Source organism: Mustela putorius, unplaced genomic scaffold, assembly GCF_011764305.1.
Source record: "Mustela putorius furo isolate JIRA1106 unplaced genomic scaffold, ASM1176430v1.1 tig00000129_pilon_pilon_pilon, whole genome shotgun sequence".
Classification (NCBI taxonomy): domain Eukaryota; kingdom Metazoa; phylum Chordata; class Mammalia; order Carnivora; family Mustelidae; genus Mustela; species Mustela putorius.
In genome coordinates, this window is record NW_025421290.1 from 24,386,865 (window position 1) to 24,963,580 (window position 576,716).

A 576,716-nucleotide genomic window follows, 5' to 3' on the forward strand; every position below is an offset into this window, starting at 1 on the left:
CTTTTGCTGGTAAAACAAATGGCTATTTTACTTTTCAGGTTAACAGTTCTATCTTTGCAACAGTATTCTTGTCCTGTTATCTTTTTCCTCTCCTCAGTCCATCCTTCTCACTGTAACTGAAGCTAACTTCCAAAAGAATAGCTTTGATATTGTACCTACTCTTTGGGACTCCCCAACCTGTACTAAATAAAACCTGCACTATTTTGTATGTCAGTCAATGTTCTCCATTGTCTGACAGCACCTTACATTTTTAGCTCTTAGGTCCTACTTCCATCCAGTCTTACCAATCATTTAACCCACCCTTACCCTCTCTACCTCTAGGCTGATGCGCAGAGTCACCATTTCTGCATGAAATGTCTGCTGCTGGCTATTTCTATCTTACCCATCCTTTAACTTGGTTATCTCAAACTCCTCCTTGCCCTGACAGCCTTTCCCAGCAACCCTACAGAGAATAATCATTGCCATCTGAGCAATTGTTTGGCCGTTTTGTTTCAAATTCTGCTTTATATTTCCTGTGTACATACAAATCGTTTCTCATGTTTGCATTGAAAGCTGTTTAGGAGCAGGGATTTTATTGTATATTTACTAAGCTCTGTATTCATTTGGTGCTTTTGGATGTATCTTGAGCAAAATAGAAATGTCTGTCCTTAGCAAACGTCGTCATGGCGAGCTGGGGTTAATTTTTGCAATGTCTAAGAACTCCCTGCACTTACGCACAAATTCCACTTAAGTAGTACAGAGCACACTAGAGCAAGTAACACCTAAGACACGCCGTCTTCCAGCTGGGCACACCTCTGTGGCTCGCCAGCTGGGACCCTCAGACGTTCGCAAACACGTGCGTGAGGAGCGCTTCCCTTCAAGCCCCTCCTCTGTCCACAGTGATTGGCGGACCAAACGTTCCAATCAGCCCTCCCCGCCTCTTTCAGCAATAGCCAATCACAGGCTCCGAGCGCCTCCTGACTACTAGACACTGTTTACTAACAGATCGAAGCTGGGGAATAAGGGGTGTGACCGTTCTGGGGAGGTCGAGACGAGAAGGTCCTAATTGCGCGTGCGCACCAGCGGAAATGGGCGGGGCAGAATCTCAGTTCTCACCAATCGGAGTGGTAGCGTTTCTCCCTCTCCTGCCTCCCCGCCAAGCAACAACAATTCGAGGAGAGGGGCGGGGCGGCCCCTGAAGCGTAGAGAGGGTTGTCCAATGAGAGCCGGCGCTGACAGATGCGCGCGCCCTGTGCCCAATAAGCGATAGCGGCTAGAATGGCTCCTCTACCTTGCTGACTGTGGGCGGAGCGGCCCGAAGGAGGAGGTGGCGGACAGGGGGCGGTTTGGTTGCGCGGTACTAGCGGTGCCCGCCGAAGGGGGAGGAGGCGGAGGAGCGAGCCGTGCGGCCAGAGCGGGAAAGAGACTCGTCGCTGCGTCCGAGTTCTGGAGCCGCCGCACCCCGGCTCCTGGGGCTGCAGCTGGAAGCTCCGAGGGGCCGGGCGTCCGCTGTCTCCCGGGTCCCCGCGTAGGACCCCGCGGGATCGGAAAAGGGAGAAGATGGAGGAGGGCGGCAGCGGCGGCGGCGGCGCCGCGGGGACCAGCGGGGACGGCGGCGCCGGAGGAGAGCAGCTCCTCACTGTCAAGCACGAGCTGCGGACGGGTGAGCGACCCCGCCCTCTGGCGGCCGGGCCCGGCGCGGGGGCACGCCCCGAGGGCACGCGGGTGCCCGCGCGGGCCGGGGGCGCGGGGCCGGGAAGTGGGCGCGGGGGGCGGGCCCGGGGCGGGGCCTCGAGGGCGGGGCGGGAGCCCGGGGGTCCCTAGCGGTGGGGGCGCACCTCGGGGCTGGGGGGCGCGGGCCGAAAGTTTTCCCGAGCCCGGGAATGCGCGGCGGGCGCGGGGCGTTGGGGCCCGCGGAGCTGCGGACCGCTCTGCCTGTTGGCACTAGTCACCGACGATGTCTTCGCGCCCCCTTCCCGCACAGGTGACAGCGCTGTCACTGCATCCTGTCCAGGGCGAAAGGTGCACCTTCCTCAGTGTGGGGTGAAGGACGCTTTGGTTTGGAGCCTGACTCGCTTTTCTTGCACTCCTCTGCTTCCCTAGAGGTGGTCCCGGTGGGCGTTTGTGGAGCCCTCCCCTAAGGTGCCGGGCTCCTGGACGAACGAGCTCAAAGGGTGGCTGTCCCCAGGGCTTTTCATGAGTCCGGTCTCTGCAGAGGCGGAGAGGGATCGCGGGCTCCAGGGTCTGAGCGCTTTTATTTGCAATTTTCATGAAATACTATACTTGGCCTTGAATTCTTTCAGAGGTCTCTTGCGAACAAGGCTCTGTGAATGTAAAGCTAAGTAAAAGCGACTAAACCCGTCCGCTCAGGCGCTCACGTTCTGATGTTCTAACGTTTCAAATCACTAGAGTTGTCGCAAGCTTCATACTTGTTAGATTGCTTGATTCGTTGTATGGGTCCGAGTTGTTGATTTTGGAAAATGTTTATTTGGACTAATCAGTACAGTTGGGGTTGAGATTTGTGGAGCCCAGTCTGGTATTACAGATACTTTTTCATCTCTGGACAATACATTTTAATACATTTGAAGAGTGCATTATTACTATTCAGTGTTCTCGTGAGCGTTTATTAAGTTTTATGATTCAGCTTGTTTGGCATGTAGAGATACTTTTTTATTATATAGACACAGATACTTTTTATAATGTAGACACAGATCTTATGCAGCAGATTTCAGGTGTACGCCAAGTACACCTTGTTACCATTTTGAACAGATTGTAAAGTTAGATCTGTCACCTGTTCTTTTCATTTTCATTTCTAATGAGATGACTGGTTAACGTTCCACTGAGTGCCAGTGTGGTGACTTAATTTAAGAAGGATGTCAAATGCATGTTTACTCATTTTGGCATTTTTTTGAGGGGGGGGGTCCTTGTGAATTTCTTATGTATCTTGAGCTAGTTAACCCCATAATCTTTTTCAGTTTGTAACATAACCTGTGTGGGTCTGGTTGGTTTGATTTTCTCTCTCCATTTAATAGACAACTTACGTTTTCAAAGGGACGTTAAGTCATTTTTTCAGTAAACATTTATTCAGTACTAATATCTGATTTGTGCCAGGTTTTAGTGTGAGGTGCTCCTTGAAGTGGAGATTTTGAATTTCTTTTCCAAAAATCTTATGTAACAATTCACTGATTTATATATGTAGAATTATGCTGTATCACAAGAGCTACTTGAAGTCAAGTAGCTCCTCAGCCACTGACCATGGTGCAGCAAGCAGCTTTTTGCTAAATGACCAAAGAGCAACCTGCTTGTTATTAGTAGTCAACCAACTGCTTAGTTTCTGGTTTTGCAAACAGTGCTAGTTTTGTAGAAAGCAGTGAGTACTGCTTTACTTTTCCTTCCCTGTTAACCATGTGAATCGTCACCTTCAAGTGTGTGTTTTGGAAATTTTTCTGATAATGGTGAGATTATACTGAATTCATTAGAACTGTTAACTGTCAAAGGAGATGAACAGTCATTTTGATTTATTGCTGAACATTGGAACAACTGACCGGATATAGTGGTCAAAAGTACTGTTAAAATATAACTTGAAAGATTTGCTCATCTTCAGCCAACTGCACTCTTGTCATCACATGATACTATAATAGGCACCAAAGTAATTTGATCTGATGTGGTCCTTTGCTTCTCAAAATGTGGACAAACATTATAGCTGTATCAAGTCAGCAGTCGGTGACTGCCCATATGTGCCCACACTGTACTGCATGCTCTAGGATCAATGCATAGCCAATGAAAGTCCCATGGGAAGTGTTCCAGTTGTGTAGACTGAGTAGCATAGTGTACCTGGACATGGAACTGGAAGACTTAATTCTAAAACCTAGCTCTGCCACTTACTTGCTGTGTAGACTTGGGCAAGTCACTTGACTCTTTCAGACTCACATCTCTCAACTACTAAGTGTGAGTGTTGAATGCGAGCCTGCTGGAGGAGCACACACGTGGGGCACTCAGATGTTGGTTGCGTGTAAAGTCTGAGGATCACTCCATGATGGTACCTTTTCTTAAAGTGTGCAGATTAACCCCATGTAACTTAGAAACTAAATCGCTCATTTGGTGCTTAGCCTATGTCACATTGCTGGCTATCATCTTTTTCTGTGTATGTCTTGCCATCTGAAGTAGAACTGCCCATGATCCCTGCTACTGCTTAGCAGCCTGTGTATATATCTTCAATAATATCTAACTCAGATTTTGTTGAATGAATTCACTGAATAGATGAAAATGCAGGACCAAGCAACAAGCAATGGTTTATTGTATTTTCCAGTGTCTTGTAGATGTTAGGTAGTTGATAAATTGGGGGCATTAATTATAAAAACAGAAGAATGAAGAGTCAAGGATTGATTACATCAGTTAAACATACATTTCTTGACACTTTCTATTTTCTAGACTAAATGGTACTGATGATTCCAAAAATGAGTAAGCAAATATCTTGCTCTCTGATAGTAGGGGAGGAGGCCATGTGACCCAGTAATTAGGATATATTGCCATAAATATAATAATAGAGAGATATACAGAGTATAAAGTTAACAAAAAAGAGGTTAGAATTTTTAGGTTTCAAATAATCAAATCTCTCTGTTGAACAACAGCAAAAAAAAGGGGGGGTGTTATTGGAAGATTATTAGATTGTCTTACCCATTCATTTATTTCATAAATATTTCCTTACCTCTTATATACTGAGTGCTGTTTTAGATGGTGGATCACAAGACAGATTCTTCCCATTGGAAGGACAAGGTTGCATCAGGAATCCTTGGAACCAGAGACATATGTTTTCTGTACTCTCTCCATCTTGAATATTTTCTTATTTCCATGTGATGGGCTTCACCCTTCTCCACTGCCACCTGCCTTTTCCCACATGGGAAAGAAAATGGCTGCTGATAGACCCCAGCTTCAGGTGTTGGAGAGATACTGCCTTTTCCACAACTTCAGATTTAGAAATTTCAGGGCAAGATCTTACTGACATGGCTTTGGTCAGATGCCTACTTTCAGATCATTCAGTTAAGGCCAGGGAATGGGATCACGATTTAGTAACGTGACAGTTATTACAGTGAACATGCGGATGGGGGTGAAACCAAACTCTTAGGAGAGGAAAGGTTGCTGGGAAGACATTTCCTTAAATGTCCTTCATTAGGAGAGAGAGCCTAAGACTGAGGAGAGGGTTAAGGAAAGAGTATTAATTATATATTGTTGTGTAGCAAATCACTCCAAAACTTATGTCTTAAGCAACATGATTTCTATGGGTCAGGAATTCAGGAGTTGCTTAGTTTGATGCTTCTGACTCAGGATCTCTCATGAGATTGTAGTCAAGCAGTTGGCCAGAACTGCAGTCACCTGCAGACTTACTTGTCTGGGGCTGGAGATTTCCCTTCTAAGACAAGTTACTCTTATGTTCTTGGCAGGATGCTTCATTTCCTTGTTGTGGGGACCTTTCTCTACAGCTGCTTGAATGTCCTTGAGATGTGACAGCTGGCTTCTCCAGAACAAGTGATTGTAGAGAAAGAGCAAGGTGGATGCAGCAATGTTTATTTTTTTTATTGTAATTTTTAAAAAAAGATTTTATTTATTTATTTGAGAGAGAGAATGCGAGAGAGAGAATGAGAGAGAGTGCACGAGCGGGGGAGGGTCAGAGGAAGAAGCAGACTCCCCGCTGAGCAGGGAGCCCAATGCAGGACTTGATCTTGGAACTCCAGGACCATGACCTGAGCTGAAGACAATTACTTAACCAACTGAGCAGACACCCGGCAGCAATGTTTATTAAGCAGATTTTTTGAGATGTAATTTACATAAAATCCACTTGTTTTAGTTGTACAATTTAGTGAATTTTAGTGTATTTATAGAGTTATACAGCCATCACAACAATCTAATTTTAGAACGTTTCCATCACCCTAAAAAGAAACGTCTTGCCCATTTATATCAGCCACTCCACATTTTCACCACCCATCCCTAGCCCTAGGCAACTGCTAATTCTACTTTCTGTCTCTGTACATTTCCTAGGGACATTCCATATAATAGAATCTTACAGTATGTAGCCTTTTATGACTGACTTCTTTCACTGAACATAGTGTTTTCAAGATTCATCCATGTTACAGCATGTATCTTCGCTTTTTTTTTTTTAATTGACAGATACTATTCCACTGTATGGATATGCCATATTTTGTTTATCTCTTCATTAGTTGACTGACATTTGGGTTGTTTTCACCTTTTGGCTATTGTGAATAATGCTGCTGTGTACATTTGTGTACAAGTTTCTTGTGTGGGTCTATGTTTTTGTTTCTCTTGGGTACATTCCAAGAGCAAAATTACTGGATCACATGGTAAGTCTGTGTTTAACTTTGTAACTTTTCCAAAGTGGCTGTAGCACTTTCCATTCCCAGTGGCAATGTACAAGAGCTCCAGTTTCTCTACATCCTTTTTAACATTTGTTATCTTTTTACTTGTAGCCATCCTAGTGAGTATGAGGTGGTATCTTTTTTTTTTTTTAAGATTTTATTTTATTTATTTGACACAGAGAGAGAGATGACAAATAGGCAAAGAGGCAGGCAGAGAGAGAGGAGGAAGCAGGCTCCCCGCTGAGCAGGGAGCCTGATGTGGGGGCTCTATCCCAAGACCCTGGGATCATGACCAGAGCTGAAGGCAGAGGCTTACCCCACTGAGCCACCCAGGTGCTCCTATGAGGTGGTATCTTATTGTGATTTCGATTTGTGTTTCCCTATTGACTAATGATGTTAAGCGTTTTTTCATGTGCTTATTAGCCATTTGTGTATGTTTGGAGAAATGTCTGTTCCCATCCTTTTGCCCATTTTTTAATTGGTTAATTTGTCTTTTTATTATTGAAATGTGAATCTTAATGTATTTTACATAAAAGTCTCTTACCAACCATGTGACTTGCAAATATTTTCTCCCAGAAAGTGAGCTGTCTTTTCGCTTTTTTGTTTTCATATTTATTGATTTATTTATTTGGTGGTACCCTTATAGGCACGAAAGGCTTTAATTTTGATGAAGTCCATTTTATCTCTTTTCTTTGGCTTCTTGTTCTTTTGATGTTGTATCTAAGAAATCTTTGACTAACCCAGTGTTAAAAAGATTTATGCCTATTTTCTTCTAAGAGTTTTATGGTCTGAGCTGTTACATTTAGGTTATTGATCCATTTGTTGAAAGACTATTCTTTCCCCATTTTATTGTCTTGGCACTCTTGTCAAAAATCAATTGACCATAGATATATGGATTTATTTCTAGACTCTCTATCCTTATGCCAGCACCACACTGTGTTGACTACTGTAACCTTTCAGTTAAGTTTTGAAATTTGGAAGTGTGAGTCCTCCAATCTTGTTTTTCTTTTTCCCAAATGGTTTTGGCTATTCTGGGTCTCCTGAATTACCATAGGAATTTTAGGATTAACTTGTCAGTTTCTGCAAAGAAGCCATCTAGAATTTTGGTAGGGATCACATTGAACCTGTAGGTCAGTTTTGGGAGTATTGCAATTTTAGCATATTAAGATCTGATCCAAGAGCATGAGAATGTTTTTTCATTTATTTAGATCTTATTTCATTTCTTTTAAAAACATTCTATGGTTTTTGTGTTGTTGTTGATTTTTAAGACTTTATGTACTTATTTAAGAGAGAGCGCACACAAGCAGGGGAAGAAGCAGATTCCCCAGTGGGCAGGGAGCCTATCCTGGGCTCACAGGCTCCATCCCAGGACCCCGAGATCATGACCTGAGCAAAGACAGACACCTAAGAGACAGAGCCACTCAGGCACCCAACATTTTGTAGTTTTCAAAGTATAAGTTTGTATTTCTTTCGTTAACTTTATTACTAAATATTTTATTTTTTGATGTTATTGTAAAAGGATTTTTTAACTTTAATTTCTGGTTTGTTCATTGTAAATATATAGAGATACAATTTATTTCTGTATCTTGAACTTGTTTCCTGCAACCTTGCTGAATTAGTTTATTAGTTCCAATAGATTTTTAGTGGCTGTCTTAGGATTTTCTACTTATAAGAAAGAAGTTTCCTACTTAAAAGATCTGCAAATAAAGATAGTTTTACTTCTTCCTTGTCAATGTGCATGTCTTTTTTTTTCCCCCCCTTAATTGCCCTGGCTGGAACCTTTAGTGCAGTGTCCAATAGAATTGGTGAGAGCACACATTCTTGCCTTGTTCCTGATCTTAGGGAGGAAGATTTAGTCTTTTAAATTAAGTATGAGGTTAGCTATGGGTTTTTTATAGATGCCTTGTATCAAGTTGAGGAGTTTTGTTTTTTTTTTCCTAGTCTATTTGGGTGTTTTTATCATGAAAAGGCATTGGGTTTTGTTAAATGCTTATTTTGCATCGATGCAGATGATCATGTGATGTTTTTTGTTTTATCGATGTGGTCTCTTAAATTAATTAATTTGGAGATGTTAAGCCAATCTTGGATTCCTGGGATAAATCTCAGACCTCAGTCCTTAAGTCAAGAGGGATTCAAGTATATTTTGTATTTGGGGAGAAAAACCTTCTCAGGTGGGAAGTCTCCTGTCGTATCAGACCCAACATTAATCTCTACTCCAAAGCAAGAAAGAATCTTGAAACCTCAGCTTCTTGGAGACATAAGGGGTTTGGTGAGCAGGATGGAATTCGTCCTGTGGAAAAGAAGCTGATGCTTGGTGAAGACTCCTCTAGGGAAAAATCTAACATAATCAGATCATGTGTTGACTGACACTTCGCCATTAAATCCACTGTTGAGAGAGGTCAATCCCAGAATGCAGTGGGAGCTAGGGGTTGTCACAGTTATTTCCTTTGAGCTCCTGTAATGATTACAGATCTCTTTATGCACCTCAAAGGTGTGAGCACTCCTACATTCCTCCAGTTTGTCAGAGAAGATGAATAGAGTCTAAAATAGAATCTTGCCCTCATTATGTTTGTCCCTAGCAATGTCCCTTTGGGTTCAGCTATAACTGTTCCTCCAAAAATCAAGTAAGCTGCCTGGACTTCATACCTTCCTAAAGTACTGAGTGAGCTGGCTATCTCACTTTTTTTTTTCCTTAGTATTCAGTAGGCATTCTCTCCTGTGACTGCAGTGAGAGAAGGGAGGTCAAGTTCCCAGTTTTTAGTACAGTACTTGGTATTGCAGTTACTTTATTTCACACTCAAGTTTTTGTGTAGGTGTGCTGCTTTTTTTATAACCAGTGTGTTCCTGACAAAAACATTGTGTAAATAATATTTTTGTATATCACATTATTTGGAATATGGAAGGTGAACTTGCTACTTAAAAGGATTCTGTTATTAACTCTTGAATTAAAATTCTTTTTTTGATTTAAGTTCCCTATTGGTAGCTTTACTGTTACCGTGTAAGTTTGGCCTTGTACGCTGTTTTCTGATCCCCTCCATACCATTTAGGTAGCTTCAAATAGCTAAATGATGGAGTCTTGTGTGGTAGGCTGAATAGAGATACCCATGCCCCTCAAGATGTCAATGTCCTAACCTGAAACCTGTGCATATGCTTCCTTGCATGGCAAAGAGACCTTGTGGATGTCATTGAAGTAAGGCTCTTGAGATTATCCTAGATGATGGGCCCCCAAGTGGGCCACATGCAATCCCAGGGTCCTTTTAAGAGGGAGACAGGAGGGTCAGACTCGGACGGGGATGTGAGGATGGAAGTGGAGGGAGAGAAGGGGAAGTGGCAGTGGAAACAGAGCCTGGAGCCATGCCACTGCTGGAAGAGTCCCATGAGCCGGGGGTGGGGGTGCGGGCCCTCTCTAGAAGTTGCCAATTAGGTATTTCTCTAGTGTCCATACAGAGTGCAGCTTGGCTCTCACCTTGATTTGAGCTCTGTAAGATCCAGTTTCAGACTTCTGATCTCCAGAGCTGCAAGAAGACAAATGTGGGTTGTTAATAAACCATGAAATTTATGTTGAATTTTTTTTTACAGCAATAATAGGAAACTAATAAATCGTACTTAAAATTGGTTGAAACAAGAGATCATTTTGCCCCAAGCCTGGGTAACTGTGTATGATAACAATGTGAAGCAGTCCGTTATTTAAGCAACTATTTTAGTAGAAACTGGTACCAAGTGTTCTTAATAGAAGTAGAATGGTGTCCTCTCTAAGGAATCCCCAAGAAGACATTCCTTTCCGATCTTAGTACCGACCCCAGCTGAGCTGCTTTTGACCAGCTGTTCTGTTTTCCATAGGAATGCTGTGAAGTGGGTCCCTCTTTTACCAAATAGGAGCTAAAAAGCTTCACAGCTCAGGCCTGTATCACAAAAAATTGTGGTCTGGCATTCATCTTGAGCCTCTTTCTAATATCATGTTATGTCTCTAATCTTTTTTCTTTTTCTTTATTCATTCTTATGCTTTAATCCAAATAATTTGCCTTGAACCTTTTCTGGACCATGGGAAGAATTAAATACAGTTATGAACACCTATATACAGAGCATAAATATTAAGGACAATATGGGAAGATGTTTGACGCTCTATTCAGTGTTTTGCCTCTTAAAATCTTTGTCATATGGTGTTCTTGCTATTTTTGTATTTCTCCTAAAAGAAAAAAAGTGAGGTCCTTAATTAATAGCACTTTTGATTTTTTTTAAAAAAGTGATAAATGAGAGAAGTAGTGAGAAATCAATAAGATAGAGGCATACTTTTAAAAACGAATTCTTTTGGCAGAAGGGCGGAGAGCGTACACAGGGCTGTCTTTGTACGAGGTGGTTTTCTACATGAGTGGAATATCCCTTCATTAGCTGGAAAATCACTCAATTGAACCACTCTCTCCTCTAGCCACATCAGTGTTGCAGTGGAATGATATTTTTTTCCTATAGGAAAAACTATTCAAAATATGCAATAAGGATAATGTTGTACTCATATCTTAAATTGGTTGTTGCCTTAAGAGGGCGTGAAGGCCGAATCCTAGCAGATTGGCAGTGACACTTTCCCATGCACTTGCCTCCGTTTGTCCTTTATATTTACATCATCTAGTTTGTAAGGAAGCATCCTAGTTTCAGCTAGATTAAGATGAATCTACTGGTGCAAACACAAATCAGCCTCATAATCTTGACCTAATTTTGCCACGCTTAAGTTGGGCAGGTTTACTCATCCATTAAGGACTGTTGAATTCCTGCTGTGTGTCTGGCACTGTCCCAGATGCTGGGTTTTAGCAAGGAACAAATTCGGTATGGCACCCACCCTCATTGAGCGAACTCTCAGAGAAAGACCTTAAATGCGTAATCCTACAACCAACTATACGTTTGCAGTTGTGAAAAACTCTGTGAAGAAACACAGGGCTCTGGGAGGGAGTCTAACTGGCATCACGTTCGGGATGAGGAGAGGCTTCTGTGGAACAGTAGCATTCAAGCCAAGGCCCTGGCTATCACTGGGTGGTGAGTGGGGGGAAGTGACACAGATGGTTCTAATGTGGGAAACGGCTTGGCACACGAGGGTCACTGGCACTGGGGTTACTTGACACCCTGGGATTGCCTCTGTGGCTCAGGCATCATATCCAAGCAGGTGAGTCACGGGAAGTGAGGCCGAAAAGGTAGCCAGGGCCACTTTGTGCAGGGGTTTGAAGGTTATGATAAGGTGTTCACGTATTACCCTATGTGCAGTGTGAGGCCATGAAGGATTTTTCCAAGACTAGTTTTGTGCAGCGAGAAATAGCTCCCACTGTTGTGAGGAGAATAGGCAGGGGGACTGAGAGACAGGAAACCAGTTAAGAGCCACTGCGGAAGTTCAGATGGAACATACAGTTTAGAGTAGGGAACAGATTAAGAATTGCGAATATGTTGAGATGTATTTAGGAGATAGAATCAGCAGAACTTGGTGAGGTATGGGAGTTTTGGGGCTGGAACAAATGTATGTTTGAAGGTGCTTTTTGTTCAGGTATTAATTTTCTATTGCTGCAGAACAAATTACCACAAATTTAAGGTTTGTACTAGCACCCATTTATTAGCTCACAGTTTGGTGGGTTGAAAGTCCTCCTAGTGTTGCTGAAATCAAGGTGGTAGTCATACTATTCTTATCTGGAGGCTCTGGGTAAAAATCCACTTCCAAGCTCATTCTTACAGTTGGCAGATTTTAGTTCCTGTAGTTGTTGGCCAGAGGTCCCAGTTTCCTTGCTGGCTGGCAGCCGGGGGCCTCTGTCAGCTTGTAGAAGCCATCTGCATTCTTTCTCTTTTGGCCCTTCTTTAGGCAATGGAAATTCAAGCGCTTCCATGCTTGGACCCTCTGACTTCTAGGTCCTCTTCTCTAGGCTGTGTCATTGGGTCAGGCCTACCTAAGTAATCTTATCATTAGGTCAATGATTTAGGACCTTAGTTACATCTACAAAGATCCCTTGGTTGCAAGAGTGATATATTCCTTCCCTCAAGGGGAAGGAGATCATGTAAAGGGTCATGGGGGACTCATCTTAGAATTCTGCCTTAGAACTCACAGATGGTAAACCAGGGGTGTTGCATATGGGGTGGGCAAGAAAGGTGGGATCCGGTTTTATGTGGATCATAGCAAGTCTGAGATGCTTCTGATGTATTCTAGTGAGCATATCCGGCCGTGGTAATCAGGGGTGATGAAAGCTTGCCAGGGCCACCTAGTAGGCGCTTTCACCACCTCATTGAAGCCAGACAACAGCTTTATGAAGTGACTATTATTATTATTCCAATCTACAGGGAAACTGAGTCAGATCCGACGGGTGAGCTGATCACCTTATCTGGAGCAGCTGTGGTGGCAAGTTGGTGGGATAAGCCAGAATGGAACAGGATGAGGAATTGGGTCCAAGTGAAAACAACTTTGAGAGACTTGGTCCTGGAGGAGATTAAAGAGAGAGACTTAGCTGGAGAGAAATGGGGGGCTCGAGATGGGTATTTTTTGTTGTTTTAAGATGAGTGGCGCTAGAACATGCTAGAGACCACTAGGGTGAAGCCACTACCCAGAAAGATTGAAGCGTACCAGCGAGATTGGATAGCTGGTGGCAGTGAGGTCCCCAGGAGGAAGGGGGGACATGAAGTGGGCGCAGGGATTGGCCTCTGATAAGGGAATGCCCTTGCTTCGAGTATAATGAAAGGGAAGAGGGAGAGGATACAGGTGCATTTGTAGATTTGGTGGCCGGAAGGTATGGGAGTGTTGAGCTCATGTATTTTTTTTTTCTCCTCGATGAATTGTGAAGCAAAGGCAATTCTTTATTCAAGAAGAGAAAAATCCCTTCATTGTTCTAAAACATTGTTATTCTCATCTTTTAAAAATTCTTAGTATAGAAAAACACACAAAAATTTGACACTGTGTACATGTTATAAGATGAGAGTTTAAGGAATGTTGTAGAACAGCTTACAGAAAAGAGATTTTCAGGCAGAGCCATGGAAATGTTTCTGTGCTTTCCCAGAGGTCAGTTCTCTGAACATGTTCTCTGGATCATGCCAAAATTCTTAGTAAGCATAATGTTCTTTTTCTTCTTTTTGAAGTGTTTTATATTTAGTTATAGTTCCTCTAAGTTAAATTTATTTGGTACGCGTATTGGAAAAAAAGGCTGTTTGTTACTGCTTTACAAGCATTTGTTTTCCTGTTGACTCAGTTTTCACATTGGCCCAATCATGTCATTCCAGAATCAGCTGGATAAGTAAACACTGCTGTTTTATACACCAAAAGTACAGTGAGTCTTCAAGGTAAGTGACCCCGGCAATAAGAGAAAAGTGGGCAGCATTGTTTTAAAGTACACAGATATTAAATATAACTTTGTTCTGCTGCCAGCAGAATGCTGTCCAGAGACATGGTTTGAGGCCCAACCACAAATCTAAACAGCTTCAGAATAGCTTACCACCTGGCAGTTAAAAGGAACCTGATGTGCTAGCTATTTAGCGTATTTTCCAGCCCAAACATTCCCTGCCATTGGGCTAATTGGACCCTGTGGACAGGGGTTCAAGGTTCTAGAATTCGCAGTTACGTGTGTGCTGTCAATATGGTTCTGGACACCCCCTGGGTTCGAGCTTATCTGATAAATTGTTTTAGAAATCATTTATTTCCCCCTGACATAAAGAAAAAAGAACTAAAATAGCAGAGGAAGATTTGTTTCACACTGCATACCATTGTCACCTTTTGACTGAAACTAAAATTAATCCAAGAAGCTTATGTTTTTGTAATGTTGAGTAAGAAAAGACAAGATTTCATAAGAAAAGTTATTTTATAACTTTATTAGGTTGGTCTCAGCAAATTAGATGCTAAATACATATTTCCTAGTTGGTGTATTAAAAATAAATCCAAGCATATTAAATAAAGAGCATTGAGTCAGATTGTGCTCTCACACCTCTTTTTGCAATCTTCCACTTCCTCAGAGAGCTTACTCGATTTTTCCTCCTCCCCTTTCCCTCATCCTTAAACTCTCCTTCCCACGAACACATTTGAATCGTCTTGTTTAAAAAAAAAAAAAAAGTCTTTGGTGGCCCTCTAGTTTTTGCTGTCATTCTCTTTTCCATCCATTTTTGAGAGAGCAGTTTCGGCAACTGTTTCTACTTCTTTATCTCCTGTTCACTCTTTGATGTGCTGGACCATCAGGCTCCCATCTCAGTCTGTCCCACATAATAACGGTTCCCTCTCCAGTCCGCAAGGTCTCCCTGTGTTCTTGATCCAGCGGAAACATCTCTGTTTGACTTAACCTCTTTCAGAGCAGTTGGTGCTCAAGTGTTGGTACTGTCTTCCCTTTACCCAGGGACACGGCGCATTTCTTCCTGGTTCTTCTCTTTCTCTGGCTGCCCCATTTCCCTCTTTCCCTGGCCTCCATCTTTCTGCGTGTCTCGTAAATGTTGATAATCCACTGTCAGCCCTTTATTCTTATAAATGTACATGCTCTTCCTGGGAATTCCCAACATCATCATGGCTTGAACTACTTACTACCAGTGTCTGTTTTCGGTTTAGCTCTCTTCATTGAGTTTCTGATCAGTTATTTCCAACTGCCTGCTGAGCATAAGACATATGGGTAGCCCACAGGTCCCTTACAGTCAGGTCGAGTAATGCTTCTTCCTCCAGCTTTTATTATATTTAGTGGTACTGTCATTCTCCATCCCACCAGGACCCTAGCTGGAAACATCCTGGCCTTCCTCCTCCACCTCCCATTCTCCCTGCCTACCCATTCACTCTCCCCATTCTGTCAGTTTGTGACTCTGAAATATGTCCTTTGTCTGTTTCTTGCTCATGCTTTGCCCCTGCCACAGTCTTAGATCAGTGTCTAACCTAGTGGTAATAGCTATCATTTACTGAGTTTTCTGTGTTAGGAGAGCTGCCCAGCATTTTGTGTATCTTGTTGAATTCTCACACACACCTATGTGATGAGTATTGTCTCTGACAGCTGTAGGGTGCGAGCTCCTGTCCCGTCTGCCTCACTCTGGAGTCCCCCTGGGGCTGATGCTCTTCCTGGGCTCCAGCTCACCAACTCACTTCAGTCTGATGGTGTCTAATTTCAGACACATGTGCTGCACATTTTTCACTTTCTGCCCCAGGACCTGGATTCTTGCTCCAAGGTTTAGGATCCTAAGGGGAGCTGGCTCAGCCAGCACGAGGGCATATCCTAGAAGTGTACAGAGTGAAGGGACCACAGGGGCAGCCTTCAGCCATGAGGGATGGAAGCTGAGAAGAAATGCTTTTCTGTATTGATCTGAGGGTGGAAAATTCTGAGGGGCATTCCATACATTCCTCAGAAGGTCCAGATTAGATTGAGTTGATAATGCATCCTTGTATGGGCTTTTCCTTCTTCCCTCTCTCAGTCTCCCGAGTTCTTCCTCACTCCTTCTCCTGGGGTTACCTTCCAGATCAATCATGTGCCCGAGAGCCCCAGTGAAGACAGTACCTAAAGTGGTTCTAGGAAGCATACCTCAGATACGGGGTGTTGAGGTGGGCCACTCACTGGTGAGATCACAGCAGGGACCTCATCGGTGGTAACCCCTGGCGTGTGTGACAGAACAGTTCCCAAAACTCTTACCTGCAAGGCATCAGAACTGGCACTGAATGGAAGGTGAACTGTTGTTTGATGCTACAGCTCTGCGACTTGAGTGGTATGGGGACAGTGGTAATTATAAAAGGACTCTGAAGTTGACTGACCTCTTCTGCCTTTGGAAACTTGGCAAACAGGAGAATGACAGGCATAGGCCAGCCAGCTGTCAACGCAGGGTACAGGGTGAAAAGATTCTGTGTGGTAGCATTTGCAAAGATTGTTACTGCCTGCCATGATCGGACAGATGATGTAAAGAAGCAGGCCTGGGATTTAATCTGCAGGGTGGTAGAGCCGTGCATCTTCTTTGGTGGGTTTGTACTGTGCCAGCTGAGCTAGACCAAGAATGACGTTTCCCAGAGCTCCCCCCCGGGTTCTGGGTTAACGCTGGCCACAAGAGATATTTTGAGCAGGATTTAAAGGCAGAAGTGAGGCAGCAGCCGTATTTCTTTTACATGCGAAGGTTGGTACGAGGCCCTGCTGCAGCTCCCACACGTCACTGCCAATCTGCTGTGTCATATTGTTGGCATGCGGCTTTACCCAGGCCCGCGGTTCTTTTTAGCTCCTGTTGGATCACCTCCATCAACTTCTTAGAATCCGTGGTCAGGGTGTGTGGCTTTTCCCCAGGTTGCCTGTCTCGTCACAGTCGGAGGCATCAAGGTAGTGAGAGAGACGGGTTCTTCTTTGCCTTCATGGGTTCCAGCTTGTCTTCGGGGCTGCGGGTTATCCTTGCTCCTTCCCACGTGCTGGCCGCCCTTCCTTTCCACTCGGCTGCCCTCTCTTCAGACTCAGCCCCAGATGCGGAGGCAGCAGCACTGTGTAGACGGTTTGACTTCTGTGCCTGTGCGAGGTCAAACCTCTCTACGGGTCCCTCATTCTGTGTTGATCATGGTAGTTCTTGGTGCACCCTCGACAGGTGTTTAGGGCCAAAGTCAGCAACGTCGTATGGAAGGAATGGGACCCTGAGATCTGTTTGGGACCCCTGAATTTTCCCGATCCTCTGGACAGACAGAGCTATTGCCTTGTTAGAACAGAACAGCCTTCCCTTGTTTGGAGACCATGCAGCGATCTGGCTGAGGTTCATGCTTGTCCTGTCTAGAATCTGCCCATCCTCTATACCTGTTGCCTCTAGAACAGCTAGATGCAATTGTAGCGTAATGTAAACAGGGATATTCTTGTTCTGGGAGGAAATACTCAGACAGATTATCCCAGGGCCTGGCTAACATGTGCCAGTAGGAACAGAGGAGTGTGCTGGGGAGTGGATTTTCAAGGTATGGGGCTAGGAGTGGTAGAATGAGGCTGGATGGGGGAGATATAATTAACATGGGAGCACTGTTCATCACTCCGGATTTAATATCTTAGTAACCTCGTCCTAATATACTGTGGGGATATTTTCTTGAAGCTTGGACTTGAATATGACCTATAGTAAATTAGATAAATATGCAGGAATGGCTTTGGCAGAGTATCCAGGTCAGAAGTCTTAGAGAAGAAAGAATATTAGAAAGGTTTTATTTTATGAGACTAGAGAACATACTATCTGATCACGTTCCTTAGGCAGGTCCAAAGAAAACACTTAACAAGGTAATACAGAATGCCCTGGTGAGGGGAAACAGGCTGCGCTTGATAGGAGACACTAGGTTCCCTTGTGTCCATAGACATGATAGGATTCTGGAATACAGAGGCCAAGTGGTAGCACTTAGTCAGGGGCAAGGTGGATGTAATTATCATTAAGGGCCCGAGTGGCACTGAGGGTGCCATGACCCACAGACATCTGTGGCAGTGGCTAATAGATCATGGGACCACCAAAGATGGACAAGAAACCAGGGTAGGTTAACTTAATTGCAACCTTTACCTCTGAGCGATCTGAGCCTTCAGTTGCCTTGCCCTTGGACTATAATTGCTCCAAGTGCATCTTCAACATTACTTATCAGGCACGAAGCAACAACAAACACACTCATATATTCCTTGAGTTCAAGATAAGTTCCTCCCTGTCACCATTATGTAATAGCAATGGTAGCGCCTCCTTGACTCTGTGACCAGTTAATTTTTGTGCAGGTTTATTTGAGGTTTAACTGACATAGAACATTGTATAAGTTAAGGTGTACAATGGGGTGACTTGATGCACATGTATTCAGTGACCCAGTGGGAAGGGAGTTCGAGCTATACTCTTATCAGTTGCCTCTGAAGCATCGCCTCACATCATCTTCTAACTCTTTCCTGCGGGCTTTGACTCACTTCGCCCTGACAGTGGCTTATCTCAAATATGCGTACTGCCCATCTTTTCCTTTCTGCTCCAGGGCTTCTCCAAGGCCACCTAGCAAGAGATACAGGTAGGAGGGCGCACAGGCTTGTTCAGTCTGGAAGTGGCTGCAAGTAAACTCCTCCTAGGGCAATCCTTAACTTGGAGTAGGAGCCAGTGGAGAAATGCTCTCCTTGTATTCGCACGGACAATTCTAACAGCTTTCTAGTCATGTTCAGAGAGTCTGGCAAGATTGAGTTCCAGTTGCCCACAGCAATGAGCATCGTTCAGTAAGGTGCCCTCCTACTGGCTCACACTCCTTTCTGGTTTCACCCTCCGTGGTCCTTTACTTCTCCTGCCAGTTAAATTGTCTCTCTACAGGTCCTTTTGTGATGCTCTGCTTTTGGGAGGAACCCTGGTTCAGATAAGTACAGCTGGTTTTGTGCGGGTATATGTATGTGTGTGCACGCACTTGCGTGTCTGTCTATGTACCCATCCATCCATCCATCCATCCATCTGACCATCCATCCATCCCTTCAACCACAGATTATAAATAAGAGGCTTAGCATCATAGAAATAATTGCTCGGCACAGTCTTAGTAACTGGTAGAGACTGAGTTCATCTGAAGCCAAAACATGTGTTCTCCTTCCTTAATTATACTACCTCCCCACCTCTAAAGATGAAATCAATAGACCTTAGCTTGTCCTTCGAAGTCCTTTGTGATCTGACCCTCCCGGCCCGTCCATGGGGGTTGTTCATAATTCACCCGTCTGCAAGTTATCATGTGAATGTGCTCATTCCTTTGCCAATAAATTTCTTTCCTTTCCCTGTGTTTTACTGTGGGGAGATGCACCCCTCACAGTCTATTCGGGAAAAGCATACTTTTTCTGTTTCTTTTCTAAATTCAACTCTTCTTGCTTTTCTTTTTTTGGTTGTTGTTTGTTTGTTCATTTCTGTTCTTAGTTTTTGTATTTCTATTTCAGGATTTTTTTTTTCCATATCACAAATGCTTGTTTGAAGATTTTAAATTGAGTTTGGAATGTTGTGTGGTATACCACTTCAGCAAAAGGAGGGGGAGGGATTGATCAGCTGAAATGTTTTTATTAGCATTTTCTGATCTTCACAGTTGTTTTTCTGTATCTGTGACCTGCTTTTTTTTTTTTTTTTTGTATGTCTGTTCATTCCCTTCTTGAAGAGTTCTAGAACACCCTCCTCTATGCTGGAGAACTCTTATGGATGGGGCTGGGGGTGAAGCGTGTCTTGTTTCTCTTTCATTTCTGTGGCATCCTTAATTCTTTTCTTAGCCCCTTCTTTCTCTTCACTTCAGTATTCCCAGGGGTGCATCTCCTTCTGTCTGGTTTGCCCTCAGAAGCTGTGCCTCTTGGGTCTGCCATTTCTGTCCAATCCCTTCTTTCCTAGCTAGTGCTTTAAAGTACACGTTCCGGCCTACGTGTATGTAGTCTTTTGGCTTTTATTTTGGATACTTTCAGAGCATGATCTTTTTCTTGCTTTGTCTAAGTCCTCGGTGCTCTTCTGTTCTTTTCATTGTCTCGTAAGTGTCTGTCCCTGTCTCCAAACATCCAGACTTGGCTGCAGGGGTGGTCGGAGCTTGGTTGGAATTGGGTCTGTCTTTCTATCACAGGCCATCTGAAGGTTGTTGTATTTCCTCACCCTTCTTTTTAAAGATTTTATTTATTTATTCGAGATAGAGGGAGAGCAAGCAATCAAGAGAGAGCACAAGCAGAGGGAGCTTAGGGAGAGGGAGAAGCAGGCTCTCCACTGAGCAGGGAGCCCAATGTGGGACTCTATCCCAGTACTCTGAGATCAGGACCTGAGCCAAAGGTAGATACTTAACCAGCTCAGCCACCCAGGCGCCCCAGGGTGTGGTATTCCTTAGTCCTGCCAAAGGCATGGGTCATATGTGGCTTTATTTCTCTCTTTGTTGGTTTTATGGTGGTTTTGTTTGTTTTTTGTTTTGTTCTGTTTTTTTTTTTTTCAAGGGTGAACGGGAAGATTTGAAATCAGGCAACCTTTATCATCCCTCTTACCCAAAGTTTCTCAGTACTTCAAAACACTTAGCTCAGCCTTTTCATTCTTCTCTTCTTTGAAGTCTTTCCTATAGTTTTCCAGTTTCCATGCTTAGGTATTTGCCACTTCTTTGTGTACCTAACTACTTTTACTTCTAATAATTATATTTTTTATATTGCATTGTAATTATATATTTGTGTTTCCCCTCCCCCCATCAAACTGTGAATGTCTCTAAACCAGCAAACCATATTTCTTTGTTGTGTTACCAAAGTACCTACGCATTAAATAGATTAACTTACTTAAAGCAGAATAGAAACGAGTTGATGAATGCTACCTCTATCAGCTGTGAATAATATGAGTATTTAAAAATCATATTGATCTTCAGTTTTAAAATTTGAATGTACCATTTACAATTTTTGAACTGTTCCATTCTAAGTAGAAAATTTAAATAATAATCAGCTTTGTATTGCAATACTAGTACAGTTTAAGATAATAAAAGTACCACTTTTCTCCCACAGAGCTTCTAGTGTTAGTTGATGAATTCAAAAAAATTGGAATAACTTTCATATATATCTTTTCTTACCTCTAATACTGATGACTAGTTAAAACTAGAATCTAAAATGATTCACAGTTTGTTCTTCTTTATAAACACTATTTGTGAAAAGGTTCTGCAAAATTAATATTTTTAATGGATTATTTTAATGTGTGAATGTCTTCCTACCACTTTCTATATAAGACTTGTTTTATGTGCTGCATGGCTAAAATTCCATACTTACGCAAAAGACAAACTTGGGCTCTTAAATGTAACCGTTTGCCTGATTAACTTTGGGTGTAGGTATGCCAGGATTCCATCTTCTAGTCAGTTACTACTACTTTTTAGCACCTTGCCAATATCTGGCCTGTGCTTTTTCTGTAACTGGTTTTGAAATAAAGAATTTCATGGGTGCATGGGTGGCTCAGTGGGTTAAGCCACTGCCTTCAGCTCAGGTCATGATCTCAGGGTCCTGGGATCAAGTCCTGCATCGGGCTCTCTGCTTGGCAGGTAGCCTGCTTCCTCCTCTCTCTCTGCCTGCCTCTCTGTCTACTTGTGATCTCTCTCTCTGTCAAATAAATAAATAAATAAATAAATCTATCTTAAAAAAATAAAAAAAGAATTTCACAATAAATAATTTAAGGAAATTAGGCATGTAAAAATTCAGGCCCTTTACTTAGTAATTTTTAAATATTCTATTTATAGTAATTTGGGGTTTTTTTCTATCCAACTTTTCCAAATATAAACATTTTTTTAAAAAGAGAGCAATTTATTCTCAGATGAAGAGATCTATGTAATCCATTACATAGATATACATATACATACATGTACTACTTATAATATTCCATTTGGTATCGTAGGCCTTGATTATTAGACACAAAAATTAGACAAAATGTTGGAAGATTAAGTAAGATATATATAAAACTTTATTGTAGTTCATGGGATGAAAAAGACTGACTTCATCCAGAATTCCCTACAGAAAGATAGTGTTATAATTAGCAGGCATTAGTCAACATTGTACTGCATTGATTTACTCATGTACAGGTCAGAAGGGAAATTTTTTTCTGTAAATGAATTTGTTCAGAAAATAGATTTTAGTTTTCCATATTTTGAAATTAATAAGGAAAAAGAGAGAAGGGAACAGAAGGGATGGTTGTCTGATATTTGTGTGCCATAAGTAATAGGCATTCTTTTCAATATTTTTTTTATTGAAAGATCATTTTCTTAGTTTTACTATTTTCAGGAAAAATTTGAACTCTCCCATTCTGTATTTTGACTATTTTTGCTCTACTCAAAAGAAATACTAAGGAAGCCACAGGAAGCTAGGATTGTGGAGTAATTCTTTGGAAACACTTTAATTTCAGGTGGACATGACAAGAAGACATTTGACCCTACTGTTTTTATCACTGTCACTGGCGAGCCACTCAGAAAATTGGAATAAACCACTCTTCTTTTGAGGCAGTGCGGGAGATTTATTGTACCACTAATCAGCTGTGATTGCTGTTTTTAGTAGTATCACTCAGGCAGGTGCTATACCTGTGCCTTCTTATTAAATCCTCAAGGGCCCTGTGCAGTGAGTGCTGTTCCTGTCTTTGTGGTACAGAAGGTGAGACGAAGGTTAAGGGCTTTCTTTGCTTGAGTTGACACATGCTGCAAGTGGCAACACTGGGTGTGAGTACAGATATTTGCACTCCAGAAACAGCTCTACCTAACGTTTTTTTCCCTGACTGATTTTTCACCCTGCCGGAGAAGCACATACCTTGATGGATTCATGTATTTATTTTCAAGTTGGAGGCGGTGCAAGGTCTGTGGTGGTGAGCAGTGAGGGTGGCAAGCCAGGGAAGAAAAGCTGTTTTTGTGTCTTTAGAAATTTGTCGATCCTCATTACTTTAGTGTTTTGTTTTAAGAGGTTACTTTTAAAAGCATGAATCTTTTTTGATAGCTGTAAAGAGTGAACACACATAAACCTACCAGCTAGCTGGCCTGTCTAACCTTAATGTTTTGTGATGTTGAGCTAATATCTGTTTTTCAGGAAACAAAGCATTGCTAATTGAGCTGAAGCGTCTGTGCCCCTCCTTGATCCCATTCTCCTCTCCACAAGTAATTACTCTCCTGAACTTAGTTTTCGCCATCCCAATTACGCTTTTATACTTCTATAGCAGAGGTGTATGTCCGTAAGTTTGTAATGATGTTTTACATGTCTTTCTCTTTACGCAAATGATGTTGTGTAACATACCCATGTTTATTACCCATAGGCGTGTCCTTATTACCTGTATTATCCGCATCCTTCCTTGCTAACATTATAAGTGAGAGTTGTTTGTAAGGACATTTTACAACTTTTAAAAAGTTTTCACTGCTGGGTGGTATGCAACTGTATGATTATATAATTCTTTATCTGTTGTCCTGTTGATGGACATTTAGGTTTTAACATTTTTGCTATCATGAAGTAATACTGACTATTGTAAATGTCTTCACATACGTATGTGTGAGAGTTATCTGGCATATACCTTCAAATGGAATCACTTGAGTTGTAGGCATGCACAACTTCAGCTGTATTCAGTATTGCCAAATTGCCTTTGAAATGGATGCCACCAGTTCATATCTCCACCAGTATGACATAGGAATTAATTTTACTTAATTTGCCAGCTCTTGATATTATCAGGGTTTTTTGGGTTTTTTAACCGATTTGATGGAAGTAAGGTAAAATCTCTTTTTGAATTAGCAATTCCCTGAGATTGATAGGTTTGATAGGTTTATTGACCATGTAGTTTTCCTCTTCTGTGAAATTGTTTGTTCTTTTCACTTGCCCCGTTAAAAATTGGATTTTCTGGATTGCTTGTCTTTATGTAAAAGTAGTTCTTTATCCTGCATGCCTTGTGGTTACATGCCTTGTATCCCTAACTTTCTTTTTTTTTCTTCCAAGTTTTTATTTAAATTCCACATAGTTTTTTTTTTTCCCCCTAAGATTTTATTTATTTGTCAGAGAGAGGGCATGCACAAGCAGGTGGAACAGCAGGCAGAGGGAGAAGCAGGCTCCTCGCTGAGCAGGGAGCCCAATGTAGGACTCCATCCCAGGATCCCGGGATCATGACCTGAGCTGAAGGCAGACGCTTCACTGACTGAGCCACCCAGGCGTCCCTAAATTTCATTCAGTTAGCATGCAGTGTAATATTCATTCTGATGAGCACTGGGTATTGTATGTAAGTGATGAATCAGTAAATCCTACAATGAAACTGGTATCCCTAACTTTCTTAACAAGAGTTTTCTGGATATAATTTAACCTTTGGTTTTTTAAAAATGACTCAGAAAAACATTTATTGTGCTGTGTTCTGATAGCAGTGCTGAAGATGTGTGAGACTATTGGTGTTCCCATACTCAGGTGGTCCTAAACTGCTGTGCCTTTTAGAGCTATTTTGTTTACTTTTTATAGTATTTCCCATTTTCTTCCTTTGTTTCTTGTTTCCGTTCTCGGTGCTTGCCCAGTATTTCATTGCTGCCTCTCTGCTGTCTGATTTTAGATAAAATTATCTGGGTGAGGCTCTAAAGATTAATGTTGTCTTTTGTGAAGTGAATGCCCGATGATGAGCCACTTTCCTCAAATCTTAGAGGCCTGTCTCTCTCATTTGGGGGCTTGTATTTGAACTCTCTGGGTGTCGAATATGCTTAGTGTGAACATCGCTCCCCTGTCAGCAGTAATGATAAGCTTTTGATGGGCATGTGTTATTATAAACCAACATAAAAGTTATATCTAAAAATTCTAAATTACAACTTTCCAAAGTCACTTTTTTCTTTTGGGTTTCTGAGTATTGTGTTGCTGGATCAGTAAAGAAATCTTTCTGATTTTATGTGTTTGGCTGGGATCTTCCATCTCTGTTGACAATTCTTTTTGAATTTTTATGTTCAGAAGACTTTTTATGTATGTTTTATTTTGGGCCACATGGTGTCATATGGCCATCCTCCTGCAAGGGAGGCTGTGAAATTGAGTATTTAGCTTCCTGACCTCTCTAGACAAGGAACGAGGTGGTGGAGACCTTTATTGTTAGGTGGACCAACATGTAGTGTCTGCCATGCAGAGTACTCAGAAAAATAGTCCATGTAGATGCTTGGTCAAATAGCACTAAAAGGCTTACACCAAAGCAAAATCAGTCCCTGACCTTTCTGACCTTCCATTCTCAGTTTGTATTCTCTTCTACTGTTGTCTACCAATTATAAATGACATTTAAAAGCTCTTGAGTCCTCAAAAGTAAACCTTTCTTTCTTTGCCCATCTATAATAATGGAGTTACATTATAATTTTGGTTGAATCCATATTCAGCCCTTATTAGATAGCTAAATAAATATTCATTGCTGAGCTAAATGTTTCATGGTTTTGTTTCTTTCATTATATAAAAATTTTTTTCCTAGAGTTAAATTACCCAGTCTTTTCATTTATTTAATTTTCTTTGAGACTCTTGAGTGTTCCCAAATGTTTTTAACAGCTCTGTAAAACACTTTTCAATATGATTTTCTGTAGATTTGATAGCCCATGGGCTCTACTTTTTTCCTGATGACATTCCTTCTGGAACCTTCTGTCTTTTTACATCAGGATTTGTTACTGTCTCTGCAACTTCATAATTGTCATCATGGGCTTTTACTTCATTATCATCTTGGGAATGATGCACTTATTCCTGTTTTCTGAATACTGTGGCTTTTTTCCCCTTAATATTTCTCAGATCTAAAAATGTCTTTATGATGTTCTCATATGTGTGATAGGTTGGCATGGTACAGAATTCTAGATTGAATTGTCATTCAGGAGTTTGAGGCATGTCTCATTATTTCTAGTTTCTAAGGATGTTGATGAGAAGTTTGATGCATTCTGATTCCCAGTGCTTTGTATATGATTTTTTTTTTTTAACCTTAGGAAGGTTTTAGGATCTTAATTTTATCCTTGGTTTGGAATTTTAGAATTTCATATCTACACAGAAATATGAATTTCACATTTCTGTGTGGATACTATATTTTTAAATTTGTTATGCTAAGCACTGAGCATGCACCCCTTAAAACTCTTCAGTTCTCTGAGTATTTTATTAATTATAGATTTGATAATATCTTTCTCTTGGTAGTTTTATTCATACTTTCTAGAATTATTTTAGATTATTTTGTAACATTCTTATTTTTCTCTCTTATTGTTCACCTCCTTTCATTTTTTACTTTACTTTTGGCCTGTTTCTTTCAATTTATCATCCAGATCTTCAAGACTTTTTTTTTCAGATATAAAAAATTTCTGAACACTTACTTTTGAGCTTATTCCTTTTTTTATTAAAGTAGGCTCCATGCCTAGCATGGAGACCAGTGTGGGGCTTCAACTCACAATCCTGAGATCGAGACCTGATCTGAGATCAAGAGTCAGCTGCCTAACCAATCGAACCACCCAAGGGCTCCTCTTTTTTTTTTTAATACTTTTATTTTTAAGTAATCTCTACACCCAGCGTGGGGCTCAAACTTACAACTCCACGATCAAGAGCCAGCCAGGCACCCCATCAGTTTATTCCTTTTTAATTGTACCCCATTTATGTTTTATGGTTAAAATATATTTAAGGATATGAATTATCCTTTCTATAAAGCGTTATTTTTCTTGTACCTTGTGCTACCACTCTTTCTCCTGATTTCCTTTTTTTCTTGTTTATATTGATGTCTTGTATGTTATGTATTTTTCTCAATTACTTTGTGATCCTTGACTACTAACCTGAGTAAGACACTAAAACACTGCCTAGGAAGGTAATAATAAAAAATAATAGGAAAGCAAAGTTGAATTTTTTATGTTACTTCCCACAAGGAGTCTATGGGTCATCAGTTTTTAATTACTATAGTATTCCTTTAATGTTCCCTTTTATAGGTACACAGCAAAGAAAGAAAAAAAATCTTTTCCTATGGTTATCTTCTTTTACCATGGATGTTCTGTGACTTATAAAAACTCTTTATGCTTATCAACTTACTATTGTTGAGATATTATACTTTAGAACTTGCCTCTTTATCTTCCTGATATGTAGCCCAAATTAAGAACTACTATAAATCCAAAATTAAATACTTTCCTTTATGTTTACTACCCTTTCAGCTATGCTGATATATTTAAGTTAAACAGGTAATTAATAACATCTAAATCTATATGTAGATAAATATCTCTGGGCATATAAATATAAGCCTGTGTGTGCATATATTAGTGGTTCCCTTTATTAAAAATTATGTTATTCTCTCCAGAAGGGTATTAGGGATACAGTTATCGTCTATAATTTAATGTTGGCAGTAGGCTTTCTTTGGTGATAGCTAAATTGTTTAATGGGAATTCTGATTAAAGCATTTTAGTTGCCATCATTTGGCCAACTAAACTATTACACGTTTTTGACAGACTTACTTAGATTTACTGCATGTCATTTGAATTTCATTAGATCATGACTTTTTTGGTTTTACTATTAAGATTCATCTAGTTTTCACATGCTAAGAAGTTGATTTTCTTATTATCTTTTTCTGTTAACAGAATTATTTAGGCATTATTTTAGGTTTAAGATGCAGTTTCTATTGTAGGGATTTCTAGTTCTCTGGCTGGCATAAGACAGGTCTATTTATAGCTGAGTGGAGTCATGTGACTAGTTGAAACAAATGAAATTGATCAGAGGTCACATGTAACACTTCAGGCCTTGTGCATTTAATTGTCAGATACCTATAGGAATGACTAAAGTTTAAAAACACATGAAACAACAGATGTTGGCAAGGATGTGGAGAAAGGGGAACCCTCTTATACTATTGGTAGGAGTGCAAACTGGTATAGCAGCAACTCTGGAAGACAGGATGGAGGTTCCTCAAAAAGTTAACAATAGAACTTCCTATCACATCACATGCCCTTTTCATTTTCCCTCCCTTCTCCTATGATCCTTTGAGCTGTTTTTTTACACTTCTTGTAAGAGTGAAACCATACAATAATTATCTTTCTCTAACTGACTTATTTCACTCAGCATAATACCCTCCAGTTCCATCCTGGTCGATGTAAATGGTAAGATTTCATCCTTTTTGATGGTTGAGTAATATTCCTCCCTCTCTCTCTCTCTTTCTGTGTGTGTGTGTGTATGTGTATACATATATACATACACACAACACATCTTTATCCATTCATCTGTCTATGGACATCTGGGCTGTTCCCATAGTTTGTCTATTATGGACTTTTCTGCTATAAACATTGGGGTGCAGGTGCCCCTTTGGATCACTACATTTGTGTCTTTGAGGTAAATACATAGTAGTATAATTCCTGGGTCCTAGATAGGCTCTATTTTTAACTTCTTGAGGAACTTTCATACTGTTTTCCAGAGTGGCTGTACCACCTTACATTCCCACCAACAGTATAAGAGGGTTCTCCTTTCTCTACATCCTTGACAACATTTGTTATTTTCTGACTTGTTAATTTTAGCCATTCTGACTCTGTGAGGTGGTATCTCATTGTGGTTTTGATTTGTATTGCCCTGATGCTGAGTGATATAGAGCATTTTTTCTTGTGTCTATTATCCATTTGTATGTCTTCTTTGGAGAAATACCTGTTCGTGTCTTCTGCCCATTTATTGACTGTATTATTTGTTCTTTGGGTGTTGAGTTTAATAAGCTCTTTATAGATCTTGGATTCTAGCCCTTTATGCAAATATATTCTCCCATTCTATAGGTTGCCTTTTTTTGTTGACTGTTTTTTTTTGTGTGTGTGCAAAAGCTTTTTATCTTGATGAAGTCCCAATTGGTAATTTTTGCTTTTGTTTCCATGGCCTTTGTAGACATGTCTTAACAAGCAGCTGCTATGGCCAAGGTCAAAGATGTTGCTGCCTGTGTTCTTCTCTAGGATTTTGATGGATACCTGTCTCCCATTTAGGTCTTTCATCCATTTTGAGTTTGTCTTTTTATATGGTGTAAGAAAATGCTCCAGTTTCATTCTTCTACATGTGGTTGTCCAATTTTCCCAACACCATTTGTTGTAAAGACTGTCTTTTTTCCATTGGATATTCATTCTTTCCTACTTTGTTGAAGATCAATTGGCCAGAGTTGAGGGTTCATTTCTGGGCTTTCTTTTCTGTTCCTTTATCTGTGTGTTTGTTTTTGTGTCAGTACCATACTGTCTTGATGATTACAGCTTTGTAATAGAGTTTGTAGTCCAAAATTGTGATGCCACCAGCTTTGGTTTTCTTTTTCAACCTTCCTTTGGCTATTTGCGGTCTTTTCTGGTTCCATACAGATTTTAGGATTATTTGTTCCAGTTCTGTGAAAAATGTTGATGGTATTTTGATAGGGATTGCATTGAATGTGTAGATTGCTCTGGATAGTACAGACATTTTAACAATATTTGTTCTTCTAATCCATGAGCATGGAATGTTTTTCCGTTTCTTTGTGTCTTCCTCAGTTTCTTTCATAAGTGTTCTATAGTTTTAAAAATATAGACCCTTTACCTCTTTGGTTAGGTTTATTCCTAGGTATCTTAATGGTTTTTGGTGCAATTGTAAATGGGGTTTATTTTTAATTTCTCTTTCTTTGTCTCATTGTTAGTGTATAGAAGTGGAACTGATTTCTGTGTGTTGATTTTATATACTGCCATATTTCTGAATTCCTTTATGAGTTCTAGCAATTTTGGAGTACAGTCTTTTGGGTTTTCCACAAAAAGTATCATGTCACCTGCAAAGAGTGAAAATTTGACTACTACTTTGCCAATGAATACATGTGATGTGATGAGCACTGGGTGTCATATGCAACCGATGAATAAGTAAACTCTACATCTGAAATTAATGATGTACTATATATTGGCTAATTGAATTTAAATAAAAAAATAGAACTACCCTATGGCCTAGCAATTGCACTATGAGATATTTATCCAAAGGAGACAAAAATACAGATTCAAAGGGGCATATGCACCCTGATGTTCATATAGTAGCATTATCAATAGTAGCCAAACTATGGAGAGAACCTGGTGTCCATTAGCTGATGAATGAATAAAGTAGATGTGTGTGTGTACACACACACACACACACACATACTACTCAACTATCAAAAAGAATGAAATCTTGCCATTTGCAACAATGTGGATGGAGCTAAGAGGGTATTATGCTAAGTGAAATAAGTCAGAGAAAGACAAATACCATACGATTTCACTCACATGTAGAATTTAAGAAACAAAATAGATGAACTTAGGGGAAAGGGCCAAAACAAAAGAGAGAGAGAGGGAAACAAACTATAAAAGACTCTTAACTATAGAAAATATACTGAGGGTTGCTGGAGAGGAGGTAGGTGGAGGATGGGCTAGATGGGTGATGGGATTAAGGAGGGCACTTGTTGGGATGAGCCCTGGGTATTGTATGTAAGTGATGAATCACTAAATTCTACTCCTGAAACCAACATCACACTATATGTTAACTAACTAGAATTTAAATAGAAATTTAAAAAATATTTTGCCAGTATGACTCCTTTCAAAGCTTTTTATTCCCACTGCTTTGGCAACTGACAGTATTCTAGATAGTGAATACTGTCTCTCTGATCCTAGGTACTGGAGTAAAGAAGACATGGAACAGAACCCCTAGGTAAAACACAGTGCACATGAAGAATGAATGAGAAGTAAACTTGTTTTGAGCCACTGAAATTTGGGGGTAATATGTTACTGTAATATAATTTAGATGACTCTGAGTGATAAAACCTCCTATAGGGAAAATCTTACATGAAGGGATTCAGAATTTTTTAAGACTGTAATGCTGCATAGAATCCACTTTTTTTTTTTTTTTTTTTTAACAACAAAGGGATACTGACAATTAGCTTTCCATTGAGGGTCAGGTGGGGATGAGTTGGAGGGTTTTTAACTTTTTGAACACCTCTAAGAGACTCCCAGACCAAGCTGGAAACTTCGTAGTTGCCTTGAAGATTTGGGGGGTTGGGGTAGGAGAGGAGAGGACTTCAGAAATGACACTTTAACCATAAGCAAGGACAAATCTGTTACATTGGGAGGATAATGGCAGTTGCCTGATTCCAAAAATCCGTGTACATCCCCCCCCACCCCCGCAGAAAACTCATAGTATTGATTAGAAGCTCAGATAAAACCATTTATGACCCATATCATCAGCTTTGCTGGGAGTTAGGGAATACCACACCCCAGATTACATCTAAGAAGGGAAGGAAAAACCACACCAAATTCTGGCAGAGCTCTTACTATAGCAGTTCTGTGAGAGATAGAGTGGGAAAGATAAGTCTTAAGAGAGTCTATGAGAAAGAAAGAGAAAAGAGAGGGGGAAAGAACTGTTGATGAGCCAGTAATATTTATTTATAGAGCTGGGACTAAAACAAGATGGGGCCGCACATAGAAGAACAGCATGTAAACCTTAAATTACATTGTGTATATAACTGTTTATAATTTGTATTGCATAAGAGCACTTAGAGCATAAGTATGTGTACTTGTTTGTTCCCAATTTTAGATTCTATTTCAATTTTACTTGAGGTCACAGCAAAAATCTAGTTTTTCCCAATGAAACATCCAGAAGCAGAACTAAGAAACCATGCACATGTAAACATCCTCAAATTTAAACATTTATTGCCAGGCTAAAAAGGTGGTGGGAAAGGGGTATAAAACCTGCCTCCTCAGATTGTTCAGGCCTCTTTTTCTGCTTCAGCTTTGCCACCAAGTATTCTCTAGTTGTTGACATTCTGATATTTCTTGGAAGGATACTGCCTTTTGTATATAGAAAGTGGCTTAGCGATGGCCTGGCAGACTATCTAGAGACATGGACATTATTGGTATACTTCACATTCTATTGGTTCAACCTTAGAATATTTGGGTTTCGTCATTCAGAGTTAGATCATTACTCTTGCACTCATAATAATCTTATTTTTCTGGGTGAGTTGGCCATATGATATATTTCATATGACTTAAACCAGTAAATAAGTTTAAGGTCAAGTAATTTCATATACAAATAATTTTCTACATTAGAAAATTGTAAGCAAATAGTTTACACCAATTGAGTGAGGCATCTCTTACAGTATTTTGAAACACACATACTATATATATGTACAGTATAAGTCCAAGTACAACATAAGTCCATATACAGCCCAAGCATCTATGTACAGAAGACTTATATATAAAATGGCATAAATATACATTTCCTAGCTCTGTTCATGAAAAGGTCTAGAAGGCAAGATCTCCCAGTAGCAGTGAGCACACGTGGCACCAGGATCTTGGCTCCTTAGACCATTTACCCTTAAAAGGAATCATGGCTACTTGTAAGAGGAAGCAAATAAATAAATAGGAAGCAAATAAATAAAAAGGAAGGAAGGAAGAAATATAAATGAAGGCCTCATGTCAGGACACAGGAGCCAGCTTGAAGATGCTTCCATGACCAATTTTGGGTCAATTCTGGGTCAATTTTGTAGGAAAATATTAAGGACAGGAATGAATTTTAAGCCACTGAAAAAAATGGCAATCCATGAATACTGTGATAATAGAGAGATAGATAGGTAGGTAGGTAGACAGGAAAGAAGGGAGGACTCTTAAAGTACAGTGCTAACTGATAAACATAGAAGTGGTGGAAGAGGTGGAAAATTATTATTACAGAAATTATTATTGTTGTTATTTGTTAAAGATTTTATTATTTTGTAACCATATAGTAAAGATTGCTTTAGGCAAGGATCAGTGGATGCTAAATGTAGGTGTGGGAGTTTGAGGAGGAACACGATATTTTAATGGCCATGTAGTGTCTCTCCACAGATTGCTTATTGCGGGGTGGGGAAGTCAATACTTATATAATTGAGAAACTGGACAGCACCTTGACTAGGTGATCAAAACTAATGTCATCAGGGTGCCAGGCTGGCTTAGCCAGTAGAGCATGTAACTCTTGATTTCAGGTTTGTGAGTTCAAGTCCCACGTTGGGTGTATAGGCTACTTAAAATAAGTAAAATAAGTAAATAAAAATAATCAATAAAACTAACATCACCAATGTGGGACAGACTAACACTGTACACTCTTGGTTGTGATATCCTGAGACGCACACATCACTTAAGTAGTACTCCAGCTAGGCATGCACAACCGGAATTGTGAGCAGACTTCAACCCAACAAAATTCTGCTTAAATAAACAAAAATAATGATCTCTATGGTTCAGAAACATCAGTTATAGTTTGAGGAAGTCTTCCAGATTAAACAAGACTAAACAGACATGATAAAATAAATGCAATATGTGATTGTGTACTGGATTTTATACTCAAGGAGAAAGTGATATTAAAGGGTGTGTTAGTTGAGGTTCTCTAGAAAAACAGAAGCAATAGAGTGTGTGTGTGTGTAAAGAGATTTATTATAAGGAATGGGCTCATGTGATTCTGGAGGCTAGCAAATCCAAATTCTACAAAGGTGGGCCAGCAGGCTAGAGACTGAGGAGAGGTGATAATCCAAATCTAGTCTGAAGGCAGCGTGCTGGAGAATTCTCTTCCTCAGGACAGACTGGTCTCTTTGTTCTATTTAGCCTTTCAACTGATTGTATGAGACCCACCCACATAGTGGAGGACAATCTGCTTTACTTAAAGGCCATAGATTTAAGTGTTACTCAGAAACACCAACACAGTAACACCAATAGTAATGCTTGACTATTTGACCAAATATCCATATGCCACCTCCTTGAATCATACTTAACCTCCCAATAAAGACAGTAACAAGGTCTTTGCAGCTAACATGATACAGCTAACCTGTGTACAACAGAAAACTTGCTAACCATTTTTGCAGAAGGGGATTCACAGTTCTTGAATGATGTTTATTTTTCTCCTTGATATCCATCCTTTAAGTTAAATACTATGACATAAAGTCAGTAAGTCATATGTTACATGATAAGGGAATAAGAGGGGAGAGAACAAAGATACTTGTTTTATACATGTGCATGCACGCACACACACACTCATAACAAAATAAGGAAGAAATACCCATGACAATTGCAGTCTTCATTTCTGTATCCGGTCATGTGGTGCCTTCACAGTCCTTCAGGAATGTCCCAGAAAGGAGCTGTGGTGCTGTAACCATCCACTTCCAGCTGCTGGCTGCATGTTGTGCAGAACCATCCGAACCCAGTCCTGGGTGTTTTTTCTGTCGGCTGGTCTTCAGAACCTCCCATGAGGTGCAGGCTGGGAGAGCAAAGGTGGTGTGGCAGGAGTAGGGACCATGGGCATTTGGGCCTCTTGTCCACATAGCTTGTTTGCTTTCGGGGCCTGCTCAGCCCCAGTCTCGTGTGTACCACTTCGGTTTGATGATGGAGGCCCCGGTGCACAGCTGACTTTCTGAAAGACAATCTGCTTTACTCAGAGTCTACCGATGAAATGCTAGTCTTGTCCAAAAATACCCTCATAGAAACACGCAGAATAATGTTTGACCATGTATCTGGGCACCAAATAGTCCAACCAAATTGACACGTAAAATTAACAATCACAAAGAACATTAGACAGTTGACAAATCAGGATAGGGACCATAGAGTGAAGTATTTTATCAGTGTTAAATTTCTGAATTTGATAACTATATACTGAGGCACCTTAAAAGCATTTTTAGAAATACCAAAATATTAAGGGACAAAGATGCATAATATGTGCAGACTACTCTGAGTAGATAAGTTTGTGTGAGAGTGTGTGCATATGTGTGAGTATACGACTAAGAGAAGCATGGCAGGACGCTACACACTGGTAATTCTGAATATGAGAGTTGTCCATCAGCAACTTTAGATTTTGAAATCATTTTAAAATAAGAGAAAAATGTAAATGAGCAGGGAGCACTATCATAGTGTTTAAGAGGCACAAAAGTTCTGTGACTTGTTATATGCACCATTGTGCTCATACCCTTGTCTTAATTCAGAGGTGTTGATTGCTTGACTTGGTTTCAGGAGAATGGGTTTTACATTTCCTGTTTGAAATAAGAAGAGGAGGGGACAGCAGGAGAGCACAGTGCTGTAGAGCTCTAGTCCCCCAAACTCCTACCAGAGCACTCCTTGCCCATTTTTTCTGAATTGCAGACTTGGTGTCAGAGGATGGTTGTGGTGGAGTAAACACAGTTAAAACTGAGATTGGAAAGGAAGGATGGGACAAGACGGGATGAATTCAGTTTCTTCAGTCCCCAGTGTTCATCTGCATTAAATTAGGCAGTTCCCTATGAGTTAAAATTAACATTTTTTGGAAGTAGAACTATTCTTGAAAAACAAGTTGGCAGTAGCCCCTCTGAAAGTTTCTAGCCCTAAGCACATATTACCACAAACTGATTTGATTCAAAGCAGCTGCATGTAAGTGCTGATAGAGACCAAATTGGCACTATTAGCAGCATGTCGTCTGGAAATGAGAAAAAGGAAAGGGTGTTGATAAAGTTCTTTCTCACAATAGAATCAGGCATAGAGGCGACAATAGAATTGCAGTGGAAAAATGAGGTTATGGCTTAAGAGGGACAAAGTGCTGCTGTATTTTCTTACATCAAAATAAAATCTGACTCCTGGGAATATTACTTTGGACTGTTTGAAAACTACTTTGTATCTTGCCTGGAAGATACAATTTAAAATATGTCAGCAAAAACCAAAATAATTTCGGTGGCACTTTGGAATTTGGAGTGTTTACTTTGCTGTGATGGTTTCAGTTTTTATCATGTGTAAGTTATCTCGTGTTTTGCTTGCCAGAATACTGCAGTATGACTCCCACTGCAATTGAAGGTAGACCTTCAGAAAAAGGCAAACCGTGCAGAGTGTCAGTAGTGCGGCTCTGTTCCTTGACTCTCTGGATTGAGGTCCAGAGCACAGTTGTCTTTAAACTGTCAGCTAATGATTGGTTACACTAACACTAAATGACTAATACTGAGGGAGCTTACCTCTGAAAATATGTCTTCTAAAAACTTCAGCTCGTTCCTTTTGATGTGCTCTACTGTTCCTTAAATTATCTTTATCTTCACATTTTTGTGTGTATTAATCTCAGACATAGGACCTGGCCAGGAAATGAAATATTCAAGTTGACGGTTCTTGTAAAGCTGTATGTTTTATGGTAATTGTGAATTTTCAAATAATCTACTATAGTAAAATTCTTTACTGTCCATTGATCATCTTCATTTGGAAATCCCACAGACATTTCACAGACATTTAATTCACAAAGTTTATCTTCACCAAATCTATATACACCCATACACATCTGCATGTTAAATTATATGTTACCCAATCACATGCAATTATAGGAAGGACAGAAAAACTTGTAACATTTAAGAATAATGCATTAATAAATAAGATGTTTTTATAAAATTGAAGAACAGGTTGCTTGGATGATGTGGGGTAAGATGTACCAGGACATGTGCATTTTGAAAAATGAGTCTTGGAAGCTTTATATTGCTATTAGAAAATACGTGGCTTTTCTAAAAAGGAAGCATTACCTTTGACAAACAGGTATGTGTGCAAAGCAGTAACCAAATAAACATCTAGAAAGTTCTTGCTGCATCTGAAAATCTCTTCTTTATAACACTCATGTTTAAAAAATATTGTCATGGGAAAAAACCCAAAACGCAAAAAAGTACTTTCATGGTTCTTTATAGCTCTCATATTTTTCTATCGAGGTATAATTTACATATAGTAGAATTCACTCTTCTTGGCATACACTTTTGAATTTTAACAAATGGACACAGGTCATATTTTGAAATTGATCTTTTCTCTCACTCCAAGTACTTTATGATTCCATGGTCATTTAAGGATTATCACTTTTTTAAAAGATTTTATTTATTTTAGAGAGAGAGTGAGCGAGAGAGAGAAAACATGAACAGGGACAGAAGCAGAGGGAGAAGCAGATGCCCCTGCTGATCAGGGAGCCGGATGCGGGACTCTACCCCAGGACTCTGGGATCGTGACCTGAGCGGAAGGCAGATGCTTAACCGACTGAGCCACCCAGGTGCCCTACGGATTATGATTTTGAATTGAAGAGATTGTACTACAGCTATTCAGAATTTCATGATTTTAGTGATTTCCAATGCTTTCACTTTGTGCCTAGTAGTGTTCATATATATTAAGGTATTCAGTGTTCCTTTTGTTTTCCTAATTTCAGTGCCTTAGTTTAGCCTTTATCGTTTCTGGCCTCAACCATTATATCAACCTGTGCGTTGGCTTTGCTGTCTTGTGGAAATTCCTTTCTAACTCATTTTCCATGCTGCTTATGCTGCTGGTGGTCTTTCTCAGGTACAGAAATGGTTGTCTTAATCCTCTGCTTAAAATCTCTCATTGGTTCCAGTTGCCTTTAGAACAAAATACATAACCTTTTCCAGAGTCTTTGTGAATTGGTTCCCGCCTTGCGTCTTGCTGGCCTTCTCACCCTCTCCTTCTTTTGCATTTGCCTGTCTGCACTGAGTGCACATTCCCAGATACGCCATGTTCTCGGTCATCTTGGTGCTTTGGTGTGTTTCTTCCGATGAGCAGGCTTTTTTTTCCATCCATGCCTAACTTCCCCAAACCTTCAGATGTGGCAAGGTGCCCCCTTGGTACTCTCTGCCTCATACCTCTTTGGTAGTGCTCATACTGTGGGCTTCTTCACTGGCCCGCGCGTGCCTCCGCTGGACCCACGCTGCTTGGCATCAGGGAGGATGTCTGCTCTGGTGTCGTCACTGATTGGCACAAAATTGGATTCAAGTAAGCATTTAGAATATTTGTTCAATTAGTAGACTGTGTAGTTATATGTAGAGTATGATGGCTGCCTAAAACCTACAATAGAGGTGGGGAGAAGAAAAATGTCTTATCCTGGCGGTGGGCCCCAGAATTTCTTGCATGGGGGAGCTGCCCTGGAGACCCTGCCTTGACATCAAGCCCACTTAGGGATGTGAGTGTGGCTGTTAGCTAGGGCTGAGGGGTCGGGAGTGGAGGAAGCTGCTTGACAGGACACAAGGGAACCGATTTGTTGGTTTTGCTTCTAAGAGAAGGAGAGAGAGAAAAGGTAGAAGGGGAGAAATTGGAGAGGTAAAGACCCCCACAGGGCTGGAGGATGGTCAGAAAGGCAGACTGTTCCTATTTCCAGTTCCCCTTTCGTAGTTGCCCTGTGTGCCAGTCCTCTGCCTTTCTCTGAAATCTTCACTGAAGTCTCTTCTACTCAGGAGTGCTTTCTGCCTGTGTTCAGGTTTTGTTACTGTCTTTTCTAAAACTCAGAGGAGGACCCAGTGGTCATGTCTGCATCGGTGTGGTATGGAGCAGAGGTGGTGCCTGAGAATATCAGCTCTCCTGGGAGCTGTTAGAGGCCTGAGGGGAGGGGAGGCTCTGGACTAGCACAGGCCCTGGCTCTGTCAGTTTGAGTCCCCTCAGTCTAGAGCTGGCAAGCCCCAGCTAGTGACTAGGATCCTACACAAGAGAAGACTGGAGATGAAGATACAGAAGGAGAGTGGTTCATTTTGAGGATGGTGGGCTTATAATCGCCCCTGCCTCTGAGACTTTCCCTCTTTTAGGTCATGATAGAAGAAGAGTTTATAAAGAGGAAAATGGGGGCACCTGGGTGACTCAGTGGGTTAAGCTTTTGCCGTTGGCTCAGGTCATGATCTCAGGTTCCTGCGAAGGAGCCCTGCATCAGGTTCTCTGCTCAGCGGGGAACCTGCTTCCCTACCCTCCCTGCCTGCCTCTGTGCTTACTTGTGATCTCTCTCTCTCTGTCAAATAAATAAAGTCTTTTTAAAAAATAAAATAGGGGGACGCCTGGGTGGCTCAGTTGGTTGGATGACTGCCTTCGGCTCAGGTCATGATCCCGGAGTCCTGGGATCGAGTCCCGCATCGGGCTCCCAGCTCTGCAGGGAGTCTGCTTCTCTCTCTGACCTTCTCCTCGCTCATGTTCTCTCTCACTGTCTCTCTCTCAAATAAATAAATAAAATCTTTAAAAAATAAAATAGGAAGAGGAAAATGTCTACAGTATTGTGCCGTGACCTATTCACACCAGTACTTGGAAATTAGAAGTCATTGTTGATTTCTTTAACGGTGAAGGTGCTAGAAAGGGGAAGGTGAAACTAATTGCTGAAGAACAGGGAATTTGAGCCAGGACTGAAACTCCTCACTTTACCAAAAATGGGAACTTTTTTATTAACTCATTAGGCTTTGTTCCCCTCCCCCCTTATTTTTTAATTGATGAGCTAATGTCTCAGAGAGGAAGACAAACCTGGAAAGTGCCTGAAAGTTGGAAAAGTGTTTTTTGTGGACAGGACTGTGGTGTTTAAGCTTTCTAAGCTGATGTTCTGTAGCTCACAGATGTATAATAAATTGTGGTTTAATTATTTCGGCTTCAGCTGCAGCAAGCTCTTTCCCTACTTCCTGTTGCACTCACAGTTGAATGGCACAGGGCTGCTTTCTGCAATTGTTCTCCTTTTCTTCGGAGATGAAAACAGTCACAAAACCATTGGCAAGGTCACAGTACACGGCTGCAGTGTCTTGTAGATACTGCTCTTAATGCGGTGTTCCTCGATAGGGACAAACAGGGTTCAATGCTGGATCATTCTGTTAATTGCATTTCCTTTTCATGCTCTGATTTCATGCATATAGCTGTGATTACAATCTCAGAAGACTGATTCATCAACCCAAATGACACCTTACCACTTCAGAGTGGAACGTAGAAGCAACTACGCAAAACACTTGCGTTTGCTAGATTAGTGCATTTTTTTCCTTTGAGGTGAGGGTCTTGAGTCAAAATTGGGTTGCTGGATGAATATGGCCTTAGGAAAACCGGAGTTGGCTGTGTGCTCTGTGAGTGAAAGGGCTTCTTAAGGCCATCTCTGGGATAGGGGTGTTGCTTCCTAGGGGACCTGATGTTTGAAGCTGGTAATCAGAATGTCCCTTGGAAAGTGCCAGAAACACATTACCCAACTTGGCATTCTGCTTTTTAGTTTTCATTTTTTTTTCTGGTCTATCTTTTGTTGTCCATTCTTTAAATATTTTAGTTCTTTTGATTAGCATAGTACAAGTTCTGTGCTAGTTATACTGATTTTTATCTCGTAAGGTGACTTTGTGTAGATCTCATTTCATCCCCCTGTACATCTGAGCCAAGCTGGTTTCTGAGGCGTTTTCCTCTTACTTCAGTGCGCTGCTTCTCTGGTGCTCCCTTCGGAGACCATTTGTGTCCAGTAGAAAGGCTATATGTAATCTTTCTCTCCATCCTTTTTATCTCCTTATTCACTCGGTCCCTTAAGCCTTTTCTCTAACCCTTTCTATCCTGGACCCCATGACTTATCACTTCCGACCTTCTCTCTCATCTGACTGCGAAATTGGAAAAATATTTCATAGGATTCTTTCCCATTTTCACTCTAATCCTTCCTTCCTTTCGTATGCTTAAGTAGAATTATCTGTATCCATTGTTTTTAAGGATGTTGTTTTGTTTATCTGTCTCCATCCATATACCTGACCTCCCACCTTTGACTTGAGGATAAAACCCATGACTCAGGAACAGCCAAATGGAAGAGATTCTTAGGGCAAGGTTTGGGTAGTTGGGGTGTGGGAGGGGAATGTGGAACTTCCTGTTCTCTCAGGGAGCGCCACCATCCCAGCACCTCTGTGTGTGCAGCAACCTGAGCTTCTCAGATCCACTGTTCAGGGGTTTTTCTGGAGGTTTCTTGATATAGGCATGACTAGTTAAATCATTGGCCATTGGTGATTAACTTAATCTCTAGCCTCTCTCCTTTCCAGGGAGGAGGCAGAGGGAGGGTGGGGCTGAAAGTCCTAGGTCTCTCCAGCAGCCAACCCCCATCATGAAGCTGTCTGGATCCCCTTAGCCCCCAGTCTTCTTGGCATACAAGACACTGTTACCACTCTTGACAGTCCTAAGCTTCAAGGTGCTGTGTGCTGGGAACCTGGACAAAGACCAGATAAATATTTCCCATTGGACCATGTTTGACTGCATTGGTAACGCAGGGTTTTGGGGGGCATTCTTTCTTTGGATTCTATACACTGTTCGTTTTTTTGTGTTTTTTTTTTCACTTTTTCTCTGGCTCTTTTCTTTCTACATCCTCACTCCTGGTTTTCATCAAGACTTGCCCTTCTTTCTGTGTTGTCTCCCGAGGGCTTTCATCTTAAAGTGTTTGCTCTTCTAATAAATTTTTTTCTCCTCTGCCCTTCAGAGTTTTCTGGGATCCCTGTAACAAAAGACAAATGAACAAGAGAAAAGCATGTACATTTATGTAGCAAATTGTATGTGACATGAGGCATGTCACATATCCAGGAGACATAAACTTAGCATTTTCATGTTAGGTTTGATGGCATGGAAGGCCGTAGAACAGGGGCATGAGAGGGCAAAGGTATGAGATAAGTGTAGTAACCTGGGAGAAACTTACTAGCAAGAGACCTGTTTGTTCAGACTCCTCCCTGTGTCCCCTGTCTACAAAAATAGGGATGCTCCTTTCTCTGGGCCTGGCAAGGGGACCTCTCGTAGGAAAGTGTTATGACTTGCTTCAGGCAGAGGTCAAAATTCCTTCCTTTAATAGTGAAGGTGCTAAAAAATGGAAGGCTGCTGAAGGTTCCTTCAGTTTAAAATATTCAATATGTCAAGGGGCTGTGTTTGGCAGGTAGTGTGTTCTAAACACCATCAGCATGCTGCCAAACTTCAGTTCCTTGTCTAGAACTGTCTACACGGCAGCCTTTTTGGGATGCCCTGCCATCACTCCAAAATCAGTGTTGAAACCCCAAAACTTCCCCTTTTAATCTTCCCTTTCAACTTCCCCTTTCAACAAAATCCATTAGTAACATCACCATTTACCAGACTTTCATTTCTTGTACTTTTTTTTTTTTTAAGATTTATTTATTTGAGCAAGAGAGAGTACACATGTGCAAGTGGGAGGAGAGGGAGAGGGAAAGAAGCAGACTCTGTACAGGAAGCCCCAGGTGGGGCTCGATCCCAGCACCCTGAGATCACAACCTGAGCTGAAATCAAGAGTTGGACGCTGACTGAGCCACCCAAGGGACTCCATTTCTTATACTTTAGATATGGGGCCAGTGGGGGAGGGGGAGAAACAAAGTTCAATTTATTTATCTTTGAAAGTAGGGACCCTGCCCTATTTGCTTTTGTGGTCTCAGCACCCAAGTCAGGTGTTCAGCACGTGTTTCTTGAACTGGATATTGCAGTGATTCTTAGGCTCGTTCTTTCCTCTTTATTCTAGTTTCTACTCAGACCAGATTCTTGTTAACACACATCTAGTTGATTGCATTAACCTCTCCCCCTTTTAGCTCTTGTCCTTCCTTGCTGCCATCCACGTGGCACACTATTGCCAATGTAATTCTCTAAAACCTTGTCGGGAGCCAGTACCGCTTCTGGATTCAAGCCAAACTAATTAGTCTGGTATTCTAGGTATTGAATCAGCTAGTTTAGTGTACCCATTTGATGTAGTACTTTTACTGTTTTTTTGCACATAAGCCCATCATAGCTAATTAGGACAATCCTCTTACTTCTCTACTAGGAAAATTCTTATTCCGACTTATGCTTTTGCTCCATATAGTCTTCTATCCCAGAAGTCCCTAGCCTTTCTCACATTTTCAAATCCTGTTTCTTAAAGACCTAGCAGCTGGCTCAGGTGTGCATAGGTACCCAGTGAGTCTTTGTTTTATGAGTAAATGAGAACTTGTATTCTCAGTGAGCATTTTTAAGTAGTTTTACGTGATAATGATATTCCCCTTATTGTCCATAGACTCCATAATCCTTTCTAATAAATTACATTTCTTGTAGCTTATTGCAAGTTTAATAAATGATTAATCCACTGAATAAAATCTGGCATATGAGTACCTCACTCATATGCTAACAACTTGCTTGAAATGGCCTCAGAAGCATTATTCTTCTTTATTTCCACTTTAATTGTAAAAGTGCTTTAAATTAAACCTTTTCTTAGCTTTAATACAAGTGAATTATTGGATCTAATCAAATGATTTCAGCACATGCTCTGAGCAATTACATTTGTGCAGCTTTGCAGAAACTATGGTAACAGAATGAAAAATGTGTTTTTCCTGATTGTTTTCCTCCATGAGATTGGGAAGTTCTGACTTAAACATATCAACTTAAAGGAAATGGTCATAGATAATATGCATTACAAATTACCTTTGACGGTAGAATTGCCTAGAAAGTTGGCTAAGAAGCCATTTATCTCTCATAGGTTTATGGCTCAAATCCTCGGAGAAAACATCAAGGAATAACAATCGTAATCTTTGGTGGGGATATGGGAGGTTTTCAAGGTCTACTTTAGGCATATTTATATTATCTATTTTTTTTAAGCCACAAACCAGGATTATTTTATAATAATAGTAGAATGAGCAACAAAACTATTTAAATTTGGGAGAAAAGACAATTATCTGGTTTTTCTAAATTTCTTATTTAAAAAATTATATTGGCCATATTTTTCTACATAGCACATAACCATATTATTTGAGGAGCCAAAGAAATCCAGTTGTAGTGTTAAAAAGCCAAGTCCTTTATATTCATTGTGTAAGACAAGATTTTTCCTTTAAGAGCTATTAATAATTTGAACTGTTTTCTAAAGAGAACCTGTTAAACATTGAAATTCATTTGAGTTTTGGCAAACATTTTAAAAAGATCCATTGATTTCTTATAAAATAATTTGTGAAATTCAACTTTAAAAGTGATTTCCTAACCAGGAAGAACACATTCTAGGATAATAACACCAATGAAGAAGTAAAGGATTTTCAATGGGGTAGTTTCTAATATTTTAATAAGGAAAAAATCAGTAAAAACTGCTTTAGGAAAGCATTACAACTCTTCATACCTATCTTTTTGAAATGAATAAACTGAATAATATGTTTATATAAAAAACTATAAATGCTTTTGATGAGAGGAGACTGTCTGAGCTGATTAACTGTAGAGATAGACCTAACATAGACCTTGAAAAGTTTAAAAAACATTTTCTTTGTTTTAATCCACGCTTACTAATATTTAACAGCTCAAGGGGTGTAGGCATGACAATAGCTGCCAGATAGAACAGTTGATGTGACAGTACTATTATGTACCAACTAAATAGCTCTAGTCTAAGTTTGTTGATATTCTTTGGTATTATTTTATATATTTGTGAAGAGTTTTCATAAGGCCTTGTTTCTGTGTTGAAGGAGTTTATCCTTCTAGTTGGGAATTAGGAGTTGAGAGTAAGGTTTTGGTGCCACGTCATTCTAGTCAGAAATCCAGAAATGCCCAAACTCTGCCCAGCCAATAAACTCGTACCGCCAGAGTCATGAGGGGACCATCTGCAGGAAACAGTAGCCCATGGGAATCAAGAGGGCCACCTGAATAAAGGCTGCAAACTGCCAGCGCATTTGTGTAGGACCCTCCTTGAAAGTGCCTTGGTGCAAGTAGTTCAGGGTTAAGGCCCAAGTCAGGACTCCTGCTTCCTCTCAACTTCATCTGATCACCATTTAGGACCAGCATAGGGAGGTGTGTGAATTAGAAGGTTGGAGGGGAGAACAAACAAGTAAGTATACACCCAGTCCCAGAGGAACCTCTGACTGCTTTCTTGACTTCTGTATACAGTAGTCGCTCCACCTTATCCTTGGGAGAAATGTTCCAAGACCCCCAGCAGGTGCCTGAAACCACGTATAGTACCAAACGTCAATATACTATGCATTTTCCTAGACATACATACATACCTATAATAAAATTTGATTGATGAATTAGCCACAGTAAGAGATTAACAACAATAATAATCAGGACAGTCAAACAATATACTGTAATGAAACTATGAATATAGTCTCTCTCTCTCTTAGACTATCTTACAGTATTGACCTCACCCTTTTTGTGATGCTGAGAGATAATAAAATGCTTTTGCCATGAGTGGAGGTGAGTGATGTGCAGGCATTGTAACACAGTGTGACCTTCTGAGGACACAGCAAAAGGAGGGTCCTCTGCCCCTGACAGCTAGCGAACAGCAGGGAACTGAAGCCTTGGGAGAGTGAAGGGGAAGTGCAAGAGAATGGCCGTTGGTCCGTGGTGGCTCAGGCCAGACCAAGAGTTTGAGGCAGGAACACAGACTCTGTGTGGAAACTCTTATTTTGACACAGTGACACACCCCGCCCCCCTCCTCCATCCTGCTAACTGTGCCCAATCAGGATTTTGGACTCCTGCATAATTAGGTCAGTAACTTCTCTTACCTGTGGAGAGAACTAGACAGGAGGGTAAGGTGGGCAGAGGCTGGCCTGGCCCGGAAAAAGGACCTCCTGCAACCACAATAAAGTGGCATTTATTTTCACATAGGAAGGAAAACAATGGACAATCCTGTCTCTCAGTTGTGTAAAGGCTTATTTCTGGTACAGTCTGGCCCCTGGCGTGGAGTAGCTTCTCAGCTTCTGATGAGTGTACATTTTGGACTTAGCTCCCGCACGTAATGACTCAGAAATTCAGATTTCTGTAATTGGCTGATGTTTACTTCACCTCCAGGGTGAAACACAGTATGTAAATATTTTAAGTCTTGTTCTAATGAATGTTGGTGCTGTTGCCGGGAAGTTTGAGCTCTTAATCTGAGGTTAACAATTTAATTAAGAGAAATGTACTTTATTTTTAGACTTTCATGTTCAAAGGCTTCTACTTATTATAACAAGTGATAGCACAGAAATGAGAATGATTTAGACACCTAGACTCATAGGCTCAAATATGTGCTTGTCAGTGCTGAAGATTCTATACAGTAATCCTATTTGCCATTTGTTTTTACGTGTTTTGTTGTTAACACAATGAAAGAGATCTTTGTAACTAATAAATTTCTCCCCCATGCCTGAATATTGGTAGAGCTTCCTACTGATCTGTTTCCGTATGTCTGATTACTCACTTTGCCTAACAGACGTAACATAAAAGAATTATTGGGTATTAAATTGAAGACCCCTGAGATGAGCTTTTATCAGATCACCTTTTCCATATTTATTTTATTCTTTGAAGTTAACTTGCTGGGGCAGCCGTGAAATGCCAATTGAATATTACCCCCACCTTAAAAGACCACCAGAGACGTGAGTCAAAGCCAATCAGCAAGGGTCGTTTATTGCAGGTTCGAACCTGGATCTCTGTGCTCTGTGCGGCTCGTTGCCGATGATAATAACGCCGATAACGCCGAGAGGTCCAGAGCTGGGTCAGCTGGGTCGGTGCAGGATTTTTATAGACAGATACAAACAAGTTTCGGGTGGGGCTGAGCTGATTGATTGATAGTTTGAACAGGCATACTTGGCGTCAGTGGATTGGGTCAGGGGACCCCGCGCGAAAGCAGACAAAGCAATCTTACAGAAGCAGAACTGGCTGGTTAGCCCACGCATGCGAGAAAAGCACTATCAGGATATTGAAGGCCTGGTTACTATCAAGTAAAGACAATTGGGAGTCTCCTGGTGGAATGTTACATTCCTGCTATCAAGCATCCTTGTTAATGAGATTTAGGTTTAGAAGTATTTACTTTCCCTTCTACCTCCGCCTCCTTCGGTTTTTCATGGAGGGGAGGGTGACATTAGGGCTATTGATAAGGTAACTTCTTTGTAAATCTCAAGGGCATTTGCAAACCAAGGGAGACTCCTACCTTGCAGGACTGTGATCTCTGCAAGTTAACTATTTATCGTTTTATGGCAGTCAGGGGTGCCTGAGGAATGCTACACATATGGAGGGGAGCGGGTGAAGGGGGGGGTGCAAGGCGCCAGCTTTTGCTTTGTCCTCAGCCAGCCTCCTGCTCCTTCAGCCGCTAAAATAGAAACTTTGTAATTGCAGGGGAAGAGAACCTTTCCCTCCTTTCCTTCTAGGTTCTTTGGCTGGCCTAATAATTAAATTGGCATAACACAAATTAACGGGGGGAAAAACATTTAATTTTATATGTCCAGGAGCCTATAGAAATATGAGACTCAAAGAAGTCACCAAAGTTAGCTTTGTGATAAGTTGGTAAGACTGAAGTGTTTGGGTTTATAGCAAATTAGTGAGGAAGTAACAAAGTTTGTTTATATAGCTTTCTGGGCCCTAAATCCTCTATTTCTGGTAATAAAGATGCCTTCTACTCTCCTGGTACAGGGAGGATACCTTTCAAATGAGAGACTTGTATCCTGCGTTCAGGATGGGGGGCAAAGGAGGTCAGTGGCCTTCTTTCTCTGGCTGTTTCTTAAGTAACTTTATTTCAAAAAGAATCAGCATGCTGTAGTGGCATATTGGGGGTGGCGTATTCTTCCTTTCATCCTGTTGACTGTATGCGGGAAGACTTTTGTTTCTCGTAATTTCGGAAAAGACCCCCTCCTGGAGAATTCCTTTGCAGAAAACAACTGTAAAACCTGGATTTAATATAAAAAGCAACTATTTAAGGCACTTGTGAGTGGACAGAAGCAGATAGGCTCTACTGGGGAGTATATATTTGGAGGAGGGAAGGAAGGGAGCTATAAGGAGTAACTTTGTCTTTTCACTGATTTTAGCTTGAGGCTATGTACAGTCTGTGCTCTGAACTCTGGTGGAAAAACAATAGTTTCTCTGGCCAGGGAGACTAGAAAACTGACACCAGAGAGCCCTGATCACTGAAGATAGTAGAGAAATCCCAGAAGAAGAAGAGCCAGAGGAGGGGGAGTCCTTTGTGAACTCACATCTCTTACTGACCTTGGAGCCATGCATGAGTACAACAGACCAGAACAGCTCAGCTAAAGACAAAAAAATCTGAACTGGACTGGAGCTGCCGCCTAAGAAGTAGAGTTGACAGTTCAGGCCAACCCAAGATACCTGCCAGCTAAAGAAAAGAAACAACTCTCACTGGAGAAAAAAAATGACAATTTCATAGTCTTCACAAATTAACATTTCTGCAAGCCATAATTACCCTATGTATGGAAAATCCAGAACATGGAACATATCCGAAGAGGAAGATAATCAGCTGAGTCCTGCCCTGAGATGAAGGGGATATTAGGGCAGTAGCAGACAAAAGTTTTAAAGCAGCTGTTATAATATGCTCAGTGAAATAAAAATGTCATGCTCTCAGTGAGTAACAAAACAAGAATAAATAGAAACAGTGGAAAAGAACCAAATGGAAGTTCTAGAATTAGAAGATACAATAGTTGAAATAAAAATTCAGTAGATGGATTTAACAGCTGAATAGAGGTGTAGAAGGAAAAGTACATGAACTTGAAGATAGAGCAATATAAATTAGTTTGAGAACAGAGAGAAAACATATTAGAGCAAAAAAATGAACAGTTTCAGGGACCTTTTAGGTTGTATTAAACAATCTAACATGCATGGAAATAGAATCTCAGAGGACAGAGAGAATGGGATAGAAAAAAAAATTTTGAAAAGTTAAAGCAGGGGTGCCTGGGTGGCTCAGTGGGTTAAGCTGCTGCCTTCGCTCAGGTCATGATCTCAGGGTCCTGGGATCGAGTCCCACATTGGGCTCTCTGCTCAGCGGGCAGCCTGTTTCCCTCTCTCTCTGCCTGCCTCTCTGTCTACTTGTGATCTCTCTATGTCAAATAAATAAATAAAATCTTAAAAAAAAAAAAAAAAGAAAAGTTAAAGCAGAAATTCCCCAAATTTGATGAAAAACAAACCAACAGATACAAGGTACCAGTGAATACCAGGCTGACTGAACCCAAAGAAGTCCACATTGGGACATATCATGGCAAAACTTTGGAAAGCCAAAGATAAAGAGCAGATGTTGAAAGCAGTAAAAGAAAAATGATAACATTTCAAATAGAGGAGCAATGATCCATTTAATGACTGACTTCACCTCAGAAACCACAGAGGCCAAAAGAGAGTGAAAGAACATGTTTAAAAGTGCTGGAAGGAAAGAAAAAGGCCTGTCCTCCCAGAATTCTTTATCAAAGGGAAGTAGTCTTCAGAAATGAAGAGGATTCCAGAATTAGTTGTGCCAGTGACACAACTGGGAGTAGACTAAAAACCAAGGATGTGTACCCTTTAAAAGGGGAAGTTTTATAGACTGTACCTCAATGAAAAAATTTAAATGAAGGCAAAGACTTTTTCAGATAAAAGAAAACGAGAATTCTGTACTACAGGCAATGTCAAAGGAGGTTCTTCAAGGCTGAGCAAAACTTATATCTGATAAAATTTAGGATCCTTGAAAAGATAAAAAAGATGATAAAAAATGATAAATACCTACAGAAATGGAATAGCCTCTGTCTTTCCTCTTATTTTCTTTATAAATCATATAAGTTGTACAGATACAGCATATTTAGAAGATACTCCATTTAATATGTATCTGTATTCCATGAAGAATGATTGCAAAGTTTCTTTATTTTTAGGGTACAGTATTAATTAGAGAGGACTGTGAGTAATTAAAGATGTATACTATAATCCTTAGGGCAACAACTACTCTAATAATGGAAAGAAGTAGAGCTAAAATCCCAATGTGAAAATTGAAATGAAATCCAAAAAAGCATTTAAATGGTATTTTGTTGTTGTTGTTGTTTTAAGTCAGAAAAGTAGGACCATGGGAACAAACAATAGAAAAGACAAGTTAAGGGGTGGCTGGCTGGCTTGGTTGGAAGAGCATGTGACTCAATCTTCGGGTCATGAGTTCGAGCCCCATGTCAGATGTAGAGATTATTTAAATAAATAAAACTTTAAAAAGAAGAAAAAAGAAAAAAAACAAGTTGGAAACAAATAAAATAAAATGGTTGACCCAAATCCAGCCATTTCAACAATTACATTAAATTGTTAATAGATTAAATTCAGTGGGTATACAGTTTGTTTTGCAAAATTAAAAAAGTTCCAGAGATGTTGAACACTCTTATACTCGCTATCTAGATTCTGTAATTAACATTTTATCTATTTGTGTTATCACATATCTAGCCATACCTGTATTTATCCATTAATCCATCCTATTTTTTAAATGCATTTCAAAGCAAAATGCATTTCAAAGCAAAATAATTTTGTGATCCAATAAATTTGACACATACAGTATTTCAGTTTGGAAGATTCCCATGCAGATTTTCATCTGTGCAGTTCAGCAGTAAAGCAACCCGATTAACTTTGTTTAAGCCAACCACATCAAGTTTATTTGACTTGAAAGCATGTTTTCCACCCAAATATAACATCTATTAACATCTTATAGGATAAGACCAGAATCAAAGGAATATACTTTGGAAAATACTCCTTCATACGATATCCTAATTTTGTTTATTTAGGACAGAATATGTTTTTAAAGAGTTTATACTTTTTAAGCAAATTTTAGAGCTAGCAGAGTTCATTGAGACCAGTGATTTCATTTCAGAGATGAGAGAACTGAGACACAGAGTAGTTAAATGACTAATGCAGGCTAAACTCATGTGCAGGTGCATAGTGGCAGAAATGGGAGTAGAGGGGTGCCTGGGTAGCTCAGTCGGTTGAGCCTCTCTTGATTGTCTGAGGTCATATCTCAGGGTTGTGAGATCAAGTCCCACATTGGGCTCTGTGCTCAGTGCAGAGTCTGCTGGAGGTCCTCCCCCACTGCCTCTCCTTCTGCTTGTGCTCACTCTCTCTCTAAAATAATCAAATAAAATAAATTTTTAAGAAAAAAAAAAAGAATGAAACGGAAGTAGAATCCAGCTTAGATGCTGGGGATGTATTTAATGGACACTCAATAAATATTTGTTAAATATATGAATATGTTGTCTAAATCTCTCCAGTTTTCTTTGTACTGCATATCTAGTTACATACTGGAATTTGTGCTTATTTTCAGATTATCTTGATCAGTAGTCTCTTAACACCTCATTTTTTATGTTAACTTTAGGTACAAATGATATATAGCTACTAAATTCTTAAAAAGTTTTCCTGTAATATATAACACACAGAAAATCGAACAAAACATAGCTGTATAGTTTAACAAATAGTTATTAAGTGAACCCTGGCTTAACCACCAAAGTCAAGTAATAAAACATTGCTGGTATTTAAGAAGCCCCTATGGGCCTCCTCTTGTTACTGATTCCCTTAATTATTTCTTTTTTCTCTTTCTTTTTTAGCTAATTTAACTGGACATGCCGAGAAGGTGGGGATTGAAAATTTTGAGCTCCTCAAAGTCCTAGGAACCGGAGGTAAGTCTTTAAAAAAATTTTTAAGCTAAAAAAAGTGTTTGTTATCTTACAACAAAGGACTCATATCCTCAATATGCAAGTCAGTTAAAAATTCAAAAGCATAAGAAATCCTATAGGAGAACTATCAAAGAACATGAACAAATGATTCATAGAAGAAATACAAAAGGGAAAATTTGGAAGAATTGGCAAGGATTTAGGAAAACCAATTTCTTTTACCCTGCTGTTGGGAATGTAAATTAGTTCAATCTTTATATAGGACACAATACTAAAATCACTAACATTTATAGAGAGCCTGTGACTTGCCAAGTACTCTGTGAAACACTTTATTCTGATTAACTCATTCTGTCCTCACTCCACTTTATTCATATCCAGTGGTCATCATGTTTAATAATGGAAAACCTAAGACCCTCAGAAGCCTTAACAATATGAGTTTGATTAAATGGAACATGGATCTTTATGTTGTATGATCTATACAGTTGGAATGAGATGATCTGTATTTAACATTTTTGAAAGTTCTCCATACTTTAATAAGTTAAAATAAAAAGCTACAGAAGAGATTGTACAGTATACCATTTCTGTGAAATGAAAAATGGTATGTATCAGTGTCTCCATGTACACTTGACCCTTGAACAATGCAGGGGGTTACGGGCAGCAGTCCCCTGCAGTGCTGGAAATCTGTGGGTAACTTTTGATTCCCCCCAAACTTAACTACTAATAGCGTCCTGTTGACTGGAAGCCTTACCGATAACATAGTCAATTAACACATATTTTGTATGTTGTGTGTATTCTATATTGTATTTGTGCAATATAGAAAGCTAGAAAAAAGAAAATGTTATTAAGAAAATAATAAGAAATAGGAAATATATTTGCAGTCCTGTATTTTTCCAGAAAATTCCAGGTATAAGTGGACCCATGCAGTTCAAACCTATGTTGTTCCAGGGCCAGCAGTCTAGGTGTTTATGTAAAATCCTGTGGAATATACACCAAAATGGTAACGGTCTCGGCTGTTGGGATTTTTGATGATCTTGGTTTTCCTCTGTGCCTCTTGAGTTTTTGCTGCTGCTGTTCTTGCTGCTCAAGAGGCAAGTCCTCTGGGGGGTATGGCCTGTGTGGCTGCAGCGAACTCCACATTTGGAAGGGCCCCATGTTAGCTATAGTGCTCTGTGGTCACTGTTGCGAGATTCTAAATGACTCGTGAACAAGGCACCCCGCACTTCGGTTCTGCAGCAGGCCCACTGGTCTCATGGCAGGTCTTGCCAGGAGTGCACCTCCTCTCCTCAGCTCTCCCTCTGGAGTGTGATGCTGTGCAGTTACACCACAGTGAGAACTGGACACTCTTATTTTCCATCCTCCCGGTAGAAGTGAAAAGGAGGATTTTCATTTTTACCCCCCATCCTCAGCAGGCCTGTTGTCTCTTTCCCCAGAAGTAGGGTGAGAGCCTCAGAGGACAGAACATTCTTCTTCCCCAGTAGAGTTTAGCTTCACACCCTCAGGGGCCTGTATTCCTTTCTAGATTTTCAGCCCCTGACAGGAGGGATTGCCGCTGTCCGTGTGAGGGGATCTGCCCATACTTTCTTCAGGGCCAAGCCTTCTAGCAGGAGAAAAATCCTTTCTCTCGGCTTCCAGAATCGGTCCCAGGCCTCCCATATTCATGCACGTGTCATTTGTCTTTAGGTCATCTGGTGTGAGCCTTCATGCCTAGGGCCTTGCCATGCAAGCTCTTCGTCATCTTCCTGAATACCTCAGATTGTCGTGTGGAGCTGGCTTCTCCAGCTGCCCGCGAACAAGCCCTGTGATTTATTTTCATCAACTAAGTGTCTTATTGTCAGGAAGAGCATCATATAATTGTCAGCTTGGGAGATTTTACTGTGCTTTCCCTCCTTCAGATCATTTGTAAACATGTATTTTTAGAGCAAACTAGCCTTATCCTACCATATCCCTAAGAAATCATGCTTTCAGAATACCAAAATAATGTATTTTGTCCTTATGTTTGCTTCCTCTTTCAAAGGCAGTATCGACTCAAAGGAGAAGAAGGGTTACAATTGTACGGAGACTGGATTTCCTTAGAAATGGTGCTTGTGCTGCTTTGTCAAAGGATTTTTCAGGTCAATTTATGCTGTAGCCACAGAATTTGTTTTATCTGTGTCGTTTTTATTCTAATAGCCCTATTGCAGTGTAATCACATGTCTTATTGTTCATCCATTTAAAGTGTACAAATCAGTGGCTTTTGTATATTTACAGAGTTGTGCAATCATCACCACAACCAATTTTAGAACATTTTCCTTACCTCAAAAACAATCTGTGAAACCTCTATCTATCACCTCCCAAGATTCGCCATCCTCCCAGCTCTAAACAACCACTAATCCTACTTTCTGTATCTTTTTATTTGCCTATTGTGGACATTCATTTAATTGAGTCATGTGGTCTTTTGTGTCTGGCTTCTCTCACTTAGCATAATATTTTCTAGCTCAATCCACCGTGTAGTATGGATCACTGCTTCTTTCCTTTTTTATGACTAAATAATAGCCCACTGTATGGATAAACCACATCTTGTTTATCTGTTCATCAGTTGCTGGGTTGTTTTCCCCTTTTAGCTATTACGAACAACGCTGCTCTTAGCGTTCATGTATGAGTTTTTGGGAGAACATAAGTTCTAATTTCTCTTGGTTATATATTAGTACTGAATTGCCATTTCAAGTGATAATTTGAGGTTTAATTTCTTGAGGAACTATGGATTCTTTTCCAAATGGCCACACCACTTTACATTCCACCAGCAGTGTGTGAGGGTGTCAGTTTCTCTGTATCCTTACCAACATTTGTAGCTGTTCTTTTAGAAGATAAGTTATAAAAATCAGACTAAGATCATGTTTTATTCCAGATATCATCAAAACCAAAGAGCTTTTATTTAATATTATCAGGTAACTTCTCTGAAGCAAAATAGATGTGGAATCTATAAATCTTCTCAAGCCACTATTAAAATGTGATATTAATTAATTTTCATCACTGAATTTTATAGCATGTAACAAAAGCCACAAAACGAATTCTGTTCCTTGATCTGTCAATTTTATATTTGGCAGTATATTCCAAATACATAAGTAGAAATAGAAAGGCAGTGTATGTTCTCTTTCTGATAAGATGACAGCTTGCATCTCCTGGAAAATCCCCCTCATTTTTAAACCCCTAAAGTGCTGGATAAAATGCCTCTAAAGAAAGTCTACTCAATGGTATAGGTCAGCTGGTAAGAATAAGGAAAATCCTTAGAATTCAGAAAGAAAGTGGGAGTAGAAATCTAGAGACTATATAAGCCCCTTGAAGGCAGAGGTTATTCTAGAAAATTCTACCAATGAATTGTGAGCTAGTTCTTTGGAGTTCCCATTTTCATGCTTGGTCTGAGAGATATCATCTATGACTCCTGAGAGGTAGAGAAGGCAAAAGACTAAATAAGAAAATCCACCCCGCAAAGGGAGCTGCAGAGAGAATTCTTCTGCCTCAGCATTGGTTATGGGTGAAGAGAATAAAAAAATAAACAAAAGCCTTCCCTGAGCATTCAGAACATAAGGCAGGCATTGTGAAGTTTTGCAGCTTGAATTTGTACACATTTGTATGATCCCAAAGAACAAAAAATAGGTAAGAATTTAGTTTACATACTAAGTTGGTAGTATTCCCAAGTGCCTAGGAAAAGCAAATATAAATCCTCTTTGGAAGAATGAACTTTTGCCTAGACCATAAAGAAGTTTTGTAGACATGATCTTAATTGCCAATGATCACAAGCATCCAAGAAGCAAGTCACCGTGAGTGAAAGAAATAGAAACAACACATAGCAAAATTAGACTTGCAGAGACTGTTGGAATTATTAAGCATGAAGTATGATATATATGTATATCTCATTTTTAAAATTAAACAGAACTTTGATGCTAATATTAAGGAAAAAAGACTTGCTACAAAATGACCAGACAGATTTGAAAGACAACCAATAGTACTTCTAAAAGTGAAAAGTAATTCAGATTATAAACTCAGTTTCTAGATGGTTTACTAGCAGATGAGATGTAGCTAAAGAGAATTAGCAAATTGAGAGATGGATTTAAGGAAAATATGCAGAGTATGAAATGGAGAAAAATGAGGTGGCATTTATAAAAGGGAGATGAAGATGTAGCAGTCAGAGAGAAGATACAAATTTCTAATAAGAATCCAAGAAGGAGCTAATGGGGAGGAGTAGTAACTGAGAGTTTACTAAGATTGACTGAAAATATGAATTCACAGATTGAAGGAACAGAACAATTTCTAAGCAGACAAATGTATGGAAAGTCTTAAATGAATCTATCATAGAGAAGGGGATGAGCACCGGAGACAGAGAGATTTCCTAAAAGCAGCTGGAACAAAAAGACTTATTTATATATATTTATGAAGGAAGAGCAGTGATCAGACAAACAGACACCTTTTCAGCAGCAACCACAAAAGCCTTGGAAGAGAAAAAGAGTATTTGCAGAATGCCTGGAGAAAACAGTTGTCGATTTAGAATTCTATACCCAGCCAAACTATTTTTCAGAAGTGAGGGCAAAACAGACATCTTCAGACATACAAAAGCTGAATGTGTTTTCCACCAACACATCCTCACAAGGATTTCTAATAGATCTCATGTAGGAAGAAAAAAAGTAATCTCAGGAGAGTTTCTGAGATGCAAATAGGTTTGGTGGGTAAAGAAAATCTAAACAACCATAGTTGTAATGTTGAAATCATGGTGTTAAAAAAAAAAAAAAGAACTGAATCTTTGGGCAAAAATTGCATACAGTTTGGGGGCTGATAGAAAATAGTACTACTCCACAAACTTTAACATGCTCACAAATCTTGATGTGTGTAAATTTCCAAACCAATTGAAGAAAGAATAGAAAACCTTAATATCCTATAAGTGTTAAAGAAATGAGTAAATAAAAATCTTCCTGCCAGGACACACTTGATTCAGTTTTAAGAATGAGTTCTGCCAAATATTCAAGACATAGATCATTCTAATCTTCCACAAACTCTTTTAGAGAATAGAAAAAGTGGGATTCTTCTTCCAGTTCATTGTGTGAGGCTAGTATAACTTTGATTCTAAAAACCACTAAGAGAATATGAGGAAGGAAAATTAGACACCAGTTTCGAACATGTGAGATATTTTAATATCAAATTTATAAAATCAAACTTGGTATATATTTTCTTTCAACACAATTGATACTTTATCCCGTTATCTAGCTCAGCTTTTTGAGTGGTGTGATCACAGGTCCTTAAGACAATTCTGCAAAGGTAAGGAAAGACATTGTCAGTAATGTTTTACCTTGGCATTTTCATCTCATGCCTTTTCACTGTCGTGTTTTTGGTCTGTTGTTAGCTGTGGATACTGCTTTTCCTTTTTGTCAGCTGATAATGTGCTTGCTGTTATGAGAACATTAAATAACTAAGATGTCAGTGTAGGTATTTCTGTATTTAAAATCACATTTTTGATGACTAAATGGAGTAGGTGGAAACTTTTCTTATGAATATAATAAAATCTCAATTTTTATTCAAAAATTTCACCACTAATCCTTCAGTTTTATTACCTTTTTAAGATAATTTTTTCCAGCACCACCTAGAATAATAGAAAAGCCTCATCAGATGTCTTTATGTGTCATGCCAGGTTTTCTTTGGAAGTGAAACTGAAAATTCTTCTGATGAATTAATTTTTATGTATTTTGAACTATATAAAATGCTATTCATCCAATATCTTGAAGACTTTATGAAAGATTACAATATCAAAGATTTGCTTTTGATCTCATACTTATATGCGTGTAATATTCATTTTAAAATCTCTCTTTGGGGGCACTTTGGTGTCTCAGTTGGACTCTCAATTTCAGCTCAGGTCATGATCTCAGGGTCATGGGATTGAGCCCTGTGTTGGCTCCGCGCTCCGTGGGGGTCTGCTGTATTCTTCTCCCTCTGCTCCTCCCCCCAATTGCATGCACGCTCACTGTCTCCTCTCTCTCCCTCTCTCTCTCTCTCTCAACTAAATAAAATCTTTTTAAAAAGTAAAAATAAAAATCTTTTTTATTCAGACTGTTGAATTATTTTTCTTTTCAGCTATCTTATTTCTGTTGGTCTGTCACTGACCAGTTTCCTCAGATAGAAACTTGGAAGTAATTTTTAATTTTTTTCTCTTTTGATTTCTTGTTTCTCACATAATTTTTCCTTCACATTGACCCTTGGATTGACCTTTTCTGTTCCTAGTGCCATCACTCATTACCTTGTACATGGATTATTGTTAGGGTCTCCCTAGCTGTTCTGCCTTTCTGCAAGTTCTCTCTTCCATTTTGTGCATTTTATATATATTCTGTTGTAAATGGTAATCATCCTCATTAAAATTAAACATATTGTGCTATTATCCTATTTCAGAACTTATAGTGCCTTTTTTTTTTTTTTTGCAGTTAATTAATTCAAATCAGGCTTAGCTCTGTTTTCTCCTGGGTTTTTTTGGTCCATTTTCCCTGATATTCCACATACTTTCTAGTCTGGTTAATTTCCTTTTACTCCACTACAGTTATGCATCCTTTTCCATATTCTGCTACTCTGCCTTATCTTTTTCCCATAATCCTAGTGCTCCCCTTCTTTTCTGCCTATCTAAATCCTGCTCATATTGATTCATTATCTGAACTGCAGCACTCACAATCCTTTGTAGAGAACATAGCACTGAGTGGTTCTCTGAATTTTCCTCCATGTCTGCTGTTTTTCTTTTAGATTATAAGCTCTTGGGATCATCCCTATGTATTTTTCCACCTCTGTTGCCCTGTCTCATCTCCATAGCTCATAACAGTATGAAGCATTTTAGTTGAACAAGTATATAATTCATGTTCTTATCTCTAGCATTATTCTTGAGATTGATACTTCCAAGTCCAGGAAATGGCTTTGATTCATCTTTTAGAATTACATTTGCCCCTTGAATAATGTGGGGTATAGGGGTGCACATAGTTGAAAACCCATGTATATATAATTTTGATGGCCCAGAAACTTAACTACTAATACCCTCTTGTATTGGAAGCCTTACTGATAATGTAAATGGTCAATTAACACGTTTTGTGTGTTATATTATGCACTGTGTATTTAACAAGAAAGTAAGCTAGAGAAAATGTTATGAAAATCATATGGAAGAGAAAATATATTTACAGTACTGTACTGTATTTTTAAAAAATTCATTTATAAGTGGACACTTGTAGTTCAAATCCATGTTCAAAGGTCAGCTGTATTTTGTTTCATGATGAAATTTTGGATTGTTTATGAGAATACTGATTCTGTTTTTATTGCTCTCCTTTTCTGCTGCTTTATATTTAACCATTTGCTTTCTCTGAGACATGTGTCCAGGTATAGGTGAAGAAAGTCTTTAAGTGTACCCATTGTGTGGATTAGTATTTCTGATGCTTAGTGGAGCGTGATGGTCTTAGCTAAAAGATTTTAGTATTCTCTTTGAATTTTCTTTGTTCGTCATACATGATCCTGAACTTTGGAGATTTTTTGCCATTATGCCAAAAAGAATTTTTTTTGCCATATAACCAACCATAAATGGTGCACCTGAGTTGATTTCCTCTTCCAGTTTTGGTGCATTCATAATTGTGAAGTGCCTGGGTAGCCAGAATGCCATATACAATTCAGGTTTGAATCTTGAGGTTACCATTACCTACATGAGTTCCTTGGGTAAATCACCTGAATTCCTGAGAGCCTAAGTCCCTGTTGACATAAGTCAATAATACTGACCTCACAGTGTTGTTACAGGATTAGTAGAAGAATGGGTGTGAATTGCCACTTGCTAGATGACCATCAGTTGTGGTTATTTATTGAATAGGAAACGCCACTGTAAATCTGTACCCTAAATGAGAAAAACAAAATTATTTAGGACTTCTTCGTAGGGATAACTAGATTTTTCACATAGTCGTTCACTCTGTTAGCATATCTGGGAGTAATTTCAACTGAAGTTACCTTTTTTATTTTTGAGAGAGAGGGAGAATGCATGTGTGCATGAACGGGGTGGAGGTCAGGGGGAGGGGCAGAGGAAAAGGGGAGAGGATCTTAAGCAGGCTCCATGCCCAGCATGGAGACTGATGCAGGCCTCAGTCTCAGGACCTTGAGATCATGACCTGAGCTGAAATCAAGAGTTGGTCGCTTAACTGACTGAGCCACCTAGGTGCTCTTCTGAACACCCCCTTTTTTTTTTTTCTGTACTTTAGGTTGACATTCTTATGCTATAATATACAGAAAATGAGTAATAAAACATTTAGATCGCCTGACCTATAGTAAATGCTGTATAAACTTCAGCTGTTTATGTAACTGAAAGGGAAAGAAACCCAGCTTCTAAAAGAGCTAATATAACGCATTACCAAGGCCTCAGCTTAGCTTGATACGTAAGTGACTGTTATTTCAGAACAAATATTTTATGATAAAGCCTAAAATATGTCCAGCAAGAGGGAAATACAACCACCACAGATCTCCCAGATTTTAGCTGACTGTTCCTGGTCTGTTCTGCACACTACAGCTGGAGTGGTCTGTCCTAAGTACAAAATTAGACCTGTCACTTCTCTATTTAAAACTTTCAGTTCAGTCCCATTGCATTTGGGATTCATTCATTCACATGTATTTATCAAGAGGCAAATACTGTTTTGAGTGCTGGGGGTAGAGTAGGGAGCATTACCAAAAAAATATATATACACACACACACATACATATATATATACACACACACATATATATATCACATACAAACTTTCAAATTGAATAATAAGGATCTGGTCTTCATTTAATATAGAATTATTCCTGGGCTTATGAAACCATGGAATGAGTAGCAGCAGAATGTAGGAAATCACAGTGCCTTGCCACCAAGAATATCTGATGAGCAGCAACCATTTATGCCTGTCTCAGTCCCTGGTACCCTTATAAGAAGGTCACTTTTTCCTTTCTGTGTAGATTTTTTTTTTTTTTTGACATCTAATCAATAGCAGATCTTTCAAGCTGTCCCATGGAAAGACTTATTTATCCAGTAGAGAGACTTTCCTTTTGGTTACTTACCTCAATCTTAAGTGCTCTTATTGAAATGGTGACTCTTCTCATTGTCCCATTGTTTCATTGTCCCAGACTCTCTGAAAGTCATCCCTGATGGGACAGCCTTTTCTATTTTTTATTTTTTATTTTTACTGCAGGGTTTTTAGAAACACATTAAATTTATTAAATGAATCATTTCTATTTCTCTTGGGTAATTTGCCACTAGAGGGTGCTAGAAATTGCACTAGGCAACTTACTGGTGAAATGATAAGAGGGGGATGTTTGGTTCAAATCTTGTAGAAGACTGTTTATCATCATTTGTCACTTTATCTCTTAAGTGTTTGGAAAGTATCCCTATTAAAATAGTACTTTTCAAAGCATGTATTCATTAAATTATCAAAATTGTTATTCAAACAAGTTTGTATCTGTGTCTGTATATACCCTCTCTGCCTTATGCTTCCATATAAACCTACAGTATTTATGGAAATCGTAGAGGTTAAATGTTTTAGTGTTTTATACCTTAATCATAAAACGATTCCATATATTGGTTGACATTGTCTCCCTAGTGTAAATACAATTGTCAAATCAAATACAATTTGATTTATTACTGATACTATCCTAAGTTATGTTTGCTAGATGAGCCCAGGTCAGGGACTTAATTAAGTACATGTGATTTGTTGCAAGATGCTCTCAGGAGAGAGTGAGGAAAGGAGAAGTAGCAGGGGAAGAACCTAAACAGCATGTGGTCTAAGCTGGGGTCTAGATTCAGGCCGAGTCCCTGGAAAGTTTTGGAGCCAAAGTGAGGAGGCAAGCCATTGTAGCTATGGTAGTCATTGATTGTAGGCTGCTTCGGTGGGGGCAGGGTGTAGAAAGGTGTAATGTAACCTCCTAGGTGAGATTGTGACTTCTGTCTACCTTTGGCCTTTCTTCAGAGGCAGAGGGAGGCAATTGTGGGCTATTAGCAGCTGGGGTATGGGTACCCTAGCCTGCAAAAGTGTGATCTGGTAGACCACCATTCACGTCTACTACAGATGATCATTCGCACTGGCCACTAAGCTATAACTGTGTAGCTAGGCAAATGGCTTCTTTGTTGAGGTATAAAAAGAATGATTTATGAATGTGCTTAGTTGTTATTATTTATTGTTTTTGTGTATTTTCCTTTTAGTGAAATTCTCTGGTAATACCATCCTTGGGTAATCATTTCCAAGTCTAGACCTCACAGTTGGACATGGTTTCCTTTGTAGCTTTTTCTTCCCTGTTGGACCAGAATCTTTGGTTTTCAAGTCATTTGGCACCAGGAGTAAGAAATGACCTGTGGTTTAAATGGGTCATCCTTATGGAGATAGTCAGGAGTTTATGGAGATAGTCAGGAGTTGGCCATAGCCAGTTACATATATGCAGTTATGAGTTGGTTTAATCCATGTAGTGTTTTAGTGCTTTCTCTGAAACTTACAAAGTTTTGATCTAGAAGATTATTGTACAGTTAGTCTTTAATTACTCAAACTGATGCAGTATGCATAAATGGTACCTATAGGTAGTTAATCCTGTTACTATTTTACTTTCAACCTTTGTACATACTAAGTCTTTCTTCAATGCTGTCACCATCCCTGAGAAAATGTGCTGATTTCTGTTCCTGACTTAGCTCTACTACTGTTTCTGACCATTGAAGGAATTAAGCAAATGGGTCAAATGGCCCTCGTTAATTTAAAAACTGTAATTGGATTAAACCTAGAATCCTGGCACTTTTATTATGTCTCATCTAGATCCTCTTTATTATGCATCTTCTAGAAGATACAAATGTTTATGCCCCAAACAAATGGCCTACCTTGGTGCTTTTTATGAAAATTACTACTTATGATTTCATATGTTTTTACTGTGTCTCTTTTGTTTACTTTTAATATCTAGTTATTTAATCATGTTTTAGATTCATAGCTTTTCTTTACATGCTAGAAGAATAATCTATTTTAGTAAGTCTGTCTTCATTAATTTTAGAAATTTTGGGTGTTTCTGATTTTACAAATGAAAACAGTGGCCAATTCTAAAAAATAGTTAGGTTAAATGGCTCAAACTCTCCTTTTTTTCTTTTAAAATTATATTGAAATACTTCGTTTTATAGGTATGTATTTTTCAAATATTTGGAATTGAGTGTATAATTAACATTATCTGTTATATAAGGGAATTTTTAGGAAATAATGCTTACTTGATAAATTTATAAAATCAAGTGCATTTTATTTTACATTGTTTTGAAATTTACCTACTTTCAAAAAGAGACTTGAGGGCATTTTCAAAGATAGATTAAAAAGAGGGAGCCTAGGGGCGCCTGGGTGGCTCAGTGGGTTAAAGCCTCTGCCTTTGGCTCAGGTCAGGATCCCAGGGTCCTGGGATGGAGCCCTGCATTGGGCTCTCTGCTCAGCAGGGAGCCTGCTTCCTCCTCTCTCTCTCTGCCTGCCTCTCTGCTTCCTTGTGATCTCTGCCTGTCAAATACATAAATAAAATCTTAATAAAAAAAAAAAAGAGAGAGAGCCTAAAAAAAAAAAATTGATCAAAAGCCAGATAAAAGGGAAGCGAAGTAGATGTTACTGATGTCTGGGATGAGACAGGCATAACTGAGTCTTATATTTACTTCTGAGATAACTAAGAGGCCGATATGAAGGGAAAACTCTGTGTCTTGCATAATTTTCTTTTTCTCTCTTTTTTTCCTTTTTTAAAGATTTTATTTATTTGAGAAAGAAAGAGAGAACAGGAACAGAGGGAGGGGCAGAGGAGAGGGAGAAGCGGACTCCCTGCTGAGCAAGGAGCATGACACAGGGCTTGATCCTAGGACCCCGAGATCATGACCTGTGCCAAAGGCAGATGCTAAACTGACTGAGTCACCCAGGTGCCCCATAATTTTCTATTTAAAGAAAAGGCATATAAATTCAGCTAGAACGTGGCTTTCAAGCTCTTCTGATTATTACCCATAGGGATAAAATAGGCACATTTTGTATTACAGCTCAGTATGTGTATTTATGTTATGCATATAGACATACAGACATATGAACACACACACACACACACACTTTTCCACTAATACTTACATGGTATTTGTTATCTGCCAGAATGCTCATATTAATTTATTTAATCCCACACCTTATAATGTAGGAACTATTTCTATCCCTAGTGAAGAAATTGAGAAACTGTTATCCTTATTATTATTTTAGAGAGAAAAAGAGAGAGCACAGGTGGGGGTGGAGGGAGCAGAGAGAGAGGGAGAGAGAATCTCAGACTCCCTACAGAGCACAGAGCCCAGTGCAGGGCTTAATCTCACAGTCATGACCTGAGTGGAAACCAGGGGGTCAGATGCCCAACTGACTGAGTCACCCAAGTTCTTATCTTAACTGTTCCACCCGGGGTAAACAGTTTTACGTAAGGTAAAGAGTTATCTTAACTGTTTTACTCAAGGTCATATAGTTAATAAATAATACATCTAGGGCTCAAACTCAGGCAGTCCAGCCCAGAGTCTGCAGGTTAACCATTGCTCTGTACTACCCTCTTTTCCCCTCCTATGTGCTCAGATTTGTTTACATTCATATATACATACCCAGGATCATGCATATATAAAGAGAAAACAGAGGTTCCATGAAATACTATATATTGTATATTTGGCTCTCTTTTTAGTTATTTAAACTGCTTTTTGAACCCACTAAATTGATACCATCATCCACTCATGGGTCACAGCCCACTGTTTGGAAAAAACCTGTTCAGAGAGGCTTGTGACAAGTGCTGAAGTTATCAAATGGTTCTTATATCGTGACCATTAAATTATATCATGAGAAAAGCGTCTGACAAAAGAGGTGGCGGTATTATTGAAAACACATAATTGTATTCTTGGTCTCTTTAGAAAGTGATACAAGTAAGTTTAAAGTACTTTACTGATAGAACCAAGCTGCTGCTATGGTCCAAGTGAGGTGCTTCCTGTTGCTCTGTCCACACAGGGAGGTTTTGGACAATTACTGTGATGGACAAAAATGTTTCTTTTACTCTTCTTTCTTTCTTTCTTTTAGAGCGGGGAGGGGGAGAGGGGGAGAGAGAGGGAATCTCAAACAGGCTCCACAGACAGCACATGAGCCCAAGGCAGGGCTTGATCTCACGACCCTGAGTTCATGACCTGAGCCAAAACCAAGATTTGGATGTTCAATGAGTCACCAAGGAGCCCCAATAATGTTTCTTTTTGATTCTAAGGTCTGATTAATCTGATGTTTCAGGTGAATCTTTAGAAGTACCAGATTATGGTTAGTCGGTGTTACTGTTGCACTGTGAATGTATGTTTTTGTGGATGACCATGCTGCAGTAAAACACTGCGGGGAGGCTGCTTCCCTGGGGTTGGTGATGGCGGGTGTCCAGGGGTTCATACCTACCCCTGTAGCATTACCGTGTACCCTCGGCTCGCCTGTTGACTCGGGTACTATTTTCCAAGAGCAGAACAGGTGAAACTCAGAATTCCATGACTGTCTTTCTTGCTTGGCTCCATTTCTGACGTCGCCATCTTGGGATGAATGAAGTTCCGCAGGGGAAGAAGGAGGGAAGGCAGGTGGCCTGTCAGTCCCCAAGACATAGCATACATGGGAAGACAGAAATGTTTCCCCAAGTTAAATTATATATGAGAAAGGGATGGGGCTAGGCATTGTAATTCGTTCTTCTGTGTTGTAGCAGATTACAAAACAGGGGCCATATATGGATGTCATTGTGTTAGGACATTTTTCTGCTCTAGAACGGTGGCATCTAAGTTTCCTGAGTTCACTTTCACCAGGGAATGTTGCCAGGAATCATGTTTAATCCCCAAATTAAAAGGGATTACTTCATGAAGCTCATTGTTCCTTCCTCAGAGGAACAGAGTTGGCTGGGTATAGCTTTGCACCGCAGATTCGCATTACAGGTTTCTTTTGTTAAGGACTCAGCTTCAACTTTCCATCAAAATTATCACTTGAGAGGAAGGTATTTGGCTGTATACTAGAGAGCTCTTTGTTTGGTCCAACCCATTCACTCTTGTTTGTCCATTTTTCTTTTTCACGCGCTCAGCATTGAGTTTCCCTGATGGGGAAACTCAGTTTCAGTTACTTGCTAATAATGCAAAGTGAGTAAAATTAGACAGTGTAGGGTTTAGTGGAATTTACGGTCAGTGGAAGTCAGACAAGGAAGCAATCATACGAATAAATGAAAAGTTGTGTTTCTGCTCATCCCTGTGACAAAGAATGCATGGTGTCATGAGAACATAGAATTAGAGGAATTGTGCTAGTCTAGGAAGTCGAAAAAGGTTGGCTGTCTGAAGGAGTCAGCTAAATGAGGTGGGGAGAAGGTGAGAAGTCTGATCCTTTCATTATATTAAGGCTTCTCCCTATCTTAAGGACAGTTGGAAATCAACTGAGCTGAGCTAGAAGGGCTGTATTTCTCTCAACAGTTTAGATGGCAGGGCAAAAGTGTTTACCAGGTTGAGGATAGAAGTAAGCGGGGAGGCGTAGTTAGTGTGCCTGATGGCCAGGTCCCTCTTGGACAAGATGGCAGGAATCTGGAAGGAGGAGAAAGGAATGGGGTCCAACAGTGATGAACATGATCCTCTCTCATCTGACGTGATTGGTACTTGTGGTTAATCAACAAAGGTTGGTAAAGGTAGAAAATCACTTTGAAACGATACATATAAATACTCTGAACATATTATTTTCACTTAAAAAGGATATATACGCATTCACTTATCAGTCTTTGTTGGCACAGGACCTTTGAGAAGAAGTTCTTAAACAATAGTTTATTTTCTATAAACTACCCTTGTAGTGCATCACCTAAAATTAAGATTCAGATTCTTTAAAGTGGAGTGAGAACCAGACGCATTTGAAGTACTCTGAGTACAAAATCTTTCTAGATTTCCACAATTTTCCCCCAAGCCTTTTATAGTGTTCCGCCCACACCTAGCTTTTCAGCAGCTCTTTTTTTTTTAAGTGTCTTGCTTTTATGTAGTTCTTCCGAAGTATTCAACCTCATTTTTCTTTTTTCTTTCACATTTGCATTTTAGTGGTTTATGTAATATATAGTTAAATTACATAATAACAGTAACATCTACAACAGGAATCAATGGGTAAGGCCACGAGTATCCGTGAATGGTAGGAAGCAGACGGCTGAGCTGCACAGAGACAGAAGTGCACGGGGAACCAGCCAACTCCAGGCTTTCAGTGTGCAGCAGTGTGTTGGACAGAGGGAAGGAGAGGTCTCATGTCTAAGAGGAAGTCACTAAGAATTTCTATCATATATATTCTTTTAAAGGCTGCAGTTCAAGTACAGTATCTCCTGCTACAAGTTTGGTATGAACCCAAAGTGTGACGTGGCTGATAAGCAGTGTGTAAAATGCACACAGTTGTAAATAGCATTAAGAACAGTTTGAGTGGGGCGCCTGGGTGACTAAGTGGGTTAAAGCCTCTGCCTTCAGCTCAGGTCAGGATCCCAGGGTCCTGGGATCGAACCCCACATCAGACTCTCTGCTCAGTGGGGAGCCTGCTTCCTCTTCTTTCTCTGCCTGCCTCTCTGCCTACTTGTGATCTCTGTCTGTCAAATAAATAAGTAAAATCTTTAAAAAAAAAAAAAACAGTTTGAGTGACATGAAACAGTGATCTCACAGTGGCTGAGCCATTTGGACCCCAGTGAGAGCAGCATGTCCTAGGTGAGCACTATAATGAAGCAAATAAACTAGAGGCTTGCTAGAAAAAACAGTCCTTAACCTCTTCCTCTAGAATAGTGCATGTACACGTATGTAAATGTTACATGAATTTGATCTTAGGGCTTTCTGAAGTGATTGCTGTTATAGTCTGTAAAAATATTTTTTACCAGATTGTGAGCTCATTATCATTTTAATGCAAAGATGAAATGCTACTTCTTAAAACTTTTTAATGAATTCAGATTTTACAAATAAAGTGAAAAGATCAGTTTAATTATGTTCAAAATAAACTTCAAAAAGTAGTTGAAATTGTGAGGTGGCTTTTGAGATGGTGGCGTGAATGTCATCTTGTTTTAAAACTGTCAGTCAGTTTTAACTTTTCTTTATTACGACAACAATTGCTGAAAACCTGATTCATAATGGTAATTGTGGCGAGAGGAATGGGATTCCTACATTGGAAAAGCAAACCGAACCTACTCCACGGAGCTAGACGTTTCCCCACGATTCTTGGTTTTAGTTCCTTTCACATTACTTGCTTTATCCTCAATCCGTTGAGGTCATCGCCAACAAGGTTCGCCATCATTGTGCTGTCTGTGTCGGCCACGATAGAATTCTAAATCCACATTTCAGTTTGAACAGAAGTAACTTTCCTAAGATAGCTGCCGTTTTCCTCTGAGCCATAGCACTCTTTCTCCAGCTTTGGAGAAGTTTACCTACGTGTCTTGATCCAGTTCTCCTCTCCCCAAAATGGCTGCGTGGCTAAACAAGCACACAGGTCTTCAGCGGAACCCAAAATGATGTCTCTAGGGCCTAGAATTGAAGGATTTATTTCATTCCTATGATCACAGGTATCTATCAAGCTAAGTCAGGAATTAAGCCTTCTTGTCATGGATTCTTAGAATTGACTTTCCCTCAGTCTCAAAGTAAGGAGAACTTCTACCTCTCCATCAAGCCCTATAAGACTGGTCTTCTGGAAAACCATGAACTCCATGCCCTCTTTTGCTCATATTTCTTAGCAGAGTATCCTGAGAAGGCCCTGGTGGTGATGTATTCAATAAGATTCACGGCAGTACATGGGACTTCTGTGAGGATTGCTGATGAAGCATTTGAAGTCCTTGCATGTGGATGTGGACATTAAAGTCACGCAAAAGCAGGAAGCTCGGTCTCTTAAGTAGAAAAGCCAGATGTATTGCCAGACATCCATTTAGGGGCTCCATCTGAGCAGGAAGTACTGTTGTTTATTTTTTATGGCCAAAAGAGTTTTCACCATTGGTAGCCTCTCCAGTCTGCAAAAGATGCTTTCAAAATTGGAATTCTTTAACGATGTCAGCACACACAGAACGAACGAAAGCCAGGAGTTGGCTGTACTAGAAGGCAAGCAGTCATTCATCTGGTTACAAACAGAAAGGATATAATATTGCTGTCAAATTCCAGTTCTAGTGGCCCCTCTTAAAATACTGGAAAACACGTGGGTGGTTCTGGAGTGGATGGTGCTATTCAGTAGAAGGACTGCTTTACTCCCTCCCTCTATACTAATCTGGAAACCAGCCTACCCAGGGAGGTGTCTCCTATAGTGACTGTGTTTTCGTCCCCCCTGCAGTGTGATAAGCAGCCTTATGGGGGCTTCAAAAACAAGGCCATTTGGATGCAACTGTGTTTTAGGTAGGCAGCCTACTCCTAAGATCCTGTTTGTCTGAAATATTTGTTATTTGGAATGTTATAAGGCACTTCTCGAATTTTGTTGACAAAAGCATCTTTGGCACTTACTATGTGATAAAAGTACTTACAGTAGCTTTAGTTAATCATGGCAATTATAGGTAAAAACAGAAGATTTGTAAGCTTTACCACACTTTTTTGCCTGAAATTTTTTGATAGATGAGAAAGTAATTGTATTGGCAGGCTATATGCAGACTTTAGTGTATGTTATTGGCAAGCTTCTGGATATCATCACATGGCAAAAAAGATGACTGTTTATTATTTGACAGATAGTATATAATGTAACAATAGGATGGTTTTATGTTATTTGACATATCCATTATCCTATGTTATCTTATATTTATGTGGAGAGCATAATAGGACATATTTTTAAAGTAACAGGAAAGAAATCAAAGAAAAAATGTTTTTAACTTACAGAACACATCAGTGGAACCTCCTAGTGGTGAGAAGTCTCAAAATCATTTACTTTAAGATTAGTTTAAGGAATAAGGACGTTTTGCATAGGTGAGATGGCATGATGGTGGTTTTAAATATTTAAAAAATTATAGAAGAAGGGTAATATTCTTTTCTGTAAGTCCAAAGAGTGTAGAAGGACCAACAGATAAATATTATAAAAGGCTTGTTTCCACTCAATATAGGGAACATTTTCTAACATTTCCATCTCCCCTCTCCATCAATGAAATTGGTCATTTTGCAAGATTTCCTCCTCTTAGAAGTTAATAGCGCTGTGTCCATTCTGCCACTAAAACACCTAACCTCTGTTGTCACTTCTGTTTAATGTCTGACTCCTTCTTTGGTTGCATGTGAGGTCATTCACTGAAGGGAGGCAGATGGAACATAGTTCAGAGTGTGGGCGTGGGGCTGATTGGGCAAGTATGTTCTTCTCTGCTTTATGTTCTTTCTCACTCCTCCGTGCGATGGAGGTAGTCCTCCTCACCTCCTTACAGGGATGCTATAAGAAAGGAGTGAGTTAATGTACTTCTGAAGCACCTGACAAGTACTCAGATGTCAGGTGCCAACATCCTGCATTGGTCAACACTTACGCTGGAAGACTAGCTACATATAAGCCGAATAGCCATCTTCCATCAATGATGGAAGATTTTCTTTGTTGGAGAAGATATATGGGTAACATAATTTCTAAGGAGCATTCTGGAGATGGGAATCTCAGAGAACAGGAATTCAGGGCAGATGCCGTGTGTATGTAGGGAACACAAAAGCCCTATACTTATAGAGGACTTCACTTTCTACCGAGTTTATATAATGGCTGACTGTGGAAGATACAGCACATTTTATTAGAATATTTTCCAGCTTCGTTTCGGTGCTTCTGAATAGATTAGCTTTTTTTTCATTTTTATACTTCAGTTTAATTTGTCAGGTTCTGAAAGTTGTCATTTTCTTTTTTTTGGTTCATTTTCACCTCACTAAAATCTCAGTCTATAATTATTTTATTTATAGTGAGATAAGACACAAATCTTTTGTGAACTTTCTCTGTATTCCAGAATGTGCTAGGTATGTTTATGGTAGTGATTTTACTGAAACCCAGAGCTTCGGACTTATAGTATTTGTAAAGAATCATTTTTTAAAATTCATTTTCCGTAGAAAGTGCGGTTCCCTGAGCTTGAATCAGTTCTGCCACTTCTTGCTCAAGTCTTTGGGCCTCTTCCTTACATTCCTTGAACCCATTTCCTCATCTGTGAAATGGAATTACTCAAAGTACCACCATCGTTGGCCGTTCTGAGGATTAAGTGAACCAATATGTGGAATGTGTTTAGCACAGAGCCTGGCATAGACAAGTTCCTTAGGAAATGTTGGCTTCCCTCCTCCTCAGGTGTATCACAGCCTTTCTCTGATCCTTACGTCTGTGTATATCATCTGTTGGTACTCACTTACTTCCTGAAGGACAGACCTGAATAACACAGAGCTTCCTTAAAGCTCTGTCCCACTAGTGAGTGGATCCGAACAGAACTGTGTGCTAGCCACTGTGAAGGTGTGGGCAGAGTGCAGGGAAGCAATGGTCTGGGTTGGAACTCGGACTGGCTCCAGAATGGTCTGACAAAGTGTTGAACTTCAGAAGTGGGACTGGGCTTACCCATCCCAGAAGGTGTTTAGGGAAGAGAATTTATACGCTATAGAGATGAATTAGGGACCTACCCCTGCCCTCTCACAGTGGTGGTCCTGCCCTTCTGCCTCCCTCCTCCTTGTTCCCCTTCCAGCCCTCTCCCCTTTTCTCTAGGGAAATAGATGCGTCTCAGGCAGAGCAAGTGCTCTGCCTGAGATGGACCCTGCACCTTCCAGTTCCCCCAGTTGGGGGAGTGGCGCTGCACACAGGATTTGCCCAGCTGAGCACTTAGGGAAAACTTGGGGAGGCTGACCCACTGAGCCACGACTTACTGCCCAGTGATGTAAAGGGGCTTCTGTCAGCATTGCTGACATTTTAGGGCATTTTAATATATTTTTTTTAAGTCTGAAGATCTTTTTTGTTTGAAAGTGTCAGCTTATGTTCCTTTAGATTTTTCTGTAAGTATAGAGGGATACTTGAGGTGTTTGATTTAAATGTATGAGATTCTTATTAAGAACTGTTTTCATTTGTTTACATCAACAGCAACACCTGGAGATTTTATCGGATGTCTAAAGTGTCCTAATTGTTCCAGAATTGGTTTGTGGTTAATTGACCATAATAGCGGCTAGTTTCCTACAGCTAAAAATATTGAAAGAATACCAGTAAAATATAACTTTGTCAGCAGTGGCTAGATATGTATCTACCAAGCTTTGGACCCAGAAATATACTTGGCATACAATTGAAGAAATGTATACAAGAACTGTTTTTTGAAGATTTGATTTATTTATTTGAGAGAGAGAGAGAGAAAGAGAACACAAGAGAGAGAGGAAGTGCCCAAGCAGAGTTGGGGGACACAGAGCGAGAAGCAGACTCCTTGCTGAGCAGGGAGCCCGATATGGAGCCCCATCCCAGGACCCTGGGATCATGACCTGAACTGAGAAGGCAGCCACTTAACTGACTCAGCCACTGACTCAGCTACCCAGGCGCCCCTATGAAGGAACTATTTGAAAGAGCAGTCAAGATACTTTTTCATTCAAAGAATGTTTGTTACGCATTGTAACTTTCAACTTCCAGGAAATAACTGTTGTGTATGGTATTTTAGTTGTTTTTATTTTTTCTTCTCATTTTCAGCTTATGGAAAAGTATTTCTGGTTCGTAAAATCAGCGGTCACGATGCTGGCAAGCTGTACGCCATGAAAGTCTTGAAGAAGGCCACAATAGTGCAAAAGGCCAAAACCACAGAGCACACAAGGACCGAGCGGCAAGTCCTGGAGCACATCAGGCAATCACCGTTCTTGGTGACCCTGCACTACGCTTTCCAGACAGAAACCAAACTTCATCTCATTTTAGGTAAGTGTCCATCGTCGGTAGACTTCTGACGAGAACGCTTTCTCTTGGGTCTTAAGTTGCAACGAACGGAAAGGGCAGCATACTGTGGACTTAGAAGAAATGAAATGTTTTGACCTTCAATTCTTCTCTTTGTGGTGGCAATTCCTGGCATATCCTGAATTGCTCTGGATTTGGGACCTCCCAACCTGAAGGAATTTATATTCTTCTATTCCACATTCCTTTCTTAATCTCAAGAAATACTTGGATCATTGGGCATGTCTGCTTCCCTGGGCCCTGGGCTTCCACTTACATGTGAGGAGCTGAATGGGGAAGCGGGCCACGGTTTCTGCTTCCGGAGTTCTCAGGAACGTCCAGGTTTGGGCAGACAGGGATATTTATGGAAATCAGTAAGTGGGAAAAATAAAAAAGAAAGTCTTCTATTCTTGGAGATCCTTTGCTTTTCTGGTGATAAACGTGCACATAAAAGAGATGCCCACCAGCCAGTCAACGGATCACTCCCATTTCTACCCACAGGCCCTTCCTGAATCCTTTCCTTGCCAAATAGCGTTGGACCATCATATATGAACTTCGAAAATGTTCTCTGCTACATGTTGCCAGATTGCTTTGCAGAAGAATTACACCATTTTCTGTTCCTACTAGTAGTAGATGGTGGTCCTGCTAATATCTCACTGTGTCATCATTTGTTACAATTTTCATCCCATTCTTGTGATAATTTGCATTTACATGTTATGATCTCCTAGTTATGGAACTGTTCTGAGAATTAGATGAGCTAGAATTTCACATAGTTCTCTGTAAGCATTAGCTATTTCATGAGTGCCTATAGTATGCCAGCACCATGCTAAGTATTACCCATGGTGATCACTAACCCTCACGATAGTACTGCTAGAGTCCCCCCATTAGTGATGCTGAACATTCGAGAAGCTGTATTTCCTGAAGTTACAGATCTTGGGTAAACTTGAGAACGAAGGTTGGGACGTAGGTCTGACTCATTTCAAAGTCTGCCCAGTAGTGCTGCCTCTGTTCTTTGATAACTGATCATGCAAACAGGTTCTTAAATATACTGGGCAATTTTGTTGAATGCACTTTGGAAATTATACTTTTGTAAATGATGCCTAAATTTGCATTCACTTTTTGAGTCATGAGGTTACACTGCAGGCTCAGTTTGCAATGCTAGGCCTCAGCTAAGAATCCTAAATCTCTTACGTAGAGAGGCCAGATCCTCCCCTGCTCTGCCACAGTCCCCATTAATGTCATCGTCTGTCTGATGTTCCTACACGTCAGTATCATTTGGCTCCTCTTTCTGCCTCCTGTGCATGTCTGCTTAGCTATGTTATTTACCTGTTCTTTTTTTTTTTTTTTTTTAAAGATTTTTTCTTTATTTATCTGACAGAGATCACAAGTAGGCAGAGAGGCAGGCAGAGAGAGAGGAGGAAGCAGGCTACCTGCAGAGCAGAAAGCCCGATGTGGGGCTCGATCCCAGGACCCTGGGATCATGACCTGAGCCGAAGGCAGAGGCTTAACCCACTGAGCCACCCAGGTGCCCCTACCTGTTCTTAAATATGTATTCCTGGATCTTTTTACCTGGTTGCCAGGGGACAGAGCATTTTAATACAATGGTTTCACTATTAGAGCAGCAGAACTCTTACCCCAAGGGAAAACACAAACGTTCAAATGGAAAACAAACAGAAATAAATACCACTACCTAAATCTAAGCTCAAGGGCACCAAGCCCGACCAGTTTATTTCTATCCCTGCCCTATAAGAATTTCCAGGGAGGCTTTAGGAAGTCCAGGAAGATTGGTTGAAAAATAATTACCTTATTTAAGCTTCTCCCTTTACAGTAAACCAGCTCATAAAAGTTAAATCATGTGCCTAAGATGTAAGTGGTGCAATCCAGAAGTAGCCAGAACCCAGGCTCCTAGACCACACCAGCACGCGGCAGCTCTTCTCTGCCCTCTCCTCTCTCTCCTTCTGCTTCTCGTAGTAACCGTACTCTGTCTTTTCCATTTCTTCTTACTGCTTATTGTAAATAGTGTAGTTTTTGTAAATCATGTTTTTAATTTTAAAAGTAGAGGAGTGGAATATTTTGCATTTGATTAAAAAATTATAGTCTTTAGTGTTGCTTTTTAGCTGTTGGCTCTCCATTAATTTTGCTGTCAGTGGCCCATAAATAAACAAATGCAGAACAAAACAGGAAAGCCTGTTTCTCACGCCAGCTCACGAGTAGAATGTGGACTAGAATAGCACCTCGGCTCCCTCATGGGTGAGGCCATGCGTTTGGAAAGCATGCTCTCTACTTCCCCGCTTCATGGATATATTTAGCATAATTTCTCTTTGTGAGTGTTTATAGTTGTTATTTGACTTTAAAGACAAAACTTTTCAGAATCTTAGAACAATACTCTATTATAAACTGTCTTTATGGTTCAGTTTGTGGTGCTTAGAATGTGCAGTAGGTCTAGTTTTCAAATATCGTATTATATATACATGTAGCCCTTGTCTTAGTTTACTCGAGCTGCCATAGCAAAAGACCACACACCGGGGAGCTGAAACAACAGAAATTTACTTTCTCACAGTTCTGGGGGCTGGAAGTCCCAGATCCAGGTGAGGGTGGGGTCAGTTTTCTCTGAGGGCCCTGAGGAAGTACTTGCCCCAGGCCTCTGTCCCTCCCTGGCTGGCACCTGGCCTCCTCTTGCTGCCTCTTCACCTGGCCCTCCCCTGGGGGCGCTTTCTGTGTTCAGTCATCCTCTTAAGAGGGATCCCAGTCAGACTGGATTAGGACCCACCCCTGCTGGCCTCGTTTTGTAAAAGTATAATAACCTTTAAAACCCAGTCTTCAAATACAGTCACATTCTGAGGTACTGGGGGTTAGGGCTTCAATATATTAATTTGGGGGTGGGTGGGGACCCAGTTCAGCCCATAACTATCTCTAAAGTTTATTGATTAACCTGACTTTATCCAGTTTTGTGTCCTCTTAGAGGTTAATAGCAAGAATTTTCATGCAGAGCTCTTCAAGGACCCAGCTGACCTTTTTGTTTGAAGAATAAGTCAACATTATAGGTCTTTTTTTTTTTTTAAAGATTTTATTTATTTGACAGAGAAAGATACAGTGAGAGAGGGAACACAGGCAGGGGGAGCGGGAGTGAGATGGGGAGAAGCAGGCTTCCCAGGACTCTGGGATCATGACCTGAGCTAAAGGCAGACCCTTAACGACTAAGCCACCCAGGCACCCCAACATTATAGATCTTTTTAAAACACATAATCTATTTTAAAAACTATTTATTACTACAAAAGCATGTATGTGCATATAGAAAATACGGAAAAGCAAAAATAAGAAAAACATTTTCACTACCCAGCGTTTATGTCCTTATATAGCACTTGGTTATTACTTAGTATATATCCTTCTAGATCTTTTCATGTGTGTGTCTGCATGCTTGTATGTTTTAATCAAATGAGGTTGTCTTGTACCTACAGTTTGTAACCAGTGGGTTTTTTTTTTTTTTTTTCAGTTAATGATGTCTGCCTTTCCTGGTTAATAAACTTAAATTTCATTTACTGCCCAGTGGTACCAGCTATTTATTGCTCATAGTAAACCACTTTACAATTTAGTTGCTTAAACAGTGACTTATTTCCTCATAATTTTGTGAGTTGGCTCGGGGGATCTCTGCTGGTTTGGCCCCGGGCTGGCTCACACGGTGTGTAGCTAGCTGGAGAGTTGGCTGGGCTTAAAGCACCAAGACGATTTTGCTCTCATGTCTGAAAGTTGTTGCTGGCTATTGTCAGGGGCACCTCTCATCCTCGTGCAGTAATCAGCTTCTTCACAGCACAGCAGCCTCCGGGCAGCTCAGGAGAGGCTGCCAAGAGGCTAAAGGGAGAGGCTGAAAGGCTTCCCCAGGCTAGGCTCTGGAACTCACACAGTCCCGCCTCTGACACAACACCAGCCCAGATTCAATGGTATGGAAATAGACTTCGCTACTGTTTGTTTGTTTTTTTAATTAAGGTATAATAGACATACAGCAGTTTATTAGTCTTAGGTACATAATGTAATGATTTGGTATTTCTATATACTGCAAAATGATTAAGTAAATCTAATGAATGTCCCTCATCACACCTAGTTACAGAATTTTGTTGTTGTGTTGAGAACTTTGAGGATATAACCTCTTAGCTATTTTCAAATGTGCAATACAGTGTTACTAACGATGGCCACCATGCTGTACATTCCATCTCCATGACTGACTTATAACTGAAAGTTTGTACCTTTTGACTCCCTTCACCCATGCTACCTACCTCCTCCCACCTCTGTTTCTGGCAGCCACCTAACTGTTCTTATGAGCTTGGTTTTGTTTATTCGTTTGTTCCTTTTTAGAGATTCCACATGTAAGTAAGATTGTGTGATATTCATCCTTGTCTCATTTATTTCACTTAGTGTAATGCCCTCAGAGTCCATCCATGTTGTCACGAATGACACGATTTCATTCTTTTTTATGACTGAATAATACTCCATTGTGTATACACGTGCCACACTTTCTTTTTCCATTCATTGTTGGTGGACACTTAGGCTGCTTCTGTATCTTGGCTATTGTAAATAATGCTGCAGTGAACATGGGGGTACATGGATTGAGTTTGTGTTTCTGTTTTCTTCAGGTAAATACGCAGTAGTAGAGTTGCCGGACAATATGGTTCTTCTATTTTTTAATCTTTCTTAAAGATTTTATTTTTAAGGAAGCTCTACACCCAACATGAGCCCAAACTCATAATCCTAAGATTGAGAGCTGCATGCTGAATGAGCCTGCCACGCACCCCTCTGTTTTCAATTGTTTGAGGACTCTCCATACCGTCTTCTACAGTGGCTGTACCACTTTGCATTCCCACCAAGAGTGCACGACAGTTCCCTTTTCTCCACATCTTCGCCAAAGACTTCACTTCCTAATGAGGGAACTACAAATAGTTTGTGGCCATCTACCACACAAGTCCATCCATGTTCACTTTTCACTAATCATCACATAGTATCCCTTGCAGCTGATTTGTCCAAACCATGACCCAGTCCAGGAACCTGAACTTGGTTATTATGTCCCTGACATTTCTTAATCTGGAGCATTCTCTTTTTTATAGTGGTCTGAGAATATGTCTTGTAGTATCTGTTAGTTCATCCCTCTGTCTGCTGGATTCCGGTAGTTGGAAGTTAGAGCTCATCTGGATCAATTGACATTAAATGTTTTAGCTGGAATAAATCATTGGTGGTATTGCATGTTTTGTATTGTATCCCGTCAGGAGAAACTGATTATCAGGTTGTTAGTAATGCTGAGAATCAATTGCAGAGGTGACAGTCTGCTCCCTTTATAACAGGGCTATCTTTTTCCCTTAGAAGTGAAAATAACTTGTGTGATGTTTTGACGTCTTATGGTTTTAACAATTAACACTCAATAATTACTTGCTTAAACCAACTATTTAATTACGAGTTACAAAATGGTGATTTTCTAAATCTATCATTTCTTCTATATTTATGGGCTGGCATTCTTTTGTCAAGTACGGCTTTTATTAATCAGTCCTTGGTTACCCTGAGATATAGTTTCTAATGGAAAGGCAAGAGTCATTCCCTTTACCTGTCAGTATTCAAAGAAAGAAGTTAAAAAGCTAACTCAAATGGGGCTGCATTTCAGGGTCCCTGATACCAACTCCCATCATTCCTAACCAGAGGTAGCTTGCTCTGTTTACTGTTCTGCTGTTCTTTTCCTCACTTAGCAGTGTATCCCAGAGTGCACACTGCAGTAGTTCATAAAGACCCTCTTGTTCTTTTTCATCACTTCGTAGTATGCCATTCTGTTCTGCAGTGTGTCTGATCAGTTATCTGTTAGAGATGGGAGGGATGTTCCTAATCTTTTATTTTGTTGCTCCAGGTATAACTTGCACATGTCATTTCCCACTTGCATAGGAAAAAAACAGTACTTGATTCCTGGAAGGATCTGTGTTTTGCACATACTCTTCCCGAGGAGTTGGACCATTTTATGCTCCCGCCACATTGCATGCGAGCACCATTTTTCCATGGAGTGCCGTCACACTTGGGGACATTTATGTGTCTCACAGGTGAGGCATGACAGCTCTGCGTAGAGCTGATGTACATTCTTCTTTGTCTTTGCTTAGGGTTCAAAGGTCATTTTCTTTTCTTCCTGAGAATTATTTATTTGCACCCTTTGGCCATTTTTGTCTTAATTTTCAAGGAGCTCCTAGAGAGAATAACGATTTGCAATGTGCACTGTAAAAATTGCCCTGCTTTCCATTTGTCTCTTGACTTTATGATGTTTTTACCAGGTAAAACATTTAAATTTACATGTGGTGGAATTTATTTTAAAGCTATTTTTATGGCTTATGGATTTTCAGTCATAAGCCATAAAAGATCTTCTCAGCTTTGAGGTTATAAAGGAATTCACTGATTTTTTTTTCCCAGTGCTTGTATAGTTTTATTTTTTGCATAGAGTGTTTTGATAACATGGGAACATAAAATAGTATCCAACCTAATCTTTTTCAAATGGCTCCTAGTTTTTCTAGCACCATTTGGTGAGACGTCCAAGTTTACACTGACTTGAGCTCTGCCTTTCCCATATTGTATTTTATGTTATTTTTTGAAAGATTTTATTTATTTATTTGGCAGAGAAAGACACAGCAAGAGAGGGAACATAAGCAGGGGGAGTGGAAGAGGGAGAAGCAGGCTTCCCGCAGAGCAGGGAACCCGATGTGAGGCTAGATCCCAGGACCTTGGGATCGTGCCCCACGCTGAAGGCAGACGCTCAATGACTGAGCCACCGAGGTGCCCTGAATATTTTAAATTCTCATAGATGTTAGGATCTGTTTCTTATTCTTCGTTGTGTTTGGTTTCTTGAGTTGTCTTCCATAATCATGCTGTTTTCGTTTACCAGAGTTCTACAGTGTGCTTTAACCTGGCAAGACTAGTTCCCTTTATCTTCCATTGCTCTTATTTTTCAGAACCTTCTGGGGGCCCATCATGTTTATTTATTTTTTTAATAAGAACTTTAAAATTGAATTGTCTAGTTCTGGGGTGGGGGCACCTCCCTAGGGTTATTTTCATTGGGATTGTTTTGATTTGATTTGGTTTTTTTTGTTTTTTTGTTTTTTTGTTTTTTTTTTTTTTGAGAGCGAGGAAGAGAGAGAACATGTGCAAGGCGAGATGGGCAGAGGGAGAGGGAGAGGGAGAATCTTCAGCAGGCTCCATGCCCAACACAGAGTCCAGGGCGGGACTCAGTCTTACCACCCTGAGACCATCATGACCTGAGCCAAAACCGGGAGTCCACTGCTTAACTGACTAAGCCACCCAGACACCCTGGGATTATTTTAAATTTAAAAAAAAATTAGGGAAGGGCACCTGGGTGGTGCACTTGGTTTAAACATTGGACTCTTGGTTTCGGCTTTGGTCATGAGATCAGGGTGGTGAGATTGAACCCTGCGTTTGGCTCTACGCTCAGCACAGCGTCTACTTGAGAATCTCTCTCCCACTGCCCCTCCCTTTTGTGTTCTATCTCTCTCTCTCTCTCTCTCTCTCTCTCAAACAAACAAATATATCTTTCAAAAAATGTAGGGAGAATTGATATTTTTATGATACTGGTTATTCCTGTTTTAAGAACATGGTAAATCTCATATGTTGAAATCTACTTCTGAGACCTTCGGGGGAGTGTTTTGTCATTTTCCTCCTACCCAGATTTCCCAAGTTAATCTTAGATATCCTGTCATGTGTTGCTGGTGTACATGGGGTCTTCTCTTCCACCGTATCTTCTAGCTGATGTGAACAGTCTTCGTACATTAATTTATACCCTGCTGTCTCACTGCATTTCTCACCCTCCTGCAGCACCGTGTCCCGCCCTGTTCTTTCTCGGCCTGCCCACAGCATGCTGCTTGTTTTTGTCTCTCAGTTTTGCTGAAGGAACAGGTCGTGGAGGTTTATAGTCATTCTTGCTGTTCTTTAGGAGGTGTTGAGAGCAGATGTGGAAATTCACATCTAGATTGCTACCACAGTCCCCCTAGGATTCATGGCTCATTGGGGACTTCATGACCAGGCTCATTCTCTTGGGATAACATTTTCCTGATTGTAACAAGCTTCTCCAAGTGATAAGATTATTATAACATTGATATTGACAGGTATTTATTTACCTCTGATGTTTGTCAGCTATTGAGTGTAGTATTCCTCTCAGAACTGACTATTACAACTATGTACAACATGCTTTCTTCAGTGGGCCATAGCCTTCCATTCATTTCTGGTATTTCTCTGCTCTTCAACCTCAGGGCTTAGGCATGGAGACTAGACTTGTCCTCTGGGCTGTAATTTGTTGACTGATCCTGTAAACCCATCTGTTATAAGTCACATTTCTGGTCATTGTGTTTTGTTTTATTTTGTTTTTAATTCTACATCATTATTATCTTCTTAGGCTCTTTTGTAATTTCTATCTAATGGCATCATATGGATTTATTGGATTTTCTCCTTTATATCTTTTTTAGCATTTCCAAATCTTGTAACATGCAGACCATACTTCCTTTTAATAACTTTTTCTGTACTTCATCTGTTCTCTCTCTGTCTCTTAAAATTCGTGTTCATTTTAACTGCAGTGGGAGGGACATCTATGTAGAAAATGATCTATAAAAACAAATTTTCTTTTGGTCTTCTCTGATCTGTTAGCGATAATTTTGTCAAAACACCAGCTGATTTATGGCTGTGTACACCACCAGATTTATCAGCAGAGTTAAGATATACTAAAGAAGACAGTGAAGTAGCAAATCACAAAGGGTTTTACAAAGATGATGCCAAGGAGCATTATTAACAACAAATGCCATCCCGCCTTTGTAGACAGTTCTGTCACCATGAATCACCCTGTCAGTATGAATTAAAGGTATTTAAAATACTAAATTTCACTTTTGAGTATTAACGTCTCTCAAAATTTACGTGAAGCTGTTGCTGAGATGGTAAGAGTTGGAGTGGACCATGATGCACAGCAGTCAGTGGTATGTGGCGAAACAGACAGTAACTGAAGGGTTTCCTTGCTTTGAAGTCAATATGACTGACTCAGCAGTGATAGAGATGCCTTAGAACTTTATCGTGATTTTGATAAGCTGGAGTGTACTCGCAGGAGGTGCTCTTAGAATGTTGAGCTACAGTCAAAAGAAAAAATAAGATGGCTTTGGCATGATGTTAGAAAGAAATTGTTTTCACATGTGTGTGTACATCCTGTTAAACAGACTGTACTTGAGATACAAGACAAGACGAGGTGCAGTCAAGAGATTTGGGTGGCCTGGAGGAGGAAGAGTAGGTGGAAATGAGAACCAGACGTGTAGGAGTTAATGTATTTGAGGCCAATCTGAAGGAAGAGAAGAATTTGTAAGGAAAAAAAAAAAAAAGAAGACTAAGTAATAGTGTATGGTGGGAGTAGGAGAGGAGGACAGGTTATGGGACTAAAAGCAGTTAGCTCTTTGGAATTTGCCACCACAAGAGGAAACATGAGAGAGAAATGCTAAATAAGAGACTTAGAGATTTAAAGGTTAGAGGGATACCTGAGTGGCTCAATCAGTTAAGCATCCAACTCTTGATTTCAGCTCAGGTAATGATCTTGGGGTTTTGGGATGGAGCGCCACATTGGGCTCTGTGCTGGGCATGGAGGCTGCTTAAGATTCTCTCCCTCTCTTGGGGCAGCTGGGTGGCTCAGTGGTTTAAGGCCTCTGCCTTCGGCTCAGGTCATGATACCAGGGTTCTAGGATCGAGCCCCGCACTGGGCTCTCTGCTCAGCAGGGAGCCTGCTTCCTCCTCTCTCTCTCTCTCTGCCTGCCTCTCCCCTGACTTGAGAGTTCTATCAAATAAATAAAATCTTTTTAAAAAATTAAAAAAAAAAATTCTCTCCCTTTCCCTCTGCCCCTCCCACTCTTTCTCCTTCTCTCTCAAAATAAATAAGTAAATCCTGGGCACCTGAGTGGCTCAGTGGGTTAAGCCGCTGCCTTCGGCTCAGGTCATGATCTCGGGGTCCTCGGATCGAGTCCCACATCGGGTTCTCTGCTCAGCGAGGAGCCTGCTTCCCTCTCTCTCTCTCTGCCTGCCTCTCTGCCTCCTTGTAATCTCTGCCTGTCAAATAAATAAATAAATAAAATCTTTAGAAGTAAATAAATAAGTAAATCTGTTTTTAAAAAAGTTAGATGACAGAGGTCAGAGTATTCCTGGAAATAAGTAGGTCTTTGGAGAATGAAAAGCAGAATTTTGGAGGCTCTTCGAAAGCAGGATTTGTAGGATTTCACCCTTCTTTTTGTCTGTTCATTCTATTTCTCCTCCTGCCAGCTGATTTCCATGAGATTATGTAAACATAACATAGCCTTAAGAAGTTAGCCCAACTCTTTCCATGGTTATCTCTTTGCATTCTCAATGGAGAGCAGTGCTGTGTAGGTCACTTCTGTAATCTTCCATAACACTTAGGACTCATCAAACTTGGTATTTTGAGTGGATTTCAGTTTCTCTACCTGTTAATAGAGGCACATAAACTAAAGACAGTGGAGTGTTTCCTGGGTTCCACAGCAAGTCAAATCAGATGTGCAGAGGTCTTGAGTTACTGAAACTGTCCTCCAACAACTGTCAATGTATGTTCCTTCTCAACAAAGTGAATTTGTTCCATGTTCTTAATTCTCTTTTAGCATGACTTCTCAACAGTTATGCTCATAGTGTGAAGAGAAAAAGTTGTTGCAAATACTTAGAAGTGATTTTGAACACCTATTTTTGTTTTGAAATGGAAGTAAATAATATGTACATAGAAAGTTATAATTGTGATTGAGAGCAGATGCTGTTTACTTTCATTTTAATTCCTTAAGATATATTTTCCCAGTCTTATTGAGATATAATTGACATATAACATTATATTAGTTTGGGGTATACAGCATAATGATTTGATATATTTGTATGTTGCAAAATGATTACCATAGTGAATTTAGTTAGCATCCATCACCTCACATAGTTATAAATTATTTTTTTGTGATGAGGAATTTTGGGATCTATTTTGTCAGCAACTTTAAGATGTACAATACAGTATTTTTAATGAGAACCCCATAAGATACTGTCTGAACCATATGAATAATTTTGTCTTAGGGAGTTACTGGAATCCTGGAAATTTTGTGGGGATACTCAGTTCAAGTTCTTGATTAATTTATTGATTTAAAAAAAAAATTTACCAGTTGAAAGGCTATTTATCTCTCTTCCAATCTCTCCTCACCTTCCTGTACACACAGAGAAGACAGACACACACACACATACACACACACACAGAGTGTGTCATTCTTAATCCAGGGAGGAAATGTGATTGAGGACGGGGCAGGCTTAGAACAACAAAATGAAATCTACTTGCTATTATTAAGTATCTGTGTAAATTAAATGTCATTGAAATAAGACATAAATTGCATCCCTTATATGAAAACAATTGACCTAAATTCAAGGAACATCATCTAGTTTATTTTATTTTACAATTATTTTGAGAGAGAGAGAGCGTGTATGTGTGCATGAGCACGGTGGGAGGGAGAGGGAGAGAGGGACTCCACACCCAGCACAGAACCTGATTTGGGGCTGCATCTCACAACCCTGGAATTATGACCTGGGCTGAAACCTCAACCAGCTGAGCCACCCAGACACCCTGAGAAAAAGATTTTTTAAAAGGGAACTGTAAAGAATCTGACGTTGCTATTTCCAATCATTTTCTACAAGGACATATCAGTTCTATAGTACTAGAATTGCTATACGTTGGTAGAAGTCTTTAGCACTGTAACTTGTTACTTCTCTAGAGAAACTTCATCTAAACTTTTGGGTGAAGCCTTTTTTCCTCACAGTCTGTGGGCCTGATACTGAGCCACTTTAGAAGCACTGGTGCTCTTCCAGGACTCCAAAGCAGAATACCAATGGCTCATACAAGAGATGACCTGTGCCTTCACATTCTTCAAGTTCACTGTGTAGGTTGCCTGGAGGAGTCCTGGGGATATTGACCCCTTTGGTACAAGAGGTGAATTGCATCAAAATACTGTCAATTCTTAAACTCTTCCTTCATGCTGCAAATATTTGCCTGCTTCCTGCGGGCCCCATGCTTGGAAATAGTAGCAAACCACCTTGACAAGATTCCTGCCCTCCAGGCCTTGTAATCTGAAAGGGGTACAGACAGTAAATAAATTAGTACACAAGTAATTAGTTGAAGTAAGTAGTTGGAAGGAAATGCAGAGGGCACTAATGAGGGCATGTAATGAAGACTCCTAGGTCTAGTCGGGGTTGTCAGGCAAGACCTTCCCAGAGAAGTGACATTTTCAGTGTAATTTAAGAGGAAGAGTAGAAGATAGGTGAGGGACACAAGGGGATAGGGAAGAATGGTGCAGGCACAGCCTCCACCCAGCATGCATGATAGCCCAAAGACCAGAAGACCAGAAGGCTCAGTAGAGGTCTACCAGAAGGCCAATGTGAACCCAGTGGAAAGTGCTGTGCAGCTTGGTTGTGAGGTCAGATCATTCAGGGCTTTTAGATCTTGGAGTCCGGTAGACTTGTGTGACCTTGAGCAAGTCCCTTCGTGACAAGCATGATCTGCAGCTTACTCATGTCTCCGTTAGCATTTTCTGCATAACAAACTAGCCCGAATTAAGTGGCTGTCACACAGCCGTTTGGGGGGAACTCCGTCTCGGCCCAGCGCACAGGGATGGTTCTCTCACTTTGCTCTCCATGAAATCTATCTCTTGGTTTGCAAAGGGCAGCTCAAAAGTCAAGTACTGCGAGGACTGGAAAGCATCCACTGACTAGCAGCACGAGGTTGTTTTTAACTTTTGTCTGTGGTGATATCATGAGGGTGAAAGCTGCTGTGTAGTGTGTGGAGGAGTGAACAGAGCCTGCGGTGGGCAGAAAATGGTGGCCACCCCCAAATGCTCACATTCTGATCCTCAGAACCTGTGAATATACTGGGATAAAGGACAGATGAGAATTAAAGTTGCAGATGGGATCAATATTGTTAGTCAGCTGAGCTGAAACTGGGGAGATTTACCCGGATTATGGGTGGACCCAGAGAAGTCTCAAGGGGGTTAAAAGTCAAAGAGGAAGGAAGAAGAGGGGAGTCCAACAGAGATGTGACTGCAGAAGAGATTAGAGTGACACAGTGTGAGAAGTGACTCGACTATCACTGCTGGCTTTGAAGATGGAGGGGGCTGCGAGTCACAGAGTGCCGATGGCCTCTCAAAGCTGGAAGAGACCAGGACACAAGACCTTCCCCCAAAACTTCCAGGATAAATACAGGCCTGCCGACACCTTGATCTTAGCCCAGTGACATGCATGTCAGACCTCTGATTGACAACATGAAGTCATATGCTGGTGTTGTTTAAAGCCACCAGGTCTGTAGTCACTTGTTAAAGCAGCAATAGGAAGCGAACAGAGGATAAGTAAGGAGGGTCGGGTACCCACAGAGACACTCTAAAGAAGTTTTCCCGTGAAAGGAAGAAGAAACAGAAGATGGGACATGCAAGATTTAGGGAGGATGGTAGTGTGTTTTAAAATGGGAGAGATGTTGTGGTTTTGAATTTTCACATTATTTGTGTGATTTCTGAGTTATTTTTATGCTTCTTAGAGATACAGCATCGGAGTGCTCATCTGGCAGTCCCAACTACTATCACATAAAAGCCTTTAAAAGCAAGTTAATTGCACTTGAATAAAAATCAGATCTCTCTGCAACTTTAAAACTTGATTGCACTAAAATATCAATTCTATAAGAACATTTCTCTTTAGTTAGATACCAACTAAAACTAATTATACCCTACTAGTACTTTATGGTAATGTATGTTAAACATTTATAAATCTTGAAATTACACTAAGAAGGTAGATGTCCAGACACCGTAAATTTGAATGTTATATTTAGGTCATTACAATTAAACTTAGCATTATTTTTCAGTCCTATGAATTGTAATTGATCTCTATAAATAATAACCGTGGTTAATAGTCACCATGTCATAAGTAGTTACTGAATCTCTGGCCAGGTTTAACTCTTGGTAGCTCATTGAATCTTTATAACAATATTACACAGGAGTTTTTTTTCACATTTTACAGATATAGAACATGAGCCATTAAACATAAAAAGAATTAAAATAGAATCATTTTTGTCTTATGTTGGCTTTATTGTGATTTTTTTAACAAATCTCTGCTTTTTAAAATAATTTTTTAAAATTTGCATATAGTTATGCAGGTGTACAACACAGTGATTCAACTTTTCTGTGCATTAAGCTACCTCACCACAAGTGTAGCCAGCTACCAGCTGTGACCATGCGATGCTATTACAAAATCATTGACTATATTCTCGGTGCTATTATGCTTTTTGTCCCCATTGACTTACTCATTTCATAGCTGGAATGCTCTTGGCCCATTTTGTCCATCTCTTCACCTCTTCCCTTTGGCAACCATCAGTTTGTTCTCTGTATTTATAAATCTGTTCCTCCTTTCTGTTTGTTTATTCATTTGTTTTGATTTTTAGATTCCACATATGAGTGAAATCTGGTGGTATTTGTCTTTCTCGGTTTGACTTTTTTCACTTAGTGTAATACCCTCTAGGTCCACTCATGTTGCTGCAAACAGGACGATATTCCTTTTTATGATTGAGTAATATTCCATTATGTAAATATACTACAGCCTCCGTATCCATTTGTTGATCAGTGGACCCTTAGGCTGCTTCCATATCTTGGCTCTTGATTATGCTGCAATAAATGTAGGAGTGTTTTCGTGTTCTTTGGGTAAATACCCAGGAGTAGAAATACTGGGTCATATGGTAGTTTTATTTTTTACTTTTTGAGGAACCTCCACAGTGTTTTCCACAGTGGCTGCACCCGTTTGCATTTCCACCCACAGGACACAAGCGTTCCTCTTTTTCTCCGTGCTCACCAACACTGATTATCTTGTGTTTTTTTTATTCTAGCCATTCTGACAGGTGTAATGTGATATCTCATTATGGTTTTGATTTGTATTTCTTTGAAAATTAGTGATGTTGGTATCTTTTCATGTGTCTATTGGCCCCTCTGGATGTCTTCTTTGGAGAAACATCTATTCAGGTTCTCTGCCCGTTTTTAAATCTGTTTTTTGGTGTTGAGTTGTGTAACTTCGTTAACATATTTTTTTATATTGACCTGTTGACATATATTCATTTTCACATAAGAAGCGTCTTTTAGTTTGACTCAAGGAACCAGCCATCTACACAAACATCACTTAAGGTATTTCGTTGTGTGACTGTGAAACATTCCGAGTCCAGCTGTTGCACACTCTCAGGTGTGCTTCCCCTCTTCTTTTCTTTGCATTGAAAAATTTCTGTATCTTGGGAACACCTGACAGATTGGTAAAAATGTAAACACGATGTTAATATCAAGAGTTGGTGAGAACTTGGCGTTTTAAGGCATTCATTCATTGTTGATGGGGAATGTAAGTGACTATAAGCCTTTTTGAGGAAAACACTTATAAAATATTTTCAGCAATTATGAAAATTTAGTATGTAAGTATGTTACAACTTAACAATCTAGTTCTGGGAATCTGTCTGAGTGATCTACACCTGCCCAGACCAACATAGTCCAACCAAGAGAAGGTATGATAGAATTAGAAAATCATCATTGGGTTCTAGAGAGGTAGGCAATAGTTTGATGAGGAATACAGTCTCCATTCATTTCCCCACAATTTACCAGTTAATTACAAAAGGAAACAATAGCTTTACTGTGGAGAAACCTGGCAAACACCACATTAATGATACGATCAAAATTAGCACCGGGGTTGGGAGAACTAGCATCACATGCTTCCTGATATTTTCTAAGACAGGTAACATCATTTTGTTGATATTCCTTCCAAGAAGGCATAACCTGCATCTAATCATGAGAAAACATCAGGGGAAAAAAATGAAACTGAGGGTTTGAAATTCACAAGGTAACTGAACTATCCTCTTTATAGATGTCAAGATTAAGAAAGAAAGAAAGAAAGATAAAAGTCCAGACTAAAGACCTGTGTCTCTACTGCATTGTGTGATCATAAACTAGATCCAGGACTGGAAACAAAGGTATCTAGAGAGAATGTTAGTGGGACAAATGGCAAAATTTGAATAGAGTATAGATTAGGTAATAGTGGGTTTTTTTTTTTTTTTTTTTAACTCACAACGCTGAGATCAAGAGTCACATGTTCTACTGACTGAGCCAGCCAGGCACCAGAAAGATGTAGAGATTATACGTGTGGACTTTGTATGTATAATTTCTCATAAGTGAATATTTGATGAGATTTGAACTGAAGACAAATAGAGGTTCTAATCTCTGGCAAGAACCTCAGTGGTAGCTCTTCTCTGTTGCCAAATCCATATTCCTCTGCTTTAACAGGCAGGCGGGCCAAGGTGATGACCTCTTAGGAAGAATTAAGGTGCCTTCTACAAGATTGGGGGTATTCCTGCAGTCAAGGCCACGTTTGTTTTTTTTTTTTTTTTTTTTTTTTAAGGGAAACAGCCCAGGTTCCATTCCTACAAGATCTAAATTAAGTCTCTTAAGTTAGGTGCCATAAATGTGTCAGTGATAATTTTAGCTTGGCACAGTCTCAAAAAAGTTTGAAACTCATTGTTTACTATACCCACTTAAAAAAAACAAAATGAAAAAAAACCTCAGGGGCACCTCAGTGGTTCAGTGGGTTAAGCGTTTGTCTTTGGCTCAGGTTATGATCTTGGGGTCCTGGGAATCAAGCCCTAAGTCAGCCTCCTTGCTCAGCTCTTGTTCTCCCTGTGCCCCTTCCCCTGCTCGTTCTCTCTTTCTCTCTCTCAAATAAAATCTTTTTTAAAAAAACACAAGTATAGCCCCCCTAGAATGTCTGCTTTTGAGGATTGTGACATTCCGATGAGTCCTCCAAAAGTTAATTAGGAAATACATGTAAGCTAGTAAAATTATATGACCAAATATACAGAATTATTAGTTCTAAGCCATTTACATATTTGAAGGACAGAATAGTTGATCTTAACGCAGTTTCTTGGACAGTAATTGGCAAGACCAACTGCATGATGAGGCTGCACCTGGTAAGAGAGAGTAAAACAGTATTTGGGCGGGGGGGTAAAGCGCAGTTCTAATATGGCAGTTCTATATGACTTTGGAGTCAGACTGCCCATGTTCATAATCCCTGTTCTCCCACTTACCGTATATGCAGCTCTGGATAATTTGTTTAGCTTTACTATCCTCTAGAGAGTACCTGTTTTCTCCTAAACTATTAGAGTAGTACCTAAGAGCACTGTTTATGAAGGTCAGATTCATTGCCATATCTAAGTGGAACAGGCACTTAGAAGGTACCCAGTATCCCTGGTTATTACTTCTCTGGTCTCGAAAATAGCAGGCTGTGTTAAGATACGAATTTTAAAGGAGAGCCACCAAAACCCTGTTTCATGTCACTGAAGTTCCACCTGTCAGTAGCCCTTTCCTGCTTCTTGACTTACGGGTTATTGAGATGCTGCGTGAATACAGACAACAGGAGCCAGGAATGTTCATGCGTCAACACTGCTTGGTCCGTTTTTGTCGTACGTCCACAGAGACAAAAAAGACTCAGGAGTATCAGTAAAAACAGAACGTTCTCCTGCTCTTTCTGACAGAATAAAAACAGTCAGCATTGGCTTAAAACAAAAACAAAAACCCAGATTTCATGCTTGCAAAGAAATTGGCAGGATCTTAAGAAATCTAATTTCCAGAAATCTAATGAATCTGTAACTTGTATAGAAAAGTTATTACTCGGGGTAGACGAGTTGGCATGGACCAAGAACTCACCAGGCTAAGTAGATCCAAAATAATTAGGATTATTATTTTGAAATAATTCGGACTCTAATGGACAGTCCCCACTCAGGGGCTTTATTCAGGCTGAGCTTCTTAGTAAGACCTTTATGTGAAGAAATGCAATTTATTGATGAATAGGAAAGGGATGGGGTGGGACGGGGGTTCCTTGAATTATAAAGCAGAGAAGATTGTTCCTTTCAAATGTCTGTAAGGATCTGAGTTTTCACAATGTCACCAACCACATCCATCCCATTACTAACTGCCCCAGAATCTGCCCGCATTCCTGAGTCTGGTGTTCTCATTCAAAAGAGTACAAATTTTATAATTCAACTCATATTTAGCAATATCCCTATGGTCTTTTCTAAAGTTTGTTTTATTGTTGTCTCGCTGCCTAACTGGCTAGGTTGTTTTTTCTTACGGCAAGCCAAGCCCAACCTTGCCCTGGTAGAGTTGCTAGAGCTCTTGATAAACACACGGGTGTTAAGACACCAGAAACACAGTCCCAGCGCAACCTCAGGAGTCAGAGATCTTGTTGAAAATGAAAACCCCTTGCTCCACTTCACTTTTTAAAGCTCTGAACCTCACCAGTCCAATTCCAAATGCAAATCAGCCCCAGGACAGTAATGACAGGCAAGGGGAACAGTCAGCGGGAAATGAGCTCGGTGCCCCGGAGAGGTCAGAACTGGGCATGCACACTGGAAGGATAAAGTTCACAGTGCTGGTGAGCTGCAGGACACCACTCCTGACCGGTTCCTGGGTGCCGGCAGCCAGCAGTCATTGGTTTGCTTGTAAATAAATTCATGGGAACTTTTCTGTACAATCTTATAATGCCATTTTTAGGGGTGTTGTTCCTTAAACTTTTGGCTTACAGCTCCCTGGAGAATCTGATAAAGCTGTGGACCCTCTCTGCTCAGGAGAATGCACGGATTCTTACAAATGCCTGAAAACAAGTGCACATAATTTCAAGGAATTTACATGAAGCACTTTCAGAATGGTTCGTGGAACCACCTCTTCATGCCCTAAATCAGTCATAAGTATTCCTCTTCCTCAGAGGGTTCCAGAAGGGCTTCTCTGTACCTCTTAATGGTCTCAGGAGATAGAATTAAGGGTGATGAGGATGATAATGGTAACTGCCATTTATTGAGCTTTTATTGTTTGTCAGACATGGTGTATTTCTCATAGCCAGAAGCGAACCCTGGACCATCCTCACCAAACCTGCTCTTCCAGCAGCCTTCCCCGTCTCAGATAACACCAGCTCCATCTCCTCTAGTGCTCAGTTGGGAGCGGATCCATACCCCCACCGCGGCTGTCACCTTCCTGCTAGCCACCATCTTCACTCACCTTCTGTTGCATGTGGTCTCCTTATTTCCACCCTTGCTCTTTGCAGATCAGCAGCTAGAGCCATTGATCCTTGTAAAGTGCAAATCTTACCATACCACTGTTCTACTCAGAATCCTTTAAAAGCTTTCCATCTCATTTGGAGGAAGAATGAGATCCTTCCAATGGCCAATGGCCAGCTCAGCTCCAGAGGCCACTTAGATCACAGTACACTGTGTAGTGTATGTAGCATACAGAGGAACCCCAGTAATGGTCTCCAAGACCTTGTACGAGTTCCCCTACCCCGCTAACTCAGTGACTTCTGGGACCATGTCCCTCCTCCTACTTTATCCTTGTTCACTATGTTCTAGCCATGTTAGCTTCCTTCCTGATGCTTAGATACACCAGGCCCTCTTCTGCACGAGGGTCTTTGCACTCGTTGATACTTCTGCCAGAAACAGTCTTTCCCCAAATATCTGCTTAGTTCATGTCTGCACTTTCTTAAATTCTTTGCTCAAAAGTCACCTTGATGAAACATACACTGACCACACTTTTTTTTTTTAGATTTTATTTATTTATTTGACAGACAGAGATCACAAGCAGGTAGAGAGGCAGGCAGAGAGAGAGAGAGGAGGAAGCAGGCTCCCCGCTGAGCAGAGAGCCCGATGTGGGACTCGATCCCAGGACCCTGAGACCATGACCCAAGCCGAAGGCAGCGGCTTAACCCATTGAGCCACCCAGGTGCCCACTGACCACACTTATTAAAATGCTGTCCTCATCTCTGTCCTGGCATTTCCTATCTGCCTTTGTCTGTGTTACTTTTTCCATAGTAATCATCATCTTCCAAAGTATTCCTAGTATCTAATTTACTTACGTTTCTCTCTTCCCAATGGAATGCAGCCTTCATTAGGGTGAGATTATTATCTGCCTAGTTCAGTATGTATGTGCAGTATCTAGAAAATTAAGTGATTGATACATAATAAGGTCTCAAAGTCTGTTGAATGAAATGAACAAACTGTAGGAAAATATATTGTTCACCTTTTTATAAATACAGTTTTAAATTCAAAGAAATTAAACAACTTGCTTAAAGTCACGTAATTGATGAACAGTATAGCTAGGATTTTTGGATTTTCTAATACTCAAGACCTGTGTTCTTAAACACCAAAGATACTTCTTTCCAAGGATGTGTAAAATAAGAAGTCAAAACGTAGTCCAGAAGGGGTAGTCTTACAAGGCCGAACGAAGAGTCAGAAGTTGGCGTTTGGGGCCAATGGAGTGGCTGTAAATTGTAGAGGAGGCACCCTGCCAAGAAGGGAGCCACGGGTGAGGCAATTCAGAAATCTGTGTGTGTGGACTGACTCTCAGCACGGTTACATGGGACGAGAATCTCAGTGGCCCAGACAGGAGCTGGAAGGCTGAAAGCTGAATAAAGATTTCAGTAGCTCCGACCTCACGGACAGTTTAAAGTTAAATTTCCCCCAGGTTTACACACTTCACAATCCCACCCCCTTCTCCCAAACCCCCTCCCCCTGGGGATAAAAATATATGTTTATAAAAAATAAAAAATTTAAAAAAAAAAAAAAAAGTTAAATTTCCCCCAAGGCACAGGGACTTGGAAAACTCCAGAAGACTTTCATCAGAATTCTAGAAGAGCTTTCCATAAGAGTAAGAACCGCACTCCCAGAATCAAAAAGTAAATGATGAAAGTGAATTTTAACCCCTTGAATAAAATAAACCCATGAGTCCCTTCAGATATAAATTGAATGATGTGGGTTGGAATAATTACATGGCTTCAAAGTACCTCTCCAAAATCACTTACTAACTACAAAGGTGAAATAGGTAACTTCATGGTAGATTAACTGTCTTAATCAGATGATCAAAGTGAAAATCATTATTATTAGGATGAATTGAAATCATGCCCCACCTGAGATGATGCAGCAAGAGCATTGTCACTTCCATGATTTTTTTCGCAATGATGCACACCTGAATGTTACCAGCAGGCACATCAGAAAAACTCAGGTTGTGGGACAGTGTCTGAAATAGGAAGCTTGTAATTTTTAAAAGAGTCAAGGTTATGAAAGTCAAGGGAAGACTGAGGAACTATTCCAAACTAAAGAAAATAGATGTCTAAAGTTAACATTTGATTCTGAACTGGAACCTTTTGCTATAATATTTTGGGAACAACTAAGAAAGCGTGAAGTTAGGATTGAGGATTAGGTGGTAACAGAATATTCAGGTTAATGCCCTGACTTTTTAAATGATAGTTTGTGGCATGAAATGCAAATGCAAGTATGCACATGAGTGATGGGATATCAAGTTGGCAAAGTACTTAGATGGTTCATGATGAAAGTTTTATATATTATATTTAAAACATTTCTTTTAATTTGTAATTATTTCAAAATTAAATGACAAAAAGCAATTGTATTTCTTTTTTTTTAAATTATTTTTAAGCATTTTTTTTAAAAGATTTTATTTATTTATTTGACAGAGAGAGACTACAAGTAGGCAGAGAGGCAGGCAGAGAGAGAGAGGAGGAAGCAGGCTCCCTGCTGAGCAGAGAGCCCGATGCGGGACTCGATCCCAGGACCCTGAGATCATGACCTGAGCCGAAGGCAGCAGCTTAACCCACTGAGCCACCCAGGCGCCCCAGCAATTGTATTTCTATATACTAGCATCAAACAACTGGAAAATGAAATTTTAGAATATTCTTAACAGTATAATTTTCTTAAACATTAAATATTTGGGAATAAATTTACTCTGTAAACTAAACATTGCTGAGAGAAATTAAAGAAAACCTAGTTAATAGAAAACTACATCATAGTCATGGGTAGGAACACTCATTATTGTTAACATGTCATTTCTCCCTAAATTAACTATAAATGCAAAACTGTCCAAATCAAAATCCAAGCAGGTTTTTTTTTACTGGAGATCAACAAACTGACTCAACTTCTTATGCAAAAACAAAGGAACTAGAACAGGCCATCTAGTCTTAAAAAAGAAAAAATGCGTAAGGCTTAAATGTCTTGATTTAAAACTGACTCTAAAGTCACAGTAATCAAGGTGGTATGGCCTGCAATGTATAGGTCAGTGAAATAGAACAGGGACTCCAGAAATAGACCCACTTCTGAAGCCTTTTGATTTTTGACAAACCTGACAAAGCAATTCAGTGGTAAAGAAGTAATGGTGTTGCTAGAACAGTTGGGTGGCTGTATGGGAGGAAGTGAATCTCAACCCTGTTTTGTTCTGTGCACAAATATTAATTTGAAACAGATCCTAAACATAAAAATTAAGCACATAAAGCCTTTACAAGAAATCACAGGAGAATATCTTTCAAACTAGGATAGGTGAAGACTTCTCAAAACACTAACCAAAACGAGGATGGGAGCAGCATGAGAAGGAATAGGAGAAGGAGGAACAAGAGGAAGAGGAGGAGAAAGCTGAACTAATAAAATTAAACATTTTCTGCTCAAAGATACTTTTTTAAAATTAACATATAATGTATGATTTGTTTCAGGAGTACAGGTCTGTGATTCATCAGTCTTACACAATTCACAGCACTCACCATAGCACATACCCTCCCCAATGTCCATCAGCCAGCCACCCCATCCCTCCCACCTCCGTCCACTCCAGCAATCCTCAGTTTGTTTCCTGAGATTAAGAGTTTCTTATGGTTTGTCTCCCTCTCTGTTTTGTCTTTTTTCATTTTTCCCTCCCTTCCCCTATGATCCACTGTCTTGTTTCTCAAATTCCTCATATCAGTGGGATCATATGATAATTGACTTTTTCTGATTGACTTATTTTGCTTAGCATGATACCCTCTAGTTCCATCCATGTCATTGCAAATGGCAATATTTGGCTGCATAGTATTCCATTTATATATACAGCACATCTTCTTTATTCATTCATCTGTTGATGAACATCGAGGTTCTTTCCATAGTTTGGCCATTGTGGACTTTGGTGCTATAAACATGGGGGTGCATATGCCCCTTCAGATCACTACGTTTGTATCTTTGGGGCAAATAACCAGTAGTGCAGTTGCTGGGTTGTAGGATAGTTCTATTTTCAACTTTTTAAAAAATATATATTTTATTTATTTATTTGACAGAGAGATTACAAGTAGGCAGAGAGGCAGGCAGGGAGAGAGAAGGAAGTAGGTTCCTCGCTGAGCAGAGAGCCCAGTGAGGTGCTCAATCCCAGGACCTTGAGGTCAGGACCCAAGCAGAAGGCAGAGGCTAAACCCACTGAGTCACCCGGCACCCGTATTTTCAACTTTTTGAGAACCTCCAGCTGTTTTCCAGAGTAGCTGCACCAGCTCGTATTCCCACCAACAGTGTAGGAGGGTTCCCCTTTTTCCACTTCCTTGCCAACACCTATAGTTTCCTGACTTGTTAATTTTAGCCATTCTGATTGGTGTGAGGTGGTATCTCACTGTGGTTTTCATTTGCATTTCCCTGATGCTGAGTGATGTTGAGCACTTTTTCATGTCTATTGGCCATTTGGATATCTTTTTTACAGAAATGTCTATTCATATCTTCTGCCCATTTTCAAGAGACACTTTTTAAGAAAATTAAAGTTAAGACAGTCAGAGATAATATTCGCCATACATGTACTTGACAAAAAACTTGTATCCAAAATATACAAGAATGCCTTTAAACAATAATTAAAAAAAAAAAAAGAGCTTGCTCCTTCAGTGGTAATGTGAGGAGCTGCATGGGCCCACTTTCCAGGAAAACAAACATAACTAGTAAAAGTTACTTTAAAAAATTTTTTTTAATCTCTGGTGGTTGGCCTGTGGGTAAGCATTCAGCAATTGAAGAAACATTTATTCAAGAAAATCTAAATGTCAGTAAGAACAGCAAAAGTGGATGGCTCTTGGCCCATGACCTTCTGCCCTTCCCCACACTGTATGACAGAAGCTCCATGTGGGTGGTTGTGGCCAAGAAGTTGGGGCCTTCTCTCCCCCCAGCTCCCAGTTAAGGGATACAGTTTCTCATCAGGAGGTTGCAGGAGACCAGCATTTCTCATTCACCCAGCTCTGTGTTACAGAGGATAAATTCCTGGCAAATGTGGCTGAGAGGTTGGGCGCTCCCTTCCTCTGCCCACCCCCCACTCACAGGACAGAAGATCTATTCCAGGCTTGGAAGTTTGAGAATACAGAGTTCTGATGCCCTTACCTCACTTCATTTGTAGAGTGAAGGTTCTGTGCTGGTAGAGGCAAACTGAGGAGGCCAGAGACTAGTGCCTTCATGCAGCACCATGTTAATTTTAAAGCAGGGATGTCACTCTGAGAGAAATGGGCCACAGTCTTCACCCCCAGCTCCAGAGCAGTGGATCGTAGATTTCCCCAAAGGGAGAGGTATAGTTCATAAGCACAGAGCTCTGAAGTTCTTATCAAAAGAACTGGCTTTATTTGAAGTAAATTATGTGGGAAGTTCAAGCCTAAGGATGCTTTGGGGGGGGGCGGGGATGGAGATTTTGGTGGTAAGCAATTAAAAGGAGGCTTGGTAGCTCCATTAGAGCAACAAAGTAAACTGTTGGAGTACTGAAGAGTAGGAGGGAAATAGTCAATTATGAAGAACACTCTTGGGTTCCAAACAGATCTCAAATACGGCCTCAAAATATAATCCTACAAAGGAGCCTGAATTTACTGAATCAGACTGTGAAGTACTTTATGCCCTGAGACATTATTGAAAACAATAGATCATTCAATCAGTAATTAGTGGATCCTAACAACTGGGTGTAATACCAACAGAGGCAGACAGCTTAACAGATCAGGAAAAGGAAGTGAAAAAGAGCCCTGCCAAACCATGTGTGAATGCCCAAGGTTGTGCCCTCCATGGAACAGTGTCAGAGATTTCTTACAGATAAAACAGGCCATACTAGAATACCCAAATTATTTAATAAAGAAAGAAAAAAATAATAAAAACAAGCCTCTGGTAGGGGTAGGAAGTTGGATTGAGATAACTTAAGTCCACAAGAAAAAGAAGACAACCAAAAATATAAATAAGAAGGCTAATATGCTAATTGTGGAAATATACTTGTTCTCCTCTCAGCTTCTTTGAAAGACATAGAATGTGTAAAATAATACATATTGGTGGTTTTGTAACACGTAGTTGTACTGTGTATAACAATAATAGTGTAAAAGGGAGAGAGAATGAGCTGTATGAGAGTAAGGTATATATATATATATATATCACTAAAATTAAATTGGTATAAATCTGAAGGGTTTTTTTAAATATTTTTTTTATTTATTTCTTTATTTAACAGACAGAGATCACAAGTAGGCAGAGAGGCAGGTAGAGAGAGAAGGGAAGCAGACTCCTGCTGAGCAGAGACCCCCCCCCAATGTGGGGTTCAATCCCACGACCCTGGGATCATGACTTGAGCTGAAGGCAGAGGCTCTAACCCGATGAGTCACCCAAGCGCCCCTTAAGCTGTTTTTTATGTTAATGTGCATATAGTAAGCCACAGATCAACCACTAATAACTAAAAAATAAAAAAAGTGAAATTCGTTGAAGGAATTAAAATATCACACTAGAGAATATTCACTTAGTGAAACAAAGTAGTAAAGGAGGAATAGAGAAAAAAAACTATATAAAATTTATAGGAAACAAAAAAGTAAAACGGGCAGAAATCCAACTATACCAATAATAACATTAAATATAAATAGACCATATAATCAAAAGGTAGAGCTTGTCAGATGGGGGAAAAGGATTCAGTGTTATGCTGTTTATAGGAGATACAATGTAGACTCAAAAACACAAATAGGTTAAAAAAGAAAGATGGAAAAAGATAAATCACACAAACAGCAACCACAAGAAAGCAGGAGTGGCTTACTAATATCAGACAAATAGACTTAAAAACAACAACAAAAAAATGTTATTAGAGATTAAAACAGGACACTTCATAATGATAAAAGGACCAATTCATCAGAAAGACCTAATAATTATTATAAATTCAAATATGCACTTAACAACATAGATCCAATATCCGTGAAGGAAAATTGACAGAAATAAAGGGAGAATAGACAAGTCAACAATAATACTCCACTTTCAATAATGTATAAGATTAACTAGGCAAAAGAGAAGCAAGGAAATAGAAGATAAGCCACCTAGATATAACAGATATCTGTAGAACTGTCTTCAAACAACACAGCTGAAAACATATTTTTTTCAAATACACAAGGAACATTCTTTAGGATAGACCATATGCTAGGCTGTTAAAAAAAAAAAAAACACCTCAATAAGTTAAAAAGATTAAAATCATACAAAGTATGTTCTCTTGTTCTCTGACCATGATGTGATAAAATTCGAAATCAGTAACAGAAAGTGATTTGGGATAACCACAACTGTGAAATTTAATAACATACTCTTGTATAATCTACGTGTCAAAGAGAAATCAGGAAATACTTCAACATGAGAGAGTCTTAGGACATGCAGCTAAAGCAGTGCTCAGTGGGAAATATATAGCTGAATCATCTAAATTTAAAAAGAAAAAGCTATTTCTTTTTAAGAAGAAAACAATTTTGAAAAGAAGAACTCAAATCAGTAACTTAATCTTCCACTTTAAGGCAGTGGAAAAAGAAGAGCCAACTAACTCCAAAGCAAGCAGATACAAGGAAAATAATAAAGATTGGACCAGAAATTAATCAAATAGAGAATTTGCAAATAATAAAATGAATGAAACCAAAAGATAATTCATTGAAAAGATAAACAAAATTGACACACCTTTAGTTAGACTGACCAATCGCTTCTCGGCCTTTTGCTAAGATCAAGTGTAGTTAGACTGACCAAGGAAAATGGAAGACTCAAATTAGTAAAATTAGGAATACAAGAAGGGACATTAATACTGATGACAGAATTTAAAAAGGTCATAAGAAAACCATGGACAAATGTATGCCAAAAATTAGGTAACTTAGATTAAATAAATTCCTAGAAAGGCACAAACTAATCCACTGGAGGAAATACAACATTGGAATAGACCTTAGACAAGTAAGGAGATTGCAGGAGGAGGAGGAGTGGCAGTAGTAATAAACTAACCACATTGAAAAAGTCCATACCCAGATGGTTTCTGTAACGAATGCTACCAAACATTCAAAGAGGAGTTAAGTGCATAAACAATGAATTTTGGAACACTGGAAAAAAATTAAAATTAAAAAAAAAAAGAGGAATTAATACAAGTCTTCACAAATGTCCAAAACATAGAAGAGGAAGAATTAATTTTCCTCTTCTATATTTCCAACTAATTATTTCAATGCCCAAACCAGACAAAAATATCAAGATAAAACAAAAAAACTATAGACCAATATCTCTTATGAATAAAAACACAAAAATCCTCAACAAAATACTCTCAGACTGAATCTGGCAACAGATTAAAGAGATTGTATACCGTGGCCAACTGGGATTTATCCCAGGAATGCAAGGGCAAGTGAAATCAGTCACGAATAAGGGACAAAAGCCATATTATCATCTTAGTAATCATAGAAAAAGCATTTAACAAAATTAAACATTCTTTCATGATAAAAACACTCAAAAAAGAAGGAGTAGTGAACTTCCTGAAAATCAGGAGCCTAGAAATCAAGAGCTTTTCTTTCCCCCTAAAATCAGAAACGTAGGCAAGAATATCCACTTTCACCCCTTTATTCAACACTCTAGGCAAGAAAAGAATATGAAAGACCTTCACACTAAAAGAGAAGGATAAAATCTGTGTTTATAGATGACATGATCTTATAAATAGAAAATCCCAAGGAATCCACTAAAAAGCTATTCAAACAAATGAACAAGTTCAGCACAGTTGCAGAAGGCAGCTGAGGTCATTTGTATGACCAACATACAAATTCTGTACACCACTGAAAATCTGAAAATGAAGTTTTGAAAACAGTTCTATTTACATTACAATATAAACAGTTGGGAATAAATTTAACATTAAATAAGTGCAAACCTGACACTCTGAAAACTACAAAATGTTGTTGAAGGAAGTGAAAGAGACCTAAATAATTAAAAAGATCTTGTGTTTATGGGTTGAAAGGAATACTATTCTTCTTTTTTTTTTCTTTCTTTTAAAGATTTTATTTATTTATCAGAGAGGGGGGGGTGGAGAGAGCGAGCACAGGCAGACAGAATGGCAGGCAGAGGCAGAGGGAGAAGCAGGCTCCCTGCTGAGCAAGGAGCCCGATGTGGGACTCGATCCCAGGACGCTGGGATCATGACCTGAGCCGAAGGCAGCTGCTTAACCAACTGAGCCACCCAATAGTATTCCCTGAAAGGAATACTATTCTTAAGATCGCAGTACTCCCCAAACAGATCCACAGATTCAACACAACCTCTCTCAAATTCTAGCTTATTTCTTTGTAGAAATTGACAAAGTGATCCTCAAATTCATAGGGAAGTCAAGGAACCTTAGAATAGCTATATAACAATTTTGATAAAGAAGAGTTAAGTTTGATAAGACTCAGCACTTGCCAATTTTAAAATACGCTACAAAGCTACAATAATCAAAGTGTGGCACTGGAATAAAGATGGACATATAAATAAGTAGAATGGAACTGAGTGTCCAGAAATAAACCCTCACAGTCCATTTACAGTCAATTGATCTTTCAACAAGGATGCCAGTGAGGAAGGAATAGGCCTTTTAATTAATGGTACTGGGACAATTGGATAGCCAATTTCATATGGGCTTGTTTCCAGTTGGACCCACACCTCACCTCATTTACAGAATTAATTCAAAATGGATTAAAGGTGAAAAGAGCTAAAACTATAACTTTCTTAGAGGAATACAGGGGTCAATCTTTGTGACCTTGGTTATGGCAATGGTTTCTTAAATATGATAACAAAAGCTCAAGCAACTAAGAAAAAAACAGATAAATTAAGGTTTCTGGGAGGATGGAGTGGTAAAATGTTTTAAAATTCAATGTGATAGTTGCATAACTCTGAATATACTAGAAACTGTTGATTTTTATGCTTCAGATGGGTGAATTTCATGGTATGTGAATCATATTTCACATAAGAAAAAATCAAAAGAGGCAAAAAAAAAACTTTAATAGACACTTCACTAAAGAAGCTATAAAAATGTCTAATAAGCCATGGAAAGATACTAAATATCATTATTGATCAGGAAAATGCAAATTAAAACCATAATGAGACACTACTGCACAATGAACAAAACTAAAGTTATAATGACTGAGAGTGCCAAATGCTTACCTTATAGAAATTCCCACTGACCTCATATCCCAGCCACTGATCTAGAGTAACAACCCCATAAGGACATGTCAGGTATACCATAGCTCCTGCCATTATAGAAGCTGCCAAAGGCAGCTTCTGTATCTGCTTTACAACTGTGAATACCTAACTGCTGGATAGAGTTGGCTGTTGACCTTGTGAACTATGCAGCCACATACCTACAAATAAAACATGTTTATTTTATGCAAGATAGGCCTTCACCTTTGGTGAAGGTCTGTTCCAAAAGTAGGAAGTAGGTTATTTGATGTTGTTTTAGGTTTGTTTTCTTAGATTTGTAGTTCCTTTTTCTGTCTTCCCAGTAAATGGAAAATAAGCCACTGTCTATGTTCCAAGCAACAACAAGCCACAGTAGTTACTATTCTCATTGTCTGGACAAACAGCTGCAGCTGAAAGGCTTCATTTGCTCAAGGCAGGACACAGTGAAACCATTGTCTAATCCAGGTCTGTTAGTTACCAAGGCCAGGTCCTGTGGACTATATCCAGGTGCCCTAAAGAGAAGAGTACATGGGATTCTTTTTACAACGCACTTGCCTTTGAGTTTCAGGGTGATTTTTTTCAAGTCTATTTAATAGTTGTTCCACTGTAAAGAATTTGTGTTTAATTAATTATCTATTGAATGCTTACTGTATGTTTGTAGAGGTGAATACACTGATTCAGACTTTTAAAAAGCTCAGAGTGTAGCAGAGAAAGCAACTGTGCAAATAAACATTTTCAAAACAGCAAGATAATTGCAGTGGTAGAAGTCTTTAGTAAGTACAGTGGCTAACAAAAAAGGAAGTGACCAACTCTGCTGGAGTGGTTATTGAAGATGAGAAAATTGTATAGGGCATACTAGGATGGGTAGGAGTTTGTTAGTTGCTCAGCTGACCTGTGGGTGTCTATTTCTGTGTCATGACTAACTGTGGAAACCATTTATGCATAAACATCAGCATGAGATTTAAGCAAATAACTACTTAAAGGTAGAAAAAATTCATTGTTAGTTGGCAGGAATGCTGTGTTCCTTTACACCTTTTTAATAATTAGCTTTGTGTTAAGATATAATTAAAACCTCTTAGCAAAATACAGAAGCCTTAGAGGGGGCAATGCTTTTTACTGGCATACGCTTCGTAAAATACATTGCAAAGCAACCAGCTATTAGAGTTCTTTCATTCTGTTGCATCTGCTTTGGGGAATTTAAAGTTAAACAGACAAGATGAAACAAATTTGCAAGTTTATGAAGATTTTGCTTTGTTCTTTTTTCAAACTGCTGAACTTGACAAATGAATATTCTTGGGATACATGCTTTTCAGGTTTTTAGGAGAAAAGCTTTAAACTACATCTGTGACTGTTTTCAGGGTCTACACTGTGTGCTAAGGTCTCAGTGGTTAGTTTCTAATGAAACTATATCAGTTTATCAAGATAGTATCTTGTTAGAGCTAATTATGAACCCTATTATGTTATTGCTTTTATTATTATTCAGCTCCCTTATGTATTTCTCACTGTAGCCTTAGGTGGGTTTTTTTAAATTTTTTATTTTTTATAAACATATATTTTTATCCCCAGAGGTACAGGTCTGTGAATCGCCAGGTTTACACACTTCACAGCACTCACCAAAGCACATACCCTCCCCAATGTCCATAACCCCACTTTTTTTTTTTAAGATTATTTATTTGAGAGAGAGTATGCAAGTGGCAGCGGGGTGGGGGGAGGCGGGGAGCAGACAGAGAGGGAGAGAATCTCCAGCAGATAACCCACTGAGCATGGAGCCCGATCTGGGGCTTGATCCCACAACCCCAAGATCATGACCTGAGCCAAAACCAAGAGTCTGATGCCCAACATACTGAGCCACCTAGGTGCTCTTCACTGTAGCCTATTTTGTCTCTCATTATTCCCCTTGGGATAAATAGGACAAATTGAGAGGAAAATGGGAATATTTCAGTTTCAGATGTTTGACTCAGTCACTTTGTGCCGCTTTTTCCTTTAGGGCTACATGGATCAATAAGGGTACTTGCTACCTAGTACACATTTTTGAAAGGGTGCATAGAAAATTCTAGAAAATGGGGAGCCTGCTTAGAAATAGTGACTGGCAGCAATTACAAAGGAAAGGCTGGGATTTTCTTTGCGTTTTGGTTTGTTCTATTCATTTTTTATCTCAGTTATTGCAGTGGCTGATGTTTTGGTACTCAATAGCAAGCTAAGTATTATACGATGACGGCAGTTTTCTGAAGCACCGCATTTGGGAAAATGTATTTAAATATATGCAGAGATCATGTAATAGATGTAATGGCAATAATCTATGCAAATCCATTTGATTGTAGTGTAGGATAGTCATTATCTTATGCAACTGTATTACTATGTAAATTTAGTAATATGTTCCAGAGAAAACTGTATACTATACACAAAGAATTGTGCAAAAATAATATATTAGAATCAGTGCCTTCTGGTTAATCCAAAATGATTAAAAGGAAAAACTACCTTAAGTTTATGAATATGAGTCAAAGAAAGAAAAAAATATATTTCATTTTTAGATTATATAAATGGTGGAGAACTTTTTACTCATCTTTCTCAAAGAGAGCGTTTCACAGAGCACGAGGTACGGATCTATGTTGGAGAGATCGTGCTTGCCCTCGAACATCTCCACAAGGTAAGATGCTCAATCTTTGGGAGTTCATTTTTTTTTAAATCTATTAATTGAGGTAATGCTGGAGCTAAAAGAGCTAATGTTTTAAAACATCACTGTCTTCGTGGAGATTGTGGAAGTACGCTTCCACATTATTGCTAATTTTCTCATTCTGTAGTTCCCGTTTTACAAATCTACTTTTTTTTTTTTTGTAGTTCCTGTGATACAGATTAAAAAGGTAGAACCTGAGCAGTTCTTTAGTTTTGTTCATGAAAAATCCTAATGTTCATTACCAAGTATCATTAGAATAAAAGCTTTTCATTCTTAAGATAACCTTTAAAATGAAATCACAAGTCATAATATATATTTCCTTAATTGTGACTTACTCCATTGCAGACTCTGCCTATGTGTCTGCAGGGTATATTTCCTGATTAGCTTGGAGAATATGAGTTATTTGAAAGAAGCACCTGCCATGCTACCCAGCTACCCCACTCTCCCACTCTGGTTTGTCTTTGCCTATGTCCCTGAGGCCCTCCCTGTTCCCTCTCCCTCCGTCCTCCTCCAGTGCCTCCCTGGAGCGTGAACTCAGTTGCTAAAAACTTTAAGTGGATTTTATGTCTATGATGCTGTTTCAGCTCTATTAAAATCAGTTTGAACTTTATAAAGCATATATTATTTGACCTACTATTCATCAGGATCCAAGAAATTTTCAACGAAGTTTCTTAAACTTAATGAGGAAGCATTATTATAGAAGCAGTCTTTGTGTAGACTAAGTGTGTGTGTGTGTGTGTGTGTATTTCCTCAAAAAGCACTCGAATAATTTTCATCAAGTATGCGAGACCACAAGACCAGCGTGACTTGAGTCTCTACATTAGGATGAGACAAGTACACTGTAGAGCCACTGTCCATTGTCATGAATTCAGATCCTGCACTGGATTTGAGATGAACAGAAATTAGAGTAGTGATTGTGGAGTATAGACAAGGGTGAAGAGAGACGAAGGGAAAAGGCAAAGAAAAGGGAAGAAAAGGGGCAGGGAGACTGGAATTACAAGATGGAGGCAATGGACAGGAGGGGCTGTAAGAAAAGATGGCGAGAAGATACAGGCATAGAAGGAAGGGGTCAGAAACAGGCGATATCTAGCCCAAAGCAGAGCCAGACTAGGCAGGCCGGGGCTGGGAGTCAGAGTAGGAATGAAGAGGAGTTGATGAACAATGCAAAAGGGAGGAGGGAGAAAAGGCCCCGGTGGGCATTGGGGGGGGTGGCGGTGGGCGTGGTGGGGGACGGTGGGACAGCAGTGCTGGGAGAGAAGGGACAGAGGAGCAGGAGGGGAGCTGACACCTTCCTGCTGTGAGGGGGCAGATGCCCCATTCCTTTGTGGTGGCCAGCTTTTGCCTGTGAGTACCTCTGTGGGATATAAAGTAGTTAGAACATCTTCATACACGAACAAAATTGGGCCCAGGAATGGGCCAAAAATATCTTTGAGTTTTATGCTTAGGGGTATTAGATGTAAGTTTTAGTGATATCAAAATGGTGGTGGAAATTCCCATAAATACCAGAATAAAAACAAAACAAATACAAAGTTCCGATGGGTAAGCTGGTAAACTCATTTTTTGTGCGAAAACTTTAATTCTACTAATTCTGTTTATTGAAGGAAAATCCAGGAACATCTGTTATTTAATCAGAACCACAGACTTAGAGAACATGATGAGTTTTGGATATACGTGTAATTGATATGGAGTGAAATTAATATAGCAAATCAGACCTCAGCTAAGTTTCTCTTATTCTTACTACCCTAAAAAGATAAATACAAAGAGATACAACATAAGAGATATTAAGCCAGTAATACTAACCTTGTTATAGCTGCTAACATTGAGTTTCTCAGGAAGAGACAAAAATAGAGGGCACTTGGAAGTGATGAGGTAAAACAGATAGTAACTGAGTTATTTCTAAAATTGCTTCCAAAGTTTCTTTAAAAAAAAAAAAAAGTCACACTAATTGTTAGATGCTTATGAGGCTGCAAGTCAAATGTTCAATAAATTGTAGATATCACCCTTTCTTTCCTGTTGAACACTGAAGTTCTGGAAGGAAAATTGCCTTGCATTTTTCCTTGTGTAATTTGTTGTTTCGATTTTAAAAAGTTTTTATGAATCTGCTTTTTCATGTGCTTAGTGTTATAGAAGGCAGTGTGTCTAAGTTTAAAAACATTTAATTCAGGCTGACCTAACGTGAAATTTGCAATGCACATCTATCAAGAACTTCTTGTATGACTTGTATAGATTTATTTAGCTGAAGAAATAGCTGGAGTGTTTTTACTCTAAAACTTACACACAGAACAAGATGGAAGGATATATAAATTTTATTCAGTTGACTTATTTCACTTATTTGGAACTACTGATCAGCTAAAATTAACCTATGATCTTCAGCCTTTGTGTTTAGGAGCCTATTATTCAACAAGTCTTTATCTATTTGACACTGTACTAGATACTAGATACTAGACAGATATGCATACTAGGCAAATGCATGAAAAGTGAAAACAGCTAGTGTATGTGTGGTTATATCGAGACAAGCAGAAAATGCCTAGAAAATCTTGGGCTTTTTTAGGTAAGTACAGTGTACATCTAGGTAAGCAAAGGAATAAAAACAAAGACAGGAGCAGTGTGGGATCTGGTTAGTCAGAAAGGTCTCTGAATCCATTAGGAAGTGATAGACGTGAATTGGCTAAAACTATCTGAAGAAAATCATCTCCAATGAGGATTAAGAAGATAGAACAGGAAGAACGGAGTAGACAAGTGGTCAACAGAGAGACTCCACAGAAGCTCGTCCACCAGGAATGGATTTTCATTACACTGAGAAGGAAGACGTGGTAGGAGAGGTGCAGGGAGTCCAGCAGATGAACCCTGAGATGGATGAATTCACATGGCCCTAGCCAGTGACTAAGCCATTATAGCATCCTGAACAGGAGAATCCTTTTTCTGGTTTGTTTTTACAGTAGATAAAGACTTTACTAATTCATTTTTTGAAAATTGTTATTTGAAGATGCATGTTTGTTTGTTTTCACAGTTGGGAATTATATACCGTGACATTAAGCTTGAGAACATTCTACTTGATTCTAATGGCCATGTGGTGCTGACAGATTTTGGTCTGAGTAAGGAGTTTGTGGCTGAAGAAGTGAGTATTATATTTTAATTTGAAGTTAGTAACAACAGAATGTAAATGATTTTTAAAAAATGAGTATAGAATAAGCATTTATCAGGAGAGTACCATATGGATTATGGATTTTTGTACAGGTTTGCCTAGAGGAACATCTTGACATAAATGACTGTAAAGATTTTTAGCTTAAAATTACCATCTTGTTAGAATTGCAGTATACCTTTGATGTTTATATCAGAATTCCCTAGTTTAAAACAAAACTATGCATTTAACTTTCCCTATAAAATATAACTTAAAAATGTAAATAAGCCTTTGGGTCCTTGAGGAAAATTATGCCTTAGTTGGTAACCAATAAAGAATTGCAAAACAAAGGACATAGAGTTTACATTGTATTTACAAAGTAGGACATGTCCTGATGTCCCTTTGAATTCGCTTGACAAAAATGACAAGGATCTACTAGACCAACTTCTTTAATAACCTTGCTGGTTTTGCTCATATGAACTAAAATGTAATAGGTAATGTGCAGGTTTTAAATTGGAGCACTTTGCATTTTCAGTATTAATTAGTTCATGTTTACTATTACATATGCATTTAATGACATTTTAAAATGTACATCTGCTAGTTCTAATTTAGATACTATTTACTTAGTAGTTGTAATGGAAAATATATTTTTATACTACAGGTTATACAAAATGAGGTATATTTGAGTGCCAGCTTTTTTTTATTTAAGAAATTACTGGTATAGAATACAGAATTATAGTGCAATTTTCATAGTGAAGGACTTTGTGGTGTCAAACACATCATTCTTGAGTCCCACATCAGGTGTGTCTGTTTCTGGTTGTTTGCTTTTTACAATATTGCCAAAGCAGTCCTAGGTGAATTCCATAAGTGCTGAAATTATAGAACTAAAGATCCCAGTTTTTTATCATATGCATAGTCATTCAGTTCACTTATTCAGTAAATATTTATTGACCACTTCTTCTAAGCTTGGTACTAGATAATGCAATGGTGAAGAAGGTCGAAGTGGTATCTGCCTTCATGAAGTTGTGGTTATAATTATACTGATTATCTCTGACAGAAAAATCGTAGTTATAAAATGGATGAATTTTTGAGGAATTGACTTCAAAGTCTGATTTTTAAAACTTTTCTCCTTTGTAAAACTTTTTGTGGCTACTTCAGTAAGATGGGATAGGTTAAATATGTTTACCATGGCTTCCTCACCAAATCCCCTATGCAAAAGGAAGGGAGTAAAATAGACATGTTCTCAAAAGAGAAGGAAGAAGATAGCAACCAAATTTTGGAAGATGGACAACAGGAAATCTAGTTGTAACTCAGATAGCATTTCTGATCACAGTTGAATCCTAAGCTAGTAACATGAGAATCCCCAAAGCAGAGTCAGGAATTGAGGGCACCAGGTGTCCCTCAAAGCAGGAGCACAGGGGATATGGTTGCAAGTCTGTATGAGAAACAGGGAGCCCCCTCTGAGCTGCAGTCTACCTGATTCACCTAGGCCACCGTGCTTTCCTTACCTTCAAGGAAGACTGAGAGTGTTAACAAGAAAGCCTGCATTCAGGGACTATGGCCTAAAGGTGAGGACACAACAAAGGAACTAGTGGTTGAAGGGAAAAATGACACAGTGAGTCATGCAGCTCCCATGGCCTCTTTCTGCCTCTTTATTCTGAGAACATGGCTTCCTACACAGGAGTTTAGAGGGTTCCTCTGAGAAACTGAGAACAGAAACTCTGCAGATGTTGTCAGGTGGTGGTGTTGCCAGTAAACTAGTCCAGCCATATTCTTCTACAGAGATGTCTGTGACTTGACAAGCCCAGCACATGCCACAGAACTACATTTGTGATAAAGTCACTGCTTCTTTTACTATTTTGATTTCACTATATTTCAGTGATTAGTTTCTTGTGTCTCTGTTCCAGTGGGATTATAGTTTCTTCTGTCATACTATGCATTTTAAACCATTGTTTTGAGAAGGGGTCAGTGGGCTTCAAGAGATGGCCAAAGCCTCCTTGGCATGTGAAGCACACCCGTGTGGAGAGATTTGGTGATCACCTTCTCCTCTCTCCGTGGAATCGTCCATGCATTTGCTCATTCTGTTGAAGGCCTTCTCCATACTAGACATTAGGCTAGGTTCTTATAAGACACCACTGAAAAGAATAGCTTAGTGACTCCTGTATTTATGGGTATGTGTGGCTGATCATTTGACAGACTTTGGCCCTGGGACACAGCAAAAATAAACAAAAATCAAGCATGGATCAGAGTTGCTGAGTTCTAATACAGAAATACAAATTAATCAGAAATGCCATGTGACTAAATCAACCTGGTCCCTCCTCACAAGAGAGACTTGTGTGTTCTGTTAATCATGTCAGCAGCTCCTCGGCAAGGGAACAGAGGAGTTCTTGTCAAATACCATAGGTTTTGAACACTTAGTTGTTTATGTGCAAAAACGAAATATCGGGTTGGAGGGTACCTGGGTGGTTCAATAGGTTAAGCGTCCAGCTCTTGGTTTGGCTCAGGTCATGATCTCAGTGTCACGAGATCAAGCCCTCTGTCAGGCCCCACGCTCAACAGAGTCTGCTTGAGATTCTCTCCCTCTGTGCCCCTTCCACTGGTCTCTCTCAAATAAATACATAAATAAAATCTTTTTTAAAAATGAAGTACTGGGAAAAAAAAAATGAAGTACTGGGGGGGCGCCTGGGTGGCTCAGTGGGTTAAGCCTCTGCCTTCGGCTCAGGTCATGAACTCAGGGTCCTGGGATGGAACCCCACATCGGGCTCCCTGCTGAGCAGGGAGCCCGCTTCCCCCTCTCTCTCTGCCTGCCTTTCTGCCTACTTGTGATCTCTGTCTGTCAAATAAATAAATAAATTTTTTATAAAAAAATGAAATACTGGGATTCAATCTGAGGTGGAGAAATAACTTACAGATTTTATTATTCACTGAATACAACCTAGCCGCATTTAATATAGTTAGGTGTTAGTCATTAAGCTTTCCACTTCATCTCTTCCCCTCAGACCACCAGCTCGTTCTTCTCTTCGCATAGAGGACATACTGTTACACTAGGTTTTAGGTTTAACTCTCAGGGCTGGGGTAAGAACTACCCCTCTCTGAGACTCCTACAACAGGATATAGTGGTTCTTTGCTCCCCTGATTCTACCCAGCACCTGTTCAGCAAGTTTCCCTGCCTAGACTCTTTCTACCTTAAAAATATTCCCCCCAAACTATTTCTGTTTTGAATAGTTAACATTCCCTTTTGGTTTCACGTGGCACCCTGACTCCCTCATATCGAAATACGGTCTTTCTTGGAATGAGTTTCTTCTTTGTCCATCCCTATTCTACCTTGTTGGTTTTCGGTTTAAACTGTAGCTTAAGGAGTCTCCTCCTTGGTTTCCAATGTATACAAAAAGATTCTGTAACTCCAGCTCCAACTGACTTCTCTCCTCTTCCTCTTCCTCTTGGTCTTTTGTCATCATTTAAGCATGCCTAGTCTTTCCTGTTTTAAAATTTTAAAGATGGATGGATAGACGGACGGTTGGATGGATGGACAGACGGATGGAGGGACCAATAGATAAACAAAATCTATTCAGAATTCCATATTCCTTTCCAGCTCTTGTGCTGTTGTTCTCGGTATTTGTCTGCACACTCTCTTTACTTACTCACATGTCACTCCTTAATCTACTCCTGTTTGGCTTGCACACCAACTGACTGACTGTAAGCCTTCTTGTCAAGGTCACCATTGACCTCAGTTTTAGAAACTTTGTAGTCTTTTCTTATTTGACTACCTAGTAACGTTGAGCAGATATTGCCTCTCTCCTTGGCTCATGAGACACCACACTCCCCTGGCTTTCCTTTTCTTTGTCACTGTCTTTTGCAGCCTCTTCCCCTTCTACCCAGGGGTTCCTCTCAGTTCAATACTAGGTACTCTTCTCTCTTTATGCTCCCTCCCCTTTATGCTGGTGATTCCTCAAAATACATGGCAACCCTGACCTCTCTTCTGGACTCCAGATCCAAACATGCTCGTGATGTACTTCCACGTGATGCTCTCATAGATTGGTTGAGCTCAACATATCCAAAACTGAACTAACCTTCCCCTGTCCAAATATGCTTCTCCTTCAGTATGTTGCTGTTTCGTGTGTGATAGATTCTGCCCTTACTGGGTCTGGGGAATGTATTTCTACTAATTTTTAGGAATTTGCTGAGTACAAAAAATATATACTTTTAAAATAACAGTTTCTGCTCATGGTATAATATTCATCTCTCTGTGTATTCATTAATTGAATAATTGAACAAATATTAATTGAGTACTATGCATTGGGTATTGTACTTAGACCCTAGAAATACAGTGGTAAACAACAAATTCCTTGCCCTAATGAGCCTGTATTCTGGAGGTGTTTGTCAAATATGCCTATAAGTAATTATTTCTAGATTATAGTTTGCCAGACTGGTGTGTATACAGGATAAAATTGGTTTATTGTTAAAATCTTTAAAATCTTTTATATGATAATGGACACTTTACAAAGTTGATACTTTTCATATGTTCTTTTCTCAGTCGTAGAATCTGATAAATCCCTTGAGATTCTGAGACTAAGACAATTCTAAATATTTACAGGCTAGTATTTGTCCTTCATAGAATCTCATGAGAGTACAATTCAGCAAACATTTGTTGAGTTCCTACTGTGAGTCAGACATTCTGCTGGTATTGGGTATATGATTCTAACACTGAAGACTATAAAGATATTTAAAGGGGGTCTGTTTTTATCTGTTTATGAACAAATAATGTCAAAATGATACATTCATGTCCTATTAGTTACCCTGTACTTGTATATGGCATATACATTCTGTGTTTTTACAATTTCACACTGAACATTTTTTAAAAAATCACAACAGATTATTAATGTAAATCTACAGGTAGCTAAATAAAACTAGCAGAAAAATAATGTCCCCAACACTTAAAATAGAAGTATCTAAACTAATCATACTGCCATGGTAGCTGTACTTTAAAGGAAAGGCCTATGGATTAGTGACTATTTTCTCTTTCCAGAAAATAGAAAAATGCACCTTTGCTTAGTAAAGGGGATGTTATTCATTAATTTTTTTGAGCATATAAGTGGCCTTTGTGTATAGTGGATAGGACATGTATTGAAGGAAGAGGGTCTTTTTCAGGTCTCCCCTCTGTAGCTGTGTGACACCGGGCAAGCCCCAGTCCTTAGCCTCTCGGTCTTAGTTTCTTCTTCTGTAAGGTAATAGCTGTCATTTCTAGTTTATAGGATCATCATAGCCCACAATCAGCTGATGCTCATGAAAGTATGTTCTAAAGTGTGAAGCAGTAAAAAACACCGGCTTCTACTTTTAAGACATACTGTTCAAATTTTAGATTACCGTGAGCAAAACTAAAATATGCAGATGAGAATCTTAAATTGCTCTCCTTTGGGGCACCTGGGTGGCTTAGTTAAGCGTCTGCCTTTAGCTCAGACCATGATCCCAGGAGGGATCGAGCCCATGTTGGTGCTCTCTGCTCAACAGGAAACCTGTTTCTCCCTCTCTCTCTACCTGCTGCTCTGCCTGCTTGTGCTCTCTCTGTCTCTCCGTCAAATAAATAAATAAAATCTTTAAAATAAAAATTACTCTCCCTTTTTGGATTTGTAGGAAAGTTTTAAATTATGCCTCTCTTTAGTAAATGACTAGTTAATAATACCATTTGCAGTATTTTGCTGTTGTGACATTTGCATCTCAGGATGCCTAGGTGAGGTTCAGGATCCTTAAAGAGCATGTTTGCTTTAGGAATCGGATAACCCTACTCTCTGAGGAAGCTTTTGTTCCTTCTGTCCCCTGTCCTGGTGTGTGTTGACAGATCTTTTCATTTGTATATGCTCCTAAAGAATGTATTAGGTTGGGGTGCCTGGGTGGCTCCAATGGTTAAGCATCTACCTTCTCCCAGGTCATGATCCCAAGGTCCTGGGATAGAGCCCAGGACCCTTATCCACTTGGGCTCCTTGCTCAGCAGGGAGCCTGTTTCTCCCTCTGCCCGCTGCTCCACCTGCTTGTGCTCCCTCGTGGGCTTGTTCTCTCTCTTTCTCTGACAAATAAATAAAATCTTAAAAAAAAAAAAAAGAAAAGAAAAAAAGGAATGTCTAGGTCTCTGTAAATAAGTCCTATCAGTTATTCGCCAAAATCAGTGACTCTAGGATAATTTTAGTTATTTTAGGGTAAATGTTGAGATGGAAGTGTTGGGAAAATAGGAGATCTAGAAACCAGTCAGAGCATTTTTCCATTGCCCTAGTCTTTCTTCTACTTAAGCAGTATTACACAATATACAGATGCTAGCACATTAGTTTCTGCCATTTTTGGTAGAGTTCTTCTGCCAGATATCAGAGTGGAGTCCTTACATTTGGACCAGGAGGAGGGGAGGGAGACAGACAGGGCTTTGGCCTCAGATGTCTGCCTCACAGATTGCTTTATAACTTTTCTTACAGTAGAAATTACTGGCTATGGTAAGATTTACTGTAATACTCTTTCTAATTTTAAGGCAAGTTCAGTGCACAAGTTCAGAGGGCAGGTTTAATGTAAATGACATCACAGTGCAAGTGGGGACAGCTTTTTTTTTTAAAGATTTTATTTATTTATTTGACAGAGAGAGAGATCACAAGTAGGCAGAGAGGCAGGCAGGGAGAGAAAGAGGAGGAAGCGGGCTCCCTGCTGAGCAGAGAACCCTATGTGGGGCTCGATCCCAGGACCCTGAGATCATGACCTGAGCCTAAGACAGAGGCTTAACCCACTGAGCCACCCAGGCGCCCAAGTGGGGACAACTTTTAAGTGGAGAGTCTTTTCACAGAAACTTCTGTAATATTGTCCATTTGTTCAAATCAGGTTTAAATATATATAATTTTATTTACTTGAAAATTATATTTAGCAGTCACATTTTTCTATATTAATATAGAATGTATTCATCTGAAAATAGATCATTTTTATCTATTTTCTAAAAAGAAAGACAAGGTACTTAAAAGCCATGCTGAGTGTCAGGGACTTTCAAAGCCTTAATGGGTATTTAGCAAAAAATATTTGGGAATATTAACTAACATTGCATAAGTTTGATTGATAAATGCTTATGTCTTTCAAATTTCTTTTTAATTTTTTTGTTATGAAATATTTAACTATAATAAAAATGTTTAAAATGATACAACAGAATCTGTGCACCCACTATTCACATATACAGTTATAAACATTTTGCTTTTTTTCCCACTCATTCAGCAAACATCAGTTGAATGTCTGCTGTGATCCAGGCACTGTTCTATCTGGCATTGGAATCTAGCAATGAGCAAAATAGACAAAAACAAGTAAATAAGTAAAATACGTATGAAATGTGTTAGATAGTGGGAAGTTACAAGAAGACAAATACATTAGGTAAAAGGGATAGGGAATATCAGGGTGAGAAGAGGTTGCACTTTTTTTTTTTTTTTTTTAAAGAGGGGGTGGATAAAGGCAAAGGGAGGGGGAAAACCTTAAGCAGGTTCCATGCCCAGCTCAGAGCCCAACCCAGGGCTCCACCTCACAACCTTGAGATCAGGACCTGAGCTGAGATCAAGAGTCAGACACTTAATGAACTGAGCCACCCAGGTACCTGAAAAAGTTGGACTTTTAAAATAGGTTCAGGAATGGTGTAGCTGAGAAGGTGACAGTTGAATAGAGACATGAAGGAAGGGAGAGTCTGAGCAATACCAGTATCTTAGTAAAGAGATTTTTAGGCAGAGAGATTAGCATGAAAGATGCAAAGTGGGAATATGCCTGGGCTGTTTGTGGAATAAGGAGGAATACAGTGTAAGTGTACAGAATGAGTGAGGCTCAGAGTAGCAGGAAGTAAGGACATGGAGGAAGGATTGTACAGATCATGCAGGGCGTTGAAGACTGTGGTAAGGACTGTAATTTCTTTAAGTGAAATGGGGGCTATTGGAAAGTTTTGAGTAGATGAATGAGATGATCGGACTTGTTTTAGAAGAGTGATTCTGGGGCGCCTGGGTGGCTCAGTGGGTTAAGCCGCTGCCTTCGGCTCAGGTCATGATCTCAGGGTACTGGGATCGAGTCCCGCATCGGGCTCTCTGCTCAGCGGAGAGCCTGCTTCCCTTCCTCTCTCTCTGCCTGCCTCTCTGCCCACTTGTGATCTCTCTCTGTCAAATAAATAAATAAAATCTTTAAAAAAAAAAAAAAAAAAAAAAGAAGAGTGATTCTGTTTGCCAGGCATGATGTTCTTGTAGTGAGGCAAGTCTAGATACATGGAGACCAGTTAGGAAATTGTTGCACTAATCCAACCAAAAGATGATAAGGCTTTAGACAGTGGAGTGGCAGAGTAAATTGCAATATGTAGTCAGATTTTAGATACATTTTGACATTAGAGATAATGAAATTTCTTGATGGATTGGACATGGGATTTGAGAGGGCAAGAAGAATCAGGGGAGCCCTAAGGTTTTTGGCCAAAGTGGCTGAAAGAATGAAGTTGCTATTAACTAGCATGAGGTGGGCTTCTGATGGAAAGATTTCAGGTAGGTAGATGAGTGCATTTAAGCAGCTTGAATTTGAGACTATTAGACTTACAGAGATGTCAGCGGGCAATAGGAGATCTGAGTCTAGAGTCTGGGGGAGAAGTCTCATGTAGAGATATAAATGTGGAATTTTCCAATATGTAAGTAATATTTAAAATCACGAAAATGGAGGAGAGGGGCACCTGGGTGGCTCAGTCGGTTAAATGTCTGTCTTCTGCTCAGGTCGTGATCCTGGGGTCCTGAGATTGAGCCCTGCGTTGGGCTCTCTGCTCAGTGGGGAGTTGCTTCTCCCTCTCATTCTTCCTCCCTGCTCTCTATCTCTTCTCTCAAATAAATAAATAAACTATTTTAAAAAAAAGGAAATAGAGAAGTGTATCAACAGAGTAATTACAGATAGGAAAGAAAAAGGGACCAAGCTCTGAACCCCAGGCCTCCCTGATTTGAGTAAAAAGAGGAGAAGGCGCCAGCAAAGGAGACTGGGAAGAAGGGACTGGGAAGCTGGAAGAAAATGGACAAACGTGTTGTTTTGGGAGCAGGTGAAGAAATGTTTCTAGGATGAACGCGATCAACTATGTCAGGTACTGTTGTTAAGGACAAATAAGGTGAGGACTGGAGATTGAGCATTGGCTCAGTCTAAATCTCAGGAGAGAGCTAATGGGAATTGACACATTGTCCTCCAACCTAAGCAACTCGGGAAAAAGGAATAGTGAAATCGTGTGAGGAGGATGCAGAGATGGAGTGGGTCAAGAGAGGTCTTTTTAAGGTAGAAATGACAGACATCATATGCTGGTTGACACATTCCTGGAAAGGAAGTAGGGGTCAATATAATAATGGGGGGTGGGGGGAAGATTGCTGGAATGCTGACCTTGGGAGGGATAAACTCAGTGCATAATTGGGGAAGCTGCCCTTAGCTAGTGGCCTCATCAGTTTATCCTTGGGAAGAGAGAAGGGTGAGTTGCTGGGCCCAGATGCACGTGACTGTCAAGAAGCAATAATGGGAGCTTACAGAAGGTCTTTTCTGATTGCTTCTATGCTCTCACTGAAAGTGAGGAAGGAAAAGGAGACATTGGAGTTTGAGGAGAGAGGAGACGATATAAAATAAGTAGCCACGTCAGTGGGAAAGTGAATGGATTAGGGAATGAGTGTGTTTGCTGGACAGCATTGAAGGCCCACTTGAGGCTCATGGTCTTAGATTTAAAGTGAAATTGGTCAGCCTGATTCTGTTTTACTCCAACCACATTTAGTTTAACAAGTACAGGCAAAGAGTAGTAGATGGTGGGTTGAATTTAATCCTGTTTTAGTACCCCTACTTCATATGTATATATCCATAAACTATATATACTGTTAGCTTATGTTCCTAAAATGTACGTAAATGGCATATCATATTGCAAAGTATTTTGACTTATTTTTGAAATGTATCCAAGTTGATAAATATGAATCTGTTTCATTTATTTTAGCTTCTGTATAATACTTTAAATGAATTACCCAGTTTACTTCTCCATTCTCCTGCTGAGATACATTTAGGTTTCTGTGTTTTCTTAGTGTTGCAAGTTTTTTCAGATATTACTGATTTCCTCAATACCTTAAATATTCTAAATACCTGTCATTTGTAATTATATACTTTATTTCTTTTCCAAGTCTTCACTTGTCTTTAATGATATTTTTGCCATCATCAGATTTAATATTTTAATAAAATCAAATTTACTAATCTTTTCATGTTTATATCCAATTATTTTTTAAAATTTTAATTGTGGCAAAATACAAATTTTTAATTTTAAAATTTTAAAACAAACATTATCATCTAAACTATTTTTAAGTGTACATCAATTGTATTAACTATATTCACATTATTGTGCAACAGGTCTCTAGAAATGTTTTATCTTGTAAAACTAAACTCTATACCCATTGAGCAATAACTCCTCAGTTTTCTCTCTTCCCAGCCTCTGGCAATCACCATTTTACTTTGTGTTTCTGTGAGTTTGACTGCTTTAGATACCTAATATAAATAGAATCATACAGTATTTATCTTTTGACTGGCTTACTTCAGTTAACATAATATCCTCTAGGTTCATTAATGTTATAGCATGTGATGGGATTTCCTTCTTTTTTAAGGCCAAATAATATTGTAATATATGTATATATCATACTTTGTTTATCCATTCATCCACTAATGGACATTTGGGTTGCTTCCACTTATTGGCTGTTGCAAATAATGCTACATTGAACATAGGTATACAAATACCTCTTTGAGATAATGCTTAAAGTTCTTCTGGATATATATCCAGAAGTAGAATTGCTGGATCATATGATTATATTATTTTATTTCCCCCATGATAATTTTATTTTTAATTTTTTTTGAGGAACATCCTTAATGTGTCCCATAGAGGCTGCACCATATTCCATTCCCACCAGCAGTGTGCAAGTGTTCCAGTTTTTCCACATCCTCACCCATACTTAGTATTTCTGCCTTTTTGATAGCAGCCCTCCTAATGAGTATGAGGTAATATCTCATTATAGTTTTTATTTGCATTTCTCTCATGATTAGTGATGTTGCACGTCTTTTCATGTGGTTTTTGGTTTCTTGTTTATCATCTTTGGAAGAATGTCTGTTGAAATTTTTCGCCTGGTTTTTAATCAGGTTGTTTGCTTTTTTCTTGTTGAGTTGTAGTTCTTTATATATTCTGAATATTAACTACTTACCTGATATGCAATTTATAAATTTTCGTCTTGTTCTGTAGGTTTTCTATTTTGTTTCCTTTGGTGCAAGGAAGTTTTTAATTTTGATATTGTCCCATTTGTCAGCTTTTGTTGCCTGTGGTTTTGGTATCATATCCAAAAAATACTTGCCAAATCTAGTGTCATGAAACTTTCCCTCTGTTTCTTCTAGGAGTTTTATATTTAGGTCTTTCACTTAGATCTTTAGTCCATTTTGAGTTAACTTTTGTATTTGTTGTAAAGTAAGGGTCCATCTTCATTCTTTTGCATGCAGTTGTCTATTTTTCCCAGCATCATCTGTTGAAGAGACCATCCTTTGCTTATCCTTTGCTTATCATTTCATTTATTTATGGTCTACTTATTTCAGATTTTCTATTTCTTCATGATTCAGTCTTGATAATTGTATGTTTCTTGACACCCTTGTTGAAGATCATTTGACTGAAAGCACTGTAAGGTTTATTTCTGGGCTCTGTATTTTGTTCCATTGCTCGGTATGTCTGTCTTAATTCCACTACAAAGATGTGTTGTTTACTGTAGCTCTGTAATACATTTTGAAATCAGAAAGTGTGACACTGCCAACTTTGTTCTTCTCTTTCAAGTTTGTTTTGGCTATTCAGGGTCCCTTGAGATTTCAAATGAGTTTTAATATATTTTTTTATTTTGCAAAAAAATGACGTTGGGATTTTGAAAGAAATTACATTGAATCTCTAGATTACTCTGAGTTTGGTAGTATGGACATTTTCAATATTATATCTTCTAATACACAAGCAGGTGATGTCTTTCCTTTTATTTCTATCTCCCTTAATTCCTTTCACAATATTTTATCATGTTCATTGTCAGGTCTTTTGACTTATTGGTTATTTCCTGATCATTTTATTATTCTTGATGCTATGTTAATTGAGATGTTTCCCCTTAATTTTTTTTTTGGATTGTTTGTTGTTAATGTAAAGAAATGTAACTGATATTTGTATATTGATCTTATATTCTGTAACTTTGTTGTATGTCCTGATTCTAATCATTTTTTTTGTGTGGAATCTTTAGGGTTTTCTACGTATAAGATTATGTCATCTACAAATAGAGATAATTTTATTTTTTCCTTTCAATTTTGGATGTCATTTGTTTGTTTGTTTGTTTGCTTTTGCCTAACTGCGCTGGCTAGGACATCTAGTTCTGTATTGAATAGAAGTGGTAAGAGCAGGCTTCCCTTGTTCCTGATCTTAGAGGAAAAGCTTTCAGTTTTTCACCATTGAGTATCCTGTTTACTGGGGGATTTTCATATATGGCCTTTACTATATCGAGGTAGTTTCTTTCTATTCCTTCTTTGTTGTGAGTGTTTTTATCATGAAAGGGCACTGAAGTTTGTCAAATGCTTTTTCTGCATCAGTTGAAGTGATCATGTGGTTTTTGTTCTTCATTCTGTTAATGCAGTGTTTTGTGTTGATTGGCTTTCAAGTCTTGAGCTATCCTTGCATTCCAGGAATAAGCCTCACTTGATCATGTCACATAAGCCTTTAAATGTGCTGATGAATTTGATCTGCTAGTATCTAAGTGGGGTTTTTCTATCAGTCTTCATCAGAAATATAAGTCTGTAGTTTTCTTGCAGTACCTCTTGCTGACTTTGGTATCAGAGTAATGCTGCCCTCATCCAATGACTTTGGAAGTGTTCTCTTCAATTTTTTGGAAAATTGAGGAGGGTTGGTCTTACTACTTCTTTAAGGGTTGTTTTTTTTTTTTTTTTTAGAATTTTCCTGTAAGCCATCTGGTCCTGAGCTTTTCTGGGAGGAGGTTTTTGATTATTGATTCAGTCTCCTTACTGATTATGTGTCTGTTCAGATTTTCTATTTCTTCATGATTCAGTCTTGATAAATTGTATGTTTCTAGGAATTTATCCATTCTAGATTATCCAGTTTGTTGGTGTATAATTGTTCATAGTAGCTTCTTATAACACCTTCTCTTTCATTTCTGATTTTACTTATTTGATTCTTTTTTTTTAATCTAACTAAGATTTTTTCAGTCTTGTTGATATTTTCAAAAAAACAACTCTTATTTTGTTAAAATTTTTCTATTGTTTTTCTTTTCTCAGTTTCATTTATTTATGGTCTACTTATTTCTTTCCTGCTGCTAACTTATGGTTTAGTTTGTTCTTCATTTTCCAGTTCCTTGAGGTGTAAAATTGGATTGTTGATTTCTTTGAATTTTTTAAAACAAAATCTCTTTTTATCTCAATGCAGTAAGATATTTGGTTTTCTTTTAAAAAAAATAACACTTTAAAATTTTTAATTTACTGGGAATTAATTTTTGTATAAAAACAAAGTGAGTATCTTATTATATCTCTTTTTATAGGTTAACCTAGTTGACTAAACTATCATCAAATAGTTAATCTTTTCTCTACTGATTCGAAAGGTAACTTCTGTCATATGTCAAATTCCTATACACGACTTTCGAGTCTGTTTCTATTCCTATTTCTCTTCATTCAATTCCGTTTTTCTGGTTGCCTCCCTCTAAATCAAAATAAAAAATCTTAAAGGCTATGATTTTTGAGAGATGAGATCTTTCTCCTCTTCACATTTATCCTACCATTCTCTCTTCCTTTCATCTGACTCCTCACTGTATTCTTTATTCTTGGTCTTTTGTTCCTCCATATGCATTATGGAATTGAATTTATAAATTAATCCAGAAATAACTGTGATCTTTGGATATTGAATCTTCCTATCAACTAATGAGCATAAATGAATATTCATACTTTCCCATTTATTTAGTTATTTATTTCCTTTGATAATATTTTATAACTTTCTATGCTTTATACTTATATTATTAGATTCATTTCTATTAACTTTATTTATTCCTATCTAAAAAATTAGAATATTTATGTTTTTTTGGGCAACACATAGGAATGTTTTTGATCTTGTACATAGGAATGTTGCTGAATTCATTTTCCACTAATTTACAGATCCACTTGGATTTTTTATGTAAATGACTATATTAAGAGAAAAAATCAGAACCACCTTGTTACTAATGATGGTTTTATATCTTTGTGGTCCTCATTATCTTTATTTTGTGTGTGTTTGTGGGTCAACGGTTTGGTTTGGCTTTATCGTTCTGTCACGTTCATTTGTACATACTCTTGCTTTTTACTTTAAGGCTATATGTCTTGGGTTTTACAATTTAGTATAGTATTTACTGTAGATGAATTATATTGTTAGTTTCTAGTTGTTTATTGATATAAGTAAATTCTTATGCTTTTTCTCTTTAATCACCTATGTAATTTATATTACTAGGATTTGTTGCTGAGTGTTAAACCATCTTTTAATTCTTGGAACAAACTACTCTCAGTGTTGTTGTTGTTGTTTTACACTTTGCTAGATTTTGTTTGCTGATATTTTATTTAGGATTTTATTGTCAAATTGACCTATAATTTTCTTTTCTAATATTACATTTTTCTGATTTTGATATCAAGCTTATACTAACATCATGAAATGAATTTAGAATCATAAAGCACCCGGCTAGCTCAGTCAGCAGAGCATGAGACTCTTAGAATCATTTATGTAGATAGAAATCCTATTCCTCTGAATATTTCCTCTTAATGCACCTCTATAACTAACTCCTACCTCCTAAGTGAGTGTGAGTAGCTTTTCAAATACTTATTTAATTCTTTAAAAATATTTATAATAATATTTAGGTTTTCAGTTTCTTCTCGAATCAATTTTGGTAACTTATATTTTTATAGAAAATGTTATATTTTTCCTTTTTAGATTCTTTGGCATCATGTTCATAGAATTTGTTTATTTTTAAATACTGTGAGGGTAAGAATGTTTCCTTTTATATTATTAATATTATTGATCTGTAGCTTTCCTCTTTTTTTCTCTTGGTCAGTTTGCTAGATATTTTGCCCATTAGTCTTTTCTAAGAAATGGTCTTTTCTCAAGCTTCTCATTTTTTCTGTTTCTTTGCTGATGTTCCATTATTACTTTGGTTTTTTGACATTTTGAGTTTTTCTTTCATATGCTTTTTCTAAACTTTCGAGTTGGACCTCCAGCTTGGTAACAATCTATTCATTTTTAATGAAACTGAATTTTAACAACAGCTTTAGAGATTTCTCACAGGTTCTGATATATGGCATGTTTACTATTATTCTAATAGTCTAATATTCATTGTGTTTTTTCTTTGGGCCATGAATTATTTAGAAATGGGTTTTTAGGTTCTCAAATAGATAGGATTTTTTGGTTATCTTTGCATAAATGAGTTCTAATTTTATTGCTTTGTTTGGAGAGCAAACTGTATATGATCTTATTTCTGTGGAATTTGAGATTTGCCTTGTGACCTATTATATGGTTGATTTCTGTTAATATGACATGTATGCCTGACAAGAATGTATATTCTCTGTTATAAAAGTTTTATGTATTCTCATAAACATCATGCAAATCTTCTATAGCTTCACTAATTATTTTCCTGCTTGACTGGTATATAAAAGAGATATGTTGAAATGCCCATTACAGTTGTGGATTTGTCCCTTTCTTCTTGAAGATCTCTCCATTTTTGCTTTATATAGTTTAAGGCTTTTCAAAAAATGTTGAGGGCATTCAGGTTTGGAATAGTATTATTCCCTAATGAAATGTTCCTTTTATTATTATGTAAAAGTTCTAGCTCATTTTAATAATCCTTTTTGCTGTAACATTTATTTTCCTGCTATTAATAAAAATACTCCAGCTTTCTGTTGGTTAGTGCTAGTCTGATATATCTTTTTCCATCTCTTTACTTTCAATATTTCTTTGTCATTATGTTTTAGGTGTGCCTTTTGTAAGTAACATATAGCTGGATTTTGTTTTTGATCCAGAGAGTTTCTATCTTTTAACTGGTGAGTTAAAATCTGTATATTATAATTAATAATATATTTTTACTTATTTCTCTTATCTTGCTCTGTGTTTCTCTTTATCACAGTTTCTCTTTGCTTTTCCCCCTCCTTTCCTATTTAGATTATTAGGGTTTCTTTATTTCATTTCTCCGTAATGGTCTAGAAGTTTTATATACTCTTCTATTCTTTTAGTGGTTATTAGACGTGAAGTTTTTAACTGATATGCTGACTTAACAATTATGTCTGTAATTGTCATGACCACTGCAAGAACATGGAATGTTTTAACTTCAATTATCCATCTCATTTTCTGTTTTATTGTTATTTATTATTTGATCCCATGTTGTGTTATATTCCCCAAATTAATCATTATTTTGTAATTTTCATTTTAAAATTCAATACTTGTTTAGATTTTCTCACATTTACCTGTTTTCTCTGTTTACTATTGCTTCTTACAACTTAACTCTTTTCTTGTGAGTTCAGTTTATTTCTGAAGTACACTCTTTAGATGTCTTTTTAACAATGCTTAATGAATAGTAAACACTCTGTCTTAAAATGCCTTTATTTTACATTGCATATTTATTGTTAATCTAGCTGTCATAGATAAATCTAGTTATGGGATGGTTTATCTTTTTATTTTAAAATAAAACATTTGCAAAAACAAAAGCAAAATAAATGTATGGATTAGGGAATTATTATAAGGCAAACTCTTAAAATCATCACTCATGTTAGGAAATAGGAATTTCCCATCATGGGTATATTTTTATTTAGTTTGCTTGGGACTTCTGCAGTATTTTCTCAACTATATCTTCTAGTTTGCAGATTCTCTCTTTAGTTGTGTCTATTCTGTTTAATCAGCCTGTTTTTTATTACTATATTTTTTCATTTATATAATTCTATTTGCTTTTTCATATCTCCCTAATCTTTTCTGTACTGCTTTGTTATTTTATGTATTTTCCTTCCTTTATGTCTTTCATCTTTTACAGCATACTCATCTTTTATAGAATGTTGTTCTGGTATTTCGAGTTCTGGTATTTGTTTGGTGTGAGGAGTCCAGTTCTCATACTTAGAAATGTTCAGATTCCAGGGCTTTGTGTATATGAACCCTAATCCAGCTAGGCTGTGGAAATTTCTCTGGTTGTCATGTGTTCCAGAGTAGCAGCATGTTGATCAGACTTTTTCACTTTTTCACTTCCCCATACCATGGAGGACAAGAGTTTCAGGCTCTAAATCTACAAAGGGGCACAAGCCTCGGAATTTGATTTCACAAGGGGAATATTTATGTGTTTGTTTTCTAAGCTAAGGCCCTCCCTTTGTGTAGTTACAGCATAGGTCATACGCCTACCTCACTGGTTTTCTGCACCCTCTGCCACTCTCTGGCATCTAGGGACTCCCCTTTCTGGTGAGCATGGTCATAGATGGCTAGGAGTGCATTATTTACTTCTTTTTAAAAATTCAAACATTTCTAGATACTTGTGAGGAGATTTGTCAAAATTAGAATGGGAAAAAATACAGGAGGGAGGAAAAACTTCTCACTGGTGGATTTATATTTAACTTACAAATTTATCCTAAACACACAAGATTGGAATAAAACATTGGCAAATAAACACTAGGGATGATTTAACCTAGTATTTATTGAGAAATGCCTAAGAGTTTGACAGTTGAATTTGTGTTTGGATTCTTCCTTAGAAGGAAACCCGTTTTTTGTCCCATGCTTTCTGACTTTCTCTCTCTAAGAAACACTGAAACCTCCTTGATCAGCTGATCACTTAAGCACAAGAATACTCTGTATTATCTGCCAGGATGGTACACACACTCTTGCTTTTACCATTTTTACATTCAAGTAAATTCTCATTTACAATCTTTTAACTCTGTGCTAGCTTTAATCTGTAATGTTGCTTATAACATAGCGTGGACTTAAATGGTAAGTAGGTTGATTGCCTTTTCTCCTTGAGAAGACTATTACCATAAAGATATTTTGAACAAATAATAAACAACAGAATTTAGCTCTGTTATCCTAGCCTTTTTATATCATAGTTCATAAAATATTACCTAGAAATCTTTCCTTCCCCCACTACTGACCTTCTCCTGTCATACCTCATCAGTTTATCTTCCTGATAGAATTATTTGAAAGGCATTCAACGAACCCTCCAGATAACATGTGTCTTTCTAGGCAGATAAACACAAATTGAAAAGTAAATTAGAGATATGTTTACAGATGAAAGATAAACTCTCGGGAATTCAAGGCTGATACACTGTAAGTTAAAACCTAGAGAAAGCGACACTTCCATTGAGGAAGAGGAAGCAGTTACAGAATTGCAGGAGGCTAAAATGGTAATGTTTTAAAATAACAGAGAAACTTAAGAAATGCTTTGTTCACTATTACTTCTCAGTAACTGGAATTTCCCAACACTTAGGCTTTGATTTTTCTGTCTCCTGGAATTTCAATCAAATAAATAATTATTATATTAATGTAGATACTACCTACTCCCTTCCACCACCACCACCCCAAAAAACACATAAAACAAACACAAAACAGAAACCTAAAGTGAATTAAGAAGGAGCTCAAAAATCACACAGAGAAGGTAGACGATACCTCGTTGAGCACTTAATGTGGTTCTGAGCTTTCCCTCTGTTGAGACAATCAAGAACTGAACCTCCATAGTTCTCATTGTCAGAGAAAGGAAGACATGGGGAGTAGTGGTGACTGTCAAACCTTTCTGGCACTTAATCAATATGATTTGTGTGTTTCCTACCCTCTTTATACTAAACTTATGAATGTCTAGTGTTTTAAAGAAGAGAGTACATATTTTCTTGATCCTCATCTAGTAAAGTTAAATCATTATCTCATTCTTAGAAGGAAATGTGTATGATTTCAAAATGGTTTGACATGGAGCTGCCTATAAATGGAAATGAAAGTTTATATTTGCTAAAAAGACTAGTTTTCTAAATAAAATCTAGAGAAGCAATCAGTCAAAATTCATTATCTTTTTACTCCTAAGCCAGTTTGGAGAATTATTTTTATTTTTATTTTCAGTATATCTAAACTTGATTGAGGATATAATGTTTTAAAGGTATCTCTTAAGATGAGATCAAATAATTAATACCCTGACTTAATAATTTTCATGTTTCTTTATGTCAGCTACACAGTGATTCTGGCTTATCCGAAAAAAGGCTATTGCATAATGAATAGTGTATTAACTAAAAACACTGGTTTTATGAAGTCTGGGGTTTTTTTGAAAAGTAATTTTGTAGTATTTCTTTTTTAATCACTCAGGAAACAGATGAATGCTTCCTAACACAAATTTTTTTCTAAGCATGTCTAACAAAGTTAAAAATTATTCATTACTTTTTATGCAGAAATTAAATAGAACCAATTTTATTTAGCTTTAATTTTTCTCATAGTTTAATACAAAATTATCGTTTGGTACTGAAATGATGAAGCAGAGAGATAATATTTGATATATGGTTTATATTAGCTATTCAATCACATTATTCTACCAGGTAACAAAAAAGAAAATTTTCTGCAGATATAAACATAAGTAAATTATTTCTTTTAGTTTCTAGGGATAGTAATCTTTCAGCAAATATAGCACATAAAAAGAGGAAAATTAATCTTAAACCATATTAATTATATGATGTATCATATATGTCATATGACACATGACATATATATATAATAACTAAGTAGTTTTAATACATTTGTTACCAAAGTGTTTAAATAAATTCATTGTATTTATTTTCTCTGTGTTTAACTTGCCCCTAATAAAGTTAAGGACTTCTACTAATTCATTTTATAACATTGCTAGAGTAGTGTTCTTTACTTTTAAAATTGGTAAATAAGAGGAATGTGTATTTTTCTTAAGAACTGGCTAGTAGAAGAAGAGTAAAGTATAAATTGAAAAGTTTCCTTTAAAGTAATTTTGTAAAATATTTTAAGGGAACCAAAGTGCCTTAAAAACTTTCAGATACAGCCATAAGAATGTATTTTGTATAGAGAATTTCTTTCCCTATTTAGTATCTCTGTATAATAATTTAGATATTTACTCTCCTTTATTTTATTGGGATGAGTCATATGACACGATTATTTAAAAATTTATTTTTTTTTAATCTGGACCTTTTTAAAGCTCTACAAAAGAGAAATAACTGTTTTTAAGAGACAAGCTTTTTCTAAAAGATAAACAGTTTTGCTCATTATTACTAAACATATGATTGGCAGTGCCAAACCTAAACAAAATAAGGTGGGAAAAAATACCCTTCCTCATTTTTCATCTTTGGGCTCCCTATTCTCCTTCTTAGAATTTGGTCTCTTTTTTTCCCTGAAGGTTTCCCAGTGTTTTCCCAATCTTGCCTATCTGGAAATAAAGTCTTAAAGTATTAAACAGTTCTTGTTACTCTACTAGGACTATTTGAGGTTTTGCAAAAAGAATGGTACAAGAGACCAATAATTGAAATATACATACAGAGTGCAAAAAAGAAGAGCGGATGGATGAATGGATGGTTGGATGGATGGATGGATGGATGGATGGGAGGGTTTCAGGCAAAGGAAGTCTTTGGACAGAACATGCACCCAGGACTCACTATGGAGGTGATGATCTGTCCTGGTGAGAAGGACATGTAACCAGTCCTTGTAACCTTGTAACCAGTAACATGTAAAATTGACTTTTTTGTCATTTGTCTGGCTTGAAATCAAATACCTTTTTGTTTGTTTGACTATTTAAGGCTGAAAGAGCATATTCCTTTTGTGGGACTATTGAATACATGGCTCCGGATATTGTCAGAGGGGGAGATTCAGGCCATGACAAGGTATGTTCTACACTTCCTTATATCTTCATAAAATGTATAATAAGAACCCTAGTTAATAACTCAGTCCAGTCTCTTCAACAGAGGCCTCTTTCTGGTATTGTCTTACCTTCATTGTTTTCTCTCCTTTGCTTTGTATACATGAACACATTATGATATCTAGTGTTTTAGAAGAGAAAGATAGACTTTGTTGATTATCTCTTCAACAGAAATAAGCATTGTAACAATCCTTGGAGAAAGAAAAAATCCTGCGTTCAAGATAGTCCAAGTTTGTTTTCCTAAGTCCTCTAAAAACCTCACTTCCCTTTGTATGTGCAAAGTGAAGATTGTAGAGGAAGCACATGAGCAGTTTTGTTATAAAATCTAGGTCACCTATTTTTTCTTTCTGTATTAAAGGGTATAGATTCTTTAGTGCCATCTTAATGGTTTTGCTGTATTAACAATTTTCTCTAAATAAGGAATTTTGGCTATTTTTTTGTTCCTCATCTTCCCCTCTCCCTCATCCCCTTTCAAAATCCCACACATTCAACCCAGATATCTTCGGTGTGGCGAATCTTTGGTCTCCTTACTAATGACTAGTCATATACTTAAAGCCTGTTCTTCAAGTTGGTGTGGTATTGGTTTGAGGCCATATGATTAGGAATCTGATTATTGATCTGTGTCATCTCAACAGCTGGTTTGCAATCCAACAGCAAAACATTCTGAGGGTCCTGGCTCTGGCGGCAGTAAGATGGCTTGTATGAATAAAATAATTGAATTGCTACTTTCATTTGCTTCCTGGTATTCTTGGAAACTGTTTTCCCTAGCAGCTTGATAGGAATTTATAACTTAAAATTTGAAAATTACCTTCCAAGACCTAATGTAACCAATTTTTAGAGATGAAAACCTTATAGAACCTCCTAGAATTTCTGTATACCTGAGGTCTGGAATACAGCTAGTGAATAAATACTCTTTCCTGTTCATGGAACAGCTTGATGACTTTGAGTTCATTACTTGTGACAATATATGCAAAGTGCTTATCAGTGGCTTCTGGCTCTACACTCTATGACTGCAGGCGCCTGATCATGTTTTATGTCATCATTATGCATTTTTCTTTAAAATAGTTCTAGGTTCATAAATTTTGTATCATCTCTCTGAAAACTTTTCCCTGAAATTTGGAAGCAGGGTTAAAAATTTTAGCTTCTAGTTAATATCTTACTGGTACAAGCTTGTGCATTCAACAGATATTCAAATCTTGGCTTGCCTAATTATAAAAAAACTAATTTCAGGATTCTTTAAATTATATATAATTTGCTATGTTCTTAGTTCAGGTAGCTGCATTTATAAATTGGTTTCCCATTTAGATCTCATTTTATCTTATATTATTTTAAGTCTTCATGTTTCCCACAATTGAAGACTCACATAAATGAAGATATATGTGATAGGTCTTTTAAGAAGAATTGATTTCGGTGGTTATGAAATATGATATCAGTAGATGGGATTTTTTTTTCATTTTTGTTCTTTGAGTTCAAGGAATTTCATAATATTTGGGGGGGCTAAATAATTAATAAAAATGCTGAGGGCACGTGGGTAGCTCAGTTGGTTAAGCCTCTGCCTTCGGCTCAGGTCATGATCTCAGGGTCCTGGAATCGAGCCCCGCATCAGGCTCCCCCTCTCTCTCTGCTGCTCTGCCTACTTGTGATCTCTAACTCTCTCTCTGTCAAATAAATAAATAAAATCTTTACCCCCCCCAAAAAAAAACTTTCTAAAAAAAAAATGCTGAATGTTCCTTTTTTTCCCCACGTCATAAGTCTAAAGTTTTTACTTAAAATTTTTAAAATTTGGGTGGCCACCTGGGTGGCTCAGTTGGTTAAATGACTGCCTTCAGCTCAGGTCATGATTCCAGAGTCCCAGAATCAAGTCTCACATCAGACTACCTGCTCAGTGGGGAGTCGTCTTCTCCCTCTGACCCTGCCTTGTCTCATACTCTCTTTCTCTCTCTCACTCTCAAATAAAAATAAAATCTTTAAAAAATAATAATAAGTAAAATTTTTTAGATTTATTTAAAATTAAACATTTTTTAAATTAATCAAAGTAAAACCATTACTTAATGATTTAGGAAATAATGAAAATACCTTTAGCCCCTTGATTGACTTCACTGTGTTTAAACTGTGTTCTGAGAATACCCGGATATTTGTTCTCTAAATGTCCTTTTCTTGCATGTGCTTCATTTAATACTCCTTACATAGAAAGCTCTATACAGAATCTTTTTGTTAAAATATTTTTCAAATAGATAGTTTTATTCTGTTTATTTTTCTTTCTTATAAAATATATATTCATAGTCTATAAAATGACATTATTGTTTTATAGGCAGTTGACTGGTGGAGTTTAGGTGTTCTCATGTATGAATTACTAACTGGAGCATCTCCTTTCACTGTCGATGGGGAGAAGAATTCCCAAGCTGAGATATCTCGGTAAGACTTAACAAAATAAAATGAATGTATTGTTTTCTCAAAGAAGCTGATCAAATTGCTGAACTCAAGGCTGATAGAAAAGAATTTTTTAAATGAGGGTAGACAAAATGATTTCCAAGTGGTAAACATCCATTTATATTCATATAGAATGTAGATCTATAACATTTGCATTTCTTTCTATTTTATGTGCCCACTTAGATCTTAAGTGTCATAAGGATAGTGTCAAAATTTTTATGTGCTCCAAAGCACTTGACACATTATCTTAACCTAGTACATCATATATTGGGAAGTGTATTTGTTGGACACTTTTTTCCCCACTCTGTATCAAATGTTATTTCTTTGCAAATAAAGACAAAGTAGTGATGTTTTCCACTTATGGATATCTAGGCTCAATAGAAACAAGTACCATAAAATCACCCTCCTGTAGGTTACCCTAGTAGCATTGTTCTGTTCTTTTCTTCATAGCAACTGCCACAATCGCAGGGTGACATATGTGTTCATAGTTATTGGATTAATGTCTATCTGTCCCACTAGATTGTAAGCTCTGAGAGCAAGGGGCATGTCTGGCTTTGATCTTCAGGACTGTCTGCTCCTGTGCCAGCATAGTGCTTACCGTGCAGAATTCAATAAATATTTTTGGAATGAAATGGATGATTGAACAAATAAACACACAGTGATAGAACATTATACTAATTACTAGTTATGTTTTTGTCCTGTTTTTACTTGAATTTCATAACTTTGAGAACAGATTTGACATTAAAAATTAAAATTGAGACTTCCACCAAGATGGAATAACAGGGACCGGATTTACTTTCCTGCCTGAAACAATTTTTTAAATGGGCAAAATATATGAAACAGCATTCTCGAAGACATTGAGCATCTAGCAGTGAAGGACAGTGAACAAAGAGAGACGGAAAATAAACGAGGTGAGCCCTCTGATTGCCCAGCTTACCGCCTTGAGAGAGTATCCAGGCTGCAGCACAGGGAGGGGAGGCCCAGGCAGAGCTGAGGACACAGAACTGAGTCCAGGAGGACCGGGCAGCTAGAGTTCATAGGGCAGAGTCAGAGAGATAGCCAGAGACTTGCAGAAGGTTCCCCTTGGGTAGTCAGTGAAGTATTGGTAAGCACTTGTGAGGGAGGGAGCTGTTCAGTCTAGTTCATATGTTACTTCTCTAAACTGATCTGTAGATTGATCACAGTCACAATGCCAGCAGGATGTTTTTGGGTTTTTGTTTCTTTGTTCGTTTGTTTCCATAGAAGTTAACAACGTAAAATTTGTAGAGGTACGTAGAAGACGTAGAATAGCCAAATCACCTTTGACAAAGTAGACCAAAGTTGATTTCAGGGCTTATAAGCTACAATAATTAAAACACTGTGATGTTCATATCGAGATAGACAGTCATCAGTGAACTAGAATAAAGAGTCCAGACCAGAACCACACAGATATAGACAACTGTGCTGTGTTTTGGTTTTGGTTTTGTTTTTACAAAGGTGCAAAGTCAGTTTGGTGGAGAAAAGATAGTCTTTTCAACAAATATTAGAACCATTGGCTATCATATGGGGGGGAAATGAACTTCAATAAATACTTTGCACTTTATAGAAAAATTAAAAATGGGTCATAGGCCTAAATGTAAAATCTAAAACCACAACATTTCTGGATGAAAACATAAAGGAAAATCTTTGTGACCTTGGATTAGACAAAGATTTCTTAGACAGGACACAAAAAGTGCAGTCCGTAAAAGAAACACTGATAAATTGGACTTCATCAGAATTCTATACATGTGCTGCTTGAAGGAAACCAAAAGAGTGGAAAGACAAGCCTCAGACTGGGAGAAAATGACAGCTCCTGCATCTGATAGACGACTGGTGTCCAGAATACATAAGGAACTCTCAAAACTCAAGGGGAAAGTAACCCCTCTGTTCTGAAAAATGGGCAAAAGATCTTAATAGTTCCCCAGAGAAGATATATGAGCGGCAAATAAGCACATGAAAAGATGACCAACATCATTAGTCTTAAGGGAAATGCAGACTAAAGCACGTGAGATGCCATTGTGTACTCACTGGAGTGGCTGCCAGAGAGCTTAATTGTCAAGGTTCTCCGGAGGACCAAAACCATTAGGGTCTCTCTCTCTCTCTTTCTTTCTCTCTCTCTCTATATATATATGTGGAGATGTATTATAAGGAATCAGCTCACATGATTATGGAGGCTGAGAAGTCGCACGAGCTGCTATCTGCAAGCTGGAGACCCCATCCTGAGAATAAGAGGATCCTGTAGGTGTAAATCGCAGTCCAGTGGCAGAAGACCAGCATCCTGTGTTAGGCAGGCAGCAAGGGGCTGAATTCTCTCTTCCTCTGCCTTTTTTTTTTTTTTTCCCTCAGGTTCACGAGGGATTGGTAGCTGCCCACCCACACTGGGGGGAGGATTCTCCTTTACTGTGTCCAAGTCAGATGCTAATTTCATTGAGAATCACCCTCACAGACACACATAGCAGTGTTAAATTGGGGCAACCTGTAGCCCCGTCTAGTGACACTTCAAATTAACCATCACAAGTCCATCCCTGTCAATTCGGCAGCCATGCACTTCTCCTTAAACTGAACTGAATCTCCAAATAAAGACAAAAGTGCAGTCATAATTCCACCAAACGTGATACAGCTATCCTACATACAATGGAAAACCCACAAACTCCCTACATAAAATCCTTAAGAGATGTTTGCTCTTCTTGAACTCTCATAACTTAGATACTATGATAAAAATTAACAGTTCTTAAAGGCCATGATATAAAGCCAGTGCATCTTGTATTACATGAAAAACAAATAAGAGAAGACAACAAAGATATATTGTAACATCTATATTAAAATGATTTATGCACATATATTCCGACACAGATATATATTCAAAACAAAATGAGGAAATAGAGCAATTTTTATAATTGGTTATGGGATCATAGGTGGTATTTAGAACTACTTTCTTCCACTACCCACTATATATTCCCTTTGTCTTCAGCAAGTACCTTGTGGGTGACCCAGACAGTCATTCCTAAAGAATCCTGGCCTTTAGTACTTCTGCCTAGATTGGGTTGTTACAGTTTTCAGTTGACCTTAGTCACAGGGCATGGTAATATTAATAGATACCTTAAGAGATCTCCTGTATTTCAGACACTCTTCCTTACTTTCATTGTGCAGTAGTAGTCCAGTTTCCCTTGGTAGTGAGGATCGATCCCCCAGCTGCTCCAGAAATCCCTTTTTTGCTAATTGATTTAGAGGCACAAGGAGCCCAAAGTAGCTGGGTGGCCATCTTCATTTCTAGCTCAATGGAATCATTCATTGCGTTTCTCTTGGTGGAAGCATTCCTTTTCCTAGAACTAAGACCTCTAGGCTAGCAGAGCAAAAAGTCAGCGGAATAGGAAGCAAACGTTTTGCCAGTGAGTCACTTGGGAGTAATAGTGAGTGGTGCCATTCCCAGTTCCACCCCATTATTCCTGGGTCCATGAATCCTGGTATGGAAGAAACTGCACCATGTATTGGATGCGTATTCAGAGCATTTACAGCCTTCTGCAGAACCTTGCCAGAGCCCTGCAACATAGCGCCACCTAGCTGTTCCACTTCTACCAAGATGGCGGAGAGCTTGGTAAGACCAGTGAATTCCAGGAGCATGGGCCCATGTACACTTCTTTTGCTGTGAAGTGAGTTTCTTGATTAGAAGCCATGCTGTGTAGAATACCATGACTGTGCATAAAGCATTTTGTAAGTCCTCAGATGGTCATTTGCAGGGAAAGTAAATCCGTATCTGTGGTAAGCATCTATTCCAGGTAGGGTGAAACATTGCTCCTTCTGTAATGGAAGCAGTCCCATGTAATCAGCCTGCCACCATGTAACCGGCTGACCACCCTGGGGATTGGTGCCATATTGGGCACGCGGTGGTGGTCTCTGCTGCAGGCAGATTGGGCACTCAGCAAGAGCCATAGCCAGGTCTGCCTTGGTGAAGGAAAATCCATGCTACTGGGCCCGCACATAACCTCCTTCCTTACTACCACGGCCACTATGTTCACGGCCAACATGATAATAGGGTTGACTGGAGAAAGAAACTGATTGATTATCTACACAAGATCATCCTATTTACTTGATTTATTAACATCCTCCTTGCTGAGTTTACCCTTTTGTGACCATTCTCATGGGACACAAATATCTCTCCATTTTTCTCCCCATTCAAAGAGACTTATCCATATACCTCTCTTATTCATATATCGTTGTCAACAAGACTTCCTTGTCACCAATATTCTGATCTTACTTCTTCCAAGTTCCTGACCATCCAGCAAAACCATTGGCCACTGCCCATGAGTTGGTATAAAATTGCACATCTGGCCATTTCTCCTTCCAAGCAAAGTGAACATCCAGGTCACTGCTCCAAGTCGTGCCTTCTGGGAAGATTTCCCTTCACCATGTCCTTGGGGATGTGCCAGAAGGGAAATTATAGTGCTGCAACTGTCCACTTGTGGGTAGTGCCTACGTATCATGCAGAACTCTCTCTAAATGAGGCCTGAGCCTTCTCTTCTCTGTCAGCTATCATAGGAACCACCTGTGGCTTCATAAATGCAGGCTCGGAGAGAGAAGAGATTGGAGCAGGAGTGGGGAGAGTGGGCATCTGGGGCGCTGATGCATGTAACTTGTGCCTTTAGGACCTGCTCAGGTCCCATTTCGTGCCTCCTACCTTCCATCTGATGAGGGAGTGCTGCTGATGGATCAGATGTCACGCAATGTATGACAGGCATCTCAGGTCTCATAGAAGTGTTCCGTCTCTATTTAGGCCCAGTAGCAGACCAAGAGCTATTTCTCAAAAGGGGAGTTGTTACCTGCAGAAGATGACAGGGTTTTGCTCCAAGATCCAAAGGGACCTGCTAGAGGTTCCCTGTCTTCCACTGACACCTCAGGCACTGTCGAATCTGCTGGAACATATGGCCCAAGGGTAGAGCAGCTTGACCAGCAACCTGAACCTGTTGCAGAACTGTCTCTTGTTCTGGGCCCCACTCAATGGCAGCTGCTCAGGTTACTTGGAAAACAGACTGGAGTCCTACTCCCAAAAGAGGAATATGTTACCTCCAAAATCTAAAGAGACCCACTAGGCATTGTGCCTCTTTTTTAGTTGTAGGAGGAGCCAGATGCAACAACTTACCCTTCACCTTGGACATGCCCCATACCCCCAGACCCCTAAAAATCACTAATCTAGAAGGTCCCTAAATTTTGATTCAATTTATTTTCCACCCTCTGACATCCATTCGTCTTCCCAATCAGTCTAGAGTAGTTGCTGCTACTTGCTCACTGGGTCCAGCCAGCATAAGGTCATCAATATAACAGATCAGGGAGATACAGAAGAGAAAGGTGATCAGGAACCTTGAAATCTACATTAAGATGTAGGGCTGGAGAGTTGATGTACCCTTGAAGTAGGACAAAAAGGGCACATTGCTGGCCTAGCTAGCTGAATACAAGTCCTTCTGGTGGGCCTTATAGTCACTGGTAGAGAAAAAGGCATATGGCACATGACTAGCTGCATGGGGGGGGGGGGTGTGAATTTGCTCAAGCAACGGAACCACGTCTGGTAGAGCTCTGCCGTTGAAGTCCACCAGCTGGTTCAGTTGACGATACTCCAGTGTCCTCTCCAAGATCCGTCTGTCTTCTGCACAGGCCAAATGGGTGAGGGGGTGGGTGGCGGTCACCACTCCTACACCTTTCAAGTCTCTGATGGTGGCACTGATCTCTGCAAATCCCCAGGAATGCCATATTACTTTGGGTTTTACGATTTTCCTAGGTTGAGGCAGTTCTAATGGCTTCCATTTTGCCTTTTCCACTGTAATTGTCTTCCCTCCACAGGTCAGGGAACCAATGGGGGAATTGTGCCTGCTGCCAAATAGGTCTCTTCCAATTACACATTCTGGAACTGGGGAAGTAACCACAGAATGGCATCAGGGGTCCACTGAAACCACCCTGAGATGGAGCTGAAACTCCCATGGGTCATCTGACCTCCATAAGCCCTGATTCTGGTGTGCCACAGTGATGTTTGGGGTCTCCTGGAATTAGTGTCAGTTGAGAGCCAGAGTCCAATAGTCCCCAGAAAGTCTGGTTAATTCCTCTTTGCCAATAAACAGCTCTTCTGATAAAAAGCTGTAGCCCCTTCGGGGAAGGCTGGGAGAAAGATGCACAGTATCAAGTTTCAGAGTCCTTCCTTAAGGCGCCCACCTTCCCCTTCCTTCAAGAGGTTCTGGGGTATATAACCGTCTCAAGTGTGAGCATTGACTGAGGGGCAGTTAGTTGACGGGCGGAGGTCAGAGGAGACGACAAAGGGACACCAGGAACCTTTGGAGGGTGGTTGGGTATGTTGTGGTTGTGGCAATGATTTCACAGGCGTCTACATCTGTCAGAACTTACCAAAGCGTATGTTTGTGTGTGGGAAGTCTACTGTGCATCAGCTTTACCTTAATAAAACTGCTAAGTTTTTCTGAACATACCTATTACAGGACAGATGAGTAAGGAAATAATTTCTCACTATTCCAGTTCATTTAATTCCAAAGGGATCAGTAATATTTGTTAAAATCATAGTTAAAGTCATTAATTTAAAATTTTTTCATATGACTCTGCTTATTTTAAATGGGTCTCTTAACAGTTTGAAAATGCCTCAGAATTATAGGAAACCTTGGTCATGGCCATGAGCATTTGGGTCCCTTTGCAAGGTCCTACCTGTCATGGTGACAGATGCGAAGGGCAATCTTAACCTGACAGCATGAAATAGTGCCTCCTCTGACTGATTTCCCCCTCTGTGAGTCCACGTCCACAAGCCATCTTATAGTTTTCTTTTCCTTCCTAGGACTACCTGCAGGGAGGTAGTATGTTGCTGATTATGAAGGCAGGAGTATTCTAAACCAAGCGATGGTCAAATTTAAATTGCTTTTATTGCCCTTAGATCAATCATTTGGCATTCTGGTTTGAGAAAGAGGAAGAACATGAATCAGTGTGTCTAAAATCTTAAAACTAGAACATATTTTTCAAGAACTTAAATAGGATTCTTGCCCTTTAATGAACTAATTATCCATTTTGTCATGTTGTTAATAATTTTCTTTAAAGCTTATTGTTAACCTGTGATTTCATGGTTTTTGGTTGTTACTGAAATTTCTAGCAGTATAATAATTAAGTTATCCTACACTACCTTTTCCTTTCACAGTAGTGATTCTGACTGTCTTCCTGGTGTAAAGTCTTTCATAGTCTGTTCTTTTAACAATATGCACCATTCGATTTATATACAATGGGCTATTGTTCAACCATAAAAGAGGATGAGATTTTTGTCATTTGGAACAACACGGATGGACCTAGACGTATTATGCTATGTGAAATAAATCAAACAGAGAAAGACAAATGCCATATGGTTTCACTTATATGTGGAATCTAAAAAGCTAAACAAGCAAACAAAAAAAGCAGAAACAGACCCATAAATACAGAAAACAAACTGGTGGTTGGGGGAGGAGCGGGCATGTAGAATGGGCAAAACAAATGAAGGGAACTGAGAGATAGAGACTTCCAGTGATCAATGAGTAAGTCATGGGGATAAAAGGTACAGCGCAGGGAATATGGTCAGCGGTGCCGTTATAGTGGGTGGTGACACAGGTCACCACACTTGGGGTGAACAGAGCACAGCATACAGACTTGCTAATCCCTACACTGCACACCCCAAACTAATGTAACATTGTGTCAGTTCTCCTGCAATTAAAAACAAAAAACCCATAAATTTAAAAAGTGAAAAAGAAATGTACCATTCTGATAAATGTATCATTCTCTTGTCCCCTGTCTTAATTAGCCAAGGGCTTTTTTCATCATTGAATTCTTCCTTCATGTTGGTGCTTGTCCCTGAACGCTGCATCCTTTCTCGAGCTTTTACCTGAGCTGCTTCAAAATAGCATCTACTCCAAGTTATCTACCTGCCTGGAACTGTTTGTGGGTAGCCTAAAACCAGAACAAGAATGTTTTTCTGGTATATCAAATCTAAAACCCAGTAAGAATTTAGAAAGAGAGGAAAATTTTCTCCCTGCTATACAAATCCCTTCAGCGGGGTCCCAGTGGTCCTCTCCCTTCTGGGTGAGTACTGTCACTAAGCAGATGACACAGTCATGTGAGGTATTTTCAGGGAAGCCCCTTCCATTACTGAACAACTTCATTTGTATAAAATCTTGCCTCCTTTAACGTGAGCTGAAATCTGCTTCCTCTAACCTCTGCATGTCAATGCTGTCCCCTCCTCTAAAGAACATACATGAGTTCTGTTTCTTCCAGATGTTGCTTCAGAGATTTGAAGATAGTTTTACCTACGATAAAGCTTTCATTAGCTTTTCTGAGCTTGGGTCTTATTTTTATCTCATGTACATAGCGTGCTTTTCTTACTTGTCTGTCTCCTACTAGCTTTGATTCCCTTTCTGTGAAGAACCCCTTCTTTTTAGGCTCTGGATTACTGCTGCGTGGGAGGGTGTCATCCTTCACTAGCCTGGGGCTTTGTAACCCATGGTCGTTGAATCCTGTGTCCTCCCCTGGGAATCAGGCTATAGAGAGTCTGTGCACCGTTCTCCTGTCACCTCTGACAGCGTCGTTTCTTTGCCTTGCTTTCTCTGACTCTGAAATGTTGAGAATATATGAGATGTTCATTTGGCATTTCACAATCCGTCAGTAAAATATGTTTTGTGAATGTGTCTCATTGTACTATGATAAGCATAATGTTATAGAAAGTCAGGTCTCAGTCTTATCAAAATAATAATAATATTTGTGGTACAATTTAGGTCAGGGGTTAGCAAAACTGCATCCAGCCAGATCCATTCTGCTGCCTGTGTCTGTATGGCCTATGAGCTCTGAATGTTTTTATGGTCTTGAGGGGTTGAAAAAGTCAAAAGATGGACACTATTTTATGACAAATTCCATATTGTATGGAATTTGAGTTTCACTGTCCATTAGTAAAATTTTGGTAGAACACAGCCATGATTCTTCATCAGAGTATGATCTCTGACTGCTCTGGGGGCCACTGTAGCGGAGGTGAGTAATTGCCCCAAAGACTGCACAGCTTACAAAGCCTGAAGTATTTATTGTCTGGCCTTATATCGGTTATCCCTTATCTCTTGCTAAGTAAGTGCCTCAAAATTCAGTGGCTTAAAACACATGCATTAACTCTCTCAGAGTTTCCGTGGATGAGGAAACTTAGCTACATTTTCTACTTCCGGGTCACTCACAGGCTGTAATCAGAATGCTGGCTGGACTGTAGTTCTCTCAAGGCTCACCTGGGAAAAGATCGCTTCCAAGCACATGTGGTTGTTGGCAGATTCCACTCCTCTGGGCCATTGGACCGAGGGCCCCCATTCCTGGCTGGCTGTTGGCCAAAGAGCACCCGTCAGTTCCTCACTACATGGCTGCTTGCTTCCTCAAAGCATGCAGGCTGGAAGGGAATGGAAAGTCTCCAGGAGGCTGAACTCTTTTGTAGCCTAATCATGAAAGTGGCATCCTGTCACCTTTATGAACAATATTGTTTATAAGAAAGTCACTAGGTCAGGGCGCCTGGGTGACTCCATTGGTTAAGCGTCCAACTCTTGGTTTTGGATCAGGTCGTGGTCTCCAGGTTGCAAGATGCAGGCCGGCACAGGGTTCCACACGCAGCGTGGAGTCTGCTTTGAGATTCTCTCTCTGCTCCTCCTGCTCGTGCTCTCTTTCTCTCTCTAAAATAATAAATAAACCTTGGAAAAAAAGTCACTAGGTTCTGTGCACACCTGAAGGGAAGAAATGACACAAGGAGATTACTGTGAATATAAGGAGACCATCCTTACAAAATGTTTGCTGACCTCTGGGTTGGGTAACTGTCCTCCCAAGGAGGATCTCTCTTTAGGTAATTACTATAGTACACTGATTTTGTGTGTCGTACTATAGTTTTCTAAAGCAAAATTAAAATAGTGATTCTGTTGGATTATTTTATTCTAACCATGTTGACTAGTCAGTAACACCTTGAATGAACTCATTTCTATTTTTTAAAATTCTCTGCTTATAGATGTCTTGCTTTTAGAGTTATGCATAGAATAACTAGAACAAGCATCATTTCTTACCCTGTTCTAAGAGATCATTTTTTCAAACCCTTGGCTTTCATATCTTTCTTTCATTTTCATGATAAAGTCCTTAATCAGCATATTTTATAAAGACTTCTTGATTCCCAAGGTGCCACTCATTTTTTTCTTTTCTTCCTCATTTTAGGTATTTGTGTACCCATTCGTGATATCTGTGTTTCTGGATGTTTTTTTCACTCATTACCCCCAAATCCACAAATGTTCCTCACCACAGATTTCATCCACACATTCTTCCACGTGACCCACCTGCAGCCACTGCAGGGTCGAGTCCCGTGGCGGGAGGGGTGCGGCAAGGAGAGGAGCAGGGTGAAAATGACCCTGCCCTCCGTACTCACGTTCCTCCGCTTTCTATCTTACTTCCTTTCAGCATCCTTTAGCTCGGTTTACTCCTGCTTCCTCTGCATCACAGGTGGGGACGGAGCTGAGTCGTACTGTATTATGGCCTCCGAAGACTGTTCAGAGCCCTGAATAAAACGCAGGAATATTCCTTCCAGCCACGGGGAGGGCCCATCGGCGGCACTAGAATGGCTAGCATTTGGGGTGCTCCTTGTCAGTCTGCCATTGCTCCCCAAGCCCCGGCCTTCTGTTGTTCCTGTGAGGCCCTGTATAGGCACTTCACGGCCCCCTTCTCCCAACCTGAATACCCCCTTGGCCAGTTGCCCACGGGTCCCATCAACTTGAAGTCAAAAGCGTCAGCTTCATTCGTGCTGGGAGAGGCTGTGGAGGTGGCCTTCTGCGTTCTTGACTCAGTCATTAGTTCCATCTGGAGTAATCTCACTGTTCCTTTTTTTTGCTTTTTCTTAAGATCTTATTTATTTATTTGACAGAGATCACAAGTGGGCAGAGAGAGAGAGAGAGAGGAAGCAGGCTCCCTGCAGAGCAGAGAGCCCGATGTGGGGCTCGATCCCAGGACCCTGAGATCATGACCTGAGCCGAAGGCAGAGGCTTTAACCCACTGAGCCATCCAGGCGCCCAATCTCACTGTTCTTTACAAGCCTGTGCTTCTCTGCGGCCTCCCCAGGAGAGCCTCTTCCTTTTGGAGGATAATCTTGGCTGCTGTACTCTAGCTCTTTGCTCTGACTCGGGCTCTTCTCCCTTCAGCAGCCTCTTTGAAACTCTTTGCATCTCACTCCGCTCTTGACTCAGTACTGCCTCAGTTTGTTGTCACATGTAGCCTCTCGGTCCCAGGGAACCCCCGAAGTGTGGTTCTCCATCCTCTCCTATCCCTTCTGTCTTGCCCATTAAGGAAAGGTGCTCTGTTGGGGTTTTTTTGTTTTTCGGTTTTTTTAAGATTTTATTTATTTGTCAGAGAGAGACAAAGAGAAAGCACAAGCAAGAGGAGTGGTAGGCAGAGGGAGAAGCAGGCTCCCTGCTCTGCAGGGTCCCTGATGCCGGGCTCGTGGGCTGGGATCATGACCCGAGCCGAAGGCAGACGCTTAAACAGCTGAGCCACCCAGGCATCCCAAGGAAAGTTGCCCTAACAGAGATAGTGGAGTGTGTGAAGTAAAGCTTTGTGAGCATTGTCTGGGTCACAGAAAAGAGCAGAAAGGAAGAGGGACAGGGATGAGGTCTGCCAACAAAAACCATAACCAGTGTGGTGGGGTCCCAGCTTTGGACCAGACCGCACCCGCCCTGTGACTTAGACACGTGCAGGCGTGTCTGACAAGCCGGTCTGGTTGACCCGCCAGGCCTACGAGAGTGCAAAAGAGAGAAGCCCTTCCAGAGCAGCTGTTCTCAGAGGCCTTAGCCATGGGGCTAAGTCACATCCATCACTTTTAGGGAGAAGATGCTATATGTTGAAAAGAAAAGAAAGCTCTTTTACCAAAATCTTTACAAGCTCATGCACACGTCTTTACTTCCCCGAACCTCCCAAGGAACAGAAATGTTCTCTCTTGTGCACCAGACGCCACAGCAGGAGTGAGCGCCCCTTCGGTAGTTCATGAAGCAAAAGAAGGAAATGAGATCTGAGATGTGAGCATGAAGAAGAGTATTTATAGCGCACATGAGACGTGCCCGGGGCTCCCAGGAGTTACTGGCTGAGAGTTTGAGTAGAGTTACAGATTTTGCAGGAATAGATAAAGAATCTCATTTGATGATTCTTACTGGCAAGGTCTAGGGAAATACGGGGTAGGTGGGTCAAGGAGAAACGCAGTGACAGCCAAAGGGAAGTGTCCCCTCTGGGCAGCCAGTGTCTCGGAGCAGGCACACTCCTGGGGACTAGCCTCCCTGAGGGCAAGACTCACCCGGGCGCAGCTATGTGCCAGTTTCTATCTGCGCCGAGGAGTCTCACCCCTCATTTCCTGGAACCATTATGACCCTGGAAAACAGGTAGCTCTGTGTGCTTTTCTTATAGACGCAGAAACTGAGGTTATCTTGCTTAAGGACTATAGCTCCCTTGAGCTGGGAGTGGGGTCGAGTACAAAGTGATCCCTGGAAAGTCGCTTCATGCTCTCCTGGAGTTCACACTGGATTCTGTGCTGCTGTTTTCTTTCCTAGTGAGGTGGGTGCTTATTGCCCTTAAAGGATTGGGAAGTGCTGGCCCACAGACAAGGGGAGTACTGAGTTCATTAATGTCTAGAATATGTACTGAGTCATTTTTACCTCGTAGGGCCGAAGAGAAATATACAGGCAGAGTTGTTGTCCTAGGAAAACTTACATACTGCCTGGGAAGATAGGGAGTAAACAGAGGACGGTCCATAACACCAGGGAGTTCTGAAAAATAGTTGAGTGGTAAGATGACTATGCCATCGACGTACAAGGCAGCGCAGACCCATGGGCACTGGGGGTGTCAAGGAAGCAGCCATTCAGGATGGCGAGATCACATGGGCTGGGGGGACTGACAAGGTTTGTGAAGGCTGCAGGTGGAAAAGGCCTTTGAGATGGTGGGAAATAGCCACAGGGGCCCGCTTACGGGAGATGCAAGCCTTCTGGCCTAGCCATGCTTGCGTGCTGCTCTCTGTGCACCTCTAATCTTATAAATGAAGTTCATTTTATTGCTCCTATTCTAAAATTAATGTACACTCTAGTATGAAATGTGCATATAGTGTAAAATGTGCGTAATGACCCCCAAAGACAAATACTGCTGATACTTGGATATACTGCGCTCATACTAGAAATACAATTTCCTCTTTCGCAGTTTTTGCTTAAAGTTATAATGCATTCTCCAATTACAGGCTACAGGCTCTCTGTAAACATAATTTTGCAATCGCTATATGACATAACCATTGAATAGATACACCATAATATCCTTAACTATTTAGAGTAAATGAAGTTGGCTGGAAACTCCTCCCAACTCAGGCAGGCAGATGAGTAACTTTGTAATTCTGGAACCACATGAGAACCAGGAAGTGAGAATCAACAATATTAAGTTATGAAATGGGAAAGATTGTGAACTTTGAAAAGGAGGGCAAATAGAACTAAACAACCCAAGAGAAGGTATGCAAGAATGCAAAAATGTTATCTGCAGGCCTCTGTTGCAACTGAGGAAGAAAGATCCTGAGTGAGCAAGGTATCAGGAATGAAAAATAATCAGATATTTATTCACTCAGGAAATATTTGTTAAGGACTTGCTGAGTGCTAAGCAGTGCTCTAGGCCCCAGGAAAAAAAGCAGGGAACAAAGTTGCCTTTTTTTTTTTTTTTTAATTTTTAAGATTTTATTTATTTGTCAGAGAGAGAGAGAAAGTACAAGCAGGGGGGAGCAGCAGGCAGAGGGAGAATTAGGCTCCCCGCTGAGCAAGGAACCCAACACGGGACTCAATCCCAGGGCCCCTGGATCGTTACCCAAGCCAAAGGCAGACACCCAACCAAGTGAGCCACCCAGGCACCCTGAAAACTGCTATTAAAAAAAAAAAAAAGGAATCCCTCCTACCTCAAAGCTTACATTTTAGTTGGGAGAGATAATTAATTGACAAATAAATATATAATAGTCTTTAAATTTCATGAAGCAAAAAGAAAGGACAGTGATGAAGAAGATGGGTATTTTGTCCGGATGGTTAGAGAAAGATGCTCTGATAAGGTGACACTTGAGCAGAGACCTTAGTGGAGGGACAAGTGAGCCTTGCCCATCGTCCTAATACCATTGCTGAGACAGTTCTTATGGTTATGTTTTAGTAAACATACGAAGCGTGCACCATGTTTCATAGGCTCACTGTTTCCACCATAGTTTATTATGAAAATATCACATCTGTTAGAGTGGATACCTGCCTACCTGCTTCCATCATGATTCTACTGTGACTGCTGGACAGTCCTTGCTTGTTCTGTGTCTGCCGTCCATCCATCTTGCACCCCATCATAGTTTTAATTCTAATCTTGGTGTTCGAACCCATATATTCTTAAGCTGATCAGTTATGAATTTCTTTGACCACAGAGGTTTTCAAAAACTTAACATTCCTGAATAGAAAGAAACTGTATATTCATTTTTATATTTTGGGTTTTAATTTTATTGAATTTTTCTTTTTCCATGTAATTCCACTATCCATTTGGAGTTTATTTCAGGTTGTATTATAAGGCAAAAATCTTGCTTTGTTTCACTATTTCGCAAATAGCTGATTTCCCCAGCACATTTGTTGAACAGTGTGGCATTTCCTATGTAGGCTGGTCCCTTTTCAAAAACAGTGTAAGTTTGTGTATGTGCCTGGATGTTTTTCAAGTCATCTCTTCTGTTCATTTGATTTGGCTGTTGATTTGTTTTGCTAGCACCTCAGTGTTATGGTTTTGTTTTCTAATACTTTTTAATTTGTAGTTAACGTGTAGACTTCTTCCCAATTATTTTGTTTTTCAAAATCTTCATAGCTGTGTTATTTGCTTATTCTTGGAAAAAATATTAAATCATCTATGGTCTAAAAACACCTGCTTAAAATTTTAATTGGTTTGTATATTTCTTGCTTTATTTGAAGGGAATCTTGCCTCATCTTTAAAGCAGGGATAATACTGCCTTTGATAGGATTATTGTATGGATTAAACGATAACAAACACAAGAAGTGTTTGACGTGATATCAACTCGGGGCCTGTTGTGATTTCACAGAGAGCTCTACGGTTTATTTGGGCCCTACTCCATGGCAGTTCATTTCTGGAGTTTCCCAGATCCCCTTTGAAGCTAAAAAGAAAGAGGGACGCCTGGGTGGCTCAGTTGGTTAAGCAGCTGCCTTCGGCTCAGGTCATGATCTCAGGGTCCTGGGATCGAGTCCCGCATCGGGCTCTCTGCTCAGCAGGGAGCCTGCTTCCTCCTCTCTCTCTCTCTGCCTGCCTCTCTGCCTACTTGTGACCTCTCTCTGTCAAATAAATAAATAAAATCTTAAAAAAAAATAAATAAATAAATAAAAATAAAAAGAAAGAGCTCTTGGCTACTGCCAATTCAGAAATAAGCACATTTGAAGGTAAAATGGCAGCAACACCTGAACAACGTCTCCCTGTCCTTGTTGCAGGGTGTTCTGGGATGGTCACAACTAGCACTGGCTAAAACCAGCATCCTCCACCTGCATCCCCCATTTCCTCAGTGCACATGCTGTGCAGCTGCATTGGTCTGGCCTTCGGGTTGGCATTCACGCTCACAGGTCACAGTGGGCTGGAATCTGGCACCAGGTTTACTTAGCTTTCATAGATACAGCATCAAATACCTCTTGATCGGTGGTCTTTCCAGTCACCTCGCCCTGGCTTCCCAGCCCACAGAGGACACACTCAGCCATTAGTGGTTAGACCAACTGGGTGGTGTAAACCACGCCAGCAGGGGAAGCTCAGCACAGGACGTGTATATTAAAACTCCCCTGTGCACGGCTTTTGGGTGCCCACGGCCCTACCCAAGGACACCCTTGGGGTAAGAGATAACACCCAGAAGCTTGTGTTCTCTGAGTTTCAAATAGTCCTGTCTGCTCAGACCTCTCAGGGGTAACTTCGCAGGAACCAGGCCCCACTGTCATTTCACATTTATCTCGGCCCAGTATATTTCAAGGAAACAGTATGAGAGGAAGGTAAATTCGAGATCATCTTCCGGTGGAGAAGAGATTGAAGCCTTCTGGGGTTTTCTCCTCCCCACCCCACCCATTCCATTTCTGGTCCTCTTCCTGGCCCTGTGGCTCCCTGTAGGCTTCAGAACCTCTCCACACACTAAGGAAACCCTGTGCTACTCCGTGTACTGAGACAAGAAGCCTAAGAAGTCATGGTGTCTCCTTCTGCAGCGCCCCTAGTTTGTCTCCTGCGAGCTGGGTGGATGCCCTCCATGGCCTGCTGCGTCTCCCACTGCTACTTCTGGCCCTGTGAGCTGCTCTCAGGAAGGCAAGGCTCTGGGCCCCAAATCGGCCAGTCTTCATGTTCCCACATCAGCTCTGCTCTCAGAAATCCCTTCACATTTCCACTCTGTGTCTTCCCAATGGGATCCCGGCCTCGCCCTGATGGAAAACTCTAGTCCCCGTCCCATGGCACCTGCTGCCGACCTCCATCACCCACTGAGGCTGTTTGTATGCCCAGACCACCACCCCCTGGTTGTGCACGGGGTCTCTGTCTGCCCCTCTTTCCACTCGGGCATCTCCGTGGGGCCGCCCTGTTCTTTCCACATCCTCCTTTTGTGGAAGAACCCGCCACAGCTGATCTGCCTGACTGTTGCTCTCCCCGGTGCCTGGTGCCACGTCGACTTCCACCGAAGGCCACCGCCTCGGGTGTGAGGAGTGACAGACGGGATCAGCACCTTCCCATGGAGGCGGCCACAGCGCTTCTTTCCATCCCTCCGAGGCGGCAAAAGCGCACGTCAGCAACAACATGTCTGTTGCTTGATCCTGGACCAAAAAGATCCTGCCTGCAAAAAGTAAATTCAAGGTGGAGAAAATGGAAAAGCTGTGTTTCTTCTTCCCTCAGAAACAGGGCAGCCAGTGTCTCTGTCGGGTATACCTGTGCCTGATCTGCGGAGAGGAGTCTCTCGGACGCCAAGAGCCCTGACCAGCTGTGAGCCCTGGGCACATCCTAAAGGATCAAAAAGGAAAAAAAAAAAAAAGGCACTGCTTATTTTTCCCCTGTGCTGCTGACGTTTTTCTCGCATCCCCAGCATGGAGTGCTTTTGAAATGAACAACACTGCTGGAATTTTCAGTCCCAAATCACTGGTCATTTCCCTGTTTCCAGCTGGAGGGAGCGCGACGGGAGCTATGTTCAGGGGCAGCACTAAGCACTGCTCCTCCTGTTTCCCCAATTTAAGCACCGTCTTACCCACTTTTAGGTTAAGGAAACCATGGCATAGAGAGGTCAAGCAACTCTCAGACTCACACAGCCAGTAAGCCACACAGCCGGAGTCTGAAATCTGTCTGGCCCCAGAGTCTGTGTTCTTACCACGCTGTTGCTGTCTGTTACCAACATGTTACCTGGTTTTATTCCATAACAGTTACTAATATTTTAATGCACACAAAGCCATCTTTTTGCAAATCCAAATAAAGGAATAACTATTTCCATGTATACCGTGTTGAGCTTCTTAATTTCAATCTGTCCCCTTCATCGTCCCTTCTCATTATTGACCTTCCTTTTAACAGGGACAAAAGGTACATTTGGTTGGATTGAGTTCTTCCTTGACCTTAGAATAAATTCAAATATATAATCAAGAAACTTGATTATCTTAATTGTTTACCTTCCATAGTAAATAGTAGACAATCTCTTTGAGTTCCCTATAGGGCTTGCCTGCCTGTTTTATAGTAGCAGATAATGAAGCAGGTGCTCTCATCCTATGAAAAGCCCCAGGTCTGGGGCTCGTGTTCAGATATTAGGAGTGGAGCCCTGTCCAAGTGACTCTGACTCTCCCTGTCTTGGCTGGCCTTCCCTCCCCCTTCCTGCTGGGCCCTGCTGTTCGCTAGCACGCAGGGAAGGAGAAGAGAGGCAGGTATGGTTGGAGGTGCTTTTGTCCTTTCAAATCTGTTGCCTGGATTGACTTCCTTGAGTTTATTAGGAGTTTTTTCCATTGGGAAACCTTCATCAGAATTGAGTTGGTAGATGGGAGGTCCCAGGCCTTCATATTTTTTTTTCCAATTAAATATTCGGGATGGCGGCTTCCCACTAGGAATGACTTATACTGAAAAATGATCCAACACTTTTTGTTTCTGCTTATTTAAGTTTCAGAAATTTGATTTCATGGTATCTCATTTTAAATACTCTTGCTCCATTTTTCACATATAGTTCAATTTCAAAGTGTGTCGCACGATACTTGTTTTGCTAAGAATACTGTCACTAACGTCATCGTCTGGTTGTTTTAATAGCAAGTTTTATCTGCCTACAGGAGAATATTAAAAAGTGAGCCTCCATATCCTCAAGAAATGAGTGCTTTAGCTAAAGACCTAATTCAGCGTCTTTTGATGAAAGATCCCAAGAAAAGATTGGGATGTGGCCCACGTGACGCGGATGAAATCAAAGAACATCTCTTTTTTCAGGTGAAATATATTGAACAGATGGTTTTGTGTGCCCTGCTATTTGCAGAGTGCTTGCCCTTCTTGCTGAAATGAGTGGGCGTGGTCCCTTTTGGGGATCTCTGCTCCCTATTTTCATATACATTTCACTTTTTTAAAAAATGACAGGGCCCCTGGAGGAATCCAAGGATCAGAATTCTACTTGGAGACACCTAAGTAGTCTTTTTCTCCCTAAGTGAAGTGAGAGTGGGGAGGACCATAATGGCATTCAGTCTTCCATATGCTTATTGGTTCCAGTTTTGAGTATTGGTTTCTATTTATGATTTTGAAATTTAGGCATATGGACTGAAGAGGCTTTTTTAATCTTTCTTAGTTCATGAGCCGTTCCCCCCACTGTGTTCCACCTTCTAGACAGTGATTTCGTTTTTCCTTCTTTTTTGAGGAGCGATCTTAGACAATTAAAAATCAATCTAGGGGCGCCTGGGTGGCTCAGTCAGTTAAGCATCTGCCTTCGGCTCAGGTCATGATCCTAGGGTTCTGGGATCGAGCCCCACATCGGACTCTCTGCTCAGTGGGGAGCCTGCTCTCTCCCACTGCCTGCTGCTCTGCCTACTTACACACTCTACCTCTGTGTCAAATAAATAAAACCTTTTTAAAAAAATCTATTTCTCAGTTGCATAACTGCAACATAGAATTAAATCGTCTTTTTTTTTTTTTTTTTTTTTTTTTGCTTATCCTGAAAAAGCCTAATGAGGCCATTATACAGAGCACCAATGTATCTGCTCAACTTAGTTTGCTCAATTTAGTGACAACAAAAACAAAAACCTCCAAAATTTTAGATAACTGGGGGCAAAAGTTAAGTTGGTCAGCTTGACTGGTCAACCTGGGACACCATGACCTCAGGTTTTAAAACCCTGCACTTACCACTTTTTTTTTTTTCTTTTTAAGAGAGAGAGAGGGTGGGAGCACATACATATGCAAGCAGGGAATGGGATGCGGGAAGGGGAGAGGGAGAGAGAGAATCCAGGCAGGCTCCACACTCAGTGGTCCATGCAGAACCCACCTGGGGACTCCAGCCCAGGACCAGAGTTGAAATCAGGAGTCGGATGCTTAACCGACTGAACCATTCAGGTGCCCCATGAACTTACGACTTTTAAATAATTTCATCACCTCAACAAACATGACTTCTAAATATTCATGATCTAAAAGGACCACCCTGGGGCTCCTGGTTGGTTGAGTGGATTAAGCTGCTGCCTTTAGCTCAGGTCATGATCTCAGGATCCTGGAATCAAGCCCCGCATCGGGCTCTCTGTTCAACAGGGAGCCTGCTTCCCCCTCTCTCTCGGCCTCTCTGCCTACTTATGATCTCTCTCTCTGTCAAATAAATAAATAAAATCTTAAAAATAAATAAAATAAAAGGACCACCCAAGTTTTATTTTATTCTCCAAACTGAGCTTTTACAGTATTATCAGCAAAACAAATGAAAATAGCATAACAAAACAAAGAAAAAGCTCTGCTATTTATGTCATCTATTTTTTTTAAATATAGAAAAACAAATAATGGTTGAGAATAAGAATTACCTCTCTGTATTTCTGTACTCAAAAAAAGAGCATCAGTCTCTCAGTTGTGACCCATCTTACGGAAGTTCAATAACAGAAATACATTAAGAATAAAATAAATTTCTCAGTGTGTGCATTTCATAAATTAGCATGGCTTACAAAGATTAATATTTGAACAAGCTATTTCAAATACGTTGAGAAATCTGGCTCAAAATTTAACAATAATGTAAAATTCAAGAAATACTCAAGCAAAATATCTCAATCATATTTCCTAGGATCTTTTTCTCTGTGGTTCCCTATATATGTCAATATTACAGTATGTCTTTCGTATTAGAGAAATTTCCCTTTTCTATAGCTTGGAATAGTACTTTTAGGTCATTTAATTGCCTTGCCTTTTAAATGACAAGAACACTTTAGGGAAGATCAGACTCCAACTTACAAAGACCTAAATGGAGAGGAGGTGGAGAGGAACATAATAGCACTCAATTTTCTACAGACATTCTCCTGCTAACAACATATTTCTTTAAATTACCCCTTTACTCTAAAAGTTTCTTTTAATGTGTGTATAAATAGCCAAGCACAAATCATATGCTTGTAATGGAAAACATTACAGCCACACAGAGGACAGAACACTACTAACTAGAAAATCAAGAGATTGGCCCTTCCACTAGCTACTGTTTATGTGAAAAAGGTTAGTTCTTACTTCGAGCCTTCAGTTTCCATGTGGATCAAATAAAGATGAGCTAAATGATCTCTAAAGCTCACTCTTAACTGGAAAACGTGAAGATCTGTAATCTAGTGATTTTTTTCTACATTACCTCCACAAGAGGGCATGATAAAAACATTTAATGTTAGTGGATTAAACTTCCCAAATGTCATCAAGCATCTCTGAAATCAGAATGCGTCTGACAATGGCCAGTGTCACCGTTCTAGTTGGTGATGACTTTCCTTTCTTAATGGTACATAAAACAATGGTGTATCTCACTATCCATGATGACATCTTAGATTTGACGAAATATGTTAATAGGATAGCTGTAGGATTCAATTCAGTAAGTAATACCTGAGATTGTTTTAAGTGACAGAAAGACCACAAAGAAAATAGAGCACAGAGTTGAATTTGAATAAGATAAAACATAGCACTTTATCAGGCAGTGTCTGGCATGGGGGGAAGAGGGATCAGATTATCCCTTGGGGAAAAGAAGAAGCAGTATTTTAAAAGCTAGAATACAGTTAAACATGTAAATGATTATTACATCAGTATGGCAGTATCATTTATACTTATAGACATAAACAAGTACATGATTTATAGTGAGTTTATTTTCTAATCTGTCCAAATGACCAGGAGGGCAACCAAGTATCGGCCGAGAGCCACTTAACATGGCCTCTAGAAAACAGGAATATTCCTTTAGAATTATTATTCATATCCATAGAGCATTGAAAAGCCCTTTATTACAGTTCAGTTTTGTTCTGGCCTCACACCTTTCTCAGGAGGGTCAGGACAAAAGTAATTTTTGTTATCCCTAAGGGTGGATTAGGATATCCTGGTGCCCCCCAGAGGACACATCAAGACCCGAGTGATGGAAGGCCATCTCATCTTTCAGACATAGCATTGACTGGAGCCATCAACTGCAGTCAGAAAAAGTGTTCATACTTAGGAATAAATAAATATATGTATATGTATATACATATACACATATATTTGTATACAAATAATATATGTATATATGTTCACAAATATATGTATATAGAAATGTATAAATTATATATAAACATATAATATATAAATATGTATTTATATAGATATATAAATATAGTAAATTAATATGAATAGATACATCTTTATTTTTTTTTAATTATTTGTTTGAAATATGTGCTCTTTCCCTATCAACCTCTTAAAACCCTAATCTGTCTTTGTTATTCTTAGACAGTTCTCAGAAAATACTTCAACTTTGTTGGTTTCTACTTTGGACCAAATTTCTTTCTCTGTTTTAGAAAATAAATTGGGATGATTTAGCCGCCAAAAAAGTGCCCGCGCCATTTAAGCCTGTCATCCGAGACGAATTAGACGTGAGTAACTTTGCAGAAGAGTTCACGGAGATGGACCCCACCTACTCCCCCGCAGCGGTGCCCCAGAGCTCCGAGAGGCTGTTCCAGGTAATCTCCAGGCCTGCGCTCACCCACACAGGCCGCTTGTGCTCTGGGGAAAAAGATTGATTTTTCTAGGTGACAGTGTTCTTGGCATCTTAAAAGCAAGATTGTCTAATCTCTTCAATATTATCTCTATATTATTAAATACAGAGATACTGCCCATTATTAACTGAAGCTTATGGTCTGTTAAAGAGTAGATATTACTTACGTGTTTGTTTGTTTTTTATATAAAGCCTGCTGATTTTTTTCACTTGAAATTTTATTTCCACTCAGGCTCTCTTATAGAAAAATACAGTACCGCTTTATCTTACCTCTACCCATATAAATTTTCTCCGGTTCATAAAAATTGTTATCTGATTCTTTATCTTCAGTGAATAATGTCAACTGCTTTCCAACTCCTGAAGATTTAGAAAAGATTTTCTACTTAGAAAAAGATCATCTTCAGACTTGCAATACTGTGTATTAAATGGCGTCCGAGCTCCCTCCTTGGCAGCCATTAAGTGTCCTTCCCATGAGTATAATCTGGTCACCTGGGCTGTGTCTCTGGACCTCAATGACACTAACGTCTAGCACATAGCTGGGCACAGAGATGTTTAAAAACTGGTCTTTGAACTAGTGAATGTTCTAGCTTGAACAGATTAATTATCTATCACTATACCACTTTTGGTTCAACACATCCTTCTGATACTTGGTTTTATTTCTTTTCCAAAACTCTATTTAAAATTTTTAGTCTACGAAAGTATAATGAGCCAAATAATTGCTATTAGAAACTAACTGTAGCCTTTGAAATAATAATAAGCAAGAGCCCTTAGATCACTTTGTTGAGACCTTGAACTCTACCCTTTTTGAGACGTTGGTTGTGTTTGTATGCGACCTTTTATCAGCAATGCAGAAGAATTACAGCCATGAGTCAGATACGGGGGATGAAATAGAAAGGAAGGTGTTTCTGCCTTTCATTTTGAGTTGGTTTAATTCTACCAGAAGATGGCATTATCTCCTTCTGAAAAGCATTTTTCTGTTGATTTGAAAAAACCTTGCATTTTAGATTACAAATAAAATAAAATGAGAGTCATCCTAACACATATTTGAACGTTTTTCAGTCTTTTTTCTTGTTTTTAGAAAAAAATTATGACATCTGGACTGGGCTAACCTGGAAAATTGCAAATCCTCATTCTTCACTCTTCCTTCTCTTTTGAAGGGCTATTCCTTCGTTGCTCCTTCCATTCTGTTCAAGCGCAACGCAGCTGTCATAGACCCTCTTCAGTTTCACATGGGAGTTGAACGTCCTGGGGTGACCAATGTTGCCAGGAGCGCAATGATGAAGGTAGAGACGTGGTTAATTAAATGACATCGGTATGATTTAAATACCAACACTAATTAACATTGTCAAGGCCAGTGAACGGAAGAGACTTCCCATTTGACTAAGACGCCGTTTTAGGAAATGAATAAGTGGAAATAGCAATATTTGCCTTAGAGAATTAGTCACATCCATTTCAATGAACTCCTTAGCAAATGATGTCTTAAAAAGTTCTGTAGGTGAAAGTAGAAATCAGCTAAAAGGACGATGAATCTTAGAAGATTCTAAATGTATCCCACGAATATTATTATTTAATAATGTTTTTTACTAGACCGTGTCATTTATCCCTCTGCATTCCTAGTATTAAGTTAAATGATGTTGGTCTCTTACAGGACTCCCCGTTCTATCAGCACTACGACCTAGATCTGAAGGACAAGCCGCTGGGAGAGGGAAGTTTTTCAATTTGTCGAAAGTGCACACACAAAAAAAGTAACCAAGCATTCGCCGTCAAAATAATCAGCAAAAGGTAGGACCATGCGTGACGTTCTTTTGTATGGATTCATCCTGGTCAGTGAATTCTGTAAATTAGGATTTTTATTTTAAAATCAGTGGTTTTTTATAAAGCTTTTCACCCATGGGCGTAGCCATTCAGTTCATTAGCTCACCTGACTCTAATAGATGTTTGCTGGTGAAGTATATCCATTTGAGACGTAAATCGCAGGGTGACGGGCTTTCGAGGTTCCTGCGAGAACATCGTCTATGGCAATCAGACGTGCTCAGCAGCTGTTGCTGCTCCTAATAATTAGAGATTTGAAATACTTTTCTTCTGAAATGACTTAGCAATTTTCTGGTAGCTTTGAGACCCTGCTCGTCATTTCGGTAACTCCAGATTACCTCCGTGATTATATATTCCTGTTACCAAAATGTCAAGGCAAGCCAGGCATGAATTTCTTCGTAGGACTGGCTCTCTTCTGCTCAGAAATAATCATTGTCTCGGGAAGAACACAATACTTGTTCTGGTGGGGGTAGGATGACTCATTACTGTCAAAGAGACCTCATTGTGACACTGACGGTTACCTTCCCAACTCACTGTCAACAAACACAAAATTCGGGTTGGGACAATCCGGACATAAAAACTTGGTGAAGAAGGGGTAGGTACGTGGAGGCTGACTGCTTTCCTCTTGCAGGATGGAAGCCAATACTCAGAAGGAAATCACAGCTCTGAAGCTCTGTGAAGGACACCCCAATATCGTGAGGCTGCACGAAGTTTTTCACGATCAGGTATTTTGACACGACTTTTTTGGGCATATGAGGGTTTTACTTCTTTCCAGGCTCATTGGTGCTGCCAGGTCAGAGTCAGGGACTTGGGATAGAACCCAGCCCCTGGAGAAAACGGAGAAATTTCTTACCCCTCCCCCAGACCCGTGCATCCTTTCACATCTGCTCTTCTCCCTCAGTGGGCATCTAGGACATGGACCAAGGGCAGAGGAGCCAGAGCCGGGGGCGCTGTCACAAGCTGCACTCTGCTTGTCACCCATTCAGCTTCTGCCCACCGTAGCTTAATCACTGGAGAGTTCTCAGGAGCCCACTTATTATCAGCCTTCAACCTTCTTTTCACTTCCAGAATGGAATATAGAGAGTTGTAAGCCTCATTCGTGCAAGCTGAAGAGGGGAGACAAAGCAGAAGGGCAAAGGCGCTCCTCTCATCTTACGTCAGATGGCGTATTCCACCCAGACCACACTCCCGGTCACGCCACCCCCTCCTCTCCCAGAAGCGTGTAACTCTGCTCGTGGGAGGAATGCCACTGTGTCGGGGCCATGCCTTCTCCTCAGCCCCTCCACTGCCACCTTCCATGACAAAATCAGCTCTGTTACACTTACCTTTCCCCCGGGACTGGATGAGAGGACACGATCCTATTTGCGACAACATGCTAATAAGCGCAAGAGCCAGACCCAGTCCTGATGCGGCTTACCCTAACTCTACCAAAGAAGAAACGGACTCTGAAGGGTCACGAGACTTGTCCGTAGTTACACCACAAGGAAAACCTGGGCTCCAGGCCCGGGCTGTCTCCATGTGCTCCTGTAACACCGTGTCCTGGGCAGGCCATGGCTCAGTTGTCGGCAATCCGAAAGTTCCCCCAGGTGCCATGGCCAGCAACCATATGTCTCAACCCCAGTAACTGCTGCCCTTCCTGATCGTGTGCCTCACATGGGCCAGGTACTGTCCCGGCTCCCACACGTGTTGTTCAGTCCTTACAGTAACGCCATGGGGGGAGAAAACAGAAACTCGCAGAAATTAAATAACAGGGCCTCACACTTCATAAGCGGTAATGCTGAGCTCTAGGCCCAAGCACCCCACCTTCAGATCTCTGCTGCCTTAGGGGAGGCAGAAACATGGAGGGAGCACCCGAAAATGACGCAGTCATCTCTTCGCTCTCTGGTTCTCATAGTCAGAAAAGGGACATCTTTGATGTGAGAACTTGGGGGAGTGAGGACATGCCCCTCCACTTGCCTCCACGCTGTTGGGCTACCCAACTGCAGTAGAAGTAATGAGTCCCCCAGCCACTGGAGGTGCTTAAAAAGAGCCTGGACAGTTTCCTGTTGAAGATGATTTCCATGATCAATCAAGGCACTGAAGGATGACCTTTGACACCACCCTCTGGTTTTGCGCTTGGGCCCACCTACGTCCCCGCAGAGACACTCAGTCTCTTAATGTTCAGGCAGATGTCAGCTCCCAGGAATTGTGTCCCTAGCTTTGTACTTAGACCATAGGTCAAATGTATCATTTGTTATTTTTATATTAAAGAGTTACTGAAGGGTACCCGAATGGCTTAGTCAGTTAAGTGTCCGACTCTTGGTTTCGGCTCAGGTCATGCATGATAGGGTTGTGAGATCCAGCCCTGTATTGGGCTCCATCCTGAGCTTGGAGCTTAAGATTCTCTCTCCTCTCCCTCCGCCCCTCCCCCAGCACTCAATCTCTCTCTCAAAAGAAAAAGTTACTTAATACAAGTTGTCTCATGATATAATCCTATATATACTAGTACAAATATATTAAAATGTATTATATTCTACTCTTGATACCTTGGGTGATTTTTTTCAGTGTAGGTGACAACAGTGGCCTCGATCATCCCCAAGTGCACACGATCTCCTTCAATGGGTGATCTTCAATGGGTGAAATCAATGAGGGTGGGTCTTAAGCAACGCCAGGGCAGTGGAGTTCATTTAGTGTACCAGGATCTGTATTCATTTCCTCTTGCTATTGTAACAAATTACCACAAACCTAAGGAGTACCAATTTATAATCATACAGTCTAGAGGTGAGAAGTTCAAAATCAGTCTCACTGGTATAAAGTCCAGGTATCAGCAGGGCTGGTTCCTTCTGGAGACTCTAAGGGATACTCCGTTCGCTTGCCTTCTTTAGCTTCTGGAGACTGCTCACATCCCTTGGCTTGTGATCCTTCTTTATATCACTCCAATCTCTTGTCTCCATACTCCTGTCCCATACTGTTGGCTCTGATGGGTAACATAGGCACTCTTCCCATCTCAAGATCCTTAATCACACCTGCAAATTCCCTTTACCCTATCAGGTAACATCTGCAGGTTCTGGGGGTTAGGATATGGATGTCTTTGGAGGACCAATTATCCAACTGTCTCGTGTATATTCTCACAGTTACTTATTTTATTGGTAAGGGTAAGGTAAGGGTACTAAAGCTCATACCGGTTAAGTAGCGTCCCCAGGGTCATAAGGAAGCAGCATTCCAGTGAATGGGATCACCCATTGAAGGAGATCGTGTGCACTTGGGGATGATCGAGGCCACTGTTGTCACCTACACTAAACTTATCTTTTATTTATTTATTTATTTATTTATTTATTTATTTATTTTAAAGATGTTGTTTATCTGAGAGAGAGAAAGAGCAAGAGCAGGGTAAAGGGCCGAGGGAGAAGCAGACTCCCCACTGAGCAGAGAGGCTGATGTGGGACTTGAACCCAGCAACCTGGATCATGACCTGAGTTGAAGGCAGGTGCTTAACCAACTGAGCCACCCAGGCGCCCTAAAACCTATCTTTTAAACTACTTACAGGTATTGCTCTCCGTTTTTTATTTTAAAGCTCACTGGCATATGCTTGTAGCAGACCTTCAACTTCGACCATATCTGTTGTATGTAGAAACTCAAATCACCTTGATCTCTGGTAGCCTGGAAACAACTCCCGTACTAAAATGTTCACCTTTTAAAATGATGCCCTATATCTACAGGATAATTGCCTTTTTTATGAAGCTTTTTTCCCCCTGGATTTTGCTAATTCAAAAGGAAGTGTGTTTGCTGAGCGATATTGGTTCTGTAATACATAGCACCTAAATCTGTTGACTGGGTATCTTTTTAAACTATGTTTGTGTTCATTTGAGAGCTGATACAGTTTCTTTGCTTTTTGATTGCCTTTGTTATTTTCTTTATGGACATGTATGCAAGGCATAAGAAATAACTTTTTAACTATTTAATTAAGAGAATGCCACTGGTATGCAAAGCAATTATTTAAAGAAAAACAAAAATTAAAAAACACCACCCTTGAGCTATGGGTATTTGCCATGGATATTAACAAGGAACCCTGAAACTAATCCATTAAGCTTTCACAGGAAGTTCAGAGGGACTTCATGAAACAATACCTTTTTAAAAAGATATATTTGCCATTCAGTGGGTGAGTCAGGCCTCCTGTGGGCAGTTGCCCATACTCTGTCCTTAATCTTCTCCATTATTTAAAGCAGACACTTTCACATTATTATCAGCACTAAGCCACACTTTAAAAAGAAAGATATGTAAACTTGATAGAGAGGGTTGGAATGGAATTCAAATGAAAGAATTAGTCAAGGAAGGGATATATAAAGATTTCACTGCAGCACTTGAAATTTTCCATGACCAAAATAGAATTCTAAAAGAGCCACATTATCCCTCAATTCTTTCCTCTCCACCATTAAGGCATGCTATTGATTATTTTAACAAGGGATTATCTAAATTTATTAGCGATAGTTAATTGTCCAGGAATGTTTCATCCGTAAATGCACTTCTCTACATGAAAGCCTTCCGCATTCTTCTTTTCTTCCTCTCTAGCTTCACACGTTCCTGGTGATGGAACTTCTGAACGGGGGAGAGCTGTTTGAACGCATTAAGAAAAAGAAACACTTCAGTGAGACGGAAGCCAGCTACATCATGCGGAAGCTCGTTTCGGCCGTGAGCCACATGCATGATGTGGGCGTGGTGCACCGGGACCTGAAGCCAGAGGTATCACGGCACCCGTGCTCCCTCCTGTGGCTCAGTCCAGCCCCAGTCCCAACCCTGTCCCCTCCCCCTCCACTGCCGCCGCAGGATGGGCTTTTCTTGTTTCATGTTTCATGGTTTAGAGCTTTCTGCTAAAGAGATACTTGCAGAGATACTGTTTCTTGGATTTTCTTTCTCCTCTATTTTAGTCTAAAATAAATTTGCTTTTTTTTTTTTTTTTTTTTTTTTTTTTTGCCAGCAGATCATCTTGAGGTTATATTTGTAAATGTGAGAGCCTTTTATGGAAGAAATACTTTATGCAACAGTTGTGGGCCAAAAATAGTAATGGAAATTTTTGTAGCAGAAAATAATATCCTTTCTATATGTGTACCATTTTAGATGTTTTTTTTTAAATGGTGTATTATCAAAACTTTTTTTCATTTATATCGAATTGATTAGCTCATGAATAGGAATGTATATAATTCTATTCTAAATATTTAAACATAAAGAATTGTCTTGGTTTAATTAATTGTACTGCCCTTATATGTGCTTCTCTTCGCTCACATATTATATTTATAGAATTGTGTAGCAATGCGCAAGCAGCCCCTATTTATATATTTCTTCTTTCGAACGGTTAATAGAAAAGATTCTGGCTCCAGAATGTCCTTGTTTAGTATCAAAAATCTGAAAGTTTCCCCCTTTTAGGAAATCATCAAAATAATAATAAAAATTAAAACACAAAACCCAATAATTTATAAAAGCATAACAATGACTCATCCTTTATCATATGCAGAATTACACATGTTTCCTCTTTAAAATAGAACTTCATTTTTAATTACCATGTGGTTATAATGCATTGTCAAATTTTTTAAAATAATAATTTATTTGGAGTTCATTTTTTGTGTTAAACCACAAAAGAATATGTCTCTGAAAGCACCATTTTTTGCCTGTTAAAATATCTTGGATCATTGGTAGGAAGAGGATGTTTTAAAAATGGAATTTTTTTTTTTTTTTTTAGATTTTATTTATCTATTTCAGAGAGAGAGCACAAGCAGTCGGAGGGGCAGAGGAGGAGAAGCAGACTCCCTGCTGAGCAGGGAGCTTGATGTGGGGCTCGATCCCAGGACCCTGAGATCATGACCTGAACCAAAGGCAGATGCTTAACTAACTGAGCTATGCAGGTGCCCCTAAAAATGGATTTCTGTGCATCCAAATATAACTGACTGATTCTAAAGCATATAAACTTCTGTCTGTGAACTTCCTATTACTGTTATTCATATTACTAGTAATTAGTCAAAAGTGAATTGTGTTTTATGAACTTGCAACTATGGTAGCTCCCCCTCTGCTTCCTTCATCCGAGTTCTCACTCTCCTACAGAACACCCACTGAAAATATGGTGCTCCGTACATCAGAGATTAGCGATCTATTTTTAAATGTGAAAGCACACCACTTAAATGTTTTCTTGATAGACAAGGAACAAGCATGTAATTTTTTTAATTGAAAAGATCTGTTCCATGACTGTATAGAATTCATTTTCACATGTTTTATTCTTTGATAACTGGCCATCTGTCATCCCATGAGTCTCAAATGAGGCAACTGTCCTCTCCAACAGAATTTAAATTTGCCTTCCTATTTTCCTGATAAAAAAGATACTTATGTTGCTTAGTTCTTCTTATTTGTTACAAACCTTTTCTTTCAAATAATCCTCTGAAACGAGGAATTGTCATATTATTTGGGACATTCTACCACAGTGATAGCAGCTCTACATCAAAATAGACCGTGGAGAAAGGAAAATGTGCCTTTGTACTAACATCCTCATAATAAAATAGTTTTCACTTGGACTTTTAAATCGTAGAGTATATATTACTTCCAAACTAAAAGTTTAATTCCTCTCCCACTGATGTCATATTTAAGATCTGATTATATATCTCTTGGTTTATATTTTTGTGGCCTTGGCTTTCTGCTTAGGCAAAATCCTAAATTCTGGGTGAGAAGCAGACAAATTTAGAAGCTGGCTGACATTCCTCGTGGGCTGCTTTGTACTTTTCAAACTAGACCCCATACCCTTGAAAGATTAAGAAAAAACTGCATCAAATTAGTTTCAGGTGGAGCTTGAGGTGAGGCTGAATGGCCCTTGCTTCCTGCCACTCTCGCCCATGCGCACCCAGCTCCACTCGGAGAGCGGAGTCTCCTGCATTTCAAGAACTGCGGCTAAGAAAGTCCTCTGCCAGCCTTAATATAGCATAAACTGAAGTCATTTCCAAAGGCTGAGCAGACTGGATGAAGCCAGGGGCCAGGGGCAGGTTCACACCGCAGAGACACTCGGGAGCCATTTGCTGAGACTTCAGAATGCAAGCACGTGAACCCCAGCTCTCACTTAGTGGTGGTGAACCTTACATTCCAGCGTATCCACATTTTAATTCCATCACTCATTCAGGATCAAGCATTGTATAGAGAACATTTAAGAAAACTTTTTAATATTTCTGCTTTTCTTTCCTCCCACTTTATTCATTTTTAACTTTTGAATGAAAGGTGTAGAAGATTTTTCTTCTTGGTATGAATGAAGCCTTCTGTGGTGTCTTTTATTTTAGTTGGAATAATAGTAACAAAGCAAATGATGTTCCAGATCTGAGGAATAATTTAATAAATACAAAGACATAGGAGGTTTTGTCAGGATGTCTGAAGAAAATGTAAGCAGATTCACCCAGTGTGGGTACTAGCTTGATAGACGGAAAAAAGGGGTGACCGTGCATCAGATGGTTAGCATTTATTAAATGTGTGATAAACACAAAAACGATACAGTAAAGCCTTAGTGACTGAGAAGCTTTGGCAGACAAAGGATTTAAGGAAACAGTGTTTTCTGAATGACTGAGGGATAATATCCATTAACATCAAAAAATGCTTAAGTATTAACTGTTTGGGAGAAAATATTTCTGAAATGTAATATAGGTCTTTACCATGTCTTCTTTCTTTCTTTTTTATTTTTTGAAGATTTATAATTTGTTCAAGTAATCTCTACACTCAACGTGGGGCTTAAACTCACTCCCAAGATAAAAGAGTTACACGCTCTTCTAACTGAGCCAGCCAGGCGCCCCTACCATGTCTTCTTTAATAAGATATACTAGAGACAGCTATTTTATTTATGACTTCATTCAATGGATGGATATTTACCAAAGCACCTACCATATGAGTGTCCCGGTTTTGGGACTAGAGTCATAAATGTGGTGGACACATAATCCCTGCCATTAGGGAATGGTGATGGTCTAATGGGAGAGGAAGATGTCAACTTTCTAATAATGATGCTAAGGAACAGAAAGAAAACATGGTAGCAGAAAATAGAAAGAGTCCTGACTTCAGTGTGGTGGCACAGTTTGGGCGATCTCTCCAAACGAGGAGTAGGAGCATGTGAGCCAGGTCAGAAGGGAGGTTGAGGAAGGAGGGTAGAGGGCCAACACCAAGAGAGAAAAATGTAGACAAATGCTCTTCTAACATGGGAAGAGGCGTGCTACGATTGAAAAATGTTTCACAAGACATTATAAAATTAAAATAAACCAAAAAAAAGCATAAGGCAGAGAACAACAGTTCACCGACATCAAGCTCCCAGAGACCCTCCCCAGCAGACCTCTCTCTGAGCCTGAGTCCAGTATCAGTGTATAGATAAATGGTGTTACAAAAATGGCATCCCCAAGTCCCAGGACAGTTTCACGAGAGACTAATTAAAGTGTTTGTATCTTGCAGAATTTATTGTTCACTGATGAAAATGACAATTTGGAAATCAAAGTAATCGATTTTGGGTTTGCACGCTTAAAGCCACCTGATAACCAGCCTCTCAAGACGCCCTGCTTCACCCTGCACTATGCAGCCCCCGAGCTCTTGAATCATAACGGCTATGACGAGTCCTGTGACCTCTGGAGCCTGGGCGTCATTTTGGTGAGTTCATTTCCCTAGAGCCAGTAAACCTAGGCAGTTTCCAGATGGCCTCTTACCTGTCTCTCTCTCTCTCTCCGCTGTTTTTCTTCAGGTTGTGGGGGGCAATTGGCAGATGGGTTTCTTTTCTGTACAGTCTATGAAGGCTCTAACCCAAGACTGTTTCCCTTTTTTAAAATTTACACTGGAGACAATGTAGAAACTTTCATTTTGGTTTATTTTGAAATAATTGGAGGCCCTGCGTTTTATGTGCATAGGAATTTATATAGGTTTGGTTTGTTTTTTTTTTTTCAAAGAAGCTGTTTTCAAAAAATAGGCATATTGGATATAATGTGAAAATGGTAAAGTAACTTATTAGGAGGAAAATGTTAAAAAAAATACATTCTGTGATTTTCAGACTAAAAATATAATTAAAGAAGATAATTTAGGATAAATTAACAAATTAATTGCTAGAACAAGAAATATTTATAGTAGCTTATAGTAATTGTGGTAAGCATGCTTCTCACAAAATGTCCTTGGCTGCCGTGATCAGAAACAACATTAAGCTAGAAAAACCTTGGCATGTTTCTTCTCAAAATAGCTTGACTTTTTCTGCATGTAATTTGTAATGCATAATCTTAAGGAGAAATTTTCAGACAAATACAGAAAGATTTAAGGAACAAGTGAAATCACTCATAATCTCATTGTGTGAAGATGATGTGTATGCGCTCCCCTGCTCCTAACCACCCCGCCTACCGCCACCATATTATGTGTGTTTTCTGTCAACTATGTGGGTTTTTTAACAAATGAGATTATATTATGCATGTGGTTTGGGCCTCTAGAGTTCATTTAACCATTTCTTTACTAATCAGCAGTTAGTGTTTTCTAGTATTTTGCTAATTACAGACTACGTAAATGACTTTTTTTTTTAACATATGTGGTTGCATTTGTCTCATTATTTCCTTGGAATAGGCTCCTAGGAGAAGGACACGCACATCTTTATTTTGACACATATGCCTGGATTTCCTTCTAGAAGCTTTAACAGATCATGTTCTCATCAACTGTGTGCGAATACATCAGATACTATCGATTTCAATCTTAAGTTATTTCCCACTGTTGTTATAACTTGCATATATTTCTTTGATGAATATTCAGTTTTGAGCATCTTTTCAAGTATTTGGACATTTGTATTTTTTTTTTATGAATTGCTCTTTATGAGCTTTGTCTATTTTCCTAAGCAGAAATTTTTCTTTTTTCTTTTTTCCCCCTGTGCAGAAATTTTTCTTACTGTAAAGCTCTGGGAAGGATCTTAATCCTTTGCCTGCCATTGATATTGGAGATATTTTGGGTCATTTGTTTGAAAACATTGTTTATAGCAATATGGGATTTTCTTCTGGGTGTTAGGAGGGTTTAAATGGAGAATTCTTTATTTCTATATAGTAAGATGTTAGTCTTTTCCTTTACAATATGTGGCTTTGATGTCAGAATGTCCCTCCACCCCTACCCCAACCCAAGATTACAAAAACATTCCCCTAAATTTTCCTCTAGAATTATATTTTCTTTTTATACTTAAATCTGCGCTCCATCTGGGGTTTATTTTGGTGTCAGCTTGTTTTCCCCCAGTGGCTATAGCCTGTTATCCCCGAACGATGGTTCTTCTTTTATTTTTAAGTTTTAAATGGTTTTCATTTCAGCAACTTTAAGTCATCATTTATAATTTTCAAACTAAAATTAAATATTTATGAATAAGATCTTTCAAATAAAAAATAACTCCTATAGACTTGAGAGTTTCATTTAAGGACTAAAACCTCTTATATTTTCATTAGCATTCTCCTAAAAAATTAGTCTAAATAAAAAGCTTTCCAATTTTAGCAATAGTATAGAATTGCCCTTGGTAAAAGAGCCTTTACTTTAAATATAGGTCAGTGGTAATCCTCAACCTCTTTAAGGTTTTAAAAGAGAGTCTTAGACACACGGACCCGTATTTTCAAGCTTCCGAATGTCATATCCATGGAAATAAGTGTGTAATAGCTTGGGTTTGGAAGCCATGCTTCTCTCTCAATCTACTCGTCAAGTTGTTAAGACAAGCAGGGGACAAAGAGCAGCTTACAGGAACTTATAGCACAGGAACACAGTCACAATATCCAGACTGTGGGAAGTTCTACAGGACAAATAACCCAGTTTCTCCTAGGAGAAAAAAGGTAGCCCAAGAACCTATAGACCAAAAGACACTTCTGAAACAATATTTACATTTGCTTGAATTCTGATTCAAACAAATTCTAATTTTAATTCTATTTATTAAATTCAAACTCTGAGCCATACAGATATAATTGTAATTGTAGATATATACATGTGTGTGACACAGCTGGAGAAATCTGAATACCGTTTGGCTACTGATGATATAAAGGAATTACTACTAATTTCTTTCAGGTGTGATCATGGTGGTGTGATTGTGGTTTTAAAAGAAACTTTGCCTTTTAGAGATACAATGAAATGCAGACATAGAACAAAGTTAGCACACAATTTAAAGAGTCACAAAAAACCAGAATGCTTTGCAGACTTTTCCACACACATGAATGCATGCCTCCAGAAGATCTAGACACAAAGCCCCAGCAATTCTGTAGCAAGCATAAAGTTTATTTGGAGTCTCCTGATTGCCTTAGAAATCGATGGCCTTTTGGGGCGCCTGGCTGGCTTAGTCAGTGGAACATGCAACTCTCCATCTCAGCGTTGTAAGTTCAAGCCCCACATTGGGTATAGAGATTACTTAAAAACAAAATCTTAAAAAAAAAAAAAAAGAAAGAAAAAGAAAGAAAGGAAATCAATGGGATTTTTTTGTGTGTTTTATCTAATAAACATGAATGTAGCTATGATAATATGAAAATAATTTACATCACCCCCGTTGAATAAAATAAATACACCGGGAGGCTGCTTCATGTAGTCTCCTATGGCTAGACTACAACCCAGTCTTCCTCGCTGGGTATGCAGTCCCTGTCAGAAACATACATGACTTTAATTAAAATAGAGCTTACCCAGTGGCTTAGCTTGGTGTTGCCATAACAGAATGCCTCCGTTAGGTAGCTCGAGCAACAGAAATTTATTTTCTCACAGACTGGAGGCTGGGAAGTCCAATACCAAGATGCCCGCAGTGTTGGCGTCTAGTGAGGATTTTCCCCTTGGTTTGTAAACAGCCACCTGCTCTCTGTATCCTCACATGGCCTTCCCTCCGTGAGTGTGCTGGGAGAGAGAGCGCGAGTGCACAAGCTCTTGGCTGTTTCTTTTTATAAGGACACTAATCCCATTGGATCAGGACCCCACCCTGATGACTGCATGTGACTTTAATTACCTCCATAAAGGCCCTGTCTCTAAATACAGTCACATCGGGAGTTGGGTCTCCAACATAGAAATTTTTTTTAAGATTTATTTATTTGAGAGAGAGACTGTGTATGCGTGCTTGGGAGCAGGGGGAGAGAGAGAGAGAATCTCAAGCAGACTCCCCACTGAGGGAGCCTAACGCAGGGCTTGATATCACAGCCTGAGCCAAAACCAAGAGTCAGACGCTTAACCAACTAAGCCGCCCAAGTGCCACAACATACGAACTTCGGATGCACAAAACATTGAGCCCCTAACGCAGAGTATTCATGTGGGATAGGATTCTGTGGCAGTCAGCCAGCATATACAATTCCATTTAAAACATAATTCTTCCAAGTGTTTTATTTAGGAGATCTTATTGTTTTACTTTTTTCTCAAAATTTTATTTTGGAAATTTCAGATCCAGAAAAATAGTGAGAGAATAATACTGTGAATGTCTAACATTTTGCCACATTGCCTTTTTCTTTCTCTCGATTTCTCTCTTGTGCACACTGTCTGTGTGTATGTGTATGTATGTACAGGTACATACATATATATGATATAGATACGGTCACAAACACATAGATATATACCTTTAAGTGTGTAAATACTGTTTGCCACACCATTTGCAAACAACTTGCAGGCACAAAATTTTTTTCAACACAAGTTGATTCCTGGGTAATCAACTAAAATTGTAAGATATTGATTGGAGTTAAGAAAGGCTAAAGTTTGTCTATTTCCGCCTTATCCTGAGCAGGGATCTTTTCTACAAGGTCCCTGATCACCAGTCTCCTTTAAACACTTCTAAAGATGGAGAATTGGTTTTTCTACCCGACAGCTTGTTACATTACTATGCATCAGAAAGCAAGAAAACTGTATTTATAAAGGTTACTTTCTCATATGTAGCTACATTCATTTCTGTTAGGAAGTACGGTAGGATTAAGAAGTAGAATGTGTTTTAGAAAACTGTTTGGCAGTGTCCACTGAACATATACAGACCAAATGACCCAGCAATTCACCCTCAGGAATAAACACAAGAGAAATTCTATTATTATATTCCAAAAGATGGGTCTAAGAAAAAATATGTAGGGTGCCTGAGTGACTCAGTTGGTTAAGTGCCTGCCGTTAACTGAAGTCATGATCCTAGGGTCCTGGGATTGAGTCCCACGTTGGGCTTCCTGCTCAGTGGGGAGCCTACTTTTCCTTCTGCCTCTCTCTCTCTGTGCATGTCTCATGAATAAATAAACAACATCTTAAAAAAATTTTTTTAAATATATAGCATGTTTTAAAATGCCCCAAACTGGAAACAAATCAAATGCTCATCAGTAATAGAAAGGTATTCTAGTCTGGGCTCCCCAGAAAGCAGAACCTGAATCTAAAGTATGTCTTGTCTTGTTCCTAAAGCACATAAACCCAGGAGCAGGAAGAAAACAGAGAAAGAGGGATTGCAGATGGCTCACATCTGTTGTATAGTGCAGCTGATCCCTTGAGTTCATGAACCAAGACCTCTAATGAAGCAAGCTCTAAGTTTGCAGAGACAGACATGTGAATTTTATAAGTGGGCCATGTACCCCTAAAATCTAGATATGGGGGCAGTACGTGGGTGGCTCAGTCAGTTAAACATCTAACTCTTGATTTGGGCTCCTATAATGATCTCAGGGTCATGAGATCAAGCCCTTCGTGGGGATCCACGCTGGGCAATGAGACTGCTTAAGATCCTCTACCTCTCCCTCTGCCCCCCACCCCACCGATTTCAGTCTCTCTCTCTCTCCCGCCACCTCTTTCTCTAAAAAAAAGAATCTAGATATGAGGACCCAGCACTAGCTGATGGTTCAGTCCGATCCTCAGGAACAGAGCTCCGACCACAGGGCATTGTCCTGAGCAGGGGCCTTCACTGAGTTTTTCGTGTTCTAATAGACCATCCAGCAAGCAAGCCCAATTTCCCTTCTTCCTCCGTCAGTTGGTCATGGGGAACCCTTCCTCAGTGAGGCCGCTGGCTTGAGTTAGGAGTGTTGATGCCGCAGAGATGGGTAACGCACACCCATGGATGTGACTTACTCCTGCCTTCCGGACCTCCTGGGGCTTGTTCTCAGTGTGCCGTGTCCACAATACACAGGATCGCTGCTGTGACTTTGAGTCAGCGCAGCTGCTGGTCCGGGCACACGATGCAACTGGTCTTGGTATCCTTCCCGTGGGCACACATGGTCTGCTAGGAACCAGTAGCGTCTAGGAGCTATTTCTCAGAGAGTAGTTCTCTGCCACAGAAGGCAAGAACCCCACCCCAGAATCCTTCACATCTGCCCTGCGACTCCTCTCGTGCACTTGCCAGAGACTTTGCACAGCATTCTTACCCCTAGCACAATCAAGTCAGCCAGATCCGATGGCCTAGGTAGGAAGACATCCTGTGTTACAGCTGGGACCAGCCACAGAACTCCTTGACTCCAGGCCGCACTTGAAACTGGTAGCCTTCCCAGTCACTTGATAAATGGATTGGAGCGGTATTCTTGAGAAAGCAATATATGCTATCACCAAAGTCCCAAGAAGCCCACTACATCCTATCCCTCTTTCTCAGCAGTACAAGGTACAAGCAGTTTGTCTTTAAGGAACAAGGCTCTGTGCCCCTAACCAGAGGACCCCTCAACCCTTCACCAGTGTGACAGTCCCCTGAATGTTTGTCCTGTCTGTCGCCCCTGCTCTGCCATTCATGCACTTAGAAGGCATGTAGGACACTGCTGATTCCTGCCCACCACGTCTCCCTTCATGAAGACATCAATACCAAGAGCCAGCATGGGGTTCTTGAGAACGCCAGGATGGTCAACGTCCTAACAGGCTGTATGAGAACAGAGCTGGAGAGTTCACATAGCTCTTGGACAGCCCACGGTATGCTGTCCTTGCCATGTAAAGACGTGCTGCATTGATCTTTCCTATTGGTAGAAATCAAGAAGAATCTATTGACCAGATAAGTAGGTGCTTATCAGTGCCAGCCCCATACTGACTTGTACCACATTCAGCGTGGCCACTCTCCCAACTGGTCCCTTTTAGCCAGGGCCTGCAGTGCCTTTGGTGTGGACACTGTTCCCTGTTCTCAACTCTTCCTCCACAGGGACCACACTTCTTAATGCAGTTGTGTAGTAGCCTTTACTTTAGACTCTGCTCCCTGGGAAACCCAGGCTAAGATAGTTGGTGCCAGCAGTGATCTAGAAGGTGGACCTTTAGGAAGGGACTTTAAAGTTGCATGACTCAGGAATGGGGCCCCTACTGCCTTCCAACCAGAGGAGGAGGAGGAAGGGAAAACAGGGAAGTTGGGTGGACTGCTGAGCAGCTGCTGCTGTTACCAAAGGCAATGGGTTGCTCCATCCTGTCACACTGATGATAAAGATGAAGAAATAGCCTCGGAGAGCTTAACTGATTTGCCCAACCTAGTAACGAAACAGCTAAAAAATAGAAGCTAGTAAGTAAAAAAGCAGAAAGCCAGGTCTGACTGACTCAAAAGCTCATGTTCCCCTCCTGCCATGGATCTTCTCTCTGGACTAAGGATGGCAGATGGCGGAGGCCCTAGTCACACATCCTGGAAAGGTACACCGGAGCGGGGGTGGGCCTTTGTCAGCTCGAAAGAAAATGACCTTCTAAGGAGACTGAGTAACTGGAGTGCCGTCAGGGAGGCCAAGAAACTGTTGGTGTGGAGCACGGGGTGAGAACCCCAGGGGCCTCACAGGCTGGGCCTGGTGGGCGAGGTCAGAGCCTGCGAGACACCAGCGAGGTGGGTCCCTGTCGGGAAGCCAGTGCTGGCGTCTGAGGAGGGAGATGTTGGGGAAGTGCTGAACGTCACTGTGTGTGCATGAAGGGTAAAGGCGAGAAGATTTAGGGAGGGTGTTGGTTTTCTTAAATTGTGTTGTCATTGTTCTTCCGGTGTCTTCGCATTTCCCTCCTTAGAACACGTATCTTCACGTCGGGTTGCTCCAAGTCAATAACGGAGGTCTCTTCTCAGCGTCTTCAATCTGCACACCCTCCGTCCATTATTCTCTCAGGCACAGTTTTCTGGTACACAAAGTCCAAATTCGCCCAGAGCCTCCTGGTCTCTGGTCACCTCATAGGAGCCAGGTGTCTTCTCCATTCTTTCTGGGGCTTCGTTCCTTTGTGTTCAGTCGTCCTCAGCCAGGGTTTGTGGAATGCCCACCTACTCGTATCTCCTGCTTTCCCCTTTTGACGTCCTTTTTATTTTCCTGTCTGGAATCGTCCATCTTTTGTGAGAGCCGGTGTGTGAGAGTGGCGTCACCATCTTGGCATCATGAGGGTGACCGTGCTTGTCAGACACATGGCCAGGAAAGAGAAATGGCCGAGTCCTTTCAGGTCACGGGGACTTCTCCCTGGGTACACGGCTCCGCCTGAGGGCCGGGCTTGAAACAGAGACCCTCCTCTTTGTGTCCCTTCGAGAGTAACTGCCATGGTGAGCTGGCTCCTACTGACACCACCGCTGTCTCCTCAATGGCTGGCGCTTCCATGGTGTCTGTGCTCGGACACTGTCACCTCACTCCACCATTCTTGGCCGTCTGTCACCTCCGCAGGCCTGTAAGTCTCTCAGCGAGCAGAGAGAAAACCCTCCAAGAAGTTTAAAGTTTTCAATTTAGTTTCTGATGCACCGACAAGCCTTACTTAGCTTTCCAGTTTTTCTGTTGACTTCTTAAAGGGCAAAAACCTTAAACATAAATCTTCAAACACATGGCTACAGTGAAAACAGGTGGTTTTAGAGAATTCATTCCATTTAACTCCACAGTGAGAAAAATAAAATGAAAGTGGTAATTACAACCAAAATAGGAAGGCCTAAATTAAAATGTTTGAAGCCCTTAACCACAGTTAATGTCCTGAGGAAAGGATGTGTAGAACTGAATAAAGAAAAAAAAAAGTTAATGAGGGGTTCTGCTATCTCTCAACTTTTTGTTAACAGTAGCACTGTCTTTTCTGAAGTAGTTGGAATGTCCTTGTTTTGTTCTTCTTGCTCTTTAAATTTTGATCTAATAAGCTGTCTCACTTTATTTACAAGGCTTTGAAATGTTGAAATGTTGCTTCCTTGATAGAAGAAGGCTACATAGTCTTTTAAACCCAGTAATGCTAGTTGTCGTATTTGGTAAATTATGCTGATGAAGTTGGTAATGAAATGACTAGCATGGCTTTGACAGACAATGACTTTGGCAGACATTCTCATTTGTTTCTTTTTCTTTTCTTTTTTTTTTTTTTTCTTAATAGTATACAATGTTGTCAGGGCAAGTTCCATTCCAATCTCATGACAAAAGTTTGACATGCACCAGTGCAGTGGAAATCATGAAGAAAATTAAAAAGGGAGATTTCTCCTTTGAAGGAGAAGCCTGGAAGAATGTATCCCAAGAAGCTAAAGATTTGATCCAAGGTAAGACTCTAGTGTTACATTGCATATGATGTGTAGTGATTGAAGTGGAGGCATACCCATTCATACGTATTTGTTAATTAAAGAATTCACGTGTGTTCTAGAAGGTTTCTGATTACTCTACTGAGCCTTATTTTTTTCTTACCGGAACACTATCCCTTGTAATATTGTCCACATCTGCAGCGTCTACCAGCATCTCAATCTAGCACCTCCAAAGTGAACTGATATTATTTTACTATCCTTTTCCCAAAAAGATGCCCCACCCCATCCCCCTCTTGCACGGCCAGGAAGCCAGAATGGTTGTCACCATCCACCCCCCACCTTCCTCACCTTCCACAGCCAGCCACCCAGTCCTGCAGTTCACCGTCCATCCTCACCACCCCCTCGTCCCCATTCACATGGCTGCCCCCCCAGTTCCTGCCATGCTTTCTCTCCTAAGAGCCCATGGCACCCTTTTGGTTTGTGTCACTGCCTCTGCCTTTACCTCTCTGTTATCAGTTGTCAGAGTGACCTTCCTCATACAGGTGTGACCATGCCTCTCTTCTGCTAAAAGTCCTTCAGAGAGGCCCTGTTAGCGTCTGGTCAGACTCACGTATGGGAGCATATGAAATCCAGAACCCTTGAGGAACTGGCCCTGCCTGGCCCTGCCTCCTGTTCCCCTCAAGCTGCCTTTGAATTCTTCCCATGTGTCCGTGCTCAGATTCCTGCACGACTTCACATTTGCTCCTTCTAATCCTGGGGAACCCCTCTTCATCGAGCCCACTTGTACTCATCCCCCAGGACTCATCTTCTGGAAGCCTTCCAGGGTGTCCACACTGCAGTCAGAGATCTCCCCGTGGGTCGCCAACACGCTGTGCATGAGAGTGTTACTCTTGCGCTTATTTCCCGGTGCTGTCACGGTTGGTTTTTGTCTGTGTGTCTCCTCATGGCTCCTCTTTGGGCCTCCATCTCCGTATCTCTAGCAGCTTACTGCACTTGCTGACTCGTACAAGATGTTTGCACACGAATGAAGTGCATCTAGGTACCCTCTATTCATGTGGAGCTTCCTAGTCGCCAATGGGAGTCTTTGTGTTGGGTGCCAGTCTCTTCTCAGGAGAAGTCAATTAGCCTATGGTAGACACGGGCTATTGTGGGCCTAGTCGTTAGCATTCAGGATTTACTGAGGGGTGGAAATGTATATGAAAATGTAATGACTCTGTAGGAGTTTGAATCCTTCTCAGAGCCATTGTGTCATGTGAACCTCATTGAAATTTATGTTTGAAACAAATCATGAAATAAAAATATCTTAATTATTCCTATAGGACTCCTCACAGTCGATCCAAATAAAAGGCTTAAAATGTCGGGCTTGAGATACAACGAATGGCTTCAAGATGGCAGTCAGCTGTCCTCAAATCCTCTGATGACTCCAGACATTCTAGGGTCTTCAGGAGCTGCTGTGCAAACCTGTGTGAAAGCAACCTTCCACGTAAGGCCCTGTGCTCCACACATGGTGGGCAGGTTTGAAAAGGAATCAGATAAGTTTACTCCATAACCTCCAAGACACGCTCTTGGTACATTTAAAAGAATGTGTTATTTTCATTCTAGGTGTGTTTTTATAAATCCCTCCGTAAAAAGAACACATTTATTAACAGAAAGTATGTGGGGGACCCGAGTCCCTGCCAACCCACAAAATACTTACTTGACATTCCAGATGAGTTTGTGAAATGAGGCAGTAGTTTGATATTTGAAGAGTTGAAAATTTTCAGTAGATAATGAAAACAATATGCATTATGTTGGAACTTTTCTCTCTCATATAGACTAAATCATTTTCTTTAAAAGCCATAAATAAACATTAGGAACTTAGGCACATGTGAAAAGTCCATTCACTCAGCCGCCATTTATACCTAACATACCCTCATGACCGTGAGGGATAGGGAAGAAGAGTATGCTGTTCCAAACAGATGCAAAGGTTTTAAGAGAATTGTGTAAGAAATAGATGAGTCTGGGTGGCTCAGTTGGTTAAGCGGCTGTCTTCGGCTCAGGTCATGATCCCAGCGTCCTGGGATCGAGTCCCACATCGGGCTCCTTGCTTGGCAGGGAGCCTGCTTCTCCCTCTGCCTCTAGCCTGCCACTCTGTCTGCCTGTGCTTGCGCTCTGTATCTCTCTCTCTAACAAATAAATAAAAAATCTTTAAAAAAAAAAAAAAAAAAAAAAAAAAGAAATAGATGAGTTAGGGAGAAGTGACGTACCTCTGAAGGGATTACCGTGTGAAAGGAAAAGGGCTAGTGTTTCTTCTTCAGTTGCAGACATGGATTAAAAATTAATGAACTAGGATATGTTGAGGTGTAAAGAGATTAGCCACAGGTTTGTTCAGATGATCCCCAACTGCCCAGTGACATTTGACGCAAAGCTATCAAGAATAACCCCAGGGGGCGCCTGGGTGGCTCAGTGGGTTAAAGCCTCTGCCTTCCGCTCAGGTCATGATCTCAGGGTCCTGGGATCGAGCCCCACATCGGGCTCTCTACTCAGCAGGGAGCCTGCTTCCCCCTCTCTCTGCCTGCATCTCTGCCTACTTGTGATCTCTGTCTGTCAAATAAATAAAATCTTTAAGAAAAAAAGAGTAACCCCAGTGACACCCAAACTTAAGGCTGAAAGAAGTGGAGACAGGAAGCCGTGAGGAGAAAGCCGGGCCGAGGCAAGTGGAGCTGAGCCTCTCTGTGCGACGAAGTATCAGAGATATACCCCAATTACCCCGACCTGGAAGTGGAGAGGAGAGCCCTAACAGATCTAGTCTGTTCTGTTTGGGGATTTTATGTCAGAATTTTAAATCTCAGACACAGATCTAATAAAAGTAATGGGGCTTGAGAGGTTGGTGTTTTTTATTGAAATGTAACACCGACTTCTTCCAAAGATTTATGAGAACCCTAACTCCTGAACAGCCTGGCTGGTGTGATTTACACAGAGCCACTGAGACTCGAACCCTGAGCTTCCAGACCCTGCCAGGAGGTTTGCGAGTGAAGGTTTTCAGGACCTTGTTCCCAGAGCAATTTGGAGCTGTGACTGGTGACGAAAGTGGTCTTCTGCTAGGAGCCCTAGCTGCCAAGAGAACTTCAGTTTCTTGACCTTCACAGGACCTCCCTTTCTTTCTCCCCTAGGCCTTTAACAAATACAAGAGAGAGGGCTTTTGCCTTCAGAATGTCGACAAGGCCCCTTTGGCGAAGAGAAGGAAGATGAAGAAGACCAGCACCAGTACAGAGACGCGCAGCAGCTCGAGCGAAAGTTCTCACTCGTCCTCCTCTCACTCTCACGGGAAAACCACGCCCACTAAGACCCTGCCGCCCGGCAACCCCGCGGACCCCAGTAACCCGGATACGCTCTTCCAGTTCTCAGACTGAGTGGTGCAGGGACGGTAGGAATGTCATCAGTGACGACCCATCGCACCTTGAATGCCCTCAGCGTGTGCCTGAGGTGATGTCTTACGCTTTTCAAACTGCGTCCTGTTGGTCTTTTTGGAATCTGCCTCTTAGGGAATTTTTTTCAGAAAAGCCCAGTTGGTTATCCTTGTCCAAAAGCACTGGACAGAGAATGTTACTGTGAATAGAGCACCTGTTAAACTGTTTAGCGACCTAGCATGATGCCAACAGGACTGTTCTGGAAAGAGCAAAGGTGTCTGTCTGTAAATCTAATTAGGGACGGGGTAGGTTTGAGCGGTTCACAGAATGAGTCGAGGGTTTTCCAGATGTCTGCCAGCAAGAGTCACTTGTACTGTGATGACGAAACCTTTTGCTCTGCCTTGTGGACAGCCTGGGTTTTTAAGAGATTTGCACCCCTCGAACAGTGATTTCTCAGAGAAAAATGTCTGAGGGTCTTCAGAATGATACTGTAGTGAATTGTGTGTGTGGCCAACGCTTATTTCTTGAGAGAGGATTTTAACTTATTGTCTTTATTTTATGGTTACCTCTGATGGTACCTGTTATTATTAATCTTTTTCTAAAAAGTAAAAAAATAAATAAAAAAAAATAAAAGTACAGGAACTTAAGGTCCCATGCTCTGCATTTGGGATCTCTCTGAGATGCATGCTAAGCTACTTACGTTTTTAATTTTGCACTGCTCTTTCCTGGTGATTTGTTTTCATGGTTATTGCAAAATAATAAGGTACAGGTCTGTTTTAAGTAATTTTGCACTTTATAAGAGAATATGAATAAAGCAAACTATTTTATAAAGTGCACTGTTTAAAGCATATGTACTGCATTTTTGCCAGTTTTTCCATTATCTCCTTTAAATTTGTTCTCACATCCCCCTTTCTACCTTGTTTGTGCAAGTGGAATGGGCGTAATCATTAGCCACTTAGGCACCAATGTGCAGAAAATCTAAAGGGAAATTCTATGAAACACTGTGCTTCACATTCGTACACTGTGTTGTCTGCAGCGAGGCATGCCCTCCTGTAGTCGGATTTTATGTACATAGTATTTTAGAATCATGATTATGATTTGTCTTGAAATTTTTCTGTTAAATTTTAAATCCAGAAGGCATATTTTATAAACTTATGCAGAGCACTTTTAATTGCTCCAAAGTTCCGAATTCCTAGAGAAAACAAGTGCTATGTGATGAAGACATTTCACTGAAAGTTTGCTGCATTTTCAAATACGATTAATTCATTCCCTATGCAAAAAAAAAAGAAGTGATAGGATTTATATGCTGTGTTTTCTTTTAAAGCCATCACACAAAATGGCAGGACTGAGAGAAGTAATCTTTGCTATGTTTACAAGAATCATGCTTAAAAGATGATGCCCGACCTGTTTATTTTATAGTTTTTGTTAATGACAACTTCTTGAGCATTGGTTTGGAACTTGGGCATGATATTTATTTATTCCTTTCTTAAGATAATAGCAGCATTAATTTCAACCAGTTATGAATACTAAAGATATTGCGCTCTATGTAATGGTAGCATATTTATTACTAAATCCATGTATATATTAATAGCACAGGCAAAAAATGGCAAATATTAAAATATTTTCAAAATATTATATGATTCTCATCACATTATTTGTCCACAGTGGTTATTGGAAATAACTTTTTATACTTTTCAGTGGCCCCGATGACTCCACGATTGTCATGAATCAGTGAAAGTTTTGTACGCCTAGCTCGCAGTCTTTCATGGTGATGATGGGAAATCTTAACATGAATGATTACCAACCTGTAGCAAAACCACAGAATGTGATTCCATCCAGGCACAGTGTTACAGTGACCAAGAAAATGTCCGTTTATGTCTATAGTTATGTTGAAGAGATTTGGAAATGTCTAAGTTAGCTCTTCAGTTCATTTGTTAAACTACGCATCCTGGTAGAAAACACTAGTTGTAAAGTATGAACTGAAGGGACTTTGTTGTTCATGGAAAATGACCTAGAAAAAGAGTATACTCTAAGGACTGATGATGTCATTGACTCCTGGAGAGTGAAATTGAGGGGTTTCCTTTTCCTTTATTCTCAGTGCCTCTTCTTCTGAAGGACCTGACAGAAAACTGAATGGGTGAAAAGGCAGGCGGGGTAAGAGGAGGATGGAAAGAGCCTCACAACGAGGCTCCCGGAATTACCTGGAATGGGCTTCTGGAAGAACCTCGGAAACACTCAGAGTGGTGCCCCCTTTTCAAATGAATTCATGCTCACCCTACTTAGAAATTCCAGAGAGACAGCTCTGATGCTGAGTCTGTAGCACTTAGACTGTGCGCAAGCTGTTCGTGGCTGGTGACTTGCACTTGGAAATTCACAAAGCTTTCACTGAGTCATAGCGGCAGTAAACTGAAAAATGCTTCATGTGACAATGTTCAGCAAAAGGACTCTTAGTGTTAGGAAAGAAAAAGGAGTAGATCTTAAAAAAGCCAAATATATACATTAAATTCTCTTTATAATATAATTTTGGAGATAAAGCCAAATCGCCCCTCCCCTTTTTCCCTGATGGATTTTATTTGCAGGTAGTTTCTGACCGTCATAAGTCCTGATGCATGTATTTTGTGACTACATAGGCCTGATTGAGAGTCAAGCAGGTAATAGAGGAAATACATTTTAAAAGACCAGTTTTTCCTACTTCTTATGCCAGGTCTTGTGGCTGACTTAGTTAATTTAGCTCTTTTGGATTTCATGCATTCTTCCCAACCTCTATAAAACAATGAGTCCGTGAACCCCCTGGAACCAAAAATCAAGCTTCCTGGAGTTAATTTCAACATGCTTCTTTGTGTTGGAGTTGCGGAATCATTTATTCATGAAAAAAAACGCTTTTGAATGTTTTTCTCTTGCTGCCAATTTCTTAAATAACTGTGTAAAGGCCACATGTAAATTACAAGGTAAGTTATTTTAAGGAAGACTATAAGAATGATAGTAGCTATTTTTCTATAAGGGAGTTTCTTTTGTATCTCACTTTACTTTTTTTTTTTTCTTAAGTATACAATTACTTGTCTACTTGTTTCCCCTGCCCCCCATTTCAGATGCTGTCATTGTCATATTTATGAGGATCAGGGTACCTCAGAATGGTGAAAATCTCTACATTACTGGCCGTGTTTGTGCCTTCGACTGCCTGATTACTTTAAGTTTGTGCCTGGTGGCCCATAATAAGAACAGGATTTGGGTACTCGTTTTATCACACTTGTAATATTCTTTAAGACCTAAATAAAGAAGTAAAATTCTGACATGCCACTTACACTGTATAAGAATAATTGTCTTATAAGTGAATTATCGTAACATAATGAAATGTTGTACAATCATATGACTTTAGGCGCCTCCAGTGTCCTTCACTGTGACACCTGACTTCTGGCCTGTCATCACTTCTGTCCCCTCCATGAATACCCATCTGTACTCGATACCATTGCCTGGCACTAAAAAGAATGTAGCAGGCGCTCACGAAATTTTGAATTTAAATGCAAGTCATTCTAAAACTCAAAGAAAGGGAAAGTAATCAAAAGATAACACAAGAAGTATGCATAAATAAATATTTTAAGTCTCATCTACCCAAAGGAAATAGCTGCTACAGCAACTTAGAGGTTTTCTTCGCTGTTTGGTTAAGTGACTTCCCTCCAAAGTTGTGACATTCTTTGGGGAGAATATTTTTCTTGAGAGCAGTTATTTAAATCGTGTATATGAAGACAACATGTCTTTTCAAGGGGGCAGTATTCTCCATCCTAAGAACCTGGGGCTGGCTCCGTCTTCAGCATTTCTTCCTTCTGAGCTTTCAAGATCTCGCTTCTGAGCCCTGTCATTTGGCCTCTCAGCTCTCTGTTACATTAACTCAGTAAATGACGCCTCGGCTCCCCAAGGGCATTGTCCACTTTCTCCTTCATGAAATCATGAACAAAGCAGGTGCCAATGCTCTTTTACTAGTAGACAGAAAAGGAGGATGGAAACAAGTATCTCCCGGTTCCATCTGTCTTGGCTTGTTTACACTCATCCAGATAGGTCCTGCTGACTGCCAGCCACTTCCTTTCCGCGATGACTTCCGACCACATGGTTAAGAAGTTTGGTATTTTGCGTCTAGAAAGCTTGGATGAAAAAGACAGGATTCTTGGTAGTTACTCATCAGGCTTCATTTTCCTGGCGTATTTCCGCAGGGATGGGTGGAAGGACGTTTTGTGATATTTTTCTCGTCGGAGTGCTGCTTCGGTTATGAAGAGTTGAATGCTTCGGACAGGTCAAGTTGGTATTTACCACAGCAACTTCTCTGGAGCCCAGGCGTCTGGGAGGATACTCAGCCTGGTGTCATTTCCATTATTCTTTTCCATTGCTTTACAATTTTAATTTGCATGGTTTTGCAAAATTTGTCTCTTCTCTAAAACAAATTCCTTTTTGTTCCTTCCAGTTTCCTCCTTGTTCCTTCCCCTAGGGAGGAGTTTTTATCTTTTCATTGATGTTTTACAGCCCTCTACTAAGAAGGGCCCCTGGGTGGCGTCGTCGGTTGAACTTCAGAGTCTTGGTTTCAGCTCAGGTCATGATTTCAGGGTCATGAGAACGAGCCCCCATGTCAGGCTCTGCATTGAGCAGGGAGTCTGCTTGAGATTCTCTCCCACTAACCCCCATGCTGCGCACACACACACTCTCTCTCTCTCAAAAAAGAAATAGAACAAAAAAATGTCATGACTTAGAAAAGGAAATTTAAGTCTGAGCAGAATACTGTAGATTTATTTTTCTACCATTTCTGCTCGTTAAGGTAATTGGGAAAACCATTGTTTCTCTTGTTTTCTTTGTTTAAAATCCAGTTAGGTTAACGAACTTGACATTCTTTTTTTTTTTTTTATTTTATTTGTTTATTTGACACACAGAGGTCACAAATAGGCAGAGAGGCAGGCAGAGAGAGAGGGGGAAGCAGGATCCCTGCTGAGCAGAGAGCCCGATGTGGGGCTCAATCCCAGGACCCTGGGATCATGAGCTGAAGGCAGAGGCTTTAACCCACTGAGCCACCCAGGCACCCACGAACTTGACATTCTTAACTGCAGTTTTATTTTTAACTTTCTAAGAGGCTGGTCACGGAAAGTGTGCACTGTTGTGTTGAAAGGATGTGTGACAATTATCCTCATGAAAGACTTGCTGGCTGTGTAGACATTTGAGCATTCATAACAGTTTATTTTAGGTACCACAGTGCTGGCCTATTTGCTAAAGTTATAAATACCAGTAAAAGGAGAGATTAAATGTACAATCATTCTTGTTCTTTTGATGAATAAGAAGGGAAAATACAAAGCCACTACATTCCATATGAAGTTAATGCTTTAGTACTCAAGTTCTGAAAAATACCCAAAAGAACTTTAGAAGAAGAGGAAGCCACATTTATACATACTCAGAAGAATTTTTGAAAGACTGGCATTTTAACGCATAGCGGGTATAGTTCTGTCTAAAAGGATATGTTTCCTTGGGGACGGAATCCCTGAAAATAATCAAAGCTACAATAATCCACGTAACTACATACATTCTTCCTCAGCTTACAGAAAGCCAAGAATTTGCTTTCCTAGAAAGTAAATGGAACAGAACAAGATGAAAAACTTTGTTTTTCTTTTGGGTAAACGATAAAGAGGCAAAGTATAGCCCCGCTGTGGTTCCATGGAACGCAGGCCGCCCATCACCATCTGTGCTGTCTTCTCTGCCTGCAAGAATTGTGCTAGTTCTCGCTTTGTTTCCTTGCTTTCCAGTTGTACAACCGCACACCGTAGTGTCTCCCCACACTGACATATTTCCCGTACTGCTTCTCCATATAACTGTGGATTGACTACTGTTTATAGACTGTATTTAAGATCAGAGAAGTGCTTGATTGGGAGCCCTGGGGATGGCAAGTATGTAGCAATAAGGCAGGAAGGACCCTGTGTAAGAAAGTGAGCAGCCCTTCATCTCTGGAATGCATTGAGAACGTGGAGAGAGAGAGCTACTTTATGAAATGCCATTTCAGTCACCATGTATGTAAAGGTCTTTAATAATTTCGTCTGCTGGGTGGGTAGGGGAACTTATTTAACATGTCTCTACAGGCTTTGCAAGGGGGTTATTTTTATTCTAGGAGGCCCATGTGATTGTTTTCTCCTCACTGTTTCCCTACTTCCTCCCCAACTTTCCCCACTGCCTTCTGTCCAGACCGTTGCCATCCTAAGGCCAAAGAGAGCGGTTCAAATGGAGCACTAAGACTACCTATAGGTAGTGATCATATTCTTTAAAAATGTTAATGCAGAACAGTGTGTAAAGTGTACAGATCTTAAGTGGGCAGCTCAATGAGTGTTGACGTGGGTATGCACCCCTAAAACCGTCCCCTCCCTCAGGGTGAGACTCCCAGTCCATATTCAGATAGAATCACTGCTCTGACTTCTGTCTCCACAGATTGTTTGCCTGTTCTTGATCTTCCTATGAGTGGAGTTGTAGTCTAGCTTTTCGGGTCTGGTTTTATTCGATGATCATGATGTCTGTGAAATCCATCTACGTCCTCACACACAGCATAACAACAGTGGGCTCTTTTTCATTACTGTGTGTTCTCCCATCAGATGAGTATATCCCAGTCTGTTTATCCAGTCTACTGTTGGGGGGCATTTGGGTTGTTGCTAACTTTTCACTTTGATGTCTAACGCTGTCAAGAGTATGCCTGTGCGTACCTTTTGGTAAATACGTACATTCCTTTCTCCTGGGTTTGTACATAAGAATGAAGCTCACTGAATCATAGGATAGGTGTATATGTAGCTGAAAGGATATTGCTAGATAGTTTTCAACAGTGGTTGTACCAGTTTACTCCCATCCAATTGTGGGTGAGAGTTCTGGTTGCTCTCTATCCTCATCTGCCTTGGGAACCATCAGCCTTTTTAGTTTCAGCCATTCTGGCTAGTGTGTATTCATTGTGGTGCTGGGCATTCTGGCAAGTGTGTATTTCATTGTGGTTTTAATGTGCATTTCTCTGAGAAGTAACGATGAGTAGAACACCCTTTTATATCTCTATGGCCCATTTGAGTATTCTCACTTGTTGAGTGTCTATTCAAGTCACTTCTTTGAATTTATTAGGTTGTCTGTGTTTTTCCTATTGATTTGAAGGTTCTTTGGAGTTGGTTGATATGAAGTTTTGTCAGTTATATTGTTATAAATCTCTTCTCTTTGGTTGGCTTTATTGCTTTCCAATTGATGTCCTTCAATAACCAGAAAGTTTGAATTTTTACGAAGTTCAATATATCAGTTTTTTATGGTTAATGATCTTTGTGTCCTCATTCATCAGCCTTTACCCAAGGTTGTTATTCTTCTAAAAGCTTTATCATCTTACCATTCACATTATATCCATGATCCATCTAGCACTGATATTTGTATATGGTATGAGGTATAGTATTCAAAGTTCACATAGTCTGTGAGTGTTCACTTGATTTAGCACAATGTCCTGAAAACCTCAGTGCACTGTGGTTGTAATTTTTATAGTCTTCCCATCTGGCAATGTAAGATTTCTAACTCTGATTTTCTTCCAGATAGTCTTGGCTACTCTTAACCCTTTTCATTTCCATATACATTTTAGAAACAGTCTGTCAGTTTCCTGGGGGAGGTTATCTATTACTGTTTAATTGATATGGCATTGCATATATAGATCAATTTCAGGACAATTTATATCTACTCAGTTTTGAATTTTGTGACCCATAGACATGGCATATATCTCTCTATTTAGGTCTTTAATTTGTGTCAGCAAGGTTTTAAGATTTACATGGAGAGGCTGGATTTATTTTTAGATTGTTGACATTTATATTTTATTATCTATTTTTTGTTAGTGTGTAGAAATATAATTGGTTGGGGTGGGTTTTTTAAAGATTTTATTTATTTATTTTGAAAGAGAATGAGTGCAGAGCTGGGGGAGGGGCAGAGGCAGAAAGAGAATCTCAAGCAGACTCCATGCTGAGCAGGGAGCCAGATGTGGGGCTCGATCTCACAACCATGAGATCATGACCTAAGCTGAAGTCAAGAATTGGATGCTTAATCAACTGCACCACCCAGGCACCCCTATATCTGTTTCTTTATACTACCTTCGCATCTAGTAACCTTACTAAATTCACTTTAATTATGCTAATTCTATAGCTCCTTTTGTATTTCTTCATGTATATATTCATATCTTCTACAAACAATGATAGTTTCATTTCTCCCTTTCCAGTTTTTCTTTTATTCCCTTACTGAGCTGACTGGGACTTCTAGCAGAATGTTGCATAGAAGTGGTGGCAGCAAACCTCTTTGACTTATTCCTGAACTCAAATTAAGAATTCAGTATTTTACCATTCAATATGATGTTTGCTGCAAATTTTTTAAGAGATACCACTTACCAAACTAAGGTTTTTTTTAATTCCTTGTTTTCTGAGCGTTTTAATTAAATACTTTTTCTACCTCTATTGAGATGATCATGTAGTTTTTCACTTTTGTTTTCATACAGTGATTAATTACACTAATCAATTTTCAAATGTTGCATTCTTGAAACACACCACATTTGGTCATGGTATATTATTTTTATATATCAATGCATTCAGTGTGCTAATATTTTACCTCAGTTTTTTAAGTTATCTTTTATTTGGAATATCTAGCCCATTTATAGTCAATTTGACTGTTGACTCCTGTCCCACAGTTAGTTTTCCATTTGTCCCATTTCCTCTTTGTTCCTCTATTTCTCCTTTCCTGCCTTTTTTTTTATTTTAATAAACCCAAGTGCTCTCTATTACCCATTTTTTATCCTACCAAGTGAGTATATTGGAGATTTTTTAAAAATTCATTTAGCTGTAACTTAGAGGTCACAACATGCATCTTTGACTTACCAGAGTCTACCTGAAGTTGGTACATTACTAATTCCCAACAATGTAAGAATTGTTTCACAATGTAAATCTGTTTACCCCTCCTTGCTTCTATATTGTCGTCATGTGTTTTACCTCTAACTTGTATGTATGTTTAAACTTTACAACTCATTATTTTATTTATCCTTATTACTAACATTATCTATTTTAAAGAATCAGTATTCAGTTTTATCTACATATTTACTCTTTCTGAAGTTTTTGTTTTGTTTTATTTCATCCTACCCTTTCCTACTTCTATCTGGGATTGTTTTCCTTATGCCTAGAGAATTCTCTCTCTCACTCTTTCAAGATTTTATTTATTTATTTGAGAGAGAGAGCATGAACAAGGGGGAGGGAAAGAGGGAAGAGCAGACTGCCCACTGAGCAGGGAGCCTGATGCAGACTCAATACCAGGACCCTGGGATCATGACCTGAGCTGAAGGCAGATACCACCGACTGAGCTACCCAGGTGCCCCTGAAGAGCTCTCTTTAGTATTTATTTTAGTGCCAGATCTGCTGTCAATGATTTCCCTAACTTTTGAATTTTGAAAACTTTTGCCTTCATTTCCTTTTATAACACCTTTATTGAGATAAGATTCACATAACATATTGTTCACCTACATAAAGTGTACAATTCCTTGTTGCCTTTATTTTTTAAGAATATTTTTGCTGAGTATGAAATTCTGGGTTCAGCACTTTCAAGATGTCATTCCATTCCATAAGTTCTGTGGAAAAGTCAGCCATCAGTCTTACTGTTACACCTTTGAAGGTACTGTTACTCCTTTCCTCAGGTCACTTTGAAGATTCTTTCTGTCTTTGATTTTTAGCAGTTTGACTCTGACATACCTATGTATGGTTTCTTTATCTTCCCTAGGGATAGTAAACTTGTTTAGTCTTTTGGTTGATGTTCTTCCTTAATTTTGGCAATTCTTAACCATTCTTCAAATAATTTTTCCAATCTATTGTCTCCCTCCTCTTTTCTAGGATTCTTCCAAACCTTTCACCATGTATCTTCTATATATGTATGTATGTTCTATATGTATCTTTCAGTTTTTCTGTGTTTTTCTGGTTTTTTCTCCCTATTCAATCTGCATAATTTTTACTGATCTGTCTTCCAATTCATTTATCCTCTGTTCTGCTAGATCTAATGAATTTTAATCTTAATTTCATATATTTTATTTACAGATCTAAAATATTTAGATCTGAAATAGATTCCATGTTTCTGCTGAAATCTCAATCTTATCTTCTCAATTCTTGAGCATATTAATCACAGGAATTTTGAAGTTCTTGTTTGATAAATCCAATGTCTGAATTACTCCCTATTGGTTGGTTGTATTATTCATATATATTTTTTTCTTCTGGTTTTCAGTCATTTTGTCCTGTTTTCTAGGATCTCTCAGAAGTTTGGCTGAATACTATACATTGTGTATTAAAGGTTATAGAGACTCTGCATGGAGTTATCTCCTTTTAAGATGGTTATGCTTTCTTCTGGCAGGTAGGTATGGGCAGTTACCGTGATCCTCTTGAAGATTGACTTTAGACTTGGCAAAGGTTAGTTTCGGTTTTGCCCTTACTCCTGCACCAAAATCTCAGGACCAAGAACTACTAAAAGCTCTCTTCTCTTCAGCCTCACACCTGCTGCTGTTTGCTGGGTTTCTGGAGGCCTCACCTGGCACACATGATTTAGGGACAGCAAACACCTCAAGGAAATCAAGTGACAGCATTTCTGGGTCCCTTCCCTGAGGTTTCCTCCTCTCTGGGATTTTGCCCTTCGAGTCCTAGCTGCTTTAGCATCCCAGACTCCAACCTTTGTCTCTTCAACCAGATAGGATTGCTGCTTTCTACTAGGTATATATTTCCCTGTGCCATGAATTTGCAGTGACTTCCAAGGAGTCAGAATGAATGTGGAGCTCACACCAGTGTGCTTCGCTTCTTTTAGGGATTAGAGCTTCTTTGAGCCCCTGTGTGAGTTTGCCCGGATGCTACATATTAATTACTTAGCTTTCATGTAGTTTCCAGGAGGAAAGCCAGTTCTAGTTCCTCTATGTACTCTATTGTGGCCCAAAGTAGGAATCTGGTGGCAATCACTTTTAATCACCAAAGTCATTTCCCCCCAGTTGCTTCTGGCAATGTGAACTTGATTGTCATGGGTTCACATAAGAGGGCACACGGTTTATTCATTTGTTCTTTCACACACAGTTTTTGAGCTCCTACTAAGGCCAGCAGTTGTTCTAGACACAGGTAATACAGCAGTAAATAAGATTTCAGCCACTTCACGAGGTAGAGCCTTTTACTTCATAGGAGGACTGGCTACTAAAGGGTTTCTGTGTCGTGCTTGTACTATTTAAAGGTTTTTTCATATGTGTGGGTGAATGAGAGACAGACTGAGCTCAAGACCTTTAGGATGACAACACCTTCCTATTTTATACAAGTATTTTTAGCCTTTAAAAAATTCTGCCGAGATTAACCTAGTGCACAATTTACACACAGTACGTCAATACAAGGCCACCTTTTGAAAGCTAAGGCATTGTGCTTAATTCTCTATCTGTGAGTTTCTACATCATACAGCCAAGACAAACACATGAAAGACTTACTTTGGATCAGGAATATATGACAATTTGAGTTAAAATTCCCTAGAATTGATTCATGGAGAGCAAATTTACTTCTGAAAGTAAATCTTTCCATGAACATTAACATGAGCTCTAATCAGCCTACCCGTGGTTTCTCATTTTAACTTCAGTTTTTAAAAAACATTTCACAAGTTACAAAGCACTTACTTATATTAAGTGCTTTGAGATTCTAAAAAAATGATTTGGTTTTCCCAGTCTTCCAGAATAGCTTGAATGTCACTGGTACCAAGAGAAAACTCTAACCTGAGCACATGTTACTGTTAAGAGACTGCAGTCAAATTAAGAATTTTACTCTTCTGTTCTTTGTTACTTTTTCCCACGTTAGAAATTTCACATATTCTAGGAAACGATAATTTGCAGTTCCAATTCTAATCCATTTTCCTGGGATCAAAAGGCAGTCAAAGAACTAGAACCTCATATATGGAAGCTCTGTAGAAGCGAAACTGTGCACTCATGAGGACAGATCAGAATCCTGAGCACTGTGGTTTGGTGTCCTTGGAATTACAACCCCTTTGGAATGGTTTAAGAGCTACCAGTTAAAACAGACAAAGCCAGACACAAAAGACCCCTTATTGTATAGGTTCATGTATTTGAGGCTTCCATAATAGGCATATCCATAGACACAGAAAGTAAATTATAGGTTTCTAAAGGACAGTGGGAGGGAGAAATGTGGAGTGACTGCTAATGCATGTAGGTGATGCACAGAGGTGAGGTTTCGGGGTGATGAAAACGTTCTGGAACTAAATAGGGTAATGGTTGTACAACATGGTAAATGTACTAAAAACCACTGAAGTGTACGCTTTCAATGTTATGTTATTATGTGACTGTTACCCTAACTTTTTAAAAGCACACACACGAACTACCAGCTAGAAAAGATTAGAGTTACTTGGATGGAGCCAATTCTATCTCCTTGCTATTCTGAGAATACCATCCCCACTTGTCATTTATTTGGAAGCAACTCTGAAATATAATTAATTTTATTATGGTTGGAAAATCTTTACTTACAAACAGAAATTAACTTTTGGGGGATAGAGTGAATATGTTTCTTACAGATAACACCAAAATTGCAGCCTCACAGAAAGGGCACCTCCTCGGGACATATTTTGCCCAGGGCTCAGTAGTGTTTGGGTAGATATCGAAGTGTGTGTTTTTTTTGCGATGGTCTCATCCAGCCTGTCGTTACTTTTATCTCCGCACTAAAGGTTCTTCTTTTGCTTTTGGCCTGTTTGTCCTTATGGGACCATTGGGCTCTTGCTCTGCACACATTTTTCTTTGATGAATACTTTTCTCAAAAAGTATTTCTTATCAATACTAACTTTAGTTCAGAAGCTGGTTCATGTGTGCAGTTGAATGAAGTATTATTTTATTTATCATGAAATCATTTGTCTTTTTTCTCAAAGATGGTGCCATCGAAACCCCAGAAAGTCATGCTACTCATGACTTTTCCATCTTACTAAGTCGTCTGAGGCTGTACTGTCTTCCTTAACTCCACTGTATACTGTGCAAGTATCTTTGTCCTCAGTAAATTATGTACACTCATTAAACATAAAAGTGTCATCAAATGAGGGGGAATTTAGAAATTTCTTTTTTCACTGATTGAGACATCACATGAAACTTTGCTTTTGTTTCTGGCAGTGATGACCTGTCCTGACAAAAAGTAATTAGACTTTGAAATTTTCAAGATGCTTTTATAGCCAATGTAAATAAAGTTTCAAACTGCAAATTATTTCACCTAAAATTTTTATGAAAAATATATGTTGTAACACAGTAAAATCAGTAATTTTTATACATGTTGAATGGTAAATGTTTTGAACGTATTTTTCAGTAGTAACTAGCTATTGAAAATTCTTTTTAAAGGGGCGCCTAGTGGACTCAGTCAGTGGAGCATGTGCGACTTTTAATCTCAGGGTTGTGAGTTTGAACCCCACGTTGGGTAGAAATTACATAAAAATAAAATCTTAAAAAAATAAGATAAAAGAAGACATTTCAGAATCACTCAGTAAAATAATGCTATAAACAAATATTTATCTTCCCAGTCCATTCTTGTTTTGAAACATATATATCTTTACACTAATGATGCAACATAGTACTTACACTAGCTCATACATTTTAGCTGGGCTTTATTCTAAATATTTTAAGGAAGAATTTTCTAAAAGATATTTATTTATTTATTTATTTATTATTGCACATCACTCCTTTATTATACTGACCTAGAAAAAAGATATAGCACCATTACACTCAGAATGACTACTGGGCCCATGGCAGTGCCAAGCAACTGGAACATGATCAGAAACAGATACAGTGGAAGACACACTTGGACATGGTCAAGAGGCATCTCACTGCCATAAAACATTAATGAGATTTTTAAAAAATATTTTATTTATTTATTTGAGAGACAGAGATCACAAGTAGGCAGAGAGGCAGGCAGAGAGAGAGGAGGAAGCAAGCTCCCCGCTGAGCAGAGAGCCCGATGCGGGGCTCGATCCCAGGACCCTGGGATCATGACCCGAGCCGAAGGCAGAAGCTTTGACCCACTGAGCCATCCAGGCGCCCCGAGATTTTTTTTTTTTTTTAAGTCATCTCCACATCCGGTGCAGAGCCCAAACACAACCAGGAGATCAAGAGTCGTGCACTCCACCATCCAAACCATCCAACTGCCCTGATTCTGATAAATCTTTTAGGTAAGGGAGTAAAGTCTACTGTCAAAGTATTCAGACTTTTTAACTTCACTTTGCTTTTGAGCCTGGTGTTAGTTTTCTAAAGCCAGAAAAATCAAATCCTACTTACGTAAAAATTCAGAAAACTTGTTCTATTGGCATATCTAATGTTATATTCAGTGAAAACCTTGAGTGGTTAGAAGTTCTAATTAGAGTTGATCTCTTTGTGCCCTATGTGCATTATGAAACTTAAGTATTAAGACTTAATGTATCATCTTCATTATGTACACTTTTTCTTTTAATAAGTTTCTACACTGGTTTCATGTGATGTTTTTCAGATGTTAGCAGACAGAGGGCTTCGTTTGCAATATGGCAGCATATTCCGGGATTATTTTAGTATCAATTACAATGTCAGATTTTCATAATTGCAGCATAACTACTTAAAATTATCTATCTGTCCTACTGTGATCCCTGCCTGTACTGGAATATTCTAATATGAACTTTCAACCAACCAAAGTGGGTGAGAAAACTGTGTTAGTTTCTTTTAAAAGAAACACTACCGGGCACCTGGGTGGCTCAGTTGGTAGAGCATCGACTCTTGATTTCTGCTCAGATCATGATCTCATCTGCTCAGGGTAGCCTGCCTGTCTGTCTCCCCACCCCATCCCCCGCCTTTCCCCCCACTCCATCCTCTCTCTCTGTCTCTCAAATAAATAAATAAACTATTAAGAAAAAAAAAAGCTATAGATACAAGTAGTTCCAACTAGTAACACTGGCTTGGTCCCCTAAAGAATTAATTCAGTTGTATCAGGTGATAACATTCCAGAGTTCCAGGATTATTTTAATGTAGATTTAAGGATGATCAAATTTTGATTTAATATAAAAACTTCAGAGTGCTAAATTTTGCGTATTTAAAACATCCAGTGATAGCTGGTATTTGTTTTTTAAACCTTAAGTAAGGAATGCATTTCATTTACTTGGTTGACTTCCTCTAGACATAAATGCGATGCTTATTTTTTTTTTAATTGACTTCATTGTTGCTGTCTTAATGGGAAGGTTTAGTTTGATTAGTCAGCTCTTCCTGCTAGGTTTTGGATTTTTTAATTTTTTGGTTGGTTGGTTTTGGGTTTTTTTAGGGCGGTGGGCGGTGGTACCCTAAGAAATTCCTGCAGTAGAAAATACCATGAAACCGTATATGTTCCTTATATAGTTGTGGCATTTAGAGGAGTTTTTCAAAGCTTATGTTGGGAGATAGGGAAGATAAGCAAAGCATCATAGCAAATTCTTTTATTTTTTCATAGTAAATTCATCTTGCATACAGAATGACAAGCATATTTAGCCCTTTTTGCTAACACTGGGCTTCTTTTCGTTGTGATTGCTTTACAAACTTAATGTTCCTCCCTGATAAAAGCCTGACTGGAACTGATATTTGTTTAAAGATAAATATGTTTAATACAAAGAAAATAAAAACTGCACATATGCCCGTCCTGTAGCGAACACCCCTGCAGCACTGGCTGCGAACCATTCCAACAGCACACACGGGCACATTAAACTTGGCACTTGACATGGAAAGTGCTTTCAAATCAGATCTTTGCTCGGTGGGTTTCCTGTGATTGGACTAATGCATAAGTATTTGTTCCTTTGGAGGCATTTAGACATTGGAAATTAATTATTTACTTATGAACCACAGACTTGAGCAACAGTTTTAGGTAAAATTTCCATTTTTAACTTTTTTGTCAATGGATGGCTAAAGCATGGTGTTCTGTTTTTATATTCTAGGACTGTTACTGAATTAATACTATGTATTTCCTTATATCGACCAACCTATTATTTAATTAGCTCCCTCATGTTCAGAAGAGCCTAGAGGTGCTAGAGGATACTGTGTGGTGAAGTTAGAGGCCAAGTGACCTATGTGCAGAGAGCCTGTGGCAAGAACCAGGGCGCCAGGAGGCTGGGCAGTGAACACGGAGACCGCCATTCACGCCTGGGGTGGTCCATGCCTCAGCTTTGTGTCTCAGCACTCTGTCTTTAACAACTGTACTTACCAGCATCTTAAGAAAAGCACATTTGCCCTCTCAAAGGAAACGGGGTTACTGGAAAAAAAAAGAGAACCGTCACATGATTCCTTCTGTCTTCCCTGTACCCTTGGCTGTCATTGAGGAGTAAGATGTACTATATGTGACACTTCCCATGATATTGCTGATGACTTTACGGGAGGAAGTAGGGAGGCAGTTGGTCCTACATTTCCAGCCTGGCCACAGACTTGGCGAATCTGAGCGAGGCACTCAGCCTCTCCCTGCCTCCATTTCTTCAGCCATGAAATGGGAATATTTGTTCCTGTCCTTTCCTGCCTCACCAGCAGGGGTCAGGTAAAGAAGAGGGGTCAGGTGAAGAAGAGGAAAAATTCTATTAAGATGCCTTGATCCCAAAGATGGGCAGAATATAGAACAGTGACTGTTCTTTAATAATGAAGGCTTTCTGGGGCGCCTGGGTGGCTCAGTGGATTAAGCCGCTGCCTTCGGCTCAGGTCATGATCCCAGGGTCCTGGGATCGAGTCCCACATGGGGCTCTCTGTTCAGCGGGGAGCCTGCTTCCCTCTCTCTCTCTCTCTCTGCCTGCCTCTCTGTCTACTTGTGATCTCTCTCTGTAAAATAAATAAATAAAATCTTAAAGAAAAAATAATGAAGGCTTTCTTTTATATAGCAACTTAATTTTTTTTTAAGATTATTTATTTATTTATTTATTTGCTTATTAGAGAGAAAGAGCACAAGCAGAGGGAACAGCAAGGGGAGAGAGAGAAGCAGGCTCCCCCTTGAGCAGGGAGCCGGATGTGGGGCTCCATCCCAGACCCTGGGATCATGACCTGAGCAGAAGGCAGACGCTTAACCCACTGAGTCACCCAGAAGCCCCTATAGAAACTTAATTTTTAAACGTGTCTTTGCCTGGTTCTGTATAGTGAATAATAACTGGTATTTTGAAATAGAAGTTGAGAATAAGTAGGTTTAAAATTAAATAGATGTTTAATATATTCAGCTATCAAATAGTATTGGGAAAAATTTACAATGTATATTATGGTTCTGAGTGTGGGTTTAAAGTAGTAGGTCATTGCGCTCAGCACATTTGTAGAAGGTCTTGTCATTTGAGCCAACTTTGTTTATATCAGTGGGTTACATAGTGGATCAGACCAAACCATGGTCTTAGCAGGATTTTTAACATCTCTAGAATCTTAAAACCGCTCGCCCAGTGCCATCTCCTGCCAGACGCAAGGTCCCACCTCTTGCCATCACTGGTAGGCGCTGGGGGGGCCTCTTGCTGAGTGAGGACTCTGGAGCAGGGAGCCGGCTGCTCCCTCGCTTGTTTGCTGTGTACATTTTGTTCATGGATTTCCTAAAACTTAGAAGTAGTCATGTTACATTAGAACATGCAAGCATTTTCAATTTTTTTAAAAAGATTTTATTTATTTGACAGACAGAGGACAGAGATCTCAAGTAGGCAGAGAGAGAGGAGGAGGAGGAGGAAGCAGGCTCCTCGAGGAGCAGAGAGCCCGATGTGGGGCTCCATCCCAGGACCCTGGGGTCATGGCCTGAGCCAAAGGCAGAGGCTTTAACCCACTGAGCCATCCAAACACCCCATTTTCAATTTTTAATGGAATACCATCTTTTCAAAGGGCCTAGGTTTCTAATGTTTTCTGGGGTCCTTTGCATGGTTTCTCCCATTGATGTGTTGTTTTCTCTATTGTCTTAATAATTTGAAAATATTCTCTTTCCTTTTTATGTGTACCTTCTTCCATTTGGTGCTTATGGTAACGAGAAGGAGAGGACTGTTTATTGTTATTTTTTTATAGTTTATTTCAGTCATCTCTCCACCCAACATGGGGCTCGAACTTATGACCTTGAGATATAGAGTCACACTCTCCACCAACCGAGCCAATCAGGTACCCCAAGAGTTGTTGATTTTTTATTAAAATAGACTGAAATCGTGACTTTTGTTCCTATCTTATGTGGCTACTGGATTACTAATCTCTTATTTAAATGTCCTTCAAAACTAGAAACCATTCTTTTCAGGTAAATGCCTGGTAAGTGGCCTGGGGCTGCTCTGAGGAGGGGGAAGCCATGGGACCAGAAGAAAAGTGTCCCAATGCCCCACAGCTGTATTTTTTTCTAAGGAGCACATTTCCTGGAGACACCACGTTCCAGTGGAACCAGCTTTTGGGTAGGAAGGATGTGAAAGAGTTTGTTAACTTTCCTTCAGCAGGTCAAGTGCAGGGGCATCAGCCAGCCTTGACCTTGAACTCCACCTTTGTTCCATGTTTGGGAAATGAGGGTACCTCAGTTTTGCTGACTTGTCCAAATTTGCATCAACAAAGTAAACCGCATGACTCGTATCTTTCCTTTTGGTTTTCATTCCCCTGGTCTCCCTCTCACCGGGGGTTCCTCCTGCTTTCTCCCACTTTCCTAAGGGAAGCTGTGCTTGATCTTGCTCAGTCCAGATTACCATTTGAAGATGAATCAGTCTTAGACTCTAACCCCTGTAACTGTGATTATCTGTGTGGGGACACCAGATAACTTTAGACCATTTGCAACCGCTGCCTGCTGTCCAGTCACACTGGCTATGCAGCATCCAAGATGGCCTGCAGGGCAGGAGAATCACCAGCCAGAGTGGATATGTTTCTAAAATAAAAGATCTCTCTTCAAATGCCCCTTTTAATATCTCTTTTGACAGACATGAGTGCTTGTTGTCTCTGTCTCTGGCCAAGCTTGTTTCTGGTTTCAAAGGGCTAGTTCTGAAGATGTCTTTGTAACTTGTTTGTTTCTGGCTGTGTTCGTTGCCTGAGAAACAGTTAGCTAAACCCTTTTGGCCTGAATTCTAGAGGAGAATCTGTTACATTCTGACCCCCAGGCTGCCTGTCCCCCAGGGTGCCTGCTCAGGTCTCCTGCCCAGGACCAGGTACTCACCTGCCTTCCAGGAGGGGAATTACTCTATTTGCAGAAACTTGCTTTCCCTTTCTTTGATTTTTCCCATATTCTATCTGGCTTGATGAGGTCCTTGACCCTCATAGCTTATCTCTTTCTCTCCTGCTCTTGCAGTTTTCCAATATGGGAAATTCCCTTTTATTCAATCAAGAAGCAAAAAGTGCTCTTAAGTGAAGTGTCTAGATAGGGTTTGCTTTGGAAGTAGGTAATGGGTTGTGCTGGTTGTAAACGTCAATTTGGATGGCAATTAGGACAGGTTTTTAACCTCCATGAAAAAGCTCTTCTGGAGCAAACCTTTGACAAAGTCACTCAACTGGCATGTAATTAGAATTTTATTTGCATGGGTTTTTTTTCCCTAAGCCTCTCTAGAAGAACATAAGACCTTCTTACAATGCAAGAAATAAAATTATTCTCACATCAAGGATCATCTTTATTCTCTATCTGCCTTTTATGCCATCTTATATTATTTTTATTCGTATTACTCCAGCATTAATTCTCCCCTAAGGGAGTAGCATTTCTTCTTTTTTTGTTTGATGCCTCCTGCATTTATTAAGTAGTAGCTTTTTTTTTAAGCTGGTCTCTTGAATCCCATATTTATAACATTTTATGGTTGATTTTAAAAAATTGATTAATTCTAGCTGGGCTAGAATCATCAAATATGAATTTATAGAGAACTTTCCCTCTTCTGGGATTTATGTAGAAGAAGAGCTAAAGGTTACAAATGTTTCTTTTATTGCTGTAAATATGCATAGTTATTTTAATGTCTTTTAAATGTTTTCTTATAGGGATAATTGGTACTACCATTGATTAAACGTAAACAATACAGAGTTAAGAATTTTTATACCATGAACTATTTATTGAGAATTTTCAGAATTCCATAGATACTTGTCTTTAACACTTATAAGAGGCATGTATTTTTTCCCCTTCATGGTCTTAAAGTTAGTTTTCCCTTTGTTGAGGCAGGTCTGAATGAGTTGTATCGACTGGAAAACATACACATACCCATACATGGATGTATTGTCGAAATGTGATGTTTTCTTGGTTTGGGTCTTGGCCAGAAAGGTTTGTGTATGGATTTTATTTTTAACAAAGCAGTAAGGGCTTACTTTTTACCAACTTTTGTGTCCGTAAAGATGTATTTGTTCAAGCTTTAAGAAAAGAATAAACCTGTCAATGTACAAACACCTGACACCTGATTTGGATTTGTGGGGGGAGGGGGGATTGGAATTACATAAAATTCTTAAAGAAACACAGCAGTATGTATCAGTACTTCTTTGAAGAACGACTCACATTGACTCGTATTAAAACTGTGTGGAGCTAACTGAATGCAGATTTCTTTCTCTGTCTTTCTCTCTCTCTTTTTTTTTTTTTTAAAGATTTTATTTGTTTATTTGACAGACAGAGATTACACGTAGACAGAGAGGCAGGCAGAGAGAGAGAGAGGGAAGCAGGCTCCCCGCTGAGCAGAGAGCCCGATGCGGGACTCGATCCCAGGACCCCGGGATCATGACCCGAGCCGAAGGCAGCGGCCTAACCCACTGAGCCACCCAGGCACCCTCTCTCTCTCTTTTTTAAAGACTTTTTTATTTGTCAGAGAGAGAGCGTGTGCATGTGCACAAACGGGGTGGGGGGAGTGGCAGGCAGAGGGAGAAGCAGGCTCCCCGCTGAGCAGGCAGCCTGACACGAGGCTCAATCCTAGGACCCCAGGATCATGACCTGAGCTGAAAGCAGACACTCAACCGATTGAGCCACCCAGGCATCCCTGAATGCAGACTTCTCAAGCACACTTGTCTGCTCTGCTCTGCTCTGCAGAGTCCAGAAAGAATGGAAGCTCCTCTCTCCAGAGACCTCGGCTTCTACTTGCCTGTCCATCACTCTTCCCAGAGAACCCCTGTCATGTGGCCCGAGGGCTCCCAGAGGAACCGGCCCCTACAGATGGTAGCGGAGGTGTGCCTGGACTTTCATTACTACGGTTCTTGGGCGCGGGTTCCCTGGTCCCCTTGCTACTACTCACCCAATCTCCTGGGACTCAGGACCCCTGAGAAGTGACTCTCCCCCTCTACCCTGGCCCCTTATCCCTCCCTTTATCATCTGAAACATCCACCTTCTATCCCTCAAGGCCAGCTTCTCCTGGTTTTCCAAAGAAATCATGACCCAGTTTGATTATTTTGGTGGGAGCAGGGGTTGATGGGACGAGCCTAAGCTCAGGTCCCCCCGTGTGGGTTATCTGTTACTGCATCACAACAAACCCCAAAACATAGTGGCTTGAAACCATAACCACTGATTGATTTGCAGTCCCTGCAGGTCTGCAGGGGCCATGTCCAGAGCAGCTTGCTGGACAGTTCTGGCTCAGATTGGGGTCTTCTGTGTGTTTCAGCCAGCACAAGGATGTTGCCCAGGGCTGCTGTCTTTGAACACTCCCTAGACTGTCCCCCGGTTCTAGGAGTTTCCCAGCAGCCACAGGCTCAGCTTCTCCCTCCCGGGGCAGGGAACGAGCCCAGCTGGGCACTCGAGGAGAGTACCAGCCTCTCAGCTGGAGGGTGCTCTGGCTTTCCTTCTGCTTCACACCCTGTAGTAGACAGAAAAATGGCCATATCCTAATCTCAAAGTCTGTGCAGATGGCCACTTACATGGCAAAGGAACCATCCTGGTGGGATTAGGGTGAGAGTTTTGAGATGAAAGATTATCCTGGATTATCTGCGGGAGGCCCAGAATAACGGCAAGTGTCTTCCCCTGAGAAAGACAGGAGGCCAGAGCGGAGGGAAGATGCTGTGCTGCTGGCTTGGAAGGTGGGGGAAGGGCCCAAAACCTGAAGCTAGGGGTGGTCGCTGGAAGGGTGAAGCCTCCCAAAAGAGCCAGCCCTGCTGACACCTTGATTTGGACGGGTGACATTTGATTTTGGAATTCTGACCTCCAGCTCAACGAGATAGAAGCTCCCCTCCAGAATGGTGCCGCCAAGAACACAGAGTTCCTGCTCCCCCAGCATGCAGGTGGGGGGCTCTCTTCCCAGGAAGGGCAGGATGTCAGCATTTCTCAACCTGACCCAGTGACCTGGTGCTCTGGTCAAGTCCTGGGCAAGTGCAGGTGGGAGTTGGGGGCTCCCTTCCTCTGCCTGGCCCCTGCTTGCGGGATGGAGGCCCTACCGTGGGCAGCGTGCACCGAGAACTCCGGGCCCCAACAGCCCTGGCACCCGGGGCAGGAGCTCCAGGCTGGGGGAGGCAGGCTTAGGAGACCGGAGGCTGCGGCCCCCCCCCGACCCACAGTGTAGTCAGCATCTAAGACCAGGCGTCCCTCAGAGGGAAGCACGCTGTCCTCTCCAGTCCCACACAGACAATGGGCTCCCAGTTGCCTAGGATAAGGAGGGGTGGGTAGGGGAGGGGGTTGACGGGTAACATCAGAGGCTGATGACTAAACAGGTGTGGCAGGGTTTCCTTTTAGTAGTGCAGACCATTTGGGGAAGATGTATTTTTTTACTTACCTTGGGAGAGACAACACTTAAAATCCCACACCAACACAGAACACAAAAGAGGTGCTTAACCACCAGGACACAAGAGTGCCATCTCCCGGCACCCTTCCAGGAGCACATCCCTCCCCCTTCCCACCTGCCTGGGGCATGACCCTGCTTGGGACCAACACCCCGAGAGCTTTTCTCAAGACATTCTGGTCCTGAGTTCAACCAACTAGAACAAAACACTGGGAGTGAAATAGACGACTTCAACTCGGATGCTTAGTTTATTATCGGGCCTGAGAGTAAAGCTTCATTGTCATTGGCTGACCCTGGGGTCGCTGGGGCCAGGCTGCCTCCTGGATGGACACTGTTCCTGTGCTGTCCCCAGCTTCAAACTGCAGGGTGTCTTTCCCCAGGCTTTGTTTTAAATGGGATGCATAAAAAAGAGCAATTTTCTTGATTTTTTTTTTTTCTTAAATGAAAGTCTGCTTGTCAGGCTGCCTGGGTGGCTCAGTGGATTAAACCTCTGCCTTCGGCTCAGGTCATGATCTCAGGGTCCTGGGATCAAGCCCCACATCAGGATCTCTGCTCAGCAGGGAGCCTGCTCCCCCACCCCTCCTCTGCCTGTCTCTGTGCCTACTTGTGATCTCTCTCTCTGTCAAATAAATAAATAAAATCTTTCAAACAGAAAAAAAGAAAAAGAAAGTCTGCTTGTCAGTTGTTCATGACTTTGCCACCTGGCTCTTTTTGCACTGAGTTTTTTGGTATTTCTTGGCACTGATGAGCCCACCTCCTGCTTCGGGAGGTCACCTCCCTCTCTCTGGGTCTCAGACCTCCTGATGAAACAGGAGAAGTTCACTTTCACCACTGAGGGGTCCCAGGGGGCAGAGGGGGCTTCTACAGCCTTTGAGGCCCGAGGCCACGAGGAAGTGTTGTGGGAGGAACGATGTCAGCGGGATGGCTGTGCGACGACACTGTCCTTCGTGTGTCTCACTCTGATCAATTCTGGGAACCAGCCAGAGACCCAGAAGTGCAGCCTCATACCTCACAGCCTGTGTTTCTGTACCTCGGGGCAGGGGTGCTGTGTGTGGCTCTGGGCTCGAGCTGGGGTGGACAGGGTTCCCCAGTGTCCACGCCGGCACCCTGGATGAACAGCCAGTCCGGGCACGCATTCGGCTATTTATAAGACAAAGAAGAAATAATCTCAGGGTAACACCAGGTGAAAGCAGAGACCACGGACTAAGCTGCCCCAGAGGGCTGTGGGGTAAAGGGTTGGCCTGGGACCACGAATGGCTCCAGGAACCCCATAAGGGCCCTGTCTGCGTGTTCACTATGCGGGGGTTCAGCTGCATGGGACGCTGAGTCACAAGACCAAGTCAAGAATCTCATTTTTGTGTAATAATAATGTATTTCCCTGGCAAGCAACACTGCCAGGCAGTGCCCCTGGGCGAGTGCGAGGTCGGGGCTGGTGTCAACGTGGAACTCCCAGGAAACCCAGATGAAGGCCACCCTGGCTGCGTCCACTGAACACTGCAGCTTGAGCACAAGTACCTGGTCTATCCCAAAGAGTGGACAGACCAGGCAAGCAAAACCCAGAAGCAGACCACGGTGGGAAGCCAGGGAAGACCTCTGCCTGAGACCCTGACACCACCGCTGGGCACCGCCCGAGTTCTGCCCACCCCCGAGGGCCAACCGCTCTCTGGGCCTCAGTTCCTCACCTACAAAACAGGGGTAACATTATTGTCGTCCTTCTGTCTCAGGAGCTGGAACATTTTCTGGGGGTATTTCTTGGGACTGTCAAGTCTATCTGAAGTGTCTTGATACTTTCAGACTGTTACAAAAGTTTACAAATATTGGGGGTGGGTTTAAGGCCAGGGAGACACCCTCAGCTCAAGGTGGGGAGACTTCTCGGGGGCAAGCCAGCTTCTTTGGAAGGTCTGGGCATGGTGGTCTGGGCTCAAGCCCAGAACCACACCAACACTGGGGTTGTTACTAGGATGAGAAGGGGCCACGGAGCCCTGGAGTCAAAATTTCACCTCACCCACTCTGGAGGCAGAAAACCCTCACGACAGGGGCACTCATCTTCTAGATCCACAGCGATGCCCCCTGACTTCCCAGATCCGAAGTGGAAGCTCCGGTTCCTTGTGGCCTACCTTGAGTCCCACACTTTGGAGCAGGTTCCAGACCAAGTTCTGCTTCGGAGCCTGTAGCCCTTCGGGGCAGGCGCTTGCTCAGGCTGGGGCTGGTGTGGCGACATCTGATATTTTATTTGTGGCCTTTACTGCCAGCACACAGGTGATCGCTGTCGTGCTCCTTATGCGCTTCTGCACGTCAGAAGTAGTTCGGAAGGATTTTTTCCAAGACAATGTAGGCCTCGTGCCACCAGCAAGGAGCAATAGACACAAGGAGAGAGGCCGCTACCAGTGACCGAGGCTCCCACCAGTTAGAAAATATTTCCCTCAGCCACTGGTAAGGAAGACAGTCCACCCCGAGAATGTTGGATTATTGGGAGAGACCACCCAAAGACTAAAATTTTCACCCCAGGGGCGCCTGGATGGCTCCGTTGGTTGAGCGTCAGACTCTTGGTTTTGGCTCAGGTCATGAACTCAGGGTCGTGGGATCGAGCCCCACGTGGGGCTCTGTCCTCACCGTGGAGTTGCCTTGAAACTCTCTCTCCCTCTGCCTCTGGCCCACTTGCTTGTGTATACTTGCTTGCTCTTTCTCTCTCTTGTAAATAAATAAATAAATCTTTAAAAAAGGTAAAATCAAATTTTAACACAGATGATTCCCAGGGTGACTGAGCAGATGGTACAAAGTTCAGTCTGAGAAGCTGTGTGCGCTCCCTCAGGCGGGCCCTGGGGCCTCAGGGCCACGGGCCTGGCAGAACAGTCGCCCCTGGAACGGAACCCATCCACAGGTCCCACTATGTGGGATGTCCTATGCTAAGCGTGCAGGGGGGAGAGAGAAGAGCAGGGATGAGATGTTAAAATCTCTCTGTTCATCTGACCGACACAGGAGGCTCTCTGTGCTGCCCATAGTCCAGGTAGTCTTCCTTCTATTCTCAGAGCTTGCAGCCTCCAGGACCAGCCATTTTCAGGCTGGGTCTGGGCTCTGGATAGTTCTGTCAGTCTTCCTGGGGCCTGGGAATGTTCTCTAATCTTTCCCAACCCCTGAGGGATGTAGAAATAATTTCCCAGCATCCCACTTGGGTTCTTTGTGTGAAAGCAACAAGAACTACCCCTGAATAACTTAAGCAAAAACGGAAGGGATGACAGGAAATGGGAGAGCCCCTTGGAGCCAAGGATCAAAGAGCCGGGCTTGGCAGAGGCTGGGACCTGGTCTGGCCCTTGGGGGCCCGAGAACAAATGCTAATGGTTGCTTCATCTGGGCCTCAGTGCTGAGCAGAGTCTGAGCTAATGTGGAGGGTGCCCAACATGTGACTGTGTGTGTCTGTCTGTCTGTCTGTGTCTGTCTGTCTTTCTTTTTCCCTTCATCCTTGTGCCACTCCAGGCAAGATTAAACCACCCAGGAGGGGGGGTTTTATCTGCCCTAGCTAGAGGAGGGCCGGGCATCTTCTCTGACTGGATACCTGTTAGTTTGAGGTCATTCCTCAAAAGCCAGTGGGAGCATAACCAGAAGACAGGAGTTTGGACTCAGGGTGGAAACAACATTGATAGATCCAGCCTCACCCCATGTTTACTCTGTCTCGTGGTTTTCATCCAGACTTTTTCACAATCCATCTGTCTCCCCAGTAGAGCCCAAAGTCAAGGACAGGGACATTTTCCTGCACTTCTATTTCCCTCCAAGGGGTGGGGAGAGGGGATTCGACACCGGCCTGATCACTTAGTAGCCATCAGAAACTACTGATGGGAATGAGTTCAGTCAAATCAAAGAGAAAAGAAATGAAATGCGGATCTTTTTAACATACTTTCTGGCAGTTCAAAACATCTTTGCACTCTAAGGTAAAGTGGTAAGGATTAAACATATCAAACTGGCGTTTTCTCTCTGAGGCTGCTGGAAACCCCACTTGCGCCCCATCTCCCCTGGGCTGGACGTTTCTCTGTGGTATTGCAGAATACTAGAATGATTTTGTCTTTTACTCTCAAGACATTGCATCCAACAATGAGGTTTTATTCTTAAAGTCTGAAAGAAGGCTCATTAGATGCCAAATATTCATTTCCATCCTTGAGAAAGAAAGGAATACCAATTACAGCAAAGTCTTGTTGATTTCGTCAGTCCACTGATGACAGGGCTCCTTGACTTGGCTCCTCACCTCAGACGCAGGTTGCCTATGTTCTCCCAATAACCAGTGCACCTTCCTTTCAGAGATGTGATGACTTAGCCATTGTGATTTCTCCAAGAAAGGGGCCTGCCATCACAGGAGCAAGCTGGTCTGATTCTCATGGTCCACGTGCAACAGGCAGCTTTTCTATTTTCTATGGAATAAACACATCAGAGTTTAGAAATAAACATTGTATGGTCAATTTATGGTCAACTGATTTTTTTTATAAGAGTGCCAATACCATTCAATGGGGGAAGAATTGTCTTTTCAATAAAAAGGGTGCTGGGACTGTTATGGCCCCCCAAAATGGGTCCGTGATTAAAGGAGCGAGACTGACATAAAGCAAAGATCAAGCAAAGCTTTATTTCGCGCCAAGCATCAAGAATCAAACTGACTAGCCAGGGCCACACCTCTTACAGAGAGGGCGACCCTTCTCTGTTTCACAGACTAGCTTTTAAGGGCGAAGGCCATGCGGTTGGGCCTGGCCACGCACAGGTGGCCAATGAGATTGTAACACACAGAGGAAGTTGCACAGTGATGCACCTAGTATGCTAGGTGATCAACTGAATTACAATTTACCCTATAGTAGACATTTGACCTAGCCTGTCACACCTTGGTTAGAATTGGCGCCCAAAGGCTCCCAAAGGGCGGGGCCCATACTCCTTGGAGATAGTATGCAACCCCCCCACTGATGAGATGTCTCCACCTGGCCTGACCCACCCTTGTATCTGGGCTTTGTTACCTGGGGCTGGTTTCCAGGACTCATTTTTTTTTTTAGTCAGTCCCCTGGGGGAAGGGGAGCAGGGACAGTTTAAGCAGGACAGTTTAACAACCTTGTTGTTTAACCTTAATGGAAGCCTCTGGTTAAATAGGTCCTTACAGGGACAACTGGAAATTCATCCTTTTGCATGTGGATATCAATGAATTTGAACCCCCTACCTCATACCATATACAAAAGTTAATTCAAAAATGGATCGTAGGCCTAATCATAAGAACTAAAATTATAAAATTTTGGAAGAAAACATAGATGCAAATCTTCATGACCTTAGGTTAGGTATCAGTGTCTTAAAAACAGTATCAAAAGCACAGGTGACAAAAGAAAAAATTGATAAATTGGATTTCATCAAAATTAAAAACATTTGTACTTCAAAGGACACTAACCAGAGAGTGAAAAAACAACCCACAGGATGGGAGAAATATTTGCAAATCATATATCTGATGAGATTTATATTTAGAATATACAAAAAACTGTCATTACCCAATAATAAAAAGACAAATTATCTAATTTTTAAATGGACAAAGGATTGAAAATGGGCAGAGGACCTGAATAGACATTTTCCAAATCAGACATCCAGACGGCCAACAGACATATGAAAAGATGCTCAATATCACTCATCATCAGGGAAATGCAAGTAAAAATCACAATAAGATAATCATTCACACTTGTCGGAATGGCTAAAATAAAAAAGACAAGCTCTAACAAGTGTTGGCCAGGAAATGGTGCAGCCTCTATGGAAAACAATATGGCGGCTCCTCATAAAGCTAAAAACAGAACTACCACAGGATCCAATAATTCCACTACTGGGTATATTTACCCAAATAAAATGAAAACACTAATTCAAAAAGATACATGCACCTCTATGTTTACTGCAGCATTATTTACAATAACCAAGGTATAGAAATAACCCCTGTCCATTGATAAATGAATGGTTTAGAAGATGTGGTGTATATACATGATGGACTATTACTCGGCCATAAAAAAAAAAAAGAATGAGACCTTGCCATTTGTGACAATATGGATGGACCTAAAGGGTGTCATGCTATGTGAAATAAATCAATTAGCAATAATCGCAACTCGGATAAACCTCATTGGCTACCATACTGCCACTGCGCAAAGCTGTGTGTGAAATAAATCAGAGAAAGAAAAATACCATATGGGGGCGCCTGGGTGGCTCAGTGGATTAAGCCGCTGCCTTCGGCTCAGGTCATGATCTCAGTGTCCTGGGATCGAGCCCCGCATCGGGCTCTTTGCTCAGCGGGAGCCTGCTTCTCTCTCTCTCTCTGCCTGACTCTCCGCCTACTTGTGATTTCTCTCTCTGTCAAATAAATAATAAATAAAATCTTTAAAAAAAAAAAAAAAAAAAGAAAAAAAAAAGAAAAATACCATATGATTTTACTCAAATGTAGAATCTAAAAAACAAAACAAATGAACAAACAGACTCATAAATATGGAAAACAACTAGTGGTTCCCAGAGGGATGGGGGTGGGGAGATAGAAGAAATTTGTGAAGGGGATTAAAAAGTTCAAAACTTGGGGCACTTGGGTGGCTCAGTGGGCTAAGCCTCTGCCTTTGGCTCAGGTCATGATCCCAGAGTCTGGGATCTAGCCCTGCGTCGGGCTCTCTGCTCAGCAGGGAGCCTGCTTCCTCCTCTCTCTCTGCCTGCTTCTCTGCCTACTTGTGATCTCTGTCAAATAAATAAATAAAATCTTTTAAAAAAAAAGTTCAAAACTTCAGTTATAAAACAAGGAAGTGACAGGGTAGAAAAGTGCAGCATAAGGAATATAGTCAATAACACTGTAATAACTTTATGTGATCACAGATGGTAACTGTACTTAGAGTGAACATCTTCTAATGTAAGCAATTGTCAAATCACTATATCATACACCTGAAACAAATATAATGTTATATGTCAACTCTACTTCAATTAAAATTTTTAAAAACTAAAAATAGGCAAGGGATTTAAATTTTCCATAGAAGACAAAGAGCCAATAAGCATACAAAAAGTTGGTCAACAACATTATTCATCAAGGAAATGTAAATCAAAACCACAATGAGATACATCTCACATCCACTAGGATGGCTAGAATCAAAAAGACAGATAATAACAAGTGCTGGCAAGAATGTAGAGAAATTGGAACCCTTACACATTGTTGGTGAGAATGTAAAATGGTGCAGCTGTTTTGGAAAACAGTTTGATAATTCCTCAAAAGGTTAAATACAGAGTTAATATATGACCTGACATTTCCTTTCCTGGGTGTATACCTAAGCAAAATGAAAATGTGTGTCTACACCAGACTCTACACATAAGTGTACACAGCAGCATCATTCACAATGTTAAAAAAATAGAAACAACCCAGTGTCCACAACTGATGAATAGATGAAAAAACTGTGGAATCCACACAATGGAACACTATTTGACCATAAAATTGAATGAAAGGCTGATACATGTACAGAGCAGAGAAATCTTGAAAATACTAAGTCAAAGAAGCCACTTTTTTTTTTTTAAGGGTTTTTTTTTTTAAGATTTATTTATTTATTTATTTGACAGAGAGAAATCACAAGTAGTCGGAGAGGCTGGCAGAGAGAGAGAGAGAGGGAAGCAGGCTCCCTGCTGAGCAGAGAGCCCGATGCGGGACTCGATCCCAGGACCCTGAGATCATGACCTGAGCCGAATGCAGCGGCTTAACCCACTGAGCCACCCAGGCGCCCAAAGAAGCCACTTTAAAAAAAAAAACATATATTGTATGATTGCCTCTATATGAAACGGCCAGAATAGGCAAATCCATAAAAACAGAAAATCAATTAGTGTTTGCCAAGAGTTGGGAGAGAGGATTTAAGAGTGACAGCTAAGGGGTCCCAAATTCCTTTCGGGGGATGATAGAATGTTCTAAATTGATTTTGGTGATGGTGGCACAACTCCGTCAATATATTGATAACTATTAAATTATATACTTTAAATTGAGACCATATGCTGATTTACATCTAAAACTTGTTTTAAGTGACACATTCTTACACACTACACAGATGTCATGGGGGTAGGTGGCTTCTTGCATGACCATTCCATTTAATGAATGTTCCTTCATTCAGAAACTCTGCATGCCAACCATATGCCAGATGACAGTGGGGTTGTTGAGGGGACCAAGACCCAGTCCTGGCCTTTCTGACACTCACAGGCTCTCCACAGGAGCGAATACACGCCCAAATGCCTCTAACAGGAGAGGGACTGTGTGTGCCTGTTAAGATAAAAGCACAAAATGTAAGGAAGTGACATCAGCTCCTCCCCACGTAGGCTGAAGCCCCACTAGAAGGACACTTCAGCAGCTCGGGAGTGGAGCCCCCAAACCCTTCCTGCCCCGCCCCCGCTTAGACCCAGGGGCCCATTCTAATGCGCACAGAGTTGCAAGGGCCCAACCCACTGCGATTAGTTGTTCCCATCAAAGGCAGAAGATTTCGAGCTGAGGTGGGGGCAGGGAGAAGTGTTTTAAGATATTCTTTTCCCTGTAAAGAGAAAGTCCACCCCAAGTGTACACAGGACCTTGGGTGAAGGCTTGGCTTTCTGGGCTCCAGGTGAGGGCGCACACTGAGGCTTGTCAAACCTGAGCAGCCGTCCGTGATGAGGATGAGGTGGCCCCATCAACTACCTTCTCAAGTGAACGGCTCAGAAAGCAGCAAAGGAAAAGAAACCCAACTTTCAGGAAAACCCGCCAGCCCACGGAACTCTGTAACCTGAGTGAGGAGCCAGAGGACCTTCCTGCCCCCCTGGTGACTTACTTCCCTCCGCACTACCTGGGACTTGGTCTCAAGGACAACAGGGCTGCTGTACCCCACTGCTGAAATGCCACTTCCTCTACCGGAGCACCGGTACCCTATTCTTCCCCGCTGGCACCTGGTCTTCCTTCTGGAACCCTCCTCCCTCAGTCCTCCACAGAAACCAGTTCTGGGTAGCTTAGGCATTAACGGAATTAATCTCAGATGGCTCACAATCTCTGGGAGGACGGTGACCAGGATGGAAGTTGCTGGGCAGCCCTCTACAGAGGTCGGAAATCCTCCTCAGGACTGGTTTGGAGAGGAAGGAGCATGGACGCCTCGGCTGGGCATGGACGCATGGGTGTGCCTGGGCCAACTACCCCACTGTTGCCACAACAATGTCCACCAGATGGAGATGAAACTGACCCCAGGCTCTAGAGGTGTCCGCCCATCAGAGCTGAGGTCACCCACCCTCACTGTGGCCACAAGGGAGCCTGGCAGTGAGTACCTGACATTCTCAGCTTCTCGGGTGGGAGGAGGGGGTGGTCTCATCATGTGGGTGATCTCTCCAATATAGGAAGGAGATAAAGATCACAAGGCATGACAGATGACCATTTATCTTCGGATAAGTACCCAGAGTAAGGGCATCCAACCCCCACTCTCCTGCTCCCTGCCTTCCTGAGCATGATCGCTTGAATTTGACAACAGTCACTCAGGCCGCCATGACTGAGGCAGCTATGCAACACATGTGTATTGAGGTCCCAGGCCAAGTGCAAGGGTCCCATTACTTGGAAGAGCTCCCTAAAACGATGTTCTGCACCCAGCAGTCACAGCTACTTCCTCTGGGCCGAAGGCTCTGCTTCCCTGGACCGCAGTAACCTAGAGGCTGAAATATACAGACATCTCTAATAAGACGTCCTTTTACATTTCTTTTTTCAATTAAGGTATAATTGACATATCACATCATATAGTTTGTACACGTTGTAAAGTGAGCACAGTAAGTCTAACCTCCATCACTGCACATAGCTGCACATTTTTTCTTATGATGAGAACGTTTAAGATTTACTCTCTTGACAAATTTCAAATATTCAATACAGTGTTATTAATTATAGTCACCATGCTGTACATTACATCCCCATGCGTTTATTTGTGCCTTTTGACCCTTCATCTATTTTGCTCATCCCTCTACCCCTAGCCTCTGACAACCACCCATCTGTTCTCCATATCTGTGAACTTGTTTTTATTTCAGATTCCACATATAAGTGGCAATCATACAGGACTTGTCGTTCTCTGACTTACTTCACTTAGCACAACGCCATCAAGGTCCATCTATGTTGGGGCATATGGCAAGATTTCATTCCTTTTTAATGGCTGAATGATCTTCTATTTTATACACCATGTCTTCATCTACTCACCTCTCTGTGGACACTTAGGTCGATTCCATTTCTTGGTTCCTATAAATAATTCTGTACTGAACATGGGGGTACAGATACCTTTTCAAATTAGTGTTTTGTTTTCTTTGGATAAATATTCAGAAGTGGCACCTTGGATCATATCCTTTTACATCCTAAAAAGGGCAACCTGGGTGGAGTGGGGACCAGTGTGACCTCTGTCATGCTCCTGAAGCAACAGAGATGTTCAAACCACCCAACCCCCTAGAGTTCATCAGAAAATAACTTCCTACAGCAGACAGTACTGACAGCATCTTTCTGCGGACCACACACTATTCTGGGCAGCGTTTTGAAAATGAAACTGATTTATTAAAAGTTTATACAAGGAGACAAAAAGGGCTGAGGTTGAGTTGACTGTTCTGCTGTGGGGAGCAACCCCAGATCATGAGAAGGCCAGCAGTGGCCTGAAAGCTTAGTTCTCCTGTCCCCCTTGTCCCATTAACTGGCCACATAATCCCCTGCGCAAGTCACTTGGGCCTCAGTTTTCTTGCTTGCAAAACAAAGGTGAACCCCTCTGGGATGCTTGTGTGACAAACATCAGGAATCCATATAGAGGGGTGTGTTGAGATCAAGACTGGGGAAGGGGTCTGGGGGTCTCTTGCAACCTGAGGACTGGAAGCTGCTGGACCTCAGGAAGGTTGGGAAAGTGATCTTTTCTTCAACTACCATTTACTGAGCTACCATGCTAGGTGCCGGGCCATTTCAAGGCCCTGGGATCCAGTGATGAACAAACCCCAGGATCTCTGCTCTCAAGGAACTTATGGTGAGCTAGTGAGCACATGAATACCTGTGATGGCACACAAGATAGCACATGCAATAAACACACGGAAGGAGGCTAACATGATGGAGTGCAGCTGTGGGAGGGGTTCTTTTAAAGCGTCACTCCCAGAGGAAGTGACATTTTTTTTAAAAAAAGATTTTATGTATTTATTTGACAAAGATCACAAGCAGGCAGAGAGGCAGGCCCGAGAGAGAGAGAGGAGGAAGCAGGCTCCTTGCCAAGCAGAGAGCCTGATGTGGGGCTCAATCCCAGCCAGGACCCTGGGATCACGACCTGAGCCGAAGGCAGAGGCTTTAACCCACTGAGCCACCCAGGCGCCCCAAGGAGGCGACATTTAAGAACTTTCCTCATTGTCGGGAATGGAGGAGCTTGGGAAAGATAAAGGTTAAGAATTCCAGATGGAGGGAGTGACATGTGCAAAACCTCAGATGGGAACAGCTTATGCTTGCTTGTGCCCAGTGTGCCCCGAGTTCCATCAGCCAGAGCAGGAGGTCTGCATGAAGTTGGAGAGGGAGGCAGGGGCCTGGAGGGCATCTTGGTACCGATTCTTTTTCCATCTCCACTCCTTATGTGTCTTTCTCCCTTCTACATACTGGTTTCCTCTGCTGTCCCGGCCACACAGCAGAATAGGACTGCCTTTGGGTACCAAGTTCACCCTTAGGTGATTCACTCATAGGGACTGTCTCAATCTCGAGGAAAGTGCTGGTCACATGGGCATGGCTGGTCCAGTTACCTGTAGCCCACGTTACCACGTACCCCCATGTTCAGTACAGAATTATTTATAGGAACCAAGAAATGGAACCACGTAGTCCAGTTACCACGGCAGATGCCTGGAGCCCAGCTGGACACCAGGAGTTCAATGGTGAGAACGGGCAAGCACTCCAAAATTACCTCCCCAAGATGGGACTGGACTAGGGGGCCCTCTCCAGCCATAGGATTCTGAGAGTGAAGAATCCACACTGTTCTGAAGCAGTCTCACCGTTTGAGGGGAGTTGATTTAAATCCGTTCTCACACCTAAGTGAGCACCAGAGCTATCTGCTAGAGTGCATTTCTAACAAGTTCTGATGATGCTCTAAATGCTTTGGTTACCAAAGCGGGGTACAGCTCCCTGGCCCTGCCAATTTCTTCAACCTGCAGGTTTTGGAGCCGGCAGGACTGGAGTCAGGGTAGGCATGGGCAACCAATGTTCTGGATTCCTCTGGACACCAGGGTTTGGAGAATCATGGTTTTAAAGTGTTTCAGAACGCCAGAAAGGTGTCCAGCCACTACAAGTTGGCTCAGTGTCTTTAAATGGTTAAAATGGTTAATCAACCAGTGTGTTTGGATTGAAACAAAACAAGCCCTCCACTTTGGAGAAAATGGCTTTGTCAGAATCCAGCTTCTGGATGGGTAAGAGCCCTTTTATTTTATTTCTTATTTTTATTTTTTTAAGAGCCCTTTTATTCTGGGCATTTTCAGTTCTCCCCGCAGGAGACCGGGTCCCACTCATGGCAGGGCTCGCTCACTGCTCAGCGTCTGTAAATACCCGGAGAAAGTTTGGGGACACGCCCTCCGAGCCCTGGCTCCCGGGGTCCCGCTAGAGGCCCACCGCCTGCTGGGAGGTCGGCGCCGAAGCCTCGCTGGGGGGGAGCGGAGGGGGTTCCGCCAATGAAGCGCCGAGGAATTCCATGACCTCATCGGGAGGCTCTCTCACTGGCTGCCGCCGCCGTCCCAGGCCCGCCCCTTTCATTAGAGCTCCGGATTTCTGCGTGGGCCCCGCCCGCTAGAGTGAAGGCCCCTAGGGTTCCTAACCAGGTCTGCAAGCTTTGCAGGCTTCCTTTCAACAGATTCACCAGAAGAAAACTGCTTCCTGAGAAAGACTTGAGTGTTCTTTTAACCTGCCAAGAACAGGTTTTCTGCGCTGACTTTTCACTGATGTTACTGGGGTTTGGCTGGTGCTCGCATCCTTTCTAAGCACCTGACACATCACACTTACTTCCCACTTACTTTAATCGTGTATTCTACCGAGCTTTGTCTTCCTTCCCAGTGGATGAATTTCTCAAGTCCAATCATACTGCGGAATGCTAGTGATCGTCTCTCCCACGTTTAACCTGGGAATTAGCTGACGTTCAGAGAGGGAATAGGACTTTTACAAGGTCACACAGCAGGTTAATTAAAGAGATGAAAATCTGATCTGGGGCTTCTAACTCCAGCTCCGGCGTCACACATTCACCACTTTGGCAAGCAGACCAGACCAGAAATCATTTTCAAGGCTTGGCTCAGGTGTTACCCCCTCCAGGAAGACTGCCTGTCCTGAAGCCCCACAGCAGGCCAAGGGCTTCCCCAGTCCCAGGCAATCCTGCGAGTCCCAACTACAAAGCTATCCTTGACCTCTTTGTCCCTTTGCCCAACTGGAGTGTAAGTTCCTTGAGGGGTGGCATCACATTTTATAAACTTTGTATCTGCAGAACCTAACACTGGCATACAATAGATGCTTAATCAATGCTTGTTGAATTAAACTGTGGAAACTTTGCCTGGTAGTGGCATTGTCCAGGGAGAGATCACTCGCAATTCGTAACAAAAGCAGATTCTGTGTTTTTGAGGCTCTTTCACACAGAATGAGAATTAGCTTCTTTTTACTAGTAATGTGTTTGAAATGAAAATGTCACAACTGTTTGCTAATACAACTCTGTAGGAACAACCAAATCCTTTGTGCTCACCGGGTTCCTGATTGCCCTTTCAAACTCCAGATGTGTGAATCAACCATTTTTCAAATCAAACTAGCCCATGTGTTTTCCTCTGTGCAGGGTCTGCCAGGAAGCATAAAAATCATTCTAGTTACACTCTTGACTAGGTGACAGGTACAGTGTTCTCCGCCTATATCCATGTAGTTTCTGATCTTTACATTGCTGTCCATTCAGACATATAGGTGGGTGTTTATCATCAGCCCATTCTTTGCCTTTCTGGAATAAGGTAGAACAGGTTGTATACTAGGTACCAGGAACTCAGAGTATGAAAAAACATTCATGAGGATAAGGGATTCCTATCATACAGCCTTAAATGCAAACCAACTGGTTGTTATTATGATTATGGTGTCCAAAGCTTATGCAAGGTCATCATGTATGGAGACGGGCGGTGAAAATTCACAGAACTGGTCCAGCCTCACCCTGTGCAGGAGACACAGACCTGAGACATGTGGATATTCTCAGCCTTGGAGAGGTAGGCTCAAGAATGGAACCAAGACAGTTCTCAGCTCTTTTCCAGAGCCTGAAGGCTGACCTTTTAAAAACTTCCCCTTCTCTGATTCCAAATCCAAGCTCACCAAACAATCTCTTAACAACAGTTTCAGCTTGCATGCTTTCTGACACTGGGCACAGGGTAGGAATGGCCGCCATCATAGATAAAAGTTGTCATGGGGGGCGGGTACACGTTGGTCTTTGGTGAGCTTCACTTACCAAATGGAGCAAACACCTGGGGTACCCACGTGCTTCTGGACTTGCCAAAGCTGAAGGGAAGCCTAGGCACATGGTTTCCACACACAGGTCATGCCAGGCCTAGGCCCTCCTTGAGCCACCAGCCAGCTTCCTGTCCCTGGCGATCTGGCTAGCCCTGTCAGATGGCAACAGATGGAAAACTAGACACACCGGCTTCTGTGTTCGCAGTGGGGCTGCGAGATTCCCGCTCATCTGTCCCTATAGCAGAAGCCATGACTCCAGGCAGCAGCAGGTGGCCTTTGGGAAGAAACTTAAGAGGCCCTTAGGACACTTCAAGGGGGAGGGGCCCAGAGCCATCTTGAGTCATCCTTGGAAACCCTGCTCATCCCAACAGCACGGATGCGGCCTTGTTCATCACAGTGTGGGCGCCGGAGGGATGATACACTGATGGGGACCAACAAGGATGTTGCCAGCACACCCCAGAGCACTGCACACCAGAGACAAGTAAGGAACCACAGCCTTCAACAAAGGCCGCAACAAGGAGAAATCCAAGAACACCGAGAGCAAAAGAGCAAGTTACGAAACAGGACAGCATCTTTACAGAGCATGAAACCAAACAACATCGCACGCTGGGCTCCGTAGAGGACTCACAGCCCAGGGGCAGTAGAAGGCTGCTCCAGAAACAAAGTGAGGGCATAATAAGCACAAAGACCAAATGGTGGTTAACTTTGGGATTGATAGGCGGAGTCCTGGTATTCTTTTTACTATTTTATTACATAGGTGCCCCCTGATTATATGTTTTGTATGTATTAAATATTTCATAATTACAAACCATCCCAAGGCGCGGCAGCGGTTATTACTCAAGCCCCAAGCCCACAGGCTCTGGCATGCCTCCCAGGTTCCTCCAGGCATGGCTGCAGGGCTGCCTGCCCCTGCCCTACGGTGGCTGCTCATGGCTTGCACCTCCTGGGGTGCAGGCCACCAGACCACAGGACTTCCACCCAGCATGCTCAGGTCGAAGGTTAGAAAAGACGTTCTGTCAGCATGCTGAGGCCTTGGTCCTTTGCCCCTTCTGGATTCCCATCGGCCCCTTCAGTCTGAACCACTGGCTTTAGCAAGAGGATTCCCACTTCTGCGGGCCTGTCTCCTGGGATGTCCAGGCCTCGAGTTCACCCATCCAGCGCAGCCCCACTTCCTTCCTTCTACTCATTCGTCCTCTCAGCAAATATCTGTGAAGCACCAACGACAAAATCCCACAAAACCCTCTGCCCTCATGGAGCCTACATTTGAGTGATGGGAGAGTGACAATAAACACTGAATTAATACCTAGAAATCAAGAAAGAAGGCAAAACCCACAACAGAACAGAAGGATAGGGAGTGAAGGGAATGGCAGGGAGTGGGTTTAGATAAGGTGGTTGGGGGAAGGCCTCCCTGAGGAGGTGACCTTGGGACAGAGACATGAGGAAGGGGGGAGGAACACATGGGTCTCTTGAGAAGAGCCCTCCTGGATGAGGGAGGTCCCGGGCACGGGCCCTTGTCCCTCTTCTTGCCTTCTCCTCCTGGAAGAGAAGCTGAGGGAAGCCACTAGAGCTTCCCCCAACCCACCCCAGCCCAGACCTCAAGTGCTTTGCTTGTATTTCCTCCCTCGCTACTCCCTCATCTCCTATTCTAGTTGCAAAGGAGACCCAGGCTTTCAGGGGGAAGGGGACTGGGAGGTTTCCAGGCCCCAGAGGCACCCCCATTTGCACTGACCTTTGCTCTGAGCCTTTAGCCTGTCCCCACGGCTCCTGGTAAACCAGATTTGCTCTAGGGATTAGCACGAGTTATACTGTCTGAGCCATCTTCCACTTCTGGGCATTGGCAGGCCTCAGGGCTGCGTTTGACCTCCAGGCTGTGATTTTTCACATCCTTGTCAAACCTGTAATACCAGTGTCTGGAAAAAAGGTGTTGGCTTAATTACTATTATTAGCACCAATGACTTCCTACTCCTGAATTTCCCTGAAGGCCACCTGCAGGTAAACTTACCTGGAAAACAGTCTGGGCAACTTCTCCACATGCCATCTCTTGAATGCCTCCAGGGCGGTCACAGAAGCTGTCAGAGCCGCCCAGGCTGTGGGTGAGGACCAAAACGGCACAGAGGTGAGACTGAGTCCAGGGACCGCGGGGCCCATCCAGGGCTCTGAGTGGTTCTTTCTCTGGGCAGGTCAGGCTGACAATATTTGGTAGCTTCTCCTCCTGAAACCTCTGCCCCAGTGACCTCAGGACTCAAGCAAATGGCCTTGAGTACTCTGCTGGGGTCTGCTATTCCCAGGGTGGCCTGCCGTGAAGATGAACGTCTCAGACATCATTACAGATTCTAATTGTTCTGTGAAGTCCTAAAGGAAAACGTTTGCAGGCTGATTCCAGACCTTGGAGATCTCCTACTTCATGCATTCACTCTTTCTCTCAAGCTGCTATGTTGTGGACGCAAGGGGGACAGAGACGCAGAATGAGAGCTCATGTTTTTTGTATTCTTATGGTGTAGTAAATTTCAAGTGCTTTGCTTGTATTTCCTCACTGACTTCTCAACCACCTCTGTGGGGGTAGGTGTTCTACCTGAAGAGCTGTGAGCAGGTGAGGGACGGAGAGGTTAAATGCCACTGGCCAGGCAGCACCTGCTGAGACAGGGTTCAGGCTCCATTCTGCCCTCATGAAGACAGAGGCCTTGTCTTGGAACCTATCAGCTGGTGGGGGCATGGAAGAAACAGCAGCAGTCACATCACAGCGTGGCGGCTGAGGCTGAGTGACACTTGTCACTACAGAGCCCTAGCACAGAGGGAGATAGCACTTCTGGGGGGTCCCACAGGATCTGTCAGCCGTGGAGCTAGGCTCCTGGGCCTCAGTCTCCAAGAATGCACAGAAATGTCCCTCTTGGATCAGAGGGGAGAGAACATTTCAGGCAAACATCTAGAAAGACAGATCTCCATGTGAGAGCTGACAGGAGAATATGAGGCTTTTGAGAGGGAGGGGAAACAGTTACTGTGGAGATTCCTTTTCCCCTTCCTCCTCTTCCCTCTTGGTGGAACCAAAGGGACCAGGTACAAAAGGGTCCCTGCTAAAACTTTAATATAACCCCTTCCTGCGCTGTCCCCGGCATCTGGACCCTTCGGGTCAAACTTTGAGGTTGGGGGTGCCTGAAGGTTGTGCTGGTCATGGCAAAAGTTATCTCTTAACCTTCCCTCCTCACATCCAGTATCTCATTTCAGCTTCCTCATGGTGAACCGCTGTCCACAAGGTCTGTTCTCCCGCAGCTGCTGAGGAGATAAGACATGGACGAACGTGCGTGAAACTCTTGGAAAGCTGGAGTGAGGCACCCGGAAGGGGCGATGCTGATGATGACAGTGCTTCCTCACCCTTGGTGTTGCAGAGCTCCATCCTCGAATGCGTGTCCAGAATCCAACATCATTACGCCAGCGCCAGCTATCACCCTGGTGCATCTACAACCATCCCTCTCCTGAGCTACTGGCAGGATTCTCAGCACAACAGCCGTAGTCATAGTCCTAAAATACAGGTCAAGTCCTGCATGGGCCTCCCACTTCACTAGATCTTTGTAATGTCTTTATAAAGATCTTTATAAAGGTCTTTATAATGGCCCACAAGGCCTGCCAAGAACTGAAACTCCTCCTCCTACCTCTGAGCTCTCCTATTTCACCTCGCCTCCCTCACCACACTCCAACCACTCTGGTCTCTTTGGTCTTATGCTCTCACCACAGGGCCTTTGCATGGCTGTTTCCTCTGCCAAGAATGCTCTTCTCCCCGAGATAGCCTCATGGCTCTCTCTCACCCTCTTTGAGTCCTCATCAAATGTCACTTCCATGAGGCTGTTGCTAACATCCCATTGAACACTTACCCCCCTCCACCCCCCTCTTTATTCTCCTCATTCGACTTTGCTCTGTTTCTTCAAGTAACCATCTTACTTTCCAACTTAGTACTTTATTTTATTTATTCCCCTGACTGACATGAAAGCTCTACCAAGGCAGACATTTTGTCTGTTCAGTTCTGCACTGTATTGCCAGCACCTAAAGTAGTAGCTAGGACACAGCAGGTAATCCCTACATAGTTATCAAGTAACTGAAAGAATGCACACCTTGGACACCTGCCCCCAGCTCTCAGTCTACGGAGCCCACTGGTGATTCTGCATCCCCCTCAGAGCGCCAAGGGAGCGGGCATCTCAGCTGCTAGCAGTCCTTGCCAGGCTCAGTGCAACTCGGCAGTCAGTTGGGAGCCCCTGTGCAGGTGCTGTGCGGGCCTGAGATGGAGGACTCCCTGCCCACCTCATCTGGTCGGGGGCTGAGGCCGCCAGGAGCATGGGGGGCCTGCTCAGGGGGACAGGCCAACCCAGGCCCAGGGGATCTACTTGAAATCTGAGATGGCGGGACAAGCTCAGGCAGGCCTATCCCCCCCCCCCCCCTCCGCCCCCCGCCCCGCCTGACACCAGGCCCCAGGCGCACTAGTTCTGCCTGGTTTGTGACCTTCCCCAGGGTCACCGGCCCTTTCAGGCCGCATTCCCATCCGCCCCCTCGCAGTTTCTCCCAGACCATCCTGCCTGCGGGGCCCTCACGCCTCACCCCCGCCCCTCCTCACCTGCCTGCACCGCGGCCGCTCCCCCAGCCCTTCCCCCTCGGGTCTCGACCCAGCCCCCGCCCGGGTCCCACACCACGTTCCTCTCGCGGGCCCCCCTCCCTTCCCTGGCCTCAACCACACCTCGCCCCTCCTCGGCCTCCCGCTGCCCCCAGCCCGGCCCCGGCCCCCGCCCGGCTGCCGCTCCGGCCCTGGCCGGCAGGGGCCGCTCCTCGCGGCGCCCGGGGCCACGCCGCCGCCCGCCGCCGCCGCCCGCCTCCCGCCCCTTCCCCAGCCGGCGCTCCCGTTACGCCGCGGAGCCGGGAGCCGGAGCCCGCGCCCGCGGCGGCAGCGGGAGGCGGCGGCGGGGGCGCCCGGGCGGCGGCGGCGGCGGCGGGGCCTGCGGGGCCTGCGAGCGGGCCGGGCCCGGCCAGGCCGCGATGGCGACCAGGAAGGCGGGCTCGCGGCTCGAGACGGAGATCGAGCGCTGCCGCTCCGAGTGCCAGTGGGAGCGGATCCCCGAGCTCGTCAAGCAGCTGTCGGCCAAGCTCATCGCCAACGGTAGGCGCCGGGCGCGCCGGCCTGGGCTGCGGGGGACACCGCGCTCTCCTCCCGGCCGGGCCGGGCCCGGGAGGCGCGGCGGGGTGAGGGCAGGGGCGCGGCCGGGATCGCGGGCGCCGCGCCGGTTAGGTGCGCGGGGCCGGGGCCTGGGAAGCCCGGGTCCCGGGCGTCACGCGGTCGGGCGCCCGGCGGGCTAGGGCAGTGCCCCGCGTCCCAGAGTTCCGGCGTGCGGGCGGGCTCCTGCGGGGTCAGCGCGTCCGGGGGCTCAAGGAGCCGGCTGCCCCAGCGAGGTCCCAGGGGCCCTGGCGGCCTTCGGGTCCTAAGAAGTTGGGGGCGAAGGGGGAGAGTGCTCCCCCGGGGCACGGCCGGGAAGTGTGCAGAGGATTACAGGGTGTGCGTATGCTGTACTGGGTGGGGGGGGTGTCGAACAGAGACCCCTGGGAAATATGGGTTGTAAACACATGACGTTCAAGGGGCTCCAGGTGGAAGCTCAGACTTGGGGTGAGTATAGAGGGTGGTGGGGGAAGGCAGGGGAGATGTGTGCCCTGGGGTTCAGAGAGTGGAATGTCAAAGCTGTAGACCTAGAGAGGTTGGGTTTGGGAATATAGGGGAAACAGAGTCAGGAGAGTCAGAGAGAGCATATGGTAGAGAGAGGTGGGAATGTGGTTGAAGAATGGGGTTGGAGGGCCTAGGGTTTTGGTGACCAGAGGGGGAAGGGGTCGGAGGGAGCCATTGAGTAGGAGCCTGCTGCTTGGAGTTAGTCTATGACCCAGCTGACTGAATTGGTTCTTGTACCCAATCAAATCAAAATTGCATCCAAAATCCCATTTCAGAGCGCAGCTCCACGTGGCCTTATTTGTTTTGGAAGCAAGTATTTTTAATATTTGCTGGTCTTTCAGTACCCGCCAAAACTGTGGGCACCAATGTACTGGTGAGAGGGCAGAGGTTTTGTGTTATTTCATCCCTGGCAGCTCGAGGCTGGGTGAGCAAATGTTGGCTGAACAAACAAATGAAAGCATGAATGAATGGAAGACACTGCTCTAAGAAAGGCCATCGTGCTATTTTCAACCTTCTAACCTCAAACTACCCAGAACTGGAGAGGGATGTCAAGTGTCTTGTTCAAGAGTGGTTTATGATTGTGTCTTTTATGGTGTTAGTGCCTTGAAATAAGAACTTCATTTTGAACATTCTCAACTATGGTACCTTGCTTTGGGCAGAAGTTCCCCCGGAGGCCGGGGGTGGGGGGCTGGGATGCAGGTACCATAACTCTCCTAGGGGCATGGAGGGAGGCATAGATAGACCTATCTGGGTTCAGCTGGGTAGAAAATGTTGCCTCTTCTCTAATTAAGCATTCAAGGAAAATGGTGTGCAGGCCCATGGGCCCTGATGGCAGCTTGACCCTGCCCTTCCTCTAAGGCTCACCAGCTTGTCCTCTTGCTTCTCCTCTCCTTATCTGCAGGATTTTCTCATTTCTTCTTGGAGTTGGGGCAGTCCTGGGTCTACTTTGTCACTTCCCAGCTGTATAGGTATAAAATACCTTCCGGGCAGGTTGATGTTAGGGTTAAATGGGTTCATTTGCAAGCCTCCTGGTCCTTTTCCTTCAGAACCCACTTATTTTCTGTTTTATTTACTCCTTCATTCAGCCAACATTTGCGTGCCCACCTGTGCCAGGAACAGAACAGGGCTGAGTGAGCTGCACTGACCAAGCTCCAGCCCTCACGTACTGAACCTCTTCTGAAGAGACCGACAATGGCAAATACAGAAATCAATAAATGGGATAGCTTCCTAGTGAGAAGTGATTTGAAGAAAACAGGCGAAGAAATGGGATTGAGAGTGATGAGTTGAGGAGGAGGAGGAGGGACGGCTCACACTGGGGTGGCTTTGGTGGCCCAGTCCCATCTTACCTTCACAGCCCCACAAACTTGGCTTCCTTCCCAGGGCCTGGTCCCTAGGGCCTGAGCCTCAGTCATTATGCAACTTTTGGGGGAGTGGGTTGTGTGTGTCACAGTGGTCCATGGGTCCGTGTGCAGGTTTGATTTTGGGAAGCTCATGAGAGGTAGATTCTGCCCGAGAACCCACATGGTTAGTAACTGCCATCGCTGGCAAAAGGTCACACGGACTTGAAAAGGTCAGAAAGATTGGTCAGGAACATAACAAGATAAAATAAAGAAAAAGATGAAACAAAACCAGAATTACTGTGGCTCTTCCTTGGGGTTCAGAGAAACGTTTGAAGGAGGGTCCTTCCCTTCCTTTTGCTGATGGGGGGCTTCCTGAGTCTGGTGGTGGAATTTCTTCCTGGCTTTGAGGGCATCAGCTCCCCCTAGACCCTTTTGGGTGAACTGGACCTCAGATTCTGGGTAGATTTGGGAAAATCCTTAAGCAAACGCATTTGCTGGTTACAATAAGGAAAGTGAGTTAATGTCACATTTGTCATAGTAAGACAGTTTGAAGGCAGCCAGCCACAGGCAGAAAAGAACAGTCTTTGGAACTGGGAAGACTGGTGCCTGAGCCTAACTCTGCATTCTCAGCCAAATTCCTTAACTAATCACTCAGAGATTCCGTCTCCTCATCTTAGAATGGGGAGGAAAAGACTGAGTTTGCAGGGGTTGTTACAAGGATCAGAGGAACTGACTCCCAGGGCTCATCAGTCTGACCTGTTAGCATGTAGGCCCTTCATTCATTCATTCCACAGGTATCGAGTACCTGCTACATGCTAGGCACTGTTGTAGGCAGTGAACAAAACAGACAAAAATGACAAATGTCCTTACCTTTATGAAGTCCACATTCTAGTGGGGAAGGGGCAGGGAGACATAAATATCATAAGTAAAATTTGTAGGCTGCCAGATGATGCTAAGTGGTATCAGAGGGGAATCAAGTGGGAAGAGGCAGCAGTGCTTTGGGAGTGGGCTAGGGGTGGGGGCCACAAAAGTGTCTGGTTTAATACGTGGCTAGGGAGGGCATCTGGAAGGCAGCATTTAAGATAGGATGCGGGGCTATGGAGGGGACAAGAGCCGAGGCCTGATGAGGGCAGAGAGGTGGCTAGGCCAGATCACCTGGGGCCTTAGAGGTCATGGTTAAGCTTTGGCTTTTCTCTGAATGAGGTGGAAGCCAAGGGAGGGGTCTGAGCGGAGGAGTCACATGTCCTTAGTGCTCCTGCTGCCTGAGGCCTCCCTACTCAGCAGCATTTGCTTCTCCTGGGGCTATGCGCCCCTCCCAGTAAGGACTTGAAATAGTGGACAGGTTCAGAGCACGCTGCTCCAGCCGGGACTCCTTTGAGATAAATTAGTTCAGACAGCCAAGAGGTGAATGAGGAAGAAAAGGGCCAATGGCAAGCTGAAAACAGACGCCGGGAATCCATTTTCTGCCTCATACTCCACTGTGGGTACCACTTTAATCACTCCCATCTCATAAAAAAAAAAAAAAAAAGGCAAAAAAAGCCCCAAACCCCCAATGTGTAGCAGCTACATGCCAGGCCTCTGTGAGTTCCAGCTAGGCAGTGATCGCACAAGTTAAGAAGGGTGGGGTGGGGTTCGAGAAAAGTCGACTCAAGTCTAGATTGTCGCTGCTGCCTGAGGTGTGGTCAGCGAAGCAGCGTGGGTATCACGTGGGAGCCTGTGAGGAATATAGACTCTTGGGCCCACTGCAGACCTGCTGGGTCAGCCCCTGCACCTTAACCAGGCATCCAGCAGGTCTGTTGGCACGGGGGCCTAGAACTGAGGTGGCGGCCTGAGGGGATGGGGATAAAGATGGAGAATAACGGCATGTCAGCTCCCTGTTGGCTCACAGGTCAGTCCTGGCCCTAGGAGGGCAGTCCCAGCTGCTCTCTCTAGAGATAGAGTCCCTCTATCCCCAGAATGTCACCCTTCAGCTTCCCAATGATGAGGTTCACTGCTGTGTGACAAAGTGCATGGCCTCGCACCTGGGCTTCAATCCAGACTCTACCTGTAGCTGGGTGACCCTGAGCCAGTCAGTTAACCTCTTGGAGCCCGTGTCCTTCATCGCCCTGACAGGGTTCATAATCGTCCTCCATTCAGGTGGCTGTGAGCTAGAAGCGGGTTGATCTATGCAAACTTTGCTCCATGCAAACTCTGGTATTGACTCCCTCCAGCTGACTCAGTGTAACCCTGGGCAAGGCAGGCCATGTCCTGGATAACACCTGGCTGGGACAAAGAATGGGAGCCTTGGAAATGATACATGAGCTTGTGCCTGGTCAAGACTCCCACGTCTTTCAGTAACACAAGTGGGCCTTTTGGAGCCTGCACCACGGCTGCCAAACAGCCAGCCACTCCCTTTCTAAGGCAGTGTCTGCTTCTCCTTCCTCTCCCAGTCTGTTAATCTTCTTAGGTAAGCTCAGTTACTGAGCTTCCTTAGAACAATTAGGCCCCAGATGGTGGTTTCTCCTTTAAGGGATCATCACTGTTCTGATTGGGTGTGATTTTGAGACATTTTAATTACCTCTTTGTGATGGGCAGGTAGGGAAATGGTGCCTGAAACAATATTTCTGGGGCAAAGTTTGGTTACAAGATGTGTGTAGACCATTGAGTGGGAGTGAAGTTCTTCGTTTGCCACTAGCTGATATTCCCAATGGCCTTGGTGCCTCCAGACTGGTGGCATCCCCCTCTGGAGATGGGCTGAGTTCCCAGACAGCTCTTGGGTCTCAGTCCTCTGGAATCCTTCCTGCCCCTCTAGGGGCTTCTTTGGAAACAAGGCTGGGGTTTAAGCAAGAGTCAGCTGTGGGGTAGGAAAGTGGCACTGTTGTTTAAAATGGCTTCTTTGGTCATTCCCAGGGTACTGCAGACTGCTAGGAGTCAGACTCTCCCCAGACAGTGGGGAAGGACAGTGAGACCTTGATGACACTCCACCCCAGCCTTCCCAGGGCAGCAATCCTGTTTTTAAATACTCTGTCTTGTTGTCCTCTGAAGGACATACCTTTGTGGCAGACCATATGTCCTGATTTTTGGACTCAAAAGAGTCACTTATTTGACAACAACATATTGATAGCTCTTGAGCTAAGCACTGGGGCTCATGGTCACTGTAGTCAGGACAGAAGGACCATGACCTTGTGGCTGTATACAGTGGGGCCAGGACTGTTCAGCTTTTCTCTGGCCGCCTGCTTGGAGGGATTTCAGGTTCTGAGGATTCCTGACATTGATCTGCTTGGTAAGCCAGCCTCTCCAGTGTGTCCTCCCGTTACCTGGGCTTCCCCCTCCCTGCCCCCACCCTGCACGCACTGGCTGGTGGGGCCTCGTGGAGCCTCTCATTCACCTTGCTCATTGTCTTTTCACCTGTGCTCATGCTGTTTGCTCCGAAGTCTTCTCTGCAGGCCAGAAGCCTACCCGTCTGTCATGGTCTGGTTCAAGTTCCTCCCATCTGTCCTTCCTTCCCCAAAAAAGATGTTTGCCTCAGAAAAGAACAAGGGTACAGTGTTAGAACCAGATTGGTCTGAGAGATCACGCTACCATTTTCAAACTGTGTTGTTGAGGAACCCCTCTGGGAACATGCATTAGGGCCTGGTGGCTGGGTAGGCAGGGCTTACTCACTGGAACAGTGATACTTTTTACTAAGGTTTCCTTGGAAGGAAGGCCTAATGTGCTTTTGCAACACATTTGAAAGCCACTGATCTGGTTGTAAGCTCCCCGTTTTATAGATGAGAAAATAGGCCCACAGAAGTGTCCTCCCTTAAAACCACCAGCTGGCAAAGTGGCAGAAGCAGGTAGGGTGGGTCAGAGCTCCAGCTTGTGAGTGCAGTTGCTTAGTTCAAAGTGAGCTGCTGCTGCTTCCTAACTCCTAACTTCCTAACCGCTACTTCCTAACTGCTTCCTAACTTCACCTGTGAAGCCCTGTGTGTAAAGTGGTGATATGCATCCAGAATCCCTCTTCTGAAACTCTTGGTGCCAGCTCTGTTTCTGAGTGCAGAATTTTCCAGACCATGGTGCCTATACCAGCCAGGATGTGACACTCAGTGGCTCCAGGAGCGGCACTTCATAATGAAACAACACGCCACTATTTTCTGCACCGAAACATGCAAACAGGCCTTGCGAAGGGACAGATAGATTATAAATAGCCTCATGTTGGTTCAGTTGAGGTTTTATTGCCCAGTAAGTTAACAAAAACAAAACCAGGTTTTGGTTTTTAGAGAGTTCTAGATCTGGGAAATTATGCATAAGGGATCACGAACCTGTAGTAATAGTGCCAAATGTGTAGGGCAGTTTTAAGGACCAAATGTGAAAACAAGGAACAAAAAACCGCACCTAACAGTGCTTAGCTTGCTGCCTGCACAGAGTAAGCCCTCAGTGTAGGTCACTGTGGTGGGTTTATCATCTCCCAGTTCAGGGCTGTTTCTCCTCCCCATGTGGCCTGTCGTGGCTCGTGGCCTGTCGTGGCTCGTGGCCTGTCGTGGCTCGTGCCTTGTCTCCTCCCCCAGGAGGCCTCGGAGCAACTGGAAGCGGCCTCAGGAGGGCAGGCCCCGGGGCCTTCCTAAGTGGAAGCGAAGGCCGCAGGACAAGCCCTGACTGGGCTCTCACCAGGGCTGTTCACCTGTGTGGCTGGTGGTGTCACGTGACTTGGGGCCCGCCAGAGGGGCCCCGGTTGTCAATCCAGCGTGCTGCACCTGAGTTCCCTTTCCTCCTTGCTGCGCCCCAATTTTGTCCAACTGCCAGCCCTTCCGGTGTGCGCCATGCTTCACTGAGGGTATGGGCCCTGGTGGGGCTGCTCCCTGACTGTGATTGGTTGAGGCCTGAGCATGTGACTTAGTTCTAGCCAATGACACATCAGGGGTCTTAGCTGCGGTAGGGGCTTCTGAAGAAGATTTCCTCTTGCTCAGTAGTAACAAGCGAGCCTTCCGGGCGACGGGAGTGGTCTTCTCCCCTTGGAAACTGGTGCTTGGCTTCTGAGGCGGGGAGCTGCAGCCGTCTCGTGGCGGCGAGGCTGACGCTCAGAGCGCGGCAACGCAGAGACGCAAGACGGATGTGGCTCCATGCCTGCAGCGGCTCTTGTCTGGACATCATTTATGTGGAGCAGAAAATGCCTTGTTGAAGCCGCGCCGAGTGAGCGTCCGGTGGCCACTTGCCGCTACAGGTTTTCCCTCCCGCGCACCTCCTCGCTTACTCAGAACACCCCCAGCTGCCCCGCCGGCTTGGCACCGGTGCATCATCAGGAATGGCCTTCGTCCCTGGTTCCCAAGTGACCTCACTTGGGTAGATTCCTGCTCCTCTGGGTGACCTCATGCTTGGCAGGTGGCGGAGGCTTGCAGGCCTTTCTGTGAAAGCCAGTGTTTCCCATCTGAGAAGCCAAGGAAAGGGAAGAGGTTTTCTGAGCTCTCTCGAAACCATCGCCATCAGCTCCCAGGCAAGGATGAGCAGTGTTTGGCAGACGGGTCGGAGGAGCGCCGCATGCTGTATGAAGGGCAGCCGCAAGCCCCGGGAAACCGACCAGTGTGGCTGCAGCCCCTGTCTGTCTGCGCAGGTGCGTCAGGTGCGGTGGAGGTGGAAGTGCCAGAGTGAGGCGGGACCCACGTTTTTTCGTCCTTTCAGAGGCCTGCCAGACCTGGAGTCAGAATCTCCATGCATTTGCCCTCCCAGTGACCTTGTGCGTCTCACTTGATTCTCTGAAACCTTAGTTTTCTGGACTTTGCAGGTGTTAAAACTGTGCTGGCAGGGAATGTTCATTGCTTGAGCTTTTGCCGTGTGTCGTGTTCTGGGCATGAACTTTTACGTGGATCTCAGTTCAGTTAATCATCACAACAACTAGGAGAGGAGCAGGGTCAAGGGTCACAATTCTTAATCAGGGGTAAGTAGACTGAGGTTTGGAGATGTTCTCTGAGCTGAATTCCAACCTACTTGTAACTCCAGTTCCATTATTCTTTACACCAATAAATGGTTTTCTAAGCTTGTCGGATGGAAGAATCACCAAGTCCGCTCCTGGGGCCCCCTTCCTAGTGATTCCAATGCAGCAGGTCTGTGGCCTGCGCTCCTATAGGCTTGACCAAGCTTCCCTGTGATGCCAATGCTGCCTGAGTAGCCCGGAGCTAAGGGAGCCTGCACATTATGGGTTCCCAGACCACTTCTGTGGGGTAGTGGTCTCCCTGCCAATATAGGGGCTGGAAATCTGCATTTTAAAATAGAGGCTTAGGGGAGTTGTGTAGTGGAGCAGGTTTGAAGCTGTCCCTTTAGCCATAATCTTTAGCATGTAACGAGTACCTCCTGTGTATGAGGCCTGCACCAGAAGAAAAAGACTGAGTGGGTCAGCAGCCACAAGAAGCTTATAGCTCAGAGCAGTCACACAGTCTCTGGGCCCCTGAGTCACCTGGGGCTGGTTAGCAACTCAGATTCTTAGGCTGGGCCGGAGTCCTGCTTCAGGAGGTCTTAGTGGGGTTGGGGTTCAGAAAGCAGGATTGTTAACTAGCATCATGGTTGTAGCCCAGGAAGTTCTAGGACCAGATTTTAGACACGATTGTCCAAGTGGTGGGACAGTGTCACCAGTAGCTTGGGCAGAACAATGACAGCGTTATATACAATGCCCCAGGGTGCCACTGTGTTACTGGGGCCTAAGGGCAGGGTGTGCTTATGACAGTGGGTAAGGCCTTGCAGAGCGCCAGGAGGAGGATCTTGGGCAGAGTTGTGGCGTTGTCCCAGTTGGCCTGAGAGTTTGAAGCACTGAAAATCCCGTGTCCTGGGAACCCCCTCAGCTCTGGGCAAGCAAGACTGTCGTTTACCCTGTTGGGCAGATGGAGGCATTTTCGCAATGAGGAAAGGAACCTGGTGCTGGAGAAAGCAGTGGGCTCTGTCCTGTTAGACATGAGATTAGATCCTGGGTCTAGCACTTACTGCTTGTCTGGCTGTGGGTGTGTTCCTCCACTCCCGGAGCCTCCCTCCCCCTCCAAGGTTGTTCTGAGGAATACAAGGGATAATGCAGCTAGTTTCAGGCACCAGCAGTCATCTGAAGCTGCCCAGATCAGGAGTTCTGTGTGTGGCAGCAGGGGAGGAAGGCCTGGATGGATGCTTAGCCCCTGATGGGGGGCGTGTGGGGATGAGCAGGCTGGGTGACGATAACAGTGAGGATAGCAGAGCTGTGCACGGGGGTTGGGGTGGGCTCCCATAATGCTGAATTGTGACTGAGGCCCAAAGCTGATGGCAGTCGCCGTTAACCAGCTCCCAGAACTAGTCAGTGCAAACCTGGGGCCTCTGCTCAAGTCTGACACACTCCTCAGTCCTCCTCCTGCGGCTGTTCATTCTGTACTACTGTGTGGGAGTTCTGGGACACAAATTGGGGACGCCACAAAGAACGTGACCACTGGGCTGTCGGCCCCACAGGGGCAGGGCTTTTTGCTGTTTTGCCCATTGCTCCGTCTCCAGCACCATGTCTGACACACAGCAGTTCTTTGACTTACCAACATGCTCATTGTTCAAAGAACAGCTTGGGTGTTGCCCTTGAGGAGTCAACTTAGATTCATTTACTCCTCAAACACCTAGTGAGTGTGTGCTGGGTGCCAGCCCCTGCCTGACAACCTGGAGTACAGTGCCATTAAGACCATGGTCATGCTCGAGTCTAGTGCGTAGAGAGCCGGCATCTATGTGCTTGGAGCTGGGAATGGTAGAGGACAAGGGCGGCAGGGATCCAGGGGAGGGAATGTCCACCTGAGTCACTGAGACTCTTGGTGCTGTGTCTCTGGTGACTGGATGGCCCTGCTGGCCTGAGGCTCTGGGCGAGTTCTGGCTGATGGATTGCTGTTCAGGCTGACTGGATGTCCGTGACCTTCTCTTCCTATGTTTCTTGTGCAGCTGAAGGGTCGATGGTTGCCGAGTGGCCTTTCCCAGGGAGGGGTTCCGGGTCTCTCTGCTGCCTCTCCCTGTCCCTCCAATCTCCTCACATTCGGGCTGGCTCAGCGCCCCTTGGCTGTGAGGCCTGCCTCCCCTGACTAACTGCCTTCTCTGGCCCTTGCAGGTTCGAAGCCTAACAAGAAGCAGCTTTTTATTCTCAAGTAGGAAGTGTTGAGATGGAGAGGAGAAGGGAGTTGAGGGAAATTGGAAGGGGAGGTGAACCATGAGAGACTATGGACTCTGAAAAACAATCTGAAGGTTTTGAAGGGGTGGGGGTGGGAGGTTGGGGGAACCAGGTGGTGGGTATTAAGGAGGGCACGGATTGCATGGAGCACTGGGTGTGGTGTAAAAACAAGCGTAACAATGAATTCTGTTAGGCTGAAAAGAAATTTGAAAAAAAAAAGAAGTGTTGAGTTGATGAGATGATATTGCTGGGCATGCCAAGCGCATGCCTTTCCTTTCTCTGGCCCACCAGGCCAGGGGAGTCAGATCTCCACGGAGTCTTGGGTCTAGAGTCCTTGGGACTGTGTGTCCCTCATGCCCTCTGCAGCTGCCTCATGTCCTGCCTCATGTCCCAGCCTCCTTCCTGCCTCTGCCCGGCCCCACACACCAGCTGTGGTGTCTCCCTTCTGCCTGGACCCTCACTTGGGGAAATCCTCTCTCACTTGGAGAAATTCCTGAGGCTCAGCCAGCTCGGACCTCTCTTCTGACAGTCTGAGTGTGCCTGATCCTCTTTCCACCCCACCATGCCAGGACTCGCTAGTCCCTGGCTCCCTCTCCACTGTCCTCTTTGAGGGTAGGGCGTGGATTAGCACTTTGAATCTTCAAGAGATGCTTGCTGACTGTGTGGGTGTGCATTCAACTTGTCTGGGACTGGCTTCCTGAAAGAGCCATTTCCAAGCCTTCTGGGCTGGCCTGATAACATCCCCCTGCCCTGTTAGAGTCATTTCCTGCCCTGCTGGGCCCTGGAGACAGGCCAGACCAACTCCAAGATGGCTTTCAAGTTACCTTCTCTCTTATTAAACAAGGCTTTTTGAGGGGAACTGTCTGTGTGCGTGCGCCTGTACACGCGCACCTGTGTGCGCGTGTTAAACCAGTATGTTTCTCTGTTCTGCCAGTGCAGAGCAAGTATTGTCTTCTGTTCCCACATTTTACTCTCTTATCTTGTCTTTCCAGCCTCTGCACTGTGTGCGAACATGGGGAGGAGGCTTTGGCATGACACCTGGTCTCCGAACTACCAAGATTTTCCCAGAGTATCGTTTCTGCCAATTTCTTTGAGCTCTTTAATTTTTGACTAATGGCACCTTTGCCTTTCAGTCAAGATCCAAATAGCAGGTCCTTGGAACTGGGTCATAATTTGAGCAAAGATACTAGAGGGGGAACAACGGAGGGCCTGAGGTAGAAACAGGAAGGCTCGGTCTCTGGCAACAGTCATGTCCCAGCCATGTGCCAGGCACCCCGGGGGAAGAGCTGAGTGTCAAGAGGCTAAGGTACTTGGTTAGGTCCTCTCCGTGAAAGGAAGATCCATGGATTGATCTGCTCATTTCAGAGATATTTACAGAGCACCTGCTTTGTGCTGACTCCTGGAGATGGGGCATGAATGTGAGAGGGACAGGGTGGAGGTCAGAGCCAAGGGCGTAAGGTACAAGGATTTTCGCTTTCACTTTGCATGAGAGGGGAGCCACTGGAAGGTTATGAGAAGCAGGGTGACATGACCTTGTCTTCTCCATCCTGCTGCTTGGCAGCAGCCCTACCCTGATGACATCCAGTTCTCTGCCTGCTCCTATGTGCTGCTGAGAAGACAAATGTCGTAGGTCATTTGCGCTTGATGACCAGTGACCTCAGAGGCACTACCACGCTTCAGGAATGTTCGTATCCTTGCTTTCACGTACTCTTTCCCCTTCTTAGGTCTTTTCTTGGAATTCCATGCTGTCTCTCCTAGGACCTGAGCTGGTATGAACTTTACTGAGGACCCAGAAGCTGTTAGGAAAGCCCCTTGTTTCCCACCACCAAGTGTGCCTGCTCTCCTGCCTGTCACTGCGGAGGCTCCAGCCCCTTCACCTGTGCTCAGAATCTCTCTGTTCATGCCTCCTCAGGACTTCAGGCTGCTGTCATTTCTCCTGTCTTCTGGATCAATTCCTTGTCTCTTTCCTAGGTCATTCCCTCCAGGATTCACAGACACCCTAGACTCTCCTATAAAAACCTTCCCTAAGCCCACATCCCTGTGACTTACTGCCTGCCTCTCTGCTCTGTCTCAGCAAAGCCTCTTCAAAGAACCATTGTCTCCTCGGCCTGCTCCTTTGAGCTGGTACCCCCCCCCCCCACGACTTCCCATGTCAAGGTCGCCCTGTCCTATTGCCAAATCCAACGGTTCTGTTTGTGTTCTTATCTTCCTCCATATTCCAGCTGCCTTGGCCACTCCGTCTTTCCGGAAACTTCTAATCTGTTTCTGTAACAAATACAGTCCTGGTTTCTTTAAATGGGTCCTTCTACTCACTCTCTTCCAGCTTCCACTCCGTCTTTCCAGAAACTTCTAATCTGTTTCTGTAACAAATACAGTCCTGGTTTCTTTAACTGGGTCCTTCTACTCACTCTCTTCCAGCTTTGATGCCAACCTCCATCCACCAACTTGACTTGTCTACTTGGGTATCAGATGTTATTTAAGTTAGAACAGAACTCTTGGTTTTGTTTCTGCTCACCTCACTAAATGGCAAGATCCAGTCTAGTGTGCCGCCTCAAAGCTAAAAGAATTTCTCTTTAATCCCTCTTCATTCCTCATCCCTCTTGCATTTGTTTCCCATCACTGCTGTAACTAATAGTAATCACACGTTTATTGGCTTAAAATAATGCAGATGTGTTCTCTGGTAGTTCTGGAGGTCAGAAGTTGGAAATGGGGCTCATTGGTCGAAACTCAAGTGTCCACAGCTCTGTCTTCCTTCTGGAGGCTCTCGGGGAGATTCCGTGCCCTTGTCTTTCCCGGCCTCCACAGCTCCCACGTTCCTTGGCTCTCGGCCCCTCCTTCATCTGTGAAGCCCGCAGTTTAGCTTCCTCTGTACATGCTTGTACCACCACATGTCCTCCGACCCTGACCCGCCTACTTCCCCCTTCAAAGCACCCCGGCAGGCCCACCCACATAATCTAGGATCATCCTGTCTCAAGGTCTGTAACTTAATCACACCCCCAAAGTCCCTTCTGCCTTGTAACGTGACAGGTTTACGCCACTCACAGGTTCCAGCAAGTTGGACAGAGTCATCTCAGGGGTGTGGGGGGTATTCTGCCTGCCACATCTCCAGTCCAACCCGTTAGTAAGTCTTGTTTCTCTTACTACAAATTGTGTCCTCCCTCTGCCTGTCTCTCCCTTTCTGCACTCTTTCTTTCTCACCTCTGCCCCCTTGTCCCAGTGTCTGTCACCCCCCGGCGGACTCCTGCAGTGACCTTCCAACCATCCCTGCCATCGCCTCTTCCTCTTCAGCCCTGAGTTCACTCTCCACACAGTGGACGGAGGGGTCTTTGCACACCTCAACCGGATCCCTTCACCCCTGCTTGCACACTCCCAGCCCCCTCCAGAGGCTTCCAGGTGCGCTTCGGAGGAAAGCCACCCTGCCGACCACAGCCTGCGAGCGTGTTCATGGCTGCCCTTAGCTGCCCTCTGACTGCCCTGATCTGTCCCTGCTGCCGCAGCCACACGGCCCTCTTGCTGTTCCTTGAATGTGCCAGCTGTGTTCCCACCCCAGGGTGCTCTTCCCTCAGATCTTTGCATGGCTGACTCTGTCTCGTCATGCAGGTCTCAAACTCAGACTCCTGGGAGACTCTGGCTCTGATCTGACTCTGCAGCCTCAAGTAGCCACCTGGTCACTACCTGCTACGTCCTCGTTTTAACTCTCCACTGATCTCGTACCACTAGCTGGCCTTTTTCTGGTTTGTCTCCCTTCTGGAATATAAGCAGCACAAGGGCAGAGATCCCTTTTTCTCCTTCAGTGCTGTCCCTGCCAGATGCTGGCTGGTGTGTGACTGTGAGGAGCACGGGGAGTGTGGGGAGCTCGCGCTGAGGGAGCAGGAGGTCTCCTCCAAGGTGACCCGGAAATGCATCTCATGCGATGCCTGGGTTTTGGCAGGGGAAGGGAGAGAGGTACAATGTGTCCAGGCACCCTCAGGTGAGACAGATTGCCACAGCCTCGGAAGGATGCGGAGGGCCTGGAGAGTGTGCACATGGGAGGCTGGTGGCCCAGGGAGGGCGGGTGACAGGTTCTCAGTCATAACCACAGACTCAGACCTCCTCCCCTGGCTCTGAGATGATGGGCCAGGTTTGTCAACCCCTGTGGGAGACCAGGCAAGGCATCCCGGAGTCAGAGCTCACTCCAACACAGGCCATCTTCTTTTCCTTTTAAATTTTAAATTAACCACTTAATGTTTAGTGCAGGTAAGGAATGCGCACAGTACTAAAAATCAAATAATACAAGAGGGAAAAGTAACTTCCTTCCTACGTCCCCTCTGTGTCCTCCTGCTCCTTTCCACGGACATAGCCTCTCTTAGGACTTTCCTGGAGGGTCCTTTCAGTAATCTTCAGCATATCTGGAGCTTTATTAGAAAGCATGTTTTTTTTTTTTTTTTTCTTTTTACACCCCATGGTAACATACCGCACACTGTATTTTTTATCTCTCTGACATTGTTACCTATTGCTGTATAATAAACCATCCCAACTTCAGTGTCTTAAAACAGCCACCTTTTATTATTTGTCATGATTCTGGGCTTGCTGTGGTTCGCTCACGCGTCTGCAGCCAGCTGCAGGGTGGCTCCGTGACCTGGCTGCCCTGGGCTGGCTTGCTCACGTGGCGGGGCCTGGCTGAGACGACTCTGCTGTGTCTCCCATGGCCTTTCTTAGATCCAGGCCAGTGTGGCCATGGGCTCAAGGCGGCCACAGAGAAGCAAGCAGGAAGCAGAGGGAGAAGTCTGTTTCCCAGCTTCTGTATGTATCAGATGCGCTACTGTCTGATCAGTCAGAGCAAGTCGCGTGGCTGAGCCCAGGGTCAGGGTGAGTGGCCACAGAGCACGTGGATTCAGGGAGGTGTGAAGGCCTGGAGCGGTGTGCATAGTCCGGCTACCACGGGGCTGCAGGTAGACTCATTTCTTTCGTGTAATGGACACACTATGTCCCATAATGTGGGGTGATTCATTTCACAGGTCCCCAGGGAGGATGGTACGGGTGTGTTCTGTCCTTTGCTTTAGCAGTAGGGCTGTACATGGCAGACATCCCGGGGGTAACCATCGGTGCTGGAGAGTGCTTGTGTGTAGGGAGACGTTCCTGAAACTGGGCTTTCTGGGTCACGTGGTCTAGGTACATAAATCACGTTATCGACGTTGCCCTCTGTGGACACTCATACCGACGATGCTCCTACCAGCACTGTCCCAACAGTGTCTGTGTTTCTGTCACTCCTTCGTGGGAAAGGGGATGATAGGCACTGCGAGTGCTGAGGGACCTGCGACTTACAAGAAGTGGCTAAGTGAGGGGATGACATTCACAGAGGTCCTGCTGAGACCAAGAGACGGAGAAGCTGGCTGTCCCTGCTGGGTGGCAGAGGAGACGCCGAAGAACCGAAGAACCGAAGAACCGGCCCCTGCTTGAATGGGGCTTTGTTTTTCCTCTTGGATCACTGCCATGGCAGGAATGGTTTGAATAGACCTAAATGCTTCTCAATTGACAAATCCCAGTTGTTGAGATTTGGGTCTTTGGTTTTTTTTTTTGTTTGTTTTAGTATTGGTATCAAGTATTCCCTGGAAGAGTAGAAACCCTAAGCTTTTTCTTCCTCATCTGATCAGATCTCTCCGTGTCAGTGGTTTATCCCATGAGGAAGAAGCCTGGGAGGAAGGGGCGGTCACCTCAAGTGGCAAAGACCACAGCTCCCGGCCCTTCCTCAGGGGGATCAGGGAGGCTGCAGCCGCCTGGGCAGGGAGCTGGGCCAGCTTGGGGACTGGGGGACTGTCTGTTTGGAGACGAAGCATGGCACCAGAGTGCCCTGCCGGGGCTGATTCCCCATATTCTTCTCAGTGACGGTCCCCAGGAGTAGTCTCTTTTCAGCTTCAGGCTTTAGCTCTATGTAAGTTACTGGAGAGCTGGTTACTGCAGCCTCATTTAAACCCTGAAAAATGCTTGAGGGGAAGGTGGAACGAACCCTGGGCACCCCCGAGTCCCTCCTTATTCCTGTCCCGAGAGTCCTAGCAGGTGGAGCAGGAAAGGGACATAGGAATGGGCTGCTCAGCCCCACAGCAAAAGGATGAAGTGCCTTGGCTGGGATCACATGGCTGGTTAGGAGGGAAGCTGAGCCCCTTCTCCAGAAGCTGATGTCCTCATGCTGGGGTGACAGGCAGAGAGACGGCCTGGGTTCAAAATCCCACCTCCGGGATGTGCTGGCTCTGCGACCTTTGGTGCATTGCTTCCCCTCTTGTACCTGGTTCCCCATCTGTGAGATGGAGGGGCTGACAGGTCCTAGCGAGGTTGGGAGGACTAACAGGATTGTGAAGATGCTTGGGCCACTGCACGGCATTTAGAAGAGCCCGGCATGGCTTGTCTAGTAATAAATGTTGCAAACATTCTTATCTTCCTACTGAACTGCAGGCCTCCTGAGCACAAGGGTTGTGTCTCACAGTGCTTTCTGACCTCATTAGATCCAACATATCCGTTCTGGGAAATACCAAGTCCAAAATGAATGGCAGGAAAAGGAACAGGAACTCATATCTATTCAGCACCTGCTTTGTACTCTCTGCATTACATACATTATGTCTTCGCCTCACAGTAGCCAGGTGAGGAAATGAAGGCTCAGAGAGGTTAACTAATTTGGCCATCACCACACAGCTAACAAGCAGAGGAGCTGGTATTAAGCCTGGGGCTGCCTGAGGCCAGAGCTCTGTCCCCTGTGTTGTAATCTTGGGCTTTTGCATTCTGGAAAGTACATGCCTGGCCCCACTTTGCAGTCCTGCCTCACCCTCTGCAGTGTGGAATGCCTGGATGTGCCCTGCTCTGTGCCTGATGAGTGTGAGCAGGCAAATGAATGGGGGGAGAGATAGATTTAAATCTTTCATGAGGCAGAATCCTAAAGTAAGGGCTCCCTGCTCCTGTGGCGCAGCTGGAAACTCTCAAGGCAAATCCCGGAGCTCATCTTGTTTGCTACCTGCTTCTCAGGGATCACTTTTCTCTGTGGTCCCACGTCCAGTGTCGTGAGAATTGTAAAAAACAATTTATGAAAACAATATATGAAAAACATATATTCTATCTTGCGTTTGTGGTTGTTTTATCCAGGAGGGTAAATTTGTTCCATCTTGGCTGAAAGCAAAAGTTCTATTTTTATCTTTTTATCCTCTTTTATTTCATATTTAATTCTTTAATCCAGCTAGAATTAATTTTCTTGTATGCCCGAGGTGCCTTTTTTTCCCTTGTACGTCACTGTCCTAGCATGTAAGCACACACACTATGAGCAGTAACAGCTGGCTAGGTGACCTCTGTTTCTTTTGTCACTTGTGGACTCTGAATTCCTCAACAAGAGCAGTGGAGCGTTGGTCGGGCTGCTGAGGATGACCTCGTGAGGACGGAGCCTTGCAGTCTCTGTATGATTTCTCCGGCCTGAGTTCATTGGATGTTTTTCCGATCTTTAGCCTCCTGGTTGAGAGAGTGAGTGGTAGGGAAGTCACCTTTTTTAAGGAGAGCAAAGAAAATGTTTAAAATTGCACAAATGATTTTACAGCCAGCATGCTAATTTCCAATTGGACTGTAAGCTCTTCCTCAGAGTGCACAGCTCCTTTCAGACCTGAGGAGCTGATCCTTGCCTGCCTGCCAGGAAACTCCCAACTATGGCCATCTCCCTCTCTCTGCCCTTCATGGTTCAGCTCTAACAAATTACTTGGAGTTCCCCAAACATCTAGGCCATGTTGTGCCTTTGCATAGTCTGTTTTTGCTGCTTGAAAGACCTTTCCCCACCTTTTCCATCTTGTAAACATGTACCTGTAATGTTTTGGTGAAGGCTTTGTCTCCTCCTCCACCACCCAGAACTACCATGTCCAGCAGAGCCACAGCATGAGGGGTGGTGCTGAGGGACTGGAACTCGAATGAGGCAAGGGGCTGTGTCTCCGCATTCTGTGCAAAGCCTCTTCCTCTTAGCTGAGCCTTTCCCAGCAACCCACTGCCCCCGTTGTTCTGATAGAGCTGGGCGCTCTGCACATCTTAGCAGCAAGACTCTGGTATGTTCCCCCAGTATCAGGAGATCAAGAAACAAAAAGTCGGTAAATCCTACAAAGCACCAAGGTGGTAGTTTTATACTTCTCTTTGTATGTAGTCCTTTGTTTAAATATTTCTGCAAAGCCAGTGAAACAGGAGAGGTGACGTCAGGGGTGTTCTACCAAAGGCCTCAGTTGGTTCTGTGAGATTCCTTCCAGACATGAGGGACCCTGAGAATGAGTATTGACTGGTAAGGTATTCTCAGGTAGCAGCTCTCAACTTAAAGCCTGTTTGGTAGTGGGGAGCTCTAGCTAGGATAACAGTTTGGCCTCTGTAACTAAGGTCAGAGGAACAGTGACTAAAGCAAGAGCAAGGTAGAAGTCAATGTTTCTCTCTAGTGGGATAATTGATCATAAGCAGTTCTGGGCTGAGTGGCAGCTCCGGGGTGTTGGAGACCAAGGTTCCTAATGTTGTGACGCTCTGGGATCCTGAGTAGATAGCTTCCATCTTGAGGACCAGAATGGAGGCTCCATTTTCCGCCAGCTACAGACTCATTCCAGCTAATGGGGTAGGGTGAAGAGGAACTGGAGGGTAAGCGCATTCCCTGGGAAGGCCCAGCAGAGAAGCTGTATGCAGAACTTCTGCTCACATCACACTGGCCATAACTTAGTCCTGTGACAGCCTGCACCTCCCAGGAAGCCTGGGAAATAGTCTTTATGTTGGCAGCTCTGTGCCCTGATAAAACTCAGGGACTCTAATAATAAAGGAAGAAGAAGAGAACGAATATTTGGGGGACAACTGACAGATCGTGCCACAGGACCAGGCCTAACACAGGAGGGTATGGGTCAAGTGCCTTGGCCTGTCATTGAGTTAATTCACCATTTATTGAGCGCTGACTCTGTGCCAGACATTGTGCTGTGCTCTGAGACCAAAAAGTAACACACAGACTCTTCCTTCAGGGTCTCATTACAGTCTTGAAGGGGCAAACAGATACGAAAACGTCCAGGTTGGGGTGCTCGAGGTTCCTGGGGCAGCTGGGGCTGGCTTGGGATAGGGCATGTGGGGGGCGGGGTTGATGACGAGCGCAGGAAGATTAATAGGTCTTTATCAAGTAATGGCGGTTGGTGTTCTCAGCTTTGGGAGTCGTCCCAAAGATATGGAGGAAGTTCACGGGGCCTCTGTGTGGAGGACTGCCTGTGGAAACTGCCAGGACCTGTTTAACGTGGGGATGGGGCTGAGTGGGCAGAAGGGAACCGTTAGTCCCATGTTCTGCTCCCCACTTGAGTCTCCATTCTTGTCTTCTCCTTCGCCCACACCCTCTTGTCTGGCCACTTGGTCCAGTGTGCTTTTGCCTTCCCACTTCTCTTATGCCCTGCTGTTCCCTCAGCCTGGTTTGCCCTTCCTTCCTGTTGGCCAGTCCAGACCCTACTCGTCCTGGGAGGTCTAGTTGAGAGGTGTGGCAGGCCAGGCCACAGCACTTCCCTCACTGAGAACTCATTAGCTCTCATTCAGTCTTGCTATGGTCGCGGTATTTATTGTTCCCGTCTCATAAATGGAGGCCGATGCTTCAAGAGGGTAAGCGATGTGCTCCTGGTCCCACAGCTAGAAAGAGGTAGCAGGCAGCAGAGAGCCTGATCTGCTGTGATCTCTGCTTGTTGGCCTGGGGATTCTGCTTGGAACAGCCATTTCCAGCTGCAAGGTCAGAGGAGTCTGCCGCAAGATCATTGGAGTGGGGGGCAGTGATGGAGGATAATGGGAGATAGCAATCTTAAGCTCAGATGTTCAGAGGGGCTTTCTTAGAATTGTCCCCCAAAACACTGAGGCTAAATTCTAGGGCCAGGGACACAGTGTGACAAACTGAGATTTATACCTACGACTCTGAATCTCATGTTATTTTATTTTTTGGAAATTTAAAATATACAGAAAAGAAAACAAATGTATACTAATAGTCTCACCACTCAGAAATAACCACCATTAATGTCCCAAGGTATGTACTTCTAGTTTTTAAAGAAGAGTCACGGTTTTTGCTAAAGGTAATTTAAAATGATTTTGCTCAATAAAAATGATTCAAACTGCAAAGAGAGTGAAAAAATTATCCCAGCTCCTATCATTTAGAAGTTTTTATTACTTATTCCTAAATGATACTCATTCTAGACATCTTTTTAGGGAAACAGAATAAAGATAAACAGGCATACTTTTATAAATGGTGATCACATTCCCATCGAATATTACAGCCATTAGCCACGGGTATCTGCTGACCACTTGAAATGTGGCTGGTTCAAATTGAAATGTGTCATAAGTGCAAAGTACGCTAAGTCAGCTCTGAGCCCAACATGGGGCTCGAACTCATGACCCCGAGATCAAGAGTCACATGCTCTGAGCCAGATAGGCGCCCCTAGATTTGGAAAACTTAATATAAAAAGGAATATAAAACATGTTGATAATTTAAAAATGTAGATTGCCTGTTCAACTAGCAATATTTTGCATATATTGAGTTAAATAAAAGATATTATCAAAATTAATTTCACTTGTTTCTTTTTCCTTTTTTAACATAGCTGCTGCAACTTTTAAAATAACATGTGGTTTCCATCCATATCTGTTGGGCAGCAGCTGTTTTAAAAATAAAGTATCAGTAAGTACTAATGGGAAAAGGAAACAAAAAGTGAATCTAAGGGAATTGTTGAGCTCTAGGTAAATGTGTCACCGCGTGGCATGGTTTCCTGCAAGAGTGCAGTGAAGTTGATCGGAGTCATGTTTTTCTCTTTAAGCATGTATTACCATGTTTTTTTTTTTTTTAAATTTTTTATTTTTTATAAACATATATTTTTATCCCCAGGGGTACAGGTCTGTGAATCACCAGGTTTACACACTTCACAGCACTCACCAAAGCACATACCCTCCCCAATGTGTATTACCATGTTTTAAAGCACTTCTCAATTTTGATGCACTGTCACTTCTGCATTGGGTTGGTTTATAGCAAGCAGTCCTGTTCTGTTCCGAAACTAACTCTTGTAGGCATTTAGTGTTCTATTATGTAAATGCTCTGATCCCCACGGTCAGGCCTTTGCCGACACATCCTTCATCCCTGGATTTCTCTCTTAGCTGTGTTTCATTCTAAAGAAGGGCTCCTGCTTCTGGGAGGAGGCTGCCTGCAGCTCTCGCACCTGACTGGTGTTGGGGCCCGCTCCAGGCCCGTTGGCTTAAGCTGTGTGTCCCTGTGTCATCGCTTCATTGTCTTCTGCTGTTGGATGCTGCTGTGGGTCCAGCCAGAGCCTCCCCTCATGTTAAAGGCAATTTGCTTTTCCTTCTTGGACAACCGAGGGAATTCTTGAGTTCGGTAGCTTAACAGCCCTGGTTTGCTGTGGCTTGGCCGATCCCAGGACCCTGGGTCTCATCTCTAAGAGACTATTTTGGGCTTCCCTGTACACAGACAGAGACACTGCTGAGAACTTTAGATTTGGCAGATTTGGGTCACTGGCCAGAGGACTGGGAAGGTTCTCCTTATAGCTCGCAGCCTTCAGTGCACCTACCACTCAGAATCTCAGTGGGTGCTCCATGACTCTTTCTGGAGTTAATTTTAGATTACCTAAATAATAGGCAAATCTGTTCTCCTTTTGGGACAGCAGTGTTAAAGATAAAACTAAAGGCCATTTTGATCCCTAACTCCAGTTGGGGTCCCCTCCAAATTTGCAGCCCAGTGGTAGTAGCTACACTACGTAGCTGCCTTTTACACTGTGCTTATATTTTAATACAATTAAGTCCTGTCCCAAGTAGGTCAAGCTCAGGCAGGTGTATGAATTGTTCTGGGTTTATTCAGAATGTCTAGATGTGTGGATTCCCAAGAGCAACTTCTGGAGTGAGCTCTTCATTCTAATTAACAAGTCGACACAGACAGTAACGAAATTGCAACTCTAAGTAGAGTACTCTTAGGGGTAAAAACCTTCATGGAGAGGTTCCTAGTTGACAGTGTCTGTATAGCTTTGAGTTGTAGGCAGAAACAGACCGGGTGCATGCATGTTATTTTGACACAAACTTGTTTTAAGAATCTGACTGTACAAGACATTGCTCCCGCTCACATCCATTTGTGGGAACACAAAAGAGCTAGGAGATTTCACTGTGTCAGTGTTTGAGAAAATACATAGTATTGTTTTATACAGATCCTGCTGAAAAATAACGTCAGACAGCTGTGTTTTCCTACTGAACTTGCACTCTTGCTATATTAATATGTCTCTAGTCTTTCTAGATCCAGTAAATGTGTGACAAAGGAATGAGCTATCCCCTGTCTGCGTACAAATTCTGGAACATTCTTACTTATAAACGAAATTCACTGTAAGCTGGTGCCCACTTGGACTCCCTCTAAGGCTATGAAGTTCCAGAAGAGCCTTGCTGAGGACACATAGCAAGGGCATGGTAGTCCCAAAGTCCTTGGGGGGGCTTCCCAACACGCAGACCGTTCCCGGCTCCCATTTATCTTCTTACCTGGTTCTTTGTAGATGACATGGCAGAGCTCCTCCTTGGGGAGTCGAAGCTGGAGCAGTCCCTGAAGGAGCACCCCCTGCGGCAGGGGGCCAGTCCCCGAGGCCCCAGGCCCCAGCTGACCGAGGTCCGCAAGCACCTGACCGCCGCCCTGGACCGTGGGAACCTAAAGGTACTGTGGGTGTCTGAGCTGAGGGGGGCAGTGGGGTGCTGCGAGCCTCCCTGGGGCAGTGAGCTGTCGGGAAGGACGGCCCGTGATGGACCGGGCAGTGTTGGGAGCGCACGAGCGTGCTGCCACGGCGAGGCTCCTCAGAAGCAGGCCTGCTCATCCTGCGTGTGTCCACCACCTTCTGGGCGCTTCCAGCTCACTAGGGGCTCTCTGCTGAGTCTTCAGAGACTCATTATTCTGAAAAATCTTCTCCAGGCGCTTGGAAGGGAGCTGTTCTATAGGGCCCAGAGCTCAACCTGACACCCGGCCCACTCTAAGAAGGAGAGAAGTTAGTCAGGAGGGCCATTTACCTCTCGATTCCTGCCTCAAATATGCAGCTCCTGAGCATCCCCAGGCCTCTGTGGCCCGGAATGCTTTGGGCTCTTCCTGGCCTGGTACTTCGGTGTGGGAGGCAGCCAGGCTGGGTCTGTCCCCGCCGCCTGAGCCATGGCCCTAACCCCAAGGCCCAGGAGACCTTAAGTGCTACCCTCCTGCTCCTCCCCAGCCCTGTCTTCCTGTCTCTAGATTCAGCTCTCCCTCTCACCACATATTCCTTTCTTGCTTCCTTTGAATCTCCTTTCCTCTCCATTTCTCTCCCCCTGTCCCTGCCGCCTCCCTCACCCAGTACCTCACTTACTGGGCTCCGGACTCTTCCCCTCCCTGAAGGCCGAGGCCTGTTCTTCCTGCCCTTCTGAGGTCATGCTCCTCACTCCTGCGCCTGCCTGCTCCCAGCCCCAGGCCCATCAGTGTCCTCAGCTGCCCTCCTGCTGTTGTGCAACCCTCACCGTTATCTCGTCTCCAGAACTTTCTTATCCTTCCAGACTGAAACTCGGTGCACGAGCCTCCCTGCCCCCCAGCAACCCCCGTTTACTTTCTGTCTCTGTGATTCTGACTGCTCCAGGTCCCTCAGATAAGCAGAATTTGGAGCATTCGTCTCTTTATGACTGGTTTAGTTCATTAACGTAACATCCTCAAGGTTCATCCCTGTTGTAAATTGTGTCAGCATTCCCTTCCTTTTTAAGGCTGAGTAATACTCCACTATAGGTTTATACTGGATTTTGTTTATCCCTCCGTGGGCCCTGAGGTTGCTTCTGCCTTTTGGGACTTTGATAACGCTGCTATAATGCAAACTTTATTGATTTATTTATTTTAGAGGGTGGGGAGAGAGAGAGAAGAGGGGGAGAGGGAGAATCTTAAGCAGCCTCCATGCCCAGTGCAGAGCCTGATGTGGGGCTTGAACTCCCAACTCTGAGATCATGACCTGAGCTGAAATCTAGAGTTGGCCACCCAACCCACTGAGTCACCAACGTGCCCTGAATAATGCTGCTATGCATGTGGGTTCACAATATCTCTTCCAGATCTGCTTTCAGTTCTTTTGGGCATATACCCAAAAGTGGCATTGCTGAATCATGTGGTAATTCTGTGTTTAATTTTTTAAGGAGCCTCCATACTGTTTTCCATAGCAGCTGCGCCATTTTACATTCTCCCCAACACGAGTTCTACTTTCACCACATGCTTGCCAGCCCTTTTTATTTTCTGTTCTTTGGTATTGTTTGGGTTTTGGATAGTAGCCATCCTATTAGTTTTGGGTGAGAGCTCACTGTGGTTTTACTTTGCATTTCCCTGATGATCAGGGATGTTGAACATCTTTTTGTGTGCTTATTGGCCATTTGTATGTCTTCGGAGAAAAATCTATTCAGGTGCTTTGCCCGTTTGTTATTTGGGTTGGGCTTTTTTTTTTTTTTTTTTTTTTTTTTTCTGTTGTTCTGTTTTATCTCTTTGCTTTTAATCTTGATGATTTCTCTTTCCTTTTTTTTCACTTCCCATCTCAGAACCTACTTCTTTGGGCTTTATTCTCATATTTGTGTACATTCCCTGCCCCCCTCCACCACGAAAAGCCACGTTTCCTTAGCTTACTTTTTTTTATCTGTTTTGGAAGCTTGTGCCTATTCTCAAATTGCTGTGTGACCCCAAGGAGATGTCCTTCCTCCTTGTCATCTGGTCACCTCCTTGGCCATGGAGTATTTAGGGGCCTGGGCAAAATTTGTATAACTGAGTGTTAGTATTTGTCACTTATGTGGTTACAGGCTTCTGGAAATGCAGGCAGAAAGCCTCCTTTCTGAAAGGCCTTTGTGTATGTCTGTCTCCACTGGACACATTTCTAGGCCCCTCAGGCTGGTTTGAGAGCATCAGTTAATTTTTTTATTTTATTTTTTTTAAGAATTTATTTATTTATTTTAGAGATATTGTGAGTGGGGGTGGAGGGAGGAGTAGAAAGAGAGGGAAAGGGACAAGCAGACTCCATGATGAGCACAGAGCCTGATGCAGGGCTCGATCTCACAACCCCAAGATCATGACCTGAGCTGAAATCAAGAGTCGGACGCTTGGGGTGCCTGGGTGGCTCAATGGCTTAAACCTCTGCCTTTGGCTCAGGTCATGGTCTCAGGGTCCTGGGATCGAGCCCCACATCGGGCTCTCTGCTCAGCAGGGTGCCTGCTTCCTCCTCTCTCTCTCTCTGCCTGCCTCTCTGCCTACTTGTGATCTCTGTCAAATAAATAAATAAAATCTTAAAAAAAAAAAAAAAGAGTCGGACGGTTAATTGACTGAGCCACCCAGGCACCCCACACATCCCTTCAACATAGGAAGGCCGGTTTACTAAGGGCTTGATACATTTAAGTAAATTGGGCCTTTAGAACACATGGTCTCCCTTTCCCTATTTCTTTCAAAGGGCCATGCCATACTTCTCCTCAGAGTCAGTTTGTGATACTGGTTGGTCCTCATCAGTGAAGAAGGGTGGAGGGACAGTGGACACGTGGGCTTTGCTTCCTAGACTCAAGCATCCATTCAAGAGGCCAGAGGGTGTGGCTGTGTGCTGGGGGAGAAAGGTTGAGGACCATGCTCCAGGCCTGACATCTGGCTAGTTTCTTTCTGCCTTCCAGATCCCTGACTTCACTGTGAAAATTAACCTTCTGGTTTACCAGGTGCTGGTGGTTTTTGCTCTCCACCCAATGTAGTAGTAAGAACATGGAATTTCAAGTTAGAATTCCTGAGTTTTGTGTTCCAGTTCTAGATTTGTAAGCTGTGTGATTTAGCGAAGTTACTTACCCTCTCTGAGCTTCACATTTCTCATCTATAAGCATAGGTAGCTCAGGATTGTGTTAAGGCTCAGATGTGGAAGCTCTTTCACATCTTCGCAACACCAGAGACTTGTTTACTGCAATTTTATTGGTTCTACCTAGAGATTTTTCTCCTGTGGTGGCCATTTTTTAGCTTCAATAGCTGGCTAATTAGCCCCAATAGCTGGCTAATGTGAAACTTGTTCTCTGTTTGACCTAAACCAGTGCGTCTCCTGGTGGGGCGCTTGCCCAAGCCCAGTGCAGACAAGGTGCCCACAAAATACACATGGACTGAGGCAGGAAGGACCAGAACAAGATAGCAGTGTGGTGGGGCAGAAGGAGTCCAGCCTGGGAGTCAGGAGACCTGCTTCTGAATCAAGTCAAGAAAACTGTGTCTCTCATGGGCACAGCAGCACAACTACTGTGCTGGGGCCAGTCTATGCCCTCTGCAGCAAGTGGCCTTTATGTGAGGTCACCAACAACACTTGCTCGGCAAGTCTCTCTCAGTGTCAACACTGTGCCTTTGCACTTGGAATTTTGTTCAGACTCTTGCATCTTTTCCATCCAGCCTTGTCGTTTACTCTTCTTAAAATAAAAACATAAATAAAAACTTAAAAATTGTTTTTAAGTTGCGTTAAACATCTTTTTCTTTGGGTAACCAAAAATATCTAATGCAAGCTTTGTCATCATAACCATCTTTAAGTGTACAGTTCAGTGGCATTAAGTACATCCACATTGTTGGGCAGCCGTGGCCACGGTCCATCACCAGATTGTGCCCAGTCAACACTAACTGCTGTTCCCCTCCCCCTTCCTTTTGCTTTTAAGCCAGTGGTCCCAGTGCTGGAAGGCTCAATTAAGGTAGGAAGGAAGATGCAGCCTTGTCTGCCAGGAAGCCTTTTCTCTGGGTAGAGAACCCCTGTGGTGGGTCTTTTTTCATAACTCTTTTTCTCTTAAGTCTGGTTTGATTTCTCTGTTTGCAAATATAATTCTAATTTCTTGCATTTTAATTTCTCTCTCTCTCTCGGGCCACTCAAAACCCTCTTTTTCTGTTCCTTTCAGGGCGCCTGGCTGGCTTAGTCAGACCATGCCACTCTTAATCTCGGAGTCATGAGTTCAAGCCCCACGTTGGGCATGGAACCTACTTAAAAAATAATAATAAAATTTAATTTAACTTAAAATACCCCTTTTGCTCCCTTCATTCCCTTTGCCCATTTTACCCTCTTGTCAATGCTGCCTATTGCCCCTGCCCCCTTTCAATAACTACCTTATGACTTCACTTACATGTGGAATCTAAAAAAAACAAAACAAATGAATAAACAGACAAACAAAAAGCAGAAACAGACCCATAAATACAGAGAACAAAGTGATGGTTGCCAGAGGGGAGGGAGTTGAGGCCTGGTCACAACAGGTGAAGGGGAGCAGGAGATGGAGTTATGGAATGAGCGTGTCCTGGGAATAAAAGGGGCAGCACAGGGAATATAGTCAGTGGTATCATAGCAGCCTTGCAAGATGTAAGGTGACAGATAGAAGGTGACAGATGGTAGCTGCACTTGTGGCGAGCACAGCATAGCTTATGGAGTTGTCCAGTCACTAGGTCGTACACCTGAAAAATATGTAACATTGTGTGTCAACTACACTCAAAAAGAAAGAAAGAAAGAAATGCCCGGAAGCTGGAGATCTTGGCGGACAGCCGCTTTGCCATGCTCTGGCTGGCTAGCTGGCATTGCCCACCCCATCATGGTTACAGGGTACAGAGCAGTGCAGCTTCCTGGCATGCTCCTATAAGCGGGAAAATCTAGCCTTGCATAGCTTGGGTTCCAAGGAACTGCGAGAGGCTGAGAAATCTGTTTCCTTATATAGCAGGCTGGGTTGTCTCCTATTTTCCTGCTGATGAGTGCTGGCCAGGGCGAAGGGCAGAGGATGAGGCTGGGGGGTGTGGACTAGGGAAGCCAACCTCTATTGCCTGGAGAGGAATGAGGACCCATCAGAGGGCTGCTAGAGCTTGCAGCCTCCCAGGGCAGAGGGGACCAGGGCTCAGTCCCCTGAACGAGCAAGAATGGCTCAGTGGGAAAAGTTAGACCCTGGAAAGAAAGCAAGTCCTGGGTTTTGCACCAATTTAGAAAACCTCTCTCTTTGGGTTATTTGGGTTATAGTCTTGTGGCACAGCCCTAGTGCAGCAGGCAGGATGCACCAGGTTGTCCTTTTTTGAGACAGGTATTTGTGTGTCTTGTTCATAAAATGTCCCTTCTGTTCTTGGCCCATCACAGCCAAGGACACGGACCTGCGGGGAGCCTCGGTGTTCTCTTTTGTTTTGGTTTATGGCAGCTTTCTTGAAGTAGAGCTCATATGCCATGTAATTCACCCATTTAGAATGTGTGGTTCAGTGGTTTTTAGTGTAGTCACAGACTCGTGCAGTCCTTACCCGATTTTAGAGGATTTTCATCACCCCCAAAATAAACCTTGGTTTATTTAAAATTTATTTATTTAAAATTTATTTATTTAAAATAAAGCCATTAGCAGTCACCTGCCATTCCCCCCACCCTCCAGCCCTAGGCACACACACTAATCTACTTTCTGCCTCCATAGCTTTGACTGCTCGGGCCATTTCATGTCCATGAAAGCAGACAACATGTTGCCTTTTATGATTGGCTTTTTCACCTGCCAAGGTGTTTCCAAAGGTCATCCCTGTTGTAAGCATGGGGCAATGTTTCCTTCCACACTGTGGCTGAGTTATACTCCTCTGTGAGGCCAGACCACATTTTCCTTATCCACTCCCCCGTCAGTGGGCATTCGGGTTGTTGCCCGTCCTGGGGCCATGCTGAACAGTTCTGCTGTGAACCTTCATGTGCGTGATTTCGTGTGGAGAGCCAGCCCCAAGGCTCTGTGGCAGCAGGTGGCGGGTCCCCGAGGGAGCATTACTCATAGCATTGTAGGAAAATGTTTTTCTCTCTCCTTTTCCTTCTAGTCAGAGTTCCTACAAGAATCCAATCTGATCATGGCCAAGTTGAATTATGTGGAAGGAGATTATAAGGAGGCTCTCAACATCTATGCCCGGGTGGGCCTCGATGACCTGCCGCTGACAGCCGTCCCTCCCTACAGGCTGCGCATGATTGCGGAAGCCTACGCTACCAAAGGTGAGCCCACGCCTTCCCTCCTGGTTGGCTGTCCCCCGGGGCCACGGTGCATGGAGCCCACAGGCTGACCCTGTGCCCTGGCTCAGCACCTCCCAGCAAGGCTTTGGGGTTGGGCCCACAGCACATCGCATGGTGTGGGCCCTGCCACACATCGTTCCCTCAGACCCTCAGTTCCTCAGCAGAATTCCAGTAAAGTGTTCTGATAATTAATATGCAATGAAAGCAGGATTTTTCTTTTCTATAATTAAGATACTGCCCAGAACAGGCCAGGATTCTTGTCGAATGGCCCCTTTGCGATGTGGTTGACCAGTGTTATTCATTAATGCTGCCTCTTGGCTAAGTGAAGAAAGGTGGATTGGTCCCTGCGAATGGCAGTCACCATAGCAGCCAGTGATCTGGTGTTCAGTTGTGTGCCTGGGGGCTCTGGGCCTGGAAGGAAGCATAAACGTCAGCCTGGTTGCCCAGGAGGAGCGTGCAATCCCACGTGAGAGGATAGTCCCACGGTGAGGAAGACGACAGACGCAGGACACACACATTGTTTGACCTTTCCAAGCTGCCACTTCCTCATCTGTGAAATGGGTATAATCATATTCACTTCATAGATTTATTCTAAAGGTTCAGTCAAATAACGTATGTAAAGCACTGACCACGCTACCTGGCGCATACTAAAGTGTTTATCAAATGATATTTTAAAATATCAGCCCCAAACAAGATAGCAGATGGTAAAAGTCAGGCATGGCTAATAGCTTTTTAGAGGTGAGAGAGGTCACACAGGCTGGCAGGGCAGGAAGGCTTCCTGGAAGAGGAGGAGGTTTTGAATATGAATTTAAAGGCCACCTGAAGAAAGGGAGCATCTGAAGCAGCTCTGCTCCCTCCTGCCACCTACTGTCCAAACCATGATTTGTAACTGACTGTGGCTGGCAGGGAGGCCAGGGCCCTGGGCACTCGTGTGCTGTTGGCTGTCTGACTGGGTTGTTCTGCGCAATGGTGAACAAAGACCCAGCCCAAGGCACACTTCAGAGCTTTGTGTCAGGGGTGACATATTCAGCCAGTTCCCTGGGGAACCTCGAGTTCTGCCAGGTTCGTCTAATTAATCTTCTGAACCTCCCTGCGGCCCGGGGAAAGACGCTGTCACTCTTGGCAGAACGCACTGGCGCTTTGGAGGGCACAGTCCCCTGAGGCTGCTGGAGGGGTCCTGGGGGCTCTGCAGGCTGTGCTGGGCTGTGTGCCACCTTCCTGCTGCCTGCTTCCTCACCTCACATGACTTGGGCTTGTGGGAGTTTGTGTGTGATTTGGGGCCAGAAACAATATCCTGCAAGGAGAGCAAAGCTTTATTGGGCAGTCGCTGGGCACCCAGGGCCTGGTGGGCTGTTGCCGGGAGTGTTTTGCTAGTTGCGGAGGGGGGTGGCTCTGGGGCCCACTTCACAGCAAGAGCTTGGGCCCTCACATCAGCTCTAAGATGGACTGCTGGGGCCAGCATAGCCCTCTCAGTCTCGTGGCTACAAGTGGCCAAGGAGGCCAGGAGACGTGGTTGCTGGGGCTGGGCCCCCGTCATACGTGGCTAGCAGTGGGCCCCCAGCCATGGTGCTGTGAGGCACTTGGGACACGCTGGCTGGCTTCTGGGAGCCCTGGTCCTGGCTGGCTTCCGTGGGCTCACACAGTGTCACACACATACGGGAGAGGGAAGGGTTGCTTGTACCAGAGGAAGTGGCTCTCAGCCCAGGGGGACCCCAGCCCTAAGAGCTGATGCCGGCCAGGGGAGAGGTGGTGCGGAGTGGTGGCTCTGAGCACCGGAGCTTAGCCGTCTACCTGCTCCATTGCCCACCGCCACCACATACTGGCCCTGTGCCTCGGTTTCTCTGTCTGTCCAGCTCTCCTTGGGTTGTCCTGCGGATTTCACAAGCTCCTATGTATTGAAGGCCCGGCACATAGTGAACATGATTTAAATACTAGCATAAAAGCTGAGTGTTTGATGGGACACCATAAGAAGTGACTTACAATAGCCCAAATACTATACCTTTAATTTGTGGAGATGCCCAAAGACGGGCCAGCTCTCTGAGGAGTTCAAGAGGCTCTTGGTCCTAATTCTGTGTAGTAGCACTCTTTGCTTCCTCTTTCTTCTTCAAGTTCCTTGAGAACTTTCCACTAGAGACTGTGGACAAACATTCAGTGAATGCCAGTGTACTCCGTCGTGAGCCACAAGCCTGCCAGTGCCTGAGGGAGGGTTGGTGTCGTCAGCTCAGCATTTCCAGCGCTTTTGAAATAGTTGCTGACATTGCCAAATTGAGACCATCCTGTTAAAAATGTGGCTTCCTGGCTTCTTCAGGAAGAAGGGAAGGGCAAGCTGGGGCTGGAGCTGAGTGCAACTGCCCCTAGGATGGGCATCTAGCACGCACCTCTTCCCCGGCCACCACGGTCTCCCGAGGTCTGACCGGACCAAGGTTTTCAGCCAGAGCCTGGGAGTATTACTCCCACATCCGCGCTTCCAGCCGTGGCTGCGAGCTCTTCCCCTGGCCAGCTAATGGTAGCCTTGGCTTATTGCAGCCAACATCATTCCTTATCAGTTAGAGCTTCACTATCTCTGAAATCCTCCAAACCTGTAATTTACAGACAAGGGAGATGAGACTGGTCGAGGTTAGTGGAATGCCCACTAGGTGCCCTCTATTTGGATATCTTAGCCAGTCTTCACCACCACCCTAAGAGGTGGCCTCTATTATTCTTTCCAGTTTTACAGATGAGAAGACCAAGACACAGGCAGTTTAGATAATCTGTCCAGGGTCCTGAAGCCAGGAAGAGGTTGAGGCAGGACTCGAGGCAGAGCCCACGCTCTCCTAGTGAGAGGCAGAAGGGGCCTCTGTCTAAAGCCATGTTCTTAACCATTCTGCTCTGTTGCATGTGGATCAGAGCATGCTTGGGCTAGGTGAGGTTTCTTCATGTGGAAAACATTCAGATTGCTAGAGGATACTCTTGATTTGCACTAGACCCCTCTTGGCAGCCTCACCTTCGTTTTTCTTCCACCATCATTCCTGCTCCTTGCCCAGATTTCTTCCTATAAATTCTGTACCTCCAGCTCACATGTCCTGTCTTCTCTGACAGCCTCTGGGACTCACCTGTTCAGAGTTGGTCAGATTCACTGCTCAGTAGATCAGTAGGTGACGTGAGAATCATACTAGCATCAGTTGTCCCGGTATCAGCCACCTCTGCCAGTCTGTGAGTTCCTCTAAAGGAGGAGCTGTTTGTTTTGTTTGTTTGCCATCCTCACAGCTCAGTGCAGGACTTGGCATGTAATCGGTGCTCAGTTATGGAGTGGAATTTGTACAAGTTCCCTTGGTGGCATTTTTACTGAGATGCCCATCATGTCATTCAGGTGATCCGGGCACCTTTACTCCTAGCCTGACATGGTGAGATGCGTTTTCTTTGTAGATGACATACTGGGCATATTTCGATGATTCAGAGTCCTTCCCAGCTGATTACGGGCAATACCTCTGTGAGCATGCTGACGTCACACTGTAACAGAGCCCCATACGGACTTCTTTCTGAAAGGTTGTACATTTCAGTTCATTACCATGATCAGGGACTTCCAGAGTGGATCTCAGCTCCCCCCACGATCCCCTCAACTCCTTCCTTCCGTCTTGTAAATCTAAGCAGACAAACAGAGAGTGGGAATCGAAATGGAGAAACTCTTTAGCTTCTGGTAGTCCTGGTTTAATCAAGTGAGTAGACATCTTTGCTCTGGGATACAGATTGAAGTAGCAAATGAAATCTCCAGGACACCAAGTGGCCACAGATGTTCTTTTCACAAGTGGGAAGGCTGGGGAATAGTGGACACATGGCCGCCATCTATTTTGGGACTTAGATCTGCTGGACATGGGGTGACTTTCCACGATAGGCCAGTGGGAGCTAGAAGTGGCTTGCCTTCCCAGATATGGCCTTTATGAACAGCCTTGGTATATATGTTCTTGTCTCACAGAGACCAAAAACTCACTGGCTCCAATATAAGGGAGTCCTGGCACCAACCGGCTGGTCACAGCTGGTGGGGCAGCTGTGTTCTTGAAGGTTCTTATTTCTCCCCATCCACTAGGGTGCCATCCTCATCTGTGTGATTGAAGCTGGCATGCTGGCTTGCTGCATCTCATGGAAAGGGGGGATAGAGGGAGACGTCTGGGGTGAGCAGAAGAAGTGCATGTTGGTTCTGCTGACAGCCCCCTGGAGAGAGGTTACTCTAGCACCATACATAGCCACCAGGAGCCTGGGAAAAAGAAGACTGGGGTCTCACCTAAGTCTCTGATTAGACATGTCCAGTAGAGCTCGGTCTCTCAGCCAGTTGGCATCCATAGAAGGGGGCAGGGAGGAGGAAGTAGCCTGCATTCAGGTGAATGAAGGGGACGTGGAGGACCTGAGGCTCTGGTGCCCAAGAGGAGGGAAATTATGAACCTGGAAACAGTGGCCTGGTATTAAGCTTCCTTTCTAGATCAGACGGTAGGATACAGAGAAGGGCTGATGGCAGAGGGTCACGGGGCCTTCCCAATCATCCCTTATACAAACACTTTCTTTTTCCACTGGGGACACTGAGCCCGAAAGGCGAAGGGACTTGCCTGATGACGCCCACCAAGCTGCAGGCAAGGCCAGGAGTGGGTAGGAAACCTTCCTGTTAAACTGCGTGACCTCTGTGCCAGGTAGAGAAGGCGGCACGGTGTTGGGGAGCTCCATGGAGCCTCCCATTTTCTCTCTTCCTCCTTTGCTCCCAGGTTTGAAATTGTGCCTTTGATGTCTTGGTTAAGAGCCTGGTGTTTTGGAGCCAGACTGCCCAGGTTTGATCTCTAGCTTTGTCACTTATTAGCTATAAGATCTTAGGCAAGTGACTTTTACCTCCCTGGGACTCAGGTTTTTCATCTGTAAAACAGAGGTAATAGGAGTCTCTACATTATAGCGTGATTATAGGGAATGAGGGGCTGAAGTTCTTAGCACTGTGCCTGGCAAAGCAACAAAGTTTAGCTCCTTTTGTTCCTGGGCATGACCCCCAAATGGATAGACTTCTTTGGGAGCCCCAGGTAACATCCAATTCCAGGGGAGAGGGGAGAGTTGCTTTATATATCTGCCTTGTCTGGCAAAGGGTGTGGTCCCAGGAGTGGACCCGGGAATGGTACGTTGAGAGGGAATTCTTTAGAGGCAGAGCAAGCAGAGACCGAGGTCCGGAGTGCCACTTGGGGAGGAAGCGATATGGATGGTTGGAGGATGGTCAGCACCCAGTGGCCGGGGGCAGATGGAGAGGTTTGCTCGAGGAGGGGGCCCAAGATCACTCCTTCTGTGCTTTGCCAGTCCTGCCAGAGGCAGACCCAGAAGGTCAGAGGTCTTTGGAATTGGGCCCATGTTCACGGTTTTTTCACAAAAGGCTATTCACAGTGGAATGGATGGTTGATTTGAGTAGTCGTCCTTTAAGAGGTGAGAGCCATTCAAAATCCTCAGACAGCTGTCTTCATAAGAAGCATGCTAAACCCAGTGCTCCTAAAAGGGGAGACTCTTATGAGTCTCGGTTGGACTGCCCTCCCTGGCCAGAGGCTATGGGCTGATCCTAACGACGCCCCCTTCTCTGGAGTCTGCAGAGCTCATGGACCTCTTGCTCTTCCCAGAAGCATAGGTGTGATGAAGGATAGCGTTCGGATTACATAATGACCTCCCCTGGAAAATGTTCCAGCTTCTTTTGCCTGCCTCATGTAAAGCTGTCCCGGGGCTCTGTATGGACGGCTCGCTGTGAGAAGCTGAGCATCCCGTCTCATGACATGGTGTCAGGAAGGAATGAAGACACCCCGCTTCTGCAGTGGGCAGGGTGAAGGGGCAAAGGAACTCGCAAGGGAGGTTTTTCAGAAGTGCTGCCTTTTCCCCAAAGCTGATGAGCACTAGTGTTTAAACAGAGATCCCAGCTCCAAAAGGCTTGGATCCCAGCCTTGCTCTCCCCAGCTTGAAACTGAGTGTCTTCACCCACTCTCGGACTTCAGCTTACCGTAAGTAGTTAGACCGGGACACTTAACATGTTTACCGACAGGTGTTTTCGGAAGATGCTCCTGGGGCTCCTTGCTGTCTCCGGGGGGCCTCCCACCAGAGCAAGCTTCAGATACATCAGCACAAGGGACGCAGTCCCTCGATGAGGGGCTTCTATCATGCATTGCCTGTGTGTTTGTTTCCCGTACCCTGCGGTCCTCGGCATCTGGGTGCCATGGGAAAAGGCTTGGAACAAGTTGAGTTGGAAATTCTTCAGATTGTGGGTGGTTATGACTTACGATCTTTCGTCTTCCCTAAAGACTTTCATGCACATAGACCACAGAAGAAGCATCTCTCTCTAATCAGGGGTTCCCTCTGTGAAGTAGAAAAGAAAAGAGAATGAAGGCGTGTCTGCTCTATTCCCTTCAGAGGCTGATTCTAACAGTCCTGAATGTCAAGGTGAGGCCAGACCCCCGAGACGTGAGGGATGCGTTTCCTATGAGGATGCTTGACTTTCCTGCTTCAAAGCTTATTTTTTTCCATCCTGGGATATTGGTTCCCAGGAGCAGCCCCAGTTTGCCCCAGGAAAGTGGAAGCGTATTTACTAGGGAGTGCTTGGGCTGTCACTGATGTGGGCTCTGTCCCTGGAGAGGTTGGTGTGCTGGTCCCAAGGGGACCCTGGGTGTGGAGGGCTGGCAGCAGGCTGGTCAGGCTCTGCCAGTGCCGAAGGCCTCTGGGGGTCACACTCACACATAGGGCCCCCCGCCCTCTCCAGATGGGGGATGGGGTGGGCAGAGGAGCTGTCTTCTGAACCAGTTGGCTTCAGGCACCAACATGGTGACCAGGGCTTAGCTCTCCAGCTGGCCCACATACAGAGGCAGAATCTGCTGGGGAGTGTTGGGGAGGGGGTGGCGAGACATGGCTGAGAGGGGGTGAGGCCGCTTTTGTGCCTGGTAGGAGAGGGTGTCACTGGAGAGATGCGGCAGTTGCTGGGGACCCCGGAATAGGGAGGGTATGGCCCAGGGGCATGTGTCCATGATATCTGGCCTGCCCAGGCCCAGCCAGCTGCTCGGCAGAGGTGGTATGCGAGTGATGTGGTCACAGAAAGGGAGGAGGCCATGCGGACCCAGTTCCATCCTGCAGGGCTTCATGGTGGGGGGTCCAGAGCCTCCGTGCTGGAGCTGTGTGGGGGCAGGGATGGGGTCAGTATATGGGGAGTTGAGGTCCCGAGCCCAGCTGAAGACCATTTTGAAGTTCTGCCCAGTTCCGTGGGTTAGGGCCCTTTGCGTTACTGGTGAAAGAAAACCCCACCTAGTCTGACTTCAGTGGCAGTTGGATTCAGGGCTCAAAGATGGGTTCTTTCTCCCCATTCTTCGTCCTGCTATAATCCGTGTCAGTTCCCCTCTCAGTCTCCACGCGGCTGGCTGGAGCAGCCCCAGACCCTTGATTCTCTTAACCTGGGCCACCTCCTCACTGTGTCTCAGTGGCCTTGGTGGATCACATTCTCACCTGTGATCTAGCTCCAGTGGCCAGCCTCATGCCCCAGGATTGGCTTCTGTGTGGCCTGAAGGCTGTGATGCAGGGGCGTGGTCCCACCAGGAGAATCAGAGGGAGGGTCCATGACAGATGTCCACAGCTCAGCTCTTCTGAATAGGAGCCCTCTCATCAAAGCCGCCCAGGACCCTGTGTGCCCCTCTCTCTTTGGAGGCGGTCCTTCCAGGGGAGAAGGAGGAGGGATGGTTGGGGAGGAGCCTGGTGACCATCCGTGGACTGGACTGGGGATTCCTCGAGACCAGACTTCATCAGGTTGGGTCCGTGCTGAAGGGATAGGGCCTTTTAGAGAAGAGTAGTCTCCAGGGCTGGAGGGCCCGTGGGGGAGGAAAGGCTTCCCTGTTCTGGCTTGGGGATGGCGCCAGAGCTGGGCAGTGAGAACTGTACCAAGTCTAGCCTTAGGCCTGGACTGAAGTCTTTCTAATAGTGATGGCCATCTCTGAGCTCGGCCACCCTGAGGTCGGGGTCCCAGGGGGTTAGCATAGATCCTGCCCTGCCCAGAGCCACGTGTGGTGCTTGTGGATTGACCTGTGTGACGACGGCGCCTCATTCTGGCTACTGCCCCATGCGTAGCGATTAGCGTTCTCTGGGAGGAGCTGAGAGGCTGAACTTCGAGGTGAGGAGGGACTCCCATCAAGGGCTGTGGCCTCGGAATCTCTGCTCTGTCTGCTTTGTTGACCTGCCTTTCAGCTGAGCACAAACGCTCATTTGGAGTGGGGGTGCTATTGACAAGGGTCTGGTGTCAGATAAGCTGTGAGCCCTTGTTTCCGCTCTGTGATCTTAAGCCATTTGATCTAAGTCTCTAAGTCTCGCTTTTCTTATCTGCCAAATGGGGATAATGCTCAGATGAGAGTACTAAGAAAGCTGAATAAGACAAAATGGGAAAATGCTTTGAAATCTTTAAATCTGAGCTCAACAGCAGGGGATTTGTGTAGTCCGTCCTCATGCACACCTGCATTTGGGAGCAGCCGATGGCTGTGATGGTCTCACTGGCCCTACGGCCTCCCCCACCAATCCTGTCTAGAACGCTCCTTTCCTTGGGCAGACAGCAGGGCTTCTAGCTTTCACTGGGGTTGATCGAGTGCCTCTTCCCCTATAATTTTATCTTATTGTTCTTGGTAGAGACAACATATGTGTGCATTATATAAAAATCAGAAATACAGACCGGTCAAAAAGAACATAAAAATATCCGTCACCTGGTCTACGCAGAGCCAAATTCTGTTAACATTTTAGTGCATTTACTTTTAGATCTCTATAATTATCATGAGTGATTTTTTTTTTATAAAAATGAGATTATACCACATACACTGCTTTATGACCTGCTTTTTCCACTTCGCTACAGATCATAAACACTTTTAGCAGCTGTACAGCATTTCATTATATGGATAAGCTATAATATATTTAACTAAAAAGCCTCTATTTTTGGACATGGAGGTTGTTTTCAGCTTTTTACAGTTATAAGTAAAGCTGTGACGAACTCCCTCTCAGCCTGGTCTCTGTGCTTGTCCTTAATGATTTCCCTAGGAGAGATTTCCAGAAGTGGAGTTTCTGGGTCAAAAAAGAAGTATTTCCAGACTGCTCTGCAGCACGGCTGTACCTTTGTGCTTTCCTGCCCACAGGGTGTGGGACCAGCTGCCTCTCCTTCTGGCTGACACTGAATAGAATCCCTTTGATCTGAAAGTGAACTTTGATTCCTTGGCTGTGTGTTCAGTGTAGACTATTTGGAAAATAAGGAAAAATATAAAGCAGAAAATAAAATCAGTCACCATATGACCACTTGAGCTAGTGAACCACTGTTGAAGTTATATATAAATATATAAAACAGAGAAGGATATATACTTATATAATATATAAAATATTTAAAGATATAAAGATGTATACTTATACAATATTTTATACACTATTAGGCTCATGCCATATATTATTTTACAGTCTGTTTTTCACCATATGTGTATATGTGTGTGTACAATTATTTTTCCATATCATTAAATATTTTTGAAAAAAGTTTTTAGTGACTGCACCATGATGTGCCTTATGGATATTTTGAACGGTTGCTTATGGAATGTCTGATACAGCTTTTCATATTACAAATATGGTCTATAGCTCTTAAAAAAACAGATTTATTGAGATGTAATTCAGATACTATGAAAAACAACCTTTTGACATACACAGTTAAGTGGTTTTCAGTATATTAAGAGTTGTGCAGTGATCACCATAGTCAATTTTAGAATGTTTTCATCACCCCCAGAAGAAACTTGTACTTATCAGTGGTCACTTTCAATTATCTAATTCACGTCCCTTCAGCCCTAGTCAACCACTGGTCTACTTTGTGTCTCTGTAGATTTGCCTATTCTAGGCATTTTATATAAACAGAATCACATAATATGTGATGTTTTGTGTCTGGTTTCTTTCACTTAGTATGTTTTCAGGGTTCAAATGTGTTGTAGCACGAATGCATGCTTCGTTCCTTTTTTGACAGATACTATTCCATTGTACGGATGGCCCACATTTTGCGCATTTTTATTAATCCATATGCATCAGTTGATGGACGTGGGATTGTTTCCACATCTGGGCTGTCATCAGTAACGCTGCTGTGAACATCTGTGTATAACGTTTGGGGTGCGTGTATATTTTCATTTCTCTTGGACATACACTTGGAATTGCAATGGCTGGGTCACGTGACTACTCTAGGTTTAATGTTTTGAGGAGCCACAACTGTTTTTCCTAAGTGGTTGCCTTGCTCTAAAGCTTCCAGTTGCTTCACAGCTTGTCAGCACTTTCTTATCTGTCCTGTTGATTCTAGCCATCCTAGTGGGTGTGAAATGGGTATCTCATTGTGGGTTTGATTTGTGTCTCCCTGTGACTAATGATGTTGAGCAAAAGTTCATGTGCTTATGGGCCATTTGTGTATCTTCTCTGGAGAAATGTGTAATCAGCTCTTGTGCCCAGTTTTAAGTTGGGTTATTTGTCTTTTTATTATTGACTTGTAATATTTCTTCATATATGCTAGATACGGGTATAGGAGACATGGTTTAGAGATGTGTGATTTGTGGATATTTAGTTTTAAAATATTTGCTGCAATTCTGTGGGCTGTATTTTCATTTTCTTGACGGTAGCCTTGGAAACACAAATGTTTTAAATTTTGATTAAGTTCAGTTTTTCTTCCCCCTCCTTCCCATCCCCCCTCCCCCACTTCCTCCTCCTCCTTCTTCTTTGGTTGCTTTTGTGCTGTTGGTATTGTTGCTGCCTAATTGAGTTCACAAAGATTTACTCCTATGCTTTCTTCTAAGAGTTTTAAAGTTTTAACTCTTACGTTTAGCTCTATAATCTACTTCGAATTAATTTTTCTGTATGGTGTGAGGTAAGGTTCCAACTTGACTCTTTTGCATGTGGATATCCAGTAATCACAGCAGCTTTTATTGAAAAGAATGTTTTCCTCCTCATTGAATTATCTTGGTGTTTTTGTGGAAATCAACTGAACATGAATGTAAGGGTTTATTTCTGGATTCTTAATTCTAGCCCATTTGTCTATATGTCTATCCTTATGCCAATAACAATACTGTCTTTATACAGTTTAATACAAAGTAGCTTTGTATTAAATTTTGAGATGGGGGAGTGTGAGTCTTCCAACTTTTTTTCTGTTTCAAAATTATTTTGGCTCTTCTGGGTCCCTTACATTTCCACGTAAATTTTAGGATCAAGTGGTCAATTATTGGGGGAAAAAAAAATTGCTGGGAAATTGATAAGGGTTCTGTTGAATCAATAGATCATTTTGGGGGAGTATTGCCATCCTGTCAATATTAAGTCTTCCAGCCCATGAACATAGAATGTGTTCTTTAATTTCTTTCAAAAATGTTTTGTAATTCTCAGTGTGCAAGTCTTGCATTCCTTTTGTAAATTTATTCCGAAGTATTTTATTCTTTTGGTGCTATCATAAATGGAATGATTTTCTTAATATCATTTTCAGATTGTTCATTGCTGGTGTATAGAAAAATACAAGTGATTTTTATATTTTGATTTCTTACTCTATAATGTCTGACTTCACTTATTAGCTCTAATAATTTTTGTGTGTGTGGATTCCTTGGGGTTTTCTCTATACAAGATCATGTCACCTGTAAATTGAATAGTTTTACTTCTTCCTTTCCAATCTGATGCCTTTTTGTTGTTGTTGTTGCCTAGTTGCAATGGCTACAGGCTCCATTACAATGTTTAATAGAAATGACCAGAGCAAATGTCTTCTAACATAGGGGAAGGTTCCTTTCTTCTAAGATAGGAACTCATCGTTGAGTATGATGATAGCGGTGTGTTTTTCGTAGATGCCCTTTATCAGATTGAAGAAGTTTCCCTTTATGTCCTATTTGTTGAGTGTTGCTTATCGTGAAAGAATGTTAGATTTTGTCAAATGCTTTTTCTAATGAGATAATCTTATAATTTTTGTGTCTTATCCTTCTAATATGGTATATTATGTTGATTGGTTTTCATATGTTAAATCAGCCTTGCATTCCTGGAGTAAATCCCACTTGGTCATGGTATACACTCTTTTTTAAAAATATGTTGCAGGATTTGGTGCACTAACATTTTGTTGAGGATTTTTACTTCAATTTTAGAACGGATATTGGTATAGTTTTTTGGTGATGCATTTGTCTGGTTTTGGTATCAAGGTAACACTGGGGTTACAGAGTAAATTTTGAGTTATTTCTCTTCTTTTACTCTTTGGAAGCATTGTGTTAATTCTTTAAACATTTAGTAGAATTCACCAGTAAGCCCTCTGAACCTGCGCTTTTCTTTCTAGGAGGTTTTTTGATTACTCAGTTGAATCTTTTGTTACTCTATTGTTTTAATAGATTTGAGAAGCCTTTACTTACTCTCCACTTTCTCAGACGTGGCATCTTTTCACTGGAGCCTTAAGCCTCTGGATCGTGGCAAACAACCCTGGCCAGAAAGGAATGAAGCTTAGCTATTTACTTACTGGTTTCCGAGTGGATGACTTTGAGGACTAGTCTCTGTTTTCTCGTCCAGTAATACTTAGAGCAGCAGTTCATCCCATGCCCTACAGTGAACTCCGTACATGTTGCTGTCAAGGGAAGCAGCACTTCCTGTGTTTGCAAGTGATTGACAAAGTCAGCCCGGTGGAGGAGTCCTGGATTTCCCTGCCAGGAAACTGCCAGCCCCAGCCAGCTTTTAAGCAGAAGGAATGACTTAAGCTTATAAGTCAGAATGATCTTTCTGGCACAGAATGGAGAACCAATTAGAAGGAATGAGAGATTAGAGGAAAGGAGACAGACAAGAGAGGTGAACTGGCTTTAGGCCCTTCCCCTCTTGTTCTGTGTTGCAGGGGGCCTGACTTCTGCAAGCTGTTTCCAGGATGCCCTAGTCAACTGGTTTCTGCCTGGGTTTGGCCAACAGGAAGCATTGGCGGGAAATTAAGGAGCAAGAGGAGAGAGCAGCCAGGGTATTTCTCTCTCTCTCTCTGCCTCCAGCAGCAGCACCTATGACAGACTCATTCCTGCCCATCCCTGCTGCCCCCTGGGGTTTTGGCCCCCAGGAGGGAGCTTCTGCTGGGTTCTGTCTCCCAGGCTGTGGCCCCAGCTTCTGGGCTCTTGGAACGCCATCTCATCCCTTTGTCCTTTCTAGCCCTAGGAAAGTTAGTGGCCTCCTGCTGCTTTAGAATTCTGGGATGAGATACTATCCTGTTTGGCTTCTCATTGGTTTCATTGCCTTAAATCTCCTTTATTTGAAAGATCTGGAGTGATACTTTTGTCCTGGCTGGAGCCTGACAGATATTGCAAAAACCTGGATTGGAGCAGGCCAAGGAGATGGTGTGTGTGTGCTGAAGGAGTTGCAGTGGGAGGGAGGTTGAGGGAGGAATCCAGATGACTGAGATTTTTAGCTTCACTCTTTGGGCAGGGAATGGTGTTAAACCAGGTTAGGGATTACAGGAGGAGGAGCCAGCTTCCTTTGGAGGGTGGGGGAAGATACGGGATTGGAGGGCGACGTGGTGATACCTCTGTGACCGCAAGGGGGTGCTGTGCCGGGAATCAGTCTAATTCCAGGGACTTGGCTCAGCACGCTGGTCTGGTCACTAGGCGATATGTTTGTTGGTCAGGATTTAGGAACTGATTTGAGTATAGATTGGTCACAACCCAGCAGAGTCTGGTGCTCGCTCAGAAGAACACAGAGACTGAGGAAGGCAAGAAGTGAACCCGGAGGGCTGGGGGCCCCAGAATGTACCAGGGGAGCTCCCCTAGAGGCAGAGCAACCAGCAGGGCCTGGGTTTGGGGGGGGGGGGCTGCGGGGAGGTACTGAAGGGGAGGAGGGATGCACATGACAAAGAGCTTTTCCCTGGGCTCTACGGGGCCTAAAACACAGGAGCAGTATTTACCTTTGTGGCAGACTGATACTCTTAAGTAGGTTGAAGTGAAAATGCAGGGAAAGCTATAAGTCGACAGTGGCCTGAGTGTCAGGACAAGTCAGTCTGAGGTTTAATGTACTGTGGAAAATTCCACACTCAGGAGATCAAGAGTGGAGCCCTCTGCCTCCCCCTCAAAGTCATCTTTTCCCTTTTTATTGAAGCCTGGGTTCTTGATGAGTGCTTCTGCTAATCAAAGCAGGTCTAGGCATGGCCAAGCATTTTTTCAGATTCTGAAGGCTATGTCCTGGTCTTGCCAGGGGGGCCCCATAGCCTGCTTTGTCCCACCCATGCTCTGCCCCAGGTTGCTTGCTGATGCCCGCCCTCACCTCTCCCAGGCCCCCTCCCTACCTCTGCTTGTCTTTGTCCTCCAGCCGGGGTCTCCTCCTTTTCCCTGCCAGGAGTCCACCCTGGGTGACGTGTCAGTGACAACCTCTGCAGCTCTGTTGTCCATTTCAATCTCCCCTTCCTCTTCCACCTTTATTTATAGTTCCACCTTTATTTATAGTTAGTATCATGCAGTTTGGCATTTGGTTTTTAATTACATCATATCTGTCATTTGCCTCTCTCAAACTAGATTATATGTTTAATTAATTCAGTAAACTAGCAGATACGTGAGTGCCTACTTAAGGTTGGGCTCTGGGGCTGTGCCATGTCTAAACTGTTTGTTTTGTGTCTCCACAGTTGCACCAGGGACAATGCTTGCCACACAGGCCTACTTGTGATGGGGTGGGTCTTTAAACATTTTTCCCTAGCAACCCCCAGGGTGCACTGTTGAAGATAAACTCGACCCGAGTAACACACTCTTGCTTAAGCAAAAGTGCAGTGTTTTCAGTGTACTGAAATCCTCTCCATTTTAGACAAAAACAGATTTTGGTTTGGCGCTGATATGAAACAAAATAGTCTTGTCTCTAACTCCTACCACGTTCACCTTCAGGTTGGATCATCCCAGTCTGTGGACTTAATGCAGGTTGTGGGGCTCTAGAGAGTCCATCTCCCGTGGCTCCTTTACTTTGGAAGCGGTGACTCTTTGGGTGTCGCTAATGCCGTTTTTCTCCCCTGCATTGTGTGCTAGCTGCTGTATTTTTCACTCTTGGGATCTGGGTCCTTACTACTGGGATCTTCCTGGGGCTTAGATGCATACAAAGCTGGCCACACTTTAAAAGATCATCTAGTTCATACTCCTGTTCAATATCTTAAAAACCACGACTTCTGACTCTTCAGACAGTGCTCCCTCCACCGCCACCCATCACTTGGCTTCCATCATTTCCAAACCATGTCTGGTGTTCATTTTCTTCCCCCAAATGTTCCTGATGCTTCGGGAATGAAAAAAGCATCCATATTTGGAAAGCTCAGAGCTCTCTGGGGGCGGGAGCAGAGCACAGACTGTTCTGTGGAGAAGGAGGGTGTCAGAGCTGGCTCTTCCCGCTCTCTCCCTCACTCTGGGACTGGTGCAGAAGAGTGGGAAGCTGTGGTGGGCTGGGGCTAGCCATCCCAGGGCTGGGCCTTGCTGGGCTGGGCCTGCTGGGGCAGGGCCTTGACCCGGCAACCAGGCAGAGGCTTGCAGCTGCCCTGAACAGTACACGGAGAACTCAAAAGACAGGGAGGGGTTCTCGGCTTTGGTGAGCTCCTACTGTGTGCCAGCTTCTGGAATATTAGTAGCAAATTATTACTAATATCTACAGCATTCTACACACCATTCTAAGCCCTTGCCCCTTAACACCCTTCATCCTCACAGCAACCCTGTTAGACAGAAGCAGGTAGGGTTCCCCATTTAAGAGGAGCGAGGGGTGGGTCCCCTGTGCCAGCCCCTGGCCCTTTTTCTTCCTTTGGTGTCAAGGGCTTGCTTCCTAGACTGGGGCTGGCATATCGTGTCGGTAGGAACCCCCAGGTGACCTCCAGATACTGTCCAAGCTGGACTTCGGTCGCGTGGACCCCAGGGTTCCAGGGGTGCATTGGTTTGCTGCCAGGAGCTCTTGGAGAACTTCCATTCCACCTCCGTGAACAGCACAGACAGCACTCGGGTTCCTATGTAAGCAGTGGAATTCTTTGGTCCTGTGAGCACGTTCCAGAACTGGAATTCCACAGAAGGCCTCGAGCGAGGCCACCTGCTCAAGGCTCCGTCATGGGCCACACCAACCTGGACTGCGGCCAGCAGCCGCTTCAGGGCTTCCAGGCCGAGCCGGCCGCCGCCGCTAGGGGGCGTGGGAGCCACGTCCTCGCCCGGCGTCCGGGTCGCGCATGCGCCAAGCCCGCCCCAGAGCCCCCGCTTGCCGCCTCCCGCCTCCCGCCTTTCGCTGCGGCCTCCGCTGCCCTCGCCCGGGCTGACTCGAGGCAGTCCCCGAAACTGGGGTCATTGTGAGATTCGGCGCTAGGCAAGGGGTCAGAGGAGAGGGGTGAGCTTGCCAGGCTTATTTATTAAGCTCGGGCCGGTTCTGGAAGGGGGACCTCCCGGCAGGTGCTGACCCCGCCCAGCCTCTGCTGTTTCCCCGCAGGCGTCCGCGGCCCTTGGTCCCCGAAGCTTTCCCGGCAGGCATCACTTGCAAAGGGAAAGGACATGCCAGTCTGTAGGCTGCTGGCGGAGGTTTCGCAGGAGTTGACACGGCCCCCTTTTATCACGGACCAAAAAACCCCCGGTCATGAGGACAGTGGAAGTCCAAGGATGATTTCCCTGGAAGATTGCTTGATAGATTAATATACCGATCTTGGAGTGACAGTATCTAGGTCTGACCTTCATGAATTAGGTTTTTGCCAGGGACCCTCTAGGTATCCCGGAGGCCCAGCACGGACAGGTAACTGCTGATGGTGTCTCTTCCCTGGCAGAAGGAGTTTCCGGTCCGTTGGGGCCCCTGGTCCAACCACTGCGGCTCTGCTCTGGCAGTTAGCTCTCAGGATCAGGGCTCTGGGTTGACTCTGCCAGTACTAGCACTCATGTGACCTTGGGCAGATCAGGAACCCTTCTGAGCTTCAGTTTCCTCATCTGCAGAGTGAGCAGAGAAGATAGGAGATCCAGTTTTTTTCCTTGAGAAGCTGCTTTCTCCTTTCTTCCTTTTCTTTCTTTCTTTCTTTTCTTTTCTTTTTTTTTTTTTTTTTGAAGCCTCTAGATCCCTTTGGGTACCCTGAAAAAAGTAGTTGCATAGAAATCGAAAGGTGGAGGGAATAGAGGTGGGGCCAGGGGTGTCCTTGCAGACTTGCTTTTGCTAGTGTGCCAAACCCAGAACCAGTGACTGCAGGGGTGCAAGAATGGGAGGAGCTTTGAGGCCATGGCCTGGCGGTGGGGGGAGGGGTTGTGCAGCATAAGCCTTCTCACTGGTGATCTCAGGCCTCTTCCCAGCTAGATGTAACCATTTTGCCACTGGTGGGAGGCCACATGCTGTGCAGCCACTCATCTCAGGTTGCTAGTCAAAGCTTCCTGTTTATATTTAGATGGTGTAAGAAGAGTAAGAGCCCTTTTACTGCCACTGACCCATATTCATATTTAATGATGGTGGTGTTAATAGGCTCCTCATTGGTTCTCCTTGTGAAAGCAAGCAGAGACTCAAAGGGACCAAAAAAAGTTTGGGGGCTGGAGTCCGAGGCCAAGGTCCACTCAGGTGCTTGTTCTTAGTTCTTCTGTGATACCTGCTCTGTCTGAGTCACTGCACTTCTTACATTGTTTTGAAAATGTCTTTCTCCATTGCACTAGAGGTGAGTTTCTCCAGGGAGAAGAGCGGGGCCTGTTTTCTGAAGCCCAGCTCGCACCAGAGCACTGCACACGGGGTGCTCAGTGAGAATTGTGGAAATGAAGGAAGGACAGGCACATCTGTTCACTGGCAGCCCTCATTCCTTGCTGTAGTTGGGGCATCCAGGGCCTTCACTTGCACTGTAGGGATCTTCCAGAATGATGAGTCAGTCCGCTTCTCTTAGGAAAGCTGAGACCAGAGTTTATATGGCATCATGAATGGTTAAGATTGAGAGTATATGCTAAAATGTTAATTGCGTTTCATTCTGAATGGTGGGGATACGGATGATTATTATTTCCTTCTCAGTGCTTTTCTGTCTTTTTCACATACCTCTCAAAAAAGCCGAGCTTTGTCATTGCCCCCAGGAAAGGGTCTTGGTTGGTAATAATAGTTACCATTTATCAAGTACTTATTTCACTGTGTGCCAGCCACTGGGCTGAGCCTCATAGTAATTGTAGTAAGTGCTACTATTCTCATTGACTTGATGAGGAAACAGAGAGGCTCTAAGACAGTGAGCAGCTTTCTCAAAGCCATGGAGCTAATAAATGGAAAAGCAAGGGTGTTTGAGTCCAGGTCTGTCTACCCAGAAGCCCTTGTCTTTTCACTCCTTAATATTTTATCCAGCAGTGTGGCAGTTCGATAGTAATTTGATTTTTTAGAACAAAGATTGAAAGTAATCCAACACTTTAATATTATATAATTATAATAATATGCCATGTCCTGTATCCGTTTTGTTCTAGGTATATATCCAGAGAATTAAAAACATATGCCCACACTTATGATGAGCCCTGAGTAGTATATGGAATTGTTGAATCACTGTGTTGTACACCTGAAACTAATATTACACTGTGTTACACTGGAATTAAAATTAAAAACTCAATTAAAAAAACAAAGACTGGATGTTAGAACAACAGCTACAAGAAAACATACGTGTATACGAAAACCAATTAATAGCACCATTTTTCATAATTTCCAGAAAATGCAAACAACCCAAATGGCCATCAAATGATGAATGGAGGAATAAACTTGCTATACCTGTACCATGGACTATTACTCAGCAATAAAAAGAATGGAGTATTTGGAACTAGATAGAGATGTGGTTATATAATATTGTGAATGTAATAAATGTCATTAAATATTTTTTAAATGGCTAATTTTATGTTATGTGCACTTTCCCTCAATTAAAAAAAAGAATGAAGTCTGATACTTGGTTTAAGAACTATGAACCTTGAAAATATGCTGAGTGAAAGAAGCCAGAAACAAAAGGTCTTATAACAGTCATATTCCATTGACATGGAATATTCAGAACAGGCCAGTCCATAGAGATAGAAAGTGGATTGGTGACTGCCAGGGTCTGGGAAGAGGGTGAAATGGGGACTGACTGTGCATGGGTATGGGATTTCTCTTAGGGGTGATGAGAGTGTTCCTCTATTAGCTAGTGGGGACGGTTCCACAGCTACGTGAATATACTAACACCACTGACTTGTGATTTTTTAAACAGACTAAGTGTTCTAATATATGTGTAATGTATCAGTAAAGCTGTTTTTAAAATATGTATAGAAATATACAAATGAATAAAATGTTCCCACTTGGAGACCTTCCAGCCTCCTATTACCTAACAACTATAGTGGTCTCGAGAATAATCTTGGTAGGTACTATTTTTCAGGTGTATACTGTATGTTGGGTACTGTTCCAAGCACGTAACAGTTTTTTTTTTTTTTTTAATTTTATTTATTTATTTGTCAGAGAGATAGAGAGAGTACAGGCAGGCAGAGTGGCAGGCAGAGACAGAGGGAGAAGTAGGCCCCCTGCAGAGCAAGGAGCCAAATGTGGGACTCGATCCCAGGACGCTGGGATCATGACCTGAGCTGAAGGCAGGTGCTTAACCGACTAAGCCACCCAGGCATCCCATTTTATTTATTTATTTATTTATTTAAGATTCTATTTGCAAGCGCATAACAGTTTTACATACAAAGTCAGCTGTGGGTTGGAAACCAAGGAGTCTGGCTCCAGAGCCCATGTTCTTAGCCTCTACATAGTGCTGCTTTACATATGGAGACAGGTGAATCAGAGACATGAGACAGTGTAATGAAAAAGCTAAGAGCAAAAACTCAAGTAAGAGTATCTGGTTGGAGTCCTACTCTGCCACTTACCAGTTGCATCATCTTGGCTGGGTTACTTAATAGTACAGAGACCAGTTTCCTGCTCTCTAGAATGGGATGATAGTGAGTTCTCTCTCAGAGCATTCTTTGAAGGTCATGTCAGTTATACCAAACTCTCAGAAGTATCTCATGTGTAGCTAGTACTCCCTACCTGTTGTTACTACTATTATGGTGTAACTAAGTAGTGACTTAATGAGCCTAAGTTCAATTGCAGACTCATCGAGTGAGCATTTCAGATTGAATTAGCATCTCATTTGCTCACAGAATTATGGAAGGGGCTTTGAAAGGTCATCTGCTCTAGCAGGTGAATGTCTGATTCAAGATCTGGCATCTTTTATGAGTGGGGTATGTGTGTGTGTATGTGTGTGTACATGCACATCTTCTTAAGAAGATGCTAACTCTGGAAAGAAGACAAGAATTTCCAAAAACATCCAGAAGGGGCCAAACGAGTCTCCCAGGTCAGAGACCACTACAAATCAGAGAATGTCTGGATTGACAGGAACTTCATAGGAATTCTGGGCCAGCCATCCCCCACCCCACCAGTATTTGGTGGTTTCCATTGGTTTCTTCTCTCTATTCCCTGTACCGTGGCTTGTCCTTCTTCTGAGTTGAATACATGTGACACCTGTGGGAATCTGGCTATTCTAGAGGTGAGAACACAGGACCAGCAATCTGAGGCTGCCTTTGCCAGGACTTTGCTTTGAAGATCTTCAATCTCTTTTCCTGAGTTTCTTTTCAGCCTTGGAAATTGAGATCCCTGGAGATTCTTACTGTCTTTGAAGTCTATACCACAGGGCTGGGTGATCAGAGACAAGGTATTATAAATAAAGTTTTTCTGGTATTTCCAGTTATAAACTCCCTCATGGGTCATGTTATAACAAACAATCAGAGTAGAGTGCACCTGTCCTGGGTCTGGCTTCCAGAGATGCGGTTAAAGATAAATAAGGAAACGATACCTAATGTTGTAGTACATAGTACATGTAATTATATTTTATAGACTTTATCGCATTGCATAACTTTATAAGAAATTAATTCCTTGTTCATTTTAATGAGAATAAAAAAGTCAAAATATTTGTTTTGGCTGTTAGTGCTCCAAAGTTCTACCATTCAAGCTGGTTTCCCAGTAGTTGAGCCTTCCTGATGCGGACAAGGAGTGGGAGGGCCAGTGAGCCTCAGAGCTGCGAGGGTGTGCAGTGCTGGGTGGGAGACATCACCGCTTTTGGGCCCTGGACCTTGACTTCTGTGCCTTCCCAATTTGAAACTCATTTTTATTGTCCTTGCTCTTATCAGACCCTGAATATGCTGTCGGCAGCTCAGTGAGACTGGGGATTGTGAGTAGGGTTCTGTGGTCAGATAGACCAGGGGTTGAAACGTGGCTTTATCATTTATCAGCTGTGGAGCCCGAAGTTCAGTCTTATCTGTAAGGCGTTGTTAGCACCTTCCTGGCAGGGTGGCTATGGGACCTGTCAAACCCCAGGCAGAGCGCTGGGTGCAGAGGAGGCCTCGATTCAGGAACCTTTATCACTGTTGAAACTCTTCAGTCTTATGTACCCAATCAGGCTCCTCGCTGAGGCTTCTCAAATTTGGACAGTCCTGAAAGAATTGGAGGGTGGTTACCCTTCTGCAGGTTTTGGCAGTGAGATGTACAGTTTTCCACTTCCTCAGCCAGACCTCCAACCATGTCGAGCCCTCAGGGAAATACAATGGAGCTTCCTTTCAGAGATGAGACGACTCCTGCCTCCCACTGGTGTTTGTTACGGTATCTTAGGATACTGCCTGGGGCAGGATACATGTGCCCTCCACCCTGGGCCCTTTTACCGTGTCCTTCTAGCTCTCCCACAGACCTTCAGCCTGTCACTTCACTTTTCTGAGACATTCTTTTTCCATAAGATTGGAAAGAGAATGTTGCCTATTAAACAGGGCCAAATAGGCCAGTGTCCATGGAAGAGCTTCGAAAGCAGTCAAGTGTGATCTACAGGCTTTTCTCATCCTGAATTTATTTAAATGTGTTAAACCCTTCCTAAACAGGATCTTTCAGAAGTGAGTCTGCCTGTGGGAACCCCTTCCTCTGGAGGAAGATAGTTTTGGGGGCCAGGGGCTACCCAGCATTCTATCAGTTAGAGCACCTGGTCCGCCTATGTCGCCATCCATGCTCTGAAGCTGGCCGCAATGACTGGACAGCGAGCGCTTGATTGCCACTCTCTGCAGGCAGCTTTGATCTTGGAGGTGCCGAGCTTATCAAGATGTGCATTGGGTGTTGCTGTCAGACCAGCTATTTGTCAAGTCTGTTTTTCAGTTTTTTGGTCATGCATTTCTCTGGAAAAAAGAAAGGAACTCAAAACATTATTGATGATCGCTTTCCAAACTGACAGGGTGTCGTCTGACATTGTAATGGGGGCCAGTTTGGGCCATGACCTCAGGACTCACTTCTCGGACAGTGTTGATCCGATCCCAGACACTTGAAAATTTATAGTCTAGTCGAGAGGTCCTGTAAGTAGCTTTTGACAGAGAACTAAATATTCTGGAACCGAGCTGCGGAGCCACGAATTCACTGTGGTAAATCAAGACTCTGCTACTGCTCTGGGATGTGCCTGTGACACATGGAAAGAATATCACAGCATTTGGGAGAAGGAAAGGAATAATGTTCACCATAAAGGGCCCCCTACTTAAGAATGGACTCCTTGCCGGGGACCCATCTGTCACCCCAGTCCTTGGGTATGCATATATCTCCCTCATTAGAACACAGGCCCAGAAAGAACAGCAGTGTCTCCTCATAGTGGAGGCTTAAGTTGTGTAACTAGGTGGAGCGTTCTTAACAACTGTGCTTGTCGATGGATTGCAGAGCTAGATGACTGGATTTCAAATATTTCAGATCTCCAAATACACAAGGTAGACAAACCGTGTTGAACTAGATTTGGCTTTTCTTTGAGTCAGTGGGCCTGGCGGGTCCTGAGCACTGTGGTCCTCTTCAGGAGCACTAGCAGTCAGGGCCAGACTGCAGTGTTACACAGTGCCAAAGAATAGACCCATTTTTTTTTCCCTGGCCCTTGGACACACTCTGGAGAATTATTTTTTCTCTATATTAAATTCCTGATATCGACTTGCACATTATTTGGTTATTTCTCATGCAAGCAGAGGGCAGATTATGAAACAATTTATCTCTTCTTGTTTTTTGGTGGTTTTCCTTTTGCACAAGTGAGCACTTAAAGCACATTTAGGAAGCTCCAGTCAAGTGTGTGCGCCTGAGTAGTTTTAGTGCTGTTCTGCCAAATGGTGAATTTGTTTGGTTTGGTTTGGTTTTTGAGTATAAGACAATTTGTTGTGATAGTAATAATATCTTAACAATAATAATAGCAAACCCTTATTGAGTGCTTTATGTAAATAAACTCAACTAATACTCCCATTGAACTCATTCAGTTTATCTTGTATTCACCTCCAAAGAAAATTTCAAGAGGTTGTAGCAGAGTTCATACTGGAGAGAGGCTGCTTAGTGATTTTTTTTGCGACTGCATAAACAAACTTGGCTCTAAACAGGAAGGGATTGAATATTGAGCATCCAGGATTGGAGGGGCATTAAAAAAGGTATTAGAACTGTATTCCTTCTGTTTAAAAATTGAGTAGAGACTTGGAAGATAAAAATAGACATAAGTCAAGTTTCTAGAATTGCAAACTGCAGTGTCTTAGATGCAGAATACCCTGGATGTGGTTAATGGCAAATTAGACTTTGAAGAAATTGGTGAACTTGAAGGCATAGTAATAGAAGCCATTCATAATGAACAGAGAAAATTATTCTTTTTCAAAAAGTGGAGAGAGCATAAGTGAGCTGTGGGGTAACTTTAAATGGCCTAATATGCATATAATTGGGGCTCCCTAATGAGAGAGGTAGATAAAAATTTTTTTGAAGAAATAATGGCTGAACATTTTTCAAATTTTATGAAAACTATAAATCCTTAGATCGAGAAAGTTCAGTGGAGCCCAAGCACAAGAAACATAAAACTGAATCAAAACACTTCATAATCCAGATTGCTCACAACCAGTGATGAAAAGAAAATCTGAACAGCAGCCAGAAAGAAAGACACAGCACATGCAGATGAACAAGCGTAACGGTGGTGGTGGACTTATTGTCAGAAACCATGGACGTGAGAATATAGTGGCGTGACACCTTTTCCATACCGGGTAGGTGGGGAGTGAACTATCAGCTCTGATTGCCATAGCTAGTGAAGATATCTGTCAAAAATGTCAAAAAAGGCCGAGAAAGGCCTTTTTCAGACATACAGCAGTTGAAAGAATTCATTAGCTGGACTGCAAGTCCAGGTTAAAGGAGTCCCTTTACATAGAAGGAATATGACATAGGAAGGAAGTCCGAATCCATACAAAGAAAGGAAGCGCGTTGGAAGTCACAGCTGTGTCCATGGCTGCTATATGTGTTCTTCCTTATTATTTAGATGTCTTTAAAAGATAATTGGTCATTTTCTTAAAAATAATAGCTATATAGGGTGGCACTGATAACCTGTGTGAAAGTAAAATGCATATATAGTGAGAGGATAAAGTCTGGAAAGGGAGAAACCGAAGTCTGCATTTGAGAAGCTGTTGACTGTGATAAGTTAAACGGTAAAGCACCTACTGACAGTTCTGCCTGGAGACGTCAATACCCATTTCCATACGTGATGGAACAAGTCCACGGTTGATTGGTCCATAAAGATACAAGACCCTGGAACAAAACAGTCTACCCGTTTGACCTAATTGACATTTATAGGACACGCCACCCAACAAGAGAATACATGTTTTTTTCAAGTGTAATGGAACATTTACCAAGATTGACTATATTCTGAGCCAGAAATAAGTTTTACAGATTAGAAGGGTTTGAGTGCATTCTCTGACCTCTGTCAACCCTCAGGTCAGTGATTCACTACAAAGACTTGCAGCATTCAGAAAAGCTGCCGCTACTCACCAGTTTCTGTTGATCACAACAAAAGGCTGCAGATGATAATATGTAAAGGGAAAAGGTGCTTATGGAGTGCCCAGTGGAACAGACCTTAATTATTCAGTGTTTAGCACCTCCAGGGGTCAGACTGATACAGTGTGGCCCAAGGCCTTCCCCCATAAATCACATTGCAAGTATAACTATCGGGTATGGCCTAAGGCCCCAGATATAAAAAGAGATTTTTTATGAGGTGGGATGGTCCAGGGTCTTACAGGGTATTCCCCAAGAACTGCACAAGGGCCAGTCCTTTCTTGGGAACATGCAAAGTTGGAACATCCCAAGCCTGCTTTGCCTTTTTCTGCATAGACCATAATGGAATTAGTTTAGGAATCAAGGATAGAAAGATCTTGGGAAAATGCCCAAGTATTTGGAAACTAAATAATACACTTCTTAAAAAATTTTTTTTTAAATTTCCATTCAATTTAATTAATATATACTATATTAGTTTCAGAGGTAGAATTCAGTGATTCATCAGTTGTGTAGAACCCCCAGTGCTTATTCCATCAAGTCCCCTCCTTAATGCCCATCACCCAGTTACCCTATCTCCCCCCACCTTCCCTCCAGTGACCCTCAGTTTTTTCCCTATAGTTAAGCGTCTCTTATGGTTTGCCTCCCTTTTTTAGTCTTATTTTATTTCTTTTTCCTTTCCCCTATGTTCATCTGTTTTGTTTCTTAAACATATGAGTGAAATCATATGGTATTTGTCTTTCTCTGACTGACTTATTTCACTTAGCATAATACCCTCTAGTTCCATCCACATTGTTGCAAATGGCAAGATTTCATTCTTTTTGATAGCTGAGTAATATTCCATTGCGTGTGATTGTGTGTGCGTGTGTGCGTGTGTTTGTGAGAAGATGTGGTGTGTATGGTATGCATACCACTATTGTCTTTATGCAACATCTGTCGGTGGACGCTGGGCTCTTTCCATATTTTGGCTGTTGTGGACATGACTGCCATAGACATTGGGGTGCATGTACCCCTTCGAATCACTATGTTTGTATCCTTTGGGTAATACCTAGTAGTGCAGTTGCTGGATAGTAGTACAGTTGTAGGATAGTTCTATGTTTAACTTTTTGAGGAACCTCCATACTGTTTTCCAGAGTGGCTGTACCAGTTTTTGTTCCCATCAACAATGTAGGAGAGTTCCTCTCTTTCCACATCCTCACCAACATCTGCTGTTTCTGGACTCGTTAGTTTTAGCCATTCTGACCAGTGTGAGGTGATACCTCATTGTGGTTTTGATGCTGAGTGATGCTGAGCTATTTTTTCATGTGTCTGTTGGCCATTTGTGTCTTCTTTGGAGCAATATCTGTTTATGTCTTCTGTTCATGGATTTTTAAAAAAAGGTTTTATTTATTTGAGAGGGAGAAGCAGGCTCCCCACTTAGTTGGGAGCCTGACATGGGGCTCAATCCCAGGACCCTAAGATCATGATCTGAGCTGAAGGCAGTCGCTTAACTGACCGAGCCACCCAGGTACCCCTTGATGTTTTGGTTTTTGGGTATTGAGTTTGATGAGTTCTTTATAGATCTTGGATACTAGCCCTTTATCTGATAAGACATTTGCAAATATCTTCTCCCATTTCATAGGTTGCCTTTTAGTTTTATTGACTTTTCTTTGCTGTGCAAAAGCTTTTTATCTTGATGAAGTCCCAATAGTTCATTTTTGTTTTGTTTCTTTTGCTTTTGAAGACGTGTCTAGCAAGAAGTTGCTGTGGTTGAGGTCAAAGAGGTTGCTGCCTGTGTTCTCTTCTAGGATTTTGATGGATTCCTGTTTTAGGTCTTTGATCCTTGATTTACATTTAGGTCTTTCAGGCATTTTGAGTTTATTTTTGTGTAGGGTATAAGAAAGTGGTCCAATTTTGTTCTTCTGCATGTGGCTCTGCATGGGGCTGTCCAATTTTCCCAACGCCATTTGTGGATGAGACTTTTTTACATTGGATAGTCTTTCTTGCTTTGTTGAAGATTAGTTGACCATAGAGCTGAGGGTCCATTTTTGGGTTTCCTGTTCTGTTCCATTGATCTGTGTGTCTGTTTTTGTGCCAGTGCCGTACTGTCTTGACGATGACAGCTTTGTGATATATAGCCTAAAGTCTGAGATTGTGATGCCTTTTTCAGCATTCCTTTGGCTATTTGGGGCCATGAATGAAAGAGGAGAAATAAAAATCATAAATACATAATACATTTCTAGAGAAGAAATCAAAAGTTAAATTAGTATTGTGAACTGAGTGAAAATAAAAACAACATATCAATATTTGTAGGATATTGCTAAAGCAGTACTTAGGGAGGAATTCTTTTTTTTTTTTAAGATTTTATTTATTTATTTGTCAGAGAGAGAGAGAGAGAGCACAAGCAGGCAGAGAGGCAGGCAGAGGCAGAGAGAGAAGCAGGATCCCCACTGAGCAGATAGCCCCATGTGGGACTCGATCCCAGGACTCTGGGATCATGACCTGAGCTGAAGGCAGCAGCTTAACCAACTGAGCCACTGAAACACCCCTAGGGAGGAATTTTTGATTAATTGCCTGTATTAGGAAAGAAAAAAGGTCTTGGATTTATACTTTAGTATCTACCTTAAGAAACTAGAAAAGGAAGAGTAAATAAAATCCAGTGTATGTAGAAGAAAGGAAATAATACAAATTAGAGCATAAATAAATGAAATAGAAAACAGGGAAATAATAGAGAAAAATTGGAAAACCAAAATCAATGAAATAAAAAGATCTTTAATGAGAGTTTCAATAAAATTGATAAACCATTAGTCAGACTGTTCAGGATAAAAAGAGAGAACACAAGTTGCCTAAATCAGGAATAAGACAGTTGCCATCATTAGAGATTCTATAGATATTAAAGGGAGCAGGGAATATTATAAAAAAAAAAAACTCACTATGTCAATAAATTTGACAACTGAGAAGAAATGGACAAACTACTCAAAAAATATAAACTACCAGAACTCACTTAAGAAGAAAGAGATCATCCAAACAACCTTATATCAAAGACATTGAATTTATAGTTAAAGAGCTTCCCACAAAGAAAACTCTAGGTCCAGATGGCTTTCCTGGTAAATTCTACCAAAAACATAAGAAAAAAATAAAAATTCCACACCAACTCCTCCTGAAAATTGAAGAAGAGGGAATATTTCTCAAGTCATTTTATGAAGTTAGCATTTACACAAATACCAAAACCATTACAGGAAAACTATGGACAAATATTACTCATGCATATAGATGAAAAACATTTTAAGGAAAAATTTAACAAATCAAATCTGACAATATTAAAAAGAATAATGCATCATAATCAATGGGGTTTATCTTAGGACAGAAAGTTTGTTTTTAATATTTGAAAAATCAGTGTAATTTACCAGATTAAAAGACTAAAAGAGAAAAAGCCATGTGATTATCTCAATGGACAAAGAAAAAGGATTTGAGAAAATCCAGCATCCAGTATTTATAAACTCACAGTATAAATCCAGTATTTATAAACTCACAGCCAAATTGGTGTAGAAGAGCTCTTCCTCAACCTGAGAAAGGGCAACTGTGAAACACTAACAGTTAACATCAAACCGAACGGTGAAAGACTGAGTGCTTTCTCCTTAAATAGGAATGAGGTAAGGATGTTGCCCTCACCAGTACATTCAGCTGGAGGTTCTTGGGTAATAAAACACGAGGTGATACATGGAAATAAAAGGCATCCAGATTAGAAAGGATGAAGCAACCCTGCCTGTATCTGCAAACAGCATGATGGTTTGTGTAGAAATTCTAGGGAATCCACAAAAATGGGTGATAGAACTCACAATTAAATTTAGCAAGGTTACAGAATTCAAGACCGGTATTCAAGAATCAAGTGTGTGTTTTTTTAAGGATTTATTTATTTATCTTTGGGGCGGAGGGGCAGAAGGAGAGGGTGAATCTCCAGCCGACTCCCTGCTGAGTGAGGAGCCTGATGTGAAGCTCGATACCATAACCCTGAAATCATGACCTGAACCAAAATCAAGAGTCAGACACTTAACCTCCTTAGCCACCCTGGCAGCCCAGAAATCTATAGCAATGAACAAAAGGAAATTGAAATTGAAACAATACCATTTACAACACCATAGTAAATACTAAATACTTAAGGGTAAATCTGAGAAAATGTTCCCAAGGCATGTATACTGAAAACGACAAATCATTGTCAAAAGATTAGTTAAAGACCCACATAAATGAAGAGACATGTTGTGATCATGGGTTGGAAAACTCAATATGGTTAAGATACCAGTTCTCCCCATCAAAATCCCAGCTAACTGGGATATAGACAAGCAGATTTTATATGGAAATGTAGAAGACTAACATTAGCCAAGAAAATTGATTAATGGGAACACAATTGGAACACTAACACTACTTTCAAGATTTATAAAGTTACGGGAGTCAAGACAGGGTGATGTTGGTATAAATATAGACAAATGGCTCATTGGCACAACAAAGAGAGTCCAGGAAAGACTGTACCCATCTGATTTTTCACAAAAGTACAAAGGCAAATCTTTGGTAAGTGGTACCAGCATACTTGGCTATCTATCTGTAAAGAAGTAAATGCCAATCTTTACGTTGCAACATGTACAAAGATTGTTTTAAAATGGATCATAGACCTAAAAAATCTTTGTAACCTCAGGTTGGGCCAAGACTTCTTAGATATGAAAGCCAAAGCACAATTTAGAGGAGGAAATATTGACAAATTTGACTTCATCAAAATTTAAGATTTCTCTTCTTCAAAAGACATGTTAAGAGAATGATAAAACTTTATACCTGAGAGAAAATATTAGTAAATCACTTATCTGGTAGAAAACTTATATTCACAGTATATTAAGAACTCTCAAAACTCAGTAATAAGAAAACAACCCAATAAAAATGGATACAAGATTTTAAAAAAAAAAGGATACAAGATTTTAATAGACATTTCACCAAAAAAGATACTTAGATAACAAATAAGCACATGAAAGGTTGGACAATATCATTAGTCATTATGGAAATGCCCGTCAAAACCACAGTGAGATGCCACTTCACCATGCCCATCAGGACAGCTATGGTAAAACAGACAACAATGAGTGTCAGCCAGTGTGTGGAGAAACTGGAAACTCCGCCCCCCCCACCCCCCACCCCCCGCCACTGTAATCTGCTGGTGGGGATAGTAAGATGGTATTACCACTTCGGAAAACAGTTTGGTATTTCTTAAATATTAAAAATAAATGTATTGGGGCGCCTGGGTGGCTCAGTGGGTTAAAGCCTCTGCCTTCGGCTCAGGTCATGATCCCAGGGTCCTGGGATCGAGCCCCGCGTCGGACTCTCTGCTCAGCAGGGAGCCTGCTTCCTCCTCTCTCTCTGTCTGCCTCTCTGCCTGCTTGTGATCTCTGTCTGTCAAATAAATAAATAAAATCTTTAAAAAAAAAAATAAATGTATTATCTGACCCAGTAATTCCAGTTCTAAGTATATACCCATTAAGAGAATTAAAAACATATGTCCCCACAAAAAATGACGCGTGGGTGTTCATGGCAGCATTATTTATAGTAGTTAAAAAGTGGCAACAATCCAAACGTCCATTAGTGGCAAATGGGGAGATTTGATGCAGTCTATCCAAACAGGAGTATAAAGAAATGGAGTACTGCTATAATTTGGAGGCACACTGGAAACATTATACTAAGTGAAAGAAGCTAGACACAAAAGGCCACATGTTCCATGATTCTGTTTTGATGAAATGTCCCGAGAAGGTAAAAATATGGAAATAGAAAGCAAGCTAGTGGTTGCCTGAAGCAGGGGTGGGAATAAGGATTGACTTCTTGGGGCAGAAAGGATCATTTGGGAATGATGGACATGTTCTCCAACTGCACTGTGTTGACAGTTGCACAGCTCTGCGTTTATTAAAAGTTCTAAGGGGTGTGCTCAGAGCAGGGGGCCTGAAGAAATGGCCCCTCTGTTTACAACACACCCAACAGGAATCTGGGTTCATTGTGACAAGGAGCACAAAATTTTTGGCCTTCCTATGAACAAATACCCTACACATGTCACAAAATAAAAATAAAATCTAGGTTGTTGAATTGTACTTAAACTAGTGAAATTTATGGCATATAAATTATCCCTCAATAGAGCTATTTAAAATAAAATGGTGTGCAGTAATCAGAACAGCATAATATTGAGGAAAGAATAGACAAAGAAATGAATGGAACAGAACAGAGAGGCCAGGAAGATACCCTTTCAACTATAGTCAACTGATTTTTGACAAAGGTGCAAAGGCAATTCAGTAGGGGAAAAGATAGTTTCTCTAACAAATGGGGCTGGGCACAACTGGACATTCACATGGAAAAGACAAAAATCTAGACACAAACCTTAGACCTTTCACCAATGTTAACTTAGAATGGATTGTAGCCCTAAGTGTAAGACGCAAAACTGTAAAACTTTTAGAACACAGGAGAAAGTCTAGGTGACCTTGGGTGTGGCACTGGGGTTCTAGATACCATTCCAAGATCACTGGATCCATGAAAGAGAAAATTGATAGTGTAGACTGTGCTTAAACCAAAAACTCTCATTCTGTGAAGGACACTGGTCAGAGAATGAAAAGACAAGTCATAGACTGGAAGGAGATAGTTGCAAATACATAAAATATCTGATAAATGATTTGTATCCAAAATATACAAAGAACTCTTAAAATTCAGCAATAAGAAAACAAACAACCTAATTGAAAAAGGGGCCAAGGATCCCAACCAGCCACTTCACCAAAGAAGACATACGGATAGAAAATAAGCATCAGAAAAGTGCTCTACATCATATGTCTTTAGAGAATTGCAAATTATAACAGCAAGGGGACACTACTACATACCTCTCCCTCTGCCCCCCTGTGCTCTTTCTCTCACTTCGTGTTCTAGCTCAAATAAATAAAATCTTAAAAAGAATGACTAAAATCTAAAAAAATCTGATAACACCAAATGCTGACAAAGATGCTGAGCAACAGTTAGTCTCATTCATTGCTGGCAAGAATGTGGAATGTTACAGCCACCCTGGAAGACATTTGGACAGTTTCTTACAAAGCTAAATATATTGTTTCAAAGCTATTCATAAAGTATATTTATTTCACTCTTTCTTACGAAGTCTCACTCCTGGTATTTACCCACTTGACTTGAAGTCTATACTCATACAATAACCTGCACATGAAGGTTTATAACTGCTTTATTCATAATTGCCACAACTTGGAATCAACCAAGTTGCCTTTCAATGGATTAATGAATAAATGGAATATTATGTAGGGACAAAAAGGAGTGATTGGGCCACAGAAAGATGTGGAGGGACTTTAAATGTTAAGTAAAAGGAGTGAAAGAAGCTAGTGTGAAAAGACTGCATACTGCATGATTGCAACTGTGTGACATTCTGCACAAGGCAAGACCATCAAGACAGTGAAAAGATGAGTGATGGCCAGGGGTTCAGGAAGACGGAGGTAGGGGTGACTAGAGGGTAAGGGACCTTTTTAGGGCAGTGAATTTATCCTTTTTAGGGCATTAAATTTTAGGGCAGTGAAATTATCTGGTGCTGTAAAGGTGGACACACGACATTATGAATTTGTTAAAATTCATGAACTACAGAACACCGTGAACCCTAAAGTGGTTTAAGTATGGACTATAGTTAATAAAAAAAAAAGACTAAATAAATACGAACAAAAGAATCATCATGATGCAACACTGAGAAAATGTTTTGCTTGTTATATGCCAATTCTACCTCCATAACAGCCATCAAGAAAATGACAGAATCTTTGAGCCATACTTTCTGTGACAGACCAGTAACCTCTGAGCTCCAGGCATACGGTCCGTGGTGGTTGGCTCCTTGTGAGCGGAAGCAGTTTCTCCTCCTTCTGGTTCTGCAGAATCATCTCCCGTGGCCTTGGAGGGACAGCCTGGAGGGACAATCACTATTTGACAAGAGCAGCTTGGAAGAGACCATTCAGGAAATGATGGTGCATGAACCCATGGGTCATTTGCTGGTGCTTAGTGCATCTGGGGCCCTGTCCCCAGTGGCGTCTGCTCTGAAAGTCAGCAGCTAACTGGGTGGGCATTGTTTGGCAGGTCGCAGAGCTGATTTCTGAGTCCTGTTGTGTCCTTACCTGGCTGCCAGGTTTGGGGCAAGTCATTTACCTTCCCATGGCCCATCTCAGCTTCTCTGTACAGGGAGTCGGTTTTCTGAGGGGGGGAGGTGTCCCTGGTTTCTTCTAGTTCCAGACCCCATTTCTGTCAATATCAAGCCTTCTTCCACACTTTGGCCTGGAGCGGAATGTGTGTCTTCTGTGTATGCATGTGTCCCGGGGCACGTGGTACAGCAGAAATCCTCTTATGTGGAGGCACCAGACGCCTTCCCTGCAGTGTGCCCTCTCTCCACCCTGGATTGTGCAAAGACACCTGGGGCCTGGCTTGCTCCAGGCTGGTGGCCCAGGGCAGGCCCAGAGATTGGGGGTGGTTCAGGCACGAGCCGCTCCTCCCGCTGCTGTGTCCTTTCAGCCCTTTTTGCCTTCATACATGCCAACTCGGAGCTCTTTCGGCAAAGAGGATCTCCTCCATCTCCAAAGAAGTGCCCAGAGCAGTTCTGGTATTTTCTTAGCCCACAACTGAGCCGTGGTCTGTGGTGTTATTGTGACTTCAAAATTCTAAGGCTCCAAGTTGGAAGATTTTCCTAGTAACTGAGACCCCAAGGGTATTTAACAATTTTTTTTTTTTATGTTGAATGAGTTAAGTGGACATTTTGGGTTAGAAGATATCCTTCAGGTAGGATTATGCTGTGAGCCTACCTTTGCTTACTTTAAGGATCTTGGGACAACTTGACTAAGAAGCTCCGTGAGGTCTGAATGGGGTCATGGTGAAGTACCTGATTAGATTCTCAACCTGGATGTCAAGGTCATGTGTCCTTACTGAGGAAGGGTAAAGGACAGAGAACCTGTTTCTTCTGACAGTTTGTCACATCCTGGGACTGTTTTCTGGCCCTCTAGGGCAATATTGAAAAATTAAGCTCCATGAAAACTCAGCCAGGTTTTGTATGTTTGATTTTTTTTAGGACTTTGTTTAGAGAAGTTGCCTGTTTCCTCTTCTACCAGTAACCTCCACGTGGACCGGGAACAGGATGTCATCACCTGTTACGAGAAAGCTGGGGACATCGCTCTCCTGTACCTCCAAGAGATAGAAAGAGTAAGTGAGGACCAAGTGTTTCTTCCAGTTGATAATTTTTTAAAAATTTCAAATCAGACTGTAGAGAGCTGTGATCGATCTCTGGAAAACCTTCAACACATCTGCCTCTGGGTGCAAAGCTTGACTTCTGTTTCAGTGCAAAACAGATGGTGGCCACAGTGGGACCTTGTGAAGAGTGTTTGGGAAGCAGTTAACATCCTCAGAGCAGAAATGGCGGTGTGCCCTGAGGCTGGCCAGTCACTCGTGCTCTCTTGGTACACAGTGGGCTGCCTTCATTTGTACTCACGGGGACGAGATGCCAACAGAACGTTCCTCCGGGGTTTGGGAGGCTTTACTTCAGTAGTTACTCGAAAGAAAGTTACTGCTGGGGACTCACAGCTGACCTGCTTGGAGTGAGTGTGTATCCTCTGAGACCATCTGGGGTGGCTTCTTCCTACCAGTCAGTGGTTGCCTGTGGTGGGGAATGAAACCAGCAGCTGACGGGGGGCCAGCCGAGCAGACACGGAGCAGGAAGCCCTGAGCCCACACTCGGGCACAGGAGGTTAGAGGCTTGTCTGCTCTGAACTTGTCTCTTCAGAAGGATTGCTGCCTTTTATCTTTGCTCTTTACTGTTCCTTCATCTCAGCCTCAATTTTACCATCTGTGAAAAGAGCAGAATAGTTTCAACCCCATGGAGTTCTGGTGGGGATTATAAAAGATCATGTAAATGAAGGGACTTAGCCCAGATGCAGAAACCCTGGATTCTTAGTGAATGTCATTTATTTATTTATTTTACTGATAACAACCGGTTCTAGTCATTTCTGCTCCCAGCAGAGTTTCCTGACATTCTCACCAAGGCTTGCCACTGAGATTCCCCCCTTTCTGCCCAGAGACATGTCCTGTGAGATTATTTGAAAAGATGAGAAATCCTGTGAGACTTTGAAAATGATCCAAGTCTTATTTCCCATCAATTGTTTGGGTTCTCTGTTTCCCTGAGGATTAGAATGGGGAGGGGCTACCAAAGTCTGGTTAGCTTTGTTCCGTTGTCACTGTACAGGCTGACAGTCTTCTCCTAGTGTGTTGATGTGTGTGACAAGGATCAGAATTGCTTTGTAAGGGTCAGGGAGTGCAGGTGAGCGCCACAGAGACGGGGAGGGGAGAGTGATGGGCCCAGCTTGGAACCTGGGCAACACCAGCATGGCTTCTAAGTCAGGGGTCGTGATGTCTGGGAACTCAGGAAGATCCTCGACTGTCTTGCCAAAATGTTCTATCAGAAAGCTGCTCTGAGAAAGGAATTTTTTGGTTATTCAGAATTTGTGGTATGATCTTTAGAGAAATGATTGTGCAGCCTGCTTTGAAAATCTACACTGTTTTCATCACATACCTCCTTGATAGCCAGTGCTTAGAAAGGGAGAAGCAGTTCTTGTTGACCCCACAGCCCTTTTGCCCCATAGGGGCCCTTGCTTTGTACCTTACTCTCCAACATTTGTTACAGCCCTGTCCTCTCGGGGCTGCCTTCTCTTGGCTGGCAGAGAGGAGGCGTGTCTGTTACACATGTATTTAGTGACACGGGGACTGGCAGATCTGGATGTACTTCCTGTTGTGTTCGTGTGTAACCACCTTCTCACTGTTGGGTTCTCTGGCCAGACCATCGAGGAGGAGACTTGTATAATCACAGCATTTTTTAAAAAAAGATTGATTGATTGATTGATTCATTGATTTTGGAGAGAGAGAGAGAGAGGGAGAGCACATGAGCAGGAGGGGCAGAGGGAGAGGGGGAGAGAGAATCTCAAGCAGACTCCATGCTGAGCACAAAGCCTGATGCGCGGCTCGATCTCACAACTCTGACTTCATGACCTGAGTGGAAATCAAGAGTCCGACACTTAACCAACTGTGCCACCCAGGTACCCTGATCATAGGATTTAAAAGAGATTTTTATGTGCAGTTTTGGGGAGACAGTGTCAGAGGCTGTCAGATTTGAAGATGAAATGGAGGCCCAGACAGGGAGGACACAGAGAAGTTAGGACCAAAGCTAGGATTAGAACTCTTCTGACACCAAGTTCAGGGCCCTCTCATGTCATTATCCCAGGCCGCTGTACACAAGTGCATACTGTGTCTTTTCCCACACTCTCACCTGCAGAAAGCGCTCTGTTTGGCCAAGCGAGCTCTTGGTAGCGTGAGGAAACTGCCTCAGGCTTGGGTACAGTCCTAGGGGGTAGAGATGATTTTCACATTTCTGGCTCCGATTTTCCAGCGTGAGTTTTCCTTTATGGGAAACCACTTCAGTCCTCGCCAGGTCCAGCAAACTGGGATATTAGTAGTGGGAGAGACTAATAGAACCAAGTATCTGTTTTGACTGTAGTAAGTGCTCAAGAAGCCATTTGTTGATTCATGGGAGGTCTAAGAGAAAAACCACTTTCCTTAAGTGACTGCTGGGCTTGGTGAGCGTTTAAGGTCTTTATGAGGCAAGATGGGGGTGTGCTAGGTAGTAGATACCACCTTGGCCTTTTTTTAAAATTTGAACTTAAAATAACTTTTAAGAATTATGCTAAATTAAAAACAGAAATGTGGGGGCACCTGGGTGGCCCAGTGGGTTAAAGTCTCTGCCTTCAGCTCAGGTCATGATCCCAGGGTGCTGGAATTGAGCTCCGCATCGGGGTCTCTGCTCAGCGGGGAGCCTGCTTCCACCTCTCTCTCTATCTGCCTACCTCTCTGCCTACTTGTGATCTCTGTCAAATAAATAAATAAAATCTTTAAAACACACACACACACACACACACACACAGAAATGTGGGGCACCTGGGTGGGTCAGTTGGTTAAACAACTGTCTTCAGCTCAGGTCATGATCCCAGGGTCCTGGGATCAAGCCCTGCATCAGGCTCCTTGCTCAGTGCTTCTCCCTCTCTCTCTACTGTTCCTCCTGCCTGTGCACCCCGGCTCTCCCTCTGTCAAATAAATAGATCAAATAAATAAATAAATAAATAAAAACAGAAATGTTAGGGAAATAGACTATGAAAGAAGTAATGGACTGGGACAAGCCTAGGTAAATAGGGCTTTGTTTTTCTGGGTAGGCACGCCTTGGATCTAGAAAATCCCGCACACTCTTTTCCTATATGGGTTCTACTGGGGACAGGCCATTGCTCATTGGTTTACCTCCATTTCCCAGCCATTCCATAGTGAAGAAACTTCTGTTGGCGAGGACCTTTGGCATTTTATTTATTAGTATTGGTTCTTAACTTCATTCACTAGCAAGAAAAAAATCGGGGAAGAATTTTTGAGGACAGATTGGAGTGTCATGGTCAGTATTTTCTCATGATCTGAAGCCACAAAATCATGTTTCTGAGGCAGCCCCATTCTCTGAATAGTGGAAATGTTTGATGATAGATTTGTTTGCTACCTGAAGGACAATAACTCTTCAGAAAGGGGGAGACCGTGGCTGACCCCTGAGGCAGCTAACTTAAGCTGTGAGAGGGAGCAGAGCACTGTGGTAGAGTGATGGCCAGTGTCAAGATCCTGGATTTGCTACCTTTTAGCTGTGGGACTTCAGGCCAGTTACTCAGCCTCTCTGTGCACCACACGATCCTCATCTGTAAAGTAGCAATAGTGACTGCTATCAGGCTATGGTGAGGATAGAGTGGCTTAATTAACATACTTCCTGGTACGTGGTTAGTAACAGTTAAATGTTAGCTTTGTTGTCATGTTCTGACATGACAGATGACATTTGTGTCATCTGCCAGTGGATTCTTTCTTCATCTTAGAAGATTTCATATAGGTAGAACATTAGAAACATGCTGGTTTTTTTTTTTTTAATTAAGATTTCATTTATTTATTTGACAGAGAGATCACGGGTAGGCAGAGAGGCAGGCAGAGAGAGAGATGGGGAAGCAGGCTCCCCACCGACCAGAGCCTGATGTGGGGCTCGATTCCAGGACCCTGGGATCATGACCTGAGCCGAAGGCAGAGGCTTTAACCCGCTGAGCCACCCAGGTGCCCCAATGTTAATTTTTTTTTTAATTTTATTTCTTTATTTGGCAGAGAGAGATCACAAGTAGGCAGAGAGGCAGGCGGAAAGAGAGGGGGAAGCAGGCTCTGGCTGAGCAGAGAGCCCGATGTGGGGCTCCATCCCAGGACCCTGAGATCATGACTTGAGCTGAGATCACCCACTGAGCCACCGAGGTGCCCCCCAATGTTAAATAATTTTTAACCGAATATTTACAGAGTAGTTTTTCTCGGGAGAAGTTGGTTTTCCCTCTCTTGTGCAGAAGCTGATGGGACAGCATCTTACCCCCACCAGAGTCTCCATGTCATATCTGGGCTCTGGGCTTCTGTTTACCCCCCAACTGTCTGACCTTGGTCCAGTTGTGTATTTCTGTGTGCCACAGCTTCCTGTTCTCATGGGGGCGCTAATATTGCCTGATTTGTCTGGGGCTAGAGAACTCGTGAGCCAGCTGCCACAGGAAATTTCCATGTGTTCTTGCCCCCCCCCGCCCCCATCTGAAGGTGGAGGCAGGGCCAAAGAATATTTGAATACACGAATTTGAATATTTGAAATATTTCAAATATTTGACAATTTGAATACACAAAAGCAGGGCAATTAACTATTTATTTAGTGTTGTTCTTGTTCTATTAGGGTTATAGAACCATCTAATTTTCTCTGATAGTTTGTTCTCTGAAGGGGAATAAAAGGTACTTCCAAAATTGTGCATATACAACAACTTAATCAGACAAATTGAGTTAGATTAGAAATGACACAGGCTGTCCTTGATTTGTTTCTCTTCAGATGGTGGCGTCCTGCCAATGGTAAATAGAGTTACCTGCCCCACAAGGAGCTTCTCATGGTGCCGTGATAGGAATAATGATGACTTCCCTCTTGAATATCATACACTCTGAGCCCTGCTTTTGGCAAATGAAATCATCCCATCTCTGTCCCACCAGCTGCTTTTGGCTGTCCTGAGCCGACCAGGCTGGAACTTCATCTTCCGCCGACAGTTCACTTCTTCACACCCTATTTTAGAGAAGTGAACGCTAAATGATGGGCTACCAATCGACTTTGACGGGCAGTTTTAGGGCTAAAGTTTTGAGGGGAAACAGGCAGTCCCCAAATATTGCCGGGCCCCATCGGAATTCCTCTGTTCTTTGGGGAGTTGCTCCCTGGTGAGCATGGTCAGGCCCTGGCCTCCTTTCCTCCTCGCTGTGGCCACAGAGCTGAGGTGCCAGACTTGGTGGGTGAGATTCGGGTGCATCTTGAATTCAAATGAGACATCCCAGGAGAAGTGCTCGGTGCTGTTGATGGCAGAGGCATCCACACAGCCATGTTTGGGGCTTTCACGTGTGAGACAAAATAAAGGCAAAGCTTCTGCCTTCTGTGTCCTTTCCGTTCCCTCCCTCTCCTCTTGAACCGAAGCGGCAGGGACCAGGTTCTTCCTTGAAGAAATGGCAAGCCAGCGACCAGCCAGTAAATGTGCTCTGACTCCAGGCCTGCCATCTGACTGACTGGGATGGGGGGGCCACATGCACTTGAAACGGAGTCAGAAAAGTCTGGAAACCAGAAAAGAACAGTAGCTTCTTTTAATTTTCGTACATCCTTGGTTAGTCTTTGTCCTCATAATCTTACAGCATTAAAGAGTGTTGTCTTTTTTCACTCAACATTATGTCAGCACTTGAAAATGTTTTCATGGAGATACACTATTTCATCAAGTACATGGCCTCTATGATATAATTACCTTCTTGTTGGGTCCGACCTGTTGTAAATAATGCTGATGTTGCCTTCCTTCGGCTAACTCTCCCCTTACTGTCATTGTTCCCCAAGGGCAGATTCTCACAAGTGGAGGTATTTTTGACATTCACTTTAAGTACATATTGTGTCCCGTTTGCTTGTTACGAGTCATGCCAACATTTCCCTTTGGCGTGGTGCAGGGGGGTAGTGGTCGCTTTGCACTCTTGACGGGGTTGCTGTTATGTAAATGTTATTTTGCTGGTTTGCTAGGTGACAGTGGTGCCTTGCTTGCAATTTTGGTTTACATTTCTTTTACTATCAGTCAGGGTGAATTTTTTTCCCATCTGTTTGCTTATGATTTATATTTCATTTCTTTTTGAATTACAGCATTATTGAGATAGGATTCACATACCATACAAATCACCCATTTAAAGTACACAATTCAATACTTTTTAATATATTTAGAGTCATACAACCATCACCAATATTTAATTCCAGATCGGTTTTGTTGCCTCAAAAAGAAAACCTGTCCCACTAGCACTCACTCTTCATTTACCTCTGATCTCCCCTAGTCTGAACAGATTTGTGTATTCTCAACATTTCATACAAATAAAGCCACACATCATGGGTCTTTTATGACTGGCTCCTTCGGCATGTCCCAATGCTGCATTTCTTTCTACTGACAAATAATATGTGATTTTGTGGATATGCTGCATTGGGTATAATTATCCATTCATCATTTATCATTTATCATTTGGGTTGCTTCCACCTTTGGGCTCTTATAATAAGGTTTCAACAAACATTCATATACAAGATTCTGCGTGGACAATGCTTTCATTTTTCTCGGGTATATACCTAGGAGTGGAATTGCTGGCTCATATGGTAACTTTATGTTATATTCCGTTCTTGTCTGTGTATACTTTCTGTCCAGTTTTTGGATGAAGTCATTGACAATTTGAATAAAGTCTACATCATAAATATGTTAACTCTTTAATCATATTTGCTCTGAGTATTTTCTCAGTCACTAAATTTACATTTTTAAGTTGCTCATACATTTTAAATCTGTATATAGTTTAACCTGATGTTTTTTTTACATTTATTTCATTGTTTTAAAGCTGAAATATTGGGATAGACTCCCTCCAAGATTTAAAAAGTTTTCAATCCTTTTCCATATTTTCAAAACAACTTTTAGCTTCCAAAACTTCTTGGGATTTATTTTGTTGTGTGACACTAGATATGACTCTAAATGAATGTTTTTCTCAAATTTCACTACCACTTTAAGATGATCTCTGTTTTTTTACATTTGCTATCATATATTTTAAGTAATTTAATAAAATTTTAGATACAGTAGTAATTCCTGGCTTTCCTATTTTGTTTTGCTGATCTTATATTGTACCAGTATGACACCATTCAATAAGTACTTTTTTATGACTGGTTTCAACATCTGAAAGGATTGTAACTACATATCACTTGTATTTTTCAGAATATCCTTAGTTCATTTCTGATGATACTTCAAGGTGAATTTTAGAATAATTTTCTTGAGTTCTAAAAAAATCCTGTTGGGATTGTTTGGATTTTATGAACCTTATACATAATTCGGAGAATTTTTATATTTAGTCTTCACTCATCTATGACCACGATATCTCTTTCCATTTTGCAAGACCTTTTGTTTCACAGATTTTAATGGGTTTATTTTATTCCCAGGTTTTTCTATTTGTATTGCTTTATGAATAGGATCATTATTTTTTAAATTACATTTTCACATATAGCAATGCTTCTGATTTTTTAATTCACTTACACAAACATTTGTTGAGTCCCTTTTTTTTTTTTTTTTTTTTCAGAGAGAGAGCAAGAGCATGAGCAGGGGTGAGGGTGAGAGAGAGGGAGAGGCAGATTCCCTGCTGAGCAAGGAGCCCAATGCAGGACTGGATCCCAGCCCTGGGATCATGACCTGAGCTGAAGACAGACACTAACCGCCTGAGCCACCCAGGCACCCCTTTTGAGTGCTGTCTATGTTCTGTACTGTGCTTGATATCAGGGGCACTGGAATGAAAAAGCCACAGAGCCTGTCCTCAGGACACATATGATCTAACAAAGACCCAGGCCTATAACCAGTGTGGGCCATGCTTTGGTGATGAACACTCAGAGGACTCTGCAAGCCCACAGAAGTGTCTTGGTGGACCAGCCTGCTAGTTCAGGGATGGTTCCTGAAGGAGAGGACACCTGAGCTGAATTTTGAAGGCTGACAAGGGTAAAGACAGGAATATTAGCCACAATGCTGAATTCTACAAAAATAGAGTTGATTCTTTTCATTTTTCTAAGAGTATGACTATGTGGCAGAGGAATGATTTTTGTTATTATTCCTGCCTATTTCATGTTTTCCTTTTATCTCCCTATCTTCAGATTCTTTTCTTTTTAAAGAATTTACTTATTTGTTTGACAGAGATCACAATTAGTCAGAGAAGCAGGCAGAGAGAGAGGAGGTAGCAGGCTCCCCCCTGAGCAGAGAGCTCGATGCGGGGCTTGATTCCAGGACCCTGGGATCATGACCTGAGCCGAAGGCAGAGGCTGTAACCCACTGAGCCACCCAGGGGCCCCCCTATCTCCAGATTCTTTTTTCCAATCTCCAGATTTTCTAAAACCATGTTAAAAAATAAAAGTTTTTTTGTTCCTACTTGAAGGTAACTCTTTAATATATCCCCATTGAGGATTATTATTATTTTTGAAGATTTTATTTATTTATTTGCCAGAGAGAGAGAGAGTGAGCACAAACAGGCAGAGGAAGAAGCAGGCTTTCCAATGGGCAAGAAGCCTGATGCAGGACTCGATCCCAGCACTCTGGGATCATGACCCGAGCCAACATTTAACCAAGTGAGCCACTCAGGCGCCCCTCCATTAAGGATTATAATGTTTATATCTTCATTAAGTTTCCCACTTACAATTTGTAACAATCTTATCAGATATAATTATCCCCATTACACAGATGAGGACAGTGAAGGTCTGAGATTGAAGGAATTGTCCTAAGTCCACAAGTGGTGAGGGGTATCAGAACCTGACTTTGAACCTGGGTCTTGGGACCTAAAGTCTTTGCCCCTCTTGCTGTCGTGCTTCCTTAGTCACTGCATATATGCTTTTGCCAAAGCGGGCCGCGCATGTTAAGGATGCTTGTTGGCAGTCCTGTTGCAGGGAAGTGTTTATCCTCAGAACAAGTGGTGGCTTCGACACTGCCAAACAGTGCTCCTGCCCAGGCCCATGTGTTAGAGGTTCTTTGTGAAGAAGGGATGAAATCCAAGATGTTTAGGCTTAAGGCTAAACCCTGAGATAAGCTATTCTCTCTGCCTCCCCACTTGTATTTTCCCCGTTCTTCCCATTTATAACCTCATCCTGGCAGCTCTGACCTCTTGTCTTTTGGGCTTTGTTCTGCCAGCAAAGGCAGACTGATGGGACAAAGGGGAAGGAGCTGGACTGCAGAGTCAGGTGGACGTGAGTTTCAGCACTGACTCTAACCCTTGCTACCATGCAGTTTGGGGACTCACCCAGTGGAGCAAAGCTTTGCTTCCTCCTTTAGTGCAGCGAGGGGAGTAGTATAGGTCTCAGTGGCTTTTTGTGGGGGAATAAATGAGAGAGCCTATGTGCCTACATAGTGCCTAGTGCAGAGTAGGTTACTTTCTTACTGCTTTTTTTCCTGCGTTTCTGGTCAGTCTTGCAAATTCATTCATTCATTCATCATGTATTTCATTCATTTATTATGTATATTGAATGCTTACTCTGCACCAAACATCGCAGTAGACCTTGAACGTTATTAATAAGTGAAATAGATGTGGCCCTGACTTTGTGGATGTTTCAGCACCACAGAGGGAGACAGTCAGTAATCAAGTTAAAAAAAAATACACTGATAAATGCAGTGAAGGAATAGGTTGGGCTGCTGGGAGAGGGAATAATAGAGGTAGGCCTATGTGATGTTAGGTGGCCCTTCCACCTAAGAGAAGGCCCTTCCAACAGGGTGACAATCAAGGTGACACCTGAAGTATGAGAAAGATCACAGGGGCAGCATGACCCAGTTTGTGTTATAGAAAGTTATTCAGACCTCTTGTGGAAAGTGGGAAGGAAGAAAAGGAGCACGAAATGACATGGAGAGTTCATTTAGGAGACTATTGTGGAAATCTCACAAGAAGTGATTGTAGCTTCCGTGAAGGTAATTGTTATAGAAATGGATAGATACGGACATTTTGAGAAATCATTAGGAGGAACTTGGTAATAGATTAGAGAGTGGCAGGGTTTCAAACTTTACCTCCCTACCTCCCACCCAGGGTCTGATTTGGGCATCTGGGTGGATGATGTTATTTATTAAGATGGGATAACTAGAAAATTATGTTTTGGGGGTGACACTGGGCTTCTAGGAGCTTTACTCATGCTTAGAGTTTTCCTGGAAGTGGAATTTAAGTGGTTCTTGCCCCCAGAAGACATTCTAGGAGCTAGGAGGGAGAGGCCCAGAAAGGGCCCCTTGAAGATGAGCCCCATCCCTGAGGTCTAGGTATGTAGGCCCTTCCTAAAACTGAGGCTGGACCAGGAAAATCCAAGAATTTCTCCCTCCCACCACCAGCAATGTAACAAAGCACCAAGTAACAAGTAACTGTAGAATACTGCTGGGAAAGGGGCATGAATTTGGAGAGAAATCACCTCTAGTCCAAGCATACAGGGACTGCTGAAAATAGGATGGAGCAGAAACACTTAGAAAACCCCTCCAGAATCCCGGTCCCACAGTAAGCACAAGTCAGTAGCCCACTGCTTGAGGACTTTGAAGTCTGCAGTGTAGGGAGGTAATTTATAAAAACAGCAAAGCCCAGCCCAACTTCAACTACTGACTGGATTGACTCAGTCCCTTACATTTGTTGCCTTATAGATGAAAAGAGGTGCCCATTTTCAGGTATAAATATTATTTACCTCATCCTCATTCTCTACACACAATCTTAAACATTGTATTTAAAAGTATGAGATATACACAAGTGCACACACAAACTATTGCGAGGAGCAATAAACAAAATGAAACCCAGAAGTGCCCCAGGTGTTGGAGTTATCAGATAGGAGCTTAAAAATATTAATGAATAGTATGTTAGAGATGGGTGGCTCAGTGGGTTAAAGCCTTTGCCTTCAGCTCAGGTCATGATCCCAGGGTCCTGGGATTGAGCCCCACATTGGGCTCTCTGCTTAGTAGGGAGCCTGCTTTCTCCTCTCTTTCTCTGCCTACCTCTCTGCCTACTTATGATCTCTGTCTGTCAAATAAATAAAATATTTTTTTAAAAATAGTACATTAGAGGATATTGTGGAAAAAGTATACAACATACATAAAGAGATGCGAATTTCAGCAGAGATGGAAACTATAAAAATGTAAAACCGAAATGCTAGAAATGATAAAACATGATATAAGAGATGAAGAAACTTTTTTTGTTAAGATTTCGTATTTGGGGCACCTGGGTGGCACAGTCAGTTAAGTATCTCACTCCTGGTTTTGGCTCAGGTCAGGATCTCGTGGGTTCTGGGACTGATCCCCATGTTGGGCTCCAAGCTCAGCAGGAGGTCTATTTGAAGATTCTCTTCTGCCCCTTCCTCATTCTCACGTGTGTGTGTGCTCGCTCTCTCTCAAATAAATAAATAAATCTTTTGAATAAAAGGTTTTATTTTTAAGTAATCTCTACCTCACCAACATGGGACTCAGACTTACAGCCCCAAGATCAAGAGTCATATGCTCTCCAGGAGCCCCAAGATAAATAAATTTTTTGATGGCTTATTAGAATGCTGGACATAGCTAAGGAAAAAATCTTTCAGTTGATTGTAGGTTAGTAGAGATGATTCAAATAGAAACACAAAAGGAAAAGAAAAAAAGAGTGGGGAAAACCAAAACAGCATCCAAGAAATACAGAAAAAAATATGTATTTGGTGTCCACAAAGGAGAGGAGAGAGAAGCTGAAACAGAAGAACTATTTGAAGAGAAAATGGCTGAGAGTTTTTCAAAATTATGAAACACAACAAACCACATATCCAAGAATCTCAGAGGGCCCCAAGCAGGATAAACAGAAACCTACACTTAGATGTATTGTGGTTAAACTATTGAAAATCAAAGACAGAATCTTGAAGCCAGAGAAAATGAAATTTTAAATACAGAAGAATAAAAGCTAGTAGTTACAGCAGATTTGTCATTAGAAACCATGCAAGTTAGAAGATAAGAGAGATGGTTTTAAAGTGCTGGATGAAAAATTTCAAAACACCTTCAATGAAAGAAGACAAAAGACTTTGTTTTTTTTATAGGACAAACAAAAGTTGAAAGAATGCATTAGCAACAGACCTGCATAACAAGAAATGTTAAGGAAATTTCAAGCACAAGAAAATAAAGATATATACAATGAAATAAAGATCATCATCAGTGGTGACAACGAGCATACATATAAAAGACTTTTTCTTATTTTTAGTTTTTAAAAAATATAATTGACCACCTAAACCAGTAATAGTAAACATATTGTGGAATATACAATAGGAGTAAGATGTGTGACAACCAAAGCACAGAAGATGGGGGAAGAAATGTAAGTATATTTTTATAAAGCATTTATACTATATATGAATTGGTGTGATATTATTTGAACATAGACCATGATAAACTAAAGAGCTATATTATATACCTTTGGGCAGCTAAGAGATGGAGGATGGGGGCATGGGTGAATGGACAGGTAGACAAACATAATTAACGAGTCATTAGTGGAAATGAAATGGAATCATCAAAAAAGAAGAAAGAGAGAGGGGCACCTGGGTGGCTCATGGGTTAAAGCCTCTGCCTTCAGCTCAGGTCATGATCTCAAGGTCCTGGGATCGAACCCCACATTGGGCTCTCTGCTCAGCAGGGAGCCTGCTTCCCTCTCTCTCTCTGCCTGCCTCTCTGCCTACTTGTGATCTCTGTCAAAAAAAAAAAAAAAAAAAAAAAAATATATATATATATATATATATATATATATATGTATATATATTTTAAGCAGAATGAGAAAGAAAAAAAGAAACAACAGATGGGACAATTAAAAAAACAACAAGCAAGATGGTTCCAATCCTGTCAATGGTTACATTAAATGTAAATAGTCTGAACAATTAAAAGGAAGAGATTTTCAGATTAGATGAAAATGCAAGCCCTAATATATGCTATCTATAAGAAAACCATTTAAAATTAATATTTAAGTTGACAAAAAGTAAAATTATATACCATGTAAACCATAATCAAAACAAAGCTAGGGTGATTATTACATCAGAATGTAGAATTTAGAACAAGGAATATTTTCAAGCAATAAAGGGAGAAGGTACGCTAGAAAGGAGTCAATCAACAAGGCACTGCAATTCTAAAAGTGTATGTAGTTAATAATAGAGCTTCTAAATGTCTAAAACAAAATATATAGAAGAATTTATAGCATTAAATGTGTATTAGGAAAAATAATTCAAATCCATGGTCTAAATTTCCAATTTGAGAAACTAGAAAAAGAACAAATTAAAGCCAAAGCAAGCAAAAGGAAGGGAATAATAAAGATCAGAACAAAAATCAATGAAATAGAAAAGAGATAAACAGAGAAAATCAGTGAAACTAAAAATGGATTCTTTGAAAAGATCCATAAAATTTGTAAACTATTAACAAGATTGAAAAGAATAAAAGAAAAGACACAAATTACCAACACCCAAGATGAGGAGATGGTACCATAGATTCATAAACATTAAAAGGCTGCAAGGGAGGGCACCTGGGTGGCTCAGTGGGTTAAAGCTTCTGCCTTTAGCTGAGGTCATGATCTCAGGATCCTGGGATCAAGCCCCTCATCAGGCTCTCTGCTCAGCAAGGAGCCTGCTTCCTCCTCTTTCACTTTCTGCCTGCCTCTTTGCTACTTGTGATCTCTGTCTGTCAAGTAAATTAAAAAAAAAAATCTTCTAAAAAAAAAAAGACTGTGAGGGGAGGGGTGTCTGGCTGGCTCAGTTAGTGGAGCATGTGACTCTTGATTTTGGGGTTGTGAATTTGAGCCCCATGTTGGGTGTAGAGATTACTTAAAAAAATAAAATCTTTTTTTTTTTTTAAGATTTTATTTATTTGAGAGAGAGTGAGCATAGAAGTAGAAGCAGAAAGATGGACATGGGACTTGATCTCAGGACCCTGAGATCATGACCTGAGCCAAAGGCAGACACTTACCTGACTGAGCCACTCAGATGCCCTAAAAAATAAAATCTTTAAAAAAAAAAAAAGGTGGTAAGGGAAAATTGTGACCAACTTTATGCCAATAAATGTGATCACTTAAAAAAAAAGATTCCCTGAAAGACACAAACTACTGAAGTTCACTGAAGAAGAAATAGATAACCCAAATATTCTTGTGTCTATTAAATTTAATTTGTAGTTAAAAGCCTTTCCGTAAAGAAAACTACAGGTCAAGTTGACTTTATTGGTGAATTCTGCCGAACACTAAAGGAAGAAATGTCAGCAATGCTATAAAAACTTCCAGAATACAGAAGAGGAGGAAAACATTCCCTAACTCATTTTATGAGACTGATACCTCTTATGAATATAGATGCAGATATTCTTAACAAAATATCAGCAAACCAAATCCAACAACATATAGAAAAGATTATATACCATGACTAAGCAAGATTTCATTTCAGGAATGCAAGCTGACTTAACATGTGAAAATCAATTAATGTAATGTGTCAGTAGAATAAAAGACAAAACCCATATTATAATGATATTTTCAGTAGAGGTAGAGAAAGCATTGACAAAATCCAGTACTGTTTCTCATGATAGAAATAGAAGTTCACATCTTCAACCTGATAGAAGGCACCTATGAAGAACCTACATCTAACAACATATATAATAGTGAAAGACTGGGTATTTCGCCCCTAAGATCAGGAGCAAGACAAGGATGTCTGAGCTCTCTACTTCTTTCTAGTATTGTAGTAGAGGTTCTAACCAATGCAATTAGGCAAGATAAAGAAATAAAAGACATGTAGGTTGAAAAGGGAGAAGTAAGACTATCTCTGTCTGCAGATGGCATGGTCTTGTATATTGACTATCCTAAGGAATTCACATTTACAGACCCAATTTTAACTAGTAAATGATTTCAGCAAGAATATAGAATACAAGGTCGGTATAAAAACTACACTTTTATTTCTCTACACTAACAACCAGAAAATGGAATTAAGAAAACAATTTCGTTTATAATAGCATCAAAAGATGAAAATACATGGGAATAATAAAAAGAAGTGCAAACCTTATACCCTGAAAACTACAAATCACTATTGAAAGAAATTAAAGAAAACTAAATAGTGGTAAGACATCTCACTTTTATGGAGCAAAAGACTTAATTTGTTAAAATATATCTGTATCTACATCTATACTCTCTCCATGCACCCACACACATATATACATATAATAAATACAAGATTCATTTTTAACTAAGACAAGTGCCCATACCTTTAATGACTCTGTGTAAAAAAACACATTTTTCTGAAGTTGAGTGATTACTTTGGTCACATTTTAGTTTCTCCTGTTAAATTTAATTAAAATTAAGTGTAATGGTTTCCATTTAAAACTGGCATATGAAACACAATCTCAGTTTTTGGAAAATGACTTTTACCTTTCTTTCCCTGATACGTATGTATAGAGATACCTGAATTATTGTTAAATAAATGTTACCTGGTTATTTCTGTGTGATGGAATTTTGAGATGATTTTTAATTTTCTTTCTGAACTGGCTTTGCTTTACAGTAATCACAGTATTTTTAAAAATTAAAAACTATTCTTGAAAGCAAATGAAGGCTAATTTTTTTTTTAAAGGTTTAAGTGTTGGGCCTCCAAGTGGAGATGACAAGGAAGCAGTTGAATGTATAAGTCTAGTGTTCAGAAGGAAAGTCTGTAGTAGAGAGGATAACTTTGGGAGCTGGCTTCAGAGATTTCTATGGGTGAGATCATCCTGAGAGAGACTTACAGGAGACTGTGCTCTTTGCATGTGCAGCTCTTGGAGGATGTGTTGGGGAGGAACCTGCAGTAAAGCCCAAAATGACAGTTCACATGGGGTATGAGGAACACCTACTGCTTAGCACTCGCAGAGCCAAGTGCTAAGTCGGGAAGGAGCCAGGCAGTTTTGATAAGATGCTGGGCTGTAGTTCAAATGCAAGGGTTGCTCACCTGGATTTCATCCCACAACATCTGTTCATTGTGCACTTTCTTTGCTGTTTCCTGAAGCTTAAAAGTTAGAGAACCAGCAATTGCTTCAACTCCACATGGAGAATACTTCTGAGACTTCTAGAGTGTCTGAGCTTTGGCTTACAGCTGGGTCTTTGAAGGGCTGCTGACTTTCAGCAGATGGGGACAACATGTTTGGAGAACACGTGTAGGGTTTTTAAATGGGCCGCAAGGAGCTTCTGTTTGATAAATGCTTTATTTCACTTGCCAGTATAAAGCGGGTAACCTCTAATAGTAGACATGTGTTTACACTTCTCTGTAACCCACTCGACTTGAAGGTCTTTCTCCTGATTTGTTGGCAGTCTTTCTTGTGGGGCTAAACATTTAGACCTTTACAAGCTCATCATCTGTTGACAAAAGATCAAGTTTTGGGAGAGAGAGAACTTAGTTTGTTTTTCTCCGAAGTCCCCTTGAGAGTCCATAGGCCTTGGCTTTGGACTAGAGAGCTCGCCCTCCCTGGGGAATTTCGGGGCCAGTGCCAGTCACGGCACTTCTCAGCTTAGCTTTCCTTGGGTTCATCAAGCTTACTTAGGGCTGGAGCCTTGGCCCACCTGTCTGTGACCTCACCCATTGGTGGACGATGACTCTTCCTGCCTGTTGCCAGGACCTGTTTCTTACTCCCCCTCTCCGGCCACATCCTGGCACCTAGCAGAGCCCCTCCGCCTCAGTGCTTCTGCTGGCACTGTGTACCCCTCAGCACCCTTCAGTCCTGAGCCCTCCGTGCCAGGAGAGCCGGGCACACCCCAGCTTTCCTAGTCTTCGCGCCCACCTCTGCACCAGTCCCCATGCACCGATGCTGGCGCGAGGAAACTGATCCATCAGGCCGTGCAGCGCGTTTAGAGATGTGGTTTGAAAGGATTAGGCTTGGATGTGGATCTGATTAGTTTTCCGATTTTCTCCCCTTCCAGGTAATACTTACCAATATTCAAAACAGAAGCCCTAAGCCTGGCCCTGCTCCCCACGATCAAGAACTAGGTTTTTTCCTAGAAACAGGACTTCAGAGAGCCCATGTCCTCTATTTCAAAAATGGGTAAGCCTTCTTCGTTTTTTAACTCAGGTTCCTAAAGGAGGAAAGTAGAAAGCCTCACCATGCTATCTCCGGTTTAGCTATTGTACCAGAGCAATTTTAAATATGAACTATGATTGGAAGGGTTTTTAAAAATCGTGAATGTAGGCTCTTTTGTGTCTTCTCCCCCAGCTCTCTCCCTTTGCCATGAGGTGTGAAGGTGGGAGAAGGGAGGAAGGAGGGCCCCTTTGTGAGTAGGAGTCATAGGTTGGAAGCACCAGCTGGGTGGGTGGGTCTCTGGGGAGTCAGCTTTAGGCCACACCCCCTCTCCTGGGCAGTGGAGGCCAAGGCCAACCCCTTTGGTTGGGGGAGGAGTCCGTGACCTGGAAATCCCCGCACCCAGGGTCATCTCCGGTTGGCTTCTCAGTTCAGAGAATTGGGTCTGCCAAACTCTAGCAGTTTTTAGGAAAGTGAGTGTGGCTCTGCTGTCACCCGGGCACACTTTCACCTTGAGCTGCTTTAGAGAAGGGTTTAGGAAAGTTTATCAACGCGACTGTGAGGGATAGCTCTCTGATACATTTGACGTTTGTTTTCCTTTCTGTGTTGCTTTTATGAGAAATGCGATGATTGTCTTCCAAATCTCTTCAGCTGTCCCTTGTTTTGACCTTGTGCTGCAGGATAGATGTGCATGAAGACCCACAGTAGGTATCTGGCTTCTCCATAGCTCCTCGTAGGCCTGTTCCCCTTCCTCTAGAAATAGTCCAGTAGTGCTTGGAACCACAGAGGGGACATGAGTCCCAGCCTTTGGATAAATGAACAGTGGAGTTGCTCCCTCTTCATTTTCAAGAGCATCAAACCTTGGGGCGTAGCTCGTGGAAGTGGCGTTTCTTCTGCCCAGTGGCTCAGAGACATGTGCAATCATTTCTCATTTGTTGCCGGTAAATGCTTTCCAAATCCAGTTAAATTGTTGGTTGGCTCCAAAGGCCATTGGTTCAGATCAACACGGCGTGTGAAGGTTCGCAGTAACACCCCAAGGTTTGGATTGGCCCGAGGCCTTGGTGGCCAAGAAGATGCTCTCGAGTTTGATCTCATCTGCTATGGATTGGGTTCATCTGAGCAATAGTGCATGTCCTCTAAGCTGAATTTTTAGTTCTATTTCCTATGGTGTTGTAAATAGAGGGGGAAGGGAGTGAAAGTGGAATTTTTTTTTTTTTTGAGTGATTTGTTTCTTCTCCCTATTGACAATAAATGGTTGTCATCACAGAGGAACCCCAACCCTGCTCTCTCTTCCTCTAACCTGTAAGTGTGCTTGTCTCCCATATGCAAGTCCAGAGACAGGAATGCATTCGCTTGGGGCTTTCAGGGTTGCCAAACCACTACTTCTATTGAAAATGCTTTGGATTTTAGGATTGGTGAAGGTGGGCTGGATAATTTATTTTCATCTGAAGCCTATTCATTGAAGAGGAAGAAGCTAGTCCCCTTGGGCTCTGACCTCCTGCCCTGAAATGTTGGCTGCTCCCTGGAATCCAACTAAAAAATATAATGATGACAGATTTGCCCTAGAAGACTGATTACATGCCGGGAATTGCTTAGCTGCTCATCTCTCTTTTTATTTTACCCAAGTTCAAGGAGATTCCCATTAACGTAGCCAAGGTGAAGGGACTGCTTAACTTTGAAGACTTTTCTCCTTTCTTGTCCTCTCACTCTTTTTATGGCTTCAAAGACCAGTGATAGGATTGGCCAACTTCTTTAGAGGGTTCTTGCTAGCTACCATGTCCTTTGCAGCTGGAATGAGAGATTACTTTGAGGTAGATGGAGGCGAAGGCCAGTTTGGGGACCACAGACTATGGATGAAAGGAGAGAAAGCAGCAGGAGCTTTTGGGCATGTCCAGTGCTTCCAGGCTGCCTGACTTAGAGCAGTGGATTTCTCAGGGCCCAAGAACCACGCCTGGGTCATTGTCAATGGACTTTCACAACTGGGATCTCTGTGGAGTAGGTGGGGACATCTGGAGGTAGCTGCTGTCCATAAGCACCAGTGGCTTCCCACATCCGGTCTTCTGATGTGTTTGCTTCCTTTTGTTTTCCTGCACTTTATTTTTTAAATTACTTTTATTTTTATTTATTTTTTTGGAGAGAGAGAGCACATGCGTAGCAGGAAGTGGGAGAGGGTGAGGGAGAGAGAATCTTAAGTGGACTCCATGTCCAGCACAGAGCCCGACATGGGGCTTGATCTTACAACCCTGAAATAATGACCTGAGCCAAAACCAAGAGTCGGACACTTAACAGACGGAGCCACCCAGGTGCCCCTCTGCACTTTAGAAATCTGCATCTGGAAGGGTATCATGGACAGCATTTGATTTGCAAGGATTAAGGAAATGGGCTATAGAAGAGCTTTGCAATAAGAGATGGGAATTGATAAAGCCCATCTTTGTCTTTAGAAATGTATTTCGGTATCTTCAGCTTCGTAGTTGTCATCCCAGAGTACTTATTGAGTTTGAGTAATTAATCTGATTCTTTTATAGTCCTCCCATCTTTCCCAAGAGTACATGCCAAACCAGTGAATTCGGGTCTCCTTCAGAAAGCACCCGAGTCCCAGACCAAGGCTCTTCCTTCACCGTCCTTGATCTCCACAGCTTCGGCTCTCTCCCGGGCACTGGTGCCCTGCGAGGCTGGCGCCATGACTAGTGTTGTCCCCGTGTGCCCATGGTGACCTGGCTGCTAGGATCTGCCATCCGTCCTCCTGGCACTGCTTCACTCAGGGGAAAGGCTGTGTGTGCAGAGGCCGGGTCCGACGCTCCGACAGTGAGTGGTCTCTCGTCACCCTGCCTCGCCAAGGCACTGGACCCAAGGATGAAACCTTGCCAGGGGTGGTTCCCAGCCTGTGCTGTCGATTGGGGTTTTCTCCTCCCACTTTTCCTTGCAGCTTTTCCAGCACACGCCTCAGATCGTGTTTCCTTCTCTCTCCTCCCCTTTTCCTCTTCCCCCACATCCCCTGTAGCCTCTTTCCTCCCGGAGGCACAGAATACCTGGTGCCATCTGAGCCCCACTGAGCCACTTCTGTTTCGGGTCTAGTTCTCCTGTCCCTCTGGGTAGCAGGAATAAGCCTGGGAGGGATGAAAAAACCCCTCTTGCTCAGCTCTGCCAAGGGGAAATGAGAATGCATTAGCCTCAGAGGGTTGGGACACAAGCTCCAAGCGTTTCTGGAGTGGCCTTGCCCAGGCAGGCACTCAGAGGAAGAGCAGCAATTTGGAACCAGTCCTTCTCCTCACTGGGTCTCAATTTCTTTATCTGTAAAATGGGTCTAGCCCCCCCCACCCCCAACCACCAAGAGCTGAGGTGAGACACAAGTAAGACAACATGTGTGGAAGCACTTTGCAAGTCATCAGGCAGGTAGTGGGCGCCCAGCTGTCGTTTCCAGGGATGCAGATGCCTGGCCAACTTTCCAGCAGGATGGTACTAGGTGAAGGTTGGCCTCCAGTGGAAGTGGGAGTTTGCAAAGCACTCATTTGATTGCCGAACCTCCATGACACATTTTTTTTTTTAAGATTTTTTTTATTTTTATTTATTTGACAGAACACAAGTAGGCAGAGAGGCAGGCAGAGAGAGAGGAGGAAGCAGGCTCCCTGCTGAGCAGAGAGCCCGATGCGGGACTCGATCCCAGGACCCTGAGATCATGACCTGAGCCGAAGGCAGCGGCTTAACCCACTGAGCCACCCAGGCGCCCTCCATGACACATTTTTAAGGGAAGGTCATTTATTTTCAACTGCTGGTTTAGATGAGCTCAGCTCAAGATGTGTCCTGGTTGAGTGGCCTAGTGCTAATGACTGAAGACCTTGTCGGTGCGCCAGTGAAAGGAGGTGGGGTGACTGGTCTCATGGGGTAGTCAGGGGTGTCTGCTAGGCAGCACAGCTAGTGCCCAGAGATGGCTTCAGCCTGGGGGTCCCCATAGCCTTGTTGTTTGGGGTGTTAAGATTTTTAAAATTTTATTTTTAAATAATCTCTACACCCAGTGTGGGGCTTGAACTCACAACCCTGAGATGAAGAATCACATACTCCCCACTGAGTGAGCCAGGAATCCTCCTACCCTCAGCCTTCGAAGGGAAAGAGAAATGATACTCCTCACTGGAGTCCTTATGGCCAGAATTTCCAGGAAGCTTGGGTTTGGGGTGCCAGTTATGGTCTGCGTGCTGGTTTAGGAATATTTGCCCAACTCTTATCAACAAAGGGTGGCAAAGGACATTTCAAGTATCTTTGCTTCTTGTCAGCCCTGTCAGATGCACTGACTGGGCAAAATGCATGGCATCTGGTGTTTTCCTTGGCTCTGAATTGGTTTTAATTCAGGGAGGATGCGGATACATTAAAACCAAAAGGCCAATGCCCCGCACCTCCTGGGAGATATGCTCGTGGGTCGTACGCTTTGCTGGGGTACATCACGGAGTTCTGCCCAGGAGACCCTGACCTGGAGAAGGTGGGAAGTCAGGGGGTACCATGAGACTCGGGTTGCCCTACCATGCTTGGTGCCAGGCCGGGGAATAAAGTCATGTAGAGGGGAGTTTGGGGAGTTTTGTTATAGTCAATCCAACAGACCGCTGATCACCACTGTGCACTGGCTTTAAAAATCCCCAGACTTCCTCGGTAATTTTGTTGACCTTTGTGACTCTTCAGCTCTGCTTAATGTGGCCTAGAATTAGCAGGCCGAAAAAGGGGCCGTGGGGCCTGCAGTGTCCCAGTGGCTGCCGAGGAGGGCGCTTCCTGTGTTTCCGTCCCAGAGAGTAGCCGCAGCAGCCAGCCCGCATGGCCATGGGGCGGGGGCCGGCCAGGAAGCGAGGGGGGGGGGGCCGTGGTGGCTCCCCAAGCTCCAGAGCAGCTTCGAGTTGGCCTGTGCATTCTAGCATTCTGGCTGTCTTCTCTCCCGCAGTGGTAAGAAGTGTTCACTTTTTAATTTGCACGTGACTTTTTATAGCCTAAATCAAATGCAGCGAATAGAGAATTCAGATGTTTCCGGGAAGCATTTAATATGTATCAGCTTTCTGTCTGTGAACAGTCTTTGAGAGAAATTCAGATATTAGAAGGAAATGGGCCTGCATTTTAGGAGATAGTCGGAGAGAAGGAAGGGTTTAGATGTACATGTAGGTAATGTTCTGTTGTATAAAGGAGTAAACCATGGGAGATCACTTTAAACATTTTTTAATTTTTCTCTTCTTTTATTTATTTTTTTTTAAAAGATTTTATTTATTTATTTGACAGAGAGAGATCACAAGTAGGCAGAGAGGCAGGCAGAGAGAGAGAGAGGAGGAAACAGGCTCCCTGCTGAGCAGAGAGCCCGATGCGGGACTCGATCCCAGGACCCTGAGATCATGACCTGAGCCGAAGGCAGCGGCTTAACCCACTGAGCCACCCAGGCGCCCCGGGAGATCACTTTAACTGACCGAAGTGAGCTCGAGTTTCTAGGCCCATTCCCTAATTCTTCATTCAGGAAGGTCATTTGTTCATCACGTAAGGAGGATGACTTGCCTGCGTGTTAGGTACTGGACCCTGTCCTAGGCAGCAGCAAGGAGGAGGAGCAAAGTCCCTGCCTTGCTACAACGCACAGCCCCATGGGGAATTAAGGGTGCAAACGAGCAGTTTCAGGATAGTTTGTGTGTGCTGACTAGGCGAGTTCAGCTTGCCACAAAAGCAAATAAGGAAGCTGCCGTATGGACACAGCTGCACCATCTGGAAAGGGCAGCGAAGCTGGAATAAAGCTTCAGTGAAGGGCGCTCATCCTGTCCATGCGAATTGATTGGGGAAGCCAGGGCCCCCTCCCAGACAGTGGTTATATGAGTGCAGTTAGAGCCCTACTCAGCATTGTGTATATCCTGCAGGGTATGAGGAGACCAGTCTGGCTGGAGTGAGGGTTTCTGTAGAGATCTGTGGATTTTATATAAACCTCTCAGCAGAGCACCTGGCACACGGTGGGTTTGACCAGTCACTGGACAAGTATTTATGAATTCCCCGATGTGGCCGGTACTGTGCCTGGTGCTACGTTGGCAAATAGAAGAGATGACATGGTCCAGGCTTTCAGGGAGGATGCCGTCTACTGAGGGAGACAGACAATCAGCCAGGAAACTGACGATACTATTACAAATTAGAATGCGTGCCACGGAATGAATGGATACAGGGCGTGTGGTTCACAGAGGGCACCTGCTTAGGTAGGTGGTCAGGCTGGGCCGCCTGAGCAGGCGACCCAGAGCCCTGGACATGACGGTGAGCAGGAGGTAACCCTGCTGAGAGCAGGAGAAAGAGGATTCCAAGTGGAGGGTCCAGCATGTGCAAGCTCCTGACCCAGGAAAGAGTTTGATGTGCTTCAGAATCTGAAAGGGGTCCAGGGTGGTAGAACCCATTGCGAGCGGGGAGAGAGGCACGACTGGGTGTGGAAGACTCTGGTCAACCTCGCTCCCTGTGCTGAGCACGTCCCGTGAATCATCTCACCATCGAGGAGAAGTTCCAGAATTGTTGAGCTGGTGGTGGGGTACAGAATCTGTCAGAGCACGTTTGTTTCGATCACTGCCCTTTCTAGATGAGTAGTCTAAGATCCAGAAAATCACATGCAGTATTGTTTCATAAATGTTTATTGAGAACCTTTACTAGGTTACTTACTAGAGCCAAACACTGTTCTAAGAGAACAAGTGAGACCCAGTCACTGCCCCCTGTAGAGTTTACATTTTGGTTGGGAAAACAGTCAGTAAATAAGGCCACATAGCTGATTGGTGGCAGAGCTGGGACCTGCACCTCCTCCTTATGACTCCCAGTCCCATTTCTCACCACTTGGACCACATGGACCACACCCAGGTTGTACCCTGTTCTTGAAAGTGGAGCACTGAGCCTCAGAACTGGAATGAATACACTGCACTTAGAAAACCGGGACTTTTAAAAGCCAGTCTAGATATAATTATTTATGTAACCAAAGCATCAGCCAAATCTTCTCTGTTTAAATGTAGACTAGGTCTGGCTAATCCCTTCAGAACTGTTAGTATGGAAACAAAGAAATCTTTGTCAATTTTAATTATGAAACTCCAAGGCCAATTCATCAGTGATGAATTACGGGGCATGAATTCTAGGGAACAGGTAATTGCTTTCAGGGTACTAACAATGTGTTAGAGTTCTGGGTCGTCTGCAAGCTCTGTGAGCACAGGGTGGGTCATTCCAGGCTTCCAGAGTGCTGAGGTGGGGGCCGGTGAAGGGAGAGGGACCAGTAAACTAACTAGCAGTTATCCCATCTTATAAAGGCCTTTCCCCACATGGTTTTGACCAGCCATACACTGCCTCCTTTAGCCACCATTTCAAATTGGAATTCTCTGGAACGTGAACTGATACAGGAGTTTATTTTAGTTCTTCACCAGAGATTTGTCTCGGGTGGTGATTTTCTCTTTTAACGGGGTCAAGGGGAAAGGAGAGATTCTTTATTTGTTTGTTCATCCACTTATGTATTCATCCCTCAAATATTCATGTGCTAGGAGCTAGGGTCAAGACAGCAAATGATCCCTATGGACTTTCTAGTTCAGCAGCAAACTAATAACTACCAGTGGGTTAAGCCTTAGGAAAACAGGAAGAAGACAGTGCTAAGGTTTAAAATTTACCCTATCACTTTGCAAGTTTTCCTAAATAGAGATAGTTGTACAATACAGTGTCTAACAATGAAAATTAACTTAATTTTTTAAAAATATTCCCATTACCTCTTGATATGACCGGAGATGGACCCCCTGGGAATTCCTGATAACAATGGCAATGTTTGCAGAGCGCCTCTGGGATCACGCTCTGGATGGGAGTAGCATGACTAGAACACTCAGGAACAGACAGTGTAGCAGTGTGCCATGAGCGCTACTCCCAGCTCTGTTCAGTTTCAGGTATGTTGTGATATTCACTTGTTCCGCCAACATTTGTTCAGCTCCTGCTCCGTGCCAGACATTCTTCAGGTGCTGGGGATAAAATGGCGAGCAGCTGGACACGTGGCTTGCTCTCAGAGAGACGTTAGATCATTTTATTCTTGGATGTATCGCGCTGAGATAGTGTTCAGCAGGCGAGGGACCCATTTCTGGGAGAGTCCATTTTAAAATGAAACTGACCTAGATTTGGTGATTAAGGGAGGTTTCCCCGAGGGAGTGACTGAGCAGAAGCCTGAAAACAAATCGGACAGATCAGGGTGTGAGAGCTAACTAGCAACCCCAAAGTGGGGTGGGAGGGATGCTTATTATTTAGACCTGAAGGGATTTTCAAAAGCATCTAGTCCAACTAGCTGGTCCTTTTTCCCCAGCCTTACTTTTTTCCTTAACATTTAACCAGCATCAAATATAAACAGTGTTAACCAGGGTCTTCTTAGGTTCAGTTAAACATTCCAACTCAAGACTTCCATAGGCCACAGTTGACTCCCATCTAAATAGAAAGATCTAGAACAGGATCATGAATTGCCAGCAGGGGTTTCTCTTCTATGTGAATCATGCCCTCAGCAGTCCATATGGCCGCCCAGGAGCTGTTCTGTTTGCCCCTCCCCGCTCAAGTGACAGCTCAGCTGGTAGAGAATGAGCCTCACAATGAGTGAGTTTGGGATCTGTCCCAAGAATTCAGGGTTTCCCAAAGGGATATGCTCAGTTTTAAGTCCTCACGTTAGGAAGGACTTAGGAAGTCCTCATGTCAGGAAGCCCAAGCTACGATGTCCCTATCAGATACGAATGGTCCTTCTAGTCCAGATGCAAGTTATCAATCAGGGGTCATTTTTATCATAAACAGTGTTGCCTAGTCACATAATCGACATTTTATCTTTATTAGGTTTCCAGGGAAACAGAACTAGGAAGTTAACCTCAGGTCAAATTCTGGAGCAGAGATGGAAAGGATTGTTAACCCTTTGTTCACATTGTATTTTTTTTCTTATCTAATTTGTCTGTCTCTCTTCACTAGAATATAAGTTCCACTTGGGCAGAAATGTCTCTTTTGTTTGGGGAGGGATGTGTACCTTGAGCAATGTCTGGTATAAATTGTACATGAGTGAATGAATGAGTGAATGAGCTTCTCGTTCTCAGCGGATATGGCTGTGGCTCACAGATGCCTAATGGTTACATGCTTTCTTTAAAGTTAGGTAGCGTAGCATATATTTATTGAGAGCTAAGTAGAACTTACTGGCCTGATTCCTGCGTCTTGGTGGTGGAAAGGGAGATGTGCTCTGCTTATCTAGGTCTTTCTGCATATGATGTCCTTCTGCTAAAGGAAGGTGAACGGGGACAGGTATCAAACACCTTCCTTGACCTCAGTATGAAATAATACATTTTCTGGGTAAATCATAGGGCACTCTGTTTTCTCCCCATCTCCGAGATTGGACAGTACTTAGAATAATGGTGTGTTAATTATAAGAAAATCCTTGGGGCACATGGGTGGCTCAGTCGGTTAAGTGTCTGCCTTTGGCTTACATCATGATCTCGGGGTCCTGGGATCGAGCCCCTCATCTGGCTCCCTGCTCAGCGGGGTGTCTGCTTCTCCCTCAACCTCTCCCCGTCTCCCCCTCCCATGCTCTGTCTCTGTCTCTCAAAGAAGTAAATAAAATCTTTAAAAAAGAAAAGAAAAGAAAAAAAAAGAAAGTCCTCAAGCAGGCTCTGACAGACTCTCATTCCTGAGATGCTCCTAGCTTAGCGGAATTTCGGTAATTAGAGGCCTCCTCACTTAAGCCTAGCGTATACACATCTGGATGGGAGTTCCAGAGTTCCCACAGCAGGAAAGAGAATTATTGTCTTCAGTGGTTTAGTTGATGAGAAAGTTTGCTCCCAGGACCTCCCAGACCCGCATTTTTTAAGTATCTCTTCAACTTGAAACTCTGTGGAGCCAAGTTGGACCCAGAGGCATGTGACAGTGTTTATGGCCTTTGTACACAGCCCCTGAAGGGTAGACGGTTGAAGTGACACATGTGTGTTGGGAAAGAGGAATTCGCATCCTGTCTGGTGAAGAAGGAAGGCAGATGGAAGGCGAGGTGAACCATGAGAGACTATGGACTCTAAAAAACAATCTGAGGGGTTTGAATTGACAGGTGGGTGGGAGGTTGGGGTACCAGATGGTGGGTATTAGAGAGGGCACGGATTGCATGGAGCACTGGGTGTGGTGCAAAAATAATGAATACTGTTATGCCAAAAATAAAAAAAAAAATTAAAAAAAAAAGAAGGAAGGCAGATTTTACCATCTCTGAGCCTCTCAGACTGTGGGGACCGTTCCTGGTAATTTGGTGACATCTGTGTCACAGAGTGGGTCCAGATGTGTTTGCCCTAGAAGGCGGGGTGCATGGGAGAAGTTGGGGAGAACAGGCAGCACCCCTGTTCTGGTTCTTGGCCAGAGCAAACTCCTTAACCTGATCTTTTCCTTCCTTGGTTTGGGTGTCAAATGCATCGATATTTCACATGAGAGGAGGGTTGGAGGGCGTGAGGGCGCCAGCTCTTTTCAAGGGATACTTCCTACCTATTTCTTTTTAAATCATTGTTTTTCTCTCCATTCTTTTTTCCCCCAGAGGTATTTTTAGTCAACTCTTGTAGTTACAGAGAGAGATTGAGTTAAAGCCCAGAAAATGACTGAGACATCTTTGCAGAATTTCTGACTTTTCTTAGGAAATACTAGAACCTTCTACTGAAAGTGAGAGGGGCTATAAATTCTCTTATAAGTATCTGCCTTTATATTTTTATGGCAATGTCTACTGGAAGTCTGTACATCAACAAAGAAATCCACAATATATTTGTGTGTTTTCATAGCAAAATCCTGCATTAAATTGTAAGAGTTTAAAAAAGTTAATGAATTTTTTTTCAACTGACATTTGGTTTTTCCACCTTCCTCTCTATTTTAGGTTTGAAATTTTCTCGTTTTTTCATGTAGGTGACTTTGGTGGTAATTCTTTAGGCCTGGCACAGACCCGTCTTACCTTCCGTCTGCTAGTTCTTGTTCTTCTGTCCTCTCTGTGCTGGCAGGTGCTTGGTTGAAGGCTATGGTAGCTGGTTCTCCTTTGAATCTCCCTGGCAAATTAGCATCAGAAGCACCAATCTCTGCCTGTTGGGAATAAGCAGCTAAAATACCAGGAAGAATCAAATGCTGTGTTTCTTCTAAAGAATACCCCAGAAAAACTCATTAGCCAGCCTTGGTAAAACCTCTGAATTACAGATCTTTTTAAAAGATGTAATTATATTGCTTTCAAGTACACTTTGAGCTAGTTTTTTTTTTTTTAAACCAACTATTGCCCACTCAATTCCGTGCATGCTTATTGAGAGCCTGCCAGGCGCCAGTCACTAGGGTAAGCTCTGGGATATGAGATGAATAAAAAATGTTCTCTGAGCTCATGGGAAAGACAAGGATGTCAACGTATAATTGTAACACCTGGGGAAAAGCACTGTCATAGAGGGATGGGCTGGAGAATTGAAGGGAGGGGAAGAAGCGGTAGCCACCTGCCAATGTGAGTTCATCCGGTTTCTTAGAACTGGCATTTGAACTTAGTCTTTGAAGGAGGGGTACAGTTTCCTATCTCAGGGAGGATTGAGGGGGACAGGGCTGTTAGTCATGAGTGAATGCTGATCTGTCAAGCAGGATAACTTCATATGCTCTTGTTAGAGGCAGCATTGTTTAGTGGATAAAGAGCACTGACTCTGAATGTTATCAGAGACATTTGCTAGCGTCGTGACCTTGACAAGTTACTTACCTGTCTGTGTTTCGGTTAACCCTTTCATAACTGGGGACAATAATGCACATACATTATAGTGTTTTTGGGTGGGTTAAGTGAGTTATTAACGGTAGTTTGCCTGATGGTGTCTGGCATGTAGTGAGCACTTACAACTATGGTCTGGTGTGTCACTTGCATTTGTGTAGGAGAAAGCAATGGGCCATCTCATGGGCCTGAGAACAAGAGACCCTGAAATAGCCAACAGGTATTTACTAGCCAATTGGAATTAGCCAAGTAAGATCCAAGGAGCTGGAGTGGTCTGGTCCCTGCAAAGACTTGAAAATAGACCACTGGGCTTTTTGCTGGGACTGCTCCCCACAGTGAGGGGAAGCTGGGGAGTGTAGAATGGAAATTGACCAAGTAGTGGCACAAGGGACAAAAAGAGCTGAAAGGTAGAGGTGAACATGGGGGAGGGGTGGTAGACAAAAATTAGCATAAAGCAAGCTGCTGAATATTTTTAGCAGCTCTGTTCAAGATATATAGATATATATATATCTATATCTATGTATAGATATATAGATATATAGATATAGAATTCACCTGTTGTAATATATATATATAATTCATGTGTTGTAAATACGCAGTTCAGTTCTCAATCAGTTTTCACAGCAGGGCAGCCATTAGCATGCTTGAGCTTTAGAATATTTCCATCACCCTAAAAAGTTCTTCCCGCCTATTTGTCAGTTCCCATTCCCACCCTCTGCCCCAAGCAACCACTGATCTGTTACCTGTCCCTATAGATTTGCCTCTTCTAAAAACTTCACATTAATGGAATCGAGGAGTAGGTGGACCTTTGTGTCGTGCCTCTTCCACTTTGCATGGTTTTCACGTTCCCCAGCATTGTAGAGTATCTGCGTTCCCCCACATTGTAGAGTATCTGGGTAGGTCACTCCCTTTTATTGCTAAATAAGTTATTCCATTGTATGGTTGTGCTCTCCTTTGTTAACTCATTTACCAATTGATCAACATTTGGGTCGTTTGCACTTTTTAGCTATTATGCATAATGCTGCTAATGAACATTCATGTGCAAATCTTTCTGAAGGCACATGTTTTCATTTCCCTTGGAGAGATTTATAGGAGTGGCATTGGTGGGTCAGATGACAAGTTCATGTTTAACTCTTCAAGAAAACTGACAAGCTGTTTTCCAAAGTGGTCGTGCCATTTTACATGCCTGCCAGCAGTGTGTTAGTGTTCCAGCTTCTTTCCATTCTCTGCAACACTTGGGGTTGCCAGTTTTTAAATGAAGCCAGTCTCTGGGTTCGTAATGGTATCTCATTGTGATTTAATGTGGATTTCTCTAATGATTAAGGAGGTTCAGCCGTTTTTGTTTCCCTGTTAGCTATTCTTGTAGCTTCTGTGGTGAAACATCTATTCAAATTTTTTGACCTGTTTTCTATCCGGTGTCTTATTATCAAACTGTAGGAACTCTTTATATATTCTGGATACAAGTCTTTTACCAGATATATAATTTGCAAATATTTTCTGCCTGTCTGTGGCTTGTATTCATTTTTTAAATGATGTCACTTAAGGAGGAAAAGTTGATTTTGATGAAGTTCAGTTTATCAGTTTTTCTTTTTATGGATCATCCTTTTGGTGTCCTGTCAGGAAAATTTTGCCTAATCTAAGACAGCAGAGATTTTCTCCTATGTTTTATTCCAGAAATTTTGTAGTCTTAGCGTTTATATGTAAAGTCTCTAGTCTGTCTTTTGATATTTGTGTATAGTGTGGGGTAAGGGTCAAAGTAAAATTTTTTTGTATCTAAGATACCCAGTTGTCCAACCACCATTTGTTGAAAAGTCTCTTTTCCCACTAAATTGCCTTGACACTATAGTAAAAAATTAGTTAACTGAAAATAAATCTAAAGGTTTATTTCTAGAGTCTCTATTTTGTTTCACTGATTTATATGTCTACCGTTAAGCCAGTAACACACTGTGTTAAATATGTAGCTTCACAGCAAGTTTTGAAATTAGAGAGTATAAGTTCTCTAACTTTGTTCTTTTTCAAAATTATTTTGGCTACTCTCAGCCCTTGACATTTCCATATACATTTTAGAATCAGCTTGTCAATTTCTACACAAAAAGCCTGCCAGGATTTTGATAAGTTTGGCAGTGAATCTCTAGATCAATTTAGGGAGAATTGCCATATAAATAATAGTGAATCTTCCAATCCAGTATCTCTCATTTATTTAGATTTTCTTTAATTTCTCTCAAAAATTTTTTGTAATTTTATTATGCAAGTTTTGCAGTTTTTGTTAAATTTGTCCTAAGTATTTTATTCATTCTCATGCTCTTGTGAATGGAATTATTTCCTTAATTTCACTTTCAGATTACTTTACTGTCATATGGATGTAACCATTGACTTTGTATGTTGTTGTTGTACCTTGCAACTTTGCCAAACTTATTAATTAGTTAGAATTTTTTAATAGGTTACTTAGAATTTTTATATATGGGATCATGTCGTTAGTAACTAAAAACAGTTTTACTTCTTGTTTCCAAACTGTATGTCTTTTATTATCTTAGTGCACTGGCAAGAATCTCCAATACAGAGTTAAAGAGAGGTGGCAGGACCAGACATCTTTATCTTATTCCTGCCTGATCTTAAGAAGAAAGCATTTGGTCTTTCACCATGACCTGATGTTAGCTGTAGGTTCTTCATAAATGCTTCCTTGTCTCTGGTAATGTTTCATTACTTAAGGACTGTCTTACTTGATCCTAATACAGCTACACCAGCTATCCTGTAGTTAGTTTACAGAGGTATATCTTCTTTATCTTTCTATTTTCAAACTATTTATGTCTTTGGAGCAAAATACCTCTCTTTTATATTTCTTGTAGATAGCACATAAAAATAGTTGCCTTTTGACTGGCATATTTAATCCATTCACATTTAATGGAACTATTAATATGATCAGATTTTTGTCTGCCATCTTGCTCTGTTTTCTGTATGTCTGGCATCTTTTTAAACAAATACTTTTTAGTATTACATTTTAATTCTGTTGATTTTTTTTTTTTAGCTGTCTTTTTAAAATATTTACGGTGGTTTCTCTATGAATTATCATGTACATTTTAAATTATCGCAGAGTACTTCAGGTTCATACTGACTTAATTTTAGTAAAATATACAACTTGGCTTTAATAGAGCTTTATTTCCTTTCTTCTTTGTGCTATTAATGTCTCTATATGTTAGAAACACAACAGTGCAGGAAATATTCCCTCATAACAATCTTATTTTTATAGAACTTGAAATGATTTAAAATGTATTTATACAATATTTTATATTTATCCACATATTTACATTTCTGATACTCTAACTAATTTTTTACTGTGGATTCAAATTACCCTCTGTTGTCATTTCTTTGCAGTCTGATGGACTTCCTTTAAAATTTCATATTGGGCATGTCTGCTAGCTATGAATTCTTTCACCTGTTTGTTTATCTGGGAACATCTTTATTTGCCTTCATTCACTCATGATGATAGTTTTTTTTTTTTTTTAAGATTTTATTTATTTGACAGAGAGAAATCACAAATAGATGGAGAGGCAGGCAGAGAGAGACAGAGGGAAGCAGGCTCCCCGCTGAGCAGAGAGCCCGATGCGGGACTCGATCCCAGCACCCCGAGATCATGACCCGAGCCGAAGGCAGTGGCCCAACCCACTGAACCACCCAGGCGCCCCCATGATGACAGTTTTACTATATATAGAATTCTTGGTGACCGTTTCTTTTCTTTGAGTACCTTGAGTGTATCTTCCTCTATGTCTCATGAAAAGTTGCTGTCAATCTTATTATTGTTCCCTTGTATGTGATTAATTTGGTTGTTACTTTGAAGATTTTTTTCTTTTGTCTTTTAGCAGTTTTATAATTATGTGTCTGTATTTCTTCAGTCCTTTTTCTCTCTGTTCTTTGGACTGGATAATTTTTATTCGTATATCTTTAAGATCATTGTTTTTTCTGCCATCTCAGAGCTGCTGTTGAGCCAGTTAGGGGATTTTTCATTGTACTTAGACTTTTAATTCTAAAAATCTCCATTTGGCTAGTTTCTATCATTTCTATTTCACTATTGAGAGTCCCCATTTTTTGAATCATCGTCATCCGATCTTGAAAAAAGTCTTCTATATAGTTTCTGTTAAATCTTTGATCGTACTTTTATCTTCTTTGAAGTCTTTGCTAAATCCAACATGTGGGCCCATTTGAAGTGAGCTTTTATTGATTGTCTTCTTTTCTCACTGCAGGTCATGCTTTTCTGTTTTCTGTGTGTCTCATAACAGATAGAGTACAATCATACATTTAAAAATGGAAGGAGAATGCTGATAGCACATGCAGAAAATAAGTTTTTAACATTTCAGTAATCATAATGATGGTGGTATTATTAGCATTGCATTTCTGAAATGCTTTTACATGACATTGTATAAAGCAAATGAATACTTATGGAATGTTCTAAGTATTATCCCCTGTGTCCTTGAGAACCAGGATTCTTGGTGTGGGAGAAAGGCAAAATAGATTTAAGATAGAAGAAATCAGGGTGCCTGGGTGGCTCAGTGGGTTAAGCCTCTGCCTTCTACTCAGGTCATGATCTCAGGGTCCTGGGATGGAGCCCCACATCGGGCTCTCTGCTAAGCAGGGAACCTGCTTTCCTCCCTCTCTCTGCCTGCCTCTCTGCCTACTTGTGATCTCTCTGTCAAATAAATAAATACAATCTTAAAAGAGATAGAAGAAATCAGAAACAAACTGTCAGTCCTGAATTCAAATGATTAAATTGGAAATACTGGAAACAATGGAAATCATGAGGTAATTGTGTGTGTTTGCATAGGTACGTGTGTGCATGTGTGTGTATGTAAACGTATATACATGGGTGCATGGAGAGAAGGAGGGAGGGAAGGACAGAGAGAGAGAGAGAGCTCCATCTCAGGGACTGACCCAATACCAGTGAACATCCCTAGTGCCATGGCTGTGATCCTGAAGTATCATTTACCAATAAAAGAAACCTCATTCCAGTTCTGGAATAAGAGATGAATAAGATGAACTTGGAACATCTTTACATACCAGATAGCAAGGAAGCTCAAAAGATTTCTAGGATCACGGTAAAAGAATTGAGGCCAAATATGGGACAATTTGAATTTCAAGAAGGATAAAAATTGCAATAACCTCATCAGATATGTTTAAATTCATGAGTTCTAAATCCGTATCTAACAAAGTAAATAAAAAGAACTAGAGAACCAAATATTAGATGAAAGAAACCACCTTTCTGTAAGATTATTCCAGCTAATGAATGAAAACTACAGGGAGACATTCTACATTGAAATGTCACCATTTTGTAACTCACAGCGAATTAATGTATCTAACCACCGAGCATCATGGGCAACTGGCACCCCGTTGCCCCGCCCCCCCCCCTCGCAAAAAAACAGTGACAGCAAGAAATGATGAAGATCCTTATAGAAGAACGTACCACTGGCAAAGTCTTGAGCAAAGGGACTGAACCTGGACTGGTCCAGCCTTGAAATCCAGCTGTCAAGTGAAAGAAACAGAGGACAGAGGAATATATGAAACTATGATTTTTCTATCCAAGGGAAATGCTACAGGTCAAGAGTTCAGATTCTTTAACAGATAAATTGTAAGGAAAAGAAAGAGCTAGAAGGGGCACCTGCAGATGAAGAGATTTGAAAACCTCCTTCAGTAAGGATGAAAGTGGCCAAACTGAACTCTGGTGTCGGCATGTACACGCGAGTGATAAAGCCATAAGAAAATGGAATAAAGCGATTATTCCAAAAGTCAGGGTAGCAGTTACTTTCGGGTGGACAGGGGAGCCTGTTAATTGGGATGAGGATATCGACAATCGTCTTTTTTAAACCTAGGTGGTAGTTACAAGGGTGTTTGTCTCCTAAGAATTACCCAGGTGATAGATTTGTTTCATGTGGCTTTCCGTGTATGGGGAGGACAGTGAAAAATGAGGTAGAACACTGCCCAGCGGAGGCCAGGGGAGGGGTCCCCATCCTGGGAATCAAGAGGCCGCTCCTTACAGGCCCAATTAGCAAGCCTCTCCCTTTCTCTCTCAGGGACTCCGTTTCCCCCCCGTCAGTGGAAGATACTGAAGTCCTGTGTGCCTCACTAGGTTGGTGGGAGAACCATTTGGAATAGCAGGTTGGAGGGTGGCATGGAACCAGTTAGTGTCGCCTCAGCTGACAGTGATGGCTCACCTTCACTCATATTTACTGTCGCCTCATGTTATCCTCACAGTGGCCCCGTGAGTAGCGCGTGTGCTGCTGGGTCTTTTACATGGGGCACATGAGGACCCAGTCTCTGTCCTGAAGGAGTCAAAATTCTTAGGGGGGCTCTCTTGATCAGGGAGCGAAATATGTTTTAGTGATCTTGCCAGTGGTTTTCTGAATGGCTTCGAGGGGCTTGGGAATAGCTTATCCCCCTGAGCAAACTACATATGCTCCTCGTAGTGACACTTGTCCTGCTCTTGGCACTTGGCAAAGCTTGTTTTCTGTAGGTGGTCCAAAGGTACAATTGAGCTCACCATCTGAGGTGATTGTTTGTGAATTCTGACTGGGAAGGGCCAGATACATGAGGCGCTGTAGGAGGAGAGGACTGAATTTATAACGTAATGAGCATGGATAGACCCACTTTGGTATTGTCTGTGAGTCTCTTTGTCTGACACTGTCTTACTTAAGAGTTCTGTGTCTGCTCAGACTGCTCAGCAGAAATTCTCTGCTGTCCCTTTGTCGTCCACCCCTCTTAGGAGGGCCCTGAATCCCACCCCTTCTTCAGGAACAAGCGCATCCAGGTGGACCCTTGATCTGGCCCTGTCCGCTCCCAGCCTTTCTGGCTCCTCTCCTGCCTCTGATTTCATGTCATGGGAAGTAGTCACAGTTTCCAGTTTGTCCCTGGCTCCCGCACCACAGGGGTCGTCTTCAGCTTTTCCGTGCCCTGGAATCAAATTCAAATCCCAGCTCTTCTGTCTGTGGGCTAGATGGTGACCATAGGCATGTTACCTAATATCCTAAGCCTGTTTCCCTACATATTAAACTCTAGTAGGTGCTAAATAAACACTTGTTGTTTGAAAAGATAATTTTGACAGGGTATAAAATAGTTATGATTTTGCAGCATTTTCTGCTAAACCAGAGCCACACAAACACACCACCAGCTGCTTTTGGCTCTTGCTCAGTGAATGTTTCCCTGTGGAGTAGAGGGCCAGGTGGTGGGAGGCCATGGGGAGGTAAGGGAATGGGAGGGTCGACATGATTCTGAGCCCTGGGCCAGGAGCTTTCCAAGTGTCGTCTTACTGGGGCATCAGGAGTGGGGACAGTCCCATTTCATAGATGAGGAAATAGGCCCAGCAGGGTGAAGCCCATTGCCCAAGTCCTTAGTTCTCTCCGTGCACGCCTAGCATCTGGAGTTGTCTTCCCTTCCATGTGGTTCCAGATGTCTCACATTCCATTCTCCTTTCCTCCTCCTCTTCTCATGATCACTCTCAACCTTTGCCCTTTTCTCTTTTCTGATTAGCCTCTCCCAGGCCCAAGAAAATTATCTGGCATGACTCACGAGGATGTACAAGAATCCCAAACAGCACCAGGCTGCCTCAAGCCGAGCCATACTGTGGTGCTTTATTCCCCCAAGAAAATATTGGAGGCTTTTATTTGCTGATGTAATGGCTGAGCCCCCTACTGAGTGCATCTGGCCTGGTTTTGGCAGGACTCCTTAGACTGGCCTTGGGCCTGAGCACGGTCCCCTGTCCCCCGGAGCTGCTGCTATTCCCTGGGCGCACTGTCCCTCCCTACCCACGTTGCTGCCTGTTTGGCTCCTGGAGGCATTTGGACCGGTGACCCCTCTACATTTTAAGGTCTTTTTTTTTTTTTTAAACTGAGTCCCTTGGATTTTTTTCTCACTTGTCATAGCTTTTGAAATATTGTCCCCAGATGCTATTTTGGAAATGTAGTTCTGTTTTTTGCTAATTGAAATAGAAGTGAACATGCACTCTGATCCTTGTACTTAACGTTTAGCTCAAGAACTTTGATACATTTGCAAGGACTGTCCTCCCCTTGATGTTGTTCCTGCCTTTTGCCCTCTCCAGAGCACAGCCGATGGGGTGAAGAGGTCAGAAATCCTTTTATCTATGTGACTTTGCCGCTTAGTGTCCATTAATGTTTGAAGTCATACTGTTAGCAGACCATCTCTACCTCTTAGATTGTCTTTCTGCTACCTTTATAGCGACTTATAAAATGAATAGTAAGTTGGCCTGATGCTCCAGTGTCGCGTGCAGTTATGTCCCTTCTTAGGAAGCAAGTCATTTGGAGCCCTGGTCACTCCTGTTCTGTTCCTGCTAAATATGGATTCCTTCCAGCCTGGGCAGGATCCGGAGCAAACACTTCCCTCAGTGGAAGGAAATTATGTCAGTGCTAAGCTTCTGTCTGGTCAGCTTTGTGTTACACATTTACAAAACCTTAGTAGTTCAACTGCCCAAATTATTGGTTTGAGCCACTAAACTATCTTTTGTGGCTCAGACGCCCAATAACAGTTTTGAGTTTGGCCTGACCCTTGTCAGTTGATTCCACAACAATCTCTGGAAGTTGGCTGTATTAACGGAGCTAGAACAAGAAGGATTCAGTTCCTCAACTTCTCAGTGTTGCCTTTGTCCTGCCCCCTACTCTGGCCTTCGGTGGAGACTCTGCGCTCCTCCGTGGGGGCACCTGCCCTCTTAGGCGATGTCACCATCCTTTCCTGGCAGAGTAACCACAGAGCCCCAGAGAAGGAGCTTCTATTACCCTCCTGTGACATCGGCTGCTATCTTTTGTCTTTAAGAACATGGCAGGCTTTCAGTAAATAATAAAAAGTCAATGAATGAATCAAACTGGGGAATACCTTTTTTTTTTCCCCTCCAAAATTAAATGTCACCAAAGCAGTAAAACGGATATTTATTCTGTAAATGGACTGGAAGGTAGATACCAGAATTCCAAAACAGTTCAGAGCAAAGGCAGAGTTTTGAGGGGAATAGTAGTAATACAGGTGAACACTTAAAAGTACTTCATGCATTAACTCATTTAATTCCTAGGACCAGTCTACAAGGGGACAAATTTTATTTTACTTTATTTTATTTTATTTTATAGATTTTATTTATTTATTTGGCAGAGAGAGAGATCACAAGGAGGCAGAGAGGCAAGCAGAGAGAGAGGGGGAAGCAGGCTCCCTGCTGAGCAGAGAACCCGATGCGGGGCTCGATCCCAGGACCCTGAGATTATGACCCGAGCCGAAGGCAGAGGCTTAACCCACTGGGCCACCCAGGTGCTCTTGTCATCACCATTTTGCAGATGAGGATGCTGAGGCACAGACCCTCGCCCAAGGTCAACAACTAGTGAGTGTGAAGCTGGGGCTTGAGCCCATCCCAGCTGTCTCCAGGGTCCACGTTCTGTTTTGTGTCTCCTGGTGTCAGTGTATAGATAAGTGTAGGGATCTCCAGGCCTTCCACGGCAGACAAGCTCTGGGTTGTCCGGCATAGGTGTCATCAGACCGAGCAGCCCAGCTCCATGCTGGGGACTGTTTGGCTTCCGGGGTGACGTTGAGCGTGGTGATAGCCTGGCTTGTGCTGGTTCATGACTGTACCCTCAGGGCCCTTTCCTGGTGCACAGTAGGCTCTTTGGATAGTTTGCTGGAATGAGGATTGATATCCTTTAACCCGTTCCCAAGGGTTGGAGAAGAGGGACATGGGAGGAGGCAAGGCTTCCTGTACTCTGTTGTTTCCTCAGGGAGCTGGGGTCTGGACGAATGTCAGGGACCAGGTCGTTGAGGGAGGCAGGGAGGTTCATTTTCGGAGTCGGGCTTGCATCTGGGCTTCTAGCATGCCCCGTCAGAAGGACCAGTCTGCATGTCCCTGTCCTGACACCAAGACAGTTCTGTCTGCCTTGTTGGATTTGAACCTCTGCTGCCCAGGACATGGCCTGGTACACGGCACCCGCTCAGCGTGCTGCCGGCTGCCTGGCCAGCTGACCAGAGTGTCTCCTCTGCTCTGCCTTTGTCATGGGGAATCCTCAGTTGCTGAGGTAGTCACAAAAAATGTTGCTAAGCCTAGTACAGCTCTCATTAGGTTTGAAATGAGGCTTCCGGAAGCTTCGCCGGCTTGTTCACATCCCAACGTGGAGAGTTGTCACACCCTCCGTCTCCATATCTAGGCGGCAGCTGGCTTGCTCGGTGGATCAGATGGGGGGGGGTCCTTTGCTATTGAGGCCAAGGTTGTGGGTTTGATCCCTGACCTCTGACTCCAGCGGGCCATCTGTGTCCATAAATGCATGTCATTGGATACGAGGCGAAGAGCACATACAGAGCGAGAAGCTGGAGGCCCTTCTGGGAAAAACAGCTCCCTGAGCGCCGGCCAGAAGTGCCCTTTGGACTGAGAAGGATGCCTTTTTCTTCTCCTACTTTCCAGATCTGGATCTCTGGTTTTGATTTCAGACTTTTTCCAGATAGGTGCCGCTGAGGTTATGTAAATGAAGGGGAAGCAGTTTTCCAGCCTGAGAACTCAGAGCAAGTGACCTGGAGCAGCAGGGTTTATTTCTGGCTTTCTGGGGTCATGTTGAAGTGGCTAGCGTTCCACTGGGGTGGGTCTTGTGAAGTAAGAAGTGTCTGCTTCAGGCATCCTGTTGGTAACTGAGAAAACTCTTCAGCAGGGAGGTGGGGGGAGACTTCAGAATATAAGATGGCCCTCTCTCTCGTCTCTTTTTGAGGGCACCAGCTTCCTAGGTGTCACTGGGTGCCTGGTTGGCTCTGTGCAGCCCTTGGGACAAAGAGGGCCACTGCTCCCAAGGTGATCACCGTTTGGTGGGCTAACAGACATCAAAACAAATGAAAATCAGTGTGTTGCTCAAAATACATGCAAGCTTGTTACATGCTCCCAACAAGCTTGCATGTATTTTGAGCACCTGTGTTTTCCTAGGGAAGCTGGGAAGCCATTCCCTAGGGTGACCTTTGACCCGGGTCTGGAAGGGTCACTAACAGTCCCCTTCCCCCAGGCCACCTCAGACAAAAAGGAGCACCTATAAAGGCACACAGGCAGGAAAGCTACCCTGAAATGTCTGGAAGTTTTTTAAAAAGGGCTTCAAAATCCTTATGATCCCTGCAGCCCTCTCCATGCTGTCAGGCAGAGCCTGCCCAGCTGTGTCACTTGGTCAGGCGTGTGGGTCCCTGCCCCCACAGGACCCATGCTGCGGTGCCCCTGAGGGCACATGTGACATGTTCTGCTTTGCCGGGCTACCCAATCCAGTATAGTGAGAACGAGGACAAGGAACAGGTAGAAAATGTGCCCCCTTGTTGGTCTTGGTTATTTCAACTCACTGTCATTCTGAAATCCATTCAACGAGTCTATGTTGAGCACTTGCTGTATGCCAGGCTCTGTTGGAGGGGCTTGGGATATGTAGATGAGCAAAACACAGATCTTAGTCCACATGGTGCCCATGTGTTTATGGGGGTGAGGGGTGTGAAGCTCTCCGGGCTCCCTGAGGTGGAATGGTGTCCTTTGCTCACCAGCATGTCCTCGCAGATGAGCCTGGAACCTGATGTACAATAGTGCTTAGTAGCTGTTGAAATGACCTGCTGCTTAAGAGCTTCAGAGTGCTCGTTGGTACGAAGGGACCCGGGAAATGCCACACGATTTCTAGGCTCTGAGACATCTCTGGTGTTGACTCATTTTGTAACTGATCTTTTCTAAGTATAATTTCTAAACCACTGGGAAGGAGAAAAAATGCCTTGTCCTCGCTATCCAGAGTTTGCCAAACATTTTATTCACCTCTGACATTTGAGTTAGCATGGCAGTGATGGTTGATATTGAATTTAAATGTGTTGGTAGCCTAGGCCACACTCCGAGGTCAGAAAATAATCTGGAAGGACAAGTTAAGAAGAGTTGTCTCTTCCCAGCCTAGTCCCAAGAAATGAAAGGAGAAATGACAACCAAAAAAGTGGATTGAGCCGAGTAGCCACCCATCATGAGGCAAAATGGTTCTCTAAGTCTCTGAGTTTCTCCCAGTCCCACTTTTCCATTTTGATTCTGATTTTGGAGCTCTGGCCTCCCTCCTGATACAGCTTCCCATTGGTTTGGTGGTACAGAGTCACAGGTGACAGTGTTAAAGAGCTCTGAATGTGGTTCAGAGTCACAGAACAGGCCCCACCCTGGACTTGACCCGCCTTCAGAAATCCTGCTTACAGGCAGGGCCTCCAAGTCAGGAGGGAGGCCAAGTGCTACCGAGTCGGCCTCCCTCTGTGTCCTCAGGAAGTCATGCTTTTGCCTTGACCTGAGGGCCAGCAGATGAGACCTGGAAGGAGGAAGGAAGATGATGAAACCTGATGAAAAAGGAGGAGGGAAGAAAAAGTGCAGATAGGTCACCAGGAGTCAAATGTGTCCCTGTGAAAAGTGGGTGGGCTTTCCTGTCAAGACAGAGCAGTAGATGGCCTGAGTTGGAACACGAGCAAAGCGGTGGGACTGGCCTGAGCTCCCGCTGCAGGGTAGGGGACAGAAAGAGGTGCTGGCAAGGGAAAAACAGGGCTGTGCCTGCTCATCAGACTGGACAGGCAGCTGGTGCTCAAGGGCCCTTCCTTTCTCCCTGGTAATGGCTGAGCCGTTGGGAACCATTCCACACGGAAGGACATGCACCCAGCTAGGGAAGCTTCCCCAAGCAAGATGCGGGAGGTGAACCCCATGTTCTGACAGCCTGCCAAAGTGCCCGCTGTTCATTGGCTGGCAGGAACATTCGTTTTTGAGAATAGTTTGCCATAATGAATTCTGACATCATTGCGCTCGCTCAGTCAGGAATGTTGAAATGGAATAAATGACCTAATGTGAAGGGTTTGTGGAAACCCTCAAAACCGAGGAGAGTCCCTGGCTCCCTCGTCTTCATTTTGAAGTGGAGTTTTTAAGCAACAGTTCATTCTGGATATTTAACGACCTCAACGTTTTAGGAATGAACTAATAGTTTAGAGACATGAAAGCAATCATGTGGCTTTTATTTCCCTCAAATTGGAGTCTTTCATAGCACTTAGAATATAATTCTTATATGTTAATTTCCCCATTTTGTTCCTTTTTATCATGATTATCTGTCCAGCTTTTTTTTTTTTTTAAAGGTTTGATTTATTCATTTAACAGAGAGGGAGAGTACAAGCAGAGAAAGCAGCAGGCAAGAGTGGGAGGGAGAAGCAGGCTCTCTGCTGAGCCGGGAGCCGGATGTGGGACTCGATCCCAGGACCCTGGGATCACGACCTGAGCTGACGGCAGCCACTTAACGAACTGAGCCACCCAGGCGTCCCTATCTGTCCAGCTTAAAAAAAATTTTTTTTCTGCTCTCATGGCAATAGTAGAAATGATTGACTGAATAAAATTAGGTGATTAAAAAAATGTATGAATGGTATAGGAGTTGCTGAAAATGAGATGTTTTTGCATTTGGGAAACTTCCTTCCTGTTCTTTCTAATATTTAAAATCTTTCCCCTCCAGCGGCTTTTTGCTGCTGTCAGACTGATCTGTGGTGGTTCCTGAGGGCTCCCTGTTGTTTGCTTGGCGAGGTGTCAGCCCCTGAGGGTTACTGTTTACAAGCAGGACCTCCCAGAGCTTGAGGAAGAATTTGATGCTGAATCCTAGGCTCTCTCCAGAATAATCTGGAAACAGTTGCGAAAAACAATATTTGCTTCAAGGCCACTACCGGGCCTTGGGAATAAGCCCCCAGTGGCTAACCACCTCCTCCCGTGCGGCGCCCCCGTGAGTCCGGGCACTTCCTCGAGTTGTCCAGCAGGGGGCCTCGGTCCCGCGCGGGAGAGCCACCGGGCCCGCAGAGGGGAGTTGATTTCTCCAGCCATCCTTTCTCTTCTAAGGCAGCTGAGGCAGGACCCTCGACACCGGCCTGCTTCACCTGGGCCGATGGGTCTTCTTTCCAATTTTGAGGCACTTCCTGGGAGCATCTCATTAGCCGTGATCACTGGAATGCATAAAATGTGTGTTAGGCATATATGAGGTAATTTGCGTACAAATGATTAAGTCAGAGACCTGAGCTCTTGTATTCTAATTTCATTCCTTCTTCTAGAGCTGCAGTTCAGTTTTAGAGCCAGTTTAGTTTCTCTTGCCCAGGAAGGCAACAGAATCTAGTAGAAAGCTTCCAGCTCACTCTCTCACTGGGTTGGTGAACTGAGCAAGGCATTCCACTTCTGTGTCATAAGGAGCTAGTCTGCATTGGCTCTTGTGGATAGCCGGAAAATTCTGGGCTTTCGTAACTGGATCAGTATCTCATTCTGCCAGGAGGGCGCGAGAGACAGTGCGGATGACCAGCTCCTATCTTGCAGCCGACCCCGGCTTATCCTATTTAGATTCGATGCTGCCTTTTCAGAGCTGATAGCCACCTGGTGAAACAGTCCTGTGAACCCGGGTCTCCAGTTACGTTCCCTCAGTCCCTCCCACCCCTGTGTCATACAATCAAGACTGCTGTTCTGTGTACACAGGGTAGGAGCTTAGTCCGTGGTTCTGGAATGAAATTCGACCACTGTATCCACGCCCCGCCCCCCGGGTGAGTTAGAGCTATTTCCTTCCCCCCATCACTTAGGAGAGCTGTGCTTCCATCCAGAGCAAACATACTTTGTTGCCCATGAGCATGGATCCCATAAAAACAAACGAAAGGGAAAGCAGAGTGGCTCGCGTGTCCTGGGGCCCATGACCTAATTTGCATTCACGGCTCTGTTAGAGTCCCTGTAGCACTGCTTGGAGTCCCGAGCACCAGTGTCTTTTTATGCCACTGTGAAGCTTCTGATCTGATACCATCTGAAATGTGTGGGTGAGAGGAACACAGGAGAACTGATGGGCTCTCGCCAGTAAACTGTTATCTTAAAGTTCCGGGGCTGTTCTTGTGAACGAGAGTCCTGGGATGCCGTGTAGGGAGAAGATACAAATTAATAGCCCTTGTGGGTGCTTGTAGCATACAGAGCCCACGTTCAGTTTGATTCAATACCTTTGCGCGATTGAAAATGTCATCCAAGAAGAAAGCCAAATGCCTAGAGCGCCTGCCACAGCCCGCAGAGGCTGGCTGACAGGTCCGCACCGGCTGACCCGCTCTGCGGCTTTTTGGAAAGATGAGATGTGTTCTAATGAGCAGTTATAAATATCACCGAGTTATGTCATAGGTGGTGGCAGCGCTCAATGTAAAGGGACTGGCTGGGAAGTGTTCCCAGCCGAATGGGCCGGGCACAGCTTTGCAGGGAGGACTGCAAGTGGGGGCTGGATACAGTGCCCAGGGTGTCACTAAATAATTACCTGTCCTTGACGGAAATGTGTCACCAAACGTGTCTCGGTGAAGTATGGGGCAGTGAGAGGAGACGTGTTCTCATCAGAGTCGCACCGCTCAGGGCTCCGGTCCTCATGCATTTGCTTGCAAAAGGGGCCTTGACCACTTGCTGCTTCTTGTCCGGGCAGAGTGGGGAGGGCAGCGTTGGCTTGGTGGCTTTTTGGGGGCAGTAATTTAGGTTCACAGAGATGCAGAGTGATTGCATGGTGGAGCCCCTCAGTTTTCATGCCTGTTATCTTTGTCCTGACCATAAAAATGGCAAGTTACAGGAAGGCTTTAGCACACCGCATTCTGTGCCTTGTGGATATTCCCGCACTCTCTCCCGCCCACCTTTTAAGTGAAAACAGATTTCAGCACCACTCAGTAGAGCAGGAAAACTATGGAGCCATTGGGAGGTTGAGGGTAGATTCTGCTAGATGCCTTACATCTATCTCTCTCTCTTCCTTTCCCCCTCCCTTGCCTTTCCCTCTCCCCTTCCCTTCTCTTTCCCCTTTTTTTCCCTCCCCTCCCCTCCCCTTCACTCCCCTCCCCTCCCCCTTCCCTTTCCCTTCCCCCTTCCCTTCTTCCTTCCTTCCTCCCTTGCTTTTTTTCCTTTTTCCTTCCTTCTTTTTTTCTTTCTTTCTCTTTCTCTCCTTTCTTCCTTCCTTCCTTGGCTTCAGAACTGATGTTCGGATTTTTTTTTTCTCCTTGAGAAAATTTGATTGTGGAAGCACAAAAGACCAGCAATCCCAGGCCAAATTTTTCAGAGTCAAGCAAAGATGGACAGACATGTGCAGAATAATTGTTTGCTTAAAATCTAGCCAACAGCTTTCATGTAGACAAAATGCATTGAAATATGTGTATAAAATATTTAATATTAATGCACGCCAGATGGAAACCCTGTCAAACTCTGTGTGCACACAGGAACTTGACGAGAGGAGTCGGGAGATTCAGAGAGATCCTCAGAGCAGTAGAAACAAGAACAACACAAAACCTGCGAATGGTGAGTGTGATGGGTAATTTGATTGAGGCCGGAAGGGCACTTTAGGCGTCCTCTCTCCTCCCCTCCCTCCCCCTCCCTCCTGCCTCTCCCCCTTCACATACATGTATGTATGTGTGTGTGTATGTGTGTGTATACACATATATACATATATATGTATATACTTTGTTGAGATACAGTTTCCACACCACACAGTTCACAGTTCACCCTTTTAAAGTCTGCGGTTTTTAGTGTACTAACCACATTATTCAGTCATCACTAATATTTAATTTCAGAACATTCTCATCCCCGAAAAGAAACCCCATACCTCTCAGTAGTCACTCCCCATTCTCCCCTTTACCCTCAGCCTCTGGCAACTGCTCATCTGTGTTTTGTTTTTATGGATTTGCCCATTTTGGACATTTCATATACATGGAATTATATACTAGGTGGTCTTGTTGTGACCGACCTGCTTTACCTAGCGTGGTATTTTCAAGGTTCACCCGCGTTGGAGCATGGATCAGCATGTCACTCCTTTTTTGTGACCAGATACTATCCTACTGCAGGGACAGAACACATTGTTTGCATTTGTTCCTCAGTTGATGGACACGTGGATTGTTCCCACTTGTTGGCTATTGTAAATATTGCTGCTATTGACATTCTTACGTAAGTTTTTAAGTGGACACGTGGACAAGTTTTAGGTGGGCAGGCTGTACATTCAACATTTGGAGGAATCGCCAGACGATTCTCCAAAGCAGCTGTACCAGTTTGTATCCCCACCAGCAGTTAGGAGGGCTCTGATTTCTCCGTATTCTTTTTTTTTTTTAAGGTTATTTATTTATTTATTTATTTGACAGAGATCACAAGTAGGCAGAGAGGCAGGCAGAGAGAGAGAGGGAAGCAGGCTCCCTGCTGAGCAGAGATCCTGATGTGGGGCTTGATCCCAGGATCCTGGGACCATGAGCTGAGCTGAAGGCAGAGGCTTTAACCCACTGAGCCATCCAGGCACTCCTGATTTCTCCATATTCTTGACAACACTTGTTATTGCCTGTCTTTTTGGTCTCGCCCTCCTAGTATATATGAAGTGCTGTCTCATTGTGGTTTTAATTTAGATTTCCCTAATGACTACTGACATTGAGCATCTTTTTATGTACTGATTGGTCGTACTACCTCTTGAAACAAAAGAACTGCATCCCTCTTGGCAGGGAGATTATAAGCCCTTCCAGTTGCCAGGGTGGTGAAGGGGTTGGCTGTACGCTGATGATTTCACACCAAAACCCAGCCAGAGCAGAGCAGATTGGATCCTGAAGAGTACCTAGTTGTTAGACTAAGTATAGTGATGCTAAAACTTAGAGGAGAAACAAAAGCTAGCTAGAGAACGTGGCTCATCAGCAGTTTGGCTGTGTTGTTGATTTAAGTTCTCTCTTGCCTTTTGAAACCCCTGAACTTTTCCTGGCTGGAGAGGTGATCGCTGATCCCTCTATGGCTGTTCTGCCAAGGGCTGTCTGGGTGAAGTCCTGGTGCTCACCAGAGATGAAGCAAATACCACGTGTCACAACTGACACAACAGCCCCATGGAAGAGTCCACCTTCTTGGGTCTTGTCCCTAGCGCCATCGTTTTCCCATTGTCATGACCCCTTTCAGTGTTGCCAGAGAGTTTAAAGCTGGGCCAGGCTCAGTGACTCCTGTTACAGGAAGTGAGGCTGTTTCTTCATTTTGGTGTCTTCAGGGTTTGGGGATGCAGATATCCGACTCATGGGGCCAGATGACGAATCAATAGGCTTTCCTGGAACTCATGGGGGCGAGACAAAGGAGCAACTTTACACTCCCCCACCCTTCCCCCAAGACCTCACTTGGTCTTTGGTATTTATTTATATGCCCGATATGATTTGGGTGTGCCTTAAGAAGTTCAAACCAGACATTTTGATTTGTGGAGTTCTTTAAGGCAAAAAACCTCTGAAAAGATATGGGTAAAAATTGTTGCCAAGTGTCTTTTCTCTCAAATTGACCTACTAACAACATTTCATGATACTTCTTGTCTGGTCAGCATGAACAGCTCCTTTTAAGTCTTTGAAGCACAATTAAAGTAATCGATGATATTGGCTCGTATTCTTATCATTGTTTTAAAAGCTGATTAAAAAGCCAATCTTTCAGAATTGCTTAAATGTGGAGCATTTGTCCATATTGTTGATTCAAAAGCATATATATTTTATTATAGTGATTAATGGTTTTTGCCCTGTTAGAAGGTGTGAGTGCATTGACTACTCTGTGGGCCATCTACCTGCTGCTTACATCAACACTACTTTTCACAGAATTAGAGAATATCTTCCATTATTGCCTAAGGTTTCTGTTATTTGGATCAATGTACTTTAACTTCTAAAAATCCTGTGAGGGGAGATTCTGAATAAAGACATGTCAGGAAGTGAGATAAGTTTCTTCAATTATTATTTTCCTTTTTCTGAGACATGCTGTGAGGAGGCTTCTGAAGAAGGCTGGGTAGACTGGAGTTGCCCCTGCACATTTTCAGCTGTTAACTGGTTGATGTTGACATGAGGGGAGTCACTTCCTCTCTCTGTTGGACTTGTGGTGCAAGTAAGTAGGCCTTTGGTCTTGGTTGATGAGTCTCAGGTGACCTAGGTTGAACTGCTTACAGTTCCTTGCATGTCAGCAGAAGGTGTGCATTAGAATTATCTGAGGAACTTTGAACAAATGCACATCCCTTTTCCTGACCTCAGAAATGCCAGCTGAGTAGGTTTGGGGCAGAATCCAACAATCTTCTCTTCTTGTTTCCATGGGGAATTGTTTGCCTTCCCTAGCTGGGAAGTACTTCATGGGCCTTAATCACTGGTATCTTGGTCTACAGTAGCCATCAGAAAGCTTGTCAAGTTAATGCTGCTCACAACTCTGTGATTCCTTCGAGATTAGTTGATCATTGCAAATTTATGATGCTCTTAGGAAGTGAAAAATTTACCTTGTAAACTCTGTCAGGCGGTGAGACCATAGCTGAGAAGGATTTACAAATCCATTTACAGCAACCCCACTCTTAGACAAATACTTCAATGAACGAAAAGTGGGTGTTAGAAACAAACATTGTACATGAATGTCTATAGTGGCACTGTTTATGCTAGCCAGAAGATGGAAACATTCCGAATTTCTATCAGTTGATGACGAGATAAACAAAATGTGGTACATCCACACAATAGAGTATTATTTAGCCACAAAAAGGAATAACACACTGACCCAGGCTACTACATGGATCAACCTTTTTTTTTTTTTTTAAAGATTTTTTATTTATTTATTTGACAGAGAGAGATCACAAGAAGACAGAGAGGCAGGCAGAGAGAGAGAGGAGGAAGCAGGCTCCCTGCTGAGCAGAGAGCCCGATGCAGGACTCGATCCCAGGACCCTGAGATCATGACCTGAGCCGAAGGCAGCGGCTTAATCCACTGAGCCACCCAGGCGCCCTACATGGGTCAACCTTGACCTCTTGATGCTAAGTGAAAAAGCCAGTCACAAAAGGCCCCATATTATAGGATTCCGTTGATAGGAAATGCCCCCAATGGGCAAATCTGCAGAGACAGAAAGCAGGTTAGTTGTTCCTGGGGTATGGAAGGAGGGAGTGGAAAATGACCACTGAAGAGTACAGGGCTTCCTCTTGGGGTGATATTCTGGAACCAGGGTGAGGTGATGGTCGCCAAGTACTGTGAATGTACTAAGTGCCATTGGGTTATACATTAAAATGGTTAAAATGGTGAATTTTAGGTTAGGTAAATTTTACCACAATTAAGAAAATACATAACTAAACAGATTTAATGACCAAGTTTATATATTAAGGTTTGACTTCTTTCTGGCTCCCTTCCTTTCCTTCTGATTTTTTCTGTTGCCAACAATTTGTAAGCATTTCAATGGCAAGCATATAAAACCCAAGTATAAGAAGTAAAAGGTCTGATCACTATTGGTGACTGTGCTGGTCATTTCTCATATTCATCTCCTGTTCTGAACTTCATGTGAGCTCTCAGTGCACACAACCAGACAGCCTTCCTTGGTTAGTGCAGTGGTAGAGTGACACATTTAAAATACGCAATCACATCAAAACCTCATTTTAAAAGTCTCTCTGGAAGATTAATACCCGGAAGTAAAGTGAGATCTAGCACAAGCTGTCGCATAGTGGACAAGCAGACTGTGGAGGGCAGAGATTTTTGTAACTTTAGAATCCCTGTCCATGGCAGGTATATTCAGAAAATGAAGCTCCTTGTTCATTTTTTTCCCTTTGACATTTTTTTTTTTTCTCGACTGTAGGGAGTCGAGGTTATTTTTGCCCGTTGATGCTTCCAGCAGAAGTCATTAGCTTATATGACTGCAGGGAGATTGAAATGAAACTATAATGGAAGGTTTAAGAAAACAGTGCAGGTACTGTTTAGGTTCTGAAAATTGTATTCTTATGAGATCTTTACAGATGGCTCAGTTGGGGATGATAGGAGTGCACTTAATTTCACATTTTTATAGACATTAAAGCCAGTGGGTCTTACTTGGGAATAATCAGGAAAATTTGCCTTTACCCAGTGGTTATCGGAAGCCACTAAGCTAGTGATTTGGTTGCATTTAAGTTTCCTGGTGGTGTTTTAGGCGATTTCATGTGGATGAAAACCTAGCAAAGTTCTCTTCTGGAACATATTTATTTAAAAAGTCTCACTCTCAGGGAAGATCAGCATTCTTTGCCTGCGTGTTTCCAAAGAACATAAAAACCTTGTGGAAAAACCTAATGGTTGAAGTTTTATTTTGCCACCTTTGGCTGATCGTGGGGTAGCACGGACCACGTTGAGGTGCACCTGCTTCTGTTCTCAGGGAGATTTTGTGGGGGGTTTGTTTATCTGTTTGTTTTTACTTCTCTTCTTTATCACTGGAAGATTATGAGGTAAGTAAACTGATATGCTAACAAAATATTTCTAGATGTCACATACCCCCCTCCTCCCATTCATCAGATGGGGCACTGTTCTACTGCAGAGAGCTCGAAAAGCATAGTAGTCGTTGTCTAACTTAGGATGACAAGATCCAGATATGTCTGGGTTTTCTCAGGGAGGAAAGAGATACCTATGCAGCATTGCAAAGAGGTCTTTCTTGATCAGTAGCCATACTTGCCACTTTGCTTTCTCTTTTGCACAGGCCAGCAGTAGCCTTTGGGCTGGAAGGCCCAGAGTGCACTGAGAACAGGGCGCTGAGTCCCAAGACGGGGCCACCATGGGACTGGCCCTTGGCACTTCAAAGAGGGAAGGCATTTCCGAAATCTACACTGGATACCATCTTATCAGCAATGAAGAGCTTTTTTTTCCCTCCCCTTCAGGAGTAACGTCTTCTAGGTTGAGCACCAGCTTTGTGCCAAGTTTGGGTTTTAGCAGGGATCTGTTGGGAGGTGATGAAATATTTTGCAATTAACCTATAATAAGAGCTTTTGGAAAAGAGCTAAACTAAAAGTTTCGGTTGTTTCAGAATATCACAGAGGCAGGATGGCTCGAAGGGCATAGACTTTTTTTTTTTTAATGGTTCAAATACCTTAGTGTATTTTCTCTCCTTTTTTGTAGTAAAATGTTCATCGGAGAAGTAAAAATCTTTAATCATGAGTCTTGGAATAGTGCCTAGCACAAAGTGATGACTGGAAAATATTGACCAAATGAGCAAATGAGTGAAGGAATGATACAGAATGGACTCACAGCTATGCCTTTGCTCCTTTGTGTTCCCAGACAATAGCCAGGCAGTTGGCGGAGATCTTGTTGCGGGGTATGTGTGAACAGAGCTACTGGAACCCTCTGGAGGATCCGCCCTGCCAGTCACCTCTGGACGACCCTCTCCGGAAAGGAGCAAACACAAAAACCTACACCCTCACTCGGAAAGCCCGCGTCTACTCAGGAGAGAAGTATGGCCCTTGATGTCCTCCTTCGTAGGCTGGGGGATGGGAGGAAAACTCAAGGATGAGTAAAGTTTGGGACCGATTCTTCCCGTAAGAGAGAACCAGACAAACAAGTCTCATTTGCCAATTTAATGGAGACACTCCATTCCTTTTAGTAACCTCAGTAGATATCTGTGCACCAGTGGGTACATTTTAAGTAGGAAAATTCTCTCCTCTCAGTCCTTGGCCACTGTTCTTGGCCATCACTATTGGTCTTTCGGATTCTCATTCTGTTTCTTCTAAGAACCCTAGCATTAGCCAGTAATCAGTGACAAAGCTGTTTGTAAGCCAGAGTTAGCCTTTTTTTCTTTTCTTCAGCAATTCCTTGATCCTTTTGTTTATAAATTTGTTTTAAACCAAATTAGCTATAAGAAGAAAGAGAATTAAATAACTTGTAAGTGATTGGAAGGTGACGTCTCTTTTGAACTTTTTAATTTTTTTTATTTTAAATCTGGGACAGGGCGCCTGGGTGGCTCAGTGGGTTTAAGCCTCTGCCTTCGGCTCAGGTCATGATCTCAGAGTCCTGGGATCGAGCCCCGCATCGGGCTCTCAGCTCAGTGGGGAGCCTGCTTCCTGCCCTCTCTCTGCCAGCCACTCTGCCTACTTGTGATCTCTGTCTGTCAAATAAATACATAAAATCTTAAAAAAAAAAAAAATAAATCTGGGACTTGGCTACCTTGGAGGAAGGTGGGTTCGGGAACCTCTACAGCCTCCATGTGGGCCTTCCCCAGCTTGGGAAGCAGGAGGTGGCAGGCATTGACCATGAGAGGGGCCAGGAGACAGGAGATTGTTGACTCACTCTTGATTCCTCCCCTTAGAGTCTCACCCTCCCATCTTTGCCGGTTCCTACAAGGAGGAGGCTTGATGGCTCTTCAGAATCTCTCTGTGAGGGGAAGGGGGCGTGTATGAATAAGTATGGAAACCTTCCACAATGGTTATCAAATGAGAAATGGCAGAGAGACTGCAGGCGGCTGCTTCTGAGGCTCCAGAGCTAGGGCGGGGAGGGGGTTTTGACTAGATGCTTACTGCATGTGTGACTTCCGGAAATGATTGTCGCATTTGCAAAAGGGACAACGCATCCCTGGCAGGCAGCCTCCTCTTAATCCCCTTACGTTGACCCTGGCATTTCTCTCCCTCATCCTCCTCTTGTTCAAACTGCATTTCTTACATGGATTCAGAGAAGCGAGCATATTCTTAACTTTTTCCCTAGGTTTATTTTAGTTTGCGCTTAATCCCCCTTTTAATTTAACCCCCCTTTTTGTGGCCTTGTTGAACCATGAGTTTGCTCAATTCACAGTCTGTGTTACTCCTTAGTCCTTATCTGAATTCACAGAACATCTGTTCTAGCAAATCCCAAACTCTCACTTTAAAAATGCTGAACCCTCAGTATGAAGTATTTAGAAGCAGTTTTGGGGTTCATCTTGAAAGTGAAGTTTATATCCTAAGAATAGGCCTGAGTTCTTTGTTTGTTTTCTGCTTCTATGCTGCTTAGTAGACGGATGTATAAGGTTCCAGGTATATTGAGAAACTCAGCTCCTGCTCCTTCCCCTGATCAAGCTGGAAACATGGGTAGAGCTCTGTTTCTTTGGGTGTTATTCCAATGTGGCTTCATCCCTTGAAGGCAGAAAAGCTCAGGATGCTGGCCATTTCTCCTTTATTTTGTGAACCACTCAGACTCTGTTACTCTCCTGATGTCAACAGCCCCAGCTGTCCAAGGAGAATTATGGAGGCAACATGAAGATCTAGAAAATGCAATGACAATTAAAGGGAGATTCCCCTACCAGGACTGGTTGCTGAGTCACAGTTTCATTCCACACAGATACAGTCAGGTTTTTTGTTTTGTTTTGTTTTTACCATTTTACTGAGATGTGATTCACATACTATACAGTTCACTCATTTAAAGTATACAGTTCAGGGGGCACCTGACTGTCTTAGTCAGAAGAGCATGTGCCTCTTGATCTTGGGGTTATGAGTTCAAGCCCCACATGAGATGTAGAGATCACTTAAATAAATAAAAAAACTTAAAAAAAAAATACAGTTCAGTGGCTTTTAACATAGTCACATAATTGTGCTTCTGTCATCATAATCAACTTTGAAAATTTTTTTTACCCTGAAAATAAACCTAGTGCCCCTAAGGTGTCACCTCACCATCCCCAATCCCTTGGCTTTTTCATATGAATTTTAGTATCAGTTTGTCCATTTCTGAAAAAAAGAAAGAAAGAAAAGAAAAGAAAAAAAGCAGCTAGGATTTTGATGGGAATTGCACTGAATCTATAGATCAATTTGGAGGAATATTGCCATCTTAACAATACTGAGTCTTCTAATCCATGAATATGGGACGTCTTTCATTTATTTCGGTCTTCTTTAATTTCTTTCAACAGTGATTTGTTGTTTTCAGAGTGTAAGTTTTTTACTTCTTTCTTGAAACTTACTGTGTGTGTGCCTGCTATTCTTTTGGATACTGCCATAAATGGAATTGTTTTCTTAATTTCATTTTTGGTTTTTTCATTTCAGGTATAGAGAGATACAGTTGATTTTTTGTATTGATGTTATTATATACTGCAATCTTGCTGAACTTGTTCATTTGTTCAAATAGTATTTTAGATTCCTTAGGATTTTCCACATACCAGAATATGTCATCTGCAAATAGAGGTAGTCTTACTTCTTCCTTTCTAACTTAATGGCTTTTATTTTATTTTCTTCCGTAATTGCTTTGCCAGAACCTCCAGTACAATGTTGAATAGAAATGGCAAGGATTGGTGGATATCCTTGTCTTATACCTGATGTTAGGAGGGAAAAAGCATCCAGTTTTCCACCATTGAGTGTGAAATTAGTTGTGGGTTTTCATAAATACCTTTCATCAGGATGAAAAGTTCTTTCTATTGCTAGTTTGTGGAGTACTCTTTATCTTGAAAGGGTATTTAATTTTGTCAGGTGCTTTTTTTGCATCAATTGAGAAAATCATGTACATTCGTTATTCTGTTGATGTAATGTATTACATTAATGGATTTTCAGATGCTAAGTCAATCTTTGACAAATTTCATTGATCTTTTTTAAGAACCAACTTTGGTTTTGTTCATTTTTTGTTCATTTTTTTGTTCATTTGTTCATTTTTTTCTATTGTGTCTCTGTTCACTAAAATTTTATTAATTTCCACACTGATCCTTATTCTTTCAGTTATCACCATCAGTTCTGAGCTTTCTAGTTTTGTTTGTTCACAATGATAATTCTGGTTTATTAGGTAAGAGAGAAAGAAAGCCTTGTTGGGATTATACTTGTCTTGGGGCTCCCTGATCACCAGGACTCTCTAATTAGGCAAAAAGGATATTAATACCAATTCAGTTATACTGCTTGGCGGGTAAAAAAGGGAATCCACAGATAATGATTAAACCCCATCTTGGCCAATAGTCTCAAACGCTTCCCCTCCTTAGTCCCTTATGAGAAGTGTGAGCACAGAGCCTTCCAGCTCCAGCAGATCACAAGAACCATTCAGAATAGCTGGTCATAATGGAATACAACAGAAAAGTGAGCTCTGTCAGAAAACTCCACTCCTTGTCACTGTGGCCTGGACCTGGGGTGGAAACAGGGTGCTCATTCTCTTGACAATCCTAGATAGGAAAGGGATCACATGGACCTCTTTACTTTCTTCCTTCTAGGTCTTTCTGTGAGGAATTTTTTTGACCTTTGCTCATTTATTTATTAAAGATTTATTTATTTATTTCGGGAGGAACAGAAAGAGAGGTAGAGAGACTCCCTACCAAGCCCAGAGCCCAACGCAGGGCTCAATCCTAGGACCCTGAGATCATGACCTGAGTGGAAACCAAGAGTCAGACACTTAACTGACTGTGCCACGCAGGCACCCCGCTTTATTTTTTAAGTAAGCTTTTTATTGACACATAACACATACTGGAAGAAATACACGAACCGAAAGTATAAAACTTGATGAATTTTTACCAAATGAACACATCCATGTAATTAGCACCCTGATCAAGAAACAGACATTGCCAGAACCCTTGAGGCCCTCTTTGTACCCTCTCCTGATCACTGCCTCTATCCAAGGGTAACCATCCTGAGTCCTAGCCCAATCATTAGTATAGGCCATTTTTGAAATTTATATGACTGGAATAATATATTAAAAACTCATCTGTTTAACTTCTGTCTGATATTATGTTTGAGAGGTTCATCTGTGTTTCTGCATGCAGCCGGAGTTTGTTTCCGTTATTATGAAATTTACCGTATATACTCCAATATATTGATCCATTCTACTCGTGATGGATGCTAGAATCGTTTCGCATATGGGGCTGCTTCCATCTCATTCAGGCCCAGGTCCAAATAGCTTGACCGTTACCTTCTCAGAAAGGTATTCCCCAGTCACCTTATCTAACTGTCCTCCTTTCTGAGCATTTTCTATCACATGAGCTCATTCATTTTTCATCATAGCACCTAAAATACAGATTTTTTTTTGGTTTATCCTTCTTCTAGAATGTGCTGCAGTGAACATTTTCACACATGTTCCTTAGTGCACGCACATCAGGGATGTCTTCCTGCTGTTGTGTTTCTCCTTGTAAAAAAACACTTGAGATGGCTTAGATCATTAAACACATGTTAGACTTCATGATTAGCACAAAGTAAGAAAGGAGATTAAAAACTACTCTTGTGTCAAAAAGTGGGTGATGAAAACATTTACCGAAAGCTGGGAGCCAGACGTGGTGCTCAGCTCCTCTGTAGGCCCTGCAGGAGAGGGTGACTGTTGTGGACTTCTAAATACAGGTCTGAACCTCCCTGAGCCAGGGCACAGGATTTGGGGAAGGATGACGACACTGTTGAAAGTGTGAAGATGGGGGCATTGAAGGGTCAGGGAAAGCTCCGGTGGCCTCCACGTAGGCTTTGTGGGACTCTCCCAGTCCACTCCAGAGCATGGCTGAGTGGACTTGATCTGAATGGAGGACCCTTCTTTTTCGTCACGACGGGGTGTTGGCCTGTCTGGAATTGTGTGCCAGGGTGATCCTCAGGTCGGACTAGCCGATCCCTCATAACCAATAGGTACTCTCAATGACTAATTTAAGTCCTTTTCCTTTCTTAGAACTTTTGTCCTTCCACACAGACCTGAGACTGAGGTACTTTCTGCCTCAGCACGTTTAACCGTGTGACTCAGGGACGAAGCAGAGCTGCAGCCACCGTGGGCTTTGACTCTTTTTAGCTCTTATCCACTGGCTGTGGTTCAGAGGCTGTATTTCTCTGGGAATTCTCTAGGGGTTTCACAACCGGGCCTGGCATATTAAAACTAGAAAGGCAGGGGCGCCTGGGTGGTCCAATGAATGGAGCATCCGACTCTTGATTTCCACTCAGGTCATGATCTCACCAATCGCGGGCTTGAGCCCGGAGTTGGACTCCCTGCTTGGTGGGGAGTCTGCTTGAGATTCTCTCCCACCTTTCCCTCTGCCCCTCCCCCTACTCATTCTCTCTCTCTAAAAATAAGTAAATAAATCTTAAAAAAAAAAAAAAACTAGAAAGACACTATTGCTGGGCCTTGGAATTGATGTTGTCATTTACACATAACTTCCTTGTGAGTTGGAGGTGTTCTCCTTGGAGAACAGTCGGAGCCCTCCTTGCACCTACTTGGAGTCTGCATTGACACCTGGATGGTGCCATTGACTTTCAGACATCCAACTCGTCATTGGTTGTGTAATAGCTAAAGATGACAGAAAGATGAACTGCATTTGGATAAAATTGGATTAATTTCTTTTGTAGGATGGTTTCTACCACATACAGTGACATTTTTCACCCATCTGGGGAAATTTTTAGAAAGGGCTGTGATCTGGCAGCCTTGGCAAGGTCATGATCACGATCCGTAAGTGAAGATTCTTGCTCTTGTTCCTTTTGTGTAGAGTCAGACAATGAGTAGATAAATTCATCCAAAGTGAGAAAATGGGCAACTTGCCTGAAGGTCAGCCCAGGAGTTAGTAAGGTGGCTGGGCCTGGGCCAGTTATTACCATCAGTTCTGAGCTTTGCTCAGAAGCTCTGTGCTCCCACCAGCAGCTTGTCCTCACTGTCCGTGAGCCCTGTGTGCTCCCTGTCCCTTCTTATCCTGCACCCTGCCCTTCAGTCAGTGTCCTGTTGGTCTAGGCCCCCAGTTTTTCCACTCCACAAGCCTGAGGCTTGGGCACCCAGGGCTTTCCCCCGATGTTCTTGGGCCCACAGAGGAGATTGTCACAAAGGAGCCCAGTGTTTTCTACCATCTACTCTGAGCTCTATATCTCCTTCAACAGAGAACAGGGGAGGAATGGCCAGAGAGGGGGTCCAGAGAATCCACACGTAGTGGAAGGGGCGTTCTGGTGTATAGTTTTTCAGCATGTCTCTTAAAACTGCCGTTCCTCCTCTTCTCTCTGCCCATTTCTTCCTGCCAGCTCTGAGAGTTTGCCGCACTCCTGAGTCCCATCTCTCCTGCCTCAAAAGGAAGGGTAGAGGAAGTGGAATTAGAATCAGTTAATGTGCTACTTGTTAGCAGCTCTGGTAAAAATAACACAACTTAGCATTTAAGCAGGCTGGATGGCTCAGATGGAATTTGGGGATTATCCATGGACTGAATTGGCTGGTGTTAAGTCACAATTAGCATGGGCTCTCTTCTTTTCAATTAGTCTAGACCATGTAGAACTGGCTAGCCGCCCTGGAAAAAATGGTTAATGTTACTGCTCCATTGGTAAGGTCCCCATGGTATGGAAGCATGGCCAGGATGGCAGGAAACGATTGCTGGGTGGGCACACACACACACACACCACACACACACACACACACACACACATGCTTGGGAGCACTCTTCATTCAAAGCCTGTAGGCTCTATTTCTGAATTGAAGGGGAAAGAAGACTTCTGTCATCGAAAATCCCAGCTCCCCTCAAGCTTCCTGTTTAAAGAAGTTCTCTGCAAATCCCAGAATCCTGCTCTCCACTTACAGGCCAGACTTTTCACCAAATTTTAGCCCTACAAGGGCAATGGGAACCACTCCACAGGTGGTCTCCTTACCCTTATGGACGTCAGAGGTACGGAAAGAGAACCAGGTCCTGTGCTTTTTCTGTCTTGCTCTTCCTGGTCCTTTGATGCCATACAAAAGTTGCCAGCACTTCAAAGAGAACAAGTATTTATAATGATGATATGGAAGACTTTTTTTTTTTTTTGCCATTTTGAGGGGTGGGGAGGATCATCCCATCTCTTAAATTAAATGACTGTGATGTTAGCACATCACAGATGTAAATTTAGTCTTTATTTGATCATCTCTAAAACATCCAGAAATTTTTTTAAACCAACTTCATTTTTGTTGCTCTCTTCTTTCATTTTGTGAAAAAGAATCGAGTTTGGCTCAATTGGTGATAACACTCTCAATTCTACTCAAAGGATTCTAGAGCTTTTAGAACAGAGGGAAAAAATGCTGCAAGTCTCTAAAAATCCTCAAAGCACCAAAAAAGTAGGCTCCAAAGGCTGGAGGTTGGGGTCAGGCTTGGGGCTTTTTGTTGTTATTGTTGTTCTCTAATCTTGAGCAATATTGAGTTTAAAAAGCTTTTTCTTTTAATCACAGATGTCAGAGCTTGGCCAACTTCCATAAAATAGATTAATAAGACAACTAGCACTTGCATGCCACCCCACAATAGAACACGTGTGTTTAATTAAAGTGACTTGCCCAAGTTCTTACAGTATTCTTGAAAAATTATTCAAAGTCTAAAATTGCTTCCAATCTCTTATTTCATCTGAAGGACAGTATAAGATATGGCAGTTAGCAAGTGAGAGGTAAGAAGCGGACTGCTTAGTGAGGTGTCTACAGTCTCTACCCCCAAAATGGGTTTAGGAGAAAGTTTTATCACTGAGATGATGTCAGTTTGTAGCAATCTCAATTTCTGCCTCTATAACAGGCATATATGTTCTCTGGGCTTTTATTTTGGTTTTTATAGCTTGACTTCACTCTGCTGCCTGCTATTAAAATGCATAGTTAAAATGTATAAATTCCATAGATTACCATAGGAATAAGCAAATTAATTCAAGTGTCAGATGATACAGTATATTTTGTGGTTCTACATAAAAATCTAGCTTTTAATATTTAGTGCTATTCATCGTCTTGTATTTTATATGATCTTGAAATTGCCATATATAAAATTCAGTTTTCTTTACACAGCATTTTTTGTCCTCAAGAAAATACTGAAGAAGCCCTGTTGTTACTGCTGATTAGTGAATCGATGGTAAGTAGAATGTGCTTTCAAATTCTTCTCCACCCCCCTTTCCTACAGTCCTGTTTTTGATATGGTCACTCCATCAGTACAGTGGCTATTTTACTTGGGAAAATAATACTTTCTAGGGGGGATACCTGGGTTGGGGGAGGGAAGGAACAACAGGGATTTAAGAAGAGGGATGTTTCTTTTTTTTTTTTAAAGAATAAATAAATAATTTGTTTGATGGAGATCACAAGTAGGCAGAGAGGCAGGCAGAGAGAGAGAGGAGGAAGCAGGCTCTGAGCCTGAGGTAGGGCTCAATCCTAGGACCCTGGGATCATGACCTGAGCCAAAGGCAGAGGCTTTCACCCACTGAGCCACCCAGGCACCCCGAAGAAGAGGGATGTTTCTTAATTCTTGGGCTAGTTAGAGGTGTCCCTTGCAGGTTAATCTCAGCCTGGAGCATGGAGCAAGCCGTTACAGGCCATCTGAGTTCATTCATTTGCCCACTGATTACTGATAGGACACAAACACGATTGCGGATAGGTAAACTATAGCTGAAAGAAGACCAGAGGAATCCTGAGAAGGGAAGGAAGTCCCCCCAGGGTAACCTTTCCAAGCCACCTCAACTTGCCTGGGGGAAGGAGGGAGAGTTTAGGGATAAATCAGTGGGTGGTGGCTGAGCCTGATAAGCAGCTTCAACCTCCTGGGTTGGACTCCCGCTTGCGCCAAGGCACTCTGGAGTCCCCGGCTGTGAGAGCGCGTTCCTGTTCCCTGGCTCTGCTGTCATGAGGGAGTTTTTGCAAGGCCATTGGATTCCCTTGAAATGTTTTGTTAATGTCTGGCCAGGCTATCAAAGTTTACGTCTAGAATTTCATTCCTCACCATTTATTGGGTTTCTGCTCTGCGTCGTGCTAGGCATGACTGCCCAGGCTTGAAGTTGTGGGAGGCAATCTGTGTCATGGTAGTCAGTCCCTTGGCATGTAAGTGGTGTTTGCTGAACACCTGGACAGGACGGTGGGGCTCCTGGAACTGGGAAGGACCTAGATGTCCTCGTACGCATTCCCTCATACCATGAGTGGGAATCCTGAGGACCAGAACAGGAAAAACAGATGCATCCTGCAGTGGTCTGTTGCTCTTTCTAGATCAGAGTGCCTCCTCCCATGTCTCCCACCTCACCAGGCTGGCAGGAGGAGAAGGAGGAGGAACAGGAATCGTGACCGAAGCAAGAGGAGGTATTTGCCTTCTTCCCCAAGCAGGTGGTTTCAGTGGAGGCATGAAACACACCCAGCTGAAGAGGATTTAGAAATGGAGCCCAAGAAGAATGCCGGATGGGCTGAGTGAAGGAGGGATCTGGAGAGGCGGGGTTAGTCAGGGAGGCTTGCATTCTTGCCTTAATTTCAAGCCTTGCGTTTTCTTGTTCTGCGAAACGGCCCAGAGATGTTTACAAGGACAAGACTGCTTGAGTTACCACTGCTTTTTTATTTGGAAGCTCTTTGACGTCGTTGGCCTTCCTTCCTCTGAAGGAAACAGGTCGCCCCCCTGGACTCATCTTTCCTTGACTGTCAGCTGGTAACTCAGAATGGTGTCATTTACATTCTCTACTTTGCCTTGGCACGGCCGGGGAAGGCATCTATGTGAACAGGCTGGCACCTGGTGGCATTTGGTAACCGTTTTTCGAATGAGCCGGTCTCACCGTGCTTTGCCATCAGTTCTTCGGTGGGGGCGACCCCCTCATGTTGGCCCCCTAGCTCATGTTCCCTCATTCTGAGGGGGACTCCTCGCAGCTTGGCAGTGAGTTTCCTTCAGGCACACTTGGTTGGTTATGTTGGGAAATGTTATGTTGGTCATGAAGGAGTAGCGACCACACATTTTTTATTTCTTGGACAATTCTAATCGAAAATACTGTTTTCCGTTGTCAGATCATGTGTTCCCATTTTAGAATTTGGAAAACAGAGCCACATCTCTAAAATGCTTGCTCCAAGTGTGGATGTCTTGGGAATGATGTCTCCACCTTTCCTGCTCCTTAATTGAAATGATAGAAACTAATAATACTCAAAATTGAGATCCCTTTGAGACCATCAGTTGTGGCTCTATGGTATTTAATTTCTGGAAACTCTCTTCAGAGGATGGTGAAACCCAATGACATCATCAGTAAATATGAAGGTCTGGGTTTCCAACCAAAATGATTATGTTCTCCCTGTAAATTGTTCCATAATTATGTAGGTAGAAGTCTAAACTAAGTTCCTTTTGGAAGCCTCTTTCATGTTTCTTGACTTCTTGATTTTTCAGTTTTTTAGACAGAAAATGCACGTGCTCAATTTCAGAACTAAATGAGAATTACTGTGTTTTTTTGTTGTCTGAGAAAATTGTATTCTTCGTTGGTTCTGACTTTAACTTAGAAGCATCGTTTGTCCGTAGTCTCTCCACCTGTAAGATATGGTTTAGCATTGTACTGCTTTCTCACCTCAAATCAAATGCATTTTCCCCAGGAGAAAGGGCTTAATCAGAACTACATTTGTAGAACTGCCTCTGAGACAGTGTTCTGGGATATTTCTTATTTGTGGACCTGTTTGAGGTTCGAATCAAAAGACACCAATTTTTAAAAAATGTACTTGGCACAACTCAAAAATCTCTCTTAAGTAGTATTTTGTTTTGTTTTGTTTTGTTCTCTTCCAGGCCTTGGTCCTAATACGGAACATTTATAGCAAGTAAATAAAATGAGACTCCTTACAGCAGCCCCTGTTTCCCTTAGAGCTTCCTTTGTTGGCTCAAAGTCGCTCCTCACAAGAAAGCCTTAGAATGAAATCTTCAAAAGCAGGCTTGTATCTGTAAGAGATGACTCACTTGGTAGGAAGTGGCCTGTCATATATTCTTATTTGTCTTTGACATTTTAGAGCAAGGAGTTTTAAAGTGAGTAAGTACGGATAGATGGCTAAAAGTGAGTGGCTTGGACTCACACACACAGAGAAGGCATTTCATCTCATTAGTGAGGGAGAAGGTGTGTAGGCGTGTCAGCTGTCACCCTGCCTGGACCAGGGACCCTGGTGCCTCACCTACCACTTGCACAGGAAAAACTGAGGGCCCCTTTCTCTCCTCCTAGGAAAGGATGATTCTGGAAGCTTCTGGTAATGAGCAGGGGGAGAAAATACAGGCAAACTCTAACTTAATTGATTCTGAACTCCCTAGCAGGGAGGGATGGAAAATGGTTAGAGTTGTTTAGTGGCCCTAATACATGTGATATGTCTGGAGACTCCCTAGAGAAATTAAATTTCAAAAAGTAATGAAAGCACGTTGTTGTAAAGAGCATTTGATTTCTAGATAGATGAGATTAATAAGCTCGAATGTGCCTGCTGTATTTCTGCAGCAAGCTCTGGAGATATGCAAGAGGCAAGGTGTTCTCCTGAGTCCTCTGGTAATATCTTTTAAAACAAAACTCAGTCTGCTTCTTGCTTTCTCTTCTACAGCTGTTCTGTGCTTCCCTAATCAGGATTGCATTAGTCTTTGTAGTCTGTTCCAATGAAGGTGCCATAGAGGGACCTGAATGTTGCTTTCGTGACAGAGGAAAAGTACGACATGTCCCTGCAGGACTGAGGGAACTTAATGGCACCATGTGATGGTGGGAGTATGGGGCTAGGGATGTTCCCTCTGCTGTGTAACGCAGAGCAGGAGCTGCACCTACAGGCAAGACACGACAGTCCCCCCGCCCCGGTGTGTGAGTCTGCCACCCCAGAGCACTGGCGGTGTCTGCAGCAGGGCTGGCTGGTGGGCCTGAGCCCAGGAGCCATCACCCTGCTTGGCATCAGCTTCTAAAGCCCCCTGCAACCACCGGCTGGTGGGTCCCGAGGGTCCTCTGGCTCCACATCTCCAGGCTAATACCTCGTACTGCTGTAGGGCTTGGGGCATTCTGAGTAAACAAGCCAAGGTGACAAGCCCCTTACTTGCTCCTGCCCTTGTCTCCAGGCCCTTGGCAAGCCACGAGGGGCAGGAGGGCCTAGGTGGCTTCTCTACGCAATGATAGCTGTGTGCATGGGCTGACTCACCAGCTGCTCCTCTTGTCTTCTGTGTTGTTTTCAGGCCAACCGGGACGCTGTGCTGAGCAGAACACCCGAGCACAAGAGTGACCGTCTCATCAGTTTGCAGAGTGCCTCGGTGGTCTATGATCTACTGACCATTGCCCTTGGAAGAAGAGGCCAGTATGAGATGCTGTCGGAGGTAGAGCCCTTGAGTCTGGTACTTCCCAGTTGGGGGGGGGGTGCGGTGCTAGCCAAAGCAGCACTGAGAAGAGCTGTGAGACCAGGTCCTGACCCCTCTGTCCCTGGCAGCCATGTGACCTTGGCCTGACTCTTAACTCTGTGAAATGGGAATTGGGTTAAATGATTGGATCATGGAATTCACTGGTGGCGACTTCCTAGCAGTGGCCCCCAAACCCACTGAGTTTGTGTGAGGGAAGGCAAGCATTTCTCAAGCGGCTTCTCTTGCAGGGTAATTTCTACCATCACCCCAAATCTCCCATCTGTGATCCTAATTTCCTTAAAAAGCCAGTTTTACTCTGTTTAAAACATGGATGCATAACTCCCAGTGAAATGGTCCCCTTAGGCATGTGATTGTCAGGTGAGCGGGTGTCGTCTCTCGTGTCAAGAAACACAGTTTTCACTTAAAGACTTTTGCTCGTTCAGAAGAGACCCGAGTTGATTACAGATCTTGTGCAAGGTCCTGTCATTTTGTTCCTTCATCTTCTGAAGAACATTGAGGACGGAAGCTTAACGGTTAACACAGTTTTCAGAGGAAGCTAGTTAACCTCGGGCTGCAGTCATGAGTTACTACACAGTAGCCCAGAAGTCCAGATTCCACCCAGGCAAGGACTGAATGAGTGCCACGATCAGCTTATTCTTTCTTTAGTGGAGAAGGAAGGAAGAGAGAGAGAGAGAGAGAATGTGGAAGGAAGGAAGGAAACAGGGAAACAACTCATTTTGTTCAAGTGGACTTTGCATGTTATTTTTCTTTTCCTTTCTAAATTTATACACACCGCAGCAGCCTCAGGGCCTGGGGACAGGGATTGAAACATAGTAACACATTGGCTGGAATCAGATGAGCGCCAGGCTCACGCCCCTAGCCTGCTGTTGTGACGCTGCCACACGAGGCAGGAGCCTTGGAGGACAGATGAGCCTGCATGGCTCGGGTCTTTTTTTAGTCTTTGGTTTGGTGACTGTACAGGGCAGTGGTTACTCAGGCTTCAAAAAAAGCCCCTTGCAGTCCGGCTAGATAAAGCAGTGTGCCCAGTGCTCCTGTCACATGCGGCTCATCCCCTGGGACTCTGCCCGGATTCTTCCCCCCTCCATGTGCCTCGGTTTCCCGGGACCCTCCCCTCCCAGCCAACTTAGTGCCTGTCTGCTGTGTCTACTGTGGAGCCCCTCCGTGGGGACAGTGCCATCCAGCTCCCAGTTGAGTCCTTTTCTGGTAAACTTTTTTTCCTCCAGACAAACCACTAAAGAAAGCATCTCTCTGGGTCCGAGGCTGGTTGTGGTTGGCGGGTCTCCCTTCATACCATCATGTAGCAATCTGGCCTTTCCTCAGCTTGAACTTCACCGACGTCAGGAACAGGTGTGAGGAGGTTGGGGCGGCTGGCGTGGTTGGCTGGCTGGATGGCTCCTGCCCACAGGCTTCTGGTCATGCCATGAATGGCTGTAGGGGGACGGCTGTCACCTTAGCAGCATTCCTCTGCAAGCCTGCCACACGCCTCCTTCCAGCACCGAATACTGGGCCTTGTTTTCACTCCGGTGACTTTTGTCTTGGTATCACACATAGCTTCCACCTTGTGGCAATGACCTGATGCCTGAGTCACTAGGTGGTCCGATCCGGTTGCCAGAGCTTTGGCGATTCAGAATTTCACTGCACTGGTCACATTTAAAGCAATGAGGACAGGGCCAGAGGGTGCCTCATCGGTAAGGGAGTACAAGGGTGGGAGAAAGGGAAATTTACCACTCTATGTTCCTTGAAGGATTGTATACCATATGTGTGTATTATCTATTAAATATATAAATCAGCTGATAAGATAGAGACAATGGAGGACATTCATTTCCGTAATACACATATATGGGGTCCCCTGTACTAAGCCAGAGGCTGTGATTAAGGCCGGGATTCAGCCATGTGCGAGGCAAGGTCCCTGCCTGTGAGCACCCCCCACCCCACCCCCTGTGCAGCGGGAGGCAGCCAGGCCGAAGGCAGCTGTCTGGGGCGGGGTCGGGGGGGTGGGGAGGCAGGGTCTGCTTCCAGTAGTGAGGCCTTTGAATACACGGCTCCAGCCTTTTTTGCTCTTTCTACTTAGTTTTGCAGTTGGAGCCGCCCCCAGCAAACCTTTGATGACCATGTCGTCTCAGGTCTTTTTTAACTAAAACAGGCCCTATCTAGGAGAAAGCACCTGACATCTGGGTGTTCAGTTTTGGAAGGTCCAGCCTTGGCTAAGCACAGACCCTCTCTCCCCTGGCCCCAGGCCTCGGATCCTGCTTCCTTCATTTCCTGGGATTTTCTTCTTCTTCCTTCTTTCTCTTTTCTTCTCATCTGCCCTTCCGTCTTCTCAGGGCTCTAGGCTAAAAGGTTAACTGTATTGTTTCTTAATTGGGGTAAATTCCCGTAACATAAAGGTAACCATTTAAAAGTGTATAATTCAGTGGCATTTGGTACGTTCACTGCTAGGCCGGCCTCACTTCTATTAAGTCCTAGAAGGAAACCCCCTCCTGAGTAAGCAGTTATCCTCCATCCTGCTCCCCCAGTCCCTGTCCACTACCAATCTTTTTTCTGACTATGGATTTACTCATCTGGGGTATTTCCTATAACTGGAACCATCCAGTAAGTGATCTGATATCTGGCTTTTCTCAGAGTAATGTTTTCAAGGTCACCCATGCTGTAGCCCACATCGGAACTTCATTCCTTCTTGCGGTTGAACAACATCCCGTTGTGTAAATCTAGCACAATTTCTTCACCCAGTTATCCGGTGGTGGGCATTTGACTCTGGTGAGTCGTGCTGCTATGGGGGCCACTGGATTTTAAACTTCCTGTACTACTTCTGGGGACCCCGTGAGTGTTAGTGATTACCGTTGCTGTCATTCATCGTGGTCGTATGGTCCGTGTCTTCTTCACCTCCTACATTGTTGCCAAAGCGACCTTTCTAAGACACAGGAGTGTCATGCCACCCTTCTGTGCAGAAACATTTGATGGCTCTTCCCATCCGCCCCACTTTTTACTTCGTTTGTCTTGTATTCCTTTTCCTCCCATCAAGAAAGTGACTTCCTCAATTATCTTTTTTGCAATATGCAGCACCTTGCAGATTCCTTGAAGCATCAAACAACACAGACAAGTATGGAAAAGGAAATAAAAGTCACTTAGAGTCCTGCCGTCCTGAGATTGACCACCCATTGACATTGTAGAGACCGTCTTTCCTTGTATCTCTTTATGAGTAAATGCATGTACATTTATGTAACTTTCAAGGAATGGAATAGTGTCATATATGTATTATTGTAGGTGTTCCCACCCATTCTTCTCCCCTCCATTGGCACTCCTCCCTAACTCTTGTCTCCTTAGACCCCAGACCCAGGTCAGCAACCTCGTATGTCCTGAGCCCAGGCCTTTGTGTCTGGAAGCTTGGGTTTGGGTCCCGGGTCTGCCACTCCCAGATTATAGTTTGGTGATCCTGGCAAGTCATTAATCCCCTATGCCTTGGTTTTTCCTTCTGTAAAATGGGGACAATAACCATACCTATCTCAGATCATTGTGAGGTGATTTACTAACCATGTAAGTTAACCAGAGCAGAGCCCCGCACCTACTACATGATAATAAGTGGAGTTTATTAAATGGCAGCTATGTGTTGCTGTGCTGTTCCCACCACCATATGCCCAGGAGTGGCCAGGCACAGGAGAAGTAACAGTGTGTATAGAAAAAGGTCTTTTGACTTCTAGAAACTTCTAGTCTAGTTCAGGAGATCAAGCAGAAAGACACGAAAAGACAACTGATCAGAGAAGACTGGTGAGTCCAAGGCATGTTCATTGCAGGTGAACAGACTGGGTGGGTTGCAGCCATGTTTGGAGGTTGGGTGCCCTTGAGAGAGTAGGAATAGCTGGTACACCAAGGGCTGATGGGAATTTAAAAAGTCCCAGAGCAGAGAGACTCGTCCTCAAGACTGTGGGGTAAAGGGCATAAGGCCTGAGGATCCGGGAGCCAAAAGCTCGCTCTTATGGAAGGAGGACAGGACACCAAACCGAAAGTGCGGGGCCAGGTTGTCAGCCCCCCAACATCTTGGGACAGACTGCTTGTGCCCCTCGCCGACGGGCTCCTGCCATACCCCCCTTTGGCTGGTCCGTGAGCAGGTCCTCCCAGCCTCAGCGACGCTGCACAGATCTTTTATTTCAGTTGGAAATTTTTATAAACAGAATTTAACAACAACCAGGCTATTGGGAGAGAAGACCCTTTACCTCCTCCCCCTGCCTCAGACTTTCTTGCCTTCTCTTGTCTGCAACCACCAATGCTCCACATCAGACACAGCCCATTCTCCTTCTGCTGGCTCGCCTCGCCGGCTGAGCTGAGCCCCTCAGCACTCCCACACTGACAGGGGAAAAGACGGGGTGCTTCTGCCGTGGTGCCCATCCTGTCTTGTCATCTGCTCTCCCGTTTTCGCTGACACTTCTGGTCTGTCCTGCAGCATGGAGCAGACCCAGCCTTTCAGGAACTGTGCCTTTGCAGGGGAGCAGAGCCGCTCTCGCGAGAAAACTGTCCTCTCTGTCTGTTTCTTCAGTTGTATTTATTTCAGATGGACAGTTCCTCTCCCAGCCCAAGCTTGGCTACCCTCGTGGGTGCCCACAGAACACCTTTCTTCTTTTCAGGGCACTGTGCGGCCAGATACTGGGCCAGGACCGTAGTACAAAGGAAATACAAACCAGAGGTTATCACATCCTTATTCTGACAGGTTTAAATATAAGCACAATGTTTACCATATCTCCAGTGCGATGAGTTTTCGTGTTTTTAAAAGACTAATTGTGAGCCTCGCTGAAAGGTCTGTGTAGGAAGGAACACTTCTTTTCTTCCCCCTTCAATTTAAACAGCAGCACTAGTTGGCATGACAACCCATGCTATTAAAAGTAAAGCAACAAGCCTTGCTTCCTCTGTTTTTCAGAATGAACCCAAACTGCTAAGTAGGTTTGTTTCTTGAATTTGACTATTAGTGGCTCCATTTCGACAGAATGTTATGGGGTCCCTCTAGAAGGGTGTATGTGTCCCCTGTACATAGCTATGGCAGCTTGGGAGACAGAAATGATATTTTTATCTTCCCTGTTGAACTCATATTCATTTGTTTATGGTAAATCTCAACAACATTATAGTTCTGTGGGTAGAACTGTCTGGCTTAGTGCTTGTACCAAAGGGACAATTTACACATTCCTAACCCAAACACTTATTTAATCAGGGAGTATTGTGAAAAACACTTGAACGTCTAAGTCTGTTCACAGGCCTACCATTTGTCAGTTTCTATTAGAGTTTGGTGTTTCATGCAGCCCCACTTGGACTACAGAAGCCCAGCCTTGACCTGGGTGCCAAGCTCCCTGGGCAGTGTCGGTGTGTCCTGACCAATAAGGCTGAAGACTTCTGAGAGATGAAGGCAGAATGTTTAGTTCATGGTAGGTGTTCAGTAAAAACCTGCTGAATAAACCAGTGCTTCAAAGCCAATGTACCTTCTCATCCCATTCCCTTTCCTTTGATTTTTGAGATAAATTTTCCCTGGATATATAATGAGTAGGTCTTCCCCAGGTGGGCCCAAAGGGTAAAGGTCATGTAGCTGGGAAATAGTAACAAAGGAAGAGCTGGTCCCAAAGTGGGACAGAGCATCATACAGATCCCAGCTCTGGTCCAGCTTCAGGGGTCACCCAGCAGGGACCAGGACCCTGCATGGCAGGCCTGCCCCGAAGCATCCCAGCTACTGACATGGCCGCCAGCACCTTCTTTTCCACCATTATGGAAGCATTTCTTGACTTAAGTATCATTGCTCTCTTCTTATGGCATTTTACCATGCCATCTTATGGAATTTTACCATGCCATTTTAACCTTTTTAAAAGGTGTAAAATTCAGTGGCATTAATTATATTCACAATATTATGCAGCCTTCATGACTATTTCCAAATTTTCCATCACCGCAAACAGAAACTCTTTACGCATCAACAATAGCTCCCTATTCCCTCCTGCCATCTACTTTCAGTCTCTGTGAGTCCGCATCATGTAAATGGAACCATGCAGTTCTTGTGTCTTATGTCTGATTTCACCTAGCCTCATGTTTTTGAGGTCCCATTCTGCTGTGATAACACATCTGGTAGCATGTATCGGACTTCGTTCCTTTTTTGGCCGAATAATACTCCGTGTATGTATATGCCACATTTTGTTTATCCATGTGGGTGGACATGTGTAGTGTTTCCACCTTTTGAGTATCGTGAATAATGCTGTGATGAGCATTGGTGTACACATTGGAGTTTCTGTTTTCAGTTCTTTTACGTATATATCCAAGAGTGGAACTGCCAACTCATATGATAATTCTATGCTTAACTTTTCAAAGAACTACCAAACTATTTTTCACAGCAGCTGCGCCATTTTACATTACCAGCAGCGAGGCATAAGAGTTCCAAGTTCTCCACATCCTAGCCAATACTCATTACTTTTGTTTTGTTTTGTCATAGCCATCTTAGTAGGTGTGAAATGGTGTTTCATTGTGGGTTCGATTTGTGTTTCCCTAATGACTAATGATGTTGAATAGCTCTTCATGTGCTTTTTGGCCACTTATGTGTCTTGTTCAGAGGAATATCTCTTCAAGACTGTCACCCATTTTAATTTGGGTTGTTTGTCTTTCTGTTGTTGAGTTAGGGGAGTTCTTCATTTATTGTGGATAATAAACCCTTAACAGTTATGATTTCTAAATATTTCTCTGATTTTGTAGGCTGTGTTTCCATTTTCTTGATAATGTCCTTTGATCCACAAAAGCTTTTAATTCTGATGAGGTCTATAATGTCAGTTTTTTTCTTTTGTTGCTCGTGCCTTTGGTGCCGAGGTCCTGAAGATTTACTCCTATATTTTCCTTTAAGAATTTTATGGTTTTTGCTCTTATATTTAGCATGTTGATCCATTTTGAGTTAATTTCTGTATTTTAAATAGGGAGCCAACTTCATTCCTTGCATTTGGAAATCCAGTTGTCCTAACAACATTTGTTGAGAGAACGTTCTTTCTCCTTTGAATGGACTGGGCACCCTGGTCAAAAATTGATTGACTATATATGTGTGGATTGGATTCTGGGATTTTAGTTCTATTCCATTGGTCTATTGTTTCTCCTTATGCCAGTACCATGTGATTTTGATTACTATAGCTTTGTTACAAGTTGAAATCAAGAAGTGTGAATCCTCCATCTTTGTTCTTTTTTAAGATTGTTTCCCCCTGCTCAGGGCCCCTTCCAAGTCCACATGAATTTGAAGATTGGCTTTTCCATTCCTGCAGAGAAGACTGTTAGAATTTTCATAGAGATTGTGTTGACTCTGTGGATCGTTTGGATAGTGTTACCCTTCTAACAGTATCTCATGTTTTGATTCCAGATCTTCATCTGAATCTCATTTCTGCTGCTTTATATGCTGGGTAAGAACTTGGGCAGATTCCTGTACTTCTCTAAACCTATCCCCCAAGGGGAAATTTTCAGATAATGATAGGACCTGCCTCTAAGGGTTATTGTAAGGATTGAGGAGAGAGCGTATGCAAAGTATACATTACTGTTCTTATCAGTGGTGTTGATAGTCTGCTTTCTCAAGGAAATGGCCCTCTTTAATCCCTTGGCAGATAATGCTTGACCCTTAGTAGGGTTCTTCATTGAATAGTGGAAAAAAACAGCCTTGAAGTCAAAGCACATCTGAGTTCCAAACCTGGCACTACTCGTTCCTAGCTCATGATTTTGGGAAGGGTTCGCCACTCTGGGCTTCCACTTCAGAGATAGTTAGGAGACATGCTGGGACAATAGGTGTAAAATAGCCAGCACAGCCCTGGGTATATAATACATACCTTCCATTCCTCTCTGGCTGTTAGAAAGGATGGAGTTGAAGATTGTCTCCTGTAACCTCCATCTAGTCTATCTCTTTGGAACAATAGGGCAAGGCCACTTCTGCCTCAGTCACAACCCATCTGATTGAAAGCAACTGTTCTATTGTCTTCTTCCCTTGAGCACAGAGTATCTCATTCCTTTAGTTTCAGGGTTGGCAAACTTTTTCTATAAAGAGAGCCAGACACTAAATAGTTTAGGCTTTGACAACCAAGAGGCAAAATCAAGGATACTGTGTAGGTATGACAAGAGAGGAAACAAATTTCCACAGATTTTTCTCTTGATTAAATTCAAAATACAATAGTGAGTACAACTTTCTATAACATGGGTCCACTAATGAGAAGAATGGGATGGTTTGGGAAGACAACAGTTCACTTAATCGGGACTCAAAGTTAGTATTTCCTCTCATCAAACTGCTGGCAAATGTTCATCTATGAAACGACTCTTAGCTGTCGGGCTCTATGACAACAAGCAGCGGGTCGGATCTGGCTCTCAGGCCACGCGCATTGACCTCGGATTCTCAGCATTTTGTGGGCCCTCTTCCCAAGTGCTCTCTTGTTCGGGTGGCCCCCTTAAAGGATATCCGGAAGAATGGATCCTCACTCAGGCAGGTTTATCCCTTCATTCAGGCATTCACTGAGCACCTGCTTTGTGTATGACACGCCCCTGGGCTACTGTTACCGGCATCGTTGAAGGGCAGACACCCAGGGCCCCCAGCCAGGGCAGAAGGACTGAGAACAGATAAAGACCCGAGGTGAGAGGCAGTGGAGGAGGAAGCGATAGACGAACGAAACACCCGTTTCTTGAATTTAGTGATTGATTTTGCAAGAGTCACCAGCAGCAGCAACAGCAGCACAGCGGCGGATGGAACAGTGTTTGAGTAGGACCCTGGAGACCCGTCACTCGCTAGGGAAACTCGATCCAGTTGCTTCATAGAGTTGAGCAGAGAGTGTGCCAGAGGATGGCATCCAACATTCAAATTCTATAATAAAAACCGTGACCTCTGAAAAACAGCCCACTCTCTACTCCTCTCACCATGGCCAGAGGCAGTGGTATCCTTTAATTTCAGCATTTGCCAAAGCAATAAAGCTTTGAGAAACCTCTGCTTGGAGCAGTATTGGTGTTGTAAAGCAAAAAGATAAATGGATGGGGCACGGATGAGGGGTTTGCTCTATTTTATTTCTCATTTCAGAGGAGAAATCTTATTAAGCAAGATTTGATGGGCATCATCTGTTTCCTCAAAACCTGGGCAGGGGAGACTTTTCTTTCTAGCCGAAAGTCCCATAAGCATGACTTTTAGCTTTCCTGGACCCTGACTCTTGTGGAGTAGATCTCTCAAACTCCACTGTTGTGTGTACTTTTATTTGTAATTAATTTAGAAATAGGGGCTCGGAACTGAGCACCAGAGCTCTGATTTCAGTGGCCCTGGGCAGATCCTGTCTTCCCTCTGCATCTCAGTTTCCCTATCTGTAAAGGAAAAATAAAGCCAGACACTGTCTTAAAGATAGTAGTCCAAGGGGCGCCTGGGTGGCTCATTGGGTTAAAGCCTCTGCCTTCAGCTCAGGTCATGATCCCAGGGTCCTGGGATCGAGCCCCGCATTGGGCTCTCTGCTCAGCACGAGAACCTGCTTCCTTTCCTCTCTTTCTCTGCTTACTTGTGATCTCTGTCTGTCCAATAAATAAATAAAATCTTAAAAAAAAAAAAAAGATAGTAGTCCAAAATGTCCCAATTGCTTAGGTAGTTTTTCACTGCCGCAAGTGAAGACATGAAATATTATCTATGTGCTGTGTTAAAGTTAAAAAAAAAAAAAAAGCCACAGTTTTACACAACTGCAAAGGATTACATTTATCAACTAACTCATTAAGGATATATGATGTACAAAAGAAAATTTTCCTCAGCTGCGGAAGGATCTCTGTGACTAGAACTTTGAGGACACAGCCAACCTGCCCACAGAGGTGAATAATGAAGACGGTTCGCTGGGTTATTTGTTCTATTTTAACACTGGTGGATTTTAGACATAAGCTGCAGGCTAAATTTGAGGGGTATCTGATTGTTTGATTCCTGCCCCCTCCCCCCTGGGTGTTGGCTGTTGAATTTGGCTTTTCCTTGCTTGTGGTTAGTGTCCAGCTGTCACTGCCATGCACCCAGTTCATGTCATTGGGATTTGGGTACCAGGAAGGTAATTGCTAAATCCCTTCCATGTGCCAGAAGAGCTTCTCATTCCTGGATCCCCCTCAGAGGTAGCTGGTCTAGGAAAAGCCAAAATAAGAGACCGGAAGGGAGGAGCTCTTGCTCCCAAAAGGAAACAAGATTTTTGCAAGTGACATTTTCACAACCGCACTCAAATGATTAGGATGCCATTTAGAGTCTAATTATTGTCCTACCAAATATCTGTGGTATTACATGAACGTTATCTGGGATTTAGTGAGGTGGCAGAAGTGTGATGACGGCGAATGGGCCTGTCTTTCCTGGTAGAAATAACAGCACTGCCACAGCCCCCTTCCTTCCTTGCAAGGGAGGTGACTCGCCTGGTGCACCCGACCCAGGCACCTGCCCCATGTCCCCCTGCCCAGGCCACACTGCCGCCTCTCCACTGGACACTGCGAGTGCGAAAGGGCCAGAATCTTGCTGTCATGTCTCCCTTTCCATCTGTCCTTTGTCACCCACCGGCACCTCCACACTATTCCCAGGGCTCCTCTCTTCCTCCTTCATTCCCCCTCCGGTCAAACTCGGAGGTCTTCAGCATCTGCTGTTTCTTTTTTTCATAAAAGCAGCATCAACAGTGATAACGTTTATAGCAGTGACTCTGGGGCAGACACTCTTCTAAGCATCTGACACGTGTTCCTTCACTCTACCCTGCGACAGCCTATGGCTGGTGAGTAGGGAGTTTGGATGAAGCCTGGGCCGTGGGCCCAGGGCCAGCATCTTCACCACGTGACTGCTCTCGCCTGGCCCCATGCCACTGCTGTCCCCTTCCCAGCCACTAGCCACGCAGGGCTGGGGGACGGAAGCAGCCCCTTACCTGCCCCCAGTCCACCTTACACCCACGTGTTCTCAAAAGTCCGCTTCCTTAGTCCTTCTTTCAGACTGGAGCCATTATGTGAACAATGTGAATGTTTCTGTTTTATTTTATTTCATTTTAAAGCATATATTCTAATTGCAATCTCCGCTACTATATTGAAACCGGAAATTTTTCATTTGTTGTGTACAGAGATGATTGGGGTGTTTAAAAGGGGTAGTCAGAACTGGGTGAGCAAACATACCATCTCAGGAGGCGAAGCTGTGGGTAGCAAATGCCTCCAGGGTCAACCCAAGTGCCTTTTATTCTCAGATGTGTTCACGGGGAGAGGGCTTCCTTTTGTTTCTGAGGTATGTTGGCCTGAGCTACTGAGGGACTGTGTACTCGTGATGTTTACGGGAACACAGGGGAGGATGTGCTATTATATCCACGTGGTATGCTTGGCATTGGGCTTCCAGAACCACCTGGAGCTCTCTGGGCACTTTCTCAGAGCCAGCGAGTCATCACTATATATAAGATGCCAAGAGCCCTGGGAGGACAGGGCCGTCAGCTGTGATGCTGGAGCTCAGACACCTCAGAATTGGGGGTGAAGGGCTAATCTGTAGTCGCTGCCTTGTATTTCTGGACTCTGTTGATGACACACCGGTGACTTTCTGTGGGCTGTGAGTTGTTTTAGTTATGGGGAAGAGGTCCAAACGGTGAAAGACAAGACAGTAGAGGGGAAGTGCCTGACTGATAAAACCTTAGTGCTTTTGATATCATATGTGGTGCTGGTGGGTTTCATGGGGTCTGTGAGGTTTCTCGAAAATTCTGCAACCTGGAAAGGCCTCAGTGCTTTGTAGCCTGAAGGATCCCAAAGAGGCCATGCCCCTTTAGCAGTAAAAAATATTACTGAATCTTCAAAACAGTTCAAGGAACATGTGGCATTTTTAGGGGCCTTTTAGTTAGCTATACTTTGCTTTACACAGCACAAGTGGGCCTGATAAGTTCAGCGAGAGTGGCATGTCTATAATTAAAGTCGCAGAGGCAGCAGAGTGCTGTGGTTCAGAGCTCCAACTCTGGAACCACACTGCCCGGATTCAGGTCCTGCCCTTCCACCAATACACTGAGACCCCACATAGTCATGCAGGGGACCCTAGACTGTAGTCTGTGCTCAGTTTCCCCATCTATAAATGGAGGACCATAACAGTGCCTACTTTTCCTGGTAGAGTTGTTAGGATGAGCAATGGGGCTGTTGTTGTAAAGCAATTAAAATGACTCCTGGTGGGCCGCCTGGGTGGCTCAGTCAGTTGAGCGTTTGCCTTCAGCTCAGGTCATGATCCCAGGGATGGACCCCTTGATTCTGGGATTAAGCCCTGTGTGGGGCTCTTTGATCAGCGGGGAGTCTGCTTCTCCGCTGCCCTCTGACCCTTCCATCTGCTCAGTCTCATTCTCTCTCAAATGAAAATAAGAAAGAAAAAAAAAGAAAGATAGTTCCTGTCTCTGGCTTCATAGTGTGATCCAAAGGCATGTTGTCTTAGTCCATTCAAATGGCTATGACAAAACAGTACGCTACTTGGGGGCTAGGAGGCAGGAGCTGATTATAAGAGCCTGAAGTATAGGCTTGGGGGACCTTCAGGGCCTTGGCTGTAGGTAGCAGAACTGACTCGCTCACTCAAGCAGAAAAGGCATTCATCCATGTATACTGCTCACAGGATCCACAGAAGGCTGAAGAATGGGCGTGGGCAGAAATTAAGAAGGCAAGGTCCCTGGCCTAGTTTGGGAGGACATGCCTGGCTCAAGGGCCTCCACCCACCCTGGTGCTCTTTGGGCCCCCAGGCCCTGCCACTGGGAATGACATCCCAGTCCACCCCCCACCCCCCCACCCCGTGCTGAGCTCTGGCAGGAGCGTCTGATTGGCTGTGCTTGGGTCACGTGACACCCTCTTGCTTCCTTCCTTCAAGGCTTCATTACTGGCAGGTGGAGAGGCTGCTTTCCTTCTATCTAGGGCATACCCCCTACCACTCCCCACTCCCAGTACAAAAACTTCAGAAGAGTTTTGAGGTGAGAGGAAGCCAAAATGATAAATGTCCTTTCCTTTGGGGACCTCAGTTGGATGTTTCTTAAGTTCTCTCATATCCCCAAGATTCTCTGGATCTGCTCTTCAGGAGAGCTGCTGTTTTCCTGGTACTGTGGCTGATAGAACGTGGAACAGAGCTCTATACCAATTAGGCTTCCAGTGTTTTTCAGTGACTGTGTAATGAGTATGTTAGCCTTTGGCACTAAAGAAAATAAGGATGCACACTCATTTGTAACATCTAGCTTTCTGATTCAGGACAGGCTTGTTTCAGCGACTGAGCTCCTTCTGTTTATTGGGAAAACAGTTGATATTTGTCATTCCTTCTAGCAATAGGAAGAAGAAAAGCATTTAAACATTTAAATGTTTCTGTGTATATATTTAAGTACTTAGTGGTTCTATTGCAGTGAGCTGGCTATGTAGAGCTGTTAGGACAAACCTCATTTTCGATGTCCTCTGCATCCTTCTCCACGCACTGGCTCCTTTGCCTGATTCCAGCAGCGTGATCCGGATTCCTGGTTCCTCCTCCCCAACCACCCCTCATCTCCCCACTCAGTTTCCAAGTACTGTTGGCTTTTCATCACTTGAGGCTCTCTCTGTGGCACCTGTCCTCCCCCACGTCTTGCCAGCCCATCCCACCCCACGCCTAGATCAGGTCTCCCCTCTGCCCATCTTGCCTACTTGATCTTTTCAACAAGAAGCTTTGATTTTCACTCCCAAGGTGCTTCTTAAAGGCACAGTGAGGGCTTCTTAAGGGCTTCCTGTTCTTATCAGTATAGTAGAGCTCTTAAGAGGGCTCTTGGGCCAAGTTCAGACCCCAGCTCTGCTCTTTGGTGCCTGTGTTAGTGAGAGGTGTAGCCAGATGTAATTAACAAAATCAACTCTCAGTGACTTAACCAAGTAGGAATGAATTTCTCCCCCATGACAGCAAGTCTGGCGAGAGGCTGCAGTCACAGCCACAGCACATCACGGCCTCAAGGACCTAATGCTTTCCCTCCTTCTGCTCAGCCATTCTACAGAGTGGGCTGCTCCCATTACTGGCGTCCCCCCCTCCAGCACCAAATGTGCGTCCCGGGTGGGAGGGCCAGGTCTGAGGGCAGGTGTGTGCCAGCTGAGACCGTCCTCCTCTTAGACACCCCTGCTGAAGCCTCGCCCAGCGGCTTCTGCTGACATCACATCACCCACAGTGAAGTTACATATCCACAGATTTGGGCTAAGCACATTGCCAGCTCAAAATGAGGCTCTAAGTGTTCGTCTTGCATGGGATCTACAGATGCCTGTACTGTACCATCACTAGGCATATAGGTGGTACGTGTTAAATGCTCACTACTTCACTTTTTAATATATATCTGTTAGGGCAGGTTTCCCCAGTAAACCAGCTAGCATACAATTTGCTGGAACCTTCTAGGTAAATACCAGCCCAGATCCTCTCCTACCTCCTCAATCTACCTTCATCATTTTCTATAGTCTGTCACCCTCTCTGTGGCTCCTATGTCCCCCAGCCCCCTGCCCCTACCTGTGTGTCTGTCCATTAATCCTGAAACTTCCGTTTTCACTCCTTGCCTGGGGCTGGCCACAGAGCATCATGAGAACTGGCAGCCCCGTGCTGCAGACGCCAGAGCCCGACACCCCAGTCCCAAGGGTGACCCTGATGTCTGCATTCTGTCCCCTGAGGGAGTTGCTGTTTAAAGCTTTTCTGAAAACCCCCAGCTCTATTCCGTTTCTCTGCTCCTACACCCACTTCATCCCATCTTTGCCGGGAAGACAGTGGCTGCGTTGGACATCTAGGACAGGACTCTCCTCTTCATCTTCTAGAGCCTTCTGAAGAGAAGGCCTTCCACTGGGGGCCTTTTCTGCTCCTTCATCTCAGGTTGCCTCCATGGTGAGTCTCTGATCTTCCTTCCACAGGCGTGTGCTTCACCACTCACCCTTCTTTCCTCTGCTCCTCAGGGGGCGCCCTCCAGCACACCCCAGAACTGCGCTCCCAGAGCTGGGCCACCCACTGCCTGGTCCGGGGCCTCTGGGCCTCCAGCGCCCTGACCCTCTCGTCTTCTCCGCCCTGAAACCCCACCTGCATCTCCTTTCCAGGCCCCGAAGTTGAGATGCTTCCTGAGGTCCCGCCACAGCTGCCGTCCCTGCGAGCACTCCTCTCACGTCCTCCAGCGTCTTCCGAGGGTGTCAGCTATTTTCTCGAATGTACTTTTTCCCCAGTTATTTTTCTTGTGGTAAAATACATATCTCACCACCTTCACCGTTTTCAAGTGTGCAGTTCGGTGACCTTGAAGACCCCCTCAGTGTGGTGCAATCCTCAGCGCTGTCCATCCCCAGAACGCTTTCCATCTTGTAAAGCTGGAACTCTGTCCCCATGAAACGCTTACTCCCCCCGCCCCCCCCCCCCCACCAAATCCTGCTGTCTGTCTCTTGATTTTGACTGCTCTAAGTACCTCATACAAGTGGAATCACATGACATCTGACTTTCTGTGACTGACTTACTTCACTGAGCATCACCTACTCAAGGTCTGTCCGTGTTGTAGCCTATGTCCAAATTTCCTTCCTTTTCAATGTAAGGCTAGATAGGGGCGCCTGGGTGGCTCAGCTGGTCAAATGTCCGGCTCTTGGTTTTGGCTCAGGTCATGATCTTGGGGTCCTGGGATCGAGCCTTGCGTCATGCCCACCACTCAGTGGGGAATGTGCTTGTCTCCCCTTGCCCCACTCGCGTGTGTTCTCTTTCTCTCTCTAAAATAAATGAATCAATCTTTAAAAAAATAAGTCGATTTAAGGCTAGATAATATTCTATTGTGTGTTAACATCACAATTTGTGTATCTGTTTATCCTTTGATGGACACTTAGGTCCCTTCCATGTGTTAGCTGCTGTGAATAATGCAGCTACGAATACCGATACACAGATCCCTGTTTGAGCCCCTGCTTTGCATTCTTTGGGGTCTGTCTTTATGCCAGTACCATGCTGTTTTGATTGTTGTAGCTTTGTAGTAAGCTCTGGAATGAGGAAGTGTGAGTCCTCCAGCTCTGTTGTTTTTGAAGATTATTTTGGCGATTTGGAGTTCCTTGAGATTCCGTGAACTTTAGGACAGGTTTTTCTATTTCTGTAAAAAAAAAAAAAAAAAAATATATATATATATATATATATATATATATGCCATTGGGATTTTGATAGGGATTGATTGTGTTGAATACATAGAACTCTTTGAGTAGTACTGATTTGTTTCCATTTATTTTTGTCTTTCTCTCAGCTAAAGGTATGTCTTTTGTTAGATCTTCTCTGAAGTCCCCAGATTGTTTCTAATTATCTCTAGTAAGTCATCCATGTGACATCTCAAGCCCACCATGTTTGTTACCAAGCTCATTAATAAAAAAAAATCCTTTCTTCCGCATTCTCCTTTTATTCTAAAAATTTTCTCTCTTGGGCGCCTGGGCGGCTCAGTTGGTTAAGCGACTGCCTTCAGCTCAGGTCATGATCTTGGAGTCCCTGGATCGAGCCCCACATCAAGCTCCCTGCTCAGCAGGTAGTCTACTTCTCCCGCTGACCTCTCGTCTCATTCTCTCTCTCTCTCAAATAAAGAAATAAAATCTTTTTAAAAAAATTTCTCTTTCTCATAAACACACACATACGCACACGTGCATACACAAGGGTCTTTTCTGCCAGGAGTTTGGTCCCAGAGACTTTGGAGGCCTCCTTCAGTCCCTACACCTAACCAGCCACCCCTTGCTTGGGTGGCCTGTCTTTGCTGCTTCTAACTCAGATACATTTCTTGGTTCTTGGGTCCCTGGACCATTCTATGCACCTTATTCCTGCTCTGTCTCCATTCTGATAGCACAGCCTTCCCCTGACCCCGCAATTGAACTTCCTAAGCTCTGATGTGATCATTACCACTCTGTGCGGAAGCCAGAAGCTCCTCACTGACAGAGAGGGAGTGTGTTTGTAGATTACCACCCCCGCCCCACCCAGCACAGAGGGGACAGAGAAGTCAGGATTTCTGCCCTTGACCGTTCCTCATAGTGGGATATGACTGGACTGGGGCAGGAAGAGTGAGGACAGTGACATTAATGTCCAGTTAAAAGCTTGAGGAACATAGAGGAAGGAGAACCAAAGCTGGGATGGAGGAAGGAGATGGGCTATCCTTGAAACAGAGCTGCCATGTCAGACTCAGTTACGTGGGCCCAGCCCACACCCCCCGTGCACCCTGATTCCACCCATTCCTGCCCATGTGCCCTAAGCTAGGTTCATACTGGACCACCTGCCGTCCTCCAGTCAGAGCGTACCCTGTCACCTCTACATGGCTGTTCATAACCCCCCCTTCCAAATCATAGCTGCATTTTTTGTTTGTTTGTTTGTTTCTCATTAATCAAGGCCCAGCCTAGCTTAAGGAGCATTTTTGCAGGATGTCGTTTCTGAATCCTGTGATTACTTTCCCATGCATGGGGCACTTGTCCCTCTAGGCCTTGTATTTGAGTTGTTGTGTCCCTGCCTCCTTCTTTGTCCTGGATGAGAAACCACGTGAGACCCAGGATTGTGTTCTAGTCAACTGTGGATGGTTCTGGAAGATTCTGTTTTAAGCTTCCAAGGGAATGCTTAGGTTTTGTAAGACTTAATGTGCAGAGACGCAAACCCATACTCATCCGCTTGTGACCCTGGCGGTTCTCAGATGTCTGCCTTTGTTCTTCTCTCCCACCAGTGCTTGGAAAGAGCCATGAAGTTTGCCTTCGAGGAGTTCCAGCTCTGGTACCAGTTTGCCCTGTCTCTCATGGCTGCGGGAAAAGTGAGTCACCCCCTGGGAGGCGCCATCCTCCCTGTCAGTGTTCACATCCCAGAATTCCAAGGGGTGATATGAGGCCTTGGAGAAGTCTAAACCATCTATCGGAAGCTGTCCTGTGGTCATTTACAAAAGAGCGATCAAATTTAGTGATTTGGGAGCCAGCATGGACATGGCATAGAAAAGAAAAAAATCAGACATATTTGCCTTTTTCTGGCCCTGGTAACTTTGTCATATGAAGACAAGCTTAAACCAAGGCTGGTTCTTCACACAGACCCTTTCACTTAATTTGAGAGCATAAATGTATTCCCGAAGGAGGAGGCCATTAGTGATCATTAGCAACATATCACATCAGGTAGCATATGATACTGGTTGGAAGCTCACGCTCTGGAGTCCAGCTGCTGGGGTTTGGGCCTTGACCTGGGCCAGGTCACTGGCCTCCAGGTCCTCTTGGCAAAGTGGAGCCATCCCAGCACCTCCCTCACAAAACCGTTCTAGGTAAATGAGGTAATACCCGTAACATGCGTGGAACAGGGTCCCCCACATAGTATACACTCAATAAAGGGAGGAGCCGTTGTACTTCTTGTTAATTCAGACCATTTAGTGACTTATTTAGTCTGAGGTAGGAGATTATTTGGGCCAAGTGGACGCAGAAATTTAGTATAGAGTGCTCTAAAATTATATAGTCTATGTTTCATAGTAACTTAAGCCTTCCCTGTCTTTTTTTTTCCTTCTTATTTTTACAATGGCTACACAAGTAAGGAAGAAAATGAGGGTGATTCCAGGGGAGCACCTCTGCTTGTTCTAACCACAGTTCACTCCCCAGTCCCTCAAGAGCCCCACACCCTGGTTGTCGCCGTCCTCAGCTTGGGCTCAAGGTTGAAAAACCTCATTAACAGGTTTCCTAACCAGAACCCCTCAGGGAAGGCCTTAGTGTTTGGTTCCATCAAAAACTTCTGAGTTTCACCGAAATAATCTCCTTTTGCCAAGTCTGCACGGGCCGTGAAGGTGCTGAAAGAGTGTATCCGTCTGAAGCCTGACGACGCCACCATCCCCCTCCTCGCCGCGAAGTTGTGCATGGGCTCCCTTCACTGGGTGAGTAGGGCTAGGGCCCTGCGCTCACAGGCACTGACCTGAAAGGTGGCAGCCTTTCCCACCTCAAGGCACTGAGAGAAAATAGCAATCATTCAGCTACATAAAAACAAGGCTGGGGCGCCTGGGTGGCTCAGTGGGTTAAAGCCTGTGCCTTCGGCTCAGGTCATGATCCCAGGGTCCTGGGATCGAGTCCCACATCAGGCTCTCTGCTCAGCAGGGAGCCTGCTTCCTCCTCTCTCTTTCTGCCTACCTCTCTGCCTACTTGTGATCTGTCTGTCATATAAATAAATAAATTAAAAAAAAAATTAAAAAAAACCAAGGCTGTTCAGAGGCACGGCCCCCAGACCCCCTCAGGCCTCCCTAACCCATCCTAGGACTGACGGAAATCATGTTCCTGGGATCCCCATGGGAATGTGCTTCAAATGCTTCAAAAGTTGAATTGATAAAGTAGAATTGGAATTCATACTCACCTCAGTTTTGCTGTAGATGCAGGGGGTGCGGGGCTGAAAAGGTTTATGTCACCGAATGAATCACTCTTAGCAAGGCTGAGTTCTTCTATAAAGCAGTCATCCGCTCCTTCAGCTCCTGTGTAAGCCAACTATGCTCATTCCTTTTCCTTCACGTAGGCTTTCCTCTTCAGATAGTCTTGTTCAGATACGAACTGGGGGCTAGTCTGGTTTGTAACAGTTCCAGTACCTCAAAAATGCGCCATTGAAGAAAATAGAAAAGCCTCCACTAACTGCTGAGGTTTTGGTACACATAATTACCACATGCGATCCAGTTTTAATTTCTTTTCTTTAACTTCACATCAAGATTAATTAGAAGGAAAAAAAAAAGATTAATTACAAGAAGAATTTGCTCAAAAGACCGTAGTGCCTTACTAAGGGTCTTTACCATTACGGTCCTTGCTGCCTGTTTTTTTTTCCACTTTTCCTCACCCAGCGAGACAAAAGTAAGCCTTGCGAGAAAGTGTTCTTCTGCTCAGTTGGACTGGGGGAAATGTAGAAGGAAAAAGACATTTTGAAAGAGCAGGTTCTCACCTGACTCTCACAGCTGTGAAGGTGTCGTGTGGTCCGTGCAGGATTCGAACATTTGGTGCCACTGGCAGGGAACAATGCAGGCGCGCTCCAGCCGCAGGCCGGGGAGCGGGCCAGACCCTGCAGCTTTGAAAATGCCAGTTTCCAGACATGAACTTTGTCGCGCCCCTTCCAGCTATGGCATTGTTCGTGACTGTCACATAGATCTAAGACCAAAAATAAACAGACTTTTTTTTTTTTTTAAAGATGAGCCTAACAGATGTTTTCTGTTTTTATATTTTACATTTTTATTATTAAGATTTCCAAACTCTACCAAAGTAAAGAGTATATAATGAACTCCCAGATACTCTCACCCAGCTTCAGGGACCTTAATGTTGGCCATATTTTGAAGGAATGAATCTTATTATTTTGGCTTCTAATGAATTATACCGAGGGTCTTATTGTGGGTGTAGTTTACAGGTGCACATTTTCTCATTGGAATCTGCTGGCACGAGGTCCATGTGATGTGCATTGTAAAATAAATAGACGGGGAGTCCTGAACACGTTAACATCTTGTAGGAAAGAGAATCCAAGCCTAAATGTATTCTTTTTGTCGTTAAAAAAAAAAAAAAAAAGGAAGGACCCAGACACAAAATTTTCAAGGACTTTATTTTAAATATATATAGAATTCACTGAATACCTAACAGAAAATCAATTAGTAAAAAATAGAGATAAAAAAGATAGGAACCACCCCCACCCCACCAAGACTTTGGAAAAGAAGGTAAAAAAGCAGTAAGGAAAACGTTAAAGAAAAAGGCCAGGTGGGAACCCTGAGGACCGTTGGAGAGACTCAAATAAAGAAAACGGAATCGCCGCAGTGGAGTCGGAATATTTGGGAGTGATTTTCACAGTGACTCATCAGAAATCTGTTTTTGGCAGCAGATGCTTATGGGAACTCATGTTAGAAATTCTGCAGGTCGTTGTTGTTTTTTAACTTGTCTGGTTTTTCAGTTGGAAGAGGCTGAGAAGTTTGCCAAAACTGTCGTAGATGCGGGAGAGAAAACGTCAGAGTTCAAGGCCAAAGGCTACTTAGCTCTGGGGCTCACGTACAGTCTGCAGGCCACTGATGGTGAGAGACGTCCCCCTGCCCCCCCGGGGATCTGGGAGCTTAAGTCTGCACTGCAGGGTTCCCACAGTCCCCAGAGAGGACTGTCGCAGGAGGCCACGTATTTTGGATCACTCAGGCATGCCATCATGTGGGAACCTGTGGCTGCTGTCCTTTCTGCTCAAACTGGCTGGAGAGTTGGAGAGCAGAGACAAAGGTCCTGGGGGCATGTGCTAGTGGTGCACAGTGCCCAACTTGCAGGTTCAGGGCATCTGCCATGAGGTGAAGGTGAGGGGGCCTTTGAGAGATGGTTCCCCCCACTCAGCCTGCACCTGCATCCACCCCGGCACTTGGTGGGGCTGTCCCTACACAAGGAGATATTGGATTTCAGGTACTGGAATGTGGAAGAGTTTAGGGTCAGCCTCCTCCAGGCAGCTTCCCTTGATTGTTCAGGATGCCCCTTCTCTATGGGTACATTTAAATTCACAGATGTTTACACATGCTGTGTGGCAACTTACCGAACACCCATGCGGTGACATGCATTTGGGTTGTACATAGACCTTACGGACTCTGGCTATTTTTTAAAAATCTTAATTATGCTTTGTATCCTTAATGAAGTTTTCCATTATGTGTTTGCAGGAAATATAAATTGATTAATTACTTTCCTGAACTCTTAATATTTCTTCAGCATTTCATTGTTAAATATAATATGAATACAAAAAAATTTCAAAAACCCATGTATAATTAATGAATTAGGAGACAGCAAATATCTTTGTAATCTCCACCCTGCTTAGGAGGTGGAAGCCTGCCAGCCCCCTGGGGAACTTTGCGTGTGCCCCCTGCCAGTCACAGGACTCCTAAGAGAAAATGCTCTCCTGATTTTTATAGTATTCATTTTCTTTTTCTTTTCTTATGGTTTTGCTATAGTTAATTTTACAGATTACCCCAAAGCCTTCTTTCATCTGCCCTAAAATAATCCAAGAACTTAAAGAGGTTTCACATATCAGTTGATTCTCAATAATGGCATTTTGGCTAATTTTTCATGCATACATGGTGCGCTAGCAGACACCTGCCAGCACCTTGCTTTAACTGTAGTAGACTCTCAGTGAAGCAGGAGTGTAATGCCCTGTGTTTATCCCTATCGATTCCAAGTTTGGACCCACCTCTCACGCGCCCTGTAGCTTTGGGAGAGCGGCTCAGCCTAGTTGATCCTCATCTCTTATTCATGGCTCAGTAGGATCACCTGAGGTTCCCTCTAGCTTCATCCCTGTTATTCTGAGTTCGCTGTGGTGATAGCCACATCTGGCACTTGGGGACAGCCGTCCTCCGTTCCCAGTGCGGTGGCAGGAAGGGATCTGGCCCGTGATGATGTTCAAGAGGGCCCCTTCAGTTCCACCCATAAGCAGTTCCTCCAGGACTTTTGCTCTTGCCCCAGTAAAAAGTACCTTCCCTTGACAGACTCGAAGGGCACCATCTTTCACATGCTCTCTACAGGGAACATGTGGGCTCGTGGCAAGATGGCCTCACACTTTCCAGCTGATTTTCTAGTGTCAGTGTTGGCTTTGCCTGGTCTCTCCCTTGTGTTTACGTCAAGGTATTAAAGGTCCTGGCCATTGTCCAGTGTGACTTAAACGGGCCTTTTATAGCATCAGGCTGGTTCCCTTGGCTCAGTGTCATAGCTTCTCAGTGCCAGAAGGACCTCTGAAGGCCATCTCTAGTCAACACCGTTGGTGCTGGAATCTTCCATACCACCCCATAGAGGCAGTCCTTACCCAGACACGCCTGTGCCCTCTGGAGTTCCCAGCTGGCCTTCTGACAACAGCGCCCCCTGCCTCAGGCATCAAGGTCACCTGCCAACTCATACTCTCCCCGAAGCATGGCTCCACAGTGGTGCCCATCAAGTGCACATGTCTGGAGTCGGCCTGGGCTTCATTGCCCGGTGTCTGCACCTCTGCAGGCATGTAGGGGCCACAAACGTGTTGCTTTTGTTCCAGTTGAATGTATAGGTTTTATGATGAGCTTCGTGTTTGTCAAAAACTCCCTGATCTTCCATGCCACTGACTAATTGAACCCTTTTCTTAGCTTCTTTGCGAGGGATGCAGGAGGTCCTACAGAGAAAGGCGCTTCTTGCATTTCAGAGGTGAGTGGGAGTTCATCTTTTCACTCGGCTGTTCATAATGACACCAAAGTATGATAAGTATAAAAAGAAGAGATATTTATAAAGATTATGTAAACAGTGTTTTCCCCCCAGGAGTCTTTCATCTTGCGCACTGAACATACAGTATCAAAACTTGCTGCCTGACTTGTTGCCGTGTAATCCGCACTCTTACTCTGTTTACCTACATTTGGGCACGTGTTTTTCATTCCTAATCAAATGACTTCAGCTCTAAGAAGATGGGTACTCTGGATGTCTCGGGAGCTGATTCCTTTTCTTAAAGGCAACTGTCCTCACCCAGAAGAGGGATCGTTCTTTGCTAGCTTTTGTTTTACATGTCATGCTGCAGATTTTTATATGACAGAATGAAAAAAAAACAGATTTTAGGACAGTTTCTGAAATGCTATGTTATTAGTTTCTAAAATACTGGGTAATCTTTCTAAAATACTGGTTAATGGCAGGTGAGCAAATCTCAGGACCCTGCTACCCCACCATGCTCCATAAACCTTGTGATTGTCTTCGTCATTATGATCTTCGGGAAGTTAGGAGAGGGCTTTATAATTAGAGAGTGCCTGAGGGCTCTTTCCCACTCCTTCTCAAGCCTGATCCCCGGGCCAGTTAACACAGACAGAACAAGTGGTGCATCTTCTGCAGGTAAGGGACCGAGATGCACAGGATGGAAAAATAGTTACCTGAGTCACACAGCTGCTGAGGTCAGGATAGAATCATGGTCTCCTGACTCCCACTCAAGCTTTCCTTGTCCCTCCTATACCATGCCGCCCTAATTTTGTTTCTTACTGCAGGTGTAATAAATCACCCCAACAAATCATTGCCTGAAAGTATAACCCCATGATGTCAAATCTTGAATGGGTATTCATCCTGCCACCTTGAATATATCTGAGTCGCACTGACTTCTTGGAGTTGTATTAGAAACTTAGTTGCTGGGGCACCTGGGTGGCTCAGTGGGTTAAGCCTCTGCCTTCGGCTCAGGTCATGGTCTCAGGGTCCTGGGATCGAGCCCCGCATGGGGCTCTCTGCTCGGCAGGGAGCCTGCTTCCATTCCTCTCTGCCTGCCATTCTGCCTACTTGTGATCTCTGTCTGTCAAATAAATAAATAAAATCTTTAAAAAAAAAAAAAAAAGAAAAAAGAAAAAAGAAAGAAACTTAGTTGCTTACCTAAAAATTTCATGAGGCCCGCTCAGTACCTAATAACCTTCGTTCAATTTCTTTCCTTCGAACGGGGATTGCCTACACATTTGTCACCATGCACACCTCCCTTTTCTCATGAAATCATCATCACTTGGCGTCAGTGACTGGAAGACTCTCGTCTCTGTTTCATTTTGTTTCCTAGCAGGCTTGCTGATGGCTTCTTCACTTTGCCAGTCCCGCCCCAACTGGCTAATGGCACAAAGTACCAGTTGACATCTGCCAACAGACCTTCTGTCTCTATGCTAAGCTTTTGTTAACGTTCTCCAGCATGGAGTGTAGAAGCATTTCCCTTTCAAATGATTTGGAGTTTTATGTCCTCTAGTCCTAGTTTGTCAAACCCACACATGGATGCCTACGAAAGTGGTCATCACATCTGTTTCACTTTTCTTAAATCAGCACATCTTACCGACTCTCTAAAAACAGCCATGGTGGTGGTCTGCCTTGAGCTGCCAGAATTCGTAACTTCATGTTACATAACAGCCATTCCATTGGCCTGAAATTCCTTTCTGTTCCTTTTTTACTTAGGTTTCAATTCATAGAGGTTTTAAAAAAAATATTAGTTCATGGGAATAAAGAGAAATGAAATCCTGCTTACCTACATGACCATCTTGAGGAAGGCTAACCTAAATTAGTATTTGTGGAAAAAAAATAATATTTTTCAAAGGAATAAAATTATTTTGTTTCAAATACATCCATTAACTGGAACTATTCTGGTACACTGTAGATGTAAATCTATAACGGAATGATTTGAAGTAAGTAAGAATGATCTGTATTATTTCTTAAATGTAAGCAGGTATTTAAAAACCACTTGGCGGAGAAGTACTTATTTGCTGTGCATTGTAAATCTTCTCCCCACAATTCTATTAAGTCTACTATCGTTTGACTATTTTTTTGTTTAAAGAGAAAGCGGTGTGACTCAGAAAGGATGAGGTGGGGGCCCCTGGCTGGCTCAGTCTGGGGGGAATGGGACTCTTGATCTCGGAGCCCCACATTGGGCATGAAGCCTGCTTTAAAAAGGGAAAGGGATGGTGTTATAGTTACAGCACGTGAAAATTAACTCAATTATCACTGGAGTCAGAACTCGGAAAGACTTGCTCTCTAGTGGACGCAAAGAGGCGATTTTTTAAAACATACCAGATGCATGACTACGTCTTAATCCTGAGACCCTCAGCTGTTTGCTGACTCATACACTCAGCCCAGGCAACTGAACCAGCTCATTTGTCTGGTACAGAAGTGTCACGAAGAAAAACAGTGTTGTCTGCAAAGCTTTCTGAAGGTGTACAGCTGATCTGAAGGGATCTCACATCCTCCAGAGAAAAACAAGCCTACAAAGAGTAGAAAGCATGTTTCAGGAACTTCACCCCCCTCCCCTGACCATGTGCAGAAATCTAGGTTGCTCCACAAAGAAGAGGGGACATGGTGTCGTTCGCGTTTGCCATACAAAGTGGCCCAGCGTGTCCAATCTCATTCTTTTTTCTCTCTCCCTCTGAGCTTGAGTTTAAGTCACTGTGGTATGTTTTGTGGGCGTGGAGTGACCAACTATCCCGGTTTGCCAGGAACTGGGCAGTTTCCCAGAATGTGGGCCTTTCCATGCTAAAACCAGGACAGTCCTAGGCAAACTGGGACAAGTTGGTCATTCTATGTGTGTAACTCCTGAGTAATAGCTTTCATCAGGTTTATATATTTTTTTTTTCTTAATAACACACTGATGTCATGCCCACTAGAATCAGGACTAAAGGGACCTCAAAAACTGACTGAACAAGACAGCAGAGTGATGGTAGGGAGACCAGGCCTCTGGATTTCGCTTCTGGCTTTACTGCTTTAGCTGGATGCTCTTAGACAGGATGGTTAATAGTAGATGCTTTATAAACTGTAGTTATGATTGTTACAAGGAATGTGTCTTATGGGCCAGGATCAAATTGTCCAGTTTTCTCTATATTCTTGGTTCAGTTCTAGAGGATGTTAGAAACAGAGTCTAGGGAAGCACTGGTGTGACCTCAGTGCATGTCGAGTTTTAGCTGGGTGGTCTGGGAGGCCAGTCCATGCTTTTCAATAACAGCCTGGCATACCTCTCTCAGGGCGTGTTCCCACTGCACTGTAATGATCACTTTTGGTCTCCCCCTCTGTGGGATGCGGGGGGGGGGCTCCCGAAGGAAGGGCACTTGAATTATTCTTTCATCTTCAGCCTCCCCAGTGGCTGGAGAAAGTACTGGCATCACAGTACGTACTGCATAATGTGATGGTTGGATGGATGGGTAGATGAATGCATGACTAGGGTGGATGGATAGATGGTTGGGTGGATTGTTGAGTGGATGGATAGGTGGATGGATGGATGGATGGATGGATGGATGGATGGATGACTTGGGCAGGTGGATAGATGAATAGATGTGTGGGCAGATGGTTGGATGGTGAATGAGTGAATGGATGGGTGCCTTGGGTAGATAGATGGATGAAGAATGAGTGGACAGATGGATAGATGGATGGAGGAATAGATGGATGGATGGGTTACTTGGGTAGGTGAATGAATGGGAGTAAGTGGATGGATAGATGGGCAACGTCAGTGAGGCAGCAATCTAATAATTCTTTCTTTCCTTATAGAAGAGGAATTGACTTAATGGATATGGAAGTGCTTTGACAAGGGAAGTGCTTTTGTGAGTGTCCCTGTGGTGCCATTTTTAGGTCTCTGGCTTTCTCCTAGCAGCTTCACCAGGTCCTCACTGTATGGGAATAGGCTTTATGAGGGTGCTTCAAGTCCATGTGCAGAGGGGCACCAGGGTGCCTCAGTGAATTCGACATCCAACTCTTGATCTCAAGGTCATGAGTTCAAGTCCCCCATGGGGCTCCATGCTTGGTGTAGAGCCTACATTTAAAACAAAAACAAAATCCATGTGCAAGTCCAGCAGGCTTGTAGTTCTCAAGATCACTAATGTCCTTCTTGCCTGCATCAACGTGCCGATTTCTGCTGAGCGGATTTCTGGGGACGTGGCTTTGCCACGGGAAGCATGGCTGCTGAAGCTGTTCTGCCTGACTGAAGCAAGTTTTCTGGAGTCTGTGTGACCTCATCACTGTGTACTTTTTCTTGCTTTCTTGGACATTCTCCTTTATCTCTTTGTTGTTCTCATAGGCTAAAGTGGTCAGTTTAATTCATTAGCCAAATTACTGAAGTGAAATTTTTCAAATGTGTATATTTAAGTTGCGTCTCCTAGAAACTTGGCAGTTGGATATCCATTATTAGTCAAGTTGGCAGTTCTTCAGTTTGCGCTGATGCACCATGGAAGGCTGATATTTCTATCCCTTCTGGTTTGTTCCTTTCACAGTCAGTGGCTAGCAGTTAGTCATTATTTGATGAGGCCAGAGTGGGGCCTTTGGTTAGGACTATCTTCGCCCACTCCCCGAACTCACCGGGCCATTGCCAGCTTCTCCCTCGGTTGGTGTTGGGCAGGGGCATCCATGATTTGACTTAACTTCATTTGTGACAACTCTAGACTGGGCTGAGAAAATTATAGCTCTGAGGAATTTTTTTTTTTTTTAAGTTGTAGAAACCTGGCTTTATCAATTGTGAAAGAAGATAAGATAAATAATGCTAAATAATTCAGAGTCTCTTCATAATTAATTTTGTAGTCATTTTTCCTGAGTAATCAGGAGAGACAGAAACCATGATATTCCAATCTCCCTTTTTATGAATATTGAAGAAAAAAAATTCTTTGATATATAAATTCATGGAAAACCAATACTTGTAAAATAAAAAAAGAAAAACTGGTGCCCACAGATCAGACCTCGCATAGCAGTAAGACATTTAAAAAGGTGACACAGGCAACTACTCAGTCACCACCTCTTAAACTAAGATTGTGTCCTAAGGCAAGGTCACCACTGAAGACTCCCCAGGAATGAGAGTTTAGGTGCTTTGCTGTTGAGATTAACAAAAGGACAGAGCACCCGCCCCCCCCCCCGCCGCCTCCACTACCCAGGTCCCCACCACAACACTTTTCCCCACAATGTGGTAGCATGGAGCTACCACATTTGCTTAAGCAATGCCCTAATTGTTGGACTTTGTGTATTTTCTGGTAGCCAAATACCTGGAAGACTTTTGAGCCTTCTCTCCATAGCAGGATGGACGGTTTCAATAATAGGCTTTATTACTACCGAAAAACCATCCTTGGCATGTTTGATGCAGTTGAATCCATAATGATTTGGCTTCCTTTTTTATCTTGAATTTGTTTTCTGCTGGTGGAAGATCCTCCTTTAGTCACCGAGTATTGACTGAAGAGCATGAAGGGTTGTTTACCATCTGCCCCCCATTGGTAATTAGTCTGCCCCATAGTGCCTTTTAAAGAAAGTGAAAGTTTGTTTTTCTCTTCCTCCCCAATTTTTAAATGCAGAATTATGTCTTGTACATAGTCACATGTTGAGTTACTCCGGGTGGAGTACAGTCGACTTCCACATAAAAGCGAGGATGACTGTTTGCTGTTAGGTAGGAGGCTGGTACAGCCTCTCCCCATCCACTGTCAGAGGCCAATTAATAAAACCACGCCTGGTGCCCGGCCACAGAGCCCTGCATGTCACAGTTACACAGTCTACATTAGTAAACTGCGTGGAACTTAGTAAAAGCTTCAAAAGACTGAATGAGAACCCTTCTTTTCTTCCCTTGGTTCATCAAAAACTAAAACCTTATTTTACAAACAAAGCCAGGTCTTTGATTTTCATACCGTTTCTCTGAAATCCAGACATTTGGATGAAGTAGCGTTAAGGCCAACCCAACACTTAACCAAAGCAGCCGTCGCTTTGCCAAGGACACTTGGAACCTCCCCATGTCCCAGCATGACACGTGGGCCTCTCCTGCTCGGCCCAAGGGGAGGCATCTGCTGGGGTTGGGGGATCATACCCCAGCGCCCGGAGGTCCTTCCCCTCGGGCTCTTCCTCGGAGCCAACAATCACGGGCTGCCACTTCAGATGCCAGAGAAGACACAGAAACACGCTCCTGTGTCCTACCTGCACACAGTCCTGACAGGGAACATGTGTTACATTTGTGGGTGGACCAGAGAGGAGTTTGAGTGAAACATCACATAGTTAAATACATGGCTTTGGTGTGAAACAGCAACTATAAATACCCATTGGCTAGGAAAGGCAGGATGGCCTCTCCCGTGTACTAATGGCCACCAATACTTTTTCAGGGCCCACAGCCTGTCACCTACAGATCACCAAGCAGCTTTCTACCTGGCTCTGCAGCTGGCCATCTCCAGACAGGTCAGTTTCTCCCACATTCCCTAAACCCGGGGCATGCTCCGTCTCCATACAGTTCCTTCAGCGCCTCCGTGTAAGGCCGTAGCTGGTCTTCCTCATTCACCTGAGGCGGACCTGGAGCTAGGGTCTCTTCTGAGAGGATGCTGACTCCTCACAGCACAGACACGGGTGTTTCGGTCAGCTTGAGCCCCTGCTGGGAAGACACAGGTGTCACAGGCTCTGCTTTGGGAGAGGAAGTCCCAGCTCAGGAGGGTTCGGAGGGCAGCACCAGATGCAGCTCATGGCATGTGCCCTGAGCCCAGGAGTCACCAAGGAGCCTTTGTTGCTTGCTGGCAGGCCCAGTGCTGAGCTGCCTGGTGAGGAATGAGCCACTGGTTGTCACGACGAAGATGCCAGCCGGCAGGGGCGAGAGTTACCTGCTTCCTTTATAACATGTAGAAGATAGGGACAGTCACAGTAGCTCCCTCCTCCAAATGTGGGACTCGGGACTATGCTCCTTGCTGGGGAGGCAAGCTCTGCTGGCCCTCATCTTTTCAATGGCAGCTTCCAGAAGCTGCCTTGGCCACGCTCACCCCCTCCCGTCCCCTCCCAGCTGCTCTGAGGCTCTGGCCTCATGCCTGCCTGCCCACCAGGTGCAAGACACTGGTGGTAACCCCAGCACATTCCTGAGTGCTGACTGGCGGGTGAAGCAAAGGTCAGTTCCCCAGACATGCCATTCCCGGGGCAGGCCTGGGCTGCAGGCATGCCTCTGACTCCCCACAGGCCTGGGAATGGTGTGGAGGAATGGCTTCCAGTGGTCACCAAGATGACTCCTCCATACAGGCCCTGTCACCTGGCGTGGTGGGGCTCACAGTTGTACCAATGAGGAGCTGCTCGGCAGCAGCTGGGCACTGGTCCCCCCTCCCCTGGGAGCTCCTCTCACCTTCTGCGCAAAGCCTCCTTCCAGCGGCCTGCGCTTCTCCCTCCTCCTGCTCAGCTCTTCGGTTCAGGATCTGTCCTCCTCCCCAGACTAGGTTCCATGAGAGCAGAGGCCCTTGTCCGTCGTCCTCATCGCTTTACCCCAGCAGCTGGAGCACTGCCCGACATGTGTTAGGCACCCAGTAATGCTCATCCCGTGAAGGAACCAGCTTTGAGTTCCTTCAAGTCAGCTAGCCCTCAAGGGCGTCATATTGTACTGTAAAGCAGTTTGTCCTGCTTGTTCTGGTCATACCTGCAAATCACCACCATGAATAGACTTGCCTTTCCACCCTCCTTGTAAGCGCAGGCTGGGTGCCATCCACACGTTGGGTGGTCGTCCTGAGGCGAGGATAAGAGGATGAGGCCTCGTGGGTGCAGCTTCCACCTTTGTGGAAGGCCCACACTCTGTGGGATGATGTCCCTGCTGGACAGGGGCCCAGGGCTGTAGCCCTCTTGTCTTTAAAGCCAATGCCATTTGAGCAGGAGGAGAGGACAGGAGGGGAATCAGAAGGTCTAGTGCCACTCTTGTCCTAGTCACTCAGTAGCTGGATGGCAGCGCTCAACCATGTCACCTCCCTGGACCGGGCTCCGTCCCTATAAATGAAGGGCTGGGCTGTGACAGCCCTAAGGCTGTGGCTTGGTGGCAGAAAGGCTCTGTAGCCAGCATTTATAACTTAAATCCGTCAAAAATAGGATATCAGAGAGGAAAGTGAAGAGGTTTGGGAAGCCGTGGCTTCTTCCTGTAGGAGTGAGGAGACGAGGACCGAGAAGAGGCAGGAGAGCCGAGCAGAGGTCCGGCATGAACTGGAGCTGGAGGAGAGGGGCGGACCGGAAGAAGTCCCGGGGGAGGTTGTGTAAGAATGCTTCAGTCCCGAGCTCTATTTCGAAATCCAGTGTCAGGTTCTAAGTCTTCCTGGTCACTGTTAAACCTGCAAGGAATCTCGGGTGTTCAAATATCCATTATGTATGCATTTTATCTACCGTGGTGCTTGGGTGATTTTGAAGAAAGTCTTGAACAGCTCTTGCATTTTCAAGGTTAAGCCCGTCTCCCGTCCTATTTGAATTTGGATACATCTGCTTTGTATGTGGCATTGCAATTTGTTTCTCAGATGGAGCTATTTGGGGTTGTAGTTTGGAAAGGTGTGGGGTTTTTGTTTGTTTGTTTGTTTGTTTGCATATTTCCTTGATGTCTAATGGAGGTGTCCTGGACTGAGGAACTTGGAAAGATTCACAGGTGTCTGATCGTCTGGAAAACTCTGTTTAAGTTTTGCAACTCACTGTGTGCTTCATTTCAGTGAGACCTTAAAAAACGAGAATGGTTCAGCTAAGGTAGTTTAATTCCACTAAGAACCTCTGGCAAATTGTATGTCTGTCCATTGAGAGTGAAATTATCCTGGGCACAATCAAGAGTGCATCAGCTTTGCAGAAAAGAGAAATTGTGTTTTAGGGAAAACAAAAGATTTGGGACTGGCAATCTTACAGAGAAACAGAGCCTCTTGCCTCACTCCCTGGGTCACACCATCGCTTCAAGAGGACATCTGCTTGCATGTCTGTGGTTAATATCCTGGAGCGATCACAGAGATTAGAATCTGAATGTGGCACAGGGTGAAGCAACTTTTGATATTTACAGAGAATCAGATATTGAAGTGGTAGCTTCGTGTGTCTGTGTGTGCGCGCGTGCACACATACATGCGTGTTTTAAAATTCTTTTTGATTTTGTTTTAAACCAGATCCCAGAGGCTCTGGGGTACGTCCGCCAAGCTCTTCAACTTCAAGGTGATGACGCCAACTCCCTGCACCTCCTTGCCCTCCTACTGTCTGCACAAAAGCATTACCACGATGCTCTGAATATCATTGACATGGCCCTCAGTGAATATCCGGAGAATTTTATGTAAGTGCTCCTCCTGGCCTTTCGTTTTCCCATACTCAGAAAGTTACTCACTTTCACTCCTCCTCCCTTCCTTCATTCGATTTCATTGAAGTCCTTCGTGGATATCCTGAGGATTAAATAGTACTAACTTCCCTTATTGTTTCTCCATGATATTTGGAAACAAACATAACCCGTTAGGTCACCCTTATTTGTTATCTATTTAGTTAATAAATCTTATTTAGTTTAAAAATACCTTATTGGGTCTTTTCTAGTGTGTACCTTTGGTGCACGCAAGATGATTTTAGGTGGATGGTGGATGAACATTTTTACTGTAATAGTTTTACATTTTTAAGTAGAAAAAAAATCTACTGCCTATCAAAGTGTGATTTCACAGAAATTATTGGTCAGGGGGAGATGACAGATCTTTTAAATGAGTCATCTTAAAGTCAGTTTGAAGAAAATAGTGAGTAAATGCTACTGCAGATATGCCCAGCTCCAGCAGCAGTTAGACCGAACAGGCCCAAAGACAAGCCTGGGAAACACGCTCTGTGGCTGATCTGTCCTTGTTACCAGCACCTTCTGCTAATTCCAGGGGCTGTCGTATTTTAAGTACCAAGGTACCTGACCTCTCTATGCCTTGGTTCATTCTCTAGGAGCTAGAATTCCTTAAATAAATCAGTTCATCTCTGTACCCAACTGAAGAATTGCCATCATAAGCTACCATAGGCCTGACTGTCTGCTTATCTTCTCGACATTCCTCCAAATCCCTGAATCCAGGCCTCTCGGGGAGGCTTTGTGGAGAAGGGCATTGTCATGTGGGCACTCAGTTCCCGTTTTATCTGCAGTGGAGTAGTCTGGTAACCAGGACACAGCAGCCAGAAACAGTAAACACCGCACACACTGGCAGGTTCTAATTGTCTAAGTGGCAGGGTCAGTGGTGGCTAGGGGGTGGGGGTGCGGGGGAGGGGGATGTGGGCGGGGGCTCAGGGCAGCTCTCATCACTTGGGGAAATCAACGCCATCAGCACCGTGGCGAATTTTAAGTGGATCGACTTTGGCTTTATTTCTCTGCCTCATCACCTCACTGTCTTTAATCAGTGCATTTCAGCAGCTCGCCTTGGAAAATTGGTTCACACATTTCCATTACAGACATTTCTTTGTCTTCAAGTGAAAAGGGCACTTCTCTTCTCCCCATCGAGAAAATTCTCATTATAATCCAGGCAACCTCTGACTAGATATTTCTTTTGTAGGTTCAGCTATCTGTGCCAAGTGCACTAAAGAGCCTTGTTTCAGGGTTTTGCTTTGTGCCGGCCTCACACTTGCTCTGTTGCACACCGAGTGTGTTTCTGAGTTTCCTCCAAAGCTGATTAGCCCCGGGGATCTTCAGGAAGTCAGTGCACTTTAAAGAGGACTCAGTCCTTTCCCCATCAGTAAGGGACAACCTTGATGCAACTGAAGTCATTTTCTCCCATCAATATTTATAAAGCGGTGTTCCCTGCCTCCCACCCCTAACACCTTCATTAGACGGTAGGCTCCACCATGCATCTCCTGTGTAGACAGCCCAGGGTGTCATCATTAAACTAATAGCCACACCATGCAGTGAGCAGTAAACAGTGGTGGCTAATATGGTAATGCTTCCAAGTGACAGCAGCTGACAGCCTTTTCAAGTAGAATAAGTAAGGAACAGCAGTAGAGATATTTGAGGAATGCGAGCCTGTTATTTTAATGTTAAGCTGTAAGCTCAAAAAAGCAAAGCATATGGCAGCAGGTCTGAGAGCAGCCGATGACTTGTTTGCTTTTTAAATATTTGTATTTCTTCCTATGTGATGGGAAACTTCTTCCCAAGAATACTTTATTAAAAGTTGGGGCCAGATGTAGTTGGTGGATCCCGTGGTTTCCTTCCAAACCCAGGGTAAAACATTTCAACACCAACCGAAACAAGATTATGTGGGCACCTGTCCCGAATCCCGGGCAGTAGTATCTGTTTGTTTGTGACAAGCCCGTCTCCTGCAGAACCGTAGACTCTCGGAAGCCCGGGAGGGCCTCATGCTTCTTGCGTCCCATCAGCCAGACGCAGGCTGAAGGCATGGCTGGTGTTTCCTCCACTCCTGCAGGCTGGAAGTAAAGGGCCTCGCCACAGTTAGAATGAGCCCTGTTGAACCATTGGACAGTTCAGCTGTTGAGCAGAGAATGGATTTCGCTAGTCTCTTCGCCTGATGCCGAGAATCGCAGACATACTGGTCCCTGTTAGGTGCACTCAAGGTACTTAAACACCGGCCCCTCCAAGGATCTTGAGCTCTGTGAGCTACTGCATTTAAGACATTTGTAATGGTAATGACTCAGTACCTGGTAGAAATTCATACGATCAGGATGACTGGTACTTCTCTAGTGTTCCTCAAATACTGTATTTTAGAATTCTTCAGGGCGCCTGGGTGGCTCAGTGGGTTAAGCCGCTGCCTTCAGCTCAGGTCATGATCTCAGGGTCCTGGGATTGAGTCCCACATCGGGCTCTCTGCTTAGCAGGGAGCCTGCTTCCTCCCCTCTCTCTCTCTCTGCCTGCCTCTCTGCCTACTTGTGATCTCTGTCTGTCAAATTAAATAAATAAAATCTTAAAAAAAAAAAAAAGATTTAGAATTCTTCAAAGTTGTTGTTATTAAGTATTGAGTAAAAGTCAAAGGATACTTATTAAATATACTTAAAACAATAATACGACTAACATGTATACCCACTTCTTAGTTTTGGAAAAAGAAGATTAATATTACCTATGAATTTCCTCTGCACCCCTGTCTATCCTATCCCCTTACTGTCTAACATCTCTGGATGTTAACCGCATCCTGAATTCCAGGCGGAGCATTCCCTTGGCGCATATATATATGTATATATATATATATATATATGCCATATATGTTTGTACTCCCAAATAATAAAATTTTTAATAAAAATTTCTAGTTTTGCATATTTGAAAAATTATATAAAAATTTCTAGTTTTGCTATTTGAAAATTTTTCAGCGGCCTTGTACTGAATATATCCTTATACTGCTTGCTTCCGTTGCTTAACATCACGTTCCCGGGGTTCGTCCTTACTGCATGCAGCAACAATTTATTCCTTTACGCCCATATGTAGTATTTTCTAATTTAATTTTATTTTTTATATAAATATACCATGATGTGTTTTTCCAGGCTGTTGGAAGTGGCTATACAGGTGTTTGAAGTTTTCAGCTATTAGAAACAACGCTGCTTTAGATATCCCTGTATGTGTCTCCTGGCACACAGGTGCACATTCTTCTCTGGGGATTACCTGGGAGTGAGATGGTTGGGTCATAGGATATGGCCTCTTCCATTTCACCAAATAATTCCAAACCATTTTCCAAGGGGGCTGTGCCACTGTACGCTCCCAGCGGCAGCGCCTGAGAGCACGTGGGGCCACACATACCGATGCCCCCTCACATTTCAGACTTATTCTTGGCCGCGTGGTTGCTGGTTCATGGCATCACATTGTGAGTTTAAGTGGCATGATGAGGTTGAACACTTCTGTCTCTGTTTAATGCTCATTTAGCTTTCCTGTTCTGTGAAGCACATGGAGGGGTCTTTCCTCTTTGCTAACTGGGTTGACTTTTTCATGCCAACTCGTAAAATTTCTTTATATATTATGGTTATAAGGCCCTTTGTTGCTTACATGTGTTCCGGAACTCATCTCCTCATCCGTGACTTGTTTTCTGATGAATGGAAGTTCTTGTTTTTAAAGTAGTTGAATTTATCAACCATTTCCTTCATGGATTGTACTTTCTGCATCTAGTTTATTCCCTTCCCTTCTCCGGGGTCACGAAGACAGTCTCCTAAGTTATATTCTAAGAGCGCTTTTCGTTACCTTTCACACTTAAATCTAAGGGTCCATCTAGAAATGATTGTTATGTCTGTATGGTATGATGGATTCATGGTGGTGTTCCCCACACGTGGATACCCAGTTGTCCACGTGTCCCCGTGTCATGTACTGAAAAGCTCCCTTTCCCTGTGGCTCCACGTGCTCCTTTGTCTTAAATCAGATGCCCGTATGTGGGTGAGGGAGTCGGTGGGGAACTATTTCTGACCTTTCTACTTGGTTCTTTCAGTCAGTGTGCCCATCTCTGTGTGATTACCACTTTATTATTGTCATCATCATCATCATTATTATTACTATTATTATTACAACTTTATTATATGTGAAGTATGTCCATCCCTGTATCTTGCTCTTCAAGAGTGTTGTGGCCATTTCAGGCCTTTGAGTTTGCATGTAAGTTTTTGAATCAAGTTTGTCAAGTTCAACAACAGCAACAAAGTCTGTTGGGATGACATTTAATCTAATAGCTTGGAGAGAATTCTATATTTGTGACAGTGGGTTTTCCAAACCATGGCCATTATATCTATTTAGGTTTTTAAAGATACTTTTTAATGAAGTCTTACAATTTTTCATATAAATATTTTGCCCTTTTTTTTACTAGATTTATTCCTAGTTACCCAAAAAGTTTTCCATTTGATACACTGTATGTATGCAGTCTTTTTTTTTTTAAATCAAATTTACTACCTACTTGTTGCTAGTGTATAGAAAGGCAGCTGATTTATGTACATTCTTCTTGACCCAACAACTCAGCTAAACTCTTGTTAATTCTAACAATTTATGTGTAGGTTAGTTTGGACTTCCTATACAGATGACTTTCTTCTGAAATAATAAAATTTAGTTTCTTTATCTCTAATCCTTCAACTTTTTAAAACTGGCCTTACCAGACTATCTAGGACACTCAACTCCTGGTTTTACTAAGAGTTGATCTTTTTCAGTCATGAAGTGATACTGAATTTTATCAAATGCTTCTTCTGTATTTGTTGAGATGATTATATGGTTTTGTTCCTTTAACCTGGGAATGTTATATTACTTGATTTTTTTTAATAAAAGATTTTATTTATTTATCTGACAGAGATCACAAGTAGGCAGAGAGTCAGGCAGAGAGAGAAGAAGGGAATCAGGCTCCCTGCTGAGCAGAGAGCCCAATGTGGGGCTCGATCCCAGGACCCCCCGGGATCATGACCTGAGCTGAAGGCAGAGGCTTTAACCCACTGAGCCACCCAGGAACCCCCTTATTACTTGATATTTTTAAATGTTAAATTAACCTTGCATTCCTGGAATAAGCTCAACTTGATCATGACATATTAGCTTTTTTTAGTAGATTCAGTTTACTAATTTTTAAGGAACATTTATATTTGTTCATATGTGAAATAACATGCCATTTTCCTTTCTCACTGTTTATGTGTCAGGTTTTGGCATCAGGATTGGGCAAGCCTCATAAAATAAGTTGGAGTGATTCTTTTTTGTGTGTTTTAGAATTGTTCGTGTAAGATTGGAATTATCTGTTTCTAGAATGATAAGTTTCACTAGAATTTGCCTGTAAAACCATCTGGGGCTGGTCTCTTTTTCTAAGGAAAGGCTTCTTATGCTTTTACAAAAATGATTATAGGATATTCAGGTTTTCTGCTTCATTTTTTAAGCTATGTAAAACATAGAAGCTAAAATATATATAACGCATATATATTTTAAGAGTTTGTCCATTTGATCTAAAACTTAAATTTTTTGGCATGGAGCTGTTCGTGTTTTTTAATTATCTATTTATTGTCATACAGCACCAGCGGTTAAGTCTTTTTCATTCCTAATATTGCCTAATGTGCCTTCTTTTTTATTTTCTTGAATAGCCTTGCCAGAAATTTGTCTGTTACGTTGACCTTTTCAAGGAACCAGCTTCTTTATCGTCTCAACTATATATTTACTTCTGTTTCATGAGTTTCTGTTCTTATTTCCAACATTTCCTTTCTACTTTTTTCTTTGAGTTTGTTCTGTTTTACCTGGTTTTCCTTCTTAATCTCTCAAGTTTGGTGTTTAGTTCGTTAATTTTTTGTCTTATTTTCTGACATAAATATTTAAGACATAATTTTCCAAGTACGGCTTTAGTTGTAGACCACAAATTCAGTATCTGAAATTTTTATCATTTCATTCAAATCATTTTAAATTTCCATTATTCTTCTTTGGCTCCTTCGTTATTTTAGAACTGTGTTTTCTAATTGTCAAATATATGGGGTCTTTTCCCCCACTTATCTGTCGTTAATGAGCTTTTAACAACTTCACTGTATTGTGTTCAGAGACTGTCATCTTACATGAACTTGAAACGTATTGAGACTTGTTCTCTGGCCCAGCATATGGTCACATCTTATAAATCCTCCATGTGTGCTTAAAAAGAATGCTTTCTGCATTTAGGGGTACATTTTATACATTTTATTAGATTAAGCTATTAACTCTGCTATTCAGATCTTCTTTATTCTTACTGATGGTTTTTGTTTGCTTAATGGGTCAATGATTGAGCAGAGATGTGTTGAAATCTACCACTGGGATGGTAGAGTGTCCTATTTCACCACATAGTCATAGCAATGTTTGCTTTATATAGTTTAAAGCTGTGCTCTTAGGTGCATATAAATTTAGAATTGCTGTCTTCCTGGTAGATTCAACCCTTTATCTTTATGTAATAAGTTACATAATTCATTTTGACTCAGAATCTCGTTTGGATGCGATCCACACACATCCACAACACTTCTCTACATTTGTGTGTCCATTTACAGATACACATATGCCACATGTGTGTGTGCATGTGTTTGCACATACATGCTTAATCTATCTTTCCTCATTCTCCTACCTTGAACTTTTTATAGTCTAATGTTTTAGATTCACTCTTGTGCTCATTATATACAGCTGTTTGTTTTTTTTTTTAACTCAGACTGACAGTCTTACCTGGAACATTTAGTTCATTTTCATTTACTGTAAATGCTGGTACATTTGTGTTAGTATCTCCTCCTTCGGTGCTTTCTCTTTGTCCTGCCCTTTCCTTCAGAGTCTACTCTTCCTTCCTTCTTCTTTTAGGTTCATTATGTTTTTATTATGTGGTTTTTTTTTTTCTTACTGATTTGGAAAAGAAGCATTCTGTTTTGGTTGTTGTTTAGTGATTATCCTAGAAATTTTAGTGAGGGTCTGTTGCTGGCACACTTTTTCAGTTTGTTTCTGAAAATATATTGGCTTTACTCTCAAAAGAGCTTTTATATATATGGATATATAATTCTAGGCTCACATTTTCTCACAGCACAAATGATCCTGCTTCTCTTGTAGTGGTTGAGAAGTCAACTGTTTGTTTAATTTTAGATCATTTTAATGTCATCTGTCTTTTCTCCTTGGCCACTTCCAATTGTCGTTTTGCCGGCGCTGTATGTTCTCACTGTGAAACAGCTCAGAATGGCTTCTGCTTGGTCGGAGTCACTGGGCTATCTTAAGCTGCAGGTTGATATTTTTTGTATTGTTTATCATTTTTAGAAAATTCTCAGCCATTACTTCTTCAAATACTTCTCTTAAAAGCATGGAGTTGGGGTTTGCTTTTTTTGGGGGCTAGGCTCCACACCTAGCATAGAGCCCAATGCAGTGCTTGAACTTGAACTTGTGACGCTGACATCAAGGTCAGATGCTTAACTGACTGAGCCCCCCCAGGTCTTGTTTTTTATTTAGTCTGATAATTCCTACCTTTTGTCTTCAATGTTTAGTCCATTCACATTTAATTTAGGTAATGCTATGGTTGGATTTATGTCTACAGTTTCTCTCTGTGTCCTGTCTTATTTTGTTCCTCCTGATCTGCCTTCTTTTTCTGTTGAAAACCAATTTTTGTAAAAACCCTTTAACTATTAAATACCTAAACAAAGGAATGAGAAATTACTTGCTGATGGTGTATGAAATACCTTTAATGCATTGCAAGTTTTCCCCAAAGTAAAATCTAACAACACATTTTTATATTGAAGAGGGTTTATAAATTCAGGTGGATTCACTATCTACTGTACTTGGTAGAGGATCCTTGACATACCTTCTTTTGAAATGCAGCTTTGCAAAAATTTCCAAATTGATGACTCCATTTCACTTAGTGTTTTTCCTCATTGGCCCAAGAAGGTAGAAGTGGTTGCCAGGTGACATTCGGGACAGTCATCTCTCCTGAGGACAGTACGGCAGTCTGTCAGCCAGCGCTTTGATCAACCCCTTGCAGACTTTGTGTCTCTGCCACGGGGATTCATTTTTAGATAAAATATTGGGATGAGAGCTGATAATTTGTTGCTTTTTGTCTTGGGAAAATATATCAGATAGTATCATACATACAGTGGCATCTGAGAACCGTAGTGTGACTGGAATGTTTTATTCTGATTCAGCAAGCCTCACAGTGGCCATGAAGTACAGGCGCTGCTGGATTTAGTCTCTTGCCCTGAGACAAATCATGGTTACTCAACTTTGCTAATTACAGATTATTAATTGATTTGAATTTTAATCTTTCTAATTTAAACCGTTAAATGTGACATGAATCATAAGAAAGTATTTTGGAACCTTCAAGGATACAAATCCAAATGGCACCACTGAGGTGTTTTGATGACTCCTTTAAGTATGTTTTCTGACCCATAACTTTGATACATGAGGAGATACTAAAACAAGTCCTCAGTCACCTCGCTAGAAGACCACCAGTTCCTCTAAACACTACTGTGTATGATTTTCTACTCTTGCACCTGGAGAACAGATCCTGTCACGTGATCACAGTTCTTTTCATGCCAACAGGAACTAACTATGGAAAGAGGCGAACATATATAACATTTATTCATTCACTCATTTAGCGGCGATAACCAGTAGCATCTATATACCACCTTGGTATAGACAACTCTTAGCAGCACTTAACACATTTTTTTAAGTGGGTCCCACGCTGGCCCCAATTCGAAGCTTGAACTCACAACTCTGAGATCAAAACCTGAACTGAGATCAAGAGTCAGATTCTTGGGGTGCCTGGATGGCTCAGTGGGTTAGGCCTCTGCCTTCGGCCCAGGGTCACGATCTCGGGGTCCTGGGATCGAGCCTTGCATCGGGCTCTCTGCTCCACAGGGAGCCTGCTTCCCGCACTCTCTGCCTGCCTCTCTGCCTACCTCTCTGCCTACTGGTAATCTCTCTCTCTGTGTCAAATAAATAAATAAATAAATATCTTTTTAAAAAAGAGAGAGAGAGAGAGAATGCTTAACCGACTAAGCCACCCAGCTGCCCCAGGAAGTAACAGATTTTAAACTAATTTACTCGTCATGAGAACCACAGTAGATGATATGATCATACCTACAGATAAGAAAATCAAGGCACAGAATGGTAAACTAATTTGTCCAAAATTACCCACCTGGTCAGTCACAGAGTCATGATTTGAATCTGAGTGGTCTGGCCTCAACATCTGTGCTCTTGACCACCACTTCTGAAGCTCGGAGTTGCTACCACATTCCACATGCCATGCCAGATATCAGGAATGCTGCCACAAATAAGAGAAAGACAGTTTGTGCTTTCTTAGAGCTAGCAATCCACACGAACAGGATTTTTCTGCTGTCTCCCCTGTCAATCTTAGCAATAAACTGGAAAACATGGTTAGGATCATTCTTTACTCAAGTGGAGCATGTATCTCATTTTTAAAAAAATCATTACTTGGCAAGTAAGACTGCCTCTTTCTCACTCTCTCCTACTTGCATTCAATTTAAGTAGAAATGTGATACCGAGTCATGTGTTGATGTAGTGATTACTGAGAGGCCTGGTGCTGTGGGCTATCGTTGTGCGTGAGCTGAATGAGGCAGTGAAGAACACACCCATTAAATCTGCACTTGGTAGAAAGCTGGGCCACAAAGAAGAGTTGTTCTCATTAACTCAAGAGAAGTAATCCGTGGGTACCTGAAGGGTGTCTGGGAAGGATGAGTGCAAGGTTACCGACCGAGGGATGCCTGCCTCTCAGATACAAGTTGGAGAAGAGGATCTTTGGGCAAAGGAGAGTGGGGAGCCCCTCAAAAACACCATGGATCAAGATGGAGCAAGTTCAGTGGTACACTAGCACATTTAAAGGCGATTTGCCACAACAAAAAACAACCTAAACAAATAATGGGCAAAGTAACTTTTCTCCAAAGTAGACATCTCTCCAAAGTAGATATTCAGCTGGCCAATAAGCACATGAGGGGTGCCTGGGTGGCTCAGTGGGTTAAAGCCTCTGCCTTCGGCTCAGGTCATGATCCCAGTGTCCTGGGATCGAGCCCCGAATCGGGCTCTCTGCTCGCTGGGGAACCTGTTTCCTCCTCTCCCTCTCTCTCTCTCTCTCTGCCAGCCTCTGTGCCTACTTGTGATCTCGTCAAATAAATAAATAAAATCTTTTTTAAAATAAGCACATGAAGATATTCTTAGCATCATTAGTCATTGGGAAAATGCAAATCAAACAGTGAGATACCATTTTATACCCCTTAGGATGGCTGTTATTCACACACACATGCACACACACATGACAGAAAGTTGCAAGTGTTGACAAGGTTGTGGAGAAACTGGAACCTTTGTGTTCTGCTGGTGAGAATGTAAAATGGTGCAGCCACTGTGAAAAATAGTATGACAGTTCCTCAAAAAATTAAAAATAGAATTACCATATGACCCAGCAATTCCACATCTGGGTAAGTACTCAAAAGAATTAAAAGCAGGAACTCAAATAGATACCACACACCCATGTTCACAGTGGCATTATTCACATCAGCTAAGAAGGTAGAAGCACCCACGTGCCAGTTGATGAATGAATGGATACATAAAATGTGATACATACATACAGTGACACATCATTCAGCCTTAAACAAGAAGGGGATTCTGACCCAAGCTACCACATGGATGAACCTGGAGGACATCAAGCTAAGTGAAAGAAGCTAGTCACAAAAAGACAAATTCTGTGTGGTTACTCTTATATGAGATTCCTAGAGCAGTCAGAATCCCACAGACAGAAAGTAGAGCAGGGTTGCCGGAGGCTGGGGGAAGCGGAGAATGGGGAGTTATCATTTAATGGGTTTGGAGCGTCTCAGTTTTGCAAGGGGAAGAATATTCTGGAGATGGGTGGTGGTGGTGATGGCTCAGCAATGTGGAAATACTTAATGCCACTGAACTAGACACATTAAAATGAGAAATTTTATGTCATGTATATTTTACTACAGTTTAAAAAAAAAATCATCTTTCCAACCTCTCCCTTTCGACATGTTTAGTGATGGGAGGGTTTCCAGTGTTCTTGGGAGGTTGAGATGAGGTGCCTGGGGGCCTGTCTGCTCCGGGAGTCTCTTGCTCTGGGTCATGAAGCCAGCGCTCTTCTGGGAGGGGCTGGCTAGAGCAGGGAAGAAGCCTCCCCCTGTGCCAGCCTGTTTAGATAATCTTTCTGTGAGGTCCTGGGTCTCTGGCCAGGGTCCTTGGGTCCTTGCCCTCAGTGAATGTCCATGCTTGTTAAGAGAGACAGAATACCAAAAAGGCAATGAAAAATGGCTTAGAAACTGAAAAACTGGGTTTTTGAGGCAAGGATAGAAGAAGAACTGGAAAAGAGGAAATGAAAAAGAAATGTATTTGAAGCCCAATTGCTTATGAGAAGACCCTCCCTTCTCCAGGGAGAGGGATGGCCTTGTCCCCAGGTTGGCAGTTGTGCCAGCCCAAGCTCTGCTCCCCAAGTCCACTTGCATGCGGCCAGTCCGAAGTCCTCATGGGAGTGTCCTGCTTCCCTTCCAGAGAGTTCCCCTCTTCTTGGTTATTTCAGGATAGGCGGGAGAAAAAAGCAGGACTTGCCACCCTCTCATCAGCCACGGGAGAGAGCTCCTCAGGAGGCCTGGCAGCTGGGACAGGCCAGGGTAGGACAACCACACCAAAGACATCTATCCCCAATGGTGGCATGCAGAAGGTTTATTTATTTTGGTGCTTTCCTTTACAAGATCTCAAGCTCTTCTGAGTATCTCATTCAACCACTCTGAGTATGGAGTATCCTCTTCAGGATTCATGCAAGGTGTTTCCTGAAACATCTGGGTCCCCAGCACCTAGCCCCATGGTCGGCAAGCTGCAAGCATGAGTACATGTTTGTGCAATAGGTGGTTGAAACTGAAGACCCTGAGAAGTCATCTGGGAGCCTTAGTTCATAGCTAAGCATATCACTACCTGTGTTTCTTCTACGGTCCATTTTGGACCGTAATTTGCCAAGTTTGCTATATAAAATAATGAGTTCTGCTTACTGCATGTGGGGCATAGTAAAAGCACCCAGCCAACTGCAAAACACATCCAACAGTCCAGATATACAATTGAATGTCAGTGCATTCATAATGGTCTTTTTGCATTTTAAGGTCATGAAAGTTTAGTATTTACTATTTGTTTAAAAACAAAACAAAAAACACCTGAGAGGAAAGAAGATACATAAGACAAGCTCCACATTTATCTCATGAGTACTCTCCTGGGAGTCCTGAGCCAGAAACAGCTGGTAGGGATCAATAAGCCCACCTACAGATGATCTGATTCACTGTCCTTTGAATACCTCTCTAGTTAAAGGTCAGAGAGTCCCCGCTTTCTGCTGAGGCCGAGGAAAGCAGCATTCCCGCCTTCGTGCCACTCACAGTGACACGTGAGGAATTATTCTGGAAGGTACCGAGGGCCTCAGAGGAAACAAAGATTGCCACCGTGGCCATTGGCACCCCTGGAGAGCAGGGCCCTCCATGAAAGCGCCAGCCCCCAGGGACATGGGTCCTGCTTCTGGTGTCCTTCATGCTGCTAAAACAAAGCCAAATAAAACTAAATCCAACCCTTCGTGGCATAGTCCACGAGAACACGCAGGACGTAAAGTCAGAGAATGTGAGGAATGTGCAACAGGCTGGGATTCACAGCCGCAGTTCCCTGGTGGAAGGACTCCAGATCCCAGAGAGAGGCATCGTCTACCTGTGGTCCCAGAGAGCTGGTTCAGTTTGCCGACACCCTGCCTGGTTTCCTCCTTTCTGGCTCCCATCCTGACTTTGAGTGGAGGGTGCCATTTCCATCCTACAGGGCCTGATGGATCCCTCTGCCTTCGTCACATCTGGCTCTGGGCTCTTCCCCTTGGAGGATCCCCATTCTTTTGGGCTCTGCCATCACCCACTAAAATAGGCCCACATGTCTCCTGTCTTCACTTGAGCCCCCATCCTCAGACCTGAGACTATGGGGAAATCGGCGCCATGGGAACTGAGTCAGAACTAAAGACAGGGAAACACTCCCGAGGTCTGGCCTTTGGGGAGGGGCCGGTCAGTAGTGTTACTTCAGGCTCACTGCCTCCCCCATTTTGGAAATGACCAAGGGCTTTGTGGTTCAGAGAGAATAAACTGGTTTTTGTTTGTCAAGCCAGATCATTTGATGGGAAGACTTACATTCAGATATTTCCTGATCACATGTTTGCTTACTAGATGGTTCCGGGGCCAAGGGCACTTGCTCACCACCTTCCTTAGTGAAGCAGAGGGCAGGGCATTCCCCCCCCCCCCGCCCCCGGGAGACAGCGCTCCAGAAGCAGTCCTGACCGCCCACGTCCACGCTTGGCTGCTTTGTGGATGGCACCGCGTGAAAGGACTCTCTTCAACAAAAGTGCCAAACGTGGACACTGAGGGAGGTCCTTGAGACACGGGCAATGTGATTCCAGGGGTGTTTTCATTCACCCCGTCTGTGTCATTTCCAGCTTGGGTGCTAGTTCAGTCACTGGTCCAAGTTGAGATTCATAGCCGAACCGGGAGCAAAAAATGAGCCAATCCCGGGTTTCTTGAGGTGATTTATTTTAGCTAAATATGTCAGTTGTTTGTTTGTTCTAAAAATACCGCTAGAAGGAAGGGGGCGTATTCCAGATTGTTGACACTTTGACTGAAATGAGAAGCGAAATGTAACTGATAGGGGATCTAACAGGAGCTCCTGCCTGTCATGAAGAGGACGCCGGGTTAGGATACCGGAGAGGCACAGCCGAGTTCTCGCACACGGGGGTCGGTCCGCCGCAGCACCCACCCCATCGGGGACGAGGGGCTGCAGAGTTCTGGAGAGCAGGGCTCCTGCTCCGGATACTTGAGTTTGTTAAATATGTGTGGGGTCCATCTCCAGGACCCAGGAGACCTGGAAGCCTGGCCCGAGATGACACTCAGGGTGACAGCGAGGCCAATGTAGGGACATGCCGAATAACCGCCCAGATGGGCTGGCGCGCGTTAGGCAGCATCTCCTTCTTGAGCAACTCGAGATCTTAAAAGTGGTCAGAATTTTAGAACTTCCTCAGTGGTTAAAAACTCTCAGACAGAAGTTTGTGGGTAAGCCATGGGGTCAGTTCCTAGACAGGGCTTTGACCCTAGAGAAGAGCCGCACTTGTCAAAACCCCCTTTGGTGCTTGTGTTGGCAAACTGGCATGGAGTCGGCGTGGGCTTTAGGGTTTTACAAAGACAACCAGGTACTCAGATTTGACTCCTGAAAAGCTTGTAAACTGGGGGGTTTCTGTCTGGCTGCCTGTGCCTTGACATTGGCTCACTGAGTCCTGTTAGGTCAGCGCACATTTTAAAAATGTTTGGATTTGATTACCTCTTGGGTAGGCGGGCACGACTCCAAATGCTCCCGAAAGTCTTGAGCTTGGCTCCTGTTTACTTGCCTGATTGTGGAAGACATTGGAGTCTTCTGTCCTCAAAGAGGACTCCCAATAGCCGTGGATGACCGCTCAGGGCTCTGAAGACTCAGGGTGCCCTGTATGTGGGTGACCGTGTGAATGTGCCCCCTGGGTTGGCACACTGACCCTCCCTGGGGACAGTCTCAGGGAGGACCTGGACCGGGTTCTAGGGCAGCCATCAGAAACCCATCCCGGAAATCCTCTCCAGAAGGAATGGAAGTGTTCCGTTCAAGATCATGGGTAGAGGCCCCCTCCATTTGTGGGCTTAATGGAGGTGGTTGATCAGAATTCCCACTGAATTTAAGCATAAAATACTCCCAGAATTCTTACTGGAGTAAAATAAATACAGGTAGAATTTCTTAAGGGGAGGGACAGTTATGGGAACTCTTTCCTTTGGAGGTCTTCTAAAAAATCAGCATATTGAAGGTTTGGATGGAGAGTTATGAACCAGAGTGGGGGTTCCTGAACTTAAATTTGCACACAGATCACACGGAGTCATGTTACATGAAGATTCTGGCTCACCAGGTCTCAGGGGGCTTTGCACTGGGGGCTCACTGAGGCGGCCAGCCCCAGACCACACTCCTGAGTAGTGAGGCATTATAGGGACCGCTCAAGACCTTGTCCAGCTTTGGATTAATTGGAAAAATCTATGTATTTTTCCCCTAATGAGCCAGTGTACAGTGCGTCAGTGCAGCAATGAAGTAAGCCAAGTGGTCAACGAAATTGTCTGTTTCCTGCATCACAGTTGATAGATGGACCATTCATTAAGGTGATGTTTACTGAATGTGCCCCATTAGTGAGTCCCTGAGCAGTATTTGATGTCGAGTGGGAGCGGTGCCGTGAACCAGTTCCTTACTGCCCATCGCTTCCAGCAACTGTCAGAGGACCCTCAGGACGGTTTGAGGCTGCAGCTCTGGGGCAGGCAGAGCTGTAAACCCAGCATCATCGTCCAGTCTTATGGTGGAGGGGACTCTGCTGAACTGTGTCAGCCCCAAGGACTTCCCAGCCAGGCACAGTATGGCTTTTCAGCAACAGTGACTCAGCCCAGGATCAGAGGCTGCTTTTTTGCCAGGAACACCACCATCTGGGATTGGATTGTTTTGACCCCCAACCAGGAGAGGCTCGGAGACCAGCACACAGTAGGCCATCAGGAATGTTGGTGACAATGACATTGAGTTAGATTTCCTTCTTGAGAGCCACACTGAAACCTGGAAGAAACCCCTCGTTCCGCGCTAAGGGGTTGGTTCAATCTGTTTGGCCACATTTCCCCTGCCTGACCAGCGAAGGGCTGCCTCCTTCTGGGTCCTTTCAGACTTGGTTCCCAGCTGACTCATCTGGCTTCAAATTGCCATCTATCTCCCCTTCATCACCACATGCTTTTGGCACGTCTCTTTTGATTTCTCCTGCCATTCTGATCTATGGCTTGCCAACCATCTTCTCAATTTAAAATTCCATTTCAACAAACCTGTGCCCCCCACACCGGCCCCCTCTGCCCGACCTGTTTCTTTCACCTGGTGACTGAGTTGCACTTTCTTTCAGGTGACCCTCCTCAGCTCCCAGGTCAGGCTCCCTGGAAGGGAGAGATGGGGATGGCATCCACCGTCCCCATGGCCGTGGCCTCACTTGGGCAGACACCACGTGCTTTTCTTCACAGCTGTTTGACGTCCCTGCCTACATTCGGCAGATAAACAAAGAGCAGGCTGAGCCCAAGAGCATTCCAACCCAGGCCAGCACAAAATACCAAATGTTCAAGGTTCCCGTGATTTTCATTCTGAATCAGCTGCCTTGAAGACAGCATTTACAGATCGGCTAATTAGTGTGGGGTTTGTGTATTAATATGCATGTTTCCTCCTTGATGCACTTAATGAGCACTTTTTTTTTTTTATGCTGCCAGATAAGGTCGGAGGGAATCATTAATTTAGTATTTCTCTAAACTTTTCTCATTTACTGTCATCGAGAGTTCTTCACCAGAAAGCTTTGTAAGGCATATTAAATTTTAGCATTTAGAAATATCTACCCTTAGGGCCCCTGGGTGACTCTGTGGGCTAAGCATCTGACTCTTGATTTTTGGCTCAGGTCATGATCTCGGGATTATGAGATTGAGCTCGGTGTCGGGCGTGGAGCCTGCTTAAAATGCCCTCTTTCTTCCTCTTCCTCTGCCTCTCCCCACCTCCCTCTCTGGCAAAAAAAAGAACAAATAAAAGGAAGGAAGGAAGGGACAGAGGGCGGGAGGGGTGGGAAGGCAGGCAGACTGGCCCTTCTACCATTATCTCAGGCCCCAGTCTTCTGGCCCAGATCGCAGACACCACTCCCGGGCATATCATGGTTGCTCACACCTCCTTGACGATGCTGGAGATGTTGTCCATCTGCCCGCCTGAAAGACCCCTCCCCAGCACCCCCCACCCCGTGAGGGTCCCACTTCTTCTCTGCAGTCTTCCATGACCCCCCCCCTCCGGCAGAGTCTCCTTTTGTGCTGCTGTAGAATTTTGTCCATATATCTGTTCATCACGTATCATGTGTACAGAACACTCGACCATAAGGGAAGATACCATGTCTGATTCCCCTTTGTCGCCTCAAGGGCATAATAGGCACTTTTAAAATGATTGACAAGGGGTGCCTAGGTGGTTCCGTTGTTTTAACACCTGCCTTTGGCTCAGGTCATGATCCCAGGGTCCTGGGATCAAGCCCCATGTCAGGCTCTCGGTTCAGAGGGAAGTCTGCCTCTCCCTCTCCCCTGGCTCATGTCCTCTCTCTCTCACTTTCTTTCTCTCTATATATATATATCTCTGTCTCAAATTTTAAAAACTTTAAAAATAAATAAGTAAATAAGAAAATGATCCACAAAAGGGTGAACAGATTTGAATTCATTCTCAGGTACATTGACATATAGGTGCTCAACGATACAAATACAGGATTTTAACAGATTGTAAAAGACATTTTATAGATATGAGGTGAGGAAGGAAATAGCGTTCTGCCGAGGCTGGGGGTCATAGAAGATGTCAGACAGTGGGGTTGTCACAGTTGGCCGTGGGAGGGGCTCTGCGGGGAGGACTTATGGGAGGTAGATGCAGCACCTTGAGCTGAGTGGGAAGATGTGAGGGTCTACATTGAGCTCACGGAGTGGCTCTAGGGTCCGGCAGGATGAAACTAAACCAGACTATTCCTCTGGACATGAGTGTCAAGTCACTGGAGGCAGTTCCCAGGGAGTTAGGAAAGTCTTCCTGAGGAAGATCATCAGATATCAAACCAGACCCTGATAAAAAGCCACTTTGATATGTTCCCTGAGGTGCCTAAGGACAAGTCACAATGCCACACACCCCAGAGCTTTGCTGGGGGGTGTATCTTCTTTCTAAATTCTACACCAAGCCGAACGCAGCTGTTCTTTCAACAGGTATCTTGGGAGTCATAAGAAATTCCAAAAATAGGGTAAAATATTATTTCCCTTGGGTTTAATGAAAGTAAAACCTTGATTAACTGAATCCTTCAAATGACTAGAATTTTACATGCACTGAACTTTGGGGTGAGAGAGGCAAGTCACAAAAAACTCAGGCCAATGCGATCATTTTTTGAAGAAGTTCACATGGTGTATCCTAGCAACAGTCCCCCAGAAGCGCAGCCCCATCTTCCTGTGGCCATGCTCGAGTTCCAGGGCCATAATCTGTCCCTAAACCGGGAATCCTGCCTCATGTTTGTGGCCAGGTCTTTTCTTCTGCTTGGACTCTTAAGTTGTTTGAGGGCCAGGGACTATATTTTAATACCTACTTTAAATTCACACAGTAACGCACGTCTTCGCATTATCATAGGGTCTTACGTATTTGGCAATGGATTAGAAAATGTTGTCTATTTTCGTTAACATCAGGAGTGCCGTTAGAATATTTTAAGTCACTCTTCCTTGTTTCTTGTTCAGTGGATCTGGGTTCGTAGTTCTGGTCTACCAAAGACTGGCATTATGAACTTAGGCAAATTACTCTAGATCTAACCTGCAGGGTTGGTATAAGAATCAGCGATTAAATATTTCAAGTGTCTGGCAGCAGCTGTTGTTCTTAATTTGCTTGTCTTGAAAGCAGAAGTTTCCTGGCTTGTCCCTTATTATTCCAGGGTTGAGAGGTCTCTATTTTCGTATTTTCTGGAATTGCATTTCCATTTGGGAGCTTTAGCTTCTAGTACCTAAGGTTGGCTTTACTGAGGTGGGGGGATGGAGGTAAGCAGTTATTTGACCTGGAAGATGAGTAGATGCCTGAAAAACAGAGATGGGTGGAAAAGGTATTCCAGACAGAAAGAATAATAGCATGTGCAAAGGCCCAGAGTCATGAGGGAGAATCACATGGAAGAAGCCGATCATGGCTAGAGTGGGAGATGTCCACGATGGACAGTAAGCAGACCGAGGCTGAGCATTTGGGCAGGAGCCAGATCAGGAAGAGCATTGTGTGAGATGCTAGATTTGGGCTATCAGTAACATAGTCAGATTCATCCATCAGCAGGCTTCTTCTATCTAGTCTTCATTAATTTCCTGTAAGTTTCAGTGAGTCTCTGAATGAAAACTGTTGTAGTTAGGTTGATGAACTTTGAGCCAGATATAGGGAGTAGGAGTAGACCACTTTCCCAGCACATGGCTTCTTACCAAGAGAAACACCTTACTTAATTCATGGCCGGTCTCTGCTGCTGTTGCCCTGTAGACTGTTTGGGCCTGCAGTCCCTTCCGCCTGCTCATTCCACATGCAGGAATGTCAACGATGCTGGTTTGTCCCAGGCTTTTTTATGACTTCTTTCTTAAGATTTTATTTATTTATTTGAGAGAGAGCAGGGATGGCAGGGAGGGGCAAAGGGAGAGGGAGAAGCAGGCTCCCCACAGAGCAGGGAGTCTGACGCGGGTCTCATCCCAGGACCCTGGGATCAAGACCTGAGCCAAAGGCAGTTGCTTCACCGACTGAGCCACCCAGGCGCCCTCTTTTTCATGACTTCTAGTTTTGTCCTCTGGGTTTCCTCAGTAGGTTGAATCTCTGATATCTTTGGACATCAACTGCAGCAAACCAGTGCCAATCACTGTTTGTGTTCTCTTCATTTCTGTGCTAATGTGGCATATGCCCAGCCCGATGTTTTCGAACAGTCTTGAAATGTGTGCACAGGGTTCAGCAAATAGGAAGACAAGCATCACTTGTCCTGTGTTCAGGACGGTCTCTGCCCATATAGCCACACTGAAGTTTGAGGACACGATGAGGAGGAGCAGTGTCCCAGAGGCGGTGCCTCTGTCTCCTGCTCTTATTTGTGTATCCAAGAGAAAACTGGGTTCAGCCTGTCGGCGCCCCCCAATCTGCCCATCATCTGGGAGGCACCTGACAGCAGCTGCCAGGCTTTGCTTTTGCTCCCCTGCCCATGTTTTCCAGCTCATTCTCTCTGCCAGTCTCTCTGTCATGCTGTTCCTCCCGCTTCACTTCCAGGTGCCTTTCCCATCATTTGTGCTCAGCAGTTCTACTATTGTTCTTCCTGTCTGGTTCTCTGAAATTCAGCCCACACCTTTTCAACTCCATATCCTGAGTCAAGTGTTTGAAAGCTGTTATTTCATGTTAATTAGAAGTTCTTTTTCCAGCCAAGAAGCCTTGCATGCAACCGTTCCCCCAAGTTGAGGCTTAGAGACAAGCTCTGGCATTCTGTACTTGGGGTACAGTTAGAGGACAATTGGACAGTTAGAGCCACACACCACCACATGTAGGGCAGCCTTCCCTATGGCCTCACCCCCTCCCTGGGGCCAGTGAACTCCAAGCTTGGCTAAGCCAGAAGAGTTTGCTGTGCCTCCCAGAGAACATCACCGCAGTCCTAGGTGGGATCTTCCTTGGCCAAAATTGCTTGGCAGGAGGGTCTCTGATCTCTGAAAAAGTCTCTGCCAAATGCTGCAAAGTGACCCTTTGGCAGCTTCTCCTCCCTTTGCAACACACTTCCCAGTTGACCCACGTTTGGTGGGAGATTGTGATGCAAAAAGGCTCCTCCCACTTTCTGGACTGGTGATGACCTCCGCGGGAGCTGGCACCTGGCTCCTAAGAAACCCCTCAGAGAACTTGCACTTCTTGAAATGTTCTTGAGCAGAAGGCAAGCCCTGGTCTCACGTATAGCCTCAGCCTTTACGCCCACCTGCTTATGGCTCAGGGGTGTATCCTTGCCCTCACCTGGCCCATTGCCATCATCCCTGGTGTCCACAGACCCAGACTCGAGGAGGCTGCAGCCCTGAGCCCTCCCAGAGCCACCAGCAGCCCCTTGGGCGTCCTCTGTTCCATCTGGAGGGAGTGGGTGGTAGGAACCCATTCCAGAGTTTGGGAGGTGATGCATTAGGACCACCCTCTTTCCATCGCCCACTGAGAAAAAAGAGACTTCCTCCAAAATGCCTTCGGTTGAGACCATTACATCATGCGTGGTTGAGGAATTCTCTTGTTATGTCTAACTTAAATCATTGGATATGCATTTCTTAGTCTTCTGTGGTTTGTAGAGAAAGTCAATGAGCAAATGTGGATCTTAGGCCCCCCCGAGCCTTAAAGCACAATCCTAGGCACTGTGGAAGTGAGGGGGTGGTGTTCTATTATGGAAGAGCGATAAATACCACCCACCAAGAAGGGTCCTTACACACTTTGGTTGTGTTGTGAAGTGGCACAGAGGAGGTCTTTAATAGGCAGGAGCTTCTCCCATCTCTTTCTTCTCTGTATTATCATTAACAGCAAACACCAGCTAATGTGATAGAGAGTAGAGTAGACCGAGATGTAAGCGTGGTATTATTTGAGGAGGTGGGGTTGTAGCTGGGCTTAGAATTCAGGAAGAATTTAGGAAAACAGTAGGTTCATACAGATCAAAACTGAGGACACAGCATGTATATTCATAGAGTTAGGAAAGAACCTGGCCTTTGGCCAATCAGTTATACTCGTAGGAGTACTGGGTCCGAAGGGATGCATGGCACAGAATGAGTTGGTGAGACAGGCGTGGCTGGTGGGCAGGGGCCCTTCGAGGACTCAGGAAGGAATTTTGACTTATTGTTATATACAGTAAGGAATCGCTGTAGTTTCTTGAGCTGGGACTGAAACTGATTTTTAGAGATCTTCATAAGGTGGTTTCTTAGAGCTGTGCAACTCGGGGGAATAGGCAGACCACCAGGAAGTTATCTGGGCTCATGCTGGGGCTTCACAAGGGTAGTATTAATGAGCTCAGGGACCAGGGGAGCTAAAGTCTTCAGAAAGGCATAAGTAGAATTCAGGAAAGGGATAACCAAGGGGCTGAGAAAGAGAGAACGGTCTAAGCTTATCTCACAGAAGATCTGGACAGAGGGTAGAGCCACTGGTGGTAATAAAAATAGGGAAAAGAGAGTTGGTGATTGTGGATTGAGCTGGTGAAGTCCTAGTCCTTCAGTAGCAGGGCTGGGAAGATCTGAGGGGAGAGCCTGAGCCAGACGCCCCCTTCTTTATGTGCCTTTTCGATGCTCACATGTTAACCTTCACATGATGAGGATCTTTGTGGAAAGGGATTTGTAGATCATTTATATCAACTGACTCATGTCTTCCATGTAAATCTGTAAATAAATCAAGATTTGGTTTTAATGAATTTTCAAAGTTTTACAAATAAATTGGTTTTGTTTTAAAAAGCAGGCTCTTAATAAAATCCCCGTGTTCTCAATAAAATTAGCCACTCTGATGCTTTTAAGTTGATCTCAAATCATCACGTTGACTGCACCTGCATTTGCCTTCAGTCTACAAGGCCACGTATCCAGCTAGGAGTTCTGGAACCCTTGCCCTTGCTACCACCACTTCCCTCGGATCAAGCCTTTGCCCACCCCATTCTAGACTGAGTGCCGTCCCTTCCAGGTCTAGGCCAGGCCATGTGGGTGGTTCTAGCGAGACTCTGGCTTGAGCTGTGTTGTTTTCTCCCTCTGTCTCCCCATCACAGACTACTGTTTTCCAAAGTGAAGTTGGAGTCTCTCTGCCGGGGCCCAGATGAGGCGCTCCTCACTTGTAAGCACATGTTACAAATATGGAAATCCTGCTACAACCTAACCAATCCCAGGTAAGAGGCCAGCGGGGCCTGTTTTGCGTGGTTTTTGCATGGGTCCTCACCTCCCGGAGCCGTCTCAGGTGGGCACTTGGCAGGCAGGCAAGCCCCCTGCCCCCCTGTGCACCTCCAGGTCCTCGTGAGCAACAGATAATCGCAGTGGAGCCATACATACTCCATTTGTCAGGGGCCTTTCTCCCAGGGGCTGATGAGGCCCCCAGACTGGGGCTTGCTTTTCTTCTTGCTGCCGCCGTGACCCATGAGGCCCCAGGCCCCATTGATCTCCACCTGATTTCTCTCAACCATCCATTTATTTAAGTTCATGGACAAGTCTTAGCATCTTTGTGGTAATTGATGGATAGACTAGTCAATTACATACTTAAGATGTAGGGGGGTCTTAGAATAGTATTTAAAAGACCTGCAGAGACAATAGGCCATGTCCTACCAAGGAGAGGAGAGATCACCATGATGGGCAAGATAAAATGTAATTGTCAAACCATTAAAATCATGACACAAATATAAAATGAGCATGTATCAGAGGTTTTATTTACCTCATTAGCTAACGAGGGAACCAGTAAAATGTTAAGATTCATTCAGAGAAGAATTGGAAAGATAGATATCCTAGGGGCACCTGGGTGGCTCAGTGGGTTAAAGCCTCTGCCTTCAGCTCAGGTCATGATCCCAGAGTCCTGGGATCAAGCCCCGCATTGGGCTCTCTGCTTAGCAGGGAGCCTGCTTCCCCCTCTCTCTCTGCCTGCCTCTCTGCCTACTTGTGATCTCTGTCTGTCAAATAAATAAATAAAATATATTTAAAAAAAAAAAAGAGTTACTGAAATGAATTTGCAAAGAAATGCAAAAACAAAAACAGTATTCTTACAGGACAATGAAATATATGGTTTGGGTTTGTCTTTTTACAGGGTGGAAATCAATTTTGTCTCATTTGCCTGCAGAACAGTAAAATGACCTTAATCAGTTGGAGTCAGTCAAGGGCACACCCCCACCCCGACTGAAGCCGATTAATCGGGGAAAGGCCCCCTAGTCAACTCCCAAGTCACCACTGAAAGACACCCACTAACCTGTTGTGCCCATTTGCAAGTCTTGGGCAGTTTTTCCTGGCATCTATTTAAATTACTAAGTGTGTCCTGCCCTTGGAAGGAAATCATTTAACGAAAAGGGACCTAATAATCCAAGTGCATTCAGACAACAGCTCATACGCTTGGTGCATTTTTTAAGCTCATAGCAAGATGTACGGACAGCCCACAGGAGGCTCTTAAACGTCGGGAGGCTAAAAATATTCAACTCAAGTCGTAAATGTGTACTAACTAAGGATGTCACTTGCCCCTTACAGCCCCCCCGCCCCCAGGGGGAGGCAACAGGCTAGTGGCTTTGCTATGCAGGCCCGGGGAGAAGAAAGGTGGGGTGGGCGTTAGGGAAGCAGCTGAGTGCAGGAGGGGTTCCACGTGGGATTTTATTTCAGCCGTTAAAATACTCAAAATCAGGGCCCTCCGTGTTAGGGGACGGGTCCTTGTGAACTAACATTAAGCAGAGTTGTGACCGCAGCTGGGCCTCGTGAGCCGCCCAGTGGGAAGGGAGGGAGCTCATGCTGTCTGGCCCCAGGCCCAGCAGGCAGCCCCATGCCCCTTGCAAAGCTGGAGTCTCGAGAATTAGCCAAGAACCCCCTTCGTAGCTCAGCCCGTGGCGCGTGATGGCCCCATGCTCCCTCTTCCTCTCGGTGAAAAGATAATCCTGAAACTGGCCTCTTCCCTTTTGCGGATATGTTCTGAAAATAAAGATCATTTTAATTTTTAAAGAATTCCACTTTTCTAAGTCTGTAAGCAGAAATAGAAAATGCCCATGTTATGTTCCCAAAAAGCCCCCCACTCCCAGCCTCTCCGAAGCAGCAGGATTTAGGGAAGTCTTGGCCACAAGCGCCGCTAACAGGAGATCCTCCCCAGGCTGGTTGCTTCCGTCCTGGAGCGTTCCTTTGCCCGTACCCCCGTTCAGAATGAGAAAATAAACCCATCGGCCTTCATGTTGCCAATTTTCCCTCCGTTCTCCACACCTCTCCCACCTCCCCACATTTCCTCCCACTTAGCAACCAAGAATATTGGATGTGAGGAGAAAAAAAATAGCAGAATTGGAAAGCTTTTTTAAAATACTTAACCAAATGCCTGGGCTGTGTCCATGCTTCCTCCGTTTCCTGAAGGATCCTGCAGGGCCAGAGAACCCTGGCTCTGGGCACAGAGTCTGGAGGGGGTGTGGGGGTGGGCGGGGGAGGACCCATCACCGGTTTGCGAAACTGCTCCCTCCAGGGACTCCCAAAGCCTTGGGGGAGGGGGAGGGGGAGGGGGTGGTAATTGAGCAGCCCCTTATTAAGGAGCTTCCTGATTATTTTTTTTAAACTTTATTTATTTTCTCTGGGATATAAATAAATGTTTCTCCTGTAGGCCTTACCATTGCGTAAATCTAGACATCCTCCCCAGTATGGTCAGGTTAGACTCTGGCAGAAGAATGAAGCATAAAGAGGGGAAGGCTGCCTCTGGACAAGGGACGGCATACTTCCTCGTTCTCCAGATAAGGCCAACTCTGGGTCCAGCAGCGTCAAGTTCATGATCAGGTCACGCAGGGTTCTAGAAGAGAGTAGAATCGCATGAACAAGTGCATGAGAAGCCTCCCTGCTTTAAAAAAAAAAAAAAAAAAAGGCAACAAAAACTGGGCAGAGAGCATCCTGGTAGGTTTCTGCTTCCCCTGCCAGGGCTCTCTAATCGCCCACCCCCTCCCTGCTCCACCCTGGACTGGCACAGGCCTCCACCGCGGTGAGATGATGAGGCACAGAGGGAGATCTGAGCAGTAACCGGCCACGTGGAGAAGAGGCCGAGCTTTCGGTGTCCCCTGCAACTCGTTCCGTCCTGATTTTTGCTTGAAGGAAGATCCCACTGAGCTAGTCGCTGAACCGAGACGACTTAGACGACTCGCAGAGAGTGTTCCACCTGCAGGCTGGGAATGCAGCTCTTGCTGCGAGCGGAGTGGTGGGTGGCATTCTCTCGAGTGTACACTTGGCAAGGTGTGTGTCATTTCAGAAGCCTGGATTTATTTGCTGGGTCTGCAGTTTGACTTGCCTTTAGGAGAGAAAGCTGTCTCGTGTTTCGTCTCCTCTCTCTCAGTAGAAGAGCCAGTCCCTTCAGTTCTCGTGCCCGTTGGCTCAGCTGCTCAGAATAGCGTGACTGGGGACCAGGGCCTCACTGGAAGGTTCCGGCCGCCTCCCAGAACGGACAGTCAGCTTTTCAGCTGGGGAGGGCAGCCCCCTTCCCTGGGCCATCCGTGTGGGCCTTACCTCCAGTCCCTACATCAGCCTCTCGAGACCGCAACTCTTCTTTCCATTTTATAGAAAATAAGCAAGGCCGAATACATTGCCTAAATTTTCCCAATTAAAGAAGCACTAGAGCTCGGATTCAGGCCCAGGTCTGCGCTGACATCAGAGGCGCCACTCACGCCACGTCTCCCAGTCAGCAACCAACTTCTTTCCCTTTATTTTTGTTTTTCTGTTGTTCCCCACTTCTTTCCCACCCCCTCGCCCCAGCCACGTGGACCATCTCCATCCAGGAGCCATGTGATCGGAAGACAAGGTTTTCTTCCCCAGTCCTATCTCAGTCACTTACTTACAGAGCACTTTAAGTTTTTATTTGTAAAAAAATAATAATTATTATTATTATTTATATATATACATTATTATTTATATATATACATATGTATGTATATATAAATAAATATTTTTTTACAAATAAATTTTTTTTATTTACAAATAAATTTTTTTTTAACAAATAAAAACAAAGTGCTCTGTAAGTAAGTGATTGAGATAGGATATATATGCTTTCTTTACTGTAACCTCAAGTTGGAAGCTGGAAACCCCATCTGGTACCGAATAGTCACCCGTGTTTGGGGAAGATTTTCTTTTTACAAAGCGTGCTCTCCTTCCATCTTCCAAGCGGCCCCATAGAGCAGGCCAAGTCACATTCCTTCACAACTCATTTTACTGATGAGAATTGAGGGTCCGGGGTCTTGGGACCTTGCCTGGACTCTTGTTAATCAGCGATAAGGGGCCTGGAGAAAAACAGGCATTTCCTCCTCTCCCACCTGCCCCGCTCTGGCCTCTCATCCCAGGCCTCTTGTCTTCCATCCAGTAAATGCTTGCGGGCGCTAGTTCAGAAGCAGGTAGGAGCCCGGGGTTGCCGCAGAGACTCCCGGGCCCTCACCCCAAGCCCACCACCAGCTTGCCTCTTGTGTTTAACAGCCTTTGCGGGCTGTGGAAGGTGGAGGATTTCCAAGAGAAGCTCCCCGTTTCCGGTATAACTTGACAGGACCGCCACAGGACTGTACTCTGAATGTTCAGTCCTGACGGCGAACAGAAGTCCCCCGCATGCGCGAGTCTACCTGGGGGAGTATGCACAGCTTACATACCATGGATTGGGGGCTCCTGCCAGTGCCCTCCCCCTAAATCTTAGCACCACTGACTGGGAATGGTTTTCCTTCCCTTCCTGCCGTCCTCCTTAGGAGGCGCTCCTGGCAGCCTCTGGGCCAAGCACAGAAGAGGTGAGGTCCCTGGGCAGTGAGGCGGGAGTGGGTGGTCCCTGCCAAGGGCCCAAGCAGGGTCCCACAGGGAGAGAGGAAGACTTTCGTGAGCGAGACTGGCCAGAGTGAGAGAGGATTTGGGTTTTGGCAGCAGTTTCTAACATTCAGAGCAGGAGGCCCTTAACTCAGCTTCCCCACACCTACCATTGCACTAGAGGGCTGGGAATAAGTGGTCTTCGGAAAGTGGCCAGCCACATTCACCTCGGGTGTGTGTTTGTAGGTATATGTATTTACGATGACATCTTCTGAATGTTCTGTCCATATGACCTCAGTTCAGCCTCACACCGCTGTGTGTAGGAAAACAATCCTTACCTTCATCTGACAGGGAAAACACTGAGGCACAGGGAGACTAGGACCGGAGTGACCTACTTGTTAGGAACAGACAGAAGATAAGATCCCAGAGCCCTGGCCAGCTTCCAGGACCCAGCAGAACACGTGGCCGCTAATCCTGGGCAATGAGACTTGGTGAGATGGGTCAGCCCGGAGGGTTATGGCCAAAGCAAACCCATCAAAAACCCAGGCAAATCCTTTTCCTGCAATGCCTACCACCTTACCATGTGCCCTAGAATCCCCAAGACGATGCAAAAAATCACTATATTTTGCGATGACATCTTCTAAAAATCTCTGAGGCAGGGAGCCGTTAAGAGTATTCGGATCATAACTCTTGGTAATATTTTTCTAATAATTACAATAAAAATATATACATGAACAGACCAGTGTGAGAAATATTCAGTCAGTAATGTGATTCATGAACATTTGTAGCTACTTTTATGTTGTCTTCTGCTCAGAGACAGTTACTGTTTCGCAGTTGTGGAAATAATTAATAGGACAGTTTCCAAAAACTGTGTCTCCAAAGATGTAATAAGTATAGGCTGGCAGATAGTCTGTACTGAAGCAAGTTTCCGTCTGTTTCCTGTGGATTTCTCTAACTACATCACTGGACGTGGAAATTACAGCCTGTGAGCCATATTAAGTTTCATACCAAATCTTGTTTGTACCGCTTTTAGCAACAGCTGCATACAGGAAGGAAATTGTGTCCCTTTATTATAGAATTTGAACTTCTTAACAAAAAAAAACCAAAAAACAAAAACAAAAAAATACCATGCCTAGAGCCCCCCGATTGACAAAACAAAAGAGCTTCAAAGAAAAGCATTATGGACTCAAACCTCATGAGACAGATGTGCTGCTTTTCAGAGCTTCTTGGATGGAATATCATGATAGAAGAAAAAAGAAGAATGCAACTGTTTTTGCTTGCAAGCTTCTCAGAACAAAACAACACCAGAGTCTGTAGGAGCGAAGGTCCCCTGTGTTTCATTCCACTGGGGCCCAAGGTGGTCTCCCATGTGACTACCCAAACAAATGGTGCCAAGCCTGCTCTGTAGTGGGGCTGGGGAGGGGGGATTCAGGGCAGGAAGCTGCCGGCCTGGGAGCTGGTGCCCGAAGCCTGCTGTATGTGCTGTGTGTTTGCAAGGCCCAACATTCTCTGGCTTCCCATCAATGCACGAATCAGATGTGGGCGTGGGCTGGTACATCCCCAGCTCCTCCAGTGACCAGCAGCTCCCTGTGTGATCTCGTGACTATTAGATAGGCCACGGCTGTGATTGCCCTTTGAAAAGTAGGAGCCAGGGGTTGTTCTCAAATCTAGCTACACATTGGAGCCATCTGGGAAGCTCAGCAAAACGGGGACCTCGCCAGAAATACTGATGCATTTGGTCTGGGGAGAGGCCTTGACATAAGGGTCTTCTAGAAATGCCCTGGGTGTCTTCCCTGGGCAGGGAGGGCTCCAGCTGTAGACCGTTGATTTGTAAGACAGTTCAGGGGAGGTGTGTTTATGGGCTTGATGCGTTCCAAGACTTCCTACACGGAAGGCCAGTCAGTTCCCCGTTAGAGGGCAGACGGAGAACCTGGCTTCAGGTTTTCAGTTTTGTATCTTATAATGACACCAAAGAGGCTAAAATTAGCAAGGGTCTGTGGGTGTGGTTTAAGCGTGTTTGTGACAGTGAACATGGAAAGGGATCCCAGTCCCGGCCGAGCCAGGACACAGGATGCCTGGTAGGCAACGGAGAGGGGCTAAGGAGCATCCCAAACGCACACAAGTTGTTACTGCACATCAGGGGTCGGTGATGGTTGATTCTGTGTCTCTCCCTCTGCCCCCTTTCCCATGACTGACCTCTGCAGCTGTGTTTTGCAGTGATTCTGGACGTGGGAGCAGCCTCTTAGATAGAACCATTGCTGACAGACGACAGCTTAACACAATTACTTTGCCAGACTTCAGCGATCCCGAGACAGGTGAGAATAACAGACCAGAGGGGACGGAGCGGTGTCCGCGAGCGCGTGGAGCCTGGCCCCGAGTGGCGAGTGGCGTGGGACAAAGACGGCCAGGGCCGGGGCTCGGAAATGTTCCTTACGCTAAGAGGTTAAACTCAGTTGAGGCACGTTTTCTCCAAGTGTCTTTCCAAGTGTGTGTTCACAGTGGGGGATACGCTGGTGCCTGGCTGGCACAGTTCTTTTGAGATCTATTTTACCCCATGCTCTCAAAGCCTCAAATTCAAGACTAAAATTAGATTTTTCACATCCCCATGAAGCTTCCCCTCTGCTTTTCGGTTTCTCCCTTTCTCTTTAAGTTTCAGATCTTAGATTTTGATTTTTAATCAGTTGAACATAGGAACATCCCCCCCCCCGCCCCCAGCAAAAATGTCCCTTAGGGACCCAGGTGGGTCCTGAGCTTCTGATTCTCGGGTCCCCTGAGCACATGTGTACAACCTTGTCATTTGCGCTTCCACATTTGCCTAAGGACAGAGGAGTAAATACGCCTCTGTCGTTTTCAAAACTCCAGACAAGTAATTCTAATAGTTCTACCGACTGTTCCGTGGCTATTTGGAAAGAAGTTCCCCTCTGCTTCAGGCCTCAAAGGTAGTTCCAGAGCGTGATTTGAAAGAAAGCTGGTGCTGTTGCTTCTTCAGCCCCCCATGCCCTCCCCCCACAGAGGGCCTGTATAAGGCTTGCTCTCCAACCGCATGTGCCTCCTCTTTTCTGGCTGGCTTCATGAAGGGAGCTGCCAGGTCCCTCTCCTGACCTTGTGACAGTCCCCAGCCCCTGCCCAAGTCCTTCCAGAGAAAGCCAGAGAGCAGCCCTCGGGTATGCACAGCTGTCTCCCGAAAAATCTTGGCCCTGGCAGGATGGGAGAGAGACCACCTCTAGAAGCCAGCTGTGCTCCTCGCCGAGCCCATGCCCACAGCTGCCTGTAGACTTCATTCCTTTGCTAGGCTCCCTCTGACCAAAGTTAAGGTCAGCTTGAGAAGTCTGATCCCAGGGCCCCGGGGGCTCCCAGCTCAAGAGAGTGTTGGGTCTTGGATGCCACGAATTGCAGATCAGTGCAGGTGAACAGGGCTGGAGGCCACTGCTCAAACTGCAGACTGACAAAGCCACAAAGAAACTCAGCCGCTGCAGTGACCTGCCCCCTACCATCCCAGCCGCTGGTCCTCCATGGACCAGCAGTCCTGGTGGGGAGCCTCTGACTTTGCATATCACAGCAGTCCTCCTGGAGATGCGATGGAACCCCCTCGTTGCTGGAAAGGGAGGACAGGGCCATAGGCTCTAGCCACTGCGGGGTGAGGCTGGGACACCGTCGGAGGGAGAAGGAGGTGAAGCTCACTAAGGCACCAGCAGCAATTTTGGCTGATTCAGAACAGCTGCCGCGCCTGCCCGGGGCCGTCTCCCCCCTTCTGCCCCCTCCTCAGGATCCTGTGAGGACAGTCCTACTAAATTCAGACCCCTTTCCTTCCAGCTGGCCTGGACCTTAATTTCCCCTGCAGTCCCAAGACTCGAATGCCGCATCGCACCGAATACAGATTGTGGCAGAACAGAGGAGAGGCCCTTGTTATTTGTTCTCCCCTTTGCCCCGTGGGACATTTCCCCTGGAGACTTCAGGAGTGTCCCCGGGCAGGTTAGACCTTCTGAGATGCGGGAGGGTCCAGGTGAGGTGTGTACAGGGCGGGGCGCAGTGAGGGCGTTGCCGCACCCTGATCCCTAGTGGGGTTGGGGCCTCTGCTCCATCCCTCCCGCTGGAAGCCCAGGGTGTTGGAGTGGGGCGCTGACACAGATGCCCTAGGACAACAGGACCATGGCACCGCCTCCAGGCCTGGCCACTGGCCATTTGACTGTTGTTGTAGGATCCCTGCAAGACGATTCCTGTAGGAATCGTCTTTTACCGGTCCTGCCCTCAGAGCCCGCAATTACTGGTTTACACACCACTCCCTACTGACCCAGGAGGCCAGGGAATTAGAAATGGGGAAGGCCACATTAGGAGGGCTTATCACTGCCAACTGGTTATAAATGAGGGTAGAACATGCTGAAATGACAATTGAAATCAAAGAGACAAAAATGAGGAAGACGCATCTAAAAACAGAAAGCGTGCCTCCATCTTGATTCCTAGAGCCCAGTTTCCTGTAGTTCAGCCGGCGCACTCTCACTTGCACGCCTCCGGATGGCCTGACTGGGGGACATCCCGCAGAGTCTAAGTTCTGATTCACAAGGTGCCACAGAGAAGTTTTGCTCCCATCCCTGCACCCCCGTCTTGTTTTTCCCCGAAGGTGACCATTTTTATTAACGTTGTGGTTGCCCTTCCAGTGTTTTCTTCACGCAAACAATCATAGATAAGATTTCCCATGTTCCCCTACGTCAGAATTAGCATAATGCTGTGTAGCTGTGCCATCGAGCACCTGGCACTTTTCAGTTCACACACGTCCCGAAGACCCTTCCATAGCCACCTGCAGAGAACGTCCACGTCCCCTCCGGCAACGTGGCGTTCCATGGCTCAGGCTTCACACTCCGGGCTTCTCCATCCCCTCTTCCTCCTCCTCTTTGCCACGGTCTTCAGTGCACGTGAGGGAGGAGGCTGGCCAGTTTTGAACGAGCTGGCACTGCTCATTTAGGGAAGCAACTGGGCTATCGAGGAAAAGAGAAAAGGAACTTATCCAAGGTAAAAGTGGTCCCAAATCGAAACAAAGTGACCGAGGTCTACTGTGGTGTGAGAGGACCCAGCCCTGGCAGGGGACAGCTCGCTGATAGTATTGGTCCGTGCCCCACCTGGGGCTTCTCTCCTTTCCTGAATTCCCTAATTTAAAGGGCTCGGGCATCTGACACGAGCGAAGCCGCACAGTGCTGGCATCCACAAGGACGTGGCCAGGGCCATGGTGAACCTCCACCACCGTGACCCCGTCCATTCTCCGTCACCCAGGGTACAGACAGAGAGTCCTTTGTGAAGCCACAGGCCCTCTTGGGTCCCTTGTTTTTGTGTTCCAGAACTAAAATGTATTTCCTTTTTGGTTTTGTGTTTTTTAATTTTCTGTTGTGGAAAATGTTCAAATATATCGCAACAGAGACACCAATATAATGAATCCCCACGTACCTACCACCAGCTTTCAATGATTAGTATTCCTTTTTCATCATCTCTCCTGTCCCACACTTAGTTTTTATAGAGTATTTTAAGGCAAATCCCAGACATCATACTTCGTATGCTAAAATTTCAGTATAAATGTCAAAGAGATAAGAACTCTTAAAAACTAGAAGCACAGTGCCATTATTATACCTCTGGATCATTTTAAGATGCAGGCTTAGCATTATTGATTTGGGAAGTGGCTAATTAACTAGGATGTGGTTCTCTACCTCTGAAATTGCCCATTTGAACATCTATGGAATACCGTAAGGGGAACTAGAAGCTTGGGACTGGCCCAGTCCACTGTGGCTAATGGAGTAGGTATGATTTCATTAAGTGGATGTGGCAAATTGGAAAAGCCCCAAAACAACATGATCTCCCTTCCCTTGTCACCTCTGGCTCCCCTGCCCCCACCTTTAATAGGTCCCAGCCTTGGAAAAAAAGAGGAATCCGATAGAGTGACAGTCTTAGCGTTGAAGCTATGAATCATTGTCTTTTCTTAGGAATAAGTTGGTAGTTCCTTAAATAGAGGATAAGAAAAAAATGTTTTTTTCTTCCTTTTGCCTTCAAAACAGGATGTGGAGTAAGGCGGTTTATCTCTAATCATTGGTAGATATTACCAGACACCTCTCCAAAGCAAAATTATTCTTTTACCGTGAAAGTTTAGTCCATTGTGTCTGGGACAATTTTTCATTGTAGCTGTGGTTGTCTCCCTGTTAATGGATATGTCTCCAGTGGCGAGGCATGAAGGTGGTGGTGACAGCTTCTTTCCAAAGTGCCCAGCCTGTGCACTCGACCACAGGCCAGCTTGGAAAGCTTAGCCCTCCATTGTCACGATGCTGGCACCATGACCTATGGTTATACCTCAGTATCTCTACCTAGGAAAACCTTCACTTTCAAGTAAACTTTATGTAAGTGCTTCTCATAAAAATTAAATCTAGAAATAGCCGAGGTCTGTACCTTTCCAACTGAAAAGTGGTCTCCTCTAGAATATCCTGGATATTGTAGGTTAAATATGTATTATTTTCAGCGGATCATGCTGCCGAGTCTGTGCCCAGGTAAATCGGAGTTATTTTTATTCCGTGGTGTTGTTGCAGAACAATTAAATAACCAGTGGGGAAAAAAAACAACAAATTTGTTTTCTTCGAAAAACACTTGTATTCTATTGTCCAGTAGAGGAATGATTGTGTATTACATGACCTCATTTTCTTTGCAGCTTATGTGAGTATATTAAAAGCTAGTTTATTTTTTCCTTTGTGTCTCTAAAGCTTTTTTTTTTTTTTTTGCCTTTATCATTTTTTTTTCTCTTTCACTTTTTTAGTGTCAGATACCTCCTCCTCCTCCTCTTCTCTTTCAAGAACCGAATCTCCTCTCCACCTGTTTGTGTCTCCTCATCTTCGTTCTCATCCTAAACCTGACATCTTTGTGTGGCCCCCCGCGGCTCATTCATTCAATGACCCAAGTCCCCGCCAGGAACCCTCTCTGTGTAAACATGGTTTATGGTTTTTCCTTTCTTGTTAGACCTGCTTCATTTGCCTGATGTTTCATTTTCTGATAATCTTCCTAACTGATAAGCTGGGTAGGAAACTCCATCAAATTTATCGGAGAGGAAAATCTTGCCAGTTTGAAAATCCCAAAGCTGTGTGGGGCAGAAGGAGACATTGTTGCCCAAGTTCCAACCTCTGTTTTGAAAAGTGAAAGAGACCTGTTTTGAGCAGGATAAATAGAAGCTTTTCTAGACAATGCTTCTGGTTCTCAGCATACTTGCATGCTTTCCTGGAGTTAATATACATGCATAAAAATCCCATTTTTAAAAAAGGCCAATTAGAACATTTTGCACATAATTTATTTCTATGAATTTCTGATTTTCTACTTAGAAATTAATTCAACAAGCATACAGTGATCAAGGTGATATCATAAAGATAATGGTCATAAGCCCTTTAAATTTGTGGTTCTCAAACTTGACTATGCATTAAAATCACAGAAACAGCTTTGAAAACTGCAGATCCCCTGAGCCCCACCCCTAGAGTTTATGATTCAGTAGCCTGAGCTGGAGCCCAGGCATGTGGATTTACAGAGAACCCACTGAGGATTCCCGGGCCAACGGGTCAGGTATTACATCTTGAGAAACATGCTCTAAATTGTTCTCCATTTGCAAGGAAGGAAAATGTAGGGCTTGTGGGGAAACCTATGAAACTAGGCAGAGAAATTGGACAGGATTTAATCTAATCTTGCCTTTATATAATACAAAAATTTGGAAAGTCTGTTTTACGGTGTTTGGGGAGCTGTCCATTTAACTAACAAACAAACAAACAAACAAACAGATTCCTGTATTAAAATGAAACACTGGTTGATCAGGTCCTTAAATGGGACCTAAATGTGGGTCTCACCAGGAGAGGCCAAGCTTGCCTTCTCTCACTCATTTATTCTATGTTCGCTTTTCCTACAGCATCGCCAGAAAATTTAATCTCTGTATCCACGATTTATAAGGGCTCATCTCTGTCCCAAATGCTCAGTTATATGCTGAACAAAAGCTCCTGAGGGGAGCTGCTGCCAGAAAGAACTACTTTCTCTAATGGGCTCATCTTTCTGATGGCTACCCTGCCGTGTTAGACTCACACACACACACACGCAAAGTTGGGCAGAAATGATGCTATCATCTAAAATAAGTCATCCAAACCAAGAAACGCTCTGGTTTTACTTCACTGCATAGTTAAGTTTTCTGAACTCGGCTTTCATGGCAATCCCAGCTTTATGAAATGCAAGGCGAAGATAATGTTTATAAACTGCTTATGTGGTTTTTAATCCATTTCTTAAAATAGACATTTTCCCTTTAATACAGTGCCCATAGGCAACTGCCTCCTTCCGCTTTTCTGGAAAAGGTGTTGGGTACATTGCCTTTTGCCCAGTTTTCTGTCTTCAAATGGGATCTTACCATTCTAGAATAGCATGACAGATTCCCAGTGGCCCGGCCACTCTCGCTGCACAACAAACCCACCTACCTCTACCCCCGCCAGTGTTTATCTTGTCACATCCCAGAGAGCCCAGCGTTCCTTTAAACCTTTGAAGACTGAGATCCTCTCTGGTGAGACATCTGATACCCGATTAATTAGTAAATTGTCAGAGCGATGAGCACCCACTGGGCTTTCTGCTGAATGTGCTGCGTCCCAAGCAGGGTTCAATTGTTTATTCTTTGTGAAACTATGAGTCATGTCTTGCCCTTAGGGAGTGCCTCACAGGTGCCCAGGTGATGTTCCCGAGAATCTTTTTCTCGCCCATAGCTACCACATTTAGTTAGAGAAGCATACTGTACATTACCGATAGATATAAAATTTCTTGATTAGAAGTGTAATGAATTTGAATCCTGGCTCGCCAAGGCCTGAAGTTCTCTGAATTTCTCTCTCCAATCCTTTGACTTTATAGGAGTGAAAACTAGCCCAAGTCTACAAACTATTAGAATCATGATTAGGGTTAATGGTGGAAAGATCTGAAAACCGCTTGTTTGATTATTTTTCCCTTCCCTTTGGAATTTCCTGCCCTGGAAACAAAACACATTACATGGGTTGGTCAGCTTTCATGTGCTGGGTGAACATTTAAATGTAGAGGGGAATGCCCAGTTGGCCTTTCTTTGGTTTCAAAAAACAAAACACAAAAAACATTGTTAGTGGAAAAACATGTGTCACTCTTGAATTGAAATCTAATTTGAGACAGCCAGACTTACAGTTGGAAGGTTATTAGAACTCTGTTTGCTTTCTTAGCCTTAATTTTGATTTTTCAAATGTTTTGTTTCTTGGTTTTAATTTTTGATTTGATTTGTTGTTCCAAGGCAACTCTCCAGAAGTATACTTTCATGGTTTTCCCTCCCTTTTTTCAGTTAGTAAGTAGTTTACCGATCTCTCTATTAACCTTTCTGAGGGTCTCCAGAATCACGCTTCCCTCCACCGTGGAACGTGTGTTGCAGTTGTGGATCGTGGGGAATGCTGAGATGACATGGGTGTGAGGCTGCCACCTGCTTGTCCACTGCTACCTGGGGCCCTTCTCTCCTGAGATGCTAATGTTCCCCCCACCCACCCCCCCTACATGCTCTGCCCCCTCACCACCCCGCCCCAACCCCCTGCAGCCTGGGTGTAAGCACTGGGGAGGCAGTACTTCTCTGGGAGGGACTACAGAAGGAGGCAGTGCATGAAAGATGTCCTAGTCAGGCCTCCAGTGGATTGGCCACACACAACACACCCCCACCCCCCACCCCCGTGCTGATCGGAAGCTGATCGGAAGTGCTGATGCTCCACCACCACCCCCAAGTGCAGGTCATCTGTGAATTTGGAGTAGAGGGAACCAGTTGAATCACGGAATTTTTTTTTTCCAGTTCAACCACTATTGCTATTTAGAAAAGCAATTCTAATAATTAATTTTCCTTAAAAAAGGCAAAACAGACTTCATAAAATTTAACCTGCATCTAACCAAACTGAAAGGACACTAAGCAGTTCCCCAGGCATAGGACTAACACTTTCAATGGTGTTCTTTTAAGGCATGAGTGAATTATTTTTCCAAGGATGTTTCCTAGACTGCAGATTCTCTGTGATCAAATATTTTGGGGAAATATTGCATCTCTCTCTTAGAGAGTGACAGTTCATACTGGCACACTAAAGGCTCTGAGAAGTCCTGCAGTTTAAAAAAGTCAAGGTTCTGAAGTTTGACCCCTTGTTCCCCAGCTAATTTCATCATTTTCTCACCCTATGGAATCTGTGTTCCAGGGACTGCATTTTTAGAAATGCTAATGTATGTAATAGTGAACCAGGCTATTTGAATGATCTGAGCCTTTACTTCTTAGAGCAAATATTCCTCTCAGGGGAGCTGATTTCCCCCTCTGAAATCCAGCTCAGCTTAGATATGACTTTATTTCTGGCTTTTGAAAGTGTCCATACAAATAAAATATTTTTTAAATGAATAAAAGTACATAGTAGAAGAGAGTTGTTTGGTATTGTCATCACATTAGGGTCTTAAGGGAAAAAAGTTTCACTGCCAGCGTTCTTTCAAATCAAGCTCCTCAGATACATTAAAAAGATTTGATTTTTCAGAAAGTCAGGTTACACTAGAATCTTCAGGCAGCCCTCATTACTTACAGTGAGGCTCAGTGCATTTATACAAGGGACATAACTATCTTCCATGGAAACCACTCCAGCTCTCCAAAGTCAGGAAAGCTAGGTTCAAGGACTTGTTCTGCAGAAGAACCCAGGCAACTCATTTAATCTCCCTGCACTTTAGCTTCCCTATCTGTAAGGACGTCAGTTTACTAATCCTATTCACACATGCCTTTATGGCGTGCCAGGAGCGCAGCCTGATCTCCAGGCCTGGGTTAGGTGCCCCACTCCCAAGTGACAGCGGGCAGCTGTGGCTCCCGCAGGGAGGTGGCCGCCGGGTGGTAGGAGCCCTATTGAGACACACTCTGTGCTCTCCATTCTCCATGTGGGCTGCTCACCACTCCTTAGACCTGGGGATCCCAGGCACCCCCATTCCTGAGCGCTCACAGTCATCTTGGAGGAAAATGCATGTTGACGTTTTATTCGCCTCTCCAAGAAGGTGCTAAAATCAGGAATTCCGACTTGGGTTCTTGGCTCGGCTTTTCAGATCCCTGATTCCAGTGAGACTGCTGCTCTCTTTAGGAACACGGAACCCCAGGGAAGGGAATCAGCAGAGTCATGACAAAACGCACCTCTTAAATGAAATAAGGTTGAGAAACAAATTCAAGGTTGTTACGTTTCCCCCTTTTCTTTTGGCTAGCATTTCATTATTGACTTTGCATTTTTTCTGACATTTAATACTGTATCTCTCGATCGGGAAATGACTTAGTCCATGGGGTGTACATTTCACCCTCTGCTCCTGCTTAACAGAATAAAGTCAGGTTTTTAGAATCTGTGTATGAAAACATCACTCCAGTGATGACCCCACTGCTCTTGCGGGGTGGCGGTTAAAAAAAAAATAAGCCTCAATGATTCGAGGATGAAACTTTTCTTGCTATTTTAATGAAATTAAAATTAATTCTCCCCAATTAGTTCTGTGGTGTCTTTCTTTAAATGAGATCAAAGACAGTTTTAGGAGATTGACGAGGCAGTAATAAGTGGCACTCAGACGGAAGTGAAGGAGTGTGTGTCCAGTAATGAGACTGTCACCCAAACTGGAGAGGCTTTTCCCAGAAGCTGCATTCAAAGACAAACGCAGCCTTTCCCCCAGCACTTGAGTCCAGACGCACAGCCTCATGCATATGCGACAGGGAGGGTTTCTAGTGGAGATGAAAGCATCTGCCTGGTGTAGTCCTCCAGAAGGTACTGTCTCCAGCCCAGAGCCATGGCTCGGCTCGCTCTGACAGCTGGCCTCTTCCCGCATGCTTGCGAACGGCTTCCCGCCACGCTTCCCGTGTGCCCACCTGTCCCTGCCAACACCCGTCAGCAGCATGCCGGGTGCCCCCGCATGCCCACTGGTGGCCATAAACCCCAGTTCCCCCCCCCCCTCCGCCCCCGCTTTAGTGGGATCCTTCCCTAAAGCTTTCCCTGGGGAGAACATTTCCCCCCGTCAGGAGAAGACACATCCTGTCAGGTTCCATGTGCTTGATATTCTGTTAAAGTCACTTGGAAATTGTGATCTCGTCTCGAGACCGTGGGTTTGGCTGTCCTGACTTACTTGGCTGTCTTCATCTCTTTTCCATTCCGTGGAAAAGGGAACTGTCTCCCAGAACGGGGACCAAAGTTATTTATCAGAGGAACCCACAGGCAGGAGAAGCCCCGTTGTCAGGGGGAATCAGGCAGGAATGGCAGGCGCCTGCCAAGTGCTATGGTCCCACACCCTGTCAGACTGGCAGACACGCTACAGGGGACGTGGCTGCTGTCACGGAACTGAAGATATGCCAGGGAGGAGCCCCCCCACCCCAAACCCCACGTCAGCTTCCTCAGAGAAGCAGGACTGCCTCTAGCAAAGATGGGAATTGTCCTATAACACCCGGGGGGCGGGGGGTGGGGGCGGAATGTTTAATGTTCGAAAAAAAAAAAAAAGGTGTAGAGGCCAAGTGCCTAACTTGGTGCTTGGTGTGAGAGTGGACTGTCCCTCGTCTTCAGAACAGAAGGCTACTGAGCTGTGTCTCCTGCAGCCCCGGGGACATGCTGGTTCTTAGAGCCCAGGTGGCAGGTGTGAGAAGGTCACCAGGCTGCCTGCAGTGAGCAGTGCTGGACTGATTTTACTTTCAAGCCTTAGCTCAAGAAAGACGTTCTTTTCCTGTTAAAAATGAAGCATCGTAAGCAGAGCTCTCTGGCAAGAATGCTTAGTCATTCGGACCGCTGTTCAGTATTCGGGGTCTTGAAGAGGGAGACCGGCGGCCTCTTCCTTCCTGTTTGAGTTGTTTGGGGGTTGGGGGGGGACAACTTCTCAGAACTGGGAGCTGAATAAAGTCTAGTGACAGATAATATCGAATCATTTCAGACCTGAGGGGCACTAAGTGTGGAGGTTCACCAGCCGTCGGGGCTGCTGTGTGCCCGCCCCTGAGTGGCTCTTTTTCTTTTCCGAAGAACATGGGGAGCACAGGTGTCTGCTGCTATGGGGTTCATCGGGGAGAAGGTGGGTGCCCAGTGGAGACAGGGGACTTCGGGCACAGCCGCAAGGCCCATTATCCCAGATTCATGCACACCAGGCATCTGAGTTAATTCTGGGGCTGGGAAGCCGCGAGCAGCCCAAAGCCCCAGCAAACTCATGTGGGATATGCAGTAAAGGATTTTCGTTGCACATCATGTGACACTTGGCCCTTGTTCCTGGACGCTGACGTGTACCCAGGCACCAGGGGGGCGGAGATCCATCTAAGATCTAGTCTAGCTACGACATGCTGGGAAGATACGGGGGAGAGGGAGGTGCATGCCCTACAGACGAGAGCCGCTCACCCAGTGCCACCAGAACAGTCAGGACAGCCAGCCGGACTGTAGAGGGAGGCTCTGCGTTCAGTAACCCTGCTCACGAAAACAGGCCTTATCGAACATAACCACGCCCCGTCATCTCTTATGCCTTATGCCTAACAAGATTTGTTGCCTCCGAGATCCCTCTGAATGGTGAGATGGGGTTCACGTGCGATGCCCCCGGGGCGGTCTGTGTGAGGTCGAGCACAGGTGTGGCGAGCTTTGGACAAGGGGTTTTCCAAAAGGCTCCAGCTGCACCCGCAGTCTGAGCCAAGGCTCCCAGTGTCCCGGGTTCCTCAACACGCCTCCGCGCACGGTAGCAGCCTGGGTCAGGAAGCCTCGGGAGGGCTTTGGAGCTCGGACTCACGGCTTCCTGAGGTCAGTGACCTTGGTTCTGGGTCCCATCAGCCATGGGGAGCTGCCCGTCCGGTTCCCAGGTCCTCTTTGCTGCTTCCCTTCCCCCACAACCCCTCCAGACGAAAAGCCTGGATGAGAACAGTTCTTCAGGCGGCACTTTGCCTTTGGATCAGGGGTCCAAGACCACATTTTCCTTTGGGCATCTGGCTGGCAGAGAAGAGAAAGCAGTTGGCTTGAGGAAGTCCAGATCTGCTCAGCGCCAGGGCATCTGAAGCCCCCTGGAGCATCTGGACAGTTAGCTCACGGAACCCGGGCCGGATTTTCAGGTGCGCCCTCGGCTGCCTGCACCCGCTCTCGGTTCGGTTGGCTTTGCGGTGGCTTTGCAGAGCCTCCTTGCCCTATGGCTGAGGGAGCTGGGGGAGCACAGCAGCTGCTCGGCCTGCTGGGTGACGACGGCGGTAAGCACGTCTCGAATTAATGTGATAAATAAGAGATGCCCACCAGCCGGGCTCTCTCCCCGGCTTACCTCTTGAACCTGATTACGTGGAGGCTTATCCCTCCAGAGTCTTGGATCTCAAATGAAAAATATATCTTCTATTCCTCCCTCTGATTCCTTTTTTAAGCCTCAATTTGTCCATTTCCCTTAGGATAATAATCCCTTCCACCCCCACGTACACTGTGGGAATACATTTGCTTTGGTGAGAAAGACAAGGGTTGCCTTAAAAGAAAAAAAAATGTTGGTAAGAACGAGCATTTCTAGTTGTGTACCTACTTAAACCAAAATCTGGTTTGGTAGAAAGGATCTATTATCTGGCACTCACTGTTTCAGTCCTATGAGATAGTCACTTAAAGACTTTTGTTTTTGTTTTTTTTGGTGTTTTTTTTTAAATCAGATATAGCCATTCTGATTGATAATGATGTTTATTTTTTTTTTCCTCCAAATTCTAATCCTATGGAAGAATTTGACTGTATTATTGCCAGGAATAGTAGAGGTTAACTAGTCAGTAATGTTGCCCTTATTATTAGTCAACTATTATTGTTAGCCAGTACCTAAATGCTCTAATACTCATCCCTAGTTTAGAATATGAAGGGTTTCTGCCCTTGGGAAGCATGTGTTAAAAAGGGATCAGCTAGGTGGGAAATCCATAGTCCCCCTCGATATTTAAATGGCTTGGTTATATCGAAGACCGGGAAAGCCACGGAGTGAGGTACAGTGTGTAACCCTACGATGTGCCGCAGTCATCTGCAGTCCTAGTGGCTGGAGGTGAGAACAGCCACACCGAGAAGCCCTTTGAGACAGTGAAGGTTCTGGCCCCTGAGTCCTTGTTAGGCCAGGACAGTAGAGCACACAGACATGCTTCCAGAAGAGGGGACCGACCACTCTCCTCCAGATTGCAGCCTCCAGATTGCAAAAATGTCTGTCGACAGTACTTATTCATTCTGCAAGCATGTACCTAGTACCTCTCATGGGCCTGGTATTGTCAGCCTCTGAGAGCACCTTGATGTGGGGCCTGCCTCCACGCAATCTAAGAGGAGAGACAGTGACATTAACAGGAAACAGTGTGGTCTGTGCAGTGGGTAGCCAGGTAGCCATAGCCACAGGGTGCTGGAGGAGCACTGAGGACCCAACGCCCACCTTCTAACAGGGATGTGACAGGGAAACAAAACAGAAGGCTCACGGCAGCCTTCCTGGAGGAGGTGGTAGCGGAGCTGGATTAGAAGCCAGATTCAGAGTTAGACTACTGTTCGAGTCCTACTTTTGCCACCCACTGGGTGTACGACTTTGGATAAGTTCATAAGCTCATTAAATCTCAGCTTCGTTATCTAAAGCATGCAGGTAACACCGTTAGCTGCCTCACAGAATTGTTTAAAGGTTAAATGAAATAATAAATGTAAAGTGGTCATCGGAGTGCCTGAAACCTGCCATGGCATGTAACTAAAACTGATAATGACTCCTGTCATCATTAGCCAGACCTTATTCATAGGGAAACACGTTATTATGTGAATAATTAGTTATGTAGTTGTGTATAGCTATCACGAAGAGAAGGGACTTTAACAATGGTTCTGATTAATTCGTTTGCAGCCCAAATAAAACAGTGAATCCAAAAATCAAAATTAGCCCCTCCAACAGTCACAGGTCCTCGTAACAAAGGACCCGTAGAAACTAGGAGAAAAACGGGTAGAATTTTTGTTTAGTATTTGTTCATTATTGTTAGTTGCAAATGAATTAGTGACTAAATATTTTAAGCGTCTCGGTTTTGATTTCCAGTGTGGCAAAACATCAGCTGATACAACCCAGATAAGCAGAATCTCTGGGCGGAGTCTCGGGAACTCTGCAGAGTCTATAAAAGGATCCTGAGACCAGGAGAATTGAGAACCAGTGTTCTAAGGAACAAGATCTTCCTGGAACACTGTTCCCCTTGGGCTGCAGGGAAGCAGGGGAGCACATGCTCCCTGCCTGGCGTGTGTAGAAGACGCCTTCAGGCTTTTTTTTGACCAAATGTTAATAACAACTGCTTTCTGTCTCTCCCGGTGGGTCCCTCTCAGTCTTGGCCACAGAGTAGACTCCCTGGAGTGATTCGCAAGAGGCCTGCCATGTCCCACTCTTGCAAGAGTTAGGGATTCGGTTCGCCTGGGCCCAGCTACAGCATCGTGGTCTTTTAAATCTCCAAGTGATTCTTATCTGAAGCCCCAGTTGAGAACCACTGTTCAAGGTGGTCGGTGAGAAGGCAAACTGGCCTGGTGACGTCAGAATATAGCAACAACAACCTTGTTTATTTAGTTGAAATTTAGCTGCTGCTAAAAGTCTCAGGAAAACTATATCAAATCCTTGTTCTCAAAGTTAAAATATTTCTTTTCCATAAAAAAGTCCAAAACAAAACAAGACCCCCCCCCCCAAAAAAAATCGACAGCAGTCTAATCATTTTGCTGTTTTGATTTTTTCTTTCTTTCTTTTTTTTTTTTAAGTAGTCAGACACGCTTTGTCTAAGCGAGGGTCAGTCCTTAGCGGGACTTCCTCAGTGCTGGATCATGATGGCAACGGCTGGTGTCTTTTAACTGAGTCTCAGGTTCCTCCTCGCTGCAGCCCTGTTCCCTCTGCAGGACTCACTGGCCATTCCCGGAGGCGCCCTCCTCCCGCTTGTCCCCGTGGGCACTCTGTGTGGCTCATCCACCGAAGGCAGATTCCCAGTCTGCTTCTGTCCACCTCCCGTGAGCCCCCTCCAGCAAACCCCTGCTGAAGGATGTGATGGTATTCAGAAGTACCCATGTTTCCTTCATGTTGGAACTGTCAAAGCACAATATGGGTGGCCAGCCTCTTGTCGCAAATACTCTCAAGATGCATCAATTGTAGTGCATCTCAAAGCCCCAACAGAAATTACTTTTATGCTCACAATTTCTTCTTATCCAGAGTATAACCAGCTCCGTTTTTCTAGAGTGTTCAGTGTTTGTCTTTATCGATTATCACTATTTGAAACCTAATGATAAGCTGAGAGTCACCGCTCACCCATGTCAGAACATCTCTCTCCCTGGTACCCTCACAATAAATTAAAAATGAAGAATGTGGCCAGTGATATAAATATCAACAGTTCGCAGTTAAAATAACTGAGATGCCTGCTCTCAGCTCCGAGACCACACCTCTAAGAGGGAGTGTCGGGGAGAGGTGAGGACTCAGCCCACTGAGCAGGGAATGGTCTCCAGTCACCAGGCCTCGTAGACGGGCAAGTGAGGAGGAAGGAGGCATTTGATTTCTGAATAGAAGTTCCTTTACCTGCTTCCTTTGACTAGTAGATGTGCTTGGTCTGCTCATCTCCGTAGCTATTTAGGACAGGTTTTGACCCTGAGGCACACGGGTACCACTCCTGAGCCCAGGGACGTTTGCTATAGTCTATCCTCCTAGTTCAGCCTTGACAATGGACATCGGCTTAAATCTTGGGCTAACGTGTGCTCTTCCTCCTATCCTTAGGTCATGTCCTAGAATGTGGTTCCAAATCTAGGGATGTTGGCCCACTCTTGAAGGCCAGGGAGAGGACTGGCAAGTTTCTGGGTTTGTCTTAAGAATGGCCTTCTCCATCCCCACGAGACAAGGCTGACTCCTGCCTGGCCCTCTGGTGGTTTCTAGGCTTAGACCCGGCCAGGCGTGCTCTGTCACTTCCCTTTGTGGTCCTTCATTTATGCCACGTTCCAGCATGAGCGTCACAGCCGTGTGTCCAACTCTGCCCTTCTCCTGCCCCCGAACACTCGCACTGTCTTAGACTCAGCTCCCGTGTGGAGCACTTCCCCTAGCATGTGCTCTGGTTGTTGACTAAAGATTAGCTAGAGTGGAGGACGGAGACTCCCGTTCCAGGCCGTAATGCCTGTCTGTATTTCATGGACATCCAACTCGGAGACCCCATGGGGGAAGGAGTGTGTGTTCGTCTTGAACTTGTGTCTGTGTGTGGGAGGAGGCGGGTGGATGGCTGGTTGGGCAGGTCTGTCCTTTTACTTCTGATGCCGTCTTCTCAAAAACCCCCCACAGGCTCTGTCCACGCCACATCCGTGGCAGCATCCAGAGTGGAACAGGCACTGTCTGAAGTGGCCTCGTCTCTGCAGAGCAGTGCCCCCAAGCAGGGCCCGCTACACCCCTGGATGACGCTGGCGCAGATCTGGCTCCATGCAGGTATGGCTCTGCCCCCCGCAACCCCCACGGCCGTGCCAGATGCCGGGGGAGCCTGTGGGTGCTCGCCTGTTTACCTATGACCCCTCTCTGGAGGGTTTTTGAGAAATCAAAGCAGTCACAGGTCAGAATGCCACAGCTGCTTGCAGGAACCATGAGTTCCTCTGTGTCTCCCCGTCATGCCCCAGAACCTGGTACAGAGCAGACAGGCAGCCAAGATGACCCGATTGGCCTCTGAGGGGCGCAGGGAGGTCACCGGGTGGGATGCCAGCTGTGTGCCCTCAGAGGAGCCAGAGAGCGACCTACACCGAGGCTTGCTTCGCAGGGGGCACAGCATGGCAGGGTGCCCCAGGCAGAAGTCCGGAAGTTCTATCCTCTACCAGCTGTGTAGACGGGAGCTAATTGCTTCACCGCAGCTGGGGCTTCCTCATCTTGGGGGGGAGGGTACTAGCACCCACCTCCTGGGGTTGATGAGCTGGTACCTGGCGCATTGCGCGGGGACATCTAGAGTCCCTGGGAGAGGGGACGTGTGTGTTGATGACTCAGAGGTCTTCATCAAACCCCAGGAAGGGGCAACACTTTCAATGTCCCTGCATACCCCCAACCTGGCACTCCTGCCAACCCAGAGAGCAGGGAGAGGGGAGCCGCAGCCGCAGAACTGGAGACCAGCCCAGCAAGCAGAGAGGACCGCCCCTCCTCCAGCTTCACGCGGGTACCGATACTGAGCTGAAAATCCCCACGATCCGTCCCACAAGCCGGCAGTGTATCGAGGAGAACCCCACTAGGCAGAGGCTCTAGGCAAATGGTTGCTGGTGATTTACTGACATTATGTTTCTGTACGAACGGGGACCTCTGTTCCTCGAGCTTTATCACCGGGTCTGCAAGATGTCACCTGGGCCTTCCCAGGCCGGACCCTCAGGGTGCACAGTGAAAGGCCAGGTTTGGCTGCGGAAACTGCTTATTATCCACCCTTGTCCGTCTGTTTACTCCTTTTTTGCCAAAGCTAATTGTGTGCTGGTCAGCCTTGTTTGGAACCGTTGGCACACCTCCATGTATGAAAACGTGTTGGGATTCACCTGGCTTCGGTGTGTCACGAAGTGCAGCTCAGCCAGCCTCCTCTGTGTTGGCATCTTTAATGGAGCCATAACAACTACCATAAATTAACAAATTACATTCTTCAAAGCAGAAGCACAAAAGAGGGATGATTCATGAATGTACTGATTGTTCTTCCAGGGCAGACACTTGCCAGCATGTGGCCTCTCGCTGGGTCCCAGAGAAGCCGGCATGCAGGGTGCAGGGACAGCGGTCGTGCCCTGCCCCCCACGTCCTGTGCCCCCCGTCTAGGGCTTGGCTCCTGTCCCATTCGGTAGCAGAGTCTGGGCCAGGAAAGACCGGCTGACCCTGCAGGGTCAGTGTGGGGGGCCGAGGTGTCTTTTGAATCGGAATTGAAAGTGAGATTTGAAGGGCCTGCCTCTTAAAAAAAAAACCCAGCAGAGCTAAAGGCAATCCTTCAAGGCTGGAATGAACTTCCTTGACCTCACAGGCATTGCTCCTCTTCCCTGTTTCCTGGAAAAGTCAGTGACCCAAGTGAGGGTCACTAAGTTCCAGGACCATGTCTCCTGCTGGCTTGCTGCCCGTTTTTCAGTTATCCAGACTCTGTTCCTTTCTGCGTGGTCCCCGTGACTCTCAGGAGGAAATTTGGTAGCCGCTGATTAGAACATTGAAGAACTTGGTGGCTAAGATTCAGTTTGGAGATGTCCTTGAATTTGGACCTAATTGCATGATATCCACTTCTCATTGGCATAGCCTGTAGCACAGGATAAACCTCTCCTTACTTAATGGGTATGCTTTTAACCTTCTATAAATTGGTGGGATTGAACAATTAAAACGAACGCCAAACCTGCCTTCTAAACTCTGGACAGAATATACAGGGGGCTTTTGTTGTACGAAGGAATTGAGTAAATTCGAATCTTTATAGGATTTGTGCCATAGTGACTCTTTCAAAGCAGTGACTTGGTTTACACCAAGATTTAGAACCGTGTCATATATTCATATGGTCTTTGAAGAGGTAACTTCAGAATGAACTCAGAAAACAGCTTCCTCTGATCTGTGAGGTTTTACCACCCGTGGTATGAGCTCTGCTGCTCTGACAGGCAAAATAACAGTGACACACTCCCCCCCTTACTTTTGGACAATTTATGGTTCCATCATTAGGTCTAAAGTATTATGGCCAGATTGTGTAAATTTTACAAGCTTTGGAAGAAACTTCCAAAGATCAAGGCCTAACACCCCCAGGCCATGGTGTTTCTGTGGCATTTGAGGGTCTCTTCTCTCTTGGTGGTTTTCTCTGGTGAGTTTAGTCTAGTGGGAGCCCATGACAGGAGCCCATGGTGAGGGGACCCCAGATTTGAGGCTTGCAGGTGAGGTCACTCTGAGACAACCTTCAATTTCCAGCCTATGGTATGAGCAGGTCCCTGGGCCAGGATATGTCCATTTGAATGGCAGAGAGATCATGAACTTGGACATTAAGCCACCTGCTGCTCTGTGAGGGGGTGGACCAATGGCCCAGCAGGGAGTCACAGATCCTGGAAGACAACAGTGTTTGATCTCACACGGCCCCTCCATTCCTAAGGGGTGAGACCCACACCCTTCCCCCTGTGCCTTCCCTCCGATCCTGCACACCTCTGACTCCAGCGTCTTGGGCTTCTTGCCAGGACACCTGGCGGCTGTTTGTTCCTTAGTTTGTTGGGGCCTACGTTTTGAATAAATAGTACCTGCAAATCGTAAACGACTACAAAGGTACAAAGGATGAGAGTGAGAAGTTCTAGCCCTCCCCTGAGACTCAGCCACCATTGGCCCCAGCAACCACTGCTAGTAAGCCCCTGTGCACTTTCCAGGGCTGTCACACACACTGGGATGTCATTGCTTATCAGTGTACCTAACACTGACTCAGACTTTATACCAGCCGCATAGAATAAATCCATTGTGTGAATTTACCGTAATTTAACCAGTACTCCATTAACTGACATTTAGATTATTTCTAATATTTTACAATACATCAATAAGTATCCATCTATATTTTAAGATAAAAAGATAAAATTTAGATAAATTAGGTAAATTTAGATAAATTTCTAAAAATGGAATTGATGGATCAAAGGGTGTGTTCTTGTTAATTTTGATAAATGTTGTCACATTGGCTTCCACAGAGTAGTACCAGTCCACAGCCCAGCCAATAATGTGCAAATGCCCATTTTCTTACATCCCTATCAACACAGAGCATTCTCAGACTTCTAGATCTCTGCCAGTCCGATCGGTGAAAAGTGGTATTTCAGTTGTCTGTTCATGGCTTCTGCTCATTTGTCTTCTTAGACACTGAGCTTTCCTTTTTGGTTTGTAAGCGCTTATTATGTGTCAAAGAAATTTGCCTCATGTCTGTGATACAAGCTATAAATATTTTCTCCTGTTTTTATTTTGTTAGTGTTCATGTTTGTCTTTTTTGTTTTTGTTTTTGTTTTGCCAGTCTTTAGAAAATGCATTTATCAATCTTTTCTTTATGGCTTCTGGGCTTTACATGACATTTACCTATTTTTACGGTTTCCTTTCCTGAAATTCCAAGTATCTTCTGGGACCGTTAGTATAAACACCGTCTTATAAAGAAGGTCAGAAGGGGTTATCTCCACCACTGTGCAAGAGGGAAACCCAGGCTGGGTAGAAATAAATGTCTCTGGGGTCTAACTGGGGCAGGAGTCAGAGTCAGGGGAGCTGCCTTAGAGCATTTGAAGTTTACTGTACTGCAAAACCCATCTCCCTGGAAGCCATACCGCTTCCTTAGGATGGAAACCTCCTGGTTGGCCATCAGAGACTCAGATATTCGCTGATATTCCAGGCTGAACCAAGCCAGGCAGCTTTTTGGTGCCCATCTTTTAATTTCCACATTGAGATGGCAGCTAAAAATGACTTTGCGGTAGGTGGTTAATTTCTGCTTGTTACGTACTAATAATTATAGCTTTCACTTTGGCACTCTCACAGTTGAAACCAACGGCTATTCTTAGATGTGCAAGATCAGATTTTCTGATTTCTACTGTGAATTTAAAGCCGCGATACTCTCTCGATACTCTCTCGAATTCCCCAGCCCTGGCCTGGCCTCTCCCATTCCCCCACCCCCTTCCCAGGCTCCTCCCAGAGGCTGCATCAGCAGGGTGGAGGGGGCATCCTGTGGCCAGGCCCCCGGAAGAGATGAGGCCTGTGCCTAGACAGGTGGTGTACACGTCCTTGGGAGCCCCTGCAGGAGCAAACACATGGTTCCCCACCCCCCCTCCCCACCCCTCACCCCCCCCCACCCCGTCAGGCCTGCCTCATTCAGGGCCAGTCTAGATTAAGCAAACTCCACCTCTACCCCCAACCCCAGCTCCTGCCCTGGGTGGGGGGGGTTGATTAATGATCTACACCTTTATCGAGCACTGCCCATATGTCAGACTTTATTCCAAGGACTTTGTGTGTCTTAATTTGTTTTGTCCCTATGAGGTATAAATACCTTATTCACCCCACTTTACAGATGAAGAAACTGATACACAGCTCTCAAGTCTCTTGCCTATTATTACCTGGCTAATAAGTGGAGGAGCCAGAACTCAGAGCCAGCCAGTGTGGCCCTGGCACCCCAGCTGTAAGCCAGGGTGAGCACTCGGGTGGGCAGCACAGTGTCTTCAAGCACGTGTCTATGGGGCAGCATCAGAGCAAGGCTCAGGAGTCAGTGGTCGTGACAACAGTCCCTGCCTTGATGCAGCTTACAGACGTGAAACAAAACAATTAGAGAAGCACTTCATTCTTATGGTGCCAGGTGCCATAAAGGGGCAGTGTGGTCCCCTGGGAGAACTGGTGGCAGAGGTTGTCCCCACACCCAGAGGCAAGAAAAGGTTTGAGCATGGGGCTGGTGGGGGGAGCAGAGGCCTGAGCAGTGATCGGTGGTGGTCAGGCCAATGGTGGGGAGGCCTGCAGACCAGGCTAGAGAGTGTTGGAGAAATGCCAAGGCCCTTGGAAGCCATGCTAAGGTCTTTAAGTGAATCCTAAAAACATTGAAAAGCTACTGATGGACTTCCAGTAGGAGAGTGAGAGGGTCAGAGACAGGCTTTGAAAAGACCACTTTGTCTAAACATGGAGAGTGGAATGGAAGCAGCAAAAGTGGGAAGAGAAAGAGCAGAGTGTGGAGGCAGAGGGAAGTGGGCTCTGAGATGCACCGTGGAGCTGGAACCATAGGACTTTCCATGGGTGTGATGTTGGGGGCGTGGAGAAGAAGCCTGTGTTCGGGGCCTGAGTCACTGTGAGCCACTGGTGACGCCATTCTCTGCAATGGGAAGCTGGTGGGGAGGGACCGATGTGGTAGAGTCAGGGAGGAAGGGAAACCAGAGTCGCGTTTGAACTTGGAAGTGTCCAGTGCCCGTGGACATGCGAGTGAGGGCCGCAAGCAGGCAGCTGGAGAGTCCAGCCTCGTTTCAGATTTGCCTGGAAACAGACACTGGGGAGTAAGGATAGAATGATGAGAAGGCCTGGGAGGAGAAGGCCTCTCCCCACAGAGAAGGGAAAGGACCAGGACCAAGCCCCAAGCCACGCCCACATTTGAAATTTGGGCAGGAGCGGGGAAAGCCAAAGTGAGCAAAGAGGGGGTGGTCAGTCAGGCAGGAGGGAAACAGGAGGGGCGGCGCTGGGGCAGCTAGAGGGGTTTCCTTCCCTTGTGCGCTGCGCAGTCAGACTGCAAATCCCCGTGTCACCTCGCTCCGGCAGGGTGAGCTGGGCGGGTCTTCCCGCCTCCGGGTGAGCCCTGGTTTGCTCCGGTGCAAAATGAGGGCGGTTGTGACAGCTACACCAGATAAGGCGAGCGGAGTGCTCAGTGGGTAGCAAGCACCTGGTAACTCTTAAAATCACTGTTATTGAGGAGGTTGTGGCTGGTAGGAAGTGCTGCTGGGAGGTCGAATGGGCGCAGACAAAAGCACCTGTTGGACGTGGCGTATGGGAGTTGTCGGTGGCCGTGACAGGTGAGGCTGGGGAGGGGGGGTCGTGCTGGGGATGGAGCCCACCAATGTGGCTACAGGGCTCCGGCAGGTGAGGAGGACAAGGCCAGGGTGCACGGTCGTCCCAGGAAAGACCCCCGTGCAGCAGAGGAGAGAAATGTGGGGTAGTTGGGGAGGAAATGTGCTTGAGTTCAAGCTCGGAGGTTGCACTGGCTGACCCAGAAGCATATTGATGGCCTCTGGGCCGATCACATCCACACTGAGCTCCTCCTCCTCCCGAAGAGAGAGAGAGAGAGGATACGTGAAGGTCTGAATCCCTGAGGAGAGCAGGCCAGTGCTGGGGTCCAGGGCACAGGCAGAGGGGTTGGCCTAAGTTACAGCAGAAGGGAAGCAGAATGGATGGGCACAGAGGACAACAGAGGGCTTGTCAATGTGGCAGCAAGGAGATGCTCAGGTCTGTTCTACTGGCTTCTCTTTTCCCTTTGAATGAAGAATCAAGGTCAGCCGAAGGGGAGGGGGGCTTCTGGGGAAGGATGGAAGCATCAGGAGACCAGCTGGGCCAGGGTCTGGATGGGGGGTCAAGTGTCTCCCGAATGAGCTAGAGGATGAGGAACTAGTCCACCACCCTGCCCAGCCGCTGGGGAAGGCGTCCCTGCAGGCAGGTGGGCACCGCCACTTGGAAACTCAGAAATATGTATCAGTCATGCAGCCAAGATCCTGACAGAGGCGTTCGGCCAGACCTTCACTGAGGAAAGGACCTGGGCTGCACTCAGCTTGGGCACAACAGGCCCGGCTTGGGACCCCGGCCAGAGAAGCTCAGGTTTGGACCAACACACGCAAACGAAATCACTTCCAACCTTGCCCAAACAAGGGAAAAGTGAAGAACAGTTCTGGGGAGAGCTGATAACGGCTGCAGTCCCTTCCCCGAGACCTTCGTGACTTTGAAGGGTGAGGGCAGCTCACCCAGGCCCTCGTGCTGAATGTTATAGGAGAGGGAATTCATGAAAGCACAGACGGTGTGCTCTGGGAGGACCTGCTGCTTCGGAAAGGGACCCTGTGCTCCCCCTGGGAACTCCTCAGCACCCCCATAGGCAGGGGCTAGCCTGGAACCAAGCTGCTAAGATTTATTTTCCAAGCACAAGTCAGGAAAGCAGGGTTTAGGGTAAAGGAAATTGTTTTCAGGGCTCAGGGAGTCTGCCGGCCTCACTCCCTGCCTGCCTGCCTGCCTGCAGGCCTCACCTGTGAGACCGGGGAGCACACGAGTCCTTCCCTTCCTCCCTCTCTGCCAGACCTCAAGTGGCATGGAAGTGCCGACAGCACCCGTGCGGGTACAGCCCTCAGGCTGCTTCCAGCATTTACTGCTGCTCCTTTGTATCAGCTTCAAAATAGGTGTCCCCTCTGGGTAGACTAACCCCCGGGGGGCAGGCTTCGATAGCTGAAGGCACCTGTGTGAGAAGCCACTTTGCATCTTCCTGGGCAAACGCAGCCCTGCGCCAACGCAGCCCTGCGCCAGGCACACAGCCTGGCTCCAGCAGCGTCCAGACTCGATCTCAGCCCCGTTCTGCCCAGTACCTTTGCACAGTACACAGTCCTGAGCCCAGGGCAGGCATGTTGGAAGCCACCTCTCAATCTTGCCACTGACATGAGGCAGGTGCTTGACAAGTGTTAGAAGCATGAGTGAAAGGAAACTGGACCTGTATGGGACCTTGGGTACAGCCCTCTTTCTCCCTAGCCGCACTCCAAATGATTCGACTGATGTCAGAAATCCCAGCACTAAGGTTTTATTTCTGGAGCCAAAGACTCTGTGCCCCAGGAATACGTGATTTCCTCGTAAAGGGGGAGTGACTGTTCTAAGCTATCGTCTCAAAGGAGCCATGGTAAAATGAAAGGCATCCCCAGATACACCCCCAGCCCAAAGAGGTGCGGGCTCTGCCAAGTGGTTTTCCCTCACTGCACCTCGGTCTTCTCCCTGCCATCTGGAAGGTGGTGGGGCTGCACCAAGTGCTGTCCTCAGCGGTTTCAGCTGCCTCTGGGATCGGCTTGCACCACCTCGGCCAATCCTTACCACCGTCCTGGAGAGCTGCAGGCCGACATCGGGCCCCCGCCGACAGGTGAACAGGCCGAGGGACCTTCCCGCCTCGCCCGAGGCTGCACACACAGCCCCGGTGCAGGAACCCAACCCTCTGTGTTCTCATGACGCTGGTTTACAAATGGGGGACCTGGAGCCCTGAGGTCCCCAGGGGCGCCCCAGAGGCTGGGACGGGAGACCAAACCAAGAGGGAGGCGAGCTGCCACTCTTAAGATGCCTTTGGCAGAAGAGGCTCCACTACGGAAGACAGTTTAAAAATCATCATATCACATGGTGCCATGTCCTTCCATTCCAGCTTCAAACAGACACATTTGGGAACAGCCAGCCACGCACCTGCCTCCCCCCACCCCCTGCTGTGAGGAGCATAGGCTTTACCAGCCATGCAGGTCTTCTCCTACAACTTCTGCACCACCGAAAACAAGTCCTTGGAGGCCTGGGTTCTTTCTCTCACTTGCATGATCATGACTCAGCGGAATCTCTGTCTTCCGATCGATTCCTCAGGAAGGAAGCGATAGCATCAGACTCCCTGAGACACGTGGTCCCACAGAGGACCCTCCCAGAATAGGGCTGATGGGTACATTGTCATGCTGGTGTTTAAGCCGCTGCCCCACTCCCCAATCTTGTTATAAAAATTCTAGAAGCATTCTGTCCCCACTCCCAAGTTGGTCCTTTCTGCCTAGTGATTTGGATGGCAAAGGCGCAGTGGGTCACCCAACCCATCAGCTATAGGCCCTGAGGACCTTAGAAATGTCCGTGAGCCCACCCTCAAAACGGGAGCCAGTCGGGAGCCCAGTGCACAGTGGGAGGAACATTCATACAGCTGGAACACTCAGGTAGCCTAAAACCATGGCGGGCGTGCAGCCGGCTGGCCAGAGTGGAAAGGGCACGGCAGGACGGAAGCAGACAGTCCTGTGGTGGCACCAGGAGTATGTTTATCTCCCAGGACGGGCAGGCTTCGGCCGGGGCCCAAACCGAAGGACAGATACGTGTCACCCCTGTTCCTGCACAGTCCCCATGTGTCACAGGTGTGCAGTGAACACCTGGGGAGCCGGACCTCCTCAGGACAGGAGGCAGGACTGAGCCAGCACTGCTGCTGTCGGGGCTCAACTGGATTGGAGTGGCCCGTTTCCATGTCTGGGGGGCCCTGCGCCAGCCCATCATCTCCGTGCAAGGCTGGATCCGCCGTCGACGGGGGGGGGGGGGACCCACAGGCTGGAAGAACAGATGGGGGCGCAGGCCCGTGCCTAGCCTGAGGGGCTCTCTCCTAGCCTGAGGCGACTGCTGTTGGGGAACATGATCACCAAGAAAGAGAAGGGCCGTCCAGGAGGGTTGAAGTCAAAAGTCAGCAGCGTTAACACACCACAACTGTGTGATACACACCTGCCCTTTTCCAGCCTCAGGGCTCGAAGCTGGAGGTGGGGAGATAGAGGAGTCTCTGTCCGGGGGCGGACCCTGGACCCCCCTCAGGAAATCACACGCGGGGCCTCAGCCATCAGAGAGCGCAGAGCCTGGGCTCCCCTCTGAGGGGAAACGTGGGTTGGAAGTAGCTGTCAGGAATGGCAGCGACAGAGCAGGCCTCCAGGGAGCTGGGGCGTCACGGCCCTACCAGAGGAAACAGGAGACCGAAATCGTGTGTGGAAACAGCACGGGCTCACCAGGGCAGAGCCTGGGGTGTTGGGGAGCAGGAGGGACACAGGTTCATACGGCCAGTAGAACCAACTACCACCAAGGGCTCCGAATGCCAGGCAAGGGGAACTGGATGGTACCTGGGGGCAGGGGAACCTCTGTTCACAGGTCTCCAGCTAGGCTCTGCCTCTAGCTGGCCCTAAGTCCCGGGACAAGCTGTTCAGCTCCCCTGCCCCTGTTTCCTCGTCTATGCAATGGCCCTGTGCACTTGGGTACCATGGGATCCTGTGCAGGTGAGGGAGAAAGGCACCAAGCATGTGCTTAATGAACATTAGCCGCTGTTACCGCTATCAGTCATACCGCTATCAGTCATTCCGCCATTCGTTCGTTCAGCAGCTGCTTCCTGAGCTCTAACTGCCAGGGGCTCGTCTCATCCCTGGGAGCACAGTGGTGAGGACAGATGGTATGGCCAGCAGGTGAGGGGCCCAAGGAGGCCCTGGGCTAGTCAAGGCACTTCCAGAGTGGCCTCCAGAAGACTGCAGATGAGGTGCACAAGGAAAATAGTGACACTTTTCTGTTCCTTTTGTATTGTGTTGTCCTTCCGTTTCTGTTTTGGCTTGTGTTGTATTACACATAAAATATTACTGTACGTGGAACTTGGAGGTGGAGAGCCAGTGGTCCAGGCAGGAACCCACAAGCCAGGGGCTGCGCGGGACCGAGGAGAAGGGGTTGAGGGTCCCGCAGCTCAGCAGCCACCCGAGTAGGACTCAGGGCAGTAGTCTTGACGGATACAGCCAAGGAAAGAGGAGAGGGGTCTGATGTCCTTGAAGACGCAGGCCCAGCACTGGGACCACAGGCCTTCGGAAGAAGAGGGCACCTGAGCACACCCCAGAGCCGGGGCGGGTGACACTTGAACATCCCTCCTCTTTGGGAGGCAGGGGCTGCCGTGCAACTCAGGACTCCATGGGAGAGAGTCGAGGCCTGTGAGTGGAGAAAAGGTCATTTTCCTGCTTTTTGAAAAGTGACAGCTTGGTTTTCAAAGGGCCGTGTTGGTGTTACGGGGTTCTAGTTTCCAGGGCATGGTACCTCTCCCGGGATGGAGGGCAGGATGTGATGGACCAACCCTTTTCTCTCCTGCCTGTCAACACACAGCTCCTGCCTTTCACACAGCTCCATCGTGCAAGTTTCCCATGTGTAGATGAGATTTGTTCTGATGGGTGAGTCAAGAAACAGCCATATGCTGTTATTGAAATCCAGGCCTCTGAGGAGTGATGCCTGGAAGCCAAACCAATGGAACCGATAGGTGCCTAGGGGCCTGTTCGTTCCTTTTTACCTCTGGGGACATCAGTCTACGGGTCTGAGTGCCGGTAGGTGCTCAGATGGGCCCAGATTGCCCCTGTTTGTCCTGGGACACCACAAATATTGGGATGGCCTCAGGGACCTTGGAGGTTTATACTCTTAGGACAGATACGTGTCACCCCTGTTCCTGCACAGTCCCCATGTGTCACAGGTGTGCAGTGAACACCTGGGGAGCCGGACCTCCTCAGGACAGGAGGCAGGACTGAGCCAGCACTGCTGCTGTCGGGGCTCAACTGGATTGGAGTGGCCCGTTTCCATGTCTGGGGGGCCCTGCGCCAGCCCATCATCTCCGTGCAAGGCTGGATCCGCCGTCGACGGGGGGGGGGGGGGACCCACAGGCTGGAAGAACAGATGGGGGCGCAGGCTGTGCACTTTCTGGCGTCAGGAGAACAGGCTGCGGGGTAGAGCCGGTGCCCTTGACGGGCTGTGTGCCTCTGGCTTCCTTGTCCTTCTGTCATCCCGGCCCTTTCTTTATGGTTGTCAGAGAGGAGGGCAGGTGCCCTAGATACCAAGGTGGGCCCTGAAGGTGGGTGACCTTGGTGGGGTGGGGCGGGTCAGGCCGGGCAGGCCTGCCTCCCCTCTGGCAGATGGTGACACGTATGCCCTCCAAGGCCCTACACCGGGAGTGACTGGAGTCCCTGTGCCACCGTGGGCGGAAAGGCCCGCCAGCCTGCAGCTGTCTCCACTTAGGCTGGGGGATTGGCTGGCTCTGGGCCCTGCATATTCCAGATGGGCCCCTGCCAGATTCCCAAGGGAGGGGCGCTATAAATGCCCCCCACCCCCAGAATCACAGCCATTCGCAGGGCCTCTGAAGGGCAGTGAACCAGGAAAGCATCTGCCTTCTGCTCTCTACCCACAGCTGAAGTCTACATTGGCATCGGGAAACCTGCAGAAGCCACAGCCTGTACTCAGGAAGCTGCCAACCTCTTCCCGATGTCCCACAACGTCCTGTACATGCGCGGCCAGGTCGCAGAGCTCCGAGGAAACCTTGAGGAAGCCCGGCGGTGGTACGAAGAAGCCTTATCCATCAGTCCCACCCACGTGAGGAGCATGCAGCGACTGGTGAGTCCCTGAACCAGGGTGGGACCCCATTCCTGGATTGGGGCTCCCCTTGGGAATAGCCGGTAGCTCAGGACCTCTAAACCCTCATCCAGTTTTGAAGGCCCAGGCACTTAGCCTGCCAAGCTGTCCCGTTGCCTGGGGCCAGCAGTGCCCATTCCCGGGTGGTTTATCCAGATGGATCCCGTGGGAGTTAGCCGTGCTCAGCCTTTGCCACTCCACCCAGTGGTCCTGTTCTGTGCAAGGGTCCGGTGGGAGTCGCTGGTCCCCTGGTCACTGCCCTTGTCACCTTGGTCGCTGTGCTGCTAGTGGCAGCCACCTTGTGGGATGTCCATACGCCAGAGAGACCCCAGCTTGTCTCTGATGCTGCTAGCTAGTAGGGGTATCCTATCAGCGGAGGGAGAGGTGGACCCTCTTATGTTGGGAGGACCCAGGTAAGTCACCTAGTTCACACCCTGTGTATGGGGGTGGTGGCTCCCCAGAAATGCACCTGTGCCCTTCCCAGATGGCCAGGCCAGAAGCCTGGGGCGGCCCTACTGCTCCCCTCCCTGCCTTGCCAGAGTCAGCTCTCCCTCCGCCTGGGTTTTGGTTAGGTGGGGGAGCAGACTGGTCCCCCTGCTGGGTTCTTCTCGTAAGGTTGACTATGTTAGGCACGTATGTTGAGCACAGCTGCCCCACAAAGCTGGCAGTGTCCTCCTGTCTTCCTGTGAGAGTCTGAATTGAAACTCAAAAGGTATCAAACTCTGTGCTGCTGGGTTGCTGGTAGTTGCCTCTCTGTGCCTGCGTGCCCGGCTAGGGTTCGGGATCTGCGCTTCGTACTCAATGGCAGGCTCTCTCTGATCTAATGAACCATGAGAAGGGGAGGTTTAGACTGAAGCCGAGGTGGCCTTCGTGTCCGCAGCCCTTGGGAGCATGGGGTCCGTAGTCAGGGGTTAGTGTGTGATACGAAGAGCGAGCACTGGACAGGGAGTCTGTCTGGGGACAGACCCTGTGCCATCGGTCGCTGGCTCTTTAACCTTGGGGAAAGACCCTGAGCTGTCTGCACTCAGTTTCCTTTCTGTAAAGTGAAAACAAGCAGCTGGACGGGCTGTGAGTCTCATCCAATGCCAGGAGGGTACAGTTTGGGACCTAAGATGTAAAGTTCTTGAAAGGATCCCAAAGCCTCCATTTTCCTGCCGTTCCTCATAGTCATAGGGGCAAAATGTACAAGGGGCTCAGCAGTTTCAAAAATAACTAAGTACTGGTATTCCATTTTAAAAATAAATCAGACCTTCTCATAATTATAACTACTTGATTTCTTTCCACCTTCCCTTGAGGCGCGTATTTTGTAGCTCAGTACGGCTTTATAAATAAGTTTACGTATTATCCAAACATTAGCCTGTTTGATTAAAAATATTACATGGCTTTTAATTTTTTGTCTCTCTATTGTAAGAGGGTTTTGTAAAGAGCTTTTCAGATCTCTGTGTCTTTGCTAGAGCATCGCAGAAAAGGTATAATCAACGCTTGTACCCAGGCTTTTTATTGGAAAGAAGCAGCGTGTTTCTGCCTCGGGGCTATGAATTATTCAGACAAGTATTTCTTGTTCATCCCCAAGGGGAACACATGAGACAAAAGATCAAATAGGAAAATCGCACTGGGAAAGTTTTCTGTTTCACCTTTGGAGTTTTTCGAGACACCTGAGCTCCCCGGCAAATGGCGGATGCTTTCCTTTGCGAAGGTGCAGCCCCGGGCCGGGGTAGCCGGTGAGCCCCGCCCGGATGAGGCCGAGCCTTGCCTGCTGGATCAGGGCAACAGCTGAGCCCTGTCTGGCTCAGAGGCGTTCTTGCCGGGAAAAAGCAGTCATCATAAACCCTGAAGACTTTCCTCAGTGCATCGTGACATATTTCTGTCCAGACTGGAGGCAGGTTGAGAGCAGCAGGCCTGCAAATTTCGAAGAGTTTTAATCTTTGGAGTCTAATACTGCCCAGTGACTGTGATTGGGATGACCCCCAAAGGGCAGCTGGGACGGCCCCTTCTTTGTGACCTTGTAAATGGCACCCCCGACCTGTGTTCCCCAGACTGCCCCCCGCATGGTGTCTGTGGAGGGGAGGCCCCTGGCCCAGCTACATCTCAGCCCTCTCTCCCCTGCCTCCATCCCCAGGCTGTGCAGGAAAGCTGTGTTTCTATGGCTTGGGGCCTAAGAAGGGAAGAAGGTGGCCTTTGCAATGTACTCTAGTGGCCAGGGATGAGGCTTTGGGCCAGACAAGATGTGCAATTCGAATCCCAACTCTGTCCGTTGCTGGCTTTGGGACCACGGGCAAGTCACCCTCTTGGTACCTCAGCATCCTCAGACATATGAATGGGGATAAAATTGGCACCAGACACAAATTAAAGCACAGAACTGAAGTCTCTTATCAAGTCACAAAAGGTCCTACTCTGCTCTCGCGGAAACCGGATTGGTTTGCCGGTCCCTAGGTTGAGGCACAGGGGTCAGCAGAGAGATCAGAAGTGTTCAGCAGGGAAGAGCCGGGGGCTCAAGACGTCTATGGTGGAGGGGGTGCGGATGGCGGAGTTAGAAGGAGTTTAAAGAACTTGAGCGCTGGAGACTTCCCAAGAACCAGCCAAGGGGGGTTCCCAGGGAAGGAACCCGTACAGGCCAGCTGTGGGTCGTAGAAAAAAACAGACGATGGAAAGTGTGTCTGCGCCAGCAGTACTGCTGGGGGTGGGGGGGTGGAGGAAGGAGAGGAGGTGGAGGGACCGTGGGAGGGAGCTGTTTTGGAGGAAGGAAGCCGTGTCCACTGCAGGTGGGGCCCTGGAGGCACATGGCAACGGCAGAGAACTATGAATGTGGTCAGGAGCTCAGCTTGTTCCGTGATGAACAATGATTCATTAACTCCTAGGGTTGCTCGTGGTGGCGTGCACCAGAGTGCCCGACCCAGCTTGGAGGAGAGGTACAATTTAAGCAGAAACACAAACACGTGAATATTGCCTGAAAAGCAGAAATGACTTGGAGGCAGATGGTATTCATTAAAGTTAATAGAAGGTCAGACTTGACAAAAGAAATGTAAATTACACCCCAGTGAAAATGAACACATTTCTAATAGTTTTAGCCTTCATCTGTGTGTTTAAATTCACATACAGAGAGAAGGGAGAGCAGAAATAATGTGTGTCATATTAATAATGAGTTAGCACAAGACAAGGGAGGCAAGAGCTGAGTGTGGGCAGATATTGAGGGACCGGTGAGGCGAAGGGATAAGGAATTACTGAGTAATGTTGTTGACAAGGGGAAGAACTCGGAGAGTGAGCAGACTTCTTCCAGAGAATCTAAAAGCATATTTTCACATCATTTTTGCATAAGTGCATATATTTACATACATTTGCATGGCATGTTTCATTCCCAGTACCACAAATGAATTAATGAAACACAGAGCAAGATTTTCCACACCAGTTATCCTGTAATCTGGAGTAAGGGGAGAGGTGGAAACAGTGCTGCCCGAGGCCTGGGGGCCGAGGAATGGGCTCGCTGGACAGTGGTGCCCAGGCCCAGGGCAGGCACAGAGACTCAGGGTAGCTAAGGACAGAATTATGAGACAGGGACAGGCTTTGCAGACAAAATGTTATCCACCTAACATCTGATAATGTCAGCCTGGGCTCTTGGGGGCAATGCACGAGATTAGAGGGCAAGAAAGGAACAAGAACTTTCAGGAGAGGAAGGAGCATGACAGGGAGCTAAGAAGTGATATGGACAGGAGCTGATAAAGCAAAGATGGAGAAATTAATTTATCCCAGACCGTATTAGCAGGAAACTCAGGCCTTCCTCCAGACCGCTTGACAGGGTGAGAAAAAGTGTGGAGCAGAGGCCATTGGTGGGGGTTTCCCAGGGCTTCCCAAAGAGAGGGCTGTGAGCTGGAGAGGGACTGGGCCCAGGGGAGCAGGGGAGGGTGGGGGGGCCAACAGAGCCTGAGCCTACCCCTCTGCAGGGTCCAGGAGGAGAGCTGATGTGTCACCCTGAGAGATCAGCCATCCCCTAGAGCAAGTCTGGTACAACAGAGACACTCCAGAGCTACCTCTGGAGCATCTCCAGAAGTATCTGGAGTATCTCCGGAGATAATCCAGAGCTGCTGCTCAGAGAGGAGAAAATATAGGCTAAAAGCAGTAAGGGGCCATCCTCTTGAATGTTGACATTCCCAAAACAAGGCCTAGAAAGGGACAGAAGGCAGCAGTCATTCAAAGGAAGGTAGCCAGAAGACTGGGGATGGTGGAAAGTTCCAGCACCTCACCACGACGTCGTGGTGAGAGACCATTGATGGAGTTCCCCACAGAGAGGGGAAGATGGCTGGGAAGAGGCGGTTGGAGATAATGGGTTAGGCCTGGCACTCCACCCAAGGAGTATGGCTTAGGCCTGTCTTCTGTGAAAGGATCATAAGACGTGAAAAGCCCCCCGAGGTCAGTCAGGCTGACTTCAGGTGTCCTCATACACAGGCTGTCTTCGAGGGTTTTCTCCATGGCCCTAGGTTTTCGGAAACATCAGAAATCTGGAGTGACATTAGAGACGTTAGGGGTGGTGTTGGACTTCTGTCCCAGGGCGCACGTTAGTGGGGAAGACTAGCTGTTGGAAAAGTACATTTTTTTTTTAATTTTTGTTTAAAGATTTTATTTATTTATTTGTCAGAGAGAGAGAGAGAGCACAAGCAGGCAGAGGCAGAGAGAGAAGCAGGCACCCCGCTGAGCAAGGAGCCTGATGTAGGACTCGATCCCAGGATCCTGGGATCATGACCCGAGCCGAGGGCAGCGGCTTAAACAACTGAGCCACCCAGGCGTTCTGGAAAAGTACATTTTAGGACTAAGTGGCTGAGGCGCGTCACATGGATGGCAGGTCTGGAAGGAGGACAGCCAACATGCCATGTCGTGGGATGTGTCTTGTGGACTCTTACCACGTTTTCCGTTGTCTTACCAGCTCTAAAGTTTGAGCTGGAAGTACTCATCAGAACTAGGCTGGCTAACGACATGGCTCAGAAAAGAAGGCTCTTTGGAAGTTCAGAGAAGGCCAGAGTGCGAGTTCCCTTTAAGCTATCTTCAGGCTGAGGTGCTTGTTGACTGTGGGAAAAGACTTCACCCCATAATGCCTGAATCTAGAGAAAGAGGTGAGCTCTGTTGCTGCCGCCAGCTTGCACCAAGAAATGCTGGAAGAGCCTGGGCATTTTTCTCTTCAAGCATCTTTTTAAGTGTCTGTTTTGTGAACGCTGGGGGGACCTTTCTTGGGTCCCACATTTTACTAGTTGGAAGTATGTTTGGGGGTGTGTGCATCTGTTGGAGGAGAGATGTAGCACGAAGGTGATGAACTTGTGGGGTTACCCGAGAGACGGACAGCCTGTGTCTGTGTATCTGTCTGATCCATTCGTCCGTCTGGCCAGGAGCCGCTGGGGTCGAGGGCAGCCCAGGGCTGACACACTGGGCAGGGTCTCACATGGGCACAGCTCCACTTGTCCCTGAGCAAACCCCGTCTCAAAGAGCAGCCCTTGATCCCTTCTGTTACTCTGGGCAAGACAACCAAGCAGATGAAACAGAATCCAGACACCCTGCCCCTTCCAAACGCTGATCTTTGGAAATGGATCCCTTTCATCCGAAGTATCCATTTTCTTCCTCTTCGCAGAATGATTGGCAGGAACAAAACCTTGCCATGGTCAAGTGAGAAGCCTCTTTCATCTATGAATTGCATTTTATTTGCTTCCTGGGTTTTAAAAAAAAATGCTTTTAAAATTAAGGAGAACGATATTTTTCTCTGAAGAAAGACTTGATGAAATATTTAGATGTCCTCCCTTTCTACACATCTGTGGGCTGGTTGATAGAACCCCTTGAGTGCACAAGACTTAATTTCTCTAATATCTTGACTCGTGCGAACTGGGATTCGCGCTAACAGTGCAGGAGAGACAGTAGTGCGTTCTGTTGGGTGGCTCGGACTTTGCTCCTCCGTCTACCTTCTCACCCTTCTTATAATGGGACACACTCCATTTGAGCCCCTTAGTAGCTCGAGGCCCATTCGAGAACCGTTAAAATTGGGCACGAATAGAACCTCTGCAGAGAAATGTAAAACTTCACCTGCCGGATGAGTTGGTCCTCACAGCAGGCGCCAAGGTGGACAATTTCCTCTTCACCGCTGCTCTTGGTGACCCATCCCAGGCTACCCTGCAGCTCAGCAGAACCAGGGCTGGGCATTTCTGGAGTCACCCAAGCTCCAGGAGTCTAGGCCTCGAGCAGTAGCTCAGCACAGGGGTTATGAGTCTGGCGCTGGAGCCATCCTGTCTGGGTTCGAATCCCAGCTTCATCACGTGTAAATAGTACGGCCTGATGGAAGTTCCTTAATCTATCCGAACTTCCGTTCCGTCAGCCATTCCCTCAGCCGTTAAGCAGGGAGAACCCTAGTGCCCCCCGTGGTGTTACTGTGTGGTTAAATGAGTTAACACAGGGGCACCTGTGTGGCTCATGTCCGTGAAGCTTCGCCTTCGGCTCAGGTCATGATCTCAGGGTCCTGTGTCGGGCTCCCTGCTTCCCTGTCTCCCTCTTATCTACTTGACAGTGGGCAGGGGGGGGGGGGCATTTCCTTTCCAAAAGATCTGCCCCTGGGCCTGGCTTTCCTTCTGAACCAAATTTCAGCAGCTGGAAGAGCCAAAATAAGAATATATCATAGCGCATGGCTGCCCAAAACCGTGTGCTTTTGCCTTTAAGTATTACTTTCTGTTTCTCTGGAGCCTGTAGCCCAGTTTCCTAGGGTTGAAAGGAGTAGAAAGGGGGATGTGACATGTCAGGCAGAGACGGGGAGTCTCTTCTGGTTGGGCTCAGGGGGACCAGACCAGGGCTGCGGGCAGCCAGCCCCACCTCTGGCCTGGGGCGGGGAGGAGGGGCAGGGGGAGCCGGGCCCTGGACCCGGATGGAGAGGGTGGGCGGGCTCCATAGACTGGCCAGGCAACAGAGCCTGCCATGGAGCCCGGCTCAAGTGTCACCCTCTGAGAAGGCTTCCTTGCCCCCTCCCCACCCACCCCTACAGAGGGGCCCTCAACCCCTTCACTTCCCTCCGTTGAAGCCCCTGTTGAACCAACATCAAGCTCTTTCTTCATGGATGTGTCACTCGTTGGGGCAGGCTCTATGCCTGAGGTGGCGGGTGTAGACCAAGGGTGGCGGGTAGATGAGGTGGGGCAGGGAGAGAGGAAGAAACGTGCTCAAGAGCCAGCTTGACCTTGACAGATATCCTTATTCCCCTTTTACAAACGAGCCCCCTGCCAAAGCAGCGAGTGCTTTCCCCTGAATGGATTGTAAGCCAGTATCATTGGAACATGTTATTTTTAAATAGTCAGGTTAACTCTTTGTGCAGAGGCCCCTGGGTGATTGTTGGCTTGACCTTGGCATACTCCCTTCCCACCACGGGTACAGGAAATGACCTTGGGGGGGACTGGAAGACACAGCACATGGTTTCATACCAGACCATGGAGGCCAAATCAGCTAATTAATGGAACCTTCCAGTGCAGTGGAATCTGAGTGTATTACAGGCCAAATCTCAAAGGGGATGTGTTATGCAGTAAGGCAGGGCTCGTGGCCGGTGTGCCTGGCACAGCCGTGTCCCTACTCCACAGCCTAGTATGGTTGAAGGCCACAGGGGCAGCCCTGGGGCCCTGGATAGGATCCGTGGCCACCCCACTCAAGTTTAGATGCTCCATCCTGTTGCTCCCAAGCACATTCTTCTCTGCCAGCCCCTGTACCCCACCTGGGGATGGCAAGGGTCACTGTCCTTAGACCAGAGACTGCTGCAGAACGATGTGAGGCAGCCGTGCTGGAGTCCGCAGTGGTCTTCCTGGGCCCATGTGTGCCCTGCAGGTCTCTTCTCCGTCTCTCTCAGCTCTGTTGGAGGGGACCACCCTCGGAGAAGCTGACCCACGATGACCCTGCCCATGAGAGACCTAGTTTCAGACTAGGAACTAAAATGATAATTTATAAAGAATGGTGCCTTTCCTGAGCAGACCCCCTGCTCCCTCTCACCCGTCCTCATCCCCAGAGGAGCTCACCCTCTAAGCCAGAAGCCAGGTTAGGTTCCTGGAGACAGACATCAGGGAGGCTGAAATGGCCATCCCCACACAGGCCAGGACAGAGGCAGATAGGGTGACGTGGCAGGTGCCGAGGGATTGGGGCTGTACAGATCCAGGCAGTAGCCCCGGCTCCAACACAGAGGCCCCTCCTGGGCCCCAGACTCTCCTCCTGTCACTTCCCCCTTTAAACCAGAGGTCCCTGCCAATGTCCCATGGTTACAGATGAGCCAAGGAGGGGATAGCCTCTGCCCTTGGGAGTGCCAAGGAGGGCAGGGAGCTTGTCACCCTTGGCCTAGAGCCACCCGGTCCTCTCTCCCCAGTGTGCCGTAAAAATATCATTAAATACCATTTTTTATGTGAGAAAAACAGATGCCCAAACCCCACTCCCTCTCTTCAGACAAATTCTCTTGAGGAGTTCCTGGCAAGCTGCCCCCTTGGTCACCTCATCCCAAGGACACTCCCTCCTCCCTTGATGGTGACCCCAGACGCATCCTTAGCCCTCCTGCAGTTCCCGCTGTAGACTGTGAGCCTGGCGTCTTGTTCAGGGTGTGCCTTCTGATCTTGGTCCCAGGCTGAGGGAGCCTCTGCTTGTACCCCCACCCCCACCCGAAACATAGATTCAAGTAGCTTCTCTTGGTTTCCACAGCGCCAAGACATGTCCCTTGCTTCCACGCTCAGCTTTGTGGATGGGCTCCTCTGGGGACGGGGGAGGGGACCGCATTGCTCTAACTGGGTTTGCACAGTGCCCACACTTGCTTTGGGATAGGATGACCACAGTGGCAATAACAGGAGCCCACCAAAGCCAGGTCAGGGGTGCGAACCATGTGGAGAGGACATCTGAGGAAGGGAGAAGGATTGGAAATGATTTAGGGGAAGAACCGGGTAATTGAAAGGTGGGTTTTATTTTTTGTTTTTGTTTTTAATGACTCAAGCTATGTCCTCACATTCTTTTGAAAATACATATTTTTAGCTTAGAGCATTTTCTGTTAGTTGGGCCTGTGTGTCGTCCTTGGAGCAAAAGGAGTGTCCCCTGGGAACTTGGCGCTCCTGCACCCACGTGACTGCTGTGTGGCTTATGGCCCTCCTTCTCCTGCAAAGCTCTCCCGTGGCAAGCGGCATCGCTGGTGCAGAGGTGCTCTGTGCAGACATTTCCTGCTTGGTATTTGGATCCCTCCTACCCACTGTCGCATTTTCTCAGTGTTGGCTAGGGAGATCTGGCATTGGGCCACCGGTGCTTTCATCGAGGGCCGAAATCACAGACCCAGAAGCAACACAAGCCCGGCGCGGGCTCTGAACACGAGCCATGTCACCAGGCCTTCCTTTGCTGTGGCTTGCAGAAAAAATTAATTCTGTGTTTATTTCTCTTTTCTGTTTTGGTGTCTCAGATGACTAATTACAGGCAGTGCAGCTCAGTGTTTCATTAGTAATTATGATCTAAAATTATTTAAAATCTGACATACTCTCTCCAAACAATTTATTCTTAGAAATTCTGCCCCGTTATTCCGGTGTGATTTGACATTTCCCTTCCATCGCACTCCTGCCGTGCCACAGCTACTGCACCCTGGCTTGGATCAGAGGATCTGATCCACATTTTCACTTGTCTGCGTTGTTCTGTGTTCCCAGCTAGCTGTCCCTAACGCCCCTGCCTTATTTCCGGCCTCCCTGGATGTCAGCCCCGCCTCGGCACCCTCCTCCCCAGCACCGCCTGCCCCTGAAGTCAACAGGAGGGAGCGGCTGTCACCACGAAGCAGTGACATTTGGGCCCCGTGGGTTGGCTGTCCCCCACCTAGCTTCTGCATCCCGTGGTGCTGGTTCCAGACTCCCCAACCAAGAACTCATGGGTTCTCAGGGACGTGTGTGCCCACGTGTTGTCCAGACCTTCAGACTGAGCTTAAAAGCCTTCATCTAAAAGGTCTAGGGAGGACACCCTAGAAGCTTCTCAGGTACCGCTTCCAGCTTTTCTGCGTCAGTGTCAGGGGTGAGGGCCTAACGTGGCCGGGGAGTCTTTGGACCTGGCACTCACCAGAGAGCATTGCAGGATTCAGAAGTCCACAGAATTCCCCAGTCTAAGCACCCGCTTGTGCAGATGGGGAAACTGAGGCCAAAGAGGGGACGGGACTCAGAAAAGCACAGACCCACCTGGAACCCTGAGGCCGTCACTCCCAAAGGCCTCGTGCCCACTTCCTCTGTCTGCGAAGTGGGCCATAGCACCTGCCTTCTCGTTTGGGGTGGGGGTGGAGAAGAGATGAGCCCCCGGAGCTCCACTCATTGCTCTGGGGGGATGAGGGGGTCAGAGGGCTCCAGTCTGTCTTGGGGTCACACAGCATCCCCTGAGCTTGTGTCCTTTCTCTCTTTCCAACTGGAGTCCAGACTTGGTCTCCCCACTTGCCTCTTACCCTGGCCTCGAGGTGACCCCTACTGGATAGTGTCCCTTTCTCGCAGCTGCCCTTGCCCTGTCTACCTGGATCACCAGCATCAACACTGATTTATGAGCCCACTTGGGCACAGGGAAGTTTCCAGGTGCCTTTGGCACCCTTCCTGTTGCCGAGGAGGGTGGGGGGAGGGGTTGCTTAGGAGGAGGAATGACAAACGTACCAGCGACAAAATTCCAAGTATCACCAAGTCTCAAACCCTCGGCCTCCAGGAAGATAGTTACTTGGAGCCAAGGCAGCCCCCCGACGACAGGGCTGCTCGTCACAGAAGTGTGCTCTGGGCCCTGTCCTTGGAGACTCCTTACTCTTGGGAACCAGCAAGTGCCGCTGACCAAGGAATGGGTGCCGTTGTGCACAGGCTGTATCCCGGGGCACTGCGTGAGAGCACCGCCCGGGGTCCAGAGACAGCCTTGCCCTTCATGTGCCTCCCAAGGCCCCAGCAGCTGCGCTGGGGAGAGGACAGAACCACAGTCTGAGGGCCCACCCCTAGCTCCCAGATCTAGGCCCCTGCGTCCGGAAAGCTCCAGAAGCTTCAGGAAAGCCCTGCGAGAGCTCCTCCCCTGGGGTTCCTGGGCCTCCAGCCCCTCTGCCCTGCAGCCCACCCCCGGTCCCCATGGTCCCTCGGCTGCTTTTACCTCCCCCCAAGCTCACCAACGGATGAGGGAGCTCTCATCCTTCCCTTTCCTCATCTGCTTGGTATTTATGGAACACCTGTCTCTGAAAATACCTTTTCAGGACTTGTTACTTTTCAAGCCTCTCAGCTGATGCCCAGCTCCCTGGTGCCCAGGGAGGGACCCAGGACTTTGGCACCATCTCTGTGCCATGCACCACTCCAGCTTCGCCTCCCACGCCACGAGTTCAGCACAGCGGCCTCTCTGTAACTGTCATAATGATTAAATGACACGATGTATGCAAGAGTCATGGAGCCTGGTTCTGTGCCAGATGCTCTAGTCTAGAAGGAAAATGTAGGAAAAGCCACAGGGACTCCTGTAGGCGGAGGTACAGGTCACAGGCTATCTGGTCTCCTAGAGCAAGAGGGACAAACACAGCTCTACCATAGGTGTGACCTGGGGGCCAGGGATCAGCAGCTGGGCAGAGATGTGGGCTCTGCCACAGGTTGGCGACACATGGAGCTTGAATACATAATAAACAAACCAGCCCTTGGAGATCCGTATGGGACAGTTGGGGTCGGACAAAAGATGATGGCGAGGTAGATTTGATTTTGGTACTATTGATTCTGGTAGAGGCGGTTCCATAAGGAAACATCCTTATTTTTCAGAGCTTCCTGCTGAACTATTTAGGGATGAAGTGTCACAATGCCTATAATTAAAAAAACCAATTCTTGCCCCCAGAATAGATAAAGCAAGTGTGAAAAAAGTTAACGGTTGTTAAATTTAGGTGGTAGGTATATAGATGTTCATGACATTAACCTTTCTGATTTTCCGCATGCTTGAAATGTTTCAAGATTAAAACAGGTTAAAACAAAGAAAGTGACATGATCAGGTTTGCATTTTGGAGCGATCATTCTAAAAGCCAGGGAGGCTACGTTAGGCAGAGGCTAAGACTCTGCTAGTAACGTCTTGACAGTCCGGGATAAGAGGTATTGAGAAAGTAGATTCAGTAAGGCTCAGGGAGGAACTGGAAGGTTCTTGTCTGGTTCTCAGACACCTGGGCCATGTCCCTGGTGGCTAAGACGACCTCCCCAACAGGAGGAGACGCAGGAAGAGCAACTATGGGAAGGAGGATACAGGCCTGGCCTGTGGCTGGCTGGGTCTGGAGGCATTTCCAGGGCAGGGGCCGTGGTTAGGAAGCCATGGTGGCCTGGAGGGGACAGCTGAAGCAATGAGGGACATGAGACCCATTCCCAGCTGGACTGTGAATCAGAGACAGAGAAAGAAAGAGGGCCAAGGGCGAAACCCAAGAAGCACCAACATTTGCGGAACAAGAGAGAAATTTGGCTAATGAGGAAATGAACATTCTGGTCATTGACAGTTTTCCCATCCACTCAGCTCATCCAAACCGTAGCTGGCATTTGGGCCTGGCCCTGCCAGATGCACAAGCCCTCTTGTTCCCACAGTCCCAGTCTGCTCTCAGCTCAGGGCTGTGGCCAGCCCTGGGTTCTGCAGTGGTTTAGGGGATTCCATGAAGCCACCGTGCAGAGGAAGGGTCCCGGTCAACGAGATCACTGTGAGAAGTGTGGGAAGTGGGAGTGACTTGAATTACAGTCACAACTTCCACATAGATTAGCTGAGGGCCTTGAGCTCCTCTGGGCCTCAGTATCTTCCTCCATGACGAGGAATGATGATGGGAGAATCAGATGTGATCCCCTGTGTGAGCCAGGGCTCTCATGGTGTCTCACAGTGAATGCTTGCCATAGTTCCTCGGAGGAATGTGTAACATCCCCTGTCATGTCTGTTGGGGACCTGATTCTCCTGCCAGGTGCCAGCGCCCCTGGGGAGGGGGGGTGACCCAGGCTGATGACAACAGTGACCATTCCGGCAAGTAATCTCCACATAGCCTGGGATCTGCCCTTGCCAAGAGATCAGTCTTTTTTTTTTTTCTTAAGATGTTATTTATTTGAGAGAGAGAGAGCGTGCACGCGCGAGTGAGAGAGCAAAAGTTGGGAGGAGAGAGAGAAGCATGCTCCCAGCTGAGCAGGGAGCCCCATGTGGGGCTCGATCCCAGAACCCTGAGATCATGACCTGAGCCAAAGACAGCTGCTTAACTGACTGAGCCACGCAGGCCCCCCAAGAGGTCAGTCTTGATTAGATCCATTAATTGCAATGCTGGCTGATGTCCTTCCAAAAGGAAGCAGAAACTGCTGGCCCACCCACCGGGGAGCCTGTGGCACACAATGCTGAGTCTTTCTTCACAAATAAAGGAGCAAAGCATGCCTAGTGCAAAAACCGGCCCCTCGCCTGTAGGGATCCGAGTCCCCGCAGATTTTCTCTCATCCTCTGCATCAGGGCAGCGGGAGTCCAGACAGAGGCATGGGGCTAGAACCAAAGTGCAAGCAAGCCATCCCCGCAGGGATCTCCCAGAACAAACTAGAAGCAGAATCTGCCTCTTCCTAAGGACAACATGCATTTTTTTTCCAGGCCTTTCAAAGCCAGGCAGGTCAATGGAGTTATAATTGGCAATCTAATTAGAACTCCCACAAGCTGTTAAATTCTTTTACCTGCTGCCTGGCATCTTGCACAGAGGTGACACATCTGCTTCTGCCTGTGGAATGATTAAAGAAAGCCGGCTACAGCCCCATCCTTCTTGCCGACAGCAGCCCCCTCCAGCCACCCCCTACCATGGCGCCAACGCCCACACACCCACCAGCAAGGATGACATGGGACGCAGCCCAGCTGACGAGAAAATCGGCTTTAGGGAAAGTGGGCTCAAAGCGCTGTATTGCTGAGTGATTTTTTTGGAGACTAACTGGGAGAAGACAAAGCCCCCAGCCCCATTTTCCCGGATGTCAGAGGTGTTTGAGAGCATGGTTCCCCAGATGCTCTCAGCCCTCCCCCAGTCAAGCTACTCGATCACCGTAGAAAACATCTCTCTTTTCTCCCTGTCCGCCTCCTTTAACCCTGAAGAGCTTTTGTGCTGCCCCCTGCCCCCCAGCCGTCAAGGTAGCAGCATGCTTGGCCAACAAACTGGGTGGATTGTATGGCACCAGCGTCCCTTGCGTCATCCGTGGTCCCCCCCACCGCTGTGCCTGGGCCTTCTGCAGCTCCCGCCCGTTAGCAGGTGCAGGCGGTGCGCGGCGCCGGCAAGCCCGCTCTTCTCTTTCCCCAGCCCTGCCTGCAGTGACGTCATGGGGAGCTCGAAACCAGCCATGGCGGGAGTATTTATACCATGGAAACTGGCAAGCACTCCACATCAGGGCCTTTTCGTTTCTTTCAGAGAGCCAGTATACCAGAACGCCACTGGACTCACAGATCTAGATGGTTTCGTGAGGGAAAGAGGACGCAGAGGAGAGGGAGCAAGAGGGTATCAGCACAGAAGAACACCAGTGTCCCTGACTCAGGACATCCGGGGTGGAGGGTGCTCGTGGCACAGACACAGTGGAGCTCACCTTGTCCCTCTAGAGAGAAACAGAACAGCTAAGCGGAGGCTCGGAGGAGAAAGAGCGAGACACAGAATTGCCCGGGCAGGTGGCAGGAAGGGGACCGTAGTTTGAAACAAAAAGACCTCCATTCGAACACTAGCTCTACCATGCATTCATTCGTTGGCAATTTGTATGGCTTTGGACATGTTATTTAACCTCTGTCACTCAAAAGTAGAAATTCCACCCTAACAGAACTGTCGTCAAGGTCGAACATGGTTCTGAGCACCTGCCTGGAACATCAGGTCTACCCAGCAGCTGCCAGTCTTCTTGGCCTTCCTCCTCGCAAAACAGTGTGGCTTCGAGAATCACGGGTGAAGTGAAGAGGTTGCCCAGAGGCCGTGGGGACGGACATTAGGCCTCCCCACCGTTCTACTCTTCCTCACTCGTTGAGATAAGGAGAAGGTAGTACGGAGAGCTGGGGGTGCCCAGGTGGGGGGCAGGGAGGCTGAGGCCTCATCCCCTCAGCCCTTTGCAGCCGCAGCCCCCCGAGCAGGTCACCCTCTGCTGCAAGCAGCCACGTCTATGGACACCAGGGAGCAGCGTTTAGCATTACCCTTTCCTAAATCCATGTGGCATGGAAGGCCTGCGTGCTGCACCTCGAGGGCCATACTTGCTGTTGCTAACGTTTGCAGGCCCTCTCAGATGGGTCTGGAGCTCTGCGCGTGGGCCTGTGGCTTGGGAGGAGGCTCGATGCTCCTCACTGGCCAGGCCCACCCAAGAGCAGGTGGCCAGTGTGCGTTCAGTCAGCCCCAAGAACCTCCGTCCTGGGGAGTGGGCGCATGCCCGTGCTCTTCCCTTTAGGGCTGCTGGGGGATTTCAGAGGAAATGACTCTAATCTTGATGCTGATTTGTTCCATATTGAAGTGGCCAGTGATAAGAGCTCAATTGTGTTGGAAAAGAAAGTGCCAGGCTGAGTCCCTGTCCCATTTCCGCAGCAGCCATGCGGTTCCCTGCCAGCAGCTGCTCCCCGCAAGTCCCCAGCCCGTCTGCCATTGTCACTGTTCCAGTCCAGGGACAAGGTCTGGGGCCCCCAGGGAGAAAATCTTGGCAAAGGCCCAGGAGTAAAATTCCCCATTTCTGAGCAAACTGCCTATTTTCTTCTCTCACTCGATGGTAGCGTCTCTCGGCTCTGGTGGATGCCATGAGGATCGGAATGGGGGGCAGTCAGGGCAGAGCAGGAGCACTGCCCAGTGAGCCCCGGGCCCTGCCTTGCTGCCTGCATTCTGTGTTGTTAGGTTCTCATGTCATTTGTGGAAAAAATTTTTCCAAGGCTTATTGATTGCAGTCCTCTCTCCATCAGAATTATCTTATCATTTTTGTTTGTTTCTGTTTCAACGTGGAAAAAAGAGCTGGTGCCAGACCCTGGCAGGGATGGGGAAGGCGCTTGCCAAAGTGACCGCGTCCCCCGTGGCAGGTAGTGAATCAGCAGCGTTTGTGTCCCAGCGCGTCGTCAAGAGAACTGTTTGTCTCTAGCAGTGGCATGGCGTTGCCAGGGCAGGGCCATGGGGTGTGGGGGAGCAGAGGCCCCTAGCAGAGCCTGTTGAACGCTCAGACCTAGGGTGCACCCTGGCTCTGTGTCATCCTCGCAGCTGCTGGTGGAGCCTGTGTGCTCCGTGGAGCCCAGATGAGCCTGCGTCCCCGGGTGGCCTTCAGGGTTGGGGTCTGGAAGCCTTGCTGGCCGGCCCAGCTGAGGAGCACACCTGCCACCCCACCACCCAGACAGAGGTGCACCTGGCCCAGAGCTGCAGGCTGGCACGGTGGCCAGGCGAGGTGTTCAGGTCCTTCTAGTGGACCCAGGCCTGGACTGGCGGGGGACAATAGGCTCATGGCTGGGAGAAGGACACCCATGCTCCTGTCATCAATGAGGGTCCACTGGGTTCCAAGACCACACAGGGTTATGGAGATGAGTCCCCAAGGCCCTGGCACAGTCCAGCAGCTGATAGCCCTTGCCCTCTGCACTGCTGGCTTCTTGAGTTTTCAGGGTTTCCTATAAATCCAGTGGTCGTCGGTACTGCCAGTGAGCTCATCTTCTGACACTTGCCCACACTGGGTCAAGGTGTTGCCAGCCATGGCTGCCTTTCAAGTGTCAGAAGCCACGTGGCGTGGCCCAGCGCCCCACAGTGCCCCGGCCAACTCAGCGCCAAGGGAAACCGGGATCCCAGGGCCACTGCCCGGGCCTGTGTCGGCCTCTCCTCCTCCAGAAAGGCCCCCCACCCTGTCCTTTCCTGGTATGCTGTGAGCAGTCTTCCCCACAGGCTGCGGAAAGAGATGCTACCCTATAGCATTTTCTGCTTGTTTCTCTAGTTGACGCTCAAGTTCTGAAACCAGAGGTGCATTAGGTGACCCCCAAATTACTTGGTGGAGAAAGATTTTACCAAACCCGAGACTTGTCATCTCGAGCACGTGCTCCACCGCTTTGTGTTCCACACTGGAAAAGTGAGGCAGAGAGAAGCTCCGGCCCAAGCTGGGTGCTTGGGGCTGGGCCGCGGAGCAGGCTGGAGGCTGTGCGCCCCGCACCAACTGGCAGGAGGCCCCCCAGCCTGTGCTTCTACTCCAGGGAAAGCCAGGACTTCTCCGTGGGAGTAACTGGGACAGGCTTTTGCCATGTTTGGTGATAAGTGGTCAGAAAGAAGTGCAGTGACACCCCAGTGAAAGGCGTGACACATTCCCCTTGCCCCCACCCACCCAGGCCTGATAAGGGTCTGTCAGGGTCACTGGGAAGGACACCCAGCCCCTGACCTCAGGAATGGGACAGGGGTTTCTAGGACTCTCCCATGCTCTGGCCCAGAGCTCTGGCTCCCAGCAAGCCCTCAGCTCAGCGCTGTGGGGGAACATGTGTGGCTATTCTCCAGAGGGTAGAGAACCTCCAGCTGGGGCCTGTCAGACACGTTGCCCCACCAGAGCTCTGGGTCGTCTCTCCCTCCGCGCCTGCCCATCTCCATCACTTCACGGGGAGCAAATCGTCTGCCTGCGCTGCCCTTCTCACCTGTGGAAGCCAGGGTCCCGGGACTCCGGGGCAAAGCTGGGCCTGAAGTTCACTCAGAGCTTCCCCGTGGCCCACACCTCACTGGCTGGGGTGGAACGCCATCCTCCCACACCCACCTGGGGAAGCAGCAGCCTCCCAGAGGGTTGGAAGACTGGGCCTCGGCCTCCAGGGAGTGATTAGCTCAAACTTTCCACCGTGGGGAGGCGCTGACTTCCAGGCCGCCCTGTGCCGTTGTCCCTGCCTGACTCGTTGCTGGGGAAAGTAGATAAAAATAAATAAATAAGTCAGCCTGGGAGATGTAGAAATAAGTCAACAGGAGTCTCTTGCCCATTACCGATGGAAAAGTACGAGCCAGTACGAGCGAGGGGAGCCGTGTTTGCACCCACAGAAGATGCTGGCTGGGATATGGCTGGTCCCACAGCACGAGGGCCAGCTGTGGCTCTCTCTCATCGAAGTAGACTTAGCTAATATTCACATCCACGCGGAGCCTCGGAGCGAATACTGCAACAACGGGCATGCAGTTTAAATGGCAAATTGGTGGGGGGGGACAGGTGGAGAATCATCTGGAATTTTACCAAGAACTGACCCAAGCGTCAGAGTAAGGAGGATGCCCAGCATCCCTGTATGTTTCTGGGGACCCCAGGGCTTCCTCCTGTCCCCTTCTCTGCCCTCGTCAGGGTGCTCAACCTGAGCTGCACAGAGGCAGACCTTCCCGCTGGTGTCCTTGTGTGCCGGACCAGCCTGGCCTGATGTTTCTTCACTTAGGTCAGTGCGCCGTGCGGACCTGTCGAGGCGCTGATGCCAGGGTTTCTGTGCCGTGTTCGTGGAATTTGTGTGAGCCTTGCCCTGGGCTGCCATGGAGAGGAGAAGAGAGCTCACCCCACCAGATAGGGGGATTCCCCGTTGCCCTTGGCCTGGTCTCCAAGGGCCTGCCTGAAGCAGTGTTTGGCCGCAGGGTATTAGCATGCAGATCAGAGTGATTCACCCCCCAGGGCTGGGGGTGGGGACTGTGCTGGGGACCGAGAGGGAGCAGCTCACAGGCTGCCTTGGAGAGGTTTCCAGGGAGGAGGCAGATGCCTTGTTAGCCTTTACAATGCTGAAGTCCAATAGGGGCTCCAACATTGTTGTTCCTGACTAACAAAACCTTCACACCATCCCTTCCAAAGGGCAAGTAAAGAAAGGGAGTCAGAGTGCTAGATAGTGGGTTCTAGTTAGGGTGGGGGTTACTGCTGAGGGCACAGAGTACCCCATCTCTGATTTGGAGGGTGACCAGTTTCCTAAATGGTATCAGCACCAGCAGGCGTTACAGAAGAGGCAGTTAGTTATAGGATGAGCAGAGCAGGCCGAATGGCAGGGAGCTGGGCTGGGCTGTCCTCCTCCGCACAGCAGGGTCCAGACTTGGAGGGACTGCTGGCGGGGCGCTACCATCCGGGCTGCCAGCATAGGGTTCTGGATAGGGTGGGCTTTGTTCCTGTCATGCCCCTGTGAGCAGCCCTGTCAGCCCCTCTCAAGCGAGGTCCCGTGGTGCTCACCCAGGTCTGGAGAGACCCCAGTCTAACCCCACTGGAGTGCGGCAGCCACCACCTGGGAGAGGGACCTGCAGAGCCCAGGCAGGCTGATGGAACTGGCCAGGAAAGTCACATCCCCAGAACTTCTCCCCCAAAGAGGATTGCTTCCCAGCAGCTCCGCCCAGAGCCAGCTAACCCTAAGAAGTCGTCTTAGAATGTGTCTCTTGGTCCCCTAAATGCCCACCACCCTCCAGAGACCCTGGTCCCCTGACCTAGAGAAGGAGCCCTGAGCTAGCCCTTTGGAACCCAAGACCCAACTTGGCCTCCCTCAAGCTGGGTGACTGAGCCAGGTGCTTGCCCGCCCAGGACCGTTTTCTCATGTCTCCTGTCTCATGTCTCATGTCTCATGTCATCAATAAGGCCCTTCGCAGCTGTGACTGCCCACAGGCCCGTCCACACGAAGCTTTTAGAGGCTAGAGTAGCTATGTGGCCGTGAGCCAGCCACCCCGACTCTGAGCTCCAGTTTTCTCATTTGTTAAGAAAAGGGCGTTTTATGTCTTTGAAGATGTCCTGCCTTCTCCTCCTTCCAGCAGGCCTTCCTGTTCTAGATGCTGGGCCCCCACAGGGGCACTCGGCCCTGTCTGGCTCAGAGAGGGCAGGGCACAAGACCAGAGTGACAGTCTATGCCACTGAGCTCCCAGCCCTCAGCGTACTGGGGTCGGAACATCCACAGGTGCTCGTGAAGTTTATGGAAGGGAGGAACGAGCCAGAAGCACTTGTGGTTATCGTCAACCCAACAGACCCACACAGCCTGGGACCCGGGTGCTGTTCCTGAGCCCAGTCCGTGATCTGGGCGGAGTGCCAGCCCTCTGGGGAATACATCTGCGCTCCTCTCAGCCACCCCAACCACGCCCCAGACACGTTTCCTCGGCAGGGCCAGGCTGGGGGTCGCTGGTGCTCAGAAGCTGCTGGCAGGCTGGCTGTGTCCCTCCCTCAAGGTCCCAGTGATCCCCGGCGAGTGTCCTCTACAAGCCGCCGCAGCACGTGGATATTTTGGCACCAACACTGAAGTACCCAGTTTCAAAGAAATGAGGCCGGAGGAAATTTGGGGCCAAATTGGGATTTCTGCGTGAAATCCATGCGAGGCTGGGCAGGCCCTTTGGCTTCCGGCCGCACTGCCCCCATTTCTCACTGCTGGCATGCTTCCTGCCTGACAGCCTGTCGCGCTTCTATTTGCAAAATTAGCTTCTCCAGAATATTCCTAACCATTCTGGAGGAGAGACGGCTTTGAAAAGATGCTGCCAGTCACCCGCTTTACGAAAAGGAAAGCCACACTCACACTGTCTTGGAGCCTGATGGCTCGTCCTTGGGGGGCTGTGCTCAGTGGCAGAGTTCAGTGAGGTGGGGGGGGGGGGCGAGGGCGGCCTGCGTTTACCGTTCCTCTAACGCCCTGGACTGCGTGTGCATGCGTGTATGTGATTCTGGAAGCTTTCTTCACATCCTGAAGGACTGTCTGGTGAAAAGGGGAGGGGAGGGGACCTTTTCCACATGACTCCAGAGGACTCAATGAATATCAGAGTGGGAATTAGACAAAAAGCCTAATTAGGGCTTCACATTTTTAACTGACAGTTCATACTGCCCACTAATGGTGTGGGCTGCCCGGGGTAGTGGTGAGCTCCCCGTCACTGGAGGGAGTAAGCCACAGTGGGAGGCTGCCAGTCAGAGACTGCAGCAGGAGCTTGTGCGTCATAAAGCAGAGGCCTGAGCCCCCTCCTCACCCCGAAAAGCTTTGCTTCCGTGGATGGTTGGCTGCTGGCTTAAGAGGTTTGGAGAAAATTGAGTTTTGTTTCCTTCCGAGTTGAGTTCAATGCTAGAAAGGCCTGGTCTCCAGAAGGCATATTTCTTCAAATAAAGCATTTGACCTGGAAAAGGGGCCCCGGGGGAGCACAGCCTCCCACAGCCGTCAGATATCCTGAGTGAACAGAGATGCAGACAGCCTCTCAGGCATGTCTGGTCATTCCCTGGGTGGAGGGAATGGAAGGGCTGGGGTCTTTGCTTCCCCCGTTCTGGAATCCTTAGCTCCAATTCACAGCACACCGCAAGGGAAGGCCTCCAGGGGTTGTCTGTCCTGCCCTCAGCCCCCAGGCCTGCCCAGCTGCAGACTGGAGAACACACTGCTGTAGTACCCCCCGCTGGCCCCACCACAGCTGGAGCAGGGCCAGCTACCGTGGGGGCCTGACTTCCTCTCTCCTCGTCACAGAGAGTCCCTTCTCAGTGCAGCCTGTCCAGCCACTGGCCCTTCCCCAGGAGCTGCTCAGCCCATGTCTCCCTCTCCCCTTTGTCCCTCAGCCTCTTCCTTCCTGCTCTTGAGTCCGAGTCCTTGGTACAGGATGTTAAGGCCCTTTGCTCGAAAGGTTAAGTGGTCTCATGAATGCTTTTGCATGAGGGCCAGGTGAGGTAGACGGGACCTGGAACCCGGCTAGCGGCCGTGGCTGCCACACACGAGCCTGCTCTCTGTGGTTAGACGGGCGTGAGTTTCCAGGGAACGATGGGCCTAGGCCTTTGTGGAAACTGATCCAGAACAAAGTAAAATGGCCAAAACGAAAAGACCAACTCCATACCAGTCCGTACTCCAGATTTCCGACCCGCTGACCCTCCAGGAGGCCCTTCTCCAGGGCACCCCCAAGTCTCTCTTGACTGACTGAGCAAAGAGGGCTGAGTTGCAGTGTGTGAGCCTCCCCTGCCTCCAGAGGTTCGGCTGGCAGACGTGTGTAAGGGCTATAGGGACAGTGATGACCTTGGCGTCCCCCAGGACACCTAGCATCTGAGCCCTTTGGAGCTCCTGGCCTGGTTAGGCAGGCCTTTCCAAGGCCAGCGTCGTTGGCCAGGACGCACACACTCAGCCCCCTGGCAAGGCAGTGTGCATTTCTGAACGCTCAAAACACACAGAAAGGAAACATAAAACAGAGCTTGGTATAGACCAGACCTCCCCCAGAGCTGCCGGAACCCAGGTAGAGACGCTGAGCCCCGCCCCCCGCCCCATTTCAGCTCCTTTTGGAGACATTGTTGGGAAGCAGGGCGGGGCTCCCGCTGCCCCCTCGGCTGCGCCCACAGAATGCCAGTGCTGGGAACTATCAGTGCCTTTGATCCTCTCAGGGAAGAAAGGGCCACGCCCGGGGAAGGGAGGCAGTGGGCAGCCCCTCACCTGGCCTTCCCACCTCGGCTCCAGGAAGGTCTCTGCGGAGCCCTCAGCTCTCGTGGCCTTCTCAGGGCGGCCCTGCCTGGCAGGCTATTTATATTTTGGTTTGACAGGAAAATCGCTCTGAGAGCACAGCCACTACCACCCGGCCCCCGTCTGACGGATTGCATCCTCAGGAAGGAAAAGGCAAATCCTGACAAGACTCAGGGGCTAGCGTGCTAGTTTCCTCAGTGATGCTTCTGCTTCAGCTAATGCACACTCCAGTCCCGTCCACCCACAACGTCTGGGGAGGAGTGGGAGCCCACAGGAGGCCCCTGTTCCGTCTCGGGGGCCCGAGGGCTGAGGGCCGAGTCAGAGTACAGAACATGGGGTCACAGACTCGGGGCCATGCCCCGTGGCAGGCACCACACCAGGCCCCCTCCTCGGCCGCTTCAGGGATCTAGTCCTATTCTGGCCTTATGCGAGGCTCATTTCCTCTCTGACCCTCTGTTTCCTCATCTGAGCCAGAGTGCCCGGCCAGAGAGTCAGTAGAGTCTGCAGAGGGTGCTGGGGTTTTCTTAAGCAGCGTCAGATCTGTGGTGCATGGCCAAGTACCTGGGGGGAGGCCGTGGCAACCGACTGGGAGCAGAGCACCTTCCCCTGCGGGGCTGCCCCCCTCCCCCAGATAGCTGCATCGCTCATGTTCCCCGAAGGCAGAGGAGGCTCCTGTGCACGGGCTCTGATGGCGGTGTGGACAGGGTGACCTGAGGCCAGGACTTCTGCGCACGCTAGTTGAGAGCACTGGCAGGAAGTCATGCCCACCTCTGTCCTCCCCACCCTCGCACAGTGTCCCACGCCTCCGCTCGTCCGTCTTTCCATCGGTTCACCAGACGCACACGAGGAACCTCCTCTGTGCCACCCCCCTCTGGGGGCTGCGTGTGCAAGGACGAATCAGATGGTCCTTGCCCTTACTGAGAACTATCTAGAGGGACAGGGGGCTGGCAGTGAAGGGTCTTGCATCCCAGAAAAGCGTCCCCTCCCCTCAGTCGGTAAGGTTGATGGTGATGGTCATCCTGCCGATCAAGGTGACCCTTCACCGGAGGTGTACTGAGCACTTTACGAACTTGCTGTCATTTGGGCCTCACGACTGTCCTGTGAGTTAGAAGTTGTTCCCTTTAGACAGACAAAACGTCTGGGACCCAGAAGTCGTCCAGGTCACTGGTGGAGCTGGTACACACCCTGTCCCAGGGAGCCTCAGGCCACACTCTTAACCTCCACTCCGAACTCTCTAAGAGAATGCCAGGCCTTTCCCCTGTGCTGCGCGGATCCTCTGGCCGGTGCCAGAGATCTTTCGAACCCTTCACCTGGGTCCTGACCCCCCAGCGACAAGCCGTCTCTGGCCAGCACAGCCATGCCCAGCAGCTCTGTCATTGTCCCAAAGGGTGACAGGCTGGGGAAATGCGCTTTGCTTTAGCTGCCATCACAGTCCCAGGGTCCTAACAACAGAAGTCCCACCAAGGGGGATGACCTCCCCCACCCCGGCCTTGGTAGGTCCAACGGCCTCTGCAAAACCCAGGCCAGCTCTGCCATGGCAAGGGCAGCTGCTGGCCTCTGCTCCAGAAGCCGAGAGGGGCGCCCATAGGTGGGGTCCGCGGCAGGAACCCCTTGAAGCAGGGCAAGCATGAGGGATCACCCGTCCCCACCCTGCTACCCAGGGTTTGACTTCTGGAACATCCCGCCTGGGAAATGTGAGAGCTACAACCAAACCGCTGCTTGATCCCCAGCTAGAGCTGAGCTTGCAAGACTGCTTTTCAGAGGCAGCTCGACGCTCGGGAAGGACGCTTCCTTGCAGGGATGTTATCTCTCGGTGCCCATCCCCCTCCAGGGACCAGCAGTGGTCTGCGACATGCCCTTGAGCCCAGCCAAGGGCTCACTTGGCACTTGCGCAGAGCATCACAGGGAATGCCTGAAGTCTCCCAGGGGGGCTTTGGTCCTATAGCCTTTGCTCTGGGTCACCGGACCCAAGGCTGGAGCAGGAAGCCTGTCCATGGCATGTGGCAAGGTCTTCAGTCCTCAGGCATCAATTCTCTCTCTCTCTCTCTCTCATATACGCACGCACGCAGGACATGAGTGAGGAAGAGGCTAATTGTCCTCAAATTAGCCAAGTCCATTTTGTCTCTTTTGAAATAACAGGTTTAATTTCCTCCCTTACTTCCAATTTGGTACAGCACCAAGATCTCGTTTGTACAGAACACCTGATTATAATAATCACCAGCTTGGGAGGCTGTCTTCATTTGTGTCCAAAGGGACAAATAAGATACCTGTGGGAGGCTCCCCTCCTCCAGGAAGTCCAGCCCTGCTGGCTCCTCACCTGTAGGGTTCAGGAACGCCAGGGTGGAGAAGGCGGGGAGCCTGTTTGCACAGCCTCTCCCGGGGAAGGAAACGATCTGGTGCGAGGAGCAGGCATGAACCATGAGAGTTCACGTCTCAAGCTAGGCCACTCCCTGCCGCCAAGGGTCTTAGGTCCTTGGCACAGCCCAGCGCCTGGCATGCAGCTGTCGCCCGGTCTCGTTAGGATTTGCAACGGGACCCCAAGCTTCCAGAGCAGCCTTGCTCCTTGGCCTCCTCTCTATCCCCATTACGTGGCCAGGATCTGGACAGTCACTCAGTGGGGTTGGGGATTTTGATATGGGGCAGAAGGTGGGTTATTCTGGTCTTGAAATATGTCAGTCCTGGAAATCTCTGTTTCCTTTCAGCCTGGGGGCTGGGAGCCAGACCCAAGCCTCTGGGTAGTCTTGCCTAAGGTCAGGGGCCGGGGAGGTGCAGTGTGGCCTGGGATCTTGAGGGAATGGCAATCAATAGGGCTTTGAACAGATGGTCTAGAGCTCCAGCAGGAGGGGCCAGACAGACCAGGAATGGTGACAACAGAGAGGTGGAAGGGGGCTGGGGGATGCATCCTGCAGAAATGCATGGGCTTTCTGGGGTCTGTACTACAGTAAGATCCAGCCAGGAGTAAGAATAGTCAAATTCAAGCCTCAGGAGTCAGGCCTTTGATAGTTGGAGAAGAGAGGAAGCAGGGCGCATAGAATTGGAAAAGGTGTCGGGATTCTTTTTTTTTTTTTTTTTTTTTTTTAAGGTGTCAGGGTTCTAGTGCATAAGAGCACCACAAAGCCAAGGAGGGCCTCTCACAGCTCACCGGGGCTTGGTGGAGGGGGCTGACAGCCAGGTCCCAGCCCACCTCTAGCCAACCTGCCAGCAATGGCTCAGACCCCAGCCGGAGCTTGTCCTGGTTGATCCCATTATGTGACTGATTTCTGAGCGGCTCTTGCTTGCTGGGGCACTGGGCAGAGGCTGATTTTTCATTCCCTTGCCAAGCCTGAGCTGGCAGCCCCTGGCAAGCGTCTGATGTCTCCCTGAGCAGCTCCAGCTTTAGGAATTAATTCCACTAAACAGATTGCTCAGGAAGCTTCAAGGTCATCTGGAAAGGATAGCCTGTTCCTACATTAGGAATATAAGTCCAGGTATATGGGCTGGAAATTTCCAAGCCCATGGGAACCCTAGAACCCTAGAGAACATGAAGATCCCCAGCTGCCCAATATGGAGGGTGCTAAGTCAGATTAGCCTGTGGGCTGGTTCTCTGCAGGCATTTTTCGGGTGGGTAGGCTTGGCCCCTGCTGTATACCCTGGAGCCCCCAGGATAAGCTTTAGCCAGATTCAGCAACCTGCCATGTTCTACACCATGCAAAAAGGCTGGTGTCCTTGTCCGCACTCCAGCAGGGTGGGTCAGGTCACTGCTGCTGAGAGTAATGACCTCTGGGTCTTGCTGGGCCCAGGCCTTGGCCCTCCTGGGTCACCACTTGCCGTTGGGCCCATTTTCTGGCTAACAAAACCCTGCAGTCCTTTGGCACCTACATCCATCCCAAGCCTCAAGATCACAGCCTGGCTGTGGCCCACTAAAGGACAAGGAGCCCTCCTAGCCCTTGAGTGAATATGCAGGATGATCTCCAGGCATCCCCTGGAGAGGAACCACGCCTGGATCACAAGCTTGGGCAGGAGCAGAGCCAGCGATCCATGGTTGGAGAAATAAAAGGGAAGACCCACCCAGTAGATGCCCATTAGCTGTTGCTCAGATGTAACTGGGTTAGTGCCCCAGGGGCTCCAGGCTCCTCTCTTAAAGGGACAGAGGCAGCAGTGAGCCGGTGAGCGGGTAGGAAGGTGTAGAGGGGAGCACGGGGCTTTTGGCCTCAGGCAGGCCTAGGTTGGCCTGCAGCTCCATACTCATTGGCCCTGTGACCTTGGCCAAGACCCTTGGTCTGCTGAACCTTGTCTCTTTGTATCTAAAGCAGTGGGAATGTGAGCTGAGCCAAGTACATGTGCCTAGCCTCATGGCTGATGGGGAGAAAACACTCCTTGTAGAGGCGGAAAAGAGTGCAGGCCTGGCTTTGTGGCAGAGCCTAGCAGGACCTAAATTCTGTTCTCAGCCTTCAGCCAAGAAACCAGGGATGCCTCTTTCCATCTCCCCAGGGGGCTTGTCCCTCATCACCCTTTTGCCCAGCACACCCAGCGTGGGTGGTAGGGCCACTCAGAAAAGGGTTGTGTATTCAATAATGTGATGCAGGGACAAAGTCACATCTCAAAGAAGTGGGGTAGGGCGACTCTTGTCATGGTCATGACTCTGCTCCTGCCACTGCCCAGAACCCCCTCCCACCTCTTACTTCTCTTTTGGTTGAATGGGAAGGTTCTGGAGTGAGTTCAAGCTGATGACCTCCCCTGGAAGAAAAGAGGCAGGAGCTCGTTGACTTTCAAGTCCTGTTGCACACCTCCTAGGGAAGTCCTGTTCTCTCTGCATGGCCGCTATGATTGAGAAGTGGGCACCGAGCTCTCCCAAGTGTGTCTGAGGGAGGGCCAGAGTGGGGACAGCACCCCTCCAGGAGATGGAGGTGCCTACTTACTCCTCCCTCCCCCACCAGGACTCTACACCGAAATGGATTTCATGCAGGCCCTAAGAGTTAGCATATGAGGGTTCTAGCCTAGCACCGTAGTAGCTGGCCTGGCGCCCGGGCCCGGGGACTCAGCCTGGAGGAGCCGTAGTTGACTCACCCACAAAATGGGGGAGTGCATGGGGAGATCTCCCCACCATGTGATAGGTGCTCCTCGACTGCGGGATCTTTGTCCACAGCAACAGAAGCGGGCCTCGCAGCCAGATGGGAATGTGTCCTCTATTGTCACCATCCATCGTCCGGCCAGGAAGCCAGGTCTGTGCTGGACATCTGTCCCTGCTCTCGGCACACAGTTCCCCTGCCCTGGGGTCCTGCTTCTGCTTGGCTGTGGCGCCACAGGCCTTGCACTCCACCTGGGTCACCCTCATGGAAGCCCTGGACAGGGGCTCCGTGGAACCAGCTTGACAACCATTTGGAGATTCTCCTTTTAGAGCAAATTTCCCCCAAAGTGGCCTGACTGGGCCAGAGGATATACCTCTTTTTAGGTTCTCCAAATACCCTGCAGATTATATCCCCACAGGGTCGTGTCCCTCTTGGAGCCATAAGCAGAGTGTCAGGGGTCGGTCCCCTGCCCCCCGCTCTCACATCAGCATGACAGTGCAGTCCGCTGCTGGTCTCATAAGCACAGAACGTTCCTTATTGAAACCTGCATCTCTTTACCAACAGTCGGGGTTACATACTTTCCATGTCTTTGTCTGCACCTTTTAGAGGACAGCTGTGCATCTGCAATCACAACTGTCTAGACAGTTCTTTAACTTCGGACATTTTTTTCTTTGAAGAGAAGTTTTTATTTTAATTGGATTCGTTGAACTTGAGTGTTGGGTTTTTTGGGGGGGGGGGTTGTTTTGTTTTTGTCACTTCAAAGCTCTGAAAATCATCCTTTCAGAGAATTGACATGTTCAGTTCCACTCCGTTAAGTAGTTGCTCTGGATCTCGGGAGACGGGAACCTACGTGGGTCTCTTCTGGGCTGGACACGAGCCAGCTGACCCTCTCTCTCCCTGTCACTGCTTTGAAATGCGCCATTCTGTCAGGGTGCAGGGGTGCTTCTGGAAAGATGTTCTTCTTGGTGTGATTTAGCAAAGGGAGTGGGTGCAACCTCAGGGTCAGCCCCGCAAGGGAAAGACTGAGTAAATGAAAGTCCATCGTTGGATGAAAGGGGGCGAACCCATCAGTCGTAGGGATGCACGACTCGGAAACAGGGTTATGGCAAAATATTTGGCGACCAACACCTACATCCTAATTAAAACTGTGTAAAATGGAGGCACCTGGGTGGTTCAGTCCGTTAAGTGTCTAACTCTTGATTTCAGCCCAGGTCATGATCCCAGGGTCATGAGATGGAGCCCCCATATCGGGCTCCAAGTGACGCGTGGAGTCTGCTTGAGATTCTCTCCCTCTGCCCCTCCCCCTGCTCCCGCTCTTTCTCTCTTTCTCTTTCTCTAAAATCAATCTTAGAAACAATTAAAATAAAGCTGTGTAAGACGACAGCTGTGCTTGAGGTGAGCAGGGTGCAGTAAAGGCAGGGGCAATGAAAAAAAGTTGTGTTCTAACCATGACCACCAGCAATGCCACAAATGATGTTTCTCTAGGTTAGAAAAACCATTAACGGGGTGCCTGGATGGCTCAGTCCTTAAGCATCTGCCTTCGGCTCAGGTCATGATCCCGGGGTCCTGGGATCAAGCCCCACATCAGACCCCCTGCTCAGTAGGAAGCCTGCTTCTCCCCTCTCCCACTTCCCCTGCTTGTGTTCCCATTCTCGCTGTGTCTCTGTCAGATAAATAAATAATTACTTTAAAAAAAGAAAAGAAAAACTATTAGCAGCCAGAATGCCCAGCGCAGCAGCCCATGGGGTCAGTACAGACTGGCCATCCTGACGGGTTCACTCCTGGGCATTAAGTACTCACCCGAACCATGTGAAATTGCCGGTTTTTTATCTTTCAAAATGGCCAAACACGGGCCACTTCATATGTAGTTCAAGCGACTGTTGGAATGATTGCCCACAAGCACAGGAGGAGCTTGAACTTACCCTGTGTGCCAGCCCAGTAGAGATCTATGCCCGCCTCCCGGAAGCGTGCAGGAGCTCAAGGACAGGTAAGAGCCTAGAGCTACAGAGTCCCTCTGACTGTCTGTCTGTCTCCCCGACACCTGCAGGCCCTGATCCTTCATCAGCTGGGCCGCTACAGTCTAGCGGAGAAGATCCTCCGGGATGCGGTGCAGGTGAACTCGACAGCCCACGAGGTCTGGAACGGGCTGGGCGAGGTCCTGCAAGCCCAGGGCAACGACGCAGCGGCCACCGAGTGCTTCCTGACAGCCCTGGAGCTGGAGGCCAGCAGCCCAGCCGTGCCCTTCACCATCATCCCCCGGGTGCTCTGAGCAGGCGCCTGCCAGCCTCACTGCCGCTAAGGCCCCCAGGCCCCCCCTCCGCCCCGGGCGCCCCCCGCACCAAGGCCATGGAGGAGCGTGCGACTGGCCACACTGAGCTAAGCGAACGAGCCCCGGTCCATTGCTCTCTCCACGTGCATTTCTGTTGTTGTGCTGACCAGCCCGGTGATAGTTTCTGAACCTACTGACATTGTTCAAAATGGATTATGTGCCATATTTTGTTAGTCGACATCTGCGTTTTAAAGTCAAATGATAATGGACTTAATCAGCAAATGTAGACGAATATATTCAAAAGTAAAATTCAGTGGCAGAGCAGATTATTTTTATCAGAGCTGTAGACTCTCCTCCCCTACCATCCCCGCCCCAACCTCCGCCTGGAAACCAAATGTGAATTTTCCATTTCCCACCTCAGTCCTAGTCCAAGCCAGGACACCAGCTGACGATCTCTTGGTTTTGTTGTCAGTAACTACACCGTGTGAATTCCTGTCCTCACTTAGAGCAAAGCCTGATGTGAGAATGTTTCTATTTCACCAATATATGCCTGTTACAAGAGAAGGAAATAGGAGCTATTTAAGTTTAACTTTTTTATGTGAATTCAGAGTTTATTTATCGATGGAAATATGTACAAAGAAGCTTCAAATGGAATATTTACCGACATTCCTTATACATGACAGACACTTGGCTAAATGGGAAGATGATGTTAATAATAAAACGATTTTTAAATGGACCCATGGCCCGTGTCGTTGGTGAAAGCCCACAGAGCCAAGGGGTTTAGGCTGTTCCTGGGGTGGGAAGCGGTGTGCACGGGGCACCTGCCCTGGCCAGGTCAGCCCTAGGCGCTGGGAGGGCCCCCTGACTGTCCCATGGGAATTCACCTTTCCCATCTCTCCTCTGTTGTCTGGGACTCGGGCCCGGGCAATCAATATCAGCGTTTGTGGGCACAGAGGCCTGGGAAGGAACGTGTGACCTGAAGTGGCCCAATTAAAGAGGGAGCTGTAAGGAAAGGCTCTCATTCTCCTGCTGGACTTACTTTTTTTTTTTTAAGGTTATGTTTTTTATTTTGTTTTTGTTTTTTTAAGATTTTATTTACTTATTTGTCAGAGAGATAGAGAGAACACGGGCAGGCAGAGCAGCAGGTAGAGGCAGAGGGAGAAGCAGGCTCCCCGCCTAGCAAGGAGCCAGAGACGGACTCCAGCAGAGTGGACAGTAAAGCCCAAGGACCAGAGAGAAGCTGAGCGGACCTCTCGAGTTCCCTGCCAGCTCCCCAGGAAATGTGGGCGGGGGGCCTGAGTTCCAATTCAGAGGTTCCCCCGCCTGAGCTGAGCACAATCTTCCTGACTCACCAGCAGGCAGGCGTGAGGTCAGCTGAGGTCTGGGGAGGTAACCGTGCGAGCAGAGGCCACGGCCAGAGCAGGTGGGCACCCCAGCCTCAGCGTTGACGTTGCCAGGCAGCATCTGAGGCTGTAGATACACATCAGTCATGGAATTTTTGACGTGACACTCTGGCCGGGAAGGCCAGGCGCCCAGTGGGGTGGCCGTTCACACTGGTTGGAGCCAGCCTATGTAGGAGCACAGGGAAAGGCCTGCCCGGATCAGGACCCGGAAGGCAGGCAGCTGGCGCGACCCACAAATCCTCCAGGCACGCTGCTGGTCATTCTCTCCCCAGCCAGCCCCATGCAGAGCCCTTCTGTCAGAAAATCCCGTGCACACCAGCCTGCGCAGGGCAAGTGATATCTCCCGTCCTCCGGCCCACCATCCAGCCCCTCCACGGTGTCCCACTCCCTCCCCAGCTCCCCAGCCACAAGGCTCAAAGACTGTGGGTCCAGCCAGGTTTGGGTATGTGGTTCAAGCTTGGCCAACAAGACCCCCGCCCACCCCCCCCCACCCCCACCCCCACCAGGGCTTGTGTTCTGGGAATATCGGAAAAAACTCTTTCTGCTGGGTTTGCTATCCTGATGGGATGCAGCCTCGGCATGCTGCCGCCCGCGGGCACTGTGTGGGGCAGCCTGCCTGAGAAGGAGAGCACCAGGAGAGAGAGAGAGAGGCCAGGTCCCAGAGTCCTAGCTGGAGCACTGGAGCCCCAGACTTTTCCCTGTTGTGCTTGGGACAGCGGAGCAGGCTTCTGGGAGGGACCGTCACCCCCACCCATCCAGGAACTCTCCCCGAGCCCCTCAGTCCTCTTCCTTATCCCACCTGCTCCCCACCCCATATTTTACTTCTCAGCGAGTCTTGTCCTTTCTGTCAGGATCCCATCTCCAATGGGAAGCCAGCAGCCCTCTATCTCTGGCCTCTGGCCAGACCACCGCAGGGTCCTCTCTGCCTCTGCCTTGGCCCCCTGCAATCCTCAGGGCAGCCCTGAGCGTCCTGTGTCAGGTGAGGACTGGATCAGGCCTCTGCCCCCTAAACACGCTCTGCGGCTTCCCCAGCTCACTCCTGGAGCCAAGCTCCGTGCTCTGTGCTCCCCGGGATCTGCAGAACCTGACCCTGCCAGCACCCCTCCCCCACCGCAGTCTCTCCAGGCTCCAGCCCTCCTCCGGGTCCTCTAGCCTAGGGCCCCCATGAATGAATGGAGGCATTCATTCATTTGTTAATAGATCAGGGAGCAGAAACTGAGTGGGTAAGAACCAGGACAGACCAGGGCCTGAGGGATAAACCTTTGAAAGGTGCCCTAGGCTGCCCAGCAGAGGCAATTTGGGGCAGCGGATGTGGGAGACACAGTGTTTGATTTATTCCCCTTCCCTGGTCTTAGTCTCCTCATCTGTAAAATGTATTCATTCATTCATTCATTCGTCCATCAAAGAGTGTTTAGAACAGCAGACACTTACGATAGGCACCAAGGGTAAGCAGTACATATAAATGGGGCTTGTGTTTTTGTGGAAGACAATAGAAAAATATATAATACGGCATATGGGCCAGACGTACATAGTGATACACGTACAGAAGGACACGGGGCATTGGAGTCACGATTTTATAGACATGGTCAGAAAAACCTTACACGGACGCCTGGGTGGTTAAGTTGGTTAAGTATCCAACTCCTGACTTCGGCTCAGGTCATGATCTCAGGGTCCTGGGATCAGGCCCCATGTGGGGTTCCGCACTCAGCAGAAAGTCTGCTTGAGATTCTCCCTCTCCCTCTCCCTCTACCCCTCCCTGCCATGCACATGCTCTCTCTCTAAAATAAGTAAATAAATCTTATTATTATTATTTTAAAGAAAGAAAAGGTTCTGATAAGGCACCATTTGGCCGGAACTAGCCAGGTGCATCTGTGAGCAAAAGGCATCCCAGGAAGCCAGAACAGCAAGTTGCAAAGGCTCAGAGGTGGGAGGGGGGCAGGGTGGTAAAGGAGGAGAGAACAAGAAGATGAGCCAGAGGGTGCCACGGGGGCCAGATCCCGTGGGGTCCTGTGGCCCACATTAAGGGTGTACATTGGCTTCCTGTGGTTGCTGTAAAACTTTAAAAATTACCACAAACTTAGTGGCTTAAAACAACTTACAGTTCTACCGTTTTGGAGGTCTGTGTTGGCAGGGCTGTGTTCTTCCAGAAGGTTCTAGAGTCTGCTTCCAGAGGCTGCCCACATTCTTCGGCTCATGGCCCCACGTGACACCCCCTTTTCTCCCTCCCTGTAGCATTGTTACATCCCCTCTTGCCTTCAGCCCCCTTCGGTCCTTCCTCCTGCCTCTCAGCAGGACAGCGCGGGGGACAGTGGGCGCAGCCGAACCACAGGGTGCTCTCCCACCTCGGAGCCCTTCATGTCATCTCATCTGCGAAGCCCCTTCCGCTATATAAAGTCACACGTTCACCGGTGACGGATGAGGAGGTGGACGTCTTTGGGGGAGGACAGACGTGACTAGCCTCCCACAGGGTGCCCGGAGGCTGCTGTGGTCCTCGAGGGGAACACAACAGGGGTCAGGCCACGTGGTAAGGGGTGGTGGGACCGTGAATATCCCGAGGACGGAGCCAAAAGGATGCGCTCCCATGTGGAAGCTGGCGCCCCGCCCCCCCACACGCAGGACTGCAGGTAAAGCAGATCCGCGAGGTGAGGAGGAAAGCGGGTGCTTGTTGGAGGCAAGTTGGCGTGTCAGACGCCTCTGAAGCCTCTGAGTGAGGGGCAGCTCTCGTCAGACGCGGCTGAGGACCGGCCGGAGTCCAAGACAACGGTGTCAGCGTGGGGGCCTCCGTGAGCCGGGTTGTGACGGGGCCGCCTCAGCAGCGAGTGTAGACAGAAAGGGAAACGCCAGGGCTGAGTGCCAGGCCGTGGCAAGGGTAATGGGCTGGGGAAGTGGAGAGGGAACCACAAAGAAAGAGAAGCAGCTAGGAGGGAGGGAGGCAGAAGCAGGAGGCTGAGTCCCAGAGGCCGAGGAGGAGGGGCCGCTGGCTGGGCTCATGCCCACAGGTCCAGCAGGGCGCGTCCGAATGACCCTTGGGTTTGCCAACGTGGAGGCGGGCGATGATCCTGGCAAGAGCGGTGCTAAGGACGGACTTGTGTCCCCCAGGAGCCCTGCCCCCCACTGTGCCCGTGTTTGGATAGAGAACCTCGGGAAGTAATTAAGGTTAAATCAGGTCCCATGTGTACCACCCTGATCCGATAGGGTTAGTGCCCTTGTAAGAAGAGACGGCTGAGACCTCACGCTCACTCTGTCTACCATGCGAGCATGTGTACCCTGAAAGCCAGCCGGAGAGCTCTCTCCCCCGCCCGGATGGCCTGGAACCTTGACCTTGGTCTTCTAGCCTCTGGAACTGTCAGAAATAAATGTCTGTGGCTTCAGTCCCCCAGCCTGTGGCCTTTGAGTTAGGGCAGCCTGTTGGGATGGATCAGTTAGGACAAAGCATTTGGTTCAAGAGTGGGGGGAAAGATGGCAGCGTAGACGTCTGTTTCAAGCACGTCTCTGCCAAGGGGCATGGAGAAGGTAGGGGAGCTGGAGGGCTTGGGGTGTTTTTCCGATGGGCCCACACTCAAGTTGGCAGAGAGGCCCGCTGATGGACCCAGAGGGCAGAGGCGGAAAGTGCTGGAGCTGCGTCCCCGAGCAGCCGGAGGCAGCGGGCGGCTTCAGCTAGGAGCGCAGGTGTTTTCCTCGGGTAGAGCATCCAACCCCAGAGGCCGATGGACCTTGGGAATCCTCCCCCTGTGGCCCCCACTTCTCAGCGTCCTAGAGAGCAAGCTGAAGATGGGGAGAACACTGGACGGCACCTGGGGGTTGGGGGGGGGGGTGGACCAGGGAGGGGAGGAGGAAGAAGGTGAAGGAAGAGAGGAGGCCAGCCCCCACCAGCAGAGAAGGATCTCGGGGATCTTGGGGATCTTGGAGGCCTGGGCTCTGCACAGCCTCAGGCCTGGGAGGGATGTGAGCTCCAGTGTCCCCAGGTGAGAACCAAGGCTTCCTGTCTGTGCCCTTACCTGTCTTCATGGCCTAAGGGAGCACATGCATGTGTCCGTGTCCATGACCGCATGGAACCACAGCAGAAGGTCGCTCAGAGCTACCTAGTGGTCCCACAGTCATCCTCGGGTGCCCCTGCCGTCTGCCCACAGGAAGCCCTCTACCCCGTTGGTGCAGGACCTTGGGGGCTTCTCACCCCGACCCGCCCCAGCGGCCCCAGCAGCCCCTCCCCAACACCCCCACACACACACTTACACACCCTGCACGGCCAGGACCCATTACACTGGGCCATAGGGTGAAGGGGATTCCAAAGCACCCGCCGTCCCCACTCCCATCCGCACCGCAGCCTCCCCTACAGGGGGGCCCTGGTGACGGCTCGGCTCCCCCTTCCCGTGTCTCCTCCTGTGTCCTTCGTGTTCTTCTTTCCCCTCCACCTCTCGGGGTCGGCGGGACATGCGTGGTCGGGCTCAAGGGCATGAGAGGAACTGGAGAACTGTGACCAGCCCTCTCAGGCCTGTGCGTGCGGCCGGGCCCTCTGTGGGCGCTCTTCCCTGGGCTACCCTCTGCGGGCGCTCTTCTCTGGGCCTTCCCTGCCCTCCCTGTCCCTCTCTCAGTTCCTCTCTCTGCTTCTTCCTGCCTCCTCAGAGCCAGGCACTGACTGGCCCCCCACCCCAGACCTTGCTTGAGTCCTTCCATGGGGCAGATAAGCCATTGGGAGGCCACAGGGGGCCGGTAGGTCCCCATGTCCCCCGTGCACACACAACGGCGGGGCTGGGGCCAGAAAGCTGACGCCCAGAGCTGCTATTCCTCCCGCCACTCCCGCCCCCGGCCTTCCTCCCGGACTTGTGGTCACTCACTTCCTGCTGCCCCCCCGCCCCCGCAGCAGCTGGATGGGACCCGGAAAAGGACATCCTGCAAAGGTCTCTGGCAGGCAAGCATGGGCTCCTCCGGAAGGTCTTTTGGAGCTAAGCTGGGGCCCCCTTCTCAAGGCCGTGCCCTGGGAGACCCAGTCCAGCTCTGCGCTGGCCTGAATCACGATCCCTGTCTGGGCTCCGGGGTACAGTGGGGATAGAATGCGCTGCCCAGCCTAACTTCTGTAGGGTATGTGGGGTGCCAGGCAGGGCACATAACCCGTGGGACCGCCATGTGGGGCTTTGGGGCCAGGCTGTAGCAGGGGGTCCGGGCCCTCAGTGGGGCTGGCTCCGGGGAAATACCAGGCAGTTCTGGGGTGCCTTCCACAAGTGCATCCGGAGCTAGGAGCTCCAGCCGGCCATCTGGGCCACCCACAGCCTCCACAGCCCTCCCTGCCTCCTCCGTCTTCTGCTGGTTGGCCCCTGACCCTCCGAGGACAATAGGGTTTCCTGGTGACCACTGGGCTGTGGGTCACACAGATCTGGCTGGAGTCCCAGTTCTGCATGGTGACGTCACCTCCGATGGAAAAGGGTCTCGAGCTCCTGTCTCAAAGTGGGGTGACACTTCCCCTCAGGGAGGTATTGTGTGTGCTAGCACTATCTCAGTGAAGCACGGTGCCTGGTCCGAGGGGCACACCGCAAGGACTTGCTTCTGTCTTCTCTGCCTAGCACAGGGGGAGGGCTGAGCAGCCCGGAACACACCAAGCGGCCCTGGGCGGGCAGGGAGGGGATGTAGCGGCTCCCTTCTCCCTTTGTGGCAGAGCTGGAAGCTGCGCCATGATTCCCCCAGCGCGTCAAGAGTCCTTCTCTGTGGGGAGAAAGAGGTGAGGGGCCTGGGCTGGGGTCCCCAGGGTGGGACTAGCTGGTGGCCTCCGCCCTACTGTACCTCCTCAGCCCCACAGGGTCAACCAGTGGCCCTAGGTCTGGCCAGCCTGAGCAGGGAGGTGAGACCCAGCCCTGCCCTCCTGTGCTGTTTGCTGAGTCTGAATCTGGACCGGACGCCTGCTTTCTGAGGACTCCTGGGGAGGGTCACTGGGTCACCAGTCCTCCCGAGGCTCAGTTTCCTCATCTTCAAATGGGCAGAACAAGGTCACTGCAGAGATTCAGGGCATGTGGAGAACAAGCAGGAGGGTACATGGTCCATCCGTCTCCCCCAGTGTGTTTATAATTACTCAGGCCAGAGCCAAGCCTCACCCCCCCATGCCACACCCCCAGTGGGTCTGCTCCCCAAGGTCACGGGCGGAAGGAGGATCCCAGACCAAGCCTCAGCTCTACCCCCAACCCCACTGTCCCTCAGCAGCACCTGGGAGGGGATATAGCTGGGTAAGGTACAGCTGTTGGGAAGGCAGACCCCCAAACCCCCCTGAGGCTCCCCGGTATGGAACCCCGTCCCAGCAGTAACAAGGCTGTCCTTCCTTTGTTAGCTACCCTGTATCAGGCATCTCCTGCCTTGAGAGCCCTGAGCTAGATGGGGACTGGGGAGGCAGATGGCAAACAGATGTAAATAGATAATTACCAGATGCCTAGACCTGTCAGAGCAAGATTTTTTCTTTAAGATTTTATTATTTATTTATTTATTTATTTATCTGAGAAAGAATGAGCAAGAGAGAGCGAGCATGAGCAGGGGAAAGGCAGAAGAAGAGGGAGAAGCACACTCCCTGCCTGAGCAGGAAGCCTGACACCAGGCTTGATGCCAGGACCCTGAGATCATGACTGAGCCAAAGGCAGACGCTTAACCCACTGAGAAACCCAGGTGCGCCCCCTCCCCCGACCAGAGCAAGTTCTAAGTGATGGGTAGAGTCTACCTGAGACTGGGCGGTCAGGGAATACCTCTGTGAGGCGTGACACTAAGCCAGAGGAAGGGGCCCACTATGGAGAGATGTCAGAGCCTCAGCTTCTCTGCCTCAAAGGGACTGTGTGCAGATGCCCCGGGAGCAACCACAGCCAAGAAACTGGTGGTTCTGTGCTTTCTGCTAGTTGCTGGGCTCTCGCAGCGCACAAAATGGCGGCCCACCTGCTGGCTGGCAGCTGGGATCTGCCGGGCTAAGCACCTGAAAAGGAGACAGCATTCATTCTCTGAGCTGAAAATAATGTGATCAGCTTTAAAATCACCTAGGTTGTTTTAAAAAAAAAATAGGGGTGCCTGGGTGGCTCAGTGGGTTAAGCCTCTGCTTTTGGCTCAGGTCATGATCTCAGGGTCCTGGGATCGAGCCCTACATCGGGCTCTCTGCTCAGCGGGGAGCCTGTTCCTCCTCTCTGCCTGCCTCTCTGCCTACTTGTGATCTCTCTGAAATAAATAAATAAAATCTTTAAAATATATATATATATATATATGGTTATTCAAAGGAGACTAAGTTACCTTTTATAAATATTTTTATTTGGCCAACAGTGTTCTTAAAAAAACAATAAAATTAAATAAGAAACCAGGAGGAATTCAAAGACAACAAAGCTGTTCGGTACATTGTCTTGAATTCTCTGGCTTTCAACTTTATGAGGCTATTTTACAAATTTCCCCTCATGGTAATAACATCCTGAACCTGGGCCGTCCCTGTCTGCATGGACGGATACACACAGCCCCACGTGGAAATGAAGCTGGTTCACCCACAACATTAAAATAATTAATCAATTAATTAATTTTTAAAAAAACTTTTTCTTTTCCTTTAAAATTATAAAAATCAGATCATCTGAATTAATTTCCTATCGCTGCTGTAGCAAACTGCCACAAAAATCAAACCAGCAGGGCCACGCTCCTTCTGAGCAATGCTTTCAGGGTCCTAGAGGCAGCCCATGTTCCTTGGTTCATGGCCTCCTTCTATCCTCAAAGCCAACAGTGAATCATGGCAACTCTCTCTTCTTTGTCCCATCTCCTTCTCCAGCCCCGACTGCTCCCTCCACCCTTCATGTGTCAGGACCTATGACGACATTGGACCCACCTGGATAATCTAGAATAATCTCCCTGTACCAATAACCTTGATTTAATCCCATCTGCAAAGTCTCTTTTGCCGTGGAGGGTGACCTATTCCCAGGCTTCAAAGATTAGGACGTGGACATCGCTGGGGACCGTTATTTTGCCCACCGTACCCCCCACGGACAGTCTCAGAAATACAAAGACTAAGTTGTTAAATGTCACCATCTAGGGTTTGTCCTCTCAGCATTTTGAGCTATTGCCAATGAAGGGGAAATGTTACTATCTATAATACTTAGAGACCTTTGCACTTAAGATTTAAATTTAAAGATCTTCACACAGATGCACTTTAAATTACTCAACCCGTCTTGCACTGTCCTATCGCGACGGAATGATCGCCGCTGGCTCGTGTTTACGGAGCCCTGTGCTGGGCACCAGGCATTGATCTAAGCATTTGTATTCAGGTCAACTCCTCCAATACTCACGACAGCCCTGTGCGGTGGATACTATTGCAACAGATAATGGTACAGATGAGGAAAGGAAGCTTCTTCAGGAGAGGAGAACCTTGCCCAAGGTTGGGGGACAGTGTGGTAGGAGTCCCACCCAGGTCACCTGACTCCAGAATCCACACTCCAAGCCACTCACGTGCAGTTTTTTCCCCCAGCCCTGCTGATGGACGATCTCAGGATCGACGACTAGGGGGAATGCTAGCTGGTACTGGAGCCACTCCACACCCTTCCCATGGACCACGTCCTTTAGAGCCTCACAAACCTTTAGGCCTCACAAACCTGGGCCTCACAAACGTCATGAAGCCCAGCTGACGGCTTGGACTCGCCAGCGGCTCTAAGTGGGGGCCAGCCGTGAACGGCAGGGACGGCTCTGGGCTCCTGCCCTACGAGCTCGTCTTGCAGCGGAGCCCCAGGGAAGGCAAAGCACAGGCAGATCATGCCTTCAGCAAGTAGCCTTCAGAGCAGGTGCCTGGTCTGTGCTGGGCGGGGTCCCAGCTCCGGGCATCCCAGACAGCCGGCATGGCCCCCAGCAAAGAGGGGCGCAACAGGGTTCTAATGACGAGATTCAGAGGTTGGCTTCCCTCGCAGTCAGATCAAGGCAACAAAGTCTTCAAAGGCATCTGGATATAGAACTAGATCAAGTCTTTGGTGCTGGGCTATTCCTGGAGGGCTGGACCCTTAGAGGGGTCCATACACTAGGGCTAGCCAGTCCACGCTAATTGTGGACACCAGTTCCCCCCCAAATAGCATTTTTCATATCCTTGTACTAACTAGCACATCCCCAGACCCTCTGGACCTGATGGAAGATAAGATGATGCTAAGCAGGTGTGCCGCTCAGACCATGAGTTTCTCATTAGAGTCTCTCACATGCTAACCCAGCAGCCCTGGAGTGTGTATTCGTGATTAGACTTCTTTAAGTCTAAGTGTTAAGTGATAACACTTATCTTTAAATGTTAAGTAAGCATCTCTAGGTGTACAACAGAATTAACATACATATGTTGCACTGAGCTTGCTGATGTATATTAAAGTAATTAAAAATAACAAAAAGGGGCGCCTGGGTGGCTCAGTTGTTAAGCATCTGCCTTGGATTCCAGCCCCGCATTGGGCTCTCTGCTCGGCGGGAAGCCTGCTTCTCCCTCTCCCACTCCCCCTGCTTGTGTTTCCTCTCTCTCTGTCTCTCTCTCTGTCAAATAAATAAATAAAATATTTTTTAAAAAACATTAAATCAATCCATCAATAAAAAAACAAAAAGGTAGATGCAGTGACTATCCCCATTTTACAGATGGGAAAACTGAGACCGAGTGATCCATTGACTCACCAAAGAGCACAACCTGTATTCTGTCCAGGATCCATCTGATCCAATTGCCGCCCTGCAGGAACAAGGGCAAAAGCCATTCACATTTTGAATGCCCTTGGTGTGTGTTATAAACGGTCCTACACTTGGTTCTTGCCTATGAGATGTGACTGTGGGGTTCCAGTTCCCAACTGGCCACTCAAGGGGTTATCTGTAGCCAGCTGCAGCCCCAGATCTGGCTTCTTCTAGCCTTTGGGCCATATGGCCAGCCTGGGAGGCATTCGAGGCTCCCAGCAGGGGAGAGTGGGGTCTGCCCTTTGGCGTCACATGTTTCTTGCTCCCTGGGTTTGTGCAGGTAACTAGGAAGTGGCCAGTGTCTGTGCTGCCCACAGAGAAATCTTATCACCAATGGGTGTCCTTACTATGCATCCAACATACACTCACCGCATCTGCTAGTAATTACCCACTGAGCATTACTCTGCGCCCGGACATCCTTCTGGATCTCTGCCCTGCTCTGAGGCCCTGAGAGCCTTTCCTTCTGACAGTGGTGTGAACACAGATGGGTCACTTCCCTCTGGGCCTCAGTTTCCTTATCTGTAAACAGGGCAAGAAAGGGCTTCACTAAATGACCCCAATTCTTTTGTAGAAAAACCTTAACCATTACCAAGTTTAGGGACCCTTGGCACCTGTCCCAAGGGACAGTGGAAGGGCTGGGGATTAAGTGAGGTGTCAATGTGAAATACCAGGCATAGAAGTTTCTCAAATAAAAGTGAGGCTTCCAGAGCTTGAACAGTCATGTGTGGGCTGGACTCAGGGATGGCACCCACAGAGCAGTTTGGAAAGGGGGAAAACCGTGATGCCACAGTGGAGAAAGCCGGCCAGACCCCACCTGAGCCACGTGATCAAAGCCAATGTCATCAGCAGTGAGTCATGTGGATGACATGTACCCCAGATGGGACGGGCTAGGACGGGGCAGGGTGGAAGAGGGTGGGAAATGATGCGGTGGGATGAGAAGGCATCTGACCTACGGGGTCTGCTTCCCCCACACCCATAACCCCAGTCTACTCATGAGAAAACATCAGAAAAAAGCCCAGATGGAAGAACTCTTTACGAAATATCTGACCAATGCTCCTCACAGCTGTCAAGAGCGAAACAAACAAGGGAAGTCTGAGAAACTGATCCCAACCAGAGGCTTCCATGGAGACATGATGACCAAGCGGGATAGGGCGCGCGTTCCGGGGTGGGATTCCAGAACAGGAAAGGGACGCTAGTGTTGTCAGCTAGTGACATCTGAATCAAGTCTGAAGTTCAACCCACAGGGCACGGCAGTGTTGTCTTTGCTGAAGCCACGTACCAGGCAATGAAAGAGGTTAATAGTAGAGGAAACGGAGTGAAGGTATATGGGTTTTCGTGTTATCTTCATAACTTTTCAGTACAGCTAAAATTATTCCAAAATGTGTGTGTGTGCGCGCCCATGTGTGTGTTTAAGTGAGATCTGGGCCAACAAGTCCAGGAAAAGAGGCTCTGCATCGTTAGTGATGAGGGAAGCGCAAATCAAACCCACAAGGAGCCACCACTTCACACCCACTAGGATGGCTCTCGTCAAAAAGACAGACAACAACAAGTGTTGGCTAGGATGGGGAGGAACTGGAGCCCTTCTACACTGCTGGCGGGACTGAGAATTGGTGCCGTCACTTTCGAAACAGTCTGGCGGCTTCTTAAAATATGATACAAAGAACTACCCTGGGATTCCTCTGCTAGATAGGTACCTTGAAGAAAAGGAAGTATCTGCCCATACGAAGGCTTGTCTAGGAAAACCCAAAGCAGCTTTTCCTCCTAAGAGCCCCAAACTGGAACGAGCTCAGATGGCCATCAGGAGAAGATGGGACAGAATGGGACAGCCCACGGTGGGGTGCTGGTGACAAGAAAAAGGAAGGAGCTGGGGAGACATAGGGCAACGTGGATGGATTTCAAAATAATGATGATGAGCTAAAGAAGCCAAAACAGAACGGTGTGATTCCATTTACAGAAAACTCTAGAAAATGCAAATTCATTTGTGGTGACAGAACGCAGACCAGTGGTTGCCTGGGGCAGGTGGGAAGTGAGGCGGGAGGGAGGGCCCACAAAGGGGAGAAGGAAACCGGAGGACGATGGGGGCGTTCACGACCTCAGCAGTAATGATGTCTTCATGGGTGTGTACATGTGTCAAAACACATCAAATGGTACACTTTAAATATATGCAATGTATTCTGTGCCAAGGATACCTCAATAAAGCTGCTTTTTAAGAAAGTGAAGCCTGGGGCGTCTGGCTGGCTCAGTCGGTTAAAGCTTGTGACTCTTGATCTCCACGTTGTGAGTTCGAGCCCCACGCTGGGTTTAGAGACTACTTAAATAAGTAAAGTAAGTAAATAAATAAACTTAATATAAAATAAAAATTTGAAATAAAAATGTACGGGCGCCTGGGTGGCTCAGTCGGTTAAGCATCTGCCTTCGGCTCAGGTCATGATCTCAGGGTCCTGGGACCGAGCCCAACATCAGACCCCCTAATCAGTCTGCCCCTCCCCCGGTCATGTTCGCTCTCTCTCTCCCCCTCAAATAAATAAAACATTAAAAAAATAAATACATAGGGGTGCCCGGGTGGCTCAGTGGGTTAAGCCACTGCCTTTGGCTCAGGTCATGATCTCAGGGTCCTGGCAATGATCGAGTCCCACATCAGACTCCCTGCTTGACGGGGGTCTGCTTCTCCCTCTACCCTTACTCCTGCTTGTGCATTCTCTCTCTCTCTCTCTCACACACACACAGTCTCCCAAAGAAATAAATAAAATCTTTATAAAAATACAACATACATATATTGTTAAAAAACCAAATACAAACGTGAAACCTGAGTCTGGGGACAAGGACAGTGTGGCCCCAATCTTCCTCACCTGTAGTGCAGAGTGATCCCATGTGCCCCACACCCTCTGAGAGCCCAGGGTGAGGTGGGGGCCAGTGGGAGCCCCACCCCTGGCCCAAAGTCCTGAGCTCTTAAACTTCCCGGACAGACAGTGGCAGGGCCATGGCCACAGCCCCTCCAAGGACGGAACGCTGTGAGGTTCCTCCCACTGGAAGGAGGGATCCACTTACTCCCTCTCTTTTTACTCTGAAGGAAAAAAAAAAAAAATACAACGCATGATGCTTCATGTACTTTGGGGATTTTTCAACACAATTGTCTAAAAATAGCCTGGACCATCACAGCCCAATTCCTTTTTAGGAAGGGTTTCAGCAGCCCGGCCTGTCCTGGCGGCCGGCTCAGGAAATGGAGGCTTGGCCCAGCAGGGCCTCGGACAGGGGCCATGGACCAAGGGACCAGGGCCCCAGGGCCCCTCCCCGTGCTCAGGCCAGGCTCACCTCCTGTCCCCCACCTCCCAAGAGCCCGTGAGTGAGCCCCTCATCCTCAGCTTCCCCTGGGCCGGGCCCCCATGCACGTCAGCCCCTTGCTGTGGTGTGGCCAAACTCCTCTGTTCCTTGATTTCCCCATCTGGGAAGTACAGCGCTCTACTACCTTGCCCTGCCCCCTCTAGAGCTGGGCTGTGGCAGCTGGGCCACAGGTGTGGATAGGCCCTGAAAACTGTGCATGCCTGCCTTATTCTGTGGGAGAGGGGACAATCCAGGCCCTGGAAAGCCACATCCTGGCCGAGGGTCCACATGAACCAGGCACCCTCCATCTCCACAGGGCGCTGTCAGCATCAGGAGCAGCCCCTGAGCTGCGAGGGTCATCGTGATAATGTGTGTGGGACCCTGGCCAGGGGCTGGGCCTCAGAAGAAACCAGCCCTGCCGACCCCTTGACCTGGGCCTTCCAGCCTCCAGCCTGTGAGACAGGGAGTGTCCATTGCTGAAGTCCCGGTCTGTGGGACTCTGTCATGGCCCCACAAACAGATTAATATATGTGCCCGATGACAGGTGAAAAGGCCAAAGCTCTGGAGAGACTGAGAACTGGATCCAGAGCCACAGAGGGCCACACAGGGCCACGTAGGGCCAGCCAGCTAGGAGCAGCTGGGGCAGGACAAGAAGCCAGGACCATCTGTCCCCCATGCTCTGTCCACCGAGGTCTCTGGAAAGGAGAGCAGCTCCCTGACTCTTCCCACAGAGAGCCCCAGTCCTCCCCAGGGGTTGGGGCAGGAGGGACGGGGTGATGAGAACAGGAGCCCTGGGCCACTCAGCTGGCCCGTGGGTAAGTAGCTGGCCAGGGTGTGGCTGGACCCGGCCCCCATGGCCCTTTCTCTTGTCATCTCCTCCTGGGGCTCCCTGGTCCTCAACCTTCTGTGGTCTACACTCTGCTCCCGCTTCGGGACCCCAAGAGGACGGAGTCTCGTGCACAGCTGTTCCCAGTTCACCCCAGGAGGGTGGACCACAGGGGAGCCCAGGTGCACAGGGTGCACCAGGTACAGAGTCTTATCCGGACAGAGCAAAGGCTGTGATTTGGGCTCTGACCCCACAGCCGGAAGGAATGCCAAAGTGGGGCCAGGGGCTGACAAAGTGGGGCCAGGGGCTGAGTGTGGTCCTGGAACCAGCAGGTCTGGGAGGGACCCTAGCTCCCTGCTATGCCTCTGGCCAAGGTGATGTCCCTGGTTCCATCCACAAAATGGGTGGCCATGCTCCCTGATTCCCAGGGCTGTCTGGAGGATGGACCACAGCACCCATTCCCTCCCCTACCCCGCCCACCCTCCCCCCTCCTTCTCCCTCCCCTCTCCTGAGAAGAGCTGACACAGCCATTCTCTGCCCCTCCCCGAATCCACAAGCCAGGGGCTCCTTCTCTGGTGTGTCCAGCACCTCGTAGGCACCCAGCAGGCACAGCACTGAGCTGAGATGCCGACAGGCTGAGCTGTCCGTGAGCAGACACTCTGGCCGAGATCCCCTAGAAGAAACCAAGGGACTGAGATAACACACCCAAAGCACTTAAAACAGGAGGAGGCGCTCATGGGAGGCCATGGCCACTGACACTGGAGTCAGCTGCCCTGGGTTCGAGTCCTGACGCCGCCACGTGTCCACTGTGTGACCTTGAGTCTGTCTCTTGCACTCCCAGCCCACCCACCTGTAAATGGGAGGATAATAAAGGCTCCTCATATCCCTTTGGAGGATCATATGGGGAAAGCTCAGAGCACTGGCCCCGCGTGCAGTAAGTGTCAGCTGTGTAGTTTAGCGAGACACGAGTCTCAGAGAGCCCCAGTGGCACCAGAGCTCCAGCCCTGGACCTCAGTTTCTCCGGCTGGGGACTGAGAAGATGAGGCTCTTGACGGATGCTATCTTTACTGTTGTATTGTCTTCATTAGCCAGGAGGGGGACAGGTATGGGGACCACGGGGAATGTGGGTACAGCCAAGGGTGTCCCAACCGTGATGTCAAGCAGTTCACACACCCCTGCCCCCGCAAACCTCAGCTGGTCACTTGTCCGGTGACTGTCCCCTCTTGAACAGTTTTGTGAGCTGTGGGAAGCAGCAGAGACCACAGAAGGCACTCCACACTTGGACCTGCTCTGTGCCAGGCTTCCACGATCCCTACCCCTGCAGGGTGGCCGTCCCCAAGGGCCTGGGTGCCCGTTCCAGGCCGTGGAAGGAATGCAGCTGAGGTCTGCACCCCAGCTGAGCTGCCAGGCCCTGGCCACAGCCAGCCCTCTCCTGCCTCCTTCCCTGGCCCCCACTCTGCCCCTACCCCCAGAAGTTCTCTCCAAGCTCCTGGGAGGAAGCCAGCGGCCCTGGCATGTGACACTGTTTGGCTTTGTCCTGTCAGAAGAGCAATTTTTTCCTCTCCTTGGCTGTACTTTCTTCTAATGACTTTTTGGCTCAGGGCTCAAGCTGGATCAAAGACTCCCTGGTGGGAGGACAACAGGATAGTGTGTTTGTTGTGAGAAAATCATAGCAGCGAGGCCTGTGGCTCAGACGCTGGAGGAGGTAGGTGGGTCCAGGGGTGGGATGGCCCTGAGCTCCAGGTGGGGCCTAGACCAGAGATGCTAGAAGAAAGGGTGAGGACAAGGAGGAGGGAGGAAGAGATAGCGCTCTTCAGGGTCAGGTGAGAACAGAAGTTTCCCAGCATGTTTGCCATGACTGAGCTTGAGGTCCCAGTGGACCTCTGTCTTCAGGGCAACTCGAAAGATCTGCTGGACAAGAATGTGGATGCCAGTGGGCTGAGGAGCCTGGAACTCTCCCTATGAGCTTCTGGCTTCCTTTGCCTTTCTTCTCTCACACACAGGTCCCCACCCCTGGCCCCCAGGCTGCCGAGCCCCACTTGTTTTGGGGCTCTTGGCAGCAAAGGAAAGGAAAACTCTTCTCGGGAGCAGCTGTACCAAAGCTAGCCCTTGAAGATGCGAGAAGAGAAAGGGTTTGGGGCCTGGGAAACGCTGGCTGGTGGCAGCTTGGAGCAGCGTGGCGAGGGGAGGCCCACACAGGTGGTAAACAGGAGGTGGCCCATCCCCAGGGAGCGGTTGCCCATGCCGATGATGAAGTTGTTTTGGAGAAGGGAGCAGGAGGCAGCTGTTGTGGAGGCCCTGGGGCCCCCCAGGGAGCTGGAGGGCTCAGAAGGGAGCTGGAGGGAGCTGGTTGTCGCACAGGGATAGCCTCGCTGGAGCCTGGGAGTCTGGGAGCACCCATGTGACCGGCCTGTGTAACTGCAGGCACACACACCCCTGCACATAACCTGTGCATGCACCTCTGCACACAAGACCTGCACACACGCCCCTACACACTTCCCACACACACCTCTGCACACACACCCTGCACACGTGTCCTACACACCATGCACACACGCAGTCCTCCAGCAGGCCAGAGCACTGTGTGAAACCACACAAGAGCGCAGAAGATCTGGTTCAGGTCCCACCTTTGCCACAGCTGGGCTCATGACTCTGGCCTATCCCTGAACCTCTCCGAGCCTCAGTTTCCCCATCTGCCAGGTGGACCCAGGACTCTTGCCCCACCTCTGGTTTATCTTGATGTTTGACCTGTAACTGCCAGCTTAGTCAGTCATCCACAGTCTCCCCAGTTAGTGCTGGAAGCTGCACCTCAGCGAGGACTGGGGAGATCCCCAAGGAAGTGGGCCAAATCATGGGACCTAGAGGTCATGTGTACATACACATGACACATCCATCATCCATCCACACGTGTCCATGTGTGTAAGCACATACACACAGTGGTGAGAGTACCCACCATGCTGGGTCCTTTACACACACTCACACTGAGCAAGACGCACCTCCCTGTCTCCCTAACATGTTCAGTTCTAAGAATCTAGCTAAACTACAAGTACACTAGTTGCTTAGTTAGCAAGGACCCTGGGCATTTCCCAGGGGACTTTCGGTTGATTCAGCAGCTTGGTGAGGTCATCAAGGAAGGACCCAGGTTCTTTCCATCTCACTGCCCATCATCCTCAGTGTTCATCTGGTGCCACGTAGTTGCAGGATAGCTGCTGTCGCTCTGGCCATCATGTCTGCATTCCAGCATGAAGGAAAAGGAAAGGTGACTGAAGGGAACTCTCCTTTCATACCTGTTCCTTTTCTGAAGAAACCAACGCTCTCCCAGTTCCCACCTTCTCCCTCTCCACGGACTTTCCCTTATATTTTATTGCCTGGAACTGGGTCAAGGGCCATTTAGAGGGACAGGGGAGGCCAGGAACGAGAGAATCTGGCAGAGGCACACAGGACCATCAGTGAGGCAAGATTCATCTCCGGGGCCCATCGCTCTGCTGGTCTGAACCATGTCAGGAACGGGATGGCCAAGAAGAGGAAGGGAAGGGCAGGTTGAAATGCCTGGTGTTTGTGCCCCTTTGGCCATGAGCTCCATCCTCTATCCCTCCTCCAGGGGGCAATGTGAGGACAGAAGACACAGAAGGCACAGACAGGCCTTTGAAATCCCTGGGGAGGAGAGAAAGGGACCCCAAATTCCAGGGCAACTGTGCCTGTGAAGGGAGCAAGCCCAGCCAGGACCAGGCTTCGGAAGCCCGCTTGCAGGCCACGGGAGGGGCCCGTTCACCCGGTTGTGCCCCCCACCCCAGGCACCAGACTCTTGGTCATATTGTCCAGTGTCCCCAAACCCAGACATCAAGGCTATGGCCTCTGTTCTTCCTACCATGCCACATTCCCTCCAGGGTCCCCCGCTCCTCGCCAGCCCTCATCAAAACGTCTGTCCGCCTGCGTGCCATGATGTCACAGGTGGCCCCAGAATCCCCTTTCACTGGGGGGAAACAGGGAGTCACTGAGAAGCCCAGAGACTGCGGTATGACCCCTCTCCGTGGAGCCCACAGCCCTAGGGACCACGTGGAGCTCGGAAGCCCTGGGTGACAGCACTCCGTAAAGATGGTTTGTTGAGGTCGACTGCCTATTGGCACCTTCTGGAATAAAAAGGAATGTGTCTGCCCTTCCGTGAGCACAGTCTGAGGACTGACAGTCGCGGCGGAGCCCGGACAGTGAGGTCTGGTCATCAGGATCCAGTCTCTCCTCTCTGGGGACCTGTGACAAGCCTTTTCATGGAAACTTCCCTGTCCCAGTTTTGAGTTCCACTGAGGCCCTGTGCACCCTGGGAGCTCTCGTGCAGGTCCTGGGTCCTGGGAAGGAGCCCCTCCTGATACAGGGCTGCGTCATCACAGGCACAGCCTGAGGGGGTGCGGGGGCAGTCCCTGAACCTGCGAGCGCTCTCAGCTCCCTGCCGGCCCACCGCCTGCCTGGCTGCTGTCGTGGGCTGTCTTCCCCCGAAGCGTTCTGCGCCCCGGCGCCCCCCGGCCTAATGAGAACGGCTTCAAGCTTGATGTTGGGCCCCACATCTCCCTTGTCCCAAACATTGCAGGTGACAGAATCCTGCCAGATCTGTGTGTGTAGGATGGAAAGAAAAAAAACCCTTCTAGGTGCAGATCCCGGCCCCGGGACGCTTGCTGCATGAACCCCACGGGAGGCTCCCTTCTCACGGGGGCTGTGCACGGCGCAGGACCCCTCCGGGATGTCCCCTCCCTACGCGTCAAGAGGCACAGCACCTATGGCATGCTTCCAACTTCCCTTCTGAGAGTGTAGCTCCCTTTCAGTGCTTTGGGGTGTTAAGGACAGACAGGCCACTACGTCTGGGTGGCCCTGCCCCCAGAGACAGCCAGTGCCAGGGAAGGCTGGGAGGGAAGGACATCTATGTAGTGACCCAAGGACAAGGAGTCCCCACGTGGGCAGTGCCAGCAGCTGGCTTCCCCATGTGTGCAGGCGTGATGAGGAGCACTTGTCTGAAAAGGTCACCAAGGTCTGCGGCACTCGAAGGATTTGACTCCTTCTACCTTGGCGACCAGCAGACCAGAGCTGGGAGAGGCGGGAGGCACAGTGAGGCTTTCAGTGTCTGGACCAGGCAGGCCCACCACAGGGGAGAAACTAGGGGTGCTTCTCTCACTGCAGGGAGGAACTGGGGGTGCTTCTCTCCCTATGGCAGGGGACGCATCCAGGAGGTCCAGGGAGGGGCGGGGTGGAGCTCACCTGCCATCATCACAAACTACGAGGCTCCGGCTGGAGCTGGGGAGACCCTGGAGGAGGCGTGCTCAGTCCTGGCGAGGGGCTGCCGGCCACGGAAGTCTCTGGGAAGCCCAGCTGGGGGGTGACTGTGCCACCCGGGGAAGACGGGAGACATTTGGGTCGTTCTATCTGACAGCAGAGGGTAGAGGTCAAGGATGCTGCTGAACATTCTGCCACTCACTGCACAAGCCCTGCCACATGGAGTTATCTGAGCCCCAAATGTCCTTGGTGCCACTCCGGCCAGCCAGGGAAGAGGCTGGAGCACAGAGACTGGAGCCTGGGAGCTCACAGAATGCTGTGATGTCCCGGCAGAAACCCTTCAATCCCGATTAAAGTCCCTCCACACTGGGCCATGTCCAGAAGCAGAACATGAGGCCGTGTTTCCATGCAGCACTTAACTGCCTTTGAACATTAACGAACAACAACAACAAAAAAATAGCTTTAATAAACTTTTTAAAAACAACTTTATACTCATTTGTGTGTATTTTGGTTTAAATAGTACAAAAAGATATAAAGGAGAAAATACAGGCTACCTTAAGAGAGCACTCTGGCGAGTATCTTCACACCCTTCCTCCGGGGCTCAGACAGCCCTCCAAATCTGGGCACACTCGCGTAGAAATGCAATCTCTTGGCATCACCAGCAGTCACGTGACCTGCTTTGTCTCCATCAGTATGACACGGAGAACTTTCCATGTGCATACAAACATGTCTACCCAATCTGATCTAATTGCTGGGCACTACCTTGGAGAGGTGGATTATAACATAATGATTCTATTCCGTGTTCACGGACATCGACATTATTTCTGTTTTCACAAACAACGCTCCGATGAGTATCCTTGTGTATCCCTCTTAGCTCTCTTGTCGGATTATTTTCGTAGAGCTGGAATTAGGGGGCACATTTGAAAGTGGGATTTGTGTTTGCAAGTTGGCCTTTGGAAAGGTTTTACCAATTTATGCTTTGAACGAACAATAATAATACAAGCAAATAACTATCATGGATTAAGTGCTTTTTCCTTCTTGTCTGGCACTGTCGTAAGCACTTCATACATTATGACTTATTTCATGTCCCCCACAAACCTGTCAGGTGGGTGCTGTCAACCCCATTTTACAGATGAGAAAAGTGAGGCCCGAGGAAATTTATGTCAGTCGTCCCGAGTTAGTAAGTGGCAGAGCGTTGGTACAAGAAGGCACGCTTCCCCCACTTGCGTGAATACACGGAGAAGCATTTCTAATCTTTTGATCATCCAATGGGAGGGAAAAAAGGAAAATCTCACTGGGTTTTGTTTTTTTTTTTAAAGATTTTATTTATTTATTTGACAGACAGAGATCACAAGTAGGCAGAGAGGCAGGCAGACAGAGAGAGGGAAGCAGACTCCCCGCCGAGCAGAGAGCCCGATGCGGGACTCGATCCCAGGACCCTGAGATCATGACCCGAGCCGAAGGCAGCGGCTTAACCCACTGAGCCACCCAGGCGCCCCCTCACTGGGGTTTTTAATTTCCATTTTTGTTACTGGTAGTGGTTTTTTTTTTTTCCCCAATTGTTTCTCAGACATTCTTTCATGAATTACTTTTTTCACACCCTTTCCCATTTTTTAACCAGACCATTCATCTTTTTATTGATTTGTGGTAACACTTTACACACTAAGGAAATCAACCCTTTGTCATCACCTGTCCTACCCCCTGTCTAGACAGTGAGGGTCTCAGGGGAGAGGGTTACAGGCCTTTCGGCCTGCCCCCTAGTGCCTGGCCCAGAGCAGGCCTCCGGTAAGTGAGACCCCTCATCGTTTGAAGTGGGGTTCTGGGAGTTTCTAGGGCTCCACAGGTGAACCAGCCACTTATCACTGACTCTTCATTCCTGGTCTGCCCCTGGGTCTGAAGCATTTCCCTCTGTCTGCTGGGACAGGTTTTATAGAATAAACTTCCTTCTCGTTTGGAGCCCAGGTGGCCGGGAAGGCAGATAGGGTCTAGTAGTCCCTGATCACAAATGAGGAAACCGAGGCTCAAGGTGGCTTCATGACACGCCTGGACTTCACAGTGAAGCCTCACATTGTACCCCGGCTTCCTTGGTGTAAGGCTCGCCTTCTCCATCTGTGACTGACAGGCCGGACGGAAACAAGGCAGAGCTTCCTGCCCGCAGAAGACAGAGACCCCTGAGAACCTGGCCCCCCAAACCCCGGAACGAACCCCTCCCACCACAGGCCTTGCACTCATCACTGTCACCCACCAGATGGCCCTGAGCCAGGCCACCCTGCCTCTCACAGGGCTCCCAGCTGGGGCTGAGCTCAGGGAGGGAGCAGAGGGCGGCGAGCTGGAGGCACAAGGGCCCCTTTGTGCCCGTTGCTAAGGGCTCGGCTGTATTTACTCAGCCTCGGGAAACAGGAGGTGCCTGGGAGGCCCGCTCTGTTATGACAACTTAAAGAGCATTTTCTTTCCTTCCTGAGGCTGCTCAAGCCCTGGACTGCCTGAGGGGGTTCCCCACACTGGAGGGGCTTCCCCAGCACCAAGCTGGGGTGGCCTTGCCATCAGGGGCAGGGCCAGAGGACACCAGAGAGGTCACTCAGCTCAGCCCCTTGAGGCTCAGGTGGAGGCACTGAGGCCCCAGGAAGGCGTAGGGATAAGGGGCGTAGGGGTCTCTGGCCCCGGGTCACAGAGGAAAGCTGGCTGGGACGGGCCTGGCAGCCGAGAATCTTGTCTTCTGCATGGAGCTGACTGGGTAGGCATCGGCCTCTCCCTTACACACTGGGCGTCAGCCCCTGGCTCAGATGTGACTCCTCACCACCTTCCCGCCATCCCTAGTGTGGGTGCGGAGTCAGGGGAAGGCTGCCCAGCCCTTACCCAGAAGTCCCCGGGCCCAGGCCCATGGACTTGGAGAACAATTGAAACCGCAATCATTTCTGAGGGTCTTTATGTCTTACCACACCAAGACGTATCAAGATAGGGTTAAAAAAAAAAAAATCACGGTCTTGTTTTGATTGCTTACAATTAATCAATAATCGGTTTTAAAGCCCCCTCCCCAGTATCCCAGGGGTAGCTCCCAGCTAGTGAAGGATTTCTTTCCCGCACATACAGGCTTACAAGGCGGGGTGGGGGGCCGCACCCAGTGAGGGAACCCTCCCAGGCGGCCACACAATGAGCTTCCTTGAGCCCTTGTGCATAGCTCAGTCATGCCCAAGGCTGTCATCTCCTTTACGGAGAATGTCAAAGGCTACCTGGAAGCCCTTGGTGCACGAGAGGCCTCCCGTGACAGGCGCAGTCCACGGTGGCCCGCAGCCAGGCCTCCTGTGTGACCTTCAGCCAGGCCCCCCTCCCTGGCCCCCTTCGTCTAGGAGAAATTATACTCCGGGCTCTGCCTCTCTGGCCCTCAGGTCCCAGTTAGGCCTCATCTCTCCCACAGGACCTAGGAGGGCCAGGGGTGGGGTTCTGGGGTCTGGAAATTGATTTCCCCGGGGGTACCCATGACTCGTGGTGGGAGGGGTGCCCAATGGGCTTCTGCCAGGCCAGGTGCTCCTCCGGGCCCAGCCCCAGCCTCCCCTCCTGCCCACAGCCCAGGCTCCACAAACAAAGGCCCTGTGTACCTTGGCCAGCAGGACACTCCCACAGGGAATCCTTTGGAGAACAGAGTGGATTTCCTCAAAGGTGGGGGTGGGCCACCCCGGGGAGGCCTTCTGACCCAGGGTCACACTACCCTGGCAAACAGCCCACAGCTCAAGCCCCGGGCCCTGGGGGTCCTGAGAGCCTGGCCAAGGCTTTCTGCCTCACAGGGGAAGGTCTGGGCTCACCCTCCGTAGCCTGAGGATGTCACACGCGGGCTGCCCCCCTAGTACAGCCAGGCCTGGAGTCACAGTCTCCCTCCCCAGCCCTGCTCTCACCCCTCTTCCACCCCAGAATGTTGGTCCAACAGAACGGTATCAGCGGGGACTGCTGAGCCAGCCCTAGGCAGAGGGTGGCCAGGGAGGAGAGAAGGGCAGACGGTGAGTATCGAGCTCCCTCCGGTACCCAGCCCCGTGCCTCTGCAGAGCTGGCCGTCTCTGTCCCCCTTTACAAATGAAGAACTCGAAGCTCACGGGGCCCCAGGTGGCAGGGGAGAGAACCCACGGTTGTGCCTGAGATGGGCCTAGAACCGTCTGGTGCCTTGTTCTCAGCTGCTGCTCTCGGAAGGAAGCCAAGAGCCGCACTCTGCCCATCAGCCACGTGACACGGGCACGTTACCCAAGCTCTCGGGGCCCCAGGTTAACGAACAGTCCCCTCGGTTCTAGAGTCGGTACAGTAGGTGAATTCACATTTTGAACACTTAGACTAGCCGTGGTGTATCATGAGCATATTCCGTAAGCTTGTGGGATGATGACAATGAGAATAACTAAGATTCTCCGAAGGCCAGGTGAGCAGAGAGCAGCCCTCCTTGGCCGGCCTCTGCTCCCACCTCTGCCTGCTTGGGGCACTTGCTGGGGCCTTTTTCTTCTGGGCTCTCAGTCCCAGCTGCAGTGAGGAGGTCACAAGTTCATCCATTCTGTGCCTTTGACACAGGTTGGTTTCTTCATCTATGGTCCTGTCCTGGGTGTGGAGCCACTATCAGGAGACACAGCAGAGATCCCAGGCCTCAGGTGCTTGAAAGTGAAGGGCAAGCAAACCTGTACACATCATCACCGTGACATTTCTTCTAGGGAGGAGATGAAAAGAGACTACGGTTCCAGAGCAGGCAGAAGCACGAAATACCCATTTCAGAGATGACAAAACTGAGGCTCAAAGAGGTAAAGGAACTTGCTCCGGGTCACACAGCTAGTAGGGGGCAGAGCTGCATACCCCAAGCCCTCCAGAGCTTCATGTTACTTCCAAGTCTTGATCCATTTGACCCTGAGTCAAAGGCCAGATGGTGGTGACATGTCCTCCTTCCCTGGAAACTTCTTTCTGTGTTGTCTGGAGAGAATAAGAAGAAAGGGGAGGTCTGCAAAGGCAGATAAGAAGAGCTTCTTCTGATTTGCAAGCCCCAAAAGGAAGCCCTGCGGGGAGCTGGCTTTGTGGCCTTGAGGTAGCTCCCTGGGCTGGTCTTTCCAGAAGCGTGGCAGTGAGGAGAGGACAAAGCCCCCGGAAGTGGGAGTGTGCAGGCAAGATGTGAGGCAGGGTGCAGTCAGCCAGGGGAAGCACGGAGACAGGGACACAGGGCTACCTGTGCCGTGACTGTCTGCATGACCAAGCAAGTCGCATAAAGAGAGTGACGATTGATTGCAAGCCTACAACAGGCCAAGCACTGTGCGAAGCACGTTTTACATACTGCCTCACGGATTCTTGCAGCGGCTCCAGAAAGACCACTTCCCCCTATCGGAGATCATTAGAGGGTAAATGACTCAGCCAAAGCCACAGAGCAGATGAAAACCTGGGTCTGGTTGACTCAGGAGCCCGGGCTCTTAGCCCGAACCCTGCCCTGGCCCTCAGCACCTTCAGCAACTCCCGTAGAGAGGACAGGGGCAGGGGAGCCTGTCCCAACCTGGGCCAGAGGACTCTGGAAAAAGAGAAGTAGAACCCGGTGCTTGTAGATAGATCAGACTTTCAGGAAAATACTAGGCTCTCTGGGGATCACTTGCCGGGACCACAATGCTGGGCCACATCCTCGAGGGGCACAGGGACATTTGTCAGGTAAAATCGGAATGAAGGGGGGATGCCAATCATCTTGGAAAGAACATTCATGTAAAGGAAGTATCACTGAGGTGGCGGGGGGGCAAGGAGTATGGAAGCATTTTCTCCTTTTCTTGGACTCGCATTTGTAGCTGCAGGGCCTGAAGCAGTCTTGGTGATGGGTGAGCTTTCCTGGGTTTCGCGGAGGCAGCTGTGGGGTAAAAAGAACCTTGTGTCTCTGTTTCCCGCTGAGGGTGGTCGAGGCACCCGGAGTGGTGAATGGTTTCTGAGACATCGGTGTCAAGAACGATGGCTGAGGAGCCCTCAGCCTCCATCCAGGGGCATCTTCCTGGCTACCCTGGGGACGGGGACTAGCCTGGGGAGAGCCATGTCCCCATGCCTCCTGGGTCCTCGGCAGACAGCCAGGCCAGAAGAAGTAGTGACAGCAGACACCAGAGAAGAGGGCAGACCCGCCCCCCACCGCAGGGCAAGCTTCCAGAGAGCACACGAGGTAGGCGGCATCCAGGAAAATCTGCAGAAACAGCAGGACCCCTCTGAGGGGGGCTGGTTTCCGCCAAGGGGTCAGGGTCACGTGGGGTCCCAGAGCACATGGGAGTTAGAAACACCACATCAGCCCACTGTCCCTGGATGTTCTTTAGAAAACAAATTGGTCCTGCCATGTAGTGGCTTCAAACAACTTTTTATGACGACATCCCACAGTTCTGGGTGTTGGCCCGTTCTCAATGTAGAGCTGCTCTTATGACAGTGGCTGGGGCTAGAGCCATTTTGAAGACTTCCTCGAACCTGGGTCTGGCGATCAAGGCTGCCTGCCAGCTGGAACCTCAGGAGGGGCCATTGGCCAGAGCATCTGCATGTGGTCCCTATGTGGCTTGGGCTCCCTCATGCCATGACGGGAGGTTCCAAGGGCAGACATCCCAAGAGAACTGGACTGAGCTCTGTCGCTCTCTCAGACCCAATCTGTGAAGTCACGTAATGTCACTTCCGACCCAGTCACAGGACTGCCAAGGTTCAAGGGGAGAGGGCAGAGACTCCCCACTACTTGAAAGGCGGCATGTTGATATCACGCCGTAAGGAGGGCCAGTGCTGGGACGCCTGGGTGGCTCAGTGGGTTAAAGCCTCTGCCTTCGGCTCAGGTCATGATCTCAGCGTCCTGGGATGGAGCCCCGCATCGGGCTCTCTGCTCAGCAGGGAGCCTGCTTCCCCCCTCTGTCTGCCTGCCTCTCTGCCTACTTGTGATCTCTCTCTCTCCGTGTCAAAGAAACAAATTTAAGAAAAAGAAGAAGAAGGGGCAGTGCTGTGGGAGACGTGGTGCAGCCATCTTTGAAAAATACGACCTGCCATGTTCAGTAACTGTTTATTGAGTGCCTACTATGAACCACTAATGATCCAGAGACCCAGAGACCCTGCCAGAATGACCCTGCCTCATGGAGTTGACATTTTTGTTGGAGAACACGCCAAATCAGTCAACTAAATCAGCAGGTCAGCCAAATAAGTCGGTAAACTCAAAGGCGTACTCGAGTGCTGAGGGGAAGAGAATGTAGGATAGAGAACTAGGGAGTGAAGGGGTGGGGGGTGACGTATACGTCAGGTGGCTGTATGAATGCTGGCTGTGGGAAAGTCTGGGGACAAAATTCCATCAAACAGATCAGCCAGAGCAGACACCCTGGGTGAGTGTGTGTCTGGGGCTCAGGAAGCAGCCCTGAGGCCCCAGGGCAGGAGTGGGGAGAGAGGAAGAGGAATGGGAGACAACAGGCAGGACCAGGTTGTACAGAGATGTCCCTCTGTCTCTGTGGGGACTTTGGCTTCTGCTCTGTGCAAACCAGGGGCCACAGAAGGGCATGGAGAATTCTGAGCAGAAGCAGAGGACTTCTGACTCCAAGAGCAGGATTGGGCACTAAAGAACACCCAGCTCAATTTTTCCATGCCCCAGCCTTTGCTTGCATGCTTTTAATGATGGGGAGCTCACCCCTTTGTTGTTTACGGGGTTTGTCTTCTCATGAGTGAAAAAACCTCCAGTACTTTCCCGTCATTATGGCCTGCCTCTGGGACCCCTGAGTGATCCCTCTCCAATCCCCTGATCTTTTAAGGGGGGATGTCCAACACTCTAGGTCTTCTCCACGTTGAACCCCATGCATCTCTCCCACTAATACACATATATCTCAACCTCCTCACCATACAGATAATTTATGTCTGTCATTCTAAAGAGGGATTGGCAAAATATAGCCCAAGATCTGAATCAGGCCCTCAGTCTGCTTTTATAAATAAAGTTTTATTAGAACACAGCCACTTGTTTAGTATTGCCTATGGCTGCTTTATAGAGAGTTGAGTGGCCATCCCAGAGACTGTAAGACCCGTGACGTTTAAATATTTATTATCTGGCCCTTTACAGAGAAACTTTTCTGACCCTTGTCCTAAATGTGGATGCCTTAAGTTTTGCTCTGTCTGTGATGCTGAAAAGAAACAATAAGGGTCAAGAGCAGACACAAGGAAGCCCATACGAAGAGTGGACCCTAAAGCAGTGAGATATGGATTCTTAAGCATCCGAAAGCACAGTGTTATCAGACTTTTCTATATATTTGTCCAACTCAAATATTAATTTACACAAACATAATATTTTAAAATTAGAATTCATATCTAGTTCTCTGCAAAGGTTTCTAGGACATCGCCGGTTGAATAAATACAGATTTCTGCGTGTTTTTTCATGGATTACCAGCATGACAGAGCTTCAAACCTTGCCTTGAGTCTCTCTGCTCAGCCTGTAAGGGGCACAGTTACTGAGAACAGCCAAGCGGTATCCTGAGGAGTAATTAAAAACCACAGATTCTTAACTCTGAAACATAACAACATTAAAAACCTCAGCGGGCATGAGGCCCACAAAGGACTGAGTGTTTGAGGCTGACCGGCGGGGACTCTCCAACCATGTCTGTACCAAAAAAAGGCGAGAAGCCCACACCCCACCAGTCAGGCCGGCCTCCCTAGGAAACTTGGACTCTCCCTGGATTTTCCAAAGCAGAGGGTTGGGGTTGTTTTTTTTTTTTTTTTTTTTTCAGTTTTTTTTTTTTTTTTTTTTCAGTCACTATGGTCATGAAGCATGAAAAGAAAGCCCTGAATTGTTTCCCAGGAAGAAAGGGAGAAAAAGAAAACACTAAAAACATTGCTGGTTCAAAAATACATGCTTTGTCCCTCGACTGCCCTAAAGAAAACAAACATGCAGCAGAACTTAGAGAATTAGACAGAGAGGCTAAAAAAGTGAAGTCTGTACCTCTCATCGATGGTACCTTCCCTGATATGCACCTCTGGGTAACTAAAGAGTGTGACCTCGCTTGACCTCTTACGCTGGGTTCTGGGTCCATGTCTGTACAGTAGAAACCCCAAGGCCCTCCCCATGAGTGGCTGGGAGGCCTCCATGAGAAGAAAAGGTGGATATTCTGGGGGAGTAAACACCAGGTATCCCAGAGGGGGGCTTTGCATGGAAGGAGAACCAAGAAAGGGACAAATGACTTCCCAGGCATGGCTCCCCTTGGTCACTGCTGTCCACACTGGGATATCAGGATACAAGACAGAGGTGGTGTCTAAGCATCTTCAAGAAGTTTTATTAATGAAATCCATGGGTGAAGAGCTCAGAAAGAAAGAGGGAAGTGTTACCACGGATCCAAGGCTGAAGACACAGGTAGAAGGTCAGCCTTTGGATCTTGACCACAAGGCAGGGGCAGGAGCAGGGGTACCACAGATGCCTCCACCCTCAGACCCTGCCCTGGCGCTCTGACCTCACAGCTCACTTCCCTGAGAGTTTTCTGGGCACCCAGACCTCTCTCTGCTACTACCCAAAGCTTCCCTATGTCCTGGCCTTGGCAGGAGGCCAGAAAGCCGGCACTGGACCAGATCCTCTTCCTGCCACTCAGGAATGTGCCCAGGGTCACGTTTGGTATGGAAAAGCAGCTGCCTCACTCAGGCCTCCCCAGCCTCAACTCCAGGTTGAGATCATTTCCTTTTCTCATTTGTTCCATGAAAAAAATCTCTCCCAGGTTAGTGGACAGGCAAGTCCTGCTCAAAATGAGCCTCTGGAGAGTAGCTTTGAGCAAATCAAAAAGTAGAATGCAGAGCTCTGGAAGGAGCTGGAAGAGCCAAGTTCCAGTGAGATGCGTCAGGAACTGGCTCTGACCTAGGCAGGCTGCCTAAGCCCCCTGAGCCCCATTTCTCCTGTGAACATATTGAACTGACTGATCGCCAGCATTCTAGTTTTTCCTAACAACCACAAGTAGATGATTTGTTTATTGGCTAAGGTCAAAATGTGCAGTGTAAATGTACAATGCCAGGACCAACTGGGAGCCCCAGAGTGAGAAAGCTGACCAGCTCAACTGGCACAAAAACTGTCACCTCCATCCATGAATCACAGCTGAACATTGATCCATTCACCCAACCACACCATCATTCTTCCTCCTACCTTCCCTTACATTCTTCCTTCTTTTTATCCCTCCCTTCAGCTACTCAACCATCCATCCATCCATCCATTCATCCATCCAGTCATCCATCCAAACATTCATCTACCCATCCACCCACCCATCCACCCATCCATCCAACCATCCATGTAACCATCCATCATCCATCATTTCACCCTTTCTTACTTCCGCCCATCCATTCCATCCAACCACTCTTTTAGCCACTCATGCTTTTTCTCATCCTTTCTTTCATCCCCCACCCTTCCTTTCATCCATCCAAACTTGAGTATTTCCCTTCATCCCTCCATCTACCCATCCTTTGTCTTTATCCTTCTTCTCTACCATTCAGTTGTCCATCCTTCCTTTCATTCTTGTTCTTCTGAAATATCCACCCATCTGCCTTTCCTTTTTCCTTACTTCCATCTATCCAACCATTCCTTCTTCCATCCTTCCTTTTGTCTACCCATTTTTCTATCCTTCAATACATTCGTCGATTACATATTTATGAACACCTACTTGAGCTAGATACTGTTTATACTTTAATATTCATATATGTGTATTGATGTTTAAACAAACCATGTGCCTATTCTAGAAATACCCCTTAGGGATCAGAGACATCCAAATACTTAAAGTACAATATGGGAAATAGGATGTAAATATGTTCACAACAAGTTGTGCAAGTCTGAGGGGGAAATTATGCAACTCTGGGGCTATTAGGATGGGTTTCCTGGGACTTTTAAGGGTTTTAAGATTGGTGTTTATCATGCAGACAAGGGGGGGTAGTTTATCATGCAGACAGAGAGAGGCCAAAAGAACGGAATGTGCAAAAGTGCAGAGGCATGGCAACAGCATGGTGGTTCCAGAAACATAAGGGGACGGTTATGAAGAGGAGGGGAATATGGAGAGGGAAGAGGCTGGACATAAGCGGAGGTCCAGTTTCCACGCAGGCCCTGTTGAGGAATTTGGACTCTGTCCTGAAAATAATGAGGAGCCCTGGAAGCGAAAGACCCATCTGACTGCAGTGGGGAGAATGAAATGGGGTAGGGTAAGGTGGGTGAGGGCGTGCCTGGAGACAGGCCAGTTGGGAGATCATTCTGGAAGGAAGGAGGGGAGAGAGAATGTGGTCTGGCAAGGTGATGGAGTTCAGATGGAGAGAGTGGGTGGGATCGAGAGTTATTTAGGAGGTGAGGAGATGAGGGTGAGGACACTGCCCCATCGCCAGGGGCAAAGACGTTGGAGCTGGGATTGTGTGAGCAGGAGCAGGGATGGGAGGGCGGGGATGAGTCCGGGTTCGGTTATAGAGAATCTGAGGCCAGGAAGCATCCTGAAGCCAGGGTCCAATTGCCAGCGAGTGTTCAGATCTAGAGCACAGGACCAAGTTGGCCCTTGCTGCCTATTTACTCATCTGGTTTCCACTGCTGCCCTCAGACCAAGGCTGAGAATTCATTCATTCACTTACTTGACGAAAGCTCTCAGAACCTCGTGGACCTGACTACACTGCTGGCCCTAGCATACACAGCAATCAGGCTATCAAAGTCCCTGGCTTCCTGGGAGCTGCATTCTGGTGATGAGAACCCCTGCTGGACAGCCAGGGGCTTAAGAGGTAAAGCAACCTACCCAAGGGGTACACAATCAGCTGGAAGCCAGGCCAGAGCAGAAGCTGAGGCTCCGAGGAGCTGCTCGGCAGGGGAATGAAATCAGCCAGCTCTACAGGAAGACTCAGGAAGCTCCAGGACTCCTCCAGCTGTGGGGTGATTCAGCAAAGGGCTTTTCTGCTGCAGCTCAGGCCACAGAAGTGAGGCGGGAGAGGTCTGTAGGGACCTAATGGGACAGCCAGGTGCCTGTGACCAGAACTTCCCCCGCCCCTCAGGAGGCTGCTTGGTTTCCTCTCCCTCTTCCTGCTGGAACCTGCCTCCCTCCCTACGCAGCACTGCCTGTCTCCTCTGCTTCCTGCCCCCAGCCCTGAGCTCCTCCTCACACCTACACTTGGTCCCTCAGCGACTGCCTGTCTCCTTCAGCTGAGTTTGCCCCCAGACTAGATGCAGGCTTTCAGAAATGTCATTTGGCCTCTCTGATTTCCCTTTATTTCCTTCTCCGTAGAACAGGGCCACCTGAGCTCAGGGACTGGAGCAGGCTTGGTGAACCATGGCAGACCCATCAGGGGATGCTGGGCTGAGCAGAAGCTGAGGCCGGTGCAGAGTGAAGCCCAAGCCGTGACAATACATACAGTCCTTGAGCACTCACCACATCTAGACTCTTGCCAGGCACATCCCACTTTTTTTTTTTTTTAAAGATTTATTTTAGAGACCGTGCACTTGCATGTGTGCACATGGACAAACAGAAGGAGAAGGAGAGAAAGAATCTGAACTAGAGCCCCCACAGACCACAGACCCCCCCAACTTAGCGCTCAATCCCAGGACCCTAAGATCATGACCTGAGCCAAAATCAAGTGTCAGCCACTCAACCAATGGAGCCAGGTGCCCCAGCATTCTCCCATTTTATCCTCACAACAAAATAGTCTACAAAATAGGCCTGTTACTATCCCCTGGTCTGCAGATGAGGAAGCAGAAACACAGGCATGTCAGGTAACTTGTCCAAGTTCACACAGCCAGTATGAGACCTGGATGTGAATATCTAGATCTAGTCCCCCACATACTTCTGCACTGTGCCATGTTCTCTCAAGGCTCTCCAGGGTGTGGCCAATAAGGAGCAGAACCATAATAGCCATGGGAAGAGGTTTGTGGCAGGAGCTTGGGCATGCTCAGTATGAGAAGAGATGGCTTGGGGACAGGGAGTGCCTTCATCCTCCTCTTTACCTGGTTAACTCCTACCTACCTCTTAAGACTTCACTTAAGGGTTTTCTCTGATCACTGTCCTTCTGGATGCTTCTGGGGGCACAGGTGACTATTTCATTGTACCTAGCACCTCCCTGCACCAGGCTTGGACTAAGCATTTGACATCTTCTCTTTCACTGAATCATCACAGCCCTTCTGTCAGTACTTGACTTGACTGGGCAGAGGTCTCTGATGGCAGGAACAGAGCCCACCATAGCCAGCTTAAGAGAAAGGGAGCACATACTGGAAAGCCCCCAGATGTCTTAGAGAAAACTGATCTTACAAAGGATTGCAGACACTGAGAAGATATCAAGAACCCTTAAAAGTCCTCTTTACCTCTCTCTCTTACACCTGGAAGTCACAGCGTCTTTGAACTAAGCATCTCTTGTGGTCCTGAGACCCTGGGATGCAAGTCTGCTCAGTGTAGGAAGAACTTCTCTGTCAGAACTATTCAGGCACACAGGGGCTGTCCTGGCAGACAGCAATGACCCAGGCCTAGAGCCATGGAAATGTGTGGACGAGTTATGCTGACTCTGATGGGAACCTGGACTCTTACAGCCTCGTTCCGTTTCAGACATCCTAGGCTATGAAATCCAGAATCATATTTCCAAATCCCTTCTCAGTGTCTCTAGTGGGATGCCCAATGAATGTCCCAAAAAAGACATAGCCAAAACTGAGCTCTTGTTCTGTCCTCCCAAACCTGCTCTGTCCACATCTTTCCCCATCTCAGTTGATGGCAACGCCATTTTTCCAGAGACTCAGGCTAAAACTCCAGTCGTACTTGACCCTTCTCTTTCTCTTCCATCCTATGTTTGATCCTTCTGCAAATCTTGTTTCGGCCTTCAGAATCAATCCAGAATCTGCCTGCTCCCTCCACTGCCCTGGCTACAACCTGGTGCAAACTTCCCCACCATCTGGACTCCCACTGTCCCTTTCACCTCCTTCCTGACTCCTCCATGCTCTTTCTTCAACACAGTCTCTGCACTGGCTGTTCCCTCTGCCTAGAGACTCTCTCAGCCCCCCAAACCTCATGTATGCATGGCTGAGTCTCTCAACCCCTTCACACCTTTCCTCAGGGCTCACTTTCTCAGAGATGCCCACTATAACCTCCATATTTGACATTGCAACTGTCTCTCTACTTCCCAGCCTGTCCTGGATATTCTCAATTCCTCTTACCCTGCTAGATTTGTTTGTTTTTTCCTTTTTCTTTTTCCATAGCATTTACCACTTTTAACATACCATGTAATTTCATTATTTTATTGTTTATTATCTGTCTCCATCCACTGGAATATAAACTTTATGGGGATACTGACTTTTTTCTGCTCATCCTAAACAGTGACTCATCTGAGATAGGTGTTCAATTAATAAATATGATAATGGAAAGTTGGGGCTACAAGCAAATCAGGGGCTGGGAATTGGGAGCCCCTAAAAGCTGGTCAGGGAGCACGGGCTCATACTGGGCTTGGGGATCGAGGCAAACTCGGGCCAGCTTCCTTCTCCACCTCCCCTTCCTCCACTTCCCCACTCTAATACAGAGTGAATTATACACTGGGGAGGGACTGGTTCTTAACTATATCCATAAAGATCTTGTGTATGCAAAATAAAAAGCCTCCTGAATCGTGCCAAATTTTTAGGTTCAGTTGAGGGTTTTGGAGGGGAATATGGTTTTCTTCCCCCCCCAGCATTTGCCACCTTCTGACATGCCATATAATTTACTCAAGTTATGTTTCTAGATATATTATTATTTATCAGATTCTCAAGGGGATTTCTGATTCTAAACAGTTGAGAACTGCTTGTCTCAACTATCTTGCTGTTTCCCTTGAGGCCAACAGAGCTCCTGGGCTCCCAGATCTAGGAGTTGTTCACCAGGCTCCCCTTGTTCTGTGACTACAGCCTTCACCCAGCTGGAGAAGTAACAGTTGTTACCCTCAACCTCAGCAAGTCTCCCAGACTCTCCTTCCTCTGTAGCCATCCTGGGGGTTTCCAAACCCCCAAAGACCCTGCCTTTCTTCATCTCGGGTCTTAGCCTGAGCTGTGCCCCTTAGAATTAGCAAGACCAAAATGGTGGCTAGGAGGTTTCTGTGGTGCTCTCCGTGGTCCTGAACCACCTCGCTAGTCTTTGCTATGGATGAGATTCATTCTTTGAGAAATAGAGGTGGGGAGAGGAGAATTGTGTGGCCCCACAGGACTCTTCCTCATGCAGTTTATATTTATCTTCCTTGGAACATAATTCTTCTTCTTTTGCTTTTATTAAACCTTCTTATCTTTGAGGTCTTGGCTGAGTTGTTACCTCCTCAGGGAAGTCTTCTTTGGGCTCTGCATAACTGAGGGTGATTTCCTCCTTTGTGTTCACATAATATCCTGTACTTCCCATATTCCAGTGTGTAAGAACAACCTGTACAAACCCCATCAACCTATTTTAAGCTCCCAGTCTGTCTCCCACACATAAGCAGTGGCAATAAATTTTGATTAAACAAATAAATGAGTTAATGAATGAAATGAATGTGTGGTGAACAATCTGGGGAAGAAATGCCTTCATGTTTGTTCTCACCCTTTGGTTAAACGAGCACTACTATGTCAGGCTCTCTGTTCTAGTATGGTGGAGAGAAATAAGGGGTTGACATGGTCCTTACCCTAAGGAACACCCAACCTGGTGGAGGAATTAACAAAGGTTGATAAACTGGGTCCCATTTTACAGGTGGGAAGACTGAAGCTCAGAAAAATGATGCAATTCTTTTGTAACCACCTAGTTCAGCAGTGATGGAGGTGAAACCTGGACCTGGTACCCATCCCCTATCCATGTCATCACTGCCCCCTCTAGACTGTAGTTCACACCTCTGTGTAATGAGGACCTTGGACTAAATTTATGTCCAAGGGAATCCTCCAGCCGATTCTATTCTTTGGATAATAGTTTCTTAGCCACTAAAATTGCACAAAGAAAGGCCTTTGCTCCAATACATGGTTATGTCTCCAAGTCACATTGCCAGAAAATGGGGGAGGGGGGCACTGTATTCCATGAGCTGGATTCTCAACAGTAATCTTAAATGTCTACACAGTCAAGGCTCATGGGAAGTGCAGGTAAACATGATATGACCCAGCCTGGTCTCAATCTGGTCAGTGACCAGAGCTCCCAAGAAAGTCCACATCCTATCTGCTGGGGTAGACATATAGGAACTGGGGGAAATTCAATTGTCACCGAGGTACCTTCTGCCAAGTTCTGAGAGGTGGGGACCATAAGCCCTGAGCTAGTGTCAGTTTTCAGTTCTTGGAACTGTCTCACATATCTACCACTCAACCACACAAGCCCCATGTCTCTGCTTTTGAGACAGTCAAAGCCAAGTTTCTACAGGGCTTTGATGATAAAAAAAAAAAAAATGGACTATGGTATGCAATTACTCAATAAAGGCTGTTTGCTCAAGGGACAAATGTTTTGACAACATGGGGTCCACAGAAGAAATCACATGGGGAGGTGAAATGTAGGCGATTCCCTGTTAAATCAAGACCTACCAACCCTGACAGGGGCAGCTTGCCTCCTGCTGGGGACCAAAGCTCAGTCTAAGAGGAAGGGCAAGGGTGGGGGGTGGGGGGGTGAGCCGAGATAGGCAACAGAACTCTCCCAGGGAACACTAGAGGAGGAAGCTGAAGGCTGGCTTTGTGAACTTCTCACTTAAGTTGGAAATCAGGGCTGTTGAGAAGCAAGCAAACACGGCACCCCAATAAACCCCACCTAACACTATATGTGGGAGAAGTGGAGGCAGTGGTGTTCTCCCCAGGCTCCAATTCTTTACCTGTGCCCCCTCCACCGGCTCTCAGCAGCTGGCCTGTTCTTTGGGGCTGGCCTATCACATAGCTACTCCCATCTGTGATGTCCTCAGGTGCACCATGACGGCTGGACTCGAAGCTAAGCCCAGGAGACAGGACTTGGGCAAGTCAGGAGACCTGAGTGACCTTGGGCAAATCATCCAAGCCATGCTCTGCCCCAATGTCCCAGCTGTAGGAAAGGGACGAGCTAGATATTCTCCGAGGACCTTTGGAACCAGTCACACGCCAGCCCCCATCCTAGATTCTGATGGAGGGAGGGCTGGGTCTCCACAGAGAGGCCGCGCTGGCCCCAAATCTGGAAGCAGTTGTAGCTGGCCGCCCACGCACAGGCAGGCAGGCGGAAGGCAGGGTGCTGCAGCCTCGTTGCCAAGCACAGAACTTTCCACTGGGTCCAGGTTTCTGTCTCCATGGCAACTACGGGGAGGGGGGAGGGAGACAGAGACAGAATTCCTCAGAATTCCAGGGAGATTATATGGGGGAGGGAAGAATAAGAAAAGGAGCGGAGCTGAGTGGGCAAAGCCTGCACCCAAATGGGCCCATTTCCTCTTTGCCTTCTTTGTTCCCTTCCTCTTTCAGTGTTTCTCTCTGCATCTTTTTCTCCTTTCTCTAAATCCCTCTTGCTGAGCCCTGGCTCTTAGGAGAAGCGGCTAACATTTATGGAGCCACCATTTGGAGTGTTTGACACATGTGAACTCATGTAAGCCTCCCACCCTGTGCAGTAGGTTCCCTCATCATCCCCATTTTACAGATGGGGAAGTGGAGGCCCAGGGAACTCAGATGACTTACCAGCTCACACAGTAAATGGCAGATTCAGGAGCTTGGCTGGACTTGTGACTGTATCCTCAGCCGCTATGGTGTTTGGATGGTCTCCCTGGTCTGAAAAACTCCAGGTGCTGCTAATGAAATCAGGGGTGGGAGAGGCAGACAGTGGACACAGGCACATATGTTTATTCTCTGGACACCCCCCCAAAGACATTCCCCACCTCCCCCTTCCTTCTGTTTGCACCCTACACTGACCTTCCTGGTGACCACACCTCCCTCGCACTACTGGCCAACAGCTCACACTCTCCGGTCCACACATGGCATTGGGAGGTCCGGGAGGCCAGAGACCTGGGTGTCATTTCCAGCACCCCCTCATTCCTCCTGGGGTACCATGGGGCAAGAGAAACCCCAAGAACTCTGGCCTATGCCACATCATGACCCCGCACAAGAATTACTTAGGATTCCAGAGGATTCACTTCTCTCCTCAAAACCTCCCAGGCCACAGTGAGAGGCTGATGGTAGCCATATACAAAGATACTGTGGCAGCAGCAAATACACCAATTCAACCAGGCTCATAAAGACCAAAACAGGGACACCTGGGGGGCTCAATCAGTTAAACAACTGACTTCTGCTCGGGTAGTGATCTCAGGGTGCTAGGATCAAACACCACAGTGGGGAGTCTGCTTGTCCCTCTCCTTCTGCTCCTCCCCCTACTCATACTCTCTCCCTCCCCCAAATAAATGAATAAAATCTTAAAAAAAAAAAAAAAAAGGCCAGAACAAAGTAGAGATTGGGGAAGACCTGCTTCAGTTCTGGGGAAAGAGACTCCCCTATTCGGGACTTTAAAATGGCCAACTCCTCTCCAGGCTGACTCTGCCTGCTCTTCCCTCCCCCTGGTTTCTGCGTCCTTCTGGCCCATTTCCCTCTATCCACTATTTTGGTTGGACTTTTGCCTTTAGATCCCTCAGGTACTATCCCACACTCTATCCAACTCTGTAGATCAAATTCCCAAAATCCACCCTGGATCTCTTAATTGCAGGCACTCTAATTGGGCAGAGCTCCGCCTCCAGACTATTCCATTGGCTGCTGACCAGGCTACTGATTAGCTGCTCCTAGTCTCCTGCTTCCCTCTTGTCCAATCAGTTGTGGCCAGGGAGGTGGAGGTCCCACGTTACTGAATATTGTGGCCAAGATAATGGATGCATTTCTTTATCAATGTAAGCCACTTGGAATCGGTGATTCCTTTAGCTGAGCAGCCCCTCACTAACTTGGAGGCCTCCTGCCCTTGGTGATGAGTCAGTTACTTCTCTACTATGGCTATTTGAGTCGGGGTTTCTGTTGCTACCAACCCAAACCCCCGGGTGGTAACACCCATTTCACAGGTTTACGGTGAGATTCAATGATCAGACCTCTCCAAGCTCAGTCACAACTTTACAGAACTGAAGGGAGTGGATCCAGAATGTTGCCTCAAGAAATCTGGAAATCCCAGTTCTATTCATGAGCTTCCTTCCAGGAGCCAGCCAAAACTGATGGCAACTACGGGGAGTGATCTCAGGCTTGTGCTTCCGTCTGTAGTCATTGGTGGTCATGTCCTTGCCCCAAGATGCTTATGCTCAGAAGGACCAGAGAAATTAACTCATCCAATCTCCTCCATCATTTTGGTCAGGGGGAGACTGACCAAGTTCTGAACGCTCAGTCCCAGGCCAGGCTCCCCATTTGAGCTTTCTATCTCCTGTGCAGGTAGGGAAACATATCTGCAGCCAGAGGCCTCTCCAGCCCGCAGGGGTCTCTTCCACAAGTCTCCAATCAAGCCAGCCCTACAAATGCCTCCCCGACTCCTGGAGCCTTGTGATCAAAGGGATGGTGGTTGTATCTCCAATGTATTACTTATGTCTTGCTGTGCGGGCAGGATGCTGCAGCTCAGCACTGAGTACTGGGAAGGATGGGAAGACAGGGCCATCACGGGAGGCAGAGAACTTTTCCCTGCAGAGCAAAGCCGAACATTAAAGAACACCAAGCCCTATTCTTCCATCCCTTCAGCCTCTACTTGCACACCTTGATGATACGGGATTACCCCTTTGTTGTTTTATAGGGTCTTCCCCGACATGAATGAAAATAAGCCTTCTGTAACTTCCCTTCATTCTTCTTTTTCCTCTGGGACCACTGATAAGGCATGTCTACCTCTCCACACTTCATCCCACCCAGTTCTTTTACCAATCCATATATGCCTCAACCTCAGGAACCTGGACTATACTGTGATATTTTTCTGTCCTATTTCTGAAGTAGGGGCTGGCAAAACTATAGCCCAAGGGCCAAATCTGGCCTGCCACCTATTTTTGTAAATAAACTTTTATTAGGACACAGTCATATTCCTTCGTTTACTACTGGCTATGACTGCTTTTGTGCTACAAAGCTTAAGGCACTTACCACCTGGTCCTTTACAGAAAGAGTTTTCTGACCTCTATTCTAAAGCATCAGTGGTCCCCTACTTGGCACAGGAAACCCCAGGTATGGCCTGATCTTCAGGATGGACCGCTCCCTTGCCCCTCCTGAGACCTAGTGCAGCCACAGAGGCCGTGGAGTTTCAGCAGCAATGGCCTGGGATTGGCTCCAAGAGAACCTGCCCTCAACAAAAATGCCCAGGTCACTTTTGCACAGCGTGTTGCTAAGGCCTGTTGCCAAGACAACCTTCCCCAGCTCTTGAGCTCTACCGGGCTCACATTACCTTCCTTCATTTCCCTTTGTTGTCTTTGTCACAAGCTCTTGCCTTATAATAACTATTTGAACCCTGAGGGTCTCATCCGTCTATAAGCCCCCCAGCTTCGTGTTTTCCATATACTTGTTCAGCTTCCTTTCTTTGTAGTCATCCAAATTACTAATGTCACCAGAGACCTCCCTTCCAGGCTGTTATTGATGTACTAACCAATGCTCCCTGGGCACCATTAATCTATCAGCTGGGACTTATCTCCACCTACCTGAAAGGTTCCATTTTGCACCATCTTATCAGTAAGGATGTTGTGAGGCCTTTTGTCAAATATTTGGCTGGGTTTCTGTTCTCAAGAATGGCTGCTCACCGTTTAGAAAAAAGATTCACAGGATAGAAGGGACTTTGGAAATCACCTAACCAATCCTCTTTTTTCTCACAGGTGGTGACTTGAGGCCCAGAAAAGTGGCTGGTCCAAGATGACAGAGGGAATTGGTGGCAGAGCCAGGAATAGGGTGCTCTTTACATGGCACCTAGATGATTTGGTCTGGGTACGTGTAGACTAGCTGCTATAACAAATAGGTCCAAACATGTAACACATCCCTACAACAGAAGTTACTCTGGTCACACCAGTCCCTGAGCTGGCATTCAGGCATTCAGCACACACTGTCCTGAACAACCAACAGCAGGCTGGTTAGCTGTCCTCCTCACTGTCCTCTAGAGACCCAGGCTCTCTCTAGTTCGTGGATCAGCCATCCTGTGGGGCCTCATCAGAGTCCTCCTCCAGCTGACAGAAGAGAGAGATCTGGCCCAGTCAAGAAAACTCTATTTCTACTTTGCTGAAACCCCAAGTGATTTTTTTCTCATTTTCACTATTCCCCTCATTCTACCCTTGAGTCATTCCCCCAGACCTCAGCCTTCTCTTGGCCCCTTCTGTCACATGCTCAACCTTTATGGCCATCTAGGAAGGGCCTAGTCTGGACAAGCGGTGCTGTCCAAGTCACCAGACATAAGGAAACTGGATGAATGAGCAGCTGGTGTGCATCCAATAATCACCCATTCTTCAAGGAGACTAGGTGGCCTGTTCCCCCACCCCACCCCACCCCACCCCATCCTGCAGCAGGTGAGAACAGGAAGTGGCAGCTGGCAAGTTCACAACTGGAGTCTGCCCACACAGAATCACATATCCTCCTCTCTGAATTTAAATGTATCAGGTGTCATGGTGAAAGAAGCTGTTCCTACCCTGAAGAGACCCAATCAGGACAAGGGGTCTCCCAAGCAGGTCCTGTAAGAGGTGCCCTTCTTTGTCACCACCACTCGTGTGGCTGGATAAGACTGTAAAGCCCTGATTCCAATTCTTAACATCCCTCATCCACCAGAATCCTTCCCTGCTAAGTAGTTTTCTGGAAATCTATGTTGGGAAAGTCTGAGCCAATCCTCTTAGCATTCAAGGCCTTTCCCTTCTGAGCCATCCCCACCTATCTCTCTCTACATCTCCTCGGGCCCTGCAAATTCCTGAAGCAGCATGCCATCATAGGTCTTTGGAGTCATGCAGTTCCTGGTTCTGCCATTTACCAGTGGTATGGGTGAGTCACTCTATGACTCAGTTTCCTTATCTGTAAAATGACAAGTAGTAAGTGGGACTTGGAATGGATTGAGTGAAATATAGGTAGGTAAAAAAGTCTAGTGTGGGGCTTCCCCAATCTCACTTGGATTCCCAAGCTTTCCTCTTCCTCTCTGCCTAGCCAGCTGCCATGTAAATCTCAAACTCTAGCCCCAACATCTTCCAGTGACTACTGGAGGTAGAGCTTCTCTACCAATCCATTCCCCAATGATCTCTTTACTGTAGTACTAACTGACGGAGAAGAATTATACATTTGCAACCTGAAAAAATGCAGGGCTCCATGTGAATCAGTCTTTCCATGAAGTTGTACTCAGAGAAGATCTGGCAATCAAAAGTAATTTTATTTCATTTTTTTAAAAGATTTTATTTATTTATTTGACAGACAGAAATCACAAGTAGGCAGAGAGGCAGGCAGAGAGAGAGGGGGAAGCAGGCTCCTTGCCGAGCAGAGAGCCCGATGCGGGGCTCGATCCCAGGACCCTGAGATCACAATCCAAGCCAAAGGCAGAGGCTTCAACCCACTGCACCACCCAGGTGCCCCTCGAAAGTAATTTTAAAAGACAATTCAATCCTTGTTTTTTAATTCTTGGAAAACAATCAAATTCATAATCCGTAGCGGACTTCTCAGTAGCTTCTTTTGGCACCCCTAAGGTCTCCGCACCTTGGTGAGTTACAGCTCTCACCAGCCTTCTCTACAGATTCTTCCTGGCCCCACCGCTGTGGTTTTTCTTCCATTCTCTCCCCTCTAGTTCTTTATTGTATACAGTACTTGGGGTGAAAAGGGAACATGAATGCTCATGGGTTAACAGGTCTTCTCCTCTTCATATGCATTTGGGTTTCCTGTGGGTTCCTCCCTCATCTGTCAGTAAGCTCCAGGAGAAAGGGACTGTGCATTTTAGAACTGACTTCTAATCATTTTATATCACTTCAAACAGAAAATTTGTCAGAATAATACTAGGTTCTCCCTTCTATACTTCACAAAGGTTCACCAATTTTTACCAAAATTCACTAATTGCTCCATTTGTTTGCTTTCTCTCTTTCTATAAATATATCTATTTATAATATATGTATGTATAATACATAAAATGTTTATAATATATATATTTATTATATAGAATTATTATTTATTATATAAAATATAAAAATATATTTATGGTATATATTTATATATAATTGTTGTTTATTGTATAAAATATTAAAATGTATTTATAATATATTTATGTGTAATATATAAGATATATAAAATAATCTTTGATGTATTTTATATATAAATGTATTTTATACTACATATTACAATGTTTATATGTACATTTTATATATATATATAAATATCTTTTTCTTTAATCATTTGCAAGTAAGTTGGAAATATTATGCTCCTTTACTCTAAATAATTCTGTGTAAGTTTGCTAAAGAAAAGGACATTCTCTTCTGTAACTACAACACAGTTACAAAAATCAGGAAATCAAACACTCTAGCAATATCCTATGATCTATTACACAGTTCATATTAGAATTTTATCAACTGTCCCAATAATGTCCTTTGTAGTTATTTTATTTTCCCAGTCCAAGATCCAAGCCAGGGCCTTGAATTGCTTTTAGTTGTCATACTTCTTTAGGATGAAATGTTTTCTATTTAATGGAGTGTTTTTCTGAACTCTTACCTCTAGCCAGCAATGCTAACACAACACTGTGACCTTAATAGCAATTCAGTAACCACTTTGAATTGAATTAGAGATACATGTTTTAAATTTTATTTATTTATTTGACAGAGAGAGATCACAAGTAGGCAGAGAGGCAGGCAGAGAGAGAGAGAGAGAGAGGGAAGCAGGTTCCCTGCTGAGCAGAGAGCCCGATGCGGGACTCGATCCCAGGACCCTGAGATCATGACCCGAGCCGAAGGCAGTGGCCTAACCCACTGAGCCACCCAGGTGCCCCAGAGATACACGTTTTAAAGGTAATAATTGCAGTTTCTCACATCCCATGGCAAACATTGTTGGTGTTACATACCCACCAGTCATTCCACCCACCCCCAAGCTCAAGTTGATGGATGTGGTGATGGCTGGATGGAAAGATGGGTGGAGAGATGAGAGGATAGACAGATGATGGAAAGGATGGTGGGTAAGTGGCTGGCAAAGGAATGGTTGGATAAAATGATAGATAGATGGACAGATGGGTGATGAATGGGTGGATAGATGGACAGCAGATGGGTGATGGATGGCATATTTATATGAAGGGTTGAGTGAAGGAGCCTGTGGGTTTGTGGAAGGATGATGAATGAGCGAGTGTATGAATGGTTAAATGGGGGGATTGGTGGCTGGATGTTGTTTGTGCCCAATGTTCACAGTGACAGGCTAGCCGAAGTACTTGGATGGGCATCAGAAGTCCTTGGTTCGGGCTTCAACTCTACTTCCTACTAGCTAGGACTCTTGGAGAGCTCCTTGGAGAGCTGTTTCCTCACGCAGGACCTCAGCAGCATCATACGTAAAACAAGTATGCTAGACTAGTTGGCTTATTGATCCCTTCCAGTCTGGACCAACTCTTGTCTCAAAAATGTTAGATGATTTCCCCAAGGACATGGAGCTAGTGCATGAAGAAGCCCAGATTTGGATCTGGGCAATCTGACTCTAAAGTCCATGTTTTCTAAATCTTCTTGACTGTTCCTATTGAGACATCAGAAGAAAGGCTCCAAGGCCAACCAGGGGCTCCTTGCTCCAAGTACCAAGCCGCCTTCCCCAACCCATCAAGCTGCTGTCCCAAGGAACTTCTCTGAGGTCCCTGCATCAAGAAGCACCTGGGTTTGTTCCACATTTTTCTGCCACACCCAGAGTCCAAGAGATGACGCAGGTGGCATTTTCCACAGGCCCCTCCCTACTTGTTTTCCTCCCAGCTCAGCCTCTCCACTCCCCGCCGGTCCCTATCCCCAGTGCCCTTCGTCGCACTCCCACCCCCACACTCAGCAGCTTGCAAGACTTCCTGCCTCCTCCAGGCACCAAAGAAACTAAGGAGAGGTGCTACAGCTCTAAGACCTGGCTCCTTTCCAGTCATGTGTGACAGGAAGTATTAGCGCCTACCCACATGGATGGGAATTGGGCTCCACTCCCATGGATACCGGGGAGGCACAGTTTTCAAGGTGCTTCAAGACTAGTGTCACTTACCTCTTGGATCCTCCAACAGGAGGCCCAACAAGTGCCAAAGATGACAGCAAAACAGGGCATCAAAAATAAATGAGGAAAAATAAAACATTTTTAAAAGATTTTGCAGGGGCGCCTGGGTGGCTCAGTGGGTTAAGCCGCTGCCTTTGGCTCGGGTCATGATCCCAGGGTCCTGGGATCGAGCCCCGCATCGGGCTTTCTGCTCAGCCGTGAGCCTGCTTCCTCCTCTCTCTCTGCCTGCTTGTGATCTCTCTCTGTCGAATAAATAAATAAAATCTTAAAAAAAAAAAAAAAGATTTTGATATGTCATGCTGTAAAAGTATTATTAAAGTAAAAGTCGTGAAAAAAAATTAGAGTTCAATTAGACTATGGTATTCTCAGTATTATTTGAATTCTGTATGACTTGTGAGGTAGTGCTCAGCCCGTGGACCTCTTCCAAACACAAGGTTTCAGAGAGTCTTCATGTGGGAGATTTGGGAGCAGTAAGACTGACAGGCTAAGCTGACCAAGGCAGGGAGAGCCAAGTCCTAGGCCACTGCTTTTGGCGTTTCAGAAATCTGCTGACCTGAGCCCTCCGATAAGCTGCCTCCCCCAGCCTCAGTTCCCTGCATCTCATCTTCCCTAGGCCCACCTAGGGAAGGTCAGAAGTGGTCTCCCCACTCCCAGATACAGCTCTCTGTATATGTGTGTGCATGTGTGTGGGGGCACATGTGTGTTTGACATGTCCAAGGCCACAGAGCCAGTTCCGGACACAGCCAAGACGTGAACCTTATGTGGTAGGAAATGAAGGGCCCATGCAACCTACATCACTTGCACTAATGTCAAAAGAGGAGCCTTTACTGAGAGCTGTCCCGGGCAGTGACCCAGAGGTAGAACCATGCCAACAGTTTGCTCTGAGACTTGAGGTTAGATGAGAAGGTCAGTGTGTTTGCCACACCCTTTTGCAGACATTATCCGGCCTTCAGTCTTTATTCAGCAAGCGCATCTGAGGCATCTGGATACTAGACTCATTCCTCACACAGTTCTCTGACCCTTGCTGAATACCAGCTCTGGGCCAGGCCGCTCGAGAAGAAGTGTAAACAAAGAATTCACAACCCAGTTTGTGCCTGGGTCATGGCTTGGAAGTGCCCTGGGAACACAGAGACAGAGTGACTCATTAATTTTGCCTGAGGAGGTTGGAGAACGTCTCACCAGAGAGCTGACATTTTGAGTTGGGTCATGAGGGACAAGAAGAGGGAGAAGTGAGAGGAAGAAGTCGTGTTTGTTGAGCAAGGTATTAATTAGGGTAATGCTAGGTGCCACGACAAGCAAACTCCGAAATGGACAATGGGTTCGATGTGTTAGAAATGTATTATTTGTTCATGTAAAGTCCAAAAAAACTCACCTTCACATGATGGGGGGCCCAGCCCCCTTCCACATTGCAGCTCCATCATCCTTGCCTTGCTCATCCGCATCAGACTCGCAGAAGGAAGAGGAGCATGAACAATTAACTGTGGGATTTTTTTTATCGGCCTTACCTGGAAGTGGCACACATTCTGATCATATTCCATTGGCTAGCACACAGGCACGTGGACACACGCAACTGCAAAGAAAGGTGGAAAACGTTATCTAAGTCTGTGCCCAGGAGAAAGTAACAGGTGTGTTGAGCCGCTATCGCAACCCTTTTAATTGGGCTCTTTAATTGTGTTAATTGGGCTCTTTTAATTGTGTTGTCTTATCAGCAATCCTGTAAAGTAAGGCATTATTATCATTCCCATTCTACAGATAAGAAGTCTGAGGCTTGAAAAGGTTCTGTGACTGACCCAAAGTCAGAAAACTGGCAAGTGGCTGAGCCGTGATTTAATGCCAGGTTGGTTCATGTGAGTTGGAGGCACGTTCACTGCCCCAACACCACCAAGGTTCATTGATCTCCAGGAAGGAGGAAGAACAGAAGCAGACATGAGGGTGAATGGAAAGGACTGTAAAAGCAACGGACAATGAAACAAAGGCAAAGAGGGCAACAACCAATCAGCAAGGATGGAAGAAAAGAGAGAAGATGCAAAGTGAAGTTCCTGAGCCTCTTTGTAGTTCATGCTGTCACCCACACGTGACACGCCATGGGTACCGCAGAAGGGTTTAAAAAAACAGGCCCCGTCAATTTCAACCTATGGACACAGAAAAATCTTCAGTAAAATATAGCACATAAAAAACAACAGCACATTTAAAATAGCACATACTGACTATTTCACATGTGTTGGAGGTACTAGCCAATGCAATTAGATACAAGAACATAAATAGAGGTACAGTAATCAGAAAGGAAGAAAAAACTATCTGCTTGCAGATATAACTGTAAAACCTGAAAAAGCCAAAAGAACATGGAGAAACTAATATAAACAATGAGAATTTAGTAAGCAGTAAGATAATAAAATCACCATGCATGGGGCACTCGGGTGGCTCAGTCGTGTAAGCATCTGTCTTCAGTTCAGGTCATGATCCCAGGGTCCTAGGATCCAGCCCCACATCAGGCTCCCTGCTCAGCGGGGAATCTGTTTCTTCCTCTCCCTCTGTCCCCTGCCCCCCGCTCATTCTCTCTCTCAAATAAATAAAAATCTTAAAAAGATATCAACACACATAAACCAGTCATCTTCATAAATATAAAAAATTGTAAGAAGAAACAGAAGAACAGACTCCATGTATAACAGCAAAACTTGAAATAAAATATTTAGACATAAACTTAACAAGAAATGTGTAAAATCTATAGGAGGAGAATTTTTAAAGTTCCTGAAATGCAAATATATACACTTGAGCAAATTGATGTGTATACCATGTTCTTGTGGAAAAGTTCAACATTGTAAAAATGTCAATTCTCCATAAGTTGATTTATAAATTTAATGGGGTTCTCCCCTCCCAAAATACATCTTTTTTTCCCCTGGAGCATTAAAGTTTGATTATAAAATTCACATGGAAGAAAGCTAGTAAGCGTAACCAGGAAAAAAAAAAAAAAACTAGAAAAAAAAGAAGGTAATAAGGAGTCCTAGCCTTATAAGATATTAAACATATTTTGAAGCCTCTATAATTATAACAGTGTAGTATTGGTGCATAAATATGGATATATCTATTTCTGGTACATGGATTGAAGATCCAGGAATAGACCCAAGTACTTATGGAAAACGAATATGTGATAAAGGCAGCATTTCAAGTAAGTGAGGACAAAGAAGGGTATTTCATAAGTCATGTGGAGCGACTGGATAGCCATACAGAAAAAGATAAAATTGGATCCAGACAAACACTGTACACCAGGATAAATTCCATTTAAATTAGAAATCTAATTGTAAAAACAAAAACCATATGAATAATCTTTATAACCTATGACTGGAAAAACATTTTCTTAATTATGACTAGAAACCCAGAAGCAATGAGGACAATAGTAAACTTACTATATTAAAAAAAAAAAAAAAAAAGCTTTTAGGGACCCCTGGGTGGCTCAGTCGGTTAAGCATGTGCCTTCAGCTCAGGTCATGATCCTGAGGTCCTGGGATCAAGCTCCACCTCAGGCTCCCTACTCAGCAGGGAGTCTGCTTCTCCCTCTGCCCCTCCCCCTCCTGTGCACACACACTCTCTCTCTCTCTCTCTCTAGCTTGCTCTTTCTCAAATAAATAAAATCTTTTTTTAAAAAACCCTTTTAAATGTGTTCATATTTTTTAAAAAAACATAAACACAGGAAAATGCTAAACTGGGGAACTATTTTTAGCCTACTACAAAGAGTTAATATCCCTAAAAATATGAAGTAGAAAAATGGGTGAAAGATGTGAATAGACAGTTCCCAGGGGAAAAAATGCAAACAGCTACTGAACTTATGAAAATAGAAAAATGCAAATTAAAACTAAAACAGGATACCACTTCTTACCTATCATATGGGCAAAACTCCAATATTTAACAACATTCTCTGTTGGATAAGCCTTAGGGAAACAGGCACTCTTAGATAATACTGATAGGAAAGCAAAAATATGCTATCTCTATTGAGAATTTGGCAATATCTAGCAGAGTTGGATATGCATCTACCTTTTGATCCAGTAATCCCATTTTTAGGAATCTGTCCCAAAAGCACACTGAAAGAAATAAAAAATGATATAGGGCACAGGGCCATTCATTGGTGTATTATTTGTAAGAGCAAAAAGAAAAAGACTGGGAATAGCCCAAATATTTATCAATAGGGAATATGTTGAAAAGATTATGTTCACCCATATAATGGAGTACTATGCAGCTATAAAAGAAGGAGGATTATCTCCAAACGATGTTATGGAGCAATTTCCAAGACATGTTGCTAAGGGAGGATACAGAACAGAGTGCATTGTTGGCTACTTTTTGGGTAGAACAGGAGAAATACACATATACACAAACGTATGTATTTGTTTATACTTTCAAAAGGAAATGATTAAAGGACTCCCCAAAACTAATAAAAACAAGGGAAGCAAACAAAGCTAGAAGGGAGCTTTCTGAATATACCCTGCTTTACAGTATTGACTTGAGATCAAGTATATAAAAACGAAAAAAAGTTCAAAGTATCTCTAAATTTTTTTAATTGGACACCAAACTGAAAGAAATAAGCCTAACTCTACATTATGATGGTTACACATCAAGTTGACAGTGTAACTTGAAAAACTGATCATTGAAGAGAGAGAATCAAGCACTTATCGTGTCGTTCCTGTAAAACTCATCTTCAAGGGGGTGCCTGGGTGGCTCAGTGGGTTAAGCCGCTGCCTTCGGCTCAGGTCATGATCTCAGGGTCTTGGGATCGAGTCCCACATCAGGCTCTCTGCTCGGCAGGGAACCTGCTTCCTCCTCTCTCTCTCTCTCTCTCTCTCTCTGCCTGCCTCTCTACCTACCTGTGATCTCTCTCTGTCAAATAAATAAATAAAATCTTAAAAAAAAAAAAAAAAAGCTCATATTCAAGATAACCAAATAGCTGAGGTGAGAACTTTCCTCTATATAGAAGGGTTAGAGCCAAAAAATTAAAAAAAAAAAAAAAGGCAGAAGAAATGATGAAATTAGACTATCACCATTGCAACTCCTAATGAAATAAAGAAATAATGGGTCTGTCTATGGCTGCTAAAACTGCAAGTGGGAGAAGATTCATGGAGAATTCTAGAATAAGTCAGGCTCCAGCACCTGCCCCAATTGGTCAGTCTTAACATCACTCCAAATGAGACAAAAGGACAGAAGGTCTTCCTGACATGATTCCCACAAGTACACAGCGTCACTCAGGAAGCCATTCTCACCCCAGACACTAAATGAGCATCTTCTTAAGCCTCCAGAGCGTCCCGTTTACAGGAGCATCGAGGAGAGAAGCATGGGCCGAACCAACACCACAAGAACACAATTGGCCAAAGCCAGAATGCTGGACTTTGTATAGGGGGAGTGATCATGTTTCTTTGACAAAGGAATGGCTTTTTAAGATTTTATTTATTTATTTGTCAGAGAGAGAGAGCGAGAGAGAGAGTGAGCACAGGCAGAGTGGCAGGCAGAGTCAGAGGGAGAGGCAGGCTCCCTGTGGAGCAAGGAGCCCAACGTGGGACTCGATCCCAGGACGCTGGGATCATGACCTGAGCCGAAGGCAGCTGCTTAACCAACTGAGCCACCCAGGCGTCCCAGGAATGGCTTTTTAAAAGGGGGAACAAGGGACACCTGGATGGCTCAGTTGGTTAAGCAACCAACTCCAGGTTTCAGCTTAGGTCATGATCTCGGGGATATAAGATCAAGTCCCCTTTTGGCTCTGGGCTCCAGCCTCTGGGCTTAATGCAGAGTGTGCCTGCCTCCCACTCCTCCTCCCTCTGCCCCTCCTTCCACATGCATGTTGTCTCTCATATTAACTAATTAATCAATTAACTAAATGTTCTTAAAGAATAAAAGGAGGGGCAAGTGTTACAGAATGAAAGAGCCTAGAGACATGCCAACCAAAGGCAATGTGTAGAATCCTAATTCAAACAAAGGACAGTAAAAAGACTTCTGTGAGAGAAATGGGCAAAATTAAGGGTACTAGAAGATGTTAAGCAATGAGATACTAATGCTGGCATGGTAATAGTGCTATTGGTGTTATGCGTCACCAATAGATGAAGCAAATGTCAGAATGTTAAGTCTAAGTGATGGGTATTTGGGAGTCCGATGTACTACTATTTCTGATTTTGTGTATGTTTGGAAATGTTTCATGATAAAAAGTTAAAGAAAACCAAAGGCCTCCAGTGGGGGCAGAACTGCAATCCTTCCCAGCCCCAACCCCAGTCCCATCCTCTGGGCCAGCAGCCACCACAGTCCAGGTCCATTCAGGCAACTGGGGATTTGGCCCCTGTGAACCCACATCACTGCTTCTGTGGGCAAGAAAGGGGACTCAGGTACTTCCAGGGAACCCTATGAACAGAAGCTCAGACTTACCTCTATCACTGTGGGTATTTGGAGGACAACCAGGTCGCATCCTATTTCTGTGACCTCACATCGGCTTGGTCCATCATTCAGCATAGCTCAGCCTATTGGAGGGGTCCTGGCAGTGTTGGGTGCCAACCGGGATCTTCTCTGGACTTCTCAAGGAGTCCCTGCAGAGACACTGTACAGAATCCCCAGCCCTGCACCGGGAAACCCAGGACTACCAGCCAGGACCATCTTTACACTCAGCAACTGAATGATACCCCCGTAGGGCAGCAGGGAGGCAGAGGAAATCCCCCTGCTTATTCAAATATCTCAGCAAAAATGGAGTGAGCAGACAAGCCTTCTTACCTTCACATCAAGCATTCCTCTTCCTCAGATCATCCAAAACGCTTTAGCAGGTATGAGTCCAAGATAGTAATGATGCCTTCAAGATGCTGGGGCCCATGTGGCAGGCCTCTAATTTACACTGGGAACCTGGCTTGAGTTACTGGTCTCAATTTGTGCCTCCCGCATCACAGAGTTCTAAGTCTGCACTGACTACAGCCTCATGGTGAATGGAGGGTAGTCCCCCACCCTCTGACTTGGACTGACCCATGTAACTCGGTGACAGTGGAATATTCATGGCCATGTAGTGGGCAGAGGTTCCAAATGAATTTGCCCAGCTGGAATCGCCCTATTGAGCCCTGGTGATCGCCATGGAAGAACACGGGGTCCTTCGGCCTGAGCCCTAGAATGTGGCAGGTGGAGAAGACTGCATGACCCCCATAGCTTCTGGGCCAAGGACGATGACCCATATGTAGAACAGGCTTGAATTCAGACAGCAACTGGGGCCTGGAGCCCAGGGCCTGGCATCTGGAAACCAGCTCAGCCTAGCAGAAGTGCCCTGCCCTTGCACACCCATGAACATGATCATAATGAATGGCCATCTCAAACCACTGGGTTTGGGAGTGTGTTTCGGGGTTTTGATTTTTAAAACTTTTTTTAAAGTAAGCTCCACACCCAGGGCAGAGCCCATCATGGGGCCCCAACTTACACCTCTGGAATTAAGACCTGAGCCAAGATCAAGTGTCAGATGCCCAACTGACTGAGCCACCCAGGTGCCCCTGAGGATTTTTTGTTACACAGCGTTATTGTGGTAATAGCTGCCTCATACGAAAGAAAAACAAGTTTTCTCCATAGGGATTTTAATCCAGCTCCACCATTAACTGTGGGACATTTAACTCCGGTGCTTGCCCTATTAAATCTCTGCTTATTTGGGAGCTGCGCGGCCAGCTGGGCCCACTAATCCCATGATCTCTCCAGACAGTGACCCCCTAAGACCTAGGTCTGTCGCTTTACAAATGTTGCCCTAACCAGTGACAGATAGGGAGGGCTTGTTTAAAAGAATTATAAGCCCTTCAGAGCATTTGTTTATTTGATCTCTTAAAATCAAGCTTAGAATTTTCTCCCGTGTATAATACCAAAAGAGAGCACCTATTTTGAACTTAATACCGCACATAAAAGTGTTTTTGAGAACTGTTTGTGTTTCTGAACATGTATTTATTTAATCAAATAATTATCTGTGGATATTTTTAAACATTTAGTTGCTCAACCGAAGATTTAATCTGCATAAAAATGGCTGAATCATGTGTTAGGAACTCTGGAAAATCATAGAAGAAATGCTACTACATGCTAAAGGAGCAAAAACATAGACTATAACAGGGGCAGGGGGTAGGAAGGAGGGAGAGGTAGACCCCAGGGTGTTGGAGAGCAGATTCATCTGAGTGCAGGAAGGCAATATTAGAATTTTTATTCAGATCTTCATGCAAAAATTAGGAAAGAAAGAAAGCTTTACAAATGTTTAATTTACAAACTGACCTCCAGGTTGTCTGGGGTAAGGTGACCATGGCGTAGAGGGGTTCATGGCAACTGCCGTCTCCCACTGGGGTTTCAATGTATGGTAGTTTGGCTTTGCTGGGCCCCTGGATTTGCAACCTTCCACCTTTCATCAAGTCAACTCTCTCGAAGTGGACAGATGGCTTTAAAAGGCTTCTATCAGAGATCTATGGGCTGAAGACAGTACTGATCACAGAAGTGCAGAAGAAAAACAAGCAAATGACAAGGCTGACCCTTCCCTCTCTTGCAAGGACAACCCTTCTTTTCAGCTGCATTGAGATCAAACCAGCAACAGATCTGACCAGCCATTATCCGTCACCCCCAGTCAGAAATTCCCAAGAAGGAAAAAGTAGGGTTAGTTCCATCATTTTAAATGAGGGCCTTTGCCCTAAATCTATCATGGGCCTTGAGACAGTAATTCCTAATAACAGTACTTGGACATGGTTTATAGGCACTTAAGCACACGTATATTGGAGGGATGAATGCTCAGAAGTTTCTGCTGGTGGAGTGCATGATCAAGAAGTCGGGAAGTTACGGTGACAGATGGTAACTACATTCATCATGGTGAGCACTGAATAATGTATAAAATGGTCAAATCACTAAGCCCATGCCCCTAAAATTGATATAAGTTGTATGTCAACTAAATTTCAACAATTAAAAAAAATTTTAATCCCACAAAAAAAAATATTAGCTGTGTGACCTTCAGAAGTTTCTTAACATGTCTGAAGTTTGGTTTCTTTTTTGAAAGTTTGTGGCATAAAGCCTTAGGTATTCTTCAAATGTTAGCTATTATTCTTCTAATAAAAGGTTGGCAAAGTGAGGTTAGCACATTCATAGTTAATTGTACAGTATCTTTCACTGGATCCTGGTATTTGGCTTAGGCAAAGGAAGTACCTGCATTTTACATAACAGGAAAAGAAGTTCGGAAGCTGCTTCTCGGAGATCAAAGCAGACACACAGGTCAGGGAACTTGGGAAATGGGACCAGGAGAAGCTTAGCGGAAGGGCACTTCCCAGCTGGTTGGCTTATCTCCTCCACGTGTCAGATTTCTGCAAAGTGCGGATAATGATGGTACCTACTTCAGAGGGCTATTATAAGGAATCGGTGAGTCAGTGACACCGAAAACAGGGTTGACTCCTAGTAGATGCTCCCTAAGAGTTGGTTACATAAGTGGCAAAATCCCACCGGGTTTCATCAAGTGGAAATACTGACAACAGTATGCCAGAGCGTCACCTAGCCTAGGGAGCATGTGTCACACATGTGAGCTGCTGGAAAGAACTGAACACGAATGGCAGCTGCCAGGCTGGGGACAGACGCCGGAATTACGACTCTTGGCCCTCCCCTTCAGGGGGATGCACATGACTTCATTGAGCCTGTCCAACTCCACACTGGCCCCTGGGATGATAGAGATGAATATGAGTCAGATCCTGCAGCAGCTCCCAGCCTGATGATGGCGGCAGTGATGCCAGCAGACAGGACAGCCCGTGGAACAGGAGCTGGGACCAGGGAGTGCCTGGCTTTGAGTACGCCTTCCATCCGATTGTCTGCTTCCCTCTGGTTTGGATAACTCTCCTCCCGACCCGGGCTCCCTCTGCCTTTCCCTCACCTGCAGCTCTGAGCATCAGCCCCATAGCAACCAGGGGTCCTGAGGGAGAGCTAGCTCTGCCCTTCGCTCCGGAGGGCATCAGATGGGACCGCCACCCTGTGAGAGCCACCTGAAGTGAGGTCCCCAGGAGCGAGGGGCAAAGGACACAATGGTGTTCCAGTGCACCCGCCCACATGAAGATCTATTATTATCCAAGTGGCGTGGGCTGGGAGTCCATTTGTTTTCCAGGAGCCCAGAGGGCTGCATGTCCTATTCCATCCATCAAAATAATAACTAAGCAATTAGTAAATAATAGAATGGAATTGATTCTGTTAAGGACAGGCTGTTATGTGGCCCGTGGGCTGTGACGATAAGAATCAAAGGATGGAGTGAGCAGGAGGGGCCTGAAGAGGACAGAAATCCTAAGAAGCCAGGATGGGAGGGGAAGAAGGTTGTGAGTAGGAGCCACAGGCTGCTCTGTCTGCCTCCGGGTTCTGGAGACCTGTGGGGGGCCAGCCACTGACCCGTTGCATAGCGGGGCACATGCTCAGGGAGGGGCCCCAGGTTGGGAGCTACTCATCAGCATGGACCTTGCAGGAGGGATGGGGGTTTCTCTGTGGGTTGGCCAGACAGGCCCAACTCTCAGCCTTCCGAGTGCATCTTCAGGACCTGTCTTTGGGCTCTTTCCTGGGTGGTGACCACCCTGTGTTTCCCGTGTCCAACCTTGAGCCTGGTTTAGAACAGGGGCTCATTAGATATTTAATGAGATGGAGAAATAAACGAAAAGGCACCAGGTCATAACGAGAGGGCTCATACGGCCAAGGGGTTAATCACACCTCTGGAGCCAGGGCTCTGTTATTTCCCAGCTGCAGGCCTTGGATTTGTTCCTTATTGGGCCTCTGTTTCCTCGTCGTCGATGAAATAGGACAGGGGATTAAATGAGAGCCCGAAGAGAAGTCTGGGAAAGTGCCCTGCAGACGTCAAGCACTAGCCCCTCGGCTCGGCAGAACCACGGAGCCCTGGTCCATGGCAGGCGTTCAAGCACTTCCACCACTGGTGCCACGGGTCACCACGTCCTGCCCGCGCATCCTCTGTGATAGCTCTCAGGGATGAGCCGCCTCCCGACCTTACCCCCTTCCCTCACCCCTCCCCTCCTCCTGACATGCCGACCTCCAGACCTCCTCCCTCCATCCCAGTGACACTGAATGCCAGGCAAGGGATGGCCAGATCATCCAAGGACTCTCGACTCCCATCATGATCCGTGGACCAGAAGCATTGTCACCACCTGGGAGCTAGTGAGAAATGCAGGCACTGCAACCCCATCCCAGACCTACTGGATTCCAATGAGCCCTCCAGCAGGGTCCCGGGGAGCTCGTGGACACATTAGAGCTGGGGAGTAGTCCTCAACCCCGACTGCATCATAGTGTCACTAGGGAGCAGTGACATTTGGCCATCAGTAATTTTCACAAGGTTTCCCAGGGTTCAGAATCAGTGACTAGACAAATGCTTTCCCCTAATAGAGAAGCCAACCAGGGTCAAATCTAGGCAGAGGCAGGCCAGGCCCGAGAAAACGGGCTCCCTTCCTCCTGGTGTGACAGAGAGCTCAGCCACTGTTTGGGACACCGTAGGAAAGATCATAGGTGAGATACTGTCCTGACCCTAAATAGTTCCTATTCTGGGGAGGGAGACAGTTGAGTAAAGAGCCAACAACAGGGCAGCTGGGGTCTAGGCGCAAACTCGGGGAGCACAGAAGAGACAGTGAAGGACTTGCCTGGAGAAGCCTGGAAGGGAAGTCTGAGGTGGGTGGCTCCTGAGCCTTGTCCTGAGGGCCTGGCAGTTTGGCAAATGAGAGAAAGGAAGAACATTCCAGAAAGAAGGAGCAACGTGACAAAAGCAGGGATTTACGGCTCGGCTCCTTGGTGAGTGTGGGGCCTAGTTAGAAGCTCAGGGGGCGGGAACCTAGAGTGTTTGGAGCTCGTAGGCTGATGAGAGATGAGGGGCGTCTGGACTTCACTCTGAGGACACCATCCACGCTCTGGTGGGAAAGAGCAGAGATAGGACCTCAGTTGACGTTTAAGATCACTGGCAACAAAGACAAGAGTAGATGGAAGGGGATAAGTTGGGGGACGGGGACACATACGAGACATGAAGAGGACGTGACCTGGAACGGTGACAGAGGGGTGGAGTGGATGGAGTGGTCCCGTCTTGGAGGAGAAATCAATGAGGGATGCATGGGGTGGGGGGCAGCCAAGCTCCAGGGTCCAGAGCAAGGATCTCAGTCTGAATCCCGGTTACTAACCCCCTTTCTGTGCCTTTGGTTCCTTATCCATAAAACAGGACAAAACGTAGTACATCCGCACAGAGTTAGGTTTCAAAGATTAAATGTATTAATACAGGCAGAGCTCTTACAGTGCTGCCGGGTAGATCGTAAGCGCTCTATAATTGCTGGCTTACAGCAGAGATGACCAGCTGAACGCCAAACAATCATGCTCCTCTTGGTTGGTGGGCTGGGAAGCACCTGGCTAGTTGGGGACCCTATTTCGCAGACACTCTAAGCTTGAGATGGGGCCCAGTGATTGTGTTCTGGCCGAGACAATGCGGGGGACATGCTGCACACCCCACCCTGACCTAACCAAGGAAACCTCTCTTCCTCCTGCTGCCAGTATGAATGTCAAAAGTCAAAGTGACCTTGGCAGGGGGTGGGGAGGGGAGATCTAAACGATAAAAGATCATGGTTGTCTCCCCTCCATCATTTTAGCTCAAATCCATTCATCCGTCATTTATCTGGCATCATGGAAGAAGCAGCTGTTCCCCCGAAGTTAATTATCCAACAAAGAAAGTAGAACATAGCAGAAGAACTAGGCTGGAGTTTTCATCTCTGATTTTAATTGCATGACCTTGAGCAAGCCACTTGATCTTCCTGAGCATGATCCAAAAAATGGGAGTGAACTCCTCTGACACAGCTGTCAAGAAAATTAGATCAAAGCCTATGCGTATAAGTTCTTTGTAAATTTATGTACGGATGATTGATTTTCCTTTAAGACACAAGACTTTAAAACGCAATCATCCAGTGTACCTCATTAAAACAGTAGATCTAAGCGTTAACTTAAAATTTAAAGGGCCCAGAATCAAAAGTTTGGACGTTGATTGTTTTTTGGTTTTTGTTTTTAAAGATTTTATTTATTTATTTGACAGACATAGATCACAAGTAGGCAGAGAGGCAGAGAGAGAGAGAGAGAGGAGGAAGCAGGCTCCCTGCTGAGCAGAGAGCCCGATGCGGGGCTCAATCCCAAGACTTTGGGATCATGACCTGAGCCGAAAGCAGAGGCTTTAACCCACTGAGCCACCCAGGCGCCCCTGGACATTGATTGTTTTAAATAGGATTGGGCAATTCCATTCCCTCTGAGCTTATAGAATTTGGGGTTGCTTGCTCTCTCACTGAATGACCCCATATTGTTGTTCATCTTGAGGCTATGGTGAGCGACAGAAACCATATATACATATATTAAAACAATATATATCTATATATAAATTATTATATATATTATATAATATTATATATGCCTATATGAATATATAATAATATATTTGCATATATTTATATATAATACATATTTATTATCTTTATTATATATATATAAAGACCAAGCATCAGGAGCTTCCAGGGTCTGCTTTATTCGTGAATTCCTGGTACTCTTACACCCCTTCTCAGGAAATTCTGGTAAATGAAAAGCTCATAAAACCTGTAATTTTGGATAGTGATGGGAGCTATATCACCTCCCACTGAAAAATCCATTTCTCTTCATTTTCGAATCACATTTAGAGCCTGCACTGTTCCCTTTGTTTCAATTACATTAGCTAATTAGTTCAATGCTGAAGCTTTTTCTTGGACATTTTCCACCAAAGATATAGTTGGTTTCCAGAAATAATTTAGGTGCACACTGTGTATCCCATTTAGAAGACAGTGAGAACCTCCTGATGGTTCTGAACAGGCTGGAGCTAGGAGGAAGCAAAGGGGCTTCTTAACAAGACAGGTGGCAGAAAAGGAAGGACACCTCCTGTGCCAGGTGGTTGTTTCCAAAGATGGCCGCGACAGTATGTCCCACCTCACATATGTTTCGGCAACGTGACCTTGACACTCCTCCCGGGAAGAGGAGCACCCATGCCTGTTCCCCCCTGAATCCCAATGGACTTGGGTTTCTTTGACTAATAGGGATGGCTGGTTACATTACAATGGTCACTGAAACACACACACATACACATACACACCCAGCATCACAGAGCCAAGATTCCTCACTTCTCATGGCCATCTAGTCCCTCACACATCCAAACACCCACCAATGTTCAGATTCAAGAATACTCCTGAAACTACCTCTCACAGGCTTCTGTAACCTGATTTGTTTGACTTCTGATGTTATCTTCCAGTCCCTCTTTATAACAGACGCATATACGCAAACACTCCAGAGGACATCCTCTCTTCAAAGAAGATAAATGAGGGGCGCCTGGGTGGCTCAGTGGGTTAAAGCCTCTGCCTTCGGCTCAGGTCATGATCCCAGGGTCCTGGGAGCCTGCTTCCTCCTCTCTCTCTGCCTGCCTCTCTGCCTACTTGTGATCTCTGTCTGTCAAATAAATAAATAAAATCTTAAAAAAAAAAAAAAAAGAAGATAAATGAATAGCCAGTAAATGCATGAAAAGAAGCTCCACATTGCTAGTCATGAGGGAAATGCAGATCAAAACTACGAGATAACCCTCTACACCTCTTAGGATGGCTACTGTGAGAAAACAGTCAACAGCAAGTGTTGGTGAGGATGCGGACTAATTGAAACCCCATGCGCTGTTGGTGGGAATGCAAACTGGTGCAGCCACTGTAGAAGACAGTGCGGAGAGCCCTCAAAAAATTAAAAACAGAGCTATCCTACTACCCAGTAACCCTACTCCTGGGTATATCAAAATCCCACATTTTGGTATATCAAAAAGAACCGAAAGCAGGGACCCAAATAGATCATCAGTCTATCCACCCACGTTCATAACAGCATTAGTCACAATAGCTGAAACATGGAAGAAATCCAGGTGTCATTTGATGGATGAAGAAATAAACAAAGTGGGACATATGCATATAAAGGAATATTCTTCAACCTCACAGAGGAGGGGAAAGCTCATACAAGCAACAATGTGGATGAAACTTGAGGACATTCTGCTACATGAAATAAGCCAGTCACAAAAAGACAAGTACTCTATGAAGTGCTTGGAAGAGTCCAGATCTTAGAAACAGAGGGTGGAATGGCGTTTGCCAGGGGCTGGGGGGAGGGGGAGTGAGAGGTTATCGTTTCATGGGGACAGAGTTTCAGTTTTACAAGATGAAAGAGTTGTGGAGATGGATGGTGGCGATGATTGCATAACATTAGAAATGGACTTGATACTGCTACACTTTAAAAAATGGTTAAATGTTTATAAAAATAAAAAATTTTTTTAAAAATGGTTAAAATGCTAAATTTTATATGCATGTATTTTAACATAACAGAAAATTTTAAAAAAAGGGAAAAACATTCCCATCCAGACAGAATGAACCAGGGTTCTCAGTGCTCCTAACTCTCCATGCTTCCTTCATTCATCCACTCAGCCTGTACTCAAGCTGTGTCCATGGCCTGGAGGCCTTCTTGTCTTTTTAGCTATTCTCAAACATTGTTCATTTTATCAGTTAAGAGTAAGCAGGGCTGGGGACACCTGGGTGGCTGGCTCGGTCAGTTGAGCCTCGGACTCTTAATTTCGGCTCAGGTCATGATCTCGGGGTCATGGTGGGGAGTCTGCTTGAGATCCTTTTTCCCTTTCCCTCTGATGACCCTCCCCACCCCCTCAAATAAATAAATAAGTCTTTTAGAAAAATAAAGAAGCAGGTCTGGTATTCAGCTAGTTTTCAACTGGTAGGTATTGAGATAACTGGACTGGTGGCTAAAATAATAAAATGCGTCCATACCACATGGTAAATATTTGCTGCTAAAAGTGCCCCTGCTACTCCCAGCCCTCGCCTGCTGCTCTAGCATGATGGCCAGAGTTTGCTCTGCCTGGTCAGTGCCCACGCCATTCTGGTTGTGAAATATTTTGAGTAGCACCCCTGGAATTAGGTTCAACTGCATATAACAGGGGAAAATGGGCAGACTTAAGACAGAAGTTCATCTCTCTCACACAGAAAATGAGAGAGATAGACAGTTCAGGGACATCATAGTGGTTCCAAACTGTCACAAAAAAGAAAAAGAAACAGGCTCTCATCATGCACTATCATCCTCAGTGCACATCTTCCGTCTGCAAGGTCAACTCACACCTCAAAGTAGATACTGGAGTTCCAGCCTTCACATCAGCATTCTAGTCCAACAGAGAAAACAAACAGAGATCAAGGGACACTCCTCCCAGCTGAGTCAGATTCTTTTAAGCAGGTTTTCCAGAAGTTCTACCTAAAACTTGTGACCAGTCCTACATAAAAGTCCTACATGAACGTTCTTGGCCAGAACTTAGTCACACTGCCAAAGCTAGCAGTGAGGAATGCTGGAAAATGTCATCTTAATTTGGTTATTAAGAAAAAGGGAAAGAGCGAATATTGAGGGGCACTTAGTACTTTCTGATTTTGTTATCCTTTATGGTTTAGTACAAGATGTCCCTGTGACACCAGTCCCCCCATGATATCTTAGATCACACATCATTGGAACCAACAGTTTATATTCACTGTTAAACCCTCAGGGTTTTATGCACTCATACTTACTGTATTAGTAGTACTTACAGTAGTAGTAGTAGTTACCATTCATTGGGTTTTACAATGTGCCAGACACTAAGTACTTGACTGCCTTATTTTATCCAATCCTCATAAAATCCCTATATGCGGGTATAAACTGTCATCACCCCCATTTTGCAGGTAAGAAAACTGAGGCCCAAATGGAGATTCAACAATTGCTGGAGGTCACAAAGCTTTTAAGAAGGGGAGTCAGGATTAGATTTGTGAGCTTGTTAGGACAAGAAACCAAGTCCTCACTTACAGCACCCAGCACAGCGGTCAGCAAAGAGAAGACATGAAAAACAAATAAGGGAGGGCGGTGTGTCTGACTGGCTCAGTTGGTGCAGCACGTGACTCTTGATCTTGGGGTCGTGAGTTCAAACCGTATGGTGGCCATAGAGCCTACTTAAAAAGAATAAACGAATAAATATTTTTAAAACAAACAAATACAACCTTGTGGGTTGATCCAGTGATTAATTCAGCATTGAGATAGAAACAGGAACCACAGCAGGGACTTAATGGAAAACCTGAGCCTTCTCCAGGTACAGGAAACCTCAGGTCTGAGAAATAGGCAGGACTTGACCCTCCAAAGATTGGGAGATTGGCATGGACCATGGAATGCAGCAGGGCTGAAGTCCCAGGCTGGCCTCTGCCCCCACTGCAGGGTCTTTCAGCCAATGTCTCAAAAGACTATTTTATGCTCTATGACCCAGGGTGCCTTCCTAAGCAAGCAAGCATTTCCATTTGATGCCCAGTGTACTGCTTGTTTGAATTCCTTTACATTTTTATTGTTACTTATTGAGCAATTGAAACATCAATGAAGCCACCTTCTACAGCTCCCACATACCCAGGCAAGTCGCTGAGAATTTGTTGCCAGTGGCCAATAAATTATTATTACCTTTGTTATTAGTTCAATAGAAAATAACTCATGCAAGTTACAGATGTCTCTGAGAGCTGTTTTCAGCTTTTCTCCTGACAGTGCTATAGACTCTAGTACCAGCCCAAGATACCTCTTTCCTAGTACAGAGACTTTTAGAAAAGCAGGCATGGACATCTCCTACTGCTCTTAAAAGTACATTTTTTATTATGAAAAATGTCAGACATATACCAGAAGATATGTTTGCACCACATAAAATTGGCATTTTGAAGGTCAGAAATGAACAAATGTCAGCAATTTCATATGACTCAACTTAATAGGGTGGTATGACCCCCCACGTCCCTGACATCACCCCGCTACAACAATTATCAGCTCAGGTACCTCTAATCCTCCACGTCCTCCTCCCCACTAGGCATGACTTTATTTAAAAAAAAAAAAAACATTTTATTTATTTGTTTCAGAGAGAGAGAGAGAGAGAGAGAGAGAGATCACAAGCACAGCAGCAGGCAGAGAGAGAGGAAGGGAAGCAGGCTCCCCACTGAGCAGAAAGCCCAATGCCGGGTTTGATCTCAGGACCCTGAGATCATGACCTGAGCTGAAGGCAGAGGCTTTAAGCCACTGAGCCACCCAGGCATCCCTAGGGATGACTTTAGAGCACACTCCAGACATCTTATTTCATCTATAAATATTTCCATATGTATTCCTCAACAATTAGGGCTCTTTTTAATTATAGTCCAAATGCCATCCTAATACCCCTCAAAAATTAAAAATCGTTCCTTGACATGAATAAATACCCAGTCAGTGTTTAAATGTCCCTCAACTGTCTCATGAATGTCTCGGTTTTTATTGTCAGGAATCAAGTGAAGTCCATCTGTGATAATTGGCTAATATTTCTCTGGAGATTCTCTGTTAATTTATAGGTTCCCCTTTGTTTTGTTTGGTAGGTTTTTCCCTTCCTTTTATTCTTTTTCCTTGTAATCTTTTACTGATGTAATCTGTAAGCATTTGCCTGCAGATAAAATCTGGCTCTATCTGTGGAACCAGGAGTTACCTCTAGAGGCTTATCTGATTCTGGTTTGATTTTTGGCAGGAACACTTCATAGGTGGTGTTACGGTCTTCCATGAGAAGGAAACTAATTTCCAACTGTCTATCCCTTTATGATGTTAGCTGTCATTGACGATCACTGCCTAGATTCATGGTCTTCTGAATGGTGACAAATTGGTGACAGGCAGGGGGTATATTCAGTTAAGGGACTCCCCTGTCCCCCCCCACCCCATTCTCCCACCCCAACTGTGTTGTCTGAGAGAGAATAATGTGGCTGGACGCTACACTTCCGACCATCTCTCTCCTCTTCCTCCCTACCCCCATCCCCCATCCCTGTAGGAGATGCACCATTAATGGAAGGCTGGGGAATTGGGACAAACCTTGAGTCCGGGCCTCGCCCCGCTGATGCCAGCCTCAGCGGTTGCTAGGATACACAGCTCCCAGATCCTCCTTGGAGTCATCTCTTTCTAGAGTGGCTCACAGACACTGGACGGGCTGGCTATGCAGTGGGGAGGGGAACAGAAAGACAGCACTCAAGAGACAGGCCTGCCGAAAAGGGAGAGGCCAGGCCCCTCCTGGAATGCTACATGGAGATGGGTTCTGACCACCCATGCTGAAGGCCACCCTGGATTTTAAGAGTGTCCAGTCCTATCTTTCCCCGATCCATTTCTCCCACAATATGCCCTTTACATTTATTCAGAAAATATAACGTGAATGAATGAATGCGTGAATGCATGCTGGCTCTCCCTCCAGCCGGTCTGCCTGAAAAACTTTGTGTCCACATTAAGGCTCAGAAAAGGACTGTGTTCTCATCCCCAAAGCACCGTCAGGCTCCCGTGCAGACTCGGATGCTCTCTCCCAGTGCTCACACTCACAGCTTTGCAGTTATCTGTGAAAGTAGCTCTTCCCCTGCAGGGCATCCTTCTCCTCCACACCCCTGACCAAGCTCTTTGCATGGTGCACGGGAAAGAGATCTGTTTGCATGGCTCTGGAGGCAGAGCTCGCCGTCACAGCGCCGCTCCTGTCGCTCAGCTTCCAAGCTCTTCTTTAGGTATGAGTCTGCCTACAGGAAACTTCCACCTGGGACCAGGTGAGCAGGCCAGATGCCCTTTCACAAAATCCACCCTGCAGAGCTGAACCCCTCTCCATCCCCCTCCGCAGCAACCACCAAGGAGAAGTGGAAAACGGCCAGACATTCATGTTCCAAGTCACCAGGCTGGACTCCACAGAAGCTTCCCTAAGGTCAGAGGTGTTGGTCCTAGGAAGCACTCAGACATCTGCACCCTGTCGCTGGTGCCCCTGGCTGGGACAGCGCCCCTGGGGGCTCAAAACCACAGGGCACAGGCCTGAAGGCCAGAGAGCTGGAGGAAAGGGCATGGGTTGGACTCCAAAGGTTTTCTGGGACTGAGAGTATCCATCCTAACTTCTCCTGATGCTGGTGAGAGGACCCCAAAGCCTAGATAGGAGGCGCAAGTTTCCCAGGATCACTCAGAGACTCCATACTGGGCTGTGACTAGAGCCCAGAGAGAGAAGGAGAGAGAGAGAGAGAGAGAAAGGAGACAGAGAGAGGAGGCGGGAATATGCCAGCATCCACTGCCTCGGCTGACCTGACATGAGCCCGCTCACTGTGATTTATGTGCCACCATCATCCCTGAGGTGACAAGAGTGCTGAAGTCCTTTCTGACATCTCAGTACTGACCTCCTCAAATGCCAGCAACGCCTTTTCCCCATTGCCACCCAAGCTTGCTAGGACAGCTCCGCAGAGCAGCCTGGCCCTGACAAGCCAGGCCAGGAAAGGCTCCTGCCAAAGACTGCCCATCGGCTCCGGAGCTCAAACCAAACACAGCAGTGAGGGTTGGCTCTGCATTCATTCCCCAGGCAGGCATCGGGATTAAGGGCTCCGGAGCCAACCTGCCTGGATGCAAACTCACCAGTTCTATGACCTTGGACCATCGGCTATCCTCACCCAGCCTCAACGTCCGTGCGGAGTGAATGTTTATAGTATGAATAAAATCACGCTGGAGCCTTAGCCGTGTCCACCTTTTAGGGAACATTCAGCTAACGCTTACCATTTTCATACACGTCCACGTCTGGCCAGGCTCTGGGGATGCGAAGGAGAGCGAGCCAGACAGGGTCCCTGTCCCTCCCCCCGCCCAAGGCTGGCAGCCCTGCGGGGAGGACATCCAAGTGGGTGAATGTATGTTGGTGGAGGAACTGGGGCAGAACTGGGGTGGGTTCTATAAAATGGTGGCGGGAGGGTGGGTGGAAGACGTTAGAATAGAAACCTTCTCCTCCTGCACTTGAAGAGCGTGACACCTACCGACACGATGTCTCTGCCCTGCTCAGTGGCAGAGCCTGGGCCTCCGTCTGCCCAGCGTTCTGCCCACGCGGGCCTTCTCTGCCAGCGGGACACCATGAATCTGGGAGCCTGGGGGGCAAAAGCCCAGTGTGGCAGCTGGGATGCAGGGCCCGGGAGGCTGTGTGATTAACCAATGGGAGCCCGCGGTGATGATGTAATGCGCAGCCTCCACCATCATTGGCTGCCCTTCCTGCCACTCCTGAGCCCTCTGGGGGCGGTGCCTTTCGCCGCGGCAAGTTTTTCTGCGGCAGGAGGGGGTCACTGGACCCAGCAGGGGCAGGAGTGTTGGGGGGTCGAGGGCTGGGCGGGGAACCCTGTCCCTCCCTGAGCAGGCCCGGGGGCTGGCGGGCGCCGTCTGGGGCCTTCGCGGAGCTCAAAGTTCCTGGGGGAGCGCGGCTGCGGGTTCTAAACACCACACTCGGTCATCTCCCCGGGCAGCGCGAGCGTCTTGGCGCCTGCGGGCGTGCAGATCCCGGGAGAGCTCAGAGGAGAAGTAGGCACCAGCCCCGACCGCCCGCAGACAGCCGGTGCCCGAGGGAGGAGCGCTGGGCCCAGAGTGCGGGGGTCTGGGTTCAGCAGAAATAAAGTGTGACCATGGGATGAGTCCAAAATGGGGACCTGCAGTGGGAACTGCTCACGACTTGGGTTTGTCTGGGAAATCACTGGGCTTTTTCCAGAAAAGATCATTCAAATGCCCTGAGGGAGAGGGACTGAAGCAGGTTTTACTTCCCGCGCTCTGAGGAGGGGAGTGAGACGCCAGACGCCAGTGCTAGGGGTATCTGTGGGGAGACCCCTGTGGGGAGGCCTTTCCTTCCTATCCTCCGCTCCATGAATGCAAACCCCAAACACAGACACGCATGGGCTCTGTCCTTCCCCCAACCCTGGGAGGTCATTGCTCTTCTTATCCCCATTTTACAGATGGGGAAACTGAGGCACGGAGAGGCAGAAGTGTTAGAAAGCCAGGGCCTGACTCGGAACTGCCTGACTGCAAGGCCAGTTCTCTTTAGCTCACACAGGTAACCAGCCTGAGAGTCACCCAGGCTGAAGTGAGGGTTCCAAACTGAGTATGAGGGCCTGCAGTGGACGTTCTGAGGATGGGGGATCTTCCTGGATGGGAAAGAGAAAGCCTATCTTGCAACCCCATTTCCACTTGGAGCCCCAGGAGTCAAGACACAGGGAGCATTTTCTTACCCTCCTTAGTAACAGAGCAGAGGCCTAGGCCCCCCCAGCCCCAACTTCTCCAGTTTCATTCCTTAGTATAGAGGCAATAGATCTCCCTTTGGGCCACACCCGATGAACTAGTTCTACATCCTACCTGAGCTTTTGCCAGCTAAGCTCAGGTGTACAGCTAAGCTAGGGTCCCAGCTCTGTCCCACAGAGCACCCTCACAGGGCCTGAAACTGGGATTCTGGTTCAGCCTGGACCACTTACTGGCTGTGGAATGTGGGCACGGTCTTGGAACCCCTCTGGGCTTCTGGGGAATCACATCCAGGAGCAGGTGCAAAGGGTTCCCAGCGTAAAGTGAGCATTCCACTCAGGTAGCCTCCTTGCCTTTTCAGATGCGACTCTTCAGGGGACAGCCCACTGAAGGTACAGGCTGGGGACTAGGACTGCAGAACTTCCCTAGACTCCCCACTCTCCACTTGACAAACAGAGATTCCCCAGAGTCCCTGGGGGAAGGTCTTGCCCAAGAGTCATAGTGGTTGGGGGGGTACTAGGACTGGGGCCGGCTTCCAGACTCCACGCTTGGACTCCTTCCAGCCTGCAGGTCTCCCGCACCCCCACCCCCAAGCAGCTCTGCTAACTCCAGCAGAGGGGGAGACACATCTAAGATTCCCCCCCAACCTTACCTATCCTGACTCCAGCTTCCTATGTCATCGGGTCCCAGGTATGGCCTTCCCCACCCCCTACTCCAAACACCCAGATCAGTATACATGGCCCTTATGGCAGTCAAGCAATGGACACACAGAAGATGTTTTGACCACTTGAGCTGTGGTAAGAAAATACCACAGACTGGGTGCTTACAAACAGCAGACTTTTATTTCTCACAGCTCTGCAGGCTGGAAGTCTGAGGTTGGGTTGCCAGCCTGCTCCAGTTCTGGTGAGGGCCCTCTTCTGAGTTGCAGAGAGGGTATGAGAGCTCTGTGGGGTCCGTTTATAAGGACACTAATCCTGTTCATGAGGGTTCCCCCTTCATGACCTAACACCTCCCAAATGCCCCCCTTTTTAATTTAATTTAATTCTAGTATAGTTAACATGCAGTGTTATATTAGTTTCAAGTGTACAATATACAATGACTTAGCAATTCTATACATTACCCAGTGCCCATCATGGTACATGAACTCTTAATCCCCTTCACCTGTTTCACCCATCCCCCCCACCCGTCTCCCCTCTGGCTACCATCAGTTTGTTTTTTATAGGTAAGAGTCTGATGCTTGGTTTGTCTCTCTCTCTTTTTTTTCCCCTTCGTTCACTTGTTTTGTTTCTTAAATTTCCCATGTGAGTGAGAGCATATGGTCTTGATCTTCTTCTGAGTTATTTCACTTAGCATCATACTCTCTAGCTCCAGCCATGTCCTTGAAAATGGAAAAGATTTCACTCCTTTATGGCTGAGTAATATTCCGTCATGATCATGATGTAATATTCCATCATGATCACTACAACTACTAGATGACCTACAACTTCATCTAGTAGTTGTAGTGAAATTACTGGCTCATACGGTAATTCTGTTTTTAATTTTTGGAGGAACTCGGGCTCTCTGCTCAGCAGGGAGCCTGCTTTCTCCGCTCTCTCTGCCTGCTTCTCGGCCTACTTGTGATCTCTCTCTCTCTGTCAAATAAATTTTTAAAATGTTTTTAAATCTTTAAAAAAATTTTTTAAAAGGGGGGCACCTGGGTGGCTCAGTGGGTTTAGCCTCTGCCTTCGGCTCAGGTCATGATCTCAGGGTCCTGGGATCAAACCCCACATCGGGATCTCTGCTCAATGGGGAGCCTGCTTTCCCCTCTCTCTGCCTACTTGTGATCTCTCTCTGTCAAATAAATAAAAAATAAATAAATAATTCTTTAATTTTTCGAGGAACCTCCCTACTGTGAACCTATCCTGCACAAGATTGTATTCCTACCAACAGGGCACAAGGGTTCCTTTTTCTCTACATCTTCACCAACACTTGTCGTTTCTTGTGTTTTGTTTTGTTTTTTTTTATTTTAGTCACTCTGACAGGTGTGAGGTGGTATCTCACTGTAGTTTAGAGTTGCATTTCCCTGGTGCTGAGTGATGTCGAGCATCTTTTTATGTGTCTGTTGGCCATCTGTGAGTCTTCTTCGGAGAAATGTCTGTTTGTGTCTTCCGCTCATTCTTTAATTAGATCATTTGTGGTTTTGGTGTTCAGTTCTATCAGTTCTTTATATATTTTGGATACTAACCATTTATTGGGTATGTCGTTTGCAAATATCTTCTTCCATTCTGGAGGTTGTCTTTTAGTTTTGTTGACTGTTTCCTTTGCTGTGCAGAAGCTTTTTATTTTGATGTAGTCCCAATAGTTCATTTTTGCTTTTGTTTCCCTGGCCTCAGGAGACATATCTAGAAAAATGTAGCTATGGCCGACGTCACAAAAACTACTGTTTGTGCTCTCTTCTAGCATTTTTATGGTTTCAAGACTCACATTTAGGTCTTTACCCCATTTTTCATTTATTTTTGTGTCTGGTGTAAGAAATTGGCAGGTAAGCTATCCAGTTTTTCCAACACCATCAAATGCCCTCCTGTTAACACCATCACATGGAGGGTTAGGATTCAAACATATGCATTTGGTGGAGGAACCAAACATCAGTCCATAATAAAAGGCATGAGAAGTGGCAGAGCTGAGGTGCATGTTCCAGGAGTTTCTGGAAGTTCTTGCTCAACATCAGGAAAACCTCATCTATGAGACAACCTTCCACCAGGACCCACTGGGAATGTGGGAGCAGCTATGGCCAATGGTAGGAGTTTCCAAAGCCCGCCACTGCCAAGTGGGATGAAATGGGCAGAGGAAACATCTCACCCATGGGCCTATTTGTCAGTGAACCTGGCAGCATCAGGCTGGTGATCAATCAGGTAATCAGACACTCACTTAATCTATCATTCATCATCCAGCCAAGTCAGCCTGCCCTGGAGGCCTCAAGGCTCCTAGCTGGGGAGAGTACCTTCAGTTCTCCTTTTAAATAACAAATTCTGGGCTGCTCCCCCACCGCCAACACCTGTCCATATTCTACCTCCAAGCCTTTTTCTTTCCATTCCCTCTGTCCTTACAGAGCACTGAATTGGCTCTCTCTTGTCACAATAATGTTACATAACAAGCCACAAAACCCCATGGCTTAAGTGTATGCATCTCTGGGGCACCTGGGTGGCTCAGGGGGTTAAGCTTCTGCCTTCGGCTCAGGTCGTGATCTCAGGGTCCTGGGATTAAGCCCCGCATTAGGTTCTCTGCTCAGTGGGGAGCCTGCTTCCCCCTCTCTCTCTGCCTCCTCTCTGCCTACTTGTGATCTCTCTCTCTCTGTGTGTCTGTCAAATAAATAAATAAATAAATAAAATCTTTTTTATTTTTTTTTTTAAAGAGTATGCATCTCTTTAGCCTCCAAGTGTGTGGGTCAGAGGGGCTAGTTCTGATCTTGGCTCTCTCACGCATGTCTGCGTCTGCTTTAGCTGGCCGAGGAGCTGTATGCTGGGCTCTTTCACATGCCAGGACCTCAGGGGGAACAACCAGGCAACTTGGCTTGGCTCCATGAGGTGTTTCACCCTTGAGGCAGCTAGGCCATGCTGTTCACACTGAGGAGGCCAGGGTCCAAGAGAGCGAGTGGCGGCAAGCAAGGCCTCTTATGGCCTGGGCTCAGGACTGGCACACTCCTGCTGCATTCTCTCTGCCAAAGCAAGTACAGAGGGCATCCCAGATTGCGGGGTGGGAAGGAGCTCCAGAGTCTCACTGCAAAAGTGTGGGTACAGGAAGGGCATTCACTGGGGCTGTTCATGTGGTCGCCAGCAAACACGGACTCTGCCCCTCTTCCCTCCACCTGTTGGCCTGTTTCTTGTTCCTTGAGACCTTTCTCAGTCTAGATCTTTTTTTTTTATTTATTTAATTTTTAATTTAATTTAATTTTTTTTAGAGAGAGTGTGTGCAAGAGCAAGTGGTGGGGAGGGGCAGAAAGAGAGAGAGAGAGAATCTCAAGTGGGCTCCACGCCCAGTGCAGAGCCCAGCACAGGGCTCAATCCCATGACCCTGAGACCATGACCTGAGCCAAAATCAAGAGTCAGACGCTTAACCAACTGAGCCACCCAGGTGCCCCTTGTTCTAGTTCTTTAAAGCTTTGCCCGAATGTCTCCCTCCTTATCCACTTCAAACTAAATGGGGGTACTGGATTGTTTGTCCTCCTAATATATATATATATGCCCCCAAGTCTGTCCTTATCCCCACGGCTGTGCGTTGACCTTCCCAGCTGCCTCCACTGCTAGGTATAAGCTCCAGAGCCCATGAGCTGCATTAGAGTCCCCTCCACACCTCAAGCAGGTGGGGCTGTAAGCTGGGAGGCCAGCCTGGTGGGGAAGCTTTGTGAGTCCTGAACACCCCACCCTCCTAGGAGCATTATACTGTCTGAGACACTCTACCTTGCAATTAGTACCCGTGCGAACTGGGGCAAATCAGTGCATTTCTCAGAGCCTCCATAATCCCCACCTCTCAGGGTGGCTGGAAGAGAGGGTGGCTGACAGTGATTTGGGCCTCAGGGCACACAACAGGCAGGACACTTGGCAGCTTCCTTTTCTTCCCTCTGCCCCACCCCCACCCCATACCCTGGTGGCAGCAGACCCAGACTCCCTGCTTTCCCTTGCGTGATGCAGACCCATGCGATGACTTCCTGGGCAGGCTGAGCCCTGTCTGAGCTGTTCTGCTGGGCTCCCATGGGCTCCGTGCCCATGCATACATATTTGTCCTCGCTTGAGCACGCTGCCTGGCTAACAGAATCACATATGCCAGCTTCCTCTCCGCTCTGCCCAGCTGCCCCTCGCCTTGGCCATATTGTTCCGTCTCCTCTCTGCCCCCCTCCCCGTGTGCTCTCTTCTCCCAGTCGACGCTTCTGCAGAAATGCCCAGCCAGGCCATCAGGGCATTCCCTGGGGGCCACCTCCAAAACCCAGAGGCAGCGGGAGGCTCCCCAAGGGTGGTCTTGGGCGGCCTCAGCATATGTGCCCACCACCACCCTCCCCTTCTAGAACCTCGCCAGCGCCGGGCGCCCTGCCAGGCCTTCCAGGTGGCATCGTGACTTGGAGAGGAGGGTCTCCGGCTGTCCCAGACGATGCTCTGCTGCCCACCCTCTCTCTGGGTGCCTATTTCTGCTTCTGTTTCTCCTCCTATTCTGCTCTCTATTTCTGCTTCTAACTCTGCTATTGCTAAGGCGGCTCTGTGTCCTGTCCACCACCGCCCCCAGGATGTGTGGGGCCCTCAAACCCTGAGCCTGTGAAATCCTGACCACCTAAAATGATGAGTGTGCATCAGTGTGGCTCGGGGCCGAAGAGTGCAAATGCTGGAGTTGGACAGCCTGAATTCAAAGCCTCCAACGCTTTCCAGCTGTGTGACCTCGGGCAAGTCACTTAACTTCTCTGTGCCTCATCTGTAAAATAAGGATAATAATAGTACCTACCTCAAAGAGCTATTATAAGGAGTGAGTGGATTAAAACAAAAAGCTTTTACTGACTGGCTGAGGTCTTGGTAAGAGCTCAGAACCACGCCCCATACCCGGTGATATAGCTCTTACAAGCAGGGCTAATGCTCAGAAAGAACAACTAAGGGTTTTGGTTTCAGGTACACCCAAAGGATCTGGGCCTGTGTCCTGGCTCCCTGACTTCCTAGCTGTGTGACTTTGGCCAGTCATTTAAACACTTTGAGCCTCAGTCCCCTTATCTGTAAAATGGGAATGAAAACATTCACCATCCGGGGCATTGCTGGGAGGGTTCAATGAGATGGTATGTGGAAGTGCCTCGCGAAGGGCCAGGCATGGCCAGTAGGCCCTTGGTGACAACTTGTTAGATGACAGGAGGATGTGTGGAACTCCCCTCCCCTGTCTCATTCAAGCCATGATTTGAACCCAGGCCTGCCTGATTCCAAAGTGAGTCCCTAACCATTGCCCCTGGTCAGTTTGCAGAGACAGAGAAAATGCCCCTTGGGTCTCATGGCTAATAGGTGGGGTTGGCTGTCACCAACCTAGTCTGCCAGGGGCGACAAAAGAATCTGAGTTCCGAGGGAGTGGTAGAGACCCCAGCTGGTCCTCTGAGATATACTCCGGAGGACATGGAAAGGTGTTGCTAGGTTAAGTGACATAATCATGACCTCCACGTACATAGCACCTTCCCTCACTGGGCACCATCTATGTGCTGGACATCAGTGGCTCATCCCGTGATCCTCACGCGGGATGACAGGATAAATGCTGTCATTACCATCATCCCCATTTTGCCACTGAGGGGACGGGAGCAGAGAGAGGTGAAGTCTGAGTGCAGTGTTATACCTGCATTAGAGCCCAGAACAGGACGAGAACACTGGTGGACAAACGGGAAACGCCAATAACATCTGGGTCAGGTAACCTGGGATGTGCCAGTGTTAATTTCTTACCTGTGAGGAACATATCCCAGTAACAGAAGATGTCAACATCAGGGAAAGCTAGATGAAGGGGATACGGGAACTCTCTTGGCAGCTCTTTTGTAAATCTAAGTCTCTCAAAATGGAAAGTTTAAAAATAAAAGAGGTTAAGCGACTTGCCTGGTCGCAAGGATCATGGGTGGCCCAGCGAGGATTAGGTCCCAAGCCACCTGCTAGAGTCCATGCTTGTGACCACCAGCCCCTCGGACCACCACTCAGGAAGAAGGCCACCGTCACCTGCCATCCCCCAGCTCCCACCCAGGGCCGCAGGTGCTCGTAGACATTGTGCCAGCGGCAGAACAGACCTTCCACAGGGGGGTCACTCCCCAAGACAGTACGGGGTAGTGAGAAGTAAGTGCACACACCAGGATCTGTGTTCTGTCCCTACCCTGCCCCCTTCTCGTCCTGGTAACTTTGGCTAAGTGACTCCTTCCTTAGCCTTCTTTCAAAATATCCAAATCCTGACCATCTTCTGATGCCCAGTATAAGCCCCATTTTCTTCCTGGCATCATTCCTTCTCCTTGGGTATCCTCTTTATGTATGGAACAAAGGAACTGCCACCCTCCAACCAGCTATCTGTGTTCCTTGATGTCTTTGGCATGTCATAAATACCCCGTCCCCCGCTCAGGGGCACCAGCACGGGCCCAGCAGGGCCACTTGACAGAAGACAGAATGCCAATCCATGGGGCCCCACTCCTAGCCGCAAAGTTCTGACCTCTTCCCGCTGTTCCCAGTCCCAGGGGTGTTGGCAGCCTCCTGCAGTTTCTCCCGCAGCGGTATCCGAGCGTCCCCCTTTCACGTCAGAGCTCCAACACCTGTCCACAGAATTTCTTCTAGCATTTTCTGTCGGGAAAACAGCCCCAGCGAGTGCCGTGTGAGCCCCAAGTCAGCCCAAAGAATTGAGTCACTCCTTCCCGAGGAAGAAACCATCCAGAGAGATTACGACACCTGTGCCTGCTTTTAGTTGTTGTTGTTGTTGTCGTTGTTGTTAGAACAACTCAGCAAAACAAAACTCCTGCTCATTGTTGAACAACATTGTTTCACACATAGAACAAACACGAGAAAAGCAAACATCAACTTCTTGCACCGGAAGAGGATTAAAAAGAAATCTTTTATCTTCAGCCCCTTTTTAATCATCTCACCCAAACCAACTAATTATAGTACGGCTAAGTACATACACAAAAAAAGTTACTGCGATACTCAGAATAAGGTCATTGTTGTTTTTGTTCTTTTTACAAGGTATTTTTTTTTCTCTTTGAGATTATACTGAAAATGGTCACGCCATAAATAGTCAGAAGTAGGACAGAAAACTCTCTGAAGGCAGGTTTTGGAGTTAGGCTGGCTTGGGGTTGAAGCCCAGCTCGGCTACAAATTAGCTGTGTGACCTAGATCTGGTTTCTTAACCTCTCTGAGCCTCACTATTTTTCATCTGTAAACCAGGAATAATCACCTTAGGGTCGTTGTAAGAATTCAATTCAATGAGCTGATACCAATGTGGTTCTTCTCACAAGGCCTGGTAATAAGGGTTTTCAATAAGAAGGGGCTTTTGTTGTTATTGCGGTCATAATTGGTAGTAGAAGAATTCTTACAATAAGAGAAGGGGTTCAAGGGTGCCTCGGTGGCTCAGTGGGTTAAGCCTCTGCCTTCCGCTCAGGTCACGATCTCAGGGACCTGGGATCGAGCCCCACATCAGGCTCTCTGCTTAGCAGGGAGCCTGCTTCCCCTTCTCTCTCTGCCTGCCTCTCTGTCTACTTGTGATCTCTGTCTGTCAAATGAATAAATAAAATCTTTTAAAAAGAGAGAGAGAAAGGGTTCATTCCATCTTCATCCATGACTAGCAGCTCCCCATGGAGAAAAATTCAGCTCTGTAGCTGTATTAGATCAGCTACTGTTGCATTAAAAATCACTTCAAGGGCGCCTGGGTGGCTCAGTGGGTTGGGCCACTGCCTTCGGCTCAGGTCATGATCTCAGGGTCCTGGGATCGAGTCCCGCATCGGGCTCTCTGCTCAGCGGGGAGCCTGCTTCCTCCTCTCTCTCTGCCTGCCTCTCTGCCTACTTGTGATCTCTCTCTGTCGAATAAATAAATAAAATCTTTAAAAAAAAAAAAAAAATAAATAAATAAATAAATAAATAAAAATCACTTCAAAATTTTGTAACTTAAAACAGCAAGGATTATTGGCCTTATTGGCGAGTGGAGTGGCCAGGATTGACTGATTTAGACTGCGTAGGCTGGGGGGTTCTATGGGTCCTGAAGGGACCACGAAGTCTGAAGCTGGCTGGGCTTTCATCCATGTGTCTTTCATCCGCCCCCACAGATCGCTGGGCTAGCCTGAGCGTGTCCTCCTAGCGCCATTGTCAGAGGTGAAGGGGACAAGCCCCCGCTGGGAAGCACTGGTCAAGGCTCTGCTTTTGTTCTTCTCTGCTCACATCGCTGGGCTAGCCTGAGCGTGTCCTCCTAGCGCCATTGTCAGAGGTGAAGGGGACAAGCCCCCGCTGGGAAGCACTGGTCAAGGCTCTGCTTTTGTTCTTCTCTGCTTACATCCTGTGGTGTGAAGCAAGTCCCGGGGCGAGCCCAGAGTCGGGAATGGGGAAGTGCCCCCTGTCCACAATAGGACTGTGTTGCTATGTTGCATGATAAAGGACACCGATACAGGGAAGGTAAAGTATTAGATCCCTTAATGCAGTCAAATCTACCACATTACCCCCTGATGAGCCTGGGTTTTTAGGTCCTTCCCTGAATAACTTCCCCGAAACTACCCTAGCAAGAATCCGAAACAGCTGATGGCAGCAAGCTCGAAGTCTACTCACTCGTGCTCTGCGTCAAGCCCAGATGTCGCTCCTCTTGCTTCAGACACCGATGGGCAAGTATCTGTTTCCCACACCTCATATATGTGGTGACCTAGGAACAGGACGTCTGCAATCAACACTACCATTCAAACAGGGAAAGAAGGAGGGCCATAGCTGTCTTCCTCAGTCCCTGGCAATTCTGAACTCCTGCTGGGAAAATGTCTCTTGTTAACCAGACCCTGAGGGCAGATAACATTCCCCGATTGACCCCCTGATCTGCTTCTGGGAGAGGGGCCCATCTGCATGGCTCTCCATGGCTCCAGCTCCAGCCTCTTTTCTGGTACCTTCCTGGGTCACTTCTGAAGGCACTGTAAAATACATCCTTGAAACAATCAAGTTGCTTCTCACCCTGAGATCTGTTTACATTTTGAACAGTTTCTCTTTTAAATCAGGCTGGTAGTCCTTTTGTCAATATCACTGTTTTCTTAAGACTTTGTGGGTTCCCTATGTCTTTGCTTCCATTCTACTTACTGTGCCAAAGCCATGTCAACAGAATAGATTCTAACTTCTCTATAGTCCTTCTAATTCTATTTGCAAACTGACCAGTTATTTTCTGAGCTCACCTCTTTTTTTAGTACCTTAACAAACACAGCCATAAAAGCCAACTGATGCTTTCGATTTTGTGCCTGGAAATCTCTTTGCCCAAGTCCAAGGGTTCATTAGATACACTTGTTATTTCCTAAGTTACTAGAGACAACGGTTTGACCAAGCAACTCCACATTGCCTAACATGGGCTGCCATTTCCCAGCCTCCCATACCAGTTTCCTTACTGTTGTTCTGTAATAGTTTGCTCATCCCCCTTCCCAGTCCCCGAAACCAATGCTGCCTATTTTAAGTTTGCTCATGGCAGCACCCTACTTCCGAATACCCGTTTATGAGTCAATTATTGCCCCGTAACAACGTATCCCCAATCTCAGTGGCTTAAAATAACAATGAAATGTATTATTTCTCACATGTCTGTGATGACTCACAGAGGGGTTGGCTGATCCATGCTGAACTTGACCTGCTCTGCTGGTCTCAGCTGAGCTGACTTGTAAATCTGCAGTCGGCCAGGGCTCAGCTGATCCCGGCTGGGCTCAGTTAAGGACGGCTGTGTGCCATGTGTCTCTCAACTTCCTCCTGGGACTAGGGGGCAAGCCTGGGTCTGCCCATCTGCAGACCATGGGAACAGCATAAGAGAACAAACTCATTTCTGCAAGCCCGTCTCAGGGGTCTTCTTGAGCCATGTCTGTGATCATCTATTGGCCAATGCACACGGCTGAGGCCAGAGTGAAGAGGTAGGGAAGCACCTTCCATCCATAATAAGGAGGGCACTGTAATGTCACACAGCAAAGGGTACGGACACAGGGAGGAGTCAGTAATCGTGACCATTGGGCACCTGGGTGGTTCAGTGTATTGGGCTTCTGCCTTCAGCTCAGGTCATGGCTTTGGGGTCCTGGGATCAAAGCCCACATCAGTTTCTCTGCTCGGCAGGGAACCTGCTTCCCCTGCTCTCTCTGCCTGCCTCTCCGTGTGCTTGTGATCTCTCTCTCTCTCTGTCAAATGAATAAATAAAATCTTAAAAAAAAAAAAAAAAAGAAAAGAATCGAGACCATTAATGCAACCCACCACTGTGGTCAAGGGCAAAGAGTCATTTCCAATTCTTTGCACCTGCTCTCTCCTCTTCCTGGAATATCACCTTTATAATTGTACCACAAGGTAATATCCTCATTTCTCAGATGAAAGAGGAGAAGATCAGATAGAGAAGTGAGGTCACTTCCCCAGAATCATAACAGCTAGTACATGGTAGAGCCCACCTTTGAATCCAGGCCTGTTTGGGCACATGTGCGGTGGCTACCAAACACATATGACATGAAAAGAAAATCATTTCTGGAGGACTGTATCCACGGGGTGGCTGGATTCCAGAAACCAATTCCGGCTAACTAACAGGGAGAAAATCCACTTACTGGGAGGAAGCCAGACAGTGAGCAGTGGTGAAGGAAAAGCTGGAGAAGCAACTGTGGTTCCAGAGCACTCTGGCAGAAATGGGCTTATTGGGGCGACGACTGGGAGGGTGACCCAAGGTCCCTGTGTCACTCAGCCTAAGAGTCAAGCACTAGAGAGTTCAGCTGGCCTACTCTGAGCAGGGCACTGGGACAGGCCTCCAGGGACCTCATGGAATGGGGGGAGGGGTTTGCTTCTGAACAGGAATGCTGAATGAAGTCACCTCAGAAAGGAGGAGGGAAGGGTGACCTGGGCGCAATAGTAGGGTGCTGGACCTGGGAGCCAGGCTATCTGGGTTTGCAACCCTGGCTTCTCCACGTACTACATGTCACCCTATGCACAAGGCAGGTATCCCAGTAGCTGGGGCAGCTGTATCTCTCTCCTGGCCTGCAGACTCAGAACTGCCAGCCAGTCTACCCACCGGGCTCTCGGGTTCTGGATGGCAGAGCCCCGAGACCTCAGAGGATGCCGTGCTGCTCCGTCACCCCCGTGGGCGAGTCCCCCAGAGAGCGGGGCAAGCTCCTTTTCAGGTCTTCTGGTCTCACGCATCTCAGCTTTGCCGCTCAGGCAGCAAGGTTAAGGGCACCAAGCCTGGACTTGACCCTGAGAGATCCCGTTGGAATCTTAGCTCTGCTGTTGCTCGCTGTGTGGACGGGACCATGTCACTCCTAGTCTGGGTTTCGGCCTCTGTCCAGGGAGAGGTGCCTTTCAAGCCCCTGGTTCTGCCCCTCAGAGCTTCCCCAGAGCTGGACCTAAATTTTCCCCTCCGATCGCAGCCTTGCTTGTTTCAGGGATGACCAGGCAGTCCTTGGCTTTTCTTTGCTTTTCTGCTTCTGCAAACTCCGGGGTCAAGGCAGGCCAATAAAGCGCTGGGTTCTCACCTCTGTGGGGCCGGAGACGCTTTATGACAACCCAGTGTTACCCTAGGAGGGAAGCATGAGAGGCCCGTCTTCATCCCCCTGCCCCGGGAACTTTGGATGCAGAGTCCCAGAGGGGCCCCAGGCAGAGGGCAGCGGGTGGGGTGGGCGGAAGAGATGGGGCCAGCTCTCCCGGCATCAGCTGTCCCAGGCAGCGCGGGACCTGTTCTGAGACACCGAGTACAGTGGAGGGCTCACGGCCGCCCTCCACAAGCCACAGTGTGCCCCTGGCCCCACAGTTCACTCATCATCTCGTGATCTAAAGGAAGGAAATCTGGTTAGCTTGACAGCCTCATCTTTTTACAAAGCCGCTTGTCTTTCGTAAGGTTGGTTCTGTTGCCCTGTGTGACCCCAGAGTGTCTGCTGTTAAGTGAACAGAGAAGACCATCATCCATTCCAATGACGGGATGGGGGAGGGACCTTGGGAGTAGCCCAATCCCATCCCTTCATCTTTTTAGCCTTAGAAAGAGAGAGAGAGAGGAGAAACAAAGGAAGGAAGGAAAGAAGGAAGGAAGGAAGAAACATAAAATAAAAACATAACATAAAATCACAGCACTTTACAGCAGGGAGGGAGGGAGGAAGAGAAAGAGGAAGAGAAATTAAGCCAGACAGCAGGGTTCCAATTTTGGTTCCACCACTGGGGGGCTTCAAGCATGTCATATAACCTCACTGTGCCTCAGTTTTCCTATTTGTCAAAAAAAAAAAAAAAAAATCATTGCCATCAAGTCATGATGCCAATAAAACGTGTGGGGTCCTGTAAGTCCCAAGTGAATTAACACACGGATATCCTTGGAGCAGTGCTGGGCTCATCTCGAGGGCTCCCGAATGCCGCCCAGGGCTTGATCCTCAGACCAAGGTGAGGGGTTTTGGTTGGGGCGGGGGGGGGGGGGGCGGGAGCGGCGCTGTGCCCTCCTGAAAGGCGCCAAAGTAGTCAGTCCCAAACACCCCCAGAGTACCTGAGCCAGCACAGGGACTGTCCAGGCCCTTGTCCTTGCCACTTGGCCTCCTCCACAAGCACCTGGAACCTCTACACTGTCACTCCTAAGCTTCCTGTGTGGGACCTTGCCCTCAATCCTGTGCCCCGGTCTCCACCAGCCCAATTTCTTCAGCTGTTCCTTCCTCCTCCCTCACCATCTCTCCTCTCTAGCCAAGAATCCCCCTTCCCCAAGTCTCATCCCAGCTGCTAATGCCTTCTAAAAATCCAGAGTCTCTCCACACACTCGGCCCTAACTGACTTGCCAGGAGCCCCACTGAAGACAAGATGAGGAAACCATTTTGCACAACTTCTGGAAACTATATGAGGGTGTTTTTCAAGACTCTAAAGGTCTCTGGCATGAGGTCAAGGGGCTGAGAGAAAGCAAGAGTAACATGAAAGCCCCAGGCAGAACTGGGAAAATTAGTCCTTCGGGCATCGAGCTGCTGTGAAGTGCTGTGATTTTATGTTATGTTGGTCTCAGCCTCTGGAGCAACAGCCTCTGAGGAGACTCCAGGCTCTCCTGAAGAAGAAATTCAGAAAAGCAATATTTCCATCACTTTAGTCTGCTCACTATTGAAATGAGAGGTGAGGGTGGGCCATGGGTACTCAGGGGTTTATTCTGATACCTTGTCCTAACTCATATATTAAGAAGTGAAGCAGGAGGGCGCCTGGGTGGCTCAGTGGGTTAAGCCGCTGCCTTCGGCTCAGGTCATGATCTCAGGGTCCTGGGATCGAGTCCGGCATCAGGCTCTCTGCTCAGCAGGGAGCCTGCTTCCTCCTCCCTCTCTCTGCCTGCCTCTCTGCCTACTTGTGATCTCTCTGTCAAATAAATAAAATCTTTAAAAAAAAAAAAAAAAAAAAGAAGAAGAAGTGAAGCAGGAGAAATTCAAAATGGCTGACCTACCTTGAGGAAAGCATGAATGAGAAGACAAGCCGTTGTTGGTTCTCCGGCCTACTAGCATGCCCTCTTCCTTTAGAAGAATTTCTTCTCTCTCATTCTTTATACTCTTGAGGAGAGAATGATTCCAGGCACAGTACCCTACCTCAGAAGAAAAGGGTTACACAGGCTTCTTCTCCGGGCCTGTGCCCTCAGCTCAGCCATATGGGCCATCTCTCTCGTCCTCGGGTTCCTCACTCCGCCATTTTGCTGGAAATGGAAGTCACCAACCCCAGCCGACTACTCTGGGTAGTGGATTAGCCAGGCAGTGTGGCTTCCTGTCCTGCTTTGTCATGACCAGTCATGTGACCTCTGGTGTGTCGCCTAACTTCTGTGGGCCTCCATTTCTTCATCTGGATAAACAGACAAATGTTACAATCCTGATTTTGAGCAAAAGAAGCCGACACAGACAACATAGACTGTATGAGTCCAAGCCAGACAAGACTCAACTTTATTATTTAGGGATGCATACATGGGGGCAAACTAAAGTGAAGAAGGAAACGATCGTCATAAAAGCAAAGCAGCGAGTGCCTGCAGGACGTGGGAAGGGTTGTGAGCGGGAAAGGCCACTCGGGGATCCTGGCATCCTCGTACTATTCGTTCTGTCTTGAGTTGGGCTGTTACACAAGTGTTTGCTTTACAGGTACTACAATTACAATGATTCGTGACATTTACACTTATGTCCTTCTCTGTATGTCTGCTGTGATGATAAAGAAATAGACGGTGTGTTTAAAGAGCCTCGTAAACAGTAATGTACACATATTACTGAATGACCGCTTCCTGCCTGTCCCTTTTCTCTAGGTTCCTAAACGAGAATGTCCAAGCTGGAAGAGACCATTCTAGTCTGGCCTCCTGTGTCTCATTTTACAGAGAAGGAAGCTGAGGTCGAGAAAGCAATGACACTATGTCCTCGTCCTTCTCTCCTCCCACCCCCATGGGGTTCCCAGCCCCGAGACTCCCGCTAGGCTAGGACCGGAAACTCCCTCCTTGCTTTCAGCTGCTGGCATGCTATGTGTGAATCCAGCCCCCACCTCAGAATTCTGGGCTAGCAGAGCGTTTCCTCTCCTCGGGCACCTGTTTCCAATGGCCTCCCTCTCAGGCTGAAAAAAAAAAAAAAAAAAAAAACCATGTGCAATTTCCTCCTGCCCATGACTCCCCTAGATGAGCTCAGCCCCGGGAGTAGTAGAGGAATTTATTAGTTTTTTTTTTAAAAACCCGCACACACCTTCCCAAGCTCGCATAAACCCTTCTGAGCATCCTTCCACAAACCACTCCAAAGGAATGAAAACCGTGCTGGGGAGAGCCCCGAGCCCACGGCAGGTGCATCTGAGATTCTGGCTCAGGCATTACGAGCTTGCTAGAGGCTCCCAAGGTCTCCTCATCACGGCAACAGATGTGGTCCTTATTTCCCTTTGAGTAAGTTACCTCCAGCTTGAAGCAGCTGGGAACTTTACAAGCAGTCCTGGTCCCAAGGCCGGTTATTTGCTAGAAATTAGCAATGACTAAGATACAACAGCCTCCCTTTGTTCTAGGCGGTGGAAGCCAGCTTGCCTTGCATTCTTTGTTTTCAGCATTGCTCAGAGAGCTGTGGCCAGGGCTGTGGACAGAGCCACACCTGGGTTGGGGGCTGCTCCTTCCTGACATTCTCCTGTGTCCTCCTTGCCTTGCTCAGACTGATGAGGGAGGTACTGTTGACTGTCTGTGACATTTAGTCATCTTTGCTTCTCCCCCATTTCCCTCTCATTCATCTTCCAGAACAAGAAAGAAACAGAGTGGGAGGACTGCAGGCCGTTTTCACTGCTTTGTCAAAGGCTGGACATTTTCCCAGAGACTGAGCAGATCCTCCAAATCCCTGTCCTCTAAGAGCTGGAGGGAAAGGCCACTCGGGTCTGTGGCCTTGTCACCTGTCCACCGCTGAGCCCAGCAGGTGTGCAGCCACAGCAACAGGGTCACCACCCCAGTGAAATGAACTCTGTCTAATGGAGGTCCATGCGAGAGGAGCCCTGCTCTGCGGCTTACAGGCTGGTTAAGTTTGTGCAAGTCATGTCACCTCTCTGTGCCTCAGTTTGTACATCTGTAGAATAGGTATGACAATGCCCAACAGGCATGTTTCATGGGGTGATATGAAGAGGCATACCAGCTACAACATTTGCAGGGCCCAGAGCACAGTCAAAATCCAGATCACTTCCCCCACTAGGTTGCCTCATACCAGAGTGTAGGTTGTGCACTGCACAATGGGAATGGTGCTCCCCAAAGCTGTGCACCGTGCATCCTTCCAAGGAGGCTGGACAAGGCAGAATTTCTTCCCTAAACCACTGGTAGATCCCCAGAACAGAGAACAAGGGACTAGTGCCTCCAACCCCCTACTATAACCGGCTGAGCCCACAAGCTTCAGCTCCTTATATGAAAACTCACCCTGACCCTTCAAAGCTGGCAGTGAAGGGAGAGTGTCCGTGGGGTGGGGTGAGGGCTGGGTCACCCAGTCCCTATAATTGTTGAGGTCCTCTTGGACTCCCCTTAGCATGCTCGCCTTAGTCACCACGTTCCCACGTGCAGCTCTGGGGGGGTGGGATGCTGCTCCCTTTTACCATCCCTTCCCGGTTCCCCTTTAAACCTTTTGCCCATTCCAGATCAGACAGAAGCCCTTAACCCAACTTTGTTAGAAGGCTGGGATGACAGAGGGAAATTAGCAGCTGTGTGCAGCCGTGGGGACCTGTCAGGCATGCCCTCTAAAGCTCTCTCCGGGGGCCACAGGTCCCATTCTAGCCCCATGGGATTCTGGGACAACACAAGGAACGCACCCGCCACCTGCTCCCTTTCCCTCCTGCTTTGGGAACCTTCCCCCTCCACCGCCCAAGGCGGGGAGGCGCCTGCAGGGAGCAATCCAACTTTTGTTCATGGGAGAGCTTTCCCTCTTTAGCCCAGAGAAATAGAGGAGCTCAATATGGGGGAAACAGACGGTCAAAATTCTAAGCAACCTGCATCCTGCTTCTCTTGTTCTCTCTGCCAACATTTTCCTGAAGTTTCCATCTCAACAGGCCTCAGGGAATTAGCATTGGGGTTTGGAGTCAAGAGACCTCAGATTGGGGGGCCGGGGTGCTCCTGGGTGCCTCCGTCTGCTCAGCGTCTACCTTTGGCTCAGGTCATGATCAAACCCCACATTGGTCTTCCTGATCATTGGAGATCCTGCTTCTCCCTCTCCCTCTGCCCCTCCCTGCTGCTCATGCTCTCTCTCTCTCTCTCTCTCTCGCTCTCGCTCTTGCTCTCACTCTCTCAGATAAAATAAACAAAATCTTTAGAAAAGAGAAGGAGAGAGAAACCTCAGATTGGGGATCCTCCCCAGACTGGGGGATTCAAATCTTGACTGCTGTGACCTAGCTGTGTGGCCTCTGGTGGTCACTTCACTTACCCCTCTGGCCCTCAGTTTCCCCATCCATAAAGTGGGGACAATATCAGCCTTCCTCGCAGAGCTGCTGGGAGGATCCTGGGAAGGCTGGGGGTAAATTGTTTCATATCATAGTGTTAAGGTCACTGCAAAACCCTGTCCTGTCCAGTGCGGATACTTTCGTTTTGGTTCTCTTTGGAATTGGACAGTGTTCCAGAACGAGGGGATCAAGGCTCAAAAGCCCTCCAGTGGTTAACAGCACTTTGTTTATGATTCCCATGGAGAAAGCAGCTACTACTGATGGCTCCCCTCCTGTAAGGGGGAGAAGGCTTTGCCCTGAAATTTGCACAAGAAAGCCTCTTCCACCCTCCACCCCCATAATTAGTCTATTGGTGCATTTGGCTAACGGGTAGCAACCAGGAATTCCAAGCAGCTATCCCTGTTCCTGTTAGTGAAAAAGGAGGGAAGACATTGGAGAGAAAAAGGAAGAGACAGTGACCCAGAGACAGAGAGACAGAGAGAAAGACTGGGGCATCCACGGGGGGGGGGGGACACACACCGAGACAAAAAGAGACACAGAGAGGGACTGGAACACTTGGACAATAGGGGCAGAGGACAGTAGTGGTGCATAAATGAATATTAAAAAGAGAAACAAAAAATCAAAATTTGCTTTACAGCAGGCCTGTTGCCTCCTGCTTCCCTGTGTCAGGCACGAGCCCTTGTGATGTCTAGCCAATTTGCTTGGGCAAAGGTACTAAGTATCTATTAGGTATATGTTACATATAACTGAACTTAAATGTGGTTCAAGGTTGTCCCTTTAATAGCGTCACCCTTGCTCTCTTGCCTTCCCAGAGGTTTCTGGAGCAGAACCGAGGGTGCCGGGGTGCAGCTGGGGGTGACCCCCGCTCCAGCCTGAGGACAGCAGCCCACCTGGCAGAAGCCACTGGGAACTGCTTCCCTCATGGGATCCCGCTTCCTCCGAGCTCCACCAACACACTGTCGGGTGTGTGGCAGGAGCCTGCTTGTAGTCCAGGGCAGGGTTCCCTGCACCTGGGTCTGACCTCTCCAACCAGCCTGGGTTCCCCATGATCCCTCCTTACTCCCAGGCAGCAGGGGGCACACCCTGGGGCTGAATCAGGCTCTCTCTCCCGCCTGCATCTTCTCTGTGTGCCCCAGGCTCCTCCCTTCTGCATGGTGATGGGGACAGGAATATTGTCCTGGGCAGTGGGGATGCAGTTTCTTCCTGTCTGAGCCACTGATCGCAGTACCAGCACAGAGCGAGTGCTTGGCAGCTCTGAACTAGCCCAGTGCATGGCCCGTTAGAAAGACCCAGGGCAGGGGTACCTTGTTGGTCCAGTTGTTAAGCATCTGCCTTAAGATCAGGGCATGATCCCGGGGTCCTGGGATAGAGCCCCACATTGGGATCCCTGCTCAGCAGGAAGCCTGCTTCTCCCTCTCTCACTCCCCCTGCTTGTGTTCGATTCCCTCTTCTGGGCTCTTTTTCCCCAAATGTGGGCTGAAAAGACTGAGCTGAGTAGCAGCAGCTTTCCAACCTTTTTTAAATGGCAAATTACGGCAAGAAATGGATTTTGACATCATGGTCCAGTAGACACACAGGTGTTTATGGAACTGGGACACAACAGGCATAAACCAGCTCTCAGCCTGACCGCATCCTAGACACTCGCGACATTTCCTGCTCTACACGGCGGAAGTGGTCACTGCTATGTTGATTTCATGATAACCGGTGGGTCACGACTGTAGGGTAAAAGCCCCAGGCAGTGGGTCTCAGAGGCACCAAGAGGCCCCCCTTGAGGGAGGAGGGACCCCCATCGGACAGGACCTTGGGCCTTCACCTCCCATCATTCCCTCCTCACTCAGAGCAACGCTGCTCTTCTCTGTTTTGTTCACGGGCCTTCCCCACAAGGCTTTGTTAGGAAATAGTGTTTTCTGGTTAGATTCACAAAAAAATAAGATTAAAATCAACTGGACTGGCAGCCATTGGGTGATTTCAATCTTCGATGTCCTGTGATTCAGTGGCTTGAAATGAATTAGACAAAGTGAGTAACTGTGAAAACAAAATCAAGAATTCTGCGGAGGGAAAGTGGAGTTAGAATCATTTTATCTGGGGAGAAGGACTGACTAATGTATTTCAAGTAGATACATAATTGCTATGCATTAAATAAAGAATTACCTTTACCAAATGACTTCTGAAGTCGGAAAAGAGGTTAGAGTTTGAAGTCAATGGCTTCAAACCTTGAGATATCTTTGATGCAAACAGATGATTATATTAAACCCCGGGGACAGGACCCGTGGGCAGAAAGAGCTGCACTGTGGTCATGAGGAGTGGCCCATTATATACTTTTAAGTTGGGAGTGGGTTAGGGGGAGCCTAACCCCTAAGGAATTTGGGAAGCAAGGTTTCCAGGACCTTGATAGGGGCTAGCTATTGTTAGGAAAAGGTCATTTAGTACTGCCTAAAAAAACCTGAGCATTGACCCTTCAGATGTGTATCAGTGGGTCATATGCTTGAGGGATGATTGCCAGCATGTGTCTTGGAGGGTTTAGAGATAAAGGAATTTTCCAAAGGGATTTTTATATGTTAAAGCAGACACAGGATTCTAGGGGACAGGGAGGGGGATTTCGGGTTAGGATTACCTTTTGCCCTTAGCAAAGTGTCAACATCGAGGCTATTGAATCCAGAGAGGAATGTCCCTCTGTCTGTTTCGAGGACTTGTCAATGGACTGTAGGTAGTAAGGAAATTCAACAGTTTTTCTTCTGCCTTTGTTTCCCACATCAACTTCTATGTCCCAGACATTTACATTTCTCGATGTGATCCTCACCATAAACTTGCAAGGAAGGGCTTCTTATGCCCATTTTATAGATAAGGTAACTGAGGCTCAGAAATACTCAGAACTTGTCCGAAATCACACAACCATGAAGAACATCTTGCTCTCCCCAAAGGGGAAGCTAGGAAGAGATGCTCCTGAGCAACAGAAAAAATCATGGTAGATCCAACCCGAAGAGGGCTCAGTTGTCTCTTTTATAAGTAGAGAAATCCTTTCCTTTCAGGGCGATTATGAAGATTGATTGAGAAAACGCAAGTGCCTGGCTCGTAAGAGTTGCTCAACAAATGGGAGCTCTTGTTATGAAAAGCTAAACCAAGGGGGCGCCTGGGTGGCTCAGTCGACTGAGTATCAGACTTCTGATTTCAGCTCAGGTCAAGACGCCAGGGTCGTGGGATGGAGCCCCGTATCAGCTGGGCTCCCAGCTCATTGGGGAGTCTACTTGGGATTCTCTCTTTCCCTCTCCCTCTGTGCCCGCCACCCGCCCTGCACATGCACACTAGCTCTCTAGCTCTCTCTCTAAAATAAATAAATCTTTAAAAAAAAAAAAAAAGCGAAACCCACAGAACCTGCAAACACCACCACCGCTCCTACAAAAGAGACACACGCAGCATATGCTGGTGCTAAAATCCCACTCTTACAGTTCAGTTCCCAAGAAAAAGGGACACAGTCGTCATGGTCTCTAATCAAACAAATACCACAGTGAGGCTGCTGTTTTTAACATACAGCTGAGAGGATCTGTCTACTCCTCCCTCCCCACTCACCCTTGCAGATGATAACACTCCCCTCCCCCCTTGCCAATGATAAGAGCAAAGAGAAAGACTTTCCTTCCAAAGCAGGGATCCAGAGCTCCCTGCATCTCTGAAACAGAAGCCACCATCGAGATCACCCAACTGCAACCTCCAGCCCATTTTACAGGTGAGAAGACTGAGGCAAAAGAGGGCCGGCAGTAAAGCCAAGGTTACACAACATGACTGTGGAAGAGCTGGGCCCAGAACCATAGGACCCTGGTCTTAAGCACTGACAACTCTGGTGGCGGGGTGGCTTTCCTAAGCATCTGTGGGTTTCCTGACATGTTCACCTTCATGTTGGTCCTATGCTCACTGTCCCCTGACTTCCTAACAGCCTCCAGCACAAAGGCTCTGCCTGCAGAGAGGAGCAAGGAAGACTCTCCTCCCCAAAGTTGCCAGTCTGCCTTTTGCTGTCTCACCACCAACTCCACACGTGGACCGTAATAATCATCAGTCTGGCCACACAGACAGGGATGCATCATGCGTCCTTCTCTGCCATTCTGTGAGTTTCTTGAGGGCAGGGGCTGGGTCTTCCCATCTCTCTGGTCTGAGGCAGGGTCCTTGCCACTCATAGTCTGTGCTTCCTCTATTCTTCACAGGAATGATGGGAATTCAATAAGGGAAAGACATGAAGAGTGAAGCGTGGTACCTAGAACCTAGTAAAGGCTTAATATACGCTAACTATTATCATTACTATGTTATTGATTTTTGTCATGATCTGTATCCCTAGCCCCGAACCTATCACAGTGACCAGCAAAAACACAGAAGCTCAGTAACTTTGTAGGAAATATATGTGCCAGGGATGGTGTCACTGACTCATTGCCTACCATATACCGAATTTCTAGTAAGTACTTGTATCCGTCGGCTATAGGCATGAAATGCTGAGTAACAAACCACCCCTGAATTCAAGGAATTGAAACAGCCATCATATGTTCTCACTCACATATCTGCAGGTCGACAGGAGCAACTCTGCCCTCCCCTATGTGTTCAGGCTGGGGCCTAGGACAAAGGGGCAGGAGCTGCCAAGGGAAGTCCTCATAGAGATAGCAGAAGGCCAAGTGGAAACACACACAGTATCTTCTGGCCTGAGCTGAGATTTGGCTCCTGGCATTTTTGTCTACTTGCCACTGGGCAAAAAAATAAAAGTCACAGGGTCAGCCTCACAGCCAAGGGGGAGAAGAAATTTCCTCTCCTGTGAGGCTACAGCGAGGGCCTCACTGTGGATCTATTACACAAGCACAGGGAAGGGAGGGATCGTCACCCGTCATCCTGGCATGGACCCACACGTCCACCTCTAGCTTGCAGCTGCCTGAGGGCTGGTTCCTTTACTGCTGTTTTCCTCCAATCCATACATAGGAATCACCAGAAATATGCATACCCCCACCACCACCAGGATCTTGGGGAGGAAAAAAAAAACCTTAGACAGAAAATGAAATGTATTTCGAAGTAGTTTGCAAGTATACGGTGTAAAGCATAAACAAACAGGCAGTAATTCCTCTCATCTTGCCCTCTGCAGTTAGAGATGTTCACACAAACCCTTCCTCACGGAGCGCTTAATTTCAAGGAGCTGAAAATGGATCTGACAATGTGTTGTTTACGAGCAAATTTCAGGGTCTGGAAGTAAGAAGAAAGGATAGTTCAAGCCCACAGATCATTCTTTCCAGTTAGGATGGAGCGTCCCTGTTGACGTGACAACACTCCTCCTTTTAGGAATGTGCCACCTTTGCTTCTTGGAGGGCACTGGGCCCAGTCTGATGGTCAAGGAGAGAGTCAAAAGGGCAGAAGGTCAAGTCCCTTGACAGCTGGGGAGACAGAAGCAGCCAAAGTCCCAGGAGTCCCTGTGCCTTGATTCGGGAGGGACACCCTCCCTCCTTGGAGTTTGGTCCTACTGGGGGGCAGTGCTGGGAGGAGGGGCAGAGGACACAGAATTGTCAGATCTAGGGATGTGGAAGGAAATCTGTTTCTGCTCACTTGTAGCCGCAAAGACTGTTTACCTCCCAGTCTGTTTTTCAAGGAAATGGAGACCAGCAGAGGAAAAACGCCCTTCTGAAAACATTTCCACGAATTTACGCCGTTCATCTAGAGAGGCACAATCCTTCAGCGACACCTCTGGGATTTCACGTGGTCAGGATGAGGCTGGCCTGCGCCTGGAAACACAACCACGTGAGAGGCAGCCTGCTGGATCCGCGAAGGCAGAGCTTTGGCCACGTCACCCTTGGCTCAGCAGAGCCAAGGAGAGACACACACACACATCCCCTGGGACCCCTTGGTAAAATTCAGATCTGTCTTTCATCAGAGGGATGAGCAGGGGAGCTCAGTGGGATGGCATCAAACGACCTGGTTTTGACAGCCCAGGGCTGCTAGCGCAGGGGCGTGTGACCCCAGACAAGTCACTAAACTGCTGGGAGCCTCAAGGTCCTGTTGTGAGAGTGGCCGAAAATCTTCCTCCTCCGGGGCTATTGTGGCCAAACAAGGAAAGGAGTATGACTTGATCGTTTCTTCTCCTTCCTGAGCAGGGCAGGGCTGCAGCCTGGGGACAGGCATCCACAGGCACAAGTCCATTGCTGGATTGGTTCTGTGAGATAAGAATAGGTCTTAGGAAAGCTATCGACTAAACCAAGGGCTGATACTTGGAATTCATGGAGCACCTGGGGAGCCAAAGGTATTTCCTGGAGACCAGAGGAGAAACTTGGGGCAGTCGGGGCAACAAGACACACACGGAGGCTTCCAAGGAAGGCGTCCTGGAAGAGGCAGAAGAGCCTTGGAAGATAAGTAAATAGTGAGACAAGTAGTACTTAGCAATTAGTATAGATCTAATCTGCGTATATGTCTAAGTACTATTTAGATGATGCTGAGTGCTTAGATTGTACTAAGTGCTACATACTTGGTACTTAGATAAGTAGGGCAAGCTCACCAGGTAGGAAGAGTGTTACAAGTAGCCTAGAGGGCAGATTGCATTGTGTTTGGAAAGGACCCACTGGATCAGTGTGCTGAGCGGAGGAGTACAGAGCAGTGAGTGCGGGGTGGGGGTGAAGAAAGAAGAGAGGAACAGATGTCAAGGAGCTTTAATGCCAGGATGAGGGGTTGAGAGTCTATACCAAGTAGAACTTTTTTAGGAACAGATGATGGAAAAACCAACTCAAACTGACTTAAGCACAAAAGAGAATGTATCAGTTTATACAACCGAAATGTTGGGGGGTTGGGGGAATGGGCTTCAGGTAAAGCTTAATCCAGGATCATCTTGGCTCAGCACTGCTCTCTCAACAGGCCACATGCCTGAGAATCAAGGCTGGTGGCTATCTGTGAGCACTCAGGGAGCTGTTCCCAGGAGAGGGCAGCAAGCGTGCTCCACACACTCACCCTGCCAGCAGTGGGGAACAGCATAGCAAGGGACCCACTAGGGCAGCGTCCCTAGGACCAGCATGACATTTGGGGGAGGGGCGAGACCTGTACTCACAGGAGTGGATCCAGCATTTAGGCGATGGCTCAGTGGCCTCCACAAAGTAGAAAGTTAGCTCAGTCCCCACTCCCCAACACCAACCCAATGCAATGGGGTTGCCGGGGATGCCTTGCTTCTCTTAAATATTGGGTCCTCAATTCTCAGGCCCTGCAGGTCGGGGGTGGGGGGAGGGTGGAATGGGACAGGTGGAGCTGGAATGACCACTGAGCCCAGGAGGGAATAGCGGTTCCTGGCCTTCCCCGGGGACCCCAGAGGCCAGTGGGCTCCATCATTCCCCCCTCCCCCACCTTCACCTCATCTCTCCCTTTTAATCCAGCAAAAAGCTTTTACATTTTTTTTTTCAATCTGCAGTGGAGACTGAGGATTTAGTTCTTTTGCATTTCAAATGTTTATTCATTTTTTTTAATTTAAACCCCTAAAACTAATTCTGGGGCCTCCCGGTGCCACACGGCCCCTGAGATCCTGAGTCCTTTTCTCTTCCCCATGCCCTTTCTCATCAGACTAATGTGATACAATAGGATTTGTCTATGAGTGCATGCTTTTAAAAGGATTTTTTTTTAAAAAACCAACCAAAGGGTTTTTGAGATATTAAACTTTTTTTTTTAGTCTTTTAAATTTTGGGTGGTTTCCATGGTAACTGGTAAGTTTGCTTCTTTGTTCTCTCCAATTTTCTAGAGAAGCTAAGGCAGCTCTCGGTAGCTTCTCAAGTAGATTTGGATTCAGAGGCCCAGAGTCCAGGCATGGGAGGGGGTCACCTGCAGCCCCAGGGTCAAGGAGTTGCCCCCTGGGATCCGGTCACCAATCGGTAGGATGGCTAGAGCCGGAACAAGCGCTTATGTCACCCCCACACCCCTTCCCACATCTCCCTCAGGCCTGGGTCTCTTCCTCCAGGTCTAGGAAGTCCATTCGCACACTGGAAGTCCAGGTCAATTCCCTGCGGGGTGCAGCAGGCATGGGAGTGGGGGTGGAGAATGGGGCATTGGCCTGCTGAGGACTTCCTAGCCCCCCAAACCCAGCCTTTGGGGAGCCTGCCTACCTGCTTAGTCACCCCCCACCCCACAACCATCACACTGCCTGGCCTTGGGCTCTTGCTCCTGGGAGCCAGGACCTTCACCCTCCCTGTGTCCCTGGACTCAGCTGGTTCTCCATCTCACCTCCCAGGGCCTCCCCAGAAGAGCCTGAGCCATGGGCAGCCCAGAAGTCTGGCTGCGGGGTGGAGCCTCTTCTGGGGGTGAACCTCCTTCTTGCTCACCATTTCCCAGCCTGAGTCCCCTGAGTCCCCGATATTGGCATTTCTGCATTTCTCCCCTCCTCTTCTAGACCAGTGCTTGTCAACTGTCGGTCCCGACACACAGGATTGTGAACCCAGCCAGGATGTCCGCAGGAGGCAGAGGGTTCCCTCAAACAAGGGGATTGGGACTGCTCGCCTGTGCAGACAACGTTAAGGAAACCCCGGGGGGATGTTGAAGCATCCCTGGGGCTAGACACAGCACCAGCCCCAGGCCAAGGGGATAAGGCGCCGGAGTTGCAGAAGCAGCTGTGTCCTCAAGGCTGGTTCCCTCTGCCAAGCCTCCCAGACCCTGGGCCACAGGCCCTGCTGACTCACCACCCCGCAGGGACCCACGGCCCTCCACCCTCAGTCTCCGTGGTGCCCGTGTCTGGCGAACCCCAACCAGAAGCCCTGGGCAAGGGGCCGTTCATGCAGTGGGGACAGGCCAGCCTCAACCTGGACACCAGGTGTGGGCAGAGAAGGGCAGAAATGAGTTGAGAGGGTAACAGCCGGCACAACGAGCTCCCTGGCTCCTTCAGGGAAACCCATCCGGGCACCCTCAGGGCTGCCTAGCTGCCCTTGAACCTCTCTCAGGAGTCAGAATCAGGACGCGCTGCCGGCGCCCCCGCTCCTCCCCCTGCACACCCCAGGCCTCCGAAGTCACCATGGGGCTCATCTTGTACAAGAATGGCTGGTGTCCCGCGCAGGGTGGGGAACTCGTGCGTGCACTCCTAGGGGGCTGAGGATGGTGGCCTCCGGATTCCAAGGCCTCCCGGAGGAGCACTGCCCTACCTGGCCACACCCGTGCCCGCCCTGAGGGCTCCTGTCCTCCGGGTCCCCTCCGTTCAAGGCACAGCTGTGGACTTCTTTTCTGTCTCCTTCCCCTCATGCTCAGCAGCGCCTGCTCGGAGTCTGGTGCCGCACTGGCCTCCGCGAGGGGAAGGCCACGGACAGACCAGCGCTGGCCTCCGTGGACTCTCTGCCTGGGGCGCTGGGTGGGCATAAGGTTGGCCTGAGGAGGGCTGAGTTCTAACCAGGCTAAGGCCACACACATCCCACCAGGGAGTTCCTTACAAGGTCTCCGTGTGTTTGTCACCTGGCCAGTCAGGGGACATGCTCCCTACCAGAAGTTGGAGAGCAGGCCATGGGATGGGGAGTCCTGAAGGGAGCTGGTCCAAGGCAGGCCTTCAGGATGCTAATGGGGCAGGACTCAAGAAGAAAGCAGGCAGGTCAGGCCATTTTACCAAAGGGGGCCCCTCCTACCCAGGAGGTAACCAGGGCTCCCAGGCAGAGAATGTCACCTGTGACTTGCTGGGGCACAAGGCCGTGGTTGGGCCATCAGAAGGCCTAGGTTCCACAGGAGAAGGTGGCCTGTGAGGTGAGGCCACCTTCTCCTGTGGACTTTGGTTCTTCTCCAGTGTTTGGGACCTAATTCTTCATCTGGCAAGTGAAGCCCCTGGAACAGTTATCCCAGAGTTATCCCAGCTCCAGAAGGTAGGAAAACCAGACTCAGCCCATCCCGCAGGCCTCTCTCCAAGGAAGATTCTGGAGAAATCCTGTGTGGGGTGGGTTTTTCTCCCACAAACGTGTTTGACAAAGGGAAGAGCCGGGAGGAACCTCAGCCACTTGCCCTGACACGCAGGCCAGGAAGCCTGCAGGCCCGCCCAGAGAAGGTCACATCCAGACACTCAGGATGTGAGTGGGTTTTTCCCTGAAGCCTCTCAGGCCAGAACCGAGGGAAATATCAGCAAGCTGGCAGCGTGCCACCTGAGTCAGTCCAGCTCTGGCCTCATTCGAGGAAAACGAACTGCAGGAGGTCGGGAAGTGTGGTGTTGGGCAGGGGACACGCGTGGACATGAAGATGTGTGCCCTGTGTGTGCTTGTTCACATCTGGGCAACACTGATGTTCATCTGATACGGACTTGAGAAGTACCACCTCGGCCTTATAAAACATCAGCCACGGGTCCAAACACCCAGATGCCTTCTTGTTGCTTCAGTGGCTCCCTGGCCCCCTGACACAGATGAGCCTCTCACTGAAGGGTTCACTCCCAGCCTTGCTCCAGTGAAGGAAAGAAAGTGTTCTAGTCAGTGGAGGGAGAAGAGGGCCCTGTTCCTGTATTTGATAGTAGTTGCCCTGCGTGTATGCGCATGGCTGTAAGGATTTTATCTACAATCTCTGCGAGTGAGAGCTTGGTGTCCCGGAGAGCCTGTCCCTTTCCTCAACAGTTTGATATAAGATGTCCCTTCTCATTGTTTTAGAGGAAGGAACCTGCAGTTTGGGGGCAGAGCACCCAGTTTGCAGCCCAGCTTGGCTCAAATGGTGGTCTCTCTCCATGGTGGAGTATTATTCAGCCATGAAAAGGAACAGAGCACTGATACATGTGACCCTGTAGATGAAACTATAAAACGTTACCCTGAGTGAAAGAAGCCAGACATGAGAGGTCCCATACTGTGCGATACTACTTATCTGAAAGATCCTGAATCAATAAATTAGAATGGAGGGGGCTGGAGGAAGAGGGAATGGGAAGTGATTGCTTCACAGGATAGGGTTTTTGTAGAGTCCTATAGAGGATGGTCAGGGAAGGATTCTTGAAAAGGAAACATCAAAGCTGAGACGCACAGGCTGAGAAGGAGCCAGTCATCCAATGGTGAAGGGACAAGCATTGTGGCCAGAGGTCAACTGAGGTGACTCAGGGGTCAATGACACTGTCTAGAGGGTCCAAGATGGCCTCAGACATTGAGCACCTTGGTAGGAACCTCAGCAGGAAGGCTTGGCCCAACATCTACACATGACCTCTCCAGCACTGAGATCTCAGGGCTTCCAGAATGTTCCACGGACAGAATTAGAAAAACCCAGTTTCTTAAGGCATCAACCCAGAAACTGGCCCTTCCTTTCTACCATATCCCATTGATCAGGGTGGTCACAGTGCCCACTTAGATTCAAAGGGATGAAACAAAGACCTCGTCACTCAGAAGGAGAAATGGAACAATCTGACAGACCTTCACTACTGGTAGATATATTTTTAACTACTCATTAGATTTCCTTAATGGGTATAGTTTGTTTTAAATCTTCTACTTCTTCCACAGTCAGTTCTCTTCTCTAGGAAACTGTCCCTTTTACCTAGGTTTTCATATTAACTGGCATCAGAGTTTTATAACATGCTTTTTAAAAAAAAAAAAAAGTTTATTTTTGGTTTATTTGTGGCTGTGCCTCCCTTCTTGTTCATAATATTGTTTTCATCAGCCCTGCCTGATATTTCTAATAACTTTTTTTACTTGAAATGCCAGAAATTAACTTTGATTACAAAACTATAAAAATGACACATTATAGTAATGATGAAATAATTGGGAGGGGAAATCAATGAAACAGAAGAGAATACATCATGGGCAATATGAGAAACTTCCAGGCTGACATTATCTTTCTGGAATGTTCTCTCTACTTCCTCTATTTAAAAAAAAAAATTGTGGTAAAACATGCATAACATAAAGTTACCATTTTAACCATCTTTAAGTGTACAGTTCAGTGGCATGAAGTACATTCACTTTGCTTTGCCACCATCATCCCATCCATCTCCAAAGAACTTTTTAATCCTGCAAAACTGAAACCTTACTCACTTCACAAGATTTACCCTCCTCCCCTGTCTGGCATCCACACTGAAAGTCTACCTTCTCTGTGACTTGATTACTCTAGGGACTTTGTGTTAGTGTATCGTGTAGTATTTGTCCTTTTGTGAATGGCTTTTTTCACTTAGCCCAATGTCTTCAAGGTCCGTTTATGTTTCAGCGTGTGTCAACACTTCCTTCCTTTTTAAGACTGAGTAATATCCCATTGTGTATAGATACCACATTTTGTTTACACACTACCCCGCTGAGGGACACTTGGGTCTCTTCCACATTTTAGCTGTTGTCAATAATATTGCTACGGACATGAGTGTACAAACATCTGTCTGAGTCCCTTCTTTCACTTCTCCGGGGTATATACGCACAAGTGGGATTCCTTCATCATAGAGTAATTATATTTTTTAAGTTCTGACACATTGCCATACCATTTCCAATAATCTTTTCAGAGAGTCAACTTGTATGTCTTTGTTGATCTTCTTTTTGGCACCTTTGTTTTGTGTTTCATTTTGTATTTTGTACCTGTGGTTATCTTTGATACTTTCCTTGTGCTCTCTTTGGACCTACTGTGTTCTTTTTCTAACTTAAGGTGAACTTATTTTATTTATTTTAGGTTTTTCTTCTTTTTGATTATGAATTTCTAAGCTGTGTCCTACAGTTTTGAAATGTAGAATTTTGTTTTCATTCAGTCCTAAACATTTTCTAGATTGCCATTATGATTTCTATTAAGATCCATGTATTATTAGAAATGGACTTTAATTTTCAAAGCAAATGGGTATTTTTAAAGCTTTTTTTTTTTTTTTAGGGGCACCTGGGTGGCTCATTCAATTATGCATCTGCCTTCAGCTCAGGTCACAATCTTAGGGTCCTGGGAAGGAGCACCACATTGGACTCCCTGTTCAGCAGGAAGCCTGCTTCTCTCTCCCTCTGCCTGCTGCCCTCCCCCCCGGCTTATGCTGTGTGTTTGTGTCAAATAAATAAATAAAAATCTTTAAAAATAAAAATGTTGCATTATTTTAATATTTTTCATCCATTGCATTGTTATGAGATAACATAGTCAGTATGAAATATTTTTTAAATGTTTGTTGAGATTTAATTTATGACCTAATATATAATCAATCTTAATTCTCTAATGCCTTCTTATTAATTTCATTGTTAGTATTATTATATACTTGTGTTTATAATTATATATTATAAAAATATAATAGTTTATTACATTATTAAGAACTAATTAGTATCTGTAATCTGAATTCTCTACTCGCTGGACAAAATGTTCTTCATATGCTTGAGATCAAATTTGTGTATTGTGTCGTTCAAAGGTACTATTGTCTGCTTGTTTCCTAATTACTGGAAGAAGACTATTAAAATCTCTTTCATGATGGAGTTGTTCTTCTTGTCAATTTTTGTTTTATACGTTGTTCTGCTAATGTCTGTATTCAAGTTGGTATATTCATTTATCGACATGCCGTTTGGCAGTTGTAATTACTAATGCTTCTTTGAAAAGCCTGCAGAAGCGCCTCAAAAGGTCGAGACTGAGCTCTGAACATTGTAGGCATCAAAGCTGAGAGCAAACAATTAGAATACAAGCTTCTCTCACACTTTTCCTTAATTGGCTGGATCTCCCAGGAAGAAACAGGACGGGGGAAAAAAAGTACGTTCAGAATTCTTCCCTGGTTACAGGTGGGCAGCCCGAATGGGAAGACCCAGAAGTTACATGCAGGGCTGAGTTAAAGGATTTGCCCTGTTTGAACAGCTGCATCCAGACCCTGCATTTCCTTCCAGAACCCTTCAAAAAAGATGAGCTTCCTTAAGATTTAGCCAACCATTGAGTCACTGCCTACTTCTGGGGCTTGGGGATGGGTCTCTGACCTGGAGTTGGAATCAGGGCTTGGGGGCTCCCTCAAATGACATCTTCCAGGTGAAGAGGGAGTTTGGCATAGAAGAGGGGAGGCAGGATGTGACCAGGTGGCTTTATTTTCCATGGTGTTAGACAGGTCTGGGCCATGGTCCAGCCATACTAGAGAGAAGGGTTCCCAGCTGGGGACAGTGAGCATTTCTCAAAGGCTCGTCAGAATTCCGATAGAACCACAGGGGTTCCAGAAGAGAAGGAGCGGCAAGAGGCAGGCCTCTGCCAGAGATGGAAGGTAATGGGATATTGCCAGAGAACAAAGAGAGGGTATAATCACTGACCTCTCCCACCCATAGTCAACCGCCTCTGCTAAGACTGACTTTTAACAAAAATGGGACTGCCATCATTCTCCAGAGGAGACCCAGCCTAGAAGTGCCCAAAGACACTACAGATCTTCCTGTGTGGGCACACCAAGGGAGAACACCAACAGACGCTTTCAAGCCTGGTCCCGCTGAGGGCCCAGTAGGCCTGCCCATTAGCTCTGGGGAATGATACCAGAAGGCTAGACACGGGCGACTCTCATCAGGACTTCCAAAAGGATAAGGAGTCAATGCCTAAACAGAAGGTTTGTGTGTTTTTAACAAAGAGAGGAAGTGGCATTCCCTAGCGCCAGCAAGAGCCAGATCCAACGAAGGAGACTGTAAACCTGGCCTCATTTTCTCCAGCAGTCAGGGAGTTCACAACGCACGGAAGAAGAGAGCGTGTAGGCACCTTCCATGGGCTAGCCACCGTGCTAGAGGGTTTCTGTCACCTCATTCACTCTTAACAGCCACCTTGAGGACACTAAGCACAGAGCTGTCACCTGCCAAGTTGTACCGCTTGGGAGAGCAAGATTTGAATGCAGAAATCTGTTTGAAGCCAGAATCTGGGCAAATTTCACTATATTGTGTTGATTCCTCTCACAGTAATCTCAAAACAAGGCAATACCAAACAAAAAACCCACCACCAACAACAAAAAATAAGAAGTAAATATTAAGCCTGAAAATTTAAGGAGGGGTGTGTGGAAGTGGAGAAAGGATTAGACATCCTGTGTTACCTCGACCAGGCTGACGCAGAACCAATGGGCAGAAGCTAAAAGGAAGAGGGCAACTATTAAGAACGTTCTCACACTTACAACGGCTCAAAAGGAGATGTGCCAAATGGCCTTTATTAGGGGATTGGTTAATGAAAGCATACAATATTAAAATAGCCAGCTCCTAAAAATTATATCCAAGAATTTAAGTATATGGAGAAATGTCCAGTATAAAAAATGAAAGAGAAGAGAAAAAATTATGAATACATGATTCCATCTATATGAAATGTCCAAAATAGGTAAATCCGAAGACACACAAAGTAGATTCACGGTTGCCACAGGTAGGGAAAAGGGAGAACCGGGAGTGACTGCAAATGGATACTTTTTGGGGTGACGAAAATGCTCTAAAATTTGATATTGATGGCCACACAATCTTGTGAATGTATTTAAAACCATTATTAAAAGGGTGAATTATGTGGAACATGAATCATATCTCAAGAAAAAAGCATAAGGAACAAAATATTGTATTATATATGTATATAATATTCAGAACATGTAGTTATATCTAATAAAGAAAATTATGCTTAATTTTTTAAAACCATACCTACAGATCCCAATTTTGTGACTTATATCTCTGCATCCATATGGTGAGAAAAAATTCTGGAAGGAAATCCTAAGAGTTAACTATGTTTTACAGGGCAGTGGGGTCATTTGATATCACAGATTTTATACAATAAACATTTCTTTTAGAATCAGAAACACACTTTTATAAAAATGGGCCTGGGTACCTGTTGAGGTGACAAGCTTCTTGTCTTGGTATATATTCCCCCAAATTTGAGAATCACCAGATACGGATATTTGCACTGAGAGTTTGACCTACAGTGTATACAGTCCTTTTTTCTTTTTTCTTTTTTAATAGTCTCCATGACGGGCTTAAAGCCCAGTGTAGGGCTTGAACTCACAACCCTAAGATCAAGACCTGAGCCAAGATCAAGAGTCAGACACTTAACTAACTGAGCCACTCAGGAACCCCTGGTCTATAATAACTAAAGTATTATTTTACAATTATTCTTTCATTTATTTTCTATTTTCTTTTTATAACGCACTATCTCAAATCTTGCCTCTGGTACCAATCTCTGTTGCAGCGGGGTGTGGGGGGATTCTTTTGCTATAAAATACAGTAATTAAAAAAGAAAGTTACAACTTGAAGGGTATACTAAGACCCAATAAGGGGAAGGAAATTTGTTTAAAAGCAAACCATCAGGGGTACCTGGGTGGATTAAGCCTCTGCCTTCGGCTCAGGTCATGATCTCAGGGTCCTGGGATCAAGCCCCACATTGGGCTCCTTGCTCAGCAGGGAGCCTGCTTCCTCCTTCTCTCTGCCTGCCTCTCTGCCCACTTGTGATCGCTCTCTCTGTGTCAAATAAATAAATAAAATCTTTTAAAAAATAAAAAAATAAATAAAAAACAAACCGCCCACGTTTCTATGCAGCCAGGATAGAAAGATGATGTAACAAAATTTAAGAAATTGTCTAACTAGTGGAAGAACCTCCAGATTTCTCCCTTTCATCTTCGTGAAAGTGAAAATAAAACTTTAAAATGAGACATTTCGAGTACTCTCTGCGTGTGTAAATACACACTCATTCTAAAGGTTGCTGACACGCCGGCAGAACGTAATTCTCGTGAGGAAAGCAGCCACCTTTGGTTTTTTAAACCCATGTTCAGGGATTGTCCACGCGAGAAAGCCGGCGGCTCCTGGGCCCTCCCCGGCTCTCCAGTGGGGTTCTGAAGCCTGAGCTGACTCCTCCCGCTTCCTGGCAGAGGGCTGAGGGCAGTGGGAGAGGAGCTCTAAGCTATAAAAAAAAAAAAAAGTTCGAGTTTTATTTCCTTCTAAGGCATCCTGAGTCAGTGGGTGCTCCAGCCCCCAGTGCCCCCGGGGAAGTTCAGCTCAAATCGGAAATGTGTGTGTGTCTGTGTTTCCTGAGCCAAAGCTGCTGAAAACCCAGAGGACGTCGCCACTTGGACTGAATCTCTGCACGCAGAGTGGGAGCTTCCTATTTCTGTCCTGGGAGGAGGATGGAAGTCGCTTAATGATCAGTTTCTCTGACCCACGTTCCAGTATTACATCACAGTCTAACAGCGAGCTTACCCTCCGCTCCGCTCCCCACACGGAGCTGCTGACACTTTAAAAATCCCATGTCACCTCAAAGCATACAGCACGCCCACGCTATTTTGCCTCCCACCCTTGAGACTGCAATTTTTTTTTTTTTTTTTTTTAGGTTTTATTTTTCATTTATTTGAGAGAGCACGCGCGAGAGAGCACAAGCAGGGGGAGGGACAGAAGGAGAGGGAGAAGCAGACTCCCTGATGAAGGGGGAGCTGATGCGGGGCTGGATCCCAGGACCCTCGGGATCACAAGCAAGCTGAGGGCAGACCCTTAAGCAACTGAGCTCCCCCCCCACCTCTGCAGGCACCCCAGGCCACAGTTTCAACTTTAACAAGTGATGCTAAGCTGGGTTGGTCAGAATCCCAGAAAGCCACTTAGTCCAATCATCTTATTTTACTGGGGAAACTGAGGCCCAGAGAAGCAAAGTGTCTGCCCATAGCTACAGAGGAACAAAACCAAAACTAAGACCCAGGCCAAAAAAAGTGTCAGGGCAGAGGGTTCTGTCCCCAAGGCAGTATCCGCATCCTCTAATTCAGCTCCTGTATACAAGAGGAACCAAATGTTTCCTGCAAGTGGGGCTCAAGCCTTCTGACCAAAGCAGCAGCTCTCCCTGTCATCTTGCCCCTTCTTTTCAGCCCTCTTGCTGCTTTTGTGTAGAAGGAAACAAGCAAGGTAGCCTGGAAAAGATCCTTCTGGAAACAGAGGTGGCCTTTCCTGCTGCAGAACTTTGTCTAGGATCAGGGTGTGGACCAGGACTGATCAAGGGAAAGGTTTCAACCCCAGAGCTGGAAAGTTGCCTCCCGCCCCCTTTCCTAAGCCCCTCTGCTTTTGACACAGGAAGAGGCACGTGCTTATGTAATTTAAAATTCCCATCCAATTTTTTAAAGTGTATTTCTCCATGCCATTCCTGAAAACCCTTGGGGTTAACAACGAGGTACATCTTTTTATGGTGTTGTGTTTTCCCACGTAGAGCGGACCTGGATACAGTAATAGGCCACGAGATCGTGTTCCAGTGTCGGCTACGAACACCTGAACCTAAGCTGAAAACTAGAGCAAAGCTGTGCCGTGGGGTTTCTGGCCTCTCGCGCTTACCTACTGTCCTAGAGCCTGGGTGGAATTACATCCGGGGTCAGGTGTACCTTGTTCATCAGGCAGAAGGGACCAGGGGATACACAGAGCTAAAAACCTACACATTCACAGTTAGAGATGAAAGGCTGCAGAAATGTTTATTGAATACAGTGCCAGGTTTATAAATAAAACTTATTTACAATTTCCATAGAGTTGGTCCCCCATCAGAGAGGTGGTTAAATCTCCAAACAGTTTATCTCAAGATTTACAGAAAACGTTCAAGTACATCTCCTTGTCCAATTGCCACGGTGAAGGGTAACTTCTGTTACCAGAACTACCACCATCTTTGCTACGGACGTGGTTTAAGGAACCTCGCAAGAGCTGGAGAAAGACCACACGCTCCACCCGCGCCGCTACCTTCTTACTCCAAGGGATCCGGACAGCGAAGGATTTCTGTCTCCTACAAGACAACCTCGAGGGATTGGAAAGAAAGAAAAACACTAACTTCCAGCTGAAGGGGATAGGTTAAGACACGTTCGTGGAAACTCGTCACTGCCAAAAGGGGGAATGTAGCTTGGATATATAATAATTAATTCCAATGTCTAAAATTAATCGAGTAAACCAAAGAGCAGACTTTTGACCAAATTTACATTCTTTGTTGAGGAAGAAGTTCCCAGTATGCTGCGGGGCTGGTAATACGCGGCTACGCTGACGGGCCACAGCGGCACTCGGGAGGCCTACTGGACGGCCACTTGTCACAACACAGGTTACAGGTAGGAGTCAGACATGCATTTATAAAGAGAATATAAAAATATGTACAGTAGCTAATTTTCAATGTGTTTTAAGTTGCCGAAAGACACCAATTGAAGTGTGCAAAAATTCATTTGTCTAAAAATCAGAAAAAGCCTTTCCTGGCAAGAGTGCGTCAAGAGCCCATCTGAAACATCGAGATGCATTTGCCTCGCTCAACACCTACCCCCGACAGATGGAGAACAAAACTATGAAAGTGCTTGCCAAGGACTCAGCAGTTTCTAACGGCAAGTCTCAGGCTCAAGCAGGATGCCAGTTAAACTAGTCACTTTATATATATAAATATATGTATATATTTATAGAGCAGTTAGAAGTAAGGGGCAAGAGTTTACAGGGAGGTGCTAACCAACTTTTAAGGGTATGGACCCAACACCCAGCTATTTCCTCTCACAAACGCATGCTGCAGCCTGCAAACACCCGATCTGGGCTGGTCTTCCCCTCAAAAGCCAGAGGGAAAACAGCTCCGGGGACCGGGCTGCCCCCTGCACCAAGTTGGGACTCAGCACTCCCCAGGGGGGGAAAGGCTTCGCTTCCCATACAGGATGCTGGCCATGTTAAGAATCTGTTTTTTTCAAAAGCAGTCTTTTCGGAAGGACTGTGGGACCACAAAAATGGAGCCCACCCAGCTTCTAGAAAGACTTGACAGAAGAGTTAAGACAGAAGGCAAAGTTTTAAAAAGTTAAAATTACCCCCAACTCTCTTTGAAACTACCAAGAAGCCATCGGACACAGGCCTGAGATGGGTCAACATGTGGCCTCCCAAAAAGAAACATCCAGGAACCCCCGGTTCTCCCTCTCTCACCTGAAGAACCTCCAAGGTGTTCCTTCCAGATTCGGGGAATCTGACAAGTCCCCTCCAGCTCCAGGTCTCCTCTACAACCACCCAGTCTAAGGACCAACGGCAGAAGTAGATGGGCGGGCTCCTCTCCACTGCTCTGACCTGTCCCTCTGGCAGGAAATCTAACAAGCTGCAAAACGCCAGAAAGACAGGGAGTAGGAGAGGGAGAAGCCAAGGGTCTCTAAAAATCAGCCCCGAACGCACCCATCTGGCTGCCAAGAGCTTCTCGCTGCCTCGGAAGCAGACTGCCGTGGTTCCCTGGCAAATTAAAACCTCCCACAGACACTCAAAAACCCAACTCTCCTTCCTGGGGAGACACCAAATGCACATCCAGGCTACATTTCAGAAAAGAGTTCTGCACTAGACGCAATATTCCTTTAAAGGGGTTTTTAAAGCACACCAATCCCACTGCAAAGACCAGTACCAGCATCTCAGTTTTGGTTACAGGTTTATAATTAGACACAAAATCCCCTCCAGGCTCGAGTTTTACTTTCAAGCTGGAGGCTCGCTTTAGTTCTGCTTGGGGGGGGGGAGGCAGGGAGGAAGCGAAGTCAACTTTGGAAGAAAGAAAAAAAAAAAAAAAAAGGAAAAGGAGTCTGAGGGAAGTCATCATCATAAATTAAAAATCATGACTTGAAGGTGACCGGTAGTGTCTTTTAGGCAGAAAGACTGGCTTAGAAGGGACTACTGCTTCTACCACACAGCAAGGATTAAATTACAGACAGACACACTAAATCATGTCTCTTTGCACAGATGGTCTCAAGTAGTTACATAAAACAGGTAATCAGCAGCACGATTTGAGAAGAACCCCTAAGTACATGCTTGAGAAAAAGTGGTTTTTTTTTTTCCTTCATTAAAGAGCGCCACTGCCTGAATTATCATTAAGTTAAACAGGGTTCACTCCCCCCCCCCACCCGCCCCCCAGTGAAAATACAAGTAGACCTACATGTCCGTCGATAGGATGAAGCAATTGCTATCTGCCCGGTTTTAGGCAAGGTCTCAGGCTCAGAGGTTGGTGCTGGGATGTCAGGAGGGAGAGAGGGCGGGCGGGAGGGCAAGAAGCCCAATGCTGGGCTGCGGGCTTTTAAAGGTACGGACCTCTCCTCCGACTGCCTTGTCCCCGTTGAGATCTCAGCTTTACAAAGCATTTAACACCACTTTAAGTTAATGGTCTTTTTTTATTGGAAAAAAAAAAAAAAAGACTAGCATTTACAACTTGGAATGGACGTAAATTGTAATTCCTTGATCAGCAATGTTGATGCCTGTGCTGAAGTCCACAGCCCCAGCCTACTCTGCTGCTGGCTCCAAGTCATGGTTCAGGAGGTTTTAAAAACAGAGAGTCCAAAGATGCTCCCTTGGTAAAGGTTTTTTTGTTGTTGTTGTTGTTTTAAATTTGTGTGAATGGTGACAGCCTGACACCCATGTCACTCCAGGACAACGCAGACAATGCTAAACCAACATGTGAGGCATGCCACCCAGATGAGCGTCATGGTCACCAAGGATGGGGGCACCCAGAAGTACGAGAGGGCCGTCCTGCTAAGTGGGGCTACGTCTAGACAGCTTATCCTTCACCCATTTCTCTGCACAGCATCCTGAGGTAAACCAATTTAAAATATTTGTTTTCAGTAAACCAGCTATGACAATTTTATACTAACAAATTGAACTAGAACCCATTTGAAGAAGTTTTAAATTTTTTTCATTTTTCGTTTTTAATACAAATGCCTGACTGTGCTCAATTGTCAAGCTGCATGCATGAAAAACTGGCCAGCCCAGTGTATTAATCATGAGCAAATGGAACTGCGAGGAGTCCACTAGGTGCTTCCTTATCATTAGGTAGGACAAGTATTTATGTCGTAAAACTGATGTGTAGCTTGATCTTTAGGGGACAGGACCACCAACCAATACATGCAGATTTTGTGTGTGTGGACAGAAGGTACTTTTGACATTCAGTTTTGCTATATAGAAACAGAATGAGTAAATGAACTTTTTTTTTTTTTTTGCAAGAGGTAAGTAAAAGATTCAATTTGATTCTTCTAGAAGGGGGGGAAAGGAGTTGAAAGTAGGCCTTCATTTTGCAGTCATCATCTGTACGAATTCTGAAAAGACAAACAATCATAACTTGTGGTTATCTTCAAAAGCAGTTTGAATGAACACAACATCTCTACTCCGCATAAATGAAATAAATAAAGATCAGGGTCTCTTGAAGCAGTTATCTTGTTTCTAGATACCATAGGGAGGACTGTTCAAAACTAAGCTGAAGAGACTAATGCAGCGTTTTTACCTTCATAGTTGACTTGCCCGTCTCCATCAATATCTGCTTCTCTGATCATTTCATCTACTTCTTCATCTGTTAGTTTCTCCCCTAAGTTGGTCATGACATGACGAAGCTCTGCCGCACTGATGTAACCGTTGCCATCCTGTGAACATTAAGCAGGTGCTAATGAGGGCGGCGGAGAGGGCTTCCCAACGGGCACAGGCCACCCAGCTCCGCTTCCCCCACCAAGCCACCAAGCGCATGCCCCCGGCCAGCACCAAAATGCAGGGGCTTGGAAAACACTAAGGAACCGAAAGCAGCAATCAAGAAGCTTGGTTCAAAATTCCCCACTGCTTATCATCATGCTCACCCCCGCCTAATTTAAGGCTGCTGCAGCTAAGTCGGCTTATTTCAAAGCAAGATCACCACAGAGGCCCAGGCAATTCAGTGTAAGTGTTCTAAGTATTTCAGAAACGGTGGCAAAGCAGCGGGACAGGCTGCAACTCAGACGCAGGATTACCTTGTCAAAGACTCGGAATGCCTCGCGAATTTCTTCTTCGCTGTCTGTATCTTTCATTTTTCTAGCCATCATAGTCAAGAATTCCGGGAAGTCAATGGTGCCATTACCTCAAATAAGAAAACAAAAGCTCGCATAAAATAAATGCACCGGCAATGCTCCCCAGTGGGGAACATCTTCAAAACACGGCAGAGAAGGGTTAAGACTCTCTCGGACAAACCGGTTGAGTTATTTATTTTACGAGGTTAAACCATGTTTAAGTCTCAACTGTTCAAATACTTCACAGGGATTTCACATGACTCATGTAATCCAAACCAGTCATCAGTGCGTGCCCAGGAGAGCACTTCAGGATGCAAAGGAAATGGCACGTGGAGGTTCCTGACCACTAAAGGTGCCTACAGCACCCTTCCATTCCTGCAGGAAGCCCTTGAGACAACATCCCCCCCCACCCCGACCCCAGGCTGAGGGTAAGCCCCTGGCCCTACCTCTGCCTTGGTTCGTTACCCTGGTCAAGTCCCAGAACTGGCCTGCCAGTACAACAGAATGTTTTATGGAAGAAAAGGATTATGGAAGTGGGGGCAAAAGCAGACTTTCTTATACCACAGACCATAAATTATCACAGTCTTCTCCAGAAGGCGTTTCCTGCCCACATTCTGATGATAAGTCACCTAATCATTTTTTTCTCTAGCTCAGGATCTTTGCTTTCCCAGTAAGGGCAAGGCTCGGAAGTGTTTTCATAGCTCAGACCACTACCACTTAGGTAACAGGGTCAGAACAGCCTGTTCTACGGCCAGTATTCTAAATAACTTCCCCTCTAAAACTAAGAGTTGGCGAGCACCCACAAAGACAGAAACAATTAACAGTATAACTTAAATTAAACGGAAAGAAAATTAAATGGGAAAAAGCCCTGGGTTAAAATACTCATTTTCACCAGTACCTTTAAATCAAAGTGATTCAGAAATCCCTTTGGCCTCCAAAATTTTAAAGCATTATGATAGTCACACAAGACAAAGTAAATTATTTGAAGTGCTATCTCATAACCACACAGAGCAGACATCCTTGGGCATTACGTTTATTCATTACTAGATTCTGTAGCCTGAGTCAGTTTCTCCTTCCTTGCTCCCTACAATCTAAGGGCCTAATACACTTTACCAGTCCCTAAGTACCATTTCCCAGAGTTCCCATAAAACAGGGAGTGGCCACCCCATGTTCCCAGATGGCCAATCATCTTAGCAGTCAACCAAGAGGGAATTCTGAAGTATCCCTTTTCCAGAACATTGAGAGGGACAAAAACTCTTCTCAAAGTAGCCTGAATGGGCTGAAACCACTTGTTAAAGAGCTCACCCAGCTTCTCAATGTGCATGACCAGACAAATTTAATTCTACTTTATCACTTTATGATACCACATTTGTTTAAATGGTTACATTCAAGCCAAGTCTAGAAAATAATCTAGATCCAAATTGCTTATTCTTAGCTCATTTTAAAAATTTTCCCATGTTCTACGATGTTATACATTATCTGCATGTACATGGTTCCCAAAAGGACAGCTTTTTGACAAGGAAATGCTCAGAAACTGCTTCCAGAGAGAAGTGAGCAGTAGCAGGTTACTGTCCACTGTTCTAGAGTACAGAAGAATCGGTGACCAACTGGTGACCCCATTACAAGGGCTACTGCTTATTCCTTCTTGCTCTGCACTTTACTCATCTTCCCCTTCTGTTAGGTTCTATAATCTACTCCCCACAGTCTTCGAGCACTCCATGTCCAAGCTTTATACAACCCTCAAAATTCTCTGTAATAAACACAACTACAACTCATGCTGTACTCAACTCGACACTAAAGTCTAAGGGTCTCTCCTTCCATTTCACTTCCCACTCCTCTTGGAGACAGTCAGCTTTAGAAAAGGTCTATGGCTTTTTATTTTTACTTCCCCAGAGGACTCAGTGGAGACTCATGGGCCAGTTGATAAAAAAGACTGAGCTGTAGGTCACGGCAAGTAGAAAAGAACAATATGCCGATCTGATCCAGGAAATGTTCTAGACAGTGAGCACAGCCAAAGGCAGGTCCATAATCTTCTATTTTCATTGTCAGCGGCCGTCAGGCAACCACCAAAAAGATCGTTGCACATTTGCTTTGCTCTGGGGACCTGAAAGACAATCTTGTAACATGTCTGAACTCGAATTACACAACACTGGCGCTCATTCATAGGTCTGAGCCCTCACCGTCAGCATCCACCTCGTTGATCATATCCTGCAATTCGGCTTCTGTTGGGTTCTGACCCAGTGACCTCATGACAGTTCCAAGTTCCTTTGTTGTGATGGTGCCGTCGCCATCTTTGTCAAATAGGGAGAAAGCTTCCTTGAACTCTGAAAACAGAAGTTTACCCTTTAGAATGAATGTCTTTACCCAACCCAGCCACAGCACACACTTCCCTGGGGCTTGCCAAAGCAAACCGTCCAAGTCTGCAACTTATCACAAATTGCCTCGCCTGTATCTCCTGAAATAAAGACCACGACAGTCCTATTGGACGGCCTTCATTCCGTATTCCATAAAGCAGACACTGCTCCTGGTAACTGGTTCCATAAAACCACACAGTACTCTCACATTTTTAAAGAAAATTAAACTTAAAACACACTTCAATTAGTCCTCAGTCCAATCTAACAAGTGAAGATTGGTCCCCATGCTCCCCTAAGGCCCCTTCCAGTTCAACTGCTCCAGCCACAGGAACGCCTTTCACAGCAACATTGAAGGGGTTATTAGAAATGCACCCTCCCCGGGAACCAGAGTTCTCTCTATATGGCATTTATTTCAAAGGCATCCCTGGTTTCCTAAAGAGAAATCATCTCAAGAATCCTCCAAGGAATAATCAAAGCTAGAATCTAAACGGACTCCCTTTCCAATTATTACAGTAGAACTAACCCTCATTTCCACCCATTCCCCTGTATTTTCAAAGAGCAAGCACGAGCCTTCAGGGTAAATTACGAAAAGACCTGAATTCCGCCTTACAGCGGGCTCCCGGCACTCCCACCACATGCAAAGCCGGACCGGCAGGAGCCAGTCAAACATGCCGGAGTGGAACAAGGTATTCCCAGCTCCACTTCCACAAGGCCTGACACGCTGGCAAGGAATGAACACCTGACCTAAATATTTCTGCTTCTTGCTTCCATTTAAATAAATTCTTAAGAAACCGTTCAAATTATAGTGGGGTGGGGGTGGGAGGGAAGGGTCAGAGAAGTTATCCGAAAGGAGTCAAGCCTCCTTCTGGCCTAAGGGGACCCCCTGAAGTCATCGACTTACCAGCGATCTGTTCTTCGGTGAGCTGATCAGCCTACGTAAAGAAAGAAGAGGTATACCTCAGTGCACAAGCACTGATGGAGAGCAGCAGGGTTTTCTCAATTATACTTTTGATATTGACCTTTCAAAAATCACTCTTTAAAAAAAAAAAAAAGCCAACCACGTGAAACTGCTAGCCACTAAATGAAAACAATGTGAATAAAAGGAACACTTTATGCTACTTGAAAAAACAAAGGATGACAAAGAAGTGACATTTCACTTCACGTTTACTTTGCTGAGCCAATGGCTAATGCACTCTGAGGTCTAACGAGGAAGGGTCAGTTCATAATTTGAAAAATGGCACCTCTAGTGGCAAAGGCCCCACCACACCGGAGGCAGCAGCCAGCTTAGAGAAAGAAGAGCGCCACCTACTGCGCCAGGGACACCGCAGTCCCCCCTTCCATCGGAGGATGCCAGCCTGATGGCTGCTGTCACCACCGCCAGGATCGCGGCCAGGGGCAGGCTTTTAGCGCACCTTGCGCATTGCTGCGGGCGCTCCAAAATCTCCAAACAGGCGTTACATAACGGCCTTGGGTTGGATTAACAGGCTTCAGTATCTATTTTATGAAATACAATTAAGTGGAAAATATAAATATACTGCAATGGTTCACCCCCACCAACTTCATTTCCATGCAATAAATGCTTTTCCATTTAAATTAGGCAGTTATTTATGAAAAGCCCCCCATTTGTAAGGGCTGATGCCCTCAGTCAAATTATCTTTGATAAAGAAGCCAGGAAAAAAATGCAACCATCCTACTACTGAGCTGTTACAAAACCGCAAACGTGAAGTACCCACAAAGGTACGAAATAATTATGAGTCTCTACCATGTCTTTTTTGGAAAAAGAGCAACTACTAACTTTGCTAGAGAATATTCACCAATTTTCAGAATGACAGAAGAGCTGCTCGGATAAAGCCACTTTACACTCAGGTGGTGATGGCCACGCAGGTTATTTGCACTTGTTTTGTCTGGTCCCTGCAACACGGAACCTGTGACCTGTACCTTGGGGGGGAATAGGGGGGAGCTTCCAGAATGCAAGGAGAGCTAATAAGTATTTTTATTTTAATGACGGACACCTAAGGAAGCCAGTTACAAAACAAATCCCAATAGAACGCTAACCACGTTATGTCTACACTGATCTTAAATGAAAACTTTCCCAATAGGTGTGGTGTTCCAATTTACTGATTTGGGGGAAAACTTATTTTTTCAAATTAGAATTAGGTCTTCCTTCCTTTCTCCCCCAGTCATCCGAAGGCGGTTTTCTTTATATCGCATGAAGGAGACACGATGATTTATGTAATGCCAGGACAACATCTGTCTTTGTACCACAGGAAGCCCTGCCACACCTCGAACGAGAAGCTGTCACCTAACCGGGAAGAACAGTCCCACCTCACCGCAAAACTCTCCTGGTAAGAGAGCTTTCCGAGAGCAACAGCCTTTCTCCACAAAGAAATACCCACCCCCAAATCGCTCTGGTCTAAAGGGCAAAGGTGCTCTGAACCTGTCGGGAGCCATCTCCCCGTCCCGCCAAGCCAGAAAGCGCTGTGGGTGATGTCAGCCCAGCCCGCCCATGGAGGAAGGGGGCTGAAGAAAACACACCCAGCCAGGCGCACAGGCGCATCTGGCAATCTAGAGGCTGCAGAGAAAGCGGAAACGTGGAGGGCATCTCTCTGCGGACTGCAAAGTGGCGAGGGGCCAGGCAGGGATGCGTGCCCCGAGAGCAGGCGGGATGCGGAGGAACGAGGGAGCCCCAGGGTGGGGGCACCGCCCTTCCCTGGCCAGGATCACCCCCCCACTCCCACCCCCGCTCCGGGACCGCGCGGCGAGAGGGGGCCAAGCCCGCCCCGCTCCTCCCACCCGCTTCTGCTCCCCCAGGCGGCGAGCCGCACCGCCGCCTCCTACCGGAGCAGAAACTTTGCGTCTCTAATGGAAACCGAGCCGCGCGCCAGCTCCCTCCTCCCCCGCCCCCCCTCCGCCCCAATTAGCTCGAGCCGAGTGCCTCCCTCGGGAAGGGACCTCCGGGGTACAGAAGATCAAGCACGCCTTCACTGCCGCACTGGGTGGGGGGCTGCAGGGGTGCGAATCATGGGGACACGAGCCCCGGCCACACGGTGGGGCCCCGCCCGGGCGCAGGGCGGCCGGCCCGCCGCTTCCGCCCTCTCCGCCCCCCACCCCTCGCCTTCCTGCCCCCACCCCACCCTTCCCCGGCTCCTTCCTTCCCAACCCACGCCCGCGCCGCGCCCCCCGCGAGGGAGGAGGGATAGCTGCTGAGCCAGGGCGCCCAGCGGGGTCGTCGGGTGGGGGAGGAGGTGGACGCGGACTGCGCCCCCCACGCCCGGGCCGAAGCAATGTGCGCCACCGGCTAGGTCGGGCCCATTCATTCTCCGCAGCCAGCCCGACCCCCCGCCTCTGTGCCTAGGGTGGAGGGCGGCGGGGGGTGCTCAGGGGAGGGATCGAGTGCCCGGCCCCGCCCGGCTCCCCCGCCCCCCGGGGCCCCGGCCCAGGCGCAGCGCTGCGGGAAGCCCGGGTGCGGCGCGCTGGATGCAGTGGTGCGGGGCTGGGGGAGGGGGTGGATGCGGCAGACCCCGGTGCAGCTGCGGCCGGAGCCCCTGCCCGCGGACAGCCCACGGCCAAGTCCAGCTCCAAGAGGGACCAAAATTTAAATAAGAAACCCTGGCCAAGAAAAGCGAAATGCAAATCCAAAATGCGTCCTCCTTAACTGCAGCTGCTGCGTAACACCCGGAAAAGAGGGAGAAAAAAAAAAACCCACACCG

General features: G+C 45.4%; 3 protein-coding genes, 4 long non-coding RNA genes and 1 other non-coding gene across 21 annotated transcripts in view; 4 read left to right on the forward strand and 4 right to left on the reverse strand.

Annotated features, from left to right (window-relative positions):
- The first annotated feature begins 1,280 nt into the window (after positions 1–1,280).
- On the forward strand, positions 1,281–176,455 carry RPS6KA5 (ribosomal protein S6 kinase A5). Of its 5 annotated transcripts, XM_045071273.1 has the most exons (18): positions 1,578–1,642; positions 13,587–13,646; positions 50,661–50,732; positions 71,351–71,569; positions 103,430–103,545; positions 106,583–106,690; positions 127,499–127,582; positions 129,929–130,032; positions 148,410–148,560; positions 152,088–152,249; positions 153,442–153,567; positions 153,933–154,066; positions 154,728–154,821; positions 158,645–158,815; positions 162,530–162,721; positions 171,293–171,452; positions 172,751–172,914; positions 174,584–176,455. In XM_045071273.1, the coding sequence occupies exons 4-18, from the start codon at positions 71,413–71,415 to the stop codon at positions 174,821–174,823; spliced, it is 2,163 nt and encodes a 720-aa protein (XP_044927208.1). In that variant the 5' UTR covers positions 1,578–1,642; positions 13,587–13,646; positions 50,661–50,732; positions 71,351–71,412; the 3' UTR covers positions 174,824–176,455. The 5 variants fall into 5 exon arrangements, with proteins under 5 accessions (XP_044927202.1, XP_044927208.1, XP_044927210.1 ...); XM_045071267.1 differs by lacking the exon at positions 13,587–13,646 and having other exon boundaries at positions 1,281–1,642; XM_013057628.2 differs by lacking the exons at positions 1,578–1,642; positions 13,587–13,646; positions 50,661–50,732; positions 71,351–71,569; positions 103,430–103,545 and adding an exon at positions 122,714–122,782 and having other exon boundaries at positions 106,676–106,690.
- A 25,106-nt stretch (positions 176,456–201,561) lies between these two features.
- LOC101690765 lies at positions 201,562–216,662 on the reverse strand. Of its 5 annotated transcripts, none has more exons than XR_006604171.1 (6): positions 216,011–216,662; positions 215,277–215,423; positions 214,480–215,177; positions 213,910–213,994; positions 213,637–213,817; positions 212,608–213,113 (listed from the first exon to the last, which is right to left on the reverse strand). It is a non-coding gene; the product is annotated as an uncharacterized LOC101690765 (long non-coding RNA). The 5 variants fall into 5 exon arrangements; XR_006604173.1 differs by having other exon boundaries at positions 212,609–213,113; positions 213,910–214,607; positions 215,098–215,177; positions 216,011–216,661; XR_006604166.1 differs by lacking the exon at positions 212,608–213,113 and adding an exon at positions 201,562–201,864 and having other exon boundaries at positions 213,910–215,177.
- A 135-nt stretch (positions 216,663–216,797) lies between these two features.
- Positions 216,798–463,720, forward strand: TTC7B (tetratricopeptide repeat domain 7B). Of its 4 annotated transcripts, XM_045071285.1 has the most exons (22): positions 216,798–217,044; positions 239,562–239,716; positions 245,834–246,002; positions 279,859–279,989; positions 296,841–296,962; positions 324,852–324,930; positions 330,645–330,817; positions 339,015–339,078; positions 343,126–343,263; positions 360,927–361,010; positions 361,995–362,099; positions 364,127–364,244; positions 366,303–366,360; positions 372,756–372,828; positions 375,513–375,673; positions 398,103–398,219; positions 405,025–405,122; positions 409,592–409,756; positions 412,097–412,147; positions 421,078–421,218; positions 433,154–433,356; positions 462,763–463,720. In XM_045071285.1, exons 1-22 carry the CDS (start codon positions 216,924–216,926, stop codon positions 462,982–462,984), a joined length of 2,748 nt encoding a protein of 915 aa, XP_044927220.1. In that variant the 5' UTR covers positions 216,798–216,923; the 3' UTR covers positions 462,985–463,720. The 4 variants fall into 4 exon arrangements, with proteins under 4 accessions (XP_044927220.1, XP_044927229.1, XP_044927233.1 ...); XM_045071294.1 differs by lacking the exon at positions 409,592–409,756 and having other exon boundaries at positions 216,834–217,044; XM_045071298.1 differs by lacking the exons at positions 409,592–409,756; positions 412,097–412,147 and having other exon boundaries at positions 216,841–217,044.
- Positions 245,333–251,994, reverse strand: LOC123389558. Its single transcript, XR_006604174.1, has 2 exons — positions 248,020–251,994; positions 245,333–246,431 (listed from the first exon to the last, which is right to left on the reverse strand). It is a non-coding gene; the product is annotated as an uncharacterized LOC123389558 (long non-coding RNA).
- LOC106006083 lies at positions 253,360–260,706 on the reverse strand. Of its 3 annotated transcripts, XR_006604177.1 has the most exons (4): positions 260,293–260,706; positions 258,502–258,628; positions 255,130–255,249; positions 253,360–253,799 (listed from the first exon to the last, which is right to left on the reverse strand). It is a non-coding gene; the product is annotated as an uncharacterized LOC106006083 (long non-coding RNA). The 3 variants fall into 3 exon arrangements; XR_006604176.1 differs by lacking the exons at positions 253,360–253,799; positions 258,502–258,628 and adding an exon at positions 258,398–258,464 and having other exon boundaries at positions 254,748–255,249; positions 260,293–260,704; XR_001179956.2 differs by lacking the exon at positions 253,360–253,799 and having other exon boundaries at positions 254,753–255,249; positions 260,293–260,705.
- Positions 260,731–264,803, forward strand: LOC123389561. Its single transcript, XR_006604182.1, has 2 exons — positions 260,731–262,337; positions 264,640–264,803. It is a non-coding gene; the product is annotated as an uncharacterized LOC123389561 (long non-coding RNA).
- On the forward strand, positions 276,703–276,832 carry LOC123390586. Its single transcript, XR_006605133.1, has one exon. It is a non-coding gene; the product is annotated as a small nucleolar RNA SNORA11 (small nucleolar RNA).
- A 102,607-nt stretch (positions 463,721–566,327) lies between the features above and the next one.
- The window catches only part of CALM1 (calmodulin 1), a 10,901-nt gene continuing 512 nt past the window's right edge, over positions 566,328–576,716 (reverse strand). Inside the window, exons 2-6 of the mRNA XM_004739064.2 lie at positions 573,908–573,938; positions 572,833–572,976; positions 570,617–570,723; positions 570,124–570,259; positions 566,328–569,938 (exon numbers count right to left, since the gene is read on the reverse strand). Of these exons, the coding sequence (XP_004739121.1) occupies positions 569,910–569,938; positions 570,124–570,259; positions 570,617–570,723; positions 572,833–572,976; positions 573,908–573,938 (447 nt within the window). The 3' untranslated portion in view covers positions 566,328–569,909. The remainder of the gene's footprint in view (positions 569,939–570,123; positions 570,260–570,616; positions 570,724–572,832; positions 572,977–573,907; positions 573,939–576,716) is intronic.

What these genes read in the sequence shown, in the direction of transcription:
- RPS6KA5 (XM_045071267.1), top strand. Translation starts at nt 1,540, where the DNA reads ATGGAGGAGGGCGGCAGCGGCGGCGGCGGCGCCGCGGGGACCAGCGGG. An exon ending in CAAAGTCCTAGGAACCGGAG is followed by an intron (nt 50,733 to 71,350) that starts GTAAGTCTTTAA and finishes TCTCATTTTCAG; the next exon opens with CTTATGGAAAAGTATTTCTG. An exon ending in GTCAAAATAATCAGCAAAAG is followed by an intron (nt 154,067 to 154,727) that starts GTAGGACCATGC and finishes TTCCTCTTGCAG; the next exon opens with GATGGAAGCCAATACTCAGA.
- TTC7B (XM_045071285.1), top strand. Translation starts at nt 216,924, where the DNA reads ATGGCGACCAGGAAGGCGGGCTCGCGGCTCGAGACGGAGATCGAGCGC. An exon ending in AGTATGAGATGCTGTCGGAG is followed by an intron (nt 343,264 to 360,926) that starts GTAGAGCCCTTG and finishes CTCTCCCACCAG; the next exon opens with TGCTTGGAAAGAGCCATGAA. An exon ending in CTTCAGCGATCCCGAGACAG is followed by an intron (nt 405,123 to 409,591) that starts GTGAGAATAACA and finishes TCACTTTTTTAG; the next exon opens with TGTCAGATACCTCCTCCTCC.